This window comes from Homo sapiens, chromosome 2 (genome assembly GCF_000001405.40).
Source record: "Homo sapiens chromosome 2, GRCh38.p14 Primary Assembly".
Taxonomy (NCBI): Eukaryota; Metazoa; Chordata; class Mammalia; order Primates; family Hominidae; genus Homo; species Homo sapiens.
The window spans coordinates 121,303,411-121,773,002 of NC_000002.12; the positions used below are offsets into that span (position 1 = coordinate 121,303,411).

The window sequence follows — 469,592 nt, forward strand, 5'->3', positions numbered from 1 at the left end:
TTTCATTTTGAAATGTCTATATCTATGATATGCACTCTTTTATGTATGATGCATTTCACAATCAAAACAAAACAATCAAAAGAAAACAAAATCAATCACAATCAAAACAAAACAAAAAAACCTGGGAGAAGCAAGCTATTGGCCTGTGGTTACTTGCATGTAGATTTGACCAGAGTAATATACCCTGCAAGCAAACTTACTATATTACAAAAAAATAGAAAATCAAAGGCTGGCCACATGGCTCTGACCCTGAACTCATGCCAACAGGAAGCCTATTGCAAAAGCCCTAATTATGGTTTCTGGGAGGGGCATGTCCTCAATGCCCACACCAGCCGTGGCCCGGAGGGATAATGGGCCAGGAAGATCCCCATGGATGGCACACCCAGGAGTGCCTCATGAGCTGGCCAAGGGGACTCACTCCACTGCCCAGGCAGCAAGGCTTCAGGATGTGATCACATTCTGGGGTGGTGATTGTGATGTATTTCCTAGTGTCTCTTTTTTGAATGAGTTTTTGTTGTGGATGCCCCATTCTTTCTCTACCACTGTATTTTAGGTGTGTTTGGGACAGATGATTTATCTTTCAGATTATGAGTTGCAGGTCCCTAACAAGATACATCCCCCTCTGATGGAGAGGACAACACACCACCCAGGGACCCTGGACTTTGAGCTGGTTACAGTCACTGGATGACAGGTGGGCAGGGCACATGTGTTCTGTGGATGGGAAGGGCACATGATGGGTGATAGATGGCCCAGGGAGAAGACAGAGTGGAGACTGCTCTTGGTCACCAGTATAAACATCCCCTTTCTTCCTTATTAATCAAATCCTGATTTTGTTGGGGGAACAATGTGCTTAGCTAAAACAAACACAAAAACTGTATTTAGCAGTCTTCCTAGCAGTTGGGCAACCATGTGACAAGGTCCTGACCAATGAAATCACGTGAAATTTGAGTGATGCTTCAGGGAAAGCGTCTTAAAAATATATATATAACTCAGCTAACAAGTGCCCTTCTGCCCTCGCCTTCTTTCTGTTGTCTGGAACGTAGACATGAATGTTGAAACTGCAGCAGAAATCTTGTGGTCATGAGGCATTCTTTTTTTTTTTTTTTTTCTGAGACAGAGTTTCGCTCTTGTTGCCCAGGCTGAGTGCAATGGCGTGATCTCGGCTCGCTGCAACCTCTGCCTCCTAGGTTCAAGCGGTTCTCTTGCCTCAGCCTCCCGAGTAGCTGGGATTACAGGCAGGCACCACCACGCCTGGCTAATTTTGTATTTTTATTGGAGACAGGGTTTCTCCACGTTGGTCAGTCTGGTCTCGAACTCCCAACCTCAGGTGATCTGCACACCTCGGACTCCCAAAGTGCTGGGATTACAGGCGTGAGCCACTGTGCCTGGCCAAAGCATTCTTCATGATAGAAATGTGGACAGAATGTCTGTGTTCCCGCCAAATTCATGTGTTGGAACCCTAAACCCCAGTGAGACTCTATTTAGAGTAGGGAAGTAATGAAGGTTGAATGAGGCCATAAGGGTAGAACCCGATCTATAGGATAGGTGTCCTTAGAAGAAAAGAAACCAGAGCTCCCTTGCTCACTCCCACTGGCTCTGGGTTCCCCATTCCATGCTTAGAGGAAAGACTATGTGAAGACAAAGTGGCTGTCTTCAAGCCAGAAAGAGGGTGCTTACCAGAAAGCAAACCCCTGCCAAGAACCTTGATGTTGAACTTTCAGCCTCCAGAAGTGTGAGAAAATAAATTTCTGCTGTTTAAGCCAACTAGGCTGTGGTATTTTGTTATGGCAGCCTGAGCTGACTAGGACAGGAATCGTGTGCTATCATTAGATGGTAGCACAGAAAGATGGAAGAATTCTGTGATAAATCAAGGAGCCAAGAAATAGATAATTCAATGCTGGTAGTTGGAGACTTCAACCTCACTTTCAACACTGGATAGAACTGGGCAGATAGAAGACTTTAACAACACTATAAACCAACTAGTCCTAAAAAAATATCTATAGAACACTCCACCCAACAACAGTAGAATGCACATTCTTCTCAAGCACTCGTGGAACTGTTTCCAGGATTGACCACAGGCTAGGTCATAAAATGAGCCTCAATAAATTTAAAAAGATGGAAATCATACAAAGTATGTTCTCTCACCACAATGGAATTAAATTACAAATCAGGCCAGGTGTGGTGGCTCACGCCTGTAATCCCAGGACTTTGAGAGGCCAAGGTGGGTGGATTGCTTGAGGCCAGGAGTTCAAGACCAGCCTGGGCAACATGGCAAAACCCTGCCTCTAACAAAATTACAAAAATTAGCCAGTCTCATAACTCAGTGTCAAAATAAATAAATAAATAAAAATTAAAATAAAATAAATTACAAATCAGTAAAAAATGAAAATTTGGAAAATTCACTCATATGTGGAAATTAAGCAACATATACCTAAGCAGTCAAATGAAGAATGGGTCAAATAAGTCACAAGGAAAATTAGAAAATACTTTGAGACAAATGAAAAGGAAAACATATCAAAACTCATGGATGGGCTGGGCACAGTGGCTCGTGCCTGTAATACCAGCACTTTAGAATGGTGAAGTGGGAAGGTTGCTTGAGCCCAGAAGTTCAAGACCAGCCTGGGCAACATAGTGAGAGCCCATCTTTACAAAAAAATTTTAAAAAATTAGCCAGATGTGGTGGTGCACACCTGTGGTCCCAGCTACTTGGGAGGTTGAGGTGGGAGAATCCCTTGAGCCCAGGAGTTTGAAAGCAGCAGTAGGCCATGTTCATACCACTGCATTCCATCCTGGGAAACAGAGTGAGACCCCATTTCAAAAACAACGACAACAAAATAATGGATGCAAGACAGACATCAGTAAGATGGTAGACCAAGAATATCCTGGCCAGTATTCCCCATGGAAACATTAAATAAACAACTGGAGACTGGTTAGAATACCTTTATGGAAGCTCTGGAAATCACTCAAGATTTATAGCAAACAAGATTTCATGATGTTTTGACTTGCCTATGCTCCATCCCCTCCCCAGCTGGTGCACTTTGGGGGAGGCAATGTCCTGGTTCCCAGCTTCTTTCCATAAGTCAGAGGGAGCAGAACCAATCAAGTACACCACATTCTAGGCTGTCCAGGGGCTGCCTGAGGGATTGGTCTCTGTAATTGTCTAACTTGGAGCTCAGACAGCCAAAAGTGACAATGCTCAGATCTCGAGCTGGAAGAACCTGTGGGAAGCAATGGTCATAGCTTCTGAAAACTGACCTGCAGACCCCTGAGGTAAGAAATTACTGATTAAGGAATACAATAGAATACCTAAGACCTTGAGAGGAAGCAGGGGGAGAATCTAAGGGGAAATTAAGACGTTTAAAGGTAGGTGGTACATGCCTGTAGTCCCAGCTACTCAGAAAGCTGAGGCAGGAGGACTGTCTGAGCCCAGGAGTTTGAGGCACTAGTGTGCTACGGTTACACCTATGAAAAGACCTGGGAACACCTTATGCCTTCATGCCTGGCTGATTAGTGGTCTGCATGAGACAAGTCTGCAAAGACTGGGAAAGGTGGCTGTTTTGTCAAATGCCCAATTTTTAACAAAGGATCACAAAGTGTACAAACAAATAGCAAAACATGGCTAATTCAAAGGACCAAAATAAATCTTCATAAACACAGACATCAACCTTATTGCACAAAGTCTTTAAAACAATTGCTTTATATATGTTCAAAGAACTAATGGCAAACATGGACAAAGAACTAAAAGAAGGCAGGAAAATCATATATAAACAAAATAAGAATATCAACAAAGAGATAGAAATTATGTATACATAAAAAGAACCAAACAGAAATGCTGACACTGAAAAATACAATAACTGAATTGAAAATTTTACTGCCCGTATTCAATAACAGATTCGAAAAGGCAGAAAAAAATAATCAGAAACTTGAAGACAGGTCATTTGAAATTCTTGAGTCTGATGGGCAAGAAAGAAAAAAGAGTGCAGGAAAAAGTGATCAAAGCCTATGAAACTTGTGGGACACCATCAGGTGGCCCAATACAATCACTATGAAAGTCACAGAAAAAAAGAGAGAAAAAGGGTCAGAGAGATTTTAAGAAATGATATGACCCCAAATTTCCCATATTTGAGACATGAATATACACATTCAAGAAGTTTAATGAACTTCAACTGGATAAATCTAAAGAGACCCCCACCAAGATGTGTTATAATCAAACTGTCAAAAAGCCAAAGACAAAGAAGGTATCTTCAGATCTCCAAGAGAAATGCAACTCATCAAGCACAAGCGGTCCTCAATAATATTACCAACAAATTTCTCAGCAGAAACCATGCAGGCCAGAAGGCAATGGGATAATATGTTTAAAGTACTGGAAGAATAAAACCTGCCAGTGGAGAATTCTATATCTGGCAAAACCATCCTTCAAAGATGAGGGAAAAATTACAACATTTTTAGATAAGCAAAGTTGGGAGAAGTTATTATCACTAGACTTCCCTACAAAAATAGCTAAAGGGAATCCTTGAAGTTAAAATGAAAAAACACCAGATAGTAACTTAAAAGCTCTTTGAAAGTATATAGTTCTCTGGTAAAGGTAAATAAATGGGCAAATGTAAAACCAGTATTACTGCGATTTTATTTTAGAACTTCACATTTTATTGTTCTATGTAATTTAAGTACAAAAGCATAAGATATAATTATAAATATATGTTAATGGGTACACAATATATAAAGATATAATCTGTGACATCAATAATGTAAAGTGGAGGGGGCATGGCTGTAAAGGAAGGGTTTTTGTTTGAAATTCAAGTGAAGTTATAGCAGTTCAAAATACATTGTTATAGCTTTGGGATATTATATGCAATCCTCATGGTAACCACAAAGGAAATACATATATAATATACACAAAAGAAAATAAGAAAGGAATCAAAACATCTCACAACAAAAAATCAACTAAACACAAAGAAAGGAAGTAATGGAGGAAATGATGTACAAAAATTCTTCAAGACATACAGAAAATAAATAACAAAATACCAATAGTAAATTCTTCCCTGTGGGTAATTACTTTAAATGTGAATGAATTAAACTTCCCAATAATAAGACATAGATTGGCAGAATGGCTTTAAAAAACAGTGTTTCTATGTTACAGCATAAGAGACTCACTTTAGGGTTAAGGATACACATTGGTTAAACGTGAAAGGATAGAAAAGGATATTCCAAGCAAATAGTAATAAACAAAGCAGGGATGACTATGTTAATATCAGACAAAATCGATTTTAATGATAAAAGGGTGAATTCACCAGGAAGACATAACAATTATAAACATATATGCACCACACATCAGAGTTCCTCATTATATGACGTATCAACTGAATTAAAGACAGAAATAGCTCTATGATAATAGTAGAAGACTTTAAAACCCAATTTTCAATAATGGATAGAACAACCAGACAGAAGATCAATAAGAAAATAGGGGATTCGAACAATGCTTTAGACAAGTTTGACCTAAAAGATATATACAGAACATCTACCCAGCAACATCACAATACACAATTTTCTCAAGTGCACAAAGGCCAGGGAGGGTGGCTCACACCTGTAATCCCAGAACTTTGGCAGGCTGAGGTGGGAGGATCACTTGAGCCCAGGAGTTCAAGGCCAGCTTGGGCAACATAGAGAGACCCCATCTCCACAAAAAGAAATTTAAAAAATTAGCCAGGTGTGGTGGTGGCAAATGCCTGTAGTCCCAGCTACCTAGAAGGCTAAAGAGGAAGAATTACTTAACCCCGGGAGGTCAAGGTTACAGCGAGCCATGATCATGCCACTGCATTTCAGCCTGGGCAACAGAGCAAGATCCTTTCTCAAAAAAAAAGAAATAGAGAGAGAGAGAGAGAAAGAGAGAGAGAGAGGAAGGCAGGAAAGAAGGAAGGAGGGAGGGAGGCAAAGAGGGAGGGAGGAAAGGAAGGAAGGAAAGGAGGGAGGGAGGGGGGGTAAGAGGAAAGGAAAGGAAAGAGAGCAAGAAAGAGAAGAAAGAAAGAAAAGAGAGAAAGAAAGAAACAAAGAAAGAAATAAAGGAAAAAAGAAAGAAAGGAAGGAAAGAAGGAAGGAAGGAAAGAAAGAAAGAGAGAGGAAGAAAGAGAGAGAGAGAAAGAAAGAAAGAAAAAAAAGAAAGAAAGAGAAAGAAAGACAGAAAGAAAATTATCCAGAAGAGATCATATGTTAGGGCACAAAATAAGTCTTAATACATTTTAGAAGATTAAAATTATGCATAGTGTCTTTTCTGATCACATTGGAATGAAACTAGAAACCAATAGCAGGAGGAAAATTTGAAAATCCACAAATATGTGGAAATTAAACAACACACTCTTAAACAACCAATGGGTCAAAGAAGAAATCACAAGGGAAAATAGAAAATATCTTTAGACAAATTAAAATGAAAACAGGTTTCTGCTTTTTTGGAGGGCAGTGATCTAATCTGCAGACACCATATCCCCTCTTCCACTTCCTGCTGCAGCCAATAAAGGCCGTTGCTACCATAAAAAAAAACAAAACAAAACAACAACAACAGGTTTCCTCTTTCACCAAGGACCCACCAAGATGAGTCATGTTCACACCAAAGCCGTGAATAAGGTGGCCTGGGTCATCACAGAAAAGCACTACATGAGCCTGGGCAACAACTTCCACATGAACGTGTGTGTGTGTGTGTGTGTGTGTGTGTGTGGAGATTGCTATTATCTCCAGTAGGAAGTCCTGCAACAAGATAGCAGGCTATGTCACACATCTGATGCAGAGGATTCAGAGGGTCCCAGTAAGAAATATCTCCATCACATTTTAGGAGGAGGAGAGAAAAAGGAGAGATAATTCTGTTCCTGAGGTCTCAGTCCTGGATTAGGAGGTCACTGAAGTAAATTCTCACACTGGGGAAATGCTAAAGCTTTTGGACATTGGCAGTCTATCCAACCTGCAGGTCACTCAGCCTGAAGTTGGGATGAATTTTAAAATGCCACGTGGAACTGTTTTGACTCTTTCTGCAATGTTATAATATTTTCAGTAAGCCTGAGACAACAGCAAAAAATAAAAAATAAAAACACAAACTAATACTTATGGGATGCAGTATAAAGAGCGCTAAGATAATTCATAGCTGTAAACACGTTAAAAAAGAAGAAAGATTTGAAATCAACAACCTAATGTTACGCCTTAAGGAACTAGAAAAATATCCCAAACCTAGCAGAAGGATAGAAAGGATAACGATTAAAGCAAAGATAAATAAAATAGAGAATAGAAAAACAATACAGAAAATCAACAAAACCAAGAGCTGGCTCTTTGAAAAGATCAACAAAATTGAAAACAAACCTTTAACTAAGTAGACTTAAGAAAAAAAGAGAAATGTAAAATAACTAATATCAGAATGAAAGAAGGGCCATTCAACTTTACAGAAAAAAAATTATAAGAGAGTACTAGAGGGCTAGGCACCGTGGCTCACCCCTATAATCCCAGCAGTTTGAGAAGCTGAGGGGGTTGGATCATTTGAGGTCAGGAGTTCAAGACTAGCCTGGACAAATAGTGAAACCCCGTCTCTACTAAAAATACAAAGATTAGCCCGGTGTGGTGGTGTGCACCTGTAATCCCAGCTATTCGGGAAATTAAGGCAGGAGAATCGCTTGATCCTGGGAGGCGGAGGTTGCAGTGAGCCAAGATCGCACCACTGTACTCCAGTCTGGGCGACAGAGTGAGACCCTGTCTCAAAAAAAAAAAAAAAAAGAGTACTAGAATAACTGCATGCCAAAAATATTACATAACCCAGATGAAGTGGACAAACTCATAGAAACACACAACATACCAAGAGTTGATGAAGACACAGAAACTCTGAAAAGACCTATCAGTAGGAGGGAGATTGGATTCAGAACCAAAAACCCCTCAACAAAGAAAAGCCTAGGACCAGATAGCTTCACTGGTGAATTCTACCAGACATTTAAAGAAGAACTAACACCACTTCTTCTCAAACTCTTACAAAAAATTGAAGAGAAAGGAACATTTTCAAACTCATTCTGTAAGGCCAACATTACCATGACATCAAAGACACTGCAAGAAAATAAAACTTCAGACAAATATTGCTTATCAATATTGATCCAAAATTCCTCAACAAAATTCTGGTACACCAAATTCAACAGCATATTAAAGGAACACTATGACTAAATGGGATTTACTTCTGGAATAAAAAACTCCAAGGATGGTTTAACATATGAAAATGGATTAATGTAATACAACATAGTAACAGAATGAGAAAAAAAATGACCATTTCAATTGATGCAGAAAAACCACGTGACAAAATTCAATAACCTTTCATGACAAAAACAATCAACAAACTAGAAATAGAAGAAAAGTACCTCAACATATTAAAAGCCAGATATGAAAAATCCAAAGCTAACTTAACCTGAATGGCCAAAGACTGAAAGCTTTTCTTCTAAGATCAGAAAGAAGACAAAGATGCCTGGTTTCACCACTTCTGTTGGACATAGTACTGGAAGAGTCCTAACCAGAGAAACTGGGCAAGAAAAAGAAGTAAAAGGCATAAAAATTGGAAAGGAAGAAGGGAAATTATCTCTGTTTGCAGACAATATAATCTTACATGTAGAAAACCCTAAAGATTACACACATACACAAACTACTAAATGCATTCAACAAAGTAGCAGGATACAGAATCAACAGGCAAAAATCAGTTAATTTCTATACACTAACAATGAACAATACAAAAATGAAATTAAGCGAACAATTCCATTTATAACAGTATCACAAAGAATAAAATCCTTAGGGATCAACTTAACCAAGGAGGCAAAGAACTTATACTGAAAACTACGAAATGTTGCTGAAGGAAATTAAAGAAGACACAAATAAGTGGAATGACATTCCATGTTCATGGACTGGAAGTCTTAACACCGTTCAGATGCCAATGTTACTTAAAAGTGATCTACAGACTCAAGGCAATCCACACTGAAATCCCTACATTGTATTTTGCAGAAATAGAAAATTCCTGGGGCTGTGTGTGGTGGCTCACGCCTGTAATCCCAGCACTTTGGGAAGCCGAGGCAGGCAGATCACCTGAGGTCAGGAGTTCAAGACCAGCCTGGCTGACATGACAAAACCCCATCTCTACTAAAAATACAAAAGTTAGCCAGGTGTGGTAGTGTGCACCTGTAATCCCAGCTACCTGGGAAGCTGAGGCAGGAGAGTCATTTGAACCCAGGAGGCGGAGTTTGCAGTGAGCCGAGATTGTGCCACTGCACTCCAGCCTGGGTGACAGAGCAAGACTCTATCTCAAAAAAAAAAAAAAAAAAAATTCATATGGAATCTCATGAGACTCTGAATATTCAAAATAATATTGAAAAAGAACAAATTTGGAGGTGTCACATTCCCTGAGTTCAAAACTTCCTACAAAGGTACAGTAATCAAAACAGCGTGGTACTGACATAAACATATACACATAGAACAATACAATAGAATAAAGAGCCCACAAATCAGCCCTGAATACATGGCCAAATAATTTCAGACAAGGATGCCAAGACCATTTAATAGGGGAAGGGCAGTACTTTAAACAAATGGTGTTGGGAAAACTGGATATCCAAAAGCAAAAGAATTATGTTGGGTCCTTATCCTACACCATGTGCAAAAATTAACTCAAAATGAATAGAAGACCTAAATGTTAGAGCTAAAACTATAAAACTCTTCTAAAAAATATAGGAGGAACACTTTATGACATTGAATTTGGCAATGACTTCTTAGTAATGATACCAAAAGCACAGGCAACAAAAGGAAAAATACACAAATGGGACTACATAAAAATTTAAAACTTTAGCAGAGAAACAGAAACTACAAAAAAGAATCAATTAAAAATTTTATACTAAAAATCATAACATCGGAAACAAAAATTTACTCGATAGGCTTAACAGCAGATTATAAATGACAGACGTATAAGTGATATTGAAGCTAGATCAAGGGATCTAATCTGAAGGACAGAACAACAACAAAAAATTGAAAATAAAAACACAATCTCAGGGAACTGTAAACAATATTTAAAAACCCTAGTACCCTTGTATTTGGAGTCTTGGAAAAAGAAGAGAAAGAAAATGAGGTGGCAAAAATATTTGAAGACATGATAGCCAACCTTGTCTCAAATTTTGTGGGCACACATTTATAGATTCAAGAAGCTCAGCAAACCCCACACCAAATAAATACCAAAAAATCACAAGGCATATGATTGTCAAATAGGTGAAAATCAAACATAAAGCAAAAGCTTTGGAAATAAAGAAAAATAATACATAATATACAGAAGATCAAGGATAAAAAAATGTGTGTTCCTCTCATCAGTAACAATGAGAGTCAAAGACGGTGGAACAATATCTTTGAAAAAAAACAAGAATTGGCTGGGCGCGGTGGTTCACGCCTGTAATCCCAGCACTTTGGAAGGCCGAGGCAGGTAGGTCACCTGAGGTCGAGAATTCGAGACCAGCCTGACCAACGTGGAGAAACCCTGTCTCTACTAAAAATACAAAATTAGCTGGTCGTGGTGGCGCATGCCTGTAATCCCGGCTATTCAGGAGGCTGAGGCAGGAGAATTGCTTGAACCCAGGAGGCGGAGGTTGTGGTGAGCCGAGATCGCACCATTACACTCCAGCCAGGGCAACAAGAGTGAAACTCCGTCCCACCCCCGCCCCCAAAGAAAGATATTTTCAAATAAATGAAAACAAAGACAATTAATCACTAGTAGACCTGCACTATAATAAATGCAAAAAGATGTTTGTCAGGCTGAAAGGAAATAATACTAGAAAGAATATCTAGGAAGGAATGAAGAGCACCAGAAATCCTAAATATGTGTATCAATATAGCCAGGCGAGGTGGCTCACACCTGTAATCCTAGCACTTTGAGAGGCCAAGGTGGGTAGATCACCTGAGGTCAGGAGTTTGAGATCAGCCTGGCCAAGACAGTGAAATCCCATCTCTACTAAAAACACAAAAATTAGCCAGGCATGGTGGTGGGCACCTGTAATCCCAGCTACTGGAGAGGCTGAGGCAGGAGAACCACTTGAACCCAGGAGGTGGAGATTGCAGTGAGTCTGAGATTGTGCCACTGCACTCTGTCCTAGACAGGACTCCATCTCAAAAAAAAAAAAGTGTATAAATATAAATATACAATTTTCTCTTGTTTGTTTGTTTGTTTGTTTGTTTTTGAGATGGAGTCTTTCTCTGTCACCCAGGCTGGAGTGCAGTGGCGCGATCTCGGCTCACTGCAACCTCCGCCTCCCATGTTCAAGCAATTCTCCTGCCTCAGCCTCCTGAGTAGCTGGGATTATAGGCACACACCACAATACCCGGCTAATTTTTTTGTATTTTTAGTAGAGATAGGGTTTCACCATATTGGCCAGGCTGGTCTTGAACTTCTGACCTCAAGTGATCCTCCCACCTCAGCCTCCCAGAGTGCTAGGATTACAGGTGTGAGCTACCGCACCCAGCTGACTTTTTTTTTTTGAGACAAGCTTTTGCTCTGTCATCCAGGCCAGAGTGCAATAGTGTGATCACAGCTCACTGCAGCCTCCACCACCCAGGCTCAAGAGATCCTCCCATCTCAGCCTCTCAAGTAGCTGGGACTACAGGTGCACCTGTAGGCCCAGTTAATTTTTGTATTTTTTGTAGGGATGAGGTTTTGCCATATTGCCCAGGCTGGTCCTCTTGATGACTTTAAGATGCATTTGATTGTGTAAAGCAAAAATCATGGCATTGCGTATGGGGTTTACAGCATATGTCAAGGTAATACATATGACAATTACTAAAGGATGGGGAGAGTACATGTATCTACATAAGCACAGCCAAGGTTTCTGCATTTTACATGGTGTGGACAATATTACTGATATTTATTTCCAGTGTAATTCCACTGTGGTCAGAGGACATGCCCTGCATGATATCAGTCCTTCTAAAAAACTTATGCAGATTTGTGGCTGGGAGCGGTGGCTCATGCCTATAATCGCAGCACTTTGGCAGGCCAAGGCAGGCGGATAATTTGAGGTCAGGAGTTCAAGACCAGCCCGACCAACATGGTGAAACCCTGTCTCTACTAAGAATACAAAAAAAAAAAAAATAGCTGGGCGTGGTGGCACATGCCTGTAATCTCAGCTACTGGGGGAGACTGAGGCAGGAGAATCACTTGAACCAGGGAGACAGAGGTTGCAGTGAGCCAAGATCATGCCACTGCACTCCAGCCTGGGCAACAGTGAGACTCCGTCTCAAAAAAGAAACAATTATTCAGATTTGTTTTATGGCCTGGAATCTAGTTTATTTCAGTGTAAACATGTACCCCGTTTTCCACCTGATATCAAGAACATGGTAAGGATGTCTGCTTTCCCTAAGCATTGTGCTAGAGGCCCTAGCCAGTGCAAGAAGGCAAGAAAAACGTGGGGAAAAAGGCAGGCCAGGTGAGGTGGCTCAGCCCTAAAATCTCACCACTTTGGGAGGGTGAGGAGGATGGATTGTTTGAGCCCAGCAGTTCAAGACCAGCCTGGGTAACATGGCGAAACCCTGTCTCTACAAAAAGTACAAAAATTAGCGGGGCCTGCTAATGTTCACCTGTATTCCCAGCTATTCTGGAGGCTGAGATGGAAGGATTGCTTGAGCCTGGGAAGTCAAGGCTTCAGTGTGCCACTGCACTCCAGCCTGGGTGACAGAGCAAGAAGAAAAAAAAAAAAGAGACACAGACCAGAAGAATTAAAATTGTCTCTATTCTTAAGAACTCTGCAAAATAATTACAAGAATTTAAAAGATAATTTAGAAAGGTCACACAGTACAATTTAGTGTGCAAATAATTAAAGATTTAAGTTAAAATAATTTCCCTTTATACCATCATACCATCAAAAAGTATACAAGTCTTGGAGGCAAATTTTTTTTTTTTTTTTAGTTGGAGTCTTGCTTTGTCACCTAGGTATCACAATCAAGTCTCACTGAAGCCTCAAATTCCTGAGCTTAAATGATCCTCCCGACTCAGCCTCCCAAGTAGCTGGGACTACAGGCACGTGCCACCACACCTTGCTAATTTTTAAATTTTTCATACAGATGGGGGTCTCACTATGTTGCCTAGGCTGATCTCAAACTCCTGGGCTCAGATAATCCTTTCGCCTCAGTCTCCTAAAGTGTTGAGATTACAAGTGTGAGCCACCACCCCGGCCCCTCTGATAATTTTTGACAACCAAAAATACCACACATCTCCAAGTTACCACCAGCAAAGAACCACTGAGAATCTTTTATGTCTTAAAGCTTTGGGATTGACATAGCCAGAACTCGGGAGCAGACTTGACTCTACAGGTCGCTGAATCACAGTGTAGGTTGAGCTTCCAGCCTCACTAGGTTCCTCTTTTTTTTTTTTTTTTTTTGAGACGGAGTCTCGCTCTGTTGCCCAGGCTGGAGTGCAGTGGCACGATCTTGGCTCACTGCAAGCTCCGCCTCCCGGATTCAAGCGATTTTTCTGCCTCAGCCTCCCAAATAGCTGGGACTACAGGCGCATGCCACCAAGCCCGGCTAATTTTTTAATTTTAGTAGAGACGGGGTTTCACCATATTGATCAGGCTGGTTTTGAACTCCTGACCTCAGGTGATCCACTCGCCTCGGAATCCCAAAGTGTTGGGATTACAGACGTGAGCCACCGTGCCCAGCCTAGGTTCCTCTTTTAATAAGGCACAGATAGACAAAAAGCAGGGCCTCAGGTGTTGGGGGAGGACTGCCTAGGAGGAGGATTCAGGGACACAAAGGATCCCGTACTCTTGAGCCGTCTCCATCTCCCTGCCCTGCCAGTGGAGATACTCACTCCCCCATAGGAGGAGGCTGCTCCAGCCTTGTCTGAAGGCCCTTGCACAGGTGTGACAATCCTCCTTACGCCCATCCTTTCCTGACCTTGGAGTGTCCTCCAAATCCTAGCATACTTTAGGACAATACTTACAAAGAAAACCTGGGGGGACAAGCTTACACACAGAAGTGATAGTAAGATTTTGGTATTTTATATCAGGAACAAAAAGCACTCGGGGAGTCTATGTGGGGGTGGATTCTGAGAGTGAGAGATGAAGTCGGCAGGAACAAAATTTCAGACCTGTATCTGTTTTGAAAATAAGTGTACTTACTTCAGATCTTGGAATTCCCAAAACTCTTAACTATACTTCCTGAATCTGCTCCCCTGACAGCCCTCCCCATCTCTGTACAGTTGCCCCTTGAGCAGTGCAGGGGTTGGGGCACTGATCCCCACCCTGCATGAGTTGAAAATGGGCATATAGCTTTTTTATTTTTGAGACGGAGTCTCGCTCTGTTGCCCAGGCTGGAGTGCAGTGGTGTGATCTCGGCTAACAGCAACATTCACCTCCTTGGTTCAAGCGATTCTCCTGTCGCAGCCTCCTGAGTAGCTGGGATTACAGGTGCCTGCCACCACACCCAGCTAATTTGTGTATTTTTAGTAGAGACGGGATTTCACCACGTTGGCCAGGCTGATCTCGATCTCCTGACCTCAAGTGATCCGCCTACCTCGGCCTCCCAGCGTGCTGGGATTACAGGCATGAGCCACCAGGCACGGCCTAAATAAACATATAACTTTTGACTCCCCAAAAACTTAGCTACTAATAGCCTACCATTAACTGGAAGCCTTACCAATATGATAAAGAGTTGAGTAGGCCAGGTGCGGTGGCTCACGCCTTTAATCCCAGCACTTTGGGAGGCTGAGGCAGGCAGATCACGAGGTCAGGAGATCGAGACCATCCTGGCTAACACGGTGAAACCCCGTCTCTACTAAAAACACAAAAAATTAGCCGGGCGTGGTGGCGGGCTCCTGTAGTCCCAGCTACTCGGGAGGCTGAGGCAGGAGAATGGCGTGAACCCGGGAGGCGGAGCTTGCAGTGAGCCGAGATCGTGCCACTGCATTCCAGCCTGGGCGACAGAGCGAGACTCCGTCTCAAAAAAAAAAAAAAAGAGTTGAGTAACACATATTTTATATATATATATGTATACATATATACATATATATAAAATATACATATATAAAATACATATATATGTATTTTATATACATATGTATATTTTATATACGTATATAAAATATACGTATATAAAATATATATAAAATATACATATATATACACATATACATATATATAAAATATACTGTATTCTTAAAGTAAGCCAGAGAAAAGAAAATGTTATTAAGAAAATCACAAGAAGGAGGAAATATATTTATTATTCAGTCTGTGGAAGTGGATCATCATAAAGGTTTTCATCCTTGTCATCTTCATGTTGAATAGGCTCAGGAGGAGGAAGAGGAGGGTTTGGCAGAGGTGGAAGAAAATCCACGCGTAGCTGTTCCCATGCAGCTTGAAACCGTGTTGTTCAAGGATCAAGTATAATTGCCTAATCCAGCCTTTTAAGATCTCAGGCCAAAAATGTTGGAATCAACCTCAGCTCTTTTTTTTCTCTCGCTCTATATTCAATCCATCAGCAAAATCTGCAGGATCTATTTCAAAAACATATTGAGGCTGAGCATGGTGGCTCATGCCCGTAATTCCAACACTTTGGGAGGCTGAGGCAGGAGGATTGATTGAGCCCAGGAGTTCGAGACCAGCCCGGGCAACACAGTGAGACCCCATCTCTACAATAAATAAAATAACTAGGTGGGCGTGGTGGTGTGTGCCTGTAATTCTAGCTACTCCGGAGTCTGAGGTGGGAGGATCCCTTGAATCTGGGAGGTTGAAGCTGCAATGAGCCATGTTTGCACCAGTGCACTACAGCCTGGGTGACAGAATGAGACCCTCTCGAAAAAAAAAAAAGAAGAACAAAGAAAAGAAAAAAAAAGCCTGTGGTGACATGGACAACACTGCCTGAAAGGGGCCCTGTGTTTGGCAGGGAGGGAGGGATCATGGGTGGCAGAGGCCATGTAGCAGCTCCTCCAGAGGCAAGTCCATGAGACTTCTGGTGACATTGTCTGAGCCTGGGGTCTCTGGGACTGAATGAGATGTGGCAGCCCAGCTAAGCTCCTACTTGATTTATGCAACCAAAAAGCTCCAGGTGTTGAGGACGGATATGTATGTGACCTGAGAAGGCACAATACAGAGTCCCTGCCCCTCACCCAATTCCCAGAGCTCAGTCTCCAGCCTGGGTTCCCAGGAGTGCAGGGGAGGCTGGAAGTCTTGAGAAAAACCCCATGCTATCATCACGAGGATGGACTCTCAGTCGTCACCTGGGCCTTCCCTAAAGGTGCATGTGGATGTTTACCAGAGTAACTGTGCACTGGACACAATCTTTTTTAAAAATTATTTTGTTTGTTTTTGTTTTGAGACAGGGTCTTATTACTCTGTCACCCAGCCTGGAGGGCAGTGGTGTGATCATGGCTCACTGCAGCCTCCACCTCCTGGGATCAAGCAGTCCTCTCACCTCAGCCTCTTGCACACCACTACCCCTGGCTAATTGCTTATTTTTTATTTGTGTAGAGATAGGGTCTTTCTCTGTTACCCAGGCTGGTCCCAAACTCCTGGATGCCAGCCATTCTCCCACCTTGGCCTCCCAAAGTGCTAGGTGGCGTGAGCTACTGCACCTGGTCTGGACACGATCTGAGCTCATGCAAATTCCTAGGAAGAAAAAAAGAATTGTTACTGCAGTCCATTTGTCAAATGGGTGTTTTGGGCATCAGGTGATAATAGGTGGACTTTGGGCCCAGGGGCATCTTGTGTGACCGGTAGGTCTGTAAACACATCCTGTGGCTGCTGTGCCTTAACAACTTTCAGAATCTTGGCTGGGGCTCTTTGACCCAGGAGAGAGTGCTGTTACTGTTGGAAGAGCTAAACAGAGACCTCTGGGTTCCTCCTGTCTATGAAAATAGTTTATTAAAAGCTGCACCACATCCCTGTTTGAATTTCAAAGATTAATACCACCATCAAAGACTTCAAAGATGCAGAGGTCATCCGTACTGTGGCCTCGCGGACTTCACATATTTAGCCTGTAGACAAGACAGCTGATCCTTGGGTACTGGGAAATTTAATAAGGTGGTGACTTCAAATGCAGCTCTTCCATAGACCCTCTCCTTACTGATACAAATCATAGACCCTGGTACCTGGCATTCAGCTATTGATCTGAATAGAAACAGGAAACACTAGGAATTTTATTTTTATTTTTTGAGACAGGGTCTTGCTCTGTCATCCAGATTGGAGTGCAGTGGCACTATCACGGCTCACAGCAGCCTCTACCTCCCAGGCTCAATCAATCCTCCCACCTCATTCTCCCAAGTAGCTGAGATTACAGACATGCACCACCACACCCAGCTAATTTTTGTATTTTTTTGTAGAGATGGGGTTTCACTATATTGCCCAGGCCGGTCTCAAACTCCTGGACTCAAGCTATTCACCTGCCTCGGCCTCCCAAAATGCTGGGATTACAGGTGCGAGCCTCTGCACCTGGCTAGGAGTTTTCTTTTAAATTGATACATAATTTATATACCATACTCGTTACCCTTTTAAAGTATACAATTCAGTGATTTTCAGTGTATTCTCAAAGTTGTGCAACTATCACTATGCTTTCTTTGGAACATTTTTATGACCCCAAAAAGATCCAGAAGTTTACTGGTACCTGACAAGGAACTAAACACTCCTTTGGTACCTTGCCTTGGAACGATGTCACCTCTCTGGTTCTGGGCCACGACATAGAGAACTGTGCCACCTCATTGTCCACTCAGACATCTTACAGGATGCGCTTATACCTCAATGCATCCCGTGGTGCTCAATGTGTCTGTGGTGGCTTTGGAGCAAAGCCATACCCTCTTCTTCTTCTTTTTTTTTTTTTTTTGATATGGAGTCTCACTGTGTCACCCAGGCTGGAGTGCAATGGCACGATCTTGGCTCATTGCAACCTCCACCTCCTGGTTCAAGCGATTCTCCTGCCTCAGCCTCCCGAGTAGCTGAGACTGCAGGTGTGTGCCACCACGCCCAGCTAATTTTTTGTATCTTTAGTAGAGATGGGGTTTCACCATGTTAGCCAGGATGGTCTTGAACTCCTGACCTCATGATCCACCTGCCTCAGTCTCCCAAAGTGCTGAGATTACAGGCATGAGCCACCGTGCCTGGCCAGCCATACCCTCTTTTGTGAGTAACCAGTCTCCCGAGAAACAGCTTTCATTGTGGTTGAGAGTGAATATCCATGAGATACTAGATTACTGTGAACATGGAACTGAACAGCCCAACGTGCACTGAATGTCGTCTGATCTGCCAAGCCATGGAGTCTTGTATGCCAGCAGCACCCCACCCTCGAATGGATGGGAGCAGGCTCGTGCAAGTCCTGCAGGCACAAGCAAGTTGCACGAGCAGGTTGTCACCCACCCAGTATGCCTACTCCTGTCACCCTTCCTCCCCACAAACACCCCACGAGCAGTTGACAGGGGAGGAAAGCAAGGAAGTCTGGTGTCTGATGGCTCTGAACAATATGCTGGCACCAGCAGAAGATGGATTTCTGGGCCGGGCGCAGTGGCTCACGTCTGTAATCCCAGCACTCTGGGAGGCTGAGGCAGGTGGATTGATTACATGAGTCCAGGAGTCTGAGACCAGCCTGGGCATGACTCTACTACAAATACAAAAAGAAATAGCTGGGCATAGTGGCACACACTTGTAATCCCAGCTACTTGGTAGGTTGAGGTGGGAGAATCACCTGAGCCCAGGAGGTCAAGGCTGCAGTGAGCCGAGATCATGCCACTGCACTCCATACCCTGGGCAACCAGAATGAGACCCTGTCTCAAAAAAAAGAAAGAAAGAAAGTGCCGAGCTCAGTGGCTCATGCTTGTAATCCCAGTACTTTGGGAGGCCGAGGTGGGCACATCACTTGAGGTCTGGAGTTTGAGATCAGCCTGGCTAACATGGTGAAACCCCATCTCTACTAAAAATACAAAAATTAGCCGGATGTGGTGGCACGTGCCTGTAATCCCAGCTACTTGGGAGGCTGAGACAGGAGAATCACTTGAACCCAGGAGGCAGAGGTTGCAGTGAGCAGAGATAGCACCACTGCACTCCAGCCTGAGTGACAGAGACAGACTCTGTCTCAAAAAAAAAAAAAAAAAAGAAAGAAGATGAACTTCTGCGGAGCTCAGCCCTACTCAGTGGGACTCTGAGGACAGTGGAGACGGGAAATCCTCCCCAAAGCCCAGAACCTCAAGGATTACATCACGTATGATCCTCTTGTCCAGGAGAGACGATATGAGGTGTGGACCTCTCTAATTTGTGTGTGGTAGCTAACGGTCAGTGGTCAGGAATTTGGAAAAAGCAAGACGGGCAAAGACTGGTAACAAGAGGGTTAAAGAAAGAAATAGAATGAACCCACAATGTGAGGATATTTGTGTCTTTTGTGAATGTTCCCCAAAGGGTGCCCATTGCAGAGGAGGTTTTAAATAATCTCTTTCCCTAACCAGTACTTACTCATCGACAGAGTGGAACAGTGGCAGGGGATGGAGGTTATATATTGGTTCAACAGCATGGAATTGACCATTCCAGAGCCAATTTAGCTATGGCCACTACAGAGTGCCCAAGCGACCTACTGCAGAAATCAACCCTAAGCCTTCAAAATGGCATCATACCCTGGGGGACCAGTCTGCCACCTGCTGGGGGTTGATTGTACTGGGTCCCCTCCGTTATCAAGGGGCAGTGATTTTTTTCTTATTGAAGTAGGGATTAATTCTGCAAGTGAGGCCGGGTGCGGTGGCTCACACCTGTAATCCCAGCACTTTGGGAGGCCCCGGTTGGCAGATCACCTGAGGTCAGGAGTTCGAGACCAGCCTGGCTAACATGGTGAAACCCCGTCTCTACTAAAAATACAAGTTAGCAACTAAGTTAAAAAAATGTAAAATAATAACTTAGGTTAGATCACTCCCTAATTCTACTCAGGGTAAATAGGCAGAATTCAATGTGGGTCCCATGATTCTTGCCCCACTGGCCAGATGGCTGTAGAATGTCCTTCCCTTGCCTGTGGGCAGGCCTGACCTGATCACATGAGCCCTTTACCTCCGGGTCTAGAGGTCAGGGATGAAGTCAGAGAGAGATGAAGCTGCAGCAGATGCTTTTCTGTTGGCCTTAAAGAGTGCTGTGGTCTGACTGTGTCTCCCAAAATTCCTGTGTTGAAATCCTTACCCCTGAGGTAATGGTATCTGGAGGTGGGGCTTTGTGGAGGTGATGAGGTCATGACAGTGGAAGCCTCGTGAATGGGACTGGTGCCCTTAGAAGAAGCCCAAGAAAGAGCTCTCACCCCTCCCACCAAGGAGAACACAGGGAGAAGGCACTGTCCTTAAGGAACAGGCCCTCATCAGACACCGAATCTGCTGGCGCTGTGATCTTGTACTTCCAGGCTCCAGAACGGTGAGAAATCAATTCCTGTTGTTGACAAGCCCCCAGGTTATGGTACTCTATGATATTATAGCAGCCGGCATGGACCAAGAGGAGGAGGCAAACTACCACGTGTGGAGAGGGCCACAAGGCAGAAGAGAGTGGCAGGAAAGGCCGCCCCTAGGAGGTAAGGGCATCTCCTGGCTGATGGCTGGCAAGAATCCAGGGACGTTAGTTCTACAACCACAAAGAACTGAGTTCTGCTAACAACCACGTGAGCCTGCAAGAGGACCCTAAGCTCCAGAAAGGAACTCAGCTCAGCCAACTTACCTTCTTTCTTTCTTTCTTTCTTTCCTTCTTTCTTTTTTTTTTTTGACAGAGTTTCACTCTTTCACCCAGGCTGGAGTGCAGTGGCGCAATCTCGGCTCACTGCAACCCCTGTCCCTTGGGTTCAAGCGATTCTCCTGCCTCAGCCTCCCAAGTACCTGGGATTATAGGCACCCACCACCATGCCCAGCTAATTTTTGTATTTTTAGTAGAGACAGTGTTTCACCATGTTGGCCAGGCTGGTCTCGAACTCCTGACCTCAGGTGATCCTCATGCCTTGGCCTCCCAAAGTGCTAGGATTACAGGTGTGAGCCACCACGCCCAGCCTCAGTAAACATCTTGATTTCAGTCTTAGAAGACTTTGAGCAGAGGAGTCAGTCAGAGAACCCAAGATTGGACTCCTGACTATGGAAACTATGAAATCATACATTTGTGTTTTTTGAGCTGCTAATTTTATGGTAAATTTTTATGCAGCAATAGAAATGATTACAGAATGCACAGAAACATGTTTATATATTTTCTTTCATATATGCACATATATAAAATAAAATTGGGGGAGCTGGGTGCAGTGGCTCACACCTGTAATCCCAGGATTTTGCGAGGTTGAGGTGGGCAGATTGCTTGAGCCCAGGAGTTCAAGACCAGCCTGGGCAACGTAGTGAAACCCCGTCTCCACTAAAAATACAAAGATTAGTCGGTTATGGTGACACCTGCCTGTAGTCCTAGTTATTCCGGAGGCTGAAGTGGGAGGATTACTTGAGTCTGGGAGGCGGAGGCTGCAGTGAGTCAAGGTTGCACCACTGCACTCCAGCCTGGGCAACAGAGCAAGACCCTGTGTCAAAAAAATAAAATTGGGTTTATATTATATATATACTTTTGCAAATGGCTTTTGTCTCTTAATACGTCATAAGCATTGATTACCATTTCGATAGTTTAGTTTTAAAAAATGAAACTTTTGTGTGTTTGTGCGTGCAATGGGGCATACTTGGGCTCTACAGTGAGGTCAGACCCTTCAAAACAGGAGAGTTCTCCTTTAGGAACTGGACTTTCATTTCCTTTTGGTGGGAACACAGCAACTATTTCAGTAAATGCCATCTCTTTCCTCAATAACACTGTAAACTCTTTGAGAGCAAGATTTATGCCTCCTATTCCTTTTTATTCTTCTTGGGAATTAATTCAGTGCTGAGCTCCCTTGATAAAGCTGTGGTATGTTGGTGGTGAGAAAAATGTCCTGTGGCCACTCCAGGTGCTAATCCTCTCGTTTCTGGCCCAGAATGGCCTGACCTTAAGAACCCTGTTGTATTAGTCTGTTCTCAAACTGCTATAAAGACGCTACCTAAGGCTGGGTAATTTATAAAGGAAAGAGCTTTGATCAACTCACAGTTCCATATGGCTGGGAAGGCCTCAGGAAACTTACAATCATGGCGGAAGGTGAAGGGGGAGCAAGGACCTTCTTCATGTGGTGGCAGGAGAGGAAAGTGTAAGCAGGGGAAATGGCAGATGCTTATAAAACCATCAGATCTTGGGTGGGCATGGCGGCTCATGCCTGTAATCCCAGCACTTTGGGAGCCCGAGGCGCGCGGATCACCTGAGGTTGGGAGTTTGAGACCTGAGGTCGGGACTCCATGACCAACATGGTGAAACCCCGTCTTTACTAAAAATACAAAATTAGCCTGGTGTGGTGGCACATGCCTGTAATCCCAGCTACTCGGGAGGCTGAGGCAGGAGAATCGCTTGAACCCAGGAGGCGGAGGTTGCAATGAGCCGAGATCACACCTCTGCACTCCAGCCTGGGCAACAAGAGTGAAACTCCGTCTCAAAAAAAACAAAAACAAAAACAGAAAACCATCAGATCTCGTGAAATTCACTCACTATTACGAGGACAGCATGGGGGAAACTGCCCCCATGATTCAAACACCTCCCTCCCTCGACACGTGGGGATTACAATTCAAAATGAAATTTGGGTGGGGACACAGAGCCAAACCATATCATCTGTTGGGGTTGTGTTAGTTTACTAGGGTTGCCATATCAAATGCCACAGACTGAGTGACTTAAAAAACGGAAATTTATTTTCTCAGAGTTCTAGAAGCTAGAGGTTTAAGATCAAGGTGTCAGCAAGGTTGGTTTCCTCTGAGGCCTCTCTCCTAGCCTTGTGGATGATTCTCTTCTTCTGTGTCCTCACATAACCTTTCCTTAATGCATGTGTGTCTTCGTCCATTTTATGTTTCTATAACAAAATAGCACAGACTGGGCAATTTACAATAAACAGAAATGTATTTGGCAAACAGTTCCGGAGCCTGGGCAGTTCAAGAGCATGGTGTCAGCATCTTGTGAGGGCTTTCATGCTGCATCATCCCACGGTCCAAGCCAGAAGGGCAAGAGCAAAAATCCACTCCTGGAGGCCTTTTCTTTTTTTTTTTTTTTCCCCAGACAGGGTCTCACTTTGTCACCCAAGCTGGAGTGCAGTGGCACAATCATGGGTCACTGCAGTCTCAACCTCCTGGACTCAAGCAGTCCCCTCACCTCAGCCTCCCAAGAGTAGCTGGGACTACAGGCACACGCTAACTAAGCCCGGCTTTTATTTTTTGTAGAGATGAGGTCTCCCTATGTTGCCCAGGCTGGTCTTGAACTCCTGGACTCAAGTGATCCACCTGCCTCCACCTTCCAAAGTGCTAGAGTTATAGGCGTGAACCACCATGCTCAACCTTGGAAGCCATTTTTTAATGACATTAAGCCCATCCATGAGAGTGGAGCCTAATCGCCTCTTAAAGGCCCCACCTGGCCAGGTACAGTGGGTCGTGCCTGTAACTCCAACACTTCGGGAGGCTGAGGTGGGCGGATTGCTTGAAGTCAGGAGTTCAATACTGGCCTAACCAACATGGCGAAACCTCATCTCTACTAAAAATAGAAAAAATTAGCCAGGCATGGTGGCACACGCCTATAGTCCCAGCTACTTGGGAGGCTGAGGTGGGAGAATCACCCGAGCCCAGGAGGTCAAGGCTGCAGTTAGCCAAGATCGTGCCACTGTGCTCCAGCCTGGGTGACAGAGTGAGACTCCATCTCCAAAAACAAACAAACAAAAAATGCCAGGCATGGTGGCTCATGCCCGTAATCCCAGCACTTTGGGAGGCCTAGGTGGGTGGATCATGAGGTCAGGAGATAGAGACCATCCTGGCCAACATGGTGAAACCCCGTCTCTACTAAAATACAAAAAATTAGCTGGGTGTGGTGGCACACATCTGTAGTCCCAGCTACTCAGGAGGCTGAGGCAGGGGAATTGCTTGAACCTGTGAGGTGGAGGTTGCAGTGAGCCAAGATCGCGCCAGTGCACTCCAGCCTGGGCAACAGAGCAAGACTCCGTCTCAAAAATAAATAAATAAATAATAAATAAAAAACAAAAAAATACAAATACAAAAGAAAAACCCAGCAGCCATGCAGCTTTGGGGAAGAGGATAGAAGGGGTGGAGTATGCAGGGAGTTGGGAGCGCACCATTATCAGAAGAGGAAATCCTCCCTACCTTTCTACTTTCCACTTAATATTAACTGTCAGTAATCCCCATGTCTTGAAGAATTTTTTGGACATACACTTTTTTTCTTCAAATTTTATTTTAAGTTCAGGGGTACGTGTGCAGGATGTGCAGGTTTGTTGCGTAGGTAAACATGTGCCATGGTGTTTGCTGCACAGATCATCCCATCACCTAGGTATTAAGCCCCTCATGCATTAGCTATTCTTCCTGATGTTCTCCCTCCCTCATCCCCTCTGGCAGGCCCCAGTGTGTGTTGTTCTCCCCCATGTGTCCATGTGTTCTCATATTTGAGCTCCCACTTATAAGTGAGAATATGCAGTGTTTGGTTTTCTGTTCCTGTGTTAGACTGCTGGGGATAATGGCTTCCAGCTCCATCCATGTGCCTGAAAAGGACATGATCTTGTTCCTTTTTATGTCTCCTTAGTATTTCATGGTGTATATGTACCACATTTTATTTATTCAGTCTACCATTGATGGGCATTTAGGTTGATTCCATGTCTTTGCTATGGTGAAGAGTGCTGCAATGAACATATGTGTGTATGTATCTTTATAATAGAATAATCTATATTCCTTTGGGTATATACCCAGCAATGGGATTTCTGGGTCAAATGGTATTTCTGCCTCTAGATCTTTGAGGAATTGCCACACTGTCTTTCATAATGGTTGAGCTAATTTACACTCCCACCAACAGTGTAAAAGCATTCCTTTTTCTCTACAACCTCGCCAGCATCTGTTGTTTTTTGACTTTTTATTAATAATATTCACCATTCTGGCTGGTGTGAGATGGTATCTCATTGTGGTTTTGATTTGTATTTCTCTAATGATGAGTGATGTTGAGCTTTTTTTCATGTTTGTTGTCTGCATGAATGTCTTCTTTTGAGAAGCATCTGTTTATGTCCTTTGCCCACTTTTTAATGGGGTCCTTTGTTTTTTTTTTTCTTGTAAATTTGTTAAAGCTCCTTGTAGACTCTGGATATTAGGCCTTTATCAGATGGATAAATTGCAAAACTTTTCCCTAATTCTGGTAGGTTGTTTGTTCATTCTGATGATAGTTTCTTAAGCTGTGCAGAAGCTCCTTAGTTTAATTAGATCCCATTTTTCAATGTTTGCTTTTGCTGCAATTGCTTTTGGTGTTTTCTTCGTGAAATCTTTGCCTGTGCCTAGGACATACACTTTTAACTGGCTGGATGGTCTTCCACCAAAAGGCTAAGCCATCATTTGTTGAGATGTTTTCTCTTCAGTTGGATGCTTTAGTGGTCTTGTCTCTCCGTGGCTCAGAGTTCCCTATTACAGATGATGGTATCCCCTCCAGCTAGTTTACATATGTATTTAGAGACAGGGTCTCGTCCTATTGCCCAGGCTGGAGTGCGATGGTGTAATCTCAGTTCATTTTAACTTCCGCCTCGTGGGCTCAGGTGATCCTTACACCTCAGCTTCCCGGAGTATCTAGGACTATAGGCATACAGGCATGTGCCACCATGCCTGGTTAATTTTTTATTTTATTTTATTTTTTGGTAGAGATGAGGTTTTGTCATGTTTCCCAGGCTGGTCTCACACCCCTGAGTTCAAGTGATCTGCCAGCCTCCACCTCCCAAAGTGCTGGGATTACAGGTGTGAGCCACCGTGCCCAGCCCCCCTCCAGCTAGTTTAAGCAGAATGGGACTTCTTAAGACATTTAGGTAGTGGACATCATCATTGGGAGGGCCAGGGTGCCAGGGGTGGGTGCCACCCAACCAGGAACAACAAGAGACAGGGAAAATTCCTTTCCAAATCTTGGCGGCTGCCACTTGCAGCTTGGTAGCTTTGAGACTGAGGACAAGCTAGAACCTGCAACTGAGATGCCCCACAAGAACCAAATGTCACCACCACTGTGTCCATCCTTAACAAAAGCTGCTTCTCATCTTGTGAGGTGCATCTATCTCCCTGGCAGAACCTAGCCATACACGAAGCCCTAGCATTGAGGGAGAGGGAGCTGGGTCCCACCATAGAGGCAGGCATGATGGGGGGATGGCCCTCAGACTCAACCTCTCCCCACTGCAACCTGACATTTCGAGAGTAGCCACCACCCCATGTGCACCTGCCTCTCTGAGTGTGTCTCTCTTGCGTCCTCTTTCCTATACTTTTGGAAAACGTCTCACAGAGAATATGGGACCTCAGACTTGGCTGGAAAAGCAGGACCCTGTGTGATTAGTGCTAATTTGGATAGCATCAAGACCATTTCAAATCCCTTTGGCTTTTGTTAGGAGGCAAAACCAGGCAGAGAGGAGCCAAGGAGGAGCAGGTGGCGAAGGAGACAGAGCCCGTTAATGCTCGGGCCAGAGGGGCAATGCCCAGCCCTTCCCCACCGCCATGTGCAGAAAGTGTCCCACAAAAGCTGACAGTATCCTGTATGTGGAGTCGTCCCCTCAGACACAGGCCTGTTAGGACACTGGGCAGTCTCACGCAGGGTGGCTTTCCTTGGATGGGAGTCCACAGAGGTACTCTCAAGGCTCTGTAAATTCTCTGCAGGAATTTTACATTTGGGGGTTTTCATGTCTGTGATTGTCTAAAGAATCAATAGGAGACTCACCTAAATTATGGAGACTCACCTAAATAACCACCTTATAACTTGGGATTCTCACACAATTTTAGTCTTTAAATTATGAAACATTTGATAATGCAAAAGAAAACATAGAACATAAATGATAGTTATGGGCTGTAACAATAAAACACACACCTGTGAACCCACCCCCAAATTACAAAGCAGAACATCATCTGGTCATTGAAACTGAGGACATGCTCCCCCGGTCTCAGTCCCGTCTCTCCCGAACAGGCAGTTACTCTCCCGAATTTGTTTCCTAACCACTCATTTTGTAGAGTTTTACCACACATGTGTGTCTCTAAGAAAATACATGGTTTTGTTTTGGTTATTTTGATCTTAAAAAAAGGCAAGATGCGGCTGGGCCCGGTGGCTCACGCTTGTAATCCCAGCACTCTGGGAGGCTGAGGTGGGCGGATCACCTGAGCTCAGGAGTTCAAGACCAGCCTGACCAACATGGTGAAACCCCATCTCTACTAAATACAAAAAATTAGCCGTGCGTGGTGGTGGGCGCCTGTAATCCTAGCTACTTCGGAGGCTGAGGCAGGAGAATAGCTTGAACCCGGGAGTCGGAGGTTGCGGTGAGCCGAGATCGCGCCATTGCACTCCAGCCTGGGCAACAAGAGCGAAACTCCATCTCAAAAAAGGAAAAAAAAAAAAAAAAAGGCAAGATGCTCTGTGCTTTCTTCTGTGACTTTCTCTTTCCCCCCAAAACGGCATTCCCGATTCCCCATGTGATAAATGCAGCTGCAGGTCCTTCCTCTTCCCTTCATGGTATCGCTCACGTGGGGAGTCCAGTTTCTCGACCCCTTCTCCTCCCCGGGCGCCTTTGTGCTGTGTCTCGTTCTGCACACCTTTGCTCCAGGGTGTGCCCCAGAAGCAGAACTGCGGGTTGTAAGGTACGCACATCTTCTCCTTTACAGACTGTTTTCCACATTGGTCACGCTGCTTGTAACTTTAGGGCTAAGAGAAGCCAAAAGACTCTCTGAGTTTGCAGATAAAAATGGGGAAGCCAGGTTAGACCCCAGGCCGGCTCCACGGCCAAGCACGCTCCCCCACTGAACCGGCTCAACTGCCCACCCGACAAAGTACAATGGCTGCCAGGATGTGCAGGTCGTGGCCACGTGCTCTTATATTTCATTTATTTTTATTTTTATTTTGTATTTTTTGAGATGGGGGTCCTGCTATGTTGCCCAGGTTGGTCTCAAACTCCTGGGATCAAGTGATCCTCCCACCTCAGCCTCCCAAAGTGCTAGCATTACAGGCATGAGCCACGGTGCCTAGCCATATTTGCTCTTTTTTTTTTTTTTTGAGATGGAATCTTGCTCTGTCACCCAGGCTGGAATGCAATGGTGCAATCTCGGCTCACAGCAATCTCCACCCCTCGGGTTACAGCGATTCTTGTGCCTCAGCCTCCTGAGTAGCTGGGATTACAGGCGTGTGCCACCACGCCCGGCTAATCTTTTTTATTTTTAGTAGAGATGGGGTTTCACCATGTTGGCCAGGCTGTTCTCGAACTCCTGGCCTCAAATGATCTGCCCACCTCGGCCTCCAGAAGTGCTGGGATTACAAGTGTCAGCCACCATGCCTGGCCGTGTGCTCTTTTATTTCAGTGATTTACAAATATCCCATGAGGTAGATACTGCTGCCATTGGCACTTTTTCCATGCAGAAGAAGAAACTGAGGCACGAAGAGTGAAGTAACTTGCCATGGCCACACAAGAGTTAGGATTTGAACCCAGGCAGTTCAGTAGCAGCCACTGTGTTCTCAGGTACCATGGCAGGGCTCCCAGCTAAGTAGAAAACACTGTAAGCCTCAAGTCATGCCCTTGAGACCACATCCTAGTTGGGGAACCACAAACTAGTCATTCATTCATTCATCCATCCATCCATCCATCTGTCCATCCATCCATCCCGCACCAACCATGGGCCAGGCTAAGTGTTAGGAATACAGAGGTAAAGGACACAGGCCCAGTTCTTAGCCACAGAGATGACTAAGATGACAAATAATTGCACAAATAGATACAAAATGCGTAACAAGTTTAGGGAGGAAAAACAAAAGGTCTAATTTAGAATATTCTCCAAAAAAGGAAGGGGGCCTGGCACTTAAGCTGGGACCTGAAGGATCTGTGAAGTTAGCCAGAGGAGTGCTTGAGCAGGTGAGTGCATGCGTGCATGTGTGCAGGTGTGTGTGTAGACAGGGGGCCAGGCACAGCCAACAGCAATGCAAAGGCCCCGAGGCCAGGAGGCAGTGCCTGGGGCACAGCGGCACAAGATGGGGTGGTGGAGAAGGCAGGGGCCAGGTGGCGAGCCCTGTAGGCCATGTTCGAGATTTTGGAATTTTATCCCAGAGAGTGTGTATGGCAGTGACGGGTAGGAGGTAGGCATTGCAAGGTTTGACATGAAATAATGATACATCAGAGGAACATTTTTTTTTTAACAGCATGGGCCTGTAATCCCAGCACTCTGGGAGGCAGAGGCAGGAGCATCGCTTGAGGCCAGGAGTTCAAGAGACTGAGGCAGGAGGAATGCTCGAATCCAGGAGGCTGAGGTTTCAGTGAGCCGCGATGGCGCCACTGCACTCCAGCCTGGACAACAGAGTGAGACCCTGTCTCTAAAAAATAAAAAAACGGAGGCTGGGCGCGGTGGCTCACGCCTGTGATCCCAGCACCTTGGGAGGCTGGGGCAGGCAGATCACGAGGTCAGGAGATTGAGACCATCCTGGCTAATACGGTGAAACCCCACCTCTACTAAAAACACAAAAAATTAGCCGGGCATGGTGGCAGGTGCCTGTACTCCCAGCTACTTGGGAGGCTGAGGCAGGAAAATGGCTTGAACCTGGGAGGAGGAGGTTGCAGTGAGCCAAGATCGCGCCACTGCACTCCAGCCTGGGCGACAGAGCAAGACTCCGTCTCAAAAATAAATAAATAAATAATAAATAAAAAACAAAAAATACAAATACAAAAGAAAAACCCAGCAGCCATGCAGCTTTGGGGAAGAGGATAGAAGGGGTGGAGTATGCAGGGAGTTGGGAGCGAAGGGCTGGGTAGGAGAGGGTCCCAGCGGCATCTTCTCCATGGGATGCTGTTTGCAGGGGGCTGCGGGGGGCTGCTGGTTGCGGGTGGGCTGAAGGGGGAGTGGAGGGTGGGGAGAGCCTGGCATCAGTGTCCACAGACTAGAGAGCAGCGAGCAGTGGGAGACGGGCAGGGAAGCCAGGCCTGGCAGCACTAGGTTTGAGGAGCCCAGGGACAGCGTGGAGGAGGCTCCTGGCAGACGTTGGGGGTGAGGGGTGAACGGGAGGGGATGCTGGCCCCGTCCTGTCCCCAGCCCCATCATCCTCCCAGGTGGGAAAGCCGCCTGGAAGCCCACGGTTGTCGTGTGAATCTTTCGCGTGGACTGGGGGGTGATAGGGCAGAGACTTTACATCGGTCGTTCATTTGTCCAGAACTTTGTTGAGCGTCATGTGTCAGAAACGGGGGCGGGGACCTCCATGATAGTAATAATACAGGAATTATGATGGCTGACATTTGCTGAGGCTTCCGGAAGGGTGTCAGAGACTTTAACAGTGTGCTAATCCTCACACCCTCACACACACACCCCAGCCCTGCCTCCCCAATTCCCATCTCCTAGGATTTTACAGAGGAAGAAACTGAGGTCTTCGTAAGCTGGAGTCATCTGGCTATTAAGTCACAGGCTTCAAAACACTCAGGATTGGATTCAAGCCCCAGATTCCAGCACCCAGGCGGGCCTTTCCCCAACCAGGCCCACTGAGCAGTTGCCCGGGAGTACTGCGGAAATGTTTACCACGAGCTTGGTGTCAAACAGCTGGGCGGGCCTGCCTGTGACCACGGCCCACCTGAACTTGCTAACAAGAGTCAGGCGGATGGAAAATGGAACAGAGGCTCAGGGAAGGGACAGAGTTACAAAGCAAAAGACTCCGGTTCAGTCCAGAGCTAGACTTCCTGGGTTTGAATCCCGGTTCTCTTACGAGAGAGACCTGTGACCCCAAGTGAGTTACTCAGAGTCTCTGTGCCACTGTTTCCCATGTGCAAAACGGGAATTATCAAAGGAACTGCCTCATGGGGCTGTTGTGAGGATTAAATCAGAAAGCTCAGCAAAGCATCAGAACAGAGTTTGGCAGGTGGTTTCTGTTTTGTCATTTTGAAACAGGGTCTCTGGCTGTCACTCAGGCTGGAGAGCAGTGGTGCAATCAAGGTTCACTGCAGCCTCCACCTCCTGAGTAGCTGGGACTTCAGGTATTTGCCACTACACCCAGCTAATTTTTAAAACTTTTTGTAGAGAAGGGGGTCTCCCTCTGTTACCCACACTGGTCTTGAATTCCTAGGTTCAATAGATCTTCCTGCCTCAGCCTCCCATAGTGCTAGGATTACAGGCATGAGCCACGGCACCCGGCCAGCTTGGCAGTAGTAAGCACTCATAGGTCCCAGTTCTTGTTCCCACTGAAGAATGAGCAGGTGTCCAGGGGAAATGGCAGGACAGCAGACAGGAAAGCAGGAGACCAGAGGAGAGGCATGGCCGGAGTGCTGGCCCTGGACATACCTCCAGAGCCTTCCAAGTCCTCACGGTGGGGGAGCAGAGACCACGGTGGTGCAGAGCCTGAACCACCGCTGTAGGAGGCCATACTGCCCACCCCACCCAGACTGTTCCCAGGCACTTGGCAGGGCACAGGGGGAGGCAGGGCATCCCGGAACTGCCGGGAAGTGACCCAGGAACACTGTGTCTCCAGGAGCTCCAGGGCCCGGCAAGTCCACCTGGAGGCCAGGCACCTGCAGCTGAGGAGGGCATGGCACGAAGTATTTTAATGTCTTTTAAATACATAGCTGGGATGAGATACCCATTCACATGACCTTTGTCCGTTCCTGCCTGGAGCCACTGAAGTGAGTTAATAAATACTGGAGGAGGTGGGCTGAGCCTGCGGGGGAAGAGCTGTCCCCTGAGGAGGGAGCTCTGGCCCAGGCGGCTTAGGCCATCATGGTCTTCTCTGCTAACAGCATCCCATTTCACTTTCAAAAGTTCTCGTCCTCCCATGCTGAGTTAGGTGGTCACCATAGTTACCTGTAATGACAGGGATGGCCTGACATTCCTGAGGCCATACCTTGTTTTCAGCCACAGCCTGCAGGATTGTCCCCAGCCTTGGGGTCAAACCACCTGTCACATTTTAAGCAAAATGCTCTACAATCCCAAGTGGGGTCCCCAGCCCTGTAGCGGCGGCGCTGCCCGGGTACTCTGCAGAGACGCAGGTTTTCAGGCTGCCCCAGCCCTACTGGTCAGCAACGCAGGCAGGCAGTGATCTGCTTCACAAGCCCCGAGGGGTTCTGATGTGCACTCTGAGTCCTCGTAACTCCAGGGGGAGATGGAAGGGTGCAAGGCCTGATGAGGGGAGGGGAGCACTGCTGGACCAAATGCATAGCGGGGCCTGGCACAACTCCATCAGTCACTATGTAGCCGTGGCTCCTCCTGTGCCTGTTTCCTCATTTGGAAACCGAACACAACAGTGCGTCCGTCGATAGTATTTCAGGACATGTCCTACAGCAAGATGCTACAGACCAGAATCTTGCAAAGTGTGAAGTTCATCAGCCAAGAATGCTAACAGCCTCAGTACCCCACCCTTCACTGGTGGCCTGTGACCCTCTGAAAAATGGCAAGGACTTCCTGGCAGCCCTTGGTAAGGTAGGGCAATGGCACCAGAGTTGGAGAACCACATATAGAAAGCTGAACAGGGCTGCTGTGTCTGAACCTGGTCCCACCGCCCAGGGTTTTTCTTTTGCTAATAAATAATGGTCTCTGACTGCACATGCAGGTGTGCCTGTCGGGGGGGGGGGGAAGGCGGGTGACATCACCCTCTTGTGCATTTCCGGGTCCACAGTAGGAGGCAGGGCAGGCGACCATCGGGAGCATTTATTTCGGGCCAGCTGCTTCACTTACATCATCTCCATGAACTCTCATGGCACCTCTGCTAGGCAGTTATTTTTTTCATTTTTCTCTATAGTTTTGAACACAGCCAGGCAGTTCTTAACCCAATTCATAAATGAAAAGACTGAGGCAGGAAGTGATCTGCCCACGGGGGGCAGGGGTGGAGCTGGGATTCTAATCCAAGTATCTGTGATCCAGAGCATCCTGAGGCGTCTCAGGCGGGGTACAAGGTGGTGGGCCACAGGAGAAAGGGGCACAGTGTCACTGGATAGTGGCACTCGGGACGAATCATGGAACATGATGGAAAACAACTTTTTAGTAAAAAGTAAAGCTTCAAAATGTGGTCTATCCATACAACAGAATATTATTCAGCCTTAGGAAGGAAATTAAAAATGTGAAAAAATGCAGGTGAACATGTGTTTATAAATTTAAAAAAGAAATTCTGATACATACATGGATGAACCTTGACGTATTAAGCAAAATAAGCCAGTCACAGAAAGGCAAATACTGTATGATCCACTTATGCGAGATGCCCGGAATAGTCAAATTCAGAGAGAGGGAAAGTAGAATGCTGGTTGCCAGGGGCCTTGCGGGAGGCAGGAATGGGGAAGTTATGCTTAATGGGGACAGGGTTTGTTTTACTAGTTGAGAGCCCTAGAGAGGGATTCCAGAACACCATGATGGTGATGGTTACCCAATGACCTGAATATATTTACCACCACTGAACAGCACACTTACAAATGGTTAAGATGGTAAATCTCGTGTTACGTGTATTTTGCCACAATTTTAAGACTTGAAGGGAAAAAGGGCTTCAAAGCAGCGGCTGTGGAGCCTGTGATGTTGTGCATTTGCTCCCAGAGGCTCTGCTCTTGCCCTGCCTAGCCTGCTCCAGTCCCCAGTGACCAGCAGAGAAGAACCGCAGGCATGCAGGGGAGCCCGGCTGCTCTCAGCGGCTCTCCAGCTCATCTCGGGATTCGAGGCTGAGGCTTTCTCCTGCTTCTACCTTTCCGGGGAGCCACTGTTCTCACTGATCAGTTGAGGAAATGGAGCCGATGAGGGAGGCCCCTGCTCACATGGCCTCCAGGAGCGTGGGTGGGATTCTAGCCCATGCGTCTCACCTCCCACCTTGTCACCGCACACACGGCACAGCAACCAGCTCCCAGGCGACTCCATCAGATGTGATATTTCCCCAGATTGACCTTTTTAAAAAAATGTATATTAATATATATATTTTTCAGATGGAGTATCACTCTGTCACCCAGGCTGGAGTGCAGTGGCATGATCTCGGCTCATTGCAGCCTCTGCCTCCTGGGCTCAAGCGATTCTCCCACCTCAGCTTCCTGGGTAGCTGGAATTACAGACACACCACCACACCCAGCTAATTTTTGTATTTTTAGTGGAGACGGGGTTTTGCCACGTCGCCCAGGCTGGTCTTAAACTCCTGAGCTCAAGTAATCCGCCCGCCTTGGCCTCCCAGAATGCTAGGATTACATGGGTTGACCTCTTGATGTCACGAGGGGAAAGAGCTCTTCTGATGTATGATTCCTCCTGAATCCTTTATCGAAATGGCTGTGTTCTGATCGCAGGGGGAGGGGATCAGCTGTCTGCAGGGCATGGTGGTGGTAAAGACATCATCAAGCAGAACATTGAATTAAGTCTCATTTATTCTAGGGCAAACTCAAAAGGGTTTTTTTTTTTTCTTTTTTAGCAAATCCTAGCACATTATTAACAAAAAAATCTGTACATTTGCCATGATACACTTGAAAGTGAAACAAATAAGATATAAATACAGATATGGATGTAACATGAAAAAGCCCCCCCCCCCAAAAAAACCCAAAAAACAAAAAAACCCACCCAACCTGGGGGTGTGGGGACCATGCGTGTGAACACAGTGCCAACATAACTATTTTGGTGGCTGATATTTTTTCAGAGCACTTCTTTATTTCCAAACATTATTGTTAGCAAAGTCCTGGTGGGATTCTACAAAGTTCTTATTTGCTGTCCTTTAAAGTGTAACATTACGCTTGATAAATAAAGGGTGGCAGGGAAAGAAAAAGACTGATGAGACAAAGTCAGTTGCATTACCTGCACAGGGTGGTAAGCTAGTGAGGCGCATAGAAAAGGCAGGCCCGTGGCATCGCCGCAGGTCCGGGAAGCACACACAGTGTACTTGAAGGAAGCTGCGTGCCCCGAGGACCGGCTGCACCCTGCCCAGACCCTGGCTGCAGGGGAGGCAGCAGCTTGGAGGAAGCAGGGAGTCAGCCCGCCCAGCCCCGCAGTGGAGCAGCGGGGGTCTTGGGCCCTGGCCAGTCCGGTAGACAGGGAGGCAGAGACAGGCTTAGGTGCTCTGCTCTTTTGTGTTCTGTTTTTCATTGGAACAGGGGCCCTGCAGGGAGGCGGCGGCAAGGCAAGGCAGCTGCAGCTGTCAGGGTCTAGGGGGCGACGGTGGGCTCGGCGCCCTCCCAGTGAGGTGGTGGCGGCATGCGAGTCTCCTCGGCGCGGCGGCAGCAGTTTTCAGATTGAGGCCAAGAGACCTGTGACGTGATTGTATCTCTAAGTCAGGAGACTGAAGACTGGGCGAGTGACATTCAAGGCTAGCCCTTTGTGAGTACTATGAGGACGTCCAGCAATGTTCGAGATCCTTTCTAAGTACACTGGGGACTGGGGTACCTTCTGGGAGTCAAAGAGCTCAAGGAGAAAGGTCTTTCTAACTGCATTAGGAATAAAGAAACTCATGGATAACCTAGCCCGACGCACATTCCTGCAACAAAGGGGTCAACAAGAGACTCCCTAATTCACTTGTAGAGTGTAAAAAAGAAATACCATTAATGACATATTAATAAACAAACAGTACTTATCAACAAAAGACCTGGTCCTGCTATATTTTGAGCCAAAGCTCGTCAGTAATACCCAACCCCTTGAAACGCGTCCCTCAAGTTCCCTAAACAGCAGCAGTGAGGTACCACACATGTGTAGGGTGCACGCACAAACACACACAACACCACACACACACACACACACACACACACACACACACACACGTCAGCACCCTGGCTTTACTGTTCCTATGCACTATGGGGCCTTCATTTTCAGCCCATGTTTCCAAATCAACATCAGTCTTTCCCAGCTTCCTGCATCCAATGCAGAGGGTCAGGGCAGAGGGGTCTGTGGAAATGATGTTAAGAATCACGTGCTCTGGCACCCAGCCTCTGCTTTCAGTCCTAGCAGTTGCAGTGGGCTCTGCACTGCAATAGCAAATACGTTATTAGAATTAATCTCAAAAGAAGCATTTTCCTTATGGAAAAATCAGTTCAATTTATAGGATCTAATACAACAGTAAGAGACAATAGAAGTCCTCATGATTGCATTAAGAATTTCCATTTGGCTTAAGAATTTTACTCAGAATTTATTTAACCAGACTCCAAACCTCTAGTTACTTTTATTGGAGTAATTAGGCTCTAAAGGTGTTTTTAAAAAGGGGGCCTAGTGGTTCGCTGAGGAGGAAGAGAGACTCTAAATGTGTGTTCTTTTTAAGTGTGTTTCTAATCCTGTTTTTCTGCAATCTGCTACACCTCATAATTACTTTTTTCCTTAAACAGTGACTATTTCATCAACAGACATTCAAGGAACTACTTCAGTTTATAAAATTAAAAAAAATTGTGATATCCAGTCTCTCTAGGCTTTTCTTGGCTCTTAATCCCACATTAAACTGAGAAGTCAGAACTAAGATGGTAAAGATGCCATTTACCAGATTAACTGAGACCATGTTAGAACTGAACGGCTTAGGCAGAACTTTGAGGGGAGGAAACAAGTTGGTGCTCAATCTGAATCACCGTGTAGCCCAGAGATGAGGGTCTTGGCAGAGCCCCCATGACAACAGTGTTCCCAAGGATCTCAGCAGTAAAGATGAAAGACTTCTTCTTTATCTTCTGTGCTTCATGAACTGCCATCTCAGGCATCCCTAAATGATGCCATACATTTATCTTATTTTTGTGTCCAGATTTAAACTTGAAGAATTCCTTTGCATGGAAGCTCTGGGGTAGGGACCTTGTCGGTGGAGTCGATTAGGGAGAGCTGGAAGGAGACTGTCAGGGTGCACTCCCAATTCTACGCTGAAAGCCAGGGCAGTCGGCCTCCAGTCTGGATATGACAAGCAAAATTCCCAGCGTTTGTTAAAAGGCCATCTTCAGACTGTTCTTGCCAAGACTTGATTCCCATTTTTAGTAGGTCTCAGAACACAACTTAAAGATATATCACCTTTCGTGGTGTCAGCTGTGAAAGGGGCCCCACACAGACCATACGCACAAGAAAATAGGCTAAGGAGGAAGAACACAAAGTAACACCCCACCCCACCCCCAAATATGTTATTAACTGAAAAAAAAAATGCTACTTTCTACCAAGTAGTGGCTAGAGCGCTCTGATTTTTAAAAACTGCACCCCACACACAGGGTTTCGCCATCTCAGCAGGCTGTACAAGACATGTTTCAGTATGGCTCTTTTCTGTTCTTATTCCTTTTGTTTTGTATGAAGACTGCAATACAGGCCTTGCTTCCTTTACATTCAATACCAGTAAGATTCTACAGAAAAGCTGGAAGGGACCAAAATACTGATTGTAATAAATATTTGTGGGCCTCCTTGTACTGACTGGGCAGCCGATGAAGGGGGTGGGGAAAGGTCTCTGAGAGGCACCACCGATTGCTTCTAGGTCTACACAAGAGACAGGTACTGCCATTAGCTGTGCGTGGAGACATCGGAGGAGGAGCTGCTGTTGCTGTTGGTGGTCTGGGCCCTCTTTATGTATAAGTTTAGTAGCTTCATCTGAAAAGAGAAGATGAAACTGAATTAGCAGGAAGAAAAGCAATCAGAAAGTAGAAAACAGCAAAAAGAATCCCAGGTGACAGTAAGGAAACAGCAAGTCCCTTAGTTCCCTTGGTTGAGGAATTCATTATAAAAACATGTTCTGAGTGCCTGCTGCCCATCCAATGCATCTGCCAGGTGCTAGGGCCACAGAGGGAGGGAGGAGGCCAGAGTCCAGAGGAGAGGGAAAAGCCGTGGGCAATTACAAGACCACCACCAGGTGTCACAACTAGGTGGGCCGCAGCAGCTCATGGAGGAAGGGATACGGGGGCAGGGCCATTCATCTCAAGCACGACTGCAGCCCAAAGGCTCCATCAGAGCCAGGGAAAAAGCAGGGTGAGAACCCCGCTCCACAGGGGGGAAGTGGCTGGGCCAAGGTCAGAGGGCAAATCCTCTAACCTTCACACCTTTAGCCTCTTGAGTAGCTGGGACTACAGGCATGTGACACCACGCCTGACAGTACTTTAAATGTAAATGGATTAAACTCTTCAATCAAAAGACAGAAATGGGCAGAATGGATAAACATGTGATCCAATTATATGCTGTCTATAAGAAATTCACTTTAGATCCAAAGACATAAATGGATTGAAAATGAAAGGATATAAAAAGATATTCCATGAAACAGTAATCAAAGGGAGCAAGGCTGGCTATACTAATATCAGACAAAACAGAGTTGACATCAAAAAAGCTTCTGGAGATAAGACTTCGATACTCCACCCTCAATAATGGATAAAAGAACCAGACAGATGATAAGCAAGCAAATAGAGGACTTAACCTGATAAACCAACTTGATCTAACAGATGTATATGAAACTCAACAACAGAACACACATTCTTCTCAAGGGACACATTAAGTTTCAAATCTATTGAAATTTAATTTGTGATTTAACATATGGTTTATCATAGGATTTAACATATGATTGAACATAGACCATATGTTCAATCACAAATTAAGTTTAAATAGATTTAAAAAGATACCAAAGCATCTTCTCCAACCATAATGGGATGAAATAAATCAATAATAGAAGGAAAACGAAAAAAAATCATAAATTTATAAAAATTGAGTTAACATATTCTTAAACAACCAATGAGTAAAGAAGAGATCATAAGGTAAACTAGAAGACATATTTAAAAAAAGAATTTTTTTTTTTTTTGAGACAGGGTCTCACTCGGAGGCCCAGGCTGGAGTGCAGTGGCACAACCTCAGCTCACTGCAGCCTTGACCTTCCAGGATCAGGTGATCCTCCCACCTTAGCTTCCTGACTAGCTGGGACCAGAGGTGCACACCACCATGCCCAGCTAATTTTGTATTTTGTATGATGGGGCTTTGCCATGTTGACCAGGCTAGTCTTGAACTCGTGGGCTCAAGCAATCCTCCTGCCTCGGCCTCCCAAAGTGCTGGGATTACTAGCGTGAGCCACCGCACCTAGCCTTAGAAAACATCTTGAGACAAATGAAAATGATAAGACAATTTTTGGGGATGCAGCAAAAACAGTGCTGAAGAGGGAAATTTAGAGTTATAAATGCTTACATTAAAAAAGAAAGCTCTCTAATCAACAACCTAAACTTTTATCTTAAGGAACTAGAAAAAAGAACTACATCTAAAGCTAGCAGGAGAAAACAATAAAGATTAGAGCAGAGATAAACAAAATAGAGAACAGAAAAATAGAGAAAATTGGCTGGGCATGGTCACGCCTATAATCTCAGCAATGTAGGAGGCTGAGGTGGGAGAATCGTTTGAAACCAGTTCAAGACCAGACTGGCAACATAGCGAGACCCTATCTCTACAAAAAATTTAAAAATTAGCTGGGATTATGTGTGCCTGTAATCCCAGCTACTTGGGGAGGGGCTGAGATGGGAGGATGGCTTGAGTCCAGGAGGTCAAGGGTGCCAGTGAGTCATGATTGTGCCACCGCACTCCAGCCTGAGTGACCAAAAATTAATTAATTAATTTATGCATGCACAGACATGGTCTTGCTGTTGCCCAGGCTGGTTTGGAGCTTCTGGCCTCAAGTGACCCTGCCAAAGTGCTAGAATTACAGGCGTGAGCCACCCACTCCTGGACCAGTCAAATAATTTTCAACAAGCATGCCAAGACCGTTTAATAGGGAAAGGATCATCTTTTTAACAGATAAGAAATCGCCATCAGGTTATTTATTTTCAACAAATGAGATACCCATCCTCATCTCATAGAGGACGGCTATTAGAAATAATGAGAAATAAATTAGAAAAGTGAAAAATAAAAACAGAAAATAACAAGTGTTGGTGAGGATGTGGGGAAATTAGAACCCTTGTGCACTGTTGGTCAGAACGTAAAATGGTGCAATCTCTGTGGAAAACAGCAGGGAGGTTCCCTGAAACATTAAGGACTTGAACAGGTGCACCAGTGTTCATAGCAGCATTATTCACAAGAGCCAGAAGGTGGAAGCAACCCAGGGTCTATCAACAGATGAGCAGATAAACAAACCATGCAATCTACACACAATGGACATTCAGTCTTGAAAAGGAAGGAAATTCTGACAAATGCTGCAACATGGATAAGCCCTGAGGACATTATGCTAAGTGAAATAAGCCAGCCACAAAGGACACATACGATGTAATTCCACTTATATGAGACACCTGGGGTAGTCAAATTCATGGAGACAGAAAGTAGAAAGGTGGATGCCAGGGGTTGGGAAAGAAGGAAATAGGAAATTATTGTTTAATGGGTGCAAAGGTTCAGTTTTGCAAAATGAAAAAAGTTTCGAAGATGGATGGTAGTGATGGTTATACAACAATATGAACCACACACTTAAAAATAGTTACAATGGGTCGGATGAGGTGGCTCACACCTGTAATCCCAGCATTTTGGGAGGTGGGTGGATCACTTGAGGTCGAGAGTTCGAGACCAGCCTGACCAACATGGTGAAACCCCATCTCAACTAAAAATACAAAAACTAGCTGGGCGTGGTGGCAGGCGCCTATAATCCCAGCTACTCAGGAGGCTGAAGCAGGACAATCGTTTGAACCTGGTAGGCGGAGGTTGCAGTGAGCCAAGATCACGTCACCGCACTTCAGCCTGGGTGACAGAGTGAGACTCTATCTCAAAAAAAAACAGTTACAATGGTAAATTTTATTATACCACAATAAAAAGACTGGAGGGGGGGAAAAAGAAAAGAATGCTTGTTCAAGGTCATAAAACTCGTAAGTGGGGAACAGAGACCAGAAGGCAAGCTGACCCCAAAGCTAGTGTTGCTGCCCTAGCAACATGGCATCTCTCCAAATGTACTACAGAGGTTCCTTCCCTTCATCAGACCTCTTCGTACAGAAGATATCTCTTCCTGGTATCACTTATTTTTTTTCTTAAAAAAAAACCTTTTTTTTTGAGACAGAGTTTCGCTCTGTCACCCAGGCTGGAGTGCAGTGGTGCGTTCTTGGCTCACTGCAACCTCCACCTCCCAGGTTCAAGCGATTCTCCTGCCTCGGCCTCCTGAGTAGCTGGGATTACAGACATGTGCCACCACACCCACTTAATTTTGTATTTGTAGTAGAGATGGGGTTTCACCATGTTGGTGAGGCTGGTCTTGAACTCCTGACCTCAGATGATCCGCCCGCCTCGGCCTCCCAAAGTGCTGGGATTACAGGTATGAGCCGTGCCCAGCCTTCATTTATTAACTTCATTTAAGCAAAAGGAGAGCGTGTTCCCATAGGCCTGTAACACTGGAACACAGGGAGCCATGACTTGATTCTCTTTGTTTCTAGTCAAGGAAATTGAGACAGACTTAGCACCAGGTTCTGCCTGCCAGCTACCATCTGGTTGAGGAAGGGAGGGAGTTTGTATTAGGAGATGTGTACCTGAGTCTACAAAGTTCATATGAACATACCAGAGCTATTACATGAAAAAAAATTTAGGCCAGACACGGTGGCTCACACCTGCAATCCCAGCACTTTGGGAAGCCAAGGCAGGAGGATCACCTGAGGTCAGGAGTTCGAGACCAGCCTGGCCAACCAGGCAAAACCCCGTGTTGACTAAAAATACAAAAACTTAACCAGGCGTGGTGGCGCACGCCTGTAATCCCAGCTACTCGGGAGGCTGAGGCAGGAGAATAGCTTGAACCTGGGAGACAGAGGTTGTCTGTGCCACTGCACTCCAGCCTGGGTGACAGAGCGAGGCTCCATATAAAAATAATAACAATAAAAAACTTAACGGCTGGATGAACTGGGCTACGAAAGCAGAAAGATGTGAAGGCCAGTCTCTCCAAACCCCTGAGGAACTAAGGTTGTAACTGGGGGAGGGAAGGCGCTGGCTCCCGGTCAGGAATGTGGGTTCTGGACCCAAAGCTTCACCAAGAGTGGCAGCAGCGGGTCAATTGCCAAATGGGGAGGAGAAAACACCTGGATTTTCTGTCCCTTATCCAAAGGTTCAAATGAGTTGATGGGACAACTCTCTTACTCAAGAAAAGTAAAAAGTGCCAGACAAAACCAAGGTGTGACTCATGTTCTTTTTGGATGAATTTTCCATTTTATAAATGTAATTCCCTTTGTGAATTGTATCATTGAAGGTCCTCCTGGTCAGCAGGAATCACCTACAAATCCCTGATGGAGGTAGGAGAGCTGGGGGGACTTTTGCTCTGTATCTTTCAGATAATTAGGAAGGGGATCTGATGAGGAGCCTGTGCAGCAGTAGGGCAAGGAGAAGGAACTGGAGAACAGAATAAGGTCACCCCCAAACCATGCACTGCACACCTGCCTCATACACCTCTTCCAGCCTATCTGCTGATTCCTGTTTACAAAAAGAGGACAGTGTCTCCTCTGGACCACCGGTTCTCAACCAGGGGTGATTCTGCCCCCCAGAGGGCATCTGGCCAGGTGTGAGACAGCAGTGATGGGTGCTATTGGCACATGTCGGTATAGACGGTGGTGGTCAGAGATGCTGCTTAAACTTCCTACCACACACAGGGCAGCCCACCTCAACAAGGTGGCCCAGAGTGTCAACAGAGCCAAGGTAGAGAAACTCTGCTCTGAACACCCCAGCCAGAGCTTTGCTTCCCCAGAACTCTGGAGAAACAAGGCTCTGGCTGTTAATGCTCACCAGCTGTATCAAAGCAACAGCTCAATCTGAAATGATGAAATGGGCCCCACTTGCCAATTCCTCCTCTCATAAGAGCAGGCGCTTCTGGTTTCATGTTTTCCACTGGCTTCGTTTGATAGAGTGGTTTGTATAAAAAGGTGGGGATTTTAAACTCCACAGAGATGCGCTTTCTCCACAGGCAGGTCCTGAGGCCCCAGGCCCAGCTGGCCTCCTCTCTGGGAACCAAGGCCTCACCCCTTCACCATGCCTCTCCTGCCACAGCATAAGGCCGGGTTTTTAATCTGCTCTCACCAGCCTAGCATGTCACATTTGAGTTTGTTGTTGTTGTTGTTGTTTTAATTAAAACCAATAAGCAGTCTAGCCACTCTCATTTTCAGTGACATCCATTTTGGTCCATTTTCTTCCCCTGATTCCAGACACCCTTAAAGGAACATTAGAGGCAGCAGTGTGAGTAAGAAGTCTGCCTCCTGGAGTCAGGTCTGTGCCGTGGGGCACGTTAAGGGGGATGACCATGCCCACAGGGATGTTGCCGTAAACATGAGTCAACGCATGCAAAGTGCGTAGGGCTGCCCTGTAGGCTCAAGGTGAGAGCCAGCTGTTGCCACCACTGATGCCCATGAGGGACTCAGCTCTGATTCAGCAACTGCTAAGCAAGCAGGTAAATTTCTTTAGTGTTTCCATGAAAAATCGGATGGTTTCTAATTAAAGTTGTTTTTCTTTTGGAAATAAACCAGCAGCTCAAAATCAGCATTTCATAAACAGGAGTTAAGGCAGACTATGTTGTGTAATGTCAGTCTTACCTTAAACTGATTTCACTGTATAGTTCATTTTTATATTTAGAAAAATCCTCTTGGAGAAATAAGGCCCAGCTAAAACACAATGAACAAAACCTGTCTGGAATCCAGAGCTGCAGTCAAATGGATTTATGACAAGCTGGCAGAGCCCAGGTGTGCGTATCAGCCCAGGTAACACTATACATACCTTGCTCCCTGTGAGCTGTGCAAGGTGAGGTTTCAGGTCTTCTCCGATTACGGAATAAATTGCCACTAAGCAAAACACGCTGGCCTTACGCACACTACTTTCGGTGTTGTCATAACCCTAGAGAGCCAGAAGGGAACACGAAAAGGAAACCAGATCAAAGATTCATTCCATAGCCAACATCTCATCAACGTTTCCACAAATGCCCTCAGAGTTCAACCTTGGACTTGTCAGTAACAACCAGGATAGACCTCAGCCCCGCAATGGAATCCAGACAGCTTTCACCCCAAAGTGGTCACAACTTAGCATCAAGAGAAACTTGGTTTCTGGGGTGCAGAAGCAGGAGGGTGGAGAGTCCCAGACTGGTCTCTGAGTCTGCACAGGTATCACCGTGTAACAAGCTGCCACCCAAGAAACATTGTAGAGGAGAGAGAATGAGAAAAGGAAATGAAGGGGAAAGAGAACTTGGTTTATTCCCATTTCTCCCAAAGGTAAACCAAATTTCCTTGTGAAAATGCCTTTAAAGAAATGAGAACATCATCACTCGCTCTTGTGAGCAAAACCCCTCTACCCTCCAGAGATTGCTGGGGAACGTCTGGTCCCACAGCCTGATGTCCGTGTCCCTTTGAGCTGGGCCTCCATCTATCTGTCGGCCTCATCCTGGCCCACACCCAGCTGGGGCTACCTGCTGCTGTTCTCCAAACAGCCTGGGACTCTTCAGTCTCTGTGCCTTTCCCTTTGTTTGGAATAATCTAGTCCTCAACAATTAAGTGTTTAGTCCCCAAGCCAAGTGCCCAGCAAACAGCAGCATTGATTAAATGTGATGCTAACTCCTCTCTACCTTTCCCCAGTGAAACTCCCTCGCCAAGGGCCAACTTGAAACCACCTCTTCTATGAACCCTCTCTCCCCCACCCCCCACCCCAACCTGGAAACCCCTTCTCTACTGTCATGTAGCCCATGGTGACACCTGTCATTGTCTGTGTGGCTGCAGAGTAGGCTGAAAATCCTCTGAGGCAGTCCACACAGTGGAACGCAGCTGCTTTATGCCAGTCTGTCTCACTTACTGTCTCATGCTTAGAAGAGTTTCAGTAAGTATTTGTGTGCTGCATGAGACCAAGGACCATGGTTTGATTTACACTCCATGGTCCACCTCGCCCAGGGCTGGGGCTACAGCAGGTGTGCAATAAGGGTTTGTTGAAAGAATGGACAAAAAAATGATCAAAGTATGTTTATAGTAAACAGAAAGTTCATTCTGTGAGCTGCCAGGAAAGCATTCTTAGTGCATTCAGGAGAGGGGGTGAGCTGGAAGCCGACAGAGGAGGCTGTGAAGTGTCCCTGCCACACGGCCTCACAGGTCCTGCCTGGTTTTTCCTACCCGTCCCTGCCAGTGAAGGAGGAGCACAAAGCCCTTACATTACTTCAAGTTAGGCAACCCCACACAGGCCGGGGGCAGGCCCCACCAACACGAGGGCCTACCTGCAGCAAGCCTGGGATGATGTCGACAAGGAGCTGCAGCAATGACTCCTTTGCGATCCTCTCGACGACTTTGGTCTGCATCTTGATGGCAGCAAGGTTGATGGGGTAGTCGGCCGTCTGGATGATGGGGCAGAGCACCTTGATGCACTGCTCCGGGTGGATGGAACTGGCCAGTGTGGACGCAGCCTCCTCAGCCGCTCTCACCACCTGAAACACCCAGTTCCCCCAAAGAGTGAGCTCCACATGCCACATGAAGCGAAAGACCAAACATCACTTTTGATTTCAGAGGCCAAAGGACAATGACCTCAATGTCAGACGGCAGCCATTGCTTCGCCTGGCTCAATTGTTAAACACAGAGTGGTCTGCAGGGTGATTTTAAAGGGGAGCGTGGGCCACGGAAAGGCAGGTCTAGGGGATTCTAGGAAAAACCTTAGAAAAGTGGTACTCGGCCGGGCGCGGTGGCTCACACCTGTAATCCCAGAACTTTGGGAGGCCGAGGTGGGCGGATCACGAGGTCAGGAGATCGAGACCATCCTGGCTATCACGGTGAGAACCCATCTCTACTAAAAATACAAAAAATTAGCCGGACGTGTTGGTGGGCACCTGTAGTCCCAGCTACTCGGGAGGCTGAGGCAGGAGAATGGCATGAACCTGGGAGGCGGAGCTTGCAGTGAGCCAAGATCGCGCCACCGCACTCCAGCCTGGGTGACAGTGCAAGACTCTGTCTCAAAAAAAAAAAGAAAAGAAAAGAAAAGAAAAGTGGTACTCCAAGTGCAGCCCCCTATCAGCCCCAGCAGCAGTGCTGGGAACCTGTTAGAAATGCAACTTCTCAGGCCCACCCAGACCTGCTCACTCAGAGATGGGCCCCAACTGGAGGAGGGGGTGCAACGAGCTGTGTTGGTAAGCACCAGGTGATTTCTAGACACACTAAAATTGGAGAACCTCCGCCCTAGAAGACTAGGACCTGAATACAGAAATGCTTCCCAATGGCTTGTGGGACACCTACAACTGGAGCATCTGCAAAGAAGCCTGGAGGAAATCAGAGTGACTTCAATGCTGGCACTTCCTGGAAGAGGCCCACCTGCCAGGCAGTTGAGGCAGTTGGGAAGGCACAGAGAGAAGCCCCTGAAAGGGTTTTCCTGAGGAATCTCTTCTGGAAAGTTGCTTTTCTAGGACTCTGTGCTCACGATGACCCCTTTGCCTTCCATTTTTAGGGAGGTACATGAAATGGCCATCTCATGGTCAAAGGAGCAGCCTCTGACCTCTGGAGGGCCACAAGACCCTTTTGTAATAAAGATGGAAGCAAAATGCAAAACCCAATGAGCAAGAAAGAGGACAGCAGAAGGCCTGGTGGAAAGAGCCTCGGCCTTGGGCTCAGGGAGCAGGTCCCAGTCATGCTAGTCCCAAATGCTAAAACTCCATGTCCTCATCTGTAAAACAGGGACGTCACAGAGATAAATGGTGAGCAGTACTCAAGATATAGTCAGTAAAGGATGCTTACTACTACCAATGGCACAGAGTACACATTATATAAATGACAGATAAAGACAGGCACCAGGCTATACGCACATGGATTTTCTTACAAAGTACAACAGAACTCGAATACTTTTTGCCTACTGCCAGCCCTGACTGGGCTAGTCATTCCATCCAGATTCCTTTTTGCATTATGTTCTGTTACTCAAAATAACTCAGCTCTAACTTCATACAACAAAAAGGTGAAGACTACCAGCCCACAGCTTCAGTCATCCCAGCCCTTGTGAGTGAAGCAAGACAGGCCCATGGAAACAGCATATGGATCATCTGGAAAGCTGCTTCTAGTTATGGGCATGAAGTGGGTGAAGAAGTCTGTACAAGTCAGGGAGTGTGGGAAATGGACAGGAGGCCCACAGAGAGGCCACCTGAGCTGTGTAGCAGACAGGCCCAGGGCTGGGCTCAGAGGCCATATAAACTGCTTGGGGTCACTTTGGGGCCCTCACTGAGGCTCTCCTGGGGCTCTGGGAAGAGACTGTGGCTCCAGAAGACGCTCGGCTTCACCTTCAGCCCAGGGCTACACTGTCCCATGAACAGGGCTCACTTCAGGGAGTGTGCATGAGTCCATGTGTCAGCTCTGCTCTGTGGAATGGTAAAGGGAAATTTTTCCAACACTAGACAGCTGAGTTCATCTCATTAACAATGGACACGTTTGGGGCCAGCCGTGCTGCTGTTAGTGGGTTTTTCACTATGAAGCCCCATATGAGCTTTGGCTACTCACACCCACTACCTGGCACTTACCACTACAAAACACCTGGAAGAAAGTGCATCAAGGGTTAACGCTCTTTCTCTCAGGGCGGTAAGATAATGGATAACTTTGTTTTCCTCTTCATACTTTTTAGATAGATAGAAAAATTGCAATGAACATTAGGCTGGTGCAAAATTAGTTGCAGTTTTTACCATTACAATATAACCTTTGTAGCAAGGAAAATGTATTCCAGAAAATCTACTTGAACTGTCTGAGGCCAGGGAAAACTGGCAGCCCAGCCCTGGCTCAGGGTGGAAGGTGGCAGGGCAGTGCACTTGAGGAGCAGGCCGCACCTCATTCGTCTTCCTGAAGGGAACCCCACCCCAGCATACGGGAGGTGCTCCGTGGTACAGCCAGCGCCATCATCATGACTGTTCCTGCTGACCTCCCACTCTCCATAAAGCCCTTCTGCTGAACTACAAAACTCACTGTCCCTCAGATGTGGCTGACACACACGTCCCAGCCCCTGCCCAGGCCTCCCTATCAGACCAGTGACACTTTTCCCCCAACTTCTGTTCCTCTGTCTGTGACATTCACATGGCACCATATGTAGACGGCTTTGTATTTCTGGTGGCATTTCCATGTGTGTTTCTTCTTATCAAACATCCAGGAACTGAAACATTTCTGTTGTACCTAAGTACCCACTAAGCTGGGCATTTACCAGGAGCTTAGTACTTACTGAGGGACTGAGAATTAATTCTCCTAGCTGTCTGAGAATATGTCCCACTTAAAGAAGCCCTACCTCCCTCAAGTCTTTCTTGTTGGAGGTCTTTTGTACTTTCCCTGGGAGGACCCGCTAACTCCTTGCAGCCCTGAGTAAAGGCTAGGAGTTTCATGAAATAAGATCACCACATCCATCACCACGTAGCCGGCACCCTGGAGTGAACACACTGCAGCCACCTCTGGGGCCTACACTGGGATTATGGATGAATCCCTGGTGGAGCTCCGGATCAGCATGGCTTAAGGGTAAGTACTGTGTACAGGTCAGAACACCCAAGATTCGCCTGTGCTCACTATGTATGTGAAGGTCAGGCTCGAGGACGAAGCACTGTAGAGAGGCAATTTTATTTTAAAAGTCATGTCCAACTCTCAAGCACCTCGTAAGATTCTTTCCTCTCATTTGTGCTCTGTGTGTACGTTTGTTCACCCAGCACTGACCAGGTGCCTCCTGTGTGTCAGAGACTGAGCTCAAAGCTCAGGCCACAGAGCTGAGAAGGACCGGGCCACCCATGCTCTGGTGGTTGAGGGCAGAGTGAGGGTAGTCTGTGCAGAGGGCCAGCATGAGGGTGTGGAGACCCAGGAAGGAGCCAGATGGCAGGGACCTGCTACCTGATGCACTTCTTGTGGGTGGCCAGGATTAGATGGGAGGAGGAAGGAGCATGGATATGTGCAGAAGGCTTCTTTGGTGTTCTGCGGGCCTTCCTCCAGCTCAAGGGCCCTCGGCCATGCACAGCCGGCCTGCCCTGCCTCTGCCTCGTCCGGGCACCTCAGTGAGCAGGCCTTCCCCTTGCCAGCCAAAGCGTCGGACTCAACATGGACGGCATTGACTCCATGCATGCCACCAATGTACAGGAAGGAGCCTATTTGAAGGAAGCCCACTGTGATTTCTTTTTCTTGCCAATTCAAACTCCTGCCAAAGGTAGCTCTTTCCACACAGGTCACCTGAAAGCAGAGTGCTGTTTAGACCCTGGTGTGTACGTGTGGCCTTTCACTTTTTTACCCCGACAAAGGCAGCCTCCAGAGTTAGATGAGCATATTCTCAGCCTCTGAGAGAAGCACAGGAGACAAACCTTAGTTGAATCCTCTGGCAAAAAACTTCCTTGGTCTAAGCTTCCATTTTTTAATAAAAACTCCTAAAATGAGGATTTTATTTTTAATTTTTTGAGACAGAGTCTCACTCTATCATTCAGGCTGGAGTGCAATAGAGTCATCTGGGCTCACTGCAACCTCTGCTTCTGGGTTCAAGCGATTCTCATGCCTCAGCCTCCCAAGTAGCTGGGATTACAGGTGCGTGCCACCACACCCAGCTAATTTTTGTATTTTTAGTAGAGACGGGGTTTCACCACGTTGACCAGGCTGGTCTCAAACTCCTGGCCTCAAGTGATCCACCCACCTCAGCCTCCAAAGTGCTGGGATTACAGAGCCACTGCGACCAGCCTAAAATGAGGATTTTAAAGTATCTACTTTCACAGTTATCTGAATTGAGACAAGATGTAAACCAGCTTGGTATATTTTAGCTACAAAACACATGATGGCTAAGCCATACATGGAGGCTCACACCTGTAACCCCAGCTACTTGGAAGGCTGTGCTGGGTGGATCACTTGAGCCCAGGAATTTGAGACCAGCCCGGGCAACATGGAGAAACCCCATCTCAAACAAAAACAAAACACAAGCTAGGTGTTGGTGGAGGAATGACACCAGAGTGGAGCTCAGCAGCAGAGGCACCACCAGAAGGCACAGCAGCTGAGCCGGGAGCTCCCAAGTTGCTGGGGATCGGGGGTGAAGGGGGCAGAGCTTTGTGACCCCGAGACTCCACAGAGGCCCAGTCATCACACTGAATGTTCTAAGAATGGGTAACACTGGTAAGCCAGCTCCTTCCCTGGGGTCCAGTGCCAACATCATGATGGGTATGCCCTCTCCAATGACCTCTAAGATGCCTGAGGTTCCTCAGCAAGGCCTAGCTCCTTCCTGCCTGTGTGGTGCTTCCTCTCCCTGCCCACACCCTGCCCAGCCACATCTCTATGCCCCTGGCCAAGTCATCCTGAGGACTTACTGCAACACAACTCCCAGGAAGCCTCACCATGTGTATGCTTTATTTTATCACTGCAGGTAAATATTTTGCTGAAATTGTCCCTCCCACTAGACTAAAAGTTCCTTGAAGGCAAGATCCCATCTTAGCTATCTTTCTATTCCCATGACTGGCACAATGTCCAGTATACGCCAGGTGCTCAATAAATAGCTGTTGAACTAATTTCCCCATAGTGTGCGTGTGCACATGCACGCACACACACACACACACAGATAGGGTCTTGCTCTGTTGCCCAGGCTGGAGTGCGATGGTGTGATCATGGCTCACTGCAGCCTCGATCTCCTGGGCTCAAGCGATCCTCCTACCTTAGCCTCCCAAGTAGGTGGGATTACAGGCACACATAATATTTTAAGTTTTTTGTAGGGGTCTCAGTATGTGAGATGGGGTCTCGCTATGTTACCCAAACTGGTTTCAAATGATCTGCCCACCTCAGCCTCCCAAAATGCTGGGATTACAAGCATGAACCACTACACCCAGGCCAGCGTACATATTTTTAATGCTCATGACTCACAAAGTCACATCTGGAGCATGCCACATTGACTTGGATTTACATTTTTCCTAAGGAGCTAGCACAGAAAACTAGGAGCATGGCAGGTTATCTACAAATGATCAACTTGGGCTGTAGAAAAATCTACTGTACCAGGCCCAGAGAGTCCCATTCCAGGTGACACACTGGAAAAGCAACAGACTAGTTCTTTGGAAAAGAGACTTCAGCTCAGGTTTTTCCAGTCACCAATTGTCTGAGGAGGACCGGCATGTTTCTTGGAAGAGCTCTGTCAGGTAATGGGTTACCTCAGACGGGGCGCTTTTCTTCCTCCTCCATTTGTGCAGGTCTCAGAGTCTGTGTGTGTTTGGGAAAGCCAAGCACGTGGCTGTGTACCTATGTGGCTGAGTTACACACAGCTGAGTGGATGGTGAAAAGTGGAAGGAGACAGTCCCTCTCTTATCTAATCTGGCCTAGCAATGAAACCATGCTCAGAAACTGCTGGCTTTCTAGTGCAAGAAATTACTGCCCAAGTATCATAACACACCAGCCTGAAAGCTAAGGAACTTTTAGGCCTCTGTTTTCAAAACCTGGAGAAAGAAACAAAAGGTCAGAAAACACCGGATTCTGTAGCGTATCAAAATTAGAAAGCACTGATGCACAGGAGTCAATATCTGAGGTCCCCTGGGAGGTGGGAAGCAGCTCAGTGGGTGGAAAGAACACGGCTCTGGAGACAGGATTCAAGAGTCAGCAGCATTGCTTTCCAGGCTTGACAGGAGCAAGCTAAGGCCTCCTGGTGCTCTTCGGGGTTGCAACGAGGATTAGTGAGGCCAGGTAACTGATTGCCGGGTTCGTGGTGAGAACTCGTGGTTTTCCTTCTCTCCTCCCCATCTCCTGCACTCTATTGCCCTTCAGGTTAAAGTGAATTATCCTACAGAGAGCTGCTGGGAAAAAAGGCTGTTTCAGATCTGCTGAGCTGAAACCCAAACCCAAGGAGCCCTTCATCTTACAAAAATCCAGGAATTCTGGATGTGGCCTGCATGAAGCATTTGGTGAAATGTATCTATTATTTTATTTTATTTTGAGACAGAGTCTTGCTCTGTTGCCCAGGCTGGAGTGCAGTGGCGCCATCTTGGTGGGTTCAAGCGATTCTCCTGCCTCAGCCTCCGAGTAGCTGGGACTACAGGCGCACACCACCACGCCTAGCTAATTTTTTTGTATTTTTAGTAGAGACAGGGTTTCACCAAGTTGGCCAGGCTGGTCTCAAACTCCTGACCTCAAGTGATCTGCCCACCTCGGCCTCCCAAAGTGTTGGGATTACCGGTGTGAGCCACCACGCCCGGATGATCAAATGTATCTAATGTGGATGAGGGCTTTGGTTCTAAAATGTCTGAAAATAAAATGTCAGAAGCTGCACATTAAGATGGGTAGTTTGAGGCCCTCTTTTTCACTGGGGTTAGAGAAAGTTTCCCAAGACAGACGCTGGTTTTGGCAAGGGAGGTAGGTGTTCTCAACTTCCCTCTATATGCCAAACCCCTGGCTTTGGCAAGCTGCCTGAATCAGGGTGAACTTCAGGTTTTGCCCCTGTGTTCTATGTAACATAAGAAGCAAAGATTATAAATGTAAGCAAACAGAGAGCAAAAGTCAACATGGGCAGCAGAAACAAAGGAAGACAACACCACTTAGTACACAAGGTGGCCAGAAGTGGCAAGGATTTAGAAAGGGGTGAGGGACTATTCAAAGAGGACAGGATCAAAAAGACTTCTGGGTTATAATCTGCCTTGAAGTCATCAAAAACTATTCCAATTCTGCTACAGTCTCATTAGAAACACAGCACTCCTTCACCTTTCAAAGTCAGTGAAGTAATAGTGTCTAGCTAAGAAAAGCGTAATTTTCACATCTAGCTTTTTAAAATTGGATCATTACTCAGAATACTGGTGAATGTTTGCTTAAAGGTTTCTTTTAGCACAAAGTTTTCAAAATTTGGATTGCATGTTTTTTAGGTTCACAAGGTTTGATCTGGCTCTGTCACAGACACACCAGAATAACTGGTTGAGTCAAAAAAAAAAAGCAAAGGTCCAGGAACAACAGTGGCTGGAATCAAAGAACTCTTCATAGCAGCGTCTTGAGCTTAGCTACTCAATCGTGTGGAAGCTAAGGAAGAGTTTAGCGCCACCTTCTGGGAAAGGCCAGAAAGACCTTAAAAAATTGGATTGACCCTGAGTTTAAGTATCCACCAGTAGACTGGGGAAAAACGACCAATGCCCCAGATTGGCACTGACATGGTCCTGGGATTTACAACGGAGTGCCAGCATGGCCCTGAACCTGGGACGAGAGTCCTCACTTAGCTAGGCTCAGTACCAGAGGGAGGGGAGAAGAAAAGTTCCAGGCTATAAGTCTGGAGACCTGAGTTTTGGCTCTGGTTCTGGCATCAACTAGCCAAGCGAGCTTGGGGTAAATTTCTTCACTTTCTATGCCTCGGTTTTCCTCATCAGTAAAACGAAAGGGAGAATCTGAATCAATTATTTTAAAAGTATTTCAGATTATAAAATCTTATCATCCAACTCTACCTGATGAGTCTTTTCCCCTGAAAAATGTGCATGCACAAAATTCCAGGAAGCTTTGAAGATCTTGAGAAGTAGTGTCTGTATGAAATGACCTCTAACAAGACAGTCATCACATCCTTGCCTGGAAAAGGAGATTCAGGGCAACACAATGGATATCTTCAAATGTGGTCAGGTTCTTAGGTGGGAGATTTATTCTGTTCTACTCTAAGGGGTAGAACTAGGGCCAACAGGGACAAATGATGAGAAGGAGTGGAAAGAGGGGCTGGGAGCCCAGGAGGTGGTGTGTCCTGCTGTCCTGGAGATGCTGCAGAGGCTGGGCTGGCCTCTCAGGAGGTGCTCAGCATCAGATGGGAAGCTGGGCAGCACGTTTAAGGCTTCTCTTTGGCATTCTAATTCCGGTATCCATCTCTAAAAACCCATGGCATTTCCTAGCCTAACGCTGACAATGTACCGGCTACCCCAGCACAAATATAGACGGATTCCAAACAAAGCAGTAGTCAAAAAATACAAGTCGTATTTTTGACTGGTGTTTTAGAGTTTACTCAATTGCATTTAATAGCTTCTTCGGTGTATTTAGAGAAATGCAGTTATATCTGCTTTATGTAGAATTTTAAAAACTTGACAACAATTCTATTCAAAATCAGTCTACTTTCTTCAATGGAAGAGTATAAAAAGGATACTATCTTCAATTTTCAACAATGTCAACCACCTTACCTCACTTGACTTTAATGCTAGCCTCTCAGCGCAGGGTATAAAACACCTGCCCCCCACCTCCCACCCAGCATACAAGTGCTTTAGATATCCAGAGTGTCTATGACTTGTCCACAATCACAGCCCCCGAGCTGGCAAAAGCAGCATGTGAACCCAGGCCTTCAAACCCCAAACTCAAAGGTTTTGACATTAAGTTATGGCTCTTTCTGAAGCTACAAGAACTAAAGGGCAGGTGTCACATCTGGCTCCTTGAGAGTCAGTTCATCAGCGAGGCAGAACTACTCCCCTACCTATGAATAACAGCAGGAGCAGCCGCCACCACAGCTGCCACTCAGAAATAGACACTGTGCCTGGCACTTTACAAGCCTGTGAGGTGGGCTATGTTTCTCCACTCGACACAGAGAATATGAGGGCTCACAAAATGGTAAGTCTCCTGCCATCTTGGCTCAGCAGGGTTCAACCCAGGAGTGTCTTCCAAGCCCATGCCCCCTCCCTTGGCCACATGGCCTTGGCTCCTAGCTAAAGTTCTCTCCCTATGTGCTCCTTTTCAGCCCATCTCAGGTTCTAACTCCCTAAGGAACTCTTCCTTGACTATTCTAGCCCACTCCTAAACTCCTGGTGTATTTCACTTTGAACCACACGACTCTGCTTTAACCTCAACTAAACCGTAAGGACCTTGAAGACTACAGTACACCACTACCCATCAATCATCAAACATTTATTGGAGTTTGTGCTGTTAGTATGACTGCTGGCTCAGTAACTTGGAATCTCTCAATGAAGCTAAACAGGTTTTGGGGTTTTGTCTTTTTATTAAAAAGCAAAAACCTACAAAGGAAATGGGGCTTCTGGTCATATCCCAAGGTTGGGCCTAGGGAAAACTGAAAATTTAGAATTTGAGGATTTTGGTTTGCTACTCAACAGCAACCTGTATTATCTTGAGGCTGGATGAAACACAGATAATCACCTAGTCCACTTGATAGGGTAAGAGATAAGGAAAAACCAAAGTACAGAGGGGTAAAGGCATTTCTCCAGAGTTCATGCAGTATATTATTTCCCAGTGCCCATTGATACAAATGACTGCTGCCCTGAGAGGCACCTAAGGGCCATTCCTGAGCGCAGGGGGTCTGGCTGAGATGAGGTCAGCTAGTGATTCTAACTGGTATTTGATCACATATCTTCTCTGGCACACTGGTGCTTCTCTCTGACTATGGCATTTGTCTAAAGGACTGCATGAGATACCATGCTGGCTGGGCGAATCAGAAACCAGACAAGTTCCCAGGAAGTTCTCTTTCTTTTATAAATAACTTTGGTCTGATTTTGCCATTTTAATTCTTTAAAGTCATAAAATAAAAAGTTAACTAGAAATGATTTAAAAATAAAACCCCTGAAGACATACTACTGGTGGTTTTATATTTATCTAAGAATCAAACTTCCCAAAACAAGCCAAACCACTTGAAGCTGGATTCTGGTGCCTTAAACACCACGACCTTTGTGTGTGTAGCAAGAAATGTTTGGTGATCCAGCACAGTGACATGAATGATGCTAATATTTTCCTCTTTTAACAGACAAGTGTAACTGGATATTCACTAATGTGGCAAAGTTCAGAATAAGCTAAGTCTAATGATCAGAAAACCTCAATTACAGAATATCTTCAAAAAACAGTTGGGCTTCTTTCAAGTTTAAATAAAACATTTACTGTGAACTTCAACATTATGGGTACTATATGCACATCACACTGACTGGCAGCAACAAATATTCTTGCATTAAGTGTGCATACAATGATTTATAATTAGTATATCAACTATTTCCTGAGAAATGGGCACTTTTGAAATGAATAAGGATGTCTGAGAACAGTTTTATGTAGCAACATTTGTATAGCATATGACAATTTTAAAAGCATATTTCTATATCATAATATCTTTCATTCTCACAGCAGAGCTGCTTATTCAGGGTTATACTAAGATGATGAAACTGGGGACAGCTGGACAACAGCAGACGCAGGACTAAAAACCAGGTTTTCTGCCTCAAGATTTTTATCTCACACTGACCCCAGAATCTCTTTGTAGTATCAATTCTCTTATTTAATCCTCTCTTTTTAATCACCAAAGGAGAGGTTCTGTACCAGCTCTAACAAACAGATTACAAATTCTAATATAAGAAGAGTTCAAATTCATGGAGTTCTCTTGGAAACAGAAAATGGGCTCAAAATTTTAAAAGGTCACTCTCAAGGCCTTAGCCCTTTAAGGTATTTGCTAAATGCCAACTCTACTGCAAACCACGGTAACTTCATTAATGAGGCACTGAAACTCAATAGCAAAATTTATTTACTAAAAAGATAAAGAAGTTAGATAATGAAAGAGACTTACTCAAATAGGGACTATGAAAACATTATGTCTAAGCTCAGAAACACCAAATTTTAAAATAAAAACTCTAAATTGGTGTCCAAATCCTTCATCTATCTTGCTTACTATAGAACATGTATGTTAGCTTTGGATGAATGGTGTCTGAGACAGATTTGGTACTTGGCACATTTTCAATGTGTAAGAAACACATTCTGCACATATAGCTTCTTTTGAAAGAAACTGACAAAGCAGACGCTTGCTTATATGAGAAAACAAGCCATCTTATCGTCAGTCCTATCTCATCCATCTTCCCAAACAGCTTTTGTGACAAATTTCAATTTACAGAAATTGTATTTCAAGAAGCTGTCCTTCCTCGCTGCAGTCACATAGTCAGAGCCACAGTGCACATGCTGGTGTGGTAACGTCACGCTGGCAAGAGAAGGGCAGCTGGTGCCAATATCTCTAAAAGCAGCCCCATGTTAACCTGCCGAGTCTTACGCTCTTCATCTCCTGCTGAAGCCCAGTTTTTGTCTGGGAATATAAAACCAACTAGCTTCTTATTGAGAACGAAGCTCCAAGAGAGCTAACTTTGGGATAAACAAACTTTGGAAGTATTAATAAGACAGGAAAATAGACTATGACTTTGTATGACTAATAAAGTAAGTCTAGAAACATTTCAGATCCTTTTCAATAAATGTTTGGAGTCATAAGAATTGAATGCAATGATAAGAAAATGGAAGGACTAGAGAACTATTACGTGCCATATTAATATGCCAACAAGATGCCTACAACACAAACTTTATGTGCATCTCAGCCTTCTGCCCTAAAAAATGGCAAGAAGGAATGGGAAAAGATTGGTTAAAATAAGAGGAAGATAAGAAGAACTTCAAGGGAAAAGAAAAAAAAAAAAAAAAGGAACGAAAAATGAAAACCCAACCTCAAACCTAAATACACAGGTTCTTGAGTTATTATAGTGGCTCCTGGCAAAGTGACAGAGTAAAGTTTTATAAGGAAACTCCAAGGGCAATGAGTCAAGGTGAGTCAAACTATGCAAAGCAGGAAGGCCTGCCAATGCAGGCACCGTTCCCAACACATCTCCTCCACCAGCTCTACCACAAGTCAGTAACAGCAGCATGGGGACCCTTGAACCCGAGTGCTGCTAAGTTTATTTTAAGCAGGATATATATTCTGCTCTTTTCCCTTGGGCAATTTAAAGGGCCTCATACCTGAGAATTTTCTCTCCTAAATTTCTAATTTTGCAGAAAAAAAAAAATCTCCCAAGAAAAAAGCAAATAACAAACCAATTACTTAATGTTGTTAACTTATACTTCTTAGGACTCAACTTTAGACAGATATCTTCCAACTGGAGAGTCGGTAAGTGCGTGCCAAGACACCATGGACGGCTTGGCATTTCATTTAAATGCCCGAGTCTAAGTATGTACTGCCCCATGAAAACAACTGATATCATCTCTATGTAAAGGTGCAGTGGCTCATGCCCGTAGTCCCAGCTACTCAGGGGGCTAAGGCAGGAGGACTGCTTGAACCTGGGAGGTGGAGGTTACAGTGAGCACAGGTTGTGCCACTGCACTCCAGCCTGGGTGACAAAGCAAGACCCTGTCTCAAATACAAAGCACAACAAAAAGAACATCATTTTAATTTCATTTTTTGATCACGTATTCTCATTAAGGAGAAGCAATTATGGTTTAAAAAAGTTAGCACATGCCATTTGCCCCTTAACGGAGACACAAAACCTAGCTAATGTCTCAGTTCTGCCAGTAACTGCTATGCATACAGTTCCTCTAGGACAAGCTTGTCCAACCCGTGGCCCAGGATGGTTTTGAATGCAGCCCAACACTAATTCATAAACTTTCTTAAAACATTATGAAAATTTTTTGTGGTTTTTTTTTAGGCTCATTGGCTATTGTTAGTGCATTTTATGTGTGGCCTAAGACAATTCTTCCAACGCAGCCCAGGGAAGCCAAAAGATGGGACACCCCTGCTCTAGGACCTTCCCTCCTCACCTGGGAATCACTATGTTGATCGTACTAGCTCATCTGGTCTTCACGTTTTTTAAATGAGTTATTATAAATGAAAAGTGCTTTGTTCAAATGTGAGTTATTATCACCATCATGCAACCAAGCCAGATTTTGGAAACCCAGTTATTAGTCTGAAAACACATCCATCCCCTGTGTACTGTGTGCTGTTCTAGGACTAGCAGGTGAAGAGAGGCCCAGTCTGAGGACAAGACCCTCGCCCTTGCTGAGCTACAATTGTGGTGGAGATTTGAAGAGGTCACATCAGTCACTGCTCAAGCAGTCACACAAACGCCAAACAGAACTATGATCTAGGGTCTGACTCTCTATGTAGACGGAAGAATTGTGTTAACTATAATTCCCTTCATCCACGAGTGTGCTCACACGACAGTCACACATGAGCCAAGAGCTCAAACTAAGCAAGTTGTTATGTCTCACTCTGGGGTCAAACCCATTACCTGGCATGCTAAGTTTTCTGAAGTTCCAATATATGAGTTTGTTTCCCACAGTTCCTTTTACTGAAGGGTGTCACTGAATCATTTGTATCTGGACAGCTCCTGCCACCTCCCCATTCTCTGTAGGCTTCTAGCCACTTGAAAGCCTGGTGAGGCATAGGGGCTGGACAATCCAATAAGCAACAGGCTGAGTTTTTGCTGAGTGTGCACCCTCTGTGGCATGTGTGCAGGACACAGAGACATGTCCTGCCACTCTCTACCAGGTAGCTGAGGTCCCAATGCCAGGAACTGCAGAGATAGCTTGCTAGCATTTTAAATACTCAAAAGTGAGTGGAAGAGGCACAGCAGGGCTGCCACCACTCAGCCTCATCTTGCAGAGAGAAGCACACTGAACGGCTGGGAGGGAGGAAGGTCAGTACAGCAGCCTGCTACCCACTGTTGGCAGGCGCTGGGCTGGAATCATCCCTGGTCATCTCATTTAATTCTCATGAGAAACTTTGTGAAAATATCCATTCCTATTTTACACACAAGGAAACGGAGGCTCAGAAGGTGAAATGACTGGTCCACTTATCTGGAGCAAGAAGGCATTGGTTCTGGGACTTGCATGTCTGTGATTCCAAAGCTGGTCTCCACCTCCCACACCAGACTACCAGAGGCTAAATGCCAGAAAGCAGCAGCAGACCCTTCCCTTCCACAAAGGCAGCTGGAAGCACGGACATGGAACACATCCCAGGGGCAGGGCAGGCCTGCTGGAAACAGTGAGCAGGAGCTAGGAACTGAACAAATGGCATTGGCCCTGGAACTATGCCACTGCTCAGCAAGGACGACAGCAATGGGGACTCCACTCTGTATTACGACATGGCTGAGTTCCAAGGAAGGGGCTCTTAAGCTGTGCACTGATTCTGATTCCTCTATCTCCATGTCCAAACTGCTCCTCATGACCCGTCTGTTCAGCACCCCTGGCCACATGACTGACTCACCTCCTTATGGGAGTCTTTGTGGGCTTCCAGAGTCTTCATAATCGTCAGCTCGGCGTAGTTTTTAAATCTTGCTGGTTGATTTCTCAGAATTTCCCTCAAAACTCTTAACGCCAGTGCTCGAATTGAATGCTAGAATACAAAGGGAAAGGAAGACATCACCAAACACCACACAGCACTTTCACACACAGCAGTCAGCAGGGTCGGCAAGGCCAAGCACCCAGTTCTGGGTTCCCTGGAACCTCGCAGAACCCTCTAAACAGATCACACAGTTCACTTGAAATCAGCTTTACTTGACACTGGCTCTCTAGACATCAGCTCCATGAAGGCAGGCACTGTGCCTTAGGGTGACATTCCCAGGACCCAGCGCCTGACAGGCACTGAGAAAAGCTACTTGAACGAGCCATGCACTTGAGACCAAATGAGGATGATATACCTAAGTTCATTATCAGTTTTCTGGGGATTTCCAGATTTCCTGAGGCTTCAGGCTACAAATTATGCTTCTGTAAAATGTATGAAAGAATGTGTATAAAGCACCTGGATGTTTCATCAACACAGCCTGTAAGAGTGAACTCCACCTAAGGACAGTGGAAGGCCTGTCATTATTCCTGACCTTCCATGTGATGAGATCACTGGGTGTGTACAGGCCTCGAGTTGGTTAAGGCCAGAGTCACGCATCTGGAGGAAAGCCATTCCAAACAGACTCCTGATCTCAATAAAAGAGAACGTAGTTTACACCAAACAGAGCCAGAAAGTACATCCTGATTCTTTGCCACTCATCTGTACAGTTCACACACTAATACACCATTTACCTGTCTTCTACATGACATCACTTTATCTCCCAACAGAGCCAACAAGGCATAACTGCCTTACGAGCCAATACTTTGTTTTTTTTAAAAGTATTTTTAAAAAGTTTTTTTTAAAAAAGTAAAACAGATTACTTATTACCATTCTTCTATTTTTACTTATCCCTAAACCAAACCATTAATCCAAAGCATCAGAAAGCTATCTGAGTCACCACGGCATGGCATGCAGCAGCCTCCCTGTCACTCAGTTGCCATGCAAGTCCCCTCTAGCTGGCCCTGGGCATGGCCTGCCACCTCCTGGCAATCCTCCCATCCCCTTCCTCCAGCCCCTCCCCACAGCACTCTCTTCTCATTTCTCTTCTCCATGTGGATGGAGAAACTTTTTCTTGTAGAGGTTTAATTCTGGTAATTCTCAGCATCTATTCCTGTTTCCATATAAGGGACCAGCTCCACAGGTGGGAGAAGGCAGGACTTTGACCAGATTACTCCCCCCTTTAAGAGTTCTCTATGTGCGATGTGCAGATCACAGACCAGGCATGTCAGAAATGCCTAGTTTGTCACATTCAAGTGTCCCAGCATGATGAAGCTTTTTTTATTTTTAAATTAATAATACAAAAATCAGAATCATGCTTCTGGAACCTGCCACTTGACTGATTAAAATTATTGGAACTCTTAACATATGTAGGGGGGGACCAAGATGGAATTTCATGGAATGTAGCATTTAATCAGGTCTTTTAAAATGAAACTTTTTCTCAATTACATATGAAACAAAAATGAAACTCACAAGTAAAAAAGTACATCCTAAAAGACCACATTCTATGCTAATAAAGTTTTAAGAAATTCTGTGTTAAAGCAACTAGATGCAGGAATGAAGTTTCCTCAACTACTATAAACCCAGTTGCAGACCATGCACGTAAGCCAAGCAGCAGCTTGTTGCTGATAAAAACATGACCTTACTAAACGTGCTCAGAAAATATGTGAAAAATGAACAAATAAATGTTTTGATGTAAACAGTAAGCACAACCCAGAAAGTAAAGCTGAAGCTAAGCCCAATAAGAAAAGGACATCGTGACCCCATTACATGGAAAGGGGCAAGATAAGGCCAAACCAGCATCTCACGTCTTTGTCTCCAAGGGTCTCCAGCAGCAGGAGCAGAATGGTCTTGAAGTGCTCCTCCCAGACACCAAGGCTGTCTTCCCGCGTGATCTTGAGCAGCTCCAGCAGGGCTCCCTTCCGTTCCTCCACTCGCTCATTGTGGTTGGACAGCTCTTTCAGAAGGTCAGCCACCAGGTCAGAATGGTCGATGGGCACTGGTGAAACACACCAGACATACGTCACCTCGTGAGGAAATGCCCAGCACAGGGGCTTGCTCAGTGGTGCGCAGTGATCCTTCCCTTCCTGCCTCCTCTCCCAGAGGCGATGCCTCCTTCACGGTTCCCCTCCCACCCTCCGCCCTGCTTCGCTGTCCGGCCTCAGCCTACACACCCTCCACCAACCTTCTCACCAAGTTCACTGTGAAAGCAGAGGTGCGAGACCAGCTGTCCAGTACCAACAGTCAATGTCTTCACCCTTCCTTGCTATCTTTTCCCTTCTACTTCAGACAAAGAGAAGAAATGCCTGTATCCGCCAAAGCCCCTCCTCAACCCTTTTATTTTCTGAAACTCTCTCCCACTGCCATGGTCCTGAGTCAGACCCACCACTGGACAGCCTCTTACCAGGGTCAAATCTACTCTCATACACACATACTCCTCAAGGCCTCCTCACCATCACATCTGATTATCCTCCATTCCCTTCTCAAATGTCTACAGCTTAGGAACCAGCATGGTGAACAAATACCAGTCAAGGTGTTTGGACTACTGGTGGACTATCTATGTGGAGACTAAAAACTGGCCCAAGATGACTCAACATAGTTACCTGCAGGGCTGTGAACACGGTTTCTATGGCAGAAAGGCACATCCTTTCTCCTCCATGTTCTTTTAAGAAACCTGAACTCTGAATATTCAACTTTAAATAGAGAGGATGAAAAAACAAACAAATCAGACAAGTTATTAGGAACTACTTAAATGTGTATTTGCATACTTCTTTAGCTTCTAAGATTGGGTAGCAAACACACAAGAAAGTCTGAAATGGTAAAGAACTCTGTCATTTCCTCCTGCCTTCCTATCTTTTCCTCCTTTTCTTTAAGCCTTTTAGTACACAGTTGGTGAATAACCAACACTGTAATTTCTACCCTAATCAAGATCTATAAAGGATAAGGTAAACAATTCTATAAGCAATGAAAACAAATAGTCCACTTCTCCCAGGAAGTGCCAGTCCTTACAAACACTATACCCTAATAGCTCACTGTCCAGTAAACAGATGTGTGGGCAGAGTCTGAGATGCTACCCACCAGCATATAAGCAATTAATAGCCAAGTGATTAGGCTTTTAATCCCTACAGCCATTTCTGCTTTCAAACAGAGAACTCCTCTTCTACCTTAGCATTCCCCTACTGTCTGATCCCTGCAAGAGGATCAGCTTTCTTTTCTTTGTGCCCCGACTGGATCTGGCATCTGCCTCCAGCACAGGCCTTCTCTGGTACTAGTGTGACCACTATCAGTCTGCTCCCCTGACAGACCTTGAGCTCTCTGAGGCCAGGCACTGTGTCTCATGTGCCTCGGTCCCTGGCAACCCATACACTTCATGACACACGGTAGGCCCTTAGTGAATGTTAACTATTTAGAATTCTAATGTAGGTTCTAATTACTCATTCAAACTTGAGAAATAAAACAGGCTTCAAAACAATATTTTTTTAAAAGCACTATCAAATCGAAATAAACCAAATCATGTAACATGAGAGGTGAAAAAATAATTCAGTTCCCGAAAAAAACACCATTGTACAAATACATACTCATCACTCACTAGTTTATTCAGTAATGGACACTGGTCTTAACACAGGAGCCAGAAAGAAACCAGACTAGCTCTGCTTCTGCTCCCTACTTCCTATGTTATATGCTTACGTTACATTTTGGGCAAATCTTTCTGACCCCATACTTAGCTTGGCACCACACATGGTAATGCAAATGCTCAGTGTGTATGTCAAACCCCTGCCTCCCAAATGCAGCACGGAGGTCAACACAGCTCCAGGGAGACCTGGTTACAAAGCAGGTGTGAAAGGAGAGGGAAGCCTCAGAGCAGTGCTTCAGGATCTCACTCCACAGCTCGGGGAGCTGGGAAGCAGGTCCAAGGCCTTCACAAAGGCTGAGCCCGCGCTCGCCATCCTGTTTGTTCCTACACCCCTGGCCTACCTGGGCCCTGGGTTCTACAGCAAAACCTTCCTGATGGTAGAGTTGGCCTTCCCTCATGCTCAGCTGTGGCAGTGGCTACTTCATATCACGTGTGACTGTTTATTTCCTCACTGCCCCGCTACTTGTGCTTCTGTTCACTGCCATGTTCCCCGTGCCCAAGCGCACAGTAGGGATTCAGTTAAGTAGTGCCTGAACAAATGACTAAGCAGAAAGAACAGACCCAGCGTCTCCATTTACATCTGACCAGTGGGCCTGGTGCTGGCCAGACGGGAGGGAGCACAAGGGAAGCACTTCTGGGTGGGGACAGTTAAGAAAAGAGACACCAACCGTCTCGAAGCTGCTCCATGTCGTCATCGAACACAGCCTCTTTCAGGGCGGTCTTGTCGTAGGTGTTGATGGCATCTGAGTAGGGGTACGGGTTGTAGTCTCGCGCCCGCGGCCCCGGGAAGGCGCGCGGAGGCTGGGTGTTGAGTAGTGAGGTCTTGTTATCCAGAGCTGTCCGGCCTCCTTCTACTTCACTACCCCCCCGGCCCTCAGTGGCAGGGGAGGCAGCGCCCCCATCGCGGGACACCTGCAGCACAGCACACTGTCAGTTCCCTTCTGGGACTTGTAATGGACATTTCCTTTGAATGCTCAGAAATATTAAGAAGGCCAGAGATTTTCACTTGAAATATGTATGGCCAGTGACAAAAGGACAGCTACTAGTACTGCAATGTAAAAATACCAAATCCGTAAACTACCATAAAAGGAACAATATACCTGCATTTATTTGCATCTAGTCTTTACGCTTTAAATCTCCTTTACTTTGTAATTTGATGATCCACTTTACCAAGATGTTTTCTGAGGGATGAAAGGCTCAGAAGCCTTTCCTTGAGAAGGAAAGGCTGTCCACTCACACCCCTGCTTTCAAGCACCAGACCAGCAACGGGGGCTTCTCACTGCGGCCCTGGCCCACATCCACAGACAGAAGCTCCTCCAACCGCCATCATTAAGTCTAATGGGTGTCATCCATCCCCAGATTAATTCCTTGTACTATATGTATTCCTGCCTAGTGCTGGGCCTCGGCGCTTCACAATCTCCTATGACAGAGAACTCAGCACCTCCTAGGCATATCATTCTTCTTTTAGATATTTCTGACTCAGAGTTGTTATGCTGGGTCAAAGAACAGGACTTTAGTATTTCCCAAATTTTTTTTTTTTCCCTAGTATATTCTGAATGTTGTCTTCAACAAATTCAACCGCTGGCCCTCTGACTGGGCCCTTGACATGGTATCGACAAGAGCAAATCACTTTTGCTTTTAGGGTCCTCTGCTGTGGGGCACACCACTGGTCTAGCCCCTTTGTAGGTGGCAGTGTAGCCCAGCAGGTGTGGGCTGGCTGCTGGCAACGGGGACAGACTGTTTTCCTCATCCCAAACATCTGACTACCCAACAACGGTGGAAACATTCCAGGCAGCCAGAACACATTGGTGACACCTATGGCAAAATTTTTACTTGTGCTGATGACAAGATACATTTCTCTCACTTTGTGCTAATGCATTTACACTTTTTTCCGGTTTTGGAAAAGTAGATGTAACATACCATTTTGATCATTCCTAACATACCATTTTTGATCATTCAGTGTCATTAAATACATTCATGATGTTGTGTAACCATCACCACTATGTATACCCAAAACTTTCTCATCATTCCCAACAAAAACCCTGCATCCTCATCCCTCTCCCTTCCCCACAACCCCTGGTAACCTTTATCTTACTTTGTCTCTTGGAATCTGCCTATGCTAGGTACCTCAGATAAGTGGAACTGCTGAACACATTCCACTGTGTGTATATACCACATTTTGTTTATCTGTTCATCTGCTGATGGGCACTTGGATTGCTTTTGCCTTTTGGCTCTTGTGAATAATGCTGCTATGACACACTGGTGCACAAACATCTGTTCAAGTCCCTGCTTTCAATTCTTTTGGACTTGAATCTAGTGGAGGTGCTGGGATGCATTTGGTTTCTAACACCCACAAACAAAATTTTATAATTAAGATGTAAAAATAATACATAATATATGCGTAGACAGAAACAAATTAAGACTAAAAAGGTATAAATCAAATCTTAACAGAGGTTTTCTCTGGGTGGAAGAAAATTCATGGATGGTTTTAATTGTTTCTTTTTATAAGTCTTCTAAAAATACCATTATAATGAAAAATTATTTATAAAAAAGGTAAGCCATTGAACAGGAGGTTTAAAAAAAACAAAAAAAGAGAAGGGTTTTAAAAATTTCAGACATTTAAAAAATAAAGCTCAACTCCCAATTCTAATCACTGTTAACAACAAAACCTTACTCCCTCAGTGTGTGTCTCCACGCAGGCTTTACGCAGCAGGAACCCGGTGTGCACGCTGGCTTCTGTTTTCCTTTCCCTACAGTGCAAGCACTTCCCGTGTGGATGAAGTTTTTGTAACCACCATGTTTAATCACACCACTACCTCTACTTGTGTTTTAAAAAAGATTTACTCAGATGTTCCCCTTTAATATTTTTGCTACTGTAGATAATGCTGAAATAAGCTATCTTATGGAAATGACATTTTTTTTTCTTCTGTTGAGTTCTTTCTTTAGTGTAGATTAACCATACTGGGTAAAGAATATGCAAATCACTTTTGCTAAATATAATTTTACTGAGTTCCAAAACATTGTATCAGTTTCCCATGGCACCAACATTACACTAGATCCTTATGCTCTTTCTAGTATTAAATGTTGTAATTTCTATTAAAGCAAAGCAGAAGAGAACCTTGATATAAGTCTGCTGTATTTCTGTAATTGACCGTAAGGATGGGCTTTCTCCCTATGTTGAATGTCTTCATTTTTGCTGTGTGCATCACCCTCCTACTGCATCTGACATTCATCCTATTGGCTTGTCTCCCTATATTGGGTTTCCTTGTTAGGCTTAAGAGGAGATGTACTGGCTCCCGAGTCTTTCACATTTAACACAGTTTTATATCCACCTCAATGTTTTAACTAAACATATGGTAAGTGGTGGCTAAGATGGTGAATTGTGAAGCTCCTCCATTCTTCGATTTTCTTTCTTTTTTTTTGAGACAGAGTTTCACTCTTGTCGCCCAGGCTGGAGTGTAAATGGTGCAATCTCGGCTCACTGCAACCTCCGCCTTCTAGGTTCAAGCGATTCTCCTGCCTCAGCCTCCCAAGGAGCTGGGATTACAGGCATGTGCCACCAAACCTGGCTAATTTCTTGTATTTAGTAGAGATGGGGTTTCACCATGTTGGTCAGGATGGTCTGGAACTCCCGACCTCAGGTGATCCACCCACCTCAGACTCCCAAAGTGCTGGGATTACCAGCATGAGTCACCATGCCTGGTCCATTCTTCGATTTTCACTGCCACCCTAGCTTTGCTGCTCGAGGCCACATTCTCCAGCAGGAACAGCCACTGCTCTGACATGCAGCATCTTCATGGCACTTCCTGACTCCTCCTGGCCCTGCAGCTCTGCCACTGCACTCCCCCCACTCCACCTGTCCCTAGGTGACACTGAGGCTTCCCAGGCCTTGCCCTCTTTATTTTCTCCCTCCCAAATTTCACTTCTTTCAACTCTCATCACAGTATTTTTACACTTGACAAAATCAGAAACCATCTAAATATACTGAAACAGGACACTGGGTGCCCATCTACAGAACATCATCCACAGGAGGAATCATTGAGAAGCCACAACTCACACAGGAACTGACGGAAAAGCACTCATGCCCTATGCTCAACAGATGGACAGTGTGATATTACTCTTACAAAAGCAATACTCCACACACTCCCCTACACACATATATGTATAAATATACAAAAAGGAATAGAAAAATACACCCTATAGTGTTAACACTGGTTATCTCTAGAGATGGTGATTTCTTCTTTTTCACTTTCTAAGTATCATTTTTTGGGCACATATTAAGTGTGTGTGTGTGTGTGTGTATATATACATATATATATATTTTTTTAAGGGACACAATCTTACTCTGTCACCCAAGCTGGAGTGCAGTGGCACAATCGTAGCTTACTGCAGCCTCAAACTCCTAGGCTTAAGCAATACTCTCACTGCAGCTTCTCGAGTAGCTGGGACTACAGGGTGCACACCACCACATCTAGATAAATTAAATTTTTTTTTTTTTTGTAGAGACAGGAGTCTCCCTATGTTGCCCAGGCTGTTCTTGAACTCCTGGGCTCAAGCAATCCTCCTGCCTTGGCCTCCCAAAGTGCTGGGATTGCAGGCGTGAGCCACCATAATTGGAAAAAGTAACCCCTCACGCATCCATCTTTTCTACTGTTCTTGATAGGAGTTCTGTTTCCCTAGTCAGATTCCCCCATTCCTCACAACAAGTCCCCCGCTTCAAAGCAGGCCTCCTTCCACTGCCCTGAGAAACCGGCAGTGGGAACACGCTCTACTTCCTGCCTCAAGCCCCTAAAGCCGCCCTCCTCCCTAGCTAAGACCAGTCATTCTACCTGGGCCCTAATCTCACGTCCCCACGTCCTGAAGGATCGCATCCAATCATCTGCTCTCCTCCACTGTGTAGGCAAGGTTCTTCTCTCCACTGGCCCTGCTGGGAGAGATCTCTCCCATCTGAAATGCCCTTTGATCCTTATTTCTCTCCAGTTTGTTCCTCAACTTCTTCACCCACTGTGATCTGGTTTCCATTCTCAACTCTGCACTCAACTGTGCTCACAAGATCCAATGTACTCCTGGAAGTAACTAACTTTGGATATTGCAGACTGTAACTACGTGTAAAGTTTATTTAAGAAGAAAAACATGGAAATCCAGTGAGCCCATTCTCGAAGGAAAGGTCTTAACTTTACATCAAAACATTGGCAAGTAAATGTGTATTTTATATCTTTTAGGTTAAAATAGAACATTTAATGTGGATAATAAGCAAATAATCCAATGGAGCCCTTTCATTTCATATGTGACCTGTTATCTCTTTGCAGCATGGCCCCTTTGGCTAGAATGTCCTTCCTGAAATAGTCTCCCTTATCTTCTATGCCACCACCCTCTCCTGGTCTCCCTCCTGTCAGCTCTAGCTTCTGTCCTTCCCTTAGTGTTGATGCTCCTTAGGATTCTGTCCTTATCCTTTACCTGGTGATTTCACTTACTTTTCTTTAGTTATCTTCAAGCAACTAATCAATATCTCTCAAATATCTAACTTCTGCCTAAATCACTGGCTGAAACAGACTGGTATATCCAAAGTCTCGATGGATATATTTGCTTGGATATTCCATAATTCCTGCAATTTGCATGTATTCAAAAGAGAATTCGTTATATTTCAAAGAGAGCATCTCCTTCTAGGGTAATATTTCACTGAATTGCACTAGCATTTGCTCGACAGCCCCAGAAGACTTCTGATTCTTCTGTTTCTGCTCATGCCCTATTCAATCCCACTTCCTTCTGAATTATTCTCCATTCCATAGTTACAGTAGCCTGTCTAAAATATAAGTATGACTATGCCACTTCCCTGCTTAAAGATCCTTCAATGACTCCAGTATCACCAGGGTGAAGTCAAGGCATTGGCTGGGAATACCCCAGTGAGCACATCCTTCCTGCTCTGAATCTCCCCAACCACTCCTCATGCCCACTCTTCTCCACTTCAGCCACTTCGAATAGGAAATCACACCATGCCTACATCCATGTCTTAGTCTTCAAACAGGCCCTCCTGACTATAACCCTCCTACTCGACCTAACAAACTCCTCTGGACCTCCATGCTTCAGTTCAGAGGTGACATAATCTCTTTTGCACATCTGATATGGTTTGGCTCTGTGTACTCACCCAAATCTTATGTCAAATTGCAATTTCCAATGTTCGGTGAGGAACCTGGTGGGAGGTAATTCGATCACGGGGGTGGAATTCCCCCTTGCTGTTCTCATGATAGTGAGTGAGTTCTCATAAGACCTGGTTGTTTAGAAGTGTGTAGCACTTCCCCCTTCGCTCTCTCTCTTGCCTTGCCACCATGTGAAGACATACTTGCTTCCCCTTTGCCTTTCTGCCATGATTGTAAGTTTCCTGAGGCCTCCCCAGCCAGGCCTCCGGTATAGTCTGTAGAACTGTGAGTCAATTAAACCTCTTTTCTTTATAAATTACCCAGTCTCAGGTAGTTCTTTATAGCAGTGTGAGAACTAACTAATATAGAAAATTGGTACCAGAAATGGGGTATTGCAATAAAGATGCCTGAAAATGTGGAAGCAACTTTGGAACTGGGTAACGGACAGAGGCTGGAACAATTTGGAGGGATCAGAAGACAGGAAAATGAAAGAAAGTTTGAAACTTCCTAGAGACTTGTTGAATAGTTGTGACCAAAATGCTAATAGTGATATGGACAGTGAAGTCCAGGATGAGGTGGTCTCAGATGAAGATAACGAACTGGAGTAAAGGTCACTCTTGATGTGCTTTAGCAAACAGACTGGCAGCACTGTGCCCCTGCCCTACAGATCTGTGGAACTTTGAAGTTGAGAGAGATGATTTAGGGTATCTGGTGAAAGAAATTTCTAAGCAGTAAAGTGTTCAAGATGTGGCCTGGCTGCTTCTAAAAGCCTCTGTTCATTTGCATAAACACAAAAATGACCTGAAACTAGAACCTATATTTAAAAAGGAAGCAGAGTGTAAAAGTTTGGAAAATTTGCAGCCCAACCAGGCAGGAGAAAAGAAAAACCCATTTTTGGGAAGGAATTCAAGGCTGCAGAAATTTGCACAAATAATTAAAAGCCGGATGTTAATAGCCAAGACAATGGAGTAATGTCTCCAGGGCATTTCAGAGACCTTCTTGGCAGCCCCTCCCATCACAGACCTGGAGGCCTAAGAGGGAAAATGGTTTTGTGGGCCAGGCCCAGGGCCCTGCTGCTTTCTGCAGCCTTGGTACATGGTGCCCTGCATCCTAGCTGCTCCAGCTCCAGCTATGGCTAAAAGGGGCCAACGTACAGCTTGGGCCATTGTTTCAGAGGGTGTAAACCCCAAGCCTTGGTAGCTTCCATGTGGTGTTGGGCCTGTGGGTATGCAGAAGGCAAGAATTGAGGTTTGGGAGCCTCTACCTAGATTTTAGAGGATGTATGAAAATGCCTGGATGTCCAGGCAAAAGTCTGCTGCAGGGGCAGAGCCCTCATGGAGAACCTCTACTAGGGGAGACAGAGGAGAAATGTGGGGTTGGAGCCCCCACAGAGTCCCCACTGGGGCACTGCCTAGCAGAGCAGTGAGAAGAAGGCCATAGTTCTCCAGATCCCAGAACGGTAGATCCACCAACAGCTTGCACTGTGTGCCTGGAAAAGCCGCAGGCACGCAATGTCAGTCCATGAAAGCAGCTGTAGGGGCTGTACCTTGCAGAGCCACAAGGGTGGAGCTGCCCAAGGCCTTGGGAGCCTACTCCTTGCATCAGTGTGCCCTGGATGTGAGACATGGAGTCAAAGGAGATTATTTTGGAGCTTTAAGATTTAATGACTGCCCTCCTGGGTTTCAGACTTGCATGGGGCCTGTAGTCCCTTTGTTTTGGCCAATTTCTCCCTTTTGGAATGGAAGCATTTACCTAATGCCTGTAGTTCCACTGTGTCTTAGAAGTCACTAACTTGTTTTTTATTTTACAGGCTCATAGGCGGAAGGGACTTGCTTTGTCTCAGATTAGACTTTGGACTTGGACTTTTGAGTTAATGCAGGAATGAGTTAAGACTTTGGAGGACTGTTGGGAAGGCATGATTGTGTTTTGAAATGTGAGGTGATGAGATATGGGAGGGGCCGGGGGTAGAATGATATAGTTTGGCTCTGTGTCCCCACCCAAATCTCATGTCAAACTGTAATTCCCAATGTCGGGGGAGGAACCTGGTAGGAGGTGACTGGATCATGGGGGCAGATTTACCCCTTGCTGTTCTTATGATAGTAAGTTCTCATGAGATCTGGTTGTTTAAAAGTGTACAGCACTTCCCTCTTCACTCTCTCTCTCCTGTTACCATGTGAAGATGTGCTTGCTTCTCCTTATGCCATGACTGTAAGCTTCCTGGGGCCTTCCCAGCTGTGACTCCCATACAACCTGTGGAACTGTGAGTCAACTAAACCTCTTTTCTTATAAATTACCTAGTTTCTGATTTTTTTTTTTTTTTTTTTTTGAGACAGAGTCTCACTCTGTCACCAGGCTGGAATGCAGTGGCACGATCTCGGCTCACTGCAACTTCTGCATCCCAGGTTCAGGCAATTCTCCTGCCTCAGCCTCCTGAGTAGCTGGGACTACAGGTGTGCACCACCAAGCCCAGCTAATTTTTATATTTGTAGTAGAGACAGGGTTTCACCATGTTGGCCAGGATGGTCTCGATCTCTTGACCTCATGATCCACCCGCCTCGGCCTCCCAAAGTGTTGGGATTACAGGTGTGAGCCACCGCACCTAGCTGGTAGTTCTTTATAGCAGTGTGAGAACTGACTAATACAACATCCTCCCTAGGCACCACAACTAGCCACGGGTCTCCTGGATGCTGAGCAGTGGCCATACTCACTGCACCATGATCCTGTGCTTATCTGTCTGCCTCTCCCATGAGACTGGAGCTCTCAGAAAGCCATGGTGGTGTCTGGTTCAGGCTCACTATTTTTATTACATCATGAAACAAAACTATGTCCAGAATAAACAAAAGCAAACTGAGAAAAAAGGCACTTAACATTCCTTGAAAAGATAGCTGAGGGTTGCTCTTTTGAAATTTTGTAAAATTAATTACCTTGGGCCTCTTAATACTATTTTATGGTTATTATAAAAAAGACAAAAAATAACAAAGGTGAGGTTTTGGAGAAAATGAAATTTTTATATACCATTGGTGAGAATGTACATTAGTATAGCCATTATGGAAAACAGTATCGTGGTTTCTCAAAAACCTAAAAATGGAACTACCACACAACCAACAATTCCATTACTGGGAATTTATCCAAAGAAAGGAAATCAGTATATCAAAGAGATGCCTACACCCTCATGTTTGTTATAGCACTATTCACAATAGCCAAGATACAGAATCAATCTAAGTGTCCCTCAACAAATGAATGCATAAAGCAAATGTGACATATATACACAATGGAATACTATTCAGCCATAAAAAGAAATGAAAGCCTATCATTCACAGCAACATGGATGAACTGGAGGACATTAAGTGAAATAAATGAGGTACATTAAGACCGAAATCATATATTCTCACTCATTTATGGGAACTAGTAAGAGTTGAGCTCATAGAAGTAGACAGTAGAACTGTGGTTACTAGAGGCTGGGAAGGGGTGGGGGGGGGGTCGGGGAGGAAAACAGGCTGGTTAATAGCTGCAAAATTGCAGCTAGGTAAGAGGAATAAGTTCTAATGCTCTATAGCAGGAGTCCCTAATCCCCAGACCATAGACTGGTATTGGTCTGTGGCCTGTTAGGAACTAGGCAGCACAGCAGGTGAGCAGTGGGCAAGTGAGTGAAGCTTCATCTTATTTACAGCCACCCCACATTGCTCACATTACTGCCTGAGCTGTGCCTCCTGTCAGATCAATGGCAGCAATAAATTCTCATAGGAGCGTCAACTCTATTATGAACTGTGCATGCGAGGGGATCTAGGTTGCGTGGTCCTTATGAGAGTCTAATGCCTGATGATTTGTCACTGTCTCCCAGCACCCTCAGACAGGGCCAACTAGTTGCAGGAAAACAAGCTCAGGGCTCCCACTGATTCTACATCATAGTGAGTTGTATAATTATTTCATTATATATTACAATGTAGTAACAATAGAGATAAAGTACACAATAAACGTAATGTGCTTGAATCATCCCCAAACCATCCTCCCACCAACTGGCCTGGTCTGTGGAAAAACTATCTTCCACAAAACCAGTTCCTGGTGCCAAAAAGGTTGGGGACTGCTGCTCTAAAGTACTGTAGGGTAAATACAGTTAACAACAGTTTATTGTGTATTTCCAAAACACTAGAAGAGAGAATTTTTCAATGTTCCCAACATAAAGAAATGATAAATGAGGTGATGGATGTACTAATTACCTTGATTTGATTATTACACATTCTACACATGTATCAAAATACCACTTTGTATCCCATAAATGTGTATAATTATTACATGTCAACTAAAACTAAAAGGAAAACATTATTTTAACTACAGGATAAAAATAATGATGAAGCTCAGTAATCATGATGGTCAGTGTTCAGAAGTCTCATTATCTGTCATTTAACTCATACAGAGTTCTCTTTTAGCCTAGGGATACTTACAATATCACACTCCTTTTTGCCATCTCGTTTAATTGGCTCATTCAGATCTTCTTGGCTTCGAAAACTAAACTTTTCAATGGCTTCTGTAACTCCACGTAGAGAACTATAGATTTCTTCAGAGTTCAGGTTCTCTGTATCATAGTCCAGCATGCTAAAGATAAAAAATATTTTATTTCTTAAATCGAGGCATATACATAGAACTGAGATATGGGCATAAGTTACTTCCCACAATTTAAAGAATAAGACATATTTATAGTTTTGTTTATTGGGTGATTTGGAATGAAAAGGAGACGTCTTTTGTTAGAGTACCACCACCGGACAATTACACATCTTCTTTGTTAAATCTGCCAAACACATTACATCAGCACTCAATAAAAACCAGTGGGAAACAACAGTAACCACGAGAATGCAGGAACTCAAAGAGTGACACTGGTGACTGAAGGCACGAGATAATGAAAGTGGAAAAATAACTTTCTTATTTTGAAGATGGAAAAAAGGAGTTTGGTTGTTACTGGTCTCAAATGTACAAACTTAAGAGGAATGGGCAGTTGGAAATAAAGCTAGTACTATAAGCAAATTTCAAAGGAGCAAAGTAAATGACCTCACAAGGCTAGGTTATACTCCCAGGTATCCAATCCAGAAAACAAATAAAACCCTATTAAAACAAAACAAAACAAAAAACCCTAGACTCAAAGTCAGATCCACCCTATGAACAGGCCCAGAAAGTAACTCTCACATCATCTCACCCATGAGCTTGCTATTAATATCAGACTCTTCTACATGCTTCTGTTTGGAGTTTTATAATCAAAGCAGATTTTATAAAAAGTCACATTCCTGGATGGACATCTAAAAATCCTCATAAAAGCAAGAAATATTTGTTGTTCACAGAAAAGTGTTATTGACTGCTGTCTTTATAGACATTGGGCACAGCAAAACATGAAATGAAGCAAAAAAGCCAAACAATCCTTTTTGGTGCACTGCAGTTTGTCAACAAGTGCCTTTTAGATGTCTGGAAAGTGCACTGAAACAGGGAGAATCCTGAGAACAAAAACCATCCTGAGAATATAAAAGAAAAGCATGGGATGGATATATCAGCATAAAGCAAGCAAAACACGAAGCAACAGTCAACCAAGGGCAAGTTAAAAAAAAATCTTAGTTTAAATGTCACTTGTTTCAAGAAAGTTTCAAGAAAAGATCAGATGAATTCGTCTAATTTAATTTTTAAAATAGTCCTGAGCTATACTGAGGATTGCTAGGGACACGCGAAGAATCCTTGGCTGTAAGCATGCAACACTGTTTAAGGACTAAAGAAAAGCAATCTTCCTGTTCTTCAAAAGAGTAGTAACTGAAGAAACGAAGTATCCTTCCTAAGGGCAACACAACCAATCCTGTACATTCCCAAAGTGAGTTTCCTGTAATGTAAAAATGATGAACATTTAGTAAATACTCTTCCTTAAGTATTCTGCCTTAAAAAAAAAAAAAAAAAAAGTTGGGGCAGATGAGCAAGGTAAGATTTGGAGAGCTCTCACTTGGAGTGGCCAGATCTCTACTGGCTTGATGTAGCAATGATCCAAGTGTTTTCTAGGGCTGGTGCTGGTAGGTTCTAGAGCCCAAGAGCTGACCACAATCTCAAAGATGGGAGCTATTTGTCTAGAATTGCAAATATGGCCCAGATAAAACCCACCTTTCCTGATGAATGAATATTTGGAGAGTTCACAAAAAAAAAAAAAAAATTCAACTCAAAGATTGACTTGAGCATCAAACAAAAAGAAATGTGAACCTTGAACAGGTTTGCTGTTGAAATTCCATGTCTAAACTGACAGGAGGTAGAATAAAAAACCTGAAGAGAATTTAAGATTTCAACCTCTTCTATGTTCACAAGGCTGTCTGTCAAAGAGGCAACACTCCTTAGATGTGAGAAAGGCATGACCAAGGGGCCAGAGGCTCCCCCGCTCCTTCTGAGGACACCACAATACTAGCTTTTGTATGGACAAGGCATTTATACATCTGGCCAGTACACTATTTTTTATATATAAAGACTGAGTATTATGACTCAAACAAAAAATATATATACAAGATGTAAAAAAATGCCTTAAAATACTTTTAATCACAACAACCAAAAATAACAGCATAGCCCATGCAAAAGAAAAAAAATCCAAAAAACTGAAAGAATGATGGGATGGACAAGAGGAAGTCTGGGGGAACGTTCAAGTTTTTTTAAGGGATGTCACAATATTATTTTCCATATGTCGCTTCAGATAATGTCAGCTTTCAGATAATTCATCTCATTATTCTTAACCTGAACTTTCTTAAAAATATTTCATTTCAGATCACATCACTTCACTATTACAATAGCCTCTTTTTAAAATAAGAAAATAAAGGATTCTGCCAGGTAATTTCCTCCTTCTCACTTTCAATTAATAAACCAACTCAAACTCCCAATTCAGGAGCACCATTTGCAGAACCAAGAACAATTGAAGGTGTCTTCTTTTAGACTCACTAGCCTGGGGTTTGAAGTATCTCCTTGGTATGAAGCTATAACTGTGAGCTGCAGGTGAGAGGCATAACTGCTTACCTCTAGGAGGAAACAGACCATGCTACTTTCTTTGCTATTTTTATGCTTTGGCTTGAATTATATTTTTCCAAATCAGTATCTGTTAAGTTCTCACTTAAAGGAAAAAGGAACTTCCCATGGAAGCCATCATCAGGGAGGGTAGATATTGTGTCCTCACAAGCAGTATATGAGGGAGCAGCAGGACGGCCTCAGAAGCTGACTGAGAAGAGACCTGGGGAAACCTCAATCTGCCATCTGCCCCACAGCCTGTCTTGTTTCAGCCCTGAGACAACCCCAGGACATAATCCTTGGGTTAGAGGTCAGGCCCTGATCACCTGTAAATACTCTGGTTAGACTCCAGAAGGGCTCTCTTAGGGTTTTTTAGATTAGGGAGAATTCCTTAATCAGCCAATAGTCACTGACCTAAGGTTAGGCCATGCCACCCAACATGGAAGCTGAAAGCAGCCCTGGGCTTGCCCGCTAAAGGATCCATGTCGTGGGGAGGGAGGAGAACATGGGGTCAGGTCTCCAAGAGAGAGAAACTGGAGAGAGAAGCCTGCCTTCTTCGTCATTTTGTAGGAAAAGGGTACAATGTATAGAATAAGGATAGTCATTCTTTGTTATGGAATCAATAGGATTTTGGCACAGAACAAATAGACAGACATACAGATTCCCTCTTAGTTTTATGTAACTGATAGGTTTTCTAAATGTAAAAGTCTCTAGTCAACTATCCCTGCCTCCAATGGGCAACAGAAGTTATAAGTATTCAGTAAGCATTCTCTCTTAATGAGTTAGGTCAATATGTATCGTGTATGTATGTGAAAGATGATCCTAGGAATGGGATGTGCTCTGGAGGGGCAATCTTGATGGCTGGCTGGTGGTGAAGCTGAGTGCCCATGAGGGAATACAGGTCAACATACTGGGAGATAGTCAACCAACTGATCTTACACTTGGAGGCACAGCTAACCTTAAAAAAAAGAAAAAGGAGTGACCTGCTTTGTTAACATTAAAGACAGCAGCCGTCTCCTCGCCTGCTTGCCCTAACCTTGTGTATCTAGAAACATTCATCGCAGGGTTCTCTGTACATTTTAGAAATGACTTTTAGAGGTATAAGAGCTTCAAAAGGAAGGTGTTGTTAAAATATTTCATTTACTGTTTTTGGCTTCACTATGTAGATTATTTGTATTCCACAAAAGTCAGAATGCAAATCTGCACAAAAGCTATCTATGAAGTATTTCAAAAGTAACAGGTCTTTTTTTTTTTTAACCCTTTTCCTATCACACCCTCTATTATAGAGGATAGAAACTCATCTCACAAAGAACAGTGACAGCTGGACTGCCCAGTGCTCTAACAGGTTTCTAGGGAAGAGATTCTCTGATCTTTGGACCTTATAAAAAGCATCCCCAAGAGACCCTGAAATAGACATCTGCAGTACTATGTGGACCCTTCTTTGTACCACAGATTCAGCATCTGAGGGAAGCCCACCCCTTCTTCCAGACTCATAACATTGTTGCATAACCAGTGTCCATGATGCCGCATTCAGCATCAACTGTGGGGGTGCGTGAAGGGACTGACGTTTCTCCTTCTTAGAGGCAGGGCATCCTTAGTGAGCTGTAACAGTTATCCTGCCTCTTGGGGACTCCTTTCTGGATCTGTGTGCTCAGACTACCCTCATATGACAGTATGTTAGGAAAGAAATCAGTTACAAATAGTCAATAGCAAGGCTGAGAGTGACAGGTATGGTTTGGGAAAGAGGTCTTTTTGGCTTCTCAGGGGAATGTCTTCTGCACTTTAGACGCATGCTAAGGAAACTGCTCCCACTATTGCCCACGCTGACCTCACAGCATTTCCTGAGGTCTTTCTGGGGGCTGAGCACTGCACTGTACAGAAAGGCCCACAATAATAGGTGGTGATGAATCTGATCAGCTTATAAAGGGTCATCTGTCCCTGTGACACAGCAGGAACCATACTTGTGAGATTTGGCAAAGATCACACACCTGCTCACACTTCTCACCAAGGCTCTACTCCTGCTATGTGACACCAAGGAAGGGACCACACTGGAGGCAGCTTAGAGGCTTTCCCAAAGACCTGAGACGACCTTGGAAATGCAATAATATTGTGACACCTCAGACAAGTTTGACAGGTAGCTTGTTACCTGGGAGAGTAAGAGCGCCTGAGAGCCTTGTGGGAGGGAGCGGTGGGGATGGAGTTAGGCTGAGAAAAGGGAGGTGGGTGCTTCGCTAACCCGTCGGCACTCCAACCCCATAACCGACTGCAGTGATCAGAAGAGGAAAATCAGAGAGAGAAATACAAAAAGCAAAGGGGAGGGGAGGAGGAAAGCACTACACACTAAGTGTCTTAGTCTCTTCTTTCCTTGACAAAGTTCTATTAAAGTTAATCAGAGCAAAATTAGCACTTCATCATACAGAGAAAAGAACAAATTTTGTTTTACAATTTGGTCCTCGATGAGACTGCTTTATTCTTTCCCCTCCCAAACGTGGAATGTGTTTACTACTTAAAATCACATGAGATTCCAAGAGTGTCTATGCGTGAGACTGTGTGTATATGTCAGTATGAGGGGCTGTGTGTATCTGCATGCACTGGGAAGGACATAACACAATACACAAGAAAATATGGATGCTCACTTTCAGTTAACTCATCAGTTATTTTAGAAAGAACCAAAGAAGAATCATGGGGCCTTAATTCAAATCGGACCAGAGGGACTCCAGCAGGAGGACTCAGAGACCGTGCTACTCTGACCAGAGCTCTCCAGCATGGAGCAGTGCATTCTTTGGTGCTGTGATCCAGTTGGATGGCGTTCAGAGACAGCACAAGCTGTTTCCTTCTGAAACAACCGTAGCACCACTAGAGGGCTAGCATGTTAAGTCTCAGCTGGGCAGCTCAGAGTGCTGGGTCATAAAAACCAAATCCCTCTGCTCATACCACCTAATATGAGAACTGAAATTCTCTGGGGAACACAAGTATTCACCTTCCCTTCATAAATGTCACTGGGTGCCTGGGCTTGCAGAGGCCCTGAAGGAGAGTTCTAACAACTGTTGCAATTCAAAAGGATGGAGGGAGAGACTGGGAAAGTGGGGAGCTGGCTGGCTGGTGATGTGGGGTAAGGCCATGGGTGGAGTCCATGGCATCAGTGCCAGGGTGCCTACACAGCAGCCCTGCCTGCCACTGGCATTCACTGGCATCGTCACAGCAGGAGCCTCTGCATGCTAGTCTCCCCTGAGCACAGGTATGGCTCTGCTTTACAAGGAAAATAAGGCATTGAGATGCAAAGTCACTAGCATACAGAGGCCTAAAGACACACTGGTCTCTGTGTGGGGCACACACTGGGTCAGATGCACACACTGGGTTGGAGGTGAGGGCATAGGAGGGATGCAGGTGACACCTCAGGCTGGGCCTCTGCTTGGGGAAGGAGTGGCAGAACACCCACCTCCGAGTGTGGGGTGGGGTCTCCCTGTTAAGCCCCACTTTGATTCTATCCATACTCTGGATCCTCTCACAAGATGACTAAAAATTACTTCCTATTGCTAGGGACATACATGCTATTTACACAGAGTCATCCTGCTCTATGACATGTTTGCCAAGAACATATGGCAGACCAGAGCAAGGACCACCATATACTTTTTTTTTTCTTAAAGGAAATGGACTTCAGATGACTTCTGAAGCCCCTTGCAACTCAGTTTTTCATTTACCGTAAAATCATATTGGGTAAAAGATAAATATGTACTTCACATATTTATAGCACATAGATCTCTTCTCCAAATACCAAGTGGTATTTGTGTATTAGCTGGTAATAGGAAGTTTATTCTTTCACACAGAAATGATGTCTAACGGAATGTTTTACAAAAGTTTAACCTATTATCTACAGCATCTCTACTACTACTGGGTTGATAAAAAAAAAATGACTTCCTCACTGGTGAGATATATATATATATATACACACACACACACACACACACACATATATATGTATATATACACACATATATGTATATATACACACACACATATATATGTATATATACACACATATATATGTATATATATATACACACATATATATGTATATATATATACACACACACACATATATATATATACACACACACACACACACACACACATTTTTTGTTTTTAAGACAGGGTCTCATTCTGTTGTCCAGGCTAGAGTGCAGTGGCATAATGATGGCTCACTGCAGCCTCCATGTCCTGCGCTCAAGCAATCTCCCCACCTCAGCCTTCCAAGTAGCTGAGAACACAGGTATGTGCCACCATGTCCAGCTAATTTTTTATTCTTTGTAGAGACAGGATCTCACTATGTTGCCCAGGCTAGTTTCAAACTCCTGGGCTGAAGCAATCCTCCCACGTTGGCCTCCCAAAGTGCTGGGATTACAGGCATCAGTCACGGTGTCCAGCCACTAGTGATATTTTTAAACAATTATCAGATTTATCATTTTAGAATAGTTTCTCACTATCATCATGATCCAAGTATAGAAATTTTGGACTAAAAAAAAAAAGTTTATTTTGACAGTTAAAATTAGACTTAAAACAGGCCAGGTGTGGCGGCTCATGCCTGTAATTCCAGCATGTTGGGAGGCAGAGGTGGGCGGATCACCTGACATCAGGAGTTCGAGACTCCGTTTCTACTAAAAATACAAAAATTAGCTGGGCGTGGTGGTGTACACCTGTAGTCCCAGCTACTCAGGAGGCTGAGGCATAAGAATCACTTGAATCCCAAAGGCGGAGGTTTCAGTGAGCAGAGATCATGCCACTGCACTCCAGCCTGGGTGACAGAGTGAGACTTAATCTCTAAATAAATTAATTAATTAATTAATTTGACTGAAAACAAATAATTGGTAATAGCTTTTCCCCTACAGAATAAAATAACACTGTCTGGTCAAGATAACTCAAAGAAATGGCAGGTCACAGAAAATCAACATTTTAAGAGCAATGCTCAGAAAAAATAGCTGAGATTATATACAACAGATCTGTCTATCTGTCTGTAGTCTCCTTAAATGAGGTAACCTAGTCAATTCTATTTAGTGCAATAATTCATTTCTTTTATCATTTTCCTGTTAGAAAATATGTAGCCTATTTAAATATTTCTAGTGACATGATAACATGAAGCAGTTTTTCCCACTGCTGGACAGTTTTAGTTGCGAGAAAAATCATTTCTTCTGTAAGCTCAAGTTGGCTAAGGCCATCTGGCTATTTACACACTGAATGACGGCAAGTTAAAAAAAAATATTTTTCCAAGAAAGAAACTACATAAATAATTCCCTAAATAAGAATTTGATAACAAGAAAATATTTAGACCACACATGAACTACTGAATATTGAAAATAAATCTCTTTGTTTCTTCCACTGATCTGTAACTATAAATACAAATTAAGATGAGGCCAATTAAGAAGGAATAATGACCTTGAAAAACACAATTTTTAATGACTTGAGGACCCATGGAGACTGACTTAGCCAGTTTTAGCTCTGATGAATGATACTAACAGCACTATCAAGTTTTTACTTAGATTAGTCCAAATAATAAAATGCTTAATTTGAGTTATCCCTTTTGACTTACTAAAGAATGTGCCACCCTAAGAATGCAATAACTAAAAGATGTATGAACTGTATATTATGGAAGAAAAGACTTCCCAATTAATGTTGCATAACTATCTCTTCTAGACAGAGGCGACAATTTACAGAAAATTCAAGTTTTCCATATAATTTTCTCCACTAGAAAAGATAATTTTATGATTTTACTGTCACCACTGTACCATCATATTCAAAAGTCAAGCATATTTTCATTAGTCTCTGGCCTCAATTATTTAATTGTAACAGCCTGTTGAAGCCATGACAACACAGACCAAATCTGGAGACATGATATCACATTGCAGTCTACCTGAATATAGTGCAGAGGGAAACTTGAGGGAGTAAACATAAGGGCAATCTGAACAGCAAGATAAGATAGCTATAGAAAATACTTTGTTTCACCAAGAGGAAAACACAAATTTCTTATGTTCCAAAGTATTTAAAGGATATGAGGAACTGGAAACCTTCAGTGATAAGGAAGAAGTGTGGGAGATTCTTGATCATTTAAAAAACTAAATGTAAAAGCAATTATGTTTTGATATCTTCCTAGTAACAAGGACCCATTAAAGGGAAAATAGCATACTTGTGGTATTTGCATTTCATTTTAAGATCCTGGTGTCAGCAGCCCTCAGGACACAAGCTTACTGGTTTGTATTGTTAGTGATCCCAAAGAGTTAATCCTGTAGACAAACAGAGCATGTGTGCCCCTTGCTGGTCCAGACACTGGCTCTCTCCTAAAAATTTTGGCCTATAGGGCAACTGCTTTGAGTGGGGCCATGGGTAACTCCCAGCCCATGTGAAGGGGTCACTAAAGCCACCATGCAGTCTTCTAAAGGCTCTTGTCAGATGGTGAAGTATTATCTAAAGATCCCAAGACAAAGCAGTTTCTCTTTTTAAATCATTGCCTCAGCTTCTATAGGGCCAATATTTGCACGGTCCCAACAAGAGTATGCAATGTTGATCCAATTTTAGTTCCCAGATTCTAAATCACAGTCCTTCAGAGCAGCATTCTGCTTCAAACATGATAGCAACTATGTTTAGAATGATTACTTGGTTGAAAAACTACCCTAGACTTGGTGTAACTGACTATAACAAGTTGGCTTGGATGACTAAATACCTTTAGGTTCTACCACTTGCAGAATGGGTAATGAGCTTCTACATGGATTCTATGTAAAACAGTACTAAATACAAACTTTTAGTTGTAGGTACTATTAGGTACTAGTGAGTGTTTAGAGCTACAAGAACGAGAGAACATTCAGCACACATGACTCATCTTACCACAGAAGTTAACCCCTTTGCATAAGATTATACAGTTACAATTTGAGTGAGGACTAGAACCCACGGTTCTTGATACTCAATATTCTTTTTGTTATTTAGCTTAGTCTAAAAATCTAGAAATAGGATGCACAGCAATTAAGGTGCTTTAGTTTCTTTACATCTGTGGAAAGTAAAGAAGTGACCTTACCTTGGAGACAGACCCCCATGGGAACAGTTGGTGGGTGAGGTCAGGGGGCTGGTCCTGCTGCTGGTGTGTCGGGAGGGCGTCCGGCCAATCGTATTGCTTGGAGAGCCCTGGGGTGAAGCAGAATAGGCATCGTTATTCAAGGGCTGTATATAGAATATATTCTATTCTTTCCTTGGTCTTTTAACCCACATGTAAATAAATGGGTAGAATCTGCCCAGGATGGTTTTTTTTTTCCCTTAGAATCATAAGGCCAATTTTAAGTGTATATAAACCAAAAATGAATAATCATCATACAAGCACTCCTGGAGTCAAATGATTGATGTTGGGTGTGCTAGAGTGACAGACAAAATTGAGCACTTGCATCTTTCCAGTGTTGAAAAATAAGACCAACTCAGTGAATGAATGACTAACTGGATAACCTAGTGAAAATGTAGTTGACTGAACAACCTGAGAAAAAACGGCATACTTAAATATCAGATTCATTCATTCACTGGGGCTTAAGATGGCCCCATCCTCAGGATGCTCGACATTTCCTGAAAGAGGACAAGGAAACGGGGTATTCTATTAGAGTAGGTTCTAGATAAGGGCTACGCAGAGGTCATGGACATCACATAGGCACCAATCGTGACCAAAGCACTCACCACACTGGTGTTACTGGAATTCTTGAGGTGGTTGTGCAGGAGTTTGGTGGCACCATCCTGGAATGTTTTTGGCAAGGCACCAAGTAACATGGTAAATTCAGGAGTATTCAATTCAAACAGAGAGATTAGCACAATCTGTGCTGCCTAGAAAAAGGAACCATGATTAATTTATGTAATGTACAATAGGTCATCAAAATGTTGATTAAAGTTGTTTAAAAAAATATTTTATAAGTAAAATCACTAATAAGAGGGCATTCTAGGCATCAAAAACAAAAAAGCATCTGAAGAAAATAATACCAATCACAAGCAGTCTGACTTCAATCGGGAAAATAAACTCTGGCTTCATTTTAATGCCCTCTGGCCTTGGAATTCCACAGCACACTAATAATAAATTCCTAGAACTTTTCTCTTGTTGTCTGGTACTAGGAATGAAGCTGGTTAAGTAGGTAAATGAAACAATTAAAAAATTTTAAAAAGTTTAAGATTGATCCCACTTTAATAATTCAGAACTGAACAGGGATCTCAGTACACCCTGGAAAGCACATATTTTTAAACAAGCTGCATTAGGTTATCTTGTGAAGCCATACTCCTCTTGACTAAGAAACATGAGAAAACGAGTATAAATACCTCAGAAAAACTTCTACTTTTACACCTATAAACCAAGGAGAGAGACTTTGAGAAGCAAATCAGATTTCGAAGGAGTCTACGTTAAAAACATGCTCTTCTGCCTTTTGGAAAATGTTCTACTTTTGCTTATTAATTGAGTCAACACACTGCAAGCCTGCTTGTAGTGATTGTGGTAGCGAGGTAGGCAAAGCAATGAGCTGGAACAAGAGTGGTCAATGAGGCTCGGGCTTCTAGTAAGTGATGTGCTTTCTATGGATTTAGTAGCAGGCAATCTGAGCTTAAAGCACAATGCCTGAGGAATTAATTACAATAGTTTTCATTTATAAAAGCTAAGCCAAAAAAAATTTAGTAAATACTAATTGGCATTTCTAATTAATTTCTAAGAGTCAAGAGAAAGAAAAAGACATAAAAAACTGTCTGTGAATATAATCACTTATTTTTCATTTTTAACCATAAAGACTTTACAAACATAAAGTCCTTCCAAAGACTGTAGTTTTTAAGATTGCAGTAATTATTCAGAATTTTTTTCCATGACATAGAATATTACACAAAAAATGTGCTTGCAGAGAAATTCTTTTGGAAATAAACATCACAAAATATTTCAATGCTTTTACAATGCTAAAATTAATTATAGGTCCAGTTAGGACAAAATTACTATTTTGTGCCTGGAGTAGGAAAAGAAATCCAAAAACCCAAAGGTATTTAACCAAAAATAAGAATTATGAATTTAAAAATATAATCAAAAGTTACTTTTTTAACATTTTGAAATCATTCATTAATCACAGTATTGGGCAAAAGTACATTACTTTTTTCCCCTTTAATTTCAAATACAGTCATTAATACCTTTTCCACCCAAATTAAATAAGTGGTCATAATATTTTTATGACATGGGCAAAAAGCATTATTATTACTTGTACTAAAATACACTTTTCTGCATTTCATTTTGGAAACATTTTAAACAAATTATCTGAAGGAATCTATTTCACCAATTTAATGTACTGTTTATTTGATATGCATATTTGCATAACAGAACAATTTCCAAAACTCATGCAAAGTAACCTGCATATTTTTAAAAAACATTGTATTAGGTGTTAGAAAAAAAAAAAACAATGCATGCAGAAAAATAATGCACTACAAGGAGGAAAGAAAGCAGCAGCCTGGAATTGTAGCAGGGAAAACACATCAATTTAATTAAAAGATATTGGCACTTAAATTTTGTTGGTTGAAAATGGCATTTGAAAGTTATAAAATATATGATTACATTCTTGAATAGTACGCTTTTTATGTGAAATGTGCCACTGCCTTTATTTAAGAGACAATATTTCTTCCCAGAATGTTACCTAATGTCCAAGCTAACTTGAGGCTTTTCATGATGCAAATTATTAACTTAGAAGCTTAGAGTGTTTCCAAAGTAAAATCTTTTAAAAATAAGATCCAAGTTCTAGAAACGGTAGAAAGTATCATTTAAATATACATTTTTTTATTTTTAAGAAAAGAGACAGGGGTCTCATTGCCCAGGCTGGAGTGCAGTAGCTGTTTACAGGTCCAATCATAGTGCACTGCAGCCTCGAACTCCTGTGCTCCAAGCAATCCTACTGCCTCAGTCTCTGGAGTAGCTGGGATTATAGGCATATGCCATAGTGCCGGGCCCAAGTATCCAATTTTTAAAAGATTTTATATCAGAGTTTTGCCACGAATTAGACTGTTACTGTTTTCAAATATTTTATCTCCAACCCTCTGAATCAGTGAGAGGTTAAAATATGGAATCCAAGCAAGGAAGAAAACTGGGTTATATTTATCATTACCACCAATATGATCTCATTAAACAAGTAATTCCAGATATGGAACTGGGCTGGAGAGATGCATTAAAAAAGCCTGGGGCATAGCTCATGTTTACTAGTGACTCAAAAAGTGGAGTACGCCACTGTTCTTGTCGGCATATGTGAACTGTTATCTTCGTAAGAGGCAAGACCGTTAGGCAGCCAGATGAAAAACTCAGAGTACTGCTGACTTTTTCTAATGGGCAACCCTAGGGCAATTTATTTTAAGGATCACATGGCAACTTAAAATGAAATGATTCTCACACACACCCTCATAGAGGAATTTGAGAGGTGGGGTTTGTAAAAGGTTCTTCACATCTCACTGCTACCATTTGAAGACAACTCCCAGGGACATCAACTGTCTTGAATGTTGCACATCTTATAGCAGAAAGGAATTCTCCCTAGCAGATCAGATCAAAACAAAGCTTTACCAAACACTTCAGTGTTTGTATTAATTTGGGAAAACAAAATTTGAGAGGAAAGGCAGAGTTTTCCAATTTATTAAACAACTCACTGCTCCCTTCAGACTCTCATTAAAAACTGCTTCATAAAGTCACCAAAGAGAAACTATTTCAAAACCCTCAGACATTTCTCATTTAGTATCTCTCCTTTCTTTTTTTCAAGAGATGGGGGTCTTGCTATGTTGCCCAGGCTGGAGTACAGTGGCTATTCACAGGCATAATCACCGTGCACTGCAGCCTTGAGCTCATGTAATCCTCCTGCCTCAGCCTCCCAAGTAGCTGGGACTACAGGCGTGTGCCACTGTGTCGGCCTAATATCTTTCGTTTTTACTATTCTATTAAAACATGGTAGTGGTTGACATAAACATGGCTATATCACTGAGAAGGTAGTTAATCATAAAACACACCACAACACAAACGTCGACACAGGCACACATACACACGCTCATATATTATTATATTAATTTTACATTTCTCAAAAGCTTCCCAGAGCCTTCACAAGGGCAACTGGTATTAATAATCTAAAATGCAAACAGTGAAGTATGCTGTTTGAAATTAGTACACAGTTTTCAGTCTACCTGTTTACAACTTTCTTCCAAGTTTCCTTCTCCAGGACCAGAGCAGGTTGAAGCTGACCTAGTGGGGAAATCCTCACCTACTCGACTACGCTGAAGTGAGGACTGGCAAACAGGAAAGTTGGGAGGATTGAATCAGAGAGAAGCAGAAAGTGCCTAAACATGGCAATCTGTTAGCTATAAAAGCATTTGGCTTCTTAGATAAAATCAGCAAGACACACATGATTGAAAGTAAGGAAGAATCAGAATAATAACATTAGCTGTCAGTTTTAACCCTCAGTAGTATCACTAGGTCTTTTACTTAATAATCTTGAAAGTAGTATTCTTGCTACAGGTGATGAAATGGAAGATGTCCAAATAAGACTTGAAAGAGTCCGGGCGTGGTGGCTCACACCTGTAATAATCCCAGCACTTTGGGAGGCCAAGGTGGGCAGATCAACTGAGGTCAGGAGTTTGAGACCAGCCTGGCCAACATGGTGAAACTCCCGTCTCCACTAAAAATACAAAAATTAGCTGGGTGTGGTGGCATGTGCCTGTAATCCCAGCTACCCAGGAGGCTGAGGCAGGAGAATCGCTGGAACCTGGGAGGTGGAGGTTGCAGTGAGCCGAGATCGTGCCACTGTACTCCAGCCTGGCCAACAGAGCGAGACTGTCTCAACAACAACAAAAAAGACTTGAAAGAGACTCGCAGTCACAGTTAAGCTGAGATCCAGCTATTTGATAGTAAAACCCATAGCTTTCAGACTAGAGGCATGCTGCCTTTATAATCATATTTTTTTAAAAGTCAACTAGATATCTCATCTTTTGAAGGCAATTTATGTATTAATACTTCTCCCTGCTCTAGCCAACAGCATCTTTATACTTCTAGGTTTCTTCGCCACGCCTTTTTGCCCACACTTCTCAAAACAAGGTTTGGGGGCTAAATCTGTTGCTTCATTTGACAAAGAGAGTCACATGTGATAAGCAAACATACAGGCATTTTAAATTCCAAAATGTAAACATATAATTAAAATTCTACTGCCATTACCACATTCCCTTTGATTGATCACCTGGCTTCCTAAATCTTAGAAAAAATTCTGGTACTCAGTTTATTCCATAAATAACAGCAGCAGCAAAACCAAAACAATCCTCAAACAATAATAGCAGAGCTGCAACTGCAAATAAAATGTCTAAGTTTTAATATACTTTATGAAATTTAATCTTCTCAGTAATGCCTGAGATAAGTGTTATTTATGTATAGAGATAGGACTCTTCCTGTGGCTGCAAGCAATCCTCCTGCCTCAGCCTCCCATGAGGCTGGAACTACAAGCATGCGCCACCATGCCCAGTTTGAGGCAAGTATTATTATTCCGATTTTACAGATAATAAACAAGAACTCAGGGATTAAATTACTTGCTCTGACCCCAATGAGTGGCAGAGGCAGATGTCAAATGGATGTCAAACTCCAGAACCCACCTTCTTTCTATCAGTAATATATACTATTATCTTACATCAACACAGTGCATTAAGAAAGGTCTAGTGTACGTCTGCATAGTTTCATCACACAACTAAACTAGTCAGGGCTCCCACACTGAGAAAATGGAAAAGTTTACTTTTGGAATAAAGCAGGCTAGTTACAGACTGGGTTGGGCTTTTTCACCTTGCCCAAACCAGTCTCAGTGTGGTAAGCACACCTCACTCACTGGTGATTCGTTCGTGTTTTGATTTTAAAAACACCTTAACAATTTAAGCACCCCTCCCTCCAAAATGTGAAACACCCCAATATACTGAGCTAAGGAAAACAAAATATTAAAAATGCTAAAATCAATTAATCTGGGTTATATCAGCTTGTTATAAGTTTAAAATGCTTCAAAAGTGCTTTCACAAACATGGTTGTATGGACTTAGAGAATGAATTATGTTGTCTGAAAAGTCCCCAGGTACTGTTTACATAAAATATTCTCCAGAGATGAGTCTAATATGAGAATTTACTGTATAAATTTCAGACTGAAGGGCTCTTCTGTATTTGGAATACCTACCCTAAAAAAATTAAAGCAGGACATTCACAGAAGAACTTGGTTTAAGATCACAAAACGCTTTTAAATCACCAAGATTTCCTCAATCCCTGATATAACCTTTAAAAAACTCTGGAAATGAAGGATGAGGCAGAACAAAGTTTATTTATACAGACATGTATTTTATGTTTAGTGTGTTAAATGATCTAGATAAGAATGGTACTAGTTTTCATACAGTTTAAAATAATTTTAAATCTTATCAATTTTAGATCTTAGAGTAGTGATAAATACTACATCACAATTCTAAGTATTTTAATTTATTTAGGCACTACCTTCATTTTGACAGTGCTTCAAGAACGTCTCATATTCTTGGGTAAGGCAGCTGCATCACTTACAAAAGCAACTATATTTATAAATGTTCAACGGATGCTACATCAAAACAGGGAATTTAAATAAAAGTGAATCTACCTCCAAAAAGGATTAATCTGCAGTGCCCTAATGTAGAGTTTGAGGACATCTATTTTAATACTGTCCTATGATACATCTATTTGAATCAAAAGTAATGCTTTACTAGTTAGTGCTGAATGTTACTGAAAGCCAAATAGTTTAGAGCCACGGATATCTTGGATGATTAAAAAAAAAAAAAAAATCCAGAGGGTGCCAGAATACAGACATGCATCTGCTAAGTAAGTTGAACCACATCATAATTTGCATAGATAGGTAAAAAAGCGCCCTTCTAAAATAAGAGCCAAGGAATTATCGAATAACTATGGAAGCCTTCTGCCAACCCCCTAAAAGAGACACTAAAGCCCTGGTAGTCAAGACACTAAGACGGCCCCTAAGATTCCCCATAACGTATTACACCCTATATAACCTCTCCCACCCTTAGAGTGAGCGGGACTTGTGAATATAATGGATATCACTCCCATGATTGTGTTACACGGCAGAAGTGATTTTCAAAAATGTAATTGAGGCCCTTAATCAGTTGACTTTGAGTTAATCCAAAGGGAGATTATCCTGGATGGGCCTGACCTCATCAGGCAAGCCCTTAAAAGGCATCAGAGAGATTCAAAATGAGAGAGATTCTATGGCTGGTTTTGTTTTAATTTCTCCATTTCTGAAGAAGAGTTTTGCCAAACAGTGAATTCTTGGCTGAGCGCTTTCTTTCTTTCAGTACCTTCAATGTCATCCACTGCCTTCTGTCCTTTGTGGTTTCTGAAGAGAAATGAGCTGTTAATCTTATTGAGGAACTTGTGCATGGGATGAGTTTCTCCCCTCTTGCTGCTTTCAGGATTCTCTCTTTGGCTTTCAGCAATTAGATGTTATGTGTCTAGGTGTGAATCCTTTTATTAAAAAATCTTGGCTGGGCGCAGTGGCTCACGCCTGTAATCCCAGCACTTTGGGAGGCCAAGGTGGGCGGATCACGAGGTCAGGAGTTCGAGACCAGCCTGACCAACATGGTGAAACCCCTTCTCTACTAAAAATACAAAAATTAGCCGGGCATGGTGGTATGTGCCTATAATCCCAGCTACTCGGGAGGCTGAGGCAGGAGAATGGCGTGAACCCGGGAGGCGGAGGTTGCAGTGAGCCGAGATCGCGCCACTGCACTCCAGCCTGGGTGACAGAGCGAGACTCCGTCTCAAACAAACAAACCAAAAAAACAAATTTTTTTAGTTTGTTGGGCTACTCAGATGTGTAATTTTTTTTGTCAAATTTGGGGAGTTTCTTAGATATTATTTCTTCATGTATTCTCCCGATAGCTTTGAACAAGCAAACTTCCTGGCAGCCTCTACTAGCTGAGAATGGCTGCCCGTTGACAATGAGGAAGGAAGGAGGCAACTGAGTTCTACACCTGCAAGAGACTGAAATCTGCCAAGGACCAATGAGCTGGAAGAAGACCTCAGCCTCAGATGAGACTGCAGATCCAGATGACATCTTGTTTCAGCCTTTGAGACACCAAGCAGAGGACCCAGAGAACACATGTCAGATTCCTGACTTATTACTGTGAGATAATAAATCTGTATTGTTTCAAGCTAAGTATGTGGTAATTTGTTATACAATAGAAAACAAATAACGAAGTCAAAAGAAGGGAATTTTCAAAACTAGTCTTAAAAATGATGGCTTCAAAATATCATTTGAAATGAAATAATTTCCATATGGGTATTTATCATTCATTAATTCATTCAAAACATATCAATGCCCACTATGTTACTCCAGGTATATGCCAGGCACTGAGCATGCAGGGTGAGCAAAACAGTCTCCTTACTGCTCATCTTCCCAAACCCTCTGCTTCAGACATATCAGTCTATTTCACTGTTCCCAGACAAATCTCATTTCTTAAACATGACTACTGTCCTTTCCCTAAACTCATCACTTATGCAAACTGCATCCATATTCCACATCTGAGGATGAATCTTATCTTCTCTAGGAAGCTTTCTATGATCAATACAGAGTGCATTGAGCTGACAATACACAGAAAACCAGGCAGGTATTCCATCAGTTTGAAGGAAGTTGCCCAGGGTAACAGGGCCCTAACCACTAAAGTGGGTTTAGAGGAAGCACAAACACTCTAGGTCCAAGGAAGGGAGGTAGGGAAGATGCCAGGGAACAGAGAGGCCAAGCCTAGTCCTGAAGATACTGAGGAGCAACACTCCGTAGCAAGAGAATTTGCAAGAACCAGATCAAGACTATATCAGTAGTCTGCATGTCTTGAGATTCATTCCAAGGCCATGGCCCAAAATACTAGGCCTTGTCTGTGTATTAAAAATCAGCCAAGAGTGAAAGGAACCCCAATCGAAAAAACAACAGAGTGTCTACGCTCTGCCCTATATCAATTAAATCACATTACTTGGGAATAGAGCTCAGAAATCTATGTTGATTTTAATTGCAGCCAGGACTGTGAACTATTAATCTAAATCTTCTGAAATTCCTCTGAAGATCAGGATTATGGTCCTAGAACCTGGGTATAAGTTAGGTGTGAAGGTGAGGAGTTAAGTACACCTCACAATGGGAAAGGAGAATTAGTGGGGCAGGCATGGAAAGTAGCACGCCAGTGGAGATAAAGCTTTGCAAAGTAACACTATATAATCCAAAATAACTGAAAACAAGTGTTGAAGCTCATTCAAACAGCAAATGAACAAAGTGATTTCTGGCAATATATCCAACGTTCTATTTATATTTGGCTTGAGCTAGTATTAAAATAAGTTGAGGTTTTTGGAGCATCAGGCTAATCATTCGAAATTATCTGTAATGTTCTGATTAGAATAATAAGGACAGTAAGTCCTAGTTCAAATATTCTAATGTGCATGTCCACAGGGAGTGGGTATTATGATCAAAGCTAGTTTGTCCCAAACAGGTCCTAATCGAGGTAATATGCAAATATAGAATAAGTTTCAGCCCGTACCAGGCAATACTTAAGTAACATTCCATTACAAAAGCACATACTCACATATCACACATATACTTATGTGCTACGTATTGAAAGACGTTTGCTCTTTTTTAAGCATCTATTACGTCTTATCAAACTTTTCAACCACATTTTACGATCAGGGACCCTGTAGCCAGCTAGCCCTAGATCTGCAATTTTATCTTCAAAGTACGTATTACAAACTGATATAAGGAAAACAAACATCTGTGTAAAAGACACTAATTTACTAGTGATTTCATATTAGAAAATATATAAAGTAGATGCCTGGGGAAACCATAAGCCCATCATGCAAGATTTCAGATTTTCATTTTTATATTCAAAACTGGGCAGAGCTGGAGAGAGAAAAGGGCAACAGCAGAGCCTTAGTGATATAGGTTTGTGGGTGGGTGGCACGGTTTTCAAGTTTCTAAATACATTTCTCTAACACAAGCCCAGGAACAATCTGTAATTACACGTCGGTTCTCTTGGACATACCTTTCTCACGTCTGAACTCTTTGGTTCTGTTGTCCAGGTTATGATTCTAGAAACAGCAAGCCTTGTCTCACTAGAGTTTACAAAATCTGTTGGATCCATCTGTCTGGCCAGAGACTCAATGTATTTCAGGATTGCAACTTTGACCTGAAAGAACCAATAATTATAAACATTAAGTACACTTGATGAATCTTTGAACACAATTCTTATCAGGTGGCCAGAGAAAAGTAAACCCTGGTGAGGGGGATCTCCTTCCTTTCTCCTGTATCGATAGTTTCCACGTGGAGCGACATCCAACAGAGGAAAAAGCATGAAATGGCTGATGGGTAAGTTTGGGGACAGGAAGAGGCACATGGCTCAGTTTTCTTCATTTTTAGCTGCCTGTAGAGAAGCTTGCTCTGCTCCTCATCTATGCTGCAAGACACTTCCAGGGCAGGAGCCCTTGAGAGGGGCCCGTGGGATTTCCAGCTCTGCCACTGACTGCAGGGCATGTTCAGCTCTAGTTTTGTCACACGTTCTAGGCCATGTTCTGTAAGGCAGCATTTTCAGTAATCAAGCTGATGCTCTGTCCTAACTTCACCATCAACTTCTCAACTAGCTTTGACTTCAGGAGGAAAAGGTAATTATTTGTTAGACTCATCCTAAAACCTCCAAAAAGTTAATGATCAAAGAACAGATGATGAACGTGACCTAATTCAAATTAACATACATCCTCCCTCAAACTTGGTCTTGTTATTACAGGTATGATTTTCCACAACATGTAACGATTAACTTTCACAGCTTAGAATGTTAATATTAAACATTCCAATAAGATACCTATCTCTACACACAAGAATGTCTTAATTTTCTAGTTTAAATATTAATTGTGAAAAAGACTAGTACTGTCCAAATGCTGGTGAGGATGCAGCAAAACTAGAGCTCTCATAAACTACTGGTAGGAATACAATATGGTATAACCATTTTAGTGGTTTCTAAAAAAGCTAAACATGTACTTACCCAATGAACCAGCAAATACACTACTAGGTACTGAACCAAGAGAAACAGGAACATGTCCACAAAGAATCAAACAAGAATGCTCACAGCAGATTTATTCACAATAGCTAAACATGGGTCATACATAAACAAAAGTAAATTTAAACAAATGTGAGTTCCAGGGTTGAATTGTAATGACAAATAATTACTGACCTTGAGGTTTGGAGTTTGAGTTTGATCCACAATAAATCTCATCAAAATGTTAAATTGTTGATCAAATGGAAAGGAGTCCCTAGGTTGGTGGGAAAAAAGTGCTTATTTTTAAAGAAATTTATTACAAAACAATGTAAAACTATTTAACAAAAGCATACCATTGTAAGTTAATGTATGTAAAACCCTGTTCACATTTTTAATAAATAGTGCTTTTCGTTTTATGTAGAGTAATACATGTTATACAGAAAATATGGAAAAAGGAAGATCTTTTTGCAAGTCCCCAAACACAAATTGAACTTACTTTGAGTGGCTATTTAAAAAATTAAGACTAAGCAATAAACTAAGGAGAAATTTCTACCTGCCTTTCTAGGGATTCGCTCATTTTCCCTCCAGCTACCTTTCTGGATATTGCTTAAACATAAAAATCACTTCTGATACCCAAATCTCATTTTTACATCCTGACCGGGCTGCTTACAGCTGACCCTGCTTAAACTAACCGTATCATCCTCCTTGGTCCTGGTCACTGCTTAGGGTCCCTGCACACCACAGAAGAATGCCTGTGAGATGGCGACAAAACATTTCCCATCCAGCTACAAATCACACACAGAAGCCTGGGGTCCCAGAAGCCCCTTCTCTCTCTTGGCCAGAGAGTCAGTGCTCTTTCTGTTAAAATGCTGTAATTACTAGTATTAGTTTAAAATTGCACAATGGGGCCCACGTGGAAAATGGTGATGTAACTTCCATATTAACAGGAAAGATAAATGCAAGGCAAATATCTACACTGCTTTCTTTGGACTCTCTTAGAGATTTTTCCCAATCTACGTAAATGTAGTAAAATAAAGAAGTAGGTTTGACTCTGTAAAATGAAGCAAATAGAACTGGTTTGAAAAGTCAATAAAATCATACAATAAAAATAAAAAGCACATGGCACATATCAGGTACCAGTGTTATCCTACATATAATTACTAATAAAAAGTAAACTTGATCCAATAATACCCTGGAATCTTTGAAGATCTCTTCGGGAAGGAAAGCATACTTTAATATACCTAATTTAAGTGACTATGTCAACAAACCACCCACAAAATGTCTCTCCCTTCTTCTGGCAGCATGGGGTGGATGGAGAATACATTTCAGTAATGGGTGTGTATAATCGGGAAATACGCCATTGTTAGGCACAGGTAAAGGAAAGGAAATTGAGGCAGATTAGCACTCAAGTCTATAAACTGAGAAGCAATTCTCAGCCATCACTAAAACCTCCTATTAGCAGTCGCTGACTATTCTAGATCAGCTTAAACAGCTGTGCATCTCAACTGCTGAGAAAAAGAAGGGAATATTAAAAACGCTTTAGGCACTCAGACCAAATCTACTGAGATTAGGACTCTTAAAGGGGCATCCAGGAAAACTAACAGGAGGTCACAATTGTATTCCTTAATCACCAAAGTTTAGGAACACAATCTTAATACTCCTACCATTCCTAAATATATGAAATAGATCTGGTCATTGGTAAATTCACCTAAATTAAGCGACCTACAGGCCAAGTCTGGCTCACATGTGTTTTATTTGGCCTTCACAGTATCTTAAAAAATTCTCAAATATGTTGCCCAAATCCACATTTCTGACCTTTCTTGAAAAGTCTGGTACTACTGAGCCCATGTCCCAATGTGGCCACAACCGGCCCCAGTCTATCAACAGCCATCCTATCTACTCCACTCAATTATACCAGCTTATCAGCCTAGCCCCTCAGTCAATCTTGGCTAAACCTTTATAATCCACTGGTATAATGGTGTACTGTAATGCTCCCTAACTCCACTAAGTTTAGCCATGCAAAGGAATGACGAAGTTTGAAAGCTTTATTGCAAATTTAGTACATTACTTTGATTCTTATTTATTTATTTATTTAATATTCTTTTTTTATGGCCTCACCGACAGATGCAAGTACATTACTTTGAGTTCATTAAAAACCAGAAGGGTAATCGCTCTGGATAACAGAATTCTAGAGCAATGCAATTACACAGACTGACAGGGTCAAGGGCCAAAAGAAAACAGCTGGCATCATGGTGTAGAGGAACAGACGCATACTTTGAAGTCAGAGTCATGTAAAAGCTGCACGCATAGGGAGATGCCGGCAGGGCAGGATGTGCTACTGTGCTAGTCAAGGGAGCCAGAGAGGGAAGAGAAGGTTCCAGTGCTATCCATACCACCCCCCTGCCCCCACAGGAGGTGAGGACACACACCCACAAGATAGCCTGCAACAATAAAAACAGACAACAGTGCAATCTTCAGAAATCCTGGATTTGCGTTCCCAAACAGCCACTAACACAAAGTCAAGGCAAACTGTCTGTTTCTCACTGATAAAATGAGCATCATCTTTAAGGTCCTTCCATCTTGAAATTCTATGATAACTAGAATTATTCCAGTTTGTAGTAACTTATAAAAGTCATTGCCCTGATAATTTTCTGAGTGACTTGGAAGTTATTCCTTTGTTCTTTAAAAAAGTTCACCAATTTGACATTCCCCCCATCCATCTTCCACCAAATCACAACCAAGACATTATTGCAAAGTGTCTTCTGAGATGTTTCAACTTTCATACTTGCATATTGAGGACCCACAACTGCATAGACAATAGAGAAGCGGTTTCTGAACAGCAGCAGCATGTACTTTTTCTAACTTTTCTGGGCTTCAGCAGCTTTTCTTTTCTCATAACAGCCAGAAGGGTCACAACTACTGCAAATGTGCTATTAATCTCTAGCCAGTGTACTATTAATTTAGAGAATTTTCCTGGACCAATGGAAACTCTACATCATACACCGATAGAAAAATTTCTAGTAAGACTTGTAAGTTGAAGTAATAAAAATACTAAGGTCTTCAGAGAAATGTAAACAAATATTCTAAATGTTCCCTTTAAATGTTTTTTAATGAGAAGAGAATCAATTTCCAAAGTTTTACATTTGTTTATTATATATGTCTTAAATACTCACAAAAGTAATATCAACACAAGGAAGATATGGTATTTCATTTCATGGACTGGTGGGACATGTCAACAAGTATGTCAACAACAGAAAGTGAGAACTGAGTAAAAGAGATATTCAAGGGGGTGACAAAGGCCATGGGTAACAAAAGAGAATGGCAAAAAGTCACTTACAAGTATCCTGTAACATCAAAATGGACCTAACCCTTAAACACTTACCTTGTGACATCTAGAGCCTTTTGAACTTTTGCTTGCACAGATCCAAGTAAATCTGCTCCCATTTTCTTAAGTAATTGTGTGAGAAGAACAAAAAGCCAGTCTTGTAAATCATCCTTATGAATTATTATAAAATCCACAAGAGTCTCCAAAAACATACTGAAAACCTAGACACAAATGAAAACCAAGTAGTTCACATATTGAATTCACGATCTCCTCCAAAGTCTACAAAACATTAAAAATGCCCATACGTGCTTTGCCCAGACTCTTGTAACTTAGGTTAACACTGTTAACAACTGTTCATAGTACAGAAGGAAAATGTAGTGCAGAAAACAGATAAAGGAAAAAGAAATGGAACTTACTCTCTGTTGTGAATTCCACCGCAAACGAGGCCATGCAACAAAACAAATTCCATGTTAGTTGGCAGTGAATTAATACCATTTTCATGCGTTTTTTTAAGAAAACCTGAAAAGGCTACAAACCAATGAAATATTCTCTCCTCCATCAATGTAAGTCTTTAAAAAGCAGTACAGAGAGAAATTAACTTTTCTGTGTTTAATCCTGAAGGCTTTTCTTTCTTAAACAACAACAAATCCTCTTGCCCTAATTCTATAGTATTCTTATTCACTATCTAGCAGTCAACAAATACTATTATAAAATGAGCCAATAAAAACACCTACTCACTATTGTGTAGCTATTGCTTTTCACGTCAGACATTTTGATGTATACCAATTTCAGATATCATAAAGTAATAGATTACGGCTTAGAATAAAATATATAAAAATATTAACATAATCATCATGCTGTTGTGTAATGATTTTTGCTAAGGCAAAATAGAGTGCACAGTGGAATATCTCTGAACCAATTTCAGAGAGAAAAGTAGCACTGAGTATCCCTACCTTGTTAATGAAACTTGTTCTACTTGGACAAACCACAAACCCTATACCGCCTCATTTCTAGCACAGCAACTATTCACCACCAGGGGTCTCCTGTGAGACAGCTCAGGAAAAAGTCATTCAGCTGTGGGATTCCTGGCTTCACTTACAGGCAGCTAACAAATACTAACTAAACTGAGACCTCCAAACTCACTGTACAAGAGACTTCTGATGGAAACAAATTTCCTTCTTTATCCTCACATTCTGCTTCTGAATCAGCAATCTAGGGGTGACAGGTAACAGAAATTTATCAGTGTTCTAAACCATCTAATAGTGTTCACGTTATAAATCTTAAGAATCTAATTATGCTTATGAGTTAAATCTTACTGCTTTTACCACTACCTTAGAGAAAAATCTTGATAAATTTTATCTTTGGATATCTATGTGGCCTTTAAGCTCAGTCTTTCCTGAATTTTTATTGAGACAGAGTCTCACTCTGTTGTTCAGGCAGGAGTGCAGTGGTGCGATCTCAGCTCACTGTAACCTCCACCTCCCAGGTTCAAGTGATTGCCTCCCAAGTAACTGCGATTACAGGTGCCCGCCACCATGCCCAGCTAATTTTTATATTTTTAGTAGAGACAGGGTTTTGCCATGTTGGCCAGGCTGGTCTCGAACTCTTGACCTCAGGTGATCTGCCCACCTCAGCCTCCCAAAGTGCTGGGATTACAGGTGTAAGCCACTGTGCCCAGTGGATTTTTATTAATATTGTTAATGTTGACTTTGCTGTGAGGGTCACAGCAGAAAGTTTAAAGACATGCTTCAAGAATGACACTGAGTGAGGAGAGCTGTTGTGGGGGGAGGGGAGGAGAACCCTTGCATTCATCCCCTTTACTCTCATGAGCACCTCAAAAGGCTGGGACCATATCTTCTTTTCTATATCCCTGCCCCAGAGCAGGTACTCAGTAAATGTTAAATGACTGGGTGAATGAATGGGTGGATGGATGTTTGATATTTCAAGGACAATTCCTACGAGGAAGCAAGGATAGGAAAAGAAAGAAGATGATGATGACTAACTGGCTGGGCTCTCTGGCCATCACAGGTTTCTTTCTTCCAGCAAGACTTGGAGGAGCCCATCTTTACTAGGAAAACTGTAGTTGATCCTGCATGTCAGCATTAAAGATTTGCTTCTGCTCATTTAAGGTTCTATCCATTTCCACACCTTACCTTCTTCCTCTAAAAGCATCTAATAGTCTCTAAGGGCCTTCTCCCTAACAATAGTATTTAAAATCTAGACTCCAAGTAAACTTCTGTAAAGATACCCTGTCTCACGTCTTTTCCACCACCCCTGGAAAGTGTTCTGTCCCATACTCATGGGCATTTCCCCCTCAGCTGGGACTCTCTCATCAAAAAAAGCATTCCTTGGGCTTAGTGTTCCCTATGGCCCTCAGGAGGTGTGGGCACCAGCTAAGTGATCCCCGTTCAGCAAATTCTTGGTAACAGCAAAATCCTATTTTATGAAATAACCTGGTTTATCAATAAATCCATTACATATTCTCATTTTTTCTATCTTGTCCTATACGGACATATTCTACACGGGATACAAAAATAATTATATACTTATTTTCTTCACTACTATAACATTAAAAAATGCATGATATTATAATATAATCTTATACCCTAGCACCTACCTCACTGTTTGGCTAAGAGGAGACATACAAAAATATTTGCTGAATATAAGAAAGACCATCTGATTCTCTCCCTGATAACATTTACTTGAAACACACTTATTTAACTTGAAATTTTATGCACATTTAAGTTTCCAAGAATTCTGTTTTTAAAAGATGTAACATACACTAGTGCTGAAACCGGTGTGACTCTGTAAGGTCGGAACTGCACTATCGGGAATTCTCTCTCATTCTTGGGTAGTATATCACACAGAGCACACAGACATGCAGGGGTAAAGACAGGGCAGGCATGACTTCAGACTTACCTTGCTATGAGGGTCAGCAAACATCCGAGTGAAGATCTCACACAACCTTTTCAGTTCAACTCGACTAGAAGAAATAAAACAGAAATCAATGAATTTACTACTTTTATTATTTTTGAGACAGGGTCTCACTCTATTACCCAGGCTAGAGTGCAGTGGTGCGATCATAGCTCACTACAGCCTTGATCTCCCAAGCTCAAGTGATCCTCCCACCTCAGCCTCCCGAGTAGCTGGGAGGTGCACACTACCACACCTGGGTAATTTTTTTGATCAGTCAACTACATAAGCTTTACATAATTCGTATCTACATAACAATGTTTTTTCACAAACTCTTATTTAATTTATAGCTAAATCAAATAGGAATATAAAACCAGAGATTTGCTCTCATTTTAAGATGAGGAAACTAAGACTGAGTGATTTACTCAAGCTAACACATCTGGAAGTGACAAAGCCATGCACCAAATCTTTTTCATTTTATCCCAGCTGTGTTTTCCACATGCTACAACTGAAAGGCAATGGAATAAAGTTTAAAAAGCATGTCTATCCTGCATTTTAATGAGAGGTACAAAACAAAAAAGGGAAAAAACAAAACAGCATGTGTTTCAGGGTCAGACAGATCTGGATTTTAATCTCAGTTCTGCTGTAAATAAGGTACTCTGGGCCAGGGGCAGTGGCTCACACCTGTAATCCCAGCACTTTGGGAGGCCAAGGCAGGTGGATCACCTTAGGTCAGGAATTCAAGACCAGCCTGGCCAATGTGGTGAAACCCTGTCCCTACTAAAAATAAAAAAATTAGCCAGGCATGGTGGTGGGTGCCTGTAATCCCAGTTACTCAGGAGGCTGAGGCAGGAGAATTGTTTGAACCCAGGAGGCAGAGGTTGCAGTGAGCCAAGATCACACTATTGCACTTCAGCCTGGGCAACAAGAGCGAAACTCAGTCTCAAAAATAAATAAATAAAATAAATAAGTACTCTGCTATCTTTAAGCCTGTGATTTCCTTATTGGTCAAACAGGATAAGGACCATGTCACGTGGCTGCTGAGAGGATTAAAAGATAAAACATTGTACCTTCTACCGTACCTAGGACAAAGCAAACACTCATTTCACATTGGTGCCCTTTGCCTTTTCTGATCCTTGACTACTACCAAGTCCCATGTTTAAAGTTTGATAGAAGTGTCCTCTCTTCCACAAATCATCCCTGATTAATGCCCTCTTACGTGGATGAGACAGTTTGTTCAAGAACCCTTCAATATTGTTAACGACGTAACCTAGATTAGACCAATGCCAATCAACAGATTCCTAGAAATTATTCAATGGGTACTTGGTGAACACTAAGAATCTACAAAGTGGGACCACCAGGATTAAACAGATTCTTGAGGAACAATCGTGACAAATCATCTTCTATTTTTGACAGGTCACCAAAGTGTCACAGGATGCCTGCGTTTCAGAAGGCAAAACTTCCTGTATCGTCTTTGTGAACAGACAAATAATAGGGGCAGGTATGAGTACGGGAGGGTGGAGTCAGGCTGCCTGAAGAGCCACAGTGAGAGCTGAGCAACTCATCAGGCAGTGCTCAGCCTTACAGAACCCAAGAGGGATGCCCATCTATGACCGTTAACTTATCTTATAAAAATCATCCAAAGGATAAAGTAGACTGCATTTCATGTACTCTAAGTTGCCCATTTCTTAATTCCCATTCACGTCTCCTTTCTCCCGTTTTCACATCTCTGTAATTGAGTCATCTTATAATCAATGACATTTTTGCACTGTTATGGTTTAATACGTGGCATTAATTAAAGGGCTAAAAATAAGGGTGTGTCTATGGTGCCTTAGATTTGACAAAATATGGTATAACCACATACTTTTTTGGTATGTGTAATACACGCTTATTTTAGAAAATTTATAAAACAGAAACAAAGAAAAAAGCAAAAACGATCCATCTAAAAGACAATGCTGTTACTATTTTGGAGTGCTCCATTTTGTTATCTCCTCACTATGTACATTTATAAGCTACATATATGCACATGCATATCAAAATTTTCCAAACTAAGACTGATAACATTTAATCCAAGACCCTAAAGTATAATGAACCATACTAACCTGCAGAGTTGTTTTATTTTATGTTTTAACCTGAACTGCATACTGTACAGGAAGATTTCTCAAATAACATCTACTGGACAAATATCAAACAGAAGGGAACCAAATATGGGGTCTTTATTTTTTTATTTTTTTTATTTTTTTTGAGACAGGATTTCGCTCTGCCACTCAAGCTAGAGGGCAGTGGTGTAATCATAATGCACTGCAATCTCCAACTCTGGGCTCATGTGATCCTCCTGCCTCAGCCTCCGAAGTATCTGGGATTACAGATGCATATCACCACATCCGGCTAATGTTTTAACTTTTTTGTAGAGATGGGGTCTCCCTTTGTTGCCCAGGCTGGTCTCGAACTCCTGGAGTCAAGTGCTCCTCCTGCCCTGGCCTCTCAAAGTGCTGGGATTACAGGTATGAGCCACTGTGTCCACCCTACATCTTTTATCAGCTTAATAAATTATAGAATACTTGCCAGATGGGCTGGGCGCGGTGGCTCATGCCTGTAAGCCCAGCACTTTGGGGGGCAAAGGCAGCCAGATCACGAGGTCAGGAGTTCAAGACCAGCTTGGCCAATATGGTGAAACCCTGTCTCTACTACAAATACAAAAATTAGCCAGGCGTGGTGGTGTACCCCCGTAGTCCCAGCTACTCAGGAGGCTGAGGGAGAAGAATCGCTTGAACCCAGGAGGTGGAGGCTGCAGTGAGCCAAGATCGTGCCACTGCATCCAGTCTGGGCAACAGAGCGAGATTCCATCTCAAAAAAAAAAAAAAAGTAAAGAAAAAAAGGATATTTGCCAGATATTTCAAAGCAAATGGATGGCAAAGCAAATGGATGGCAAGGACTGTGTCTTAGTCATCTTGGTACCTTTAGTGCCTGTTCCTGCAAGCAGACCTCTTGGTATCTCCATTAATTATAGGAATTAGACTCCATTAATTATAGGAAATCCCTTTAAACCCCTGAAGAGTCCAACAGGAGATTCAAACTTAGCTCATATTCTTGCTGTGGTCCTCACCTCAGTGTTCTTTGGCTCTTCAGTAAGTTCTGCAGGCCCAGAAGCCCTTCTTTCCTTTCTGACCAGTTTGAACTAGCACAGTGGTTGAGAACTTCTGCTACATCCTCAGTCTGCCGCAGATAATGGGGAATGCCACCATTCCTGGAGCCATATGAGCGCTCAGAGCAAACACTTGAGGCATCACTGTTGGCATCATCGTCAGAATACATCCCATACGGCTCATATCTCCTCCTCACAGGCTTCTTCTGACAGGTCCAATGAGGGATGGGAGTGATTGAGGAAGAAATAGAAAGGTGAAATGACTGTGAGTCACACCAAACAAAATCTACAACAAAGAGTTAAGTGTAAAAAGACACATGCACACACACACTTTTCCTGTGCTTATAGATTAGGGAAATAAAAACAGAAAAGCAGTTTTCCATTAGGTAAATAAGCAAAGCACTCTGTAGTAGAAGGGAAAGAGTATGGCCTCTAGTAAAGTGCGTAGACTTTACAGGAAGACAGACAGATCACAACCTTGGTGCCAACACTGACTGGGCTGCATGACTTCTGAAAGCCTCCTAGGCCTTTTGCTTCAGTTTCCCCATCTTTAAGACAACAATAATTAAACCTATCATACAGGCTTGTTGTGAAGATTAAATGAAATTATATGTTAAATATTTCAGCTGGGCACCTGGCACAATGCAAATATGTGCAGCCAACAGCCCCTCCCCAGTCAAAAGCAATATATCTTGAGCACAGTCTATGGGTAAACTTGTGTGAATATTTATGTTTCCTAAAAAAGTCAGAATTTGAAATGTCAATGGCAGAAGCAGCCCACATAAAAGGATTTCTAAGTCATCTCCCTCTGTTGCCCAGGCTGGTTTTGAACTCCTGGCCACTTTTATTAAAGACTTAGGGTTTTGAAACACAAATAGGCTTCTTTGAAAGTAGACTATAATACCCACTTTATTCACTTCTCTGACCCTGAATACAAAACTGTTATACCCACAAATATGATATAGCAGCAACTATACAAAATTGATAAAAACAAAACAAATAGCGATTGGCTTAAACCATACAAATATACTTCTTTAATAATATGGCGTATTATTGTTAATCCAACTTGCTCAGGACTGTTCTGCCTTAAGCTTATTGTCATAATTATTGATAGCATCCCCCTTTTAATCTCAAAAGCATTTTTGTTTGGATAATAAATTACATGGTCACACAAAATCCAGATTCCTAAAATAAGAAAAATGTTGATAAATCCATTCATGAAATCATGACGACGTAAGAATAGGCACAAACTGAGTTAATAAAATGAAACACTACTAGGCGAAGGAGCAGAGCTTGACATTCAAAATAAATACTAAAACAGATGTACATGAAAGGTGGCTGACTCCACCATGAATAAAGACAACAATGATGGTGAATCACTGTTATGATTCAACAAAATCATATTTCAGACCAGAATTTCTATACTACATTTTTTGGTTTTCACTAGCTTCTAAAAGAAATATACTTGCAACAGGAGAAATAAAGTTGTAAAACAAAAGTTAAAGGACTGGTACCTTGCTCCTGGAGTCTCCTAACAGCTGTAGGCAGGAAAATATTGAAGGATGGGGAAAAAGCATAGAGAATTATGTCAGAAGCATATGTAGGGATTGTTCTTGCAACAAAAGTGTACAGCAAAACATATCTTAGCAAACCAAAAATACAGGTTAGCAAGCGTTTCATATCAAGCTAATAATAATAAAGAATGCTTTCAAAATGGCATTTCCTAACCCTCCTCCACGTCTCAGAAGACCTTCTGGTAACTTGCTGTAATTCTTTGCTAAAACTTTTCCCATATCGGTGAGGCAAATCTCTAAGGTCACCATTAATTCTACTATCTATTCCTCTGAGACATTCTGTCTGGCGCCGTGGTGTCTATTCAGCGAGGCAAAGATTCTGTACCATTTCTGTGTTTTCTCTTCAGAAGCAGGTCACTTGGAGAGACTCAACAGTTTGGACAAAAAGTAACAAGGGCAGCATGAATCTAATGGGAGCTAGAGCTCAGAGAAAAGCTCCAGTCAAGTTAAGCCAAAGCTCAAACTCTCAAGTCCTATTCCGCCTCCTAGAACTTTACACACAGTCCCTTATGCAGTTCTTTAAAGAACTAAGAAATTTCCCTGCCTTAAGTGGAAGTCTCAACTAAGGGTTTCACATCCATCATTTCCCACCCCTTTGACCTCCACTTCCCAGGGTCTCTGAACAAATAAGATACAGATTCTAAATGCTGCAACTTGGAAGGACAAACAGCTTCAGATAATTCTGTTCCAGCTCTTGACTCCTAAAGCCATGGTTAGAGCAGTTACCCTGAACTCTAGCACCTGCCAGAAAAAAGTCTTTCTATACATAAGGTTGAGGAATACAGGTGGCCAGGCAGCTTGCCTACAGGAAAAGGATTAGGAGAGCAGCAAACTGCTCACAGACACTTGTCAAAGAACCTGACTGAGCAGGAATAAATGAGGGCAAGACAAGAAGGAATGAAAACTGGAATCACCATAGCCATAAACTATAAAATGTTGATCTGACAAAACATGGCTGGATTAAAAACTTCAGAGTCTGAAAGCAGGATATTACATACTTTTTTCCCTTACAAGAGAATAAATCTTAAAACAGCAAGAGCAAGGCCAGTGATCAGACAGTTCTAAAGAATATCCATTTCAAATGCTGAGCACATAAACCAGAATATGCAAGAGACTGTGTGACTAGCTGAAATGCATCTTTAAAAAGCAATCTGACCACAAGCTGATTCTACTAGGAAACTTTTTGGTATAACCAAAAAAATTAAAGGATCCATGATCATTTATGTTTTTCAGATATTACACTATAATGATGCAAAAACATATTCCACCACTGCTTCACATCCTCAAAGATTTAGGAAAAACAACATAAAATCAAACAGACAAGATAATAGAATAAATGCAAGATTTTCAAACCTCAAACTCTATTACCTATTATTATAATAATATGTCTAGGTTATGCCATCAAAGTCTGTAAAGCAACAGAAGCAACAGAATGGAAAAAAGGAAATGCCAGAAAAAAAAACATGGTTAAAAAGAAAAAAAGAAGCCCAATGACATCTGAGAAGTCCAGGGTCATCAAAAGCTCCTTGATACTGAAGAGCACAGATAAGAAATACTTGATGCTAATATTTTCTGTAAAGTCCATTTTCACTTATATGTGTGCAGAGGTAAAAGTTTAAGGGGCAAACAATAACAATATAAATTTACCCAACATTAACACAATTTTAAAGAGTTTCAAAGATGAATTCATAACCTGATTTGGGGGCAATTTCCTGTTAGGACAGAGAGAAATGCAGATGAGTATTTCAAAAAGACTGTGTACATACATACTGTGCCTCTTACCAAAGCATCAGCAACAGCAGCTTCAAGATCTGTACTTGTGCTCAGAACTCTCATGGCATTCACAGAACCAGGTATTCTTCCTGGCTGGCCAAGCCCAAACCGATCTATTTAAAAAACAAAAGCAAAAGATGTGTCACTTTAATTCAAATTATTTCAATTCCTTGCAAGGACTACTGCCTCTTCCCACCAAGTAGACAGAAGTACTGAAAAGTCTCTAGCCAATTTTAACTACACTTGACTTGTTTACCAGTGGTAGAGGTTAAGCTGTTCACATTTAATGCTATAGTGCCACAAAGCACTGTCACTCGAAATTGTTCAAACATGGTATTTTATTATTGAAAAGTTTCTGATATGAGAGGGAAGCGGGAACTTATTATAAAAGGTAGCTAGGCTATGAGTTGAGTCTTTTAATCTATTTAGCTTTCCCTGTAGAGGCAAGTGGCCTTGATGTTTGGTCAAACTAATTAGAAAGCTTCATGGTTTCATAAGAGTTCTAATGCAATGTGTGGTAAAAGCTTAAAATTTGAAACAAATGTATTAAATTGATTTCTGTGCAAATTTTTATTAGTGTCACTTCTGTTTAACTATTGTTAAGCTCATTTAATTTTAGATACTTGTTCGTCACGATGCCTGTGTCAACAAAAATTACTTAAAAATCAATTTATTAAAATTATTTAATAATCACTAAAAAAATCTAGCACTTTCACTGAAGAACATTAAAAATTTAGATAATATAAGTTTTACCTGGGTTCCTCAAATAATTTAGAATGGCAATTTTTATACAGATAAACAAATAATAGAAAGAATCCAAAGAATTTAAAACAAATTTAGTAGTTCAAACAAGTATTTTAAGCTTACTTGTGATCATGGAAATGAAAACTCACTTTTTAAAGTCCCATTAAATCAGCTGACCAACCTTCCTTAGGAAGTGCTGGAGATTAAAACTATACTAGGAGAAAGGCAGTGTAAGTTGTATCTTCATTAAGTGTGTTGTACATTATCTACCAGTAAAAAATTTCTTATTTAAAAGTCCAATGTATAAAAACCTTTGGAAGAAAAATGTTAAGATAAAATATTTTCTCTGTGTTAACAAATAAGACTTCGTTTGGACAACGAAAATCTCTATGTTAGCTATATTCTGGAAGCATCTAGAATAAAAGGGAAGCTAATATCTATTTTACATGAATTGATCTTTCCTATAAAACAATGTATTTAAAATTTTAGATATGCAACAAGACAGTGCCTACAAAACTGGTGAACTTAAAAAGTGAATTGTTATTTAGCTTTTTAAAAATGTCAATTTCAAAACATTATACCTTCCACCACCACAGAAATGGAGAAAAATTTAAACACTGCTAATCAATAGTTATACAGTCATGAATTTTTTAAAAAGAAACAAAAACTGTATGTTATACTATCCCCTTTTTTAATGCATTTGCTGGTCTTTCCAACTGTCATCTTAACCATTATGTTTAAAAGGTAATGTGCCATATAAACTAAGAAAGGCCATTAAAAATTACATTTATCTATATCAGTTGAAATATGAAACAAGTGTAAATGTGAGATTTACTATGCACACATAGTTTTACAGATGATCTTTGTTCAAGTTTTTTTTTTCATTAAAAAAGGGTAGATAGTAGGAGACTTATGAGTAACAGAATGAAAGTAATTCAATTATAAGCCATTAAAAAATTACCCAGCATAAACTTAAATAAAACGAAGTCTAATAAAATTTAAAAAAAAAAATCTCATGCCAGCAATTCTTGCTCCAGGGAATATACAGATTTTTTCAGATACAAAATTAAAACTATAAGAACAATGCAATTATTCTGTGCTTCCAAGATGCATACAGCTTTGCCATACAGAGTGACTATAGATCATTTGATATATATCACAGACAATTTGAATTTCAAATCTTAAGGGGAAATGTTTATCTGGATCTAAGCAAAACTATAAGCTTTATGTTTTCGCCAGAGCAAAGTCTGTTCCATATTCTCAAGGCTCTGATACTATTATGAAGTCTGATTTTTCCAAGAGATGAATACCTATGACTGTGCTCTCAGTCTGGTCCCTAATCTTCAGGGAAATGTACATAATCAGAATATATAGGAGGCTGGGCACGGCGGCTTTGCCTGTAATCCCAGCACTCTGGGAGGCCAAGGTGGGTAAATCGCTTGAGCCCAAGAGTTTTGAGACCAGCCTGGGCAACACAGTGAAATCCCGTCTCTACAAAAAACAACAAAAACTAGCTGGGTATGGTGGCACGCACCTGTAGTCCCAGCTACTTGGGGGGCTGAGGTGGGAGGATCGCTTGAGCCCAGGTAGCAGAGGTTGCAGTGACCCAAGATCACGCTACTACACTCCAAGCCTGGGCAACAGAGTAAGACCCTGTTTCAAAAACAAAAAACAAAAACAAACAAACAAAAAAAGCAAAGGGGGCTTCATTTAGAAGAAGAAAAGAGAAAATACCAGACTCGGTGAATTGGTAACAATTGTTACCATCAATGGTCTGAAAATTCATAGATTATGCCTTACTCAATTGAGAAAATTGTAGTCATTAGGGACTGTTAGCATATAAAAATAGTGGCAGTTAAATCTAACAAATTGATGTATTACTGTATGCTTACTTTTTGCCACTGTGGCTAACCAGTGGATGTTGAGTATTGCTAAACAGAGCTGAGAGAGCAGGTTTGGGGTTTGCAGGCTGCAAAGGATACCTCTGGCCTGACTTGATTACCTGAATCCTGATCTTGTTTTTCCATAAAACTTTGAGAACAATACACTTATTTTCATACATATGAAATTATGTATGCTATAATTTGCAGCGCTGTTAACTAAATGGTACCTTAAAAATGTGAACTTGACATCAATAACTAGCATTAATATTTGACAGTTTATTTGGAGTAAAGACTTTGGAAGGGAAAGAATCTGTTGGATGATATCCATGCCCCCTTGCCCCACAGGAACCCTAAATAATACCTAATTTTGGTTATTTTCCTGGGGACAGAGTGGCAGGAAGGGAATTACTTCCCTGTTGTTTTAACGTAAATATGAACACTGGAGAAACGATGTTGTCAAACAGGCTATGAAGCATCTACAGCCTATTAACAGAACTATAAACATTCAATAACTTAAAAAAATTAAAGCACATTGGGGAAAAAATATGAGGTGCAAACATGCCAAGTGCTAGCCGACACAGATGAAAACAAATGTTGACATGGGTGTGAAACTAGAACATATGAAGAAGCCAAGTCATGCAGTTAGCACTTGTTCACCTGACTGCCCAACAGATTCAGCAGTGGAGAGAGCACTAGTGGACCTGGAATGACGTCGAGAGGCTGCAGGTAAAAGGAATGGCAACACCCACAGGATTAACACAGAAGTACCAGAGACAGAAAATGCCACAGTCCAGAGGAAATGCAGAGACTGCTACCAACAAGGCCATGTTTTCTCACGAGAAGAAATGGTGCTGGATATGAATGGACAGCAAGTGCCAATCCCCAAACTTCACAGTGGCCAGCTGGCTCTCACACAGCTATTAAACACACAGGCACAACAAAGGCGCTCTTAAAGGTGCTCCAAACTAAGTATGCATCAACCAACTCGGACTCCAGGGTTATATTCACGCCATGAAGCCTCTATCAGCCAGTATGGACATATGCAACATGAAGAACAGCAGGAGTCACAGAGCACCGTCTACATCCCAGAGCGGAATGGCAGTAAGACGGATTGTTAGCTCACGAGATGTTTTATCAGTATGTGATGCATATGCAACCATGCACCAAAAACAAGCATAGAAGTTCATAATGTTACTTCAACGGAAATAAAATAAAATCACAGGAAGGGGGTTCAACAGTTAGAATTCCATTTTCCCCAGTCAAAATGTTTGTTGTTCTGTTGCATGAATATCCTAATTATTATTATTACTATTGTTTTGAGACAAGGTCTCACTCTGTTGCCCAGGCTGAAGTGCAATGGCACAATAATGGCTCTCTGCAGCCTTGATTCCCCAGGCTCAAGCAGATCCGCCTGCCTCAGCCTCCCAAGTAGCAGGGACTACAGGGATGTGCCACCACATTCGGCTTTGTTTTTTTTTGTAGAGACGAGGTCTCCCTATGTTGCCTGGCTGGTCTCAAACTTCTGGGCTCAAGCAATCTTCCCGCCTTAGCCTTCCAAAGTGCCGGGATTACAGGTGTGAGCCGCTACGCCTGGCCATATCCTAATTATTAGTACTTGTGTAATCGTTTGAATTTAGCTGTATTAAGTTCAATGATCTTCCTTGGAGAGGCAGTTACAGTACACTGGTTATGAGTACCAGCTCAGTAATGCAATTGTAAATGCTCGTTGGATCACAACTAGCCATAGGACTGACCTTGGGCAAAGTACTAAATCTATCTGTGTCTCAGTATCTTGTTTGTAAAATGGTGCTAATAATGGTTAATGGTACCTACCTCTTGGGAGTTACTGAGTGGATTAAAAGAGATTATAAAGCAACTTAAACATTGGTTAGTAGTGTTGGGTGGTGCTGGTGGTGGCAGTAACAGTTAAGAGCAACCTCAAATTTACAATCTGACATTATAGTACCATTTTATTAACAAGTATTCTTAGTGAGCATATTACTTCATCAACCTGAGGGAAATACATGCTAAATTCTGTCCTCATGTGGATAGAAAACAACTTTTAGAAATAATTATGAAATAAAGACTTGGTTCAAAACATTAACTTATTGACTACAGTTTCATGCAACATACGGCTTTTCGTTAACCTCAGGAAAAACAAAAGATAATATGCTTCCATTCATTACTCTGAAAAATTCACAGTGATTATACCACAGAAAATTTATAGGTTTAACAAAATAATACTAAGCAGTGCTACATTTTATCTGTACTACTAGAGTATTCTGTACATGTTAACGCTCTCACATTCAGTCATAAAATATCAATACCTCAAATTCTTCAATATAATTTTTAAGGTCCATGTTACTTTATGAAATGTGCATCTCTATGGTACATGTGGTATTAAATAGCAAAGATTACCTGGCAATTTTTACCAGCTTGCAAAAAAAGGAAAATATCCCTTTCTCAAGATTCACAAAAATTAAAACTAAATTGGCAAAGAATATTATAAAATTATCACTTTCCCTAAATAAGGAAGTTGGTAAAATATCTTAAGACTGAAGCAAACTATACATTTTGTACAAGCACATCACTATCTTGATAGTTCAGACTGAAATAGTTTTTAAGCAGTACCTGATATGTAGGTTCCTTAAAAAGTGGTCCTTTAGTTCAGTTTCAACAGAATATTCTAAAAAAAATCTGTCATGCCATGAGTCCTCTGTCACATTCACAAGTTAACACCCAACACTGGAATCCAAGGTAGACCCACTTATGTGAAAGCCTAATTTATAGCAGCCCTAGAGCCCTTAATTTCCCTTAATCAAAAATTATCACCATAACCATATATATTCATACCATCAAAATGGTCCAAAACAATAAAAATGCAAACTTAAAAATATATATTCACTAGAATATAAGTACTGTCATTCTTTTTGTTGTTGTTGTTGTTAAAGAGCTGGCTACGTAAGTGGATTCAAAGAAGCACTGACACACAATCTCACTAATTTCCAAAAAGGGTGGGAAGAGATTATTAAAATGAATGAGCTAAAGAAGGAACCTTCAGAGGATGTGTAGTAAGCTCCCCTGAGGACAACAACCTTCTGGGATATATCTTTGAGTTCCCAGGTCCTAACCCCAAGCCTGGAAATAAATGACTCAGAAACTTCTTCTAACCCCCGACCCCAAGAAGCCTCAGAACAAGCATTTAATATATTTTCGAGAAACAGATGAAAGACACTGAATTATCCAAACTACTTCCAAATGAGGCAGGCTTGAAGTCAAACCTGAATTCAAACCCTGGCTCCACCATTTAGCTGCATGATCTTGAGAAAGTGGCTTATTCTGCCTAAGACTCTGACGATGATAATACCTGTCCCAGAGGATGAACAGGGACCACAAGGCATTATGCCTGCTGACTGCTCCAAACGGTGTGTGTACACATGAGCAATGCTGTTGTTCTTGCTGGACATAAGTTTTAGGGTTAGGTTTAACCCAAGGTGGGGAAAAGCATGATACAAAAATTTTAGCTCGAAGACCTTAACTATTGCCCTGACCACAACAGAAGACGTGCTGATGCTAGAGCCTGTGAGGACCCACGCCTTCTGCCTTGGTAGTGGCAATTACACATTTCAACATTCTGGGTTGTCACCAAGACAGCTAAGCAGATCCATTTAATCAAACAATGTACAAAACAGACCAGATTCACTCAACCACTCAGAGTTCAATTAGGATCTCAAGAATTCAGCACACCTTGCCTGCTCCACATGCCAGATTCCAAAGGATGCTTCCACGGACAGTATCAAAAATAACAGTACATATTTGAAAGGAAAACACTGAATTGCTTCTAAGAGACAAAATAACCAATAAAGGATTGAATTTTACTCATAAATAGGTTGTTCAGAAGGTCAAATAGTGAGCAAGGATGCAAAGATATACAGCCTTAATTTAAAAGGAAAAATCACCAGTTCATTCAGAAAAAAAAAAAAAATCATTGCCACCTCTGATTATTGAGAATTCTGCTGTAATGCTTCAGACTGCTGTGGAATAGGTGACATGCAATAGGTAAGGTGCCCCACTCAAGGGCTCATGCTAACAAGGTGGAACACCTCACAACAGGTATTGCCTCGCTAAATCACAGGGACCATCTAGCAGGGCTTTGGCATCTGGTTACCTGTTCTTTTTCAGAATTTCATAAAGGACAATGGGTCATAAAGAAATACATCTAGATTTTGATTACCGACACTGATTAGGGAAAAAAGATCAGAAGAAGTGAATAACATTAGAAGGGGCTAGGTAGAGGCAAATATTAAGACCTTATGCTTTTGATTTAACATCCCTCTTTCGTAGTGGCATGTATAGTTTTCAAAAGACCAGTTACATAAATACATAGTTAAAATTAACAGACTGCTGGAGTCCACAGATCCACATAATTTCAGGTCTACGTCTAAGTATTATAAAATGATTTCTACGTTTATGCTTATCAAGAGGAAAATGGACATCTGTACAGCACTTAACATGGCCAGCAGCCAAAAATAATTATTGAAGAATACAAAATATTCCTTTTCACAAAAGTATGTGTTGACAGATGTCTTTTGGGGATCGACAGTTTATACTAACTAAAAAGGGTTTATTATGTGTCCATTTTAGAGATGGCAGGACTATTAACTCTAAAAAGAAAACTCACTTTACTTTACTAAACATTATCGCTATTGTACTTTTGTTCCTTCTTTGAATTAAATTACATATAGACTGATCTGTAGTAAAATTAAAGATAAATTGTAAAAATTCAATGACTAAGAATAAACTTTGGATTAACTTTACTTTTAAGCAGCAACTAACTTCGGCTGAGTTTTGCCTTAGGTTAGAAATTACCACACAGATGGGCTTGCCCAAGAGCAAGTGGTCACAATGACAACAGTACAGAGTGAAGTGGTGTTTTTTTCCTCTAATATATAAAAATTCGAAGTTGCCAAAATTCAAGCATGCAGAGGGGGACAAGGGGTAACTAAGGAAGAGGAAAGAAAGAAGAAAGGATCACAAGGACAGTAGAGGAGGAAAAGCAGGTCATTCCGCCTAGCAGTGTCTCGGACAAGCAGGGAAAGGAACTCTTTGCTCCTCAGCCAGCACCTACGTGTACTCACCAAGTGGAGGAAAGCCCCGAGCAGGGCTTGTATCTCGGCTGCTCTCACGGCTGGTATCGCGGCTGCACCCCTGACTCATGCTGGGTCGAGGGATACGGCTGCTCCGTGCTAGCGTGCAGCATGAAGGGTTTCAGAGAAGGTGAACAAGTTTAATGAAGACAGATAAACTCACAAAATGTCAGTCACATTTGGTTAATGTAATTACGACATTGTTCGCGCTGGGGAGTTCTGATGACTGAGCCACCTATCCATGCTGAGGTCTCACTGACTGACGTGCCAACGGGGGAGGGTTTGGGTAAAATGTGATTATGCTCAATACCTCAGAAAGCTGTGAATTTCAGTACGAAGGTGAAATTACACCTAAATGTAAGAAGTGAAAAGAAATCTTTCTGAACAACAAACTGTCATCAGAAAATACAAGATCAAAAGCCTTTTAGAAACGATCAGTTTTTATGAGCTTAGCAAACTTCTCAACAAGAGGACAAAAAACCAAAGCTGTATTCATATGCACTTGTTTCTTAGAAAGGTAATTTAATTTGGATTAACAAACAGAATAACCACACTGGTCACTGAAGTCCATGAACTTACCTAATGATAAGGAAGAGGGCTCACTGCTCCCAGGCTGGCCATCTTCACCAAGAGAAGCCATAAGAGTTGACACAACCAGAGAGAGAGCCTACCCACTCCAAGTAAGTGTGTAGATGCTTCAAACATATCCAATTCTCGAAACCAGCAGATATAAAAAGTGGGGACTGTTATCCTTTCCTTTACTGATCCCAACATTTTATCCCTGCTTTTTCTATGAAAATCTGAAAAGATCTGCCTGTGCTCTACCAAGCACCACCACTGACCCAGTCTTTCACACTGTGTCTAGAGCAAGTAGATCAATACTCTCAGTATTTGGGGAAAGATCTCTCCACTGACCTGAGAACAGCAAATAACTTTCTGATTATCTACGGCTAAAGTTAATCATTCTCATGTTATAAAACACCGAGACTACAAGACAGAATTGCATGAATAGCCCAGGGTCTCATAATAACTGGGCTGTGAAGCTTAGAAAAGACCAGGATACCCTTGTTTCTCCATCTGAGAAAATGGAAATACATTACTGGGAAAATACTCCAAAACAACCTTGTATACTGAATACATGTAGGTGGAATGCCTAATGTAATAGCTGATGGGGACAATATACGTTTCCATCCTGAGAGGATGGACTGGAAAAAATGTCAAGACATTTTAGAAACAATCAACTTGAATCACTGATATCAAAACAAGTATGTTTCTATACTGCAATGAGCATAGTCTATTGTTTGAGAGCAAAGATTTATTATACAGCCAAAGTATAACAAGAATGTCTTATAAACCAGAACCATAACACTCCCTGATTAAAAAAAGAATACGAAAGGGAAAACTAAAGCCAACTTTCTATTGTGCTCAGCTGCTCAGTACTAGAGTGGAACTAGACTCTGAAGGCATTTAAGTGATATCCAAATGCTTACTACTGCTCAGGGAAAAAAAAAAAAGTCAAGCACAGGAACGTAATCTCAACAATCTAGACATAAAGGGCTTTATTGGGGGTTCACCAGAAATTCTTAAGCTCTCCTTAATTTTGCCAGAGTGATGTGAAAGCACTGAATTTTCACTCAAAGTAGTAGTGACTATTTAGTCAGCAATTCTTGATGACATTCTAAACAGCTCCTACAATGATGACAAAAGGAGATGCCAAATTAAATGCTTAAAAAACTAGGGAGCGTGTGTACTGGCTCTACCAATACGGACAACTTTCCTAGAATGTACACAGCAATACCACTCATCCTTAGAGAACCAATGCCAAATCTGAGTCAAAAAATGACCATTCCAGCTCCATGCTATCTCACTGGTCCAGCCACTTGGCCTCTTTGGGTCTCAAGCCTCCCATTAGGAAAACGAGGAAAAAGAACACGTCCCCTCATTTTAAATGAGAAGGGTACTGTGAGATAATGCACATACATAAGTATTTCCAAGTCCCTTGCTGAAGAGCACATGTAAAAATTTTGTCGTATTCCACTGCCCACTCCAAAACAAATAATAAAAAAGCTATAAAAGGTCTTGATAGTTGTTTAAACAAGTTCATGCTTAGTTGAGCATTTTCTTAATAGTTCTTGCCTGATTATTTCTGAATTCTTCCTAGCCCCATCCCCTTCCTTAAATTCATATACATGCTAGAACAACGGGGAAAAAAATGCTCTTTTTCGTCTGAGTCTGTTTTGTGAAGACAATAAAAAGCATTAACAGCAGTAAACAGATATGATCTGAAATAACAGTATGCATAAATTTCTTAACAAGGTTTACCCCCCTCCGGTATTTCACCCAGAGAGAGTTCATTCACCCATTCGAGCTGATTTTCTCATTTAACATATGGCTAGTAGCAGTATAGAGAAAACTAATTGTCCGTTTATGATTTTGTGAAAATATGGCCATAGTTACCCTAAACCTCAAGAGCTTTGGCATCATTTACTCATCAAAGTAAATCTAGTGGTGACATCCATGGTTCAAATGTTAAATAATTTAAAATACAAGAGAAATACAAACTCACTTATACTACTACTTTGAAAGACTAATCTAAAAGAAGGATTTAAAATAAGTATATTTATTTATTTAATTTCTTTTTTTGAGACGGAGTCTTGCTCTGTCACCTGGGCTGGAGAGCAATGGTGTGATCTTGACTCACTGCAACCTCCGCCTCCTGGGTTCAAGTGATTCTCGTCCCACGAGTAGCTGGGATTACAGGTGCACACCGCCATGCCCGGCTAATTTTTTGTAGTTTAGTAGGGACGGGGTTTCACCATGTTGCCCAGCCTGGTCTTGAACTCCTGAGCTCAGGCAATCCACCCGCCTTAGCCTTCCAAAGTGCTAGGATTACAGGTGTGAGCCACTGTGCCCAGCCTATTTTTTATTTTTGAGACAGAGTCTTCTTCTGTTGACCAGGCTGGAATGTGTGGCGCAATCTCGGCTCACTGCAACCTCCGCCTTCCAGGTTTAAGTGCTTCTCCTTCCTCAGCCTCCTAAGTAGCTGGGATTACAGGCACGCACCACCACATCCAGCTAAGTTTTGTATCTTTAATAGAGATGGGGTTTTGCCATGGTGGTCAGGCTGGTCTCCAACTCCTGACCTCAAGGGATTCATCCACCTCGGCCTCCCGAAGTGCTGGGATTACAGGCGTGAGCCACTGCACCCGGCCTAAAATAAGTATATAAATGACTTTTTATAAATGAATTAATTAGGTGATCAAAACTAAAAGAAGAAAATCCCACCAAAATAGTCTTGTCTCTTTAAGTGCCAAACTAAATGTTCTATGTGAAAATATGTTACAGAAGAGAAGGCATAAGAGGGAGAGACCAGGAAAACATACTTGTACTGTGAACTTCCTAAAAAAGCAGTATTCCTAGGTACCTCTGGGGTCTTCTGCTTACATGAAATGCTGGGAAGCCGTAAGATACCCATTTGATTGGTTTACATTTCTTGATAGACACTCTACCCTACTTCAGTGTTTTAATGGTAATCTTGACTTTTACATCTTAAGGAAGGGTCCAACCAGGACTCATAAAAGCAGAATATAAGAGAATTAATAAAAACAACCAGAAGTTAAAGACATGAAATGTCTCTCTGGTCTAGACATTTTCATGTCTTGGTCTTAGACAGTAGTCTAATTTCACAGTTGAAATGAACTATTATTAATGTTTAATTATTTCAAAGTATTTTAACCAGAAAACCTTAACATTTAAAATACACATCCACAGAATGAAAGCTGCAAAAATGTCAAATGTGTTTTCATAGCCTTTCCATAGAGGAGTGGGAGAAGGGAACAAGGGCAAACTTCCAAAATATAATCACTATAGATACTAGTGATTTATGTGACTTTATTGTATCTATAAAGTATTATCTTTAAGACACACAGAAATAAAACAACTTAAAAATACATTTTCCTAGTCAGATAGCTTATGAGGGAACAAATCACCAAGAAAAAAGAGTATCAGGGATATATTTTGCTTCTTGAATATTTAATAGGAATTACAGGCTGTTCTGCTTAAGAAAATCTAAATGCCAAAGAAGAGCCTTGGCATCAGTTTTAAAACAAATGAAAAAAGAAAATTTTGTTAAGAAGTATCATTTCAAACAAAAAGAGGCATAGTTGAACCAAACACGATTTGTAGATAACTACGATTAATTCTCAGTGCAAATTCCAAACCTAGTTTAGCTATCATTAAAACTGTTGAATTTGTTGGTTTGGGAATTATAGAAAATATTCCTAAAAGATGTTCCTCCTCTTTTTTTCAACAATTATATTGAAAACTGCTATACAATGAGTCAAATGTTAAGAAACACAGGCATATATCCAGTATATACTAAATGATAATAGTAATATATAATCTATTACTGAATAATGCTATTATGTCTGCCACCCTATTAAATGCAATCTCTAAGCAATACCACAGGAAAAAAATGAAAATACATTTTATTCATATAGATTTCTTTATATGCATATATTCTCGCAATGTGTGGAAATTTAAAGAAAATATCTTCTTTAATATAAACTATATGTATGACCTCAAAGCTCTACACGTAACTGATCCCTTTAATTAGCATCAAGGAAATAACTTTCTTCAAATAATATTTCAAATAACTCTTTGGAAGGGAACAGGCTTAAGTTCCTACTGATGCTCCATAATAACTGTTTTAAAAACATATAAAATATTGTCTTTTCAACTACACACAACACAAACTTCCTAGTTAAAACCATGGAACACATTAGAATTATGTTAGATAAATGAAGTTGGGTTATTTCCCAATTTCAAGAAGAAGATTAAAATGGCATCTTTAATAATATAAAAGGAAAAAAAATCTCAAAACAGAAAAGAATCTTTAAATGTATAAAACTAACATGGATTGCAAACAGACATCCTATAAACTTAAACAATTAACTATGGAAAAAGACAGCTAAAACATAACACCTAGATTTAAAATCAAATGCATTTTCCAAACACAAATATGTTACAGCATCAGACATAAAATTCAGATATTCCAGCTGTGACCTTTTCTATGATTGTATCCACATCAACACCCAAATAACTTGTCAGCTAAGAGACCACACTACGCAATGCCAATAAAAAGTTGGCATCATAGAGATTTACTAAAACCAAGAAATACTTTCTACTTGCTTTGGAAATAGGATTTCAAATCAAATCTTATCCATTCTTAAATATCTTCTCCTGCCTTCTCGTAGCTAAGGTGGGCTTCAAAGACTTTCATGAGCTGGACTCTACCAGTCTCTGCCCCCAACTCCCACCCACTCTGACTTCCTTTACAGCAGCCAAATGAATTACATGTGGCTGCCTCTTGCCTGACTGCTTCTGCAGATGCTTCTCTCTCCTCTAGAAACCTTTCCCCTCATCTCCCCACCCGGACCAATCCCATTTTGTACTTCATGAAAACAGAATCTACTCTGGGCAGCCTCCCCTAGCAAGAAATCTGGGGTGGCCAAGGGTCTAAGATACTCCTTTTTTAGGTCATAGTTTTGATTATGTGAAGCACCCTGTCATAGTATTCGTCATACTGTGTTACATTTCCACCTCTCCCCAATAGATATCAAGCTTTTTGAAGTCAGAATCTAAATCTATCTCATGTATCTTCTAATTCTCAGGTCTAACAAAGTGCCTGGTACATCACAGTAAACACTGTTGATGAGATAAATGAATAAATGAGAAAGATAAGCCAACACAATTTAAGAATACAGTAGTCTGATTTTATATTAATACATTTTACCCTTAGGAAGTAAAGAAGTCATAGAGTATGAATTTAGATTTTTTGTATTATATCACAAAGACTTCTAAATTTTATATTTAAAAAGTTAGCGTATGAATTAGATTTTAAATGGAACAAAAGGTATTTAAGCGGCTGACAGTAATTCACATGATTCTACACACTATTACAAAGAAACTAAGTAACACAAAACTAAATATTATGTATTGGTTTTAATCAATTCCTAGCTTTCATGCTTAAACAAATCTATGTCAAAAGTAACTATGCATATTTTTTCACCATAAGTTTCACCAATTAGATTAGAGAAGATCAGAATTAAAATAAATGTGGACCCTAAATGCTGTTTTTGAAAAATTCATATAGGTTAATGTCTACTTAGTGCTAATCAGTAAAAGGAAAATGAAAAGCAACACTGCTTCTAATTGTGGGGGAAACACCCTGCTATTTCCCCAATTCCAGTGCTTTGTACAATGACTGCAAAACACAAAAGCCTACAATGACATAATTCCTTCCCATCAATTTGAAGGGTTAAGTCCCATATATTTTTCTAACTGAAACCTCAATATGCCATAATCTGTATAAAGCACACCCAGGCAAAGTGACATCCTCAGTTCAAAAAATAGATCTATATTTCCTACATTAGACATAGTCATTAGATTATAATCAAAACTATGACCAAGCTGGGAATGGTATTCCAAGATCTTTGAGAATCCTTACCTAATCCTATTCGGTTTGGACTTGTTTCCCGGCTACATCCCTGGCTCCTGGGAATCTTGCTTCGCTTTTCTGAAGACGGTGTCACAGGTGGGCCTCGTGAGGAGCCCCCAGTAAGTCCACCATAACCACTTCCCAACAATTTTCCTGGGGAACTTGACCGGCTGCCAGCTAAAAGTGAAGCAAAATGACAATGAATAATAGATGTAAATGTAGGAATGAACTATAATACTTTCAAAAGCCAGATTTTACACATTAATTTGGCTAAAATACACAATTTTATATAAAAATAAATTTTTATTTGGTGGTAGTAATTTTTTTAAATGTAGGAGCATAAAAGACAATTGAATATCATAAAAGAATATACTTAGAAGAATTACTGGTGGAATAGCCTCCTTATTCCACAGTAAATAACTACAAATGTCACAAAGGTGTTTATTCTTATTTTGTTTTTTTAATTCTGTAAGAGCTGATTATGTTAAAAATTTTAGGTGTCACTGCTAGAAGAGCAGAAGTAGAACTATAACAATTTTCTTAGCATTAGCTACAGAAAATGAATCCAAGAAAACTCTATTAATCTGACAAATGATATAAAAGGGAGTAGGGGGATAAAATAACCAGAAACCTGGTAAATAAAAATCACAAAATAAGATAGAAGCTCAAACATATTAGTTAATCATAATAAATGTGGCTGGATTAAATTCATCGATTTAAAAGAGATTAAAACAAGCCTGGGCTGGTAGCTCATGTCTGTAGTCCCAGCACTTTGGGAGGCCAAGGTGGGAGGAGTTTGAGCCCAGGAGTTTGAGACTAGTGTGGGCAACAACAGGGAGACCCCACTTCTCCAAAAATTGTAAAAATTTGTCAGGCATGGTGGTACATGCCTCTAGTCCCAGCTACCCGGGAGACTGAGGTGGGAGGATCACTTGAGCCCAGGAGGTCAAGGCTGAAGTGAGCCATGATCACACCACTGCACTTCAGACCTGGCAACAGAGCAAGACCCTGTCTCTTAAAAAAGAACAAAAAAGAAAAGAAAAGAAAATGCAAAGTAAAATAAAATGAAATTCAGCTGTCTGGTATTTTTAAAAGTCAAACAATACACCACAAACAAAAACAAATAGAATAAAACACAGCATTTAAAAAAGACAAAGAAGGATATTTAATATTTATGAAAGAATAATTGTCCATGAAGATCTAATAATCACAAACCTTTATGCTCCAAACAACATAGTTTTGAAATATAAAACTAAAAAATGATAAAAGTACAGGAAGAAATGGAAAAAGCCATACTTACCGAAAGACCTCACGGAAAGACTAATAATATTGAGAAACTATATACCTCACAGAAATTGACAGAGCAGTCAAAATTGTGTCTGTGTGTGTATATGTATGTATAAAAACACACACTTCCCACATACACATATATATCCCAACAGATAGAACACATATTCTTTTTACCTTTCCACACATGAATATTAAAAATAAAAATTGTGTATTAAGCCTCAAAGTAAATCTCAAAAAAAAATCTACAACAGTAGAAATAACATGGACCACATTCTCTGAGAAGTATGCAATAAAACTGGAAATTAAAAACAAATAATATGGCTGATAATTTTTATTAATAGGTAAGTAGCTAGATACATATATTACTATTTCTTGTGGGACCTAATTCTCTCTCAGAGGAAACAACAAAATTTTAAGCATCACACCAATACACTCAAATGGCAATCATTTGCATTGACAGATTACCTCCCTAAGTAGAGAAGGCAATACATTCTAAAATATAAAGTATACATTTACTATGTACTAGAATAGAATGACCCAGAGGAAGAAAGCATTTGAAGCAACACTTACCTGTAAATTTATATGTGTGTTTATTTTAAATATATATTATTTAAAAATACATATTATATAAATCAAAACCACCATCATTCAAATGAACCACGTAGGTGAATACTCACAAAAATTAATAGTTTATAATGATTTAACTAAAAATTGAAGTGAAAAATCATTATAAAAACCAATGAAGAATTTGTCTCAGGACCTATTAATTTTACCCATAAAATTTGAGCTATATAAACTATTAAACTATGTATAAAGGGGAAAGAAATCCATTTCAAACTCTAGAATTTGAACACAAAGAAAAACGCAGAAAGATTAACTAAGCTTACAATAAAGAGAGAAATTAATATTGTGCAAGGAACATGGGGTCGGGGAGAATGCCAACAACAACAACAACAAAAAAAGGCAAGAAGAGAAATGGCTTACCACCAGCAGGATTAGCAGATCTGGATCCTTGATTATGAGAGCAGACCAAAGGACAGGCAAAAAGTGGATTAAAAGACAATAACACAATACAGAAGGTCAGCATGCAACACAACACAAAGGTCTTTGTTCACAAATACATTAGCAAAACAGCTATATTTCCTAGGACTTGTTCCTCCTATTTTTGTACTTATGTTTATCTTTGTCATTCTACATTAGCATTTATTTCAGATCTGTTCATAAAACACTTTCAAACCTACAATGTGCCAGGCTCACATCTGCTTTCTAGCTTTAAGCAACCTGAGGGAAGTGATTGTAACTTACTCATCTCTGTATCACTACCATCTTCAAAAGTGCTTACCACATAGTAAGTGCTCAATAAACATCAACTAACTGAAAGAAACTGCTGTTAACTAGTTTCACCTGTCCTGACTTCCCATAAACCTCAAATATTTAAAATATGCCAATTATTAAGGGCCCTAAATCTAATATTAATGAAGCCTACTTAGTATTAAATCAGGACTATGAATACTAGTATATCTACATTTGTGATATATACACTTAGATTTACCACTTATTAAAATAATTTTTTAAATATTTAATTTATATGCATAAGCTTAAGGTATAGGCTTGATCACTGGCTAGTGTGGTCACTCTTCCTGAGTACGATTTGGTGAGTGAAGTAAAACTAAGGAATTTTAAAAGGGGAGCCCCAAGGCTAGGTACAGTATTTTTATAAGACTGAAAAATTAAAGCTCTATTATCACCCTAATCACTATTAGAGAAAGAACTGTAATCTTCACCACCTGCCAAGGTAACCTACACATTCCTAAAACCTGCAATATAGGAGAGAAAATTACAGCATTGACCTAGCTGGGGCAGGGAACCCCAAAGACCCCAGTGTTGATAAACAGCATTAGAAAGAAATATGTAAAATACTGTTCAACCCTCAACCCCCACAGAGGGAAGCAACACTGCAAAATTACATGCTTAGGCATTTTTTATTTGGCTTAATTTCATTATATTGACCTAGATTCTGAGATTTGAACACTTTTTGTCAAGAATTCCTTTGCAGTAAAATTTGACCCATATGTATGAGTCAAATATCCTTTTGTGTCTCCAGGCATCACTAGGGTTCAACAGAATAACCAGAGCCAAGAAGTTGTTCCCACGACAGACACTTCTGGGCTACACCTGCACCCTGGATCTGAATGAAAATCCAGTTTAAGTTCTACACTAAGGAGGGCATTCTTGGTCTTAACGGACTCAATCTATCCTGAACTGCATCCCTCATCATGTAAATCCATTCCTAGCCTTCTTTCCTAAACCTACTGAAGTAGACAGGGATCAAGGAGGCTCAACTTCAGCTAGGATGGAAGTCTGCTGATCTGAAACAACTATGACTATAAAGCTTGCGTCCATTTAACTATTACATGTTAGGCTCCTAATGCTCATTAAATCCTCATTAAAACCCCATGAGGGTGGGAACTGTTATCACTCAATTTACAGACAACGAAACAATGGCTCACAAAGGTTAAAAGACTCACCCAACATCACACTGGAGCCAGGATGCAAACCCAGTTTTGTCTGACACTGAAACCCATGCTTGTAGTGTATCACACTACACAATACAACCTAGGCCACAGGAAGGTTCTGTAGCCTCACCAAAGGCAGCACTATAACTGATCTTCTGCTTTCTTTGCAGAAATTATATAACATGAGGACTGCAGTTATCAAAGGGAAAAGAATTTAAATTCAGAAGGTGTTGAACAAGGCCATTTTCTATACTAAGGGAGCTCTTAAGGTTTGGTGCAGACTGATCACTCTCTACAACAGACAGACAGTTCCTTGGGCCACAAAGGAGGCAGGCAAATGTCAGCTAGTGAGTGCTGTGCTGTGGGACCGCATGCAGCTCCTGGGGACAGGAAGACTCTTCCTTCCCACGCTCACCTTGCCCAGGAGCACTCTGCTACCCAGCTCTACTCGACATGCATAGAGAGGAGGCGGGCCCCTTAAAAGAGGAGGTGGGCCCCTTAAAGTTTATGTGTGGCTGGAAAGTGAGACACCAAGTGAGGATCTGAAGTGTGACCAGAATAAATTCATTCCAGCTGTGGCTGCTTTCATGGCTAAGGCTAACAAACCAACTGACTTCACATATACAGAGACGCAATCATGGAAGCAGCTAGGCAAAGCAAGAGCCCACATGGCAGGAAGAGAGGTGCGGGCTGCAAATGTTAGAGCACAGAATTAAAGGGGGAGAGCTTTTAATGGATTTACTTATTTACCACTGGAAAGAACATAGCATTAATAGTTTTCTGCCCACGTACTGTTCTAAAATTACATCAGAAGGATTCCTTATCAATGCAAAAATGAGTCACAGAACAGATAAGCTACAATTTGACAGGCTTCAAAGGAGGGCGAAAAACTACATTTTAATGTTTAATGCTTAACAATACAAAATGTAAATCACCTGGACAGGAGACAAATGTATGCCTGAAATGTTTCATTTTTTAAGCTTACCCAACAAACAGTAAGATTACTCACAGTATCTCAGAGCCACAAAAAATGTGTTTTTCCCTCTGAAGTCAATATAGAGATTGTAAAATGTTCAACTGCAGAATGAGCTGTTGAATAAAACTGAGGTAAGCAAGAGCATAAAATATGTTTCTTACGCTGGGACTGTGAAACCACTTTAGCGCGACTGCGGCCCCGGTTATCAGGTGTAGAGGCGACGTTGGTGGCACTCCCAGAGCTTTGCCGTCTTGTGCGGATCCGACCTGGAGGACACAGCAAAAACAGTGTTTCACAACATTTCCAGTAAGTGCCACCTCCTCAAGAAAAGAAGCCATGCCCCAAAAGAGGGGCACTGACCAGCCAACTACATGGGGAGCAACAGCTTCTGTGAGCAGATCCTCCACACGAGGTCTGCCACGTCTCCCTGTGTGTGCATGCGCACATGCGCATATGATCCACGCACAACTGTTCTACGAACACAGGATGAACTCCTGAGATGGAGCCATGGACCTGCAGCTGTTTAGGTTCCAGCTATTTTAGTATGTTATCTCTTCAGACAAGGAAGTGATATCCATTTGAGGACATTTCCCATAATTTTTTCCAGATTAAATTTTCTTTTTTATTGTCTACAAATCTGACAAATTTCCAAAAACAGAAAATATTTACTGTCACTGTAAAAAACAAACTATAGAAAATAAGAGTAATACCAAAAAAAAACCCAAAATAAAAAAGTCTACCTTCTTAACTCAGCCATCACAGAAGCTATAGCTCCCCAGTGAATAAATGTGTTTTTGATATGCAGCATTAAACTTCTATTTTTAAAGCATGTAAGTCAGTAAGTTTCTAAGATAAAGAAAAGATAAAGCTAAAAAGAGAGATACAGCTAAAAAGAATCAGTATTAGGAGTACCTAGAGAAATGATGGCCCAAAGATAATCCAATGCTGTAGGCAGTTATGAAAAAATTACAGCAATTATTGAACCACGAAGCCATAAAAATAAAAATGAATTCAGAAACACAAAATCATTAGTGACCAGACTAGTATGATTAGCGATTAAACTTTAAAAAAAAAAAAAAATAGGCCTTTTTGGTTTCGAGGGAGCACAAAATGCCTCTCCGGCCGTAACTCAATGAGGATAGGAAAAACACAACCAACTTGAACTCCCACTGGCTTTTATGTTGTTCAAAATCACTTCTACCCCCACAAGCGACAAAGCTTACAGAGAAGTAATGCAGGAAGCAAATCCTAAAGCTTGAAAAAGTTTCAAGAAAGGAAGGTAAAGAGCAATGAAAGAAAGCTGGCATTAAAAAAATAATAAAACTAGTTAAGAATCAATGACTTTTCAGTTTAAGGAAAAACTTATAAATAAACTCTATAATCTATACAGAAGTGAAAAGCTATACCATTTACTAACAACTATATATGAGTCCATTCAGAATCCTCACAGCATATAAAGTAATCACTCCCATTTTACAGATGAGAAAACCGAGAAACAGGGAAATTAATTAATTTGTTCAATGTGACACTACTGGTCTAGATACCTGTGCCTGGCTGACTGGGAAGCCTATGAGTGATGACCTCTGATTTTCCTAAGGAAGTCACTGAGCTAAATCAAGGCAAATCACAAAGGCAAAGTGAACATGAAAAAAACAACTGAATTTAAATTCTTAAACTCATTATAAAATATTTAGGTCACAAAAAGATTTTTTAAATGAACATGTATACTCATTTAGCTTAAAAAATAAAAACTCTCTTTGCTAAACCTCTCGTATTCTACTTTCCCCCAACATTTGGTAACATGATCCTAAACCCAGTGTTCAGCATTCCCTTGGTTTTTTTTTTTTTTTGTAAATACATGTTTTCACAACCAATAACTCTGTGGTTTTGTTTTACATATTTAGAACGTTTTTAAATTATAACACAAGGTCTATATTTTTCTAAAGCTTACTATTTTGCTAATATTTTATGTGAAAAGTCACTTATGTATCGATAAAGAACGGATATACTTTATTTTTTCCATATAACTAACCAATGTTGAAATAAATTTACTTAACGCTTTTCTTACTGATTAAAATGCCTGATTGTTTATCAAGCAGCACTTATGTGTGTCTGGGTTTCTCAGCCTTCTAGTCTGTCCCACTAGTCAATGTGTCCATACCTACACGACATCACAATACTGTGATTAGCTTTTTATTAATTTATTAATTAATTAATATATGAGGCAGAGTCTCTTTCTGTCGCCCATGCTGGAGTGCAGTGGTGTGTGACCTCGGCTTACTGCAACCTCCACCTCCTGGGATCAAGCGATTCTCTTGCCTCAGCCTCCCCAGTAGCTGGGATTACAGGAACATGCCACCACACACCTGGCTAATTTTTGTATTTTTAGTAGAGTCAGGATCTGACCATGTTGGCCAGGCTGGTCTCCAACTCCTGACCTCAAGTGATCCACCCGCCCTGGCCTCCTAAAGTTCTGGGATTACGGGCAGGAGCCACTGTCCCCGGCCTGTGATTAGCCTTTTTTAAAAGACATCCTGCTAATTGGCAGGACAAGTAAATTCGCCTTTTCCTAAGCCCTTTGCTGTCTTCCATATGTATGTGCAGACACAATAACAACGCCTGTTGAAATGTTGACTGGCATTATGTGAAACTCTGGGTTAAGGGGAAAAGCTTTATAATATTGGTCTTCTCATTCATTGTATCTTCTATGTTTATTTAACTTTGTCAATATCTTTTGATAAAGTCTGATCATTTTTTCAAAGTTCTTACTCAATTTTTATAGACTTATTTAAAGTTGCTTTATTTTTATAATTTATTAAATTATATTTTCTGTTCTTGGCAGGTAAGAATGGAATCATTATATTTTGATCTTAACACTCTAGGATTCTGCTAAACTTGTATACAGATTTGGGGTTATCTAAATAGAATAACACCCACAAATAACTCATCAGCTTATTACCCTCAAATAATTCACTTTTACTTCTTTGCCTTTATTGTGGTGTCTTGGTCATGTAATATAATGCAAAATAGAAGCAGTGAGGGTAAGCACTGTTGACTCAAACAAGATTTTTAAAAAGAATTTCTGAAATTTCACAGAAAGTGTATCTGCCAACAGGTTAAGAAAATTTGGCCCAGAGCGGTGGCTCATGCCTGTAATCCCAGCACTTTAGGAGGCCAAGGTGAGCGGATCACCTGAGGTCAGGAGCTCGAGACTAGCCTGGCCAACGTGGAGAAACCCCATTTCTACTAAAAATGCAAAAATTAGCTGGGCATGGTGGCGCATGTCTGTAATCCCAGCTACTTGGAAGGCTGAGGCAGGAGAATCTCTCGAAACCGGGGCGGAGGTTGCAGTGAGCCAAGATCGTGCCACTGTACTCCAGCCTGGGCAAAAGAGCAAAACCCTGTCTAAAAAAGAAAAAAAAAAAAAAAGAAAATTCATTTCTGTGCCTAGTTGCCAACAATTTTTATCATAAATGTTTGAATTTTTTGATGTTTTGATCTTTTTAGATAAGAGGGTTTTTCTCCCGAATTTAAACTACATTAATAAATTTTAAAGTAATAGGTGAGGCACGGCGGCTCACGCCTGTAACCCCAGCACTTTGGGAGGCTGAGGTGGGAGGATCTCTTGAGGACAAGAGTTTGACACCAGCTTGGCTAACACGGCAAAACCCCATCTCTAATAAAAATACAAAAAATTAGTTGGGCATGGTTGTGCAGGCCTGTAATGCCAGCTACTTTGAAGGCTGAGGCACGAGAATTGCTTGAACCTGGGAGGCAAAGGTTGCAGTGAGCTGAGATCGTGCCACTGCACTCCAGCCTAGGCGACAAAGTGAGACTCTGTCTCAAAAAGAAAAGAAGAAAAATTAAACCTGGGCTAAACCTACGTGGTCATGACATACACACTCACATACACAATGTTTGTAGGTACTCTGGTCATACTAGCTGCATAAAACCAGTGAGGGAAGTATTCCCTCTTTTCCTATTCTCTGAGTTTACGTAAGACTGGAATTACCTAATGTTTTTATTATTATTTTTTTTTGCATCTCCACTGATAAACTGACAATGCAATTATCCAGTCTTTGATACAACTTGTGTGCGAAACCATCTGAGCATGGCAGGAATTTTTGGAGTATCTTTTCCATTTTTATTAAGTTTATTTTGGCAGGGTGGGAATAGAACAATGAACTTTTAACTACTGATTCAAATTGTTTAATGAGCAGTCTTAAAACTACTCACATTGCTTGTTTCTTTGAAGAAACAGTTTTGGGTTTTCTTGAAACTTGTACAACTTGTTTTTGAATTGTTAACAAAGCTGTCATAGGTTTATCTTACCTTAATTTCAAAAAAGTATTATTTTTTCTTTGATACAGAGTCTAGCTCTGCTGCCTAGGCTGGAGTGGAATGGTGCGATCACAGCTCACTGATGCCTCACTTCCCAGGTTCAAGCTATCCTCCCACCTTAGCCTTCTAGTAGCTGGGAGCAGCTGGGACTACAGGTGTATGTCACCACGCCATATTAATTTTTAAATTTTCTGTAGAGATGGGGGTCTCACTATGTTGCCCAGGCTGGTCTCAAACTCCTGGCCTCAAGCAATCCTCTCACCTTGGCCTCCCAAAGTGCTCAGATTATAGGTGTGAGCCATTGTACCTGGCTTCCTATTACCTTTAAAACTCTACTGATCCACATTTATGCCTAATTTATTATTCTTAACAGTTAATTTGTACCTTTTCTGTATTTCAATTGACATTTTTCAAAAGTTTGCCTACTTGATTAGTATTTTCAAAAACTGAAATTTTGCTGGGTGCAGTGGCTCACACCTGTAAGCCCAGCACTTTGGGAGGCTGAGGCAGGTGGATTACTTGAGGCTAGGAGTTAGAGACCAGCCTGGGCAACATGGAGAGACTGTCTCAACTAAAAATGCAAAAATTACCTGGGCGTGGTGGTGCACGCCTGCAATCCTCTTTTACTGGCATGAGCCACCATGCCCAACTTTAGTGTCTTTCATCAATTACAAATTTTTTTTTTGCCTTTGTTACTAAATACTCTTCAACAGCTTTCTTCTACTGATCCTTTGTCTTCTATCTGTAGTCTTAAGTTTTAGATTTCTCTCTTTAAATATCACATTGGGCTGGGCGTGGTGGCTCTCCCCTGTAACCTCAGCACTTTGGGAGGCCTAGGCAGAAGGACAGCTTGAGGCTAAGAGTTTGAGACCTGCCTGGGAAACATAGCAAGACCCTGTCTCCATTTAAAAATAATAAAAAATAAATATTATATTGCTAGAGCTTTAAAATAAATCAAGTATGACAATCTTTCTCATTTAACCACAAAGCTTGGTTTATTTGACTTTATTTTTACTTCTTTTTCTTTTTTTCTTTTTTTGAGGCAGAGTTTCGTTCTCGTTGCCCAGGCTGGAGTTCAATGGCGCAATCTGGGCTCACTGCAACCTCTGTGTCCCGGGTTCAAGTGATTCTCCTGCCTCAGCCTCCCGAGTAGCTGGGAATACAGGCATGTGCCACCACGACCGGCTAATTTTGTATTTTTAGTAGAGACGGGGTTTCTCCATGTTGGTCAGGCTGGTCTTGACCTCCCAACCTCAGGTGATCTGCCCGCCTCAGCCTCCCAAAGTGTTGGGATTACAGGCGTGAGCCACCATGCCCGCCCTATTTTTACCTTTTTATATGCATGCTTTTGTCTTGATTTTTCATTTTCCTTTTATCCTCTCCTTTGTTTCCTTCTTTTGGATTAATTTTTTAAAGATGCTTTACTATCTTTAAATAATATTATGAAAAACGCAGCCATTAAATCACACTTTAGAGGAGATACAGTAATTTTAAGGGCTCCCTCCTTTTAAAATTAAACCTCTTTGAGATAATTATAGATTCCTATGCAGTTTTAAGTTTTAAGATTCCTGTGTGTTCTTTATGCAGTTTCTCTCAATGGTAACATCTTACAAAGCTATAGTATAAAATCAGAAACAGGACATGAACACTGATATGCTCCACCCTTCCTATTCAGACTATTCAGATTTCCCTGTTTTCTTTGCAGTTAATCTTTGGCTTTCCTTTGTAGGTAGTTTCTTTTTCTAGTGGCTTCTGTGCCTTTCGTGTTGTGCAATTTTACTTTTTTTTTTTTTTCTTGAGACAGAACTTTACTCTGTCACCCAGGTTGGAGTACAGTGGTGTGATCTCAGCTTACTGCAATCTCTGCCTCCCAGGTTTAAGTGATTCTCGTGCCTCAGTTTCCCTAGTAGCTGGGATTACAGACATGTACCACCACGCCTGGCTAGTTTTTGTATTTTTAGTGGAGACAGGGTTTTGCCATGTTGGCCAGGCTGTTCTCAAACTCCTGTCCTCAAGCGATCAGCCCACCTCAGCCTCCCAAAGCATTGGGATTAAGGCGTGAGCCACCGTACCTGGCCTTACTATGATATGTTTAACTGCAGATTTTTTATTTTTGTCTTACTTGGAATTTATTGGGTTTCTTCAATCTGTGCTTTAGTGTCTTTTTTTTTTTTTTGAGACAGAGTCTCACTCTGTTGCCCAGGCTGGAGTGCAGTGGTGTGATCTCGGTTCACTGCAATTTCCACCTCCCAGGTTCAAGCATTTCTCACACCTCAGCCTCCCAAGCAGCTGGGACTACAGGTGCGAGCCACCACGCCCAGCTAATTTTGGTATTATAAGCAGAGACGGGGTTTCACCATGTTGGCCAGGCTGGTCTCAAACTCCTGGCCTTCAGTGATCCACCCACCTCAGCCTCCCAAAGTGCTGGGATTATAGGCATGAGCCACTGTGCCCGGCTTTAGTGTCTTTCATCAATTATGAAGAATTCCCAACCATCATCTCTTCAAATATTGTCTCTGCCCCATTCTCCCTCTTCTTCTTAAACTCCCATTAGACATGTTAAATTTCTTTACTATCTTGCATGTAACTTAACAACTCTGTCATATTTTCTAACTCTGTACTACAGTCTGGATAAGTTCTTCCTAGCTTTCTTAATTCATGAGTTCTCTCTTCAGTTACATTGATTCTACTGCTCAATTTACCCATGCAGTTTATTTTTATTTTTTTCAGACAGGGTCTTGCTCTGTTGTCCTGACTGGAGTACAGCGGTTATGATCACAGCTCACTGCAGCCTCAACCTTCTGTGCTCAAGCGATCCCCCTGCCCCAGCCTCACAAGTATCTGGGGCTACAGGTGTGCACCACCATGCTTGGCTAACTGTAAAAAAAAAATTTTTGGTAGAGATGGGGTCTCACTATATTGCCCAGGCTTAACTCCTGGGCTCAAGCAATCCTCCTGCCTCGGCCTCCAAAATTCCTAAGATTACAGGTGTGAGCCACTGTGCCTGACCACTTTTTGATTTTAATAATGTACTACATTTTCATTTCTAGAAGTTCCATTTGCTCTTCTTCAAAATCTGCTTGGTCATTCTTGATAGCCTCTTACTCCCTTTCTACAATTTCACTTTATTTCTTTAACTGTTAAGACAATGAAACGATCACTTTTCTTGGAAATTTATGGGAATTCTTTAAGATCTAGATTAAAGCTGAATTATTCCAAAGAAGATCTCTGATTTTGTTTGTGTGCTGTGGACACAAGTAATCCACAGCCAACTTAAAATGATTTATCTATTTGGGTTTTTCAGACTACAAAGGTAACGTAAACTCTGACCAGAATCCTGCATCAAGATTTTGGTTGCACATTCTCGAGGGAGATTACTTTCCCCCTCTAACCAGCACCAGAGTTAAGATGGGCAAATTTCTCTGTTCTTTTCAGTTTAGTAAAGTTAACTTTTTGTTCACTAATGATGATGCAGGTCTTAAATAGGCTTGGGCTTTCTGTCCTTTATGTCCTGCACAATCATCACATCAAATGCCCAAGGACCCCAGGGTTTAGCCAAAAGCCTCAGGGTGACGGCCAGCATTGACCCTGACATACCAGGGCTCCTGCCATGCTTAGGTTTGAAGCTGTGTGGATTCACTGCTTTTACTCTAGAATAGTAATGTATTCTCAACTGGGAGGATTATTCTGGCTACTAAGTTGTATATATCCTTAAAAAATGCGAGTTTATTTCTTTTAAACACTTTAGTTATTTTACATTTTGTAACAGATCCTTAAGTCCTTAAGGGTACATTCTGTTTTTATTCTTTTTCTCTGCTGCCTCTCACTCATAATGGATATAACACAGAGTATGAACTCTTATTTCACTGATTTCCATCTGCATGAACCCCGAGGAATTAGATTTGAGAGTAGCTTCCTCTACAGAAGTTTAATGTTTGTTCCTGGCAGGCACCCTTGGGGGCTATAAACACAAACTACTTTAATTCATTAGCTTGGAGTCTTCCAAACACCACAGGTGAAGTAAATTTAAAACCACAACTTGTGTGAGTAGACAGCTTAGTTACAAATTATGAGAAAAGATTAGGGGTTTTTTTTCCCCCTCTGTTTAAGGCAAAGTCAAGACAGACATTATATCAACTTGAAGATAAAGAGGATTTTTTGTGTTGTTTTGTTTTTCTCACCTGTCCACCTTGTCATGGATATACAGCCCCCTTGTCAATGCTGGCTTAATGCCAACTCTCAATCTTCACCTTGGGTCAGCTCAAGGTCTTGTGATCTGTGTGTCTAGCTATTCACATCAATAACTAAGCCCTTTTCTGCATCTATTGAGATAATCATGTGGTTTTTGTCTTTGGCTCTGTTTATATGCTGGATTACATTTATTGATTTGCGTATATTGAACCAGCCTTGCATCCCAGGGATGAAGCCCACTTGATCATGGTGGATAAGCTTTTCGATGTGCTGCTGGATTCGTTTTGCCAGTATTTTATTGAGGATTTTTGCATCAATGTTCATCAAGGATATTGGTCTAAAATTCTCTTTTTTGGTTGTGTCTCTGCCTGGCTTTGGTATCAGAATGATGCTGGCCTCATAAAATGAGTTAGGGAGGATTCCCTCTTTTTCTATTGATTGGAATAGTTTCAGACGGAATGGTACCAGTTCCTCCTTGTACCTCTGGTAGAATTCGGCTGTGAATCCATCTGGTCCTGGACTCTTTTTGGTTGGTAAGCTATTGATTATTGCCACAATTTCAGCTCCTGTTATTGGTCTATTCAGAGATTCAACTTCTTCCTGGTTTAGTCTTGGGAGAGTGTATGTGTCCAGGAATTTATCCATTTCTTCTAGATTTTCTAGTTTATTTGCGTAGAGGTGTTTGTAGTATTCTCTGATGGTAGTTTGTATTTCTGTGGGATCAGTGGTGATATCCCCTTTATCATTTTTTATTGCGTCTATTTGATTCTTCTTTTTTTCTTTATTAGTCTTGTTAGCAGTCTATCAATTTTGTTGATCCTTTCAAAAAACCAGCTCCTGGATTCATTAATTTTTTGAAGGGTTTTTTTGTGTGTCTATTTCCTTCAGTTCTGCTCTGATTTTAGTTATTTCTTGCCTTCTGCTAGCTTTTGAATGTGTTTGCTCTTGCTTTTCTAGTTCTTTTAATTGTGATGTTAGGGTGTCAATTTTGGATCTTTCCTTTCTCTTGTGGGCATTTAGTGCTATAAATTTCCCTCTACACACTGCTTTGAATGCGTCCCAGAGATTCTGGTATGTTGTGTCTTTGTTCTCGTTGGTTTCAAAGAACATCTTTATTTCTGCCTTCATTTCGTTATGTACCCAGTAGTCATTCAGGAGCAGGTTGTTCAGTTTCCATATAGTTGAGCGGTTTTGAGTTTATTGCGGCATTATTCACAATAGCAAAGACTTGGAACCAACCCAAATGTCCAACAATGATAGACTGGATTAAGAAAATGTGGCACATATATACCATGGAATACTATGCAGCCATAAAAAATGATGAGTTCATGTCCTTTGTAGGGACATGGATGAAATTGGAAATCATCATTCTCAGTAAACTATCGCAAGAACAAAAAGCCAAACACTGCATATTCTCACTCCTAGGTGGGAACTGAACAATGAGATCACATGGACACAGGGAGGGGAATATCACACTCTGGGACTGTCGTGGGGTGGGGGGAGGGGGGAGGGATAGCATTGGGAGATATACCTAATGCTAGATGACGAGTTAGTGGGTGCAGCGCACCAGCATGGCACACGTATACATATGTAACTAACCTGCACAATGTGCACATGTACCCTAAAACTTAAAGTATAATTAAAAAAAAAACTAAAAAAAAAAAAAAAAACTAAGCCCTCGGGGACAGCCTTAAAAATCAGTTCAAGCTTGTCATTCCAGTCTGTGATCCTCTTGGTTTTGAACATTTCCTTACTTTTTTGGGAACACAGCTATACAGCTTAAAGGGCCTCTGTTGTGTTAAACTCAGATATATATTTATTTTATAGGAAAAGGTGTCTTTTGTTTCATTTTGTTTTGTTTTCAGTCTATTGATTTGGCAATATTACTATGAGTACCTGTGCATGTTTTTAAAAGATGATATAAAATGCTCTGTGGTAATTAGGGGAAAAAAGTTTCAATAAATGCAACAAGCAGGCTGGGCACAGTGGCTCACGCCTGTAATCCCAGCACTTTGGGAGGCCAAGGCACGAGGGTCACTTGAGTCCAGGAGTTCGAGACCATCCTGGGCAACATGGCGAAACCCCATCTCCACAAAAAATTAGCAGGGCATGGTGTTGCACACCTGTAGTCCCAGTTACTTGGAAGGCTGAGGTGGGAGGATACTTGAGCCTGGCAAGTCAAGGCGGCAGTGAGCCATGATCATGCCATTGTACTCTAACCTAAGTGACAGAGTAAGACCCCACCTCAAAATACAATAAATAAAAATAAAGCAACAAGCAGTACAAATATACTTCAGTTCTGTATTATAATCTATTAAGTGACAGAGACAAGTAGATAGATGTGAAGGGAGAAAAAAAAGTCAGCACAAGTAACAGAAAAAAAAAAAAAGAGGTAAAGAACTGTACAACAAAAATAATTTTGGAGGGAAGGATGAATAAGATAAGCATCAACAAACAAACCTAACCAGAGCAAAACCAGACCCAGAGGAAAACAAAGACTTGTAAGAGGAGCCCAAAGCCTTTGACTTTCATGGAATAAAGAAAGATCATTCATCTCATGACTTTTTAATACTGCTCCTAAGGATTCTTTTTCACTCACATTGCCATACCTTCTAGAAAAGACTCCAAACCAGGAGAAATTCACCCTGCGTACCAAGTGTAGTTTGTAGGCCTGGTTTTCCTATCTTCTTGTTAGGCAAATGAAAAACCACTAGAGAGCCTTATGTCACTAGGGTTTTTCTGTTCCCTACGTGTTTCAAATTTTCTAGCAAATTCCCAAATTACAGATTATAAAATTAAAAGGTCTTCAAAGTAAGTCTCTGTTCTCATCACACTGGGACGTTTTGGCATACATATCTGCTGTACGTTTCACTGCTTGGGGGCATAATTAAACCCAGCCTTTACTCATACACTGACATCTTTTACAGAACCAAAACAGAGGAACTTGATCATTTCTACATTTTGCTACCTACAACTATTCTCCCCAAAAGAATAATTTCCTGCCAGGCATGGTGGCTTACGCCTGTAATCCCAGCACTTTGGGAGGCTGAGGCAGGAGGATGACTTGAGCCCAGGAGTTTAAGACCAGACTAGGCAACATAGGGAGACCCCATCTCTACAAAAAAATTGAAAAATTAGCCAGGCAGGCGTGGTGGTGCACGCCTGTAGTCCCAGCTACTCTGACAGACAGGGTGGGGAGCTGAGGCAGGAGGATCACTTGAGCCTGGCAGGTCAAGGGTGCAGTGAGCTGTAATAGCACCACTGCACTCCAGAGCCTGGGTAACAAATGAGACCCTGCCTTTAAAAAAAAAAAAATTTCCTTCATATTTTAAAAATTTAAAAGAAGCTTAACACCCTTTTACTTCTATATATAGACATGCATACTTTTTCCACTGTGTAAAAAGGACAATTACCTAAAATTCACAGTTCTTGGATAATTTTTTACATTTTATTTCCCAGTAAAATTGTACTAAAATCTAAGTTCTTTTTCCTGAAGAGAAGACAAGGCTATATAATTTTTATCGTGTAATCTTAATTAAAATCACTGAAAGTTAAGTTGATATGGCTTTTGACTACATCTTAATAAACATGATTATTCCCCAAACAAACAATGGTTGTCAGCCCCACAGGCCATTCAAAGCACTGTAACTTTTCATTTAAAGTTACTTATTTTGGGAAAAATATGAATGCTTTTCCTAAGCATACTAGCTTTTTTAAAAAAGTATGAGAATGCATTCATTTACCATATGACATCTAATCATAAACTTCCTCATGTGCAACATAAAAGACATTATGTTTCCCTCATCAAAATCTCCAAAAATTACTGAACATAACATACTGAAGATAATAACCTAGAAATAAACTTTCATCCAAAAGTTTAGTTTTTCGTTCTTTACAAAAAGTATTTTTCTAATTAGTCATAAATGTTAGGATTCCTTGATGTGGACAATGAATAACTCCTAAGGAATATATATTTTTCTCAATTACTATAGTAATAAAATTGCCAGTAAACTCAAACGTACTGCCTAAATTTCTTTCTTTTTTTTTTTTTGAGACGGAGTCTCGCTCTGTTGCCCAGGCTGGAGTGCAATGAAGGCATAATCTCCGCTCACTACAACCTCCGCCTCCTGGGTTCAAGCAATTCTCCTGTTTCAGCCTTTTGAGTAGCTGGGACTAGAGGCACACACCACCACATCTGGCTAATTTTTGTATTCTTAATAGAGACGGGGTTTCACCACGTTGGTCAGGCTGGTCTCGAACTCCTGACCTCAGGTGATTCACCTGCTTGGCCTCCCAAACTGCTGGGATTACAGGGGTGAGCCACTGCACTCACCCTCTAAATTTTTAATTTAGAGCATATAACTGTTTTAAAATCATCTTGTCTCAGAAGCTAGATTATAAAATATTTAAGAGACTTATTAATAAATTTTTAAAAGGCCCATAATGGTTCCAAAAATGCAGGTGGAAAACTCGTATTGAAAAGGCACCAAGTGACATCTCCTGCAGACTTTACCTAGAAAACCACTGTGGCTTTTCTAAACAGAACAGGCTCTCTCAGTCTCACTGCTGAAACCAACAGAACAATGGCAACCCAGAAGAGTTCAAACTCACAGGTCTTTCCAGGCTTTGACTAGCCAGTGTTGCCACAGCCTGTGCAGCCCCAGTACACAAACACTGACACTCCCTATGCTTCTTCAGCAACGGTCTCTATTGTCGGAGTCTGAGCTCTCTATAAAAAACAATTTCTCCCAGAAGAAGGAAAAACCAGAGAGTTAGTCTCCTGGACAATAACTGAGAGGGCAATTCTGACCTTACTCAGGACTGTGGAACTGGTGGAAAAAAAAAAAAAAAGTTAAAAAGTCCTAGGGCTGGATGGAATAAAAGGCTGATTTCAATTCTGTTATATAGGCATAGAAATCAGGGCATTCTGGAAAAACATATAATTTCCCATGTAATGTCTTTGCTTTCCATTTCATCTACATTATTCTCTTCCACTCTCCTCCTCCCCTCCCAGTAAGGCTGAGAAAACACTCGGGATTGTTTCTTTGGGCAGGAGAAACATAAAATTACCCATATCAGCTTAAGAAATGAAGAAAATTATCAACCAGCTTCCCAATCACACCAGCCTCTGCCGTCTGCTGTCAGACATGACGTCCTCATCAGGACAGAGGTTTCTTGTCCTTATTTTAATTCTGGAATTTTTTTTTACAAACTTGTCCGACCCTAAGAACCACCAGTGAGGCTTATTAGAAATTCAGATTCTCTAGTTCCTTCCAAACTTAATCAGCATCTTCAGGGTGAAGGACCTAAGAGTATTTTTTTAGTAAGTATCCAAGTAATTCTCACGATGTGATAAATTTAAGAAACACTGCTCTTGGGATCATGTTCACCTTCAAAAAAAAAATCCATTCCTATCTTTCTTTTATGAGTCCCTTGGAAAGTAACATACGGATTAAAAGAACTGAGCTGCACACATCAAGCTAAACCCAGCTAACTTTGCATGCTAGCCCTTTAGGGTGACTAAATAATATATGAAAATGAACTAGCTGTTCCTAATTGTTAAGTAAATATCCTGAAGGTTGGTGGGTTTAAGCCTCTATTTAGGCAGAGAAGGTTCCTCTAAATTTCAATTACTTAAAGCATTTTCATGCATTCTATCTAGCAAAGGAATGATATTGCCTTATATGCACTTATCAAAAACCTGCAAAGACTAAAACAACTATGTCTAAAATTCAAAAGGTAATACAAAAATAGAAAGAGCTTCTTGAGAATGGCATAAAAAACAAAATAAAGTGGATCTGGATATGCCTATTTCTTACAGCATTACTATATCCTCGGTGTGTAGTACAGAACATGGCACATGGAAGGCATTTAATACACGGTTGATGAGGGGATGAATGAGAGTAAATGAATGAATGGGGTGTGTGTCCGTGAGACAAATAAAAAATAGCATCATATAAGTCAGTAGTACCTTTAGAGGAGAGAAAAATATATTTTTTTATTTCTTTAAATTACCTGTTAGGAAATGTTTACCAGCCTTTAGTCTGAATAATTGACATTGAAATTTACTTTCAAAACAGAAAGGCAAATCCTGAGAGGCCCACAAAAGCACAAAAGGAAAGAAAAGGAAACAAAAGCTAAGGTAGTGCTTCAGGAGTAATAAAACCCAAGACAGGCAGTCCATGAGGACAGTAGCACACAGTGTGACATCAATGCTCCTCCCCAGAGTGTGGACTCAGCAATAAAAACCACACGCAGCATACTTTAGTGCTAAAATTCACAAGAACAAAGACTGAACAAGAAAGGGAAGGAGAACTCAGGTAGAGGTAGGGCAAAAACCCAATGGCGACAGAATGAAAAGAGAGGAGGAGAAACAGCGTGCAACATCTCATGCAGGGACCTTGGTGAGGACAAGTGGGTACTGGGCAACACTCGGTGAGAACAGAGGACCAGAGAAAGTGAGACACACCTCAATCACAGAAACAAACCGCTTACCCTCCGCTTTAGTGGTAGTACCATCTTTAAGCAAATTAAAAAACAAGGGAAGGGATAACAGGGAACAGTTAGTAACATTCAAAAAATTAAAAAGCCGAATGTTATTAGCTACTAAAAAAGCAAAAGTACAATTTAAAACAAAATTAAAAGGGAAACAAGTTCAACAGCAAAGCAGAGTCTGAAGCAAGTAAGTGTGCCTTGTATTGAAATTAGCTTAACATAGCATAATGGTTTTTTTGCCTTTGGAAAATAAAACACAGACGGGCAACCCAGGGTAGTGCCACAGTTGAAAGAAAGATTATTTTTTGTTTTAGCCAACTCTCATCCTCTTAAGAGTTCCTTTTTCTTGGAAGAAAGTACCAGCAGAACAGGGCAGAGAGGAGGAACTAGAAGCTAAAATACTAAAGAGTTACCCAAAAGGCAGAGCCAAGTAAGAAGCTCAGAGAAGCTTGCTCTAGCAATGCCTATCCCAACTACACGTCCAGCAGCAAAAGCTGTCGAGCATGGTACCTGAGTCCAGGCCTATGTACTCCATGTCTTCCCTCATGTGTCTGGACTCTAGAAGTTTGGAAAAGGATCATCAGCTTTAATGCTACACTTTTGCAAAGATGTCATGTGTCAACCTAGGTAGCAACTGTAACAAATTCTCACTAGGATTGTGCTATATTTCAATTTTTTGGTGTTTTTGTTTGGGGACAAAATAAGGGAAGTTGAGGTAGAATTCTCAGGAAACAGAGAATTTGAATACTCCAGTCTCGTTCTTTGAAGAGGTTAATACTGGACTGAAAACTTATCATCAGTGCTTCTGAAGGGTCAGCTCCATATTATCATACCAAAAGACGTGAGGGCTTTTACTAGCACTGGGGGAAGTCTATACCAGCCATATTCAAACACTCCATAATACAGACAGAAAAACAAAAATACTGAGGCTGATTTTTACTCACTTTTTCCAACAATGAAACAAATACTAATTACAAATACTAAAGGTGGATCTAATATACTAAAGCATAGGTAAGTACTGAAAAACTAAACTAAAATTAACAGAACTAATTCAGCATAGGAGGAAGAGTTGTTACTTCTCCTTTGCTCAATGGTTACATATGGACAACACTCCTACATAATGCTGCAATAGTTAAAAACGATTTTAAAAAGAGAGTTCTTAATGAATTTCTTCTCAATTGTTATGGGTGTATGAGGTATTTCCATAAAAACAAGACTGACTGAGCAAATGTTCCAGAACACATATCTTTCAAATTAATAATGTTCCTATCACAATCACACTTTCTTCCACCTTACAGAACAATAGTTTATAAAGAACCTTTATATAATTTCATTTTGCCTCATATATGAGTTAGGTGGCTATTATTACAAGTAATTTGCAGGTATGGAAAATAGACCTACAGATTCCACGGCCTACTCCAGGTCACAGAGCGAATAAATGGCAGACCCTAAAATCTTCTCTGGGTGCTATTTGTTCACTGTGCTTCCAATGTTCAAAACATTTTCAGAACATTAGTTTTAGAACTGACTCTGGAATTTGTCTGAAAGTTACATGAGTAACTCCACCTCAATATTTCAGGAAGTTTAAATTTTATTCATTTCCTTAAAATCTAAAGTAGAACCAATCCAGCTAAGTCCCTAGATTTTGGCTTTGAATGAATTGGCTCTTACAAAAACAAAACGAAATAAACAATTAGCCTGACACACAGTACGTGTTAAGCAACTGCTGAAAAATATGAATAGTCGATCTATCACTATGTCAGATGCTAAAAGTTTTGGAAGTAGTTTTTAAAAAACTTTTTTGGGCAATCATCAGAGTAAGGGCATGCTCCTCCCAAGGTGATACATGGAAGGACAACACTCTTTTGCACAGACATGGTTATGCTGATTCATGAGCTCATCACATTCCTTCAGATTCCTCCTGCCATTCCCCACAACCCAACCCGATTATCCCTGCCAGCTCTGGTTATATTCTCAAATTGAGAAACACCTAATGACACTGACTACCTTTGGTGAATCCCTCACTGAACCTGCTGGCTCTGCTCCCACCAGTGTCAGAGGGGGAAAAAACTTAGCTTTGACAATATGGGAGGTGGCTGGGCTTGCCATGGAGGAAGAGGAAGAGTTGAGGAAAGGACGTGCTCAGTGCCACACACCCTCCGAGCATGAGTGTACTGTGTACTTACTCAGCACTAAAACGGATGATGCATCGAAGAAAGGGACACTCAACAAGGGTGGCTGGCTGATCAGCAGCAAGTGCACGAAGCTACTTAGATTTAAATAGTAGCCCCACAACAGTGAGACTTGCCTCAATCATGGGTTTGTATTTTGCTAAGAGGTTAAGAGTCATCTCTTGCAGAGCAGTGCAGGAGGGAAAGGGTGACAGGGGTGTGGTTACCTAAGGATGCGTATGACCCTGGAGGCAAAGCTGCTGCAGAGCTGAAAGGCGTCGTGCCCGAAGATGAGGAGACTTTGGATTTGGCACTGGCTGCTGCGTTCACATCAATATCACTTCGAGATCGCTGGAGGGACCCAGTCGTTGACACAGATTTGGTACTAACTGTAGAAGCTTTAGTGATAAAGGAGGAAATATGAATAAGGACTACATAGAATTTTGAAAATACATTGCTAAAATCTGATGTTGTTTTGCTTTCCTGAAAACAAATACCAAGTTTTAACAAATGCTGGAGCATAAAAAACTGACAAACAGTTTCTCCTGGTCCCTGAAGAGAGTTCAGGCAATGCCGAAGGAAACTACAAGTGATCTCAATTGTAATGTATCAATTACATTTGTTTTCTTGTTATTGAAGACTATAAACCCCAAAGAAATGGACCATGTTTCTGCTTACTACGAAGAAGTGAAATAAGGAAAAAATGCTCACATCTAGGGCGTCTCCTCATGAAATGACATAACTGTGCCACGCCCTCTTACCTAGAGCCCTCCTCTTTCTGGAACATGCCACTCTCCCACCACTAACCACCATCACACTGCTGCAGCTGCTGCTCAAAACGCCACCAAGATGTCTTCACTGTCTCATCAAAGGATCAGAGACAGGAGGTACAGTTTGTGGCAATGTCAACATGCAGGGGAGGTGGAGAGAAAAGGTCACAGAGCTTCATTCCTAAGTCACCCCGTCAATGTTGTCCTCAGCAGCGAGTGGCCCTGACAAAGCGGAGCTCTGCTGGAGAGTCAGGGCAGGGCAGAGCAGGCAACATTCAAGCCTAAGAAGGAACTGAGGGCAGGCCGTTGGCCTCCTGTGCCTGGGCAGCCTCTTGCAGCTGCACGTACAGCCCACCAGAGCGGAGAACAGGCCTTCTCCACGGCTGTCAGTCTCACCTCTAGATGTGGTACTTCCAGTAGGACTTCTTTTGGCAGACAGCGGACGACTAAAAGTAAAGATGTATATTATTTATTACATGTACTGTACCTGAATTAATACAAATACAAACTACAACAGGAAATTATTACAATGAAGAATTATTTCAGAGTTTTCAGAATTTTTTGGGCAATGTGAACCACAATGTTGTAAACTCCCTGATTCCCAACGAAGCTTTAGCAATCTATTTTGGACTGCCTTTCAAATACAGAGAGTGAAATAGTAACTACAGACAGAAATTAGAAACACAGAGCAGAGATGATAATATATTAAGTCACAGAGTTTGAATGACCTCCATTTCCAAACTTGTCTCCAGGTTCACACTTACATCCTCTGAGAAGACTCTGAAGCACTGGTGTGTATAGTTCACACTACTCCATAATTCACTTATGTTATTCTAAAACTGTATTCTAGGACTGCCGTATACATTTAACTGAAAAACAGTACGGTAGAGACCAAAGCAACCTATTTCTCACCACTCCATGGTGGTATCTTACTTTGCACCAGGATCTACCTCAAGTAAGGGGGCGTTTTAACAAGCACCCATGTAAAAACATAGCTAGAATTTGTGTTTTCATGTGACAAACTTTTAAATACAAATTCTCACATGAATGATAAGCAAAGATGAATCTCTTACTTTAGACTCTCTTGAGAGCTGGAAGATGAGCGGTCTGACTGAGGCAGAGACACTATGCTGTCTGAGTTCTTCAGGTGGGACTGCAGGGCTTTCTGGTAGGAGGACTCCAAGGTGTGGTACAAGTGCTCTGCTTCTCTGCTGAAGTGACTGTGGAAACCCCAGTAACATCTAGAGGAAACACACAAAATCCTGGTCTAATTCAAGGATCCAAACAGGTCTTTTGCTGAACTCTGGAGTACACCACAGAAGATTTTCAAGGACTGGAAGCCTCAGTTTAGCCGCTAATAGTAGCAGGAGGAGAGGGTAAACAAAGGAGACCTGGTACGAATCCTGGCCTCACAATTTTACTGTCTTTTAGACTATGGGCAAGTCACTTATCCTCTCTCAACCTCAGCCTCATTTATAACATGGGAATTAAAAAGCCTAACTTGCAAAACTGGGGAATCTTAGGGAAGGTGGAGCTAAACATCTAAGACCATACCTAGAACACAGGATAGGCTCATTAAAATGGCAGCTATTATACATGCAATTTTACATCTCTTGACACAAAGTATTTAAAATTGCCTTAGGTAACATGTGCAAAAGAAAAATTTTAAAATGTTCAGAGCTACTTGAAATCAGTATCACATTATAATTAAAGACCAAGAAAAAATGGGCCGGGGGTGGGGAGGGTCCAATACAAGGATAAAAACAGCATAAACAGATTATTAACAAATCCATTCCTAATAGTTTTTAGCAACGATTAATTATATCACTTATTTTGGTAGAAACTAGCAAAGAAAAAATTGGCACAAACACTTCATAGTTATAATAAGCTCAGAAACAAGTGAAATATAATTTAACTGTGAAGGCAGTCAAAGAGCAATAAGTACTAGATCAGGATGTATTAATGCAGCTAAGTAAAACCGTAACGTTGCAGGCTAGTACAATTAGATTTTAGCACATATCAATTAGGAGAGTTGGTCAACTATGAGAGTAAATTCAAAAAAAATCACAGATGCAACACTGGCAGTAGTTATCAATGCACTGCCCAAGAGAGAATGTCTTAATATCAAAATTCTGGTATTTACAGTCACACTGGCAAAAATTATTTCCAAGGCTGGACACAGTGGCTCACACCTGTAATTCCAGCACTTTGGGAGGCCGAGGCGGGTGGATCACGAGGTCAGGAGATCGAGACTATCCTGGCTAACACGGTGAAACCATGTGTCTACTAAAAATACAAAACATTAGCCAGGCGTGAGGGCAGGCGCCTGTAGTCCCAGCTACTTGGGAGGCTGAGGTAGGAGAATGACGAGAACCTGGGAGGTGGAGCTTGCAGTGAGCCGAGATTGCACCACTGCACTCCAGCCTGGGCAACAAAATGAGACTCTATCTCAAAAAAAAAAAAAAATTTCCAAGGAGGTAACGAATACAGAGGCCATGGCCACATAATTGGAGGAAACTCAGTCCTAATGGCAAAAGTACCTCACTTGTTGAGACAGAAACAACAAGTTATCACTGTGATAATCCCAGGCATTAGTCGATCCAACTCCCCTTAATATGATTCACACCAAGGAACCACAGATGCTTGCAAAGAAGTGACTGCAGGGAGAGAATTCCCTGTGACCAAGATTTTTCATGGTAAATCATTAAAGCAGCTTTGGATTACAATATGGCTTAATGAGTAAAAGAATACATTGAGCATGTATACAACTGCCTTCCAGAGCTATGTGATAATTTGTGACGAATGTAAAAAACGAGCATTCTTTTGTCTCCCTCAGTCCTGTTTATTTACAAGCTTGAGTGATGTTATTAAAAAAAGAGAGAAATATTCCAAAATGGCCTTTTGGGGGTCATGTTTAAAAGTCATGGTTAACAAATATGTTCAAGTAACTTAAGTTTTTAATAAGGCAATCCTATAATTCATGTGAAATATAGAAGAAGTTAATTTAAAAAGTGGTGTACAATAAAAACTTACTTTCTGGCTTCTATTCTTGCTTCGGAATCAGCATCATGTATTCCCTTCTTTATTGTTTCAGCTAATACTGATATGTGTCTAGATATTTAGAAAAGAAAGCAGTAACAATCATAAATGTATGGTTTGATGCAAGTGAAACCAGGTGGGAGAAATAACTTCCAAATGGCAACATGGAGCTGGGAGCCTCTGTGCCAAGGCTGGTCAGTTCCCACGTGGCTGGGCAAAGCACGGCACTCCTACCTACAGTCCTTTAACTCCCAATCCTGCCCCAACACCCTAGCGCCACTCCAACCTACCCACGCCTAAGGACTTTGATAACCCTATTCTCTTGTGGGATTTTTTTTAAAAAACACAAGCTGATTTTTTAAAAATGTGCACTTATAGCTCAATCTTTTACGAACCCAAACAACAAAAGCTTGTGTTTTTCACATCAGAACTAGTTTCTATGGAAACTGTGAAATAATCACCTTAACATTAAATAGGCTGTCTACATCAAATACAGAGGGAGAAAAAGAAAACTTTCAAATGAGTGAAATTCCTTGAAGGATCTAACACTTGTCTACTAACAGCAACTTTAAACTGTTACCTCATGGGAACTGACAGGAATGTCAAGCAGCAGGGCCAGAGTCAGTAACAGTTTACATTGGCTCTGCAGCTGTCAGAATGCACATGGACATAGTAGTATTTCAACCAATGAAATTCACTAAAAGCGTCTGTGAATATTATGTGGCCAACATCAGTAAAACAACAGACGTAGTCATGAAAACAAACGCATATATTCCTCCATTCTTACAGAAAGCCAGCTGGACCACTCACCAAAGCATTCACTCTAAAGGCTCAATTCAGAGGGAAAAATGGTTTCAAATCAGATGCTCACCGTTCTAGTGAATGTGTCTGCCATTCTTGTAAAAGCAAATCTAAAAATTCAAAACAGCGCCTAAAAAGTATTAAGAAATACACAACTTATTAATACATATTTTAGTGAAAATGAAAACGGCATTTTTCTTAAGTGACCCAATACTATTTTTTATAATTAGTACATTTCTTCTGATTTTTATGATTAGAAAAACAGAACATAAAGAATGAATCAGAACTGACTAAAAACCAAAGCAAATGAAAGTAATTAAGCACCTATTAGTGCCACAGGGACACAGGGACAGGATCCAAGCATTTCTCTCCAATCAGAAGCTTGCACTTCATGGCAACATCACTGAAAGGACTTACCACTGTCATTCATTTTTATACTATCCTAAGTAATATGTTAATAGAGAATGTACACATGCACAGAAGATCAACAAACATGACACAATCAGGTCTTTGCATTAATTTCGGAGAATGCTTTGCACAAAAAAAGTTAAAAGTACCTTGAAAAACTAAGTGCTCTCCATATTTTCATGCTAAGGCCCTAAATAGTGCTTAAAATGGATTTTCTCCAACTACTTTGCTTTCCTCCAACCAACCAATAGAAGGATGTTTCAGCATCCTTCTATTTAAGCCTTTTCACTTTTATGATTTTTCTTGGTCTGATTTGTGCACAAAAACAATTTAGATTACATCACCACTTCGGGTTCTACCTCTACAAAATTTTCTTTTTCTGGCCGGGCACAGTGGCTCACTCCTGTAATCCCAGCACTTTAGGAGGCCAAGGCGGGCGGATCACTTGAGGTCATGAGTTCAAGACCAGCCTGGCTAACATGGTGAAACCCCATCTCTACTAAAAATACAAAAATTAGCCAGGCATGGTGGCGGGCGCCTGTAATCCCAGCTACTCAGGAGGCTGAGGCAGAAGAATCACTTGAACCCGGGAGGCAGAGGTTGCAGTGAGCCGAGATCGTGCCACTGCACTCCAGCCTAGGCGACAGAGCGAGACTCTGTCAAATAAACAAACAAACAAACAAACAAATAAAAATTTCTTTTTCCTAAGTCTAGCATTTCTATTTTTGTATGAATAAATCCTAATAGTCCTAGGAACCCATTCAAGAACGCACAAATCAGAAGTAAAATCTTTCTCTAAAGAAATGACCAGACTTTCTTTCCTACAACCTTCCCAATTCACAACTTATAATCCATACACAATCACTCAATAAATCAAGGCTGGGAGCAGCGGCTCACGCCTGTAATCCCAGCACTTTGGGAGGACAAAGCAGGAGGATCACCTGAAGCCAGGCATTTGAGACCAGCCTAGGCAACAAAGCAAGACACTGTCTCTACAAAAAATTTTTTTAAAAAAATTAGTTGGGCATGGTGGCATGCACTAATAAAGTCCTAGCTATTTAGGAAGCTGAGGTGGGTGGATTGCTTGGGCCCAGAAGTTTGAGACTGCAATGAACTATGATTGCACCACTGCACTCCAGTTTAGGGAACCAAGTCAGACCCTGTCTCAAAAATAAATAAATAAAAATAATTATTTACTGACCCTTTACCCCATGCTAGATGCTGGAGATCCAATGATAACCAAGACACAGCCCAGAGAACATAAGAGACAAACAGTTACACTGCCAGAATGCAAGGGGCTCCAGCAGCTCACAGGAGAGCCATGCAGCTTGGTCCTAGGGCCGGCAGTGGTGGGGCCAGAGTGGTAGAGCAAGCCTTTTCAAAGGAAAAGACACCAACTACACACACACACATTCCTCACCATCACCCTCCCCATTCCTGCCCCAATCCCCAATCTAGACCATGTTTATTCTACTTTCACCCTTTTGCCTGTGGCATTTCCCAGTCTGGGTTTTTCTTGGCTCTTTACTGCACTTATTCCTACTCATCTTTCAAAATGTAGCTCATTTTTAACCCATCTATGAAGCTTCTTGGGAAAACATCAGCAAGCTTTAATCACTGCTGTATCTGAACTCCTAATTCCACTATATATACGTTAATGTCAGAGTGTGTGTAATCCATTTGTTACCAATTCTACGAAGCGAAGCTAAGTACAGGCTGAATATGTAGCTAAGAAGGTGCACTGCCTTGCTTACACTGCTCTCTTAAGCTCCCTCTCCCTTTCTGAGGGCAGAGGGCAGAGGGACTGGGCAAGATGGTCTCTATTACTTCTCTCAGCATTAAGACATACAGTTCTGACTGATACCCACTGGCTAAATACAGAAATAACAATCTGAGTGTGTGGTTCAGAAATTGGTGAGGGTGGCGGCATTTCTATTGTCACAATAACTGTAGGGTGCTACTCATATTTAGTGCCAAAGGCCAGAACTGCTAAATGTTATGAAGCGAATTTTATCTCCCTGCCCACCCCCCCCTCCAAAATTAATATGCTGAAGTCCTTACTCTCAATGTGATGGTTATTTAGAGATGGGACCTTTGGGAAGTGACAAGGTTTAGATTAGGCATGATAATGGGGCCCTCATTATGAGATTAGTGTCCCTATAAGAAGAGATAACAGGTAGCTTGTTCTTTCCTCCTTCCCACCCTGCTCTCCCTCTCTCCCATGTGAGGACACAGGAAAACACTGGTCTACAGGCCAGGACGAGAGTCCTCACCAGAATCTGACCTTGCTGGCACGCCGACTTTGAACTTCCAGCCTCTAGGCCAGGGGTATCCAATCTTTTGGCTCCTCTGGGCCACAGGGAAAGAATAATCGTCTTGGGCCACAAATAAAATACACTAACACTAATGATAGCAGATGAGCTTAAAAAAAAATCTCATAATGTTTTAAGAAAGTTTACGAATTTGTATTGGGCATTCAAAGCTGTCCTGTGCTGCATGGTTGGACAAGCTTGCTCTAGACTGTGAGAAATAAATCTGTTGTTCATGCCATCCAGTCTGTAGTATTTTGTAATGGCAGCCCAAGATGATGAATCCCCTAAACATCTTGCAATGTTCCACAACAAAGATCCGTGTCATCTTATCGGAGAAATTTTGCCTTACGCAAGGAAAAACACATTCTGAATTTCTCTTGGAAACCTAACAATAGCGAAATGAAAACAACAGCAGCAAAATGAAAATAACAACAGCCACAGCTGCAACAAATTAAGCTTTCACTAAATGTTTTACGTAATGATTGTGAATCCTCCAAACCTTACAGAGGGGTACCTTTATACCTAACAAGTCAAACGAGTAAGTGGGAGAGGAATGTTTCAACTGATGCTGGTCAGGTTCTGAAGTTCATAATCATCCCTCTGGCATGCCAACTTTACATTCTCATCTCTAGGGGAAGCTAAAGCTGTTCCACTCTAACCCCAGGAGAAGCTGAACCCTAGGTCAAGGGTAGATTGCATTCCCTGGGGTACGCACTTGAGCCACACAGTAAGGAATTACATTTTTTCAGTGGAAGGTATAAATTTCTTTTTTCGTGACTTTAGATAGCTGGATTATTCTTCTTTTCTCTTTTTGTCTTTCATGTAGTTATTAATGAGATGGATATAAAACCAACTACTAGGTATATATCCCCAAAAAATGAAGTCAATATGTTGAAGAGATATCTGAACTCTCATGATTATTGCAAGACTATTCACAATAGCCAAGATAGGGAATCAACCTAAGTATCCATCAACAGATGAGGAGATAAAGATAATGTAGCATATATATACAACAGAATCTATTCAGCCTTAACAACAACAAAATAAATCTTGTCATTTAAGACAACACAGATAAACCTGGAAAATATTATCTTAAATGAAATAAGCCAGGCATACAAAGACAAATACTGCATGATCTCACTTAAGTGTGGAATCCAAAAAAGTCGACTCAGGCTTAGTGCAGTGGCTCACAACTGCAATCCCAGCACTTTGGAGGTTGAGGCCAGCCTGGGCAACATGATAAGACCTTATCTCTACAAAAAATTTAAAACTTAGCTGGGGGCGTGGTGGCGGACGCCTATGGTCTCAGCTACTTGGGAGACTGAGGCGGGAGGATCACTTGAGCCCAGGAGTTAGAGATTGCAGGGAGCCATGATTGTGCCACTGCACTCTAGCCTGGGTGACAGAGTGAGGTACCACCTCTAAAGCAAACAAAATTGGACTCATAGAAGCAGAAAGTAGAATGGTGGTTCTCAGAAGCTGGGGGTTGGGAGACTGGGGAGATGTAAAGCATGCAAAATGTCAGGTAGATAGGAGTAAGTTCAAGAGATCGATTGCACATCATAGTGATGTGACTACAGTTAGTAACAACATATTATATACTTTAAAATTGCTGAGAGTAGATTTCAAGTGTTCTCACCACAAAAAAATAAGTATGTGAGGTGATACACATGTTAAAGAGCTTGATTTAACCATTACAAAATGTATACACATTATCAACACAGCATGTTGTACACCATAAGTCTTCACAATTTTTACTTGCCAATTAAAAAAACAAAGATTGGGCATGGTGGCTCACATCTATAATCCCAGCACTTTGGGAGATCAAGGTGGGAAGACTGCTTGAGCCCAGGAGTCTGAGATCATCCTTGGGCAACATAATGAGACCCCCGTCTCTAAAAAAAAAAAAAAGTAAAAAAAGAAAAAAGATTAGTGGGCCATGGTGGTGTGTGCCTATAGTCCCAGCTACTTGGAAGCCCAGGAACTTGAGGTTACAGTGTGCTGCACTCCAGCCTGGGTGAAAGAAAGAAAAGAAAGGAAAGCAATAAAGGAAGAAAGGCAAGAAAGGAAGGAAGGAAAGGAAAAAGGAAAGAAAAGGAAAAAAAGGAAGAAAAAGAAAAGGGGAAGGGAAGGAAACAGAAGGGAAAGGAAGAAAAGGAAAGGAAAGAAAATTTTTAAAAAGGCGGTCTCTGGCCAATTTGTTAAAAATAATAAAATAAATTTTAAAACGACAAATATAGAGCTGCTTCATGTTTAAGAGGGTCTTGTACCCATAGAAACCCAGCAGGATCAACAAGACACCCCAGGAAAAAAGGTAAACGGCTGGCAAAGGTCATCTGGGCTCTAAATCTTAAGAGTGAAGGACTCTTTCACAGGGCTAGCATCAAGACACACAGCTAAGGGAATGGGGCCAAGAGGTTGCCCAAGCCTGCCAGTAATTATCCTATAAGACTCCCAATACAGTCTACTGGAACAGCTTTAGTGGTATTCATGAATTCCCTGAAAACCTACACAAAACTATTCTGTACATTTACGACTTGCTGGAAAGAGGGTTCATAGATTTTAAAAGACTCTTAAAACACTCAAGAATCACAGGTCTGAGCTGAAAGAACACAGTCTTTATTCCTCACACGTAGTTTAGGGCAGCTCGCCAGGACATATAAGATAGGGACTTGGGAACAAACCCCTAGCTAGTTACCCAGGTTGTATTTGCCTGTGTCTTCTGGGTATATCTCCCACAACTGCACAGAACTAAGTGACAGTGAAGATTCAGAATCCCAGAAATCGCTAACAGAAGATGCAAACACATACCTTTCCCCTCACCTATGTTAATACAAAACTATTGCCATTGATGTTTACGGTATTTTTTTCTTGCATGCAGTTACTGCCTTTACTCAGGGAATAGGGCAGACCGATGACAAAGGTAGGAGGATTATCACAGGAAAAAAATGTACAGGGAGTCCTCTCCCCTTCTCCTTCTGCCACTAACACCCAAACTCACTTTCTCTCACACAGACATACACACACACACACACACACACACACACACAGAAACATAATAGAGGTTGTCCACATTCATTTCCCAAAATATTTAGATCTTGATTCTTCAACTCAAAGTCATTTACTGCAGTGATTTTAAGTAATACTAAGCATGTTATACATGAAATTTTATCCATGGAAGGAGATTTGGAATTTGTTTTGGTTTTTAAACAATTCAAAAACAATGAGAAAATCCTTTAAAATTTACCTTCTAACTGCGACAGACTTAGAGGTACAGTTGCTTGTTATGACAGGTATTAACCTAGGGATGTGTGTGTGCTGTGAAGAACAACAAAAAACAGAGGTCAACACTTGCAAATACAAAAACAAAACAAAATTAAGAGAATCACTTCCTTACTAACCTACTTATAGCACATATATATTCAGATTAGAATGTCAGTGAGTTTTAAAAGAAAAAAAGAATTCACAGGATATTGTCAAAAGCCATTAGAAAATTTACAGAGTTAAGAACAGGCAACATGATGACATGAAGATAAGCCTAAAACAATCATTAGTATGAGGTCTAAATTATCTCAGCTGTAGACATCTGAGTGGGTTTAAAAGGAGTGGGTTTGAAAGGAGTCATCAGACCAATATATTTTGATACTATTTCAATAGAAATGTCCAATAATGACCTTGGGTTTAACAGTTAAAGCAGGCAGTGCAAGTAAGAACAGTAAGAACTTATAATACAAAGTAAATAACCAATAATCAAGAATATTCTGGATAGATTTTAGACAACATCATCAAGCCTCAAAGTTTCAAGAGCTGCCTCTGGGCAAAAATGACTTGAAAGTGGTGGGGAGGTAATGTGGAAAACCATTTTAAACCTTTGTGAACTATTAGATTTTGTTAAAAACCTGTGTATAAATTACTTGGATAATTATTTAAATTTAAACAAACAAGTGCCTAGAAAACCTAACCAAAGAGAACATTTTGTTTCGTGCTTATGTGCAATTAATTAAACTTTTGGGTGAACAGTAAAACCACAAGCACCAATACCTAAAACGGAAGGACTGGGACTAAGGAGGTAAGACTAAGAGTAATATCCGAGTAACAAGAATACAATATAAACTCAGAAGCAGACACCGGATGTTCGAACATTTTAAACCAATAGTGAGTTAACAATCAATACCTCATTAACTTTATAACACAACCATAATTCACATTATGGATTATAAAAAGCTCACATGCCACAATTAAGTAGGGGGAAAAGATGATATATATACAAAATTCCAATATAATTATGCTAATAAATTTAATGACTCAATATAATTATGTTAACAAAAATGCCTCTAATATTTATCAACCATCAGTATTTACCACTTGCTTATTTCAAGCATGGCCTATAACATACTTACCCGAATAATTAACCTAACAGCTACAACACCAGATGTGGCCATAATTTTGGCACTGTTTGGAATTAAATTAAAGATAGTTGGCATAATGGCTTCAGCTCCATGGTCAAACTTATTCCCCAGAACTGATGACAGATGCCTAAAACAAGAAAAGGATACTGGACTATAGTTATTTTTCTTAGAGACAGTGAAGCATATAAACCACTTAACATCTAGAGCCTTCATTTAAAGTTATCTAGAAAGGACAAGGGTCTGAGATTTCCGATGTGCATGTTAAGAACTTGGCAAATAGTTCTTAGCCCAAAAGTTTTGTTGTTTTTTTTTTTAAAAAAAAACATTTCCAACTAGTCTGTGGAGCTTTTTGTTTGTTTTCTAGAGGCAGGATCTCACTACCTTGCCCACGTTGAACTTGAACTCCTGGGCTCAATCAATCCTCCCACTTTGGCTTTCCAAGTAGCTGGGACTCCAGGCACATACCAGCCCACCTGCCCCAGCTAGTCTTAAAATAGCAAACAAACTGATTATATATTAATAAAACACAAATATGAAAAAGCACCCTTGGCTCCTTTTTCTTTTTTCTTTTATCTTAACATAAAATATTCAGGCTTCAAAATCTGACTTCAGCCAAAACTTAAAACAGCTGCAATGCCTCCTCCTGCTGCTGCTGCTGCTTTGATATTCCGACATACATTCTAACACAAAGTTTTAATAGCTTTGATCACTAGTACACGTACAGCTAGAATAAAATCTTACTGCAGTAAATGCCTTTAACTTTATAACTACAGTACTCTTCTAGGAACAAACATTCTGATAAACACGCTATTGCCTGCCAGCAAAAATCAATGAAAAATCAGAGAAACAGGATTTTATAGAATTTCACTTTTCCATATTAATAACTGCTTCAAAGTTTGAAATAAAGACTTCAGAGCTATGTCACTGAATAAAATTTAAAATCTGTCACACTTCACATAATTGAGCAAAAAGTATTGTAAAACTACTGAAAGAAGTGTTAACTGGAATGGGTCTTGGAGACTAGTCAGAAGTTACATTAAAGAGACCCAGCTCACATGTTCAAGGAGACATCTCTGAAGCTCTGTGGTGACACTATTTTATGGTGAGAATATGGAGCATCGCAGTCCTTACCCCAACGTGATACAAGCCTCCCGCACTACCTGAGACCGCAGGTCCTTAGCAGAGAGTTTAAAGGCTCCATCCAAAAGACGCAAATGTTGAAAGAAGTTATCATACTCAGCAGCACCAGCCAAAAGTAAAGATCTAATCTTTTTTAGCTAATGGAATAGAGAAAATTCAGAAAAATAGAAAACAATTCTAACACAGACTATACACAACAAAAGAAGTCATCAAATACAAAAGAGATCATTGTTAAAGTTCAACTGATTAGAAAGCTTTCCCAAAAGAATTCAGCCAGTTAAATATTAGCTAATACAATAAACAAATCTACATATCACAAATAAGACTAAATAATTTTTAACTAGAGTATTTGTGACACATATACTATAATTTCTGCAAAAAAAGTTTTACATTTGAAATATCTTAAAGTATTTATAGATCCTACAACACTAATGATAAATAATTAAAAACTTTTGGCTTGTGAAAATCCCCTCCTAAGCTTACCTCCCCGCGACACCCCACTTCAACTGCCATTTATTTAAGAATCAAAGGAAGAAGCATTCCTATAGTATTTATTATCCTCCACTGAACCATTAAATGGCTGGTCTGAATTTGAAATACAATATAATGGCAATTGTACCACTTCTCTTCTTGCCAGCCAACCAGTAGAAAATAGCCTTCTCAGATAAGACACACCCTCACTTTAATGCTGAGCCCACTTTCCATTAATCTACTTTTAAAAATAAAGGAGACACAACTTTCTAGCAAGTGATAAGAAGAAAGAAAAGAATATTGGAGACATACACTAAAAATGCCACAAAAAAGCCACCTTAAAGGCAAACAATCACAGAATGAAATTTCTGCTAAGGTGAGAGTGGAGACTATTACCATACATTCCACAGTCAGGTCTTTGTTAAAAGACTAGGCGATTCATAAAGGTGTAAGTTGGTGTGTTTTCAAAATAAAAATAAAAGGAGACACTCTACTAAAAAGGTGAAGTATAAATATGATAATTTGAACTTAAAATATGTACTATTTAGAATTCATTAGAGCTGTCCCAATTTCACAATAAAGTATTTGAGATATTTAAATACATCTTATGAAAATGTAATCACATGAAGTCAACAGCTTACAGCATTTACTCTCTGCTCCCAATCATGCTTGTCATCAGATAATATTTCCCTAATTTTGTTTATGGATTCCTCAAGGTCTCGGCTGGAATAAATCTGTAAGCAAAATTAATTTACAATCAATATAAAAACATGCAGAATAAACAGATTATTTCTTAATTACATGAAGTCAAGAACATTAAGTATGGTAAAAGAAATTATTTTTTTAAGAAATACCTATGAGAAAATATCTGAACAGTTTTGTCTATAATGAGGATCTTTCTCACTACAAATGTGTACCCACAAGATTTGCTGCCATATGTGAATAACCCTGCCTCAAACATAGCTTTACTATAAACTTAACAGATGATTTCATGTACAAAGAGAAACAAGGCTAATGGGAAACAGCCAGTGATGCCTAAGTCATTTCTCACTTAGTATTATTTATAACATGACACTATACCTATAAATTTAAACAGTTTCAAATCTACTTTCTCATTTATCCCCACATCTTACCTAGAAAACAGGTAAGGTACAGGGTATAATCAATCTTGATGTATGCTGGGAAGGTCAGGTCAAGTACTTAAGGATGAACCTGAACCCGAGATTGTTTTTTGTTTAAGACACTGGGAATCACTCTGTCGCCCAGGATGGAGTGCAGTGGCGCAATCTCAATTCACAACAAACTCCACCTCCCGGGTTCAAGGGAGCCTCACACCTCAATCTCCCGAATAGCTAGAACTATAGGCACAAGCCACCATGGATGATTTTTGTATCTTTTATAGAGATGAGGTTTCGCCATGTCGCCTAGGCCACTGAGATTCTTGTTACCTGCTTTATACACATATGGCAACCAAGGTGGCAAAGAGAGTTGTACATAACAGACAGTAAGTGCCACAGGAATCCAGAGCACAGACAGTCAGTGTAGGCTGAGGAAAAGTATTAGTCTCAATCAGCAACAGACGATACTAAGGCACAAAGCAGTCAAACTTGTGGCTGTATCCCAATTTTTATAAATAATCTTTGTTTCATCTGTTAGGTACTTAAAGTGAAGCATCAAAGAAGGTATAAACTAAGCTCTTATTAAACCATTCTCCATAACTTTTCAGACACCAAAATCCTTCAAACTTATGAATTAAAAAAAAAAAAAATCCCTAAATAAATATACTTTTTTTATTCTCTAATTTAGCGTCATCTATTTCTTTCTCTTTTATGTGACCTGATCCATAAACTTAATAATAGAGCAACCAATGTCTTTCCCGTTCTTACTGAAAGATTATCTTGGGCCTTGACTTTTGCTCCAACATTTTCTGGTCTGCACCTCAGATCTCCTGTAGTGCTGACAGTTAAAATTACCTGACCTAGTAAACAACATTACATAGGCAGAATTGAAAAATAAAACTTGAAGAGTAAGTTGACCCTTGTTTGTAATCATACTCAAATATCCTCACTGACCTGTACTACAGGTACATCATCAAATGCTTTAATAAAATCCTCTTCATCAACAGCACCAGCTCCTTCTTTTGCAGCTGTAAAAAAGAATTTTAAAAATGTAAACAATATGAAACAACGTCTATAACACATACACTGAAGAAGTCTAAACATACACAATCAAAATTACATTTTGGAAGATTCAGAACATTTTTTTAAAAGGCTTCATATAACTTTGAAGTGTCATGAAATTGACAAACATTACTGACTTCATATCAAGATGAAATATAGTAATTCTACAATGCTATATACATTAGCTTAAGGTCACTTAGACTACCTGTTTAAGCAGGGAGGGTATGGGTTTTAAAGGATTTAGATATTGTATTAACATACAAGTCCTTTGAAAGATTCCTAATAAATGGATCAAGCAGAAAATTTAATTCATCAGGGAATAACTTAAATTGTTATTACTGGGAATCCAGCATAACAAATTTGTGAATATTCAAACAAGTCCTAAATAATTTCACAGTTTTATTTAACTTTATATTAGTTTGAAAACATTTCTATTTCCTTGAACTCATGATAACTGTCATTTTTTTCACTTAAGAATCAGTTACAAGTTTCTCCTACAAACTTACCCTAAGATGCTTTGTATAATTAAAAGTATTGGAGAAAGTATTTCTTTTTGCTAATATGAGCTCCCCTTTATGTATGAAAATCAAGTGATGCTTTATCAGATTTTTTTCACATTGTAAAAATTGGTATCTATAGTCCTCTTCATAACCCCCATTAATGATTTACATGGATTAGTCTGATTGCTTTTCTAAGACCTTCTTACCACTCATGTATCTGGTGTTCAGGGTCCTGATAACTATCCAGACAGAAAGGGGCTTTAAAGACAATCCCAGGTAGCAGTAAATGTGTGTCATCACTCTTGCTGAAGATCACTCACACTGTGGAAAAGCTAACTACTATAAAGGATGACCGTCACTCACTGTGATGTGGTGCTCTGTGTCTGTTTTAGCATAAAAACTGGATCCCATTGAGCAGATAGGCCCTGAATGCCTCCTTTGCATAAGGCCCTACACCATGTACCCACATATACTGAAGAGGACTCAAAGGCCAACAACAGTCCCTGAGCCTAAGCTATCTGATGAGGAGGAGCTAATCAGGAAATTCATGACTATGGCATTAAACAACATGCAAAAAGGATAAGTGCAGGGCTGAAGGGGAAAACTGGGCTGATATGTGCATAATCTACACAGCAGGGACTTCTGGAAGGGGTATGGACGCGAGATGGGAAGGAAAGCACCAGTCTAGTAATTTTCTATTTTATTTTATTTTATTATTATTATACTTTAAGTTTTAGGGTACATGTGCACAATGTGCCGGTTAGTTACATATGTATACATGTGCCATGCTGGTGCGCTGCACCCATTAACTCGTCATTTAGCATTAGGTATATCTCCTAAAGCTATCCCTCCCCCCTCCCCCCACCCCACAACAGTCCCCAGAGTGTGATGTTCCCCTTCCTGTGTCCATGTGTTCTCATTGTTCAATTCCCACCTATGAGTGAGCATATGCGGTGTTTGGTTTTTTGTTCTTGCGATAGTTTACCGAGAATGATGATTTCCAATTTCATCCATGTCCCTACAAAGGACATGAACTCATCCTTTTTTATGGATGCATAGTGTTCCATGGTGTATATGTGCCACATTTTCTTAATCCAGTCTATCATTGTTGGACATTTGGGTTGGTTCCAAGTCTTTGCTATTGTGAATAGTGCCGCAATAAACATACGTGTGCATGTGTCTTTACAGCAGCATGATTTATAGTCCTTTGGGTATATACCCAGTAATGGGATGGCTGGGTCAAATGGTATTTCTAGTTCTAGATCCTTGAGGAATCGCCACACTGACTTCCACAATGGTTGAACTAGTTTACAGTCCCACCAACAGTGTAAAAGTGTTCCTATTTCTCCACATCCTCTCCAGCACCTGTCGTTTCCTGACTTTTTAATGATTGCCATCCTAACTGGTGTGAGATGGTATCTCATTGTGGTTTTGATTTGCATTTCTCTGATAGCCAGTGATGGTGAGCATTTTTTCATGTGTTTTTTTAGCTGCATAAATGTCTTCTTTTGAGAAGTGTCTGTTCATGTCCTTCACCCACTTTTTGATGGGGTTGTTTGTTTTTTTCTTGTAAATTTGTTTGAGTTCATTGTAGATTCTGGATATTAGCCCTTTGTCAGATGAGTAGGTTGCGAAAATTTTCTCCCATTTTGTAGGTTGCCTGTTCACGCTGATGGTAGTTTCTTTTGCTGTGCAGAAGCTCTTATTAATTAGATCCCATTTGTCAATTTTGGCTTCTGTTGCCATTGCTTTTGGTGTTTTAGACATGAAGTCCTTGCCCATGCCTATGTCCTGAATGGTAATGCCTAGGTTTTCTTCCAAATTCGACAACCCTTCATGCTAAAAACTCTCAATAAATTAGGTATTGATGGGACGTATCTCAAAATCATAAGAGCTATCTATGACAAACCCACAGCCAATATCATGCTGAATGGGCAAAAACTGGAAGCATTCCCTTTGAAAACTGGCACAAGACAGGGATGCCCTCTCTCACCACTCCTATTCAACACAGTGTTAGAAGTTCTGGCCAGGGCAATTAGGCAGGAGAAGGAAATAAAGGGTATTCAATTAGGAAAAGAGGAAGTCAAATTGTCCCTGTTTGCAGATGACATGATTGTATATCTAGAAAACCCCATTGTCTCAGCCCAAAATCTCCTCAAGCTGATAAGCAAGTTCAGCAAAGTCTCAGGATACAAAATCAATGTACAAAAATCACAAGCATTCTTATACACCAATAACAGACAAACAGAGAGCCAAATCATGAGTGAACTCCCATTCACAATTGCTTCAAAGATAATAAAATACCTAGGAATCCAACTTAAAAGGGATGTGAAGGACCTCTTTAAGGAGAACTACAAACCACTGCTCAATGAAATAAAAGAGGATACAAAGAAATGGAAGAACATTCCATGCTCATGGGTAGGAAGAATCAATATTGTGAAAATGGCCATACTGCCCAAGGTAATTTATAGATTCAATGCCATCCCCATCAAGCTACCAATGACTTTCTTCACAGAATTGGAAAAAACTACTTTAAAGTTCATATGGAACCACAAAAGAGCCCGCATCGCCAAGTCAATCCTAAGCCAAAAGAACAAAGCTGGAGGCATCACGCTACCTGACTTCAGACTATACTACAGGGCTACAGTAACCAAAACAGCATGGTACTGGTATCAAAACAGAGATATAGATCAATGAAACAGAACAGAGCCCTCAGAAATAACGCCGCATATCTACAACTATCTGATCTTTGACAAACCTGAGAAAAACAAGCAATGGGGAAAGGATTCCCTATTTAATAAATGGTGCTGGGAAAACTGGCTAGCCATATGTAGAAAGCTGAAACTGGATCCCTTCCTTACACCTTATACAAAAATTAATTCAAGATGGATTAAAAACTTAAACGTTAGACCTAAAAGTCTAGTAATTTTCTAAGCCTTGTTTGTGCAACGGATAATTACCCAAGAATAGTTCAAGAAAAAAGATTAGAAAGATTGTTCAGGCATTAAAAGGAACAAAGTATTGATATATGCTACAAGGTAGATGAAACACTGAAAACATCACCTTTAAAATGGCTAATTTTATGTTATGAGAATTTAAACTCAGTAACAAAAAGTAAAATGTTTTAAAATACACCAAAAAAATAATCAGAAAGAACTAGAAATAAGCACAATTAACATTCCTACAGCTCCTCTATCACAGATGCTGGGGTGAGGAGGCAGAGTGGTCCCATGCTGGTCTGGTCAAGATACCAATATTCTAGGGCCGGTTCAGAATTCAGGAGAGGCCATCAGGAGACAGCATTTTAATGCTAACCATGAGTACAGCTTTTACTTGGCCCACTCAGCTTCATCTTTTTTGGCTCATGGGATTCCCCACCCACCACTATCCCCACCACCACCAACTGCTCAAAGCTCACAGCCATCAGTGAAAATGGTTCTAAGAGCAGCACCTACACAATTTTTCTGAGATAAATTTCAGAGGGAATTTGCATGTAAATGTAAAATTTGAGAGAAAATAAGAGTTGTATATAACAACCAAACTGTCTACATTAGGGGTGAAAGGAAGAATTTATGGGAGAAATCTCCTACAATTTATTTAATGCAACATCCATACTGGTCTCACAAGGAACCATGTTGCTTGTAAGAACAAAATGTGTTTTATCTTATTTATTTTTATTCCCAACTTTTAAGTTCAGGGGTGCATGTGTAGGATGTGCAGGTTGGTTACATAGGTAAACGTGTGCCATGGTGGTTTGCTGCACAGATCATCCCATCACCTAGGTATTAAGACCAGCACATTAGCTATTCTTCGTGATGTGCTCCCTCCTCCCACCCCAAACCCTGCAACAGGTCCCAGTGTGTGTTTTCCTCACCCATGTGTCCATGTGTTCTCATCATTCAGCTCCCACTTATAAGTGAGAACATGTAGTATTTGGTTTTCTGTTCCTGCATTAGACTGCTGAGGATAATGGCTTCCACCTCCATCCATGTCCCTGCAAAGGACATGATCTTGTTCCTTTTTATGAATGTGGTATACATGTACCACACTTTCTTTATCCAGTCTATCATTGATGGGCATTTAGGTTGATCCCACATCTTTGCTATTGTGAATAGTGCTGGGATGAACATATGCATACATGTATCTTTATAACAGAATGATTTATATTCCTTTGGGTATATGCCCAATAATGGGACTGCTAGGTCAAATGGTAATTCTGCCTCTAGGTCTTTGGGGAATTGCCACACTGTCTTCCACAGTGGTTGAATTAATTTACACTCCCATCAACAGTGTAAAAGCACTCCTTTTTCTCCACAACCTCGCCAGCATCTATTGTTTTTCTGAATTTTTAATAATAGCCATTCTGACTGGTGTGAGATGGTATCTCATTGTGATTTGCATTTCTCTAATAATCAGTGATGTTGAGCTTTTTTTCATGTTTGTTGGCTGCATGTTCATCCTCTTTTCGTAACTGTCTGCTCATTTTCTTTGCCCACTTTTTAATGGGGTTGTTTTTTCTTGTAAATTTAAGTTCTTTGCAGATTCTGGATGTTAGGCCTTTTGTCAGACGGATAGATTGCAAAATTTTTCTCCCATTCTGTAGGTTGAGTGTTCTCTCTGATGACAGTTTATTTTGCTGTGCAGAAGCTCTTTAATTAGGTCCATTTGTCAATTTTTGCTTTTGTTGCAATTGCTTTTGGTGTCTTCGTCATGAAATCTTTGCCCATGCCTATGTCCTAAATGGTATTGCCTAGATTTCCTTCTAGGGTTTTATAGTTTTGAGTTATACATTTACGTCTTTCATCCATCTTGAGTTGATTTTTGTATAGCGTGTAAGGAAGAGGTCCAGTTTCAATTTTCTGCATATGGCTATCCAGTTCTCCCAGCACCATTTATTAAACAGGGAATTCTTTCCCCATTGCTTGTTTTTATCAGGTTTGTCGAAGATCAGATGGTTGTAGTCGTGGGTTCTTTATTTCTGGGTTCTCTCTTCTATTCCATTGGTCTATGTGTCTGTTCTTGTACTACTACCACACTGTTTTGGTTAGGGGTAGCCTTATAGTATAAAGTTGGATAGAGTGATGCCTCCAGCTTTGTTCTTTTTGCTTAGGATTGCCTTGGCTATATGAGCTCTTATTTGGTTCTATATGGATTTTAAGATAGTTTCTTCTAATTCTGTCAATGTTAGTTTAATAGGAATAGCACTAAATCTATAATTGCTTTGGGCAGTATGGCCATTTCATAATATTAATTCTTCCTATCCATGAGCATGGACTGTTTTTCCATTTGTTTGTATCGTCTCTGATCTCTTTGAGCAGTGTTTTGTAGTGCTCCTTGAGGAAATCCTTCACTTCCCTTGTTAGCTGTATTCCTAGGTATTTTATTCTTTTTGTGGCAATTGTGAATGGGAATTCATTCACGATTTGGCTCTCTGCTTGCCTGGTGTTGATGTACAGGAATGCTAGCGATATTTGCACATTAATTTTGTATCCTGAGACTTTGCTGAAGTTGCTTATCAGCTTAAGAAGCTTTTGGGCTGAGACAATGGAGTTTTCTAGATATAGGATCATGTCATCTGCAAATAAAGATAGTTTGACTTCCTCTCTTCCTATGTGAATACCCTAACCCTAACCCCAATCCTAAGCCCAACGCCATGCTCCTTTAGCTCAGTGAAGTTCGTTATTATCCACATTCTGAGGCCTACTTCTGTCATTTCAGCCATCTCAGTCTCAGCCTAGTTCTGAGCCCTTGCTGGAGAGGGGTTGCGGTCATCTGAAGGAAAAGGGGTACTCCGGCTTTTTGAGTTTTCAGCGCTTTTGTGTTGATTCTTTCTCATCTTTGTGGGCTTATCTACCTTTGATCTTTGAGGTTGTGGTCCTTTGGATGGGGTTTTTTGTTGTTGCTGTTTTCTGTTTGTTTTTCGTTTAACAGTCTGGTCACTCTTCCGTGGGGCTGCTGCTACTCAGCTTTCTACAGATTGTCTTTGAGGTGTTGAGCTCTGCCCTTCCTGCATGAAGAGCCTGCGGTCCAGGTAGAGAAATACAGGCCTTCCACTCCCACAGAGCTACCTCCCGCTGGCCCAGCTCTACTTCATGCTGCCACCCAACAGACACACCAACAGCTGCCACCTCACCATGGCTCACTGGGAACTGGAGCAGAGATGGCTGGTCACCACCACCCACAGCACGACCCTGCATGCGGAGTATACACACATGCCCCAATACCTAGGGGCCAGTCTACAAAATATATTTTAAAGACAGGAGTTACAGTGTGACTTCTGGATTATTCTCAGTCTTGTTAAATAGAAATTGTCTAAAATGCCCCTAGTGGTTTCAGGCATTGCTGGATCCAGATAACTAAACAATGTGATGAGGGTGCGCTCTTGCTCTTATCTCTGAGCTATGCTTTCCTCTGTGCTGGCTTCCTTCTCCTGCAGGCTCCACCTTACTAGAATGTGGCAAAAGTCAACATAGTAGCTCAAATTTACAACTTACCAGCTTATCAGCATCAGTATCGCAATGCTAATTCAATTAAAGAATAGCAGGCAGAAACCTGCTGCATATGGGGACTGTATCACTTCTGAGGGCCACCACAGGCAAGTACGTGCACCTCTGGTTTGAAAAGCTGGCATAGCTGACCCCAGAACGCCACACAGGGCTTAGACTAACCTGAAGACTTGGATCCAAGGGTGGATGAACCAAGCCGGCGGGTGGTTCCCATTCCAACGTTTCTCCGAGAACTTGGTGGAGCCTTGGATGATGTAGAACTAGCAGAGGAAGGTCTGTTACCATCCACAGAATCTTCATCGTCGAAATTTTTATCTGAACAGTAAGCACAGAAACCAACGTTTTTTTAAAAACAAAAACTATATATACATATATATATACTTTTTCACCTGATTATAAAACAATTAGTCTTCGAGACTGATTCTGCATACTCTTTTGGAATCTGAGGTGCTCCTCTAGGGTCTGGAAAGCCTTAGGTTAAGCCCAGAATGAAGCTACAAAGATCATACTTGCTTTCACATACCCAGAATACTTTTGCACTCAAATTTTGAAAAATAGAACAAATATAAAGAAGAAAACAATCTCTCATAAAACCACCACCTTGAAACAGTTATTTTCACATTCTGCAACATTTCTGACCATCCATGCTTTTTTTTTTTTTTTTTTTTTTTTTTTGAAGACAGAGTCTCACTGTCACTCAATCCTCCCTCCTTGGCCTCTCAAGGTGCTAGGATGACAGGCATGAGCCACTGTACTTGGTCACCTGGTACACACTTTAAACTAACAGCTGAGATGAGAGTATATATCATATTGGAATAGTGCTTACTTCAAATATGTAAATTTTTCCTCTGTGATGAAATATTTTTCATAACCACCATTTTAATAATTGTATGGTACTTTGTAAGTGGAAAATGGTACAAGTGAAACACTCTTATTGTTAGATATTTAGGGTGTTTCTAATTCCTCACCATTAGAAATGCAATATTGCCAATACTTTCCTACACTTTTTTTTGTTTGTTTGAATTTCCAATAGTTTTAGGAATGAAAACCATAGAAGCAACAATAGTAGGTCAAAGAGTGTAAAAGTTCTTGATGTATAGTGCCAAAATTATCAGAGAGGTCATATAAATGTACATTTCTCCTAGAAGTTCAAAGAAGTACTCATCCTTCCACACCATTGCCAACATTTAATATTACCATTTTTAAACTTTAATCAATCTGACAGGTGAAAAAAAAGACTTCACTTTCTATGTTGCATTTCTTTTTTAGTGAAGATGAACATTTTTTTCGTAAGTTCATTAACTTTTAAATTTTCTAAACAGCAGTGGATCCAATCAATACTCCTCAAGTTGCATTTAAAATTTTAAAAAAACACAGCTATAATCCTACCACTTTGGGAGGCCAAAATGGGAGGACTGCTTGAGGCCAGGAGTTCAAGACCAGCCTGGGCAACATAGCAAGATCCTGTCTCTTAAAAATAAAAAAATGTGTCAGATATGGCGGCGTGTGCCTGTAGTCCCAGATACTCAGAAGGCTGAGGCAGGAGCATCAACTTGAGCCCAGGAACTTGAAGCTGCAGTGAGCCAGGGTCACTCCACTACATTCCAGCCTGGGTGACAGAGCAAGACCCTGTCTCGAGAAAAAAGAAACATCTTTGGAATCTTAAAAATCAACATATTTATGCAAACACTTTAATGATGCAAAATTAAAGTTTATGTATCAAGTATAAGAGTGAGTCATTTAGGAGGCTAAACAAAGAACTTAAGAGTAATTTAAATAAAAAAAACAACATCTGTAGCTGGCAATATTCATGATTTCTGAAATGGGCATTAGTTCTTTACCAATAAGTTTGAAATAAATCATTGCTATCCAAAAAACACACAAATAGAATCCTGTTTTCCTTGATCTAGTTGCTTCTTAAGCTAAATTATCAACAGCCAAGTCTTGTGTCTACTCAAGACCCCAATGCTCCCTAAAACTCAACAACAATGCCCTCCAAATTACATGGTTCAGTTTATTCAACACAGCGTAGGGGGAGGAGGAAAGACATCTTCACAAATCCATGTCCTTATGCAGATTAGCTCCTTTCACTGTGCCTTTAAATCCCCCAGATTGTCTTGTTATGCCATTCTGTTTCAAGATGGTTCTTTCAATCCATACATCCATTTTTCATTGATTCAGATGTACAGTGCTCTTAATTAGCATAGACTTCCCGTGGATTCAGAAAGTGGTTCATAATGGCCTTCCCAAAAGGAAAATTTAAGTCTAATGTAAGGAATAAGAACAACCCAAAGGAAAAGTCACCCACTGAGTACTGCCAGCATTAGCAGTGACAAGGACAGATCTCACTCAGCCTATCTGTCCTCTGGGGAGCTCCAAGAACATACGAACTGCTGTCATTATTCTACTACCTTAAATCATAATCATTCTGCTGAGTGGGAACAGTTCCAGTCTGTGGGACAGGTAAAAAATAAATGGGAGACATGAAGACACTATCACGCTTCACTCACAAATTCATGTAAATTATGTTTAGTTCAGTCTTCTAAAATATGCAGGCATGTCATTTAGAACAGTACTCAGTTGCCAAGAATTATTTTCAATGGACCAATTTCAATGGAATTCCTGAAATTTTTGCTTGCATCAGTGATAGACTAGACGTGGATGACTTAACCTCTTGCAATAAATAGCTAGAAAACCTGACAGTATATATAAAAGAACTACGTGCAGGCACCGGACAACGGGCAGTTCAGAACTTGGCTGTTCAGCTAATTTGCATAAAGATATGGATTTGTTTGTTTCTCCCTGCAAGAAAAGAAACAAACAAGGCAAGCTATACAATCACCCCAACTTTCTGCCTGGAGGTGTTAATAATTTCCAGGTCACCAAGTACAGGGAAGGGGAACTCAAATTAAACATAGTAGCCCTACAGATTAAATACTGCAGACAGTAAAGAACAGAGTTCAGAGAAGTTGAGGGTGCTAGAAATTACAGGAAGCTACACAGAAAGAGGGCTACAGGAATGTGCTAAGTTCTAGGCCTCACGTGTGTGAGTGAACTTCCAGGAAGCAAGGCAGAAAACAACCAAGAAGGTGTGAAATGAAAAATTCTTAGAGTTTACACAAGTAGGGAAGCTCCAAACAGCCAAAGTGGAATGTTCTTGGTGACCCACCCAAGGCATTCAATGGAGACCCCCAGAGAGTCAGGTCTTAGTGAGACTGAAGTATGTCTGGAGTGCAAGTTAAATGAAATCTGCCCTATCAGAGCTTAAAAGCAGGCCTACAGGGCATTAGGCAGACCGCAAGTAACTTATCTGATTTGCCAAAACAAAGCATGATATTCCTAAAAGAAATATAACAAGACACAGACACTCAACAAGGTAATATTCACAATACACAATATCTAATAAAAAATTCCTTCACTATGTACAGAGAAGCCTTAAAAAAAAATTTCCTAAACATGACAAGAGGGAAGAAAATGTGGCCCATAATCAGGAGGGGCAAAAAAATCAGAAAATAGTAAACTTCTGAGAAATGATGAAATAAGAACATTAAACTTCTATTATAACTATGTTCAATATTAAAATACATAGACATTCATAAGAAAAAAGAAAGTTTTTTTAAAGAATCCAATGGAACTTACAGATTTTAAGAAAACATAATATCTGAAATGAAAATTTCACTGATTGAGATTAAGTGCAGACTAGACATTGTAGAAGTAAAGAAAAAAATCAGGGAACTTAAACATATAGCAATAGAATTTATCCAAAATAAGCACAGAAGCACAGAAACAAAATAGGCTGAAAAAATAAATAAACGGAATAGAGTCTCAGAGACATGAAGGATAATATCAAGCAGTCTAACACACACAACACTGCAGGCCTGCAGGACGAGGGGAAGAAGGGGAAGGACAGAAAAAGACTGAGAAATGATGGCCAAAACATTTCCAAATTTGATAGAAACTATAAACCTACAGATCCAAGAAGCTGCATGCCCCAAGCAAGACACACACACAGAAAAGCATACGGAGGCACATCATAATCAAACTGCTTAAACCCAGACAAGAGCAGCCAGGGGAAGAGACATAGCACACAGAAGAACAAGCATAAAAGCAGCAGCAGACTTCATCAGAAACCCTGCCAGCCAGAACACAATGGAAATGATGCTTGAAAATGGTATTCACCTAGAAGTACCCTAGAATTCTATATCCAGTGAAAACATGTTAAGAATAAAGGCAAAATAAAAACTCAAACAAACAAAAATTGTCATCAGCAGACCCGCACTTCAAGAAATGTAACAGGAAGATCTTCAGGCAAAAGGAAAAATGATACCAGTTGGAAACTTGGATTTAGATAAAGAAATAAAGAACAGTAGATACAGTAAATATGTGGATAAATATAAGACTTTCTCCTCATATTTTATTATTTATTCTCCTGTTTTAATTCTTTCACATTATCATTTCTATAAAAGATGACTGACTGTTTAAAGCAAAAATATTTAGCTTTCATTCTTTTTATATTCTTATGTAATAGGCCAATAACCTGGGGGCCAGAGGAACCAAAATTAGGATATATGTTGCTGTACTAGATGACACACACAAAACTATACAGGAAGTAAGGCACAGGGAAGGCATGAAGAAAATGGAAGTGGTTCCATTTCCATCCTCAAAGAGCATATATTTTTCAAAGTTAATCATAACTTGTCTAAATTGCCTGAAGATGTCACACAATAGTGTATCACAAACCTTACTGAGAAGACATGCCCTTCATCACCAACACCTGTATGTAATGCTGCCCAAAGAAGGGAAGGAGGAGGCCAGGCGAGGTGGCTCACGCCTGTAATCCCAGCACTTTGGGCGGCCGAGGCAGGCAGATCACGAGGTCAGGAGATAGAGACCATCCTGGCTAACACGGTGAAACCCCGTCTCTACTAAACATACAAAAAATTAGCCGGGCATGGTGGTGGGTGCCTGTAGTCGCAGCTACTCGGGAGGCTGAGGCAGGAGAATGGCGTGAACCCAAGAGGCAGAGGTTGCAGTGAGCCAAGATCGCATCACTGCCCTCCAGCGTGGGTGACAGAGCGAGACTCCGTTTCAAATAAAAAAGAGAAGGAGGAAAGGGCATACTGAGCAGCCAATGTAGGGCTTTTTAAACCGAACTTTAGGAGGCTGCTTGTCTTTTTACTTACCCTTTGGAAACAAATCTAACAAGCTTACTTAGCTGATTTCCTAAGCAGATTAGAAGCAACTAACTATAGGGATAGTGAGAAGGAGGACGCAAGAATTAAGCAAAGTAATGTTAATAAGTGAGCTGAAGGCCTAATAGCCTAATAGAAACTACGAAAAGCAAACACATGCACATAAAAACCCCTAAACCCAAAATGCTTAGAATACAGTTGACAGTACAGGGGTCAAATCACATCTATACAATAACAGCACAATGACCCTGCACAACAACTTAAGATTCAATTTTTCAATGATCTGTGAGTTAGTGAAGGAAGTAATTCACATTTCCCATCTCGATTGGAAATTCAGGAAAACAAAGGATAAAAAGTGTATTTATTTTCTAGATTAAGAGCTGGACACAATGCTTTGAACTGAAACACCTGCAAAGGCTTTTGGAGGATAAAAACCAACTGAGCCAATTATTTGAAAACTTAACTAACATACTGTTTAAAAATAAGTTTAGCCTATGTTTCCTAGCTTTTCAGATATCAGAAATTAAGATTCAATTTAAAAGGAGGCTGGGTCATCAGAAAGGTACCTAGTTTCAGTTAACTGGGAAATTCCACTATGTGGAATGAGCCATTCTTTAACTGGGCAAATAAGCTGTATCTGCAACTGGACCATGGTTACAGTCCAGGATGAAGAGTCTCACATCCAGGTTCTAACGTTACAGTATTTCTCAGCTAAATTAACCCATACTGAACTCTACTAGCCATTTGGATTCCCATTTTCTTTAGGCTTTTCTGCTAAGCATACGTCTGGTAGTATCTAACCTCTTTTTCTAGTGCTTTAACTAAGGCAGAAATGGGTAAAAATGAGTATTTTTAACTGCAGGCTTGTGCCATTACATCAATTTTAACATTTTCACATAATACATATGTTACACATAAAATCGTCTTAAGGGGAAGTTCTCTTTAAGCCCACAGAAATAATTAATTGTATCTTCAGCCCCACTGCAGACTGCCATGGGAGGGCCACTTCTCTCATCTGATAGTCTCGGGTAGAAATCTGAAATAAGCAGATGGAAGCCTTCAGTTCCTAGCAAGCATCACCTCCTTTGATTCTTTAAAAATCACCTGAGCTCCATTCCACCTTCTACAGCATCAGGATAAACCACTTAAAAATGACTCATGAAATTTCTACAGAGTGATACTATAATTTTCATCCAACCCTGAATCACCCCACCCCTGGCAATCCAAATAAGTAGACATAATGAAGGGAAAAATAGCAGTAAAACAGTAAAAATAAAGCCAGATTACAAACACAATCATCCATGGCCTTAGAAGCAAACTAGCAGACTTCCAGAAGCTGAACAGGTCTACTACTGAGGTCCAGATGCTGCAGAGAGGCTGAGGGATAGCCAGGGCCAGCACTAGGAGGTCAGAACCAGTCCCTTCAGCAGCCTCCACTGAAGTCCCTAAGAAAGCCCCAGCAGAGCCCAGCTGCCCCAGAACTGAACTTTAACCAGGCTGCATAGGGGAGATACCAAGCAACAAGCCACAGACAGATCAGAAGGAATATACCACTGTGGCTACAAGTTTGGCTATGAGGGGCAGAGATATCAATCTAAAGACAAACATGAATTCAAGTCTGGTGTCTGGAACTTGTAATTAGAAGCTTTGGGCCATACTGTTCGCTCGGAAAATTTAAACACTCATCTATAACGACCAACAAAAAGTCACAGAAACTAAGAAATAACTGCTCATTGCCTATCTGCCAGGAAAGCCAGAACCTAAACTACAAAGCTTTTCCTTCTCTTCTTCTGAGGCAGGCTTTGATGGATAGAAGCCCAATGGGGAGAAAATGCCTCATTTTCTAAAGAAAAGACAACTATCTCTCTGCTTCACTGCAGCAGGGTCACTTTGAAGAAGCTGCTATCCTGACAGGCTTTCAGATTCACCCACTCCCTGCTAATTGAGATTCTCCTCCAAGGGAGTAAGAAATGTGGCAGCCTACTAACTAGACTATAATTAGCTCTCTCAAGAGGAAGCTGCACAGAGACAGGATAATGAGCCCAAAGGCGGCTGCTTTTCATAAATATCCCAAAATTTCTTTCTTCTTGAATTTGCAGAGCTCCAAACCTTTTGCAAAGGCTGTTTCTGCTATCTGCAATTCTTGTCCTGTCTGCCAGACACACCCCTATGCATTCTTGAAAACACAAGTCTACTGCTAGCCTGAGATCCTGCCCGGCTCTAACTTGCGTGTACCATTTACTTCATTGCCCCCTGAAATTAGCTGGCTGCAGATCTGTTTGGTCTCTCTGTCCCTGGAGTAGGGACCACTTTGTATTCTTCTTGGTATTTACAACATCTAGAACAGAGTCTGGGCCAACACCCAGTAGACATTCAGAAAAATTTAATTCTGGTAGTCCACATGAAGAAAGGCAAAATTTGTGAATGGATGAAAATCTTTTCTCATATATCTTTTTTAGAAGCTTTTATTACTTTTTTAACGTGCATATGGTTTAATTGGATAATAAATTCAAACAAGGCTATGAAAATAACTGAAGACAAATCAACAAAGACAATTAAAACCTCAAATACTTTTTAAGCTTCCAAATTTTCCTGCTAGAAAGAAATGTATATCCTTCTTTCCTGATAAAACATATACCTATTTTAAAATTAAGTCATAGTTCCACTATAAGCAATATAAGCTCCCCAAATTAAACTAACACTTTGATATATATGTATTTCTAGACTTTAATGCATTCATAAACATGAATTCTATACACACATGCATAAAAACTGCTTTTTTGCACGCCAATATTTTTCTAGATCAATATTAATCTAGTCAATTTTAAAGACTACTTATTGTGACACTTTGTGCATAGACTATATTTAATCAATCATCTATTTATTGATATTGAATTGTTTTCAATTTTTCACCTTCATAATACCACTGCAGTCAGTATGCTTAAAAGTAACAAGAAAAGTAACAACTAATAGAATCACAGCACACAACTGTGTACCAGGTCCTGGGTTTGGTTTTGCATAGTCACATTAAATCCTCCTGACAACGCTGAGAGAAGGACTATTGTCACTTTGGTCTTAAAGCAATTCCCATAAGCTGATGCTTAGGAGGTGCTGGGCACTGTGCTAAGTATGTTCTGCACATTGTGTTGTTTAATTCTTACTGCATATGTTTGCTTACTTAAAATTATTTAAGATAATTTCTCAAGTACAGTATCTTCAATATCTCTTATGAACATTAAAAATCCTCAAAAAATACTAGCGAACCAAATTCAGCAACATATAAAAATAATTAACATTATAGCCATGTGCGACTTATCCCAGGAATGTAATGTTTGTTCAATATACATCATAGTTGTCATATTAATATAATAAAAGACAAAAAACAACATATTCTCTAAACACAGTAAAACGCTTTCATGCTAAAAACACTACAAGCAGGGATTAGAAGAGAACTCCCGCAACCTGATAAAGACCACCTACAGGCTGGGCACAGTGGCTCACATCTGTAATCCCAGCACTTTGGGAGGCCAAGGCGGGCGGACTGCCTGAGGTCAGGAGTTCCAGACCAGCCTGACCAACATGGTGAAACCTCATCTCTACTAAAAATACAAAAATGAGCCCAGCGTGGCAGCACACTCCTGTAATCCCAGCTACTCAGGAGGCTGAGGCAGGAGGATCGCCTGAAGCCAGGAGGGGGAGGTTGCAGTGAGCTGAGATTGCGCCACTGCACTCCAGCCTAGGCGATGGAGCCAGACTCCGTCTCAAAACACACACACACACCACACACACACATACACACACACACACCCCCCACACACACACACCCCCCACACACACCACACACACACCCCACACACACAACCACACCCCACACACACAACCACACACACACCACACACACACCCCACACACACCACACACACACCACACACCCCACACACACACCCCACACACACCACACACCACACACACACCCCACACACAACCACACACCACACACCACACACACACCACACACCACACCACACACACACCACACCACACACACACCACACACACACACCACACCACACACACCACACACACACCACACAACACCCCCCACACACACACCACACACACACACCACACACACCACACACACACCACACACCCCACACACACACCACACACACACACCACACACACACACACCCCACACACACACACACCCCCCCCCCACACACACACACACACACCATCAACAACATGGTGAAAGACCGGATGCTTTCCCCCTAAGACCAAGAACAAGGGAAGATGTTTACTCTCACTACTTCTATTCAACATTGTGGTAGACGTGCTAGCCAGGGAAATCCGACCAGAAAAAGAAAAAAAAAAAGCATGCAGACTGGATTGGAAGAACTAAAACTATCTCCATTTACAAATGACTTGATTTGGTATGTAGAAAACACTAAAGAATGCATGCAAAAACTTAGAACCAATAAACAAGTTCAGTGAGGTTACAGGATATAAAACCAATATTTAAAAATCCATCGTATATTCTATACATCAAATTAAGAAAACAACAATAGCATCAATAAAAACACCTAACAACTTCAACAAAAGGAAACTACATAACATTCTTAAGATCCAGTAAAGACAAACCTAATAAGTAGAAAGATATTCCATGTTCATATATCAGAGGAATTTTTGCTCATTATCCAAACTATATTCCTTGCCCATCTGTTTCCTCTTAATTTTAACCGAAGTTGGATAAATAGAAAAGTGTAAAAGTGCAAAACACACTGTCTGAATTGAATGGCTGGATAAAGACTTTTTCTTCTAAGTTCCTACCTCCCCTTCTCCATCAAAGTATGGGAACTGGGGTACACGTATCACCCCCAATCCAGTCAATATGGACCAGTGTTATTAGGGCCGGTTCTACCACTCTGTACAAAAAATCTTCCAATATCCATATTCTGAAACAAAAATCCCTCTCCCTGTTTACAAAATTAAGGAAGGCTTTTGTCAGAACACAGGGAATATAAAAATTTCCAGCTTGGCTGGAAATGTTGGCATTTTTGACAATACAAAGGTGGAAATGGCATAATAGAAGCTCTGAGGGTGCTAGCAGAGTGCTACTTCTGCCCTTTGGCACCAGTAATCCATCCTCTACCACAGAAGTGAGCGTGGAATGCAATCACGTTCCATTCCTTCCACCCAAAAGCTTGCTGCCAAAAAGCTGGGCTGGCATTTTAAGACGATCTCAACAATGACACCACTGGTACAGATAACGTGAGAAGAGAGAACTAGAGCACAGACAGGTGACAACTCAAAATTCATTTCAGCTTTACTAGTCCTTCACAAAGGGAGGTCAAATGGGACGACACCGGGGAAAGACAGGCAAGGAAAACACCATCGGAAACTGGAGAGGTAAATGAACTGTGAGGAGGGCAGAAAGCCAATTTCCACAGATGCCTGCTCCTTAAGGCACTGTAGGAGCTCAAAGTTCACACTGGGTAAGAGCTGCTGAGTGCCCCCTGCAGGTGCAGATCAAGGCACAATTCCTCTTTGGGTCTCAGGTGGAAAATGCCCTGGCTGCTGCTACATAACTTATAACCAGGCTCCAGAGAGATGCAGGCATACTCACAACAGAGGAGCCCAGGGATGATTCTGTGCAGGAAGAAATCCACAGCTCGCACTGGGTAGTGAGCCTGTCCTGGGGCAGAGCTGTAACGTCACAGGCCTGCACTTTCAGCAAGACCAACCTCATTTGAGGTATAAAAAGAAAATGAAGAGAGATAGGCTTCTGTTTCCCTGTGTGAAAAAGGATGATCCTGTCTACCTATGAAATGTGCTGCCCACCCAATATCAACCCCCTTCTTCTACTGACAGCCCAGGGTAACCACCCTCCCCCACTCTCAGAGTGATGACACCTTTGTTTGCCTCAGTGGAACCTGGCCACAGCATCAGGGCTCTCCCAACCCATTACGGTAATTAATTCTAGAACCTCTCTTCTTGTGGACTTAGAGCTATGCAGGTACAAGCCTGGAGCTGTTGGAGCCAACAAATGGCAGTGCCTGCCTAAGAGAGAGGCAAAGCAAAAGAAAGCAGAGTCAGGGGCAGTGAGAACCGACGTCTAATGCCTGGCATGCGTCCAAAGGAGGACCGCAAGACCCACACACCCAGACTTCTCAGTTCCATGAGCCAAGTCACTCCCCTTCTCCCTTACACCACTTGGAATGAGGCCTGCATTGCTGGCAACCCAAAGCATCTCTGTACTATATCAAAGGGATGTAATGCAGATTAGACAAAATGCATTAAAGACAGGAAAACCATAAGTATGGGACAAATGGCAGCTATTTTATACCCTCATTATTTGTGCTATGCTTTGCGTGCAAAAAACCAGCTCTTCAAAAATATTTCAATAGAAGTGAGGAATTAGGAACATAATTTTCTTTAAAAATGGGCTTAAAAGGCCATACAACTAATTCAAATTAGGCAGCCAAAAAAAAAATGTATGGACATTATTGAGACATGGAGGTTAAACCACCTTCTCTAGAACTGATTCCAAAGGTTAAAACCACCTTCTCTAGAACTGATTCCAAAGGGAAAGTATCCATTTCCCCTTTGTCAAGCGTCCTTAGGAGGTCTCAATGACAATTTTCTCAGGGTCACAGGAAAGAAAATAATTTGTCATTTGTAAGCAAAAGAAAAAAGCTCAATTAGGAATATGCTTTCATCAAGTGGAATCAATGTTTTAAACTCTCTCCAAATCCTCCATGCCCTGTAACTTGGAAGTTCAAGTCCAGAGCACAGGGTCACCTTACAGGTGATTTGGTCTCAAACTAATCATTTTGTTACTTCTGTAATAAAACCGGACTCCCAGAGCACCAGTCTTGCCCTAGCCTCTACCACTGGAAGGCTACTGGAGAGGATACCGCCTCTGAATACCAATAGGTGACCATGTGCATCTTCCTTCTTCTCTCCAGCATTTCTCTAGTAAGCATGCTTGTGTCTGAAGTACTTTGTTGGGAGCTGGGATGCAGAAAGGGAAGTCATGGTTCTCACTCTGGAGTGCAGTCCAACGTGGGAACACACACAATCAACAGCATGTAGGATTCAGTGTGAGGTTTTCCTAACAGCACACACACAATATGACCTATGAATCCAAAATAGGGCCAAACAAATTTAGAAAGGATCCACTGTGCCCACCAACCAACCCTCGGATGTGACCCGTACTACGTGGGTCCATTTAACATTAACTGAGAGTGTGAGCGGCTTTAAATGTGTGCACATCCTACTTAACTCAGGAATACCCTGGGCTACCATGCTCAGTGAATATACAGCGAGAGAGAACAAATTCCAAAGACTCTTCCTGAACAGATGTAGCAGGGGCAAGGAACTCCTGACAGGGGATAATGAACAAACTAGCCAGCTTCCCTCTGCACCTGGACAGGCCCAGGTGCCCCACTACTCTGCGAGTGTGCCCATCGGGACACTAGGGAACAGAGAATTAAAGACAAAGTCTCCAAGTCATGTCCAGGAGTTAGGGTTCCTGAAGTTAGAATCTCTTGGCCAAACTGGAGGCCCAGTTTAAGTTAACCCTGTTAATACTATGCCTTCCTCAGAGAAAAGAACTTACAGCGACACGCCAAGAGTGACTAAGATCAGTCTTGAAGAAGAGTATCTCTAAACATATGTCAGAAAGACTATAAACTTACCCTTAGAGCCAAAAAGCAAAGGAAGGGAACACAAAGAGACTGGTACTTTAATATCCAGAGTACCAAAGAGCACCCTAGGGGGTGAATTAGGGAAGATGGGGATAAACTATCCTTCCTGCTGGAATAGCTAGTCCCCAACATAAAACTCTGTGAGCACCTGAGCTGAGCCCACAGTATCATCTCCTGGAATGACACTCACACTGAAACATCCACAGGAACTCAATTCTCCATAGAAACGTCCACCATTCCTCAACATCCACAAGAGCTCTTAGACTGAAAACCTGGCTTCATGTGTCGTTAAGGACCATCATTTCCAGACATATGTGTGTTAGTGCCTCAAACTCTCCCCAGGACCGGACAGACTCAGGGTAAGATGAAAACAGACAGAGCCTTCTCCAAGAGAGCTGCTTCTGCTTCTCCCACTTGCTAGGTTCGCAGAGCTGGGACCGTCCTCTAGTCCCCTCCATCAGCCACCTAACTCAGAGTTCATCCAGCAGGAGCAAGAGAGGGAGGGGAGAGGGGCTGAAATAAGTAGTCATCTGTAGGAATCTTCCTCTTCTAGATACCAAAGCTCTCCTGGGCAGAAGACTGACTTCATCCATCTGGGCATCCTACTTTATCTGCCCCTCTTCCCCCTCCCCGCCCCACACAGGGCCTGGTAGAAAGTTAGTCTGTGAATCACCTCACTATTGTCTTCTGTACTCTCTGGCCATGAATTTCTAGCTGCTTTCAAGCTTCTCTCTGTGGAAACAGGATGACTATAAACATCTACAATAGCTCAGTAAAGGTCAGGATAGCATGAAAAGAATTAACCATTGTAGTGAAGGAAAAAATAAGTTCTTACTTTAGGAATCTGAAGGTTTTTCCTAGCAAATATCTGAGAGAGAGAGAGAAAGAGGGAGAATATGAATGAATATGTGTGTGTGTGTGTATATATGTATGTATATATATATGTGTGTATATATATGTATGTATATATGTGTGTGTATATATATGTATGTATATATGTGTGTGTATATATATGTATGTATATATATGTGTGTATACATATATACACACACACAAGAATTTGGGTTTATTTTCTCCAATTAATATTAATATGTCTGTTTTTTTGGTGCAATGTTCATTCAAATCTAAATAATTCCAGTCCTACAATTTGAAAAGTTAAAATCATATTTTAGTTGATGGTTTTCAATGATTTTAATAACACCTTTGGATAACTACAGCATACATATGCTTAAAACAATAGCAATCTAGAGTTCTCATTGCTGTATTTACATAATTATAAAGAATTAACATAAACCAAAAATAACTTGTTTCAAAATTTCAAAGTAGTTAGCTTTCTAAAATTCTTTTAATTACATTTGGGTAGTATTACAAACCTAAATGCAAATGGCACTCAGCTTCCCTGCTATTATTTGTCTAGAGAATTATCCAGACATTCTGATGCATGGCCGGGTATACAGGCCACACAACTGCAGGCTAAAAACAGGAAGAAAGCAAAGCTTAGGAGGAATCAACATCATGAGAGGTTTCAAGCAAGTGTATTTTAGGAGAAGGAAGTGCAGATAAGTGCAGTTATTCTACGTAAGGTACAGGATATCTTTAAAGAGATTTTTGTAAATTATAGATATATTACTAAAAGTACCTATTTGATAACTGTCCTCACACTTTGATCATATGCTCATTTTCTAGCCCAAATAGGTCAAGTGAGTGTGCCACACACCACATCTCCATCATCTCGGCCCACCACTGAAGCCTGCTCACCACTACCTTCAGCTTCCCTCTGTGTTCCCCAGCTCCCAAGCCAACTGCCCACATAATAATCACATTGCCCAATTTATGCCAAAGACAACCATTGTGTGAGAAATTTCACACCCAATTTATAAGCACCAACAAACATCCCATGGTCCCCTTTGTCCTGCATGCCAAAAAGTCAGCCTTGCTGGGCACAAACACCACCATGCAGGGAACTTCTGAGCACAAATAGTGCAGGGCCAGGGTCTTGGGCCCCATCACAGGGCTTCCATCCAGCTCACAAATATGGAGGCCAGGATTATCTTCCAGTTGACTATGGACTTCTTGATGGCAGTGGGAGGAAACAATGGAAAGATACAAGAGAACATGGTGGGGAAGAGGTGGGAGAAAAGGGGACAAGAAAGGAACAAAGGGAGAATGAGAGAGAACAGATTCTCTTTCTTAAGCTCTGAGTTCATAAGTAAAGCATTAATTTACTTCAAGAAATAACAGCCAAGATAGTTTACAGGAGGAGCAGGCTAGTTGCCACCTGACTTGGATAACTATCTCCCTCTTTTGTTTATTCATTGAGGATGAGGATCTACTACATTTCAGGCACTTTACTAGTTCCTGGGAATACAGTATGAATAAAACATTCATGCTAACTGCCCAAAGAGACTTTCCAGTACAAAGGGGTATGACATTTGTAAAGACAAATCTGTGATAAAGGCAAAGAAGAAAAAGAACAGTGTTCTGTAACAAAGTGAGGGGAAAGGCAGAGGGTGGTGAGAGACATTTTGGACATGGTGGTTCAGAGAAGGCCAAATCACACTATGCTGTAGGCCTTTTACCAAAGGCATAACCTCATCTACATGGGAGAGGATTACTCAGGCATCTCTGTCATGGACATGGAATTTAAGAGTAGGAGGCAGAGAAAGGTAGAAGGAAGGTTCCAATTTGCCTTGAACAATGAAGCAAAAGAATGCCTTTGACTAAGCAGCAGGGCAAGGCTAACTGTTTTGGCAGGAAAAGGGGCCCTACAAAAAGTGTACTCTTTCTCTTTGGAAAGGGTTTACCCTGTGGGTCTACCCTCATGGCCACCAGCATATGCACACAGGTTATCACAGCCTGGCCTAACTGCAGATAACTGAATATAGTAAGCCAAGCTCAAACACCATTTTCATTTCTGTATAAAGAAATCCAAGTACACTAAAGACTCCAAAAATTGTTTTAAGATAGAAAAGAGGGCCTTCCAATTGTGTGTGTGTGTTTTTCCTTCAAATTTTGTATTTTAAAGACCCATGAGCTGGGTACGGTGGCTCACGCCTGTAATCTCAGCACTTTGGGAGGTCAAGGCGGGCGGATCACTTGAGGTCAGGAGTTTGAGACCTGCCTGGCCAACACAGTAAAACCCTGTCACTGCTGGAAAAAAAGAAAAAAAAGAATTAGGGCATGGTGGGGGGCGCCTGTAATCCCAGCTACTACAGGCATGGTCCACCACACCAGCTCACATACCCTTTGTGTATGCCAAGGATGTTTGTAAATGCCCGTCCTGTGCCTGGCACTGGGCAGGCTGCTCGTAATTCAGAGGTGAACACAGCAGCTCCCATCTTTATTCTCACAAAGCTGATCATAAGCCAGCATAAGGAGCCTTAGGAAAGCGAATTCCTAGAGGCCACAGAAGTCCAGGCAAGGCATTTCTGAGGAAGCCTCTGCACCCAGACCTGAAAACCAGGCAGGCATGAGGAAAGTGAAGTGCATTCTAAGTGAGAATAATGTGTGCAAGCTCCCTGGGGCAAGAAACGGGCAAGGTAGGAATGGCAAAGACACAAAGGCAGTAATGAACGAGACTGGGTGACTATAATTATAGTAATAATGACAACCACAAGCTTCTTCCTGGTAATAGGTTAGAGAATAGTAGGACATTGAAATCATCATTTATCCCTCAAAAAGGAACTGAAAAGGTACAATGCAGGCCTTAAGTGGGCATATTCTGACTTACATTTTTATTATTTCATGGCAAAGGGGAAAGTTTTAAGCAACACTAAGGGATGTGAATAAAGTTTGCAAACTGATGACTGAAAACTGAGACTTCCAGAAGTCAACAACTAAAATTTCAACACCTTAGATAATCTCTGAGTGTCATATTACATAAGAGTCACCATATATCCTTTCATTGATTAAATGTTCATTTCTCCCTTTGATCACAGTACTTATTTTACCTTCCAACTTGCCCTGAAAGTTATAAATGTCAGAACCCAAATCCCACAGATATCAGATCTACACCCTGTGCTCTTTTGGAAATGTCATTTTAATTATCACTGTAGCAATCCTGACCCAATTCTTTTTGACAATCACTACATAGGCACAAAAGTAAGTCAGTTGGAAAAACTTAGAGCCAAATTTGGAAAAGGTTTCCTACCAGAATGTTCTCTCATACTTTAAAGTAATTACACTAAGAGCTATTTGCCATTTGTGCAAATAATCCTTCAAATCTTCCATCTCTGCTTTAATGATCTCTTTCTCCAGAACCCTCTTTAGCTAGAGAGGCAAATACCATACCGCTACATACGAAGACAAAGAGAAAGAAGATGACAATTTAACATAAATAGCCATGTTCCAATAATACTTAATCCTCTAATAGCAATCTCAAGTCTACTCCAAGATACAAACCTACCTGAATCAAACTCACGTACAAACAAAATTCTATGTCCAAGTGTCCAAAACTATAATCACCTATAATCATCTTACCCTCAAAACCTGCTCTCCCCTCCAGGTTCCTGACTTCAGTTGGTCCTACCACCATTTGTCCAGGCCAAAATATGGAATTGCTCTTAACTCTTCCCCTCCTATCTCCCACCAGGTCTTTCCCCACCCACTGCCCTAAATAAGCACTGGGTGTGGTCAGTGCTGCTTAGAACCACCTCTCACTTCCATTCCCTCTCAGTCCCACTGAGGCCAACCTAATTCGGGTCTTCCTCATCTCTCAGGTAGATCTGTATTACCAAATAGTATCCTTACTGGTGTCCATGTCTTTAATCTTTGTATGTTTTGTTTTTTTTAATGACCTGTTTTAAATACATGAAACAGTGAAAAAGATTTTCTTAAAGCACATAACCCAACACGCAGATCAACTGTTACCTTTAACTATTGTCCCCAGCGTATTCAGCATTCCTTAGTTTTTCCCTAATGTCCTTTATCTGCTCCAGGATCCCATTCAGGACACCACATTACATTTAGTTATCCTGCCTCCCTAGGCTCTTCTAGGTTGTGACAGTTTCTCAGACTTTGTTTTCAATGACCTTGACATGGTTAGGGAGTTTACAGAATATCTTTCATTTTGGGTTTGCCTGAGGCTTCTGCCATGTTTCCACAGAGCTTATGGGGCTTTGGGAGGAAGACCACAGAGGTAAAATGCCATTCTCATCACATCCTATCAAGAACACCCACCACACTGACCGACTAGGAAGTTATGCTCCCCTCCTTTAGAATGGGATATTTGCATAAATGATTTGGAATAATTCTGCACAAGAGGTTCGTCTCTTCATCTCCATTTACACACTTTTCAATCATTTTGTTTACATCGTATGGATCATTAACATTTATTTTATACTTTGGGTTAAAACTCAACAATACTTCACTGTGTTGCTTAAAGCATTCTAGCTTTGGCTATTGGAAGCACTTTCAGTTGACTCCTGTGTCTCTCAGCAATACCCCCACTGTTGTTTTGTTTTGCTTTTTCTTTGATTTTTTCAACCACTTCCTTACTTTCTGGCCCTGCGAGATACACTGGCTCACCTTGCTCCAGCCCTAAACTCAGCCATTTCCCCAAGGAGCCCTGGTAGTGTTAGTGACCAAGATCTGGGTACTGGATGGTTTCTTTTTACAAGATCTTAGGATACATTTAATTCTGCATCTTGTTTTCTTAGAATACCTTTCCATATCTACACAAAAAGATCAACTATATTATTTTAAACCTCAGTTCAACCTTCATACCTCCTGTTATGAGATCACCTAGAGCTGCCACAGTGGATGTGTCCCTGTATCAATAGGATGAGATTGATGTGCCAGGCCCAAGGCCCCCTCACTGGCTCCTCAGCAAAGGGACTATCATCCCCAATTTGCACATGAGAAAATGAAGGTGGACAGCCATGCTGCCAGTCCCAGGTCACAAACTGCCCATGCAGAGGTGGCACTCATACCCAGTCTGAGGGATTCCAGAGCACTTGGCCTGACAAAATGGCTTTCTGGAATAAAGACTTGTCTAAGACAGCAAAAACTAGGGCTCTCCCCTGTCCTGCAACTAACCCAATTATAGAAAACCCAAAACCTTCAGTATCTGTGTTCAAAAGCTGCCCTACCTACTCCTCATGGGGCTGCTGTGAACTTCATAAAACAAAAAACGCAGGAAAGTGCTCTGAAAACACTAAAGTACTCTACACACCTTGGGAGACCTGCTGCTGTTATATTTTGCAGATTTTTAATGGTCATGAATTAATACATGATTCAGACATACCACTTCCATAAGAAACAGTATTTTAATCCTTGTTTCCTATCACGACTGCAGTTACTGAGGGTAAAAGTTACCAAAGCATGTAAGCCTGAATTCCAGGTGATAGTGACTAAGGAGGCAGGCAATTTGAAAAAATATATCAAGTGAAAGAATCGTCTTTATTTTAAACTCAGATTCAGGAGGCTATCTCCATGGCTTTTAACATGAAAAAGCTGACTCTCATATTATTTTGACCTGTTGCTAAATACAAATGAAAATATCACAACTTAAGTCAAATGCTACTTGTAAGTGACACACTTTCAAATCCTCAAAGGAAAGGCTCTGAGAGAGGTTACTTCAGAACATGAATTATTTAACTCTCCTGCCCAGGTATTGATTTCCTGCAGCAGTTTAACCTGAAAATAGAATATGATACTTAGGTATGAAATAAAAATATTATCACTGTATACCTTAAATTCTCAATTAAAGAATACAAATATACTTTAAATTCTCAATTTAAAAATATGAGCAGAAATGTGGCATCTTCCAGTACTTTCAGCCCAACTTAACCAAATTTAAGAAAATAGCTATACAAACCTTTAATAATCCATTACAAAATAAACACTGAGCAGAAGTCCTGGATGTGTGCCCAATTCCCCACAGCAGGAGACAAATAAACACTTGTTACTGTATGCAATTTTACTCTGTGCAATACCTGTTTCAGTAGAAGAGTCTGGAAATACCCTTTGAAGACAACAAATTAAGAGTCTGCCAGCAAAACCACTAGGAAAGCAAGACAGTGATACAGGTTGTTCCCATCACATCAACTGTACCCTATACCTTTAAATGCAAACCCTGTTTACACAGAATCTTTTAAAATCACTTCGATATTGGCCAAACCTGAGAAAAAGCTCTGTGGAAAGACTGAAACCTAATCAAGAAGATTTTTTGTGAGCAATACTTCTTTTGTAGTTTTCCTGTACATTTTTGCATTTTAAAAATGCAAATCTTTTAAAGGGGAAAAAAATAAACAATGACTTAAGACAGAAGCAGCATCCTTGCACTGCTATCATTTATGCTTTTCCTCTATACCTACTGGGAAAACTTAGAAATTTCTAGCCAGTAGATTATTTTCAAGACCACTTAGCGTTATTAACAAATACCTTGCAATTGCAAATAGATTTATGTTCATAACCCTCATACTGTGAACATAAGCAGAGAAAAATTAAAAGCCCATGAAATAAACAGAAGATAAAAACACAGCTAGCCTCAGCCTACTGTGCCTACTTCCTCTCTCCTAGTCTTAGAAGGTTAACATTGATGTTTATTTCCCTGTAGGTTTCACAATTTTTCACTGCTTAAATACCAACAACATTCATAACAATCTTTCCCATGTTTCATCCATGATTTTTAGTTACCACAGGAATTATAAAATATTTAAGCATTTCCTAGCCAAGCAGCAATAATTATAAACACTTTTCAGAATATATTAGAATAGCCTACCTTTCCCAGTAGTCATGATTGTCAGTAATCCTGGTACCAAATAAAAACACTGCTCTGAAAGCTATACCTACTCACAGCAACTTAAGCATCAGCAAACTCTCCACCCACACTTGTTCAGTGTGATCCGGCAGCACCAATGACAACTGCCACCCTATTCCAAAATAAAAGCCTAGACTAACAATGATTTTGTAAAAAGGGTTGGGGGTTGGTGGCTGGGGGGAGGTGTGAGCCTTCTCCATCCAACTCTACTCATTTAAGAGAGTCTTCTTTAAAAGTGGTATTAAAAATTTTTAAACCAGTTCTTCCCCCTCAAGAAAAAGAATATTCCTAACACAAATCTTAAAAAGAAAAATATCAAAAAGCAACCTTATTTCCACACAGAAAATAAAATAAGCTGTCTGCTGCAGCTTATGCGACTTATGCTGCCATCAGAAGCAGTCTCTTCCAGGCTATTTTAGGTGGGCTTCTTAGCACAGCTCAACACATATGCCAGCCTTGTAACAAACACATTATCCTTGTATTCGTGACTATGGAAACACTTTCCTAAGATACTGAACCACTATCCCAAACCTTGTAATATGCATAGTCTAATAAACAAGCACTGGGAGAGAGTGTGAACCTAGAATTGGCACCTGATCCACTTATTCACAATCATTGCTTTTAAAGGATAAGCATGGATAATAATGACTTGGCTTCTTAATAAAGAAAAGACAACTGATTTGCCTTTAAATGAATGCTTTGTCCTAGCCACACTGGGCAATAATTCAGATCTTATCTAACAGAATCTGTCAATGGTCTGTTTTCAGACTTGCACAGGTATTTCTCATTTCCGACAAAGTAGAACTGATACCTGTAATATTTTTCAAGTTATAGTTGTTTAAGTGTAAAACCATAAAGCAAAATGCATTTGGCAACAAAATGATACCCTGTACATTCATGTATAAGAGCCAATAATGTTATGATTACTTGTTATCTACTTTATAGTTTTATTAGCAAATAAATATTGGGTCTTTTACTTCAGCTACAAATTTATTATAGAATTATCATGGATTTAACCAAGATGATAGTTTGTATCTTTCCTCATAAACATGTTAGCTTTGCTCAAGAAACTCAAAAGCATGTGTATTTTTTAACCAAATTAATGTTCATGGGCCTCGCTTCAATCAAATCCAATTAAAGATCATTAAGTGGTTGCAGATAAAGGACACTGAGTAGTCCATAATTACTGGGTCTTTCATTCTGAAAATCCAATTCTCCCATGAGCATAAGCACATCTGCATGATTTAAAAACTTACAAATAATTTGCTTTTTGAAACTCATGGAAGGAAAAACTGTAATTTTTGCTTCAAGGGGCTTGCTAATTATATGGAGATGAAAAAAAGAAGAAACATCTATATAGCAACATATTTTTAACTCTCATATTCTCACCATTCAAAGCCGAAAGGCCTTCGGGTAACCTAGCAACAAGAAGGAATCATACAAAGATGAAGTATTCTATTACAGACAGGAAGCCCATTTCAAATTGCTACTTGGCTGCTTTTTCATTCCTGTTTTAGTCACAATTCGATTACGCTTTTAAAAATTAAGTCCATGGGTTTCATATAAATATTAAGCATCAGAGAACAACATAATTTTGAACATCTGAAGATATACAAACCCTTGATAAATCCTTATTATTTCTTAGGAGTACCACCATTAAATACGTTTCTTCCAACTTAGCTAAAATCCAGAACGTTTCTTACTCAAAAGTGCACTGTTGTTCACAAGCAACAAAAGAAAAAAATAAATTGGACTTCAGCAAAATTTAAAACCTTTATACACCAAAAGACACTTAAAAGTGAAAAGATTGGCTCACGCCTGTAATCCCAGCACTTTGGGAGGCCGAGGCGGGTAGATCACGAGGTCAGGAGATCGAAACCATCCTGGATAATACGGTGAAATCCCATCTCTACTAAAAATACAAAAAATTAGCCGGGCGTGGTGGCGGGCACCTGTAGTCCCAGCTACCCGGGAGGCTGAGGCAGTAGAATGGTGAGAACCCGGGAGGCGGAGCTTGCAGTGAGCCGAGGTCGCACCAGTGTACTCCAGCCTGGGCGACAGAGCGAGACTCCCTCTCCAAAAAAAAAAAAAAAAAAAAAAAAAGTGAAAAGATAAGCCACAGAATGAAAAAAAAATTTACAAATCGTATCTGCAAATCATATACAGTTCAACAACAAAAAGATAAACAATTCGATTTTTAAGTGGACAAAGGATTTGATTAGATGTTTTTCCAACGTAGATCAACAAATGGCCAGTAAGCACAGGAAATATGTTCAAACATATTAGTCATTAGGGAAATGCAAATCAAAACCACAATGAGACACTACTTCATAATTACTAGGGTGACTACAATTAAAAAAAATAAAAAAAAAAAAAAACAAGCATTGCCAGAAAGTGGAGAATTTGGTAAAGGCTAGAGAGAATATAAAATGGTGCAGCCACTGTGGAAAACAGTTTAGTGGTTCCTCAGTAAGTTAAACATAGAATGACCATGTAATACAGCAATTCTACTCCTGGATATACACTCAAAAGAACTGAAAACAGGTGTTTAAAAGCTTGTATACAAATGTTCAAAGCAGCACTATTCACAATAGACAAAGGTAGAAACAATCCAACTGTCCATCAATAGATGCACAGTTGCAGCTATCTGTGACTATACTAAAAATAACTGAATTATACACTTGAAATGAATGCTGTCATGGTATGTAAATTATATTTTAACAAAGCAATTTTAAAAGAGCATTACTGTCCATACTACTCAAAGCAATCTATAGATCCAACATAATCCCTATCAAATGCCAATGACATTCTTTACAGAAATAAAAAAGTAATCCCAAAATTTATACGGAACCACAAAAGACTCAGAATAGCCAAAGTCATCCTAAGCAAAAAGAACAAAACTAGAAGAATCACATTATCTGACTTCAAATTATACTACTACCATTGCTGTTTTTGTGGCAGCATGGTACTGGAAAAAAAACAGACACACAGACCAATGGAACAGAATAGAGATCCCAGAAATAAATCCACACATCTACAGTGAACTCATTTTTGACAACAGTGCCGAAAAGAACACACACTGGGGAAAGGACAGTCTCTTCAATAAATGGTGCTGGAAAAACTGAATATCCATATGCAGAAGAATAAAACTGGACCCCCATATCTCTCACCACAAAAATCAAATCAAAATGAATTAAAGAGTTAAACCTAAGACCTCAAACTATAAAACTACTAAAAGAAAACATGGGGGAAACTCTCCAGGACATTGGTCTGGGCAAAGATTTTTTCAGTAACACCCCACAAGTATGGGCAACCAAAGCAAACAATCAACAAAGTGTAAGACAACCCACAAAATGCAAGAAAATATTTGCAAACTACCCATCTGACAAGGGATTAATAACCAGAATATATGAGGAGCTCAAACAACTCAATAGAAAAAAAAAATCAAATAATTCAATTTAAAAGTAAGCAAAAGATCTGAATAGACATTTTTCGAAAGAAGACACACAAATGGCAAACAGGCATATTAAAAAAGTGCTCAACATCATTGATTATCAGAGAAATGCAAATCAAAACTACAATGAGGTATCATCTCACCCCAGTTGAAATGGCTTTAATCCAAAAGACAGGCAGTAACAAATTCTGGCAAGGATGTGGAGAAAAGGGAACTCTTGTACACTGTTGGTAGAAATGTTAAATTAGTACAGCCACTACAGAAAACAATAGAGAGGTTCCTCAAAACACTAAAACTAGAACTACCATACGATCCAGCAATCCCACTGCTAGGTATGTACCCAAAAGAAAGGAAATCAGTATATTGAAGAGATACCTGCACTGCCATGTTTACTGCAGCACTGTTCACAATAGCCAAGATTTTAAAGCAACCTAAGTGTCCATCAACAGGAGAAGGAATAAAGAAAATGCGATGCCTATACACAATGCAGTACTATTCAGCCATAAAAAGAATGAGATCCTGTCATTTGCAACAACATGGATGGAACTGGAGGAAATTATGTTAAGAGAAGCTAGGCATAGAAAGACAAACTTCATATGTTCTCACTCATTTGTGGGAGCTAAAAATTAAAACAACTGAACTTATGGAGATAGGGAGTAGAATACCAGTTACCAGCAGAGCCTGGGAAGAATAGTGGTGGTGGGGAAGGGAGTGGGGATGGTTAAAGGGTACAAAAATATAGTTAGACAGAATAAGATCTAGTATTTGATAGCACAACAGGATAACTACAGTCAATATTTATTGTACATTTAAAAATAACTGAAAGAGTATAACTGGAATGTTTGCAACACAAGAAATGATAAATGCTTGAGTTGATGGATACCCTACTTACCTTGATGTGACTGTTATGCAAAATACCTATGTCACCCATAAATATATACAACTGATATGTCCATAAAAATTAAAAATATTGGGCCAACCACGTTGGCTCATGCCTGTAATCCCAGCACTTTGGGAGGCCGAGGTGAGCGAATCACCTGAGGTCAGGAGATTGAGACCATCCTGGCTAATATGGTGAAACCTCGTCTCTACTAAAAATACAAAAAATTACCAAGGCATGGTGGTGGGCGCCTGTAGTCTCAGCTACTCGGGAGACTGAGGCAGAAGAATCACTTGAACCTGGGAGGCGGAGGTAACAGCGAGCCAAGATCGCACCACTGCACTCCAGCCTGGGTGACAGAGCAAGACTCCATCTAAAAAATAAATAAATAAATAGGCCGGGCACGGAGGCTCACGTCTGTAATCCCAACACTTTGGGAGGCCGAGGCGGGCGGATCACAAGGTCAGGAGATAGAGACCATCCTGGCTAACACAGTGAAACTCCATCTCTACTAAAAATACAAACAAATTAGCTGGGCGTGGTGGCAGGTGCCTGTACTCTCAGCTACTCAGGAGGCTGAGGCAGCTGAATGGCATGAACCCAGGAGGCAGAGATTGCAGTGAGCCGAGATGGCACCACTGCCCTCCAGCCTGGGCGACAGAGCTGGACTCCGTCTCTAAAACATAAATAAATAAAAATATTTAAAGAGTATTGTCACTTTAAAGAATACAATGGCTGGGCGCGGTGGCTCACGCCTGTAATACCAGCGCTTTGGGAGGCTGAGGCGGGCAGATTGCCTGAAGTCAAGATTTCGAGACCAGCCTGACCAACATGGTGAAACCCCGTCTCTACTAAAAATACAAAAATTCGCTGGGCATGGTGGTGAGCGCCTGTAATCCCAGCTACTTGGGAGGCTGAGGCAGGAGAAGCGCTCGAACCAGGGAGGCGGAGGTTGCGGTGAGCCGAGATCATGCCATTGCACTCCAGCCTGGGCAACAAGAGCAAAACTCCATCTCAAAAAAACGAATAAAAAATTTAAAAAGTAAATAAATAATACATTAAATTTTAAATGCATACTCCAAAATAATCTGAAAATCTACAAGTATGACAGTTATTCTCAAATATTCTTTTTATTGAAAAAATGAATATACCCCTAAAATTGAGCAACTGGAGGAGAATCTATTATTCTGAGCACCAACCATGTCCCAGGCACTAAGAAATTCGCTAAGAATTTTACACACAATCTCATTTATTCTCCACAAAATCCCTGCAAGGTGTTCACTCCATTTTACAGATGAGCAAATGTGGTTCACAAGAGTTAAGTCACTTGCCCAAAATCCCATAGCTAAAGCATTGCAGAGCAGGGCACAGACGCCTTTCCTAAGGAGGAAGGAGAGCCACACATTTCCAAAGCAATCCCCCTTGACTTGCTCCCTGACACTGTCCACACTTCCCCACACAGGGGCATGTGGGCACCCACACTCCAAAATTAACAACTGTAACTACTGTTTGGCATACACAGTCACCATTTATTAAACAGATATTTGTTGCCTAGTCCTTAGCTGAGTATAGGCTGCTAAATTTTCACAAATGGGAGTTAGAAAGACACAGATCATTTAATAGACACCCTTTTGAGTCAGCCTAGGAAGCCGCTCTGTGGACATGCAGTGCTAACCAACCAAGGCAGCCATCAAGTGATCAGAACCTCTGCCCAAGAGGTCATTGAGGAGCCTGGAAATGAGCCCCATGTTGTCATTCATTCTCTCCTGTGTTTTGCTCAGTTCTCTGTCAGCTCCAGCTCATATGCAACACTCCAGAACCCAGTGGGTATATAAGAATCCATGGGAAAAAGCAGAGAGAAAAAGAATCTAGTCATCTCAGATACTAAGTGTTCGTACATGCACTCAAGATTTACTGAGAGACATAGAAGAAAAGCTGGTTCGGTGAAACAAACCAATCGCAGAGAACACTGGGACTAAGAGGCCAGCCTGCAAGGTATCTGAGCCTTAGAATGAGCAAAAACAGGCACACAGTCCCCTGTATGCAGGAGGGTTACAGTCCAATGCCGAGATAGGTATTAGTCAGATAATCGCCAAATGTAAACCTGCAAACATGACGCATACCAAGCAGTGGGGTAGAGGGTGCCTGCCCACACTTAACAGAGGGATCTGACATCATTTGGGATGCCAACAGATGAATGGAATAAGAAAAATGTGTATATATACACAATGGTATATAATTCAGCCATAAAAAAGAATGAAATCCTGTTATTTGTAGCAACATGGATGGAACTAGAGGCCATCATATTATATAAAATAAGCCAAGCACAGAAAGACAAACATCACACATTCTCACTCATATGTGGGAGCTAAAAGGGTAGATCTCACAAAGGTAGAGATTAGACTGGTAGTTACCAAAGGCCAGGAAGGGGAGGGGGAAGAGTAAAGTGAAAAAAATGTATATAAGTGTATTTATTACCACTGAACTGTACACTTAAAATTGGTAAAGATCGTTAATTATATATGTAGATTTTACCTCAATAAAAAAGCAATATTTGAGTTAAACTCCATATGAATCAGTGATAATATTTATGAAAAGTGAGGGAGAGGGAGGTATCAAAAATGACACCCAATCTTTAATTTACATACCAGGATGAATAATGGAGCAATCACGCTTATAAGGAGTACAGAAAACACTTAGGGTGGAGCAATATTTATTGTTTTGTGTTTTGTCTTTCAGCCAGAAGTAGAATATAAATTTGGTTTTAGATACATGTTTCAAATACAAGAGGAAATGTCAGACAGGTAGCTGTTTCACATACAGTTCCAATCCTGTACCAAGATCTGTATAGGAGACAAACATTTATGAAAAAAATGTGATATAGCTAATAAATAAAATTATAGCCACGGATATGTGTAACCAGGGAAAAAGCACTGCCTGAGAAAGGAAAAGGCCTAGAATTAAGCTTTAAGAATTTAATGGCTAATTAGTAGACATTAGATAAAGGAAGCCAAGAAGGTGCAGCCCAAAAAGCAGGAAGAAACTAGGAGGAGGTCAGACCCAGCTTTTCTTTCTTTCTTTCTTTCTTTTTTTAGATGGAGTCTTGCTCTGTCACCCAGGCTGGAGTGCAGTGACACAATGTCTGCTCAAGGCAACCTCCACCTCCCAGGTTCAAGCGATTCTCCTGCCCCAGCCTCCCGAATAGCTAGGACTACAGGCGCCCACCACCACGCCCGGGCCCAGCTAATTTTTTGTATTTTTAGTAGAGATGGGGCTTCACCATGTTAGCCAGGATGGTCTCAATCTCCTGACCTCGTGATCCGCCCGCCTTGGCCTCCCAAAGTGCTGGGATTACAGGCGCACACCGCCACGCCCAGCTAATTTTTTGTATTTTAGCAGAGACGGGGTTTCACCGTGTTGCCCAGGCTGGTCTGGAACTCCTGAGCTCAGGCAATCTGCCTGCCTCGGCCTCCCAAAGTGCTAGGATTACAGGCATGAACCACCATGCCTGGCCTCTTTTCTTTCTTTTTACTGTGGTAAAATAGGTAATAGTTTCTTTTTTTTTTTTTTTTTTCTGAGACGGAGTCTCACGACCAGGCTGGAGCGCAGTGGTACAATCTCAGCTCACTGAAACCTCCGCCTCCCAAGTTCAAGCGATCCTCCCACCTCAGGGCCACCCCACCACCCCCCCAGCTGGGACTACAGGGGTGCCCCACCACACCTGGCTAATTTTTGTATTTTTGTAGAGATGGAGTTTCACCATATTGGCCAGGCTGGCCTCAAACTCCTAACCTCAGATAATCTGCCTGTCTCGGTCTCGCAAAGTGCTGAGATTACAGGTGTGAGCCACTGCACCTGGCCAAATATAGGCAATAGTTTCTTAGGTATGACAAAAGAAAAAATAAACAGATAAATTGGACTTCATCAAAATTTAACAATTTATATCTCAAGTGACACTATCAAGAAAGTGAAAAGAAAACCCATAGAATGGGAGAAAATATTTGCAAATAAATCACATCTGGTAAGAGTCTGGTATGTAGCACATCTAAAGACCTCTTAAAACTCAACAATAAATAGGCAATTAACTCCTTTAGAAAATGGGCAAAAGATTTATTTGAATAGACATTTCTCCAAGCAAGGTATTTAAAGGGCTAATAAGCACATGAAAAAGATGTTCAATACCATTACTCATCAAGGTAAAGCAAATCAATACCACAATGAGATACCACTTTACAGCCACTATGGTGACTATAATGAAAAAGATAGACAATGACAATTGTTGGCGAGGATGTGGAGAAAGTGGAAACTCTTACAGGTTGCTGGTAAGAACATAAAATAGTGCTGCAAAACTGGAAAACTGTGTGTTTACTGTGTTTGAGCAGTTACTCAGAAAGTTAAAGGTACAACCCAGCAATTCTACTGCAAGGTATACAGCCAACAGAAATGAAAATACATATCCACATGAAATCTTTTACATCAATGTTCAAAGAATCATTCTTCACAATGGCCAAAAAGTGGAACAACCCCAAACGTCCATCAACAGACGGATAAAGAAAATGCAATCTAATCACACAATGGAATCTTGTTCAGCCATAAAAAGAAATGAACTTCTGATACATGCTACATTATGGATGAACCTTGAAAACATTATGCTAAGTGAAAGACACCAGACACAAAAGCCAAATATTGTATGATTCCAATTATACAAAATGTCCTGAATAGGCAAATCCATAAAGACAGAAAATAGGACGCCAGAAACTGGGGGGAGAGGGGAATAGGGAGTAAGTGCTAATGGGAATGGGACGTGAGGGTGATGAAGTATTTTAGATTTAAATAGTGGTAATAGTTGCACACTTTGTGAATATTCAAAAAAAAAAAAACACTAAAGCATTCACTTTAAAAAGTGAAACACCAGTAGGTAAATTATATATAATCTCAATTTTTAATTTTTAAATGAACGGCAACTAGAAGGAGAATGTATCTCAATTTTTAAAATATACTGATAACTTCACAAAAGGCCTAACACCTATTTCTGATAAAAACTCAGATAAGGGCATTTGACTTTCTTTCTTTAACCTTCATGTGCCCACCTGGGTCTCTCCCAAGCACACCTTCCTTTCTTTTCTATTCTAAGGCCTTTTTAAATAAACTTCTATTCCTGCTCTGGGAAAAAAAAAAAAGATAAGATAAACAGAAGTAAATAGAAAACTACCTCATTTTGATAAAGAACATCTACAAAAATCCTACGGCTAATACCATACTTAGCACCTAGGATAGGAACCAGACGAGGATGTCCTGTCTCACCACTCTTATCTTACACAGTACTGGAAGTTCTAGCCAGTGCAATAAGGCAAGAAAAAGAAATTAAAAGCATACGTATCTGAAAGAGATAAAACTGTTCCTATTTGCAGATGACAAGACTGTATATGTAGAAAACCCCACAGAGGCTACAAAAACTCCTACAACTAATAAGTTCAGAAAGGTTGTAATCTAAGCTGTATAAGGTATGAAATGGAGAAAGCAGAGGATGAATGGATCTAGAGAAAACTGAACAGTCAAAGGTTTGAAGTTCAAAAGAGATCAAAGAATTACACTGGGAGTTGTGTTTTAAAAAAACACGAAGGAGGAGGAGGTGGGGGAGAGAGAGAAAGAGGGAGAGACAGAAAGAGAGAGAGGAAGAGAAAGAAGGAAAGAAAGAAAAAGAAAGAAAGAAAGAAAGAAAGAAAGAAAGAAAGAAAGAAAGAAAGAAAGAAAAGAAAGAAAGAAAGAAAAAAAAGAAAAGAGAAAAGAAAAGAGGGAAGGAAGGAGGGAAGGAGGGAAGGAAGGAAGAAGAAAAGAGAAAAAGAGGAGGAGGAGAAAAGGTGAAAGAAAGAAAAGAAAAGAAAGAGAAAATTAGATAAAGAGGGAGACAGGTTTTATTCCATCACTACTGCAGTTTCTCTATGCCATCTAAATGTTCAATGAAGGAAATCAGGTGGTTTGTTTTTTGACAGCAATTGAACATTTTACTGGTCTCTCAAATTTACTGTAAAGAGATGAAAATCATTTAGGTTAGAAATTCTAAAATTTTATACATATGGCTATATAGTACTCAGTTTCCTTCAACATTTTGGCTCTAACAATTAAAACAGTAATACTACACATACAAAGCAAAAAGCTGAAATTATCGGCCTCCAAGAAATTTTGTTAAGGCTTCCTTACCATTTGCTATTTTTAGCATAGATGTTTAAAAGAACTGTTTCCATCCTCAACCCTAAACCTATGTGTGTGCACGTGCACACACACATAAAGGGAATTTGGGGGCAATATTTATACCTAGCCACTTAGAATAAAATGCTGCTTGTGATATATCCAATGCCACACAGTTTTGGCATTCCTGAGGGTGAAATCCTATTTGTCACATCACTGGATCCCATAGGGTATATGTACACACTCTTTTAGGCAAGATCTCCAGTGTGGATGCAGTCTTTCTCCCCAATGCCAGCACTATAATGAGATTCTGTTTCATAGCTGTCATACTGGCTTATGAAGCACAAACTCAATTTCCTGCCACTGCTTTTACTTACTTGCACAGCATGTTCTGTCCTAGTGCCAACAATTTTTAAACTGAGAAACCACACAAATGACACAAATACACCCACACAAAAGTAAAAGCCACATGTCCAGCAACTAACTGCCTGTGAAGACCTGCCTGTGGACACCCAGCAACCCCACTCATCACGAGTGCACCACTCAGATGCCAGAATTCTGGCCCCAGCTCTACCAATGATATGTTTTTAAAAGCTGAAAGTATGTAAGCTAAAGTACAGGGTAAAGGAGAGAAAATTACACCATAGTTAAAATTATATACAAATTATACAGTTACAGGAAAATGAACTAAGAAAATATAGCGAAAATGATTTTTGATGGTAATAGCTGAATTATGATATCAATTTTCTATTATTTCTTACAATCTATGAAAAAGAAATAAGGAGGATTAATGAAAGCATTTTTAGATCACTTTAGGTATTTTATATAGGAAACATGCTGTTCAAAGAAAAATTCCTTTGGAATAATAATAGGTACACAGCAGAGTGTGAGTCAAAAGACTTGCATGCTATTACCTGCTCTGCCCTTATGTATCAAGTTACTTTGAGGAAAAGCGCTCAGACTTCTCTTTACAATCTCAAGATATTCAAAATGTGAAGGCTTGTACTAGGAAGACAGTAGTAATGATGAGGAGAATTACTGGGATTCGGGGTGCAGTTTTAAAAGTTAATCCAACAGGATTAATGAATTCAGTACTGGTTGTAATCTAAGATACCTAAAAATTCTAAAATAGCTTAGCTATGATACAATGAGGTATCCAGAGTTAGAAAAAGTTTTTCTCAGCAATTAACTTTTTGATATTTTTTCCTTCATACAGGAGTAATTCACTCCTGTCTTTTCCTCTCCTTCTGGAATCACAAGAATTACCCACTAGTTCTCAAATATCATCACAAAGTATAGTGAAAGGAATACAGGAACTGGCAACAATAGACTACAATTGACATCAAAATCATTACTTTATTTATTCAACAATACTTACTGCACACCTATCACAAGCCAGGGACTCTTCAAGGCGTTGAATTTATGCTCATTGAGAAAAAAAATAAAGAACAATAAAGGGAATAAAGTAAAGGTCCTGCTCTCATGAGTAAACACATATTTTTCTAGTGATACATGCAAAGAAAACTCAAACAGGGTGAGGGCACAGAGCGTTCCCTCAGAACCCTGGACATGCTATTCTGGTGGCCTCAGTAATGCAGTGATACTGTATGAAGTGAGATACTGTATGAGGGAGGAGGGATGAGGCCATAATGATACCCACAGGGCAAATACTTCAGGCAGAAGGAATTACAAGCACAGAGGTCCTGAAGCAGGAGATGCTCAGAATGTTCAAAATTAGCAAGGAGGTCAAACGTGGCTAGAGCAAAGAGAAATTTCACAAAGAACGATTCAAATGACATCAGAATGGCGGTGGGTGCCAGATCACGCAAGGCCCAGTGGGCCATGGTGAGTTGGTGAATTGTAGCCTGGGTGTGATGGGAAGTCTTTGGAGGATTAGGAAGAAGATTAACACCACCCGACTTGTATTCTGAAAGGATTACTCTGGTTGCTATATGAAAAACAGACTTTAGGCATGGGGAAACAGTAGAAGAAAAGATACTGTTTAGGAGGGAAACACAAGAGCCCAGGTAAAATACCATGACAGCTTGTGCTAGGAAGACAGCAGCAGTGATGATGAGAGTTCCTGGGATTCAGGACGCAGTTTTAAAAGTAAAGCCAACAGGATTCGCTAATAAATTCAATACAGGTTATGAAAGAAAGTCAGTGATGATTCACTGCATTGTTTCTGGCCTGGAAAACTGGGTGAATGGAGGTTAAGTTTTAAGACTTAGAAACTCTTACTAAATTACCTAATTCAGCTCTTCACATATAACATAAATGATGCGAATGTAAAACTGAAAAAGCAAAAGTAGGGATTGCTTTTTCTACTCACCATTTGCAGATTGTATCATGTTTCCAGATTTCTGGACTTCATCAAATTTTGTAAAAATTACATTCAACCTGTATGAAAGAAAAATGTAAACAAACTATTAACCATCACTGCTCATAGCCAATTATATTAAAATGCTAATGTGAAGTTGATCCCCACTCCCCATCAAAAAAAACAATGGTACAGACCCACCTAGTAACAAAACAGTGACTCAATCAATAACATTAACAATAGCCAACAATAACTGAGCACTTACTATGGGTAAAGAATGGGCCTAGAAGTCTATCTGAAAGATCTCATTTAATCTCCTTGAGGTGACACAGGTGTGGGGTGGAGATTCTAGCCCTGAGAGTAGTAATCCAGAGCCCCTGCTCTCTGACATTACTGACTACTCTACACAAAATGTGTATCTTATGAGAAGTGTGTGTTTCTCCTCTTTCTTTCTTAGCGCAGACTATCAATAACTTGGGATGGAGCTTTTCAAAATGCACTAATAGTACGTTACAAAGGCTTGTGCTTATTGCTGTGATTCATGCTTAATCCAAAAATGCTATAAATGATTTCTCTAGAAACAAATGCTGTGACTGGATAATCTTCAGCTTAAAAAAAAATCTGTATTACATTTATTTTCTATTAATGGATCATTTCACCTTGGCATTTAAATTAAAGCAAAATTCCTTAACCAGTCTAAATATTCCATCCTAGTGACACCAAAAATGAAAGGAAAAGGTGGGAGAATGCAATCATAATTAGTAGAAAAAGTTAAGAAAAAAGAGGCTTTCTTGAGCCGGGCATGGTGGCTCATTACTGTAATCCCAGCACTTTGGGAGGCTGAAGCAGGTGGATCGCCTGAGGTCAGGAGTTTGAGACCAGCCTGGCCAACATAGTGAAATCCCATCTCTACTAAAAATACAAAAAATTAGCTGGGTGTGGTGGTGGGTGCCTGTAATCCCAGCTGCTAGGGAGGCTGAGGCAGGAGAATTGCTTGAACCCGGGAGACAGAGGCTGCAATGAGCCGAGACCGTGCCACTGCACTCCAGCCTGGGCAACAAGAGCGAAACTCCGTCTCAAAAAAAAAAAAAGAAAGAAAAAAGAGGCTTTCTCACAGGTATACTGGAGTAAGTGTTGAGATTCCAAAGCAATGTATCTGTGCATTCAATTTTAGGGACATTTTAAGTGCTTTTTAACACACCATCCTATCCTGCCAGCTCTCATCATTTCAAATATGTTTGCCTTTTCTTCTCAAGCGAATGGAAGCTCCTTAGGGGTAGAGATGTGAGCTACATTCTTTTGGTATTTGTACCAAACACTATGTATGCCATGCAGACACTCACTCAGGAGAGTTACATCACTATGTTAGACAGCTGGAACCTAACTCCTCACTCTGGAAAACTGTAGGTATTCACACAAGCTCTGGTGTTAGTTCATTCATTTGTTCATTCACTCAAAAATACTTGAGTGCCCATTATGTGCCCAACACCGAGCTAGTGAGTTCTTACCCTCTGGAGCTTATGCTCTAAGTAACAGAGAGGACAAAATTACACATCAGCAAATGAGGGGGATGAACCAGCCTGATGCACTGCCTCCCCCCATTCCATAGGAGACACCAACAATCTTTTCAAGCCATCTTTCCACCAAGCCCAGATGTTCCCTCAGAATCCTTCTCAAAACTATTCCAGGCAGCCACTACCCATTCGTTAAAGCTGGCACTGAATAAAACTCCAATTGCCACCTCAGGACCAGATATGAATAAAACTATAACTCACTTTCAAATCCAGCAGTTACTAAAGAACTGGAAAGATGCCTTACATGATTGTGTTTCTTATGATGTTTCCATTATCTTCCCTTTTTAAAAGTAACAAAGATCTCCAATGGCTTGACAAACTCATAAATAATATCATGACACCGGTTGCCAGGGCATGCCCTCACTAAGGCACTACTTGATTGTGTCACAACCACACCCTCTGATGTGAGCATGTCTGCAAGTCTGCAAGTTAGAGCCAAGGTATACCTCTAGTCTGGCTGTTCCTGAAATTACTGGAAGAAGGCAAGTATTTCTTTCATTCCTGGGAGAGTATTCACCATTCTAAATGGTAATTGTGTACGAGTCTGCAGATTCTTTCTCAGTGGTGAGGCATTCTCACTGTGGTCACATTACCCACGACCTGGCAAGCCTGAACAACTAGGTATGAGAACACTATAAACATAACTATTACTAGTATGTCCACCTTAATTCAGAATTCCCTCCGCTTTTACTCTCCTGCCTCACTAGCTCCCTCATTCTCTGCTCATTAATGCTGCTACAACAGCTCCTATCAAGGTTACCACCTAAAGAGACAGTCTAACACCAACAAAGCATCCTTAGGAATGAAAGGACTGGTTTTTGTTTGCTAGCTCTGAGCACAAAAATATAAAATGTCTCTCTTGGGACCTACTGATTCACACAAATCTAAAAGGATGAGTTTTATATATTCAAAGACATTGAATACATAACTAATGATTACCCTCTGAGGCCACTAAATTGTTTTATTTTAAATCTCTGGATTTCCATTTAAAATAAATTTCTTTACTGGTTTGACAACCACCATCTTCCTCTATTTTTTCTGAATTTAAATTTCCATATTAAACTCTTCAATCCAATTAGAATTTATTTTACTATAAGATTTAGTTCAAATTAGTTCCTTCCTAGAAAATTTTATATATAAATTTTAAATAATTTCCTGGAAGCAAATACTTAATCACGGCAATCTCAGTCAATAAGCTGCATCCATATACTCAGAGCTTCTAGCATGAAAAAGAGAAATCAACATAAACACATACTTAAAAATCCAAACTTGGAGGACAGAAGAGATTTTAAAGAGAAAGAAAAAGTTTTTTTAAAAATGTCATTAGTGCTTCCAAAGAGATAAGAGAAAATATTGTGATCATAAAACAGGAGAGTAGCACTTTAAAATGGCAGAATAAGGACCCTTGAAAATCTGCTTCAAAGAAGCAAAGAAAACATTGGCAAAAACCGTCCAAATCAACTTATCATCATGGCAAGTGTGAAAACCAGCAGCCTGGCAGCCACTAGAAAGAGCTGAAGTTCCCAAGTCTGGAGCTCCCTAAAAGTCCCCATTCCCAAAGAACTATCATTCCACCTATCTGGCACATCCCTGCAAGCCCAGTTGCAGGGCTTGTCTTTATCTGACCTGACTTAGAGCTTGTTCAATGTTAGAGGCCTTTTCCCTGAGGCGATGATCAAAACTAACCAGTGACAACTGTTCAACATGGCGGATACCCAAGACAGAAATAACAACTGGGGCAAAGAAGCTGACCAAAAATAGGAAAAAAAAAAGGTGGGGGGAAGGAGGGGTAGAAATTGAGATGTCCACAGCAAACTTTGAAAACACTGACATACTCCTGGGAACCTGGGAGGTCACGTATATGTGCAAGGCTGTGCACATGCACAGGCCCAGGAAAGACCCCTGAAGCCTCTAATGTCCCCACTGGCTGACTTTGACACTCTGAACAAGCAGGAAGTAAAAAGGAAGACAGAGGTGCAAAACACCTTTCAGAGCACTGAAAGCATGCCCCCAAAACACAGAGCCAGTCAGTAGAGGCTGGGAGACTTACTGGTTCAACATGTTTAAGGAAATCTCTGTTCAATCATTAGCTCACCGCTAAGCTAACCAACCAGAGAATTCAGTGGCAACATATAACAAAGAACAAAGACTTTAAGGAATTCTTTCAGGAAAGTCACTAGAACAAAATAAGCAACAAAAACAATAAAAAGCAACAACAAAAAATCTGGGGAGGGGAAAGAATATGATTTCCTGAGTTGCCACAATATATTATTTCAAGTGTCCAGTTTCAACAACAAATGATGAGACAAAGAAACAAGAAAATATGGCCCATACAAAGGAAATAAAAATCAGTCAACAAAAACTATTTTTAAGGACACCTATACATTGCCTTAACTCAATGAAGACTTCAAGTCAACTAATATAAATATGTCGAAAGATCTAAAGAAAACTATTTCTGAAGAATTAAAGTGTAAGAACAATGTCTCACCAAATAGAGAAAAACAACAAACAGAAAGAATATATTTAAAAGAACCATACAGAAATTCTGGAGATGAAAAATACAATAACTGAAATTAAAAATTCACCAGGAGGAGTTCAACAGATTTGAGCTGAGACAAGAAGGAATCAACAAATTTGAAGATCAGTCAAATGATACCATATCCTACCTAAGTAACAGAAACAAACAAAAACAATGAACAGAGTCTAAGAGATCATCTTACAAAACCAATGTACCAACATAGTCACATAACAGAAGTCCCAGGAAAACAGAAAAAAGAAAAGGAGATACGGTACTTTTCAAAGGACTTTTTGGGTCAGATACTTTGCCCTAGTTGTTATCGTTGCCTCAGGCATCTACCACGTTGAAAAATTATCAAAAAAAGATATATGAAGAATAATGGCTAAAAACTTCACAAATTTGATATAAAACAATCTATATATTTAACAAGCTACTCCAAACAGGATAAACTTAAAGAGATCCAAATCTAGACACAATAACCAAACTGTCACAAGAGAAGACAAAGAGAAAATCTTCAAAGCAACAATGGAGAACCCACTCATTGTGCACAAGGGATCCTCAAAAAGGTCAATATCTGATTTCTCATGAGAAACCATGAAAGCCAGAGTGGAGCAGGGTGGGAATAGATAATATATTCAAAGTTCTGAAATTAAAAAAGACAATCAACCAAGAATTCTGTATGTAACAAAACTATTCACCAAAAACAAAAGAGAACTTAAGATATTACCAGATAAATGAAAAACAACAGTCCTTTGGGTTGAAATGAAAGGACACTGTACAACAGCTCAAATCCACATGAAGAAATAAAAAAAAAAGTAAAAATAACTACATAGGTAAATATAAAATATAGTATAAAAGTATTTTTTGTTCTTAGCTCTTTTCTTGTCCTACATAACTTAAAAAGAAACTGCATAAAGCAATAATTATAGAACTATATGCACTGGTGGGCTTATAATGTATAAAGATGTAATTTGCATGACAATAGCAAAAAAAGAAGAAAACAGAGCTAAGTAGAAGTTTTTAATACTGAAATTAAATAGTATCAATTTAAACTAGACTGTTTAAAGTTAAGATGTTAATTGCAAGCCCCAGAGCAACTGCGAATAATTCCCCCCAAAAAACTAAAATAAACAGCAAGTTATAGTAGTACACTAGAAAATATCTATTTAACACAAAATAACGCAGTAACAGAGGAACAAAGAAACAAGTCATGACATATAGAACATAAATAGCACACCTGCAGACATAAATTCTACCTTGCCAGTACTACATTAAATATAAATAGATTAAACCAATGGAAAGTTAAAAAAAGTCAGACTGCATAAACAAATAAGACTCAACTTTATAGTGTCTACAAGAGACTCACTGTATTTATTTTTTTTATAAAAGATGGGGTTTCACTAGGTTGCCAAGGCTGAACTAGAGCTTAAGTCATCCTCCTGCCTCAGCTTCCCCAGTAGCTGGAACTGGGGGTACATGCCACCACACCCAGTCTAAGAGACACTTAAGATTCAAAGTCACAAAGTGGTTGAAAAGTAAAGGATGGAAAAAGATATTTCATGCAAACAGTACACAAAAGAGAGCTAGAATGGTTATAGTGATAACAAGTAACACAGACCTTAAGACAAAACTTCTCTCTGTGCACAAAGACAGACATTTTACAATAGTAAAAGAGTCAGTGCTCAGGGGATCATAACAATTATAAACATATATGCACCTAAGAACAGAGCCCAAAATACAGGAAGCAAAAAGTGACAACTGAAGAGAGAAATAGATAATTCAACAGTATTAACTGGAAACTTCAATATGTACATTCCTTAATGGATTTTAAAAACCAGAAAGAGGATCAACCAGAAAATAAGACTTCAATGACACTATAATCCAACTAGAACAAACATCTATAAGACATTCAAACAAACAATATTAGAATACAGATTCTTCTTTTTTAAGACAGGGTCTCTCTCTGTCACCCAAGCTGAAGTGCAGTGGCACGATCCCAGCTCACTGCAACCTCAACCTCCCAAGCTGGAGAGATTCTCCTGCCTCAGCGTCTCATGTAGCTAGGACCACAGGCACACGCTACCACACCCAACTAATTTTTTAATTTTTTTGTAGAAACGGGGTCTCATGTTGCCCAGGCTGGTCTTGCACTCCTGGGCTCAAGCAATCCTTCCGTCTCGGCCTCCCAAAGGGATGGGATTACAGGCATGAGCCACTGGGCCTGCCTTACAGATTCTTTTCAAGTGTACATGGAACATTATCCAGGAGTCCACATGCCAGGCCACAAAAATAAGCCTCAATAAATTTCAAGCCGGGCACGGTGGACCACACCTGTAATCTCAGCACTTGGGGACGCTGAGGCAGGTGGAACACACGAGGGCAGAAGTTTGAGATCATCCTGGCCAATGTGGCAAAACCTCGTCTCTACTAAAATTACAAAAATTAGCCGGGTGTGGTGGTATACATCTGTAATCCCAGCTACTTGGGAGACTGAGGCACAAGAATTGCTTGAACCCAGGAGGCAGAGGTTGCAGTGAGCCAAGACTGTACTACTGCACTCCAGCCTGGACAAAAGAGTGAGACTCTGCCTCAAAAAAATGTTTTTAATTTAAAAAAAAGATTTCAAATGACTGAAACCATACAAATTATGTTCTCTAACCACAATTTGATAAAATCAGAAATTAATAACAAAAAGAAATAAGAAACAAACAAATGTAGAAATCAAACACTCCTAAGTAACAAATAACTCAAAAATGAAAACAAAAAGGAATTAGAAAATACTTTGAGATAAATGAAAACATTAACATATCAAAGCTTATGGAATACAGCTAAAGCAGTACTTAGAAATTCATAGGTGTAGATGTCTACATTAAAACAGAAGATCTCAAATCAATAACCTTCCATCTTAAAAAACTGGAAAAAGACAAGTACATCAAACCAATCAAAAGTAAAGATTAGAGTGAAATAAGCAAAATATATACAACAGGGAAAACAGAAAAATCAATGAAACCAGAAGTTAGTTCTTTGAAAAGGCAAAAACTGACAAACCTTAACTAGACTGACCAGAAGAGCAAAGGCTCAAATTAATGAAATAAGAACCTTGAAAGGGAAGGCATTACTGCTAAGCATGTACAAATAAAAAGGATTACAGGGGAATTCTATGAACAATTATATGCCAACAATTAGATAACCAAGATAAAATGACTAAATTCCTACAGAGACCCAAGCTACCAAAACTGATTTGAAAAGAAACAGAAAATCTGAATAGACCCCTAACAAGTAGAGAAATTGAATTAGTGACCCCTAACAAGTAGAGAGATTTAATTAGTGATTCAAAAAAAATCAGCCTGAGACCAGCCTGGGCAACATGGCAAAACCCCACCTGTACAAAAAATACAGAAATTACCCGCGCATGGTAGCATGCGCCTGTAGTCCCAGCTACTTGGGAGGCCGAGATGGAGCGATTACTTGAGCCCAGGAAGTCAAGGCTGCAGTGAGCAATGATCATGTCATTGCACTCCAGCCTGGGCAACAGAGAGAGATCCTGCCTCAAAAAATAATAATAATAAATAAAAATAATTTTAAAAATTAAATAAATGGACGAATGAATGAATGAATGAATGAACCAAGAAAGAAAAGGCCTAGTCTCCAAGAAACAGCAGATGCACCTGCCGAGAAAGGTGAAGCAAAGACCCAGGATGACAAAGAGGTGTCAGGATGATGGGTTTGCAAGAGGCAGTGAAGGCAGCCAGTTCAGGCTGAAACAGGCTTCACAGACTTACACAACTGGCAGAGAGGTTAGCAAGTAGAAAGTATGAGTATGCAGTAAGTATACAGACAACTATACAAATGAAACTAAAACAGTTATTAACTCCAGGAAAAACAAAAAGTTGTAAGAAAAAGGTAATCATAGTTTACCAAATATTAATAGTGAACTGTAAATAGCATTCATAATCATAATATGAACTATATGTTGTCCTTACCAAAATTAAAATATGACTTTATTTGATAGATGAGGAGATTGGAAGTATATATGAGAGAGGTTAAGAGAAAAGAGAGCAGTCAGGGGCAGTGGCTCATGCCTGTAATCCCAGCACTTTGGGAGGCCGAGGCGGGTGGATCACCTGAGGTCGGGGGTTCGAGATCAGCCTAACCAACATGGAGAAACCCCGTCTCTACTAAAAATACAAAATTAGCCAGGCACGGTGGTGCATGCCAGCAATCCCAGCTACTCGGGAGGCTGAGGCAGGAGAATCAGTTGAACCCAGGAGGTGGAGGTTGCAGTGAGCCAAGATCACACCACTGCACTCCAGTCTGGGCAACAAGAGCGAAACTCCATCTCAAAAAAAAAAAAAAGAGAGAGAGAGAGAGAGCTGAAATTCAGCCTGCATAGTGAAAAGTATAATTCTTATAGTGACAAAAAATTTTTAAATAGCAATACCTGCCAATTATTAGGAGAACAGTAAATAACAAAAGGATCAATAAAAACAGTTGACAGCGTTTGCCTCTGAGGAGCAGAAAAAGGCAGAAAGAGTGAGGAACTGTCTTTTCAAAAATGTATCTTATAAATCTAGTTGAATCTCTGTGTGTACAAATAACTATGACAAAAAATAAAATTAAAAATAAGTGATGTCTCAGAGCAATTTATCATCTGCTTTCACCTTGGGTTCTCTTTAACACTAAAGCTTTAGCAAGCAAGTTAAAAATTTTAAAGTACCAATTTTCCCTTTCCGAAACAATCATTAAGTAATAAAACCTGATGAATGTTTATAAATTTTAAAATAGATAGCAAACGAGTAAATATTATGAAATGTGTTTTTTAAAAAAGTAGTTCCCAATGTAAGTTACCAAATAGTTATAATGAATCAAGTGACCTATGTCTCAGCCCTGTCTATAAGTTAAATCATCTTCAGGTTTAAAGCCACTGCTTTTTAGAAGCTTGGTTCCCAAATGATGATCCCAGAAGAAATTTAACATAAGTGACCTTTTTCCCAACACTCTGCAAACTAAAATATGTGATACTGACTAAAAATATTTTCTAGAAGACTCAATGGGATGAGAGTGAATGTCAAGATATGCTAAAAGTCTATGAAAGTAACAAAGAGTTAACATTTTATTAAGTTGTCAAGCATGCCTCACAGGGTATCACACAACTACATGATATCTTATGATGGCTAGAAGTTATTTATTTTCTGAACATATATACATGAACTATAATAATACATGTAAAAACCATGTTAAATGGTCAAATATTCTATACCTTTAGGGCCTCAACTACTCTGAGACCCCATGTAAGCAGGGAGACCCTCTAACATGAAGATTTTGTTAACTACCTCCACTTTATTATCTGGCTCGATAAGATTTTGGCCACGAGAAGAGAAGACTGAAATAACAACAAATGGCCCTAATCCCTAATTCCAGCTCCTCCAAAGTGAAGCTGGTTGTACAGGTCTCTTTTCTCAACTGCGAAATGGACAAAGAAAATTGTTGCTTGAATGGGATTACTACTCTTGCTATTTAAGTCATTTAGGTGATCTCACTAAGGCATTTTCCTCACCACGTATTTCTTAGAGATATAATTAATCGTATTCTTCTCAACATACTCTCTTGGTGAACAAACCCTTATGAAGACATTTTTAATTTAGAACTAAATCCAATTTTGGAAAGCATTAAGCAAATTTTACAATATTGTAATAGTCCTATGGAAGCTTGCTAAGTTGAAAAATCTATGCTCACAAAATTACTAAAAAATCTATAATGATGTAAGAGAAGTCTCGACTATTCAAGTAATCCAGTCACCCACGTGGAGCCACATATAGCAGATACTGAAGTTCTCTGATACCATAAAAGCCTCATTCCATTTGGGCACAAAAACAAAGGTGGTAACTGGAGCCTCTGCCCCTCAGAGTTCTAGATCTTAGGTAACTGTCTTGTAGTAAATGCAAGGAAACTTGAAGTTTCAGCTTCTCTCACTAGAGTAAGGTTTTTAAAGAACAGCATAGTTCTCCAAGCACTCGTGTATGCCAAAGTGTCACAATATGGATGTGAAGGGTGTGGGTCCATTTCCCTAAGAATACCCTCTCCGTTTTGGAGAATTTGTAGGAGGATTTTAGGTAACGTGAGCTAGCAGAAACCCTCATTTCTATTCAGAGGTCCAAGTTCTTTTGTAGCGCCTTTTTTATTTTATTTTTTTTTTTTAAAGAGAAGAAGGAGGGGGTCATGTGAAGAACCTGAGAAACATGTGACTGAGAAGCTGGAAAAGGTGGCTTTAACTCCAGCTCTGGCATCCAGGCCTCTGAGGTCCCACTGTGTTGGGGATCTCCAGGACCACCCCCAGGCTTACTGGTTCACTAGGAAGACTCACAGGACTCAGCACAATCATAGTCACAGCTGTGATTTTTTATAGCAAAAGGATACAAAGCACAATCAGCAAAGGAGAAAGATGCATGGGGTGAAACCCAGAGGATACCAGGCAAGCATCCTAGAGACTCTCCTGGTAGAGTCACACAGGACACATTTAATCCCTCAGCAGTGAGTTGTAACAACACAAGTGAGATGCTTTCTATCAGGAATGCTCCTTAGAGACTCAGTGCCCTGGGTTTTTCCTGGGGGCTGGTCATGTAAACACCCTCTGCCTGGCACTTAACAAAATGCCAGACTCTCAGAAGGAAAGCAGGTATTCAGCATAAACCAAATTGTGCTGTGCAGTTTGACACAGTGAGCCACTCTTATTCCACTTGTTGGGAATGGTGGGGGCCCTCCCCAAATCCACATTTCTAGACACCAGCATGGGGCCAGGCCTGTAAGCAGGCCTTTCTAAGGAAAGCAGTCTCAGGCCAGCTGCATTAACTCTTTCCTGCACTCACCTCTCTAGATCTCGGTTTCACCATGTCATTTCCCCCTGATTTGCTAGTTTGCTGTGGTTACCCTCCAAAAACACAGAGGAAGCCTCCTGTTAAGATGGAAACTGTGTAAAATGGTGGATTCATGGTCTGGGGTCACATCAAGTTACACAGCATGGCATGAGGCCATCCCTGCAGCAGGGCAGGGTTTCACTCTCGAGACCTGTTTTCCCAACAATCACGGTGACTTCGTCATTAAACAGTCCCTTCCCTTGATATCATGCCTTCCCTGATCATCTGTGCCCTCCAACTTTCCCTAAGAGATTGTTTAGTATTGCTATTGAGTTCTTTTTCCTCCTGTGTTCTCACCATATATTCAAAGACCAGAAGGCTGAGGTTCACAAAACACAGGAACTTAAAAAAAAAAAACAAAACAAAAAAAACTATTATCACAGATTATCTTTTGTAAAGAACATGAAAAGTAGTTTTATTCCCATCTAATCATCCTGTGCACAGATGGTGAGAGCAATTCCAGATCAGGCATGACTCTCAACCACAAGGAAGCACAGTCCACTTGTCTGCCCGTGGAGCCACCACTTGAGGGTCTGGGGCCCACTGCCGTCATGTTTGCCTTAGAGACATCAAGACAGTTGACTCCTGTATATTTCAATATTCCATCCCATTTCCAGATGCCCAGTATGCCATAAACTCTTTTGTGAAACAGGACGGAGAAAATTAAAAGGCAAGTCAGAAGAACAGGGTTTTGAACTTGGTTCTCTCTCTTAGTAGCTGTGTAATCTCTCAAAAGTCACTTCATGTTTCTAGGCCTCTGGGGTTTCCATGGACAAAATGACAGGCTCAGATAAGCTGCCCTGTGAGTCCACTCCAGTTCTATCTGGAATTTTAACATTACTTTCCCCCTTAAAGGAATGACCCAGGGTAAAAGTTTGGAATTAATTTGGTGTTAAGTTTCTCCATCACAGTTAAAATTATACATATCTGATCACTACATTATTTTAAAAATCTGGACTATAACAAAGTCGCATTTGTGGACTCCAATTGTCTTGGGTCTGATGAGACGCTGATCCCCTTGCATGGGCTTATACACATTGTGAATGACATGAAAACAGAAAGTTACATTTAAAACATGATTTCCAAAATTATAACTTATGAATTTTTATCCAAACACATTCTGGAATGGCTTCATTCATTCAAATATATTCTAAGCACCTACTATACTAAGTGCTGTCTGTACAGATATAGATACAGAATCATAGATACAGAACCATAAAACTGTAAGAGTGCTGAATTTTTCAATACCAATTGCTTTTAAAATCAGTATGTGGCATGGGACCTGGCCAGTTGTCTGAGTGAGAAACTCTCATTTCTGAGGAACTGGAATGGGAGCGGACCCCTGATGTATGATCTGGATAAAATCTCCAACTACCCTCTAACCTTATATTCTTTGAATAAAATAACCACAACAGAAAAAGTATTGCAAATCAAGATATTAACTGGAAAACAAAGGGGGCGGGGGGTTGGGTAGAGCAGAAGAAAGGAAAAAATCTGCACTCACCGGGACTGTGGCAATCCTTTTTTACTGAGATCTGCCCTCACACGTTCTCCTACATGTCTGTAAATTTCCACTAAGCTGTTTATTGCTGCATCTCGAACCTAGATATAAAAGAAGAGATCTTACAGCTGCTCTGTGTCATCCCCCAGCAAGTCCTGCTGGGACACAACAGGCCATATACCACCCCAATTTATCACCATTTTACCAGTGCAACTGTGAATACAATCCTTATATACATTTGTCTAGAGAAAGCCATGTTTTGACAGTTTTCACTTTGCTGATACAATGTCAAACGGTAGTAAAACTGTGGGACCCCCATCCCTATATACACGGCAAAGTCCATATCCTTAGTTCTTTCCGTTCTTTAAGGTAATTTTGGAAAACTGGAATTTTCAGACCATCTTTCCAAATTAAGAAACAACACTAAAAATAAATAAATGATACTAAAAATAAAATACCATGTAAAACACTCTGGATTTAAGTCAATTAAACAAATACTTAATGAGCAACAAAAATGGGTAGTACAGGCCATATGAAGTCCCATACTCAAGAAGCCCCTAGTCCTAAGAAGGAGATTTTTAAAAAGTCCTAAAAGTCTACATTACAGGGCATGATGGAATAAACATTATTCAAGAGCATAAAGAGGTTGTGGTTTAAAGAAGGGAGCAATCACATTAGGGGATGTCAAGGGATGCCATATGAGGAAGAAACCACTGCGAAGTGCTTGGAACAGCAGGATTTCACCAGGTCCAGATGGAATGAGCGAATTCCGAATAAGACACAGCCTGTGCAAAGGCACGAAAGCAGACATGCACGGCACATGCTTCAGGAAGAGGAAGTACGCCGGTCTGGCCAGACCAGATCAAACTAAGAAAGCAGCATGAAATACGAAATAAGGTGTGAGAGACAGGGTAGACTTTTTTTCTAACCTGGGGAAATTTGAATACGGACTGTATATTACACATCACTGTATCCATGTTAAATTTCCAGGGTGAGAAAAATGACATGCGTTAATATAAGAAAATATCTTTGTTATTAAATGATACATACACACTGATATGTCTAGGGTTAAAAATATCATCATAAGCCGGGCGTGGTGGCTCACGCCTATAATCCCAGCACTTTGGGAGGCCGAAGCGGGCAGATCACGAGGTCTGGAGTTCAAGACCAGCCTGGCCAACATGGTGAAACCTTGTCTCTACTATAAATACAAAAAAATTAGCCGGGCGTGGTGGTGCATGCACCTGTAATCCCAGCTACTCAGGAGGCTGAGGCAGGAGAATCACTTGGAGGCGGAGTTTGCAGTAAGCTGAGATCGTGCCACTGCACTCCAGCCTGGGCAACAGAGCAAGACTCTGTCTCAGAAAGAAAAAAAAAATCATTATATCTGCATGTTACTTTCAAATGGCTCAAGAAAAAAGTATGTGTCTGTATATGTATGTATGTGTGTACACAGAGATACAGAAGAAATGTAACAAATGTTAACTGGTAAATACACTCACTTTCTCTGTATGTTAAAAAATCTGCAAATAAAAAGGTAGGAAGAAAAACATTTTTAAAACATAAAATGGAACCAAGGCCAGGTGGTGTTGGGGAGACTGTGCTTAATTCAGTAAGCAAAGATGGGAGTACAACATCAAGGTAGTGGAGAATGAAGAGAAAAGAAGCAGGAATACAAGCAAAAATTTACAATTTGAAATACTGAAGGGAGTCCTCTGATTTAACAGTGTTACATGACAGGTAACTTTACTCATAATTTTTATCTCTTCCAGTGGAAAAAGGCAAATCTTAGGCTATATTGTCACCCAAAACCTCATGCTGTGGACTGAACTGTGTGCCCCCAAAATTCAAATGATGAAGCCCTAACTCTCCAACATATTTCAAGATAGGGCCTATAAGGATGCAATTAAGGGCCGAGCATGGTGGCTCACACCTGTAATCCCAGCACTTTGGGAGGCCAAGGTAGGAGGACAGCTTGAGCCCAGGGGTTTGGGACCAGCCTGGGCAACAAAGTGAGCGCCCATCTCTACAAAAAAAATTTTTCTTAATTAGCTGGGCCAGTTGGTACTCAGCTACAGTCCTACCTACTTGGGGGGGCCTGAGGTAAGAGGATTACTCAAGCTCAGGAGTTGGAGGCTGCAGTGAGCTATAATCCTACCACCACACTCTAGCCTCAGAGACAAAGCAAGACTCAAGCTTTTTTTTTTTTTTTTTTTTTTTTTTTTTTTTTAGAAAAAGGAGGTAACTGGGTATGGTGGCTCGTGCCTATAATCCCAGCACTCTGGAAGGCCCAGGCAGGCGAGTTTAAGTTCAGGAGTTCGAGTTCAGGCAAGTTCAAGTTCAGGCGAGTTCAAGGTCAGGAGTTCGAGACCAGCCTGGCAAACATGGTGAAACCCCGTCTCTACTAAAAAATACAAAAATCAGCTGGGCGTGGTGGCACACACCTGTAATCCCAGCTACTTGGGAGGCTGAGGTAGGAGAATCACTTAAACCCGGGAGGCAGAGGTTGCAGTGAGCTGAGATCACACCACTGCATTCCAGCCTGGGTGACAGAGCGAGACCCCCGTCTCAAAAAAAAAAAAAAAAAAAAAAAAAGGAGGCAATTAAGGTTAAATGAGGTCATGATGGCGGGACCCTAAAATTAGAGGATTAGTGTCCTCATAAGAGAAGCCAGAGAGCTGGGTACACACACAGAAGAGGTCATATAAGCACATAGTGAGATGGCAGCCATCTACAAGCCAGGAAGAGAGCCCCAACCAGAACCCGGCCTCTAAAACTGTGAAAAAATTAATTTCTGTTGTTTAACTCACTCGGTCTACAGCATTTTGTTATGGCAGCCAGAGCTGACAAACACAGATTATCAGTTTATTTTGAGGGAAAAAAATAATTTCTAATGTTAGGGAATATTTTTACATTGAAAATGCGGTCGGGCGCGGTGGCTCATGCCTGTAATCCCAGCACTTTGGGTGGCCGAGGCAGGCAGATCACTGGAGGTCAGGAGTTCGAGACCAGCCTGGCCAACATGGTGAAACCCCGTCTCTACTAAAAATACAAAAAAAAAAAACTTTAGCTGGGCATGGCGGCGAGCGCCTGTTAGTCCCAGCTACTTGGGACACTGAGGCACAAGAATCGCTTGAACCCAGGAGGCAGAGGTTGCAGTGAGCCGAGATTACACCACTTCACTCCAGCCTGGGTGACAGAACAAGACGCTGTCTCAAGAAAAAGAAAAAAAGAAAAATGCATATATTACAGAAGTAGTCAATGCTACTATACCTTGAATACTATTAAAGTGTATCACCATTGCTTAGTTTCTAGGGATAACATCTGCTCAGAGCAAATCTCAATGGGTGATCTCTTTAAAGAACAATCAATACCCAGGCAGCTACTTAGAAAGTCTGGGCCATAAACGTTTAAGAGATTTACTGGAAAAATTACTAGCTTTAGAGTCAAATATTAATAAGTAGACTTAAGGACCTACTTGGCCATTTAGGGAGCTGTGTAACCTTAGACAAAACACTAGAACTCCTTTGGTCTCAATTTCCTCCTCTGTAAACTGAGGGTTGCTCTGAGGACTGAAAGAAATAACAGTTTCATTCAACAAATATTTGAGTGCCTACTAGGTGAAAATGAACTGAAACGCCTACACAGGCCAGGCAGTGACATGAGGAGTGAGTGATTGCAGCAGGCTGAGTGCAGGGTGACAAATGGCACTGGCAGGGAACCCTGGAGGCAGGGACAGAAGAGGGATAAGGTGCTCAGGCAGATGGGCCACCACCACCCAGCCACAGAGGAATGGTAGCACAGCTTTACCAGGCCTTCTACCCTTTCAAGAAAAGTTAAAAATATAAGTCTCCCAAATATAAACTCATTTGAACTCAAAATGTAAAATTAAAACATTCTGCAGGCACAAGCATACACACACCCACAAATCTACAGGCTGAAACCAGCTTTATGCCAGCAGTTTGTGACCTATAGTTTGTATCTATAAAGCAATCAACACAACGGCTAGTGTTATCTCTATCTTTTAAACCAACATCTTTATCCTTTAAAATAATCGTTCCTTAGACCTAGAAAGTTACAGGGTCAGATAGCATTTAGGGGTCTAAACTATTCTTCACTGAAGAACTGCAGATGAACAGGTATTCTTTGGTACTGCAAAGTAGGACACTCTAATAGAGAAGAGGTTTAAACAAAAGCCATTCAGCTGAGACTGCAGGACAATGCAGCTATTCACTTCTACACAGGCTCTCACTGGTCTCGCACTGCCTCTCCCTGCTGACCCCTCAGGCTCACCACAGAAAGGCACCACAATGTGTCAGGCCATGAAGACTGCAAAAAGACAAGAGCCCCATACATGCAGCACGCTCTGCCAGGTCTTATATGTATGCTTTACAGAATCTAAGGTCTCCAACGTCTGACCATGTTGTTCCTTCCTTCCTCATAGTCACTGCACACTGGAGGGTGTAGAGGCTGGCAAGGTTAGTCACCTGCCCAATGCCCACAGATCAGGAATGGCAGGCTGGAGCACCTCTCTGGGGGCAAGTCAACATCCTTCTCACCAGCACACTGCACCTTAATGTGGATGCCAAAATAAAGGCTTCCTGCAAAGCAAAAAACTCAAAGGAAGGCTTCCGCCCTAGGGTGGGGGACAGGGAAGCAGTCTATAAACTGATGAGACCCTAAATCCACCCTGTCCTCCTAGAACCCAGCACAGCCCCACAGCCAGTGCCTTGGAGCGTGGGTACCCCAGCACCCCAGCACAGCTGTGCCCAAGAGCCCACCCCTGGCTCCCAGGCTGCAACTGTGGCAGGGCCGCATGGAAGCTCTGTCAAGCCAGCAGCAGAGGTGCTCCTCCCTCCTCCTGAGCTCTGTCCAGCTGGAGACAGCATGGAATTAGCAATGGTCATATGTTTCAAGATGTTTTAGGCTTTGAACCAAACTCAACAAGAGGGCCAGCAGTCAGCATGGGGAGTCCCACTGGATGCAACCCTCTGCCAGCCTGCCTGCAAAAGGGCAGGTGAGGTGCTGTGAAGATGAAATCAAAAGTCTTCAGGCAGAACTCAGGCTTTTCTTATCTAGTCAAGGGAATTCTTATTGTTAGGATGCCTCGGACCACTGGCTGCCTCTGTTACAGCCACTGCCCTGTCCTCATCAACAAGCACAGACTTCGTACTGAAATCCCCACCTCCAGGAAGAAAAGCTTCCCTCAGCTCAGGAGGTACATCCTTAGTGTACAGCCATCACACAATTCTGTCCCTTCCCAGCAGCTGGGTCACACAGGGGCACGGAATGCAACTCTCCAACAATGAAACATGAGGGGAATCTGTGGGAAAGCTTCTAGAAAACATTTCTCTGCTCTTGGAAAAAGACATTCAGGGAAAAGTGAACACTGGCTGGGTATCTGATGATAGGAGAGAACTGCTGATTCTCGGGACATAGGAGGTGACAATGGTATTAAGGTTATGTTTTTGAAGAAAAAAAGTCTATCTTTTAAAATATTTAAGAGTTAAATAAATGTGGTCTAAGATTTGCTTCAACATAATCTAACTTTTGCTTCAAAATAATGGGGTGGAGGAGGGGAAGAAGACAAAACTGAACTGGCCTTGTCGAATGAGCTGATGGCACATGGGGACGCTTTATGGCACTCTCACTGCTTACGTGTATGTTTGAACCTTTCGATATGAAAGTTGAAAACAGAAGAGGAGCTCACAAAGCAGCAGCCTCCTCTCTGCCAGGCCAACCGTGCGTGTGGTACCGGTGCTGTGCCTGTGCTGAGAGCTCTAGGAGGCAATGCACACAGGCTGAGGTGCCCAAGACTCCGGCTCCGAGCTACTGGCAGATCCCGGAAACTTCCTACGTCATGCAGAATGACACATTTCCCCACTGCTCTAATGATTCTGAGTTGGGCTTTCAGTTACTTGTAACCAAAAGCATCCTAGCCCACACACACTGTGCACCTGTGGCCCACTCTGAAAGGCCTCCCTGCTCTGAGTCACTGCATTCGGACCACCAAGGAAACGAACACTTGCCAAGTTAATTTTAAACACCAAATCCAGTCTTTGTTAGCCGCTGCCTGAAGAGCTGAGAGAGGATTCTCCGCACACTGGCTTTAGGGAAATGAAGAGCTGGAGGCTGACTACTAGGTCAGGTGTCTAAGTGCAGAGACAACACTGATACAACAGTGTCCTCTCTGGTCTGAGACTTGGCAAATAAGGGAAAGTCATTCAAATAGTTATGGGGCATTGGGAACTGCAAAGAGGAACAAGTTATAATCTTAACTCTAGAGGTTCAGAGACTAGTAGGAAAGATTAATGAAAAAATTAAAATAAAGGCAACAGCAAAAGCACATGCAAGCTACACAAGAACCCCAGAAGCAGGAATAATTAACTTGGTTAGTATCGGGGAGGTAGGTGGCAGAACTTCCTGGCAGAAGGGAGACATGGATTGATTGTATGTCTGTGTATGTGTGTGTGTGCGCGCACGTGTGCAAATATATGTGCGGACAAAACATTCCTAAGGCACATGTGAATATATGGATTATTTTCAGAGTGCTCAATTTGGAATACTCTAGCTGTAAATCCTGTCTACTACAGAATACTGAAAGCTGCCCGTAGAGTACCAACCTCATCTTATGGATGAGGTGGGGGAAATGAAAAAACAAAACAAATAATAAGAAGTTTCTCAAAAGCAGACACACAGGCCTAGAACTCAGCCCACAAAACCATTATAGGCTCCAAACTCCTGACCAAAGCCTAGGGCTTCCTGGCACAAAAAGTATAACTGCCATTAAAGACACTAGGCAGGAAGTGCTAACTTGAATTTTTGGCTTAATGAAACATTTTAGACAAGTCTCACATTTTCTATCTTATTTTAAAAAACTATCTCTCTGCTTCTTCATAAATCATTTTTAAAATTATACAATCTATTTATGATTTATACAGCAGTAAGATGTAATCCATTTAAATGTACTACTTTTGTTTTTCGGTTGTATTATTATTATTATTCCCCATAATCAGTCCAGGAGCACCTGATTTTTGGTAGTGAAACTAGTGTCTGGTATATGGCAGTATGTGTATAGTCTACTCCAGGGCTGCCAATGTTTGGTGTAAGTATGGCTATGTCAATATCACAAATACATCTCAAGACACTAAGGCTATCCTGCAATTAAGGTTTTTCATATATTTAAAGCACTATACAGCTGAGTTTCTCAGAAACCCACTGGCACATGGTAGGTGCATGATTTCTGCAAATGAAAATGACCATCTCAGATGATGAGGAGACTACTGAGTAACTTGGCCTTCTGAGAGTCTTCTACTTAGACCAACAGGTCACACCAGCACCTAAGAATATTCACTTGCAAGGACTCTCATAAGGATTGAGGGGTGAGGCACTTCCCACTGACTCCACTATAAAGGGGAAACTGAGGCTCAAGATGCAAGTGACCCCAAGGTCAGCTATTACATGCAAAGCAGGGATCTATGCCTTTAACGTAGGTGTCTTACATTGCGTCAGGTAGCTCAAGTATTAATATTAAACATACTCTGCCTTTTGGCAACTTTAAAACAGTATGTCAAACTGTTAAAGACTCGACATTATCTTAAACTCTTAAACAACTGAATCTACATTTTGAGAATGTGGGATTGTGCTGATCATTTGAAATTTAATCTGTGTACTTCTAAAATAAAGAAAATCTTGTTAAAATCCCTAGAGACCTTACAAGTTAACCCTAGATCTAAAGGAGAAAAATAGTATCAGAGAGTAGCCCAACACAAAAACAGACTAGGCCCTTCCTGTCTCCTTTCTACCAAAGCTTTAGGGAACTTTTAAGTGAGACCTCCTCTAGCAGAAAACTTCAGAGAAAAGGAAAACCTGTGAAGAGTAGGGCATTCTCCAAGGCTTATCTGAATAGCTTCAAGGATGAGAATGTACCCATTCAAAATTTTAAATATGCTTAACATTCCACTCCCAATGTCTCTTAAAATCTACACCGAGTCCATGATCTTTTGGGCGGGGAAATACTGAGGTTATTCATCAGTGAAGAGCCCTAGGACAATGAGGCATTTCCTTCACTTTCCTCTGGAGGATGTGGTCCGCCTCAGTTGCAGAAGCAAAATTTGAGGCTCAGAAGCAAAATCAAGCTAGTAATCTCCATCCCCTTCCCCAAAAAGCCCAAGGATCCACACAGACAAGACAGGCCCACAGCATGAGCTCTCGCTAAATATATGTGGAAGAAAAAGAGGAAGAAGGGGAAATGGGGGTGAGTGAGGGGACCCTGTGGGATGGACTGCAGTGTGGTGCACAGCCATGCAGTGCTCCCCTCCCCAAACCAGACTCTAGACAACGTCCCTTGTTGTAGTTCTGGCTAGTGTCGGTCTGGGCTGTGGTTTTATGTTGCCCCACCACAGAAGTGCATTTAGAGGTGACAGCCCTCCACCGCCCACCCCAGGTATGAAGATCTCCACAGGCAGTGTGAACATTCACATCACCTGTCTGGCCAAAGTCAGCAACTGAATGAGGAGAGAATCACCTCAGCAAGTTGGCTTTTCTGCTCTGCTAGAGCACTCCATGTGGCGGCAGCGAAACCCCCAGAGTGCGGCCTCTATAAAGGATTTTTCCCACGGAAAACAAAAACAGAAACAAAACCAAAAGGGAGGAAGGATACAAAACGATAATCTATTTGGTAACTTAGAATCTTTTTAAAAAATAGTACAATTTATTTTTAAATTAACGTTGAATATAAAGTATGATTAAGTAAATAAAAATGTCTAAACATTTATTTCCCATGCCATATATTTTCCTTTTTTTTTTTTTTAAAGAAAAAGTCTTGCTGGGTTGCCCAGGCTGGAATGCAGTGGCACGATCTTGGCTCACTGTAACCTCTGCCTCCCAGGTTCATGCGATTCTTGTGCCTCAGGTTCCCAAGTAGCTGCGATCACAGGTGAACGCCACCATGCCTGGCTAATTTTTGTATTTTTGGTAGAGATGGGGTTTCACCATGTTGGTCTGGCTGGTCTCAAACTCCTGGCCTCAAGTGATCCACCCACCTTGGCCTCCTAAAGTGCTGGGATTACTGGCATGAGCCACCACGTGCCCGGCCTAATGCTATATATTTTCAACAAAGGCTGAAAAAGGGCGTGAGTGGAAGAAGAAAGCAGGGAGACAGCAGACGACAGGCAGTGAGGAGGGGAGAGGCTGGGGTGGAAGGAGCAGCACAACAGCCAAAGAGAAGGGAGAGACGCCTGCTGCTGGAACTAAGAGCACGATAAGGAAAGGGCCTGGAGAGCAAGAGGGGAGGGGTGCCGACTCAGGGGAGCTAGAGGCCAGGGGAGGTCGGGTAGAAGGCCAGCCTGATACAACCTCCTGGGAGGGTAACTTAGCAGTTATCAACCAAGATTTCACAGGAGAGGCCACTGACCATATATATTTCTCTTGTAAATTACTGTTCCATTTTCTGTCCCTTCTTCTAATGAAGTATCATTCTTATCAGTTTGTATGAGATGACATAATAAAAATGACTCTGGTTGAGAAATAGCATTGAACTGGGAGGAGAGTTCAATGCTATTTCTCCAGCCCAGACTTGTACAACTTTGTGAATTGCCTGGTAACTCACAGGTGAGACAGCCAGCTCCTCTCCTACCCTCACACTGAGGAAGTGGTACTTTTTGTTAATTTAGGTAAAGTCTGCAGTTCTTAAGGGTTCAGTTGAGGAGTTTCCACGATGATATACACAGTGGAGCCACCCCCCAAAGCAAAATGTAGAACATTCCCATCACCTCAGAAAATTCCCCTCAGACCCTCTTTCAATCATTCTCCCCAACCTCAGCAGATTCTGCACCTCCACCCCCGGCACCACCCCTTTTGGCTGCAGAGGTGGTGGCCAGACATCTTATCTTGGAGGCTGGTCTGGATAACATCAATTTCTAGGCTAGTGATTTCTCAGCCCTGTGTATAGAAGAGGACAGACTGGCCACCACATTTACCAATTTTATACTTAAATGTAAACTTATTTTATACATTTGAATGTATAAATATTTTATAAATGCTAATGGGTACTGGATCTCTTAAATAATCATCAGTGTTCTGTGAAGATTAGGACTCCAGTCCCACCCACTACGGAACACCAGAATGCATCTCAACAGTCTGTAAGCAATGACTTCTCCCGAGGGTTTTCCTTCTCACTCACCTGGCTGTTTGGATCTCCAAGTAAGTTGCATATATGTGGCACAATCTTGCTTAGTGTTAAAGTCTGTGCTCCAGAGCTGAAAACAAAAGGAGTGCTTTCTTGTTAGTGAGAACTGAGGAAAGAAAGAAAGATGCCTGTCTGCCCACACCTGCCCTTCCCGTGTCTCCCCAATCCCCATCACCACCTCATACCAAGTCTCTCTCCATCCCATCCACACTGGCTCCAAAGTAAATGTGTCCGATGGCCCCTTTGCACAGAGTTCAAAACCTAGGGTGGCTTCTCCCAGATAAGTCTTCGTCCTGTCCCCCAGGGCTCTGGCCAATCTGGCCCTAACCCTTTAAGGCTGGGCCAGAGCTCCAGCCCCCCAGGTCCCGCTTGCCTCACAGGTGCTGCCTCTGCATTACTGTCTGTCACTTTAAGCCAACTACGAGTCACTTGAGGGACCTTGTTTAATTCTCCCGTGTGCTGTGGCAGAGCTAGACATTCAGGCAACACCGCTGGATGAAAAGACTGCAATCAAATCAGAGCATCTACCCTACTGGGGCACATCTGAGCCAAGTACTGCCCTACTGGGGCACATTTGAGTTACAATTTTCACCATCACCATCCCTGTCATGACAAATAGCCTTTGTGAATAAAAATCTCTTGGTTAATCTGCCTACTACCTTAGCATACATTCCTAAAACTGGAGCTACTGTGATCAAAGGCTAGAAGTTTTCTTTTTTTTTTCTTAAGCTTCAGTTACATATGGCCAAATTTAATGGCACTGAAAAGGCTAACATATTAAGATGGAAAAAATTTACAAGTAATATAAACATTATAATCTCAATTTTGTTTTTAAAAATAACATAACTTTACAGGTTAGGATAAAATGCACCAAATTTAACAGTGATTACCTGAAGGTAACAGAATCATAGCAATCTTTATTTTTTCCTTGCGTACATTTTTATGATATATACAGTATTTTTTCATAATCAGAAAAAAAGGCTTGAAATTTATAATTTTTAAAAAGCCTCTCCTACAAATAAGCACATGAAAAAAATGTTCACCATCAACAGCCATTAGATAAATACAAATTAAAACCACAATGAGGTATTACTACACACATATAAAAATGGCTAAAATAAAAAAATGACAACATCCAATGGCTAGCAAGGGTATGAAGAAACCAGATTATTCGGACATTGCTGGTAGGAATGTAAAACAGTATGGACAACTCTGGGGAAAAACTTGGCAGTACCTTTTAAACTAAAAATGAACTTACCAAATCACCCAGCAAGTGTACTCTTGGGCAGTGATCCAAGAGAGATGGAAACTTATGTTCATGTAGAAACTTGTACATGAATGTTCATAGCAGCTTTATTCATAAAAGCCAAAAACTGGAAATTACCCAAATGTTCTTCAACAGGTGACTAGTTTAACCAACTGTGACACATCTATACCAAGGAATTCTATTTAGCAATAAAATGAACTATCAAATGTCAGGTGCAAACTCAAGGGCATTATGCTGAGTGAAAAAAAGATAAACTCAAAAGGTTACATATTGTATAATTCCATTTACATAACATTCTTGAAATGACAAAATCATAGGGAGGGAGAACAGATTCCTGGAAATTCAAATACATTCATGGTTGCCAGGGGTCAGGGTGCAGCTACACACAGCAGCATGAAGGAGCCCGGCAGTGACTGTGCAGTTGTATATACACACAAATGCACATGTGGTTTTACCTGAGAAATTTGCGCAAGTTCTAGGGATTGTATCCATCTCAACTTCCTGGTACTGATGCTGTACTATAGTTATTCAAGGTGCTAACACTGGGCAAGGGTGGGTAAAGGGGGCATGAGATCTCACACTACACTTCTTTGCAACTTCCTGTAAATCTATAATTATTTCAAAATAAAAAGTTTTAAAAAATTCAGCCACGTAAAAATGTCAGGCTCATCCCAGACTTACGCATTGAGTGTTGCTATAAGGCAGAGACAGATGCCTTCTCGAGTACGGAAATTCTTGTGTTTGAAGCCTCCAAGCATTCTGTCCCATACGTACTGCAGATGACAAAGAACAGGTGAGGAAAGGAGAAGACTGCTGCAGCTGACACTTTATAAGGGAGCAATAGAAGGCAAGCCTCTTAACGAGCGCCAAATTAGTCCCATCCTCTACCAACACATTTAATCCTCTCGAGAGCATACTGGAAAATGATGACATCTATCATGTTATCAAGTATATCAAATTACAATTTTTAAAACACATTCATTTACATAATTGCATTTAATTCTCCCAAGAACCCTGAAAGAGAGGTATAACTGTCCTCATTTTATGGGTGAGGAAAGCAAGGCCAAAGGAGCTAGTGAGTTGCCAAAGATCACACACTCACACTGGCCTCTGTTTTTTCTGATCACCCCCCAATAAAGGACAGTAGAAGCTGGGAAAGCAGGGCTGTTTTGGTCCATCCCAGCAGCCCCAATTCACCGGAAGACAGGGGCCAGGGCTCCAGCCAGGCCTCCTGACTCCCCAGACACCACAGCTCCCTCTTTTCAGAGAATTGGAGAGTCGGTTACATAAATGAGCTGAAGAGTCTAATGGATTAAAACTAAGTATATTAGATTCAATACCCCCATGTTAAATCCACTAATTTACTCATCTCATAGTTTTGTGACTTATTTAAATATCTTGCATGGGGAAACAGATTGAATGCTGTGAAAATTTTTATCTGTAATACATCAGCTTAAGTCTATGGAGTCACACCATTTGTGCAAGTACACACACACACCCTCGCACGTGCATGCACGCGCACTGGCCAGCTGACCTCAAAACACATCTCTTGCCCCTACCTGGGGATTAGCAGCTTGATCCATGATCTTTAGCAGCAGAGTTTGGTCCTGCTCCCTCACAGAGTCTTTAGCATCTCCTAGTCTGTCTATTAGACTTGGCAGCACTGAAAATCAAAATGGAAACTGATCAAATGAAACCCTATTTGGGGGTCTGTGGTCACCAAGTATTCCTATCTCAATTATGTGGGAAGACAAACCCCTGACCTAAATGATGTATCTCATTCTAAAACCACTCATCTTTGCTCACAGCTCTACTCTCCTTGCTGAAGTCCATGAAAGTCACCAAAAGAGTCTGCAAAATCCTTTGCATGGACAGATACACTATTTGTCTTCCTCCTTACCCCACGTTCCTCCAGCCAGTTCCCAACGTATTTGTAAGCTGATAAAAATGGAAGACCTTGAGAGGAAGAGTCAACAGAAAGGAAAATTTAGGTAAAACACAAGGAGAGGGGCTCCAGTATATGTGTTTGGGGGTGGAAGGAGTGGGCACTTATGAATAAATCTTAAGTTTCATCACTATTGTGTATTTTTAGTTTTACATCACGCCCATACACACATGAGACAGAGCCCAGCTCTCCATCTTCCCCGACATACCCAGGGTGGACCCTCCCACCAGTGGTCCAAGTGCACCTGTAGACCAGAGATCAGCTTATTTTAAGAGTTTGTAAACCTCTATTACATGAGATATCCCTGAATAATTCAGCTAATTTAGGAGGAAAATGGAACACTATTAAAATATCAAATGTCTAAAAGTAAAAGCTTTTTTTAAATTTGTAAACAGTCGGTGCTCATGACCTTTTCAGAAGGAGCATATTGGTCGGAAAGTTAACAGTAAAGAATACATGTGTACCAACGTAAAACAGAGAAATTCCATAAGGAAATGGTTGCATAGAGATGCTTAGTGTTTATACTACCCCCATGAAACACCGGAGGTCAGGAATTTAGAGGTATTTAAATCTATGAAATCTGTGGGTTTTGTTTCATTTTGCTGACATACTGTTTTCCCTTCAAAATAAGAGTGAACATTTACTATACATTTGTAATGACATTTACAATCAAGGTGAAAATAGTCATGCCAACCATAATCATCTGGAGAAAAATACAACTGGCTTGGTTTTATAGGATTTCTCAAGGAAAACTGCCTCTCATTAAAGGGGACCGGGGTCAGGGTAAAATATGACTTGGTTGGCACTAAAGAGTGACAGCTAATTTAGCATAAGAAATAAAAATGGCACTAATATTTCATATTAGAACACGTATTACTAAGTTCCGTGTGAGAACACAGTGAAGCCAGTACAAAGGTATGGGGGAGGGTAAGGGCGCCCGCAGGCCCAGAGGCCAGGGGAGTCCAGCTGGAAGGGAAGGCAGCGGGGCGGCCGACCCAGGCTGCGAGTGCTTAGGGGGGCTGCGGGGGAGGGCGGGGACTGGCTGTTTGGGAGGAGCGGAAGGGAGGGAGAGGGGGCTGGAGGGGAGGCAGGGTGGCTGCCGGGAGGGTTTGGGAGCCGGGGAGGCCGAGGGAAGGCTGGGGGTCTGAAGGGGCCGGGTCCGCTCCACAAGTGCCGCAGCTCACCTGTGCCGATCTGCGCCTTGAACCGATCCTGCAGCCGGGTCACCAGGGCGGACAGGATGTCCATGCCCAGCAGAACCACCTGCAGCGGGAAACACCGGGAGCCTGTTAGCAGCCGGCCTGCGGGGCAGCGCTCCCGCCCACCCGCTCCGGGGAGGCCTAGACATTTCCGGCCCAGACGCAGTCCGAGAGTCCAGACGCATGCCGACTGGAGGACCAAAGAGATTAGCACGAAGAAGGATGATCTTCCACAAAAAGAGCTATGTACAGCTATAATGGAAAATACTCGGTGAGGAGAAACGAAATAAAAGGCAATACAGCGTAGCCAAACCCGGGTTAGCTGCGGGTGGAGTTCAAGAGCGCGCCGCGGTCCCGCCCCCGCCAGCCCCGCCCCGGCGAGAAAAGCGTATGCAAATTTTCGAGCGGCCGACGCGCGGTCTTCTGGGTAAAACCGAGCCGCCGCTTTTGCGACCCTTCGGGAGCCTCAGAAAACAAAGAATTGGGGTGTCGTCGAAAGCTGTGGAGGCTGGAGGTAAGCTAGCTACCAGACCGACTAGGGCGAGGCTCACGAATTAATTACCACAACCCTACCAGGTATTGGCGCTTCCTGCTTGCAGCCCAGGGACTTTCTATTATAACCATCCTTTTCTTGGGGTTGCGCTACTGTCCAATGAGCGCATAGTGAGGGCAGTACTGCTAACGCCTGAACAACACACCCGCATCAACTAGAGCTTTTGCTTTATTTTGGTGCAATTTTTGGAAAAATGAAAACCTGTTTTCATAGACTTATCAGTTCAAACAGCAGTAATTCGTAAATAAACTAGTACTTTGTGGTTAAACCAGTAGAGGGTGCACAAGACGCGTGGTTTTAGTGTCGCAAGTAAAGTTCTTTCAGTTTTTGCGGTGATTAAACGGGAAGGATTTCAACAGAACTTCACCCCTTTAACTTTACGCCGATCATCAACTGTTCTGTAACTTCCTTATGCTGAGTCAGCCCAGTAGTCTAGGTCAAGTTTCAATAGGAGACGAAGTTTCAGTAGGTCTTTGCACCTCACATAAAATGTAATCCAGGTCGGGCGCGGTGGCTCACGCCTGCAATCCCAGCACTTTGGGAGGCCGAGGGGGGCGGATCACGAGGTCAGGAGATCGAGACCATCCTGGCTAACACAGTGAAACTCCGTCTCTCCTAAAAATACAAAAAATTAGCCGGGCGAGGTGGCCGGCGCCTGTAGTCCCAGCTGCTCGGGAGGCTGAGGCAGGAGAATGGCGTGAATCCGGGGGGGTGGAGCCTGCAGTGAGCAGAGATCGCGCCACTGCACTCCAGCCTGGGCGACAGCGAGACTCCATCTCAAAAAAAAAAAAAAAATAGTAATCCCAGCACTTGGGGAGGCCGAGGCGGGCGGATCAGGAGCTCAGGAGATAGAGACCATCCTGGCCAACATGGTGAAACCCCGTCTCTACTAAAAATACAAAAATTAGCTGGGCGTGGCGGCGCATGCCTGTAGTCCCAGCTACTTGGGAGGCTGAGGCAGGAGAATCGCTTGAACCTGGGAGGCGGAGGTTGCAATGAGCCAACATCGGGCCACTGCACTCCAGCCTGGCGACAGAGCAAGACTCGGTCTCAAAAAAAAAAAGAAAAAGAAATGTGAAATAGTGAGCTTTTTGTGGAATGGTCCAATAGTCAGATTAAACCCTTCCTCCGTATGAAGCAGTTTTGCACTGTGAGACTTCATTAAACATGCTTCCAACACAAAGCCGGGCACTGCCCAATGTTCACACAACAACCAAACAGGACGGGGCAACAGTTAGGATTTCTTGTATACAGCCTGTGCCTGCCTGCCTCTGGCGGCTGATAAAAGCAAAAACTGCAGACTTTTCTATTCAGCTTTGAAATCTACTGCTTCAAAACTGAAGGAATCTAAATTGGCCCAATAATCCCCACAATACATAAAATGTTCTTGCAAGAAACTGGCTACTTGACAATATTGAAGAAAATAATTTTTAAAACTTTTATAAAGAGAACAATTTGTAAACAGATTTTTTAAATAATATAATAATGGTATAAACACTTTAAAATAATGACTCTACTTTCCAGCTAAAAGGGATTAGGTTTCACACTATGACTTCCTTCCAGAGTACAGTATGAAGTGGAGGAGTAACTATCCTGCGGAGAAAACTGACAGACGCAACCTCAGCCAGATGGTGGAGGTCAACATCAAGTACACGTCATATGATGTCATGAAAACGGCATTTTGCCTGTGACAGTCCTTCCCAAGACCCTTAAGCTCAGTCTAAACATGAGGAAAACATCAGAGAAATTCCAATAGAGGGGCATCCTACAAAACACCTGACCAGTACCCCTCAAAACTGTCCAGGTCATCAAAAACAAGAACTCTGAGAAACTGTCACAGCAACAGGAGCCAAGGGAAACATAACAACTAAAGGTAATGAGGTATCCTGGAAAAGAGTGTGCAACAGAAAGATGACATTTTTCCTTAGGTAGAAACTAAGGAAATATGAATAAAGCATGAACTCTAGTTAATAATAATACATCAATACTGGCTCATTAATTGTAATAAACCACATTAATGTTAGATATAATAATGAGATATTTGTAATTTTTCTGTAAAAAAGTTTATTTTTTAAAAAGAACAGCCCATCACTTAAGTGAGTTATTTAGCTTTTGTCTGGTGAAATCTTAAGCTTATCTGCACAGTTGCATTACTGGTTGCAGGTAGGGGTGTTATTCATGACAGAAACATCCCTTCATACATCGTTCAAGGCTAAGGTAAAGAGGACTATTGTTTATTTGGGGGAAAGCTGACGTCAGCTTTTCCAGGATGGCAGTTTACTTGGTAGGTCTGAGCAGAGAAGGCCTCGCTAAGCCCCGGACAGTCAAGTTTCAATGCGTTGCCTAGAGGAACTGGGGAGCCTGGAAACTCCCGAAGAAGACTGAGTGGGTAGATGCACCTGAGCCCCAGAGAAATAGGACAGGAGAGGTCCAGGGTGTCAGCCAGGAGGACAGAAGGCAGTTCCAGGCACTTTCACAGCTCAGGCCCTTCTCCTGGGTTTCCATTTCCCTACTGAAGAAAGGGATACATGAAAAAGTCCTTGCCCAGAAGACCACTCTGATAATTAACTATAAAAACCTCTTTGTGCCTAACCTCCTCATCTGTAAAACATGGACAATAATAACAGCTGCCTCGTGGGTTGTTGTGAGGGTTAAATAAAGTGTGTATGTAAACTGTGCCTGGCACGTGGTAAGGGTACTTTTTTTTTCCCCCTATTTCTGCTTTCTTCAGCCCTTAGGTTTATAAAACCAACTTCTTCTGCATGGCTCACTGGAATACACAATTCTGTTTTATGGAATGAGGTGTTACCTGATTCTAAAGTCACGAATAAAAGTCAATCAAAATCTTTAAATTTGTTGTAATTTTTTTCTTCCAACACCATTAACTCTGCGTGACCCTTGACTCTGACATTTTACTTAATTATCTACGTTTGTGCTTGTTTCCCCAGCTACACTCCTTGAATGTAAGGAATACTATCATCTTGCATTTCCTCAGAATTCCCATAATAAGTAGCACAATGCTGGGTACACGGTAGGTGATCAATAAACCCTACTGTATTGATGTGAATGAGACTGGAATAGATGAGTTCTCAAGGTCCAACACATCTTCTTTATCCTACAAACCTTTAAAAGACTCTTTTGTAAAAGAGAGAAGAGGGCTGACCAGGTCACTGGGACCAACACTCCTGCCGAGCACAACTAAAAAATGCTGGACATAAAAGGACACCTGCAGCATCAGAGAACTAAGAAGGCACAGAAGAACTTCCAGGTCAAGAAACAGAGACAACCAAAATTTACAGATATAAGCCTGCAACAACTGGTTCACTTTGCCCTGGGGCCATTTATACACTGGGAAAGGGCACAGAGAATCACTTTTAATAACCTCTTGGGTCATCTAGGAGGGCAAAGGTTAGATTCCAAAGCCCTCCAAAGTTGGTGACCTAGTTAACCCCCTACCACATGTGCTGGAAACCCAAATGGCTAGACTTTAGGAGGAGAGTGAGTTGGAAATAAAACAGCCTTCACAGGGACTGCAGCCCAGTTTCCAAGCATCTGGGTGGCCCAGAAAAATCCTAATCCCTGACATCAGATTAAAGTGAGGTTAGACTGTTTGTGCCCAAAAGCCCTGAGCAGATAAAAACACAAGTCATTTCTGGATAAAGAAAACATCATCCTAATAATCTAGTCCTCGGATTATTCCTGTAAAAATTTTCTTTTGTTGTTGTTGTTGTTTGTTTTTTTGAGACAGAGTCTCGCTCTGTTGCCCAGGCTGGAGTGCAATGGCACGATCTCTGCTCACTGCAACCTCCGCCTCCCGGGTTCAAGAGATTCTCGTGCTTCAGCCTCCCAAGTAGCTGGGACGTGTTATCAGCCCAGCTAATTTTTGTATTTTTAGTAGAGACGGGGTTTTATCATGTTGGACAGACTGTTCTTGAACTCCTGACCTCAAGCAATCTGCCTGCCTCAGCTCCCAAAGTGCTGGGATTACTGACGTTGAGCCATTGTGCCTGGCCTATTCCTGTAACAATTTTTCAAAGAGAACATCTGAAACACAACCAAAGATAACCAGTCACACAGGACAAAGTGAAAACTAGCAGAAACAAAGACCAACCTGGACTCTGGGTCCCTGGATAGGAGAATAATTGCAAACGGACTTTAAAATAACAAGTCAGGCCGAGTGTGGTGTCTCACGCCTGTAATCCCAGCACTTTGGGAGGCCAAGGCAGGCAGAGGCAGGCGGATTGCCTTAGCTTAGGAGTTCAAGACTAGCCTGGGCAACGTGGCGAAATGCCACCTCTACGAAAAAATACAAAACTTAGCTGGGCGTGGTGGCATGCACCTGTGGTCCCAGCTGCTCTGCTCGGGAGGCTGAGGTGGGAGGATCACTTGAGCCTGGGAGGCGGAAGTTGCAGCGAGTGGAGATCGTGCCACTGCACTCCAGCCTGGGTGACAGAGAGACACCTTGTCTCAATAAATAAATTAATTAAATTAAATAACCAGTCTTATTATGTCTAAGAAGAAAAAACACATGATTAAAGTTTTGGGTAGAGAAATGACAACTTTTAAAGTTACATAGGTTAAACAAATAATACAAGAGAAAATTAAATACTCAATGCATGGGCTCTTTTTCCTAAGTGCACTGTAAATACATGAAGAGAACTAAACAGGAAACTAAGTCTGCAGAAAAAATCCAGAATAAAGTAAAGAGAAGCAAAAAGATGGAATATTCAAAAGAATAGGCAAGAGAGAATAGAGAGAAAACATCAAGTTTAAATGGAATTTAAAAAGAAGAAATGAGAGACAATAGGTAAAAAGTAACGGCTGACATTCATTAGAATTTTTTTTTTTTTTGGAGATAGGATCATGCTCTGTCACCCAGGCTGGAGTGTAGTTGCGTGATTTCGGCTCACTGCAACCTCCATCTCCCAGCTTCAAGTGATCCTCCCGCCTCAGCAACCTGCCCCCTCCCCAGTAGCTGGGACTACAGGCGCGTGCCAACACACCACCCAGCTAATTTTTTGAGCTTTTGTAGAGGAGAGGTTTTGCCATGTTGCCCAGGCTGGTCTTGAACTTCTGGACTCAAGCGATCCGACTGTGTTGGCCTCCCAGAGTGCTGGGATTACAGGCATGAGCCACTGCACCCAGCCCTATTTTATTAAAAAATAAAAAATAAATACTGTTGGTAAAGATGTAGAGAAACTGGAACTCTTGTATACTGCTGGTGAAGTGTAAAATGGTAGAGTTGTTGTGGAAAATGGTTATAGCAGTTCCTCAAAAAAGATTAGGGCTGGGCACAGTGGCTCACGCCTGTAATCCCAGCACTTTGGGAGGCCGAGGTGGGCAGATCACGAAGTCAGGAGATCGAGACCATCCTGGCTAACACAGTGAAACCCCGTCTCTAGTAAAAATACAAAAAATTAGCCGGGCGTTGTGACGGGCACCTGTAGTCCCAGCTACTCGGGAGGCTGAGGCAGGAGAATCGCATGAACCTGGGAGGCGGAGCTTGCAGTGAGCCGAGATTGTGCCACTGCACTCCAGCCTGGGCGACAGAGCAAGACTGTCTGAAAAAAAAAAAAAAAAAAAAAAAAGATTAAAAATAATATTACCATATGATTCCAGCAATTCCATTTCTGGGCATATACCCAAAAGAAGTAAAAGCAGAGTTTCCAAAGACAGTTGTAAACCCATATTCACAGCATCATTATCTACAGGAGTAAAAAGGTGGAAACAACTGAAGTGTTGATTGACAGATGAATGGATATACAAAATGGAGTCTCCTGGTCTACCCATACAATGGAACTTTAGGCCTTTTCTGAAACACTACAACATGGATGAACCTTGAAGGCATTATGTGGAATAAAGTAAGCCAGTCACAAAGACAAATATTGTCTGGTTCCACTTACATGAAACACCTAGAGTAGTCAAATTCACTGATACAGAAAGTGGACTGGTGGCTGCCAGGGATTGTGGAAGGGAGAAATGAGAGTTATTATTTAATGGCTACAGGGTTTCAGTTTTACAAGAGAAAAACATTATGGAAAGAGACGTTGGTGATGGTTGCATAATTCAAATGTACTTCATGCCGCTGAATTGTACACAAAACTAGTTACATGGTGAATTTTATGTTCTGTATGTCTTACTACAATTAGAAATAACTTTTAAACAATAGCTGATGGTTATGAAGCTTGTGTTATGGGGCAATAAAAATGCTCTAAAATTAGATAATGGTGATGGTTGTATAACTCTGTGAATGTACTATAAACCACTGAATTATACACCTTTAAAAAGAATAAAAGGCCGGGCACAGTGGCTCACACCTGTAATCCCAGCAATTTGAGAGGTCAAGGCAGGCAGATCGCTTGAGCCCAGGAGTTTGAGACTAGCCTTAGCAACATGGCAAAATCCTGTCTCTACAAAAAATACAAAAATTAGCCAGGCCTGGTGGCACAAGCCTGTAGTCTCAGCTACTCGCATCGCTGAGGAGAGAGGATCGCTCGAGCCCAGGAGGTTGAGGCTGCAGTGAGCCGTGATCTTGTCACTGCACTCCAGCCTGGGTGACAGATCAAGATCCTGTGTCCAAGAAAAAAAAAAAGAGAGAGAGAGAGAGAGAAGCAATACCTGAAGAGATAATGGCTGAAAATGTTCCAAAAACTGAAGAAAAACATCAAGCCACAGATTCAAGAAGCCCAGTGTATCACACCACACTAAGGAAAAAGAAACCCAAACCTAGATACATTAGCTACATTGTTTAAAAGATGAAAATTAAGACCAATACTGCCAACAATAAAGAAATGCATCAGCAAAGTGAAGAAAGACAATTACTAATTACCAACCTATAATTCTATGATCTGTAAAATATACCTTTCTAGAAAGTGAAATAATTCTCATACAAAAACTAAAAGAACTTTTCAATACTTATCTTAGAAGCTATCCATTCTTTTAAATTCAATTTTAGTGACTGTCCTGGTGCTACTGGTTTAACAATAAATCATTCCATGTAACTTGCCATATTAATAACATGATTTTCCCCTTTATTATGTTAATCACCGCAAAAGATACAAAGCATCTGAGAAATTGAACATCCACTGCATTCATGATTAAAAATTCTTAGCAGATTAGGAAGAGAAAGATTCTTCCTTAACTTCATAAAGGATATATTTTTTTCAAACCTACAAAAAGCATCACACTTAATGATGAAATGCTGAAAGCTTTCTCTCTGAGACTGGAACACGACAAAAATATCCACTGTACAATTTCTGTTCAACATTATATCTACAGTCCTAGCTAACTAATTTTGGCAAGAAAAAAAAATAAAAGTGGCCAGGTGTGGTGGCTCAGCCTGTAATCCCAGCACTTTGGGAGGCCAAGGCAGGTGGATCACCTGAGGTCAGCAGTTTGAGACCAGCCTGACCAACATGGAGAAACCCCGTCTCTAATCAAATACAAAATTAGCCGGGCGTGGTGGTGCATGCCTGTAATCGCAGCTACTTGGGAGGCTGAGGCAGGAGAATCGCTTGAAACCGGGAGGCAGATGTTGCAGTGACCCAAGATTGCGCCATTGTACTCCAGCCTGGGTGATAAGAGCAAAACTCCGTCTCAAAAAATTTTTTTAAAAAAAGTATGAAAATTGACAAAAAAAGATTATCATTCTGAATGGAAAATACAACTGCGTAAAAAAAAAATCTAGAAGGCGCTAGGCATGGTGGCTCATGCCTGTAATCCCAGCAATTTGGGAGGCCATGACGGGCAGATCACGAGGTCAGGAGATGGAGACCATCTTGACCAAGATGGTGAAACCCCATCTCTACTAAAGATACAAAAATTACCCAGGCATGGCAGTGGGCACCTGTAATCCCAGCTACTCGGGAGGCTGAGGCAGAGAATTGCTTGAACCCAGGAAGCAGAGGTTGCAGTGAGCCAAGATTGCGCCTCTGCACTCCAGCCTGGGCGACAGAGCAAGACTCAGTCTCAAAAAAAAAAAAACTACAAGATCTAAAGGTGCATTATAAAATTAAGTTTTGCAAGACTAATACAAAGCCAATATATATGAAAAAAATTACATTTCTATTCTCATAATAAGCCAAAAAGGAAAGTTAAAAATGTTCCTATTTTTAATTTTATAAAAATAAACACCTAGGAATAAATCTAGCCAAAATAAATATCTGCCCAAAAAGCTATGTAACAATTTTTAAAATTTTTTTAAGATAGCTAAAATAAACGGAAAGATAAAACTATAGGCTGGAATACTCAGTACTGTGAAATTTTCAGTTCTCCCAAATTGATCTAAACATTCAATAACATTCCACTAAAAACCCTAATAAACACAAACATATATTTTTTTAAGAACTAAATAAGTTGATTCCAAAATACGTGTGATAATACGAATGGCAAGGCACTCTTTTGGTTAAACAAGGTGATAAAACTTGCTCCCCGTGGATATCAAGATTTATTACAATATCACAGGAATTAAGACAATGTGCTATCAGTTGATGGACAGACACACCAACAGACAGGATAAAGAAACAGATTCGGGCCTATGAGGGTATTTTATGACAAAGCAGGCATTACAGAGCAGTGACAATACGGCTACTTTTTAAATTGATGCCCCTGGATCAACTGAATATCTACATGGATTTAAAAAGAAGTTGACTCCTATCTCACACCCTGCACAAAAATGAATTCCTGATAATAGATAAACGTGCAGAAAGCAAAGCAATAAACCTTTTAGAAAATAACATAATAGCTTCAAGATCCCAGGATAGAGGAAAATATCAGGACACAATAAACACAAACCATAAAGGACAAGATTGATGAACTGGACCAAATTAGAATTAAGAACTTTGGCATATCAAAACCACTTAAGAAAGTGAAAGTCAAGTCACGCTAGAAGAAGATATTACAAAACAAATAAGCAACAACAGGCTTGTTTCTAGAATATATAAAGGTGCTCTACAAAGCAACTGATAGGCAAGCCAGTAGAAAAACAGGCAAAATATGTGAAGAGGCACTTCACAGAAGATACCAATGGTCAACATTCTAAGAAAAGTTGTTCAATTTCTACTAGTCATCAAGGAACTGCAAATTAAATGAGACACTACCGCACACTCACAATGGCTAAAACGGAAAAAGACCCACAAGACTGAGTGTTAACAAGGGTGTGGTACCACAGAAACTCTCCTACATGCTAGCAGGAATGTAAATTGGCATAATCAACACTTTAGAAAACATATTGGCATTAGCTAACAAATCTGAAGATATGCAGCAATACTGCTGCTAGGATATAACCAACAGAAACACATGCATACATATAACAGGTGAAATGTGCAAGAATGCTCAGAGCAGCACTACTACAGTAGCCAAAAACTAGAAATCCTTAAGTCCATCCACTGTGGAATGTTGAAGTTGTGGGTTTCATACTAAGAGATGCAATAAACACTGAAAATAAATGAATCACAGTTACACTCAGCAATACAAAATCTTGTAAGAATGAATCAAAAGGCCAGAAACATACCCACATTTCTATGAAGTTCAAAAACAAGCAAATAAAGTGGGCACGGTGGTGTCTACAGTCCCAGCTACTTGGGAGGCTGAGGCTGGATGATCGCTTAAGCCCAGGAGTTCAAGTCCAGTGTGGGCAAGATAGTGAGACCCCATTTCTAAAAATCATCAATTTTTTAAAACCAAGCAAACATGGCCAGGCATGGTGGTTCACACCTGTAATCTCAGCACTTTGGGAGGCTGAGGTGGGCGAATCAAGAGGTCAGGAGTTCAAGACCAGCCTGACCAACATGGTGAAACCCCGTTTCTACTAAAAATACAAAAAATTAGCTCGGCGTAGTGGCATGCGCCTGTCATCCCAGCTACTTGGAGGCTGAGGCAGGAGAATCGCTTGAACCCGGGAGACAGAGACTGCAGTGAGCCTAGATCGCGCCACTGCACTCCAGCCTGTGCAACAGAGTGAGACTCCATCCAAAAAAAAAAAAAGCAAACATAAACTGTAATGTTAAGGTGCATATTTAGATAATAAAACTAAAAAGAAAAGCCAGAAAGCAGTTATCATAAAAGTCAGAAGAGTGGTTACTTAGGGGAGTCCTGGTGGCGATGTCCTAAGCAACGTTCTATTTCTTGTCCTGAAGATCAATTAAACAGCTATTAGCTTTAAAATACATCATTAAATTGTGTCTTTGTGTTTTGTGCACATTCTATACACACTTCACAGTTTTAAGTTTTAAAAATTAGAGCAGTGGGAGTGATGCTGACCACTAGACCTATAAGTTTATAACAAGAAGCTTAGACCTCCAAAACACTTGTAAAGGCCCCAAAATGGAACAGTTATCTTTCCAGAACATGAGGTCTGCTCATTGAGCAAAGAAAGGAATACTCAATCCTCTCCTCCAAAAAAACATCCATAAGGGACAAACTAGGTGGTAAAAACAGGCCATTTCTGAAGCTTCAGAAGACTGGATTGTCTAAGGTAAAAACAATGTTCACATTCATATTGCACTTCATTGTTTTAAGGTATTTTGCATGAATCTGAGTACTCTCACAATAATCCTGAGATATAGAATATATTATCCTTATTTTGGAAATAAGGAAAATAAAGACCAAAAGACTTATCCAGGGTTGTAAAGTTTGGTAAATGACCAAACTGCAAATAAGCCCGAGCCTCCTGACTACACCAAAGCCATTTTCACTATAACATAATAATGATATACACAAAACCCCACATTTTTAGTCTTTTTCATCTCTCTTTCTCTCTCTCTAGCTAGCTTAAGACCTTCTCTGCCAATATCGGATAACTTCAAACGTCAGCCTCGGCGCTACACCTCTCTGAGGCTCTGGGAATGCCTCAGCTAGGAAAAAAAGCACTGGCTTTGTAAGCACATCTTTGGGGCTGACATCCAGCTCTCCTCCCATGGCAGCTGCTCCATCTCCGAGCTTCAAATGCTCACTCAATAAAACCAGAATAATAATACATTTACCTTAAAGAGTACACATGAGGCTAACGAAGTTTTAACAAAATGCTCGGAATGTCACAGGCACCCAGTAAGTACTATTTCCCTTCTTTATGAGAGCAGCACTTTTAAAAATAATAAAGCGTGGCTTACTGAGTTAAGGGGCAAACAAAGTAGGCATGAAATCTAGAAAAGAAAATAAGGTTGCCTAAAATTCCATCACTCAACAATACCCCTGTTACTGTTTTGGTGACTATCCTGCAAGACATCCAGGCACACGCACATGCACATTTTTCCATTCAATGTGCAATGGACATCTTCCCAAGTCAATAAATACAGATCTACACCCCTATTTTCAGTGGCTTTATAATATTGTACGTAGGTATCATCATCACTCACCCAGTCCTACTAATATGCAGGGTTTTCATTATTTTACACAAAACGATGATGGATGCACACTTCTACATATGTGCTCTCATCCTCTTAGTACAAATGCTGAAAACATTTGCTGAGTCAAAAAGAAAACACACTGTATACTATACTGTTAGCTCTGTTTTTAATGTAATGCACTAGGTGCTGCTTTAAAAACAGGACTGTGCCCTGCTGATTTCTACACATTTTTTAGTTATTTTAAAAGACTAGATTGCAACCTCACTAAGTAAGGAGAAATTAGCACTCTACACTGTAATTTTCACATTCAAGAATAAAAACACAACACAAATACCCCCTCAAGAAAAGTGTGATAGTCAGTGACTTTGCACATACACATGTACGATGGCAGAAGTAGTTACTGTTACCCAAACTTGTTATCCTTCAAAGCAGTCACCTAGGAAGTGCCTGGGTGCTCAACCCAATAACAATGCCACTGCGCAGTCTATTTTTAAAATTCCTCTTCTGGAATGCCCTCCAGAGATAGTTTATAAACCATAAAAGTAAATGTCTGTTAAAATACGTTAATTAATATTGGATTAATGGGACTTACAAAGTTATGGGCTATTACCAGTAATTGTCCATATAAAGGATTTTACCCTTCAAAAGGTATTTAGGATCATCACACCATCAAACCACTTTCTTTTATTACACATGAGGCCAGCAATATGGCAAGTCACACTAGGAGACAAGGTTTAAAATACAATGAGAAGCAGAGTTAGTAACCTTTGTTTGAAGACCTAGACCAATCCAATACAGCTTTCAGCAATGATAGAAATGTTCTACAACGGTGATGTCCAATGCAGTAGCCACTAGCCGCATATGGTTACTGAGCAAACGAAAGGTAGCTAGTGCAAATGCAGAACAGGACTTTTCATTTAACTTTGCTTAATCTTAACTTTAAACCACCACAGGAGGCTCATGGCTACTGTACTGGACAGTGCTGCTCTAGACCACTGGCTGCAAACTCGGACACATAGGTAAAAATAAGGCCGGTTATGTGATGGGGGTAAGGGGGCCATGGAAACTTGGGGCACCTCTTAAAGCTCCAGTCACTTGATAACATGTGGGACTGAAGGACAGTAAGGCCACATCTCCTGATTTTAAACCCTGGCAACTTATCCAAAGAATTTTAAAGCACTAAGGAGACCAAACAAAACATATTTGTGGGTCATATCCAGTCACAGACCTCTAAATTTGCAATCTCTCTCATCCAGATACATCCCATAAACATGAGATCAGGCACCAAGACATTCATGATGGTTTAAGGAAATAAACAAAGATCTAAGTTTCCCATATGGACTTTCAAAATTTTCCCTGATATGCTTCCAAGCTGACCTACCTGTTCCTCTCTCCCAGCAGCCCCCAGCGCGCCAACAGGACTCACAGCTCTTCCTCCTGCCCAAGATTCCTAGAGTCTCCCTAGACTCCTCCAAAGCCCAAGTCCCAATCCTTCTAAGAGACAGTTCCAGCTAGCCCCCTCCAAAAGGTCTCCAGCCTCCTAATTTCTCTAAACCCCAATCTGAATAGTACTTTTTTCTATCTCCTTTATATGCATACTAAGTAACTCTCCAAAAAGACCACAAACTACTCAAAGCAGAGCAGATTCTTACACAACCTTTCTCATGCACTCACTTGCCCAGAGACAGTAAAAAAAAAGTAGGGGGTGGATAGGAAATCATGGGGCAGTGAACGTCTATCTTACAAAGATTCTCTATTTAATTCTCACAACAATATTTTGAGGCAAATATCATAACTATAAATATGCCTACTTTGCAGATAAGGAAACTAAGCCCAAAAAGATGAACAAATAATTAGGCAAGGTCACTCCGCGATTATGTGGCTTAAATAATGTTCACTAATCCATTAGTCTTACAAAAGGGCAAACCAAGAACACTAAGTTTATAATGACACCCAAGTCAAATCACTCTTCTGTGTCTACTTTTTCCAGAGAACCATCTGCCCACTGGTTGTGCTTCTGACAAAAAGTGTGTAACAGAAGCCGTTCCAAGAGTGTACTGTAACTAATTTTAGAGACCAAAATATCTGTGAATTGGCTCATTGGTTATAGCTCCCAGCATTCCAATCTCCACAGAGGCACCATGAGAGACAAATCAACTCCTTCCTCAAGTAAGGAGTAATCTCCTTCCACTGATTTTTCTCAGAGTTCATGCCAGGGTTAAATCCTGACAAAAATCTTAGCTCCAGGATGGCATTTTACTACTTTCAAAAAATATATACAAAAAAAAAAAAAAAAAGCTATTACTACCCCTTTTTGAAATTGAAATCTGGAAAAACATAACAATAGTCTGTGCTTAACATACTCTCTAAATTCATGCAATACATGTTTTTTTAAAGGGGGAAAGGTGCATTCATTTATTTACTTAAAATTTATTGATCACTTATTAGAATTCTATATACTTGATCAAATATCAATCAAGTATAAGGGTAGAGACGAACAAGCTGTTAGACATATAAGGAGTTACTAAACACACACGTACCACATGACTGCAATTCCATTCCATACAAAAAGAACTGGGTCAGTAAACAAGAAAATAAACCAAAAAAGTGAAAAACATGGGATCCTAGAAACAGAGGGGCCAACTCAAAAGAGAGGTGAAGGCAATTACCAAGATGATGGCAAAAGGGATTCTCAGAATGATGGCAGGGCACCTAATTTTTTCTTTCTTTTTCTTTTCTTTTCTTTTCTTTTTTTTTTTTTTTTATTTTTGAGACGGAGTCTCGCTCTGTCACCCAGGCTGGAGTGTAGTGATGGGATCTTGGCTCATTGCAACCTCTACCTCCCAGGCTCAAGCAATTCTCCTGCCTCAGCCTCCCGAGTAGCTGGGATTACAGGCGTGTGCCACCACATCCAGCTAATTTTTGTATTTTTAGTAGAGACAGGGTTTCACTATGTTGGCCAGGTTGGTCTTGAACTCCTGACAGTTCAAGTGATCCACCTGCCTCGGCCTCCCAAAGTGTTGGGATTACAGGTGTTAGCCACTGCACCCGGCCTGGGTACCTAATTAAAATCAGCACAGCAAGGGCAGAGAATGAGAGCAAGTTAGAAATCAACAGGGGAATACAAAGCTGATGGTCCAAAATTGAATCTCCAAGTTTGTCTCCAAAAAGTTTTTGTTTTTCTTTTATTTGTTTGGTTTTTTTAATCACGGGGGTGGGGCGGGCACGGAGCAGACATTTGCTTGAATCATGATCCAAAAAAATCCACACATGACATTTAGCAGGTATGGCACATGACAACTCAAGGTTATTCTAAAGTCTCCCTGACTCTAAAGTGGGCCCCCTCCTACCCCATTTCTTTTCGTGTCATTTTCGTGCTGTAGAAATCTGGTCGGTTCTGTTATGAAGAGACACAGTCAGCTTTGTCTGTTTCCTTGGGCATCGTTGAACTTGACCCTCTATCTGCATTTCCTGCAGATGAAGTCAGCTCTAGAGATCCAACTAGATTCAGATTCAGCATTTCTGGCCAGAATATTTTATAGGTGGTACTATAATCTTTATTCCAATAATATCTTCCATATTTCATCAAATCTAAGACACCACCAACTTTATGAACACCAAAGAAATAGCTGGTGACAAACTGTTACCCAATTGATCAAAAGACTCATCTTGATATCAGAGATGGTAAAACTGTAGAGGTTAAAAAAAAAAGTGTCTCAGAATTGAAATTCTATTATAGTTTGCTCATTACTTAAAAAAAAAAAACTTTCTTTAATTGGATTTATAGTTCTATAGAATGAGAGCTTCAAAAACACCTTTTAAAACAGAAAGATTCTTAGAAGTATGGCATGCTTTACATGCAATGCCTCTTGGAAACAGAAATGATCTTTCAAGGTACTTTCCAACCATGGATTTCAAGGCCCTTTCCCTTTCACATCCCACCCCAACACATTTCCTGTGATTTATCACATCTCTATACTTTAGCCATGAGACTACCTCTCAGGGTATACCCAGAAAAAGTAAAAACAAGGAACAGCTAAAAAATTCAGTTACATTGGAAATAACTTGGCAGTTTCTTTAAAAACGAAACACACACGTACCCTATGACTGCAATTCCATTCCTAGGTATCTACCTAGAAATGAAATATAGAAATCAAAGTGTAGGGGGGTGGCCAAGATGGCTGACTAGAAGCATCTAGTGTGCGCAGCTCTCACGAGAGGAGCGAAGGGGCGAGTAAACACAGCACCTTCAATTAAACATCCAGGTACACGCATTGGGACCAATCAAGGAAACAACTCCACCCATGGAAAACGGAGAAAAGCAAGGCAGGACGGTGGCCCACTTGGGAGTGAAATGGAGCCAGGGGAACCTCCCCCATTCAGGGAAGCAGTGAGTGAATATGGGACCCCGGGAACCACGCTTCTTCCACAGACCTTTTTACAACCCTCGGGTCAGGAGACTGCCTCATGAACCCACTCCACCAGGGTCTTCAGTCTGACACAGAGCTACATGGAATCTTGGCAGAGTAGTTTCTCAGGCGCAAACAGAGACCCGAGAGCCTTAGATACCCAGGCTTTCTGGGCTTCAGGGCAAAAGGAGCTGCAATTCCATCTTTGGGTTTCAAGTGCCCAAAGCAACTAGGGGCAGACCCTGAGCATAGCATGGCTGCTCTATGAAAAAGAGGTCAGACTGCTGTTTTAAGCAGGTCCCTGATCCCATTCCTCTTCAGGGGATGGGCCCTCCCAACTGAGGTCTCCAACCACCACCTACAGGTGCCTTTGGGCTGGCAACAGATCTGTGCCTTCCTGGGACAGAGCTCCCAGAGGGAGGGGCAGGCCACTATCTCTGCTGTTTTGCAGCCTTCACTGTTGATACCTCCAGGTACTGGAAAATCCAAGGCAACTGGGACTGGAGTGGACCCCCAACATATTGCAGCAGCCCTACAGAAAAGTGGCCAGACGGTTATGTGGGTACCCATTCCCACATCTCCTCATCGGCAGGTCCTCCAGGCCTGGGCCTCCAGCCACCCCCTTACCAGAGCTATCCAGCCAGTAGCAACTCAGCAACTCCCTGGACAGAGACCACATGGCAACTGAAAGCCTCTCTGCCACTGCCGCTGCGGTGGAACTGCCCTTGCTACCCTCGGACTAACAAAGAAGCACAGACCCTAACTGCCTTATCCACACCTCCAACAAGGAGGGGAGGCTAGTCCGTCTCCCAAGGGCCCACCCACCCCCCTACTCTTCACCAGGCAGGGAACCCCCAGCTTGGGCTCGCAGCGAAGACCCTCCATCCTGAGCTGATTGCACTGAGTGACTGCTGACCTGCATGTCTCTGGGGTGGAGCCCACAGGAGACAATCAAATGACCCTCGGCCACAACCACTACTAAGGTCCCTTCCTCTGCTGCCCCCAAACTGGAAAAAAAACATAAACACTGAGATTGTCCCAGAGCTGCAATGGGCAGCTCGGGAATGCCAAGCTGCGATCTATAGCCAGTACTCAAGGTGGAGAGAAACCCACGCTTTTTGAGAATTGAGAGGGAACACGGCTGCAACTGTGAGGAAATACGGGGGAGCCACACAACCAAGCAAGAGTGTACCATGACCAGTATGCCTACGTGCCACATACCAGATCACAACCCAAAGCTTCAACACCAAAAATACCTCACTAACGTACCACCCTCTGAAACCAAAAACAAGAAGTCAGCTTCAAAGACCCTAAACAAAGACTCAGCCCTGTGAAAACATCCAGCAAATCAGTCACTTGACTGTACTCAATCTACACTGCAGTTAAAGGAACACCCAGACTTAGAGACAAGCAAAAAACCAATGCAAGAACTCCAGTAACTGTCATATGTCTCCCAACAACCACACCAGTTCTCCAACAAGAGTTCTTAACCAGGCTGAGCTGGCTGAATGACAAAAATAGAATTTAGAATATGGATAGGAACCAAGATCACTGAGATTCATGAGAATAGCAAAACTCAATCCAAGGAAAGTAAGAACCAAAATAAAATGATACAGGAGCTGAAGGACAAAATAGCCAGCATAAAAAAGAACCTAAAGGATCTGACAGAGCTGAATAACACAATACAAGAATTTCACAATGCAATGACAAGTATTAACAGCAGAATAAACCAAGCTGAAGAAAGAATCTTAGAACTTGAAGACTGGCTCTCTGAAATAAGAGTCAGACAAAAATAGTGACAAAAAGAATAAGGAATGAACAAAATCTCAAGAAGTATGGGATTATGTAAAGAAGCCAAATCTATGAAAAATTGGTATCCCTGAAAGGGAGAAGAAAGCAAACAACTTACAAAATATATTTCAGGGTATCATCCATGAAAACTTCACCAACCCTGCTAGAGAAGCCAAAAGTCAAATTCAGGAAATACAGAGAACTCCTGCAAGATGCTACACATGAAGATCACCCCCAAGACACATAATCATCAGATTTTCCAAGGCTGAAATGTAAGAAAGGATGTTAAAGGCAGCTAGAGAGAAAGGGCAGGTCACCTACAAAGGGAACCCTGTCAGGCTTACAACAGACTTCTCAGCTGAAACCCTGTAAGTCAGAAGAGATTGGGGACCTATATTCAACATTCTTAAATAAAAAAAAAAAAAATCTTCAACCAAGAATTTCATATCCAGCCAAACTAAGCTCTTTAAGCAAAGGAGAAATAGGAACCTTTTTCAGATAAGCAAATGTTGAAGGAGTTCGTTACCACCAGACCTGCCTTACAAGAGATCTTGAAAGGAGCACTAAATGTATTAATATAGTAGAAAGGAAAGATCACTACCAACAAATGCAAAAACACAAACCAGTGTTAAATATGCAGACCAGCGATACTATAAAGCAGCCACACAAACAAGACAGCATAATAACCAGCTAAGAACACAATGACAGGATTAAATACACATATATAAAACTAACCTTGAATGTAAATGGGCTAAATGCCCCCACATAAAAGGCACAGAGTGGCAAGCTGGATAAAAAAGCAAGACTCAATGGTATGCTGTCTTCAAGAAACTGATCTCACATGCAATGACACCCATAGGCTCAAACTAAATGGATGGAGGAAAATCTACTAAGCAAATGGAAAACAGAAAAAAGCCAGGGTTGCAATCCTAATTTCAGACAAAGAGACTTTAAAACAACAAAGATCAAAAAAGACAAAGATGGGCATTACATAATGGTAAAGGGTTCAATTCAACAAGACGACCTAACTATCCTAAATACATATATGCACCCCAACACAAGAGCACCCAGATTCATAAAGAAAGTTCTTAGAGACCTTCAAAGAGATTTACACTCCCACAAAATAATACTGGGAGATGTCAACACTCTACTGACAATATTAGACAGATCATCAAGGCAGAAAATTTATAAAGATATTCAAGACCGGAACTCAACACTAGACCAATGGATCTGATAAATCTCTACAGAACTCTCCACCCAAAAATAACAGAATATATATGCTTCAGATCATCACATGGCACATACTCTAAAATCAACCACATAATTGGACATAAAACAATCCTCTGCAAAAAAAAAAAAAAAAAGGCCTGGCGTGGTGGCTCACGCCTGTAATCCCAGCACTGTGGGAGGCAGAGGCGGGCAGATCATGAGGTCAGGAGATCGAGACCATCCTGGCTAACATGGTGAAACCCCGTCTCTATTAAAAATGCAAAAAAATTAGCCAGGCGTGGTGGCGGGTGCCTGTAGTCCCAGCTACTCAGGAGGCTGAGGCAGGAGAATGGCGTGAACCTGGGAGGTGGAGCTTGCAGTGAGCCAAGATTGTGCCACTGCACTCCAGCCTGGGTGACAGAGCACGACTCCGTCTCAAAAAAAAAAAAAAAAAAAAAACCTGAAATCACACCAAACACACTCTTGGACCACAGCACATTAAAAATAGAAGTCAAGACCAAGAAAATCACTGAAAATCATACAATTACATGTAAATTATACGACATGCTCTTGAAAGACTTTAGGGTAAATAAAGAAATTAAGGCAGAAATCAAGAAGCTCTTTGAAACTAATGAGAACAAAGATACAACATATCAGAATCTCTGGGACACAGCTAAGACAGTGTTAAGACAGTAATTCATAGCACTAAATGCCAACATAAAAAGAAAGATTTCAAATTAACAACCTAACATCACAACTGAAAGAATTAGAGAAGCAAGGACAAATCAACCCAAAAGCTAGCAGAAGACAAGAAATAACCAAAATCAGAGTTGAAATGAAGGAAATCGAGACATGAAAAACAATTTTTAAAAAATCGACAAATCCGGGAGGTTTTAAAAAAAAATTAATAAGATAAATAGGCTGCTAGCTAGACTAACAAAGAAGAAAAAAGGGAAGATCCAAATAAACACAATTAGAAATGATGAAGAAAATGTTACTACTGACCCCATAAAAATAAAAACCATCAGAAACTACTATGCACACCTCTATGCACACAAACTAGAAAGCCTGGAAGAGATGAATTAATTCCTGGACACATACAGTCTCCTAAGACTGAGCCAGGAAGAAACTGATTCCCTGAGCAGACAAATAATGAGCTCCAAAACTGAATTCGTAATAAAAAGCCTACCAACCAAATTCACAGCCAAATTCTACTAGATGTACAAAGAACAGCTGATACCATTCCTACTGAAACTACTCCAAACACTTGAGGAGGAGGGACTCCTACCCAACTCATTCTACTAGGCCACCATCATACTAATACCAAAACCCAGAAGAGACACAACAAAAAAAGAAACCTCAAGCCAATATCCTTGATGAGCATCGATACAAAAATCTTCAACAAAATACTTGCAAACCAAATCCAGGAGCACATCAAAAAGCTAATTCACTATGATCAAATAAGCTTCATCCCTGGGATGCAAGGTTGGTTCAACATACGCAAATCAATAAATGTGATTCATCATATAAACAGAATTGAAGACAAAACCACATGATTATCTCAACAGATGCAGAAAGGGCTTTCAATAAAGTTAAACACCCCTTCATGTTATTAGGTATTGAAGGAACATACTTCGAAGTAACAGCCACCTATGACAAATGCACAGCCAACACCATACTGAATGGGGAAAAGCTAGAAGCATTCCCCTTGAAAACCGGCACAAGACAAGGATGCTCACTCTTACCACTCCTATTCAACATAGTATTGGAAGGTCTAGCTAGAGCAATCAGGCAAGAGAAAGAAATAAAGGCATCCAAATAAGAAGACAGGAAGTCAAACTATCTCTATTTGTAGACAATACGATTCTATATCTAGAAAACCCCACAGTCTCGGCCCAAAAGCTCATTCAGCGATCAACAACTTCAGCAAAGTTTCTGGATACAAAATCAATATACAAAAATCACTAGCATTCGTATACACCAGCAACAGGCAAGCAGAGAGTCAAGTCATGAATGAACACCCATTCACAATTGCCACAAAAAGAATAAAACACCTAGGAATACAGCGAACCAGGAAGGTAAAAGATCTCTACAATGAGAATTACAAAACACTGCTCAGAGAAATCAGAGAAGACACAAACAAATGGAAAAATATCCCATGCCCATGGATAGGAAGAATCAGTATCATTAAATGGCCATACTACCCAAAGCAATTTACAGATTCAGTGCTATTCCTATCAAAACTACCACTGACATTCTTCAAAGAACTAGAAAAAAATATTTTAAAATTCATATGGAACCAGAAAAAAAGCCCAAATAGTCAAGGCAATCCTATGCAAAAAGAACAAGGCTGAAGGCATCACATTACCTGAGTTCAAACTATACTACAGTAACCAAAACAGCATGCTACTCATACAAAAACAGGCACATAGACCAATGGAATAGAATAGAAAGCCCAGAAATAGGCTGCACACCTATGACCATCTGATCTTCAACAAGCTGACAGAAACAAGCAATGGGGAAAAAACTTCCTATTCAATAAATGGTGCTGAGATAACTGGCTAGCCATCTGCAGAAGATTAAAGCTGGAACCGTGCCTTACACCATACATAAAAATCAAGTCATGATGAATTAAAGACTTAAATGTCAAACCCAAAACTATAAAAACCCTGGAAGACAACCTAAGCAATACCATCCTGGACACAGGAATGGGCAAAGTTTTCATGACAAAGACACCAAAAGCAATCGCAACAAAAGCAAAAATTTACAAATGGGATCGAATTAAACTTAAGAGCTTCTGCACAGCAAAAGAAATTATCAACAGAGTAAATAGACAACCTACAGAATGGGAGAAAATATTTGCAAACCACGCATCTGACAAAGGTCTAATATCCAGCATCTATAAGAAACTTTAACAAATTTACAAGAGAAAAAACAACCCCATTAAAATACAGGCAAAGGACATGAACAGACACTTTTCAAAAGAAGACATACATGCAGCCAACATGTAGGCATATGAAAAAAAGCTCAACATCACTGATCATTAGAGAAATGCAAATCAAAACCACAATGAGATACCATCTCACACAGTCAGAATGGCTATTAAAAAGTCAAAAAGTAACAGACGCTGGTGAGGTTGCAGAGAAAAGGGAACACTTAACACACTGTTGGTGGGAGTGTAAATTAGTTAAACCACTGTGGAGAGCAGTCTGGCAATTCCTCAAAGAGCTAGAAGCAGAACTACCATTCGACCTAGCAATCCCATTACTGGGTATATACCCAAAGGAATATAAATCATTCTACCATAAAGACACATGCATGTGTATGTTAATTGCAGCACTATTCACAATAGCAAAGACATGGAATCAACCTACATGCCCATCAATGACAGACTGGATAATGAAAAAGTGGTACATACATACCATGGAATACTATGCAGCCATAAAAAGGAATGAGATCACATCTTTTGTGGGAACATGGATGGAGCTGGAGGCTATTATCCTTAGCAAACTAATGCAGAAACAGAAAACCAAATATTGCATGTTCTCACTTGTAAGTGGGAGATAAATGATGAGAACACATGAACACAAAGAAGGGAACAACAGACACTGAGGCCTACTTGAGGGTGGAGGGTGGGAGGAGGGAGAGGAGCAGAAAAGATAACTTTTGGGTACTGGGCTTAATACCTGGGTGATGAAATAATCTGTACAACAAACCCCTGTGACATGAGTTCACCTCTGTAACAAACCTTCACATGTACCCTGGAACCTAAAATAAAACTTTAAAAGTAAATAAATAAAATTTAAAAATAAAATAAAATAGCAAGGTACTGCACTTTTTAAAAAGAAAAATGGGCCAGGCATGGTGGCACACGCCTGTAATCCCACCACTTTGGGAGGCTGAGGTGGGAGGATCATGAGGTCAGGAGATAGAGACCATCCTGGCCAACATGGTGAAACCTGTCTCCACTAAAATACAAAAAATTAGCCAGGCATGGTGGCAGGCGCCTGTAGTCCCAGCTACTAGGTTGGCTGAGGCAGGGAAATCGCTTGAACCTGGGAGGCAGAGGCTGCAGTGAGCCAAGATCGCGTCACTACACTCCAGCCTGGTGACAGAGCAAGACTCTGTCTCAAAAATAAATAAATAAATAAGTAAAAAATAAAAATGTATGGTCACATAAAGATTTGTATCTTTAATTATTCATCATTAATTATGAATTAATGCATAATTATGAAATACTGTCATAATTCATATAGCAGTATTATTCATAATGGCAAAAAGCAGAAATAGGCCAAATGTCCATCAAATTATGAATGGATAAACAAAATGTGGTAGATCCATATAATTAAAATAACACTCAACAGGCTACAGACAGTGGCTCACACCTGCAATTTCCGAACTTTGGGAGGCCAAGATGGGAGAGCTGCTTAAGCCCAGTAGTTCAAGATTAGCCTAGGCAACATAGTGAGATGCCATCTCTTTAAAAAAAAAAAAAAACTTAGATGTGTGTGGTGGCGTGTGCCTGTAGTCCCAGCTATACTGGAGGCTGAGGTGGGAGGACCAGTTGAGCCTGGGAGGTCAAGGCTACAGTGAGCCATGATCACCCACTGCACTCTGGCCTGAGCGACAAAGCAAGACCCTATCTCAAAAAATAAATTAAAAAGAAATAAATAACAACAATAAAGAAGAACAAACTATTGACACATGCTATGACATAGATGAAGCATGAAAACATGATGTGAAGTACGATAAATCAGATAGGCTGGTTGAAGTGGCTCATACCTGTAATCCTAACACTTTGGAAGGCCAAGGCAGGAGGATCTCTTGAGCCCAGGAGTTTGAGACCAGCCTGGGCAACATAGGAAGACCCTGCCTCTACAAAAAGTAAAAAAAAAAAAAAAAAAAAAAAAAATTAGCCAGGAGCGGTGGCACTTGCCTGTGGTCCCAGCTACTCAGGAGGTTGAGGTGGGAGGATGGCGTGGGCCCAGGAGTTCGTGGCTGCAGTGAGCTGAGATGGCACCACTGCATACCTGCCTGACCTTGTCTTAAAAAAAAAGGAATTGGATTAAAAGACTACATATTATATGTTCCCATTTATAGGAAATGTCCAGAAAGGGCAAATCAGTAGAAGCAGAAAACAGACACACCATTGCCTAGAGCTGGGGGTAGAAGTGAGTGTTGACTGCAAATGGCATGAGGGATCTTTTTGGGCTGATAGAGAAATGTGAAGATGGTTGCACAACTCTGTAATTTTACTAAAAATAACTAAATTGTACATTTAACAGGTAAATTTTATGGTATATAAATTATATCTCAGTAAAGCCATTTAAGAAAAGCAAAATCTGTTAGTAGGCTTAAAACAATTCTCCTAGTGACTGAATCATGCACAGAAGAACTTATTATACCTGCCCCAAACAAGTATTTCTTATATCTCTATCCAGAAATATCGGCTGTTGTGGAAGAAAGCAAGGCCCTGGGTCAGGAACTGAGAGTTGTGGGTGGAAAGCAACACGGTCTGTGCAGACCCAGAGTCCTAATGGAGTCAAGAACTCCCTGGAGAGCTCACGCTGCACACAAACCTCAGCAGGTCTCTCTGCGGCCCATGAATCCTCTGCAGTTTTCCTGGATGTGCTGTGCTCTCGCATGCTCCCGTCTGCAGCACTGTGTGTTCTCTCTGCTGTCTGCTCTTGTGCCTCTTTCAGGACTCGCTTCAAGCCTCATCAACTCCAGTGGCCTCCCACCAATATCCACCAGCCTGAGACAGAAGTTGTGTTTCCAGCCACCTATTATACTGTTCTAGCAGTCAGGCTCATTTGTGACCTCTGATTTTTAAAAGCATCTATTTCTCTAATGCCAAGAGTCTAGACTGCAACCTTCCAGAAGATAGGTTTTTATTCATCTATCATCAGCATCAACTATAATGATAGCAAATTTTGAGGAGGAGGATGGAGGGAAGGTGAATAAGACAAACAGGAAAGAATGTAAATATCATGAACTACGTATTCCAATTAACTAACCTGAATACAATGACTGCCATCAAGACATTATCACTCTGTCCTACTTGTATCCTTGCTTCCAATCCCAGCCCACTCAAGGTCTACTCTTAACAGACAAGCATAATGTCTTTTTTTTCCTTTTTTAAGACAGAGTCTTGCTCTATCAAGTACAGTGATGCAATCTTGGCTCACTTGCAACCTCTGCCTCCTGGGTTCAAGCGATTATCCTGCCTCAGCCTCCTGAGTAGCTAGGATTACAGGCATGTGCCACCACGCCCAGTTAATTTTTTTGTATTTTTAGTAGAGATGGGGTTTCACCATGTTGGTCAGGCTGGAACTCCTGACCTCGTGATCCACCCACCTTGGTCTCCCAAAGTGCTGAAATTACAGGTGTGAGCCACGGCGCCTGCCCCCTACCCACCGCTTTTTTTTTTTTTTTTTTTTTTTTTTTTTTTTTGAGACAGGCTGGAATGCAGTGGCATGATCTCAGCTCACTGTCACCTCTGCCTCCCAGGTTCAAGCAAATTCTCGGCCTCAGCCTTCCAAGTAGCTGGAATTACAGGCACACACCACCACGCCTAGCTAATTTTCGTATTTTTTGTATAAAGATAGGGTTTTGCCATGTTGGCCAGGCTGGTCTCACATTCCTGGCCTCAAGTGATCTGCCCGCCTCAGCCTCCCAAAGTGCTGGGATTATAGGTGTGAACCACCATGCCCAGCCACAGAATGTCCTTTTGAAAGGCAAGTCGTTATCATTTCAATCCTCTCTTCAACACCATCCAAGGGCTCCCCAGCTTGGGTAAGAGCCAGTCTTACTATGGCCTACAAGCCCTCATGATCTGACCTCTCATTACCTCTCTGAGCTTATCTAGTGGTCCTGCCCGCTCCCTTCACTGGCCTCCTGGCTGTTCATCAGATGTGCCAGACTCCTTCCGCTCTCTGCACCGGGTGCTCTGTATGCCTGCAATGCTCTTCCCCAAGATACCTACCTAGCTTGTTTCAGCATCTCCTTCAAGTCTTTGTTCAAATGTCATAAAATTCACTGTTAACATGCTTATTGGCTCCTTCCCCTAAGTAACACATAAGCTCCATGAAGACAGAAATATTCATCTGATTATCATTGCTATTGTCTAGAACCATATTTGTTGAATAAATGAACAAATCCCACTGACAGGCCTTATTGCTCACCTGGAAAAATATCTTTCTGTTGGGTTCTAAATTAAGTTGAACAAGAATGAACAACTTCTGACATGCATCTCCCCTCCCATACTTCTTGCTGCTAAAAAGTTATACCAAAATACAAATAAAGAGAAACTAATACAACTAAAGCACCATGCAAACAGCAGTACCTGTAGTACAGTCCTGTACTAGGTCACAAGACCTCCATCCTAGTTCTGCTACCAAATGACTCTAGGTGTGTTATTAATACTTGCATAATCGGGGCAACTGTCTACAAAACTAAAACTAGTGGTCTCTGAGACTCTGCAAGCTCTGTGGTTTGAATTCTGTTCTTCATTCTCCCTATTTTGCAGTGCTGCTCACTGCGAATGTTATCAATCCCTGTTGCTGGGCCCTGCCCTAGGTTTCTACTGCTGCCTTTCTCAAGAGCACGTGATAGAACTTACTCTTTCCTGGTTATCAGTTCAGATGATAAGTTTTGTTTGTGCCTTTCTTCACTCAGTAGATAGCTTAAAGCAGTGGCTTCTGAACTTTTTGATTACATAGAATATCTATTATGTGGCCAGGCTTGGTGGCTCACACCTGCAATCACAGCACTTTGAGAGGCTGAGGCGGACGGATCACAAGGTCAGGAGTTCGAGACCAGCCTGGCCAACATGGTGAAACCCCATCTCTACTAAAAATACAAAAATTAGCTGGGCGTGGTGGCAGGTGCCTATAATCCCAGCTACCCAGGAGGCTGAGGCAGGAGAATCGCTTGAACCTGGGAGGCGGAGGTTGCAGTGACCCAAGATCGCACCACTGCACTCCAGCCTAGGCGACAGAGTGAGACTCTGTCTCTAAATAAATAAATAAATAAAAGAACTATTAACAATGGAGGGTGGAAAGAACAGAATCAACCATAAGCTCTGCTAACTTTTTAGTCTACTGTAGAACCCTGGAGATGGAGGTTGCAGTGAGCTGAGATCACGCCACTGCACTCTAGCCTGGGCAATGGAGTAATACTTCATCTTGGAAAAAAAGAAAAAAGAAAAAAAAAGAATACCTATTATGTGTAGGCTGGGCACGGTGGCTCATGCCTGTAATCCTAGCACTTTGGGAGGCCAAGGTGGGTGGATCACAAAGTCAGGAGTTCAAGACCAGCCTGGACAAGATGGTGAAACCCCGTCTCTACTAAAAATACTAAAATTAGCCGGGCATGGTGGTGGGCACCTGTAATCCCAGCTACTCAGGAGGCTGAGGCAGAGAACTGCTTGAACCCAGGAGGCTGAGGTTGCAGTGAGCCGAGATTGCACCACTGCACTCCAGCCTGGGTGACAGAGTGAGACTCCGTCTCAAAAAGAAAAAAAAAAAAAAAGAACACCTATTATGTGTATTTACTTATAAATCATACAATCTATTGTTATGTAAATTTAGTTATAAAGCATATGTAAAACAGAATAACTTCAAAGAATAAGGTGAAAAATAAATATTAACAAGGAGCTATAATGTTCTTCCCGTAGCCCAATGGACTGGCCTGTCCCTCATAGAAACCACTAATCTAAAATGAAAGCAGCATCACCCAGATTGAAAATGGGAAAGCAACAGAAAAAAAGAAATCCTCCAGGCATCCTAGGAAGCATCTCTGCTATGGTTTGAATGTGCCCCCCCAAATTTCACGTTATAAATTTAATCTACAATGCTGCAGTACTGAAAGGCGAGGCTTTTAAAGAAGGGACTGTGTCATGAGGGCTCTGTCTTCACGAATGGATGAATGAATTAATGGGTTATCACGGGAGTGGAACTAGTGGCTTTATAAGAAGAGGAAGAGAAACCTGAGCTAAAGCACTCACAGCCCCTCACCATGTAATAACCCGCACCACCTCGGGACTCTGCAGAAAATGCCCACCAGCTAGAAGGCTCTCACCAGAGGTGGCCCTTTGACTCTGGACTTCTTGGCCCTCACGCCTATAAGAAAAAAATTCCTTTTTACAATAATTTATCCAGTTTCAGGTATTCTGTTATAAACAAAAGAAAATGGACTAATACACTCTTGCTGCCAATTGGGGGAAAGTGACAGTTAAGGTGATATATTCCCAAGTGCCTCAGACTCCAAATCACAAAGAATTTCAGAGCGAGCCAGATTCTCTCATGGTTCTGTTCAGAATGTTTCATAAGAATGACCTTGCAAACTGAAGCTTTCAACCTGGCCTGGGAACCTTAAGAATATTTTATGAACAATCAATCCACCGAACTGCACCTGTCAGCAGACCCCGGTTAACTGCACAGAGTACCTGAAAGCCATCCCCTGTCTGAATTCACACAGAAAACTTTTAGAGCCACGGCACTGTGATGGAGGGAAAGAAGGTGTGGACCACACCTCATGAGATGTGCAAACAACATGGCTCATGACAAACCCAGCAGAATGCTCAATCTTTAGAAACCCAAGATGGCTACAGCAATACAGACCATGACAATTTTTGGTAAGGACATGGAGAAACTGAAATCCTCAAACATTATTGGTGGGATTATAAAATAATGTAGCCACTCTGGAAAACAATCTAGCAGTTCCCCAAAATGTTTAACATAAAATTACCATATGTCTCATACATTCAGCTCCTAGGTATATACCCAAGAGATTTAAAAATCTACATCCACACAAAAACATGAATATTCATAACAGTATTATTCATAATAGTCAAAAAGTGAAAACAACATAATATCCAACAACTGACAAAATGTGGTATACCTACATAATGGAATATTATTTGGCAATAAAAAGAAATTAAGTACTGAATTCATGCTACAACGTGGGTAAACCTTGAAAACATTATGATACAAATGGAAGAAGTCAGATACCAAAGACCACATATCGCATGATTCTAGTTTATGAAATATCTGGAATAGAGACAGAAAAAAAAAATCCAAAGACAGCAAGTTGATTAGTTGGTTGCCAGAAGCTTTGGACAGAGAGGATGGGGAGTAACTGCTGATGGGTATAGAGTTCCCTTTTAATACAATGAAAATCTTCAAACACTAGACAGTGGTGATGAGCATACAACTCTGAATATACAAAAAAACCACTTAATTGTAAACTATAAAATGGTGAATTTTATAACTCATGATATATAAATTATATTTTAGTACCTTAATAATTATCATCATCATCATTATCATCATCATCATTACAATGGCTAATGAAATGTGGTATCCTGGACTGGATCCAAGAAAAGAAAAAAGACATTAGTGGAAACACTGATGAAATCCAAATAAAACCTGTAGTTTGATTAATAGTGTTGTACCAAGTCCCTTGTATTTCTTAAGTTTTGATAAATGTACCATGGCACTGTAAGAAGCTCACACTAAGGGAAGCTGGGTGAAATGTACATGGGAACTCTTAAATCACTTCAAAGTAAAAAAAAAAAATTTAATGATAATGAAAAAACTTAACATACTATACTTGAATACTACAGAATACAGTGCAGCTACAGGAAAGAATAATTTAGACCTACATGTATATTTAACATGGGAAGATGTCTGTGTTATGAAGTTTTTAAAAACAGCAAGCTGCAGAACAGTATGCAGAATAGTATGACTGCATTTCCTTAAAAACTTACATGCAATGTTTGTGAGCAATGTGTTTGTATGCTGGGGAATAGGATTTTCACCTTGGGCTTCACATGTGTGTATTAAGGAATTTTCACAACAGATACACATAAATTCGAAATTTAAGAAAGCCACAATTAAAACAATTTTTAACATTTTAAGTTTTAAACACACATATCCCCTCAGAAGCTGCCTGCCAGGAAGGAATGGAAGACAGTCTTCTGTCTAGGTTTTCTCTGCAAAGTGGAGAATGAATCCACATCCAAGAACATCCCTCTGCTCCACGGTTATTTCCACCTCTAGGAATAAGGGGTATCACATCAGTACCAGGCATTTCAAGAACAGCAAGTTACTGACAATCCTTGAAGTTAAATGCTGGGTGCATGGATTCATTAAAACATTCTCTCTACTTTTGTGTACGTTTCACAATTTTCTTTTTGTTTTCGCCCAAGCTAGAGTGCAGTGGCGCGATCTCAGCTCACCACAACCTCTGCCTCCCAGGTTCAAGCAATTCTCCTGCATCAGCCTCCCAAGTAGCCAGGATTACAGGAGCCTGCCACCACAACTGGCTAATTTTTGTTTTTTTTGTTTGTTTGTTTTTTGTGTTTTGAGACGGAGCCCAGGCTGGAGTGCAATGGCACGATCCTGGCTCACTGCAACCTCTGCCTCCTGGGTTCAAGTGATTTTCCTGCCTCAGCCTCCCGAGTAGCTGGGATTACAGGCATGGGCCACCATGCCCAGCTAATTTTTGTATTTTTAGCAGAGACAGGGTTTTGCCATGTTGGCCAGGTTGGTCTCGAACTCCTGGCCTCAGGTGATCCAACCACCTCGGCCTCCCAAAGTGCTGGGATTACAGGCATGAGCCACCACACGCAGCCCAATGTTTTGCAATTTTCATAATACAAAGTTGAAAAAGTAATAATAAAGGTATACTATAGGTTTGATCTTTAGAAACTATATCTCCTTAACTACCTGGGAACCAGGATTAAGACTCATGACTATTATTCTAGGCAAAGAATTACTACTGTAAAATCTATCTTAAAGCTTTCTTTTCTCTTACCTTAAATACTGCAGTGACTAAAAAAGAGTAGCTTGCAGTGCACTGATCTCATACGATCACTATTAGAAAAACTAGAGACAAAATGGAACAATAAGACAAATATTTAGATCAAAAGTATCCAATCTTTTGGTTTCCCTAGGCCCCACTGGAAGAAGAAATGTCTTGGGCCACACATAAAATACACTAACACTAATGACAGCTGATGAGCTTAAAAAAAAATTGCAAAAAAATTTCATAATGTTTTAACAAAGTTTGTGAATTTGTGTAGGACCACATTCAAAACTGTCCTGGGCTTCTGAGCCAGGGGTTGGAAACCTTGATTTAGATGGAGATAAGGGCAAGTGAGTCAGGCCTTCTGAAATACTGGGCTCTCTAAATAAAGGATGGTGCAAGTATTTAAAGGGGAAAGGAAATGCCAAAGTTAGAGTTGATACACTCACTATTCTCCCTTGAAGAAAATCATCAGTTTCCTACCTTTGAGTGGCTTATCTACAAGGGTTATTACATGTCTGCAGGCATCAGGATTGCAAAAATCAGAGGTAAAGCTGTTTTCATTAGGGAATCTGGCAATTTACAAGAAAGGGGCTCAAAACTACATTATGTTAGGGCTTAATGTTAGACAAGTATTCTTTGTCTTCTGTGGTTTTTCTTGAGATGAAATGTTTTACTTCTGACTGTGGGACTAATGTGTTCCTACAGGTTGCAACATAAAACGGATTTCTCACTATGAACCTTAGAGAAACAGCTTGACAATCTTTGTCCTGGACAGCAAGTCTTCTTAGAGCTGGGGCCAAGTGACTTCTCCTTGACTCCTCTGAGCAAAGCCCAGCGCCAGCCACAGCACAGGAACCTGGGCAGGCAGTCCACCCTCAGGGCCTGCCTGTGACCACTGCTAACCTGTGCGGAACAAACATGTGCTGAAGGATTTGAGTTCTTCAGAGGACTTGGGGAACTGACTTATAGAAAATGCTCAGCACGTGGCCTAGCACAAGGCATTCTTTAAATCTGAGTCTCCTCCCCATTCCATCTCTCATCCCTTTTCCTGAATTCTGTCTTTACTGATTTATCTAGTCATCCAGCAAAGAACAAATCACTCCAAAGCCATGACAGGCTACAACACAACTAGTTACTCCAACACTGAGAGTCCTATGACTCCCTCCATAAAATCAACTGAGTAGAATACTGAACAGCTCTTCTGAACATTTTCAGACAAATCTCTATTCTAGAAACCTTTCCACTGGGGAACTACCTCAAACTCTTCAATTATTTACTAGGAGATCAAACATAAGCACAGAAGCACAACAGGCAAATTTCACTTAAGCTTGGCTTTTGTCCTCTGGGGTTTTATTATTGTTCAGGTTTTGTCTTTCAATGATGTGGCCTGGTACAGAGAACCCTCTCCTGCTTTCGATTTTATTCTTTCAGAATCTGGAAAGGAGGTCAGCTGTCCTTTCCAGGCTTCAGTTCCTCCATCTGTAAAATGAAGTTGTTCTAAATTATTTTTCATGTCTCTTCTAAATTTAAAATGTTATATGCACACATCTTTTTGAGTCCCAATGACAGTCCCAACACAGGCCAAGCTAATCACGTGACTGACACTTCCCCAGAGGCACTTGGCTGAGGCTCCTGGGGTTGGGGATGGGCAATGTACCTGCCCCATCTGGTGTCACACTCCTAAGGTGTGCCCTCCCTCCCAACTGACCCCTTTCAAATCAAGTACAAGGCATCTCTTCTCAACTGGAGGCTTCCCCCAATGCCAAGTAGCCTTCACTTCTCTCTCCCTTCTCTGACCTCTAACCACAACACTCAAGGATAACATAAGTGGGCACTTGATTTTTCTCCACTTTTTTCATAGGATAGTTTATATTATGCTGAACAGGCTGTCAAGAAACGACCGCCTGATGATTTGTTGAAAGAGTCTACATCACATTGAAAAAGGAGATGTATAAAGCAACAAGACTTTGTCAAAGGCCAGTAGCACTTTTAAAGAGGAGGCAGAAAGAATCAGCAGAAACCTCATGTCTGGATTGAGCATCACCTCTTCCATTCCAGAATTTCACTCATGCTTTCAAACATACCATGCTTTTAGCCAAAAAATGAAAAATTAACATGCCGACACACTTAATGAATTCTCTTATTAAAAAATATGCTAACTTGTTCTAGCATAGAAAGCTTAGAGGTAGGATATGGAAATCAAAAATAAATTTGCTGCTTTAATTTCTTTTAACTTCCAACTTTTTGTAAAACAAAAAGGCCCTGAGAACTTGGAACAAATTCTCAGCTCTGGGGAAATTAGCTTCTTTTATATTACCTCCCACTCTTATCTAATCCTGATTTCAAATTTCAAAAGTAAGCAAAACCAAATTTGGGAGAAATAAACAAAAAAGAATGAGCAAGGGGTGAAAATGAAAGTTCATTGTATTCATTTGTTTTCATGCTGCTGATAAAGACATATCCAAGACTGGGCAATTTACAAAAGAAAGAGGTTTATTGGACTTACAGTTCCACATGGCTGGAGAGGCCTCACAATCATGGGGGAAGGCAAGGAGGAGCAAGTCATGTCTTACGTGGATGGCAACAGGCAAAGAGAGAGCTTGTGCAGGGAAACTCCCATTTTTAAAACCATCAGATCTTGTGAGACCTATTCACTATCACAAGAACAGCATGGGAAAGACCTGTCCCCATGATTCAATCATCTCCCACTAGGTCCCACTTGCAATGTGTGGGAATTATGAGATAAGATTTGGGTGGGAATACAAAGCCAAACCACATCATTCATGAGGTAATTATTCCAAATGAGGAATTCACTGATTAGCTAAAGGCAATGAGGAAAAACAAAAAAAGGTGGCGGCGGGGTAGGGAGCTAACATTTATCCATTCTTCTATAAATGTTCCATGTACGAACCATGTTTTAGGAATCTATTCTTTCTGAGACCCTGTCACTTAACCTCTCTGGCCCAGCACTGGACAATCTCATATCATGACTAAAATGGTTTGAGTTCTATAATTAAGGACTTCACCCTAACTTAGAACCACTGAAGAAGAATTATCAAAGATTTTAGTCAGAAAGGGCCTTGGTCATCACCCTGTATTGATTTACCCTGTTTTAGTGACAGATTTATCACCTGTACTCACATCCAAGTCCAAGGGGCTCTAAAGCCCAGCTCTCTCTATGGTACGATATTTTATTCCCAGGGGTGGAGAGAATTAGGAATCCAAGTCCAAAGCTATACCAGTTAAACACGGGAAACCAAGCACACATTTTCATCAACTTTTGCTCCTGACAGCCCATCAGAATGACAGAAGTACAGATTATCACCGAAACAACTCAGAGAAGTGAGGCATTGGTAGAACACAAGCAGCCATCAGCAAATAAATTTTTCCCCAAACACAATTTGAGAAGAAGAAAAGAGAGGGAAAGCCACAACCCAGAATATGCTCCAAAGGGGCTGCAGTTGGCATGAAAGCTTATCCTCCTGGTCCCTAAATAAGTTCTGGGTTCCTGTGGCAGCTATGGGGCAAGAAGCACTGGGACACTGGGATAAGCAGGAGAATGCAGGTGGACAAGGGGACTGCCACTGTCAGAGAAAAGAAGTTGTATACACAGGTGGGGAAAGACGAGGAGGAGGCCTATCAACAGGCCAGGCTGGGGCCCCTGCACAGAGGCTCAATTCTGTGATGAGATGAAAGTTCACATATTTGCCTCCCACCACTAGACTATGAATAAGGTAACCACATAATTTATCATCTGAAGTCAGGAACTTTGAGATTCAAAGGGCGTACTCTTATACCAGGACAAGAGGCATGAACAGGGAATGTCCCAGGCTACGTGGATATAGGGTCTCCCTAGGCATGAGTTCCTCAGGGCAGGAACTAGGTCTCATTCTGCTCTGTATTCACAAGACCAAGGAGGGTCTCAGTAAACATGCAGAATAACTCATGTGACTACTTTCTCCAGTAAATCAAATTTGCCAAAAGCAATCGGTATAGTATTTCTACCAGGGCTGCCTTGTTGCACAAGTCCAGGAGGCACTATCACAGCCCCATGCAGCAGCTGTGTTCACATAAAAGGAGATGCACTTTTTTTAAGAAATTTGTTTTTAAACCCTCTCTAAATGAGCTTTGAAATGAACTTCCTCCACATCCACAGCCAACCAAAGCTCTGCCCTGAAGCCACTTTCCCACTGAACTTGCTGTGACCTTCCATGCTCATCCCTCCCTTGGCAGGGACAGGCTGTCAGAGCCCTGAGAGCTGCAGAGACAGCTGATGCCCCATACTGTGAGCCCAGAGCCTTTTTTCACTAGGCCGCTCCAATTCTGGCATTATCTGACTTAGCAACTCAAATCAAAGATCATCAGGCATGATCAGCAGATCTGCATGCTCAAGTCTAGATGCTGACAGCAATACTGACAGTCAGAACACACATTAAGAGCAGAACGGCCCTAAAACTTGTTCTAAGTCCTTTCCCTGTTTGCATCAGTTTGCTGTAGTTATCCACAGGTAAGGTACTAAAACAAGGGCCCTAGGATTTATCTCTTTTCCGAAGAGAAAACACCCAAAAAGCACAAGTGAACTTTCTTGCAGGGTTGTTTCAGGGACGGCCAGAAACAAGCACACAGCAGGAGCTAGCACTGGGCTCTGAGACTGACAGCTGTGAGTCCTATTAATGGACCTCCAGCACCCTTCTCACATTTCACTGCTTTAATCCAAGCTACCAAACAATTCTAATGAGACCAGCCTATAAACTATTCAGGTGCCTCTGAAGCAATCATCTCAAAGTCCTCCCACAAGAGGGGGTAGATGTGTGGGTGCAAAAAGAGAAATGGGGACGAAAGCAGTGGGACCACAGGCCAGACCTCAAGGTGCCTTGCATTTCTTGGACCCCGTTATCAGATCACATGCTAGGTGTATAATGTGAATTCCCATGTTTATAAATCCTGTAATTACTTTGCAAACTGTATTGCTCTGTAATGTGTTCTGTGCTGCACCATATTTTGTGTTAAAAGTAATAGTCTGTAAAACGTAAGCAATAAGTGGAAACAACTTGGTCCTCTCTTGTTTTTCTTGAAAGACTGGGTTTTCAAGTAGAACTATAGCAGAGAACTAAAGAAATATTGTTTATAAGCAAAATGCCCAAGATGTCTGCAAACAGGACTTCCTTAGGTGAGCGAGATTCAAAGCTCCAAAACAGTAAGCATTGTAGACAAACTATAATCATTTTATTGAGGATTTACTGTGTGCAAAGCACAAGCTCATGTCTTAAATTACTTTCAGATGCCACTAGTAATTTTGATAATAACTACCTACCAATGCCAAATGCTCAAACTAGTACCCAACTAGTTCCCCTAACATTCCAGTAATCCATCCTCAATCTCATTACCTCTTACCCACTGGACTATTTTCTAGGAACCTCTTACTCATCCCCAAGTTGGCTGAGACACCACCATAATTTTTTTACTTTCCAAGACACAACTTGGAACACCCTAGAAGCCTGCTCAAAAACCTTCAATGAACCCTCAGAGCCTGCTTAAAAAACAGCTTAACAGCCCTGGTGTGGCCTTCACGCCCTCTGAGGCTGGGCACCAATCTCTCTCTAGGAAGCATAGTTCAGGGGAAGAGTTTGGGTTCTGAACACAGATAGCCCCATTTCAGATGCCAGCTCTACCACTTATCTTCACCTATTAAAGGGGAATTACAACAGCAACTAACAAGATGGTTGTGAGGATGAAGGAAAACAATTTGCCTAAAAGAGCTCTGCACAGGCCTAGTATGCAGAACTGTTCCATAAACGTTAGCTACTTTCATTATCCTCAGCTTCTTCCACTCACTGAACAAACAGTCGAGCACCGCTGTGGGCCAGGCACTGTCCTGTCCTGATGCTCAGCATACAGACTGAACAAAACAAAGCCCTTGCCCTCTGGGAGCTTCCCAAGAATAGGGGGAAGGAGAGTACCCCAGAGCTTCAGTACACATGATCCATGGGCCAAAGTGGAACTTCTCCAGACTGCTCCAGCATTGCTCGGCACTATTTCCACCTGGAAAGTTTACTTCTACATGACCAAATCCTGCCTATCTTATAAGATCCAGCTCCAGGGCCACCATTTCCAGAAGCTTTCGCTAGTTACCTCCCACAGAAGGGCAGCCTGGACTCAGCACTCTGCATCTCTTGTAACTGGTTGGCTGTAATGTACGACACGAGGTCCTCCCGTGCAAACGTCTCCTCTGCTATAATCACTAGTTTGAAGGCAGGGAATAGAATTTTTCTCCCTTTAACTCCCTGGCACATCTTATCTTCACATACACACAAACACAAAATGTGTGAAACGGGCAAATAAATCTCTACCCTAATTATCCTCTCATCATGCTATGACTAAGCCATGAAATCTAAAGACAAATCTGGACTACAAAGAGGTGTTAGGAAAGAAAAGAAATACCTTTGGAGCGCCACATAATACAAATACACGATATCAGAGTTTAGTGATTTATCTTGGCTAAGAAGTTATAAAGTCTCTTTCTTTATGTGACTACTTCTATCTTCCTAGATGGGGTTGGGAAGCTGGTAAAGTTTCGGTGGACTGGTTAACTTCTAAGATTTTCATGCTTTTACATCCATGAATCAAAAACAGAGAAAGATCAAGGCTTTATACACTTTCAGGATGTCATCAGAGTATCCAGTTTCTAACATGCATTGAACAGCACCAGTACAGAACAGAGGGAGGATTCATCCACTCGTCTAGAGGGCTTCAGACAGATGTGTACTGTGCTCTCAGACTCAGGGCTGAATCAATAATGGACAGGGGTGGCTAATGACGTCCAGCCAGAATTGGTTCAGTATGATTCAGAGTTCAGAGACAGCACATTACTGCTAAGCAGGGGTCAAAGAGACCTAGCTTCCACCCCTCCCGGAACCCTGGGGGCAATTGTAACCACTGGACCAGAGAGGGGTGGTCAGTGGCCTTCAGAGCCCCTGGTCCTCACACTGGGGCAGTCTAATCAGATAACAAATGACCCTCAGAAAACTCAGCCTTTGATTTCAAATAAGAAATGTGTTGTATTCTAGACGAGCAAAAGAACAAATGAAACAAACATTTCTTTAATAACCATAACCCAACTTTAGTGAAGACTGCCCAGCACTAAGCAAGTAACACGCTCACAACTGAAAGAAGGAATGAGTCTATCCGGAGAAAGGATTTTTCCACATAACTGAGGACTGATTCTAAATGTCTTAAGTTTCCATTTAGTTAATGGAAATCTCCTAAAATGTACTAGATATTTCAATTATAGAGAATACTCTAGAGTTTGGCTTTTCTTGAAGTCACCATTACAAATATAGCCATTGTGTGAAGCTCAAGTCCAAGAGTTGCTTTCCAGGGTCCTATAAAATAGAGCAAATCAGAGGAGAACTCTGTCATATCCAGGTCCTTGGTCTTCCCCTACCTTCACTTACTGCTGAGACACTGGGGAGACAAACTTCTCCACAAGTTTTAGTTAGGGAGGTGGCAGGAATAGTTTGGAGGAATAGAATTGATAGGGTAGCCTCTGGCTGTCCTGAGCTGGTGTCATATATCTGTTAAGCCAGAGGGATGTAAAAGTTGCTCTCAGGAAAGCCATGTGCCTTCCGGAGATATAAATGTTCAATCCCTCATTATGTTAATTTACTCAATAAATATTTATTGAGTGGCCACCATGTCCCAAGCACTGTTTTAGGCAATAGAGACGCTAATGACTTTGCCTGTCTTCCTAAACTGCCATAAGAGGTCTCTGCCTCAAGAATCTTACATTCAAGTAGAAGGAATTTCAAATAGTGGCAAAGTAATTGACTGAGGGTAGAGACTATTTTAGCTAGGGACGTCACAGAAGGTTTCTAAACAGTGAGTTTAAGCTGAGACCCAAATGATAGGATATAGCTCATAACACAGAGATCGGGAGAAAGCCAACTAACCATTAGAAAGCCCTCTGAAGCACAATCTAGAGACAGAGATCAGGGCGGCTGGAGGACAGTAAAAGACAGCAGGAATGAGAACAAGGCCAAGAGACAGCTAGGGCTAGGCCTTCGGCACAAGGTCATTAACCCTTTAAAGTAAATGTTTTAATTTTATTTTAAGTGTAATGGGAAGACACTGGAGAAGGTTAGGCTGACAAGTGATAGAACCCAATTTATGATGTTAAAAGATTTCTTACGGCCGGACGTGGTGGCTCACACCTGTAATCCCAGCACTTTGGGAGGCCAAGGAGGGCAAATCACCTGAGATCAGGAGTTTGAGACCAGCCTGACCAACATGATGAAATGGGATATAAAAAGTTAGCAGGGCGTGGTGGTGCGTGCCTGTAGTCCCAGCTACTCGGGAGGCTGAGGCAGGAGAATCGCTTGAACCCAGGAGGCCAAGGCTGCAGTGAGCCAAGATTGCAGCACTGCACTCCAGCCTGGCAAAGAGGGAGACTCTGTCTCAAAAAAAAAAAGATTACTTGGAATGCTGTGTGCACTGGAGGCTCACCATGGCCAACCTTGTTTGTAAACTGTGCTGATGTGACAATAGCACATAGTGGTTAAGAGTGCAGACTCTGGACTAGATTCTGCCACTTACTACTGGTGTAACTTTGAGCAAATTAATTCCTCTATGTGCCTCAGTTTCTGCATCTGTCAAAGGAAGATATTTGCTGTTTTAGTTTCTGTGTTAAGGATAAAAGTTAAAAAAGGGGGGCATCCAAGTGTCTAAATATCACTAATATGCACTCACTTCTTTCCAAGAGGCCTCTAGCATATCAGTCTGTTCTCTCCTCTCTCCCTCCTTCTTTCCCTCCCCACCCAACTCCCAAAGGAAAGAGACAGGTGGCACAATCTTGTTAACGAAGTAAAAAGTGCCTCTCCTTTTTATTGCTGGAGACTATCACTAGGGTGGGAGGAAGAAGTATGACCAAAATGTGATCTAGAATTCAGTGCACCACTAAGTAGAACACTGTTTCTTAAACATAAAGCCAATCTTCTCTTGTGTAAAAAGGTTTTCCTTCTCAAAGTGAAAAATATCTCTGTGGCTAAAGTCATTCATGCTGAGCATTTCAGCAACATGGTAGACTCCCACATGCCTGATTGTTCATTTTCTAACAGCTGCAGGCAGAATCTAGTGAACTCTTAATGATCCATGAGGCTTTCAGCCTACCATGCATCCTCTCTCACAGCAAGCATGTAGTTTTCAATATCAGGGAGCCCGGCTTCTCCCTTCAAAAGGCAAGAGAGGGTGAGTGTATCAATATTCCTTCTACAGTGTGAAAACTAGAATTTCTAGATTTCCTTCACTGGGACCCTGTATGATATAATACCATGAGTTTTCTATTTGGAATTTTCTGAGAACAAATCACAATTTAAATTCAAGTTCTTCAATTAGTAACAAAGGTTAGGATGGATGCCAAGGCTTTCATCCAACTAAAACTCATTTTCTGGATTTACTGGATATGAAGGAAACAAGGAATATTCCTGGCTGATTCCCAGGTGTCCCCTCCCACTCGCTTACCCCTCCCCACTTCATTCTCATGAGAAATGAAAGTCACCCACGGGATTTGGATGCCCATTAGAATCTTCCTGCCTTACAGAACCATGGCTACAAATTCATCCCTCTCATAAAGCTATACTGAATTGGGATATGACTATAAGAGAGGAAATTGTCACAGGGATTTCTGTTTTTTTAATGACAAGGCACATTAAGCAAAAAACACAAAAGGCCACCTCAAATACAAGCAAGCAGGAGACACTTATTATGCAGCTTAATATAATTAAATTTATTTATTTAGTTTTTGGTTTTTTTCTTTTGGGATGGGTCTCACTCTGTCACCCAGGCTGGAGTACAGTAGTGTGATCTTGGCTCACCACAATCTCTGCCTCCCAGGCTCAAGCAATCCTCCCACCTCGGCCTCCCAAGTAGCTGGGATTGTAGGTGTGTGCCACCATGCCCAGCTAGTTTTTTGATTTGTTTTGTTTTGTTTTGCTTTGGTAGAGATGGGCTTTCACCATGTTGCCCAAGCTAATATAATTAAATTTCATAAGCAGTTACTATATGCTGGGTACTGCTGTGCAAGCAACGGGTTCAGACACACAAAGAAAAATCAAACTATGGCCCTCTTCTGCAAAAATATCAATATTATAGTTGAAACAAGTAGCAAATGGCAACAACACAAAGCAAAACATGGTCTGGCAAAGTGTGGTGTGGGCTCAGTGGTATGGGAGCAAGCAATTTTAACTGGGAAAAATTAGCACAGGCTTCACAGGAGCCATACCATTTAAGCTGAGTCTTCAATCATGAAAAGAAGTTTCACAAGGCCAACAAGAGGCAATCCATACCGAGGAAAGAGAATGGGGTGGCAGGAGGATGCACCAAATCAGTGTGGCTACAGTATGGAGGGAACGTGGTGGAAGAAAAGCAAAGAATGGCATGTTTAGGACAAAAATATTAGAGGGTGTTGAGTATCATGCTCAGGTGTTTGGGCTTTCTTGTTTAGGCAGCAGAGAACTCAAGGCTTCGGAGCAGGGATGGACAAACAAATCTGTTTTAGAAAGCTCACCTGTAAAAGATGTAGTACTGATTACAAAAAAAAAAAGAGAGAGGAAGAAAGAAAGCCACTTGGCCTAGGGAGGGAAACTAGTTGGAAAGCAGCTTCAAAAGGCTAAGGAAGAGAAAAATGGCATCTGATTCCTATAGCAGAGGCAGAATTAGAAGAAAAAAAGGCAGAGGTCTGACAGGTAGACACTTCAGATAAAATAATAGGGCCAGGCGCAGTGGCTCATGCCTGTAATCCCAGCACTTTGGGAGGCCAAGGCGGGTGGATCACGAGATCAGGAGATCGAGACGATCCTGGCTAACACGGTGAAACCCCGTCTCTACTAAAAATACAAAAAATTAGCAGGGCATGGTGGCGGGCACCTGTAGTCCCAGCTACTCAGGATGCTGAGGCAGGAGAATGGCATGAACCCGGGACGCGGAGATTGCAGTGAGCCGAGGTTGCACCAATGCACTCCAGCCTGGGCAGCAGAGCGAGACTCCTTCTCAAAAAATAAAAAAGACGACATTTTCTTCATGCTTTTCTGCCATTTTCAAATAGGCACACATTCTTAAGGGTGGGGGGGACAAAAAATTATTATTTCAGAGAAAAAAACTACTAAAATTTATTGACAACTGGATTGTGTGTGCTGGGAAAGAGGAACATTTGAAACATAAAGAGTTAAAAGTTAGGACCGAGGGCAGTGGCTCACGCACCTGTAATCCCAGAATTTTGGGAGGCTGAGGAGGGCAGATCACCTGAGCTCAGAAGTTTGAGACTAGCCTGGGCAACATGGTGAAACCACGTTTCTACCAAAAATATATATATGATAATTTTTTTTTAAGTTAAAAGTTAACCCCAGACTTCCATTGATGGTGACTGGTCATGCCTCAAACCTAAACAAGAACAAAGGAGGAAAGGAAGCATAGTTCATCCACCATCTTCTTCTGACCAATGAGAAAAGGGAAAGGGTATTAAATCTAGCTTGGGTCCCACTAACCCAGAGCTGAACTAAAATTACTCTGCAGTGCTCATGAAAACAGTTTTGTTTTGTTTTTAAGATGGAGTCTCGTCCTGTCGCCCAGGCTAGAGTGCAGTGGTACAATCTCAGCTCACTGCAACCTCCACCTCCCGGGTTCAAGCAATTCTCCTGCCTTGGCCTCTCTAGTAGCTAAGATTACAGGTGCCTGCCACCACGCCCAGCTAGTTTTTGTATTTTTAGTAGAGATGGGGTTTTGCCATGTTGCCCAGGCTGGTCTTGAACTCCTGACCTCAGGTGATTCACCCACCTCAGCCTCCCCAAGTGCTGGGATTACAGGCGTGAGCCACCGCGCCCAGCTGAAAACACAGTTTTCTAAGCAAAATAAATATAAACAAAGGAACGTGTAAACAATGTGACAGCAGGATATGCTTAAGAAACAGTTTCAAGTTTAAAGTCCTTTTTTAAGTGTCTTTAGCACGCCAAGAATGTATATGCTAATAAATTAGTTCTCTAATTTTTAAGACAACTGTTAAATAACAATATTGCACTATTTGGCCCAAAAGTATCATGGTCTGGATTACCACATTCACTACAGTTAGATCATATTTCTTCATTGTCTAAGTTAATTCTCTCATATTAATTGATATTTGTTCCTATTACCCTGTCACTTCAAATCTGAAATGTTGAATTAGGAGACTTTTCAGTTCAAAAGCCAATAGACACACAATTTAAGTACAAATAAAACTGAATACATGTGAGTAAAATTATTGGTTTGTATCAGTATCAATATCCTGGTTGTGATTTGATACCATAGTTTGGCCAAATGTTACCATTTTGGGAAACTGGGCATTTATAAAAAGGATCTCTCTATATTTTTCCTTATAACTGCATGTGAATCTATGATTACCTCAACTTTAAAAGGGAGAAGGTAGCCTAAAAAAACAAAACAAAACAAAAGCTAATGGGCAACTGTGTCCTGTGAAACCCTATTTTCTCTTACCACACATAGACCAGCAACAAAAACGTAAGCTTTGCAGAGAGTAGAGTGGTGGTTACCAGGGTGCCTGGGGGATTCCGCTGGGGAGACACAAAATTTCAGTTAGACAAGAGGAATAAGTTTAAGGGATCTATTGTACAATATGGTAACTATAGCTATTAATAATGTACTGTATTCTTAAAAATCACTGATGGCCCGAGGCGGGCAGATCACAAGGTCAGGAGATCGAGACTATCCTGGCTAACACAGTGAAACCCCGTCTCTACTAAAAATAGAAAAATTAGCTGGGTGTGTTGGCGGGTGCCTATAGTCCCAGTTACTCGGGAGGCTGAGTCAGGAGAATGGCATGAACCCAGGAGGCAGAGCTTGCAGTGAGCTGAGATTGTGCCACTGCACTCCAGCCTGGGCGACAGAGCCAGACTCCATCTCAAAAAAAAAAAAAAAAATCACTGATGGCTGGGCACCGTGGCTCACACCTGTAATCCTAGCACTTTGGGAGGCCAAGGTGGGTGGATCACCTGAGGTCAGGAGTTCCAGACCAGCCTGGCCAACGTGGTGAAACCCTGTCTCCACTAAAAATACAAAAATTAGCTGAGCGTGGTGGCACACGCCTGTAATCCCAGCTACTTGGGAGGCTGAGGCAGGAGAATCACTTGAACCAGGGAAGTGGAGGTGGCAGTGAGCCAAGATTGTGCCACTGCACTCCAGCCTGGGTGACAGAGCAAGACTCCATATCAAAAAAAAAAAAAAAAAACAAAAACCGGGTGCGGTGGCTCACGCCTGTAATCCCAGCACTTTGGGAGGCCGAGGCAGGCGGATCACAAGGTCAGGAGTTCAAGACCAGCCTGGCCAACATGATGAAACCCTGTCTCTACTAGAAATACAAAAACTAGCTGGGCGTGGTGGCATGTGCCTATAATCCAAGCTACTCAGGAGGCTGAGGCAGCAGAATTGCTTGAACCAGGACCCAGGAATTGGAGGTTGCAGTGAGCCGAGATCGTGCCACTGCACTCCAACTTGGGCTACAGAGGGAGATTCTGTCTCAAAGAAAAAAAAAGAAACCACTGAGAGATTTTAAATCTTCTCACCATAAAAAAAAAACTATGTGAGGTAACGCATATACTAATTAGCTCGATTTAGCCATTCCACAATATTACATATTTCAAAGCATCATGTTGTACATAATATATACAATTTCTGTCAATTAAAAATACATTTCTTTTTTTTCCTTTGAGACAAGTCTCCCTCTGTCTCCCAGGCTGGAGTGCAGTGGCGCGATCTCGGCTCACTGCAACCTCCGCCTCCCAGGTTCAAGCAATTCTCCTGCCTCAGCCTCCTGAGTAGCTAGGATTAGACGTGCACCACCATGCCCGGCTAATTTTTTTTTTAGTAGAGACAGGGTTTCACCGTGTTGGCCAGGCTGGTCTTAAACTTCCGACCTCAGATAATCTGCCTGCCTTGGCCTCCCAAAGTGCTGGGATTACAGGGGTGAGCCACCATACCCAGCTACATTAATTTTTTAATAAAAAACTTTTTTCAAAAAAGGGAGGCTTTAGAGCTAATTGCTTATAAGTAAAAGCATGAAAATGTATCAGATTCTGAAGCTCACACACCACAAAGTAAAAGGGAGAAAGTAAGAGAAGATTCATGGATAATAAGCTTTACACAGTCCTGTAAAGAGGTATGGCAGGTAGTATTATTTCTCTCCATCGTACAAACCAGGAAGCAAAGGCTCAGTGACGTAAAGTGGTCTGCCCAAGTCTACGCACCAGAGTAAAGCAAGTGTTCACAACTCAATATAAAAACATGAAAACGAAAAGTAATTTCCTACTAGGAGAAGAGTGGGTGAGGAGAGGCAGAAAGGAGGAGGACGGATAAATACACCTAAGATAACATTACTTAAGTGGCATAATCTCTAAAGCATCGGTGTAAATATCCAGGCTCAAGACCTGTTACAGGGCTTCACATTATGAGCTATAGAGAAGGAGACACAGTTAAATGTGTCCCTACCCAACAACAGAGGGTGCAGATTCTCACCCCCAACTAAAAAATGACTTACGTAGCTAAGAGCATGACACAGGCCAAAGCTAACCTTTGAATCCCTGACGGATAGGCCTCTATAATAGCAAGGTATTACACAACCTGGCCTGCAATTATTATTTGTATTTGACCATCAAAAAATCTTGTGGAATACCATGAACAGGAAGGGTTAGAGGTCTTTTCATTTATTAGACAGATTTTACTGAGTAACAACTATGTGCCCAGGCACTAAGCAAGGTGTTACAGGTAAAATTTTTTTTTTAAAAAAAGGGGGTAGATATGGGGTGAGAGGTACAGACATTAATCAAATTATCACAACATAAATTAAGCCATGGTAAATGTTACAAGGTAAAGCTTTGAAGGCATACAAAATGGATGCAGGAATGCCCAGCAGGAACAGATCTAGGTTATGGGATTTCAAAAACAAAACACATCATCTAGTGAGGAAAGCTCATCATCTAGTGAGGAAGACTTGTACAAAGAGGTAGCTTGAGTATAGTGCAATACCAGGTAAAAGTGCTTCCTTGTGTTCGAAGCCTGACAAGATGTTCTAGGCTTATCTATCTCAGACACTTCCTGCTTAGATTTGAAACCAGCCACTTCTCCAAGGAGCCCCAATTCCTTTCACTGGGAATTGGCCCTTTCAGATTAGCTCTGTGCCCTCTGACATGGCTTGAAAGGGCTCCTACTGGCTAATATGAGACCCCAAGAATATGCTCAAATGAAATGGAACACCAAGTATGTTTAAATTCATGAGTTATATTAATACTAAAAAGATCCTCTTTCTTTTGGAGACTGGTAGACACTAACTCATGTTCTGAAAATCTAAGGAAAGAATAAAGCAGTCAAACTACCTTTCCTATACAGAATGCATTTCAGAATAATCAACTAGTTGAAGAGGCAAAGTTCTTTATAGAAGAATCACAGCTAATAAATAATAGAACTGAAGGAAATGACAGAATTAGAAAATGTCCTATTTTTGTGACAATTGAGGATAACTGAACACAAACTAATTAGTGGTGACATTAAGGGACTGGCGGTAATTTTGTTAGGCGTGATAATGGTACCATGGTTATTTTTTAAGACCTTATTACGGATACATATTAAAATATTTATAGGTAAAATGATAGGACACGTGGAATGTGCTTTAAAATTCTCCAGGGGACTGGGGGGCAGCAGAGGGAAGACAGATGAAACAAAAGCAGCAGAACACTGAGAGTTGTTGAAGCTGGATGATGAGTATGGAGGTTCATTGTTTCATTTTCTTTACTCTTACGTATCTTTAAAAAAAAAAAAAATCCATGACAAAAGGTTGGGAAAAAAGATCCACCTTTATGCATGGGATAATCATCACAATGCACACTTCAAATGGCAAAAACGTGCAAATGACCTAAATCTCTATCAATAGGAGACAAATTAAGTAGATCATAACACATAAAAAGGAATCCTATGAGGCCATAAAAATGACCATATTTCAACAAGAAAACCTATCTGGCTAACTTTTTACACTGAGTAAAACAAAACAACAAACAGGCTATAGAATAGCATATATGGTGAAATTCTAATGTGATATATGCACAGAGAAATGCTGGGAAGGCTGTTCCCCACAGTGTGGGCATCTCTGGGAGGTAATGTATTAGGCAAGTTATTTTCCTCACTGTTCTGTGGCAACTTCTCATAAAGACACTGACCCACGTAATTCTTTGGGAGGCAACAGGGTTCAAGTTTATTTTTAGTTTCCTCAAATTTAAAATGAGGTTGAAAATATGGTTCTAGTGGTGATTTAATGAATAAAATACTGAAAGCAATTATCACAAGATCTGGCATATAACTAGATATTCAAAACATGTTAGAGGCCAGGTGCAGTGGTGCATGCCTGTGATCCTAGCACTTTGGGAGCCCAAGACAGGAGAAGTGCTTGAGTCCAGGAGTTCAAGAGTACCCTGGGCAACACAGACGACCCTATCTCTACAAAAATTTCATTGACTGATTGATTGATTAATTGACTGATTGAGAAAGAGTCTCACTCTGTCACCCAGGCTAGAGGGCAGTGGTATGATCTCTGCTCACTGCAACCTCTCCCTTCTGGGCTCAAGCGATCCTCCCACCCCAACCTCCTGAGTAACTGGAGTTATGGGCACCTGCCACCACGTCCGGCTAATTTTTAAATTTTTTATAGAGATAGGGTTTCACCATGTTGCTCGGGCTGGTCTCGAACTCATTAGCTCACGCAATCCGCCCACCTCGGCATCCCAAAGTGCAAGGATTACACAGGCATGAGCCACCACACCCTGCCGCTAGAAAAGATGAAAAACAAAGAAACAAAGAAACAAACAAACAAACAAAAAACCTGCATGCCTGCAGTCCCAGCTACTCAGGAAGCTGAGGTGAGAGGATCACTTAAGGCCAGGAGTTTGAGGCTGTAGTGAGATATGATTACACCACTGCACTCCAGCCTGGACAACACAGTGAGAGACTATCTCCAAAAAAAAAAAAAAAAAAAAAAAAGGGCCAGGTGCAGTGGCTCATGCCTGTAATCCCAACACTTTGGGAGGCCGAGGCTGGCGGATCACAAGGTCAGGAGATCGAGACCATCCTGGCCAACACGGTGAAACCCCATCTCTACTAAAAATACAAAAATTAGCGGAGTGTGGTGGTGCATGCCTGTAGTCCCAGCTACTTGGGAGGCTGAGGCAGGAGAATCACTTGAACCAGGGAGGCGGAGGTTGCAGTGAGCCGAGATTGCACCACTGCACTCAAGCCTGGCAACAGAGCAAGACTCCGTCTCAAAAAAAAAAAAAAAAAGTTAGACCTCTTTTTGCTTTTTTACATTCCAAAACCAAAATAAAGCAATTGCTTCTTAAAAGCACAAGCATTTGGAAGTGACAGTAAGAGGAATTAAAAACACACACACACAAAAAAAAACTTCACTCTGTAAGTCTAAAACTCATACACTTATACACTTTCCCTCTTCCTCCATATAAATACCATAAAATTCATCCTGTTAAAGTGTACAATTCAGTAATTTAACTATTTGTTGAAACCTAATATACATTTGTTTCATTTTAAAGACAGAATTCAGTCTTCCTTAATACAGCCCCATAATGTATCTTCTGAAACAAATCTTTGAAAATACAGTATTATCCATGTCCTTAGACCGTCACATCATAACAACATTTTAGAGGTGAGCCTAGTCATTTATTCATATGGTTTTTTTACTCTCACATCAAATGCCTGTGAAAATTCAGCATTCTCTCAGAACCAGGCTTCTCCGTAATTTACTATGAAGAAGACAGAGGGGCTGGGGGGATCTGAAGGAGCTTTCTCACATGTATGGGATTCCTTCACATATGGAATCCCTTCCCCTCTTCTAGCTCACTTGTTAAAAATTGGTGTTTCATGTGCATACCATAAACTTCATCCTTTTAAAGTGTACAACTCCGTAATTTACAGTATATGCACAGGTTGTGCAGCCATCACCACTAATTCTAAAATATCTTCATCATCTCAAAAGAAACCGTTATCCATTAGCAGCTGCTCCCGATCCCTCCTCCTCTCAGTCCCTGGCAACCACTAATGCAATTCTCATTCTCCCTAAGGCTGTTTTGTTGGTGAAGGGGAGAGGAAGATGCAAGACATTCATTCTTGAGTCAAAGGATCTCCATTCTATGAGGTTTGTAATATACAAAGAACATGCTTTAACTCCACATGTACCATTATGCATTGAGGAAGATAAATAAGCATCTTCCTCTTGAATTAATCCTTCTACTATAAAGCAGAAATCAAACCAAACTGCCAGATTTGGCTTACTCTGACTGCATTGCTAATAAACTCTGAACATTTGGCATGGCATATTTCATAATCTTCTATCTCAAAAGTCTGAGGCAAAAATAACAAAAAAAGAAAATCTGCAGCAATTACCACGAAAAAATAAACTAAATGTAAAAAGTAGTAAATGAAGTCATTAAAACAAGCTAAATTCATACCAGTGTTTGCTCATTTCACTGGCAAAATTCATCGAAACAGTTCAAGTATTAAATGTAGTAAGAGATTTTCTACAGATTTTTATTTTTGTCTTTTTAGAGCAACCAGATTAAAATTTAAGGGAAAAAAGTGGGACTGATGCAGTGGAATATGCTTTAGTGGATCCCTGATCCTAACTGTAATATTGCTTGGGTATTGTCCATATATTAAAGATGCAAAGTTACTTTATTGTGAGCAGAATTCCAAAAGAAAAATTAAGAAATCACTGTGAGGTACCAGTGATCTTCCCTAATTTCAGAACTGCAACTGTATACCTAACAAGGGCATTACTTTTTACAACAAATCTTTTATTTCTTCATGTAGCAGACAACATAAATAATGTATCATCTTTAATCATATCCTGACAAATACCTTCTCAAAAGCACTTGTAGAAGAAAATTTTAAAATTTCTCTTTATAAAATAATGTATGCCTATTGCGAGGTATTTTAAAAATGCAAGACAGAAATATAACCTATCTATAATTTTATCAATTAGATTAACACCATTAACATTTTCATTTCTTTCCAGATCATTTTTCTACACATTTGTACAAAGTTGAGCCTTTGCTGTATTTAAATTTTGCACTTGCCTTTTTCATTTTACATTATTCCATTAGCATGTCCCCCAAATCACTGAAAACTCTTTATAAACTACACTTGCTGCAGAGTGCACCATCGCCTGGATAAACATGTAAATATTTGTACACATTTATCTTATATTCTCCTAGTGCTGGGTAGTTAAGATTTCCCAATTTGAAAGCCATTATTTCTTATTTCAAGTGTTTTTTAAATCAATCATGCACATATTTTTTTTCTTGGACACACAACGCATGCACAGAGGCCATATAATTTGGTTCCAAAGGACTTGGATATTTTCAAGCCATTGTGATGCAGAGTAACTGCCAAAAACTACATTCCTGTCTGAGAAAAAATATCGTTCATATCATTAGGACTTTGGAATAAACAAACAATGACCCATACATTCTTTAAAAACCACTTAGAAATTAAAGGCCATGCCCTCAATCAGTCAAAAAGCATTCTCTCCTATCTTAAACGTGCAATCAGACCCCTCTGCTGACCTTTAATACCAAAAACGTGAGGAAGGAAGATTCACTTTGTTTACCTGTGTGTCATTTTGGTAATGGCTATCTTATATAGCTGACCTTGAATTTCTAATTTAGACTCTATTCACAGGCAGACCAGCATTCCACAAAGGTCACTCTGCAGAGCAAAGGATCCCAGGAACTATAATACAGTACCCTAGAATCGTTTCTCTGCCTCCCAAAAGGCCTTTTGTTCTTTTTTTTTTTTTTTTTTTTTTTTTGAGATGGAGTCTCGCTCTGTCGCCCAGGCCGGACTGCGGACTGCAGTGGCGCAATCTCGGCTCACTGCAAGCTCCGCTTCCCGGGTTCACGCCATTCTCCTGCCTCAGCCTCCCGAGTAGCTGGGACTACAGGCGCCCGCCACCACGCCCGGCTAATTTTTTGTATTTTTAGTAGAGACGGGGTTTCACCTTGTTAGCCAGGATGGTCTCGATCTCCTGACCTCATGATCCACCCGCCTCGGCCTCCCAAAGTGCTGGGATTACAGGCATGAGCCACCGCGCCCGGCCCCTTTTGTTCTTAAGTAAGAAATAAATAAGGCCAGGAATGGTGGCTCAAGCCTATAATCCCAACACTTTGGAAGGTCAAGACAGGAGGATTGCTTGAGCCGAGGAGTTTGAGACCAGCCTGGGCAACATGGTGAGACCCCATCTCTAAAAACAATTTTAAAATTAGCTGATCAGGGTGGCGAATGCCTATACTCCCAGCTACTTGGAAGGCTGAGTTAGGAAGATTGCTTGAGCCCGGAAGGCAGAAGTTGCAGTGAGCCAAGATCGTGCCACTGCACTCCCAACTGGACGACAAAGCGAGATACTGTCTCAAAAAAGAAAAGAAAAGTCCAGGCACAGTGGCTCATGACCGTAATCCCAGCACTTTGGGAGGCCCAGGCGGGCGGATCACTTGAGGCCAGGAGTTCAAGACCAGCCTGTCCCAACTGAAAACACAAAAATTAGCCAGGTGTGGTGGCAGGTGTCTGTAATCCCAGCTACGTGGGAGGCTGAGGCAGGAGAATCATCTGAACCCAGGAGATGGAGGTGGCAGTGAGCCAAGATCGTGCCACTCTACTCCAGCCTGGGCGACAGATAATCTGTAGAAAGAAAGAAGAAAGGAAGGAAAAAAAGGAAAAAAGAAAGGAAGAAAAAAAGAAAAAGGGAAGTGAGGGAGCAGAGGGAGGGAAGGAGGACAGGACAGGACAGAACAGGACAGGAAAGGGAGAGAGAGAGAGAGAGAAAGAGAAAGGGAGAGAGAGAGAAAGAGAAAGGGAGAGAGAGAGAAAGAGGAGGAGAGAGAGAGAGAAAGAAAGACAAAGACAGAAAGATGGATGGATGGATGAATGGATGGAAGGAAGGAAGGAAAAGAGAGAAAAAGAAGGGGGGAAGGAGGAAGAGAGAGAAAGAAAGATACATGTTTTTGGAAGGAAGGAAAGAAGGGAGGGAGAAAGAAAGAGAGGAGAGAGAGAAAGAAAGACAGAAAGAAAGGCAGAAAAGAGGGAAAGACAGAAAGGAACAAAGACAGGAAGACAGAAAGCAGGGAGGGAGGGAAGAGAAAAGGAAAGGGAAAGGGAAAGGGGAAGGGAGAGAGAGGGAGAGAGAGGGAGAAAGTCTTCTTCCTAAACTGGCTCTAAGGTAGTCAAAATTATTCTTCTGGCTGTTAAAATGCTAGTCCACCTAAAATCCTTACACCTTCAAAAGGTGTTTTTCTTTTCTTTCTTTCTTTCTTCCTTTTTTTTTTTTTAACTGAGACAGAGTCTTGCTCTGTCGCCCTGGCTGGAGTACAGTGGCGCGATCTCAGCTCTCTGCAACCTCTGCCTCCCAGGTTCAAAGCAATGCTCTTGCCTCAGCTTCCCAAGCAGCTGGGACTACAGGTGCCTGCCACCACACCTGGCTAATTTTTGTATTTTTAGTAGATACGGGGTTTCACCATGTTGGCAAGGCTGGCCTCAAACTCCTGACCTCAAGTGATCCACCCGCCTCAGCCTCCCAAAGTGCTAGCATTACAGGCATGAACCACCGTGCCCAGCCAAAGGTGTTTCACTTATTCATCTGCGAATACCAAGCCAGTGCCCAGTTACTATAAGGGACCGTTGTTGCTCTTCCAAGCATCTGCTGAACTTTTTCTTTTATTCCCTCCATTGAAAATTTAAATGTACCTACCCCCTACTATTAGTCCAGTAGGAAATCTAAGACTTGTTTTATTTTTCTTACCATACTCCCTAAACAATGTGATTACAAAGCAAAGTTATACCTATTAGCCAGAGGTTGCATGAAGGACCATTCAAATTCCAGTTAAATGCTATGTGGTTTAGAGACTATTACTTAACCCGGAGGAGTCCCAGAGCTAACTAACCTCTGGGAATTGTGATAAAATTGAAGAATAATGCATATATAAAAACCTGACACATAGCAGGAGATCAAATACATGGTGATTATCTTCATGATGTTCAGACCATTTCTTTTCTACAATCCCCACTGCCACTTATCCATTTTGGCAAAATATGCAAAGCAAACATTTCTAATTCACTCTTGACTTCACTCAAGCAAAATCATCTCCCTTTTTTCATAGCATGCCCATCAAGTACCCATATAGTACTTATCAAAGCTAGTACCTCCCCTTTCAAGTCCATTCCTGTTCTTGCTCATTTGTATTCTCTTTCGTTCTTCACTGCTATGGTGTGGATGTTTGTGTCCCCTCCAAAATTTATGTTGAAACTGCAACTTAGTGTGATAGCATCAAGAGTTGAGGCTTTGGGGAGGTGATTAAGTCATGAGGGCAGAGCTCTCATGAATGAGACTAACACTTTATGAAAGTGTTAGGGTCTTTTCTGAAATACCTTTATGTAAAAAATCGTGGGGAGGGCAGGTGGAGGAACTAGCTAGACGCTTTTTTGCCCTTCCACTCTTCTGCCATGTGAGGACACAGCGTTTGTCCCTTCCAGAGGATGCAGCAACAAGGTATCATCCTGGTAGCCAAGACCAGGCCCTCACCACTCAACCTACCAGCACCTTGACCTTAGACTTCCAGGCTCCAGAACTGTAAGAAATACATTTATTTTTTATTTTTGTGGAGATGGGCATCTTGCTTTCTTTGTTGCCCAGACTGGTCTCAAACTCCTGGGCTCAACTGATCTTCCCACCTCGGCCTCCCAAAGTGCTGGGATTACAGGCATGAGCCACTGCACCTGGCCAAATTTTTATTATTTATAAATCACCCAGTCTGTGGTTATTTGGTTACTGCAGCAGAAACAGACTAAGACGTTCTCTATGATCAGTTTTATGCTCTTTTGGATGCAATTTCTTCCAACACTGAAAAACTTGTAGGGCATTCCATTACTTAAACAGTCAAATAGCTGCTTACATGGCGACTTAAAGTCTCTCCCTTACTCCAGCCTGGGTGAGAATCAACTACCTGAAACTTAGACATGATCTAAGCCTGGTTTTTAAGGAAAGGTGGAGAGGGAGGCTAAATGCCTCCAGATGATTCTGATATGCCTCACAAAGAGATGACTGCTTATTTCCAGAATAGATTTAAAAAAAAATAAAAATGGTGGGGTATGTACCCCACAATTCTTTTTTTTTTCTGGAAACAGGGTCTCACTCTGTCACCCAGGTGGGAGTACACAATCCACTTTAGTACACATTTTGACACACTGAGAAACCTGGCCCAGTAGCCTTCACCCATTACAATGCAAAGACACTCAGCCAATGCACCCTCAACTAATGTCTCTTAAAATGACAAATAAACTGTTTATCCCTCTGTGGCCTCTCTACCACTGTTTGGCTGTTTGGGTACAATTTAAATCCATAACAGGTCATCAAAGGCAAGTAGTGATAGTGCTGTAATGCTGGATCAACCACAAAGAAACAAAAGAAGGCTATCACACTGGATGCTATAAAATGATCATAAAGCTAACAAGTACTTACTGTATGTCAGCACTTACGATACGTCAACCACTTTCTACACATGAACTCTTTTACCCTCACGACAACCCTATGGATCAACACTGTCCCCATTTTGCAGAAGAAAAACTATGGAGAGATTAAGAAACTTATCCAGTACCACACAGCTAGTGACGGAAGGTCTAAAGGGAGGAGTGTGAATTCTAACCCAAACAGTCTGGTCCCAGGTTAACTTTTCAATTATAAATTGCCTATTTTACATAGCTGGAGTCACCTTCAAATAAAAGAAGAGAAAGAAGAACACCAACTAGAAACTGACGAGGGGAAGCCCCAACATTACAAAATGCTTTCAAGACATCTCTGTAGCTTGAGAGCATTTGTCAGCAGGTTACAAAAAACAACAGATGGAATAGCCAGAGGTAGGTCATGATTTCAGAGGATGTGCAGGTACAGAAAGCAACTGCGAAGTGAGATTTAGAACACAGCTCCACAGAGACTAAGTATACTTGCTCTCCTTTGCCAGCGTTCCCATTTCTAGGACCGCATCCCCTGCCCTAAACAGGGTATATCTAATTTTGGAGATAGGAAAAAACAAAAAACAGATCAATTTTCCTTATAGAAAGCAATCAAGAGCTCAGTCTATAAAAATAAGTCTTTTGGCCAGGCATGGTGGCTACTGCCTTTATCCCAGCACTTTGGGAGGCCGAAGCGGGCAGATCACGAGGTCAAGAGATCGAGACCATCCTGGCCAACATGGTGAAACACCATCTCTACTAAAAATACAAAATTAGCTGGGCACGGTCGTGCGTACCTGTAGTCCCAGCTGCTCAGGAGACTGAGCCAGGAGAATCGCTTGAACCCAGGAGGCAGAGGCGGTTGCAGTGAGCCGAGATCGTGCCACAGCACTCCAGCCTGAGCAACAGAGCAAGACTCCATCTCAAAAAAAAAAAAAAAAAGTCTTTCAACCAAGATACTTAAGGTTTCTCAAGAGCACAGCTACTTGGGGGAAAAAATAGTGACTTCTGGATGGCTTCCCATTCTGCCACACTCAACCTGACCACTCTACTTGCTCCTTTAGTTAAAGATAACAGACATGGGCAGAAAGAAACAAACACATACATAATACAAACATAGCTGACATGTACTTTGACGTTTTTGAGGACCCTATTCTTTTTTTCTTTTTTTGAGACATAGTCTCCTTCTGTCATCCAGGCTGGAATGCAGTGGCATGATCTCGGCTCACTGCAACCTCAGCCTCCCAGTTCAAGCAATTCTCCTGCCTCAGCCACCCAAGTAGCTGGGATTCCAGGCACACGCCACCACGCCCAGCTAATTTTTGTATTTTTAATAGAGATGGGGTTTCACCGTGTTGGCCAGGCTGGTCTCAAATGCCTGACCTGAAGTGATCCACCCACCTCAGCTTCCCAAAGTGCTGGGATTACAGGAGTGAGACACTGCACCTAGCCCCTGTTCTTTAAAAAGAAAGAAAAATTTTAAATCCTAGATGTATTATTTAAAAATTTTCCAACAATAAAAAACTTACAAAGTAGTAATCCCTATAATTCTCTCCACCCCCCTTAAAAAATACACTATTAATAGTTTGGCATATGCCATACCAGATTTTTCTCTATGCGTTGGCATAAGGTTTTCTTAAACTAAACTATGTTCAATATGAATTTAAAAATAAAAAAAAAAAGACAACTGTCCTGAGTGTGCATGAATGTGTTTCCATTGTGTCCACATCCACCTGTGCTTTGGGGCCCTGTGAGCATAAATCCTCCTCCTTCATTGTATATGAAGAGCTGCACGTTGAAGCCCCTGAGGCCTAGGTTAGTAGCTACACTTAGCCCCCATGCAGTATGTACTGTGAAGCGCACTGCTTTCTCCCAGCTGCTCTGAGCATACTTTTCTCAAAGTAGCATGACCAAGCAAGTTGGCTGATCCTGGCTAAAATAAAGTATCCCAGGGAAGAAAGATGTGGTCTTAAGAGAATAGATCTGGGCTGGGCACAGTGGCTCACACCTGTAATCCCAACACTTTGGGAGGCCGAGGCGGGCGGATCACAAAGTCAGTAGTTCAAGACCAGCCTGGCCAGCATGGTGAAACCCTGTCTCAACTAAAAATATAAAAATTAGCCGGGCACAGTGGTGCGAGCCTGTAGTCCCAGCTACTTGGGAGGCTGAGGCAGGAGAATTGCCTGAACCTGGAAGGCGGAGGTTGCAGTGAGCTGAGATCACACCACTGCACTCCAGCCTGGGCAACGCGGCGAGACTCTGTTTCAAAAAAAGAAAAAAAAGGAAGAAGACAGAGAATAGATCAGAACCTTAAGGGGTAAGAGGTATGCAGGGAATCCTGCCCTCCCCCCATCCTTAGAACATCCCCCTGCCTGGATCCAGGGCAGGGCTGGAAATTGGGCCTGGAGCTTTCCCTTTCCTAATCCCCCTACCACATCCTCCTCTTAATTTCCTTAACACCTCACCTCCCCTTCCCTTCTCATTTTAAAACCCCTCCATTTGGGACCTCTAACAGAAGAGCACAAACTGGCTCTTAGAAGAATATGTGATGAATAAACAAGAAGCTCAATGTCAGCCGGGCGAGGTGGCTCACGCCTGTAATCCCAACACTTTGGGAGGCTGAAGCAGGTGAATCACCTGAGGTCAGGAGGTTCGAGACTAGTCTGGCCAACATAGTGAAACCCCATCTCTACCACAAATACAAAAATTAGATGGGTGTACTGGCACACGCCTGTAGTCCCAGCTACTCAGGAGGCTGAGGCAGGGAAATCGCTTGAACCCGGGAGGCGGAGGTTACAGTGAGCTGAGATCGCACCACTGCACTCCAGCCTGGACAACAGAATGAGACTCCATCTCAAAAAAAAAAAGGAAAAAATAATAAAAATATATGATGAATAAACCTAAGAGCTCAACATCGGCCAGGCGCAGTGGCTCACACCTGTAATCTCAGCACTTTGGGAGGCTGAGGCGGGTGCATCACCTGAAGTCAGGAGGTTCAAGACTAGCCTGGTCAACATAGTGAGACCCTGTCTCTACTAAAAATACAAAAATTAGCCAGGTGTATTGGTACTACCCTGTAGTCCCAGCTACTCAGGAGGTTGAGGCAGGAGAATCACTTGAACCCGGGAGATGGAGGTTGCAGTGAGCCAAGATCATGCCACTGCACTCCAGCCTGGATGACAGAACGAGACTCCGTCTCAAAAAAAAAAAAAAAAAAAAAAAAGCTGAACTTCACCAGTTTAACTCCCATTCCCTATAACATAATACCCAGTGATGGTTTTAAATAAGACAGGTTATGTGGTAAGTGTATGTCTGAAGTCTTAAAGCAGAATATAATCCCTTATACATATCAATACCTAAAGAATTCAAACTTCACATTTATACAGAAAAAATGGCAACATGCCCATAAAAATACTAGTATTTTGGTAGAATTACAAAATTTAGTATAATCACTAAGGATAAATCCTCGATTTAAAGAGGTTGGGAAAGCTGGAAAAGTTCTTGCTTGATGACACAGCTGAAAGCCCAAATAATGAAGATCATCAGAAGAAAAAATAAACAAAATAAAGTACAAACACAGAGACATATTATGCCAAGCACTGGGCAGTGCCTGGGCATGCCTCAGGTCTCCATGAAGTATGCAGTAGTCTCCTCTTATGGACAAGAAATGAAGGCTCAATGGCACATCTAAATCCACACAAATAGTAAGTAGAGAGCTGTGATACAAACCCTAACCTCTGATCCCAATGCCTGAGGCTTCCACTAGACCCCTGAGGCCTCCCCCAACCAATCTAAAGTATGAAGTTCATGATTCCCCCAGTGGTCACACATGGGCCATTTGCCCCCAGTCGAGCCACTCTTCTTTTAGGAGACTTGGCACTCCTTGCCCTGTCCCTTTACATGAGTGGGAGCGACCATTTTCGTGCACAGCCATGTCTCCCCGGCTACAATGCATAGGCTGAGGGTTTATGGGGATTGTTTGGGGATTTGTGATTGTTTTACTCCAAGCTGGGAAGAGAGAAACTCAGTCTTCTGATAGTGGAGCTGCAAGATGTGAGTTGGGGTCATAAACAGCATGAACACAACACTGAAGAGAGGCCTGCATCCAAAAATGCAGCCACGGGGCAGACAGAAACACAGTTCTCGCCACCAAGTCCCCAGTGCTGTCTCCAGAGTGATCTCAACCACCACGCTGGCCAGTGACGTGCCCATCCATCTGACTTGCCTCCTATGATGAGAAAGATTACTGACCATCATTTTCTTTACAAAGGTGTTTTTTGAAAAACATTCTTTAGTTTAGGCTAGAATCAAATGGAGAATCAAATAAGATCACACACTTACCCCTCACTACCCAACAAAAACATACCACTATAGGCCGGGTGCGGTGGCTCACGCCTGTTATCCCAGCACTTTGGGAGGCCAAGGCGGGCAGACCACCTAAGGTCAAGAGTTTGAGATCCGCCTGGCCAACATGGTAAAACCCTGTCTCTACTAAAAATACAAAAATTAGCCGGGTGTGGTGGTGCACGCCTGTAGTCTCAGCTACTCAGGAGGCTGAGGCAGGAGAATTGCTTGAACCTAGGAGGCAGAGGTTGCGGTGAGCCAAGGCCGTACCATTGCACTCCAGCCTGGGTGACAAGAATGAAACTCTGTCTCAAAAAAAAAAAAAAAAAACACACTATTATTTAACAGTATTATTTGCCATCTTCCAGTTTAGCCCAGTTAAGATGAGCTGATATTTATTAGGTTATAGTAGGTGTGAAAGCACTTGGAAAAAAGAGTGGAATATTCAAAAGAAATAGATTTTGATGTTTTTTTCTCACAACTCTATTGGGAGATAAATCAATATTATCCTCATTTTGTGGAGAAAAAAAAAAGATAACTGGATTAAACAACAACAAATAGACCCAAATAGATCCATTTCAATGTGAACATCGTTGAGGTATCAGGTCTTCCTCCTCCTTCATATAGGCATCTCCTGCTCTACTGATGTTTAATACACCTTAGACAGACAATTTTCATCAATCAGTTAAAGGGGAAATGAGATCAACAAAAATAAAACTATTTTATTTACCTTATTTCCTCTTAAAATGTGCTCTTATCTGAAAGATTACAAGCAGAAGAAATAGTCTCCATTGCTGCTCCTAGAAGCAAACAGGTATCTTTGGCCCATTCCAAAGGAAAAATATCAAGAGAAATGGTAACATCCAGGATTAATATGGAGGCACTCCTGCAACACTGACAGGTGGGCAATCTGCCGAACTTTGAACCAGCAATTCAGCCTTTCAGAACTTCCAGCACAGAGGTACACAAGAGGGCAGAAACACGTATGTACAGGGATGATCAAGTGCAGTGATGCTATGGCCAAAAGATGAGAAACCACTTGGATGACAGCAACCACGTACAGAAAAAGAAATGAAAGCTACAAATGTATAGAAGAGAATATTACATTAAAAATATTTTAAATCATCTTATAAGTGATATAACTTACTCAGTGCTAAGATGATCATGACACATGTTAAACAGCTGACAAAATAGCATGATCGGTCTTATCTAAATATTCTTTCCATCTTTTTTCTACAGATATAAACAATAAGATAATTATCTCAGGGCAAAAGACTGAGTGATTTTAATTTTTTCATTACAACTTTTAAAAAATATGTTCCTGTTTATACAATAAGTACATATTGCTTTTACTGTAATAAAAACAAATTATTATCATTTGCAAAAATCATCTAAGCAGCCTCCAGAAATGTGTTTGAAAAAGGTTGTTCCCAAGCTATATGTATAAATCACAAAGAACATAAGCTTAGGATTCTCAACCAAAGTAAGAAGTCAAAGACAAAAATATCTCCATGGCTATTTTTCTAAATGTTCTTCAAAAATTATTTGATTTTTTTTTTTTTTTTTTGAGATGGAGTCTCGCTCTGTTGCCCAGGCTGGAGAGCAATGGTGCAATCTCGGCTCACTGCAACCTCCGCCTCCCGGGTTCAAGCGATTCTCCTGCCTCAGCCTGCCAAGCAGCTGGGACTACAGGCGTGCACCACCACGCCCAGCTAATTTTTGTATTTTTAGTGGAGACGGGGTTTCACCATGTTGGCCAGGGTGGTCTCCATCTCCTGACCTCGTGATCCGCCCGCTTCGGCCTCCCAAACTGCTGGGATTACAGGTGTGAGCCACTGCGTCCGGCCAAATTATTTGATTTTTAAAAATTACTTCTCTAAATCAAAAAGAAGTCAAATGCACCATGCAGAAAAAGAACTTGGACATCTTTTTTTACAAGGCTATCCATAGCCAATAAATTGTATCATGAAGCCTGAAATCTCAAACAATTATCAAATTCATCCCAGTCCTTTATATATGCACACTAATACCAAAAACCACTAGGTTGTCCTCCTCCCTAATGACATTACTCAAATTTGCTTCTCCCTCACTTCCTCTTAGTCCTAGTCCACAATGCCTTCATCAGACAATCTTCAGCACCCACTGCTGCGGTGTGTGGGTGAGACCCAGACACCTCTCCCTGAGGTCTTTCAATGGCTTCGATTGCCCTGCGAATCAGTACTAAATTCCTATACTACAGTGCTGCAGGGAAGTCTCTCTTGATTGCCCTCAGGGCTCCTCCACCTAGGAAACGTGCTCAGCCTCGCTGGTGCACAACCAGGCCACTTGTATCTCAGAATTTTATCTCTATTAAGGACGCCTGAACATCTTCCTTCATGGAGCCGGCTGGGCTATCTCTTGTCCCTCATCCAAAAGAATCCTAAAGGCCATCTCATCCACAAAGCTTTTAAGGATGTTTAAACACCAAGAGATTCCTACCAGTCATCAAAGAACTTCTTCCCCATTTATAACCACACCTATTTGTTCCATAATGGACAGCCATCTCTAACAGCTCCTTCTTTGCCCCTCCCCAAAATCCCATGTAAAATGCAGCTGTAGATCAAATAATTCTTCCAGGTTGACCTCCCATTCTCTACTTCGAGCCATTTTCATCTGATTTCTCTGGATTTCTTACCATGGTCCTTGTCACAGACTCTCCCTCTACCTAACCTGTTCAATAGATAACTTGGCAGGGCCACCAGCTTGGTTTTCTTTTTACTCCAATGCTGTCTGACAATTCCCCCTTAACCCACAGTTCAAGCTGGTGAGTTCTGTCTATAGCTGAATAACCTGGATCTCACTTATACTCAGATTGTGTCATCCATTTGCATGTTTTGCTTTTCTTCCCCTCCCACAAAGCGTCCTTTAATATCCTGCTAACTCCAGGAAGATATTTTGCTATTACATGTCTTTTTGTATTCCCTTCATAATATTTATGAAAACTTTCAGGTAGCCATCGCTCCATTTTTACTTCAGGCTCAAACCAAACTTCATCGCATTTTTATATGTTCACAAAATTATTAGGTTGCCTTAAACAATGTATGAATATAAATGTACCTAAGTAACATTAATTTTAAACACTTTTTTCTCCTTCAAAGCAGTTCCTTTTTGTGATAACTATCAAAATATTCTATTTTGATAGAACTTCATTCTTTCTATACATTTCAAAAATATATGAAGCCAACATAGGATATACATTTCAAAAACATATGAAGCCAACTAATAAATGAAGAAGGAATGGTGAACTAGAAAATCACCCTTTGGCAACCAGCATAATAATTAATAACTGTTTTTTTTTGTTTGTTTTTTTGTTTGAGACAGAGTCTCGCCGTCACCCAGGCTGTAGTGCAGTGGCATGATCTCGGCTCACTGCAGGCTCTGCCCCCCAGGGTTCACGCCATTCTCCTGCCTCAGCCTCCCGTGTAGCTGGGACTATAGGTGCCCGCCACCTCACCTGGCTAATTTTTTGTATTTTTAGTAGAGACGGGGTTTCACCGTGCTAGCCAGGATGGTCTCCTGACCTCGTGATCCGCCCACCTCGGCCTCCCAAAGTGCTGGGATTACAGGCGTGAGCCACCACGCCCGGCCTAATAACTGTTTTAAGTAAAAATCATCAATGGATTCTGAAGCTATAGGTGAAAGTTTAATGAGTAATAGGATATTTATACAGTCTCAAACTATCTCCCCACAAGATATCTATTAATTAGAAAGAGGGGAAAAAAGTAACTTTTTGAAGAAACCTGGCAAACACCTCTTTAACCACGTAGGAGGAAGAGATATCGTGTGCCTCCCGATGTGAGGCACTGAGAAGGATATGTCACATCTACAGTATTCCTGCCAAAATCTAACCAGGAAGAAGCATCAAACAACGTCAAATTGACGAACTACACACAGTAAGGTGACCTAATTCTTCAAAATTATTAAGCCAAGAAAAATAAGGAAAGACTGACAATGAACTGTTCCAGTGTAAAGGAAACTATGGCCGGGCACGGTGGCTCACACCTGTAATCCCAGCACTTAGGGAGGCCCAGGCGGGTGGATCACCTGAGGTCAGGAGTTCGAGACCAGCCTGACCAACATGGTAAAACTCCGCCTCTACTAAAAATACAAAAGTAGCCGGGCATGCTGGTGCCTGCCTATAATCCCAGCTACTTGGGAGGCTGAGGCAGAAGAATCGCTTGATCCGGGGAGGCGGAAGTTGCAGGGAGCTGAGATCGTGCCACTGCACTCCAGCCTGGGCAACAAGAGAAAAGAGAAAAACTCCGTCTCAAAAAAAAAAAAAAAAAAAGGAAACTACACAGATATGAGACCTAAATGTAGTGTGTGTTCCAGAACTGGATCATGAAACAGGATTAAAAAAATTTTTTTTTCGGCCAGGCGCAGTGGCTCACGCCTGTAATCCCACCACTTTGGGAGGCCGAGGTGGGTGGATCACCTGAGGTTGGGAGTTCAAGACCAGCATGACCAACATGGAGAAACCCCATCTTTACTAAAAATACAAAATTAGCCAGGGTGGTGGTGCATGCCTGTGATCCCAGCTACTTGGGAGGCTGAGCCAGGAGAATCACTGAACCCGGGAGGCGGAGGTTGCGGTGAGCCGAGATCGCGCCACTGCACTCCAGCCTCAGTAACAAGAGCAAAACTCCGTCTCAAAAAAAAGGCCTGGCGCGGTGGCTCACGCCTGTAATCCCAACACTTTGGGAGGCCGAGGCGGGTGGAGATCGTGAGGTCAGGAGATCGAGACCATTCTGGCTAACACGGTGAAACCCCGTCTCTACTAAAAATACAAAAAATTAGCCGGGCGTGGTGGCGGGCGCCTGTAGTCCCAGCTACTCAGGAGGCTGAGGCAGGAGAATGGCGTGAACCCGGGAGGCGGAGCTTTCAGTGAGCCGAGATCGCACCACTGCACTCCAGCCTGGGCGACAGAGGGAGACTCCGTCTCAAAAAAAAAAAAATTTTCTTGTTGCTATAAAGGACATTAGCATGACAACAGGTGAAATTTGAGTATGTCTCGTAAATCAGGTATTAATAGTCTATCAATTTTTTTTTTTAAGAGACGGAGTCTTGCTCTGTTGCCCAGGCTGGAGTGCAGTGGCATGATCTCAGGTCACTGCAACCTCCGCCTCCCGGGTTCACACCATTCTCCTGCCTCAGCCTCCCGAGTAGCTGGGACTACAGGCACCCGATACCACGCCCGGCTAATTTCTGTATTTTTAGTAGAGACGGGGTTTCACCTTGTTAGCCAGAATGGTCTCCATCTCCTGACCTCGTGATCTGCCCGCCTTGGCCTCCCAAAGTGCTGGGATTACAGGTGTGAGCCACTGCGCCCGGCCAGTAGTCCATCAATCTTAATCCTGATTTAGATAGCTGTCCTAACATTATATAAATGAATGACCTTGTTTCTAAGAACCACTGTATACACAGGTATTGCAGTGAAGCACTGTGTCTACTACTCTCAAATGATTACAATAAGCATAATAATAGAGAAAACAAGACATATGTGATAAAGAGTTAACACTGGGGTCCAGGTGAAACATACATGAAAATTTTTTTAACTGTTTTCTGAGGTTTTCACATGTCTGAATATTTTCCAAAATAAAAAGTTTAAAAAGTATATATGGTCATGATTCTAACAGGACCAAAGAACTATTTTAAATATATTCATCTTAAATATTTTTCATTAAAGTCTAACTCAAAATTCCCTCCCTTTAAGAAATCAACTGTGGGGTACGTCCTTACACCCTTTTCTTTTATGCTCCAATAAATGCTACTATTACCTCTGCTACAAAATTATAAAGAAAATACTGCATATTGCTTCAGCAGTGGGTGCTACAGTCAGACTATTCCGACTAACATCCTGCCTCTGACACTTTCTAGTCATGTAACCTCGGGCAAGTTTCTTCAGTGTCCCCACTTAAAGAATAGGAATAATCACAGGGCTTATCATACAGCATCTATGTTATAATTACACCAGGCAATGCATGCAAAACACTTAACAGTGTCTAGCACATAATGGCGCTTAATAAGTGTTAGCTACTAGTAAACATTAGCTGTTAATCATTAGCCTCATTGTTAGGTCCACGTTCTCACTCCAGCTGTTTTACTTTCTGCCTTGACATTCAATTTATTACTTCTTCTGTTGCATGTATCCTTATTTAAATTTTAGTTTTCTGAAACAAGGGAAAGTATAAGTGTTAAAAATTTTACAATCAAGTGAAATCTTCCTAAAACAGGGGGCCTCAGTCAATGGATTGTTTTATACCAGTCAGTTTTTAACTCACCCTTCACAGACTTCCCAGCCAGCTGCTGCTCTACTCAGGGACTTTATTATCAACACTGAACAACTGATGGATTCATATCTTATTACAAGAGACCCAAGGCCTCTGTTCCAGAGCACAGGCTAACTGACTAGGCCACAAGAAAACATGTAACCTCAGTCCCACATAAAAGTTAACTTTCCTCAGATTTTATGAGTATTTGGTCCCATAATATACATTTTCGTCAACTTCCTTTTACTGACCACATGCTACATATTAAAAGCACTACATGGGCTTATATACATGGGCTTACTGAATCCTCTATGTAGTAAATATCATCAGACCCCTTTTACAGATGAGGAAATACATTCTAGAGAGAAAGCTACCTGCTCAAATATATGAGTGGCAGAGCCAGAAGAGGAATCCAGACAATTCACACTCAAATCTAAAATACTTTCAGTACACTTTGTTGCCCTTGCATATAGGTAAACACATTTAGGAAGAAATGCCACTAATTACATACATCAAGGACACCATTTTTACCAACAATCCATATAAATTTTCTTGACATAACCTTTCCTAAGGTTTTTTGCTTTTGCTTAGTGCTGCTAACTGTAGCTTTTCTACTTATGACAGAGGCACCTGTCTTTTTAGATTAAACCATGGAAATTCACCTCCTACAGCCAATAGGACAAACACTGCAAGGAAAACCTGGAAAAAAATGGACAGTCTCTGAAAAGATGTGTCACTTGGTGGCAGTAGCGAGGAGACTGCCAGAAAAGGAAACAGAAGTCACTTAATCTGAATCCAATAATCTTTTCTGGCTCTCCTCTCAAGGACACAAGCGGGAAAATAAAAACCTCGATGAAAGCCAAGGTTTTGGAGATAGGCAAAGGAAATGAGAGGAACCTCCCTTATCTGTCAACACAGTCTCCTCCTGCCCATAAACACACTTGATCTAGCGGTAACATGTGCTCTGTAAAGCAGCTTAGGAGAGACTACATCTTTTACAGTCTACCAAGGAAGTGCTAACCAGAAAGGGAGAAACAGGAAAGGAAGAGAGACTTTCTCAGAACCCTCTGCAGCTTACACCTTTTGGTTCTTCATAACCCTCTTTAATCCCACTTCTCTGTCAAGGCCTCTCCAACTAAGCATACCCTAATGTTTCTTCTTTCTCCGCATGACAGAATTTATACAAATTCCTATGATGCAATTTAGCACTGACTTATTTCCTATCCTACACTGTGCACCGCCCTCTCATGTGCCCTCCCCGTTCCTCCAATCAGACCACAGGGCAGAAGAAAAGGAAGCTCTGGGTTAATAGGGAACCCACAAATTTCAAATATAAGGCAGCACGGAATGGGCCTTGAGACAAATGTACACGGAGATGAAGCCCACACAGACTGGACAGACCTAGACAGCTTAGACACTGGGCCGGGACCGTACCCAGTTTTTCCCTACTGTGTAAGTACAGCAACTGGCACATCATACGTGTTTAATTAACTCTGGTTGTTGCATAAGGACTTGAGTTCAAGTCTCAGAAATCTTAATTACTAGTTTTATCACCTTGAACAAGTTAGCTAATTTTTTGAGCATCAGTCTTCTCATTTGTAAAATGGGAAAAATAATGTCTACCTCATATGGTAATTACAATTTAAAAAATGAACACATATTTAGCACAATTTCTGGCTCACAGTAAATGCACCACAGCCATAGACTATCATTATTATTGTACAGTATTAAATACAGGTCCACAATTGCTTATCCAAAACTCTAGAGGCCAGGTATATTCTGGAATAAAGAATTTTTCAGATTTTTAGGAAGATAAAATAGTGCACGGAGAGAGAGATAGTGTGTATGTGTGTGTGTATGTGTAATATAGCCCCTTGAATAGAATCCGGGGCAGCAACTCACAATCAAGCACATTAATATTTTTGTAGTGAAACATAGCCTAGCCAGGTACATACAGACTATAAATAGTCTCATGTTAGTTCACTTCAGGTCAAATGGCAAATTAGTAATTAAAAACACTAGGCTTTCAGAGTGCTTTGAATTTTGAAACTGCGGAGAAAGGCCTGTGGGACTGTATTCACAAAAAGCACCAAGCCCCTGCTAAGAAACGTTGTTTCCAATGATCCCAGTAAAGGTACAGGTACTTGCACTGGTGTGGTGTGGATGTGAGGCTGCATGTTACTGCACTGCTGCGCAGAATCAAAGCTGTCAAGATGACCTGAGAAAGCTGCGTAGCATAAGTCCCCCCCCAATTCCCTCCAGTTGCATAGCCCAGGCGGTCTCTCCAAGACAGGTCATTCTTAACATTTCATCCCTTCTCACCTGATGAGGGAAGAAGGAAGAACAGAAGCAGCTGGAAGTGAGTGCAAGAACCTATCCCCACCACTTTTCCCTTTCTGCAAGTTTTAAGGCAGACAGGAAGAGGAGACCAGATCAATGAGGACAGCCATATTCAAAATTTGGGGTTATTTTTATTATTTAATGTCTCCTTCCAGGATTCCCATGGTCACTATGACAACAGGGAACCTTCACAAATCCTTCCATGTTGAACAGCACCGCCATGGTGTAGCATAGTGCTGTTCTGAATGTATGCTTATTTAAATAACCAATTACTCAACCCACAGATGGCTTCTACTACCAAAGAAAGTTCAAGGCCAGCTCACTGTAGATGATTAGCAGTAAGCTAACAGAATTCAAACTGATCCCAATATGAGTCTGAGTGAGAGAGGCAAGTTTTTCTGAAATATCACATAAGGTAGTCAAGTTTTACTGGAACACAGCCAAGCCTGTTCATTTACCTATTACCTGTCACTGCTTTTGCAATACAACGATTCATATTAGTTGAATATTTCAAAGAGCATATGGTCTCACAAAGCCCAAAATAGGTACTATCTGGGTTTTAAGGAAAAGTTTACTAAACCCTGTTCTTATGAAAGCAGCACTATCCAGAAAATCAGAGACCTATATTTAAATCCAGTTCCATAATCACTAGTTAAAATTGCCTCATTATTTCTAAGCCTCAGTTACTTCCTGTATAAAAATTAGGATACCACTATCTATTTACCCTGCAGGGTTGTTATAAAGACTACATGAGATAAGACAGAGAACATACCTGAAACTAAGTAAGGAATAAATGGTAGCCATTAAATTGCCCTTGATACCACATATACATCTGTCTGTAAAGAAACACTTAAATGCAAAGTTACTCAAGCTCCAGCCAACGTTTTTATTTTTATTTATTTATTTATTTATTTTTTGAGACGGAGTCTCACTCTATTGCCCAGGCTAGAGTGCAGTGGTGCAACCTCAGCTCACTGCAAACTCTGCCTCCCAGGTTCAAGCAATTCTCCTGCCTCAGCCTCCAAGTAGCTGGGACTATACGTGCGTGCCACCACGCCCGGCTGACTTTTGTATTTTTAGTAGATACGGGGTTTCACCATGTTGGCCAGGCTGGTCGTGAACTCCTGGCCTCATGATCCGCCCACCTCGGCCTCCCAAAGTGCTGGGATTACAGGCGTGATTCACTATACCTGGCCGTATTTTTTTTTAATAAGCCATTGAGCTGACATTCATCTACCTTCCCTGTTAAGAAAAGGAATAACAACACGCAAGTACTATTGTTTGGGCAAGCCAAAATTACTTCTCCATTCTCTTTTCAGCCCTTAAAGAAAAAAAAAAAACAGCCGGGCACGGTGGCTCACAACTGTAATCCCAGCACTTTGAGAGGCCGAGGCTGGTGGATCAGGCAGTCAGGAGTTCAAGACCAGCCTGGCCAATATGGTAAAACCCTGTCTCTACTAAAAATACAAAAATTAGCCAGGTGTGGTGGTGCATGCCTGTAGTCCCAGCTACTCGGGAGGCTGAGGCAGAAGAATCACTTGAACCCAGGAGGTGGAGGTTGCATTGAGCCTAGATTGCACCACTGCACTCCAGCCTGGGCGAGAGAGTGAGACTCCATCTCAAAAAAAAAAAAAAAAAAAAAAAAATTCAAGAAGCCAAGGTCCCAAGGTCAGGCATGGTGGCTCACGCCTGTAATCCCAGCATTTTGAGAGGCCGAGGCAGTCGGATCACTGGAGGTCATGAGTTGGAGACCAGCCTGGCCAACATGGCGAAGCCCCATCTCTACTAAAAATACAGAAAAAAATCAGCCAGGCATGGTGGCACGCACCTGTAATCCCAGCTACTCAGGAGGCTGAGGCACAAGAATCATTTGAACCAGGAAGCAAAGGTAACGGTGAGCCAAGATCACACCACTGCACTCCAGCCTGGGTGGCAGAGTGAGACTCTGTCAAAAAAAAAAAAAAAAAAAAATTCAAGAAGCCAAGCTTCAAAGTTTTGTTTAATATAAAGCTAATCCCTTTAATCTAAAATATTAAAGGAATTATCTATTTTAAAAATTCCAAATAAAGCCAAACTGTACCTCAGGGTTTCAATTTTAAAAATCTTGACTTATAATTAAGAAAAAAAGGGAAGCAGGATCTAAAAGGTAGTTTCCAGGTTTCAGTAAAGCAACCAGCAATACCTGGCTGAGGAGTCTAAGTTCCTGAGATCACTCATGGAACCAGTATTTGTTGAGCACCCATGATGTTCCATACTCTGGGCTCCAGATGTGAACATGCAGGCTGCCACTACACTTAGAGAAATTACAAACCATAAGACATAGCCCTTGAGTGCAAAAACCACCTCTATTAAGTAATATAAAATATTAGAGCTTGAGGGCTCCCAAGAGATTATCTAGTCTAATATCTGCATTGTACAAACAGGTTTAACTGAGTTGTCCATGGTTACAAGCAAGTTAGTGGTAAACCCCAACTTCCTGACTTTCCTTCACACTAATCTGTCCTTGTTTAGGAATTACTTCACCAAGAGTCAAGTCTTAATCTTTCATTCCTTTGTAACCCTGCAAATGTCATTCTGGAAAAACTAACCAATCTTCAAAATTCTCAATTCCTTTAGGCAGTGTTACTACTTTCTTCTTCTGTCTTCCCACAGAACTCTGTATATTTGCATTACTGCACACACTACACTGTACTGTATAACTTGTTTATTTATCAGTTTCCTCTCCATAGACTATGAGCTCCTTGAAGACAATTACTTTTGCACCAATCTAATAATTTAACATCCATGCTACCCCAGTCCCATCCCCAACCTCCTTTTCCTATTAGGACCCTGATACTATTCAAGTATCCACCCTCCTTCACATGGTCACATGCTTCACTCAAGGGAGGCCCCCACTTAAGACCAATAGGTTAAGCATGGCATTCAAAGGCAATCACGGACACTCATTTTCCAGTGGTGCTGGGATGGGCACGCAAAGTCACTCTAGCAAATGTGATGAAAGAAAAGTCTGCTGGGGAGCTTCTGAGAAAGGTTTCCTTCCCCCAAGTGAAAGGTACAAGAAGACATTCTCCTTCCCTGGACATTGCCTTAACTACTACTGGATTTATTTGAGACACTAGATTTCCTTGGAGAACTTTAGGTCATTTGAGTCAGTTTCCAATTACTCTTAAGTCAGAAGCATCCTAATATGCACATAGAAAAAGTGGTGGAGTTGTGACCCAAAAACATAGACAAGGTGATTTCATAGCCCTTAAAAATGTAACAACCATGGCTAACATCTGACTGAATGAGGAAAAGCGTTCAGCATTTTTTTTTTTTTTTTTTGAGATGGAGTCTTGCTCTGTCGCCCAGGCTGGAGTGCAATGCCATGATCTTGGCTCACTGCAACCTCTGCCTTCCGGGTTGAAGCAATTCTCCTACCTCAGCCTCCCAAGTAGCTGGGATTACAGGGTGTGCCACCATGCCCAGCTAATTTTTGTATTTTTAGTAGAGATGGGGTTTCACCATGTTGGCCAGGCTAATCTCGAACTCCTGACCTCGTGATCCGCCTGCCTCGGCCTCCCAAAGTGCTGGGATTACAGGCATGAGCCGTCGCACTCAGCCAGCTTTCAGCTTTTAAGAACTAGAACAGTACAAATATGCCCACTCTCACCCTCTTTTTCAACATAGTAGTGGAAGTCCTTCCCAGAGCAATTAGGCAAGAGAAAGAAATAAAAAGCATCCAAATTGGAAAGAGTAGGTAAAATTGTCTCTGTTTGCAGATGACATGATCTTATATACAGAAAAACCTAAAGATTCTACCAAAAAACTCTTACTCCTGATGACTGAAATCGGTACGGTTACAGGATACAAACATACAAAAATGAGTAGCATTTCTATACACCAACAACAAACTAGCTAAAAAAAGAAATCAAGAAGGCAATTCTGGCCGAGCACAGTGGCTCACGACTGTAATCCCAGCACTTTGGGAGGCCAAGACGGGTGGATCACCTGAGGTCACGAGTTCGAAACCAGCCTGGCCAATGTAGTAAATCCCCATCTCTACTAAAAACACAAAAATCAGCCGGGTATGGTGGTGCACGCCTGCAGTACCAGCTACTCAGGAGGTTGAGGCATGAAAATCACTTGAACCCAGGAGGCGGAGGTTGCAGTGAGCCGAGATTACGCCACTGCACTCCAGCCTGGGCAAAAGAGCAACACTCCATCTCAAAAAAAAAAAAAGAAGAAGAAGAAAGCGGCAATTCCATTTATGACAGCTACCAAAAATAAAATACCTAGGAATAAATTTAACCAAGGAGATGAAAGGCCTCTACAAGGAAAACTACAAAACACTGATAAAAGAAACTGAAGAGGATACAAACAAATAGAAAGACATCACATGCTCATGGATTAGAGGAATTAATATAGTTAAAATGACAATAGCAATCTACAGATTGAATGCCATTCTATCAAAATACCAATGACATTCTTCACAGAAATAGAAAAAAAAGTCCTAAAATTTGTATGGAACCACAAAAGACCCTGAATAGCCAAAGCAACACTGAGCAAAAAGAACAAAGCTAGAGGCATCACACTAACAGACCTCAAAGTAAACTACAAAGCTGTAGTAACCAAAACAACCTGGTACTGTCATAAAAACAGACACATAGGCCAATGGAACAAAACAGGGAACACAGAAATTAATCCACATATCTACGGCCAACTGACTTTTGACAAAGGTGCCAAGAACACTCATTGGGGAAAGGCCAGTCTCTTCAATAAATGTTACTGGGAAAACTGGATATCCATATGCAGAAGAATAAAACTAGATCCCCATCTCTCACCCTATAGAAAAATCAACTGTAAATGGATCAAAGACCTAAATGTAAGACCCAAAACAATAAAACTACTAGATGAAAACATTTAAGAAATGTTTCAGGACATTAGTCTGGGAAAATATTTTATAAATAAGACCTCAAAAGCACAAGAAACAAAACCAAAAATGAACAAATGGGATGATATTAAACTAAAAAGCTTCAGGGCAACCAAGAAACAAGAGAGTAAAAAGACAAGCTACAGAATGGGAGAAGATATTTGCAAATTACTCCTCTGACAGGAGACTTTTTTTTTAAGCCAGTAAAATTTAGCAGTGGGGAGTTGTATACCAACTTTAGTGACACTATGTTAAATTCTGATAACTCATTACCATTGGACCAGCCAAACGGGATTAATATCCAGAATAAACAAGGAACTCAAACATCTCAACAGAAAAAAAAAATTATATATATATACATATCCAATTTTAAAAATGGACAAATAATCTGAACAGACATTTCTCAAAGGAAGACATACCAATGGCCAACAAATATATGAAAAAATGTTCGACATCACTAATCATGAGGGAAATGCAAATCAAAACCACAATGAGGTATCAACTCACCCCTGTTAGGATGGCTATTATCAAAAAGACAAAAAATAATAAATGCTGATGAGGATGTAGCAGAGAAAAGGGAACTCTTATACACTGCTGGTGGGAACATAAACTAGTACAGCTGCTATGGAAAACAGTATGGAAGTTCCATAAAAAACTATAAATAGAACTACCATAGGATCCAGCAATCCCACTAGTGGGAATTTATTCAAGTGAAAAGAAATCAGAATATGGAAGAGATATCTGCTCCCCCATGTTCACTGCAGCACTATTCACAACAGCAAAGAATCAACCTACATGTCCAACAACAGAGAATGGATAAAGAAAATGTGGTATATTCAATGGAATATTAATTAGCCATGAAAAAGAATAAAATCCCGTCCTTCACAGCAACATGGATGGAACTAGAGGGCATTATGTTAAGTGAAATAAGCCAGGAACAGAAAGTTAAACACTACATGTTCTCACTCATATGTGAAGCTAAATAACAGTTAATCTCATAAGTAAAAAGTAGAAGAGACGATAGCAGAGGCTGGGAAGGACAGGAGGAAGAGAGGTATAGGAAGAGATTTGTTAAAGAATACAAAATTACAGCTAGATAGGAGAAATAACTTCTGGTGTTATATACCACTGTAGGATGACTAGAGTTAATAGTAATATAGTTTCAATTAGCTAGAAGGAGGATATTAAACGTTCCCAACACAAAGAAATGATAAACATTTGAGATGATGGATATATTAATTACCCTGACCTGATCACTACAAATTATATTCATCAAAATATCATTAGGTATCCCATGAGTATGTAAAATTATTTGTCAATTTTTACAAATTACTTTTAAAAAAGAACAAAATTGTAGTGACTAGACTTTATCACCTCTCATCTCTTTTAACACTCGCACCATCCAGCACCAATGCCAAACACATAAGAAGCAATTGATAATTTCAGCTAAGTGAATAAACAGATGAATGAAATAGAATTTTAGCCAGAGTTTAAAGACAGGTAGGATAGGCTGGGCACGGTGGCACACGCCTGTAATCCCGGCATTTTGGGAGGAGGAGGCGGGTGGCTTGCTTGAGCCCAGGAGTTCAAGACCAGCCCGGGCAACATGGTAAAACCTTGTCTCTACAAAAATACAAAAATTAGCTGGGCATGGTGGCGCACGTCTGTAGTCCCAGCTACTTGAGAGGCTGAGGTGGGAGGATTGCTTGAGCCCAGGAGGTGGAGGTTGCAGTGAGCCAAGATAGTGCCACTGCACTCCAGCCTGGGCGACAGAGCAAGACTCGGTCTAAAAAATAAATATACGAAGACAGGTAGGATAAATTTTATATCCAGTGATAAGTGAAATATTAGGGCAATAGGTAACGTATTTAGAAAACAGAGTACATACTAGAGCAAAGGAGTCCTGTGACTTTTTAAGTCCAAACCAATCTCAAAAGATTGAGTCAATGAAAAAAGCACAAAAGATTCTATGTCTGTAAGCCCCTTTAACAACGTCTATAGCACCTATTAGCAGTCATGCAAACTCTCCACTCTTCCTTCCATCTCAACCTTGACCCAAAGGGGCCACCCTCTAGGGAAATGAAAAGAGAGCATAAGGGGATGAGAATAGGGGAGGAAGCAGAGAGAGGAACACCACCTCTTCAGCACTTCAAGTCCAATCTAGTTTTTATTCAGGAAAACTGTCTTTGAAAGGTAAAATGGTCAACCTTCACGACTCATTTGACCCATGGGACCTGGCCCCCACCCCCACCCCCACTCCCTACCAAGGTCACATAAACAGCCTTGACCTTTAGATCCTGAAGGATATCCTCTAGGCCATTACACACAGGTCACAGAAAAGTCCTTGACAACCTATTTCTGTCCAGGTACCTGGGCCAGCTTCACAACAGTGACCTGAAGGTAAAATGCTCCACACCTTATTACCAATTCAATCCCCCAGAGAAAATCAGTGAAGACATTTGTTATTTATAAAGGGCAACTCACCAAGGTCTCAGGACCTATTTGCTGCAAAACATAATATACACATTAACTTCAAGGCTACAAATGCTTGTCAACTTTCCAACAAAAAAGCCTCCCCTTATCTGTTCACTTGACCTTCTGTCAAAGTGCTAAAGGATGAGAATTTTTTGATCTGCAATGAGTATCAAAGAAAACTCTACTTTCTCCAGAATGAAATAACCCAAGGCCACAATCTGATTGAGTGTCTTACTAGAAACCAAGGAAGCATGCTGACTGCTCACAAGGGATTTTTATAAGGGCCAATTTTGATCTACCAGTGCAGCCCAGCCACCTCCAAAAGTGCCTTCTAAAGCACAGCTTACCTTGTAATTGCTAGAGTTCACCCAAGAGGTAGCAAGTCCATCCACAAGTTTATCTAACATGGTCTGGTCATGCTCAAGGTCAGCAGACTTCTGTTTGTCTGAGAAATAGTCTATCAGTTCTTGGCCAACCTGCAATCGTTTCCCCACATCCTTCTGCAACACCTGCGCCAGGCAGGACTCCATGCGAGGCTCCATAGTGGAATTCAAATCCAGATCCAGCAAAAGCTAGAGGGCAGTCACGATGACTCCCTCCCAGCAGACGTATCTGGGAGGTTGCCTCTTTGTTCGCTGAAGGTTACTAAGAGCCTGTGTTTCAAAGATGCAATCTGGGGAATGGCAACAATGCACCATGTGTGTCTGAAGAGCAGCTGGTAGGATATTAAAAGTCCAATTTAAATAACTAGTAGGAGATAAAGGAGTGAGTGGCAGAGTGATGTTCTACTACTGGGTCTGAAATACTTCATAATTCAGCAGTCCATTCTGAAAAGTAAGAGAAGAGAACGACAAATTAGCACAGATAACATAACACCCAAATGTTATGAAACATTAAATCAAAGACAAAGCAATTCATGCTGCAGAATCATTTATAATCACAAGCAGAGCGAGAAGCATGAACGGCTTGGCAACCATATCGAAATAACATAATTATTATTTTTATCAGGAAGAACATCGAAGCCCAAAGAAGAGCCAATGAGCCACACAGTTGGCAGGTTGATGTTTTCCAGAATTTCCCAGCTTGTAAATGCACCAGACAGGAAAGCAATCTTCTGCTTTAGCTAGCATATTTATTTGTAACTTCAATTCTATTTCCCACCAGAAATCTAACACCACTCTGTGTCTGAATCACTGTAGGTACTGCAGCTTACTGCCTTACTCTCAGTCTTCTAAAAAAAAACCAAGTATGGGAAATGAGGAAGGCTCTATAGAAAACACTGTTGACCAAAGTGGCTGGCTTGGTCACATTAAACAAAGTCAAGGGCAGCACCTACATCACACTACTTTACAATGGAGTAAGTGGTAGCCTCCATCTCCTCCTCCCTACAACAAAGAAAAGAAAGACACAAAAAGAGAAAGGAGGTGGGCGCAGTGGCTCACGCCTGTAATCCCAACACTTTGGGAGGCCACGGCAGGCCGATCATTTGAGGTCAGGAGTTCGAGACAGCCTGGCCAACATGGTGAAACCCTGTCTCTACTAAAAATACAAAAATTAGCTGGGCATGGTGGCAGTGCCTGTAGTCCCAGCTACTCGGGAGGCTGAGGCAGGAGAATCGCTTAAACTCAGGAGGCAGAGCTTGCAGTGAGCCGAGATTGCGCCACTGTACTCCAGCCTGGGCGACAGAGTGCAACTCCGTCAAAAAAGGCCGGGTACGGTGGCTCACACCTGTAATCTCAGCACTTTGGGAGGCCGAGGTGGGCGGATCACCTGAGGTTAGGAATTCAAGACCAGCCTGGCCAACATGGTGAAACCCTGTCTCTAAAAATATAAAAACTAGCCAGGTGTGGTGGTGGACACCTGTAATCCCAGCTACTTAGGAGGCTGAGGCAGGAGAATTGCTTGAATCCAGGAGACGGAGGTTGCGGTGAGCCGACACAGTGCCACTGCACTCCAGCCTGGGTGACAGAGCTGGACTCTGTCTCAAAAAAAGAGAAAGGAAATAGGCTCATATTCTGATCAGTTATTGACACAGTATTCTCCGCTGACAATAGCACCATTTGGGCCTAGTGTTTTGATATTAAAATTAGGAGATCTCAAAATCATGTTTGAGTAGGGTAAAATACATGATATGAGAAAAGTACCAAAACCGTTCTAACTACACAAATTGCATAAGCTCTCTCGTTAACCTATAGCTGCTGGAGCATTGTACAAATTTATTTCTGACTTACTCTAAAACCATTACTTAATTCCTTTCATTTTAAACCAAGAAGACCCATAGGAAACCTATCTTCAAGATTCAGTACCTCCCTGATACTGTGCCAAATTGAAGCTTTTTTCACACCAGTAGTAAGTCCCAACTTTCAAAGTTTCCAGAAAACATATCTTTGTTTTCTAAATAAAGTAAAATTAAAATTCTCAGTAGAGTAACTCACAGTCTGAACACAGCAATTCTCTCCCTTTCTAATACCACCCCATCCCCACCCCTAATCTCAACGTAAAAACATTGAGATTCTTTCTGAGGTATGGAATCATATACATCAAGTCATTCAATGAGGAAAACCCTCCTTCAAAGCCCCAGCACATAACTACCCATCTTCTACTTTACTGCTTCCAACAACACAGAAGAGTGAGGGAAGGATAGCATTCAACGGGACTTAGTATCTCACAGAGCAATCCTTCCTTATATTGAGGAGAGATCTGCTTTCCAGTCATGTCCAAATGCTGGAACTAGTCCCTCCTTCACAACAAAGAGCTTCAAAAGCAGCTATTATCCTTCATTCCAATTTTTAGTACAAATGTAATACTTGCAGTTCCTTTATCATCTCTTATGTTGGACTAAAGAAGGTATCAACGATACGGGAAAACTTAAGAAACCAAAAGAATCTCTTTCTGGACCTACTATTAGTCCAAGAAGCAGAACAAATAAGCACCAGGTTGGTGGTATATTAAAAATGGCCACAAATTCTTTGCTACTCCTACCTCACCCAGGTGGAGTCCAAGTCCCCTCCTGCAATGACTCTGGGCTTAACCCTGTGAAATCAGCAACTACAAAAGCAAGCAAAGACTTGCTATACAAGCAATGGAACTTGCCCTCTTAGAATGCTGCCCTGGGACGGCCATGCTGTAAGGAAGCTGGCCTAGCCTATTGGACATGAGAGGCCACTTGGGGAACCAACATGCTCTGACCAACAGCCAGCAGCAACTGCCAGACATGTGAGTGAGGCCATCTGGGACCATCTACCCATTCCAGTCGTCATCCGACTGCAGTTATGCCAGTAAGTGTAAGGAAACAAGCAGAAAAGCCACCAAGCCAAACCACAGAATTATGAGAAATAACATTTCATTGTTGTTTTATTTAAGCCACTAAATTCAGAGCGGTTGGTTACAGAGCAATAGATAACTGATATACTCCTTCTTCCCCTAAACAACTATCATTCATTTTCATTCATTCTCAATGAAAAAAAATTTCATAGCGTTTACTCCTTCAAGGGGCCTAAAATGAACAGATACTAACCAATAATAATAATAATAATACAATTTAAGGAGCTACATGAGGTGTCAGCTTCTGTGCTTACGTAATACTGATTTATATAATACTATCTCTAATTCTTCAACTCTATAAAGTAGGTGTTAACGTCCTTATTTATAAATTAAGAAATTGAGGTAAAGTATAGATAAGTAATTTTCCAAGGTTGCATGGACAATGAGTTTCCTTTCCCCACCTTGAAAACATTATTAGAAGTCTTAGCCTAATTCTGTTTTGACTCAAGAGGTCAGATTTCCTGTTTAGACAGGAAGCAACAGGCAAGAGAGCAAGGTCTCTATTCCTTAAGTAAACACTAGGAAAGTTCCCATTCGTTCAAGTCTCCCTACTGTGATTTATAAATATATATCATAAGAAAACCTCCCCTTCAACCATAATTGTATAAGATTTCTAACAAATAAGCATATGCTTCTTGAACGTAATTATGCAACAAAGGCTTAGTACACTCAAAAACAGGTCACAAATTCCTATCAACGAAATGCAAAGAATGAAAGAGACTGGAAGCCCCTAGGCTTTAAGCAGATTGAATTCTCTCTTCTTTTTCTTCTTAATTTAAAAAAGGTAACTATTCTCTCTTACACTTATTCTTATTAAACTGATGTTTTTGGACTTTTTTCATGTTTTTGTGTGTTTTCTACATCTCTATTTTCAGGGAATATTAATCACATAGTTCCAAATTCACAAGGTACAAAAGTGCAAGACCTGCCTTCCACCCCTGACCCTCCCAGCCACCCAGTTTCTCTCCTTAAAAGCAAGTAATGGCCGGGCGCAGTGGCTCAAGCCTGTAATCCCAAGACTTTGGGAGGCTGAGGCGGGCGGATCATGAGGTCAGGAGATGGAGACCAGCCTGGCCAACATGGTGAAACCCTGTCTCTACTAAAAATACAAAAATTAGCTGGTCATGGTGGCACGTGCCTGTAATCCCAGCTACGTGGGAGGCTGAGGCAGGAGAATCGCTTGAAGCAGGGAGTCAGAGGTTGCAGTGAGCCGATCACGCCACTGCACTCCAGCCTGGCAACAGAGAGAGACTTTGTCTCAAAAAATAAATAAATAAAAATTAAGCAAGTAATGTCACCAGTTTCCCATGTATCTTTTCAGAAATATTTTCAGCTATCAAAACAAATAAATATGTGTTCTCCTCCCTGAATCTTCTAGGAAGGTTTTTCTAAACATTTGCAATTAAATCATAAAAAGAGAAATCAAAAAATAATTGTATTTTAAAATGCAGAAAACTTAGAAAATAAGAGGGAAAAAGGATGACGTGGAGGAGTGAGAGAAGAAGGAGGAGGAGTTACAGGAGGAAGAGGAGCTGGAGGAGAAGGAGAAGTTACAGGAGGAAGAGTAGCCTGAGGAGGAGGAGTTACAGGAGGAAGAGAAACTGGAGGAGGAGGAGGAGTTATGAGAGGAAGAGGAACTGGAGGAGGAGGAGTTATAGGAGGAAGAGGAGCTGGAGGAGGAGGAAGAGTTACAGGAGGAAGAGGAACTGGAGGAGGAGGAGGAGTTACAGGAGGAAGAGGAACTAGAGGAGGAGGAGGAGTTACAGGAGGAAGAGGAACTAGAGGAGGAGGAGGAGTTACAGAAGGAAGAGGAGCTGGAGGAGGAAGAGGAACTAGAGGAGGAGGAGGAGTTACAGGAGGAAGAGGAGCTGGAGGAGGAAGAGGAGTTACAGGAGGAAGAGGAACTGGAGAAGGAGGAGGAGGAGTTGCAGGAGGAAGAGGAACTGGAGGAGGAGGAGGAGTTACAGGAGGAAGAGGAACTGGAGGAGGAGGAGTTGGAGGAGTTACAGGAGAAAGAGGAACTGGAGAAGGAGGAGGAGGAGTTACAGGAGAAAGAGGAACTGGAGGAGGAAGAGTTACAGGAGGAAGAGGAACTGGAGGAGGAGGAAGAGTTACAGGAGGAAGAGGAACTGGAGCAGGAGGAAGAGTTACAGGAGGAAGAGGAACTGGAGGAGGAGGAGGAGTTACAGGAGGAAGGAGAGCTGGCGGAGGAAGAGGAGTTACAGGAGGAAGAGGAACTGGAGGAGGAGGAGGAGTTACAGGAGGAAGAGGAACTGGAGGAGGAGGAGGAGTTATAGGAGGAAGAGGAACTGGAGGAGGAGGAGTTGGAGGAGTTACAGGAGGAAGAGGAACTGGAGGAGGACGAGTTGGAGGAGTTACAGGAGGAAGAAGAACTGGAGGAGGAGGAGTTGGAGGAGTTACAGGAGAAAGAGGAACTGGAGGAGGAGGAGGAGTTACAGGAGGAAGAGGAACTGGAGGAGGAGGAGTTGGAGGAGTTACAGGAGGAAGAGGAACTGGAGGAGGAGGAGGTGGAGGAGTTACAGGAGGAAGAGGAACTGGAGGAGGAGGCGTTGGAGGAGTTACAGGAGGAAGAGGAACTGGAGGAGGAGGAGTTGGAGGAGTTACAGGAGAAAGAGGAACTGGAGGAGGAAGAGGAGTTACAGGAGGAAGAGGAACTGGAGGAGGAGGTGTTGGAGGAGTTACAGGAGAAAGAGGAACTGGAGGAGGAGGAGGAGTTACAGGAGAAAGAGGAACTGGAGGATGATGAGGAGTTACAGGAGGAAGAGGAACTGGAGGAGGAGGCGTTGGAGGAGTTACAGGAAGAAGAGGAACTGGAGGAGGAGGAGTTGGAGGAGTTACAGGAGAAAGAGGAACTGGAGGAGGAAGAGGAGTTACAGGAGGAAGAGGAACTGGAGGAGGAGGAGTTGGAGGAGTTACAGGAGGAAGAGGAACTGGAGGAAGAGGAGGAGTTGGAGGAGTTACAGGAGGAAGAGGAACTGGAGGAGGAGGAGTTGGAGGAGTTACAGGAGGAAGAAGAACTGGAGGAGGAGGTGTTGGAGGAGTTACAGGAGAAAGAGGAACTGGAGGAGGAGGAGGAGTTACAGGAGAAAGAGGAACTGGAGGATGATGAGGAGGAGTTACAGGAGGAAGAGGAACTGGAGGAGGAGGCATTGGAGGAGTTACAGGATAAAGAGGAACTGGAGGAGGAGGAGGAGTCACAGAAGGAAGAGGAACTGGAGGTTGATGACGAGTTGTTACAGGAGGAAGAGGAACTGGAGAAGGAGGCATTGGAGGAGTTACAGGATAAAGTGGAACTGGAGGAGGAGGAGAAGGAGTTACAGGAGGAAGAGGAACTGGAAGAGGAGGAGTTACAGGAGGAAGAGGAACTGGAGGAGGAGGAGTTGGAGGAGTTACAGGAGAAAGAGGAACTGGAGGAGGAGGAGGAGTTACAGGAGGAAGAGGAACTGGAGGAGGAGGAGTTGGAGGAGTTTCAGGAGGAAGAGGATGAGGAGGAGGAGTTACAGGCAGAAGAGGAGCTGGAGGAGGAGTTATAGGAGGAAGAGGAGCATGAGGAGGAGGAGTTATAGGAGGAAGAGGAACTAGAGGAGGAGGAGGAGTTACAAGAAGAAGAGTATGAGGAAGAGGAGTTACAGGAGGAAGAGCAGCATGAGGAGGAGGAATTATAGGAGAAAGAGGAACTGGAGAAGGAGAAATTGGAGGAGTTGGAGGAGGAGGATTTGGAAGAATTGAAAGAGGAGGAGGACTTGGAGGAGGAGGAAAAGTGGAAGGAAGAGGAGGAATTAGAAAAGCTGGAGAGGGAAAAGAGGAGGAGGAGTTGAGGGAGTTGGAAGAGAAGGAGAAAAAGAAGAGATGAAGTTAGAGAAGTTGGAGGAGGGGGAAGAAGAGGAGCTGATGGAGCTGGAGGAGGAAGTAAAACTCTCTTCCATCCACCCATGTCCTGCCCAGGCTCTCCATGAGGGAAAAGTAGAATAAGGAAACCTAGGTCTAAAGTTAACCATAACCAGTGGTCACCTATGCCTGAGCTAAGTAAAAACCAGGTCTATTAGTCTATTATATTTAAGACACAATGGGAGGCACTGCGATACAAACATAAACAGGACTCAGCCCTTGCCTGCCTTTAGTGAGATTATGAACTACTGTTTACAATCCCTGCAGTCAGTTCTATAATCATCATTCAAAAGAGCAGTGTTACAGAGAAGAATTACCTTACAGCAGTGTTGACATCAAAGATTATTCAGAATGTAACACTATTTCTGAGTTTAAAAAAAAGTTCAATTTTCATAATTTTCCAAAAGAATATGAGAGACATTAAAATGATACAGAAGAAACAGTAGAGGAGGTGACAATAGCAAAACATCTTTATTCTTCTTCATCAGGAAAAGTTTTCTCCTTTAGCAAGATCTACTATGAAGGCTACTGAACACACTAAATGTCACTGTATCAGTCACCTGAGAAAAGGGACACATTTTGGATATTTCTGAAAAAATGGTCCAACTCTTCCCAAACCCAAACCCCTTTCATTCTCCAACATCAACATTCTCTGCCCCCACTACAGTAGTTAGGTTCCAAGCATCTCAACCTTTTCCTGTCACATCATCTTGGTCCACAGGGCCAAAACAATAAAAGGTCAAGACAATTGTCCTAGTCATGCTCCTTTATAGTACCCTGGAAAGTAGAAATTATCAGAGGAACCAGAACAATGGACCAACTCTGCTGCAGGTCAACAGGAAGAAGTTTAAAAATACCAACTTCAACAAGAAGGAAGGAACACACAATAAAAAAAGACATCTTGATGTAATGAAAAGAGGCATCAAGTTGGGAATTTTGGCCTCTGGTCTTGACTCCCAAGTGGCACTGTGGAGAATACCAGCTCTAGCATGCATCAAATAAGATTAAGAATGAAAAAGCACATGCACAAAGCCTTTTTTTTTAAAAAAAAAAAATAGCACCTATCTCCAGCCCCTTAATTACCATATCTACCTGTGGCACTTACACACACTATCAGTAAAGAACTATTAACAATGGGGGATGGAAAGAAGAGAATCAATCATAAGCTCTGACAACTTTTTTAGTCTACTGTAGACTTCTTTGTAAGAAATTAAAAGGAGGACCATTTATACTTAGTAGCTTAAAACAATAATGAATTAATATTTCCCATAAGTCTACGAGGTGGCTGGGCTCAGCTGGGAAGATCTTGTGCTAGTCTTTCCTGGGATCATTCATGCAGTTGAGTCATCTGGCATTTTTACTGCAGCTGAAGGCTCTACAATGGTGTCACTCACATGTCTGGGACTCTGGTGCTGGCTGTTGGCTGGGCCTCTCTCCACACATGATCTCTAACCATTCAGTGGCATAGCCTAGAGCTCATCATGTAGTGGCTGGAGCACTCCAAGATGACAAAGGGGGAGGCTACCAGGACTCCTGAGACCTGGGATCCACAGTTTGCATGTTACTTCTGCCACAATCTATTGGTAAAAGCAAGTCACAAGGCCAGTCCGCATTAAAAGTGTGAGGAAGCCGGGCGCGGTGGCTCACGCCTATAATCCCAGCACTTTGGGAGGCCAAGGCAGGTGGATGACCTGAGGTCAGGTGTTCGAGACTAGCCTGGTCCACATGGTGAAACCCCATCTCTACTAAAAATATAAAAACTAGCCAGGCGTGGTGGTGTGCGCCTGTAATCCCAGCTACTCAAGAGGCTGAGGCAGGGAAATCACTTGAGCCTGGGAGGCAGAGTTTGTGGTGAGCTGAGATCACACCACTGCACTCCAGTTGGGGCGACAGAGTGAGACTCTGTCTCAAAAAACAAAACAAAACAAAAAACAAAAACAAAAGTGTGAGGAAATGGATTCTACCAATCAATAGGAGGAGCTACAAAATACTGTGACGTGTTTTTCAATCTAACACGTATGTACTCAATGGGTATTTGTAGAATGAATAAATGGATGGAGCGAATATATTCATATACCCTGTTTATCCATTACCAGTCTGTCTGAATCACTTTTATTTACTCATCAATTTATCAAATATAAAATCTCACTATAGAATATACTAAAGAAATAACTATAGTCTATGACTTCACTTGAAAGAGTTTCCAGCATACTCAGAGAGGACAAGACATACATACACAGAAAAGGCCTGTCAATGTCGGAGGTCAACACAAACACGAGATGTATAACTAGTAGATTTAACAAGTAAAATACTGCACCTGCCAAATAAGGAACGTGAATAAGCACTATGAAAATTCAGAGGAAGGAATGGATTAAGAAGGCTTGGAATGACCAAGTCAAAACTATATAAACAAGATTCAGCTTGAGCTTTGTGTTAAAATGTGGCTAGGATGTGCATTTAATAGTTATGGTGGCCAGGCCCAGTGGCTCACGCCTGTAATCCCAGCACTTTGGGAGGCCAAAGTGGGCAGATCACCTGAGGTCAGGAGTTCGAGACCAGCCTGGCCAACATGGCAAAACCCCATCTCTACTAAAAATACAAAAATTAGCCGGGCATAGGGCGCACGCCTGTAATCCCAGCTACTTGGGAGGCTGAGGAAGGAGAATCGCTTGGACCCGGGAGGTGGAGGTTGCAGCGAGCCAAGATCACGGAACTGCACTCCAGCTTGCGCGTCAGGAATGAGACTCCATCTCAAAAAAAACAAAAAAAAAATAGTTACAGCACTTAAGGAAAAACAGCATAAGTAAAATGAGGGAGGTGAAGAGTGGTATGGCAGACATAGTGAGATACCTGTGAGATAAGTAGGCATTATTATTCTCATTTTGAAGATAAGAAATGCAGCTCAGAAAGGTTAAAAAAACAAAAACAGGTCGGGTGCGGTGGCTCAAACCTGTAATCCCAGCATTTTCAGAGGCTGAGGTGGGCGGGGAAGTTCGAGACCAACCTGGCCAACATGGCAAAATCCTGTCTCCACTAAAAATATAGAAATTAGCAGGGTGTGGTGGCACACGCCTGTAATCTCAGCTACTCAAGAAGGTAAGGCAGGAGAATTGCTTGAACCCAGGAGGTGCAAGTTGCAGTGAGCCAAGATCGTGCCACTGCACTCCAGCCTGGGTGACAAAGCAAGACTCTGTCTCAAAAAAAATAAATAAAATACAATTAACAAATAAATTAAAAAAAACAAAAACAAACAAAAAAACCTGCCTAAGGTTTTAAAACTAATAGCTGTCAAGCAATAATTCAAAACCAGATCTGCCTGGCCCCAAAGTTTGTGTTCTTTTCACTATACTACAGCTTCATTGAAAGTTCAAAGCATGGGCATTTACTAACTGAAACATGAAAATGTTTCAGCTACAGCATGTGGGGCGTAAGAAGGAGAAAATTAAGAAACACGAAGTCAAATCATAAATAAGGAGTTCAAGAAGCCTTAATAAAATAATATTCCATACCAGAGTATCAAGAAGGAATTAAATTACCAGCACCAGTTAATCAATAACCACATTAAAAAATCTCCCTGGGGCCAGGTGCGGTCGCTCACGCCTGTAATCTCAACACTTTGGGAGGCCAGGGCGGGTGGATCACCTGAGGTCAGGAGTTCGAGAACAGCCTGGCCAACATGGTGAAACCCCGTCTCTACTAAAAATACAAAAATTAGCCAGGCATGGTGGCAGGCGCCTGTAATCCCAGCTACTCGGGAGGCTGAGACAATAGAATCGCTTGAACCTGGGAGGCGGAGGTTGCAGTGAGCAGAGATTGCACCATTGCACTCCAGCCTGGCAACAAAGAGCAAAACTCTGTCTCAAAAAAATAAAAAATAAAAATCTCCCTGGAAAACAGGGTTGAAATTTAAAGCCAATAGGTTGATAATTTAAAGCCAGTTCTGGAAGAAGGTATGGTAGTTTCATGCCAGAAAGAAGGTATGATAGTTTAAAGCCAGAAATTAGCAGGATCTACTCACACTAAGTCAGCATATTTCTATCAATAAGACAATCTTTTCTGTATTAGGATGATTTCTGCAACAATTACAATATGATCGAAAACGAAGAAAGACGCGCTGCCATGCCCTGCCAGCAGGAAGTCTGTTCTTAGTCTACCTGTTCCTTCTGTCCTTTCCTTCTCTTTTTTCTCCCTCCCACTGTCCCACTCATTTTGAGGCCCACACATTCACTCAGTGAGCAAGCATTTACTCTGACAGGTATTGAACTATGCTAACTACTAAAAATCACAAAACTTTGTAGAGACTTCATCAAGGCCTTCAAGAAGGTCACTGCCTGAAAGAAGAAAGAGACAAACACAGTCAAAATAGTATGGGGACAAGTCTTAAACCAGAAGTTTGCAGAAAATGCTGTAGGTAGAAGAGGAAGGAAGATAAAACTGCCTGAGGGAACTCAGTAATGCTTCAACTGGGAATTGCAAGGATGGGGCACTGCACCTACCAACTAAGCTAAGCACCAAGCAGCTCAGCACCGGGGCAGCCCCAGCTTTCATTTGTCAGTCACAGGTCCTTCCCTGTCTTCCACTGCAGACTCACACTCCAGTCTCCCTGACTCCCTCCCTATCTCCTCTCAGCTTCCTTAATGGTTTCAGCACCCACACAGATGACAACAACTCCTCCTTTCTGCCTCCTCAGACCTATAACCTTCCAGTTGTCTGCTCCCAGGAATCAGCGATCTCTCCTCCGCTAGCTCATTCCCAGCAGCTTGTAAATGTCCTCTAAATCACTCATCTTACAAAGGCCCTCTCTTGAGCTCACATGCCTTTCATCAATGACACCATCAACAGTGAAGCTTCTTTAAGCCGTTGTCTACACCAGCCAGCTCCACTGATGCACACTTCCTGTCCCCTCCACAGACCCTCTGATCTGGCTTCACTTGCTCACTCCACAAGAGCAGCTCTTGTCAGAATCACCAGTGACAGCCATGTTGGCAAATCCAAGGAAGACTTTTCTGTACTTAACAAACTACACCACTCAGCAGCAATCCAAAGTCGATCGCCCCTTCCTTCTTCAAAAATTCCCTACTTGTGTGAAAACAAATGCTTATGCCTTCTTGCTACTTCTCTGGTTGCATCTACTAATTCATCTCTCATCTCTACCCACCTTCCAGATCTCTGTTGGTGGGCTCAGTCCAATGCCTCTTGTCCCCTCACACTGCTCACTCCAAAATAACCAGCATCCATTCCCATGCTTATAAACTGATGTCTCCCAAATTTGTATCTCCAAGCCAAATACCTCTGAGCTCTAGTCATATACGCTGGCCTCCTTTTGGTTCCAAACTCTTTACTACTTCAGGGCTTTTGCTTATGTTGTTCCTTCTGCCAAAAACTCTCCTTACACCTATATTGGCCCGGCTATTCTTTTTCATCTTTCAGACTTCAGCTCAAATGCTAGCTCCTCAGAGACCCATTGGAAGGCCATTCTAGGGGTACTCCCTTGTCACTGCATGCTGTTCTCTACTTTCAAGCACTTAAGGTGCAATTCTACCACGTATTTACTGTCTGATTTCCCAACAGGACTGTCAGCCTCAAGAAGGTAGGGACCTAACTATATTTTGTTCACCTAATGCCTATAATGCCTGTTGCAAACAAGGTACTCCAGAAATACTCGTCCAAAGAATAAAGTTTGCTTGGGCTGAAAATCAAAGGACAAACAGTCACTGGCAGTCATAAGTTGAGTTCCATTCTTTCTTAGAAGTAGAGGTAAGGGAGAAGGTAGAAAACATCACAAGTAAAAGGAATGTGCAAATACATATGGACAAAGCACAGACGCAAGAGTGTGCGGCCTGTTCAGAGGAAACAAGCAGTCTAGAAAGATCACAGAACTGGTTCCCAACCTGTAAACATTGCTGATCCTCACTCCTGGGATGAAAGGGGAAACTTATTAGAAGGATGTCTGATAATTATTCCATACATACACCAAGAATTATCTATACAGACAAAATATCATATTCATATGTTTTAATACTGAGAAAGTATTCATATTTTTCAAGCTTACCTTTATGCATTATGAATGTATTATGAATTTTTTAATGCAAAAATAATATAAAAAGTGTTTCTAAATTCTTAATTTGATGTTTTTATTTCAATTAACAAATACTAGAAATTCTACTAGAGTTCTCTAGCTCTGTAATTCTAGATACTAAGAAGATGAAATAATTCTCGAAAAGCCTGTAAAATACCAGTCAGGCATACAACAGAAAGACTGTACAGAAATAAGGCCCAACAGTCCATTTCTTGCACCAAAAGTCAACAGTGCTTTGGTCTTGCAGGGAAATCTATACAAGTCATCTCTGAACTGGAGAATCTAGAAACTGGATGGATATATAATTGTGTACCTTGGAAAGATCATTAAAAGCTGGAATTACTCAAGTATACTCAAGAATATTCTGCAGTAGGGAAAAAATCAGAGTTAAACTAATTTTCTCTCATTCTCTATCCCTCACTCCAGTGTGCACAATGATTAACTACAATGTAATTACGACAAAATCCAAACACAATGTAAAAGCACCAAAATGAATAAAAGGTTCAAGCTCACCACATTACATTAAAAAGGCAGGTCACCTGAACAACAAAACAAAATCATTAACATTGGTTAACTTTCAGCTGATAAAATTACAGGCCCCTTAATCTTATCTTTATGCTTTCCTGTGTTTTCCAAATTTTTTCTATGATGAATACATATTACTTTTATAATCACAATTAGAAAAATAGTATTCAAAACTCAGGCACTATCATTTCATAGTGGAGGGAAATCTACCTTTCAACACTACAGAACATAGTGAAGTAAATGATAAGAAAAAAATTCCTAAGAAAATGCAGCTGGCAGATCAGTTATTTCCACAAAAACATGTTGTAAAAAACTATAGGCTGGTCAACACAAATAACTGCAAAAACAAACAACAACAACAAAAAGGCAACTGCATTACAGTACACTTGCCATCAGAAAATAATAGAAACAAATACTACACAGGTGTCAGATAAGGTACTCATGATTAGAATTTGCCTTCACTAGTATTTTAATAAAGTAAATTTTAAAAATCCTCTCAGATATTTTAAACATATTTTTCCCTAAATGTGAACTGTAAAAGTAGAACATAGTTTTCATTCTATTTTTTCTCCTCCTGTGGTAGGTTTAGGCTATTGGGATTAAAATTGCTTCTATTTTTTTCTACTCCTTGAAACTCCCTCAAAGATGAAACAAGATGGACATCCACTGAGAACTGCTGAAGCTTGGTGATGGGCATTCCAGGGTTTGTTATAATCTCTTTACTTTTATATCTGTTAGAAATTATCCAGGGCTGGGCTTGGTGGCTTAGATCTGTAATCCCAGAGCTTTGAGAGGCCCAGGTGGGTGGATCACCTGAGGTCAGGAGTTCAAGACCAGTCTGGCCAACATAGCGAAACCCCATCTCTACTAAAAATATGAAAAGTAGCCGGGAGTGGTGGCGCATGCCTGTAATCCCAGCTACTGAGGAGGCTGAGGTGGGAGAACTGCTTGAACCCAGAGGCGGAGGTCACAGTGAGCCAAAATCGTGCCGCTGCACTCCAGCCTGGGCAACAGAGCGAGATTCTGTCTCAAAAAAAAAAAAAAGAAATTACCCAGAATTAGCAGGGCCAGTGGCACATGTCTGATTAGGGATCAGAAATTATCTATAATCAAAGTGGCATCTAATTGTGGTTGTGATTTTCATCTAAGGACTAAGGATACTAAGCTTCTTTTTTTTTGAGATGAAGTCTCGTTCTGTTGCCAGGCTGGAGTGCAGTGGCGCAATCTTGGCTCACTGCAACCTCTGCCTCCGGGGTTCAAGCAATTCTCCCACCTTAGCATTCCAAGTAGCTGGGACTACAGGTACGCGTCACCACGCCCAGCTAAATTTTGTATTTTTAGTAGAGACGGGGTTTCACCATATTGGCCAGGATGGTCTCGATCTATTGACTTAGTGATCCACCCACCTTGGCCTCCCAAAGTGCTGGGATTACAGGCATGAGCCACCACGCCCGGCCTTGACTTCTTTTCATGGATGTACTGGCCATTTGGACAGCATCTTTGAAGAAGTATCTGATCAAATCCTTTGCTCATTTGTTAACTGGGTTATGTGTCTTTTTACTGTTGATTTTAAGAATTTCTAAAATATATTTTGGATAAAAGTCCTTTATCAGATATATGACAAATATTTTTTCTCATTCTGGGATGTCTTCATTTTCTTGATGGTGCCATTTGAAAAAAAGGTTTTCTGTTTCAATTAATATCAATTTACCTGTTTTTCTTTCAGTGCCTATGTTTTAGGTGTCATACTGAAGAAGCCACGCACGGTGGCTCACACCTGTAATCCCGGCAGCTTTGGGAGGCCGAGACGGGCAGACTGCTTGAGCTCACGAGTTTGAGACCAGCCTGGGCAATGTGGCAAACCCTATCTCTATAAAAAATTCAAAAATTAATTGGTACATGCTTGTAGTCCCAGCCACTCGGGAGGCTAAAGTAGGAGGATTGTTGAGCCCAGCAGGAAGTCAAGGCTGCAGTGAGCTGCGATCCCCCTACTGTACCCCAGCCTCAGCGACAGAGTGAGAACCTGTATCAAAAAAAAAAGAAGAAAAAAGAAACCATTCTGTAATACAAGGGCATGAAGATTTACAACCATGTTTTCTTCTAAGAGTTGTTTTTTTCTTTTTTAATAGAGATGGCATCTCACTATGTTGCCCAGGCTGATCTTGAATTCCTGGGCTCAAGCGATCCTCCCACCTTGGCCTCCAAAGTGCTGGGATTACAGGTATGACCCACTAGGCTCAGCCTGAGTTTTATTGTTTCAGATCTTACATTTAGGTCTATGATGAATTCTGAATTTATATATATATAAGTGAGGTAAGGGTCCAAATTCCTTTTTTTGTTGTGTGGACCTGTACCACCATCATTTGTTGAAAAAGATTATTCTTTCTCCACCTAATTGTCCTTGCACTTTGTTGAAAATCAATTGACCATAAACAGAAGGGTTTAGTTCTGGATTCTCATTCTATGCCATTGATCTATATGTCTATCTTTATGCCAGTATCAGATTGTCTCAATTATTGTAACTTTGTAGTAAGTTATGAAAGTCCTCCAACTTTTTTTCAAGATTGTTTTGGCAATTCTGGGTCCCTTGCATTTCTACATGAGTTTTAAGATCAGCTTGTCAATTTCTGCAAACTAGGCAACTGGGTTTTTTTGTTGTTTGTTTGTTTGTTTATGAGACGGAGTCTCACTCTGTCACCCAGGCTGGAGAGCAGTGGCGTGATCTCGGCTTACTGCAAACTTTGCCTCCCAGGTTCAAGCAATCCTCCTGCCTCAGCCTCCCAACCAGCTGGGATTACAGGCGTGCACCACCACGCTCAGCTAATTTTTGTATTTTTAGTAGAGATGGGGTTTCAGCATGTTGTTGTTCAGGCTGGTCTCAAACTCTTGACCTCACACCTGCCTCAGCCTCCCAAAGTGCTGGGATTATAGGCATGAGCCACCACACCTGGCCTGGAATTTTAATAGGGATTGTGCTAAATCTATATGGGGAATATTACCATCATAACAATATTAAGTCTTCCAATCCCTGAACATAGAGTATCTTTCCATTTATTTAGATCTTTCAATGATGTTTTATAGTTCAGAATGTAAGTTCCGGCCAGGCACAGTGGCTCACGCCTGTAATCCCAGCACTTTGGGAGGTCGAGGCAGGTGGATCACTTGAATTCAGGAGTTTGAGACCAACCTGGGCAACATGGAGAAACCTAGTCTCTAAAAAAAACAAAAATTAGCCAGGCGTGGTGGTATACACCTGTGGTACCAACTACTCAGGAGGCTAAGGTGGAAGGATCACTTGAGCCCAGGAGGTAGAGGTTGCAGTGAGCTGATACTATGCCACTGCACTCCAGCGTGGGCGACGAGTGAGACCCTGTCTCAAAAAAAAAAAAAAGAATCTAAGTTCTGCATTTCTTTTGTTAACTTTATTCCCAAATGTTTTATTCTTTTTGACGCTACTGTGAATGGAATTGTTCCCTTGGTTTCACTTTTGAATTATTCATTGTAAATGTGTAACAATAAAATTAATTTCTGTATATTGATCCCGTATTCTGCAACTTTGAGGAGCTCATAACAGTTTTATAGTGCATTCCTTAGGATGTTTTATATACAAGATCATACCATCTGCAAATAGAGATTATCTTACTTCCTTTCCAATATGAACGCCTTTTCTTTCTTTTTCTTCCCTAATTGTCCCGGCTAGAACCTCCAATACAATGTTAAAGCTAAGTGTCAAAGAGACTATACATGTTTTGGTCAAGCGCAGTGGCTCACACCTATAATCCCAGCACTTTGGGAGGCCAAGGTGGGTGGATCACGTAAGCTCAGGAGTTCGAGACCAGCCTGGGCAACATAGTAAAACTCCGTCTATATAAACAATATCTATATATATATAAATTTTAAAAAATTAAAGACTATATGTCTTGTTCCTAATCTTAGGACAGCATTCTGTCTTTCATCATTAAGTATGATATTAGCTGTAGGTTTTCAAAGATGGCCTTTATCACACTGAGGAAGTTCCCTTCCATTTCTAATTTGTTGAATGTTTTTTATCATGAAACAATGTTGGATTTAATCAAATGTTTTTCCTGCCACTATTGAGATGATCATGTTGGTCTTGTCTTTTATTCTATTACATGGCATGTTACGTTAATTTACAGACATTAAGCCAACTTTGCATTCCTGGGATAATTCCCACTCGGTCACAGTACAGAATTCTTCCGATATGTTGCTATGTTCAGTTTGCAAGTATTTTGTTGAGGTATTTTACACCTATATCCATAAAGAATACTGTTCTGTAGTTTTCTTGTCTTGTGACATTTTTGCCTGGTTTTGGTATCAGCCTAATAATGTCCTCATAGGATAAACTGGAAAGTAATACCTCTTCTTTATTTTGAAAGAGTGTGTGGAGAATTTATGTTGATTCTTCTTTAAATATTTGGTAGAATCACAAAATGCAAAGTCATCTGGACCTAAGCTTTTTTGGGAGGGGCTTTTTTATTGCTAATTCAATCTCTTTACTTTATTGGTCTATTTAGATTTTCTATTTCTTTGGGAGGTTGAGGCAGGAGAATCACTTGAACCCAGGAGGCAAACGCTGCAGTGAGCCAACATCACATCACTGCACTCCACCCTGAGCAACAGAGCAAGACTCCATCTGAAACAAACAAAAGAGACCTTCTATTTCTTTTTGAGTTAATTTCAGTAGTGTCTTTCAAAGAATGCATATATTTCACATGTGTTATCTAACTTGTTGGCATAAAATGGTTCCTAGTATTTCCTTATAATCTTTTTTAATTTCCATGTAAGGTCAGTAGTGATGTCCCTTCTTTCATTCCTCATTTTATTAATTTATTAATCTAGCTCAAGGTTTGTGCATTTTGTTGATCTTTGCACAGAACCTATTTTTGGTTTGATTTTCCCTACTTTTTTTCCCTCTATTTCATTTATTTCCATTCTAGATTTTATTTATTATATTCCTTCTGCTCACTTTGGATTTAGTGTATTCTTCTTTCATTAGTTTCTTAAGGTGGAAGATTAGGTTATGGATTTGACATCTTTCTTCTTTTTTTAATACAAGCATTTATAGCTATAAATTTCCTTCTGGGAACTGCTTTTGCTGTATCCCCTAGCTTATGATATATTCTTTGTTTTTCGCATGAAGCATAGTAGGCCCTCAATAAACATTCATTGTTGAAAAATGAGTGGCAGGGGTTTTTTTCTTCTTCTTCTTGTTTTTTGAGATGGATTCTCACTCTGCCACCCAGGCTGGAGTACAGTGCACATTTGCGTGATCTGGGCTCACTGCAACCTCCACCTCCTGGGTCCAAGCTATTCTCCTGCCTCAGCCTCCCAAGTAGCTGGGATTACAGGTACCCACCACCATGCCCGGCTAATTTTTTGTATTTTTAGTAGAATGGGGTTTCGCCATGTTGGCCAGGCTGGTCTTGAACTCCTGATCTCAGGTGATCCACCTGCCTTGGCCTCCCAAACTGCTGGGATTACAGGCATGAGCCAGTGCGCCCAGCCCAGGGTTTTTCTGTTTTGTTTTGTTTTTTTCAATTTTGGTAAAACATACATAAGATTTGCCATTTTAACTATTTTAAAACGTACAATTAATTCAGTGGTATAAAGTACATTCACATTGTTTGCAACCATCATCATCATGATATGATATATTTTGCCTTTATCTCAGAGTATTTTCCAATTTTCCTGTGGCTTTCTCTTTGAATCATTGGTGATTTCAGTGTGTGTAGTTTAATTTTCACATATTCTGAATTCCCCAAATTTCCTTCTGTTATTGATATCTAATTTCATTCCATTATGGTCAGAGAACATAGTATGATTTCCATCCGTTAAATTAATTGAGGCTTGTTTTATGGCATAACATATGGTCTATCCTGAAATGTTCCATATGCACTTCAGAACAATGTGTATCCTGCTATTATTGGAAGGGGTGTTCTATAAATGTCTGTCCCTTAATGATTTAAAAGTTTGCCTGCATCTAGACAAGGTTTAAGAAAAAAAATTGTCAATTATTTCAATTTTAAAATATTCATTTTATGCCCCACTTTCTATACTAAGTATTCCATGTGCATGTACAAATGAAAAGCAAGTCTCCCTTCAAAAATAAAAATGTTTCTAGTAACACATGAAGAGTTGGTTTCTAACGGTGAAATCCACTAAAAAGCTAAGCACAAAGGAGCATATATGCTAGCTTGAGAGATTTTCTTTCTTTCATTTTTTTTTTTTTTTTTTTTTTTTTGAGACGGAGTCTCGCTCTGTTATCCAGGCTGGAGTGCAGTGGCACAATCTCGGCTCAATGCAACCTCTACTTCCCAGGTTCAAGCGATTCTCCTGCCTCAGCCTCCCAAGTAGCTGGGATTACAGGCACCCGCCACCAGTCCCAGTTAATTTTTGTATTTTTAGAAGAGACGGGTTTCACCATATTGGCCAGGCTGGTCTTGAACTCCTGACCTCAGGTGATCTGCCCGCCTTGGCCTCCCAAAGTGCTGGCATTACAAGCATGAGCCACCGCGCCCAGCCTGCTTGAGAAATTTTCTAAGAGGTTCCTGAAACAGAAAAATCCCCAGACTTAGGTGAGTAAGAAGAGAAGAGAACAGGCTGGGCACAGTGGCTCACATCTGTAATCCCAGCACTTTGGGAGGCCGAGGCAGGCACATCACAAGGTCAAGAGATCAAGACGATGGAGACCATCCTGGCCAACATGGTGAAACCTCGTCTCTACTAAAAATACAAAAATTAGCTGGGCATGGTGGCACGCACCTGTAATCCCAGCTACTCGGGAGGCTGAGGCAAGAGAATCACTTTGAACACAGGAGGCAGAGGCTGCAGTGAGCTGAGATGGCACCACTGCATTCCAGCCTGGAGGCAGAGCGAGACTCCATCTCAAAAAAAAAAAAAAGAGAGAAGAGGACATCTGATATGTCATTTGATACAGTATGACAGCTGACATGGCCATCCCAAATTTCCCAAGGGAGCTAGGTTATACCCAGTTGAAAAAAAAGAAAACTCTATTAAGTCCTGGGTATTTAATGTGAAGACAGAAGGTGTAAGAAGGATGAGGATTTAAAAAAACAAGAGAAGTCTTTCTGTGTTACTGAATAAAGAAGTCAAGCTATAAAGAATTAATACACCAATAGTTTTAAATTTGGCTTTCATTTCATCAATAAAATAAGTATAGCTACTTCATATTTGAAGCAGTACCTTCCAATGTATTAAGTTATCATACAAATGCTACTTTCTCTATTCCCTACAAAACCTCTGTCAGATTGTAATTATAATGCCTATTTTACAGACAAGAAGAGATTCAGAAGCAAAGTGACTTCTGGGGTCACATAGCAAGTATGAAACAGAACCAGAATTTTGATTCCTTTTTTTTTGTTTTGTTTTGTTTTAGAGAGATGGGGTCTTGCTATGTTGCCCATGCTGGTCTTGAACTCCTGGCCTCAAGTGATTCTCGCACTTTGGCATCCCAAAACACTGGGATTACAGATGTGAGCCACCGCACCTGGCCAGAACCAAGATTTGAACTTCACTTTCTAATTCAAAATCCAGGGCTATTTTCACCAAAATGCAGCTCCTTCTTCTCACCAACAATAGATACACATCTCTGAGTACTTTAGACACACGTATCATTTAGGAAAAAGACCTACAAAGGAAAGATATATCCACCATAATGTTCTCAAAATAAGAGCTGAAAAGCTTGAATATAGAGGAACAACTAGTACCTGGCACAGCACCTCATACTAAGCAAGTGATCCACAAAGAATAAATGAAGAGAAAGAACCATCACATGCATTCCCACAAGCAGCCTTAGGAGAGTAATTCAGCAACATTTAGTTCAGAGAGTTCAGTACATCCCATAGATGCCAATGGCAAGCCAAAAGCATGATCAAAAATAGGAAAAAGAGGAGAAAACTAGGATAACGTAGGGAAAAGAAGACACAGCACAGCAGGAAAAGAGGAGAAACAACAAAATATGCGTAACCATTGGGGGAAACTGGGTGAAGGGTAAACAAGAACTCCCTGTACATTTTTTGCAACTTCTTGTGAATCTATAATTATTTCACAATAGGAAGTTAAAGAAAACAAAAGAAGAAAAAAGTGGAAAGACACATGAAATGGAAAGGCTCTTGGTTCCAGTTTCCTAAGTTCACTGAGTACTTAATGTACCAGGCAATCTGCCAGGCACTGCCCTCAACAAGCTCCATGTTCACTGCAGAGAGAAAGACAAGTAAATAATCTATTCCACCAAGTATATCAAGACGCTTTCCTGCAAGGCTCTACTTTTCCAATTCCTTAGGAAACATGGAAAAAAGAAAGGCTACAACAGTGAAACAAATATAAGGGCACCACTAGGTAAAGCTACACCTTAGGTGTACCTGAGCATGAGAATGCAGGCTTTGCTTATTGTCCCTCACCATCCAAGCATGTTTACCTTGCTTAGGCAAGATTCATACTCCTCAGTATGAATCTGACGGACGAGGAAAACGTGCAGAGTCATGGACAGCCTTCAAAGATAAGGAACCCTGTGCTTGCTAAAGAAAGAGAACTGAAATGAGGGCTTTAGAGATTCATTTATTCATTGACAATTTAGATCTTATTATGTTACTTCAAACCCTTTCAATGCAACTTAAGTGACTTGTCAGCGAAAAATAATGTGGAACATCACCTGAGCAATGACAAAGGCTACTGAAAAGACAATTTCATATACTATCAAATAAGGAATTTTATACACTGCATACAATTTCAAATACTATGAAATACTGTGAAATTTCATACCCTGTCCACCACTATTCAATCATATTTCAAGCTCATACACTTTAAGTCTGTACTTTACTAAGTTTATACCTAACAAAAATTTGCTATATTTCTCAGATAAGCTATATTAGGACACTGCTTTTACTAAAATGAAATTTTTATAGTTATGTTTTATGGATTTACAAAAAAAATTCCAAAAGAAAAGCGCAAAAAGAGAGCTGTGCCTTAACAATGTTAGTATAAACTGGGTTGTACTACATACAGCAGCTCGGTTTCCAAAACGAGTTATGATTGCTTCAATATTTTTCCAACATAAACTTATTCCTATTCAACATTAACATGGTTTTCCTTAAAATATCAAAAAACCTAACCATCACTCTAGTCCTACATTTTCAAAAACGGTCACTTAAGAATGTAATTGAGGCCAGGCACGATGGCTTACACCTGTAATCCCAGCACTTTGGGAGCCTGAGGTGCGTGGATCACTTGAGGCTAGGAATTCGAGACCAGCCTTGCCAACATGGTGAAACCCCATCTCTACTAAAAATACAAAAATTAGCCAGGCATGGTGGTGCACGCCTGTAACCCCAGCTACTCCTGATGCTGAGGCACAAGAATCGCTTGAATTTGGGAAGCAGAGGTTGCACAGTCAAGATCACCCCACTGCACTCCAGCCTGGGTGACAGAACAAGACTCTGTCTCAAAAAAAAAAAAAAAAGAATGTAATTGAATATAATCAAATAAACACTTTAATGCACTGCTGATGAGAATAAAAAGTAGTAATACATAGGACAATTTGGCAACATCTCTTCACCCAACCAGTTCAAAATCTAAGAATGCATCTAAGGAAAAATTTATCAAGTATGCTAAAATGGGGTGGGCACCATGGCTCCTGACAGAGCGAGACTCCATCTCAAAAAAAAAAAAAAAAGTATACCAAACTGAACATATCAAGTTGTTCACTGCAGCTGGTCATCCTTTTTTTTTAATTCTTTTTTCTCTTTCTTTGTTTTGGTCATCCTTTTTTAATGAAATAATCCTAAATGTTAACGAACAGGGAAGTGGGAAATAAATTACAGTACATCCGTACAACAGCATACTATGCAGTTACCAACAATGATGATAAAAAATCTGTTCTTGCCGGGCGCGGTGTCTCAGCCTGTAATCCCAGCACTTTGGGAGGCCAAGACGGGCAGATCATGAGGTCAGGAGATCAAGACCATCCTGGCTAACACGGTGAAACCCCGTCTCTACTAAAAATACAAAAAATTAGCCTGGCATGGTGGCAGGCACCTGCAGTCCCAGCTACTTGGGAGGCTGAGGTGGGAGAATGGCATGAATCCGGGAGGCGGAGCTTGCAGTGATCTGAGATCGCACCACTGCACTCCAGCCTGGGTGATAAAGCGAGACTCCATCTCAAAAAAATATATAAAAAATAAAAAATAAATAAATAAATCTGTTCTTATTGGACTTTAAAGGTATCTGCAATCATTTTAGTGAAAAAAGCAAACTAGAAAACAATTAGAAAAGCAAACTAGGCCGGGAGCGGTGGCTCACGCCGGTAATCCCAGCACTTTGGGAGGCCGAAGCCAGTGGATCACCTGAGGTCAGGAATTTGAGACCAGCCTGGCCAACATGGTGAAACCCCATGTCTACTAAAAATACAAAAATTAGCTGGGCATGGTGGCAGGCACCTGTAATCCCACGTACTTGAGAGACTGAGGCAGGAGAATCACTTGAACCTGGGAGACAGAGGTTGCAGTGAGCCAAGATCACACCACTGCACTCTAGCCTGGGCGACAAGAGCGAAACTCCATCTCAAAAAAAATAAAAAAGCAAACTAGAAAACAAAAATGATGCCATTTTTGTTTATAAAATAAAAACTTTTTTTTATATGCATCTTGCATAGAAAACGTATGGAAGGGAACACACTAAAATGTTAATACTATGTTTTCCCTTTTTTTATTGAGATGGAGTCTTGCTCTGTCACCCAGGCTGGACTGCAGTGATGCAATCTTCGCTCACTGCAACCTTCGCCTCCCAGGTTCAAGCTATTCTCCTGCCTCAGCCTCCTGAGTAGCTGGGATTACAGGTGTGCACTACCATGCCCAGCTAACTTTACATTTTTAGTAGAGACAGGATTTCACCATGTTGGCCAGGCTGGTCTCAAACTCCTGACCTCAAGCGATCCACCCGCCTCCGCCTCCCAAACTGCTGGGATTACAGGCGTGAGCCACCACGCCCAGCCTCTATTCCTATTCTTTCTAGTTAAATCATACTCTATCCAATAAATTCCAGAAAGTTGTTTTTAAAGTTAAATCAAATTGTAATCCTGATATCACAATCATCATCCATTACTACAAGTATTGAAAACTACAGAAAGTTTGGTAGATCACCATATTGGAAAGAAACACACACACACACACACACACACACACACACACACACACACACGCAGAAGCAATTATTCAGTAAATCTTCTGTATCTAGTACCCATCTCTAGAAGGCAGTATTGGTAACATCTACAAGGAAACAAAACTTATTCCTGCCTCGTCCAGTCACAAAATTCTTGCCAAGTCAAAAGAGAAAAGCAAACAAGAAATGAGAAGAGGCCGGGCATGGTGGCTCACGCCTATAATCCCAGCACTTTGGGAGGCCAAGGTGGGTGGATTGCCTGAGGTCAGGAGTTTGAGACCAGCCTGGCCAACATGGCAAAACTCTGTCTCTACTGAAAATAAAAAAATTAGCCGGGCATGGTGGTGGATGCCTGTAATCCCAGCTACTCAAAAGGCTGAGGCAGGAGAATCGCTTGAACCCAGCAGAGGTTGCAGTGAGCCAAGATCTAGCCATTGCACTCCAGCCTGGACAACAAGAGCGAAACTACGTCTCAAAAAAAAAAAAAAAGAGGCCGGGCGCAGTGGCTCACGCCTGTAATCCCAGCACTTTGGGAGGCCGAGGTGGGTGGATCACAAGGTCAGGAGATCAAGACCATCCTGGCTAACATGGTGAAACCCCATCTCTACTAAAAATACAAAAAATTAGCCGGGTGTGGTGGCAGGCGCCCATAGTCCCAGCTACTCGGGAGACTGAGGCAGGAGAATGGCATGAACCCGGGAGGTGGAGGTTGCAGTGAGCCGAGATTGCGCCATTACGCTCCAGCCTGGGTGACAAAGCGAGACTCCAGCTCAAAAAAAAAAAAAAAAAAAAAAAAGAAATGAGAAGAAAAGTGCTCAATTTGCTTTTGATCACTGAACTATAGTCATATTTTAATTCAAAAAATGACACATGACATGTTTCTACGCCATTTTAAAATTACTTTTTTTTTTTTTTTTTTTGAAATGGAGTCTCGCTCTGTCACCATGCTGGAGTGCACTGGTACGATCTTGGCTCACTGCAACTTCCGCCTCCTAGATTCAAGCAATTCTCCTGCCTCAGCCTCCCGAATAGCTGGGACTACAGGCACACACCACCAGGCCCAGCTAATTTTTGTATTTTTAGTAAAGACGAGGTTTCACCATGTTGACCAGGATGGTCTCGATCTCTTGACCTCGTGATCTGCCCACCTCGACCTCCCAAAGTGCTGGGATTACAGGCGTAAGCCACCAAGCCCGGCCTGAAATTACATTTTTTAAACATATTTTTAAAATACATATTGCAGGCCAGGCACAGTGGCTCACACCTGTAATCCCAGCACTTTGGGAGGCCAAGGTGGGAGGATCGCTTGAGCTCATGAGTTTGAGAACAGCCTGGGCAACATAGTGAGACCCCATCTCTACAAAAAATACAAAAATCGGGCCAGGCGCAGTGGGTCACACCTGTAATCCCAGCACTTTGAGAGGCTGAGGTGGGTGGGTCACCTGAGGTCAACAGTTCGAGACCAGCCTGGTCAACATGGTGAAACCCCGTCTCTAGTAAAAATGCAAAAATTAGCTGGGCGTGGTGGCGTGCCCATGTAATCCCAGCTACTCGGGAGGCTGAGGTGGGAGAACTGCTTGAACCCAGGAGGCGGAGGCTGTAGTGAGCCGAGATCACGCCACTGCACTCCAGCCCAGGCAACAGAGCAAGACCCCATCTCAAAACAAATAAAATAAAATAAAATAAATAAATAAAATAAATACAAAAATCAGCCAGGCATGGTAGTATGCACCTGTAGTCCCAGCTACCTGGAAGGCTGAGATGGGAGGATGGTTGGAGCCTGGGAGGCAGAGGTTGCAGTGAGCTGAGATTGTGCCACTGTACTCTAGCCTGGGCGACAGAGCTTTGTCTCAAAAAACAAACAAAAATGTATCTTGTATTGCAGGCTGGATTTCATCAAAACCTCCAACGTGAATAATCTGGGAATATCTATTTATAGCAATGTTAAGGCACGTAACTTTTAACCCAAAATGTCAACTTCTGGGAATTTATTCATATATGTGCAAAAATAATATATTATAGAATTATTCTTTGCAGCATTGTTTATAAAAGCAAAAGATTAGATAAAACTAAATGTTCATCAATAGAGGACTCAGGAAATCATGATATGCCATGCAACAGCATACTATTTAGTCATACAACTCATTTAAAAAAAAAAAGGAGGAAGTCTTCAATGTACTCACATAGAATGATTTCCAAGATACATGAAGTTTAAAAAAAGTAAAATGCGCTGGACGCGGTGGCTCATGCCTGTAAACCCAACACTTTGAGAGGCCGAGGTTGGCAGATCACCTGAGGTCAGGAATTCAAGACTAGCCTGACCAGCATGCAGAAACCTCGTCTCTACTAAAAATACAAAATTAGCCAGGCATGGTGGCACATGCCTGTAATCCTAGCTACTAGGGAGACTGAGACAGGAGAATCACTTGAACCTGGGAGGTGGAGGTTGCGGTGAGCCAAGATTGCGCCATTGCACTCTAGCCTGGGCAGCAAGAGTGAAACTCCATCTCAGAAAAAAAAAAAAGCAAAATGCAAAAGTAGTCTATAATCAGCCACGAACTGTACAAAAACAGAGGGAGGTGTGTGTGTGTGTGTGTGTGTATATATATGTATGTGTGTGCATATATATATATATATATATAGGCTTTTTTTCATGAATATAATTAATAACATTGGTGACTCCAGGGAAAGAAATTGGGTGGATGGCAGACAAGCTAGGAGAGAAACTTAAATTTTTAATTCATGTGTATATATTACCTGTTCAAAAAAAAGTTTATAATAGAAAAATTTCATGCATTTAACTAATAGTCCTATTTCTCACTCTACACAATTTAAGCAAGATGAAGCGAATTCTCATATAACTATAATATACTTACATTCACTCATAATAAAAAGAGATACAAGTATATCCCCCAGATACCTTCTTAAAACTTCTATGTTCAATAATGCACATAATAAACTTGTAACTGCAATTCAAAATATTAATAATACCATCACTATTCAGAAGCAAACAAAATAGCAACAAGTTTCCTAAAAGAACAATGTCTAACCCCTCCCCGCAAATTCCAAAATTGAATCACTGACCAGTTTATAATTCAAGTAAGGATATGAAAATACAAGAGTCCTGATTTCATCAACATCTAGGACTCCCCATAACATGTTAGTTTCAAACAGCCTTTTTCTCTCAGCAAGAGTGCTTTCTTGCCTCTTATCTGTAGCCACTTCTCAAAATGAGAACATGACATTACTATAGCCAAAAGTCAATCTCCTTGTCTCATGGTCACAAGCTAGGTCCCCAGCCAACACTGCTCTCTCAAAAATGGAAGACAACAAAACAGGGCCAGGCACGGTGGCTCACACCTGTAATCCCAGCACTTTCGGAGGCAGAGGTGAGTGGATCATGAGGTCAGGAGATCGAGACCATCCTGGCTAACACAGTGAAACCCCGTCTCTACTAAAAATAAAAAAAAATTAGCCAGGCGTGGTGGTGGGCACCTGTAGTCCCCGCTACTCGGTAGGCTGAGGCAGGAGAATGGCGTGAACCTGGGAGGCGGAGCTTGTAGTGAGCCCCACTGCACTCCAGCCTGGGCGACAGAGCGAGACTCCGTCTCAAAAAAAAAAAAAAAACCAGACCCCAGAGTACCCACCAGGAGAGTGTGCACCTGGTTCACAGCCTCACATCCTTCAGGCCAAAATAGGAAGGGACCACATCTCTTTCCCCAACCCCAGCTTAGGATCCCATCCCTCTTCAGTTTTCCCATAGTAGCACGCTTAATACACAGAATAATAACCATTACTTGTCTGCCTTCCTTCTTAGGCATGGAGCTCCTTGGCAACAAGGCTTGAGAGCCTTTCTCTCTGCCCTTAAACATAACAGCAAAGTTTGCTGAATGATGATTTTGATCAAGTTACACAGTTTGTTCAATCTCTAGTAATTACCTAGGATATACCCTAGAATAACACTTTTATTTTAATGTCAGCAGTTTCTTTAAAGACTCTCTGTTTTTAGGCCCATTTCTTATTAATGCCTTGTGTACACCCTTTCTGCATCACCTCCAGTCTCCCTACCCCACCCCAAAAGAGGTCTAGTAACCAGATAATTACAATGAGATGTTTCTAATCTCCCAGTGCTTAGTCATTCTTTCATGACTCCATAAAATCAGTAACTCTACAATTAAACTAAATACTGTCCCTTTGTCCAAACAAATCCTCCTTTGGCCACTTCAGAAATCCACTGCATGTTCTGAAAAGAAAGACAGAATGGCAAGCTTTTCCCACTATGTTTACTTTAGAAACGCAGTCACAGACCACAGGAAATCTGCCTGGCACGCCAATCACTGCCAACAGGTACGCTCAATCAGCAGTAAGCCCAGACAGCTCATATTGAGAGCATTTTTTAGAGGGCCATCTTCCTCAGAATAGGATCCCATGCCTGGAGGATAATTTATTAAATGAAAAGAATGCTGCTTCTGTCAAGCTTTTTAGACAAAATATATGCACAAAAGTAGAACAATAGCTATAGATTCAGATACATACCAGCCCAACTTCTCCATAAAGAAGGATGGAGATAGCAAAAGATAGTTTGCATCCCTCCTTCCTACTCTCCCTGGCATAAATCATGCTTCCTACTAAGGGAGTTTAAACTCTTGTTAAATCAGTCTCTTAGAGAGCTAGGCACTGTGGCTCACACCTATAATCCAATCCCAGCACTTTAGGAGGCTGAAGAGGGAGGATCACTTGAAGCCAAGAGTTCTAGGCAGCAGTGAGCTATGATCACACCACACTGCACTCCAACACGGGCAACAAAGCGAGATTGCGTCTGTAAAAAAAAAAAAGAAAAGAAAAGAAAAGAAAAGAAAGAAAATGACTCTGTTGATTGACAATTACCTGGAAAGCATATGAAATACTGTGTTTACTCTGGCCTCTCTGATGTTGTTATGTTGCTTGGAACTAAAGAGAATAAAATAATTCCTTCCTTTGTTTCCACTATTAATAATAAATGTCTTCTAAAAAAGACAATAGATGAATAACCAACACCTCAGATAATAAAAGTGTTTACATAACAAGATACTAAGAAATACCTTAAGAGTCAAAATTTACTGGAAAACAAAAAGCAAAGGCCAACCTTCAAGCTGAATCTTTCCCTTCACTGACATCTGGACTATAGATTACAAAACGGACTCCCCAGAGAGGTCTGATCTCTTAGGGCAAGTAACATTAGCCACTACCAAACACTAAAGAGTGTGATGGAGGGAAATATGTTAATACAGATTCAGAGAGAAAGATCAGAGACTTCACTAGTTAACTTCTGGAATTTCTGGACAAGAATTTTCTAATGCTGTTTATTTTAATTTTTTGTTAGAAAAGTAATACATACTCATTGCTCAAACTCAAAATAATTTTTGAGACTAAGAGCATTTGTCAAAAATGAAAAGGCAAAATCTAGACATACAAAATAACCTCTAAAATGAGTATATTTCTCAATTCAAAATTCAGTTACCAGAATCTTAAATAGCTAGTTAACAAATTTTCAGGCCAGGCGCAGTGGCTCACGCCTGTTATCCCAACCCTTTGGGAGGCACAGGCAGGCACATTGCTTGAGCCCAGGAGTTTGAGATCAGCCTGAGCATTATTATGAGACCTTGTTTCTAAAAAAATAATAAATTTTGAGGCCGGGCATGGTGGCTCATGCCTGTAATCCCAGCACTTTGGGAGGCTAAGGCAGGTGGATCACAAGGTCAGGAGTTCAAGACGAACCTGGTCAAGATGGAGAAACCCGGTCTCTACTAAAAACACAAAAATTAGCCAGGCACAGTGCAGGCGCCTGTAATCCCAGCTACTCGGGAGGCTGAGGCAGGAGACTCGCTTGAACCCATGGGGTGGAGATTACAGTGGGCTGAGACTGCGCCACTGCACTCCAACCTGGGTGACAGAGTGAGACTCCATTTCAAAAATAATAATAATAATAATAATAATAATAATAATAATAAATTTTAGGGTGGCGCAGTGGCTCATGCCTGTAATCCCAACACTTTGGGAGGCCGAGGCGGGTGGATCACCTGAGGTCAGGAGTTCGACACCAGACTGACCAATATGCTGAAACCCCATCTCTACTAAAAAAATACAAAATTAGCAGGGTGAGGTGGCTCATGCCTGTAATCCCAGCTACTCAGGAGGCTGAGGCATGAGAATCACTTGAACACAGGAGGCGGAGGTTGCAGTGAGCCAAGATCACACCACTGCACTCCAGCCTGGGCAACAAGAGCAAAACTCCCTCTCAAAAAAATAACAATAATAATAATAAATTTTTTAAAAAATTTCAGACATCCATAAAATGAGCCACATATTATGCTACCTAACTAGAACTTACCCAAATACCATGTGTCACACACAAAAAAGTCCTAAGGCATTGGAAAGATCAAGATACTACCGTCAATCCCTACATTTGGTAAAATGACTTAAAAGGACCTGAGTAAAAAACTTTGAAGAACTTTTTAATACATCAACCAGTAATTTTTTAAGAACGATTTTCTGCAACTACCCCAAATATATCCACATAGATCTATGTTCAGCTTCACAATTCAGTCAATATAGGTTAAGCATACCACCTGTATGGTACTAGACTAGGCACCAGAGTGATGTCCACTCCTCAAGAGAAAAGGAAATTGAGAAAGAAAGAAATAGAACATATACTCTCCTACCCCAAAGGTCCTTACAATCTGTTTTTGGGACACAAACTATTTAAAAGTTAAATAACAACACAAAGTTAAAAGAAAGGAGGGGAATTCATATTTATTAAGTGCCTCATATATCAAGCAGCAACACAATAACACACACAAAACATCCACATCTCCTGTTTTGAGGGAAGAAAATAAGGAAAGAGGAGAGGTTGAGAGAATAGAAAATGAAGTCAAAAACCCAAAGCAAACTATAAATGCCACTCAGGGATACAGAAAATAAGTAACTAAAACATTTATATTGGTCTTCAACAAATGGTACTAGGACAACTGGCTATCTACATGAAAAAAAAAGAAGTCAGACCCCTACCTCACACCATGTACAAAAATTAACTCAAAGTGGATCAAGGACCTCAAAGTAAGAGCTAAAATTATAAAATCTTAGAGGAAAACATAGGGATAAATCTTCATTACTTTGAATTTGGCAACAAATTCTTATATATGCTAACATAAACACAAAGCTTAAAAAAAAATTTAGGCTGGCGTGGTGGCTCATGCCTATGATTATAGGCAGCACTTTGGGAAGCCAAGGCAGGTGGATCACCCAAGGTGAAGAGTTTCAGACCAGCCTGGCCAACATGGTGAAACTCCATCTCTATGAAAAATACAAAAATTAGCCAGGAATGGTGGTGCATGCCTGTAATCTCAGTTACTCAGGAGGCTGAGGCAGGAGAATGGCTTGAACCCAGGAGGCAGAGGTTGCAGTGAGCTGAGATTATGCCACCGCATCCTAGCCTGGGCGACAGAGTGAGACTCCATCTCAAAAAAAAAAAGAATTGAAAAACTTTTTTAAGAAAAAAGGAATCCTTCCTGTAAGAGATAACTTTAAAAAGAATAAAAAACAAAAAAGGAGATAACACAAGCAACAAAAGAGGACATTATCAAGAAAGTAAAAAGACAACCTACCCAGAGTGAGAAAATATTTGCAAATCATATATCTGACAAAGGACTTGTAACCAAAAGATATAAATCAATCATAAAACTCAAAAACAAAAAGGCAAACAATCCAATTTAAAAATAAGAAACAGACTTGAACAGACATTTCTCCAAAGAAGACATACAAATGACCGATAAACACATGAAAAGATGCCTAACAACTTAGTCATTAGGAAAATTAAAATCAAAACCAAATTAAGATACTACTTATATTATAGAATGGTTATAATAAAAATAAAAATTAAAAAAAAACACAGAAAATGACATGTGTTGGTGAGAATGTGGAGAAACTGGAACCCTTGTACATTGCTAGTCAGAATGTAAAATGGTACAGCCACTGTGAAAAACAGTTCAGCAATTGTTCCAGAAAGTTACAACATAGAATCACCCAAATGACGCAACAATTCCACTCCAAGGTATATACCCAAAAGAAATGAAAACAGAGATTCAAACAGATATTGTACAATAGTGTTCACTGCACCATTATTCACAATAGCCAAAGAGCAGAAACAAGCCAACGTCCACCAACAAATTAATGGATAAACAAAATGTGGTATATCCATACAATAGAACATTACTCAGCAATAAAAAAAGAATGGTGTTCTTTTTTATTTTTTTTTTTTTTGAGACAGAGTTTTGCTCTTTTTGCCGAGGCTGGAGTGCAGTGGCATGATCTCGGCTCACTGCAACCTCCGCCTCCCAGGATCAAGCAATTCTCCTGCCTCAGCCTCCCAAGTAGCTGAGATTACAGGCACACACCACCACACCCAGCTAATTTTTTGTATATTTAGTAGAGACAGGGTTTCACCATGTTGGTCAGGCTGGTCTTGAACTCCTGACCTCAGGTGATCCACCCGCCTTGGCCTCCCCAAATGCTGGGATTACAGGCATGAGCCACTGTGCCCAGCCAACAATGGAGTACACTGCGCAAATGGGGCCAGGTGCGGTGGCTCACGCCTGTAATCCCAGCACTTTGGGAGGCTGAGGTAGGCGGATCACAAGGTCAGAAGATTGAGACCATCCTGGTTAACACAGTGAAACCCTGTCTCTACTAAAAATACAAAAAAATTAGCCGGGCTTGGTGGTGGGTGCCTGTAGTCCCAGCTACTCGGGAGGCTGAGGCAGGAGAATGGCGTGAACCCGGGAGGCAGAGCTTGCAGTGAGCCAAGATTGCGACACTGCACTCCAGCCTGGGCGACAGAGCGAGACTCTGTCTCAAAAAAAAACAAACAAACAAAAACAAAAAAACACTGTGCAAATGAAATAAGCCAGTCACAAAAGGAAAATATTGTATGATTCCATTTATATGAAATATCCAGAATAGGCAAATCCATTGAGTCAGAAAGTAGATCAGAGGTTACCAGGTGCTGGGAGACAGAGGAATGGGGAGTTATTGCTTAATGGCTACAGAGTTTCTATTTGGGATGATGGAAAAGATTTGGAAACAGATTATGGCAATGGTGGCACAATAGCATTAATGTAATTAATGCCACTTAATTGCATACTTAATAATGGTTTAGGCCAGGCACAGTGGCTCACACCTGTAATCCCAGCACTCTGGGAGGGGAACAAGGCAGGCAGATCACCTGAGGTTGGGAGTTCAAGACCAGCCCGGCCAACATGGAGAAACCCTGTCTCTACTAAAAATACAAAATTAGCCAGGCATGGTGGCGCATGCCTGTAATCTCAGCTACTCCGGAGGCTGAGGCAGAAGAGTCACTTGAACGCAGGAGGCAGAGGTTGCAGTAAGCCAAGATTGCACCATGGCACTTCAGCCTGGGCAACAAGAGGGAAACTCCATCTCAAAAAAAAAAAAAAAAAAAGGATTATAAATCACGCTACTATAAAGACACATGCACACGTATGTTTACTGGGGCACAATTCACAACAACAAAGACTTGGAACCAACCCAAATGTCCAACAATGATAGACTGGATTAAGAAAATGTGGCACATATATACCATGGAATACTATGCAGCCATAAAAAAGGATGAGTTCATGTCCTTTGTAGGGACACGGATGAAGCTGGAAACCATCATTCTGAGCAAACTATCGCAAGGACAAAAAACCAAACACCACATGTTCTCACTCACAGATAGGAACTGAACAATGAGAACACTTGGACACAGGGTGGGGAACGTCACACACTAGGGTCTGCCATGGGGTGGGGGGCCGGGGGAGGAATAGCATTGGGAGAAATACCTAATGTAAATGACAGGCTGATGGGTGCAGCGGGCCAGCATTGCACATGTATAACTATGTAACGAGCCTGCACGTTGTGCACATGTACCCTAGAACTTAAAGTATAATACAAAAAAATGGTTTAAATGGACAATTTTATGTTATGTATATTTTACTACAATAAAACACTTGAAAGAAAAAAAAACTTTATCAGGTCTTCAGTTATCTGGATTGTCTAAGGTTAGATTTCATATCAGGAGCTCAAATCTAAAAAGGACTGTACAGTCACCTGATCTAATCCTCGTGGAAACCCTAGTGGGAAGTCTGCATCTCTACATCCCTCCTGACTAGTGAGTGGTTTCCAGATGCTGCCAGATAGTGGCAGCATACCTTTCCCCAAGGCAGCCCACTGACCTTCATGAAGGAAGAACAACCTGAGCTGGAAAAAAAAAAAATGGGATAAATGAAAAGCATGCTGAAGATTTTAAAAGCCAAATTCTGCTATTCTGCAGGTGTGTGACAATTAACAAATTATTCAACTTCTCCAAGTCTCTGCTTTCTCTCATTATAAAATGACAATAGCACCTGCCTTTAAATGTTACTGTAAGAATTGGCAGAAGTATACCTCTAGCACCCATCCAACTGCCTGGCAAATGGTGAGTGTTCTATCTCATGGTAATTGCTAGTGTGACAATAGGTCTATGTGCTACCTTTCAGCTAACCAAAGGCTGAGCAGGATATGGCCTGGGCTGGGAGAACACTATGACTTACCAGAACTTAAATAAAACAGCCACCAGCACCACAGAAAAACATCAGAGAAGGAGCTGTTTTTATGCAGTTCAAGTCTCTTAGGAAAGACTGGCTTATTGTTCCAAGAACGAACCCAGCTACTCTTCATTTAGGAAGGCACTGCTACACAATTCATTTTCTCTATACAACAGGCCTCTGTTAGCATGTCCGGGCTACTGTTCGTAACAGAGTCTGCCTCTACCCACAGGAAAGACACAGTCTATGAAGAAAATTCGCTAAAAGGTAGTCCCCAGAGGCTGCTCTCAAACTTGTGTAGCCCCAGAAGCACTTGGGGAACCTGTTAAAAAAAAAAAAAAAACAGGTATCGCCCACACCCACAGATATTCTGATTACTAAATATTTTACACAGGAGCCTAGCACACAACTGTTTAAAGAAACACTAGAAGGTAGGCCACAAAAATGTAAAAAGATCACATTCTGATGTGGACAACTACAACAATCTGTCCCACAAAGCAAAGGCTGCATTTTCCTCTATGCCCATCTAGAAATGGAATAGTTTTGGTCATGCCAGACAGGATTGGAAACCAAGGAAGTAACAGAGACCACCTGCATGTAATACCCAATGTGAGTTTCATACAGTTTCATCATACTGAAGGCCCTCATGATTGCTTATTCTTTTTTAAAATAAACACAAAAAGTAATGAAAAATAAAAATAATGTACCAGCTACACCTCATATAATAGCAAAAAATATACTTAAATTATATTCACCAGAAGTTGGTAACATTTTTGTGAAACTAACACATTCTTAGATTGCTGGGAAAATTACTAAATGGTACGAATTTTTGGTTAGCTAGTGGCAATACATATTAAAAGTCATAAATATGAGGCTGGATGTGCTGGTGTGCACCTACAGTCCCAGCTACTCAGGAGGCTGAGGTGGGAGGATCACTGAGCCCAGGAGTTCGAGTAGCCTAGGCAACATAGTAAGACCCTGCCTCTTTAAAAACAAACCAAAAAAAGCTCATACCCTTAAATTCAATAATCCCACTTATTTGAATTTATCCTAAGGGAATAACACAAAAGAAACTATACAAAAAAGATAATCACTATTGGATTACATATAATAAAAAAAAAAAGATAACTACTCAGACACAGTGGCTCACGCCTATAATCCCAGCACTTTGGGAGGGTGAGGCAGGAGGATTGCTTGAGTCCAGGAGTTTGAGACCAGCCTGGGCAACATAGTGGGACCCTGTCTCTACAAAAAATACAAAAATTAGCAAGGGTGGTGGCGCACACCTGGCTAATCCCAGCTACTCAGGAGGCTGAGGTGGAAGGTCAAGGCTGCAGTAAGCCATGATCATACCACCACACTCCACCCTGGGTGACAGAGCAGGTATCTTTTTGCTAAAAAAAAAAAAAAAAAGAAAAAAGAAAATCTTCCTGTCAAAACTCTCAGGCCAGGTGCAGTGGTTCACACCTGTAATCCCAGCATTTGGGAGGCTGAGGCAGGTGGATCACTTGAGGTCAGGAGTTCGAGACCAGCCTGGCCAACATGGTGAAACTCTGTAACTACTAAAAATACAAGAATGAGCCGGGCGTGGTGGCGCACACCTGTAATCTCAGCTACATGGGAGGCTGAGGCAGAAGAATCGCTTGAATCCGGGAGGCGGAGGTTGCAGTAAGCTGAGATTGCGCCACTTCACTCCAGCCTGGGCGTCAGAGTGAGACCCTGTCCCAAAAAAAATCTCAAACAGTTTACCAAAATTTGCCATATTAAGCAAAATGACAAAGCTATTAAAACTTAAAATTACATATACTATGTAATTATAAGAAAACCATCCATAAAACATGCAAGACCTAAAATTACTTACAAAAAGAATGGACACATGGACAGTCTCAAAGAGTGATATATCGGGAAGTAATAGCTCATGTTGAAATGGTTTGATGTGGTTTTCCTCCACTGGTCTCTCAACTTTCCATATTATTGCTACATTATTGCAGTAAGACTATAAATATATTTAACTGATTCTGCCTGGAGAGTTAATTGGACAGTAGTGAGGGAAAGTCCTACACTGACCTCAGCTATCCTGAATGAAGACAGGCTCACCTAAACGCACCATGCTATCAGATGGCCACAAGGCCAGTTCTAGATTTCTTTCCCCAAAAGATCAATCTTAACAGATACACAAAAATATAAAACCTTGAATTTACTTTTTTTCTATTCTTTTCTTTAAATACTCTAAAAGTAGTATTTTTCTAAAAGCAAGTATATACGCACTAAAGGAAAGGAGGAAATCTGATTTGACAGCTATTGGCATGGCAAAAAGACTAGAAGACTTCAAAAGCCACAACTTCAATATAAGCCAAGATGATGTAGCTAGGAAACAGCATGGTTCACGTGAAAAGGACATTAAGCTGAGAGACAGAAGGCCCAGTTCTCAATCTAGATCAATCAGGGTGAATTTCATTTGCAGACCTTGATTTCTCATCTGCAAATTGATAGGATCGTGATGCTATCTCCCCTACCCATCTCATAAGACTTGGAAGGGAACAAAGATTATGACTGTAAAAGTGCATTAAAAATCATTTTTATCTTTTAAATCTGGCCATTATTATTATGAAGACATTTATTTATAAATCTACAAAAAAAGGGTAACAGTGTGTGGAAGGATACATTCCAAACTGGTAAGTGGGTGTTTCTCCAGGAGTCTGAAATTGGGAGCCATGCCTTTACCTATATCTGCATTGTTTGAATCTTTTAGGAACATCTATTCATCTATTACTTGGGGAATTTTAAAATTTTAATTTGTAAAAGCTAATGATATCACGAATGTAAAGTGCAGAGTTCTCCACCTCTGGCTCATCTAAGAATCATCTAAAGGCTGTTAAAACTGTGGCTACCCAGGTCCCCTACAAATTCCCTGGGTGGAAGATAATAAAATAAGGCCAGGCTGCTTGTATTTTAACAAGGTCCCAAAGAGATTCCAGTGACTTGATTACTGCAACTACTACTACATGGTTATTAACTCCTACCATGTATTACCGACTTAACACATACCAGTCACTATCCTCAACACTTTACACGTATTATCTCATTTAATCCTGACAACAACCTATAGGTAGGTGCTACAATTAACACTGCCCTCCCCTCACCCTCATTTTACAGATGAAGACACTAAAATATTGAGATTATTTAACTGGCCTAAAATCACAGCACTTGTAAGTGGCAGAGCCAGAATGCACAAGGAAATTTGAAAATCATTGGTTCAGTTTCCTAACCTAAGAAAACAGCTGTATATTCTGGTCAGGTCATATCTTCTGTTTTGTTTCAGACACTGCATTTAAAGGACATTAAAAAAAAAAAAAAACAATGGCCGGGGGCAGTGGGTCACACCTGCAATCCCAGCACTTTGGGAGGCAGAGGCAGGCAGATCACCTGAGGTCAGGAGTTTGAGATCAGCCTGGCCCAACATGGTAAAACCCCGTCTCTACTAGAAATATAACAAAAATTAGCCAGGCATGTGCCACCACGCCTGTAGTCCCAAGCTACTCAGGAGGCTGAGGCAGGAGAATTGCTTGAACCTGGGAGATGGAGGCTGCAGTGAGCTGACATCACGCCACTGCACTCCAGCCTTGGTGACAGAGCAAGACTCCGTCTTGGGGGCCGGTGTAGGGGAATAGTTGGGCCAGGCTTCCTAGCACTTTGGTAGGCCAAGGCAGGAGGATCACTTGAGCCCAGCAGTTCGAGACCAGCATGGGCAACATGGTGAGGCCCTATCTCTACAAAACACTTCTAAAACAAAATTTAGAAAATTAGCCAGGTGTGGTGGTGCATGCCTGTAGTCCCAGCTACTCAAAAGGCTGAAGCAGGAGGATTGATTAAGTCCAGAAGGTCAAGGTTGCAGTGAGCCATGACCATGCCACTGCACTCCAGCTTGATCAACAGAGCAAAACTGTCTCAAAAAAAAAACAAAAAAAAAAAAAACAAGAGTTGCCTAAAGAAAGCATGGTGAGCCATATCAAACCAGGAAAGGACTAACCATTTAGGGCTGTTTGCATACCTTCACTATAATCAGCCATCGATTCATGTTATTGTCTCCCTAACTAGACTGCAAGCCCCTGAAGTGCAGGGGCCATGGATGTCTCTTCAACTGTACCCTCTTGGTACCTGATGCTCAATTCAAGAGAGAGTTTAATAAGTAAATTAATCAATAATTCTAGAAGTGTGATATCTGTCATGGGAAATATGAAGTGCTATTATGTGAAGAAGAAACAGACTTAATTCAGGTTCCTTCAGGAAGTATAACTAAGGTCAATACGTGAAAGGGAGGGAGCAGACTGTAGTAGTAATCTAAAAACATTTCTGGCAACCAAGACCTGTCCAGGGACAGATGCCTGCAGTGTGACACTGATGATCAGAATGTAGCAAACATAAGGAAGGATGCTGGACTACTGGGCCTCTAACAACTCCTCCAAAGCTCAAATTATATTAGTCTACATTAGGATACATTTGTTTATTCTTTCATACATTCTACAGTTTCCATTAGTTATACAAGTCACTTAGTCACTTAGTAAGCAACAGAGGACACACAATGTGTTCTACAAACTCCCTGTGCCATCAAGGATCTAGAGAAGAGTAAATGCACAAGAGTGAATCTAAGTAAGCAGGAAGGTGATATATACAACAGGAAGCAGCAAGGAGTGAGGAAACTTCCAGGCAGGAAACAAGACAGAAGTTAACAAAGGTGTTATGGAAGAAATGTCACCATTTGAGCACACCTGAGCTAGATCTTTAGGATCTATGAGGGGAGGTGGGATGAGGACTGTCATAAGAATTTGGGGAGGAAAATCATTGTGTGGCAGTAATGGTCTGGGCATAAAGCCGGCAGAAAAGCCCTGGGGAGGTGAAGAACAAGCTAGAAACAAGCAGTAAATGCCAGCATTTTAGAGGTCATTTAGTCAAACACATATACCCGTACTTTGTTGATGATGCCCCGCTGGCAATGGGTAAAAAAGTTAGTTCATTTTTTAAGATTACATCTTACAAACCAAAAACTGTATCAGCGATGATTTCTACTTCGCTTAGTTTTTGTTTTTAAGACTAACAGATCCTTCCCTTGTTTTGTTTTTGTTTTTAGACAAGGTATCACTCTGTCATCCAAGCTATAATGCAGTGGCACGATTTCGGCTCACTGTAGCCTCAGCCTCCCAGACTCAGGAGATCCTCCCACCTCATCCCCCCAAGTAGTTGGGACTACAGGTGCACACCACTATCCCCAGCTAATTTTTGAATTTTCTGTAGAGACACAGGGTTTCACCATGTTGCCCAGGTTGGTCTCAAACTCCATGCAACCCGCCCACCTTGGCCTCCCAAAATGCTAGCATTACAGATGTAAGCCACTGCACCCAGCCTCTTCTCTTGTTTTCTAGGAAATCTGTAAAATGTTCTGTTTTTAAACATTTAAGTTTTACTTCTGTCTACTATTTCCACTATTTGACAGCTAGATTTAGTTACCAAAAATGACAGTTTCAGTAACTCAGTTGAATCTAACATTTGTAATCACTTAAATGTTTATATTTACCAACAGTACTACAAAATAAAAATCTAAAAATTATTAAGTAGAAGATTATTAAGAATAGATGGGTCTCAAACAGTAAATTTAAGTCTCAGGCCCAAGAAGCCATCTCATTCAACTTATAAATCAAGACACTAAGCTACTTAAGAAAATAAACAAGACGGAAGCAAAAAATCTAAATCTAGGCCAGGCGTGGTGGCTCACGCCTGTAATCCCAGCACTTTGGGAGGCTGAGGCAGGCGGATCATGAGGTCAGGATATCAAGGCCATCCTGGCTAACACGGTGAAACCCCGTCTCTACTAAGAAAACGCAAAAAAATTAGCCGGGCATGGTGGCGGGCACCTGTAGTCCCAGCTACTCGGGAGGCTGAGGGAGGAGAATGGCATGAACCTGGGAGGCGGAGCTTGCAGTGAGCCCAGATCGCGCCACTGCATTCCAGCCTGGGTAACATAGCGAGACTCCATCTCAAAAAAAAAAAAAAAAAAAAATCTAAATCTAAAACCAGTAAACATGGGCCGAGCGCGATTGCTCACGCCTGTAATCCCAGCACTTCGGAAGGCCAAGGCAGGCTGATCACAGGAGGTCAGGAGTTCAAGACCAGCCTGGCCAACATAGTGAAACCCTGTCTCTACTAAAAATACAAAAATTAGCTGGGCATGGTTGTGGGTGCCTGTAATCCCAGCTACTCAGGCGGCTGAGGCAGGAGAATCACTTGAACCCAGGAGGTGGAGGTTGCAGTGAGCTGAGATTGCACCATTGCACTTCAGCCTGGGCGACAAGAGTGAAACTCTGTTTCAAAAATAAAAATAAAAATAAATAATAAATAAAACCAGTAAACAAAATATAACACACTTAAATGACAAACTTCATGTTCTTCTGGCCAATCATTTCTCAACATCCCTGTCAAACTATTTTAAGGGTCTGAAATCTTGCTCTATAAAAAGCAAGTTCCCATCATCTGAACTACACTTAAAGAGATTCTATCCCACTAGTTACTTAAGCATAATACACCAGGCTTCAGAGTTTTACTTGCTATCAATTAAAAAAAAAGTTTACCTCTTTTACATAAATAAAGTGGAATCTGTGGGTTAATTCAAAAGCCTGACATACTAGGAGATCTGGGTTTTCCGTTCTAACACAAATTTATGGTGAAAACTTAGCAAAAGCCTTTTCTGTATTTGCCAATTCAGTTGTAACACAGAGATACAATATTTGACACCTCCACCACCAACAAAGTCTCCTCTAAGGAGTCCTGACTTTGGTTAACCTTACCTGGGAGAATTAAAAGCTATGGCTGAAAACTCCTTCATAAAAACTAAAACTTTAGAAGTCTAAAATGGTGTTACAAGGTAGCCCATAATAAACAATGAATTATAGAAACTGAGATTTCAGTAACAACTGCTAAAAAGGTGTATTACACAATTTAACAAGATAACCAGATCATCAAAATTTAAATTTCTTAACAAATGTAAAAAATAAATAATATTCAATACTCTGAGGCACTGTGCTACTTTTTATCTATATGGTCGCAACATCAATGTTGCTATTCTCCCAATCCCTTGATGAGCAAACGGAGCCAATATCCAGGATCCCTCATATCGAGAGGTCAGTTACCGTCGTAAATAATCGTAGTAATAAAAACAATTTCTAATGCCAGAATTGAAAACGGACTGTGGCACCCAAATAGGGTCCAAGGTACATGGCGGCATGAAACTATTTCTCGCTTCTGACTCTTCTGCATCACGGTCTCCCAAAGGACTAGAGAATCTGAAGCTCTCATTGCCACATCTACAAATGAAAGTATCATGTTTAAAGAGCTCACAGGTTCTACGAATGGTCAGTATTTAATGAACGCACCCCACTACACAGAAACTCACCCAGCTGCAAACTCAGCTGCAAACTCACCACAGCGTGCTTTCAGACTCCACATTAATTTTTTTTAATTTTAGAAGCAAACAACTATTTTAAAAATATTATGTAATAATTTAAACTCTGGAAAGCCCCATACTCATCCCAGCAGCTCGGAAAACGGAAAGCAAAATTCGATTAGCTCCATTGTACCTAGCCAGGCTAACGTGCAAGATCACACACTCATCTTCGTCAGAGCGTCTCTGCCAATACCAAAGAACAACAAAGGCAAGTTGAGAAGTCTGCACAGGCTTAACTCAGCACTTGTTCGCTTTCCCAGCTTCAGAAAGAAGCTCTTCGAAGGCCCCGGGAACCAAGGGGACCTTGTGCATCCCATCAAGCCGGCCGCTCCGCTCGGCGCCGCTCGCGCAGCTTTTGTCTGGCCCGGTTGGGAGCCCAGGACGGGAGCCCGGGCCGCCCGCCTCCCGGCACCCCTTCTCTCTGGATCTTTCTTCACACCCATCACTCGCCAATGACTAGTTGTTGTGGGTTTCTCTCCCTCGCCCCCTCCCTTCCTTTCAAACGCGCCCCGGGCTCGCTGGCTTCTCCCACCCGGCAGGGGAGACTCGGGTTAGGAAGGGGGCCCGGGTGGGGTCTGGAAAAGGGAAACAGAGAGGGGCACACAAAGCCCGACTGACCCCAGGGCCGATCCCCTCCCTCTGCAAAGCAGCCTGGGCTCAGCGACCTACTGGTTGGATAAACAACCCTCGCATCCCGCTCCTCGCCAGGCTCCCACCTCAGGGCCGCCCCATCCCCCCAAAGTGCACCCAAGAGCCGATGACAGCGCTGGACATCGCCCCCACCCAGACCCGGCGCCCGCCACTGCGCGGGAGGGGCCAGGGCCGCGAGAGGGCTCGGGTCTGACCCTCCGCCCCCTGACCGGGTACTTACAGCCCTGTTTTTCGTTACTGTTGCCGCTGCGGACCAGAGAGCCGCCGCCTTCTCCTCCACCCCAATGAGGTTAAGCGCTTGGTGCGGGGATTAAAAAAAAAAAAAAAGAAAAAAAAAAAAAAGACCGAGAGAGCGAGAGAGACGCCGAGGGCGCCTGCGCAGTGCGGTCACCCTTTTTCTTCTTACCGCCACCAACCCGGGTACACCATAGAGAGCGTAAACCGAGACCAGAGAGGCGGCTGCCTCTCTATGGTAACGCCCCGCGCAGGCGCTGGCCTGGCCGTGTTAGGCTTCGCTGGCGTAAAGTCCCCGGGAGCTTTGCCCCTCACGGAGAACGTTAGTTGACCCTGATGGGGACCCGTAGGGTAAAGGTTTTGTTTTTGTTTTTTTTTACGGAAAAGGTTGTGGTTAGGCCCCTTGGAAAGTTGCGACAAAACTCGAGTTAGACAAGGAAGGTCGGAACTAAGTGGCCACAGCAACAATGCACCAGCAAGCAGGGAGCGTGATAGGAAGAGCTAAAGAGGAATCGGGAAACCCTGGGTAAAAGTCGTCCAAGTGGAACTTCCTTTGGTCGGGGGTCTGATACTCGAAGGAAACGGTCTTTCACTTCTGGGTTAGGGCGTCCGCCCAGAGGGCGACTGCAATGAAGGAAATTGTGCCCTGCGACTTCCCGTAACAGAGCTGTGTGTCCACGCTCCCTTTTCCGAGCAGGCGCGGACGCTTGTGCCGGAAGTAAACTTGTTAACGGTTCTTTGCCTTTTGGGGAGGGGAGACAGCCCAGAGAAGGCTTTGGAGACCCTTGAGTCGGCCAGCGAGCAGGGTTTCTTACTTGAGCGCCTCCACAAATAAACGCTCCTTCGCTCCTCCGTCGCGTGCGTTTCCCTGGGATAATAAGTGGGAAAGTGGTGGCTTTTATTTTTTTGAGACAGGGTCTCACCGCCGTCGCCCAGGCCGGATGGAGTGCAGTGGCGCGATCACGGCTCACTGCAGCCTCGACTTCCCAGGCTCAGGTGATCCTCCTGCCTTAGCCTCCCGAGTAGCTGGAATTACAGGCGTGCACCACCCCCCCCCAACTACTTTTTGTATTTTTTTGTAGAGATGGGTTTCACCATGTTTCCCAGCCTTGTCTCAAACTCCTGACCTCAAGTGATCCGCCGTCTTGGGTCTTCGAAAGTGCTGGGACAGCAGGAGTGAGCCACCGCATCTGGCCCGGAAAGTGTTTTGGAGCGTAGAAAAATGCAAATTATAGGGCTGCCTTCAAGGATCCCGAAGGACCCACAGATTTGCCGCATCAGGCTCCTATGCACGCCGGTAATTTGATGTGTTGAGATGCACTGCCCAGTGCGTTGTTTTTACTGGAGGAGCTTGTGTGCGGAGCTCCTTGCTAGTGTATGTGTTGGGATGGGAGAGAAGTGCGGGAGAACTATGAGATAATGCCCCCTGATCCTCAGGGTCTTAGGAGGTATGGTCGGAGAGGCTAAGCTAAAGTATGAAAGCCGTGTGTAGGCCCTTCTGTGTAGTGCAGAAAAGGTAGAGGTATGTGATTTGAAAGAGTAGGGATGACATGGAGGATGCGACTCCTGGTTGGATCTATAAACTAATGTCTTTGGAACGAAAGCACATGCAACCTTTTGAAAATGGATGGGTGATAATGAAAGACCATTCCAGAGAAGAAACACCATGGTGCAAAGGCTCAAGAGGCATACTGGAAGTACAATGAAGAGAGCAATCTAACTGAAATGGGAAAAAAAGAAACAAAGAGTAAAAAGTAAGATTTGATGAGAAAGATGGAATCGATTTTTAAATTTTTTTATCTACACAACAAAATTTATTATCTTAACCATTTTTGAGTGAATAATTCGTTAGTATTAAGTATATTTACCTCGTGCGGCCAGTCTCCAGAATTCTTTTCATCTTGCAAAACAAACCCCGAACCCATTAAACAATTTCTCATTCGCCATTTTCCAGCTAGCCTTGGTAACCTCCATTCTAGTTCTGTCTCTGTGAATTTGACTGTGTACCCCGTGTAAGTGGTATCATACAGTATTTGTATTTTTGTGACTGGCATATTTCACATAGCATAATCTCCTTGTGGTTTATCCATCTTGTAGCATGTGTCAGAATTTCCTTCCCTTTTAAGACTAAATAATATTCCATTGTGTGTATATACCACTTGTGTTATTTCCACCTTTTGGTTATTGTGAATAATACTGCTTCAAACATGAGTGTACAGATAACTCTTCAAGATCCTTTTAGGGTAATACAGAGATAGTAAGTTATCTTGATTGTTCACTGCCAGTTACAGACCAAACTCCTTGTTCTCCTTGTGCTCCACTTCTCAACCACTGCACTTGGCTAGTCTTAAACAAAAAAAGAAAAACCCTAATTTTAATAGCTTGTGGGGACAGACGCAGTGGCTCACGCCTATAATCCCAACACTTTGGGAGGCCGAGGTGGGTGGATCACTTGAGGTCAAAAGTTCGAGACCAGCCTGGCCAATATGGTAAAACCCTGTCTCTACTAAAAATACAAAAATTAGCCGGGTACGGTGGCACACACCTGTAATCCCAGCCACTCAGGAGACTGAGGCAGGAGAAATGCTTGAACCCAGGAAGTGGAGGTTGTGGTGAACGGAAATTGCGCCGCCGCACTCAAGCTGGGCGACAGCGAGACTCCGTCTCAAAAATTAGTATTAATAGAATGTGGGAGATTTTGAAACCAAGTATAGAAATTCATACTTTATATTGTTTAAGGTCCGTGACTAGGCATAGTAACATGATGAAAGAACTGTTTTGGGTTTGTTTGGTTTTTTTCCGAGACAGAGTCTCACTCTGTTGCCCAGGCTGGCGTGCAGTGGTGCGATCTCGGCTCACTGCAACCTCTGCCTCCCTGGTTGAAGCGATTCTCTTTCCTCAGCCTCCTGAGTAGCTGGGACTACAGGCACATGCCACCACGCCCAGCTAATCGTTGTATTTTTAGTAGAGGCGGGGTTTCACCATGTTGGCCAGGATGGTCTCGATCTCTTGACCTCGTGATCCAGCCTCCCAAAGTGCTGGGATTACAGGCAGGAGCCACCACGCCCAGCTAGAAAGATCTGTTTCAGAAAGCAACTCTGGCAGTGGAAGCTGAATACATACTCCATTTCTATAAAGCATTTATGGAGGCCTCTAGATGTGCCAGGCATTGTACTACTGCTTTATGTAAATTATTGATGGGTCCGCGAATCCATTAATATAAATGTGAGCCAGTTGTTGTGCACCCCAATTTACAGGCAAGAAAATCAAGGTTCTGAGTTGCAGATGGGCTGAGAAAAGGCTCACCAACCACATGTACGCACAAGAGATTAGGAAAGAAAACTGCCATTGGAGCCAGGCTCCAGTAAGCACTGAGTATTCATTGGTTTGGATGAGGATACTGAAAGAAAAAAATGACATGTAAGAGTGACTTTTCTCAGGAGAAAGAATAGGCTGACATCAAGAGTCTTTGCTGTCACATTAGTGGTATGTATAAGGGCACAACACAACAGAAGTACATTTTTCAAGGTTCGTAAAAGAACCCTGGGGTTTGCTTTTAGGTTTGTTTATTACCTTTAACAAATATAAAATGCCAGGTAAATATATCTTTGTATGTAGTAGAGAAATTAATAAGACATACCCTTCCCTACTCAACATTTCATCTTTGATTTTATATTCTCAAAAATATTGTGAGGTCTTTTAAGGAAATGATCTCCTTTTGGCAGATGAGGAAATTGAGGGCCAGAGAGGAAAAATTATCTTCCCAATGCCACATGCCTAATTGGTCTCAAAGCTTTGACTGGAACCTGAGCCTCCAGAATTGCTGCTATGCTTTCATCTCCCTTAGAGAGATAGATAACAGTAGTCAGAGTGAGTGGACAATTCTTCTATTCAGTCAGTCTGATCTTCCTCAGGGATGCATATCCAGACTCCCATGCAGCTAGTGATAGTTAAACAAAGAGGCAGAGAATATAGTGCATTATAAATAGCATTCATACACTCAAAAATATTGTGTGCCGATACTGTGCCAAACACTTAGCAAAGCAGGGAAAAATCCCTGTCCTCATAGCAGAGACTAAAAATATTAATAAGTAAAATATATACTAAGACAGGTAGGATAAGTGTTGGCAAGAAAAAGTGAAGCAGTGAGAGGGGAATAGGGTGAGCCGAGAGTAGGGAGGGAGGTTTTTGTTTATACCAGAGGCAGAGGAGCCCCACTGAGAAGGCAAACTGTACAAAGATCTAAAGGAGGCAAAGGAACAAGAAATGTGCCTTGGGTGGACAGGGAACATTCTGGGTGGAATAACAAGTGCAGAAATCATTAAGGCAGAAAGATGCCTACTACATTCTGAGAACAGAAAGCAGTCCAGAGTGATAGAAGCAGAGTACAGGAGGGTAAAAGTAGGAAATGAAGTCAGAGAGGTAAGAGGAATTCAAATTGGGCATGGACTTACAGGCCATTGTAAGGACTTTGGCTTTTTCTGAGGGAGATGGGAAGCCATCGTTGAGTAGAAAAATAGTGAAATTCTACTTATATATTTAAAGAATCACATTGACTTCTAGTTTGACACTAGATTATTGAGGAGCAAGGGGGACCACTTAGGAAGCTATTGTAATACTCCAGGTGAGAGATAAGTGGCATAGAAAAGGTGCAAGCAGTGGAGGGATGAGGTATCTGGATATATTCAGGGTGGCACACAGGATTTGATGACAATTTATATAGGATATGAGAAAATGAAGGGAGTCCAAGGTGACTACGATTTTTGGCCTGAGCATTTTGAAGAATGGTGTTGTCATTTACTGAACTGGGAAAGATGGAGGAGCAGGTTGGGGATGGGAAGAGATAAATTCCATTTTGGGCCAGGCAGGGTGGCTCACACCTGTAATCCCAGTACTTTGGGAGGCCAAGGCAGGCAGATCGCTTGAGCTCAGGAGTTCAAAACCAGCCTGGGTAACATGGTAAAACCCCATCTCTACAAAAATTAGCCAGGTATGGTGGCAGATGCCCATAGTCTCAGCTGCTTGGGAGGATCACTTGAGCCCTGGAGGTGGAGGTTGCAGTGAGCCAAAATGGCACCACTGCACTCCAGCCTGGGTGACAGAATGAGACCCCGTCTCAAAAAGACAAACAAAAATTCTGTTTTGGAGCTTAAATTTGAGATGCCTGTTAGAATGCCACATGAAAATATTAAGAAGAGAGTTAGATATGTAGGAGTCTGGAATTTAGAAATGTCCAGACTGGAGATGTAAATTTGGGAGAGAGCATGTAGAGAGTATTTGAAGCCATGAAATAATCTACATATAAAGTGTAGACAGATGTTTGAGAAAGGTATCTTAGGCACTGAAACAGGAGGAAACCAGGAAAAGAATCCCAGTTGAACTGGGTGGGGAGGATGGCTCAAGGAAGAACAACCATGTCAATTGCTGGGTTCTAACTGGCCACTGCTTATGATAGTGGAGTAGTAAGGATAAAAGCCTGATTGGAATGGATTTAGAATAGTGGGAACGGAATTGGAGAGAGGGAGAATAGATAATTTGGGTATGGAGTTGGTTGTAAGGATAGCGGGTAGAAAAGTGATAACTGCAAGGGGTCAAGACAGTGGTTTTAAAATTACTTCACAAATTTTTTAGTATTTCTAAAAGAATTCTTTTTTTAATAAATATAACTTCAGACCGCTATTGTTCCTTTGTATCAACTACCCTGTTATTCAAATTAACCCAACTGTCTTATAAAATTTTTTGCTACCAGCTTTATTGAGATATAATTCATATACCATACTATTCACTCATTTAAAGTATACAATTCAACAACTTTAGTGCATTCAAAGAGTTGTGCAGGGTGGGCGCGGCAGCACATGCCTGTAATTCCAGCACATTGGGAAGCCAAGACGAGGATCATTTGAGCCAAGGAGTTCGAGCTCAGCCTGGGCAACATGCAAAACCACTTCTCTACAAAAATTAGCTAGGCGTGGTGGTGTGCGCATGTAGTCCCAGCTACCTGGGAGGCTGAGGTGGGAGGATTACTTGAGCCCAGGAGGCAGACATTGCAGTGAGCGCCACTGCACTCCAGCCTGGGCAACAAAGTGAGACCCTGTCTCAAAAAAAAAAACAAAAGTTGTGCAACCACCATTACAATTTGTTTTAGGACATTTTCAGCACCCCAAAAAGAAACATTACTATGCACTTAGGGTGATAATGATGTGTCAGTGTAGGTTCATCAATTGTAACCACTCCGGTGAGGGATGTTGATAATGGGGTGACTGATTTTGATTTGCTGTGTGTGTGTGTGTGTGTGTGTGTGTGTGTGTGTGTGAGAGAGAGAGAGACAGGGTCTCACTCTGTCACCCAGGCTAGCATGCAGTAGCACAATTACAGCTCACCACAGCTTCAACCTCCCATCGCAGCCTCCTGAGTAGCTGGGACAACAAACGCGCACCACCATGCCTAGCTAATTTTTGTGTTTTCTGTAGAGACAGGCTTTCACCATGTTGCCCAGACTCGTCTCGAAGTCAGCTCAAGTGAACCCCTGCCCTGGCCTCCCAGAGTGCTGAGATTACAGGCCTGAGCCACCATGCCTGGCCAATTTGCTTTTTTTTTTTTTTTTTTTTTGAGACAGGTCTCGCTCTGTTGCCCAGGCTGGTGTGTGTGCAGGCTGGCACAATATTGGCTCACTGCAGCCTCCACCTCCTGGGCTCAAGCGATCCTCCCACCTCAGCCTTCTAAGTAGCTAGGACTACAGACATGTGCCACCATGCCTAGCTAATTTTTTTAATTTTTTTGTAGAGACGGGATTTAGCCATGTCACTCAGGCTGGTCTCAAACTACTGGGCTCAAGTGATCCTCTCACCTTGGCCTCCCAAAGTGTTGGGATTACAGGTGTGAGCCACTGCACCCAGTAGATCATGTGTTTTTTATTCTTTGTTAATATGGGCCATTACATTGCTTTTATGAATTCCCAGAGCAAATCTCACTTGATTATGATGTATAATCCTTTTTATATGTCACTGAAATTGATTTGATAGTATTTTGTTGAAGACTTTTGCATCTTTGTTAATAAGAGCTATTGAGGCAGGGCATGGTGATGAATGCCTGTAATCCCAACACTTTGGAAGGCCAAGACGGGAGGATTGCTTGAGCTCAGGAGTTGAAGACAAGCCCAGGCAACACATTGAAACCCTGTCTCTACAAAAAATACAGACATTAGCTGGGCATGATGATATATGCCTGTAGTTCCAGCTACTTGGGAGGCTGAGGCGGAAGGGTCACTTGAGCCCTGGAGGTCAAGGCTGCAGTGTGCCAAAATTGCACCACTGCATTCCAGCCTGGGCAACAGAATGAGACCCTGTCTCAAAAAATAAATAAGTAAATAAGAGATATTTGTCTCTAATTTTCTTGTGATGTCTGATTTTGGTATCAAGATAATACTGGCCATATAAAATGAGTTGGGAAATGTTCCCTCCTCATCTATTTTTTCAAGAATTTGTGAAGTTTTGCATTCATTATTATTACTTTTCTTTTTTGAGACAGAGTCTCACTCTGTCACCCAGGCTAGAGTGCAGTGGCACCATCTTGGCTCACTGCAACCACCTCTGAGTTCAAGCGATTCTCGTGCCTCAGCCTGCCGGGTAGCTGGGACTATAGGTGTGCGCCACCAGGCCCAGCTAATTTTTGTATTTTATGTATTTATTTATTTATTTATTGAGATGGAGTCCCACTCTATTGCTCAGGCTCCTAGGCTGGAGTGCAATGGCGTGATCTTGGCTCACTGCAACCTTCACCTCCCAGGTTCAAGCAATTCTCCTGCCTCAGCCTCCTGAGTAGCTGGGATTACAGGTGCGTGTCGCCACGCCTGGCTAATTTTTGTATTTTTAGTAGAGACGGGGTTTCACCGTGTTGGACAGGCTGGTCTCGAACTCCTGACCTCGTGATCCACCTACCTTGGCCTCCCCAAAGTGCTGGGATTACAGATGTGAGCTACCATGCCTAGCTATTTTTTTTTTATTTTAAGTGGAAACAGGGTTTCGTTATGTTGGCCAGGCTGGTCTCAAACTCCTGGCCTCAAGTGATCCACCCACCTCGGCCTCCCAAAGTGCTGGGATTACAGGTGTGAGCCACCATGCCCAGCCTGCGTTCTGTGTTTGTTTGTTTGTTTGTTTGTTTTTGAGACAGACTCTTGCTCTGTCACCCAGGCTGGAGTGCAGTGTTGCGATCTTGGCTCACTGCAGCCTCTGCCTCCTGGGTTCAAGTGATTCTCCTGCCTCAGCCTCCTGAGTAGCTGGGATTACAGGCACCTGCCACCAAGCCCAGCTAATTTTTGTTTTTTGTATTTTTAGTAGAGACAGGGTTTCACCATGTTGGGCAGGGAATGGTCTCGAGCTCCTGACCTCATAATCCACCTGCCTCAGCCTCCCAAAGTGCTGGGATTATAGGCGTGAGCCACCACACCTGGCCATCGTTGATTATTTTTTAAATGTTTGGTAGAATTTACCAGTGAAGCCATTTGGGCCTAGGCTTTTTTTTGTGGGTAGTTTTTCTTTCTTTCTTTCTTCTTATTAATTCAATCTCTTTATTATAAGTCTATTCAGACTTTCTATTCCTTCTCAAGTCAGTTTCAGTAGTTTATGTCATTCTAGGAATTTGTCCATTTTATGTAAGTTATCTATTTTGTTGGCATTTAGCTATTCATAGTATTCTTTTTTGATTCTCTTTATTTCTGTAAGGTCAGTATTAATGTACCTGTCTCATAATACTGTTTTTTTCCAGTGTGTTCAAATCAGGCCAAATAATTCTGATACACAATATTCGATTTATTTGTCTCTGTGGTCTCTTGTAATATATAGATTTCCTTCCATCTCATTTTTTCTTGATATATATTTATTGAAGAAATGAAATTACTTGTATATTTCTCACATTCTATATTTTTCTGATTGTATTCTTGGAAGTCATTAACATGTTCTTCTATCCCCTAGCTAGTTGATAGGTAGTTCTTTATTATGATTTAGGTTTGATTTTTTTATGGCAAACTATTTCTTTTTTTTCCACCAGTTGTCAAATGATCCTTTACTGAAATATTTTCCTTTGTGCTTCTTAACTAGCTGGGCATTCCACAGCACCACTGTTGATGTCATCTATGATTTCATGAGGGTGGTGGCTGTCAACATTACAACCCAAAGACTGGGCAGTCCCCAGGATCTCTTTAATGTTTCCAGAGAGTTCTCTGGATCTCTCCAGATTGGTGCCACATCTGTTGAGCAATGTTGATGATCTCATCAAAAGTGATATTCCCACTGTGTTTAATGTTTTTCTGTTTATTTCTGTCTTGATGGTTCCTCGAGGGCTTTGATGATCAGGGCAGAGGCAGAAGGCACCACCTCAATCTGGGCCTGTCTGTTCTGAATGGTCAGTTTTCACTGTAATCCTCAGGCCCTTCCAGTCACCCGTTGTCTTGGCAATGTCGTCACCAACCTTTTTTGGAGACAGACCCAGGGGGCCAATCTGGGGGCCAGCGCAGACGTGGCACCAACTTCACCCCCAGTGCACCTCAGGTATACGACTTTGATCTCTTTGGGGTTGAACTTTGGCAGCATGGTGGAGGCGGCTGGTGTCAGATGAACCCGGATTCGGGACTACCAAAGAAAGTTGCACCTTGGCCTCCTCCGAGCTCAGATCCGAAAGCAGCAAAACTATTTATACATCGATTATCAGGCACATAGTTTCCAATTTTATCTCTTTTCGTGAAGTTGGCAGTCATTGATGACCACTGCCTAGGTTCATTATTACAATTGAAATAGTTCAATAGAAGGCAGAGTATGGGCATCAATCAGTCCAGACTATAAGAACTTTTGGGAGGTGACTTTTGATGATTATGAGTACTACATTCTATACTATTCTTAGAACCTTGGCATCAGGGCTGGGCGCAGTGGCTCAGGCCTGTAATCCCAGCACTTTGGGAGGCCCAGGCAGGCGGATCACCTGAGGTCAGGAGTTTGAGACCAGCATTACCAATATGGTGAAATCCTGTCTCTACTAAAAATACAAAAATTAGACAGGCATGGTGGCTTGTGCCTGTAGTCCCAGCTACTCAGGAGGCTGAGACAGGAGAATTGCGTGGATCCGGGAGGTGGAGGTATCGTGCCACTGCACACCAGCCTGGGCAACAGAGCGAGACTCCATCTCAAAAATAAATAAATAAATAACCTCGGAGTCAGGAGATGGGATCTACTCCCAACTCTGCCACCAACTAGCTGAGCATCCTCTTTGGCACCTGTTTTCTTATCTGTAGAATGGGGGAATAAACTAATACAATGTCTAGGACTTTTGGCTATTCTAACATTCTCTGACTAAACAAGTAGAGGACTTAATCTTTCCCAAAGATGATTTGGGTGAGTTAAAAAGGAACTGCTGACCTTGTGTTATTATTCCCATTTCATACCAAAAATGTTTATTTCAAAGCCAACATTTATCAGTCATTAAATCCAGTAAAGTATATAACAGAGTCCATTAAAAGTATTATGAGGCAAGGTATGGTGGCTCACTTCTGTAACCCCAGCACTTTGGGAGACCGAGGCGGGCAGATTGCTTGAGTCCAGGAGTTCACGACCAGCCTGGCCCACATGGCAAGACCCCATCTCTACAAAAAATACAAAATTTAGCCGGGCACAATGGTGCATGCCTGTAGTCCCAGCTACTTGGTGGGGCTGAGCTGGGAGGATCGCTTGAGCCCAGGAGGTCAAGGCTGCAGTGAGCCATGAGTGTGCCACTCCACTCTAGCCTGGATGACATAGTGAGACCCTGTCTCAAAACAAACAAACAAAAAAAGTGAAAAGTATCAGGAGAGCAGGAAGCCAAGGCCAAAAGCGTTGTTTTCTGGATTCTAGTTCTGGCTCTGCAGCTAATCAACATGCACTCTCAGTGTCCTGTCCATAGGGTAAAAGATTGCATGAGTAGCTCTAAAGGCCTGTAAGCTTTATGATTTTATGCCTATTCTTGATTTTTCTCACAGTTTTGAGGATGCTATTTTTGTTAATATCTTTTTTTTTATACTTTTAAGTTTTAGGATACATGTGCACAATGTGCAGGTTTGTTACATATGTATACATGTGCCATGTTGGTGTGCTGCACCCATTAACTCGTTATTTAACATTAGGTATATCTCCTAATGCTATCCCTCCCCCCTCCCCCACCCTATTTTTGTTAATATCTTTAGCGCTACTTGTTTTTATCTGCATTCTGATTATGCTTTACTCAGCAACTAACTGGCATAGGCCTGCCCCAGGTGTCAGTTCGTATAGCAAATTCAGCTTGAGCATAAAGAACTTTCTGGAAGCAAAGACACCAAAATATTAGCAATTTATTATTTCTAGGTGGTAAGATTATTGGTCATTTTAAAATTTACATTTGTATTCTTTATTTTATTCTACAAACATATATTTTTTTGGCCAGGCACGGTGGCTCACACCTGTAATCCCAGCACTTTGGGAGGCCAAGGCAGGTGGATTAGCCAGGTGTGGTGATGGGCGCCTGTAATCCCAGCTACTTGGGAGGCTGAGGCAGGAGAATAACTTGAACCCGGGAGGCAGAGGTTGCAGTAAGCCAAGATCCCGCCACTGCACTCCTGCCTAGATGACAGAGTGAGACCCTCTGTCACACACACACACACACACACACACACACACTCTCTCTCTCTCTCTCTCTCTATATATATATATATACACACACACACACATATGTATATATATTTTTTAAAAAATTTTTTTTATTTTTAGTAGAGACAAGGTCTCGCTATGTTGCCCAGGCTGGTCTTGAACTCCTGGGATCAAGGGATCCTCTCACCTCAGCCTCCCAGAGTGCTGAGATTACAGATGTGAGCCACTTGGCTGGCACTTTTTTTTTTTTTTTTTTGAAATGGAGTCTCTCTTTCTTGTTGCCCGGGTTGGAGTGCAATGGCGTGATCTTGGCAACCTCCACTTCTCAGTTTCAAGCAGTTCTCCTGTCTCAGCCTCCCAATTAGCTGGGATTACAGGCGTGCACCACCACGCCCAACTAAGGCATATTTTTATAATATTTTAAAAGTTATTCTTAAGGCATTTGATAGCATATTTTTGATTGCATGCCCCAGCAAAGAGGAATCACTAAACTTTAGGTCAGTAGATTTCTTTCTCTTCCTATAATTCAGTTTGGCAGCATCTTCCATTCTAAGTTAACCTAAATACTTTAGTAATAAAGACTTACATGTATCTAATTAGATAGTCAGCTTTACTTAATCTTCTTAATCATCTAGATTAGATGTTAAGTGAAAAAATATTTTGTGCCTACAGAAATTAAGATTCGGAAAGAACAGTAGCACATACATGCTATCAACATCTGTGTCATAACTCATATGGAATCTGGATTTGCGCTACTTGGGGAACAGGTAGTGTCTGCTAGAGAAGTGGTGTGACAGAAACATGGGCAAAGGCAGGGTGTGTCTTTTGTAAATGATGAAAACAGAAGATTAAAAACAAGTTTGCTAAATCATGTTCATAACCACTCCCTGGAGAGCAATTACTCTGATTACTCGACTTACCTGGTAAGTACCACCCACTGTAGGAGAAAATACAGATGTTTGGTTCACTGTTATGGGTTTCCCCATGTGCAAAGGTGTTATGCTGCTGCTATGCTCGTCTTTAAACACTGTAGTAGCAGTTACTGAAGAATGGTAGAGTAAGGGGTGCCCTCACAGCTGTCAACTCACTGTGTGATCCAGACGAGTAACGTAGCCTGGTCGCAAGCTCCAAGGTTACTTATCTTTAGTGGAGGGGATAGTTCTAGTTTCCAGTGTTATCACGACTAGTAAAATTGATATTATAAAATCCACTTCTCAGTAAGGAAGGCAGTTTGAAAGCGTTCTTGTTGTGAGAAGCATGACAAATACAGGCAGTTCTATGGACAGTGTTTATGTAAAACAAATTATTGAATAGCCATTTGAACATTAACTGTTGCCCAGTGTGTTATAATGTGTACCTGCTCAGGCATTTTGAAGACTCTTCTTACACCTAGTGAGGACCAAGGGCAAATAGCAAAAAGTAACCTGACATAGAGTTTTAGTTTGGAGATTTTCTTTTGAATTGCCCTCAGGGAGATTTCTCAAGCAACACTGGTCCATGCCAATTTGCAAATGGACTCTTGTGCCAGTGGCTCAATCAACCCATCCAAATGCAGAGAACCATTTGGAGGCATTCAAAACCAAATGAGGGGCAATTTTCTTTCATTTATATGCTGTCTGTTAACCTCTCTTTCACCAAAAATTAACCTGATTCTGGGTATGCATACCTGAAAAAACACAATTTTTACACTCAAGGAAGTTTCATTTTTTCATAGGAAAAAATCAACTATTACTAAACTATACAGTTACTACAGTGATGGAGATGTGTGCAGGCTGCTGTAGGAACATAAAAGGGAGCGCCTAACAGGTGTGGGTGAGTCAAAGAGAGCTGGGGAGGAATGAAGGCAACATTCTTGAGCTAAACCAAATAAACAAAACATTGCAACTCACAATTATGACCTATTTCAAACTCTTAGAACTACAGTAATGATTTAGACTAGTTCTCATTTGGACAGGGTTTATTTACTCTTACGGTTTCAAGCACCCCTTAATCTTTCCATTTTAACAAGGGTATATGGAGCTTCACAGATAATATCTCCAAAAATGGGCATATTTTGACTTGTAGACCATCACCTGCACACACACTTCAAGGTCACTTTCATACAGCAAAGTGAGGAAAGAGTTTATTAGCTAGATGAGAATGTGTAAATGAGGCCGGGTGTGGTGGCTCACGCCTGTAATCCCAGCACTTCGGGAGGCTGAGATGGGTGGATCTCCTTTGGTCAGGAGTTAGAGACCAGCCGGGCCAACATGGTGAAACCCTGTCTCTACTAAAAATACAAAAATTAGCTGGCATGGTGGCGGGCGCCTGTAGTCCCAGCTACTCAGGAGGCTGAGGCAGGACAATCCCTTGAACCCAGGAGGTGGAGGTTGCAGTGAGCCAAGATCACGCCACTGCACTTCAGACTGGTGACAGAGCAAGACTGTCTCAAAAAAACAATGTGTAAATGAAACTGCCCTACTATTTCTGCTTTAGTAAAAACAACAGATTCTGGTCAGTATTTGTTCACTTATATTGGGCATAAGATAATTCCTGCTGTTTGTTGCAGATCTTGGCATACTGCCTGATTGTCCTGCATGGGAATCTTGGACTGCTACTACAGCAATTTCATGACTGTGTTTCTTCTATTTTTGTTTTTACCACGTTAGTTATATCATGCAGTACTTGAAACGAAGGTGGAGTCTGTCACTCTGTCAGCCTGCAGTTTAAAAAGTTAGATGATGCATTAAAAAATCAACAAATTTTGCCAGGAAGGCAGTGTGTGCCTGTGGTCCTAACTTCTCGGAAGACTGAGTCAGGAGGATTGCTTGAGCCTAGCAGTTTGAATCCAGTCTGGGCAACATAGTGAGACCCTTTGTCTTAAAAAAAATCAACACATTTTAAAAGTATTTCAAGATTTGTATTTGCCATATTTCCAAGCTAGTATTATTTATTTAGAGTTTCCTATTGCGGGTGAAATTCTCTTGTCTTTTGCTGTTTGCAGTAACTTGAGTCTTTTTTCATCTCTTCAGATAATCTACTTATATTCATGCCAAGTTTTCTAGTTTTCCTATTGCTTCCTCTAATTTTCAAATAGAGTATATACAATATTGAGCATAGTTTCTCATTAGTCTGTTCACAGTCACTAAACTAATCCTCAAATGTATTTGATTCTATCACTTTCCAAAATTTGCCTTTGCTGGTTCATAATATAGTTACCTAACTTCCCCAGCTCTGCCCTCGCTCATGAACTGTATTTCTCTACATTACCCCCACACTGCATTGGCATTCTGAGTCATCGGGGATTAGGTATCCTTCCTGCTATTAACTACATAATATTTAAACTTCCCCACTTGCCCATCTCCTTTATTTCGTATTCAAACACCACATGAATTAAACTAACGTTGGTTGCTTTTAACCTGTAATTCCTGACTGCAACAGGTAGTTAGTTGCCACCTCTTGAAATGAACAGATTTGACTAGAAGCTGACACTTCTTACTCCCGCTGAACTTAGTATTTTACATTTATATAAATTCAAAAAGCAAAATCATACCTTTCTTATCAATGGGCCCTCTTTGTCCATTGATAACATAATATTGCAATATAAACAAAAAGTATTTGTACCATACCTCAGAAAACAAATTAGATTACTATTAGTGCAAAACAGGGGAAAAGTAGAAAAATGTTATTGTAAAGAGACTATCACCCACTTCAAGGGATTTATCAGGTAACTGCCTGTGTAAGTTACAAAGACAATGCTAATCTATAACTAGTGTATACCTAGATGAGCCGCCAGGACATTTGTCTAATGGCAGATGGGGTAATTGGACTCCACATCTTCAACTTAGGCACATGGAAAACAGCATCCCTAAAAGTTGCCTGGGGATGACCAGTACTGAGCCAACCAGCTTAGTGGAACTGTTACGAGAGAGAAACTTCAGAGCCAAGGAATTTCTTGGCAGAGCCTCACATTCTGCCTTAGAATCATGAAAAGTTAGATCTAGAAGGTAACAGAGATCATTTAATCCACTGCCCTTATTTTACGGTGAAAAACTGAAGGCCAGAGAAGTTAAGGAGTTTGCCTAAGGTCTCACACTCGTAGTTAGTGACAGATTCAGAGCTAGAACTAGATCATCCTGACTGCATTTCAGTAGTCTTAGAGCTGGCCGACAAATCTGACAACTCACATTGAACCCATGTTCCAAAAGGTATTTTATATTGAGCTTATGAACACCGCTTTTTAAATTTATGTTATTTATTTATTTATTTATTTATTATATTTTAAGATCTGGGATACATGTGCAGAACATGCAGGTTTGTTACATAGGTATACATGTGCCATGGTGGCTTGCTGCACCCATCAATCTGCCATCCTGTTTTAAGCCCCACATTCATTAGGTATTTGTCCTAATGCTCTCCCTCCTGTTGCCCCCCATCCCTTGACAGGCCCCCGTGTGTGATGTTCCCCTCTCTGCGTCCATGTGTTCTCATTGTTCACCTCCCACTTTTGAGTGAGAACATGCGGTGTTTGGTTTTCTGTATGAACACCCCTTTCACAGAAAATTAGGCAAACAGGTTGGAATATTTAGAATAGAAAACATTTATTATAAAGTCACAAGAAATACCTGTGTAGACTTGCTGACTGGAAGTATTTGGCTTCCGTAAGACAAAGAAGAGTCTTAGTCATCTGGTTAAAGTTAAAAACGATTGTGTCACCAGGCTGAAAGCAGACATGCTGTGGAAGCAGTAGGCTGAAATTAGAACTGAATACAAGAGTTTAGAGAAAATTGAATTTGGAGCTATCTCACAACACTGGGAGTTATTCTGTTTTTGTTTGCTTTTAATAGGCACACAAAAAAGAATAGTGACTACAATGAACTCCTTGTGTAGCCCCACCAGACCCCATTTTCTTCCCTCCCCACTGAATTTGGTGCTTATATTTCCATACCTATTCATGTGGTTTTCCTATAGGTAAATGTATCCCTAAGTGATGTTTAGCATTATTTTCATATTTTAAGCTACATAAATGCTATCATATTGTATATATGTGTCTACAACTTGCATTTTTTTTTTTGCTTAATACTACATTTTTGAGATTTATCCTATTGATAAATAGGATTTCTCTAACTAATTTATTTTATTTTTTGGAGATGAGGTCCCGCTATGTTACCCAGGCTGGAATGCAGTGGCAGTTCACAGGCACAATCATAGCACAATGTGGCCTTGAACTCCTGGACACAAGTGACCTCTTGCCTCAGGCTCCTGAGTAGCTGGGGACTACAGGCCCCAGCCACTGCACCAGGCCAGCTAATTCATTTTAACTGCTTTATGGTGTTCCATTGTATGAATGTTTCAACATTTAGCTAATCTCCTATTGATTGACATCTAGTGAGTTTCCAGTTTTTTGATTTGCTTTGTTTCATTTGCTGTTTTATTTTAATGTTGCTACTGTAAACATGTTTATAAAACTGGTGCATGTGTGAAAGAGTTTGTCTAGTAACATTTACAAGGTCTCAGTGTGTGTGTGCAAATCTTGAATTTAGCAAGAAGATCTCAAAATAGCAGGTTATGAGACTAACACAAGGACTGTGTATTTTTAGAGTTTTAATTTTTTGTGAATCTGAAGAGTGTAAAATACTGTTGCCTTCTGGTTTTAATTTCTCTGATTCCTTGTGGGGCTGAGTACCTTTCCATGTGTTCACAGACAATTTGGATCTCCTCTTCTCCCTAGCTCACTTTTCAGATGAGCTGCTGAACTTTTTATTGTTCATTCTGAAAAATGTTCTATAGTCATTATGTAAATCCTTATTATATGCATTGCCAATATCTTCTCCTAATCTGGAGCTTGACTTTTCACTTTTATAATGATATATTTTCATGAACATATTTATCAATCTTTTATTTTTTATTTATACTTATTATTTCTTTAAAACATCATTTTTTCACTCTAAGGTCATAAGATATTCCCCAATATTTTTCTTTAGTTTTTTTAAAGTTTTATTTTTTTACAATCTTCAAGTCTTTTATGTGCCAGGAATTAACTTGTGTGTAGTGTGAGGTCAGGAGCTAGTTTTATTTTTTTCTACATCGACAAGCAATTGTTTAGAAACCATTAATTGAATATTACATTTCTTCCCCACAGTTGGGTAATGGCACTTTCATCATATATCCTGGACTCTCTATCAGTCAGGTTATTATTCCTGTGCCTTATTATACCATATTAACTACTATATCTTTATGGTAAGTCTCAATATCTGGAAAGCCCCTATTTGTCAAGTGGATGCAATGGGAGCTAGATGGATTTGCACTATCCTTCTTGAATACCATCCAAGAGGTATGAATACTGTGGGGAAGGAAACCCAGAAGGATGTTATCTTAGCCCTTTTGTGTTGCTATAAAGGAATACTTGAGGCTGTGTAATTTATAAAGAAAAGAGGATTATTTGGCTCACAGTTCTGCAGGCCTTATAAGAAGCATGATCCAGCCTGACCAACATGGTGAAACCCTGTCTCTACTAAAAATACAAAAATTAGCCGGGCATGGTGGTGCGCCTGTAGTCCCAGCTACTCAGGAGGCTGTGGCAAGAGAACTGCTTGAACCTGGGAGGTGGAATTTGCTGAACCAAAATCATGCCACTGCACTCCAGCCTGGGTGACAGAATCTCAGGGAAAAAAAAAAAAAAAAGCATGATGCCAGCATCTGCTTCTGGCAAGGGCTTCTGGCTGTTTCCACCAGTGGCAGAAGGGTAAGGGGAACTGGCAGATTCAGAGATCATATGGTGAGAGGGGTGGCAAGAAGTGGGAGGAGGTTCCAGGCTGTTTTTAGTGACCAGCTTTCCTGGGAACTAATAGAGTGAGAACTCAGTACCACAAGGACAGCACCAAGCCATTCATGAGGCACCTGCCCCATGACTGAGCAAAACACCTTCCATTAGGCCCCACCTCTAACATGGGGGACCACATTTTAACATGAGGTTTAGGGGGACATGAAAACTATATCGGAGACTATGGGGTCAGTCATTGTTGCAGTAGCTGAGTGGGGAAATGGGAATCCTGGAACTGGAGATCAGTGTCCCACATCAAGGAACTGTGCTCTGTGGAGACCTGTGGGCCCTCTAAGAACTCACATGTGTGTCTCCTGAGAGACATCCAGGCCTTGGATACCTGACCACAAAGGGCCTCTTGTGGTCCTTCAGTGTTATTAAGTAGAACAACAGCAACCAGCAGAGGACTCCAGTTGCTTCCAGTGAAGTAAAAAGTCACTTTCTCTGAAAGTGGAGTTAAGAACACAATTCTCCTTACAATGGCTGGACGTGCTGGCTCATGCTTGTAATCCTAGCACTTTGGGAAACTGAGATGGGCAGATAACTTGCGGCCAGGAGTTCGAGACCAGCCTGGCCAACATGGTGAAACCTTGTCTCTACTAAAATACAAAAATTAGCAGGGTGTGGTGGCACATGCCTGTGGTCCCAGCTACTTGGGGGACTGAGGCATGAGAATCCCTTGAACCTGGCAGGTGGAGGTTGCAGTGAGCTGAGATCACACCACACACTTCAGCCTGGGCAACAGAGCGAGACTCCATGACAGAAAGAGAGAGAGAGAGAGAAAGAAAGAAAGAAAATTCTTCTTACAATAACAGCAAAAAGAATAAAACAGGAATAGATTTAGCAAAAGAAGTACAAGACTTGTACACTGAAAACTGTTGAAAGAAGTTAAAGAAGACCAAACAAAATCCCAGCCAGCTTCTTTGTACAAATTGACAAACTAATCCTACAATTAATATGGAAATGCAAGAGACCAAGAAAAGCCAAACTATTTTGGAAAAAAAAAATAACAAAGTTCCTGGAGGACTCACACTTTCTAATTTCAAAGCTACAATAATCAAAACTTACTACAAACCCAAAATAATCAAAACGGCATGGTATTGGCCTACATATAGACATATTGACCAATGGAATAGAATTAAGAGTTTATAAATAAACCCATACATCTGTGTTGAATTGATTTTCAACCAGGGTGCCAATTCGGTGAGAAACAAACATCCTTTCAACAAATGGCTCTAGGACAACTGGATAGCTACATGCAAAAGAATGAAGTTAGACCCCTTGCCTCACACCATATGTAGAAATCTACATGAAACTAAAACTGCTTTAAAAAATAGTCTATTTATTTAGAAACAGGGTCTTGCTCTGTCACCCAGGCTGGAGTACTCTGACACAACAATAGCTCACTGCAGCTTCAAACTCCTGGGCTCAAGTGATGCTCCTGCCTCAGCCTCCTGATAGCTAGGATTACAGACATATGCCACCATGCCCAGCTATTATTTAATTTTTTGTACAGACCAAGACTGGGTCTTGCCATGTTGCCCAGGCTGGTCTCAAACTGCTGGGCTCAAGTGATCCTCCCACCTCGGCCTCACAGCACACTGCTGCAAATTCCATGAGATGGGTGAAAAACTATGAGTTCCCAACATGTGAGAAGGGGGAAACCTGCCTCTGAACACACATCTCCACTGGGGAACCTCAAAACCCAGATTATGGAAGAAGGATTTAACCTTGCCTAGAGCTGAAATGGATTTAGTATAAAATATAAAAGTAGAAATAGTAGCAGGAAGAGCCTTGTAGGCGCTCCCATTCTCCAGCTTGGGCCAGGGAAGCCATCCCTGACTGTATCTCACCGAGGCCATTGAGGAAGACAGTTGGCAGAATTTGGGCAGGGTCGCAGGGTGAAATAAGCTTCCAACTGAACTGTGTAATAATTTTGACTGGGCGCAAACTCTGTCGAGCAGAAATCGGGGGTGAAAGTGAACTGCTGCAGAAAGGAGCATAGGAGCCACAGCTGACAGTGTGGGCAGACAGGGAGGGGCAAGGCCTGAAAGCCATGCTTGCTTTCTTAGTGGGGAAACTTATACCCTGGGGCTAGGTCTGAGTCCTGCACACCAGCTGCCTGGAGATAAACTGTGCTGTTAGCGGGGCACAGTGGGAGTGAAACTGGCCTTGCCAACTGTGTGGTAGCTGGGTGAGCCCTGTGGCTACTTACTTTCCCCCACTTCCCTGGTGACAGAGGCGCCATAATCCACACTGGAACATAACCCCATTTGCCTGAGAATCAGCCCCCTATCCCCCACAGTGGCTGTGGCAAAAAGAGTCTGAGCTCAGACCTGCCTAATCCTGCCCCAACCTGATGGTATTTCCCTACCCATCCCAGTGCCCAGTCACAAAAGACAAACTCTTGGGAGCTTTATGGCCCTACTTATCACATGAGAAACCTGAACACTTATCCTGACCAACTTAGGGCAAGCTTATATCCCCCTTCTACTATCACAGCTGGTGCTCTCCTGAACATACCACCTCCTGGCTGGAGGCCAACCAACTCAAGATATGACAGCAACTCATGACAAAATAACACTGCTCCAAGGAAGGAAAAAACAGCTAACTCCACTATCTGCAACATCCTGGCTAAACAGAGGTCCTGTCCATGTGGCAACATCACTGCTATCATAACCAGCATTTGAGAAAGCCAGCACACTAAACATCTACAACCAAGGCTTCTCATAGAGTCTATGTCACTACCCTGCCACCTCCCCCAGAGGAGGTGCTGGTATCCATAGCTGGGAGACCTGAAGATGGATTACATCACAACACTCTTTGCAGACACTCCCCAGCATGATCCTGGAGCTTGGAAGCCCCACTGGATGCCTAGACCCAGAAAAGCAATAACAATCACCACAGTCTGGCTCTCAGAAAGCCCCATCCCTAAGGAAAGGGGGAGTGCACCACATCACGGGATCACCCTGTGAGACAAAAGAATCTGAACAGCAGCCCTTGAGTTCCAGATTTTTCCACTAAAATAGTCTACCCAATAAGAAGAAATCAAAAACATAATTCAGGTAATATGACAAAACAAGGTTCTATAACACCCACAAAAGACCACACTAGCTTCCTAGCAATGGATCCAAACCCAGAAGGAATCTCTGAATTGCCACATAAAGAAGTCAGAAGGTTGATTATTAAGCTACTGAAGGAGATACTAGAGAAAGGTGAAAACCAACTTAAAGAAATGTAAAAATCAAGCCAGGTGCGGTGGCTCACGCTTGTAATCCGAGCACTTCGGGAAGCCAAGGCAGGTCACTTGAGGCCAGGAGTTTGAGACCAGCCTGGCCAACATGGCAAAACCCTGTCTGTACTAAAACAAAAACAAAAATTAGCCTGGCTTGGTGGTACATCCCTTTGGTCCCAGCTACTCAGGATGCTGAGGTGGAAGGATCACTTGAACATAGGAGGTAGAGGTTGCAGTGAGCCAAGATCATGCAACTGCCCACCAACCTGGGTGACAAGCAAGACCCTCTCTCAAAACAAAACAAAAAGTTAAAAAAAAATACAGGACATGGATGAAAAATTCCCCAGAGGTATAGATATCATAAAGAAAAAACAATTGGGCCGGGCGTGGTGGCTCATGCCTGTAATCCCAGCATTTTGGGAGGCCAAGGCGGGCAGATCACCTGAGGTCAGGAGTTCGTGACCAGCCTGACCAAAATGGAGAAATGCTGTCTCTACTAAAAATACAAAATTAGCTGGGCGTGGTGGTGCATGCCTGTAATCCCAGCTACTTGGGAGGCTGAGGCAGGAGAATCGCTTGAACCCAGGAGGCAGAGGTTGTGGTGAGCCAAGATCATGCCATTGCACTCCAGCCTGGGCAACAAAAGTGAAACTCTTGTCTCAAAAAAAAGAAAAAAAGAAACAATCACAACTTCTGGAAATGAAAGACACACTTAGAGACATACAAAATGCACTGGAAAGTGTCAACAATAGACTAGAACAAGTAGAAGAAAAAACTTCAGAGCTTGACAAGGCTTTTGAATTAACCCAATCAGACAAAGACAAAGAAAAAGGAATTTTACAAAATGAAGAAAGCCACCAAGAAATTGGGGATTATGTTAAATAGACAAAACTAAAAATAATTGGTATTCCTGAGGAAGAAGAGAAATCTAAAAGTTTGGAAAACTTATTTGAGGGAATAATCAAGGAAAACTTCTCTGGCCTTGCTAGAGATCTAAACATCCAAATAGAAGAAGCTCAAAGAACACCTGGGAAAATCATTGCAAAAAGATCACCTAGGCACACAGTCATCAGGTTATCTAAAGCCAAAACAAAGGAAAGAATCTTGAGAGCTGCAAGGCAAAAGCCTCAGACAACCTATAAAGGAAAACCTATCAGATTAACAGCAGATTTCTCAGCAGAAACTCTACAAGCCAGAAGTGATTGAGGTCCTATCTTTAGCATCTTCAGACAAAATAATTGCTAGACAAGAATTCTGTATCCAGCAAAACTAACCTTCATATATGAAAAAGAGAGAAATTATTTTTCAGACAAACAAATGCTGAGAGAATTTGTCACTACTAAGCCAGCACTACAAGAAATGCTAAAAGGATTTCTAAATCTTGAAACAAAACTTCAAAATATACCAAAATAGAAACTCCTTAAAGCATACATTTCACAGGGCCTATAAAACAATGAAAAACAAACAAGGTATTCAGGCAACAACTAGCATGAAGAATAAAATAGTACCTCACATCTCAATAATAAAATGAATATAAATGGCCTAAATGCTCCTCTTAAAAGATGCAGAATGGGCTGGGTGTGGTGGCTCACACCTGTAATCCCAGCACTTTGGGAGGCTAAGGCAGGCAGATCACGAGGTCAGGAGATCAAGACCATCCTGGCTAACACAGTGAAACCCCGTCTCTACTAAAAATACAAAAAAATAGGCCAGGCATGGCAGCAGGCACCTGTAGTCCCAGCTAACCAGGAGGCTGAGGAAGGAGAATGGTGTGAACCCAGGAGGCGGAGCTTGCAGTGAGCCGAGATCGTGCCTCTGCACTCCAGCCTGGGCGACAGAGCGAGACTCCGTCTCAAAAAAAAAAAAAAAAAAAAAAAATTGCAGAATGGCAGAATGGATAAAAATCTACCAACCACATATCTTCTGTCTTCAAGAGACTGGCCTAATGCATAAGGATTCACATAAACTTAATGTAAAGGAGTGGGAAAAGATATTCCTTGCAAATGGAAACCAAAAGTGAGGAAGAGTAGCTATTCTTATATCAGACAAAACAGACTTTAAAGCAACAAGTTAAAAAAGACAAAGAGGGACATTATATAATAATAAAAGGATCATTTCAACAAGAAAATATCACAATCCTAAATATATATGCACCTAACACTGGAGGTCCCAAATTTATAAAACAATTATTACTAGACCTAAGAAATGAGATAGATGGCAACACAATAATAGTCAGGGACAGCCGGGTGCAATGGCTCACAACTGTAATCCCAGCACTTTGGGAGGCCAAAGCAGGTGGATCACCTGAGGTCAGGAGTTTGAGACCAGCCTGACCAACATGGCAAAACCCTGTCTCTACTAAAAATACAAAAAGTAGCTGGGTGTGGTAGCACATGCCTGTATTCCCAGCTACTCAGGAGGCTGAGGTAGGAGAATCGCTTGAACCCAGGAGGCAGAGGTTGCAGTGAGCTGAGATTGTGCCACTGCCCTCCAACATGGGAGACAGAGCGAGACTCCATTTCAAAAAAATAAAAGAATAGTAGTTGGGGACTTCAATACTCCAGTGACAGCACTAGACAAGTCATCAAGCCAAAAAGTAAACAAAGAAACAATGGAGCTGGACATGGTGGCTCACACCTGTAATCTCAGCACTTTGGGAAGCCAAAGTGGGCAGATCACCTGAGGTCAGGAGTTTGAGACCAGCCTAGCCAACGTGGTGAAACCCCGTCCCTACTAAAAATACAAAAATTTGCTGGGTGTGGTGGCACATACCTGTAATCCCAGCTAATCAGGAGGCTGAGGCAGGAAAATCGCTTGGACCCCAGAGGTGGAGGTTGCAGTGAGCCAAGATCATGCCACTGCACTCCAGCCTGGGTGACAGAGTGAGACTCTGTGTCACAAAAGGAAGGAGGGAAGGAAGGAAGGAAGGAAGGAAGGAAGGAAGGAAAAGAATTTAAACTATACCATAGAACAAATGGTCTCAACAGATATTTACAGAACTTCTACCTAACAACTACAGAGTATACATTCTTTTTAGCAACACATGGAACATTCTCCAAGATAAAACATGGTGGGCCACAAAACATGTCTCAGTAAATTTAAGAAAACTGAAGTAATATCAAGTACTCTTTCAGACCATACTGGAAAAAAACTGGAAATTAACTCCAAAAAGAACCCTCAAAACTATACAAATACAGGGAAACTTAATAAACTGCTCATGAATGATCTTTGGGTCAGCAATGAAATCAAGATGGAAATTAAAGAATTATTTGAACTGAATGATAATAGTGACAGAACTTATCAAAACATCTGGCATATAGCAAAAGTGGTTCTAAGAGGAAAGTTCATAGCATTAAATGCCTATATCAAAAAGTCTGAAAAAGCACAAATAGCCAATCTAAGGTCACACGTCAAGTAACTAGAGAAATAAGAGCAAACCAAACCCAAACCCAGCAGAGGGAAAAAAAATTACAAGGATCAGAGCAGAACTAAATGAAATTGCAATACAAAAATGTATAAAATATAAATGAAACAAAAAGCTAGTTCTTTCAAAAAAAATGATAGACTGTTAGTGAGATAAACCAAAAAAAGAAGGGAGAAGATCCAAATAACTTCACTTAGAAATGAAACGGGAGATATTACTACTGATAGCACAGAAATAAAAAATGATTTAAGACTACTGTGAACACCTTTACACACACAAACTAGAAAACCTAGAGGAGATGGATAAATTTCTGGATATATACAAGCCTCCTAGATTAAATCAGGAAGAAATAGCAACTCTGAATAGACCAATAACAAGTAGTGAGATTGAAACAGTAATGAAAAAAAAAATGCCAACAGCAAAAAAAAGGTCCAGGACTAGATGGATTCACAGATGAATTCTATCAGGCATTTGAAGAAGAATTGGTACTGATCGTAATGAAATTATTCCAAAAGATAAACTGGAAATCCTCCTTAAATAATTCTATGAAAGCCGGGTGCAATGGCTCATACCTATAATCCCAGCACTTTGGGAGGCTGAAGCAGGCAGATCACTTGAGGTCAGGAGTTCAAGACCAGCCTGGCCAACGTGGTGAAACCCCATCTCTACTAAAAATTCAAAAATTAGCTGGGCGTAGTGGCAGGCACCTGTAATCCCAGCTACTCATGAGGCTGAAGCAGGAGAATTGCTTGAACCTGGGAGGCAGAGATTGCAGTAAGCCAAGATTGCACCACTGCACTCCAGCTTGGGCAACACGAGCAAAACTTCGTCAAAAAAAAAAAAAAAAAAAACTCTATGAAGCCAGTATCACTCTAATACCCAAACCAGGAAAAGACATAACAACAACAACAAAAATGCAGACCAATATCCCTGATGAACATAGATGGGAAAATCCTCAACAAAATACTGGCTAACCAAAACCAACAGCATATCGAAAAGATAGCACATCATGATAAAGTGGGTTTTATACTAGGGATGCAGGGATGGTTTAACATATGCAAGTCAATAAATGTGATACATCACATAAACAGAATTAAAAGCAAAAATCATATGATCATCTCAATAGATGCTGAAAAAGCATTTGACAAAATCCAGCATCCCTTTATGATTAAAACCCTAAGCAAAATCAGCATAGAAGGGACATACCTCAAGGTAATAACCATCTATGACAAACCCTCAGGCAACATTATACTGAACAGGGAAAGGTTGAAAGCATTCCCCCTGAGAACTGGAACAAGACAAGGATGCCCATTTTTATCACTGCTATTCAATATAGTACTGGAAATCCTAGCCAGAGCAATCAGACAAGAGAAAGAAATAAAGGGCATCCAAATTGGTAAAGAGGAAGTCAAACCATTGCTGTTTGCCGATGATATGATTGTATATCTAGAAAACCCTAAAGATTCATCCAAAAAGCTCCTAAACCTGATAAATGAATTCAGTAAAGTTTCAGGATATAAAATCAATGTACACAAATAAGTAGCACTGCTATACACCAGCAGTGACCAACCTGAGAATCAAATCAAGAACTCAACCCTTTTAACAACAGCTGTAAAAAATAATATAAAATACGTAGAAATATACCTAACCAAGAATGTGAAAGATCTCTACAAGGAAAACTACAAAATACTGCTGAAATAAGTCATAGATGACACAAACAAATGGGAACACATCTCATGCTCATGGATGGGTAGAATCAATATTGTGAAAATGACCATACAGTCAAAAGCAATCTACAAATTCAGTGCAATTCCTGTCAAAATACCATCATTATTTTTCACAGAACTATAAAAATAAAATCCTAAAATTAATATGGAACCAAAAAAGAGCCCACATAGCCAAAGCGAGACTAAGTGAGAAGAACAAATCTGGAGGCATCACATTACCTGACTTCAAACTATACTACAAGGCTATAGTTACCAAAACAGCATGGTACTGGTATAAAAATAGGCGTGTACATCAATGCAACAGAATAGAGTACCCAGAAATAAAGCCAAATATTTAAAGCCAACTGATCTTCGACAAAGCAAACAAAAACATAAAGTGGAGAAGGACACCCTGTTCAACAAAGGCTGCACCCTAACCACAAATGGTCAAATGGTGCTGGGATTGTTGGCAAGTCACATGTAGAAGAATGAAACTTAATCCTCATGTCTCACCCTATACAAAAATCAACTCAAAATGGATCAAAGACTTGAATCTAAGACCTGAAACCATAAAAATTCTAGAATATAATATTGGAAAAACTCTTCTAGACATTGGCTAAGGTAGAGTTAATGACTAAGAACCCAAAAGCAAATACAACAAAAACAAAAATAAATAGATGAGACCGAATTAAACTAAAAAGCTTCCGCAGAGAGAAAAAAAAATCAGCAGACTTGGCTGGGCATGGTGGCTCACGCCTATAATCTCAGCACTTTGGGAGGCCAAGGTGGGTGGATCACCTAAGGTTAGGAGTTCGAGACCAGCCTGGCCAACATGGCGAAACCCCATCTCTACTAAAAATACAAAAATTATCTGAGCATGGTGGTGCATGCCTGTAATCCCAGCTACTTGAGACGCTGAGGCAGGAGAATCACTTGAACCTGGGAGACAGAGGTTGCAGTTAGCCGAGATCGCATCACTGCACTCCAGCCTGGGCGACAGAGCGAGACCCTGTCTCAAAAATAAAATAAAATAAAATAAAATAAGGCCAGGCATGGTGGCTCATGCCTGTAATCCCAGCACTTTGGGAGGCCAAGGTGGGTGGATCACAAGGTCAGGAGATTGAGACCATCCTGGCTAACATGGTGAAACCCCATCTCTACTAAAAAATACAAAAAATTAGCCGGGTGTGGTGGCAGGCGCCTGTAGTCCCAGCTACTCGGGAGGCTGAGGCAGGAGAATGGCATGAACCCTGGAGGCAGAGCTTGCAGTGAGCTGAGATCACGCCACTGCACTCCAGCCTGAGCGAGAGTGCAAGACTCTGTCTCAAAAAAAATAAACATAAAAATAAAATAAAATAAAAATAATCAGCAGAGTAAACAGAGAACCCCCAGAGTGGGAGAAAATTTTCACAGACTATTCATCCAACAAAGGACTAATACCCAGAATCTACCAGGAACTCAAACAAATCAGCAAAAAAAAAAAATCCCATCAAAAAGTGGGCTAAGGACATGAATACACAATTCTCAAAAGAAGATATACAAATGTCCAACAAACATGAAAAAAATGCTCAACATCACTAATTATCAGGGAAATGCAAATCAAAACCACAATGCAATACCACCTTACTCCTGCAAGAATGGCCATAATTTAAATATCAAAATATAATAGATGTTGATGTGGATGTGGTGAAAAAGGAACACTTTCACACTGCTGGTGGGAATGTAGTACAAACACTATGGAAAACAGTATGGAGAATCCTTTGAGAACTAAAAGTAGAATTACCATTTGATGCAGCAGTCCCACTAATGGGTATCTACCCAAAGGAAAAGAAGTCATTGTATGAAACAGACTTACACACATATGTGCATAGCAATACAATTTGCAATTGCAAAAATAAGGAACCAGCCTAACCCTGATTTCCAGTGGAAATCCTAGGAAGTTATGATGTTAGTTCTGGGCTTGTAAAAGAAAAACAACAGCAAACAAACAAACAAAAAAGAAAAACCTTGGAAGCAAGTAATTTGAGATGGTTTATGTCAGTTTTTGTGATGAAAACTATTTTCTAATGTTTAGAAAGATGTTTCCACAATTTTTTGTTTCTTAACAGAACTAAATATTTAGCTTTTCTGTATCATATAGATGACTCAGACATTTTATGATTAGCTATTACCCAGGTTGACATAACATGACTCTAAGTTATTGAAAAAGATTTTTTAAACAATGTAAAGCTCATTTATAAACTTTTATTTATTCTCTTTTGCAAGTAAACCTTATGGTAAATAATAAAAAACATAAAAAAGTAAATAAAGTTTTATTTATTCTTAGGAAGTATGCTTGAGTAGCTCATTAAACAAAGTTAGCTACTGAAACTGTCTTTGCAGGGCTGAGCAGTGGCTCACGCCTGTAATCCCAGCTCTTTAGGAGGCCCAGGCAGGTGCATTACCTGAGGTCAGGAGTTAGAGACCAGCCTGGCCAACATGGTAAAACTCTTTCTCTACTAAAAATATAAAAAATTAGCCAGGTGTGGTGGTGGGTGCCTGTAATCCCAGCTACTTGGGAGGCTGAGGCAGGAGAACCACTTGAACCCAGGAGGTGGAGGTTGCAGTGAGCTGAGATCACATCATTGCACTCCAGCCTGGGCAACAAGAGCAAGACTCCATCTCAAAAAAAAAAAAAAAAGAAAAGAAAAGAAAAAAAGAAACTGCCTTCGCAAAATTATAACTGAGACAGTGAAAGAAATCTAACTTAACTGACCATCTTGCCTCTAGCATATAAGCTGTCTTTGTTCATTCCATCTTGCCTAGGGACTAGATTGTCTTTGTAGGACTAACATTTGACACAAGATTAGAAATTATGATTTAGGAGTCATGCAGCTGGAGGCTAAAAGATTATGACCCTCCCTAAATTTCTCTCAAGATCAGTGCTTGAGATATTTTGCAGACCCTGCACTTGATGGATCAGCTGGCTCCACCCAGATTGATAAACTGGCTCATCTGATCTTGTAGCCCCTGCCCATGAACTGACTCACTGCAAGAAGACAGCTTCAACTCCCTATGATTTCATCTCTGACCTGACCAATCAGCACTCCTGGCTCACTGGGTTCTCCCCACCCACTAGGTTGTCCTTAAAAATTCTGCTCCCAAAATGCTCGGGGAGACTGATTTGAGTAATAAAACTCTGGTTTCTGCACAGCTGGCTCTGTGTGAATTACTCCTTCTCTATTGCAATTCCCCTGTCTTGAGAAATCAGCTCTGTCTAGGCAGTGGGCAAGGTGAACCCATTGGGTGCTTACACCATCATCTTCAGTTTTTTCTTTGTAATCATGTTTACATTCCACAAATGTTAGGAACTTAACACTTTAGCCAGAACTCTAAAGTTAAATACACGGGTATTTTGTTAATCAGAGGACACGGTTGTTTTCAGTAAATCAACAGTATTAAACTAGTCTTATTTACCAACAATTTACACAAATCATTTGAACTAAAAGGCATTTGAGTTAGCTTATATTTTTCTCATAAAATATATAATTTAAGTGCTTACTTTTTCTTTAACCCAATTAATTAGAGTTTTCGTGTATTTTGGTAATGAAATATCACATCCACATGGCATATATGAACATATATACATACAGACATACAAACAAAAGCAGAGTCTGTAGCTTGATAAACTTCTTCATTTGTCAGGGGGTTTTTTTGTTTTGGTTTTGGTTTTGGTTTTCTTTTTCTTTTTTTTTTTTTTTGAGATGGAGTCTTGCTCTGTTGCCCAGGCTAGAGTGCAGTGGTGTGATCTAAGCTCACTGCAACACCCACTTCCTGGGTTCAAGCGATTCTCCTGCCTCAGCCTCCCGAGTAGCTGGGATTACAGGCGCCTGCCACTGTGCCTGGCTAATTTTTGTATTTTTAGTAGAGATGGGGTTTTGCCATGTTGGCCAGGGTGGTCTCAAACTCCTAACCTCATGATCCGCCCACCTTGGCCTCCCAAAGTGCTGGGATTACAGGCGTGAGCCACCGCACCCAGAAACCATTTGCCAGTTTTTAAATAGTTTCTCTCCCCTCTTTAGACTATGGAGCCCTAAACAACTGTTAGCAACATAACCCTTAATTTGCACTTCCAAAGACATGACTCTTAAGTGAAAATTTACATCCCAAAGGCACAGCACTTAGATCTAAGCACCATTCTCTGCTGAGATGAAGAAGGATATGGGTAAAGATTCAGTCGAAGTGAGATTGCCAGGAAAAGTATCTTAAACAAAGGCAGGGATTGTTATGTAAACTTTAAACCAATGTCTTCCCCATCTTAAGAGTTTTGTGGGTTTTTTGTTTGTTTTTTTTTAGACAAGGTGTCATTCTGTTACCTGGACTGGGGTGCAATGGTGCAATTTTGGCTCGCTGCAGTCTCCACTTCCCTAAGGCCACAAGATTTGAAGTTAGGATAATACATGTTACACTGTTAACTTTTAGCAAACTTTACTTTTGTTGAAAACCATGTAAGTTTGGGATTTTTAATTATCCTTTGCTATTACTAAGACCTCTTTAGTCCAAATCAACTTGGAATTAGTATAGATGGTTCCTTCCTGGTTCTGTAAGTACTTTAAGGCTTGGCTGAGTGCAGAGCTCACACGTTTGAGCAGACTGATTATTAGGCAATTTTCCTAACTCTATTTCTACGAGAGTTTCCCTATCAATTACTGAATACTCGTTGTGTCTTTTTCCCTCAATCAGCCAGGAGAAACCATCCATCATCCTGTCCTGAAGGGAGTTCCTCCTAGGTCTGGTCGGACCTTTGTATGGTAGTTAATTAAGATTTAGATCCCCTGTTAGGAAACCTGCAGGGTTAAGGGAATTATCAGTGGTTAATGTTAAATCATATTTTTCTAACAGAATGGCCTCATATGTTAATATTCTTAAGTCAGTAAGCTGCCTTTTTGCTTTTTTGACTTAGGATAGTTCTGACCTGGTGAGGTGTGCTCACAATGAGGTTTCCTCTAAAAGTTATTTTTGTACTTTCTTCAGTTAGCAAAGCAGTTGCTGCTACAGATTGAATGCATTTGGGCCATCCCCGGGTTACTGGGTTAAGGATTTTTGATAGGAAGGCTACTGGTTGTCAGTGGCCTCCGTGCTTTTGGGATATGCCCTTGTTTACACTGACAACAAGATGGAATAGCTACTTGAGGGTAAATCTAGGACAGGGGCAGTTACTAATAGATGTTTTAACCTTTCCACCTGTTGGATTTCTGGTAATTGCCAAATGAGGAGGGGGTTTTGCCCATCTTGCGTGAGCTTTTTGTATAAGGGTTTTGTTTTTAGGGCATAAGAGGCTATCCATAGATGACAGTATCTGACTTATCTTAAAGTTTTCTAAGTTCTTGTTTGGTCTCCGGCAGAGGCAAGGATATGATACTTTCAGTCCATTCAAGCTCAATTTGCCATTTACCTTTGCTAATTAAATGACTTGTTCTAATATTTGACTAAATAAATTTGAAGACTTCGTAAACCCTTGAGGTAAGACTGTCTATCTGTATTGCTATTTTCAATCAGAGTGAGGGTCTTCTCACTCAAAGGCAAATAGGTCCTGGCTGTCTTCCGTGAACGGACAAACCCAGAAGGCATCTTTTAAATCTATTACCATAACAACAGGGTGGGTAGTTTGGACTTGATTAATAGCTCTAAGGTCTTGCACTAACTGGTGTGACCCGTCTGGCTTCTTTACAGGCAGTATTGGAGTTTTATAGGGTCACGGAGAAGACTTTCAATTATAGGTTTTACATTTACCCTGGCTTTTAAAGGAATAGGGTACATTGCTTTCTCTTTACTACTTCTAGCTCTCTCTCTCTCTCTCTCTCTCTCTCTGACTCTCTGTCTCTTTCTCTCTCTGACTCTCTTAAGTTTTTTTTTTTTTATCCTTCTAATATTTTAACATTAGTCCTGGGGGATTATTGGGGGAATATTATTGTTGCTAGCTTTATTTCTTTTATCCTGTACCTTACTTGGGGTATTTCCCATTTTTGGGGTGAGGCTCAATTTCCCTTACCAGAAATATCTCACCTTTTGGAGGGAGGCTCAATTTCCCTTACTGGCAATGTCTCACCTTTTGGGGTGAGGCTCAATTTCCCTCACTGGAAATGTCTTGCCTTTTAGGGTGAGGCTCAATTTCCCCTACTGGAAATGTCTCACCTTTTGGGGTGAGGCTCAATTTCCCTCACTGGAAATGTCTCACCTTTTGGGGCGAGGCTCGATTTCCCTTACCGGAAATATCTTGCCTCTTTTTAATCCCCAAGATACCCCGACCAAGGAATACTTCACTGCCCCCTGTGGTTTTTCTTTCCTTAGTCCCGGCTAAGGAATGCTTTACCACCCCTACGGCTTCTTTTTCCTTGGTATGTCCCAACCAAGGAATGTTTCACTGCCCCTGCAGTTTTTCTTTCCTTAGTCCCTACCACCAAAGGAATACTTTACCAGCTCCTCCGCTGTTTCCTTCTTTGGCTTGTGCGTGATGTTGTCTGGTCCACGTGGTATGTAAGGATCCTTTACCCCAGGTCACCGGCCAGTTTCTTTCCACATTGCTGAGAGTCTGGGTTTATTCATCACACCAGGTAGGTCTCGGTTCCTCACCCCTGAGGCTGCCGAAATGAGGCGGCGGGGCACCTCCTTACAAGAGAGGACTGGAGACCGCCCAGAGGAGAGTGGGTCCCTGCATGGGCCACCAAACTGTTAGAAATGCAAAATGCTTGTTCCCTGGTGCTGCAAAGAAATAGCACTCAAACATACATTTAATTTTCTCAGCAAGGCAATTTTTACTTTCTGCAGAAAGGGTGCTCCTCACAGATGGAACAATGGTGAGATCATACCAGGACAGGGGAGGGGCAGGAGTTCTTATTCCTGACGCTAGTAGCCCCTACTGCTGTGTTGTTGCCCTAATGGCTAGGATTGGACCGCACAGTCTAAGCTAATTCTGATTGGCTATGTTAAAAAGAGCAGGAGTATGAGCTGGAGTGGTGAGGTGAGTAGTTTGGTGGGAAGGGCAGTTAGGAACAGGTAACTAAAGGTGACTTAGGTCAGAGCAGGTGACCACCAAGGGAACAGCTGTGAACTACTGATTTGGACTGGCGGGAAAGTTGTTTACTGAAACTAGAGGCAAGGAGTTGAAGAGAACTAGGAAGTTAAACTTTAAAATGAAGAATCAAAGAATAAGAGAGCTGGACATACTGACATACTGATTCTTTGAAGAGAAACTTAGGGTTCACTATATTTAACAGGAGGCCGAGACAGGAGGATCGCGTGAGCCCAGGAGTTTGAGACCAGCATGGGCAAAATAGTAAAACCCCATCTTATTAAAAAAAATTTTTTTTTTTGAAATGGGGTCTCTCTCTGTTGCCTGGGCTGGAGTGCATTGGTGCTATCTCCACTCCCTCAACCTCTCAGCCAATCCTCCCACCTCAGCTTCATGAGTAGCTGGGACTACAGGCGTGCACCACCCTGCCCAGCTAATTTTCGTATTTTTTTGTAGAGACAGGTTTTCATCATGTTGCCCAGCCTGGTCTCGAACTCCTGAGCTCAGGCAATCCTCTCACCTCGGCCTCCCAAAGTGCTGGGATTACAGGCATGAGCCACCACACCCGACCTTAAAAAAAATTTTTTTTAATATGTGGAAAGCAGACACGAGTAGAAGCCAGCACAACTAGCTAACTTCCCCTAGTGATAGAGGCAGGAGACAGGCAAATGCCATCTATGTCATTATATATAGGGAGCTTGCCTAAACATGCCCACAGTGGAAAATTCCATCCCTTAACACATGCACAGTAAGAGAAATAAATCAATGCAGAGTGGCCATTTCCTTTATTGCCTTCTGAACATTTACCTTTCTAGTGTCCTTTCTTTTTGCATCTCGCACATTAATCTCTAGCCTCATCCGGCTCTTGAATCCTTGCCTAACTTGACTTCTTTCACATCTACATCCACATCCATGTCCTCTCACGGTGCTAATTTTTCTTTTTATGAGAGCTGTTGCTAACAGATTGGCTTTTTTTTCTTAAGTCTTTAATTTACTTTTTTTTTTTTTTTTTTTTTTTTCTGAGTTCTCCTGCTCCTACGGCCAGCTGGCGGGGCTGGGCAACGGCACGGGCCTTGCCCCCGCGCACTGCTGTCTGTCTCTCCTGTTTTCTTCTGATTCTCTTTTTCACACTTACTCTTAGTGTTTCTTTTTCCTTTGCTCTTTCCCAGTTTTGTTCCTTGGTCACAGTTAACATACACCTTGGTGGCCACTTTTATAGACTAGGTGGTATTCATGCCTGCAGCTTCTGCTTGATGTTACCCTGGGCTTGCTTTACAAATAAAATATTCAGTGCATACTGATTTTCAGCAGCCTCAGGGTTAAGTGGGGTATAAAGCCAGAATGCTTTATAGAGTCTCTTATAAAACTGACTTAGGCTCTTGTCAGCTCCTTGAAGGATTTCTGAAATCTTTTTTATATTACTTGCTTTTTTCTACCAACTTTTAGACTCTGCAGAAGTGCTTCTCAGTACCTCTGCAAATGCTGAAGCTGAATTGCATTCTCTGGGTCTTTTTTTCCCTTTTTTCTAGAGTTTAACAGGCTCTTTTCTTTATACAATTTTTTATGCACTTGGAGGGTTAAACAGGCATACCCAGAGTCAGTGTAAATGTTTACAAGTCTTACCTTCACTGAGTTCTAAGGCCCGAATTAAAGCAATGAGCTCAGCTTAACAACAGTGTCCAGGGTTACCACCGCATATTCTGCACCTCTCTCTCCTTGGGGGTTGATGAAGCTGTTCCCGTCCACGTATAGCTCCCAGTCTATTGATGCCCAAGGCTGGTCCTGGAGGTTAGGTCTGCTAGAGTAAATTTGAGTCCAACACCTCTACACAGTTATGCTCGACAGGGCTTTAGCTGCCGGGAGCAAGGTGGTGGGTTCAGGGTGTTTCCAGTTTAGTAGATCAATGGTTGAAAAGGGCTGATAGATGAAAGTCTGTTGTCCCCCCCAACCCCCCGGATGTGGGCCTGGTCATTATAATAGACAGGTCCTCGTGTCTCCCTGAGAGGCATTTGCATAGCCTCTCAGATCTGAGATGGCCCACTTGACTATCTTGATTTCCTTCCTTGGTCTCTCGAAGCTCCGATCCTCCCCTTCAAGGTAAAACCTGGAGCGTGTTAGCTCCTGAATCTCATTTCTGAGGGGGTTGTTGGCCTCAGTAAAGCGGGGTAGGCTGGGATATATGGAGAAAGAATTTCTGTTATCTCTGGCGGCTCCCGCAAAACTGGCTTCTCTTGCTGTTTCTGGGACTCCCTTTTTAACTCTGTCTGCCGGCGAAGCTGCTCTTTTACTTTTGGCTTTTTTGCAATAAGCTGTTCAACAGGGCTAAATTTATGCTGGTTTTGCCTATATTATATTTAACCATGAGTCAATATAAAGGAATTTGATCTAGGTACACTGGCTGCCCTCTGACCCCTGTCACCACCTTAAATACATGGCCAATAGTTCCCTGTCTATAGTTCCTTCGGTGGGCCATCTAACACCAAAAGAGGGCAATTCTAATTCACACAGAGTTCTTAACCTCTAGGGGGTTAACTTAACTCTATAATCTCCCACAGAACCTTTCCTAAGGTTCTGTAACATGCATTTTAATAGAGTAAGTTTTGATGCTTTGATGACTTTCCTTTTATTTTTCTTTTTGAAATTTTTTAACATAGTTCCTAGCGGAGTGGGCTTACTTTGTGTCTGACCTATTTTTCTCTTGAAACAAAAAAAATTCACACTACAAGAAGGAAAGGGTAAAAGGTCACTCACTCGTCTAATTCACACTAAATCAAAATCAAAACTAAAACCAAAGTGTTGTTAAAGGCACACCTGTTCGTCAAGCAATTTATGCCAAGTCAAAATCAGAACCAAAACCAAAGTACCAATAAAGGCATGCCTGTTTATCAAGCAATTCAAGTCAAGTCAAAATCAAGGTTAAAACCAAAGTATCAAGCAATTCAAGTCAAGTCAAAAACAAAAACCAAAGTGCCAGTACAGACACGCTGTGGGTGATCAGGCCACGCTTCCACTCAAACGGAGTGGGCAAGTTCCAAAGACCAGTCTTACCAAGTTTCAGATGTCCGGACTCCAAGTGCCTGTTCCTTCCCGGTGTTCAGCCACTGCGTTGATCCTCCACCGGGGCCTGCCACGCGCTGCTCTGGCAAGGCGTTCCACTGGGGCAAATGCCTACCCGGGAGCACTCTCAGGATCCGCATTGCTCAAGCCGGAGTCCCCCACAGGGATGCTCTACAGAGCATGCATAAGCTGCCTAAGGGGCTACCTCGACCGTCAGTTAATCACCTCATTTCCCGGTCAGGGAACCAAGAAATGTAGCAGGACGAGCCACAGACGAAACTCCTCAGACACCGAATTAAAGAAGGAAGAGGTTTTTATTCGGCCGGGAGCATCAGCAGACTCATGTCTTAAGAGCCGAGCTCTCCGAAAAAGAAATTCTTGGCCTTTTTAAAGGCTTACAACTTTAAGGGGTCCATGTGAAAGGGTCGTGATAAATCGAGCAAGCGTGGGAAATGTGACTGGAGGCTACATGCATCAGCTAACAGAACAAAAAGTTTTACAGCGCTTTTTTCATACAGTGTCTGGAATTTACAGATAACACAGGTAGTTTAGGTCAGGGGTTGATGTTACTATTATTACTTTTTTTAACTCCTAGGGCCAGGTGGTGGTGCCAAGGTTGTCTGGCTATTTATCTTACTTTTGTTTTTTTCCAACTTTTTGCTTTTTATCTCCTCCTGTCTTGTGAACTAGGCAAGGTGGGGGGAGGAGGGCAGCAGGAGTAGTAGTGGTCTCCTTCCTTAAGACTAAGGGCCAGCATGCACACTGGAAGAATGGGGTGGAGCCACCAGGAATTCATGCCTAATGCTGGAGAGGAGCCACGCCTTTTCAACTTGCATGTGATGGCCTTGTATTCAATTTGTGAGGTGGATACCTGCATATAGGACCCTCCTTTTGCTTAATAAATTCCGCCCTCCTCACCTTTCTTTTCTTTTTTTTGAGACTGAGTCCTGCTCTGTTGCCCATGCAGGAGTGCAATGGCATGCTCTTGGCTCACTGCAAAACTCTGCCTCCCAGGTTCAAGTGATTCTCCTGCCTCAGCCTCCTGAGTAGCTGGGACTACAGGCATGTACCACCATGCCTGGCTAATTTTTTGTATTTTTAGTAGAGATGGGGTTTCACTAATTTGCCCAGGCTGGTCTTAAACTCCTGACCTCAAGTATCTGCCCACCTCAGCCTCCCAAAATGCTGAGATTACAAGTGTGAGCCACCGCACCTGGCACCATCCTCACCTTTCAATGTTTCTGCGTGCCTAATTTTTCTGGATTTAGCTGAACCAAGGAACAAAAAATTCTGCATCATTAGTTGTGCTGGCTTCCACTTGTGCCTGCCAGTATCCCACATTTACATTTAATCTTGGGTTCCCAAAGACAGGAACCCCATGAGACCAGGCCACACAGTGCTTCCACAGCACACCTTTCTGTAAAGACATTCCCCTGAGGCTAGTGGGCAACCCAATGCAAATCAGCCCACTCTGTGATCAGCTCATCTTCCATCAGAGTCTTAACCATTGGTAGTGAATGTTCCCACAACCTCCAGGTGTTCAAACCTGCCTTTTAATCTAAGTGCGTAAAGAACAAATAGCCCATTGCAATAATAATCATTCACTACAACCCTGTCAGCCACTTTCCAGGTTTTGCCAGTGACTCGTCAGCCACTGCACACGCAAAAGTCAAGTTCTCTCTCATAGTAAAAAGTAATTCCTGGTACCCCAAAAGCCAAAGATCAGGTACTACTTTTAACAGCTCTTGGCCTGGCACAGTGGCTCATGCCTGTAATCCCAGCACATTGAGAGGCCGAGGCGGGCAGATCACCTAAGGTCAGGAGTTCAAGACCAGCCTGGCCAACATGTTGAAACCGTGTCTCTACAAAAATACAAAAATTAGCCGGGCATCATGATGGGTGCCTGTAATCCCAGCTACTCGGGAGGCTGAGACAGGAGAATTGTTTGAACCCAGGAGGTGGAGGTTGCAGTGAGCCGAGATCGCACCACTGCACTCCAGACTGGGTGACTGAGACTCCATCTCAAAAAAAAACAACAACAAAAAACAGCTCTTAGAATTCTTCATTAGTTACAATTTTGTTTCCTCCGTGGCAATATGAATTGCAATTTGTGAATTAAAAACATTAGAATTTGAAAAAATTTTGGCTGGACATGGTAGCTTATGCCTGTAATCCCTAGCACTTTGGGACGCCGAGCGAGGCAGGCAGATCACCTGAGGTCTGGAGTTCAAGACCAGCCTGACCAACATGGTGAAACCCCTTCTCTACTAAAAAAATACAAAAATTAGCCCAGTGTGGTGGCGCATGCCTGTGGTCCCAGCTACTCAGGAGGCTGAGGCAGGAGAATCGCTTGAACCCGGGAGGCAGAGGTTGCAGTGAGCCAAGATCATGCCACTGTACTCCAGCCTGGGTGACAGAGTGAGACTCAGTCTCAAAAAATAAATAAATAATAATAAATAAAATAAAATAAAATTCAAAATTATCTGGACATCTGAATTTTATCTGACATGCCCTTTCATCATATTGCTATATCCTTTGTCTTTCCTCAATTATATTTTATCAAGAAGGCCTTTTCCAACCATTTTATTTAGTATGGCTCCCCCACCTCCACTTCTCTCATAAATTGTTCTGGCCCTAGCACCAGCATACAGCATAGTTTCCTGTTTATTTGCTTAGTGTCTGTCTCCTTCAGTATAGAATGTAATCTTGTGGCGGTCATGGTGGCTAACACCTGTAATCCCAGTACTTTGGGAGGCTGAGGCACGTGGATCATTTGAGGTCAGGAATTCAATACCAGCCTGACCAATGTGGTGAAACCCTATCTCCACTAAAAATACAAAAAAATTAGTCTGGCATGGTGGCACAAGCCTGTAGTCACAGCTACTCAGGAGACTGATGCAGGAGAATTGCTAGAACCCGGGAGACAGAGGTTGCAGTGAGCTGAGATCGCACCACTGCACTCCAGCCTGGGCGACAGAGTGAGACTCCATCTCAAAAAAAATAAAGTAATCTTGTGAGGGCAGGATTTTGATGCTATGTTCACCACTGACTCCAAAATGGCACATAGCGGGCTCTCAGTAGATATCTATTGAACAAATGGAAGCATAAATAAACAAGCAATGCTACACTTGCTTTCTCCAGCACCATGGGAGCAGATCCAGGGAGCAGACAGGGAAAGAAGGCTACAGCCCCTGCCCCCTGGTGGAGCTGGAAGAATCAATAATTTTCATTTATTTATTCATCTAATGTGCTTTGCACGCTCCCTATCTGCCAGGATCAGCTTGTTGCCAGGGATACCGGGTAAACAATCCCATAAGGTTCCTGTGGTCTGGAGGAAGAAACAGACATTAACGCACAATAGGGAGATGGTTACTTAATTATAGTGGTGAACTGTCAATGAAGGAAAAGCAAAAAAAAAAAAAAGGTCTAACCTGGTATAGGGGTCAGGGGAGACTTCCTCAAGGAAGGGATATGGAGTTGAGGCCTGAGGCTGAGCATGAATTAACTGGAGGCAGAGCTCTGTGGGTGGAGATGTCATTCCAAGCAGGAAGCCCGGTTAATGCAGGTACCTTGATAGAAGGAAGGCCAGGGTGAGGAAAAAGGCCGGGTTACAGGCAGTTACTAGGAACCTTGTGGCCTGACTTGTTGCTGAGGAGGAAGCAATAGCCAGCTCAGAGGGCCTTGTAGTTCAGGTGATGCCCCATTTCTGTGTTAGTCTATTTTTGCGTTGCTATAAAGAAATACCTGAGGCTGGGTAATTTATACAGAAAAGAGGTTTAATTTGGCTCACAGTTTAGTAGGCGCCAGGAAGCATGGCGCTGGCATCTGCTCCTGGTGAAGGCTCAGGGAGCTTTCAATCATGGCGGAAGGTGAAGGAGGAGCAGGTGTGTCACATGGTAAGAGTGGGACAGAGAGACAGAGACAGGGAGAGAGAGAGTGCAAGAGAGAGCAAAGGAGGGAGGAGGAGCCAGCCTTCCTTAAACAGCCAGCTCTCATGTGAACTAACAGAGTAAGTACTCACTCATCACCACGGGGAGGACACCAAGCCATTCATGAGGGATCCGCCCCCAAGACCCAGACACCTCCCACCAGGCCCCACCTCCAACACTGGGAATCGCATTTCTTTTTCTTTGTTTTTTAATTTTGTACTTTAAGTTCTGGGATACATGTGCAGAACATGCAGGTTTGTTACATAGGTATACATGTGCCATGGTGGTCTGCTGCACCTATCAACCTGTCATCTAGGTTTTAAGCCCCACATGCATTAGGTATTTGCCCTAAAGCTCTCCCTCCCCTTACTCCTCCCCCATAGACCCTGGTGCGTGACATTCCTGTCCCTGTGTCCATGTGTTCTCATTGTTCAACTCCCACTTATGAGTGAGAACATGTGGTGTTTGGTTTTCTGTTCCTGTGTTAGTTTGCTGAGGATAATGGCTTCCAGTTTCATCCATATCCCTGCAAAGGACATGAACTCATTCTTTTTTATGGCTGCATAGTATTCCATGTTGTATATTTGCCACATTTTCTTTATTCAGTCTATTATTGATGGACATTTGAGTTGGTTCCAAGTCTTTGCTATTGTAAATACTGCTGCAATAAACATACATGTGCATTTGTCTTTTTTTTTGAGTCAGAGTCTCGCTCTGTCGCCCAGGCTGGAGTGCAGTGGCAAGATCTCAGCTCACTGCAAACTCCGCCTCCCAGGTTCAAGCAATTCTCCTGCCTCAGCCTCCCGAGTAGCTGGGATTACAAGCGCACGCCACCATACTCGGCTAATTTTTTGTATTTTTAGTAGAGAAGGGGTTTTGCCATGTTGTCCAGGCTGGTCTCAAACTCCCAGCCTCATGATCTGCCTGCCTCAGCCTCCCAAAGTGCTGGGATTACAGGTGTGAGCCACAATGCCTAGCCATGTGTCTTTATAGTAGAATGATTTATATTCCTTTGAGTATATGCCCCATGGGAGGGAATCACATTTCAACATGAGATTTGGAGGGGACACACATCTGAACCACATCACACAGCATATTCCCAACTCCAGCTCCCTCCTCTCCACAAGAATGTAGGATACCCATCACTCCCAGGATCAGCTTCCTTGAGCCCAATCCTCTGTAACTCACTGAGATGCTATGAAGTGCCTGGTAGGTGCCACACTGTGCCACAGTCATGCTCCAAGACAGTGTGGAGTGAGGGCCAGAGGGCCAGGAGGCAGGATTGGTTTGGAGACATTGCCTTTCTTCAAACCTCAGTTTCCTCTTAAATCAAATAAATGATTGCAGAAGATAAGCTCATATTAATTCCATTTCTAGGAAAAATCTGTGTTCCAAACAGTAGCACTGACTAATGGAAAGTACAACTGGCTGTTTCCCTTGAACAGTGGGTTTATTGTTGTTTTTCCAATTATAAAAGTAATAAGATTATTTGTAAACTATAGAACAGTAGAAAAAGTTTCTTGAATGAGATTTGGTTTTCAATCAGGGCAAATAAAGACTTTTCTGGGATTAAGAGGGCTGTTTCTTCTCCATTACTTTATACGGACCCGTACTGGGGACTTGTCAGCTGTTCAAGTACAACGCACCCAGTTTTGGTTCTGTACCAGGATTAGGCCTACAATATTTCAGAATTCATATACAAACCCCAATAAAGTGTTAAAGGAGATGACTGCCCTATAACCTATGTTTTGCTGAATGTTTACTATGAGGTTTTTTTTTTACCATCCTCATGAGTATGGTATTGTAACTGAAACTCTCCAGGAAAATTCCTCTGCTTAAAACTAAAAATCAAGTGTATCTCAGGAAACTCTACTGTCCCATCTGAAATGCCTCTGTTGTGTGTTGTCTGCAAAGGTGGAGTCTCCCTGTTTTGTTCAGGCTGGTCTCGAACTCCTGGGTTCAAGGAAATCTCTCTCCTCACCCTCCTGTGTAGCGGGGACTGTAGGCACCTGGCTGTGGTGGATACTATTAAGCCAAATTCCAGTCAGCATCCTCTTTTCAATGAAGTTGAAAGGAGAGATGATGAAACTGGCAGTGTTACTGAATGGGAAATAAAGGTGGGAATACACATTGTGAGTGAAGACACGGAAGTAACTTCTGCAATACAACCTTGTAAGAGTCTTAATGCTACACTCCTTTGTTTATCAAATGATGTACCTTTATCGTAAGGGAAGAACCTGGGCCATTCCCTCTGGTGTTGAGAGGCAATTTGGAAACTCTGCCATTTCTTAGGACTGAGTATTTAATATACTATTTTGTGGAAATCTGAGAGGCAGAAATGGGATTTAATGATCTCAACTGTCATCCATCTAAAAAACCTAATTTGCAATTTTAAATAAAATGGCATGTTGCCTTCTACTATTCTCTTTTTGTTTTTTGAGACGGAGTCTTGCTCTGTCACCCAGGCTGGAGTGCAGTGGCACAATCTCAGCTCACTGCAACCACTGCCTCCTGGGTTCAAGCGATTCTCCTGCCTCAACCTCCCGGGTAGCTGGGATTACAGGCACACGCCACTATTCTAGGCTAATTTTTTTATTTTTTGAGACGGAGTCTCGCTCTTTGCCCAGGCTGGAGTGCAGTGGTACAATCTCAGCTCACTGCAACCTCTGCCTCCTGGGTTTAAGCGATTCTCCTGCCTCAGCCTCCTGAGTAGTGGGATTACAGGTGCGCACCACCACGCCTGGCTAATTTTTGTATTTTTAGCAGAGACGGGGTTTCACCATGTTGGCCAGGCTGGTCTCAAACTCCTGACCTCAGGTGATCTGCCTGCCTCAGCCTCAGCCTCCCAAAGTGCTGGCGTGAGCCACGGCTCCCAGCCTACTATTCCCCTTTTAAAACAGGAACCAACCCTGCATTTAATTTTATGAAGTCTGATTTATTTATTTATTTATTTATTTATTTATTTATTTAGAGATGGAATCTCATTCTGTCACCCAGGCTGGAGTGCGGTGGCGCAATCTCGGCTCACTGCAACCTTTGCCTCCTGGGTTCAAGCGATTCTCCTGCCTCAGCCTCCCGAGTAGCTGGGACTAAAGGTACCTGCCACCACGACTGGTGAATTTTTGTATTTTTAGTAGAGATGGGGTTTCACGATGCTGGTCAGGCTGTTCCACTATGTTGGCCAGGCTGGTTTCAAACTCCTGACCTCAGGTGATCCGCCTGCCTCGGCCTCCCAAAGTGCTGGGATTACAGACGTGAGTCACTCTGCCCAGCCGAAGTCTTATTTATGAACAAAATTTGTGTTATTAAAAAGAAAGTAGTCAGGTACGGTGGCTCATGCCTGTAATCCCAGCACTTTGCAGGGCTGAGGCGGGTGGATTGCCTGAGGTCAGGAGTTCGAGACCAGCCTGGCCAACATAGTGAAACCCCATCTCTACTAAAAATACAAAAAATTAGCTGGGTGTGATGGCGGGCACCTGTAATCCCAGCTACTAGGGAGGCTGAGGCAGGAGAATCGCTTGAACCTGGGAGGCGGAGGTTGTGGTAAGCCACGATTGCACTCCAGCCTGGGCAACAAGAGTGAAACTCCGTCTCAACCAAACAAACAAAGTAGAAAAAAATAAAATTTTCTCTGTCTCATTATCCAAAGATAACTAGTATTAAAATGTCTCACTGTATACATTACTCTTGTTTTTTTTTTTTTGTTTTTTTTTTTTGTTTTTGAGATGGAGTTTCACTCTTGTTGCCCAGGCTGGAGTGTGGAGTGCAATGGCATGATCTCAGGCCACTGCAACCTCCACCTCCCAGGTTCAAGTGATTCTCCTGCCTCAGCCTCCCGAGTAGCTGGGATTACAGGTATGCGCCACCACGCCTGGCTAATTTTTTGTATTTTTAATAGAGACAGGGTTTCTCCATGTTGGTCAGGCTGGTCTCGAACTTCCAACCTCAGGTGATCCTCCAGCCTTGGCCTCCCAAAGTGCTGGGATTACAGGCATGAGCCACCACGCCCAGCCATACATTACTCTAGTTTTAACACAGCCATCATCGAACTCTATATTAAATACTGAGTTTAGTTGTTTTCATTTATTTCAACAATAATCATTTGGCTTTATTATAATGAGTTTTTCATGATTACAGTACTATTTCACAGTACTATTCTCCTATAGTTGAGTGTTTTAGTATCATTTTTTACATTATTAATAATATTGCAATTGGTATTTTGGTACAGAAAGCTTTTATTGTACTTAGAATTATTTCCTTAGGCTAGAGTCCCAGAACAAAGATCAAAAAGTACAAACATTTTTAAGGTTCTTGACACTTTAAAAATGACTTTCCAGCAGGGCACGGTGACTCATGACTATAATCCCAGCACTTTGGGAGTCCAGCAGTTTGAGAGCTGCCTGGGCAACATAGCAAGAACCTGCCTCTGTTATTTAAAAAAAAAAAAAAAAGATTTAAAAAATTACTTCCCAAAAGCATTTGCTAGTATACATGCCCACTGGCAATATAAGTCTCTGTCTCTTGTAATTATTTTTTGAAAATATCTGCAATTTATTGGGGTGGAAGATTTTCTGAGGTGGTGTCATATTTTGGGATGGTGTGTCCCGAGCCCCAACAGAACATATTCTGAATCCAAAACCTCAAAATTGGCTAAGACCCAAAATGTTGGTCATTTGCATTTGGCAGATTAAATGAAACAAATCACCTTTCCCCCACTGACAATTCCCCATCAGGGATCACCAAGGGCCAGAAAAAGGCCAGGGACTCTGGTAGAAGTCGGGTACAGTGAGGTCATCGCAAATGGCTTTTTTCCGGGCTCTGTCACAACCTGGGAGAATATTCCTAGGGATGACAGAGCTGGGGAGGGCACACCCAGATTCTGTTTCTTACCCTCCTTCCGGCACTGCAGGTAAGAACTGTGGTTTTGATCTGTAAATGACTTGATGATGAACATCTCCAGTGGAAGTGGGCAGTCTAGGCCGAGGCTCACTAGGGGAGAGAGGCAGGCCTGAGGGAAGGTGAGAGGCACCAATGTCAGCATGACAAAGGATACTCCTCTGTCGCAGCAAGGCTTGGCAAGTGCCTCCCACAGCAAAAGGCTTCTACAAAGCTGGCAGCATCCAAAAGTCAGCATCAAACTTAAGCAAACAGAAAGAGGTTATTTAATTCCCTTTAACTAATGTGTATCTATATGGGTATATATATATATATGTGTGTGTGTGTGTGTGTGTATATATATATATATAAATGTTAAGAGGGGTTATTTCTGAATTTCTGAGATGATGAGTCATCTTTATATTCTTCTTTATACTGGTATATTATTTGTAAATTTCTAAAATAAACAACTACCATTTTCAAATTGAAAACATCCAGACTCCATAAATCATTGTAAAAATACTTTAAGTGAAAACTCAATTGGAAGGAAATTCTAGTTAAATATGGCAGATGAAACATCAGAATTTATTTCTTCTTCCTACTTGAAACATCACTAATGTTAACAAAAGTATTAAAGCAGGCATAAATCCAAAAGACAAAGAAATAGGAGAAAGAAGATGACAATAGCTTGGAGATGTCCACAAAGTAGAGGAAGCCAAAAAGTAAGGCACAGAGAACTAGCACTACACAGAGAAAGCTGCCGCTGGCCAGGCGCTGTGGCTCACGCCTGTAATCCCAGCACTTTGGGAGACTGAGGCAGGTGGATCACAAGGTCAGGAGTTCGAGACCAGCCCAGCCAACATGGTGAAACCCCATCTCTACTAAAAATACAAAAATTAGCTGGGTGTTGTGGCGTGCACCTGTAATCCCAGCTACTTGGGAGGCTAAGGCAGGAGAATTGCTTGAAGCCAGGAGGTGGAGGATGTAGTGAGCCGAGATTGTACCACTGCACTCCAGCCTGGGCAATAGAGCAAGACTCTGTCTGTGGTGGGGGAGTGGCAGGGAAGAGAAAGCTGTTCCTTATGGCTGCTGCAGGGCCTGGAAGTCGAGGAGTCCAGTGGGAAGGAACAGGCACAGGGGAGGGCAGGATGGGGCTAACAGCAGGACTGCTTGTTAGTCTGTTTAGAAGCAGGCTGTGCCCCATAGAACAGGGCCTGACCCATCTAGATGCTTAATAAACATTTGTTAATGATGCTTAATAAACATTTGTTAATGAGTGGGTGAAAGGGTAAAGGAATGGCCTTCCAGTTGGAACTGAGGCCTCTCTGGTTGCCCTGTTGAGAGGGCACATCAGAAGAACCTTTCCACATTGAGACATTGAATCTGTGCCCCCAGGGCCAAGACCACATTATGGTACTGGCACTCAAGGGCTAAATGCACACGCACCCCGTGTTCAGTGTCAAGCCTCCCTTGGTGTGGCTGCTGCTGCTGCCCCCTGCCCTCAGCCCATAGGAAGAGCCCAAGGAAATGGCTGGGACAGAGGGAAGAGGAACAGCTGGGGCTGGGAAGCAAGGATGAAACTTGGCTGACTGCACCTTCAGTGCAGACCTCTGCATGTGACCCTGTTCCTAAGCCCAAATGCACAGGGGCCTTGAGCATCTGTGGACGGGACACCACGGAAGCACGCACGCCCCTCTCCTTTCCTGCTGGAGGATGGACCTCTCTCTCCCAAGCCAGGCTTCCCTGCCTTCAATGATTCTGGACGAGCACTGCACCAGCCACTTGCCCTAGGGAGGGGATTGTTTCACAGACCCTTGACACCTAACAAACAGTCCTGCTCCCACCTAGGGGGACCCACATTTATCAAATACTGTCTTTAATTTACACTGGTTGCATTCTCTCTGCCAGCCTGTGAGGAAAAACCATTTTCCCAGTCTGAGGAAATGGAGGCTCCGATAAGCTAAATAACAACCCCCAGTCCAGTCTCTGCACCTGGGCCTGGCAAAGATTCCTCCGAGAGCTTTCCAGATTCCACACTTGCTGACTGTGGCTTCCTCTAGGCAGGGCACTGGCTAGCCCTGGGGACACTCAAAGGTAAATGGGCCTTGTTTTTTCCTTCCAGGAGTTTGCTTATCTTAGAAGAGACTGGAAAGTAGCCAAGTGGCTACAGAGCACGAGTCAGAATAGGGTCACTGTTGTAGGAGCACAAAGGAGAGAAAGAAATTCAGGTAGGGCTGGCAGGAAGAGTTCAGGGACCTTTCTAAGGAAGGAGAACTCCTGCTGACTCTTGGGAGAAAGAAGGGCTCTCCAAGCAGTTTGGCAAGGAAGTCCATCCGGTGCAGGGGGACACACGTCAGTCATGGTCAGCTGGGACAAGCTGGAGGGCAGCCTCAGAGGCTAAGGGCTGGTAGGGCAGGGGCTGAACCTTAGGCAGCTTCCCTGGCAGCACTTGTAGTCCAGCTTCTAGGAGGCAGAGTCTGGGTGGGAACACCTGAGGATGAGGAGGTATTAGAGCAGAAACCAGAGCTGGGCAGCGGGAACAGAGAGGAAGACCAACAGGAAGGACACTGCTGAGGGAAAGACAGAAGACTGTGGACAGGGAGAGGGCAGGGGAGAAAGGCCCAAAGGAGGCCCTGCCTTCGGGCCACCAGGAAACAAGAGGCACCCTATCCTGTTCTGTAGTGGGTGGGTTTTAAAGCTCTGTGTGTTAATTTCCTATCCAAAAGTCCTTTTAAAAAATAGATCATAATCCCAGCACTTTGGGAGGCTGAGGCGGGTGGATCACCTGAGGTCGGGAGTTCGAGACCAGCCTGACCAACATGGAGAAACCCTGTCTCTACAAAAAATGCAAAATTAGCTGGGTGTAGTGGTGCATGCCTGTACTTCAGCTACTCGGGAGGCTGAGGCACGAGAATTGCTTGAACCCGGCAGGCGGAGGTTGCAGTGAGCCGAGATCATGCCATTGCACTCCAGCCTGGGCAACAAGAGCAAAACTCCGTTTCGAAACAAAAAAATAGACCAACGAGGCTAGGCTCGGTGGCTCACGCCTGTAATCCCAGCACTTTGGGAGGCCAAGGTGGATGGATCACCTGAGGTCAGGAGTTCGAGACCAGCCTAGCCAACATGATGAAACCCCGTCTCTACTAAAAATACAAAAATTAGTCGGGCATGGTAGCACACACCTGTAATCTCAGCTACTCAGGAGGCTAAGGCAGGAGAATTCTTGAACCCGGGAGGCGGAGGTTGCAGTGAGCCGAGATTGTGCCACTGCACTGCAGCCTGGGAGACAAAGCAAGACTCCGTCTGAAAAAAAAAAAAAATAGACCAGTGAGTGGATAAACAAAATGTGGTATATACATACAATGGAATATTATTCAGCCTGAAAAAGCAAGGAGATTCTGACACGTGCTACTACACGGATGAACGTTATGAACATTGTGATAAGTGAGATAAGCCAGACACAAAAGGACACATCCTGTATGATTCCACTTACATGAGGTCCCTAGAGTAGTCAAATTTGTAGTGATAGAAAGTAAGATGGTGGTTGCCAGGACCTGAGAGGAGAGGGGAACGGGAAGTGAGTGTTTAATGGGCGCAGAGTTTCAGTTGGAGAGTGTGAAAAAGTTCTGTGGATGGGTGGTGGTGATGGTTGCACAACAGTGCGAAGGTACTTAATGCCACTCAACTGCACACTTAAAAATGGTTAAGATGCTACATTTTAGGCTAGGTGCGGTGGCTCATGCCTATAATCCCTGCACTGTGGGAGGCTGAGGCAGGTGGGTAGCTTGAGCTTAGAAGTTCAAAACCAGCCTGGGTCCAGGCACAGTGACTCATGCCTGTAATCCCAGCACTTTGGGAGGCCGAGGCAGGTGGATCACCTGAGGTCAGGAGTTCGAGACCATGCTGGCCAGCATGGTGAAACCCCGTCTCTACTAAAAATACAAAAATTGGCCGGGCATGGTGGTGGGCGCCTATAATTCCAGCTACTCAGCAGGCTGAGGCAGGAGACTCGCTTGAACCCAGGAGGCGGAGATTGTAGTGAGCCAAAATCATGCCATTTCACTCTAGCCTGGGAGAAAGAGCGAGACTCTGTCTCAAAACAAACAAACAAACAAACCCCACCAACCTGGGTAACATGGTGAAACCTTGTCTCTACAAAAAAAATACAAAAATTAGCTGGGCGTGGTGGTATGCACCTGTAGTCCCAGCTACTTCAGAGGCTGAGGTGGGAGGACGGTTTGAATCCTGGAGGTGGAGGCTGCAGTGAGCAGAGATGGTTCCACTGTACTCCAGCCTTGGCAACAGAGTGAGACCCTGTCTCAAAAAAATATGCATTTTAGGTATATTTACCCCACACACACACATACAAATAGGCCAGTGCAAGATGAGCCAGAAGAGAGCTGCTTCGTTCAGTCTGAGTGACTAAGAGTGATGATGCCATCCACCCAGACAGGAAGCAGACCGGGTGAGCGGGTTTGTGGGGAGAGATGAGGTCAGCTCTCAGAGGTGACAACGCTCCTAATGATCAAACCCTCAGTAGAGGCCCACTGTGCCCGCATGGGAGGTGCTTTGCCCCCACCTCCCTCAGCCTTGCAAGGTGAAGGCTCTTGCTTTCATTTCACAGGGAAGCTAACGGTGTTTAGCCAGTATGACCCAGATTTGTCCAGCCCACTGTGCCTGTCTGGGTTCGGGTGCTGAGGGCCATTCCTTGTGATGCGGCCAGCAAGCAAGGGGCGACCTGGAGCTGAGAGAGGAGGTGAGAGTCAGAGGAGCTGCAACATTTCCTGCACTGAGATCCTGGTAAAGCCACAGGCATGGCTTGGCCCCCGCAGGAAGGAAGCAAGAGGGAGAGAAGGGGGAAGCCCTACATGTAAGACACTCTCTCTACTGAGTCCTGCCGATCACAGCAGCTCCTCCTGGAGAAATGTCCACCCCAGTGTCGCCAAGTTAAGACCTCGGCCTTGCTCAGCACCTGCCCAGCAGCTGATGCTAGGACCTCTGCCAAGCATGAGGAGAGGAGCCAGCTCAGAGTGACTCATTGTACATCAGCCTGGCTCCATGGATCCGGATCAACGCCCTGGACCTCACCTGGCAGTGAGGAACCAGTGGGAAGAGAGGTGCGTGCTGGACTCCACTGGACAGCACGTAGTCTCTCGGTGGAAGCAAAGACACCAGCCTTGCACCGAGCCAGCCCAGCCAGGGAAGAGTGGAGAGGAGGCAAGGCTGGGGGCTGGTGGGTGACTGTGTAATTCCCAAGCCAGGTGAAAATCTGTACAGGTTTTGAGGAGGAGGTCACTTCTCAGCTCCAAATAATAGAAGCATCCAGAAGGAAATAACCAGAGGCTTCTGCCAATTGATCTGGAGACTGGGAAAAGGTCCCACAGTTATTAATAACCTCTGTGTTCTGGGAACTGATTTCATGCACCAGACAAAGGGATTAAAAAGTTGCTGGTGAAGGCAAAGTGGTTTCAGCCAAAGCTCTCCTTTCTGTCTCCCAATAAATGAGCATTTTTCTCCACAGAAACCCTTAGAGCTGATTGGCCCTTTGACAAATCTGGTGAGCTGGGAGCTGTGTGGCTGATTGGCATATTTTGATAACCACTCTGTCGTCGTGAAGCACTTTCTTCCGGCAACCCCCATTTCACTCGCTCTGAGTATGGGGGTGAAAACAGTTGCTTCTGTAGCTTCTGAAAAAAAGCTGAGGATGGAGCCCACTCCTGGCCTGAGCCCTTAGAAGCATGTCCTATAGGAATCCTGGAAGAGAGACACTATATTAATTAATCCTTCAAAGTTAATGCAATGAACTTCAACTCGTACAACAGAGTTGTGGTGATGCTGTTACACAGCTGCCCTTCACAGGTATTGGGCCCACTCAGTAAGGGGATACAAATAAATAGGTTAAGATCTGAGAGACTGTTAGAGAGACGGCTTCCTGTAGAGACAGTGTTAGAAACCACAGTCAGGGCTGGGCACGGTGGCTCACGCCTGTAATCCCAGCACTTTGGGAGGCCAAGGCTGGCGGATCATGAGGTCAGGAGTTCAAGACTAGCCTGGCCAACATGGCGAAACCCTGTCTCTACTAAAAAAAATACAAAAATTAGCCAGGCGTGGTGGCAGGTGCCTGTAATCCCAGCTACTCGAGAGGCTGAGGCAGGAGAATCACTTGAACCTGGGAGGTGGAGGTTGCAGAGAGCCAAGATTGTGCCATTGCTCTCCAGCCTGGGCGACAAGAGACAAGAGCAAGACTCTGTCTCAAAACAAACAAACAAACAAACAAACAAACAAAAAAACCAAAGTCAGCACAGTTAGTTTGCTCACTTACTAAACTATGAGCAACTTGAAGGAAGGGTAAGTGTCTCACCCATATCCATACCCATATCTGACAGTGCCCATCAAGATTAGCTGCTTTGTAAATTAATAATAATTGAATGCTGTTGTGACATGGTGTTATTTCAAAAGACAACCAGCCACTACTTACAACTCCATTCCTGTGATAATATATTTCCTGGTCTCAGCCAAGGAGATAAGAACTGAAACTGCCTTTGCAAAATTATGACTGAGACAGTGAAAGAGATCTAACTTCACCGACTCCATCTTCCTTCTAACTTCTAAGCTATCCTTGTTCTTTCCTGGGCATAGGCTAAACTAACTTTGGGAGAAACTTAGTTTATAGTTTAAACAAAGATGGTAACAGCCCTTTCCCAAGCTGACCTCCTTCTTGCCTGAGGACTAGATTGCCTTTGTAGTACTAACACTAGCTACAAGATTAGAAATTGTGGTTTAGGAGTCATGCAGCTGGAGGCTACAAGATTCTGACCCTCCCTACCCTGCTCCTAAGATCAGTGCCTGAGATATTCTTCAGACCCTGCACTTGATGGATCAGCTGGCACCACCCAGATCAATAAACTGGCTCATCTGATCTTGTGGTCCCCATCCATGAACTGACTCAGCACAAGAAGACAGCTTCCACTCCCTATGATTTCATCTCTGACCTGCCCAATCAGCACTCTTGGCTCACTGGCTTCCCCTCACCCACCAAATTATCTTTAAAAGCTCTGCATGGCCAATGCTGGGCACGGTGGCTCACACCTGTAATCCCAGCACTTTGGGAGGCTGAGGCGGGTGGATCACGAGGTCAGGAGATCGAGACCATCCTGGCTAACACGGTGAAACCCCGTCTCTACTAAAAATACAAAAAATTAGTCTGGCGTGGTGGCAGGCGCCTGTAGTCCCAGCTACTTGGGAGGCTGAGGCAGGAGAATGGCGTGAACCCGGGAGGCGGAGCTTGCAGTGAGCCGAGATTGCGCCTCTGCACTCCAGCCTGGGCGACAGAGCGAGACTCCATCTCAAAAAAAAAAAAAAAGCTCCACTCCCCGAATGCTTGGAGAGACTGACTTGAGTAATAATAAAGCTCCAGTCTCCCGCACAGCCAGCTCTGCGTAAATTACTCTTTCTCTATTGCAATTCCCCTGTCTTGATGAATCGGCTCTGTCTAGGCAGTGGGCAAGGTGAACCTCTTGGGTGGTTACAGAAGTATCTCTTGTCTTTGTTCCCACCTGTTCCCATTGGTGGGATCCCCAGTCCCCAAGCACAGTCAGGAGCAGATCTTTGCCAGGCTCTGTGACTCACTCACAGCCCAACACGGGTCAAGTTCACAGTTCGTCTGTGCACTCAGCACATGCAAAGGTAAATTATTCTTTCCTATCCCTATTCCTGCAGCCCCTTTGTCTACTGATATAAATGTTGACCAGAGATTTTCTAACTCCCTCTCAAAGCCTCCAACCTAAATTACTGTAAAAGATGCTTAACTGGCCTTTGGTCCCTTTCAACCTATTTTCCTTTCTGCAGTGAGAGTGCTTTTTTTTTTTTTTTTTTTTTTTTTAAGACTGAGTCTCGCTCTGTTGCCCAGGCTGGAGTGCAGTGGCGCAATCTTGGCTCACTGCAACCTCCTCCTCCCAAGTTCAAGCGATTCTCCTGCCTCAGCCTCCGGAGTAGCTGGAACCACAGGCATGTGCCACCATGCTCGGCTGATTTTTGTATTTTTAGTAGAAACAGGGTTTCTCCATGTTGGCTAGGGTAGTATCGAACTCCTGACCTCAAGTGATCTGCCTGCCTCGGCCTTCCAAAGTGTTGGGATTACAGGTGTGAGCCACCGCACCCGGCCTGATAGTGCTTTTATTCAAACACAATTGGGTTTTAATTCAGCCTCTTGAATAGCTAGGGCTATGGGCACGTGCCACCAAGCCTGGCTTCTGGCAGATTCTTATAAACATACCAGCCGGGCACGGTGGCTCATGCCTATAATCCCAGCACTTTGGGAGGCTGAGGCAGGCGGATCACCTGAGGTCTGGAGTTCAAGACCAGCCTGACCAACATGGAGAAACCCCGTCTCTACTAAAAATACAAAATTAGCCGGGCGTGGTGGCACATGCCTGTAATCCCAGCTACTCGGGAGGCTGAGGCAGGAGAATCGCTTGAACCCAGGAGGTGGAGGCTACGGTGAGCCGAGATGGCACCATTGCACTCCAGCCTGGGCAACAAGAACGAAACTCCGTCTTTAAAAAAAAAAAAAGTAAACATACCTATGACCTAGCATTTCACTCCTGAGTTATCTACTCACAAGAAATGGAAGCGTTCGGCCGGGCGCGGTGGCTCACGCCTGTAATCCCAGCACTTTGGGAGGCCGAGGCGGGTGGATCATGAGGTCAGGAGATCGAGACCATCCTGGCTAACAAGGTGAAACCCCGTCTCTACTAAAAATACAAAAAATTAGCCGGGCGCGGTGGCGGGCGCCTGTAGTCCCAGCTACTCGGGAGGCTGAGGCAGGAGAATGGCGTGAACCCGGGAAGCGGAGCTTGCAGTGAGCCGAGATTGCGCCACTGCAGTCCGCAGTCCAGCCTGGGCGACAGAGCAAGACTCCGTCTCAAAAAAAAAAAAAAAAAAAAAAAGAAATGGAAGCGTTCACAAAAAAACCTGTACTTGTCTTTCACAAAAGTTTCATTTCTAATAGCCAACCACTGGAAACAATCCAAATGCCCACCAATTGGTGAACAAATTGTAGTAATCGATACAGTGGGACACTGCTTAGAAATTTAAAAAAAATGAATTACTGATACAGGTGACATAGATGAATCTCTAAAGCATTACACTAAATGACAGAAACTAGACACAGAACACCACATACTGTATTTACAAGAAAGAACAGAAAGGCAGAACCGTTGTTTCAGAAAGCCGATCAGTGGCTACCTGCAGCTGGGAATGGGGGAAGGGGCTTGACTGCAAAGGGGCAAGAGTGATGGTTGGAGTAATGGTGGTTTTACAACTGTATGGGTTTGTTGAAACCCATTGAATATTTTATTTAAAATTGGTAAACTTTACTGTTTGTAAATTATACTTAAATAAAGTTGATTTAAAAAATAAATAGGCCGAGGCTCAGTGGCTCACGCCTGTAATCCCAGCACTTTGGAGGCCGAGGTGGGCAGATCACAAGGTCAGGAGATCGAGATCATCCTGGCTAACATGGTGAAACCCTGTCTCTACTAAAAATACAAAAAAAAATTTAGCCTGGCATGGTGGCGGGCGCCTGTAGTCCCAGCTACTCGGGAGGCTGAGGCAGGAGAATGGCGTGAACCTGGGAGGCAGAGCTTGCAGTGAGCTGAGATGGCACCACTGCACTCCAGCCTGGGCAACAGTTCGAGACTCCATCTCAAAATAAATAAATAAATAAATAAATAAATAAATAAATAAATAGGCTGGGCATGGTGGCTCACTCCTGTAATCTCAGCACTTTGGGAGGCCAAGGCAGGCACTTGAGGTCAGGAGTTCAAGACCCGCCTGGCCAACATGACAAAACCCTGTCTCTACTAAAAGTACAGAAATTTTACGGGCATGGTGTCAGGCGCCTGTAATCCCAGCTACTCGGAAAGCTGTGGCCGGAATTGCTTGAACCCGGGAGGCGGAGGTTGCAGTGAGCAGAGATCACGCCATTGCACTCTAGCCTGAGTGACAGAGCGAGACTCCAACTCAAAAATAAATAAATAAATAAATAAAGTAAATAAAGCCATATAATAGTGAAAAACCCACCATCTGAAAAAAGACTAAAGAAGTGATAGAGAATTGCACAGCGTGGAGGCTTAAGACGGCCCTCTGGAGGAATCAACTTCCATCCAACAGGGGCTGTGTTTGGTGCAGGAGAGGTAGCCTGGAGGATTGTTCTGAGGCTGTGGTTCTTAAACTTTGGTTGCCATCAGGACAGCTTGGGAACTTGGGAAAAAACAAAGGCCCAGGCCCTATCCTGCTGCCATGAGCCTGGGCCTCTGTGTTCTTGTCAGGCTCTTTCTTAGGCCGTGACCATATTGGACTTCCCTGGTTTCCTCTAAGTCACACTGCCAGTTCCTCCCCAGAGCTTTGTGTGCGTTCTTTCCCTTCCTGGAAGGCTTGGGCCCTTTCCTGCCGCTGGGGTTGGGTTAAGTCCCCTTATCATGTGCTCCTGGCTTAGTGCGCCTGCTTTCCATAGCACACAACTTATAATCACTTGTTTGGCATCTGCCTTCCTCATGGGATAGTAAGCTCCATAAGGACAGGGCCCAGGTCACCAATGTGTGGAACGGTGCCTGACACACTGTTCGTTTATCTGTTCTTTGACCACGGTCCTGAAGAAATGCCCAGGAGGATTGACGAGATTGAGGTCAAGATCGTGGCCCAGTGTGTGGCGCTCCAAGCCAGCTCTTCCCCTTTCAAAACCAGAAAAGCCGCATGTTTAGATCGCTCTAGGAGATTCATCTCCATTACGATACAGGTGGGTAATGAGTTTCCCTCATAAACTTTTTTTTTCTTTTCTTTTTTATTTAATTTTCACATCAGATATGTAATGTGCCAAGGTAGTAACAAGGTTTGAGGGAGGCACATCTCACACGAATGTGAAAACTCAAAAGATCTAAACTAAGTTTTGAAACAAATCCACAAGTGGGTTTTTCCTCCACAGGGTAAGATTTTCTCCACATGTTTTGACTTGGGTGCATGGGCGTTGCCTTCCCTGCCTGTGGCCTTCAAAAGACCATGGGTGCGAAGTCCAAGCTTTGACTCTTCTGCCTATGATTCTCTGTCAAATGAGAGGCCAAAATTAAAACCACAATGAGGTATCACTAAACACCCACTAGAGTGGCTAAAATTGAAAATTCTGACTATACAAAATATTGGCAAGGATGTAGAGCGACTGGGACTCCCATACATTGCTGTTGGAAATAGTTTGGCAGGTTCCTATAAAGTTAGAATAAATTTATCATATAACCCAGAGATCCAACTTGTACGTATTTATCCAAGAGAAATAAAAACATATGTTCATTCAAAGCCTTGTATATGAATATTTATAAGTGCTTTATTAATGATAGCATAAAACTGGAAGCAATTAAAATGTCTATCAGCTGGTGAATGGACAAACTGTGCTTCATTCACCTAGCAATAAAAAGAACTACTGATGCATGGATGATGGTCTGTGAAACAGAGAAAAATGAGTCTATGCTGTATGATTCCATTCATATGAAATTATAGAAAAGTTTAGCCAGGCGTGATGGCAGGCGCCTGTAGTCCCAGCTCCTTGGGAGGCTGAGGCAGGAGAATCACTTGAACCCTGGAAGGGGGAAGTTGCAGTGAGCTGAGATTGTGCCACTGCACTCCAGTCTGGGTGGCAGAGTGAGACTCCGTCTCAAAAAAAAAAAAAAAAAAAAGAAATCATAGAAAAGACAAACTATAGGGTCAGAAATGAGATCAGTGGTAGCCTGGAACCAGGGGTTGTGGGAGGAGATTGGCCGCAAAGGAGCATGAGGGAACTTTGGAGTGATGGAATTATTCTGCATTTTGATTGTGGGGCTGGTTGCACAGGTGTATGTATTTGTCAAAATTCATTCAACATCTGGTCATGGTGGGCTCACACCTGTAATCCCAGTGCTTTGAGAGGCCAAGGCGGGCAGATCACCTAGGTCAGGAGTTTGAGACCAGCCTGGCCAATGTGGTGAAACCCCGTCTCTACTAAAAGTACAAAAGTTAGCCGGGCATGGTGGCATATGCCTGTAGTCCCAGCTATTCGGGAGGCTGAGGCAGAATTGCTCAAACTGGGGAGGCAGAGGTTGCAGTGAGCTGAGATCACACCATTGCACTCCAGCCTGGCGACAGAGCGAGACTTCGTCTCAAAAACAAACAAAAAGTTTGTTTTGTTTTTAAGGCCTACTTCAATGCAAGCAGAACAAATTTTTAATCTCCGAAAACATGGCTTTTGAAAGGAAACAATAAAAACTCTGCCACTGGGCTAGTGTTACCTGCTTAAAGGATCTGGTGGCTGAATGAAGGTCATTATATCATCAGAGAAAGCCCTCACTTCCTGACACAGTAGCATCTGTGAGGAACAATTAATTGCAACCCTATACCCCCCGCACAAGTGATTTTTATGGTCTCACAACCCCAGGTTGTTAAAATGAGAGGTCAACATCCCTGCTGGTTCGTGGGAAATTCTTCATGGACACATACCTGCCTGGTGATGTGTTGGTCATTTTTCCATTTAGCAGGCAGCTGTGGGTAACGTTTAACCAGGAAAAGAGAGGCTAAATTATGCAAGACATTTACAACGTAAAGAGGGGAGAAACTTCCGTCTGGTCACACTGGGGGTGGCAAGAGTACATATGGACTTCCTCGCGTTTTACCAGCAAAACAGGTGCCAAACATCCCCCGTGGGCTTCTGAGAGCCCCTGCTCTCAGCTTGCTGAGACTTTTGGAAACTGTTTGAAGGCTTCCAAACACCTGCTAACAGGAAGACAAAAGAGTGAGGTTTCTATTTTATGACTTCATCAGGATGATAGGAATGTTCTTGAGTCCATTGCAGCACCTTGCTCTGACCACACCAGCAGGGCGGGAGCAGGGGTGGCGCTGGCAGCAGGCCTCTTCCCACCACTGCTCTTGAGCTCATCTCTGATGGTATCATTCCCAGCTATTTGTTATAAGTTTTTCCTCTTAAACCTACAATTGTTTCAAATCTGCCAGTTTATCTTTTTTTTTCTGTTTTCTTTCCTTTTTTTTTTTTTGATTCATTCAAATATTTATTAAGCAGCTAAGGAGATACAAAGGCGACTTAAAACATTGTCAGAGGTGAGGCAAATGCACAAGTAATAGAAAGGAAAGGGCAAGGTTCACTGAATCACAGCAGCCGGAAGAAAGTGCTTTAGGGAACCAAGCGTGAGATTATTTCCAGCCTGAAGAGGCATGGGTGGCAAATCAGAAAAGGGGATTGAAATTAAAATAGAAGACTTCAGTCTGGATTGTTGATGACACTCAGTATGGACTATATTTGTCTCTCCTTTTCCTTTCTCCCCATCTTTGGGCTTAATTTACCAGCAGTGCCCAGGACTGTTCAATGCGCTTTTTCTATACTTGCTTGCATTTTCGCTTTAATGTCTTCTATGGAACTAGGTCCTTTCGGTGTTTTAGAAGTTTTTTCCTGTTTTTTTGAAGGAGTCTTGTCCTTTTGATCTTGGTGTTGACGGTTTTGAGTCTTTTCCATTCTGATTTGACTTTTGTGCATTTTTGGCTGGAGTATCTCGTATGGATTTCTTCACCGGCGCTTTTTCTTCAGCTTCCCCATCATCAAAATCCTCATCATCATCATCTTCATCTTCATCAGCAGCAACTTTTACTTTTTTCTGTGGAATCTTGCTACCACCTCCACGGGCCGACCGCTTTCCAGATACACTTAAGAGTTTCACATCCTCCTCCTCTTCATCTTCTGACTCTGCATCTTCCTCCACAGCTACTAAGTGCTGTCCACTAATATGCACTGGCCCTGAACCACACTTCAACCGTAAGACCACTGGTGGTGTGATTTCAAAGCCTCCAAGGGAATCCTTTGGCTGTACAGACATTTTCAAAGTTGCCAGTGTTACTTTAATTGGACTGCCTTTGTAATTCATTGCCTCTACTTCAACAATGTGCAATTCATCCTTTGTACCAGCCCCTAAACAGGGAGAATAGCCGCGCAGGACGGAATCACACCAGGTTTTTTTTTGTTGTTTTTTTTTTGAGATAGTGTTTTGCTCTTGTTGCCCAGGCTGGAGTGTAATGGCACGACCTCGGCTCACTGCAACCTGTGCCTCCCAGATTCAAACAATTCTCCTGCCTCAGCCTCCTGAGTAGCTGGGATTACAGGCATGCACCACCACGCCGAGCTAATTTTGTATTTTTAGTAGAGACAGGGTTTCGCCATGTTGGTCAGGCTAGTCTTGAACTCCCGACCTCAGGTAATCCACCCACCTCAGCCTCCCAAAGTGCTGGGATTACAGGAGTGAGCCACCATGCCCAGCCTCCTTTCTTTTTTTTTTTTTTTTTTAAGACAGAGTCTCGCTATATTGCCCAGACTGGTCTCAAACTCCTGGACTCAAGCAGTACTCCCACATCCCAGATAGTTGGGACTACAGGTGTGTGCCACTATGCCCAGCAAATCAGCCAATTAATAATAATAAAAGAAAAATCTGTTGCCTGTATTGGGAAGTTTTTGCTTGCCTGTGACAGAAATCTAACTCAAACTGGTTTTGGGGTGAAAAAGAAAATGATTAGCACACCTTACTGAAAAGTCTAAGGAATGTCATGCATGGCTAGATTGAGGGACTCAGACAAGGGCCTCAAGAAACCATCTCCTTCCATCTCTTGGTTTGGCTTTTTTTGGGGCTGGCTTTATTCTTGGGCTAGGGCTCCCTGTGGTGATGAAAGGGCCGCCAGCTGCTCCTCCGAGTTTGGAGACACTGTGGGAAGTGTGCCTATCCCAATAGTTCTAGCAAGAGTCCTAGGGAGGACTCTCATTTGCCCAAACTTTATAACATGTCTGTCCCTGCGGCCTGGGCCTTGTTGCACTGGCAGGACCTCTTGCTGGGGTCACTCACATAGGTTGATTTGAAAGGGAGACTCGCATGGGTTGACTAGAGTGGGGAGAGGTGGTGAATTCAAAGAAAATTGGGAGGCGAACGTTCAAGGCCAACGAGGCTGGGAACCAGAAACAGCAGACGTCTGCCACAGTCCTCCTGTGTTTCTTAGGCATTTCCTAGCATGGTGTGCTGAATCTTAGGTCTTCCCTAACCCCCACAGTGGCATCAGATAATTTCCTTCTTTCCAATGAATGAACTCATTGGGCACTTCTCTCACGCCCACATCTGAACTATTCACTCCCTTGGCACTTCCTGGGTACCTGTTCTGTGCAGTTGATTGCCAAGTGTGGGGGAGCAGGTGGGGGTGGGCACAAGGTTGAACGGGACACAGTCTGAGGGAGACAGACAGTAAACAATTACAGTGGGATCTGTCCCTCTGGGTCTTCGAGTTTGTGCCCACCTTCCTGTGTTCCCAGTTTTTGTACCTCGGAAATGCTCTCTGATGTTAGACACAGATCTGTGACAGGTAGGACAGATCAGTCAAGGTGGTGGAGGAGCGTGGTTGTGGGAGGTGCGTTGACTGTGGCTATTTACTCTGCCAGAGAGGAGGCACTGATTGCTCTGGTCAGCATAGTCTTGGAGCTGTCCCTCACCAGGGCAGGCTGGGGGTTGCATCAGAACTTCTTTTCCAGTGAGGATTTGTGGGGCTCAAATGAACTCTAGAATTTAGGGCAGGAGGGACCTTGACTGGCGAATTCAGTGACTTCTTTCCCTGATACAAGTGCCTAGGCTCAGAGAGGGAAGGGGGCTACACCATGGCACCCCAGCAAGTTCCCACATGCCCGGAAGACAATCTCCATCCCTGACTTCTGCCTTGTGTCTCCTGCCTTCCCCACCACTGCGGCCGGGGCTTTATGGAATGTAGTTAATTTCATTTCCTGGGAGGCAAAAAAATTAATCCAGTAAGAGAAGAAATAAAAGGCAATGCCTCTGGTTTACAGAATGCCATTTCCAAAAAAGGAAAATGAGTTATGGAGAAAGATTTTCATGGAATGAATGGGGGAAGTAAGAAAATAAGTAGCTAATACTGAAAGAAAAACATGACATACTGGGGACTAAAAGAGATACAGGTGAGCATAGCAACTGTGTGGCACCTACAGCAGCCTAGATAGGGCCATGGATAGCTTGCATGTGGCCAGCATCATAATTCATCAAATCCAAGATGCCTGTGGATGTAAGACACTCCACAATTTATGTACCATTAAGAAAGAAAGAAAACACTCTGCCAATTATACTCTGATATGCCACAGGTGAATTTCTGTGGCCAAATCCATGGCCTGTAGAGGTAGATGTAAAATCTGCCCCCCAGCCGGGTTCAGTGGCTCACGCTTGTAATCTCAGCACTTTGGGAGGCCGAGGCAGGTGGATCACCTGAGGTCAGGAGTTTGAGACCAGCCTGGCCAACATGGTGAAACCCCGTCTCTACTAAAAATACAAAAGTTAGCTGGGCGTGGTGGTGCATGCCTGTAATCCCAGCTACTCAGGAGGCTGAGGCACGAGAGAGAATCACTTGAGCCAGGGAGGCAGAAGTTGCAGTGAGTCAAGATCATGCCACTGCACTCCAGCCTGGGCAACAGAGTTAAAAAAAAAAAAAATCTGCATTCCTTGCTCCCAATCCCACTAAGTGAGAGTAAAAAGAATAAGAACCATGGACAGGACTGATCTGGGATGCATGGTTAAGGACAGGACAAGGACTCAACTAGGAGGAATCATTTACCTTACACCAGTTTGGATGCTAAGCATCACAGGAGAAGTTTGAGGCAAACTGCCTAACAAAAGTATGATCTTCTATGAACTGGGGTCTTTGTTGCCTTGTTCCTTCCAAAGGGATCCTCTCATTCTTAACCTGTCCATGAATGTCTCAAATATATTATTATTGATTAGAAGAATATTTTTCAGACCAGTAAGCAGCACAAAAAAATGTTTGGAAAAAGAAAACTACCCTACAGTACAGTTTCACATTTTTCTTTCCTTCTTTTTGTTTTTTGAGACAAAAGAGTCTCACTCTGTCACCCAGGCTGGCGTGCAGTGGTGTGATCTCGGCTCACTGCAACCTCTGCCTCACAGGTTCACACCATTCTCCTGCCTCAGCCTCCCGAGTAGCTGAGACTACAGGCGCCCGCCACCATGCCCGGCTAATCTTTTTGTGTTTTTAGTAGACATGGGGTTTCACCACGTTACCCAGGATGGTCTCCATCTCCCGATCTCGTGATCTGCCCGCCTTGGCCTCCCAAAGTGCTGGGATTACAGGAGTGAGCCACCGCGCCCGGCCATTCAGTTTCACATTTTTCTAAAGCAGAGCAAAAGATGAAGAAAATGGATTTGTAACTTCCAGAAGCTGGTGAAAACATTTTGCTCTAAAAAGAAATAAAAATGTCATAAGGAGAAAGGGACATAGCCCTTGGAACCAGGCTGACTTGGATTTCAATTTTGACTCCAATCAAGAGGCCTCAGGTAGAAGTAATGTCCCAAAAATGATGAGGGCAGTCACAGTTTCAAAAACAGCTGGGGGGCTCCATGCTTCCTACCCTTGCTCTTCGATGTGGGAGGTGCCATGTTACCTCTGATGAGGGGACTGCTTTAGCATTGTTTGACTCTTCCTTCATTGTTTAATTTGAAATATAATAGCTTGCATAAACTGAAAGGATAGGCCGGGCTCGGTGGCTCACGCCTGTAATCCCAACACTCTGGGGGGCTGAGGAGGGTGGATTGAGGTCAGGAGTTCGAGACCAGCCTGGTCAACATGGTGAAACCCCTGTCTCTACTAAAAATACAAAAATTAGCTGGGCGTGGTGAGTGCCTGTAATCCCCACTACTCAGGAGGCTGAGGCAGGAGAATTGGTTGAACCTGGGAGGCAGCGGTTGCAGTGAGTCGAGATCACGCCACTTCATTCCAGCCTGGGCAATACAGCAAGACTCAGCCTCCAAAAATAAAAATAAAACCCAAAAAACTAAAAGGATTATACAATTTCAAGGCTGGAAACTTGCTTAGCTCTCCTATTGCGAGGTCATTGCCAGATTGCTCAATCCAATTGTCCATTTTCGGACTGCATCTTAACATGTCTAGCAACATGGGGCCCAGCTGATCACTTTCTCCCCCGACTTCCGGGACACAGCGCACTGGCTTTTTCCTCACCTTGCTATTTCTGCTTTTCGGTGTCGTCTGCTGGTTCCTGCCCATTGTCCTGGCCTCTAGACATGAGAGGGCTCCAGGGCCCTTGCTCCTTTATGATCTCACTGGGTCTCATGGCTGTCTCCTGAACTGATGTCTCCAGCTCAGAACTCTCCTGTGAACCACAGGCTTCTCTCCAGCTGCACACTCTGTCTCACCCCATAACTATCAAGAGCATCAAATTTACCATTTTTAAAGCATAACTTCTGATCTCCACTCTTCCTTCAAACATCTTCCCACAGCCTTCCTCATCTCAGCCAAGGCACCTCCCTTCTTCCAGTTGCTCAGGTCAAAGTCCTCGGTGTCAAACCCGACTCCTCTTTTTCCCTCTTACATTCATATCAAAATCATCAGCTACACCTGTCAGCCACCTTTTTTTTTTCTTTTTTTGAGACAGAGGAGTCTCTCTCTGTCACCCAGGCTGGAGTGCAGTGGCATGATCTCAGCTCACTGCAGCTTTGACTCAAGTTATCCTCCTGCCTTACCCTCCCAAGTAGCTGGGACTACAGGCACGTGCCACCATGCCCAGCTAATTTTTTATTTTTTGTAAAGATGGGGTCTCTCTGTGTAGCCCAGGCTGGTCTCAGACTCCTGGGCACAAGTGATCCATCCACCTCCACCTCCCAAAATGCTGGGATTACAGGGGTGAGCCACCAGGCCCAGCCTACTTTCAACATTTATCCAGAATGTGAGCACTTTTCACTTTCCTTGCTATCACCAGGTCCAACCCGCCACTGACGCCCATCTGGATTACTGCAATAGCATCAACCTCCTGTGTGTCCTTACAGTCTATTCTCAGTGCTGCAGTATTGAGCATTGATCCCTTAAACCGTAAACCCACTGATGCTCCTGACTCACTCAGAGTCAAAGCCAATGGTTTACAGTGGCCTCCATGGTCCTGACGCATCTGTTTACTGTCCTTCTCTACTTCTCCCTTGGCAACTCTGTTCCAGCTACACTGGTGCCCTTGCTGTTTCTAAAATAACCACGCCTGTAGTCTCAGCTACTCAAGAGGCCAAGGCAGGAGGAATGCTTGAGCCCAGGAATTCGAGGCTGCGGTGAGCTATAATCATGCCACTGCACTCCCACCTGGATGACAGAGTGAGCCCCACCTCTAAAAAAGTAAAAATAATAAAATAACCCAGCCTGGTTGGCCTCTGGGCCTTTGCACTTGCTGTTCCCTCTGCCTTAAAAGCTTTTCCTCCAAGATCTCTGCATGGCTCCCCGAATTCCTCAAAAAGATCACTCAAATGTCATGTTCAGTATGAGGCCTTCCTGATCACCCACTGAAAATGGCAGTCCCACTTCCACCTCTAGAAGTCCCTAAGCCCATTTCTTGTTTTATTTTTCTCCACAGTACTTACCATTTGTGCCACATAATGTATTTCTTTACTTCTTTTTTTTTTTTTTTTTAGATGGAGTCTCCCTCTGTCAACCACACTGGAGTGCAATGGCATGATCTCTGCTCACTACAACCTCCGCCTCCCGGGCTCAAGCAATTCTCCTGCCTCAGCCTCCCAAGTAGATGGGATTACAGGCTCCCACCACCATGCCTGGCTAATTTTTTTGTATTTTTAGTACAGACAGGGTTTCACCATGTTGGCTAGGCTGGTCTCGAACTCCCGATATCCGGTGATCTGCCCGCCTCGACCTCCCAAAATGCTGGGATTACAAGTGTGAGCCACTGCACCCGACCTTCTTTACTTCTTTATCTGGTAATTGCTTGTCTCGCAATGCTGAATATAAGCCTCGTGGGGTCAGGAATTTTTGTTTTATTCACTGCTGATCCCCAGTGCTTGACACATGGTGGGCACTCACGAATGTTTTGAATGCATTCATTCATTAAACAAATGTGATGTGCCAGCCTTGTCCCCATCACTGGGGATACCGCCTGGGAAGCTGGGGAGGATGGTGGCATGTCCACTTGAGTAGCAAGCTGGTCAGGGGACTGGGGCAGAGGAGCAATGCCTGGGACAGAGATACCTTCTCAAGCCATGTGAATTTTCATACCATTTGCATGTATTACCTATTCAGATAATAAATTAAATGGAAAAAAAAAGTCACAGGAGAATAAGGAGCCGACTGAATAACATGCCTTTTTATGGCTGGTTCTACATTAACATCAAATCAGATAGCTGGCTAAGTACAAATTTGCAAGGTAGGGAAGTTATACGGTTTGCATTTACTAAACTACTGGGTGCAGTTTTTAAAATTATACCAGGCATGTCTTGGCAGCGGTTTTTGTTTTTTATAAAGTTGATTAGAAGTCCGGGCACGGTGGCTCATGCCTGTAATCCCAACACTTTGAGAGGCCAAGGCGGGCAAATCACCTGAGGTCGGGAGTTCGAGACTAGCGTGAACAACATGGAAAAACCCCGTCTCTACTAAAAATACAGAGTTAGCCACCTGTGGTGGCTCATGCCTGTAATCTCAGCTACTCGGGAGGCTGAGGCAGGAGAATTGCTTGAACAAGGGAGGCGGAAGTTGCAGTGAGCCGAGATCGCACCATTGCACTCCAGACCAGGCGACAGGAGCAAAACTTGGTCTAAAAAAAAAAAAAAAAAAGTTAATTAGAGAAAAGCCACAATATTTATCATCTAGCCAAGTGTTAAAGGAGAAATAGAAGAAAAATTAACACAGTCCTTCAGAATAAAAAAGCTGCCAATGAGTATCCTGCATCACTGCCAAAAAACATCTCAACATTTTCTCTTTGGGGACAGATAATTAGGATATTTCCCCAGGTTCCTCTTGCAAGAGTCCTACTTTCCCCCAAACCAGCAAACTCCTCTTTTGAATAGCCAAATCATAGAACCTGTGAATGAAGCTACAGAGAACAACAGCATTACTTATGGCACATTTGCTGTGGAAACTACGTTTGGCAAGTATCAAATGTCTGAATTTCTTTTCCTGGACCTTGTAGGGTTGACAGCATTTATTTATAACAGGGGAGATTCCAAAATTGGCTCCTATCAGCAAAGAAAAGTAATGTCTGAGATACTGCTACAAGTTCATTTTCTTTTTGTTAATAGAAATTGAAGCAGAGCAGGCCACTGCAATAATTGGTAAGCTACTTAATTATAAAACAGATTGGTTACTGCAACAGGATAAATTTGTAGACAGGTATGTGAAACATTCTCTAATTGGATCAATGGGACGGGACATTAACTCCTGACCTCAGGTAAACCCTAACTAGCCAAATTGTTTTATTATTTTGTCTTTATTTGTTTTGGAGAGAAAAAGGACAGAAATAGATCATCTACATATAACTTGAAAAATATTTCCAAAATGTTGAGGTTTACTAGCTGAAGTAGAAAAATGCTCCAAATTCTAAGTCCAGTGTTTACTTCGTGTTTATAGTTCAGGCCTCATGAATAAGAAATAAAACCAAAATAGCCCAGTGACTGGAAAACAGGAAATATACTCCGAACACCAAGGGCTACAGATTGTGTTTACAGTGATTGTGGTACTAAAGCAAAGTTCTCTTGTGTAAAATTATTTATTTATTTATTTATTTATTTATGTATTTATGTATTTATTTATTTATTTTTGAGACGGAGTCTCACTCTGTTGACAGGTTGGAGTGCAATGGTGCAATCTCAGCTCACTGCAATCTCCAGCTCCCAGGTTCAAGTGATTCTCTTGCCTCAGCCTCCCAGCTGGGATTACAGGCACCTGACAGGACACCCAGCTAATTTTGTATTTTTAGTAGAGACGGGGTTTCACCATGTTGGCCAGGATGGTCTTAAACTCCTGACCTCAAGTGATCCATCCACCTCGGCCTCCCAAGTGTTGGGATTACAGGAGTGAGCCACTGCGCCCAGCCGAAACTTTCTTTTTACATAGAGCCATCATTTTAATACATACCTAAGAACATTATATGCACTGTATATAATTATATATAATTATTTGCTGGCCAGGGGCAGTGGCTCATGCCTGTAATCCTAGCAATTTGGGACACTGAGGCAGGAGGATCACTTGAGGCCAGGAATTCCAGACCAGCCTGGGCAACATACTGAGGACCCATTTCTAAAAAAAAAAAAAAGGTTGGGCTCGGTGGCTCACGCCCATAATCCCAGTACTTTGGGAGGTGGGCAGATCACCTGAGGTCAGTCAGGAGTTTGAGACCAGCCTGGTCAACATGGTGAAACCCCATTTCTACTAAAAATACAAAAAAATAGCCGGGCGTGGTGGCTACAGATGCCTGTAATCCCATCTACTTGGGAGGCTGAGGCAGGAGAATCACTTGAACCAGGGAGGCCGAGGTTGCAGTGAGCTGAGACCATGCCATTGCACTCCACCCTGGGTGACAAGAGCAAAACTCCGTCTCAAGAAAAAAAAAAAAATTAGCCGGGCCTCATGCAAGTTCCCATAGTTTCAGCTACTCAGGAGGCCAAGGTGGGAGGATCACCTTAGGCCAGGAGTTCGAGGCTGCAGTGAGCTATTATCATGCTACTGCACTCTAGCCAGGGCGACACAGTGAGATCCTGTCTCTAAAAACCAATACAAACCAAACCAAACCAAAACTGCTTTGGCCATGCACAGCGGCTCACGCCTATAATCCCAGCATTTTGGGAGGTCAAGGTGGGAGGACTGCTTGAGGCCAGGAATTGGAGACCAGCCTGGGCAATATAGTGAGACTCCATCTCTATATAAAATAAATAAATAAATAAATAATTTGCCCATAAATATTGTAAAATTAATCGAAGTTATATTTCTTCATCTTTATACACAAATTCATAAGGTAAATATTTTCATGGTTCATGTCATTGGAATGTTGTATTGCTGGTGACCCAAACCCATTTGGTAAATATATTTTCACCAATTGTCAATTATTGGAAAGATGTTTCCTAAGCACCAAATTGCTTAAGGGGCATTTGATAGTGGTAGTTTCTGTCCTGTAGTAGTGTAGACATTGGTGGGCTGAGGCCGGGCGCAGTGGCTCACACCTGTAATCCCAGCACTCTGGGAGGCCGAGGCAGGTGGATCACCTGAGGTCACGAGTTCAAGACCAGCCTGGCCAACATGGTGAAACCCCGTCTGTACTAAAAATACAAAATTAGCCAGGTGTCGTGTCGGGTGCTTGTAATCTCAGCTATTCAGGAGGCTGAGGCAGGAGAATCGCTTGAACCTGGGAGGCGGAAGCTGCAGTGAACCGAGATCGCACCAGTGCACTCCAGCCTGGGTAAAAGAGTGAGACTCCAGCCGTGCACAGTGGCTCATGCCTGTAATCACAGTACTTTGGGAGGCCGAGGCGGGTGGATCACCTGAGGTCAGGAGTTCAAGACCAGCCTGGCCAATGTGGTGAAGCCCCATCTCTACTAAAAAGGCAAAAATTGGCTGGGCGTGGTGGCAGGCACCTGTAATCCCAGCTACTCGGGAGGCTGAGGTAGGAGAGTTACTTGAGCCCAGGAGATGGAGGTTGCAGTGAGCCGAGATTGCGCTACTGCACTCCAGCCTGGGCAACAGAGCAAGACTCCATCTCAAAAAAAAAAAAGTTAACACTAGGGTATAAACCCCTTTAATAATTTTGGATTTTTGCCAATCTCTTTAAGTGCAATGAGTTAACTGTAGATTTTCTCTGCCTGCTTCAACCTTCTCAGAAGCTGGGACCTCAGGTTCATGCCACCGTGCCAGGCTGACTGTAAATTTCAAGTGCCTGGGATCTATTGCCACCTAGCGTTATATTGCTCTGAGTTATTTCAAGGCTGAGCATTTAAGAATAGAAATCTTGTTAGCCTTCTTCATTCCATGTGTGTCCCAGTGCCCCATTTCTGCTCCCAATTCATAAAGTCACTAGGTCCCTCTACCAATAACTTGGAGAAGAAAAACAAAACAGCAAAAAAGGAAAGTCAGCCAGGCGCGGTGGCTCACGCCTGTAATCCCAGCACTTTGGGAGGCTGAGGTGGGTGGATCACTCGAGGTCAGGAGTTTGAAACCATCCTGGCTAACATGGTGAAGCCCTGTCTCTATTAAAAATACAAAAGTTAGCCAAGTGTGGGGGCAGGCGCCTGTAATCCCAGCGACTCGGGAGGCTGAGGCAGGAGAATCGCTTGAACCAGGGAGGTGAGGGTTGCAGTGAGCTGAGATCACACTACTGCACTCCAGCCTAGGCATCACAGCGAGACTGTCTCAAAAAAAACAACAACAACAAAGGAAAGTCACTAGGTCTTGTCTTTTACTTCTCCCTGTTTTTTGTTTGTTTATTTTTAGAGAGGGGGGTCTTGCTCTCTTACCCAGATTGGAGTGCAGTGGTCCCCTCCAGTGCTCACTGGTGTCTCAAACTCCTGGGCTCACGCAATCCTTCCATCTCATCTCAGCCTCCCAAAGTGCTGGGATGACAGGCGTGAAGCATTGACCCCAGCCCTTTTCCTTTCCATGGCCACGAATAATCTAGCATTTATGCTAATCTCACTGAAAGTAAACTTTAAGAACTTGAGTCAGTTCAACTGGGTCACCATAGACAATCTGTGGGCAAGCTACCTAAGCTCCCTGGGCTTCAGTTTACTCATCTGCAACATTACATATGCAAACATGTAATAAACATTAATTATTATTGCATACTTCATGTTATGCCTGAGTCCTTTTTTTATTTTTATTTTTTGAGATGGAGTTTCGCCCTGTCACCCAGGCTGGAGTGCAGTGGCGCGATCTTGGCTCACTGCAACCTCTGCCTCCCAGGTTCAAGCAATTCTCCTGCCTCAGCCTCCCAAGTAGATGGGATTACAGGCACCCACCACCACGCGTGGCTAATTTTTTTGTATTTTTAGCAGACAAGGGGTTTCCCCCATGCTGGCCAGGCTGGTCTTGAACTCCTGACCTCATGATCCGCCTGCCTCAGCCTCCCAAAGTGCTGGGATTACAGGTATGAGCCCCTGTGCCCGGCCGCCTGAGTCCTTAAATGGAGTACAAGCGTTGAAAAGTCATTATTACTTCCTATTTTATGGTCAAAAGGCAGAAATTAGGTTTCTCTATGACAATTCAGGCTGATTGTTTTAAGAGATTTTTCTTTTTTTTGGGTCAGTCTTGCTCTGTCACCCAGGCTGGAGTACAGTGGCATGATCTCAGCTTACTGCAACCTTGGCTTCCCAGGTTCAAGTGATTCTCCTGCCTCAGCCTCCTGAGTAGCTGGGATTACAGGCATGTGCCACCACGCCTGGCTGATTTTTTTTTTTTTTTTTGACACAGAATTTCACTCCAGTTGCCCAGGCTGGAGTGTGGTGGCATGATCTTGGCTCACTGCAACCTCTGCCTCCCGGGTTCCAGCGATTCTCCTGCCTCAGCCTCCTGAGTAGCTGGGATTACAGGTGCCCACCACCACAGCCAGCTAATCTTTGTACTTTTAGTAGAGATGTGGTTTCTCCATGTTGGTCAGACTGGTCTCGAACTCCCGACCTCAGGTGATCTGCCCACCTCTGCCTCCCAAAGTGCTGGGATTACAGGTGTGAGCCACTGTGCTCACCTGAGAGGTCTATTTTGGATAAAAAGTCTTTTGCACATATTTTCACTCAATCTAGTTTATCTTTTCATTCTCTTAAGTGTCTTTCACCAAGAATTTTTTTTTTGCCCTGAGATAGAGTCTTGCTCTGTCACCCAGGCTGAAGTGCAGTGGCAAGATCTCAGCTCACAGCAACCTCTGCCTTCTGGGTTCAAGCAATTCTCCTGCCTCAGCCTCCTGAGTAGCTGGGATTACAGGCGTGCACAACCACATCCAGCTAATTTTTGTATTTTTAGTAGAGGTGGGGTTCCATCATGTTGGCCAGGCTGGTCTTGAACTCCTGACCTCAGGTGTTCCACCTGTGTTGTTGGCCTCCCAAAGTGCTGGGATTATAGGAGTGAGCTACCATGCCCGGCCACATTTTTGTTTTTGTTTGTTTGTTTTTTTTGAGACAGTGTTTCGCTCTTGTTGCCTAGGCCGGAGTGCAGTGGTGCGATCTTGGCTCACCACAACCTCCACCTCCTGGGTTCAAGCGATTCTCCTGCCCTAGCCTCCTGAGTAGCTGGGATTACAGGCATGTACCACCACACCTGGCTAATTTTATATTTTTAGTAGAGACAGGGTTTCTCCATGTTGATCAGGCTGGTCTTGAACTCCCGACCTCAGGTGATCCGCCTACCTCGGCCTCCCAAAATGCTGGGATTACAGGTGTGAGCCACTGGGCGCCTGGCGTTTTTTTTGTTTTTAACTGGGCAGCCCTGAACCAGAATAGGTTCAGAAAGACTCCTCACCAAGCAAGTTTTAAATTTTGATTAAGTCCAATTTATCAACTTTTCCTTTTTATAGATCATGCTTTTGGTTTCATGTTTAACTCTTTGCCTAAACACAGGTCATGAAGATTTTTCTGTTTTCTTCTAAAAAGTTTTTTAGTTTTATGTTTTACATTTAGGTCTGTGATACATTTTGAGTTCATTTTTGTAGAAGGTGTGAAGCTAGTGTTTCCAATCAACATTGCTTGCGATGTTCACCATATATATATATATATATATATATATATATATATATATATGGAGACGGAGTCTCGCTCTGTCACCCAGGCTGTAATGTAATGGCTCTATCTCGGCTCACTGCAACCTCCGCCTCCCAGGTTCAAGTGATTCTCCTGCCTCAGCCTCCCTAGTAGCTGGGATTACAGGCGCCTGCCACCATGCCCAGCTAATTTTTGTATTTTTAGTAGAGACAAGGTTCACCATGTTGGCCAGGCTGGTCTTGAATGCCTGACCTCAGGTGATCCACCCCTCGGCCTTCCAAAGTGCTGGGATTACAGGCGTGAGCCACCGCCCCTGGCCAAGTATGATTTCAATTGAGTATATTCCTCACTTGAAAATCATTTGTAGAATTCTATTACCTTTCTGTCGTGGTATGTGTTAGCATGTTATTACACTGCCGTTAGTCATCTTCTGTTGAAAGATGGGTGGAAGCTTTATAGTCCCTCAGTTAACGTAGATTTCGAAATATGGAAATTTCCTTTGCACTTTTACTGAAGTTTGAAAACACTATTGGAAGCACAGTTTGAGGTTGGAAAATACATCTGCTATAAATATTGTGTGGGAATGCAGATCTCACGGCTTTTAACTCTCCACAGCACAGGAAGTATATAAAATAGCTTGATATTACTCGTGATTCAAATGTTGTCATCAAAATGACTTTTCAGCCTTGTAAGTTTTGAATGTAAGTGGCTTTGCCTTTTAATTCTAAATTGAACTCATTGACTTAAATTCATGAAGAAACAGCAAGTTTGCAGCAAAATCTACTTTCTGAACCTGTTCAGTATTTGATGATAATAGTTAACAGAATGTTCTCACTCACAAATTTTAAATCTTGGCCCTGAACTCAGAAAGTCTAGGTAAATCTTTATCACTGCTAAGCCTTCAAACTGCTGTGTGGTAGGCAGGGTGAGTCAGGATGTTCTGTTTCTATTTCTGTCAATCCACGGAACTGCTGATGATGGCCAAGTCCATGGGAACAAATGAAGTGCACTGGTGACTACTGCTTCAATGACACGATAGGTTCATGTATTTTCTGAAAAGCACCTGCTGGTAATTCATGCAATGACTAGCCTTCAAATACCCTGTATTTTCACAAATGGGAAATTTGTTCGACTAAGCCCTTTTCTACTATCTACGTATTTTTGCCGCTATCAGTTGTGGCCCAACTTGGCAAATCCCACTTCAGGTTATAATAAATCTTTCAACTTTGAAAACATTTTTGCTTACAGCTGCTCCACAGACTATTCAGAGGCTAATTGTTCAGTCACTTCCAGGGTGACTTCTAAGGTCCAATTTTCCTGGAACTGAGGAGGTTCCCAGAAAGTGAGACTTTCAGTGTTCAAGCCAGAAAGGTTCTGGGCAAACTGAAATAAACTGATCGCCCTAACACTTCCAACTCGGCAATGACTCTTCGAATGATCAACTAAGCAGTATTGGTAACACCTGTTAGCCCCTCAGGAGCCAAGGAAAACGTTCAAAATCATTTGTCTTGTTTTTAAACTATTGATGTTGCTTCCTCAAGCAACTGTTTTCACCAAAAGGCCAACAGTTCTAAGTTTATTTTGGTGGCTCATGCCTGTAATCCCAACACTTTGGGATGAGGAGGGAAGACGGCTTAAGATCAGGAGTTCAAGACCAGCCCAGGCAATAAAGTGAGACGTCTCTACCAAAAATAGTTAATTGGGCATCATGGCGTGTGCCTGTGGTCCCAGCTACTTGGGAAACTGAGCGGGGAGGTTCACTTGAGCCTGGCAGGCAGAGGCTATAGCGAGTCATGATCATGCCACTGCACTCCAGCCTGGGCCACAGAGTGAGATCCTGTCTCTAACAACAACAACAACAACAACATCAACAAGTTTATTTTCTCTGGCCACATTTCTTCTGCTGTTGGAATCAAACACAATTATCTCATCATTGCTAAATGGCTTTCCTTGCTTGGCTAACAAGCCACTTGGAAACTTACTTTAGTTACAGCCTCATTTTCCTGTCAAGAAATTGGGTGCTGACACTCCATTTTATTTTAATTTTTTTGAGATGGAGTTTCGCTCGTTGCCCAGGCTGGAGTGCAATGGCACGGTCTCAGCTCACTGCAATCTCTGCCTCCCAGGTTCAAGTGATTCTTCTGCCTCAGCCTCCCGAGTAGCTGGGATTACAGGCGCCTGCCACCACGCCCGGCTAATTTTTTGTATTTTTCTTTTTTTGAGATGGAGTTTGTTCTTGGTGCCCAGGCTGCAGTGCAGTGGTGATCTCGGCTCACTGCAACCTCCACCTCCCGGGTTCAAGCGATTCTCCTGCCTCAGCCTCCTGAGTAGCTGCAATTACAGGTGCCGGCCACCAAGCCTGGCTAATTTTTTGTATTTTTGGTGTTTATTTTTTTTGAGATGGAGTCTCACTCTGTTTCCCAAGCTTGAGTGCAGTGGCACGATCTCGGATCACTGCAACGTCTGCCTCCGGGGTTCAAACAATTCTCCTGCCTCAGCCTCCTGAGTAGCTGGGACTACAGGCGCCCGCCACCACACCCGGCTAATTTTTTGTATTTTTAGTAGAGACGGGGATTTCACCATGTTAGCCAGGATAGTCTTGATCTCTTGACCTCGTGATCTGCCTGCCTCAGCCTCCCAAAGTGCTAGGATTACAGGCGTGAGTCACTGTGCCCAGCCCAGTTTCTTGTATTTTTAGTAGAGATGAGGTTTCACCATGTTGGCTAGGCTAGTCTCGAACTCCTGACCTCAGGTGATATGCCTGCCTTGGCCTCCCAAAGTACTGGGATTAACAGGTGTGGGCCACCGCACCCAGCTGATACTCCATTTTAAACATCTAACTCTTCTGATGCTTTCTTATGAGTTGGGACTACTCCAACGATGAAATGCACAATCTGTAGTGCATCCAGCAGCAGCGCTAAGCAGAGGACCACATATGGTCTGTTACAACTGAGTTCCTATAGCAGAAAAGTAGCCGCAGACAGCATATACACATAAGTGTGGCTGCACTCCAGTAAGTCTTTATTTACATACACTGAAATGTGAATTCTCTATCATTTTCATGTGCTGTACTTTCTCCCCAACCACTTCAAGAAATAGGCTTTGCTGCATTAAAGTGAGATTTTAGAATTCATATTAGCAGTCTCATACCACAATCAGCCAGGGCTACAATTTCCAGTCACAGTGACCAGTTGCCTTGGCTTTGGCCACACTGTATTCCAAACGATAGTAATGGAAAAACCCGTTCTGAACTTGTGTCAACTTCATTCATTCGCCATTCAAAGGCCATTTCTGTGGCATCTATTCACTCGACACTCCATCTTATGGCCAATACACAGCTTGTGAAATGTCGGACTCCAACCAAAACTTGTCTGTGGACTAATTCTTTTTTTCCTTTATAGCTTTTTGTCTGATTATATATAATAGCAACAAAAACCTCATTAATTTTTAAAAATTAAGAAAGCGAAAAATGGCTGGCCTGGTGGCTCATGCTAGTAATCCCAGCACTTTAGGAGGCTGAGGCAAGAGGATCGTTTGACCCCAGGAATTCAAGAACACTGTGGGCAACATAGCAAGACCCGTTTCAATGAAAAAAACAAAAAAGAAACAGGGAAAAACCTAATTAGATAACTGAATTAATTTTGATATATACTTTTCCATTAAAAAAAAGTTTTTTTTACAAAAAATGTCTATAGCTGGCTGGGGGTGGTGGCTCATGCCTGTAATCCCAGCACTTTGGGAGGCCGAGGCGGGTGGATCACTTGAGGTCAGGAGTTCGAGACCAGCCTGGCCAACATGGTGAAATCCTGTCTCTAATAATACAAAAATCAGTTGGGCGTGGTGGTGCATGCCTGTAATCCCAAGTACTCGGGAGACCGAGGCAGGAGAATCACTTGAACCAGGGAGGTAGAGCTTGCAGTGAGCAGAGATTGTGCAACTGCAGTCTAGCCTGGGTAACACTGAGTGAGACTCCGTCTCTAAACAAACAAATAAGGGGGGTGGCAGGTGGCTGTTCAGGAAGGGAGAAATACTCAGTTCATCTTGCCATGTACATGTATGTGTTTGAATGCACATGCCCCTTAAGATCAAACACAACAGACTTATGTCTTCACATGGAGAACCTTGTCTGACGCTTTCCCAGGGGAAACCAGATGTCCAGATCCACGAAGCTCAGAGATGGTTCAAATAGGGCATTATTTAACAAATACATACTAAATCTTCTATGTGCCAGGAACCATTCTAGAGATCTAATCTGCTTTTTGCATGTACTTAAAACCAACTCTATTTTGCATCAGAACACCTAGCCCTGTATCGTATTAAAGACTTAAGAAATGCTAGATGAAAGAATGCTTAGTGGCAATGAATTAAAAAAAAATCTTTTTTAAGAGAGTGATAATGAATTTTTTTTGGTTTGTTTTTTGAGACGGAGTTTCGCTCTTGTTGCCCAGCCTGGAGTGCAATGGTGCGATCTTGGCTCACTGCAACTTCCACCTCCTGGGTTCAACTAATTCTCCTGCCTCCACCTCCTGAGTAGCTGGGATTATAGGCATGCGCCACCACGGCCGGCTAATTTTGTATTTTTAGTAGAGACGGGGTTTCTCCATGTTGGTCAGGCCGGGATTACAGGCGTGAGACACCACACCCAGCTTTTTTTTTTTTAAGAGACAGGGTCTTGCTTTGTCGCTCTGGCTGGAGTGCAATGGTGCAACCATAGGTCACTGTAGCCTCAAACTCCTAGGTTCAGTGATCCTTTTGCCTCAGTATCCTAAGTAGGTGGGACTATAGGCATGTGTCACCATGCCCACCTCATTTTTTTTTTTTTTTTTGAGACAGAGTCTCCTCTGTCACCAGGCTGGAGTGCAGTGGCGTGATCTTGGCCCACTGCAACCTCCGCCTCCCGGGTTCACGCGATTCTCCTGCCTCAGCCTCCCAAGCAGCTGGGACTACAGGTACCTGCCACCACGCCCATTTAATTTTTGTATTTTTAGTAGAGATGGGGTTTCACCATGTTGGCCAGGATGGTCTTGATATCTTGACCTCATGATCCACCCGCCTCGGCCTCCCAAAATACTGGGATTACAGAAGCAAGCTACCGTGCCTGGCTTCATTTTTAAAATTTTTTTGTAGAAAGAGGCTCTCATCATGTTGCCCAGGCTGGTCTCCAACTCCTAGCCTTAAGTGATCCTCCTGCCTCAGCCTCCCAAAGTGCTGGGATTACAGGCACAAGCTACTACATCTGATGGCAATGTTTTTAATGAGTCTGAATTCGTTAATGAAGGGGAAAATTTATTATTTTTTTTTCCCAATGACTCCCAAGTCCTACTCGCAAACAAATACATTGTAGAAAAAAGTTTAATTGCTGGTTATTGTTTGAATCTTGAAATACAATTCTTCACTGATGATACTGGTATAAAATGGTGGTTATTAATTCATGCTAGCACAACCAAAACTAATTTAACATTATTGGTAAAAATGAGTCATTTTTGAATCTCTATTAAAATCTGAACACATAAACAAATCTGTGCTAAAACTGGAACTGCCTTCTCACTCTACATATAATTAAACTTCCAGCTTCAACCATCTGATGTTGAAATCTAAAGCACCTCCATGAGTTAAATGTCCCCGACAAACCATGTAGATGGACAAACAAGATTGGTGGTCTTTAATTGCTGGCGACAGAAAAGGCTGCAGTTTAGTACTTAAACCTGCAGTTAGTGGTCAACTTTCTATCCAGGCAGAGTAAACTAAGGAGAGCTATGAAATATCAAAAGAAAACTAGAGGCCAGGACAAAGAGGCAATGTCAGCCAAGCCACTGCAAGATGGTATGCACCCCTGTATTTCAGCCAAGGGCAGGCAATCCAAAATTACACACTGCTTTCCTTAACTTGACCAAACAGTGTATTTTTCCTCTGAAAATCTTGTCAAAGGTTGTATTCCATTGTACCTAGTGAAATACAAAGTCCACTCTCATAAAAATATTATATTTTTCAAAAGAAATATAATACATTGAAAATCACTGATTGCTGCTTCTTCGTCTTTTTTTCCGTGAATGTGTAGGTGTTTGAGTCTCTTGTATTTCTTCTTTTACACAGGATATGGGCTGTTTGAAAACTATTTCATCATCTTTATCATCATCATTCAGTTCAGCCACTTGAGATTTTCGCCTCTCCAAAAATGTTGGTGTACAAACTGGTGTGGGGCCCTGGATTCAACAAGTAAAGATTATAATACATAAATGTAAAACATGATTATGACTTTACCCAAAAATATCATCTCTCCTCTATTTTTACAAGTTGTGCCCCATTATTTTAGCTCTGTTACCATCTTTTGGTGATACTATTGCAAAGAATAAAGAACTTAGATGCTTATCAAACTTGGTACAGAAATTCACAATTAACAAATATAGCATGTTCCATTATAAGGTTTTAGGCAGAAAATTGCTAAATCAACAATAAAGATCTACCAAATGTCACAATATTTAATTTGAAATCTTAAAATGAGAGTAGCAGAAACTGCTTCTCCTCCTTCAAATTATTTCTATAATATCTGGTGTCTGGAGTATTGAAAACCATTTTACCTGGCTATCCACAGTCTTCTCAGGAGTGTCAAGAGTACCTGAAACTTTTTTCTTCTTCTTACGTAAAACCTTAAAATAAATTTTAAAACACATCAATTTGAATATTGATCAGCTACAGTAGTCTTGAATATGTTTTCCTACTTATCCTTCTCTAATATCTTGCATGTAAAATGATAAAAAAAATTTTACCTGGCCTTTTGTAGACGTCTGACGATTAGTTTTTGAAATACTTTCCGTTTTCTGTAAAATCTTTAATAAAGAAGTTAGAAATTGACACTCATATCTTTTCTTTCTAAACTTAGCATTAGATCCTCATATATATTATCAGTAAATCCTCCCTAAATGACAAGAGCATTTCATTTTAAAAAATCAAAACTCATAAATACAGTGAATTATCTCAAGTAAAGGGCAAAACTAGGAAAAACCCAGTAGAGGAATTGACAGAGCTGCAGAGGTTGAAGGGAAGGCCAAAACCTGGAGCTCACTGATTCACAGAATCCTGAATTCAGGAGGGTGGAAGCAGGAAGAATGTGCAAAGGCAGGCCACCCCCATCTCCTAAGTCACAAACAGGGTACAGGAAAAGCAGTGCTCACATGCCTCTTTTCAAGTTTCACTGTCTCAGTTCCCAAATGGTTCACAAGAGTACCAGGGCCTAAGGCCTTGGCGAAATATTCTAATACTATTAAAGACAGTATTTGGGATTTGGGCAAAAAATTAACCACCGAGAATTGAGGCAAAGGAGGGTAACACGGTCATCTAGTTTCTGGATAAGGTTAAAAACCTAGTAAATTGGCTGGGCGCAGTGGCTCACGCCTACAATCCCAGCACTTGGGGAGGCCAAGGTGGGTGGATCATGAGGTCAGGAGTTCGAGACCAGCCTGGCTAACATGGTGATGAAACCCTATCTCTACTAAAAAAAATACAAAAAATTAGCTGGGTGTGGTGGTGTGTGCCTGTAGTCCCAGCTACTCGTGGGGGCTGAGGCAGGAGAATCGCTTGAACCTGGGAGGCGGAGGTTGCAGTGAGCTGAGATAGTGCCACTGCACTCCAGCCTGGGCAACAGAGGGAGACTCCATCTCAAAAAAAAAAAAAAAAAAGAAAAGAATGAGACCTTTACCTATACTAGCCATACCATAATAAGCTTCATTCTTGATCTATAATAAAAGACATAGCTCTCCTCACTGTGACAGATGGAGGAAAGGGTCAGTGTTTTGGTATCTACTTATAGCATACAGTAAACCAAAGACTTAATTCTGGCAGTGTCACCTCTGAATGACAATCTTTTTCTTTTTTAGCGATACGGTCTTGCTCTGTTGCTGAGGCTGGAGTGCAATGGTACAATCACAGTTCACTGCAAACTTGAAATCCTAGGCTCAGGAGATCCTGTTGCCTCAGCCTCCTGAGTAGCAAGGACTACAGGCACACACTACCTCAACTGGCTAATAAATGGCAATCTAAGAGTATTACAGTCTTTAGTTAAATAGTGGGTTTACTTCAGTAACTTAAAACAGAACATGTAAGTTAAACAAATCAGATTATCTCCTTAAAAGAAGCTTCCTCTTCTGTATAATAGAAATAACAGAATCTGGTCTCATAATGTTTTAGGAAGAACCTACAATGGAATGTTTCAAAAGTTTAGTCAGGCCAGTCATGGTGGCTCACACCTGTAATCCCAGCACTTTTGGAGGCTGAGGTGGATGGATCACCTGAGGTCAAGAGTTCGAGACCAGACTGACCAACATGGTGAAACCCCATTTCTACTAAAAATACAAAAAATTAGCCGGGTATGGTGGCACGCACCTGTAATCTCAGCTACTCATGAGGGTGAGGCAGGAGAATTGCTTGAACCTGGGAGGTGGAGGTTGCAATGAACTGAGATTGTGCCACTGCACTCCAGCCTGCCTGGGCAACACAGCAAGACTCTGTCTCAAAAAACAAAACAAAACAAAACAAAACAAAAAAGGATGGGTGCAGTGGCTCACGCCTGTAATCCTAGCACTTTGGGAGGCCGAGGCGGGCGGATCACCTGAGGTCAGGAGTTCAAGACCAGCCTGACCAACAAGGAGAAACCCCGTCTCTACTAAAAATACAAAATTAGCCGGGGTGGTGGCGCATGCCTGTAATGCCAGCTACTCGGGAGGCTGAGGCAGAAGAATCGCTTGAACCCCGGAGGCGGAGGTTGCGGTGAGCCAAGATCACACCATCGCACTCCAGCCTGGGCAACAAGGGTGAAACTCCATCTCAAAAAAGAAAAAAAAGTTTAGTCAAAAAACTGGCTGGGCACGTGGCTCATGCCTATTATTCCAACACTTTGGGACGCTGAGGTGGGTGAATCACCTGAGGTCAGGAGTTCGAGACCAGCCTGGCCAACGTGGAGAAACCCCGTCTCTACTAAAAATACAAAAATTAGCCAGACGTGGTGGTGTGCACCTGTAATCCCAACTACTTGGGAGGCTAGAGGCAGGAGAATTGCTTGAACCCAGGATGTGGAAGTTGCAGTGAGTCAAGATTGTGGTAAGTGCTAGGCTAGGTACTTTACAAGGTACAAAGCTGCCCCCTCCCCTCCCCACAACAAACCACAAAAAAGATTTCACGAATATTTACCAAAGAAGGAAAATCATAGTCAATTCCTTTTTTAGCTAATTTCTTCCTGAGTAATCTTTCTTTCTTTTTAAATCGCTCCTCCATCCGTAGCTTTTGTGTTAGTGTCCGATTCCGATTATACCGTTTCACTGATGGATATGATGGCTGCTTAAATGGAATATTCCAGTCTTTAAAGAGTTCTTTATGTACTTTTTCAGGTGGCATAAAATGACCTATTTTCAAAAAGAAAAAAACATAAAGGTATTTTAATGTTAACTTTAGAATCTCCGCAGTGCCATTCCTCACACAACAAAATGATATGGCTGGGTACAGTGGCTCACACCTGTAATCCCAGCTTCTCTCACAGCAATGCGAAGTGAATAGAGAGACAAGACCTGGGCAGCCTTGTCAGCTGTGAACTTGGGTACCTAAGACGGCCACATGCCACCATGGGCACAGGGAAGCCAGAAACTTCGCTTTGCCTCCCAAGGGCAGCAGGATCTGGACAGGGATGCTCTCTGCACCCTATGGACTGCAGGGTAGGGGGCTTCACTGGCTTCTTTCTGCAGGATAAATTACTCATCTGGTGCGTCACTCCTCCACTCCCTCTGGCTTCTCTCGTGTGGAAGAGCTACAGCCATTGCCATTTAGACAGATTTTGCAACGCGATTCCTGACCTTTGATGCTATCCCCACTGCCCTCAGGATAAATTCGGAACTCGCTGACTTAGAAGGCCTTCAGTAACCTGACCTGAAGCCTCTTCTTGCTCCTTCATCTCTTGCTACTTTTCCTCACATTCTCTCACAGCTGAATGGTTAGGCATCATTGGTTTGGCATTCACTGTCCCTCAGCCAGGAATGGTCTGTCTTCACTCCTGTCCCCTTCACCTGGCTCACTCCTGTTTAGTCTTCAGGTTTCAATGTCAACTATACTTCCTTAGAGAAGCCTTTCACAGCCCATAAGGATGGGTTAGCTGCTCCTCCCATGTGTCCCCAAGGTAACTTGTCCAGTTCCATTTAGGGTAAAAACAGCTCTCAGGCTAGATTTTAAAATTCCAATTAGAATCTGCCTGCAACATACACTGAAATCCTTGCACCATTCTGTAAGACTCATCCCAGAGATGAAGTGGCATGTCCAAGCAGCTAGGCAAGCCGCCCTTCCCACCACAGTCACCCACCAACAGCAGGCACCCAGGCAACCCTGCGGTAAGACAGGAGCACTTACACTCCAAGAGTCTTTCACCAAACAGGTAGTTGTTCATTGTTTCAGCAACTATTTTGGCAACATCCTCAGACTCAAACTCCACAAATGCATAGCCTTTGCTATTTCCAGTCTGCAACAGAGAAACCGCCACAAAAAGTAGAACAATTAAATTTGAATGCGTCATCAAATTCCTAAAATGCCATTATTTTAAATAATGTATATTAGCCCCTTATCAAATATTACGTACGACACGCTTAATTCTAACTTCAATTCACATATTCCGGGGACTGTTATGGGAAAAAGAAAAGATGCACGAGTCTGAACACACAGCTGATTTTCTGGTATTCTTGGGATTTTGGTTACATATGATAAATACACAATTCCTATGGCTGGAATTTATTCAGTAACAACACTCCGTGATATTAAAAAAGTCTTCAACTTAAAAGTCACATGGCTTAACAGTGGGAATCAGGAGGCTCATTTCCAGCACCAGTTGTGTCAGTAACAAGCAACTTGGACACTTCCACAACTGAGTCTCAGCTTAATTATCTTCAACAGGTGGATTCTGGGAAAAATTTAAATCCCTCAAAATCCATTTATAATCCCAACACTCAAAAGAGAGGGGAAGGCCAGGCGCGGTGGCTCACCCCTGCAATCTCAGCACTTTGGGAGGCCGAGGGTGGATCATCTGAGGTGAGGAGTTCAAGACCAGCCTGGTCAACACGGTGAAACCCCATCTCTACTAAAAATATAAAATATTCACTTTGGGAGGCCAAGGAGGGTGGATCTCAAGGTCAGGGGTTTGAGACCAGCCTGGCCAACATGGTGAAACCCCATCTCTACTAAAAATACAAAAAATTAGCTGGGCATGGTGACATGTACCTGTAATCCCAGCTACTCAGGAGGCTGAGCCAGAAGAATCACTTGAACCTGAGAGGCAGAGGTTGTAGTGAGCTGAGATCGCGCCACTGCACTCCAGCCTGGGCAACAGAATAAGACTCCATCTCAAAAAAGAAAAACTAGGCCAAGAGGGGTGGCTCATGCCTGTAATCCCAGCACTCCAGGAGGCCGAGGTGGGTGGATCACCTGAGGTCAGGAGTTCGAGACCAGCCTGGCCAAAATGGTGAAACCGTGTCTCTACTAAAAATACAAAAATTAGGCCGGGCACAGTGGCTCACACCTGTAATCCCCACACTTTGGGAGGCCGAGGCAGGTGGATCACCTGAGATTGGGAGCTCAAAATCATCCTGACCAATATGGTGAAACCCCATCTCTACTAAAAATACAAAAATTAGCTGGGTGTGGTGGTGCACGCCTATAATCCCAGCTATTCAGGAGGCTGAGGCAGGAGAATCACTTGAATCCGAGAGGCTGAGGGTGCAGTGAGCCAAGACTGTGCCACTGCACTCCAGCCTGGGCAACAGAGTGAGACTCCATTTAAAAAAAAAAAAAAAATTAGCCAGGCATGGTGGCAGGCACCTATAATCCCAGCTACTCGGGAGGCTGGGGCAGGAGAATCACTTGAATCCGGGAGGCGGACATCGCAGTCAGCTGAGGAACTGTGCCACTGCACTCCAGCCCGGGCGACAGAGTGAGACTCCGTCGCAAACAAAACAAAACCAAAACAAAACAAAAAAAAAATGAATAGAATGAAATAGAAAATCAGCGCATCACACAAAACAAGTTTAAATATTGTCTCATTTGGCTTTTATTTCAGTTATGCTTACATGCATATGTATGTGTGCTGGTTTGTGCTGTAAAACTTTTTTTAAAACCCTCATCTTCTTTGTGATGGTAAAAACTTACCTCTTATTGTGAGCCAAAGTCTGCAAAATACTCTTCTAGAAAATTCTGCCTATACCTGTACAAAGATTGTTCCTAGCAGCTTAATCTAAAGAGTTAAAAATATTAAAAAACCTAATGTTCGGGCTGGGCACAGTGGCTCGCTCATGCTTGTAATCCCAGTACCTTGGGAGGCCGAGGTGGGCGGATCATCTGAGGTCAGGAGTTTGAGACCAGCCTGGCCAAAACAGTGTTTAGTAGAAACACTGTTTCTACTAAAAATACAAAAATTAGCCAGGTGCAGTGGCCGGTACCTGTAATCCCAGCCACTCAGGAGGGTGAGGAAAGAGAATCACTTGAATCTGGGAGGCAGAGGTTGCAGTGAGCCGAGATCGCCCCCCAAAACAAAACCTAATGTTCAATAGGAGGGTGGATAAACTTTAGTAACCTAAGTAATGAGCAATGATGATAACAAAGGCAATAGAGTTACATGGATAAAGCTCAGATTATTGAATACAAAAATTCAGCTGAAGAATGATAGAGTAATATAATTTTAAAATAATACCATATGTACATTTATATATGTACACATATGTATTCTAGTACATATATATATAGTAAAAACTTATATATAGCAATGAAAACTGAATTTGTGGCCGGGCGCACTGGCTCACGCCTGTAATCTCAGCACTTTGGGAGGCCGAGGCGGGAGGATCACAAGGTCAGGAGTTCGAGACCAGCCTGGCCAACATAGTGAAACCCCGTCTCTAGTAAAACACACAAAAAATTAGCCAGGCATGGTGGCAGGCGCCTGTAATCCCAGCTACTTGGGAAGGTGACGCAAGGAGAATTGCTTGAACCCGGGAAGCGGAGGTTGCAGTGAGCTGAGATTGTACCACTGCACTCCAGCCCGGGCGACAGTGCAAGCCTCAGTCTCAAAAAAAAGAAAACTGAATTTGTGAATTTAATTCCCTAATTAAAGAAGTTGAAGAGCACTGGGAAGGGTACAAAAGGGACCTCAATTCTACCTACAATCTATCTTTACGACAACTAACAGATGATGGATGTGCACCCTATCCCCCACATGCTAAATCAAATAGGTGTCTATGGCTACAACCAATTAAAGTTTATGTGCGGGGAAAGAAAAGAAAGTGGGTCACTCCTCCACTATTGAAACAAGCTATGTAAAGCGTTTTCTCATTAGAAGGCAGGTATGACACAAATAGTAATTATACTTATATAGTGTTTATTGTGTACCAAGCAATCCTCTAAAGACTTTATATTTAACCTTTGACTAAATACTCCCAGGAAGTTTTACTTATATTTAACAGATCACAACACTGAAACATGGTAAGGTCATATCACTCTAACTAGTAAGGTGTAGAGCCTGACCCCAAACCTCAGCAGTCCAACTCCAGAGTCCTCACCTTTAACTATTCACTATATAAACCTTTGCTATTATAAGGATGCTTGTACCAAAGGCTAACACAAGAAAATGTATAAACCTGGGCCTCATACTAAAGCTCATTTACCAGGACTGTCAATTTAATGTAAGGATTTGGAGAAATGTAAAAAACAAACTTTTACAATAATACTGATTTTGCTCCTGTAGCTGTTTCAGATTCTAAACCTCCTCCACTCTCCTTTTTGGAATGAAATCTGATAAGCAATAATGTATGCGTGAACGTGCTCTTTAATGTCAAGGATAATACACATTTGAAAAACAAAACATTAAATCCAACTGCAAAAATCTTACCCTTTTACTTCTGGACAGCCTGAACCGTGTCACAGTGCCAAACTGGGAGAAATATGAAAAGATCTGGGTTTCGTCAAGTAGGTTAGGTAGGTGGCGCACATAGACTACTCCAGGAGTAAGTTGTTCTTGTTTTTTTCGCTAAAGACGTAAAGACCAGGTAAATTAAATATATAAATAAGAAAATCACATTGTAACAAAACCCCTAGCCCTCGGCCCAAGAACCTATTCTGCATTTCCACTTACCACAGTAGTAATTAAAGAACTGGCTGTTTAGTGTTTCTCTCCCCACAAAGGCCATGGTCAAGCAGTAGTCAACTATCTTTCCAGCCTGGCATCCCAGCACCCAGTATAATATTAGAGCTCAATAACTATGTCAATCAACGGATAAGCAAGGACATCTTTGAACAAGCCATTTTAGATCTTCTGCCCAGAGAACTCTACATAAACGTAGGCTTCAATTTGGTATGCATATTACTGTTTACTCGCACTTCATCGAAAAATTTTCGATACGCTTGTTAACTCTCACGGTACAGATTAGCCTTTCAACGTCTCAGTCATCATAGCCTTACCTCTGTAACAGGAACTTCTAAGTTTTCCTGTGTATTTTATGCTAAAAACCACAGAAAGTATAAGCGATGTCAGGGGCCCTAGTCAGCAAGTGGAACCTGGCAAATACTCTATTTTAATAACTCCCAGATCACCAACCCGGCATACAAACTTCCCGAATGTGTTAAGTCTGGGGCTCCCATTTTTGGGGGAAACGCGGAAGCGTGACAGCTCTAACCCGGAGATAACCTGTGGTATAGGAGCCTATTCCCTCCAGCTGGTTCTTTCTACTGCTTCTGTCACCCCAATACTTCCCCGTTACCCTCCACATGAAGGCTCCAGGGCCTCAGCGGCCAAACCCCTCCATCATTTACCGAACAGCGTAAACCCTTTCGTCTCGGAAACCGTGGCCTGCAAGCTTAAGAGGTCGGTCCCTGATTCGGTCGAATCCACTTGGGAGACCCTGGAGGTAATGAAGGCGAGCACGAAGGCAAGGGGCGCCCGGGCCGGAAACCGTGCAACCCCAGATACCCTCTAGACCCGGTCCATCGCCCCCGCTCGCAGCCTGGGCCAGGGTGCCTGCTCACCTGGGTTATGCGCTTGCGAACCTGCGCCACCTCCTTTTGAAACTCGACATCTTCCTGCGGATTAAGCGACAGGATTGGCCCAGCCGGGCCAGAAAAAGTCGCCATGCCAAAAGCCGCCGACGCTAACCACGCGGCGCTCCCGGAAACGTCGGGCTCCCAGCTCCCCCGAGGCGGAAGTAGAGGCAGGACAGGGGCGGGGCGAAGCGCTAAGGCGAGGCGAGGCGTGGCGAGGGGCGGGGAGGGCCATGAGTCGGGCGCGGGGTTGGAGCAGGAGTTGCCCGGAGAAGCGGGGGCGGGGCACGGGGTGTGGCGAGGCGCGGGGCGGGGCATAAATTGCGCCAGGGGCGAGGGCGGGGCACGAGGTCGTGCCGAGAGACTGGGAGAGGCGTGAGTCGCGCGGAGGCGCGACATGGGGCGTGACGAGGAGCGGAGGGCGGGGCGTGAGTAGCGCCGAGGCGCGGAGGCGGGGCGCAGGGGCGTGCCGAGGCGCGGCAGCGGGGTCTGGGGCTGGGGCTGGGCCGTGGGGAGCTCCCGCACCCTCGGCTGTCGGGGCGCCGGCTGGCTTCGCTTAAGAGTGCCTGAAACAATTACGTTCACGCCTACTTTCAAAAAAGGTCTAAAATAAATTCCAAAACAGTACCTGTGTCCTTGAGATGCTGCTCTCATTCCTCAATTTGCTTATTATTATTATTATTTTTTTTTGAGACAGAGTTTCGCTTTGGTTGCCCAGGCTGGAGTGCAATGGCGCAATCTCGGCTCACTGCAACTTCCAACTTCCGCCTCCCGGGTTCAAGCGATTCTCCTGCCTCAGTCTTCCGAGTAGCTGATTACAGGCGCCCGCCACCACTCCCAGCTTAATTTGTACGTTACCACTCCCAGCTTAATTTGTATGTTTAGTAGAAACGGGGTTTCACCATGTTGGCCAGGCTGGTCTCGAACTCCTGACCTCAGGTGATCCACCCGCCTCAGCCTCCCAAAGTACTGGGATAACAGGCGTGAGCCACCGCGCCCGGCCCTAATTTGGTTATTCTTTCACTCACTTGTGTGTGAGCTCTCCTGTGTGGCCCCGTCCGTCCGCGGCCCTTGGAGAACTTACAGCCTGAGGGCAGCATGGCTGCTTTAAGAGACCAAAGAGGCTTGTGGGGGAGAGGCACACTGGGTGGCGCCGGAGGGTCCCCCTTAGGAGGTGGCGTTAGCACCGAGGCCTGAAGGCTAAAGAGCGGGGTGTGGAGAACCGAGCGCCTGCCGTCCGCTGGACCGGACAGGCCTGCACAGTGTTCCTAGGTCTAGAAAGAAGGACGCGGCAGTGGGGTTGGAGCCCAGCACAGGAGGGAAGAGCTGCGAGGCGGCAGGCTGGAGCCCCATGACTGTGTGTCAAAGTATGAAACTGGGGTTTTGTAAATGCGAGGGGATGGGCGGGTTTAAAGCGAGGCTGTGGCTGTTTGCATCTTTCTTTTCTTTTTTTTTTTTTGAGACGGAGTCTCGTTCTGTCGTCCAGGCTGGAGTGCAGTGGCGCGATTTTGGCTCACTCACTGCAACCTCCGCCTCCTGGGTTCAAGCAATTCTCCTTCCTCAGCCTCCCGACTAGCTGGGACTACAGGTGCACACCACTACTCCCGGCTAATTTTTGTATTTTTAGTAGAAACGAGGTTTCGCCATTTTGGCCAGGCTGGTCGAGAACCCCTGACCTTAAGTGATCTACCCGCCTCGGCCTCCCAAAGTGCTGGGATTACAGGCGTGAGCCACCGCACCCGGCCTGTTTGTACCTTTCAAATACTATTATACTAGTGAGTAACTGAGTGGAGAGGAAGGGTGGGGAGTGGATTGCCGAGGAAGCAGGGAGGTGAGGCGAGAGCGACAGATCAAGCACAGCTGGTGTCAGGGGATAGCTGCGGCCGTGTTCTGGAAGCCGTGAAGGCGGCCCAGGGTGTGTGTGCCCGAAGAGTGGCCTGTGGGCCTGAGGTGGAGGCCCTGGGAGGGAGTGCCAAGCGAGGCCAGCCCACTTCCTCTGACAGACGTGCCTCCCACGCTCACAGTCTTCGCCTCCTTCACCCCTGCACCCTCCGGCTCAGCGCCACCGTCACCCCCAAGGGGGCATCCCTGACCCTGTAGCAAAGTCAGTTCTTCCAGTTAAGCGCTGTCTTCCCATTGTGTTTTCATGGGTAGGCTGGATTTTCGGGAGTGAGCGAGCAAGAGCAATTTGATTCTTTTTCAGGGCTGCCCCTTTCCATGGGCTTGTTCTTGCTCCCCCCAGGATGAAATCTTGGGGAGAGCTCCGCACTTGTGATTGCTCCTCAGATGTCAGTCAATAGAAGCATGTTCCACGCGTTCAAAATCTAATATCAAATGTCTCCTCTCCCCAGCTCAGTGTCTCTGGCAGAGAAATCCCCAAAGGGGAGCACAGTCCACATCGTCTTTATTCTTGGCTCCACTTTCTCTGTACACCCCAGTTTCTGTTTTTGGGCTTTCCAGGATTAGGACAGGGAAGAGAGGGAGGAGAAAGCAGAAAGGGGCTCCTTGCTGGCAGGTGCCACGTGGCCAGGGAGTTTTAGAGGCTGCAAATGCCAGGTTGCTGGCACCTTGTCTCCAAGCACACTTTTGAGGTGTCCCTCACCTGGCTGCTCATGACTCTACCTGCCTGCCAGCCGAGGTCAGCTCTGTGCCCAGAGGCTCCTCCTGGAAGGGCCTTTCCAAGTGGACTTTATCATCCTGATCCTTTAAGAAGGGCCACATGTTTTGTCTGTCACTGCCATGGGATTGCTGCCAGGCAGGCCTCCTGGCTGGCATCACAGATGTTGGTGTATAAACCAGGTACAATCCCTGTATCCCCCAAATTCCAGAGGATGTAGATAAGTTCACTGGTTCCCTGAAGGTACCATCCGTGTCCTCGTGTGTGTGTGCGTGTGTGTGTGTGTGTGTGTGTGTGAACACTCCCCTCCTTCCTGAAGGTGGAATCTTGACATGTCTCATAGCTACTTAGGGGAGATGAGGATACAGGAAGGAATGACGGCAAGCACTTCTCTATGGAAATCCTTTTTCAGGTATTCCCAGTCACCTCCACCTCTATGAGTTCCTGGTCTTGCCTTACATCCCCCCAGGGGGGTAGTGATCCAAGGCTTCTCAAACTTGAATGAGCATGTGGATTGCCTGCACCAGGCAGGTGCTGATTCAGTAGGTCTGAGGTGGCCCAGGTTCTGTGTTCCTAACAAGCTTCCAGAAGAGGCCGATACTCCATAGACCACACTCCGAAGCAGGAATAGAGATTTGTGGCATTGATTACTGGGTCAGAATTCTGGGACAGAATGTATTCTGTCACCCTCAAAAGATTTGTTCAAGTCCTAATCGCTGGTACATGGGTACATGTGAATGAGACTGTACTTGGAGAGTCTTTGAGGATGGAATCACATTAAGATGAGGTCATGACCGGGCACGGTGGCTCACGCCTGTAATCCCAGCACTTTTGGAGGCTGAGGCGGGCAGATCACTTGAGGTCAAGAGTTCGAGACTAGCCTGGCCAACATGGTGAAACTCTGTCTCTACTAAAAATACAAAAATTAGCCAAGCGTGGTGGCATGTGCCTGTAATCCCAGCTACTCGGGAGGCTGCGGTGGGAGAACCGCTTGAACCTGGGAGGCAGAGGTTGCAGTGAGCCGAGATTGTGCCATTGTACTCCAGCCTGGCGACAGAGCAAGATTCTGTCTCAAAACAAAACAAAACAAAGATGAGGTCCTGTTGGGTTTGCGTTAGCTGTAAACCGTGACTAGTGTCCTATGAGAAGAGAGCATTTTGGGCGTGCACATATGCAGAATGCCATGTGATGGGCAAAGCAGAAGTTGGAGTGATGCTGCCACCAGCATCCACAATTGTGAGAGAATATGTTTCTGTTGTTTTAAGCCTTTCCGTTTGTGGTAAGTTATCCTGGCAGCCACAGGGAAAAACACAGTTGCTGTACAGGCTGCGTGGTCTGAGGACAGCACCGGTCCTGGGCCTGTCTTGGTATGTCGGGTTCTCGTTGCGTGTTAGGGCAGGTCCTGGAGGACCTCCGGGATGCTCACAGATGGATGCCAGGCCCCCTCTCCTCCTTCCCTCCCTCTCTCCCTTCCTTCCTCCTTCCCTTTCTTCCTTTTGATGTTTTTGTTTGTTTGTTTGTTTTTAATTCTTCCTTCTGATTTTGCATGTAGATGGGGAGCTACTGACACTTTGGGTGGGACAGTTCTTCACTGAGCTGGACCGTCCTGTGCACACTACTTTTGTACCCTCATCCCCTGCTCATTGTAACAATCAAGATGCCTCTGGGCATTTCCATACAGCCCCGAGCAGACTATTGAGTCCTCAGTGTGTGTCACCTGCTTCTCTTCCCGCACGAATCACCCAGGCCTCCTCCACCCCCCATGCCACCCCACCCTTATCACCTGTGGCCTGGAGCACCTATTGGGGGCCAAGCACGGAAATTGAGGAGGGCCGGTGGCAGGGCTGGGCAGGCAGCAGGGTGAGGCAGGGCACATGAGAGACCAGGAGGGAGAGGGCTCTCTGGGGTGGGGCTGAGGTTCCCCCTACTGCTCAGCCCTGTCTCCCTTCCCCCTCCTGTGTTCCTCTCCCTCCCCACCACTCTGCCTGGTCCCTGTGGGGTTGCCTGATGAGCCACTCCGATATCCGGCCCAGCCGTCCCTTACTTGGTCACAGGATTTCTTAGTATGTTCGGGTTACTATAACAAAAATATCATAGACCAGGTGGCTTATAAAAACAGACATTTACTTCTCACAGTTCTGGAGGCTGGAAGTCCATGATCAGGGTGTTGGGAGGTTGGTGTCTGTTGAGGACCCACTTCCTGGTTTGTACGAAGTGTCTTCAGTAGTGTCCTCACATGGCTGAGAGAGAAGCAAGCTCCCCGGTATCTCTTCTTATAATGTCCCTAATCGCATCATGGGGCTCCACCTCATGACCTCATCACCTCCCACAGGCCCCATCTCTTCCCACCATCAGAATGGGGATCAGGGCTTCAACATAGAAATTTTGGGAGGACACATTCAGTCCAGCAAAGGGATTCTAGGGATGGGCCTGAAAGGGGCAGCTCTGTAGGAAGAAGTGGGAAGAAACCCTTGTCTGTGCCACCTCAACAGTGTGGCCTCCATAAATGCCAGTCTGCAGAGAATTCAGGGCCATGTGATCTGAAGCGGTGAGGGAAATTTCCTTCCTCTTCTGCTGGGATTGGCCATCATTTCTGCCATGCTCTGCCCTGTGTGAAGTTTAACATGTACGGCCCCAAGACTAGACACCAAGTCTGGCAGTGTCCCATGGGAGGCTGGTGGACTGCGAGAAAGGGTGGGGGAGAGTGGAGAGTGGGGTGCCCAGAGGGCCTGGATTCCCTCTGATGGCCCCTGTGCTGACTCACCCCATCCCCTCCCCATCACGGGATCCTTTCCTGCCTTTCAGTAAGGGATGTGAGTGTCCTGGGTCCTGTGGGGCTTGCAGTCCTCATTGTGGCACCCTCTTCCCAGCCTGAAGCCTGTCTCCTGCTGGGCTCATCACCCTCCCTCATCACCCTGGTCCCCAACCCTTTTCTCTGTTCTCCTACTGCAGGCCTCAACTTCCAACCAGTCTTGTTTCCACCCCCTCCTGCCATTCAAGGAACCTTGCAGAAGTGCAGCTCCAATTATCTGGCCTTCTGGGCTATTAAATGAGGCATCATTTCACCCTTAAATTAGCCCAAATGTCTACTGTGTTCATATTCATGTTGGGAAAGGGGCAGACACAGCGGCTCACCCAGGCTCTGGTGGGCAGGGGGTGGAAATTAGTTCAACTTCTTTGGGTAGTGGTGTGACAAAATGTGTCAAGAACTTTAAAAATAGGACCTATCAAAAGAAATGATCTTAAATCCTGATAAGGGCTTACAAAGCATCACTATGCCATTTATAATAGGAAGAACTGGAAACAATCTAAACAGCCTATGATAAGGAACTGGGTTAAAACACATGGTATGTGCATTTGCTGCATGAAACATTAAAAATGTTTGCATTTCAAAATTATTTTAAAATTTATAAACCACTGCAGTCATAAAGGAGAATGAAATCATGTCCTTTGTAGCAACATGGATGGAACTGGAGGCCATCATCCTAGGTGAGCTAACCCAGAAACAGAAAACTGAATACGTCATATTCTCATAAGTGGGAGCTAAACAGTGGGTACACGTGGCCATAAAAATAGAAATGACAGATACTGGGGACTCCAAGAGAGAGGAGGTGGGAGAGGCAAAAGGCTTGAAAAATTACGTGCTGGGACGATGTTCACTGTGTGGGTGATGAGTACACTGGAAACCCAGTCACCACCAGTATGCAGTGTACCCATGTAATAAACAAGCACAGAGCTGCCCCTTTCAGGCCCATCCCTAGAATCCCTTTGCCTGATTCTAAAAATAAAATATTATAAGACACAATGAGATGATCATTTTTATGTGACAAGGGTTATTTTTTATGCGTTTATTTATTTTAAGAGACAGAGTCTCACTCTTTTACCCAGGCTAGAGTGTTGCTAGGCGATCACTGCTCACTGCAGCCTCCACCTCCTGGGCTCAAGCAGTCTTCCCACCTTGGCCTCCCAGTGTTGGGATTACAGCCATGAGCCATGGCGCCTGGCCACAACTGTTCTTTTTTTTTTTTTTTTTTTAATATATTTTAGTTCTATAAACTTTTTTAAACAGACAAGACCTACAGACTTATTTCTTCCTGGACAGACCACAGTATTGCCCCAGCTGCCAGTGGTCTTGGCGTGCTGGCTCTGGACACAAAGGCCCCAGAAGTGGCACAGCCCTCTGTGGGCCTGAATCTCCTTTAGTTGCTCCAGGTCCTCGTGGAACTTGTTGTCCAGACCATTGTCTAGGACCTGGCTATATTTCCTATCCTTTGCATGCTCCTTTCCTTTTCCCTTTGCTTTCCTTTCTTTTCCTTTCCTTTGTTTTTTCTTTTTCTTTTTCCTTTTTTTGAGACGGACTTTCACTCTTGTTGCCCAGGCTGGAGTGCAGCGGTGCGATCTTGGCTCACTGCAACCTCCACCTCCTGGCTTCAAGTGATTCTCCTGCCTCAGCCTCCCAAGTAGCTGGGATTACAGGCATGTGCCACCATGCCTGGCTAATTTTTGTTGTTGTTGTTATGTGTAATCTACATACTGTTTTATGGCAACAAATGTGAACATTTAAGCCAAATTTTTAAAGATAATAAAAGTGGAAAAAATAAAGTCAAGATAGGATTGACTACTTAAATATACTAACAACCATGGAATAAAATGAAGGGGATGCACATATCCCTAAAAATGTTAACAGGCCCAGATGGCTTTATGGGTAAGTTCTACCAAATTTTTATTGAATAAAAATGATACTATATACCCTATGAACTGTTTCAGACCCGAAAAATAAAAAAGGGAAGCTCCTCAATTAATTCTAGAATCCTAGTTTAACTTCACACCTAAACCAAATAAATAGCTTTCTTTTTTTTAACTTTAAATCATAACATTTAATTCAGTTGTGAATGTCTTCCACATCACATGTTATTTCTTTTTTTTTTCTTTTTTAAAAAATTATACTTTAAGTTCTGGGTTACATGTGCAGAATGTGCAGTTTTGTTACATAGCTATACATGTGCCATGGTGGTTTGCTGCAGCCATCAACCTGTCACCTACCTTAGGTATTTCTCCTAATATTATCCCTCCCCTAGTCATCCACCCCCTGACAGGCCCTGGTGTGTGATGTGTTCCCTGTGTCCATGTGTTCCCATTGTTCAACTCCCACTTATGAGTGAGAACACATGGTGTTTGGTTTTCTGATCTTGTGACAGTTTGCTGAGAATGATGGTTTCCAGCTTCATCCATGTCCCTACAAAGGACATGAACTCATCCTTTTTTATGGCTGCACAGTATTCCATGATGTATATGTGCCACATTTTCTTAATCCAGTCTATCATTAATGGACATTTGGGTTGGTTCCAAGTCTTTGCTATTGTTAATAGTGCCACAGTAAACATATGTGTGCATGTGTCTTTATCGTAGAATGATTTATAATCCTTTGGGTATATGCCCAGTAATGGGATTGCTGGGTCAAATGGTATTTCTAGTTCTAGATCCTTGAGGAATCGCCACACTGTCTTCCACAATGGTTGAACTAATTTACACTCCCACCCACAGTGTAAAAGCATTCCTATTTTTCTACAACCTCGCCAGCATCTGTTGTTTATTGACTTTAATGATCACCATTCTAACTGGCATGAGACGGTATCTCATTGTGGTTTTGATTTGCATTTCTCTAATGACCAGTGATGTTGAGCATTTTTTCATATGTCTGTTGGCTGCATAAATGTCTTCTTTTGAGAAGTGTCTGTTCATATTCTTTGCCCATTTTTTGATGGGTTTTTTCTTGTAAATTTGTTTAAGTTCTTTGTAGATTCTGGATATTAGCCCTTTGTCAGATGGATAGATTGCAAAAATTTTCTCCCATTCTCTAGGTTGCCTGTTCATTCTGATGATAGTTTCTTTTGCTGTGTAGAAGCTCTTTAGTTTAATTAGATCCCATTTGTCAATTTTGGCTTTTGTTGCCATTGCTTTTGGTGTTTTAGACATGAAGTCTTTGCCCATGCCTATGTCCTGAATGGTATCATGGTCCTCGGTCTTATGTTTAAGTGTTTGATCCATCTTGTGTTGATTTTTGTATAAGGAAGAGGTCCAGTTTCAGTTTTCTGTATATGGCTAGCCAGTTTTCCCAACACCATTTATTAAATAGGGAATCTTTTCCCCATTGCTTGTGTGTGTCAGGTTTGTCAAAGATCAGATGGTTTTAGATGTGTGGTGTTATTTCTGAGGCCTCCGTTCTGTTCCATTGGTCTATATATCTGTTTTGGTACCAATACCATGCTGTTTTGGTTACTGTAGCCTTGTAGTATAGTTTGAAGTCAGGTAGTGTGATGCCTCCAGCTTTGTTCTTCTTGCCTAGGATTGTCTTGGCTATGCGATGCCTGGCTAATTTTTGTATTTTTAGTAGAGACAGCGTTTCAGCATGTTGGTCAGGCTGGTCTTGAACTCCTGAGCTCAGGTGATCCACCTGCCTCAGCCTCCCAGAGTGCTGGGATTACAGGCCTGAGCCACTGCAGCTGGCCTTTGCATGCTTCTCTATGTTAAAGAACCAGTCTGGGAGTAAAAGAAAGGTCAAAACTTTAATGGAAAGACGTTCAGAAAATATGGGGAATCTCCCCACCCCCCACCAAATTTCAATATATATGTAAGAAACATCATTCAAACACATTGGAAAGTTAAGTGAGGCTCCTTTACCCACTGATGAGATTGTTAATGTTTAAGACATCTACACATTAACACTCTGTATGAATCATTACAACTACACTGGAGGGCAATTTGGCCAAGTTGATTCACTTATCACAGATCTGTTGTCTGCCAGGTATTGAAAAGGGTTCACAATGCCATGAGGTGGGGGGTGACTCAGCCCCCTTAGGAGCGTGTGGAAAGGTTGGAGGCATTTGGGGTTTTCACACAGACTTGGTGGTGCCACTGATAGGTCTGTTAGAGATATGGAACATCCTGCACTGAGTGGGACAGTCCCCTGTGTTTCTTCTGTTATCCATTGTTTCTTTTCCCCCGCCCCCTGCCTTTGCGGTGCCTTCCTGCAGACAGTGCTGAGCTCCCCACACCGCTGATTTGTTTTGACTGCGGGAATGAGTGCGGATGTGAGATTGTGTGAGTTCTGGGTGAGGTGTTAACTGTTCTGTGCTTGCTCACTCTCTTATACTGGTGCCATCTACCATGAGACATTTGCAGGCAGCCACTGCTCCCTCAGAGATGTGACGGTGCAGCCGCCCATATTCGGAAGCCCCAGACCTGTGAGCCGGATATCACTGTTTGTCATGAGCACTGAGATTTGGGGGTTGTTTGTTACACATTGTTATCATACATAACCAAACATAAGGAATAATTGTCTCCCTAAATACCACAAGCATGTCCAGCCCTCTGCCTGAAAAACATAGAAGAGGAACAAAATGGAGTGGTGGGCTGAACATGCACCGTCAACACATGATCACAGCACAAACAACATGATTACACGTTGAAGTAAGGGCCTTCAACGACAAGTTGAAAGGTGGGATGTAAAAGGAATGGGAGGAATGAGTGTGGGATGTCTGTGAAAGTTTTCCCAGGTTATAACATTTAAGACCTGAGATGAGTGGCTGGCATGGTGGCTCATGCCTGTAATCACAGCACTTTGGGAGGCCAAGGTGGGCGGATCACCTGAGGTCAGGAGTTCGAGACCAGCCTGGCCAATATGGTGAAACCCTGTATCTACTAAAAATACAAAAATAAGGCCAGGCACAGTGGTGGGCGCCTGTAATCCCAGCACTTTGGTAGGCCGAAGCAGGCGGATCACTTGAGGTCAGGAGTTCAAGACCAGCCTGGCCAACAGGGTGAAACTCCGTATCTACTAAAAATACAAAAATTAGCCAGGTGTGGTGGCAGGCACCTGTAATCCCAGATACTTGGGAGGCTGAGGCAGGAGCATTGCTTGAATCTGGGAGGCTGAGGTTGCAGTGAGCTGAGATCGTGCCATTGCACTCTAGCCTGGGTGACAAGAGTGAAACTCCATCTCAAAAAAAAAAAAAAATTAGCAGGATGTGGTGGTGCATGCTGGTAGTCCCAGCTACTTGGGAGGCTGAGGTGAGAGGATGACTTGAGCCTAGGAGGTCGAGGCTGCAGTGAGTGGTGATCACACTACTGCACTCCAGGAGTGATAGATTGAGACCCTATCTCTAAAAAAAAGATGTCCTAACAAAAGCCTGTTCTCCTTAGCCAAAAGACCAAGAAAGGAGCAGGTTAGCAAGACAGACAACTGTTCATTTTTTTTCTTCTTTTGTCACCTCTGGCCATACAGAAAACTTTTAGACAATAATGGCTCTACTCCAGCCAAACACACAGAGAAAACACTGCTGCCCCATACCTCACATATGCCAGCAAAGTCCCAGTGGGGAGCCTAGACTTCCGTCCTCATGAGGCTCGCTGATGCACCCAAACACCCCTGCCATGATGCTGTCAGAGAAAGCCAGGAGAGAAGCTGGGGCTTTGAACCTGCCAGCTGATAATGCCAGTGGTAATGGTGGTGTTGGTGGAGACCATGTGTGGAGCCTGGATTTCCAACCCCATTTAGCAGTAAAGAGAAGCCCCTACGCTTGGGTGTCAACAGAGGCCAAATGGGAAACCTGGCCATATATTTCCACCAGAAAGTCACAAGGCAGTGTCCTCCTCTTGCTGGAGAAGTATTAGAAGAAGCCAGTTAAAACAGAAGGTTTAAATAAGATCCAGAGTTTCATAGCATAATACAAAAATGTTCAGGTTTCAATAGAAAATCACTTGTCATACCAAGAACCAGGAAGATCTCAAACTGAATGAAACAAGATAATCAATAGATGCTGGTATAGTCTGAATGTTTATACTGCTTTTTCCCCCCACCAAATCCATACGTTGAAATCCTAACCGCCCCAAAGTGATGTTATTAGGAGGTAGGGCCTTTGGAAGGTGATTTGGTCATGAGGGGATAGCTCTCATGGATTAGTGACCTTATAAAAGAGGCCCTGGAGAGCCCCCTAGCGCCTTCTGCCATATGAAGACACAGTGAAAAGATGGTCATTTATGAACCAGGAAGTGTGTCCTTAGCAGACACTGAATTTGCTAGCCCCTAGATCTTGGACTTCCCAGCCTCCAGAACTGTGAGAAATCAGTTTCCGTTATTATAAGCCACCCAGTTTTTGGCATTTTGTTATAGCAGTCTGAGTGGGCCAAGAAAGATGCCAATACCAAGATGACAGAGATGTTAGAATTATCTTTTAAAGATTTTCAAGCAACCATGATTAAAATTCCTCCACGAGCAATTCTGAACATACTTGAATGAAAGAAATAGTAAGTCTCAACAAAGAAACAGAAAGTCTTGGCAATAAAATAGAGGCTATGAAAAACCAAATGGGAATTTTAGAATTGAAAAATAGAGTGAACAAAAATAAAAGCTCAGTATTTGGGCAGAATGTAGAATACAGAAGAAAGAATCAATGAACTGGAAGACAGAAAAATAAAAATTATAAATCTGAACAACAGAGAGAAAATAGGCTAAAAAATGAACACAGCACCAAGGACCTCTGAGATTATAACAAAAGATGTAATATTATTGTCATCAGAGTTTCTGAAGAAGAGAGAGAAGGGAAGGTTGAAAAAGCACTCAAAGAAAAAATGTTTAGGTTGGGCACCGTGGCTCACGCCTATAATCCCAGCACTTTGGGAGGCCAAGGCAGGTGGATCACTTGAGCCCAGGGGTTCAAGACCAGCCTGAGCAACATGTGAAACCCCGCCTCTAGAATAAATACAAAAATTGGCCAAGCATGGTGGTGCATGCCTGTGGTCTCTGCTACTTGGGAGGTTGAGGTGGGAGGATCACTTGAGCCTGTGAGGCCGAGGTTGAAGTGAGCTGTGATCGTGCCACTACATTTAGCCTGGGTGATAGAGTGAGACTCCATCTCAAAAAAAATAAAAAGAAAAAATGTTCAAAGACTCCCAAAATTTAGGAAGACACTAAGATTTAAGAAGGTGAGCAAGCAAACCCCAAACAGAATAAACTCACAAGAAGTCCATGTGAAGACACAATATAATTACATTTCTGAAAACTAAAGACAAAAAAAAAAAAATCTCAAAAGCAGCCAGAGGAAAAAAAAGACTTTACCTGTAAGGAAAAAATAATTGACAGAAGATTTCTCATTAAAAACCCTGAAGTTTAGAGAAAAGTGGCAAATTTTTCAAAGGGTGAATGTGAAGAACTGTCAGCCCAGAATCCTATACACAGGGAAAATATACATTAGCAATGAAGGGGAAATCAAGACATTTGCAGATAAAGGAAAGCTATTAGAATTTGTTGCAGCAGACCTACCCTAAAAGAATGGCAAAAAATTCTCTAAATGGGAAAGAAACAATAAGAGAAGGAAACCTTGGAACATTCGGAAGGAAGAAAGAACACAGTAAGCAAAAATATGGGTAAATTCAATAGACTTTCCTTCTCTTGAGTTTTCTAAACGATGTTTGATTGTTGAAGCGAAAATTATAATATTGTCTGATGTGGTTATAACTGTATGTAGAGGAAACATTCAACTATTATTAATGGGGGAGAGTAAAGGGATATAGGGAAATGAAGTTTCTATATTTCACTTGAGCTAATAAAATGATAATACCAGTAGACAGTGATAAATGTCTACACACACACACACACACACACACACACACACAAACACACACACGCAACATTTAGAGTAACCACAAAGCTATGCAAAGAGATCTTTTCAAAAACAGTGCAAAGTGGAATTCTTAAAAATGTTCACAGGAAGGCAGAAAAAGAAAACAGAAATAAAAAACAGAGAACAAACAGAAAGCAAAAAACCAAAATGGCAGACTTAAGTGCTAACAGGTCAATAATAACATCAAATATAAATGGTTTAAATATACCAATTGAAGGACAGAGATTGGTGAGTTAATTTTCCAAAAAAGACCCAACTATATCCTATCTGGAAGAAATTCACTTCAAATATAAAGATATAGGCAATGATAGAGGCAGGTTGAAATTAAAAAATGATAAAACATATATAATCCAAATAATAAAAGGAAAGCAAGAGTGGCTATAAAAATATCAGATAAAATAGACCAGTAGAAAAAAATGATGAGTGACAGAGAGGAACATATAATCATAAAAAGTCTATCCACTAAGAAGACATAATAATCCTAAATGTGTATGTAGCAAGCAACAGAGTTGCAAATTTGTGAAACAAAAACTGACAGAACTGAGAGGGGAAATAAAGAAATCTATGGCCTGGTGCTGTGGCTCATGCCTGTAATCCCAACACTTTGGGAGACTGAGGCGGGTGGATCACGAGGTCAAGAGATCGAGACCAGTCTGGTCAATATGGTAAAACCCCGTCTCTACTAAAAATACAAAAATTAGCTGGGCGTGGTGGTGTGCACCTGTAGTCCCAGCTACTTGGGAGGCTGAGGCAGGAGAATTGCTTGAACCCAGGAGGCGGAGGTTGCAGTGAGTAGATATTGTGCCACTACACTCCAGCCTGGTGACAGAGTGAGACTCCGTCTCAAAAAAAAAAAAAAAATCTATAATTATAGTTAGAGACCCCTCTATTGACAATTGATAGAATAAGGCCAGGTGCAGTGGCTCATGCCTGTAATCCCACCACGTTGGGAGGCCAAAGCAAGAGAACTGCTTGAGCCCAGGAGTTCAGGACCAGCCTGAGCAACACAGTGAGATTCTATCTCTACCAAAAATAAAAAAAATTTAGCTAGGCTGGATGACACACACCTATAGTCCCAGCTACTTGGGAGGCTGAGGTGGGAAGATTGCTTGAGCCCAGTAGGTTAAGGCTGCAGTGAGCTGTGGTCATGTCATTGCACTCCAGCCTGGGTGACAGAGCAAGACCATGTCTCTTAAAAAACCAAAACCAAAACAAGGCCAGGCACAGTGGCTCACGCCTATAATTCCAGCACTTTGGGAGGCGTAGGCAGGAGGATCCCTTGAGGCCAGGAGTTCAAGACTAGCCTGAGCAACATGACCAGACCCCATGTCTACGAAAAAATTAAAAAAAAATTATTAAAGCATGGTGGTGCATACCTGTAGTCCCCACTACTCTGGAAGCTGAGGCAGGAGGATCAATTGAGCTCAGGAGTTCAAGGCTGCAGTGAGCTATGATCATACCACTGTACTTCAGCCTGGGTGATAAAGTAAGACCCTACCTCTAAAAACTAACAAACAAACAAACAATAATAACAACAACAACAACACCCTACAGCTAACATCATAGTTAAGGGTGAGAAACTGGACACTTTGGCTCTAAGGTTGGGAAGAAGGCAAGGATGTCCTTTTTCCATTCCTATCCAATATCTTACTGGAAGTCCTATATAATGCATTAGGACAGGAAAAGGAAATAGGAAGTATATAGATTGGGATGAAGAAATAAAACTATTTGTTCACAGATGAAATGACTGATTCTGTAGAAAATCCCTTAAGAAATTAATAGAACAACTAGACAAATCAGCAGGGCATAGAAGAACTCAACAGCTAAAAGGGCCGAATTGCCACTCCACCCAACAACAGATCCTTTCAATTGCCTGTGGAATATATACTAAGAGAGACCATATTCCGGACTATTTAAACAAAATCTTAACACATTTACGAGAATTGAATCATAGCTCGTTCTCTGACTATATAGATTCAAACTAGCAATCAATAACACAATAACAGAAAAATCTCTAAACACTTGAAAATTAAACCATATACTTCTAGATAATCAATTAGGAAGTCACAAGAGAAATTTAAAAAATACATTGAACTAAATAAAAATGAAACTACAACATACCAAAAATTTGTGGTACACAGCTAAGAGCAGTGCCCAGAGGGAAAGTTAACAGCACTAAAATGCATCCATTAGAAAAGTGGGAAAATCTTAATAATCTAAGCTCCATCTCAAGAACCTAGAAGAGTAAAATAAAACCAAAACGAGCAGAAAGAAGAAAATAATAAAGAGCAGACGGCCGGGTGCGGTGGCTCACACCTGTAATCCCAGCACGTTGGGAGGCCGAGGCGGGCAGATCACGAGGTCAGGAGATCGAGACCATCCTGGCTAACAAGGTGAAACCCTGTCTCTACTAAAAATACAAAAAATTAGTTGGGTGCAGTGGCGAGCGCCTGTAGTCCCAGCTACTCAGGAGGCTGAGGCAGGAGAATGGCGTGAACCCGGGAGGCAGAGCTTGCAGTGAGCCGAGATTGCGCCACTGCACTCCAGCCTGGGCGACAGAGCGAGACTCTGTCTCAAAAAAAAAAGAAAATAATAAAGAGTAGAAATTGATGGAATTGAAACAGAATCGGGCATGGTGGCTTATGCCTGTAATCCCAGCACTTTGGGAGGCTGAGGTGGGTGGGTCACCTGAGGTCAGGAGTTCAAGGCCGGCCCGGGCAACATGGTGAAACCCCATCTCTACTAAAAATACAAAAATCAGCTGGGTGCAGCGGAGCGCGCCTGTAATCCCAGTTACTCGGGAGGCTGAGGCAGGAGAATCATATGAACCCAGGAGGCGGAGGTTGCAGTGAGCCGAGATCACGTCACTGCACTCCACCCCAAGTGACAGAGACTCCATCTCAAAAAAAAAAAAAAATTAAACAGAGAACTAGTTATTTTAAGAGATCAATAAAGTGGATAAACCTCCAGCAAGATTGACAAAGAGAAACAGAGAAAATGGATAAATTCTTTCTATCAGGAATGAAATACAGGGTGGCACTAGAGAGCCTGAAGATGACAAAAGAATATAAGGAAATACTATAAACAACTCTATTCAAATAAATGACTTAGACTAAATGAACCAATTCCTTTAAAAAAACACAGCTACCATAGCTCACCCAATATTAAATAGATACTTTGTAGCCTGGGCAACATAGCCAGACCCCATCTCTACCAAAAAAGACAAAAATTAGCCAGGTGTGGTGGCATGTGCCTATAGTCCCAGCTACTGGGTAGGCTGAGGCAGAAGAATCACCTGCTGACAGAGCGAGACCCCATCTCTTAAAGAAAAAGATACTTTGAGTAGCACTATGACTATTAGGAAATTGAATTTGCAATAAAAATTCCCCAAAAGAGATCTCCAAAGAAGGTTTCGTTGGAGAAGGTTTCAGCAGAGAATTCTACAACTACTTAAAGAACAAACAGCAATCTGCATAAGCTCTTCCAGATAATAGACCAGAAGGGAACACTTTCCAGTTCTTTATGAAGCTAGTATTGGGAAGGAAAAGCTTTCTCTTTATTATATTTTGTTCAGTTTATGGGGGCCTCCAAAAAATTATTTATTTGAGGCAGGGTCTCACTCTGTCACCCAGGCTTGAGTGCAGTGGCACAATCATGGCTCACTGCAGCCGTGGCATCCTGAGCTCAAGTGATCCTCCCACCTCAGCCTCTGAAGTAGCTGGGACCACAGGCATGCGCTACCATGTTCAGCCAATTTTCAAAACATTTTTTGTAGAGATGGCGGTCTCACTATGTTGCCCAGGCTGGTCTCGAACTCTTGGGCTCAAGTGATCCTCCTCGTTAGCCTCTTAAAGTGGTGGGATTACAGGTGTGAGCCACCATGCCCAGCCAGGGCCTGCAAATTAAACTGACAAAAGACAGATTAACGGAACAGAAAATCAGCATGGGCATATAAGAACTCAACAACACCATCGACTAATAGGGTCTAATTAAACTTTTTATAGGACACTCCCAAAAAAGGCTTATTTGCATGGATGCTGGAGCTAGCAAAATAAGTAGCTAGCCTACTAAATGGTTAGAGGTTTATGTCTGGGCGCAGTGGTTGATACCTGTAATCCCAGCATTTTGAAAGGCTGAGGCAGGAGGATTTCTTGAGCCCAGGAGTTCAAGACCCGACTGGGCAACGTAATGAGACCAAAAAATGAAACAGAACAAAACAACAATAACGAAAACCACACAAGAAAAGAAAGAAACAAAAAACCAGTTAGTGGCTTGTGTGCCTAACTCTAGGTAAAACGGAGAGGTGACGAAAGTTTGTATGAGAACAAATAGGATTCTTTAGGACAGACGAATGGGTTTTGGGAGAACAAACACGAGATAAGAAAGGGTTTTTTATTTTTTTTGAGACGGAGTCTGTTGCCCAGGCTATAGTGCAGTGGTGTGATCTCGGCTAACTGCAACCTGTGCCTCCCGGGTTCAAGCGATTCTTCTGCCTCAGTCTCCCGAGTTGCCGGGATTACAGGCGCGCGCCACCACGCCCGGCTAGTTTTTGTATCTTTAGTAGAGACGGAGTTTCACCATGTTGGTCAGGCTGGTCTCGAACTCCTGACTTTGTGATCTGCCCGCCTTGGCCTCCCAAAGTGTTGGGATTACAGGTGTGAGCCACTGCGCCCGGCCGATAGTTTTTTAAAAATGTAGGTGCTAGTGGTCTTACTGTCTTCTTCATGGACATGAAATTATTCTCATATAATGAGAATTAAATATGATCCTTCATGTAAAGAGTTTAGAATAATGTCAGAAACAAAGCAAGCAATAAATTATCATTTAGTTGATAAGAATCATTCCAATTCATCTGGCGAGTGCAACACACACACACACTGTATTTGTGTATGGAATAACTGTTCAAGAACACACACACAGTATGTGTGTATGAAATAACTCTTCAAGAACAAAGGGGAAACCGTTATAGGGCATGAAAGGGGAAACCGTTATAGGGCATGGAAGGGGAATTAGGACAAGGTGTGAGTGGAAAGAGAAACATCCCACCGCACACGCTTAAAAAAGCCGTTTAATTTAAAAATAGGTAATACAGCCATACAGAGAAGACATTAAAAGATCTACACAGAAAATTTTCGCTCCCAATCCATTCCCTACTCACAGTCCTACATACGTTACTTTTATTTTCCTTTTTTTTGGAAATGCACTGGCCCCCTACTCTCTCACGAAGGCTGAACTCTCTCTACATTCTTCTGCACCTGTTTTTTGTGCATACTCTTTCGTTGTCAAATATTTCCCTCCAACTGTTGTTGTGTATGAAATAAATACACACATATAAGCTAACCAGCCCCACTTGCCCGCACCACCTACACGCCCGTCCCCGCCCTCCCTCAGGCCCACGTGCTCCGAGGGCCGCCTTCGCAGGTTGTTTCTGGCGATGCCTGTCTGAAGGCCTCAGACTGAGGCCCCGCCCACTCTCCCTCTCCTCTGCCCTTTGGACGCGCGCCTCGGTTCCGAACGCAGCGGACGGCGCCTCAGGCAGCGCGGCGGACAGCCCGTCCTCCGGCGCGCCGCGAGCCTCGGAGGACCCTAGCGACGGTCGTGGCGTAAGACCGGGGGGACGCGGCGGTAGCGGCGGCCGTTGCGATTGATTGCGCTGGTTGCCTGCGGCGTCCACTTCCTTGGCCGCCCTTGCTACACTGGCTGATTGTTGTGCAGCCGGCGCCATGTCTGTGAGCGAGATCTTCGTGGAGCTGCAGGGCTTTTTGGCTGCCGAGCAGGACATCCGAGAGGCGAGCCCCCTCCCTTCCCCATTCCCTTTGCCTTTCCATGCCTAGTTGGGCCACTTCGCCCGGCCCTCCTCTGTCGCTCAGTCTCGGGCGGTGGGGACGCCTCCGAGGGTGGGTTGCTTCCCCTCTAGCTTTAGGTTAGGCACTCCCCGCCCCCGCCCAAAATTTTGCTGCTCTGTCCTGATTCCCCGTGTTCGAGTCTCAGCTTCTCAGCATCACTTGCCTCGTTTGTGTCAGTTTTCCTTCTTTTCAGCACTTGTTTATATCGAAGGCTCGATTAGCACCTGGTCTTCAGCGAATGAGCGTTTCGTGTATTTTTGTTGGTGTCTTAAAAGCACATGTGATCTGCTTAAAACTCTCCTGTGATTTCCTATGCCACACAGGATAAAAAATCAGACTCTACTGTGGCTCACATGGTTTCTCTTCAATCTCGTTTATGCTCTCTGTCTTTGTGTATGATGTTCACTTTACCTCTTCTAGTGCCCCAAATAGCTTCCTGCCTGTTTGCTTTTCCTGGAATTTGCTTCTTTCCCGTTCTTTTCCTGATTGTCTCGTATTTATCTCATTGGCGTCACAGTCTAAGCGATCTATTTCCTGTTATGTTTTCTAGTAGCACATTAACTTTTTTTAATGTGTGTAATATTGATTATTTTAAAAAAATCTTCTCCCTCATTGTATGTTAAACCGCCAGAGGGAAGGGATTGTGTGCTTGGTTCCCCGGTATTTACACAGTGCCTCGCACATAAGTATGCTCAGTGAATATTTTAAAAATGAATTAGAGGCGGGGAGCGGCGCCTCATGCCTGTAATTCCAGCATTTTGGGAGGCCGAGGCGGCCAGATCACCTGAGGTAAGGAGTTTGAGACCAGCCTGGCCAACATGGGGAAACCCTGTCTCTACTAAAAATATAAAAGAACATTAACTGGGCATGGTTGCGCACACCTGTAATCCCAGCTACTCGGGAGGCTGAAGCAGGAGAATGGCGTGAACCCGGGAGGCGGAGGTTGCGGTGAGCTGAGATCGCGCCACTGCACTCCAGCCTGGGTGACAGAGCGAGACTCCGTCTCAAAAAAAAAAAAAAAAAGAAAAAAGAATTAGAAATACCCGACTCTTGTGTTGCATTTAACTCTTCATTTTGCAAGTTGCGTTCACACACGTCATCCATTATAATGTCCCAATTGAATACTTGGGTTTAATGGGTGGCTATTATTCTTTAAAGGGTATCTGAGGAATCTAAGGCTTTTTAGTGACTTTTTGAAGTCTTACAGAGGAAATAAGTGGAAAAGTCAGGATTCAAACTTGGTTATGATAGATCACATAAGCTATCTAATGTGTTTTGTGTGAGTGTATGACAATGATTCTGTTGAGTATCTGATTTTTATTTTTAATTCTCTCTAGGAAATCAGAAAAGTTGTACAGAGTTTAGAACAAACAGCTCGAGAGATTTTAACTCTACTGCAAGGGGTCCATCAGGGTGCTGGGTTTCAGGACAGTAAGTTCTTTGTTTTGTATCCAATTATCAGTCTCTTATTTAGAGGGAGAGTTTCTATCCAGAAGACATTTTATAATGAAAAATGGCTATCATGCTTTATGGTGAGTAAAAATTGAAGAAGTAGGTGATTTGATAATTTTGGTTGATTTTTCTTCCACTTCCACACAGTATGGTTTAAACAGAGATGTTTTCTATTGCGAGGGCATTCTACTGATGATAATTACAATTGCTTAACCCATTTCCTGTTTAGAAAAAAAAAGTGCAGCTCTCTGCCAGCACAGTATTCTCAGGGTAAGCGGGAAAAGGGTTTATTATTATTTTTTTAATTTTTTTTTTTTCTGAGACGGAGTTTCACTCTTGTTGCCCAGGCTGGAGTGCAGTGGTGCCATCTCAGCTCACTGCAACCTCCGCCTCCTGGGTTCAAGCAATTCTCCTGCCTCAGCCTCCTGAGTAGCTGGTGTTACAGGTGCCCGCCATCACGCCCAGCTACTTTTTTTTTTTTTGGTATTTTTATTAGAGATGGGGTTTCACTTTGTTGGCCAGGCTGGTCTTGCACTCCTGACCTCAGATGATCCGCCTGGCTGGGCCTCTCAAAGTGCTGGGATTACAGGCGTGAGCCACTGCACCTGGCCCAAGGGTTTGTAACTCTTTTGTGTTATCTAGTGACTTTTATTTGGCCCTTTGTGTGTGTGTGTGTGTATGTGTGTATGTGTGTATATGCACCTGTGTGTATTTGAATCCAGCCTTTCAGTGATTGAATACCTTTTAATATGAGATTAACAGTATAAAATGTTCTCAAATTAATGTGTTTATAATCAGCCTCTTGAATGAAAATAAAATATGTCAAGTTTAGACATGGAACCTTCATTGTAAGGTATTGCCAGCACAGCTAAAGGAGCTGAAGTATATTTTCAGATACAAGAATGATATAATAATGCATTTACACGTGCCAGAGGCAAGTGATTTTTCTTAATGATACGGAGTTGGTCATCCTGATTGTGAATACTTGGTAAAGGCTTTTTTCTGCCAAATATGGGAGGAAGAAGCAATCCAATTTTAGGCATCCTCTGAGGAGTGAACAGGAATAGCAGCTGGTGTGCATCTCCTTAAGGATGACGTTATTTATGACAACCAAACCAATTACCAGTGTGTCTCCTAATATATTCCCTTTTAGCAAGTTGTTTATTTTTCAGTATAGCTAATTAGTAGGGAAACTGGGGATGATATTTTGAAAGCCAGGTTGAAAAGCACAGATGTGTACGTTAGTTGTGAGGTTTTTTTGTTGATTAATTTCCAGATAGATTACTTAGATTATTAAGCAAGAACTGTATTTGAAATTTGGTTAAGTTTTTCATTTGGTTATCTTTTGTGACTAGTTCCAAAGAGGTGTTTGAAAGCTCGAGAACATTTTGGTACAGTAAAAACACATCTAACATCTTTGAAGACCAAATTTCCTGCTGAACAGTATTACAGGTTTGTAAGAAAAATAGCATTATTTTATAATGTTAAGTAAAAAAAAGGAGAAAAATTATGTGTACCAAATGATTGCTTACAACTAGGCAAACATCCTGTGTAGAAGTAACAAAAAGAGAAAAAACCGAACTAATAATGGTCATGACAAAAATTGGTGATTTTATTTTTTTCTTCTTTTTACTGTCTAAATCTTAAGGAACATGTATTACTTTTGCAGTGAAAAAGCAATTAAAAAGAAAATGTGGTATGAGGGTCAAAAGTGAGAATATCTTTTTGCTATATTCAAGTTTCTTGTGAAATTGGATGAACTATAGTTAGTGAAATAATGAGATTAGGTGGCAGTATATATATGGAGTCGAGTTTTACTTTGAAGCTTGAATTTCACTGCCAAGTGATGTAATTAGCTAATATTTTATGCCATGTTTTCTTATTAAAATCAACACTGTTGATTTTAAGATACACCATTATTTTATGTACCAGTAGGGAAGGAAAATTTTGCCAGTCATAAATGTGAAACATGGGCCAGGCGTGGTGGCTCACACCTGTAATCCTAGCACTTTGGGAGGCCTAGGTGGGCAGATCACCTGAGGTCAGGAGTTTGAGACAGCCTGGCTAGCATGGCGAAACCCCGTCTCTACTAAAAATACGAAAATTAGCCAGGTGTGGTGGCTTATCCCTGTAACCCCAGCCACTTCAGAGGCTGAGGCAGGAGAATCGCTTGAACCAGGCAGGCGGAGGTTGCAGTGAGCCAAGATTGTGCCATTGCACTCCAGCCTGGGCAACAGAGTGAGACTCCATCTAAAAAAAAAAAACAACTTGTGAAACATGGATTGTGAAATGTCTCCTGGTTTCATAGGTGTTAAACTGGGAAAAACTGCACCTGAATCAAAAGTTTCTACTTATTTTAATTTTCTTACTGAAAAAGATGTTCTTTTAAGACGTATATATCAGCAGTAAATAGGATGAGTATTTTCAGGGGGTGGGTAGTATAACCTTATGAGAATATTCTTTTAAGGGAGAGGTTGACAAACCACTAGTGGCTGCTGCCTCTGGGAGCTAAGAATTGCTTTTGTTTTTTCAAGAGTTGTTAAAAAAAAGAAAATCCCAGATAAGAATATGTAACAGTGAAAGCGTCCCACAAAGCCTAAAATATTTACTACTTGGCCCTTTACAGAAAACATTTGCTGATCCTTGCTGTAAGGCAGGGGTTCCCAACCCCCAGGCCATGGACTGGTACTGGTCTGTGGCCTGTTAGGAACTGGGATGCACAGAAGGAGGTGAGCGGTAGGTGAGCGAGTGAAGCTTCATCTGTATTTACAGCCGCTTCCCATCACTTGCAGTACTGCCTGAGCTCCACCTCCTGTCAGATTGGTGGCAGCATTCGATTCTCATAGTAGTGCGAACCCTATTGTGGACTGTGCATGCGAGGGATCTAGGTTGCATGCTCCTTATGAGAATCTAATACCTGATGATCTGAAGTGGAACAGTTTCATCCTGAAACCATCCGCCCCCCTTCTGTGGAAAAATTGTCTTCCATGAAACCAGTCCCTGGTGTTGAAAAGGTCAGGGACTGCTGTTGTAATAGCTGAAGCACAGAGAGAGGTAGGACAGTAGAACAGGTGGGGTCTTTAGAGACCATCTTCTCTGGAGGTCACACACAGGCTGCCCTCTGGCTGGATTTGGCCTTCAGAAGGGTTTGTGTGACCTGCATTATGTTGAGACCTTTTTTTTGAATGTATTGCCACATTTGAGAATCAGGAGGCATTGCATAAATATCCACAGGTTGTAAAATTTCCTTTTTTCAGGCTTCTAGCTCAGTATTCTATTTTAAGTGCATTTGTTTAGTGATTGCAAATGGTAATTTTGTGAATCAGAATTTTCTTGGTATTCTGCACTCAAATCAAAATGGAGGAATACGTTGAGGATGATACATAACTGCAGTTGTCTTCAATCATCAGTTACAAATTTTTATTTTTTTCAGAGCAGTATCACTGTTCTTACTGATTAAATTTAGAAGGCACAATTGCTCTTGTCATCTGTAATCTTCAGTTTTCTTTTTTCTGTCTTTTTTTTTTTTTTTTTGAGACGGAGTGTCGCTCTGTCGTTCAGGGTGGAGTGCAGTGGTGTGATCTTGCGCACTGCAACCTCTGCCTCCCAGGTTCAAGCAGTTCTCCTGCCTCAGCCTCCCGAGTAGCTGGGACTATGGGCGCCTGCCACCACGCCTGGCTAATTTTTGTATTTTTAGTAGAGAGGGGGTTTTGCCATGTTGGCCAGGCTGGTCTTGAACTCCTTACCTCAGATTGATCAACCTGCCTCTGCTTCTCAAAGTGCTGGGATTACAGGCGTGAGCCATCGCACCCGGCGTAAATTTTCATACTCATCAAAATTAGACCATATTTGTCACTGATTAAACTTAATTGTTATAAATTCGAACTTGTAAAATTAATGCTAAATGTCATATTTCTCTTTATATATTGGGGGTTTGTGTAAGATTTTATTTGAAAAATGATCGCATTTCTAAACCGTTTGAACATGGCTGTATTAAACCCATCTTTCTGAAGGTCCCTAACCTTGGAGGCTAAATGTGCTTATTTTCATGCAGATTTCATGAGCACTGGAGGTTTGTGTTGCAGCGCTTGGTCTTCTTGGCAGCATTTGTTGTGTATTTGGAAACAGAAACACTAGTGACTCGAGAAGCAGTTACAGAAATTCTTGGCAGTAAGTGTCTTTATTAGTGGGATCTGCAGAATCAGGCATGGTTGCTTACTTTTTGGTGGAAAGGGTGGTTGTACTTTGTTTATTAAAACAAACAAGAATTAACTAAAAACCACTTATAGTTGTAGCTTGGTATCTGAGGATGATGCTTCCAGAGCTCTTCCAATACCCAAATCTGAGGATGTTCAAGTCCCTTATATAACTGGTGTAGTATTTGCATATAACCTATACACATTCTCCCACATACTTTAAATCATCTCTAGATTTCTTAAAATATCTAATACAGTATAAGTGCTATGTAAATATTTTTTTTTTTTTGAGACAGAGTCTCTGTCGCCCAGGCTGGAGTGCAGTGGTGCAATCTCCGCTCACTGCAACCTCCACCTCCCAGGTTCAAGTGATTCTCCTGCCTCAGCCTCCCGAGTAGCTGGGATTACAGGTGCCTGCCACTATGCCCAGCTAATTTTTTGTATTTTTTTTTTTTTTCCGAAATGGAGTTTTGCTCTTGTTGCCCAGGCTGTAGTGCAATGACGCAATCTCAGCTCACCACAACCTCCACCTCCTGGGTTCAAGCATTTCTCCTACCTCAGCCTCCTGAGTAGCTGGAATTACAGGCATGCACCACCACACCCGGCTAATTTTGTATTTTTAGTAGAGATGAGGTTTCTCCATGTTGGTCGGGCTAGTCTTGAACTCCTGACCTCAGGTGATCCGCCTGCCTCAGCCTCCCAAAGTGCTGGGATTACAGGCGTGAGTGACCGCACTCAGCCAATTTTTTGTATTTTTTTAGTAGAAACAGGGTTTCACCATGTTGGCCAGGCTGGTCTTGAACTCCTGACCTCGTGATTTGCCCGCCTTGGCCTCCCAAAGTGCTGGGATTACAGGCATGAGCCACCACGCCTGGCCTTTTCCCAAATATTTTCTATCCATAGTTGGTTAGCGCAGAGGGCCGACTCTACCTGGAAATGTAAAAGCTAAAAATAACAATGGCAAACACATTTGCACTTGCTTTAGTTTTTAAAATTGAATTTTTAAAAATTTCAAGCCTACAGAAAAATTGAAAGAATAGTACAATGAATACCTGTTTACATGCCACTTAGATTTACCACTTGTTAACATTTTGCTACATCTGCTTAATCTTCTCATTTTGTGTGTGTCTTTGTCAGCCATTTGAAAGTTGCAAATATCGTAACTCCTTTCTGAAATGCTTTATCATGTGCTTTCTAACAAGAAGTATATTCTGTGACACAACTAGATACTGTTTTTGATAGTATTTTTGAGGGAAGACTGAATTGAATTTTGCTTAAGAACTCAAAAAATCCATAGTGAGGTCTAGTTGCCAAGGTTGTGAATATATTAAAAAGCCAGTTTTTAAAAGATTCATCCTTTCTTCACTTACTTTGGGAGAAATTATGTGTATATTTTTATATTCTGAGGCTTAACTTGCATTCACAGCATGACTTTATTTTCATGTGTTTTTTAGTTGAGCCAGATCGGGAGAAAGGATTTCATCTGGATGTAGAAGATTATCTCTCAGGAGTTCTAATTCTTGCCAGTGAACTGGTAAGCTCAGTAACTTGCTGGTTGCTTTTTTGATCTTTCTGCTTCACTGTCAGTTTTTTTTTTTTTTTTTTTTTTTGAGACAGAGTCCCGCTCTGTCGCCTAGGCTGGAGTGCAGTGGCGCAATCTCGGCTCACTGCAAGCTCCGCCTCCCGAGTTCATGCCATTCTCCTGCCTCAGCCTCCTGAGTAGCTGGGACTACAGGCGCCCGCCACCACACCCGGCTAATTTTTTTTTGTATTTTTAGTAGAGACGGGGTTTCACCGTGTTAGCCAGGATGGTCTCGATCTCCTGACCTCGTGATCCGCCCACCTTGGCCTCCCAGAGTGCTGGGATTATAGGCGTGAGCCACTGTGCCTGGCCCACTGTCTGTTTTTAAAATGGGTACCAAAATTCAGAACGTCTTAATTCTTTTCTAAGCCATCTCTCGGTCACCAGGTAGTCACTGACTGGCACTGTATGTGTTACAATTTACTAGGCATCAGAGAAAAGCCAGATCAAATGATGAGTGCATACTTACTGAGTTAAGAATTTTTAACCGATGATAAGACCTCTTCCTTTTAGGGTAGTGGCAAAACATTTATTCCTGGTAACTGTTAATCCATGTAATTGTTTTGGACACTCATTTGTCTATATAACTAAGTTATTCTTATCCTTTATTCCTTTAACCACTATCTAGGGAAATTGCCCTGTAAAAGTCTAAAGAAAAAAAAAGCTGTCAGTAGCAAAATTGAGTAGTTGTGATAGAGACTGTGCCAGTCTGCAGAGGTGAAAATATTTACTATCTGGCTCGTTAAGAAAAAGTTTGCTTGTCCTTGCTCCAGAGGAAAGCAGTCCAGGGCTGGTCTGATGATTCCTTGATCTTTGGCCCTAGGTTCTTCTAGCTTCAGCTTCTTTCTTATGTTCCAGAACTGTTGCTCTAGTCACATCTTCACTCTAGCCAGCAGTAGGAGGAAATAGGGAAAATGGTATGCCCTCCCGCTTTAAGGACATTTCTTTGAAGTTGTACACACAACTTCTGTTAACATTCTGGTGCCTTGCCTGCAGGGAGGCAGAAATGGAGTCTATTGGAGTGGGTATGTGTGCATTGAAAACCTGAGGAAGATGGTGAGAATGGATGATGGGGTCCACTTGTAGGCTGTACCACTTGTCTGGCTTGTTGGAGACACCTGACCAGTAAACAGGAAGCATCTTGTTAGTATTAGTTAAGTGTAAGGTGTCTTTAGGACCATACATGTTGGGGCCGGGCACAGTCGCTTACGCTTGTAATGCTGGCAGTTTTGGAGACCAAGGTGGGAGGATCCCTTGAGGCCAGGAGTTCCACACCAGCCTAAGCAACAAAGCAAGACCCCTTCTCTATATTAAAAACAAACAAACAAACAAAAAACCCGTATGTTGACAGTGCACTAAAGGGGTAAGCCTGGAAAAGTGGAGAGGATTTTACAGAAAGGGGAATCTTTTTTATTATTTTAATATATTTTTTAAAGCCAGTCAAATGGAGCAGTAGGGGGTTGTATACTGACACCGAGAAGGGGAGTCTTGGGTTGGGTCTTGAAATCAATGTTAGTTCTCCTTCAAGACAGGGTTACACTAACATAATTTTAGATTCTTATCCCAAGTCTGCCTTACTTGATTCTAGGTGACTGGAGTTGCAGCTTAGTAGGTGGGCTCTAGAAATGTGATCATTTGGCCAAGGTTGGAAGAGGTAGTGGAGCTGCTGTGATTATTTTGTCGTTTCTTTCTTCGATATGATAGCAGATGAGCTGTAAAGATGCTTGTGTAATGTAACACTTTATTATGCAATAGCCAGTTTAAGAAATTAGAGAAATTTTAGATGTTAGTAATGTTAAATTTTACTTGGCAGAACTGGTCTCATTTTCAGTGGGATTCTTTTCAGAGAAGCTCCTGTCTTGTCTGTACTTGTGTGTACCCTGAGATAGAAGATCAGCGTGGCTGTCTAGGCTTGCGGTTCTTCTGGTTGTGATTCAGAGGAAGATGCGCTGAGAAGGAGCCATGTTGTAACAAGCCCCTGTTTTCTCTTTCCTGGTACAGTCGAGGCTGTCTGTCAACAGCGTGACTGCTGGAGACTACTCCCGACCCCTCCACATCTCCACCTTCATCAATGAGCTGGATTCCGGTTTTCGCCTTCTCAACCTGAAAAATGACTCCCTGAGGAAGCGCTACGACGGATTGAAATATGACGTGAAGAAAGTAGAGGAAGTGGTCTATGATCTCTCCATCCGGGGCTTTAATAAGGAGACGGCAGCAGCTTGTGTTGAAAAATAGGAGGCTCTCCTTGCTCCTGGCCTTGCTGACCTCAGCGGTTGCCAGGAAGGGGTGAGCACAGAGTGCCTCTTACGGTAGTTAGGATGCTCAGTTGCTAAACACTGCGCTTTATTTTCTTAACCAGTTGTGGTGTGAGTATCAGAATTGAAACACTTTTTTGGGGGTAAAAAATATAGCCTTTACATGGACAGAATTTTTTTTGTTGTTTCAGTGAATATGCCTGTAATTCAGTGTATTTCAGTTCCGTCAGAAAGTGTAAATGTTAGTTTCTTGGTAAAGTCCTTTTCTTGCTTACCTTGACTGTTGATGTACTGATTGAGAAGTTCATTGTCTCGTTTGTGATTCTTCCAGATGTGATGCTTGATATTTTCTATATGCGAGTTAGCCATCCACACCCAGGCATAGCCTGGATACAGTATAAAAATAGATAATTAAAAAGATGGTTGCCAAGCAAGGAAAACTTATTTTATATTTTCCCTTCCTTATTTTAAGCATTGTGAGTAAATCAGATGTTGAATTCTTTTGCCAAGGGAATTATAGCTGCAGGTTCTCTCTCACTGCCATCAAACTGTAAAAGATTAAACTGCGAAGTCAAGCTCAACAGATTATTTTGGAAAGTTTTTGTATTAAGGGATTTAGTAACATCATTTTGTTTTCCACCAGGCAGGGAGTAGGGCTTAGTGTTTTAAAACACCTCTGCTTTCTGATGTTGCCTTAATATTCTGCTATTGCAGCAATTAAAAATTGTCTTCATGTACATTTGGAACTAACACGTGATGTGATATATTCCTAAACTATGAAACCTTTTTCCTAGTAGTCAGCTAGATCATTTGTTCTGGGAGTATAAAGCCACCCACGTAAGTTAATAAGCAAAATCCTGACTATTATGTTGTTAGAGAAAAATGCTTTGCTTTGTCTGGAAGAAAGATAAAATAGTGAATTATAAATAAGTCAGGCCGGGCGTGGTGGCTCACACCTGTAATCCCAGCACACTGGGAGGCCGAGGCAGGGGGACTGCTTGAGCTCAGGAGTTCGAGACCAGCCTGGGCAACAAAGTGAGACTCCATCTCTATATAAAAACAAAAACCACGAAAGCACACACAAAATAAATCAGTGGGATTTGGTAATGTGTTTTAGAGTAAGAAATTTCAGGTTGTTGGTGACTATCCCAACAGTCATGTTTTAAATGTACAGTTTGGGGCAAGTCATGTAAATACTGTTGGTGGTCTTCCCCACACGCCCCAATTTTCAGGTAGTACTAAGAGTATGTGCCAGGAAACTCTTGCTATTGAATTGAGATGATTAAAATGGTGACTTAATCCGTAGTTATTTTGCACCCACTGAAAGGAAAGTGCTTTCCAGAATAATATGAAGTATCTAAAAGTGTCACCTTTTCTTGCCTGATCAACAATTTGGGCTTCCTGTTTGTACAAGGGGCCATTTGGCATACCTTTCACAGCTTTTATCAGGCCAAGTTAAAGGCTGACTACATTTTTTCATCATGAGGAAAGCAGTTGAAATGAGGCATGAGTTACTGTGCATTGGGATTTTAGAACAATTTTCTTGTGACAGCTCTTTTTGTGAAGTTAGGTTCTTAAAAGTGCCCATGATGGTCACTTAAAATGTGCAGTAATAGCACTGCCAGGATCAAGCATGAAAGGCTTTTAAATTAGATCATCCCACAGACAATACGTTTGATAATAGTTTTTTCTTTTAACCTCTTTAAGTATTGATTCTGCTTGAGAATATTGAAGTACTTGCCAGAAGTTGTGGATTTCAGTTTTAACAAATGCTATTAAAGTGGAGAAGCACACTCTGGTCTTGGAATTCCATTTGAGGATTTAGAAGTGTCATGTTTATAACTATTCAGTTGTGTTTGTTGCTGGCTTGTTGTAAAGCAATAAAATTTTTTTGGTCTTTTTGTAAGTGAGTGTGCTGCTGTAAGAAATCTCCCATGTGCATAACAAATTCTGAATATTTTTTGAGGCTAAAGAAGACCGGGGTGACAAGCAGATACTGCTGTGTAATGGTTACACTAACCAAAAGACACCAGCCACTCAGAGTTCTATACTGTAAAGCGCAGATAACATTTGTGTGTTATACCTTGATTGGGGAATTAAAAGTCATTTAACTGAAGATGTTGAGAAACCTGGGCTCTGGTTTTAGTATACCGGAATTACTTTTTTCCAATTTTAGAAAATCAAGCAGGTTAGAGAAAATAGAGATGAATTAGGGGACACTGTCTTATGGATTCATTTATAAGAAGAGAACCAGCCATATACACTTGGGGAGATTTGCCACATCTTAAACTTGAATAATAGTATGAGTAATGCTTAAGGGAGTTTAATAGAGAAGGAAAGCTTTGGCAGTGTTTTGAGAACTTAAGTGGCTAAAGAGATGAGACAAACATGCAGGTCGCTACTGGCATAGTTTCATAATTGTGTACTCGGAAATTAAAGTTTGCTTGTTTCTTGGTCTGGATTAAACTGTTTGTCCTCCTTTTCAGATAGAGCATCACAGTCAGGGCTGACACCAAAATAAGACTTTCCCTGAGCCTGAAATAATTTTTTTTTTTTTTTAAGTATCTACTGTAATAAGCATCAAACAAGCAGAAATAAACAATGTCCCTTCCCCTGGACAACAACAACAGCAATAACAAACATTTAAAGGCGGTAAAATTGCCAGGACTGGTGGGTTGGTTGAGTGGGCTGGGTGCGGGTAGTAGGACGAGATGGGACGGGACGGGGAGGAATCTAGCATCGCTGCCAGGTTTCTGGCTCAGGTTTGGTGCCATTCACTGAGGTGAGGAGTGTAGGAAGATCGCATGTCTGGAGGGGGCTGGGCAGCTGATGCATTTGCTTTTGGATGTGTTGGATTTATGACACTGGAGCGGCAGGTGGATAAATCAAAAGTGGGTAAGATCTCCCTGGAGAACGTGTAGAATGAGAAGAGTCACAAGCTGGGGACAAATTCTTGGTTAACAGCATGGCTTAACAAGGTAGGCAGAGGAAATGGAGTCCATGAGGAAGTGGAGAAATGGTCAGAGAGGCTAACAGAATGGGAAGAGTGGCTTGTTTCAGAAGCCAGGGAATAAAGGGTCTTAAGTTTTGGGGTGAGGGATTTAAAATAATCTACAGCCTGGGAGCTCCATGACTAATCTGTCAGGTTACGCTAGGTTATCCTGTGGGAACACCACCAGAGCTCATAGGCAAAGAACAAGGTTTCTCACTCACATTCCCTCTCCATTGCAGCTTAGCTGGGGATCTGTTCCACGTTGTCTTTATGTAGGGTGACAGAGCAGCCACTAACTGGACCATTGCTAGTTTTAGTGGGAGAGGGAGGGAGCTGTGGAGTGTCTTGCACAAATACATGATCTGGTCACTCTGACAATTATTGTTTTTTTTTTTTTTTTTTTTTTTGGAGATAGTCTGGCTCTGTCACCAGGGCTGGAGTGCATTAGTGCAATCTGGGCTCACTGCAACCTTCACCTCCTGGGCTCAAGCGATCCTCCCTCTTCAGCCTGCCTAGTATCAATAGCTGGGACTACAGGTGCAGGCTACCATGCCTGGCTAATATTTAAAATTTTTTATAGAGACAGGGTTTCACTATGTTGCCCAGGCTGGTCTCAAACTCCTGGGCTCAAGTGATCGTCCCACTTTGGCCCCCCAGTGTGTTGGGATTACAGGTGTGAGCCACTACACCCGGCTTCAATTCATTGTTTAAAGGTAGACACGTGGCCCTGCTAAACCACAAGGGGGTCGGAAGTGAAATCCTATCTTGTAGGATGAGAGTCAGGAATGGATAGACAAAATACTGAAGTTTGGGGGTATGTTTAGTTCAATTTGTTAAATATATAGTTGTAATACTTCCATATACACATGAACACCAATTGGCTTGGGAGGGAGAGAAGGTGCCCCAGGACCACTCTCCTGTTTGACAGAGTTCTCTGGTATGTGTGCATTTGTGTTGGATTTGTGTTACATTTTAAGCCAACATTCAGCGAGCTCTATGTGTTCCATGGGCTGGGCTAAACATTTTGTTTAATTATCTCATTTTGTCCTTATATAAGACAACTATGTGAGGTAGCTACTACTATTTTCCCTATTTTAGACTTGGCTTAGAGAGGGCAATTAACTTGCTGTGAGTTCATAGTTATGAAATGAAAGCGCTGCTGTTCAGAACCCAGTTATTTTGCCTCGACATTGCAACAGACCATTTCTTCCTGGATGCTCTTGCATGGCATCCCTTCATAGCCTGACAAGACAAACATCAAATCCGCAAATAGTTAAGAGCACAAAGTGTGTGTTTAACTTTGGGCTAAGTGTGGTTTGTCATAAAAATAAGCATGAAAATAAATAGACTTGGTCCTCACCCTCAAGATGTTTAGTTCTAGTTGCAGGGGAGGAGGTGGTGAGAAAAGAGATTAAACAGGTAAGAGGTTAAATATTCAACTAATATTTGAGTGCCTACTATGATCTATTTTTAACAGCTTTATTGAAATACATTCACATGTAAAATTGACCCATATCAAGTGTATGATTCAGTGATTTAATTTACCATGTGGTGGAAGCATCACCATAAATCAGTTTTAGAACTTTTTTTTAATCTCCCCAAAATATCCCTGCTCCTACTGCCAGCCCTAGGCGACACTAATCTAATTTTCATCTCTATAAATTTGCCTTTTCTGGATATTTCATAGAAATAGACTCCTACAGTATATGATCTCTTATGTCTTTTCGCTTAGCATAATGTTTTAAAGGTTCATAACATACGTTAGTTTGTTCCTTTTTATTGCTAAGTAGTATTCCATTGTTTGGATATTCCACATTTTTTTTTTTTTTGAGACGCAGTCTTGCTTTGTCACCCAGGCTGGAGTGCAGTGGCGTGATCTCTGCTCTCTGCAATCTCTGCCTCCCGGGTTCAAGTGATTCTCCTGCATCAACCTCCCGAATGGCTGGGATTGCAGGTGTGTGCCACCACGCCCAGCTAATTTTTGTGTTTTTAGTAGAGACAGGGTTTTGCCATCTTGGCCAGGCGGGTTTTGCCATGTTGGCCAGGCTGGTCTTGAACTCCTGACCTCAGGTGATCCGCCTGCCTCGGCCTCCCAAAGTGCTGAGATTACAGGCATGAGTCTGGCCAGATATTCCACATTTTATCTATACATTCATCACATGATGACACATTTAAGTTCCATTTTTTTGGCTACTATGAATAATGCTGCTCTGAACATTAGCATGCAAGTCTGTGTGAACGTAAGTTTCTATTTCTTTTGGATAGGTACCTAGGAATCTGTGGTAAAAATGGTAAGTTTATGTTTAGTTTTTAAAGAAACTGCCAATCTGTTTCCAAAGTGGCTGCACTATTTTAAATTCCCACCAGCAATATATGAGGGTTCCCTACTAGGAGTTTAAATTCAAGACAATAACAGAAAAGATGTCATAGTCACAGTACTTAGTTTCTAAATAACTTTTGAATAATTGCTATAGTTTGGGAGCTGTAGCTTGAACTAGGTCATGAAAAGAAGTGAGTTTTTTTTTTCTTTCTATATATATATATATTTTTATTATACTTTAAGTTCTAGGGTACATGTGCACAACGTGCAGGTTTGTTACATATGTATACATGTGCCATGTTGGTGTGCTGCACCCATTAACTCGTCATTTACATTAGGTATATCTCCTAATGCTATCCCTCCCCCCTCCCCCACCTTTTTTTTTCTTTTTGAGACAGTCTTACTCTGTTGCCCAGGCTGGAGTGCAGTGGCAAAATCTTGGCTCACTGCAACCTCCACCTCCTGGGTTCAAGCAATTCTCCTGCCTCAGCCTCCTGAGTAGCTGGGACTACAGGTGTGCGTCGCCACACCCAGCCAATTTTTGTATTTTTAGTAGAGATGGAGTTTCACCATGTTGCCCAGGCTGGTCTCGAACTCCTGACCTCAGGTCATCCACTCGCCTTGGCCTCCCAAAGTGCTGGGATAACAGGCGTGAGCCACCACCGAAAGAGGTGAGATTTAGACAAGCATGGAACTAGGAGAAGGTCATTTTGGTTGGGCAGAATAATTGACACCAATGTGGAAACATATCACATTTAATGGGGTTAGGGATGTCACCCATGTGAGTGGAGGAGGAACTCTGGCAAGGTTGGATTGTTAGATTTAGGAAAGCTTGAATTGGGGGGTTAGGGAGTTTGGACTTCGAATGATAGGCATTGGAGGACTGAAGGGTTTTTTTGAGGCGAGGAGGGAGCAGCTTTAGAGTCAGTCTTAGTTTTGAATCCTGCATCTATCACGTTACCAATGGGGAGAGACCACAGGCAGGGACACCTGGGAGCAAGCTCTTGCTGTCTTTGAGGTAAGGGTCAGATTGGGTAGCTGGTGATAGGCATGACTGGGTAAGGGCAGATGGAGTGCACTGCAGAGCGAGAACTGGCCAAACTTGCTGACTGATGGAGTTGGGGTAGACAGAGAGGTTGGGGTAGACAGAGAAGTTGGGGTAGCTGAGAGAAGTGAAAAGCTGCCTGAGCTTCTGAAAGAATATCCATGGGAAAAGTGGAGCTAGTTTCTGGGGGAAGAGGAGAAGATGAGAAGTTCAATTTTGCAAGTGTTGAGTTTACTGTGCTAGATGTTGCACGGCTGGCTGTACTTTTTGGACTAGAATTTTGGGTGCCTGAGGCTGGAGGTGAGGGAGTCCTTTAGATATAGAGTGGATCTTGGAACTGTGACTGTGATGAAGAGGGAGCCCAGGGACATGATTGAAGACATCAAGAAGATGGGAGGAGCAAGAGGCCTGTGTCCAGGTCTGCCCAAGCAGGAGCTGGGGCCGTTATGTGACAGATGCACTGTGCTTTCTCTCCTACTGCACTAGAAATCCTTTACTTACTATGAAGACTTTAAGGTTTTTGGCTGAAGGAAAATAAATCTATGAAAATATGTAGAATCCTCATAGAAGAAAGCTGGGCTTGTCAGAAAAAAAATGACAAAGGAAGTAACCTATTTAGCCTGACCCTTACATCAGTTACTCAAGCTCATCTGGTGTTATTTAATACTAATTAACATTTACCCACAGCCATCTGCTCTGGCTAGGGTTGTGCGTTCATCCGTTGCAGCTGTGTTTTTTCATGATAGAATGCTGGCCTCACTGTCTGGACCCACCAGCTGGACCTGCCAGCAAGACCAGTTCAGAAGTCAGAAAGATCCCCCTTCAGCTTCCTCTGCCACGTCCCTGCTGTCAGAGCTTCCTTTGAGGAACCCTTTGCTCACCCTGACAATGGAAGTTAAGCCAGATAATTTTTCACAGTTGGGAAGTACAAAGGGCAGGATGTTTGCTTTTACTTTCTGGGGGAAGACGGCAAGATTGTTGTAATCATTTAAAGGGTTGTTTTGAAAGCACAGTTGATGGACTGGGCCCTTCTACTTTGATACACTATTAGAACCAGCACCAATACAACAAAGACTCATTTTTTTTTTTTTTTGAGACGGAGTCTCGCTCTGTTGCCCAGGCTGGAGTGCAGTGGTGTGATCTCGGCTCACTGCAACCTCCGCCTCCCAGGTTCAAGTGATTCTCCTGCTTCAGCCTCCTGAGTAGTTGAGATTACAGGTGCCCGCCACCATGCCCGGCTAATTTTTGTATTTTTAGT

At 42.2% G+C, this 469,592-nt stretch overlaps 3 protein-coding genes, 2 long non-coding RNA genes, 1 other non-coding gene and 4 pseudogenes across 49 annotated transcripts, besides 24 other annotated features; 5 read left to right on the forward strand and 5 right to left on the reverse strand.

The window, feature by feature from the left end:
• RPS17P7 (ribosomal protein S17 pseudogene 7) lies at positions 6,586-7,006 on the forward strand (annotated as a pseudogene).
• Positions 30,878-31,067: a silencer, noted in NCBI's record as "silent region_11921". NCBI's record gives its function as "represses an Ori minimal core promoter by ATAC-STARR-seq in GM12878 lymphoblastoid cells {active_cell/tissue: GM12878}" and the evidence as "EXISTENCE:reporter gene assay evidence [ECO:0000049][PMID:35858748]".
• Positions 30,878-31,862: a biological region, named in NCBI's record as "H3K27ac-H3K4me1 hESC enhancer GRCh37_chr2:122091915-122092848".
• Positions 30,929-31,862: an enhancer, noted in NCBI's record as "H3K27ac-H3K4me1 hESC enhancer chr2:122091915-122092848 (GRCh37/hg19 assembly coordinates)". NCBI's record gives its function as "activates a minimal SCP1, AML or CMV promoter by ChIP-STARR-seq in naive H9 embryonic stem cells {active_cell/tissue: H9 hESC(naive)}" and the evidence as "EXISTENCE:reporter gene assay evidence [ECO:0000049][PMID:30033119]".
• Positions 33,191-33,776: an enhancer, noted in NCBI's record as "H3K27ac-H3K4me1 hESC enhancer chr2:122094177-122094762 (GRCh37/hg19 assembly coordinates)". NCBI's record gives its function as "activates a minimal SCP1, AML or CMV promoter by ChIP-STARR-seq in primed H9 embryonic stem cells {active_cell/tissue: H9 hESC(primed)}" and the evidence as "EXISTENCE:reporter gene assay evidence [ECO:0000049][PMID:30033119]".
• On the reverse strand, positions 34,366-346,052 carry CLASP1 (cytoplasmic linker associated protein 1). Of its 37 annotated transcripts, XM_047443777.1 has the most exons (45): positions 345,760-346,052; positions 345,224-345,273; positions 302,291-302,770; positions 226,837-226,915; positions 225,267-225,370; positions 224,389-224,480; positions 222,435-222,510; positions 212,255-212,352; positions 199,757-199,824; positions 166,398-166,550; positions 159,122-159,195; positions 157,691-157,783; positions 156,570-156,715; positions 155,430-155,565; positions 154,277-154,347; positions 148,380-148,439; positions 147,503-147,580; positions 145,543-145,710; positions 144,866-144,915; positions 143,927-144,097; positions 142,039-142,086; positions 141,529-141,552; positions 126,663-126,767; positions 123,994-124,020; positions 121,729-121,896; positions 115,212-115,319; positions 107,456-107,559; positions 105,614-105,637; positions 104,061-104,305; positions 100,961-101,024; positions 99,185-99,253; positions 98,458-98,460; positions 98,099-98,262; positions 94,912-94,990; positions 93,730-93,873; positions 87,839-87,940; positions 84,353-84,496; positions 83,712-83,818; positions 74,089-74,239; positions 64,178-64,421; positions 61,684-61,874; positions 59,762-59,890; positions 45,102-45,308; positions 43,628-43,744; positions 34,366-37,537 (listed from the first exon to the last, which is right to left on the reverse strand). In XM_047443777.1, exons 3-45 carry the CDS (start codon positions 302,483-302,485, stop codon positions 37,451-37,453), a joined length of 4,767 nt encoding a protein of 1,588 aa, XP_047299733.1. In that variant the 5' UTR covers positions 302,486-302,770; positions 345,224-345,273; positions 345,760-346,052; the 3' UTR covers positions 34,366-37,450. The 37 variants fall into 37 exon arrangements, with proteins under 37 accessions (XP_047299733.1, XP_016859154.1, NP_001382820.1 ...); XM_017003665.2 differs by lacking the exons at positions 87,839-87,940; positions 98,458-98,460; positions 99,185-99,253; positions 345,224-345,273 and adding an exon at positions 100,367-100,369 and having other exon boundaries at positions 345,962-346,052; NM_001395891.1 differs by lacking the exons at positions 87,839-87,940; positions 99,185-99,253; positions 105,614-105,637; ... (1 more) ...; positions 142,039-142,086; positions 345,224-345,273 and adding exons at positions 78,798-78,914; positions 110,731-110,793 and having other exon boundaries at positions 345,962-346,052.
• Positions 48,712-48,884: a silencer, noted in NCBI's record as "fragment chr2:122109698-122109870 (GRCh37/hg19 assembly coordinates)". NCBI's record gives its function as "represses an EF-1alpha promoter that drives an FKBP-Casp9 reporter gene in an ReSE screen in HepG2 liver carcinoma cells {active_cell/tissue: HepG2}" and the evidence as "EXISTENCE:reporter gene assay evidence [ECO:0000049][PMID:32094911]".
• Positions 69,644-69,693: an enhancer, noted in NCBI's record as "active region_16463". NCBI's record gives its function as "activates an Ori minimal core promoter by ATAC-STARR-seq in GM12878 lymphoblastoid cells {active_cell/tissue: GM12878}" and the evidence as "EXISTENCE:reporter gene assay evidence [ECO:0000049][PMID:35858748]".
• Positions 79,392-79,892: an enhancer, noted in NCBI's record as "H3K27ac hESC enhancer chr2:122140378-122140878 (GRCh37/hg19 assembly coordinates)". NCBI's record gives its function as "activates a minimal SCP1, AML or CMV promoter by ChIP-STARR-seq in naive H9 embryonic stem cells {active_cell/tissue: H9 hESC(naive)}" and the evidence as "EXISTENCE:reporter gene assay evidence [ECO:0000049][PMID:30033119]".
• Positions 126,073-127,272: an enhancer, noted in NCBI's record as "CDK7 strongly-dependent group 2 enhancer chr2:122187059-122188258 (GRCh37/hg19 assembly coordinates)". NCBI's record gives its function as "activates an origin of replication core promoter dependent on BRD2, BRD4, P300/CBP, MED14 and CDK7 cofactors, with strong dependence on CDK7, by STARR-seq in HCT116 cells {active_cell/tissue: HCT116}" and the evidence as "EXISTENCE:reporter gene assay evidence [ECO:0000049][PMID:35650434]".
• Positions 144,663-144,886: a silencer, noted in NCBI's record as "fragment chr2:122205649-122205872 (GRCh37/hg19 assembly coordinates)". NCBI's record gives its function as "represses an EF-1alpha promoter that drives an FKBP-Casp9 reporter gene in an ReSE screen in K562 erythroleukemia cells {active_cell/tissue: K562}" and the evidence as "EXISTENCE:reporter gene assay evidence [ECO:0000049][PMID:32094911]".
• Positions 186,032-186,241: an enhancer, noted in NCBI's record as "active region_16464". NCBI's record gives its function as "activates an Ori minimal core promoter by ATAC-STARR-seq in GM12878 lymphoblastoid cells {active_cell/tissue: GM12878}" and the evidence as "EXISTENCE:reporter gene assay evidence [ECO:0000049][PMID:35858748]".
• Positions 226,628-226,827: a silencer, noted in NCBI's record as "silent region_11922". NCBI's record gives its function as "represses an Ori minimal core promoter by ATAC-STARR-seq in GM12878 lymphoblastoid cells {active_cell/tissue: GM12878}" and the evidence as "EXISTENCE:reporter gene assay evidence [ECO:0000049][PMID:35858748]".
• CLASP1-AS1 (CLASP1 antisense RNA 1) lies at positions 226,758-230,256 on the forward strand. The gene is made up of 2 exons (XR_001739683.2): positions 226,758-227,365; positions 228,968-230,256. It is a non-coding gene; the product is annotated as a CLASP1 antisense RNA 1 (long non-coding RNA).
• Positions 227,018-227,147: an enhancer, noted in NCBI's record as "active region_16465". NCBI's record gives its function as "activates an Ori minimal core promoter by ATAC-STARR-seq in GM12878 lymphoblastoid cells {active_cell/tissue: GM12878}" and the evidence as "EXISTENCE:reporter gene assay evidence [ECO:0000049][PMID:35858748]".
• On the forward strand, positions 227,470-227,599 carry RNU4ATAC (RNA, U4atac small nuclear). The gene has a single exon (NR_023343.3). It is a non-coding gene; the product is annotated as an RNA, U4atac small nuclear (small nuclear RNA).
• Positions 255,238-255,287: an enhancer, noted in NCBI's record as "active region_16466". NCBI's record gives its function as "activates an Ori minimal core promoter by ATAC-STARR-seq in GM12878 lymphoblastoid cells {active_cell/tissue: GM12878}" and the evidence as "EXISTENCE:reporter gene assay evidence [ECO:0000049][PMID:35858748]".
• Positions 293,576-293,645: an enhancer, noted in NCBI's record as "active region_16467". NCBI's record gives its function as "activates an Ori minimal core promoter by ATAC-STARR-seq in GM12878 lymphoblastoid cells {active_cell/tissue: GM12878}" and the evidence as "EXISTENCE:reporter gene assay evidence [ECO:0000049][PMID:35858748]".
• Positions 314,296-314,345: an enhancer, noted in NCBI's record as "active region_16468". NCBI's record gives its function as "activates an Ori minimal core promoter by ATAC-STARR-seq in GM12878 lymphoblastoid cells {active_cell/tissue: GM12878}" and the evidence as "EXISTENCE:reporter gene assay evidence [ECO:0000049][PMID:35858748]".
• Positions 345,006-345,634: an enhancer, noted in NCBI's record as "H3K27ac hESC enhancer chr2:122405992-122406620 (GRCh37/hg19 assembly coordinates)". NCBI's record gives its function as "activates a minimal SCP1, AML or CMV promoter by ChIP-STARR-seq in primed H9 embryonic stem cells {active_cell/tissue: H9 hESC(primed)}" and the evidence as "EXISTENCE:reporter gene assay evidence [ECO:0000049][PMID:30033119]".
• Positions 345,635-346,261: an enhancer, noted in NCBI's record as "NANOG-H3K27ac-H3K4me1 hESC enhancer chr2:122406621-122407247 (GRCh37/hg19 assembly coordinates)". NCBI's record gives its function as "activates a minimal SCP1, AML or CMV promoter by ChIP-STARR-seq in primed H9 embryonic stem cells {active_cell/tissue: H9 hESC(primed)}" and the evidence as "EXISTENCE:reporter gene assay evidence [ECO:0000049][PMID:30033119]".
• Positions 346,244-425,150, forward strand: NIFK-AS1 (NIFK antisense RNA 1). 3 transcript variants are annotated; one of them, NR_037857.1, is made up of 4 exons: positions 346,244-346,971; positions 347,058-347,272; positions 402,358-402,497; positions 424,393-425,150. It is a non-coding gene; the product is annotated as an NIFK antisense RNA 1 (long non-coding RNA). The 3 variants fall into 3 exon arrangements; NR_037856.1 differs by lacking the exons at positions 402,358-402,497; positions 424,393-425,150 and having other exon boundaries at positions 346,579-346,693; positions 346,891-346,971; positions 347,058-348,128; NR_037858.1 differs by lacking the exons at positions 402,358-402,497; positions 424,393-425,150 and having other exon boundaries at positions 347,058-348,128.
• Positions 346,293-346,562: an enhancer, noted in NCBI's record as "active region_16469". NCBI's record gives its function as "activates an Ori minimal core promoter by ATAC-STARR-seq in GM12878 lymphoblastoid cells {active_cell/tissue: GM12878}" and the evidence as "EXISTENCE:reporter gene assay evidence [ECO:0000049][PMID:35858748]".
• Positions 355,013-355,650, reverse strand: RPL12P15 (ribosomal protein L12 pseudogene 15; annotated as a pseudogene).
• Positions 376,648-377,150: an enhancer, noted in NCBI's record as "OCT4-NANOG hESC enhancer chr2:122437634-122438136 (GRCh37/hg19 assembly coordinates)". NCBI's record gives its function as "activates a minimal SCP1, AML or CMV promoter by ChIP-STARR-seq in naive and primed H9 embryonic stem cells {active_cell/tissue: H9 hESC(naive and primed)}" and the evidence as "EXISTENCE:reporter gene assay evidence [ECO:0000049][PMID:30033119]".
• Positions 396,288-396,407: an enhancer, noted in NCBI's record as "active region_16470". NCBI's record gives its function as "activates an Ori minimal core promoter by ATAC-STARR-seq in GM12878 lymphoblastoid cells {active_cell/tissue: GM12878}" and the evidence as "EXISTENCE:reporter gene assay evidence [ECO:0000049][PMID:35858748]".
• Positions 396,565-397,064: an enhancer, noted in NCBI's record as "H3K4me1 hESC enhancer chr2:122457551-122458050 (GRCh37/hg19 assembly coordinates)". NCBI's record gives its function as "activates a minimal SCP1, AML or CMV promoter by ChIP-STARR-seq in naive H9 embryonic stem cells {active_cell/tissue: H9 hESC(naive)}" and the evidence as "EXISTENCE:reporter gene assay evidence [ECO:0000049][PMID:30033119]".
• Positions 402,557-402,670, reverse strand: LOC124906186 (uncharacterized; annotated as a pseudogene).
• NPM1P32 (nucleophosmin 1 pseudogene 32) lies at positions 404,908-405,704 on the reverse strand (annotated as a pseudogene).
• Positions 423,535-433,465, reverse strand: NIFK (nucleolar protein interacting with the FHA domain of MKI67). Its single transcript, NM_032390.5, has 7 exons — positions 433,336-433,465; positions 432,203-432,340; positions 428,686-428,794; positions 427,483-427,694; positions 425,067-425,126; positions 424,878-424,946; positions 423,535-424,502 (listed from the first exon to the last, which is right to left on the reverse strand). The coding sequence occupies exons 1-7, from the start codon at positions 433,438-433,440 to the stop codon at positions 424,314-424,316; spliced, it is 882 nt and encodes a 293-aa protein (NP_115766.3). The 5' UTR covers positions 433,441-433,465; the 3' UTR covers positions 423,535-424,313.
• Positions 433,352-433,401: an enhancer, noted in NCBI's record as "active region_16471". NCBI's record gives its function as "activates an Ori minimal core promoter by ATAC-STARR-seq in GM12878 lymphoblastoid cells {active_cell/tissue: GM12878}" and the evidence as "EXISTENCE:reporter gene assay evidence [ECO:0000049][PMID:35858748]".
• Positions 433,502-433,951: a silencer, noted in NCBI's record as "silent region_11923". NCBI's record gives its function as "represses an Ori minimal core promoter by ATAC-STARR-seq in GM12878 lymphoblastoid cells {active_cell/tissue: GM12878}" and the evidence as "EXISTENCE:reporter gene assay evidence [ECO:0000049][PMID:35858748]".
• Positions 452,106-452,295: an enhancer, noted in NCBI's record as "active region_16472". NCBI's record gives its function as "activates an Ori minimal core promoter by ATAC-STARR-seq in GM12878 lymphoblastoid cells {active_cell/tissue: GM12878}" and the evidence as "EXISTENCE:reporter gene assay evidence [ECO:0000049][PMID:35858748]".
• Positions 452,241-464,443, forward strand: TSN (translin). 6 transcript variants are annotated; one of them, NM_004622.3, is made up of 6 exons: positions 452,241-452,435; positions 453,830-453,923; positions 455,300-455,396; positions 457,999-458,114; positions 459,595-459,674; positions 461,724-464,443. In NM_004622.3, the coding sequence occupies exons 1-6, from the start codon at positions 452,370-452,372 to the stop codon at positions 461,955-461,957; spliced, it is 687 nt and encodes a 228-aa protein (NP_004613.1). In that variant the 5' UTR covers positions 452,241-452,369; the 3' UTR covers positions 461,958-464,443. The 6 variants fall into 6 exon arrangements, 2 of the variants coding, with proteins under 2 accessions (NP_004613.1, NP_001248330.1); NR_048556.2 differs by lacking the exon at positions 453,830-453,923; NM_001261401.2 differs by lacking the exon at positions 459,595-459,674.
• The last annotated feature ends 5,149 nt before the right edge of the window (positions 464,444-469,592 follow it).

Excerpts from the sequence above, each read along its gene's own strand:
- CLASP1 (XM_047443777.1), bottom strand. The coding sequence starts at position 302,485 with ATGGAGCCTCGCATGGAGTCCTGCCTGGCGCAGGTGTTGCAGAAGGAT. Across the intron at positions 222,511-224,388 it reads CTTATAGCAACACTCAATGC|CTCTGGAGCACAGACTTTAA; the intron begins GTAAGTCTGGGA and ends TTTTGTTTTCAG. Across the intron at positions 141,553-142,038 it reads GTACATAGGCCTGGACTCAG|ATGGTACTACCACTAAAGCG; the intron begins GTACCATGCTCG and ends ATTTGCTTAAAG.
- NIFK (NM_032390.5), bottom strand. The coding sequence starts at position 433,440 with ATGGCGACTTTTTCTGGCCCGGCTGGGCCAATCCTGTCGCTTAATCCG. Across the intron at positions 432,341-433,335 it reads TTCGCAAGCGCATAACCCAG|CGAAAAAAACAAGAACAACT; the intron begins GTGAGCAGGCAC and ends TTACGTCTTTAG. Across the intron at positions 425,127-427,482 it reads ACTATGATTTTCCTTCTTTG|ATTTTACAGAAAACGGAAAG; the intron begins GTAAATATTCGT and ends TCTTTATTAAAG.
- TSN (NM_004622.3), top strand. The coding sequence starts at position 452,370 with ATGTCTGTGAGCGAGATCTTCGTGGAGCTGCAGGGCTTTTTGGCTGCC. Across the intron at positions 452,436-453,829 it reads CCGAGCAGGACATCCGAGAG|GAAATCAGAAAAGTTGTACA; the intron begins GCGAGCCCCCTC and ends AATTCTCTCTAG. Across the intron at positions 455,397-457,998 it reads CCTGCTGAACAGTATTACAG|ATTTCATGAGCACTGGAGGT; the intron begins GTTTGTAAGAAA and ends ATTTTCATGCAG.